The sequence below is a fragment of the Vidua chalybeata genome, chromosome 6 (assembly GCF_026979565.1).
Source record: "Vidua chalybeata isolate OUT-0048 chromosome 6, bVidCha1 merged haplotype, whole genome shotgun sequence".
NCBI lineage: Eukaryota > Metazoa > Chordata > Aves > Passeriformes > Viduidae > Vidua > Vidua chalybeata.
The window spans coordinates 46,589,130-47,165,845 of record NC_071535.1 but is presented as its reverse complement, the minus strand read 5'-3'; the positions used below and the strand labels follow the sequence as shown (position 1 = coordinate 47,165,845).

Genomic DNA, 576,716 nt, shown 5'->3' with positions numbered 1-576,716 from the left:
CGGCATTATGGACGAGGAGATAAAGATTATGCTGGCTTAGTTTTTTTTAATCTCAGTCTAATCAGAAAATAATTATTTTTAAAGGCTTCACAAGTGTTGCTCTAACCAAAGGTTTTTTCCCCCCAGTAAATAAATAAACAAGCATCCCAAGAAGCTAAGGCACTTCTTGCCTTAGCAAGGGCAGCTGCTGGCCCTGACATGCCACTGGCAGAGGTCCTGTCCCTTGCTTTCGTGACCACCATGTGGGTCCAAACTCGGGGCTGCTAGGGTAGGGCAGGGATGCCAATGTGCACAGATTTGATAGGAAACCGTCTCCAAAGAAGCAAAGCCTGGCAGGGTCTTGGCACCAGCTGTCTGGCCCCTAGCCTTTTAGCTCAGTGCAGATGCTGAAATTAGATGTTTCAAGGTAGCAACATCAATAACATCATCCACTCATCATTCACTAACAATGCTAAGCAGCCGTCAGCTGAGCAAACATCAATAACAGGATGCTCCAAACATGCTCAGTAAGCAGGTGCAGATATTCATCCCACTTTTGTGCAGGTCAGATACCACCAGGCTCAGTGTGGTGATCCAAGCCCCCTCCTCCACCCCTGGCCACCACACACAGCTAGCTGCTTCCCTGGCAACTGCTGCTGGGGACACAGACCCAGTGCTGGAGGTGACAGTGGTCCTGGGCACCTTCCACCACCCTGACCCGTTGCATTTGCTAACGCTTGGATGAGGCCAGCAGGAGCTTGGTCACCGCCTTCGGCGAGAGGAAATTTGCTGAGTCAAGGATGGTGGGGACAGGCCCACGTGAGCTACTGCAGCATGTGGGATGCTAAGGCAGGGGGAAAGCACCACATGCCTTCTTCCAGCACTGTCAGCACAGTGGGGGGTGACAGGGCAAAACGTGCCCAAAATAAGAAAAAAGGAAGGAAACTCGGGGCTTGTGAAGTTGCATCATATAGGGCCAAGTACAGCTGTTTCAGGCCATAGTCCAACCTTATAGCATCAAAACTCCTGTTATTGCCCTGCTCCAATGATGTGCCATCGAAAACATCCTCAAGGACTGCTGCAGCTTCATGCCCTGCTGCAATGACAAACTTGCTTTTTCTGTCTTAGAGGCAGCTGTAACAAGTTTGTTTATGCTTAGGATGCTCCTCAGGTTTTGGATTTCTGAGGCATCTTAAGCTCCCTCCTTCAAGGGATTGCTGATGTCCCAGGGTCTTGTGCCACTGCTGCAACCTGAAGAGGGTTTAGCTGCTGGGGCTGGTCATGGCATGCTTCTCTGATACCCATTTCAGGTTTTGCTGGCCAGGGCAAGGCAGGAGCAGACCACACTGCCATGTCACCACCACAGATAGGCTCCCTTTGAACCCTGCTGGGTTTCATACCTTTCCACTCCAGGAAGAGAAGTGCAGAGGGGGCTCTGAGGACCTGCACTTGATTCTGACCATTGCTTTCCAACAACCCCCCATGACCCCAGCCAAAGCTGCCTGCTGTCTGGGTTCCCCTCTGAGACACCCTCCTGGTCCAGAAAAGGAAGTGGGCCCCTGCTCTTCTCAGCCACAGACAGGCCAGCTGCCTCCTCTGCAGGGCCCAGTTCTGTCAGCGATGCCAAACAAGTGGTCCTTGTTTCAGGGTGGGGCGTGTGACCCCAGGGATCAGAGGCTGCAGCTGGTTGGCCCGGAGTTGTGGGAGACCTTTGCCCAGGACTGTGCCCTTAATCCCTCCCTCACTGCACCAGTCAATTTAGAGTTGCAATGCTAAAAACAAAACAACTCAGTGCTAAGCAAGAGAAAGGGTTTTATGAAATGGTGGTACTGCAGGGAGGGGAGATTGGTGGTATTTATCTGCTAATAGAGATCTGCAGTGGCAGTGTCTGAACTGTTCAGCTTCGTTGACTCCTGGCTGCAGAGGGAGAGGATGCTGGAGGCTGCAGGACCTGGGTGCAGCTGCAGTGTCTGCCAAGGATGCTCCCACACCTCCCTAACTTACAAGCACCTTTGGTCATGAGCACTGAGCAAGGCATCTTTACATTTTTGACCATAACCCTAACCCTAAGTCATCCTGGTGGCAGTGTACCTTGAGAAACACTCAGGAGTTCTCAGCCAGAGAGGCCGAGATGCCACATCCCATGCTGCAAAAAATTATTAACAGGCTGTTGTGCATGTAGAAGGTCAGAGAGAGGGTGTGCAAAGCCACAGACTGTGTTTGCCAATGTGCTTAAAACTGGTTTCAAGATCTTAACCCCAGGCAGTCACACTTAAAATAGTGGCTGTGGTGGCAAGTAAAGATGGAGCTTAGCAAAAAGGTGACAATAAATTAGAATTCAGAGCCTTTGTGGAAATACTGACACAGCAGAAACTGCCCCAGGAGGTCCAGACTGACTCACCAAATCACCAGTGAGAGCTGGTTGCTCCCACTCCAAGAAAACACATTGCAACTTTTAAGCTGATCCTTGGGTTGCAGTGGGGTGTTGACCCTCATCTTTCTGAGCCCACACTCCTCTCAGGATCAGAAATGCCAATTGCTTCAGTGTTTTGTTATGTGGAAGAGACACGATTGTCGTTTTAGGGCAGCTTCTGCTGGAAACCCAAGGAAATAATTAAATGACATCTATTGCTGGCAAAGGAAATGAAACATATGTTTGGATGTGGCTGGAGGCACTTCTCTGCATCACGATGGAAACCCCACCAGCATGCCAATACCCCCCATCCCAAGCCAGGCTTACACAGGGGACAGAAGCAGGAATTGCTCAAGGTGGTGATAAGGTGAGTTGGGTCCCTGTGTTCCCCATCACATCCTGGTGTGGGTGGGGATGAATCAATACCATCATTGTCACTTATCACCCCATCCTGTCAGCCACGGGTCACACTGCCTTGCTGTCAGGGTCTGCCAGGATTGTTGTTGCCCATCCCTGGCAATGTCAGCCTGATGCAAAATAACTCAGGTGAGACAAACAACATGAGATCCCTGCCCTGAGGAGCAGACAGGGCCAGCAGCCAGGGAAAGGCAGGTCCCCTCCTCCCCAAAGTGGGTGCCAGACGTATCACTAGCCATGGGGAAGGATGGGCCAGGGGATGACGAAGAACATCCAGTGCCAAGCAGGGTCAGGAGCGGGCAGGTGGTGTGGGGGTGGCAAGGATTTGGGCAGGGCCATGAAGTGCGTAGGACACAGGGACAGGCGATGTCAAGCTTGGCAGCAGCCCACTGAGACAAGGTAGTGCGTAAGTAAACCCTAGTGAAGACACCGGAGCAGCTCAGAATCTTAAAGACCATAAGTATATTTCACTTATGAAATACTTTCTGGGTTTTGTTTTTAAATAGCTAGGAAAAAGATGGAAGATGGAAGATAGCTAGGAAAAAGATGTGATGAAAACACTCTATGTTTGAAGGCTGCTGCAAATGGCCCTAATGAGAATGGAGCCATGCTCAGGGCTCCTACCAGTTATGACATCCAGTTGTGTCACACGGCCACCAGTGAGCCACCCTCACCTGCCAGCAGGATCACAGTTTGCAGCGTGAGGGACACCAAAGGAAAAAATACCACCCAGCCTTGGCCATTTGCAACTGCACTTAGCATTTCCCCAAGGTCATTGCAGCCTATGATGGCAGCCAGAACATGTTTCAGCAGGCTGCTGGCCCGCTGTGCCTCCAAACCAGCCCCAGCCAGCTGGCATGGGGGATTGCCACCACCCATGATGCCAAGGACATCTTCCCCAATGCCCACAGCGTTGGGACACAATGGCCAGGGCCTGCATGAGTCACCTTGATATGCTCAGTGCAACCCCTCCTCTGCTCCCAGGTTTCCCACCACCCAGAGCTGCTACTAAACCACCTTTTAGTCTTGCTTTTGTGGGTGTTACCCTGAAAAAGGGTGTAGTTTGAGATGTGCCAGCACCACTGCAAAACGCACCCTCACCTTGTGAATTGTACATCAGTTTAGGAAACAGTGTAGGGAGTGGGCGAAGTCCTGGCACCGTGCCGGGAAAAAGTTACCACTGCTTCCCTCAGGATCTCAGGGATGGTGAATCAGGCTCTGCTAATGAGCTGCATCCAGCACCTTCACACCGGCACCAGCACCAGCGGAGGCAGGCTGTTTGAAACCAGATTTGCCCAGGCTTGTGCACCTGTAGGCTCTGCTCAGCTCAGATGGGAGAATGGTTTTCTTTTCTTTTAGCAACAAGCTTCAAAATTAGAAATGCATTTTCTTGAATTTGAAGATGCCCTCTAAAAATGCCACCCACAGCTGAGCAAAAAAATATTCTGCATCTCTGAGCTGACTCTTTCCTTGCCCTGTAGGTCATTGCAGTTCACAACATTGGTGCTGCTGTGATAAATAAATTTAGGAAAAAAGCATTGAGGAAAGGGTGAAGGCAAACATACAGCCATGTGTAAGGACAAAGAGACAACTATAGCAGCCCTGGCAGAGATCTGCCACACTGCAAATGGGAGACCTGCTAGAGCCCCCCAAAAATAAGGTACTTGAAACTGAACTTGAGCCAGTGTGCTCCGGTGGCCAAGGAAACCAGTGGCATCCTGGCTGGTGTGAAAAATAGTGTGGCCAGCAGGGCTAGGGCAGTGATTGTCCCTCTGTACTGGTGCTGGTGAGGCTGCACCTCAAGTCCTGTGTCCAGTGCTGGGCCCCTCATTACAAGAAAGTAATTGAGGTGCTGAAGTATGTCTGAAGAAGGGCAGTGGAGCTGGTGAAGGGTCTGGAGCACAAATCCTATGAGGAGAGGCTGAGGGAGCTGGGGGTGTTTAGCCTGGAAAAAAGGAGGCTCAGAAGAGACCTCATCACTCTCTACAACTGCTTGAAAGGGGTCTGTAGCGAGGTGGGAGCTTGTTTTCCCAGGTAACAGATGACAGGATGAGACAAAATGGCTTCAAGTTGTGCCAGGGGAGCTTTAGACTGGATACTGGAAAAATTTATTCCCTGAAATGGTAATCAGACATTGGAACAGACTGTCCAGGAAAATGGTGGAATCACCATTGCCAAAGGCATTTAAAAGCCATGCAATTGTAGCACTTAGGGACACGGTTTAGTGATGGACTTGGCAGTACTGGGTTAATGGTTGGACTCTATGACCTTGTAGGTCTTTTCCAACCTAAAGGATTCTATGTTTATAAACTAAGCTGCATCAGGTCCCTGCCTGTGGGGCAAAGGGCAGATGGGACAGCCAGGTGTCACTTGCAGAGGAGACCCCAATCTCCCAGAGCTGGGGTGCTCTTCCCAACTGGAGCTATTGGAGCTGAGTCATTTGACCCCACCTTGGGAATCTTCTCAAGCAGGCACCGAGGTTGTGAAAGCATGGCCGGGCCCCAGGGGCGTGTCACCCCACACCCACAGCTGTGGCTGCAGGGGAAGATGGGCTGGTTCACCCTTGGGGCCACAGGGGATGCAGGGGACTATGGAGACAGAGCAGCAACAAAAGGGGTTCATTCACTGTGACAAAAAGAGGAGTGAGGAGGGATAGATCCCTCCATTGTGTCTCACGGGTTCTCTAGATACTTCAGCCATGGCACTCCTTGTTTGCTCCACAAACAAGGAAAAGTGTGTAAAAAACTCTAAGCCCAGGCTCATGCTACTCTATCTTTTTAAGATAATATGGTGCAACTCTCACAGTCCAGCCTATAAATATCCAGACGTGCTCCCAGCTCCTGGTTAAACATACCCACTGTACTTCTCAAGGCTTTAACATCAGGGCAAACATTCCACAGAGGTGCTGAGGGAGCCTGAATGCAGAAATCCTGTCTCCTTGCTGGAGCCACTGGCTTCCCAGCTTGCAGGCACTGCGGTGTCAGCTCCAAAATTACTGGTGCCAAGGGACAGATTAAAAACTCGGGGGTAAGACCCCCAGTCCCTTCCCATCCTGCAAGCACCCAGGAGAGGATCACTATTGTAACATTCCCTGACACAGCCCCATTCTCCCTTTTTCCCAGTAAACCATTGGAAACATGGGGCATGTAAGTCACTTAGAACAGCTCAAAAAGCAGCGACTCTCTTGCACTGGTATGAGAGCAGTCCCAGATGAGGACACAAGCTTTGCTACCATGAAGCTCAAGGTAAGGCTCATTCATAACAGCAAAGCTTGACTCTAATCCCTTGGAATCAAAAAACCAGACACAGCCTGGGTCCAGAGTTCTTTACTTTGCTGAAGCACTTTGCTGTGCACTGTGTGATGGTACGTGACTAGTATGGCATGATGTATTCACCGGCCCATCCCTGCACACTGGAGCCCACTCCATAGCCACAGGATTCTAGAAGAGACTGGCTAGACTGGAAACACTCGAGGAGGAGCTACCATAGGTGCCCCAGCCTGGGGGCCAAGGTGCAGGTTGTCTGGCCAGCTACAGTTTCCCAGACACTTCAAAGAGAAGGGAGGAGGACTGGCACTTCACTTGCTCTGCCACAGGCTCCAGGAAAGGGGCATAGGGGACATAGGGGATGCCTGGGCCTGGCGTCAGAACTGTCCTTTTTGTCTGCAAAGCACATTTGTAAAGGGGTTTAGAGCCCTTCGGGAGGGTGGATTTGCTTGGATGGGGCCACGGTCGGGCTGGTTTATGTCTGACCCACTCCTGCCCACGAGCATCCAGTGGGATGAGAGGAGGAGACCTGTGAACTGGAGCCCGCAGCAGCAGCAGCAGCAGTGATGCCTCTGGGGTCAGGCTACTGGTGCTGGGGATCCGCTATGCCTTGGCCCCTTGCCCGAATGAGCCACAGGATTTTGCTGAGTCACGCAGTGCCACGGGGGCCAGGAGGGCAACGGGTTTTGCTGACTCATGGTCAGTGGCACTCAGCTTGACCACAGACCTGCAAGGGCAGGAAGGAAGCAGGTGCTGGCCGAAATAACGGGACCCACCAGGTCCAACCAATGCCTCCAGCGATCGCTCCAGAAAACCTCATCCCAATGGCAGCTGTGTCCCACAAGCAGGCGGCAGGTTTCCTGAAGCCCATGAGCTTGACCAAGATGTGGCAATTTGGAGAGCTCGTGGGACAAGATACAGCCCAGGGCAGAAATGCCCTCTAAAAATATTCAGGATGGGTCATGGCTTGGGGGGTAGCATGCATGGACCCAGGGCAGCAGGGTCCTGTGGGAGGCCATGGGAGGATGGAAGAGGCTTAGGGACAGAGTGTGGGAAGGAGTTGGTGCAAGTGAGGTGCCAGTGGCATGACCCAGCAATTTTACAGAAGTTGCATGAACACAAATGTGACAGGAGAGGGACAGGAACATCACCACAAAGCTAGGGGTCCCCCACTCCAGCAGTGCCCAGCTCATCCCACAGGCTGCTACTTTCCCATTCCCATGACTAGGCACAAGCAGGAGCAGGAAACAAGTCCTCCCAGCCCTCAGGACTTGGAAGGGAAAATGTCTGTAAATCTGATTTAATTTTTATTGTTTTTCTAGCAGGTCTCATGGCTCTGTAGGAGCTCTGTTGGGGCAAACTGGGCAGAGATTAGCTGTGGCCTCCTGAGTTGGTGGGATGACACCTCTGAACCCTGTTAGGACACTCCGGTGGTGGTGAAGAGCCCACCCCGGTACTCCTCGATGCTCAATCTGCATTTTGAGGAAGAGGCAGACCTCAGGGGCTGCTGGTGTCCGGTGTCCCCCCGGGCTCTGTCCTGCACCAGCATCGTTCTCAGTGGCTGCAGGTGGTACAGTACCCCCACAGTGCACTTTGAGGGGTGGCAGCTACGGCTTGACATCCCCCACTGCACCTCCCAAAAAAGCTGTGGCCTAGGCCATCTTCTCCAGAAGCACCCATCTCAGAGGGATTGGAGGGATGAATCCCCCAAACTGGAGGCGTTCTGGGGCCAGGGAGAAACACGGGGCTGGGGGGCTGCCACGGCCCCCCCTGGGCGGGGGTGCACAATAAAACCCCGGTGGAGACAGCGGGTGACAAGGTGGCCGAGGTCCGTGAGCAGCCGAGCCCTGCACGGAACTCGGGGTCTGCTGCCTGGGGCTGTGCATGTGTCCCGTGTCCCCCCGGCTCCACTCCCCCGGGAGAAAAAACGCCAGATAACCTGGAAAGAAAAAAACAAAAAAAAAAAAACAAAACAAAAAAAAAAAAAAAAAAAAAAAAAACCAAAAAAAAAACAAAAAAAAAAAAACCAGCCCAGCAGAAGGAAGTTAAAGGCAGGGCAGAAGGAGCACGCGCGGCCGGGCAGGCATCTCGTGATTGATTTCATGGTGTTTATTCCCCTTTCCCGGGGGCTGAGTCACGGCCCGAGGCGCCGGGGGTCAGCCCGCTAGGGCCGTGAGGCGGCGCCCCCGGCCCCGCTCCCGCCCCGTCCCGCCCTCACGTGACGCCGCCGGTTGCAATTTTAGACCGTCAGCTGACTCCAGAAATCCGTGGAGAGGGGCTGCTCTGCCTACAAAAACAGGGACGGAAAGCGGGAGCGGTGTCTCGGCCTCTCAGCGTCGGGACCTCCAGCCTCTGACCCATCGTCACCGCCGCCAGAAGCGCCATTGCCGCTATGGGCCCCCGCGGCCTCCTCCTGCTGCTCGCCCTGGCCGGGTCCTGCGCCGCCCTCATCAGGTGAGGGGGTTCCTCAGGGGCTGCTGAGACGCCAGGGTTGGGAGGGACATGGGAAAAGCACCCCCGGTGCTGCTGCAGCGGTGGCCTCCGAGCTCCTCTCACAGCCCTCCATAGCGGGTGGCTCCCCCTCCATCAAAGCAAGGAGGGGAAGGTTCGTAATATCCCCCCCATCCTGCGCATGGAGGGGCCTCGCCCCAGCTTCCCCTACACCTGGTGACCTCTGGCAGCCCGCCGGCCTTTCCCCCTATCCTCTGGTTTTGGGAAAAACACTGAACGCAGCGCGGCGAGGGGGATCTAGCGTAGGGTGCTGGCAGGAGCCCAAACCTCACCCACCTCGTACTGGCGCGTTCCCTGTTTGCAGTGGAGCCCTGCTACCCCCCCTTCCCTAGGTATCCTTGCCCTGCACACCCTCTTTAACAGGTGTGTGTTTGCCGTCTTCACACAGGATCCCCCTGACCAAGTTCCCTTCCATGCGGCGGATCCTGAGAGAGGCGGGCAGTGAGATCCCAGATATGAATTCCATCACCGAGGCCATCAAGTACAAGCTGGGCTTTGCCGAGGAGGGTAAGCCCACTCCGGAGCTTTTGAAGAACTACATGGATGTGAGTAACAAGCCCCCTGCAGACGATTCCCTGCACTGCAGCGGACCCCAGCATAATGTCACTTGTAGGGGTATGCAGCCCAGGGGTGGTGAGACATGCCACCCTCCCACCAGCCAGGAAGGCAAAGGAGGAAGAGATGTTGATCCTGTAGGACAAACTCATGCACCTCTATGGCTTAGTGAGTGTGTACCAAAAGGTGCTTACCATCATTACTAAACTAAAAATACTAATACTAGTAATTATAACAACAACAAACAACCCACTGCCACCCAAGCAGGAGCTTTTCAGTTTGTGACCTATTTCCTTTCCCCTTTGTCACTAATTAACAATCATAAATAGGGGCCTGCTCACTTACAATCCTTCCCAGCATCTTCTGGCCATTTAGACTCTACTTCTGGCAAGACAGAGGCATAAAAATCATGCTCTACTCCTTGAGGATGCTAGCTTACTATGGTACTGGGGATGTAGGACCCTTCCTCTCACTATCCTTCATCTTTTGCACTGCCCTGGGAAAAGCCACTCTTTATCTCCTCTTTCTTGTCAGCAGTTTAGGGAGCAAAGAGACCTGGGTGGTGGCAGAAAGAGAAGCCAGATAAAGGGCATGAAGTTTGCCCTTGCTCTGCTGCCAGACACATGTGGGGTTTACTATTTCAGGGTTCCTTACCAGGCAGCGTAGGATATGAGCATTAGCTGGCAGAATAAAACTGGGCCCAGATATTTAGGCATTAATTCAGCACATGTTCCCCCTGCTGCCCTTCCCCAGCAGCTCTTGTCACCCAGCCAGCGTCGTCCTGTCCTGGGAAGGGCCACACCGGTGTTTCAGTTGGCAGTGTTGAAAGCCAGGGTGAGTGGTTGTGTCACAGTGCTGTCTCTTGCAGCCACAGCTCAGACCGCCACTCAGCGCAGCACTGTTTTCCCTTATCACAGAGGCATCAATCCAACCTGTGGTGGCAGATAAGGGACCACTGAGTCCTTCCCAGCCTGGCTGAAAAATACTTTTGCTGCCAAATGAATTCTTGGGACAAACCCCACTAGCCTGCCTCATATGTTTCCTGCCCTGGGACCCTTCATGGGTCTTTGTGTGTGACAAACAGAGCCCCTGTACTGGGGGTTAATTTTCAAGCCCCAGCAATAATTACAGAACCACTGGAAGCAATGCTGCCTCCCCATTATGCCTAATTGGAATGTTGCAATGGATTGTTAATTACTTAGTGAGCAAGCTTTGCAAACTAAGCTCACAGGAGGTGAACAGCTTTGATAATCCTGTTTTCTTCCTTTCCCCCCTCTTAATTAAGTACACGTAGGGTTTGGAAAGGCTACTGGTTGACTTCCCTTGCTAGCAGCCTTCTCTCCAGAACCCTGAACCAGCTGCTCACCAGGCAGGACACAGCTCCCTGCCTGTTTGGGAGGACTGGGGAAAAATGAGTCTGTGTAGCACCTTCTCCATTCATCCTCTCCTCTGTGGAGAGAGGGTTACTTTGCCAACAACTCAGCCATTCAGGTTTCTTCCAGTCCCAGCAGAAATATAGTCTCAGAGCAAAGGTGTATCCATCAGATTCCTGTGCTACAGGGACTTCTCCCAGTCTTTCACCCTGGAGGCCTAAATCCATCTCTGGTGGTGCTGCTCATGCTCTTTGATCCCACCACTCCTCCAGTCTTCCACCTCTCGAGGCTGAGCATTTGTTTATTCCCCCACATTCCTGGAGCTCACCAGCAAGCACCAAAACCTACAGCAGCTGTACCTCCATCTGCAGCGGCAGTGCTGCTGCTTGCTGCAAACCAGAGTTTCTCTGCAAACACACGAGCAAAGCAGCTTCCCAGCCAGTTTCAGCTTTTCAATAACGCAGGTGTTTTGCTTGGCTTCCTTCTATTGTTTTTTGTCATCCTTGTAGTGAACAGCATGCTAGCCTGCAGACCTTCCCCCTTCTGTTCTTCTCTGTCTCCCTGCCCCAAATGTCCTCCCCCGCACACACCCATCCCACTTGTCCTCGATTTATCCTTTTCACACCTGCTGTAACAAGTTGTGAATGCTGAAGGGGAACCTCCCTTCCAGAGGACAAAAGGATGGGAACCCATCAGTGCCAAAACCAAGAGGAGGGCAATGTTAGATAAGAAGCTGATCCTCTATTCATACCTAAGAGATTTTTTGTTCTTTAATCCCTGCTTTTAGCCAGCTGCCTCTGCTCATGGCTCCCTTTTTCTGCTTTGCAGGCCCAGTATTTCGGTGTGATCGGTATCGGAACACCCCCCCAGAATTTCACTGTGATCTTTGACACTGGCTCCTCCAACCTCTGGGTGCCATCCGTGCACTGTTCCATGTTGGACATCGCCTGCAGTAAGTGTCACGGTGCCAGAAGCTGCCAAACAGCTTCTCCTTCCCTGCAAAATGCAGAGCCTTGCATTGCAAGAGGAGAAACTGAGGCAGCAGTGTGAAAGGACTTGCCAGAGGCTGATGGGCTTTTTAGGGTGAGAGCTGGAAATACAATCCCAGCTTCCTGCATCCATCCTTCATTAGTCCTTTCCTGGGTTTTTTTCTTTTCCAAGTAAGCCCTATACATGGCCAAATTTTCTCCCAACAGCTTCAGCCCTACAGCAGGGGAGCAGCAACACTGGCTGTGATGTTTCTCCCCAAATTATAGACCAATGCTGCTGTTACCCCATTGCACAAGGCTGACTTTTTTTAAGTCAGCCTCTTGCCAGATCTGATACAAACTGTCCTAGTTTCTGGTTTATTGCTACACAGAGCATGTGTGTGCATGTTTATGGAGTTATAATTAACAAGAGCCAGGTAGGCACAACGGAATGAGAATGTCTAGGGACTACAAGTTGTTTTTTTTTTATTCTGTGGCATTCCTATGCAATAACCTTCCACAGCTGAAGATGTCAAACCTGGCTATGGCAAAATGCCAGTTAAAAGCTGCTGGTTGTGCTGCTTAAGCAAAGTGGAGAAACCTGTGGAGTCAACAAATGCAACCATGAAAGGCATTCCACAGTGCTCACTGGGAGTAGAGTGGAAATTTGGACTTCTTGTACATGGATCTTCTCTTTGCATATCTGAAACGAGATTTAGGACACTGACACGGTGGTGAGGTTCAGACCTGGTATGCCTAGGGGGTTTTTGATTTGTATCAGGGAGATGGTTTCTCAAGGCAGTGCCTCGTGAGGGCTCGTCTGGGACCAAAGGGCTCGTTTTATAAATATACAAGGAGCTTAAACTCCTGCCAGACTGGAATCCAAACTGGGACCCAGACAGCCTAGCTGGGAAACTCTTTCTGTAGCTCTGTCACTTTGTGTAGGGCTCAGCTGCTTCATCTCAGCTGCTGTCTGCACCACTCAGCAACCAGCTATGGAGCTGCACTGGCCAGCTCGTGACTTGGGAGGAGTCTGGGGAGGAGGAATCTGCCTGCCCATAAAACCAGGGATATCCTACAACTCCCAACCCAGCCAAGGGGAAAAGCAGCTTAGACTAGGGGAAAGCCCTTCTCCTCTGCAAATAAAGGATAAAGGAATATTTTGAAAAACAATGTATGAAAAATTTCCAGCTACTCCTAGTAAAAGAAACAGGTAAGTCCATGAGGTGAAGGCGTTCCTGCCCAGAGCAGACTATATTTAAAGCCACCCTGGTTCTCCATGGCGTGCAGAGGGATACATTTTGCTCTGCTGACTAACACACCACACCAACCACATAACCTCTAGGCTTTTAATACCCAGTAACCAAATCGGATTTAACAGCCTGAATTGGATCTGCCCACCTAATTCCCCAGACACTAGAAATGCTTTGGTGAGCAATCTGGGCATGGCAAACCCTGGGTTCGGGCCCACCTTCACATCATTGAGTGTCCATTTGTCTGGATAAACTGGATGATGTGGTTAGGTATTGGGAACCGTAGGTATAAAGGAGCACTAATGCTGTGTGTCCCTTTGTGTCCCCTTTCCCAACTGCAGTGGTGCACCACAAGTACGACTCTGCTAAATCCAGCACCTATGTGAAGAACGGCACCAAGTTTGCCATCCGCTATGGGACAGGGAGCCTTTCTGGGTTCCTCAGCCAAGATGTAGTCACGGTGAGTTACGACTGCCCCTGCCCTGTGCTGTCCCAGACTGCTTTCAATAGAGTGCTTGGAGCTGTTAGATTTCAATGGATCTCCTTTCTTGAGTGTCCTACTTGTATAGAACATCCTTCAGTGCTGTGTTTCCAAGTCCTTTGAAATGACATGGTAATGATGACTGTTAAGGTAGCAATAACCATGGCAGGCTGAGAAGGGAGAAGGTATTAATCTGCAGGTCAGCAGGCTGGGAGTGGGGACTGCTCACAGGGTGCCCTTACAAACATGGTCTCTGGCCATCCCTCCAGCCCTTTTCCTGGTGACCCCAAAAACCTACCAGCCCAAGCACATGCCAACACCACTGCACAGACTGCTGGTGGTGCCCAGCTTGTTCTTGGCCAATATCCACACATTAGTGGCTGCCCAAACACAGACTGGAAAAGGTCTCTTTACTGCCCCATCCTGGTCTCACATCAAGAACTGGTGCTCATTCTTACAAAGGCTGGGAGGAGGTTCCCCAGCAGTATTCAGTGTGCAGCTTGAGTTAGCTGGGTGGTGGTTGTTTCACAGTTTGCTTTTCAGCAAGCAAAGCCTGAGCTTTCTGTCCTGTGAAGGACAAGTGCCTTTCATGACTTCCTCCCAGGTACAGATGCTCAGAAGAGTTTGCCAGCTGCCAAACATCAGGGGTGCATGTGCTCTCAGATTACTTGCTCTCCTGGCAGGGATAAGAGCATATGTTTGCTTTGCGGGGGGGGAGAAACAAAGCAAAAGTTTTGAATAAGCACATAAATCTGGGGATTTGGAGGTTTCTGTTTAGGTTCAGATGAAAAGTATTGGCTTGCCAATTTCATCAGAATAAAAAAGTACCCAGGAGAAGTTTAAAGTGTGTGACTCTTGCAGGATGTGCTCTTTAGCCCATCCTTACAGCATGAAGATTTCAGGCTAGCCTGGAAGCATCAGCTGTTGCCTCTATGCTGCATCCAGAGATGCAGTAAGGCAAACAGCAAACTTCATTGTCCTTAGAAAGTGTGGGCTTAATGCAAGGGCTGAAATGAGTCAGAAAGAAGATTGCCATTTTTTCCCTTTTTTTGGTTTGTAATTGTCACCCTAGTGCCTGTTCGCTGATTAGCTTTCCACTTTTCAGCAGCTCAGAGGAAGGATTTTGTGCCTCAGTTTGTTTGCAAAGTGGGGATGGCTCTTGTCAGACAGCACAGCTTGTAGCATTTGAATTCTGTCTGCACAGAAGCAAGAGAAACCTCTTGAATGGAGCTGAGCAATGTCCCACTTGTAGTAGGCAGGAGCAGAGGTGACTCTGAGGGTCAGGGACCTTCAGCTTGGACACAAGGATGCATCCTCTGATGCACAACATGTTGTAGGCAAGCTCCCAGTCAGGTATAGTCTTGAAAGAAAGACATTGAAATAACCTTCAGGGTGACCCTCTTGGCTCCAGCCATTCTGGTGGGTGGAAGCAGCCACAGCAACCTCGGGTAGCACTGACATCTGACGAAAAGATGCTTGTTGGCAGGTAGTCTAGAGTCCCTCAGCCCTAATGTCTTTTTTTGAGAGGGTGATGCGCTCATGTCAAACATCCTCTCTTGTTCTGTGGAGAAGCAATGCCCTTTAGTGCTGCACTCTGCAGTGCTGCTTGCTCTCCAAAGAGCAGCAGGTTCAGCCAGCCCTCTGCTGCTCAGACATCTCATCTCTTTATCACAGCCCAACCTCGGTATGTCCTTCAAGGACAGCAGAGGAAAGATAGCTGACCATGGGGCACAGTGTTTCTCCCATGACTGCAGTGCAGATACAGTGCACAGGAGATTACTTTCCTTGCCTCTCCCTTGTGCCTCTATATCCCAAGCCCTTCTGCCAAGCTGTGCCTTAGAGGCCCTCACCTCTTGGTCTGCCTTTACCATCCAGTGCTTAACTGCTGGCTGAGGCCACTAACCAGGAGGCCAGGTGAGCTGTTGAATGCTGACGCCCATCTGCAAAGTGCTGGAGGGTGGCCACCGCATGGCCATCGACTGGTCATGATTTTTGGTTGCTCAGTGTCGGGGCAAGAGCCAGCCAAGAGACAGAGACAAAGGATCTGTGACCTGGCAGGAGCACTCTGCTAAAGATGGTCTTGGGTTTCAGCCCTGCTGAGGACCAAGTGCAGGCAGGATCTGTTGAGAATCCATGACTGGGCAGAAATCTGCCTCACCCTTGGGATGTGCAAGCAGAGCAATATTCAAACAAACCTGACACTCAGTGTTATCAGTCCATTGCATTTTACTTTTTTTCAAGTAGAAGCTTCATTGAACTTTCCGAGCCGCTGAGGATCAGTGGTGCCAAGGGGTGATTTTTGTAAACCTGGAGTGTACAACTGGGGCAGGCACAGGCAAGCGGATGCGTTGCCACACACGCTGCCCCCCACATCCTGCCCTGTGGCTTTTAGCTTTCGCAAGGCTCAATCACCCTTTCCTAGTGCAGTCCTCCAATACCATTAAAGGCAGCACTACTGTCCGGGCCTTGCACTGTCTAACCCTAGGGGGATATTAGTAATTTACAGGGATCGTTATCTGCCATCAGGTAGGAGAGGCCAGCTTGTCAGTCCAGCCTGGCTCACTACAGGGCTGCTAGCTGCAGGCTGAGAGGCTGAAATTGTCCTAGTGTGGATACTAAAATTGCCTGTGGTGAGCCAGAAGCTCACAAGCCTCCTGAACTGCTAGAGCCAGAAGCCAGCAGATGCATCCTGCTCCCCATCAGCAGAGCTATCCTCCTTTCTCTGATCATCTTTCTGGGGATCTGCCCTTGAAAGGCGTTTCAGCTTTCCAGTGGGGAATGTCAGTCCTTCTCATGGCTGGCAAGGGAGGTGACCTTTGAATTCTCAGTACTCTGCTTGCTATTTTCGTGCTTCAGGCTCAACCTCACTTTCTTGGCTGGGTCTTCTCTGTTTTCATGGGAGGTCTCTGCAGGCTGGTGGCTCTTCCAAGAGATTCAGCAATATCCCGGCTTTTCCTTACGTAGGGGACATCACAGAGATTGTGGGCAGAGGTGGGAGGGATTTGTGCTCCCAACTGAGGATGGGTGAAGCACCCAAGGAGGTAGGATACACAGATGACTTAGAAGATGTCCAGAGTGGGAAAAAGGATAAAAGGAACAGCACAAGAGCTTTTCAGACTGGGAGGAAATTATGAAGTAGGTGACAGAGGAGGAGATGCAGGAGGGAAAAATGGATATGAGTCCTCTGTGCAAAGAGGAGGGGCTGCAGAACAGCAAGGCCAGTGCTGGGACGCTGCAAAAGGCTAAAGAGATTCTCCTGCCCTTAGAAGTGTGCTGAGCTTTGCAGGGACTCAGGAGGTTCCACTGAGCCAGAGTTGCCAGTCCCTGATAAGAGTGGCACCAGGGTATCTGGTTTCTGCAGCTGCCTACAAATGCAGTGGTGGAAGCAGGCAGGAGTGTGGCAGCACACTGAGGGACATGCTATAGCCTGTGTTCAGTGAGGTTCTGTTACCACACAGGTCCCCTGAGTCCGTTTTCTTTACAGTCTGCTTTTCCCTTCCCTCCCTATCTCCCCACAGCTTGGTGACTTGAAAATCGTGGATCAGATCTTTGGGGAAGCCACGAAGCAGCCAGGCATAACATTCATCGCTGCCAAGTTTGATGGCATCCTGGGCCTGGCATTCCCAAGGATCTCTGTGGAAGGCGCCGAGCCTTTCTTCGATAATGTCATGAAACAGAAGCTGGTTGACAAAAATATGTTCTCTTTCTACCTAAACAGGTAGTGTTTGGTTTGGTGGCACACTTCTGGTTGCAAGGGCAAGCCCAGTGGGCTTTTCTCTGTTTTCCAGTAGCACCTCTTGTCATCTGCTGTTTTACACTCTGGACGGCACTTCCCAGTTGGGGAAGTCACAGCAAGTTCTGCTTGCAGGAGCAGTCAGGCCAAAATCTCTTATGTTTGCTGCTCTGAAGTAGGGAGATGGGAAGTAGAAATGCATTTCTTTTTCTGATAAGAAGCTGGGTGGATCTGTGACCAGATTTCTTAACTGATGAATAGACAGAGGATGTTTCCAGAGGAAAGAGAAATAAAAATAAACAGGGCTGTGATCATGAGATTGATATTAGTGCAGTCCCTTTTAGAGAGGTAAACAGCCCTAGTCTGCTGCCAAAATCCATAAGCCATGTGGTCACCACCATGTCACCTCCCTAGCAAAGGTGCCCCCCATCAGTCATCACTAATGAGGGGGCCAGTGCTCTCTCACCACCCTGGGAAATCCTCCTCTGCAGCTGCCAGCACCTTCCCACCCACTCCTGCTCCCCGCAGGACACCACATAGCTTTTCTGGCACCACAGCAGCGAGTCTGAACTACTTCAGCCCAAAAAGTAGCACACCAAGACCAGGTAGGGCAGAGAGGGCTGCTGCTTGCCATTCAAGCACCAGCCCTCCCCCATTACCATATTTTCTTCCCATCTGCTCAGGTAACCTTGAGGATTCATTCCAAAGCTGCTGGTTGTCAGAGCTGAGTACAGCTAACTTAACCCTACATCAGCTGTGTCCAGCCCTGCACAGGCACTTTTTACAAGCTGATTTAGGAAGTCCCTGTGTCAGTGCTTAGTTCCTCTTTGCCATCCCCCTTCCCTGCCATGAGTTTCTTCAGGTTTCTATGAGAAAGTACCAGGTGAAAAGCTGCAGGATGCTTTGGCTGGGCCAAAATATTCCCATTTCCCCATCCCAGCCTATCTCATGGTATCTGTCCTTATACTGACATAACATAGTGTGACATAAGTTATCTGTCTCCAGTACTGTTAATGCTGTGCTTCACCTCCAAGCAACGCAGCAGGTATTTTAGGAGGCACTTGTAGCAGGTTGTTCTCACCCAGCCCTTGATGTTCACAGGTTTGGGTATTGTTTTTCAGAGATCCATCTGGTGTCCCTGGCGGTGAGATGGTCCTGGGAGGGACCGACCCCAAGTATTACAAGGGCGAGTTCAGCTGGTTTAATGTGACACGCAAGGCCTACTGGCAGATCCACATGGACTCGTAAGTTCCCCATCTACCTGACTACATGCATGGGGTCACATGTGCTGACAGCACATGCTTGAGGCTTCAGTGAGATCTTCCTTGAAAAGGAATCATCCCTGCAACATATCCTCACTAAAAAAAGCAGATTAAATCCCACCCTAGGGCTGGGTTGTTTGTCACTCGAAGGAGACAAAAGGCAGAAGCCATAAGGAAATGTTCTGCAAAATCCTTTCCTGTTGTTTGTGGCTCGACCCTTGGCCTTTAAAAGGATGCCTGCTGCATCCTTGTGAAGTGGAGAAAAAGGCCAGTGTGTCTTACTTGCAGGCAGGGCGAGCTCCATTAAACCCTAGTTTTGCTCAGCTCTCAGCAAGGCCTGAGCTGCATGGCTGTCCTGCACACGGCTCCGGAGGAGCAGGATGAGGCCTCAGGAAGCCAGCCCTTGACTGAAGGGCACAGCACAGCAATCAGCGCACATTGTTGGAGGCAGAGGGGAGGAGAGCAGGCTGAGCTGACGGCCGCCTGCCCGTCTATTCTGAGCTCTCCCACGTGATGGGAACTTAAAAGTGGCCTGTGATCAGAGTGTGTCCTTTTCCTGGGAATTGCATCCCTCCCCAGTGCGGCGTTTCAGTTCTCATTTTCCCCCAGAGCTGCAGCGTTGGCAAAGTATAGCAGACCCTTGGCTAGAAGGCTTTGTCTTTTTGCACTGCTGTGAAATGCAATGCGGGCGAGGAAGCCAAGCAGCTCCTGGCTTGCCTTTTCTCTGCACAGGAACCCTTTCCTTGCCCATGGCTGTCACACCACCCCTTTAACCCTTTTTTTTCTGCAGTAGCACAAGCCATAAAAGTCCATAATTCATTGTCCTTAGCTCTCTCCCATGTCCATTACCTGCAGCACTAGCTCTGGAGTGCAGGTAGCAAGCAGGGTACACAGGCAGCTTCCAGGCTCTCTGCAGAAATGTAGTTACACTTCAAGGCACCTGCTCAGTCACGAGCAGACCACAGGGAGCCAGGGGGTCTGTGCATTGAGTTGGTGCTGCATCAGTGTTTCTGAACATCTGTGCTTCCTGGGTGTCTGTTACAGCCCTCCTTTGCCTGCCTGCGTACTGCTTCCTGCAGCCTTCTCTGGGAGGCCTTAAGGGTTGTCTAATGTCTGGGTATCTCTCCCCAGGGTGGATGTTGCCAACGGGCCACGTGTGTGTGAGGGGGGCTGTGAGGCCATTGTGGACACGGGAACCTCACTCATCACTGGCCCCACCAAAGAAGTGAAGAAGATACAGGAGGCCATTGGTGCAAAACCACTCATAAAAGGCGAGGTGAGGCCGGGCTGGAAATGTGAGGGTCTATGGCCATCACAGCACCTATGCTTACACCGTACTTTGTACCTAGATGCTTGTTGAGACCCTAGTCTTCTGCTCCCTCTCATCTTTGTTCCCAGCCTGCGCTCCTGGAAAAGCCACTGGCACATCAGGGACCCCTTCATCTTTTCACCCTGAGCAGCATTCACTACCCTACTCATGCTCACAGTAGAAAACCCAGGTCCCATGAACTTTGGGAAGCTTTGAGTCACCTCTGCCACCCATCTCTGGAAGGTGGAAGAGAAGGGATCTGAGTTGCAGCTGAGACGAAGGATTCACATTAATATGAGTCCAGAGACACTAATAAAAGTATATTTCATGCAAATGGCAACCCTTTGCATGAAAGTTTTCAACCATCAAAGCTAATCTCACAAGACACTCTTCCCTCCTTAAAATTGTGGAAGAATATGGATTATAATTTTTTTCTACTCTGTAGAAAAAAAAATTGCCTGCTCTGAAAGCCCTCCCAAATCAGAGCCATGAGCATTTGTTGGGCTTTTCTGCAGTGTCAGAAACCCCAAGCTGCAGCAACAGTTGGCCTGGACCTGCCATCATCCCCAAGACTTGCCACTGTTAATGAAACTGGCTTTGTCTATTTACCTAGCCACAGCTGCCTCTCCTCTGGTAAAAACCCCCAACCATGCCACATCAGCTGTGGCACTCTGGGACCCAGCAGAGCCCAAAGCTGAATCCAACATCCTTTGACTCCATGCCTATCCATAAAGCCCTCTTGCCCCTCAGCTTGGAGCCCTAGGCAGGGAGCAGCCTACTTACCCCAGCTCGAGCTTCTGCCCTCTGTGCTGAGCTGGTTTTAGGGAAAACCACAGCAAAGATGTAACTGTGTTCAAGGAAGACTGTGGGAGAGTGTGGGAGGTCCAATCCAAAGCCTTTACTGTTGCAATTTCAGTACATGATCCCTTGTGAAAAAGTGCCAACACTGCCTATCGTCGCAATGAAAATAGGAGGGAAGTCCTTCAACCTCACAGGAGACCAGTATGTCCTCAAGGTACGTCCAGGCAGATTTTTCCTGCCTTATGCTTCTTCCCCAAGGCCTGGTTTTTGCTTCCAAAACACAAGAGCAGCCAAAGCAATGCTGGAGCTGGTGCTCAGGAAAAAATCTGAAAGGTTGGGGTGTCAGGGTGGTGGTACTGCCAATGGATCCAGGTAACCTCATCAATGTCTCACAGGAATAAGACCCCCTGCATAATGCTCATGAGGGATAGCAGGATGGTTAAGGAAGGGGAGGCAAGCTGTTGCATCACTTTCAACAAACATTTCAACTCTTTTCTGCTGCATCCTGGTGCCATGAGGCCAGCCTTACTATAACAGAGGCCACCAGCCTGTCATTTAAGCCATCAGAATCAACTCACAGGGACCATGTGCAGACCTTCACCAATGGCCCTAATTCAGAGCTGCATGGGCTGGGAGGTTTATGGCCATGTGCAGATTTGCTTGATGCTTTAGTGCTTAAGGGAAGGGGAGTTGGGTTTGCAGTCGCAGAAGCGGTGGGTTGGGAGTCACTTTTGCAATCTTTGGATTTCAGTCTGGGAGAGGACGAAGCAAAGGCAGCCTTGCAGGTGTTCTTGCCAAGCCTGCAAGATTGAGGAAAGGGAATGGCCTGCTTAAATTGAAGCTTTCACTCTTCTTTCTAGATGAGTGCACAAGGAGAGACTATCTGCATGAGTGGCTTTTCAGGCCTGGACATCCCACCCCCCGGGGGCCCACTCTGGATCCTGGGAGATGTCTTTATTGGACCTTACTACTCCGCCTTTGACCGTGATAACAACCGTGTTGGCTTTGCCCCAAGTGCCTAAACACCTGACCCCCACTGCTTCTGCCACGCACACACTTGAACACACACACATGTGAGCTGTAGAGAAAGGTTGCCAGTATTAGAAATCCAGTGAGTGGAAAGGAGGAAAAAAAAAAAAGGAAAAAGAAATGGAACTAGATTTAAAATTACATGGAAAATAGTCATTAGTGCCCTGCTAGCTACTTTTTCCACTGAGTAAGTGGTGCTGGGAGGTCTCTAGCTGACAACTCCAGCTGGAGTAGTCCCTTGCTTTACTGCTAGGTCTTCCGGTAGTTCTTTTTGAGAATGATGTTCAGAGGTGAACAAGGCCCTCTCACATCTCCCAGCACTGGTGTCCTTCGTGGGGGGAGGGAGGAGCAGCTGGCTGAAGCCAGCCCCTGGCATATCTGTTTGTGCAGAGAGGCTGTGCTACTGCTCTTGGGTTTGATCTTCTGTGCTGGGGGAGAGGGACAAGGGAAGGCTGTCCTGCACGTTAGTTCTTACTGCTTTTTCAGTCATGAAGTGGGGGAGTGGATGGCCTGGGAGAATCTGTCTTTATGACCCCTCCTTGGCAGGTTGAGGCAGTAACCAGTAGGTCATTTCTCAAGGAGTTTGCGCTGGTTTGGTCCTAGGAGAGCATGTCGTGGGCTGCAGTGAAGGGGAAGCATGGTAATGTGCCTCAAGCATGAGTTTCAGAGCCTAAGGGCTGTGGTGGTGTTTTGTTTAGTGATGGCATTAGTAAGAGAGCTGGGAGGCATGGTATCCACATCCCTGACATAATGGGACATGGGTTTGTAGGGGGGCTCTAGACAGTGGGACTTTTCAGTCAGTTCAAATACTCAGGGGGTCAAGGTAGGTTACAATAGAGATTACTTGAATTCAGGACAATACTTGTCCAGCCTTCTGCTGAGCAAAGTCACGTGGCACAAGTTCTCTTGAGTTTAGTGACCTTCTCCCAGGTTCCCCAAACAGCAAATCTTCCCAGCTTCAACCACAGCCAGTGAGTTGAGAATAATGTTTCCTGAAGCAACTAAGTGATCTACAAGCTGAAATCATACTGGTAAAATCTGTGTTAGTCAGCCACATAAGAGCTTTTGGAAACAGGATTCACAGCATTTTGAACTGCCCAAAACTCAAGAGACAGTTGGCAGAGCCAGCAAACCTCCTGGGCAGGAGGATAGCATGGCAGCTGCTGGACTTACATTCACTTTCCTTGCTGCCCTGTCCCAAAATCCAGCTGCCTTTAACACCCTCTGTACCTGCTTTCCACTTCACTAACACTGGTGAGGTCTGTTCGTGTCCAGCTGTGTTGCAGAGAGAGTGAGGCACAATCCTGCTTTGGATTTAGCTGTGCACACAGATCCTCCCAGAGAGCCGGGATCTGCGCATGTGATGCCACTTGCTGGACTGGCACTGGTAGGCAAACACTGGTGGAGCTGGGAGGATGATAAAATTAAGTTTTAAGCAGTACTGGAAAGCAGAAGAGAGCCTGCCAAGAATCCCAGTCCCTGTGCTGAGAGTAAAAGACTCTCTTCATTTTCCCAGTGTGCTGGATCAGGTCCTGAAGTTAAGGGAGTGGCAGCAAATAAGGAGCAAATCTTGCAGTGGCAAAAAGATAAGATCAGTGGTGGCCATGACCTCAAACCAGACTAAACAGATGGCAAAATCCTGGCTACCCAAATATATATGATAATCCTGCCAGCAGTAGCAGTGGGGCCAAGAAATTTTTTGAGAAAGGTCTTTGGGCAGTGAGAGAATAGACAGTTTTGCCCAGTGGAATAAGTTTGGCATTATAACCATGCTTCACCTTGGAGGGGTCTGGCATGGACAGTGGGGACAGGTGTAGGCACATGTGGGACACATGCATTGTCCCCTACAACCCCAGATGTGACAAATGCTGTTCCCCAAAGCTTGCTTCTGCCTCCTCATAATCTTCACCTGGAGCTCTGCGTCTGGACACCAAAGGACATCTCTTTTAGACTGGCCAGAGAACAGTAGCATGTTACAGAAAAAAAAAAAATCTTCAGTAGCTGCTCCAAAATTAGCAAATATTCAGCACCTCTCCAGGGATCTTCAGTTTCACACCAGTTAAGTGCCCCAAGCTCCTCCAAGTTCTGCTACATCGTTTCCCAGCCGCAGGATTTCTTCAGCATGGGAAGACAGAGTTGGCCTCTTGGGTACCTGCTGAATAGACCTGATGTGAGGTGGAAGCTTGACATGGACCTGGCAGTGGCTTTTCAACATCTTCAGCATGAGATTGAAGTGGGATGTGCAGCACAGCCCCCGATGGAGCCCTTGGGCCATGGCTATGCTGGGTGTGCGCTGCCTCCCACTGCCTGCGTGGTCCCAGCACAGTGACTCCAGATGGGCCGGTGTCTGTCAGTAGGCAGGAGGCAGCTCCCTGGGAAGGCATGGCCCAGAGTGATGCCCTGAGTGACACACTGTAGGATAGGCTGGAGGACCAGTTCACCACAGTCTTCCCTGAATGGGTCTCCTCCCCTTGTTCTGTTATTTGCATTTTTAAACCCATCTCTAATCATGTAACTGTTTTTTTTTAATTATTTTGCTGTCAGAATTAACTGTCTCTTCATAGAAAATTGAAAAGAAAATACAGTTTTTTCCCCTTTAACTCTGAGAGTGGTCTTTCCTTTTGCAGTTTGAGATGCAAAACTTTGTGGGTGTGCAGAGACTGTGTCTCCCTGACCTATTATCCCTGGACATCTGGTCGCCCTCTTGTGTGGACTCCTGTGTGTTTCAGAAGGGCTCCTCCCTTTCTCTCTGACAAGGAAATATGCTAGGACCCTGTTGGATTTGTCTTTTTCAATGGATTAAAACACAACTCAGCCTCTGCAAGGTGACATGACAATGCCAGCTCCCTGACCCAGCACCACTGGGGCAGCGGGCACTCCCAGCGTCCCTGCTAGTCTACAGCCTTCTCCTGAGGCCACACCTCCCCAGCTGAGTATTGCCAAGGGTATTCCATTAACAGGGAACTTAAGTTGTCCCCTGATCGTCTGGACCAGTTAGAACAAGTTCCTACTTAGGATTTGGAATGGTCCTGTAGCAGCCAAAGTGGAACTTCAGTTTCTAAGTTTGGCCTAAACTCAACTAAGGTGTGAAGTCTGGGGAAGTCCTGTAGCGCAGTGATGAACACAGTGCAGTGTCATTGTTTTCAACAATGTAGGAAAAATCCATCCCTCTTGCCTAGCTGTGTCATTTTATTCCTAGCACTGCTGTATAGGAGCTGGAGACTCTGAAGCAGAATGAAGGCCCCATGTGCCAAGTGGAAGATAAGAGCTAATCCCTACTTTGAAAAAAGCATCATCTACATAAGCAAGATGGATGCAGCCAAGTCCCATCCCATCTTCTGAATGCCGATCTAAGCACACAGCTTAGCCGATTTCCCTATTGGCATGTCCTGAGCCTTTGTTCCCCCAGGATGCCTAAATTCCCCAGTCAGCTGTTCTCCTATCTTAAAGAGATGGATTTAACACAAAAGGGCTGGCTGGATCCTAAAAACCAATCATGTAGCCCACTGTTCCTCAGTCCAAGGGGAGAACAAGTCATCTGCTGCCAAATATTTATTGACAGGAATATGAGGGCCCTGTTTCTGCTGGGGGGATTCTGCATAAGTCTTCAATCATGCCTTGTGTACTGAACATTACATCCCAGTGGGAACAACCACAGCCTTGATCTTTGCCAAAAGCAGGAGACACCAAGAGCCAGAATTGCCCACCCATGCTTTTCCAGCAGGTAGCAAAGCACACACTCTGTCCCATGAGCAGCCTGAATGCAGCCCCACACTATCTTGCCCAGAAAGTCCTCAGGTTTACTTAACACCCCCCTGTTTACTGCCCCATCTCTACAGAACTCCATGTATATGACAATTTGGTATTTCACTCTTCATTAAATGTCTCCATTGGTGAAAAAAAACCAACAAATTTTTCATTACATGTCCCCTTAAGTAGTGGGGTGCCTGGCACTTACCCCCAGGGCTGTCTTCATGGACCAGATCCTTCTCCAGTTCTGCTTACGGCTTTACCAAAAGCCGATTAACACAATGGCTTCCTTCTCCTGCCCAAGAAGAGGGAAGATGAGACCCCTCATTTATGGAGATGACTTGCTCATCTGGTTGGCTCAGGAATTTGTTCATTTGGGAAACTATTTTTACTCACCATAAATGACTAAGCACATCATTTTGGGGGCTGATGGCTTTTCCTTTTTCCGCTCTTTCTTGGATTTATTTTTAGGTTTCTTTGGGAGGGAAGAGAAGTGGAGTGCAGAATGAAAGCTCAGAACAGGAAACAGATCAAGGGAGAGTGGGAAGATTGGATTTACCTCTCCGAGTCTCAGGCTGCCTTACTGCTTATGGAACTTAGCAACCCACTGAGCAGTTTTATAGGGGTAATAGGAGAGGAGCATTCAGGAGGCTGTGGACTTTTTCCTTCCAAAAAAAAAAAAAAAGCAGGGTCAGGTTCTGCTAATGGTTTCTGAAGAGCTTGAGTAGGATTTGAGACAGAAGATTTTCTCACAGGTCTTACAACACTTGGTTATGCTACAGCCCACATGTTTCTAGCATGATTACGGGAGAATTGCTTTGGGGCAGAAAGCATATTTCTGTTCTGTTTGTCCCATGCTTAGTATAAGGGGAAGCCAGCCTTGATGCCACAGGAATGCAGGCAATTATTCATATTCATCCCACCTTTTATTTGAAAGGAAAGTATCCTAGACCATATGGTTGAGGGTGTGCATGCATGACTTTTGAAGATGCCCAGAAAATTGGAGGAAGGTTAAAATAATGTAGACTATTGAGGGGTTTTATTCCTTCCATTTTTTATGTCAGTTCCTGGGAGTCACATGAATAGGTTGTTGAACCAGTGATGCTGCATATATGCCACTGTGGTCCATGTAATAAACCTCTCACCACTCACACTTAACATTGAGGAAGATGATGAATCACTCACCCAAAGACCAAAAAGTGCTCTGCAAACTGTAAGGGTGATCTGGTATGTGGAGAAGAGGAAAAACAGCCATTCAACCTCTCTGACTTTTCAGTCCTCATCATACCAGGGAATGTGACTGTCTCTGTTGATTTCACATTCCCCTACACCACCCTGCTGCCTCCTCTTGCCTGCTCCAAACCTCCTCTGACCTTTTTCTCTGCTCACCCTCCATCCCTGCCTGACATTAAGAAGAGGAGCAGCCTTACCCACACAGCTTTCCCCAGATAAACAAACAGCAGGTTCACCAGTAGCTCCAGTCTGCATACATGGGGTTTCATTGTTCCTCCTGAGCCTGCAGGGAGGATACTCTGCACAGCTGAGTTTTTCCAAGCCCTCTAGAAAAGCTGATGACAGCTGGCCATGGTTCTGCCTCTCCTGCAAACCTCTTAATCCCACAGGAGCATCACTCTCACCCTAGCACTGCCTCTGTTTCTTAGCAGCTTCTTGGAGAGAGATCTGGATCTCATCACAGGCAGCCATAGCACTAATAAAACCTTCTTTACTTTGGCAGGACCCAACACCACTCCAGCAGAGATAAATCCTGAACCAGAGGGCAATTTGTCCTTTTTAAACCAATGCAGGCTTCAGAAGAATTAAATTGGTCTCATGGAAACTGGACCTCCTCCAGTCTCAGAGACCTGTGGATGTGCAAGAAGTTCCCCCACATCAGATCAGCCCTCAGGGATGAACACAGGGTGGGTGCTCCTACACTGGAGCCAAACCTGCCTGTGAAGAGCTGAGTGAATTACTATCCTTATTTCTTAGCTCAGCACTTTGTGGGTAGGCTTAAGGCTTTTCCAGAGGATTTCCCTTCCCTTGCAGTTTCTGCTCACATGAACTATTGTTCTACCCACCCCATTTCCAGTATTCTGGGGATTTCTCTGCTACCCTTTCCCAGCGCCACAGCTGAACTGCCTGCTGCAACAAGGCCACCTGCACCAGGCGATGTCACTGTGGGGTGACACGGCGTATCCTTGTGTCCTCACCCTCCCTGTGCATCCTCCTGAATGACCTGCAAGCTGTCCCTGCATGGCACCAGCTGCTCTCCATCATCATGTCCCTGGGGGGACTCTACCGCAGCACCCTAAAGCTGGGATTCCATGCAGCTTCCAGAGTGTTAGCAATGAGGGGTAGCAAGCACATCCCTGATCCTGTGCTAAGCCTGGGCACAGCCAAATCCTCCCGGGCTTGACCAGGACACCCCCACCCCCCTCCCCTAAAGCAGCCACATGCCGTGCATCCTGCTGCTGGAGTGCTCCCACCCCTGCCTGCGTTGGGATTTGCTCCATGCCAGCAGGATCTATTACCTCACACACAGGATTTATCCCCTTTCCATTCATCCCCTCACGACCACAGCCCGTTTTTCCCCACAGCATTGCATCACCACCACCTCCCTTTGTTAATTCCGGTTGTCTCCACACACTCCTGCCACACTTATTTTAGTTTTTCACCCAGGTCCATAGCGGTGAACCCGCAAACAAGGCTGCAGCCAGTCCCCTCCACAAATGTCTCTGTGGGTGACGCTGTGGAGAACAGGGCCGAGCATCACCTTATGCTGCTCCGGAAAGCCGTTCGGCCGGGGCCCAGGAGATGCCCTTCTCCAGCGGGGCGCTACCAGGATGCTCCAAGCAGGAGGTGACGTCCCAGTGGGGGGGACACGAGAAGGGCTGAGACACAGAGGAGCTCTCCTGCGTGAAGCATGTTCGGGGGAAGAAAGGGGGCTGCAGGTTGACCTTCCCATCCCCTAACTCCCTCCCTGCCCATCCCTAGTCCATGGGTGCCCCCCTCCCTGCCCTCCCCTCCTCCTTCAACTCCAGCGCCGAGGAAGCCGAGCCGGAGGCAGTGCTGAGCCGGATATGCAGCGACTCCCCGCATCCCTCCTTGTGAGTATCCCTCGCTCCTCCTGATGCCTTTGGAGGAGACCGATGGACGGACGGACGGGCAGCCAGAGGTGGAATAGTCTCTCCTATTTGCGAAGCTAGGGTGGAGAGGAACTTCTTCTAATATGCCCTTCCCCATCCTCTGTCTTCATCCCCTCTTCCCCTCCTCCTCTTCCTCCACCTCCTCAGCCACGATATCCTTAAAAATAAAAAAAAAAAAGGTGGAGAGAGCGGGGTATGGGAAACCTGCTGGCAGGTGGAAGGAACCGGGAAATGGAATCACCGTAAAGACTAGGACTCAGGGAAAAAAAAATCCCCCCCAAAATACCCACCCCCCTAAGGAAGGAGGGAGGGAGGGGCGGGCTGCTCTGCCGCACCGGGAGAGCCGCTCTTCCCGCAGCCGAGCCACCGGCTCCCATCCCGGCATGGGACAGAAAGGAGAAGGCCCCGACAGACAGACAGGCGGGCGGGGAGGGCTGCGGGGGGCTGCAGCGCGGTCGGCTGACAACTCCCTCGCAGACCCCCGGCGCCTCCCATGTGTTTCTTTCTGTTTTTATTTGTCTCCTTTTTTAAAAAAAAGATTATTTCCCCCGTGGTGACTGGAACGCGGGTCACTCAGGCCAGCGGGCAGCGGCGGGGGAGGCCGTGGCAGAGGGGGAGGGATGCTGCCCGCCCTTGCCCGCGCCTCTGTCCCCGCCGCGGGGCCGGGGCCGGCGGCGGCTCCGCGCCGAGGCGGCGGCGTCGTGGTTCCCGGGTGTAGCGGTGTTCCCTCCTCCCTCTCCTGCCTGCCCTACTCTCCTCCCTCTCTCCTCTGCCCACTCCCTCACTCCTCTCCCTGCTCTCTCCTCGGTCTCCCGGTCCCTCTCTGTCTCTTCTGCCTTCCCCCCACGTCTCCCCTTCTCTGCTCCTTCCCCTCTTTCTCTTTTCACTCTGCTCCCGGCCTTTCCATCCCCTCACCCCCATTTTTGACGGGGAGGCTTTTTGCTTTGCCAGGGCAGAGCGAGGTGACGCCGCAGCAGCCACCACGGAGAGGACACAGGACCCCACCTTGGGCCCACCATGCCCCTTTGAGGGGGTGGCCTGGACCCCGAGACCCCCGCAAGGCCCCCCACAGGGCTGCTTCGCCTGCATTGCCAAGCCCCCAGCGCTCCGGCAAGCTTCGCCCGTCCTGTCTCCTTCTTCTGCCATTTATCTCATGGAAAGCAAGAGCTGCAAAGGGGACAGCCTGCGGCCAGCGGTCCCATGCAAGCACTCGGTGGAGAAGAAGACAATGACCAATCCCACCACTGTCATCGAAATCTACCCTGACACCACCGAGGTGAACGACTACTATCTCTGGTCCATCTTCAACTTTGTATACCTCAACTTCTGCTGCCTCGGCTTCATCGCCTTGGCCTATTCATTGAAAGTGAGTACTGAGCGCAGGGCTCGGGGTAGGGGGTGACCAGGCAGGGGGGAAGCGTTTGGGGGTTGTGCCTGATGTGAAACACATCTTTGCCACCCAAATGAGAGGCTGCAGACAATGGGGATGGGGATGGGAAGAGCTGAGGAACCTGGGATGTTACTTCAGGTGGGGAAGAGGTGCTTTCATTTGCTCCAAGTATCCTCAGAGGCTCCTCTGTACCGCGGCGGCAGGGTGACAGGCAGGCAACACAGGGCTGCTTTGGGTCATGCTGCACCTGCAGGCACGCCGGCACTAGGTCCCTTATTTGGGATCCTGGCTGTTAGAGATAGTCAGGATAGGACCCAGCAGCATTGGATGGTCAGGCAGGAACAGTAAGAAGCAGCTAGCCAGGATCAGCCATCAGCTGGCGAGTTGCAGGGGATAAGAAGCTTACAAAGTGCAGGGCAATCCTGCCTGTTTCTTTCTTGCCCTCTCCATAATTAAAACACCAGAGCTCGTGGCCAGCTTCCCCCAGCCCAAGCCCTATAAATCCCAAAACAAGGCCTGGAGACCTGCCAGCATCATGGGAATGGTAAGAAGGTGGAAGAGAGTGCAGGGGGCTTCCCACAGTGGGCTGGGGGGATAGAGAGCTGTGTTGTTGGAGAGGGTGATAGCATGGAGCACAGCCCATGATGGGAATGGGACCAGGTTATTATTCCTGATAGATGCAGGGAGAGCAGCCCGGCAGGGATGGTGCCTGGCAAACAGGCAGCACCTTGGCAGCTGCTAGGAGAGAGGGCCCTGGGCTGCCCTCCCCTTCCCTGCCTGCCAGATGCAAAACTAACTGAATGGATGTGCAGAGAGCCTGGGGCGGTTGGGTGGCCCAGAGAGGAGCTGGCTGATTTGTTTTGGCAGGCAGCATTTAGAGGAAGGCCAGGGTGCAGACGGGCTTCGTCACAGAAGCAGATCAATTAACCCCATACAGCTCCTGTCAGCTGGACTGTGAGCACCCAGCACTGCAAGGAGGCTGCCCCGAACACTATCAAGGTCTCCATCAAAAAGGCTCAGGGACAAGTCTGAGGCCCTGTGTCTTGGGCTCACTGAGCACTGGCCTGGTCATGCCTGCCTCAGTTTCTCATTCTCCAAGATGGGAGGTGAGCTCTCATCCATTGCCTGTGCAGAAGGCTCTGCTGCTGCCTGGGTGAGGCACTTAATAACTTAAATAATCCTGTGGCGAAGCATCACCCCAAGCAAAGGGCAAATCCAGTCAGCAGCAGGCTAATATGACTGGGGGGAGCAAGTCCCTTAACACCCCTCACAGCTTGATCCAGCAAGGGAAGAAAAACCTGGCTTCCTCCTTGTTTTTTTAAGCTTTTCCTTGTCTGTATTTGCCTTTAACAATTTACATCTTTCCCATGGAAGAGGCTACCATGGGTATCTGGGGACATGTGGTTCCTTGCTGCTGCAGCAGTGAGGGCAGGACAGCCTGAGAACAGGGCTGACCCATCCCTGGTGACAAGATAGAGTAGTGTCTGCCACCCACAGAGTTTTTAGAGGCTGGACTCTTCACTATCCTTGACATGGGATGGAAGGAAGGCCAAAACCCAGAAGTAACCCTTGCACCAGGACAGAGGTGTGGGCTTGGCATCTATCTGCAAAAACTTAGAGGACACAAACTCAAGCACGAAAAAAAGAGGCAGTTGTGAGGGAAGGCAAATGAGCAAATTTGCTCCAAATCAGAGAAAGGAGAATAGAAGATGGCTGTCAAAAACCAGCCTTGGCTTTCAGGCTGAGAAGGCAGTAGCTGATGGGATGTAACCGTGGTACCCAAACAGAGGTAAGCTGAGTGGGTAGAAATAACTCTGCTCTGGTTTTGGAGCTCCCCAGTGGCTGTGACTCTGTGGCAGGGGGAAAATAGAAACAAAATATCCCTCAGAGGCAAAGGAGAGAGCTAGCAAGTGGCTGAAGGGATGCCGGGTGCTCTCATGAGCTGCTGTTGGGGTGGGTGGTGAGAGGCAATGCAGATGCTGGGGCAGTATACGGTCTATCCTGAGGAAGACTGGGATGTTCAGAACAGCAGCTCTGTTCTTACCCACAGCTACTGCAGGGATCTTCACAACACCCTAGCCAGGCTGAGTGTTATGGTTATTTTTCCAGAAACATGTTTTCTTCTCTTTTACTGTCAATAATGTTTTTCCCAGAAGTTCTGAGAAAACAGGAGCAAGAAATGCCCTGGGGACAGATATCCCTTTAAACAGACTTCTCTTGTTCCTCTGCAATTAAATGTAAGGACATTTGAGCAGTAAGAACTTAAGTCTGACCTTTCTAGGATGTCTGTGCTTTGAAAGGACCGACTAAGGGGCAGTAGGAAGAAGAATGAAGCTGCACCTTCCTCTCCCTGAGCCTCTTCTGGGACCCCTGACAGCAGAGCCCTCAGCCAGTGGAACACAGTTTCCTCAAGGGCCATCAGTGCACTGATACCATTAAGTGTTTCCTGGGTTACAGCTTTTACACTTCCTTTAAACAACTAAAACATCTAGCAACTTCAGGAATTATCATTTTCATTATCAGAAATAGAATTTTCAATTCCCTGTCATACAGGTCACCTGCTTCTGACAGAGTCATACTGTTAATAAGGCAGTATCTCCTTCATGACCCAAGTCCATGAGATGTTTCAGTATACATCTTAGCACACCCGAGCATTTCCTCTGGTTTCAGCAACATAATGCCCACACTGGAAGACAGATATATCCTTGGTACACTTGAATATTACTGTGAAGCTGTCCCCTTCCTCATGCCCTATTTTATTGGTTTCAGCCTCATCATGTCTGCCTGGCCTTTTGCATGCTAGCTGCAGACTTCTAGATTTCTTTCTGCAGGGAAATGCTATTTTGTGGTGATAACCATTTACTAAAAAATGTCCAAAACCCCCACCCCAGCACCAAAGAATTTGTGAAGAAAGAAATACATGAAGTCAGGTGAGGGCAGAAACTGTGATATACGAGGCAGATTCTGTGTGTGACAGACGTCACAGCCGAGCACTCTGAACAGGAGTGTGGCAGCACACTTCAGCTTTATTTACCCCCATAGCAGGCCAGATCCTCAGCAAACACAGCTTGCTGGGCTACAACGGGGTCATACAACTCATGGATCCCTCCAGGGGTCATTTCTAGCATGTCAGGCTTCTCAAGGTCAGCCTCCTCGAGTTCAAGCAAGGCGCTTGCATCTAATCATGTGTGCTGGATGCTGGGGGAGGAGAGATCAACAGCACGACCAGGGAAGTTAAAAAAACCCTAAGAAAGTAGCCCTAACTCCAACCCAGCACAGATAAAAGTATCACTCCAACAGCAGCACTTTGGATTCAGTTGGTTTTGATCAGAAGCAAGTGTTGTGGTCTGATATTCAGCAGCTCCCTCCCTTCCTCTCTCCCAGCTCCAAGTGGTAATGAATGATGCATCAGTGCCTGGTGGCAGGAGATCTCACTTCAGTTGTTCAGAGCTTCGTCTCTAGAGACTGTCAGGGTGAGCCAAGTCCTCTGTACCCATTGTGCCATGAGGCAGTAGATCAGAGGAGCTGGGATCTGAGATGCGCCGCAGTATGGATGCCTCGCTGTGGCTCTATAGAGACGAAGATGCCAAGGAGCCTTGCTGGCTTTTTAAGCCTCACCAGCAGCCCACATCATTACTTGCAGAGTTTTCTTGCCCCTTGAGGTCATGGAAATATGCCAAGCTCTCTTGCCCACTCTCTGCCTAGCCCTTAGCACACAGCTGTGAGCACAACTGTTTGCCCTCCTCTCTTGCCACTTGTTGATCTTCCTTGTTTCGAGTGGAAGCAGACCAGCACGAATCCACAGCTATTTATTAACCCAGAGAAGCTGCCACACCCAGCCTCTCAGGCAGGCTCTCATCCTGCTTTTCGGAAAGAGCAATGGTTTATGGACGTGGGTGAAATGCAGGGGTGACAGTCCCGTGATGCCAGTGCCGGTGTGGTGGAGTCACGTGGGCTGGAGAGCTCTTGAGCAATTCACAGAACAAATAAATCCAAGGATTGCCTCCAGAGCTCCTTCTGTGCAGGGAGCTCTGCATAGAAATGGGTTTACTGACAACCAGCTGTGGACTTCCAGGCTGCCTTAAAAATAGCCTCATTAGACTCGTTATCAAGAAATCATTTGTCTCCTTCTGCAAGCTGAGGCAGCACTTTTTTATTAGAGCAGCAAGTTTGCTGCTCCCAAAAACAAGAGGCACTGAGCCTCAGAGCAGAGCAAGGGGAGGTGACTGCTAGGGGAGGGACTGGGGTGGTAGGAGCCAAGGGGAGCACTTGGAGAGAAAGCAGAACGTAAAACCCCAAGGAAACAAAGGGCAGAGGACAGTGATGAGAGGGAGGAGGGAAAGAACCCTTTGGCACTGACACGCTGGAGGTGTGGGAAGACAGAGTTAGTGAGATGGAGATATTGGAAGACAAGGTGAGCAGCAGGGAGGTGACAGGCAAGTAGGGATGGATGGATGGATGGATGGATGGATGGATGGATGGATGGATGGATGGATGGATGGATGGATGGATGGGTAGGACACACCACCTTTTGTTGGTGAGACAGGAGAGGAGAAAGGTTTGCATGTTAGAGCACAAAAGCTGGCTGTGTTTCATGTAAGGATAGGCATGGAAGAAAAAATAAATTGTGTAAGTTGCCAGCATGGATCAGAGGTGAACTCTGCCTTGTCCAGGGACAATCTCCAAAGATGCCACCACACAGTACTTGGAGGTGCCCAGGGAAACCCCAGTCAGAAGATGTAATTATCCTCACACTCCAGTCACCTCAGTGCAAAGCAGGGCCAAAAATCCCCATCTAGTTTTAGGCAAGGTAAGAAGGGTCAAAGGAATGATGAGAAGAGCCTGTGGCTAAGTAAACACCATACCTGGGTCTAGGGTGGGGATTCAACCTTGTGACCTTGAGGACCTGTCCCTCACTGTGCTTCATCTCTTTGGCTATGGAAAGAATCAGCTTCCAGGGCTCCCAGAAGCTCATGCACCAGCTACCAGCACATTATGATGATGATGGCCACAGGAGCATGAAAATAGGAAAAGCTGAAGTGGTCTATAGGAAAGACACCAGCATCTCCTTAAGGACAAAGCAGGGAAGGAGCTGAAATACTTATCTGTTCTCCAGGAGAGCTCCTCCAGAGCCTGGCTCAGTTGCCACAGCAGGACGTTAAAGGGAGACATCTGGAAGCATCTGGGGGTGCAAAGACATGCAGGAGGAGGCAAGGCTGCTCTGGAGAGATGTGGGAGGCTGGAGCTGTGAGTGGTGTGTAAGGCAAAACTCCTTTTCATTGTACTTTTATGCCACAGGGGCCCTTGCACTTGTCTGGCGCTTAGAGGCTCCATTTCAGTGTAAATGATTATGGGCAATCAGGGATGATTTTCTTGAGAGTGACCACTGAAGCCACAGGGGTTAGCAGGAGTGTGTGGGTGGGACCAGCTGGAGGTGTGGGGAGAGGAGGCAGTTGGGTGCCCTTTGGTAGGAGTCAAAGGTGGCCATCATTTGGACCCAAACAACAGGAAAGGGAAGAAATAGAAGCGATTTAAAAAAAAAAAAAAAAAAAAAAAAAAAAAAAAAAAAAAAAAAAACTGTGGGAAAATGGTGTCAATGGGGAGAGGGCACCCCTTGACACAGCAGCAGCAGCATGACAGGAACCAAAGGGAGATCCATGGGAAAGTCAAGGAGAGGTGCTGCTCCTTGTCATGGGAAGTGTCATGGGAAAGGGCTAAAGCACCAGCCACGAGTGTGAGCTGGTGCCAGGTGGGAGATGCTGCTGGGAGAGGCTGGGAGCACTGGAGAAGGCTGAGCATGGAAATTAGGGTTATAGGGTGCCCCAGGGAGAGGAGGAACTGGAGGTGAGGAGTAGGATTCAGCTCCTGGGGCCAAGAGGAACTGGCCTCACAAAGGTAAAGCAGCTTGGCTGCAGGAGGGTTGCAGAGCTCAGTGTGCCGGTCTGCTGGAGAAACCTCTGTCTGCCTGGCAAACACTGACAGCAAACGCCAGCTTGCCTGTGGCAGAAAACACCGGGTTACAGTGCAGGAAGGGGCAAAAGGCATTTGCTCCATGTCAGTTTTGCCTGAGGCAGCCCCACCACTGGGAAGAGGAAAGTGTGTGAGAGCTTCAAAGAGTCTGCTGGGAGCAGCAAGCAGGATTTCTGGCCTGAATCCAGCACCTCTGGGGCTTCTCACCAGTGCGTGAGGAGGTGCCAGTTGTCTGGTGCTGCTGAGCCTAGGGGTTTTGGGGAGGATGTTAAACTTACTGAATAATTTCAAATGTGAGTCATCCCAGACATTCAGCTGACACAGAAAGGCATGTGGGCTCCCAAGCTGCCGGCTTGATGCCTTCCCAGAGATCATCTCCTCTGCTGAGAGCTCCAGCCAAGTGTGCCCCAAAGACACATGCAGTTTGTGACTGTCCCCTCTTCCTGATCCCAGAAGGATGCTGAAGTGAGCACTCCACAGCAGGGCAATGGGTAGGTGGCCCCAGCTCCAGCTCCAAGCTCCAACAAGCAGGGCACATCAGAGGCCGAGGACATGGCACAGTTTGATTTAATACAAGTATGAAAAATAGGCTCATTCTTGCCTATGTGCCTGCTAGCAGCAGATCCTGTGGGTCTCATGCCAACAGCAGCTTCCCTACCCACAGTTCAGAAGATCAGGGGTTGCTTGTGCAAAGAGGTCCTCATTGCTGTGATGGAGAGGAGGAATGTTGCTTGAGGGTCTGAAATGCAGTTTTAGAGGACCCATGAATTAGCACAACTCAGTGAGAACAAGGGGTGCAGCAACCCTTCCCCATGTCCAGCGGAAGGCTTTCAGGACAGCCCTGTGGGTAAGCACTGCAGGAGGAAGAGAAAAAAGTCTCTAAGATGTGGTCTGAATCTATTGCAGTGTCTTTTTGGAAAGCTCCTAATCGATAAAAGCCTTTTAATATTCCTCGGTTTGACTCTGGTGCTGGCTTTTGCAGCTTGCCACCCACATCTGGTGTCCAGCCAGCACTGCCTGGCAGGGCTCTCACTGCTGGCAGCAGGGCAGGCAAGGGGCTCACAGCCCCACTCCCCACAACCCCCACCCAAGAGTGGGCAGTGGGGCAGGCCCTGCCACACCCTGGGCACCCCACTTGGATATGGGAGATGGGTGAGGGGTCAAGTGTCCAGGTCCATTTGTTCATCCTTGTGGCTCAAGCTGCCTGAGTCTTCTGAGTGCTGGCTGAAGGGGCAGCCTGGGGACAGGGACATCTCCCTGCTAAGAAGCAGTGGAGTCTGACCCCTCCTCTGCTGGGATCCAACTGCAGAGCTGCTGCTGGTGGACAGTGCCATCAGCTGCCTGGCTGTGCCATTGCTGCCTGCCTGGCTGTGTTGTCACTGCCTGGCTGTGCCATCCTCTGCCTCGTAGTGCCATCTCTGCCTGCTCATAGCATCGTTGCCTGGCTGTGCCATCTGCTGCCTTGTGATGCCATCATTTCCTTACAGTGCCATGTGCTGCCTGGCTATGCCTTCTGCCACCTGGCAGTGCCATCCACTGCCTGGTAATGCCACACGCTGCCTGCAGTGCCATCCACTGCCTGGTAATGCCACATGCTGCCTGGTAATGCCATTGCTGCCTGGCAGTGCCATCTGCTGCCTTGCAGTGCCATCTGCTGCCTGGTAATGCTGTCGCCAGTACATCGGTAATGCCCACTAGTGGCATTGCTGCTGGCAGTGCCGTGCACTGCCTGGCAGCCTGGAAGAGGTGGGGACAGACCAGTGACATGGACATGCACAATCATCACCCACTGCAGAGCTGTCCCAAGGAAAGTCCATAAAGTCCCAACCCATGGGATAATGAAGGGAGCAGACTGCTGTTAGAATAGAAAACTGCCTGTGGCAGAGATGCTACACAATCTGCATAAGACCTGCAAAAGGAAGGGAACTCATTAACCCTGGGCTACTTAATATGCTGGAGGCTCATGCACAGCCCTGGAGCTGCAGTAGGATGCTCTGCCAGGTTTTACCCGCTCGGCCCCTCAGTGCAGATGGAGGCACAGGGATGCACACCAGAACTGCAGCCAGCCTTCTCCCTTGTGGCCTGGGTGAGCCCAACCTGGCGCTGCAGGGCCAGGGTGCTGTGACACAGTGGGAAGTGTGCTTTAGTGCCTATGTGCCTGGGGTGTACAATGGCATCTCATTTCCCTTGTGTACCTTCAGGCTCCAAATGACACTGTCCCACTCCGGGGACCGTGGGGCTCTGGTTTGCCTGGTTGGTAACAGCAATGGGGCACTCTTTTAAGTCTTCTCTGCTTCCAAGAATTTCCAGCCCACAGGTATTACAGTGCTTGGCTTCACAAGCTCAACCCATAGCAGAGACTGGGTGCAAACCTCACCTCAGGATGTTTTATGGCACCCCAAATGCTCAAATACAAAGAGGCCCAGCCCAGCCCTCACAGTGCACCTGTACAGGTAACCACATACAGGTGCACTGGGGTTTGTGGCTGTTGCTTGAAACAAGTCATGTCTTTCATACATATTGCAACTACTTTATTTAATTATCTTTTTGTCTCAGGTGCGGGATAAGAAACTGCTCAATGACTTAAATGGAGCAGTTGAAGATGCCAAGACAGCTCGGCTTTTTAACATCACCAGCTCAGCCCTTGCCACCTTCTGTATCATCCTTATCTTCATCTTCCTGCGATACCCTCTCACTGACTACTGAGTGAGGCCAACAGCAGCTGCTCCCGCCAAAATGCCTCTACGCCAGAAGTGTCTGCAGTTTCTTGTAGCAAGGACACACAAAACAAGCCAACCACTACACCTTGATTGCCAAAAAAAAAAAAAAAAGTCAATTAAATACATAAATAAATGTTAAATTATTTTATCAGCCCAGCTGAGCATACCTTCCTTGCCCTGAAATGGTATGTGAACAGCTGAAGGAAAGGGTCTCATTCTTACACATGTTCAGGAAGAAAAAAAGACCAAGAAATATTTGTTTTATGGCCAACAAGCTGTGTGAAAAAGAGCGTGCAAAGCCCAGAGCTACGCACACTTAGTGGCAAACAGCTGAGCTCTAGGAAGCAGTGGGGTCCTGTGGAGCTGGAGACACATACAGTGATGGATGGGGATCATGGCAGGGCTGGCTTACAACATATCAGGTGTGTTCAGACCGCCCTCCAGCTTGTGGGGGTTTCTTTTCCTTTTTTTTTCTCTTGAATTTCATCTGCTAGTTCAAACAACTCCCAACCCCTGGAGAGCTGAAGGTGTTAGGAAGTTTATGCTGGGAAGCCCCAAAGCCTCCAGAAAAACCCCAAAGTGTTAAAGGGCAGGTTTCTCCTTGGGATCTCCCAGCAGTGCTGAGAAGGAAGGCACCTTCTGGAGAACTCGCCTAAGCCACCTAATTGGAGTGCTACTGTATTTCTGTAAACAGTCAATAAAAAGATACCTCTGATATGTGATGCTGCTGGGTTAATTCCTTCCTTAGCAGGGCAGGTCTCCTGGTCTCCATGGGCTGGCAAGAGAAAATGCTAATGTCACCAGCAGCTGCTCAGGAAAGATTTAAAGCAGGAGTGAGGGATGCTGCTGCAGGTCGGGGCCACACGCAGCCGTGAAGGAGAGCGCAGACCCAGATTTAAGAGCAGAGACCTTGGTGACTCATTGATGGAAGATCTATGGCAAGCAGGCAAAGGCAGTCAAGCAGGCAGGCTCCCTCCCCTTCTAGGACCAACATTGAAGAGGGAAATAAATCGCCACAGTCTGAACCTGCTGCTACTGCAGTACTTCCCAGGGTCATTATGAAGAGCCAGATTTTGGAGATGATGTGCATTTACCACTGAAACAGGCAGGAGCTCAGAGCCCTGCCCAATAGCTGTCTGCAGCTGCCTGTCATGCTGCAAATCAACACACCCTGACTTGAAAACACACATAAATGAATGACAAGACCAGGACTAAAATACAGTCTATGAGCTCCTCTGACCCTTCATCTCATCTCATCTCATCTCATCTCATCTCATCTCATCTCATCTCATCTCATCTCATCATCTCATCTCATCTCATCTCATCTCATCTCATCTCATATGCCATAGCTGCCTCATCTTTTTCCAGCTGTAAGATGACCTCATGCCAAGGGGCAGCAATCATTGCAGACCAGCCATGGAGCTGGGAGAAGGCATCAGGATCCACCTTTGCACCCACCCTGAAAGCAGAGGTGAAGCAAGAGATGGGGAATACAGACAGGCTGTCATGGGACACTTCATCATCTGCTGAGTGCATGGTTTAATCAGCAGGCTGTCTCTGGGCTGTGTTTAGTGAGGGATGTGCCATAGTGAGATGTGGGGACAGATCATGAAGATGCTTCCCTGAAAGCATCATGAGATGTCACCTCCTTCCTGCCCAGGTCTCCACACCTTCATCCTCTCCCAGGCTTCATTTATCGGGGGAGCTATGGGCAGAAAGACCTGCAGTCCTCCCTTCCCCCCATTCACTGGAGAGCATTTTCACACCAGACCAGATCAGGGCTCTGTTTTGCAAATAAGTTTCAGTTGGCAGAGCAGTGTATGCAGCCCTGAAAGTATCTCAGCCATGAACAGCTCTATGTTTACTCATTCAGAGGTCAATACTCTTCCCAGCTTCTCTTGGTTACTTCTTGTTCCCTTCCCTGAAGCAAGACCTGAGGGGTCATGACTGTCAGTGTTTCCATCCTAACATATATAGGGGCTATAGCCAGTCTTTGTCCCAGGCTGAGGAAGGAGGTGGCCTGTCACAATGGCAATGCCCCCAAAGAGGGTACAGCCAAAATGACTCGCATTGCAGCCACCCTGAACTGACAAATTATAGCTCAATGGGACAGTGCTACCTTAGGCAAGACCCAGGCCAGTCATCCCAGGATCCTCCGAGGTTAGGAAAGGCACAGAGATGAAGTTGTATCCCCTTTTCCCTCCACCTGTACCTGCACCAAGCTCACACTGGCTGTGTCTGAGGCCATGGTATCCTTCCCCATCACGCCTCTCAAGCTTTTCAGCTCAAACAAAGTGCAGTTGGGTGGGCTCGGGGGATAACTCAAACAGGGTCACCCTGTGTGTAGTGCCAGGGGTTCCAAGCTGCAGGTTTAGATCCCTGTGGGACCAATGGCATCTCTTGCAATAATGAGTGCATTCCTTTCTATGAGCTGGACTCATGTCAGCCAAATTGCAAGTGCTTTTGCACTCAGAGACCACCCCCAACTCTAGGGAATCTTGTAGGGACAATGCCACTGTCCCTATCTCCTGTGCTACAGAGAAGAGAACCACCCTGTTTGGCATTGTCCTGGCTTGTAAGATAAGCATATATTCTATTTGCCATCTGTTGGAGGTGGGGCAGGTATCTTCTGTTAAATTGGGCAGTTTTCTTATCTCTTCCAAGAACGATGTCTCCCCCCTGGGAGATATCTTCTGTTAATGTGCCATTGAATGGCTCACTGCATGACTGAGAAAGTTACATCATCCCACTGTAAGATCCTCCACCCAGAGGGAGGAGCCAAGCATCCCTACCTGCATAAAATCATCATTTTTTGAGACATCAGATCAGCCTCTTCACTGGATTCCCAGAGGAAGACCAGGCCCATCTACTCTATCACCAGACCTTCAGAGAAAACTACACCCTTCTATGGGATTACCACTTCAGCCACATTTCATCTGCCACTCCAGGAGGAGCAGCCACCATTTAACTGGACTATCATCAACACCCTGACTCCTCAGGGTGTCAGGTTTCTGACTCTATCAGTAGTTTTGTTTGTACTAATTACTTTTTTATTATTATTATTTAGTTTTTTTCCTAGTAAAGAACTGTTATTCCCATTCCCATATCTTTGCCTGAGAGCCTTTTCATTTTGGAATTGTGGTAATTCGGAGGGAGGGGGTTTACCTTTTCCATTTCACGGGAGGCCCTTGCCTTCCTTCACAGACTCCTGTCTTTTCAAACCAAGACAGGCATGCAGGCATGAAGCTGTTCAGATAAAGGCAGAGCTGACACAAAACTGGAAGTGACCCAAAGCTAGCCTTTTCTACATTTAACAAATGTGACAAATGAGTTATCATCATCCCTTCCCCTGAAGGACCATCTTATCTGCAGGAAAAGGGATGCTGGTTTAATGAACCAGGGGGAATATTGAACTGACTCAGCAGCACTTTTTGCATCTATAACCCATCGAGGATGGAGAGAGAGAGTTATTATTAGTAGCCATCATATTTATTGTTTGTTACCCACGTTGTAGGAGGTGAAATAGCTGCAGCAGGTTGGAGGTCCACCCAGACCCACCATGGACAAGAACAGGGTAGGAAGAAGGATGACAGAGTAGCATCATGCTCAGCTCCACCACAGCACTCACCTCAGCTCCACCTGCAGCTCTGAGCTGTGGGGCAGCAAAACTCCTGCGGTCTCCCTTTCTCTCTCTTAGTGTCTCCCCTGTTATGAATAAATTTAAGGTCTAATCATTTGTTTGTATGTTTAACCTTTTGTCTGTTTATTCCACAGTTTGAAAGTTCGCTTGAGTGTATTCACTGATTCCACCCCTGTTTGTATTTTCCCTACCTGATGCATTTGTCCTTATCCCTGGCTCATACTCCAGTTGTATTCCCCTAAGTTTTAGTATATTTCCCTAGTGTTAGAACCCCTTTACCTAGTAAGTTAAACCCTCTTTGTCCCCTTCATGGCGTCGGGTAACTCAGCCACTGCTCCCTGAGGTGACTTCCTGATTCCCAGGAGACCTAGCGCGTGCTGCATATTGATTGCCGGACCCCAGCAGAAGACTAAAACTGGACTCAAACCACAAACCAAAGTAAGAACTGCTCAACAATCCACATCTACAAGACAGCAAAGTCTCAAAGAATCAGAGAAAGCCTTCAACAGTCCTGGAGCCGGTCGCCGTGACTTGAGAAAGGTCCGAACGGAGTCACCACCTTAAACCAACAAGCCATAATCAAGTCTCTGGACGTATCCTCCGAGGGTGAAGGCTCTGACCCTGCTGTAATCGACAGGATCGTCTACCCTTCCTCTGGGACGTTGACTCACCTGGGAGTAGCAGCGGCGTCGTGAACCCCGTACCCCCGCCCCCTTAGGCTATCTTTTAATAAAGGCCTTATCAGGAAAGGAGCACAAGGTCTCCTGGCCCTTTTATTATTTACAACAACTGGGCGCTTGTCCGGGATCGGCCATGCCCACGAGGACCCAGGAGGACTGGCCATCCGCCTCGGACCCCCGGGGGACAGCTGGCCACATCCGGACAGCGAAGACAGCCTACAGGGAGAGTCGGCGGCTGAAGAGTGCCGGATTGGTAAGACCTCCGGCGGCGGGATACGGGAGGCGAGTGAGTGTGTGTGCGAGTGAGACAGGGGCTGGCAGCTCAGACCCCCGAGGTGAGTGAGGACCCCTAGTACCGCGGTTCCGGACTCCCGCAAGGGGGCCGTCCGGGAACGGGGGGAAGCTAGAGAGGCCCGATTCGGGCCCAGTGAAGCAAGTGAGACGCCTCCCTCAGGGGTTAGGTGATTACCTCCCCTGACTCAGTTGTGAGGTGGAGGGAGGGACGACCTGGGCCCTGCTAAGACCTAGCCTCACGGGAGGTACGGGGAGGGAGTAGGAGCCAGGGAGGGCCCCCAAGATCTCCGCTGGGACCCGACCTCTAGGTCAGGACCCAGGAGTGCTGGAAGGGGATAGTGCTACCCCGCTGGGACCAGGCTCTGGGTTTCTGGGAAAGGGGGAGTTAAGGACTGGGGGAGGGATTAGCCTGCTAGGACCTCACTCCAAAACTTCCCGGCCCTAGGGGTTGGCCGTTGGAACCCAACCTGAAGGAGAAGGTGTGGGGAGGGACCCCTAGGTTTTATTTTAGTTGCTGTGGTTCCCCTATCCTCTTGTGTGCGTGTTTGGTTTAGTTTGTCCAACCCTCTGGACAGGTAGAAGGGTTTTTAAATCGTGGTGTGTTGACCTGCAGACTTCAGGTTAGTGTTTAGGCACTTAGGTTCCTGGGGAAGTGTGTGCGTGAAGTGTGTTCCTTTGGGCAGGTGGAGGACAGCGTGTCAGTGTGTTGACCTGCAGGCCTCAGGCTAACCCGGGCGCTCGGGACCCTGGGGAAGTGCGAGTCGAGTGCAGTAATGACTGAGGGGGGCTGCAGTTTTGTTTTGTTTTAGTGGATTAGGTAGAAGTTTGGTTGAGTGAATCAGTTGTTGAGAGAGAGATAAGTTCTAGCCTAATTTGTGTGGTCCGTCAGTTGATTTGTGTTTGGGTAAGGCACCTTAAGAGTTTTTCTTGTAATACCCTCAGGATGGGTCAATGTACTAGCAAAAGAAGCTCCCGTGGTGGAAAGGCCAAGAGAGTTAAGAGCATTCCCCCGAACAGCCCCCCCAGGAGAATGTTAGATGACTGGGCAATGAATAAGGCAACCCGGGATTTAGATAAGATTAAGATGATCCATCTTTGTATGGAAGTCTGGCCAAAGCTAGATATCGAATGGCCGTGGTTCGGGTCAGAGGACGCATGGATGTGTGCTCAATTAATGCAGAATTTATGTAGTCAACCCGAACCGGATGAAGAACAACTAGTATATGCTGCTTGTTGGGGACAGGAAAAGACTGGAAGGAAGTCTGTTAAGATCTGCAAGTTAAAAGAATGCAAGGAGGAGCCAGACAGGGAACAGAAAGAAAAGAGCAAACCATGGGATCCCCTAGATCACCTGCCTCCCCCTCTTCACCCTATAGGTTCCCCAGAACCCTTACCACCACCACCTAATCTTATTCCATTACCCCCTCCACCGAACTTTACTCTTATACCTCTTCCCCCTCCTCCAACCCTCCTTCATCTTCTTCTCCTGACCCTATCCCCATGTCGCAAGCCTCTCTGTCCCAAACTACCAATTCCTTATCTGCTTCATCGCCCATAGCAATTTCCCCCACCCCTCAGACTCCCCTTCCACAACCTCTTGTCCCAGTACTTCCCCCTCCTTCTTAGGTGTCTTCTCCCTTGTCTCCCCCACTTACTACCCAGTCATCGTCCGTAATTCCTTTAACCCCTACTCAGTCATCCCTACCGACCCCTGTCCCTAATGCCCCCAGTAACCCGCCTCAAGCCTCCCAGCCCCAGATTCCCATCCCTGCCCCATCTCAACTCCCTGACCCCCTCTTTACCCCTACATCCTCCCCATATACTCTGAGTTCTTTAGTTTATTCTGAACACCCGTTAGCAAAAATTGCTACCCCTATGTTCATGTCTCCGTCACCAAAGGTGGTCCCTAAGCCCCCTCGTCAGTGGGGAGAATCCCAGTCCTCAGTAGATAATTCCATTGGAGCTGAAGATTTGCAACCTCCCCAACCCTGAAATGAGACCCCAGGGGAGAGATTAGATGAGGGTCCATATTGTAACACAAGATCCCGAACTATGCAGGCAGATCGGTTATTCCCCTTAAGAGAGGTACCTATGGGGGGAGGTTTTGGTGGGGTAGGACATGTAAATGCACCTCTTACTTTCTCAGTGGTAAGAGGCTTTAAGAAAGAAATGGGTAATCTAGTAGAGGACCCAGTAGGGGTATCGCAACAACTTGACCAGTTTCTTGGCCCTAATACTTATACTTGGGGGGAGCTCTTACCTCCATTTTGAAGATATTATTTAGTCCCGAGGAAGTAAAGTTGGTTCGAGCCGCTGCCATAAGAATTTGGGACAGGGAGAATCAAACTGGGGTTCCTGCAGACCGTAAATTACCTGTAGAAGATCCAGGTTGGAACCCCAACCAGGCACAAGATAGGAGGAATATGGAGGAGTATCGGACTCTGATAATCAGAGGAATAAGAGAGGCAGTCCCCAAAGGAGCCAACTCTAAGCTGGCGTTTGATTGTTGTCAGGAGAGGGATGAGACCCCCGCTGCTTGGTTGGGCCGGTTGAAAAAGAACTTTCAGCAATACTCAAACATAGATCCTGAGAGCCAACAGGGCCAAGTTTTGCTAAAGGTTCAGTTTGTATCCAAGGCATGGCCAGACATTAGGAGAAAGTTAGAGAGGCTGGAAGACTGGCAGGAAAAAGGAATCAATGATTTGTTAAGAGAGGCTTTAAGAGTGTACTTGCGTAGAGAAGAGAAAGCCAAGAGCAAAGCATGAATGATGATTGCAGTGGCAAGAGAAAGTGTAGGGGTAGGGAAAGAAATAGCTGAAGGGAAGGAGAACTCCAATCCACCTAGTGAGAAAACACCCCTTAATAAAGCTCATGTAGCAGCTTGGCGAGTGAGGCCCTGGCGGCCTGAGGATTTAAAATGCTATTATTGTGGAGAGGTAGGACATTTTAAGAGGGATTGTCAGAAAGCCTCTCGAGATGAAGCCATCATGAGAGAGCAGGAGGCCCTTGAAAGAATATTAAGAGGGCAGGACTAGAGGTGTCAGGGGCTCTATGTGTTAGGGGACCTCATATACCATTCTATTGAGCCCTTGATAACTTTAGAAGTAGGTCCCTATTTTCAAGAGTTTGAATTTTTAGTTGATACTGGTGCAGATCGTTCTAGTATTAATCAGGTTCCATTGGGAGTAACAATGGGAGGTGAGACTTGTGAAGTCGTGGGGGCAGAGGGTAGACCCTTTCAGCGCCAGTTTTGAAAAAAATACTAAAAAAGGAAATTCCTGGGCGAGTCAGGTGTACTTGGTCTACCTCCCTGATTTAGATACTAATTTGTTAGGTAGAGACCTCCAGGTCCAGTTAGGGATAGGAATAATTCCTCAAGGGGGAAGGATGGTGGTTAAAATGCTGAGGTTGACTGAAATAGATTTAGGGGAAATAAGTCAAGAGGTTTGGGCTGGAAAGGGAAAATATGGGCAGTTAGATATTCCCCCTTTAAAGGTACAGATGACAGAGGGACCTCCTATACAGGTCAAACAATATCCATTGTCGTTAGAGAACAGAAGGGGTTTAGAGCCCATTGTCCAATCTCTGCTAAACGAAGGTATTCTAGAGCAGTGTATGTCACTGCATAATACCCCGATTTTGGCAATCCAGAAGGCTGAAGGGAAATATTGCTTAGTACAAGATCTCCGAGAGGTCAACAAAAGAACAATAGCAAGACACCCTACTGTACCAGATCCCTATACCCTTCTAAGCAAAATCCCTCATCACCACGCATGGTTCACAACCATAGATTTGAAAGATGCATTCTGGGCCTGTCCATTAGCTCCGGAATGTCGGGACTGGTTCGCCTTTCAGTGGGAAAACCTTGAGGGGAATAGAAGGATGCAGCTAAGGTGGACCCGGTTGCCACAGGGCTTTTGTGAGTCTCCTAACCTGTTTGGGCAAGCTCTAGAAAAAGTGCTGGAGACCTTCACACCCGAAGAAGGAGTACAGATACTTCAGTATGTAGATGATCTTTTAATTTCGGGGAAGGACCAAGAACTAGTTCGGAGAACCAGCACCAAATTACTAAATTATTTAGGGATAATTGGACTAAAAGTATCAAAAGACAAATTACAGTTTGTGGAACCTCAGGTAATATACCTGGGACACATGATTGGACATGGGTACAAAAAATTGAATCCTGAGAGGATGTCAGGGATTGTATCAATTCCGGCCCCAAAAACAAAAAGAGACATCAGGAAATTATTAGGTTTATTCGGCTATTGTAAATTATGGTTGGAGAATTACACCCAGAACGTCAAATTTCTATATGAAAAGCTGGTTCTTCCAGACCCAACAGAATGGACAAGAGAAGATGATGAGAGGTTAGAGAGACTCAAGGGAACACTTATCTCGGCACCAGTCCTGGGGTTGCCAGATTTAAAGAAGGAATTCCATCTATTCGTTAATGCAGAAGAAGGGGCAGCACACGGAGTTTTAACTCAAGAATGGGCCAGTCACAGGAAGCCTATCGCTTATTTATCAAAACTCCTAGATCCCATGGCCAGAGGATGGCCAACATGCCTCCAGGCCATAGCAGCAACAGTTCTTATAGTTGAGGAGGCTCAAAAATTGACATTTCAAGGAAAAATCAGGGTACATACCCCGCATGATATTAAGGGCATTCTTAGTCAGGGGGCACACAAGTGGCTCTCCGATGCCCGAGTACTAAAGTATGAAATTATGCTGATGAACTCAGATCACCTAGAATTAGTCACCACCAGATCAGTAAATCCAGCCCAATTTTTATCTGGAGGACCAGCCCCTAGTTTAGAACATTGTTGTGTAGAAACTATTAGTTTGCAGACAAAGGTCAGAGCAGACTTAGGTGACACACCCCTAAGACAGGGAGAAATATATTTTTGTGATGGGTCATCAAGAGTAGTGAATGGGAAGCGAATGTCAGGATATGCAGTGATAAAAGTATCTGATGAGAAAGATCTAGAAGTCAAGGAGAAGGGAAAACTACCAGCACATTGGTCTGCCCAATTATGTGAAGTGTATGCTCTAAAGCGGGGATTAGAACTTCTAGACCAGAAGTGTGGAACAATTTACACTGATTCTCGGTATGCCTTTGGTATTGTCCACACCTTTGGTAAAATCTGGGAGGAAAGGGGCTACCTGAATTCTAAGGGCAAAGACTTAGCCCATAGGGAAATGATTAAGTCCATCTTGGAGGCATTACTGAAACCTGAAGAAATTGCAGTAGTACATGTGAGGGGGCACCAAAAAGGTAATACCCTAGAAGTAAGGGGGAACCGGGCAGCCAATTTAGTTGCGAAAGAAGTAGCCCAAGACCCAAAAGAACCTGTCAGAGGCCTAAAGTTAACGGATGCTACTAGCATAAATGGGGGAGAGGATACCTTAAGGGAACACATGGTATTCTCAGAACGAGAACAAAAAGTTATACAAGAACTAAAACTGCAACCAGGACCCCAAGGGGAGTGGATTCTCCCAGATGGGAGAAAGTTTATATGCAAAGCTCTAGCACGGAGAGTTCTAGCCGAGATACACCAGCTTACTCACTGGGGGACACAAGGACTGTGTGATCAATTTTTGAGGGATTACGTCTGTGTGGGAATATACGACATAGCAAGGGCGATAACACAAGGTTGTATAACATGTCAGAAGGTAAACCAAAAGGTGATGAGGAAACCTATACCGGGAGGAAGAAAATTGGCCGAGCGACCATTCCAAAATGTGCAAATTGACTTCACAGAAATGCCCCCAGTAAGGGAATATAAACATCTCCTGGTGATCGTAGATCACCTAACGCATTGGCCGGAAGCTTTCCCCACCCGAAATGAGACCTCGGGGACAGTAGTAAAAATTTTATTAGAAAATGTTATCCCCCGGTATGGACTAATCAATAATATTGATTCTGATCAGGGCCCCCATTTCACAGCTTGTATTCTGCATGACACCACTGAAGCCCTGGGAATAAAATGGAGGTTACATACTCCATGGCATCCCCAAAGCTCTGGCAGGGTAGAGAGGATGAACAAGACCATCAAGACAGCACTCACAAAATTGATTCTAGAAACCGGTTTGGACTGGGTGAAATGTCTCCCCCTTGCATTACTTCAGATCAGAACTCAACCCAGAACAGACCTGGGGGTGTCTCCTTATGAGATGTTGTTTGGTCTTCCATTTCTAATCTCCCCTTACAGTACTGCGCAACATGTAGAGGGAGAAGAAGCATCCCGAAAATATCTAGAAACCACCATAAAAACACTAGGGGAACTCAGGAAAAAGGGATATCTCCCCCAGACTCCTCCGTTAGAAATAAGCACCCATAACATCAGTCCCGGAGATTGGGTTCTAATTAGATCTTGAAGTACTGCTTTTCTTACCCCACGATTTGAAGGACCATTTCAAGTCCTACTTACTACACACACAGCTGTCAGGACCAGGGAAAAAGGGTGGACGCACATTTCAAGAGTAAAAGGACCTGTGGAACCCCCAAGGGAAGAGACTGAGCCAACAGACAGTACCCCAGCCTGGACTGCTATACCCACTGGAGCCTTAAAGGTGAAATTAAAGAAAATTCCCAAGAACTGATACAGTTGTTAAACTGCACCAGTAACAGTTTTGTTGTCTGCATAGCTTCTGTACGCTGTAACCATTACAAGTGGACAAGTTTTAAGTCTTCTGAATGTATTGAAACAGTTACCTCAAACCCCCTTAAAGGATAGCTCCACTTCCTTAAAAGACCTATCTTTCCTTGGACAACTGCCCTTCAGGAATAACAAATTCCAAAACAGGGAAGAAGGGAGGGAGATAGGAAGGATAAGGTTTAAAGACCTTAAAACTCAGTTCCCCTGTGCAGTGAAGACACGAAAGATAATCCCAGGAGGCAAGACCGGGGGAGGTCAAGGGAGAATGACGCCTACCGGACTCCTGAGGAAAATGAGTCGACCCTTTATAAAAGTGATGATAATCATGGTTATGGGTCTCTCTAGTACAGGAGGAATAGACTCCTGTATCAAGTGTTACCACCCCTTGTATGACGGGGAGAACTTGGAGTCTTTAGTAAGAGTATATACCAATTTGAGTCCTTCCTGTTACAATCAGTCCCAATTGGAAACTTGTAAAGAGGGAGGGAAGGTCTATTGTATCACGAAAAATACGGCCTCTTTTAGGCAAAGACTCCTAGGGGACTGTCCCATGAAAGATAACTGGTTATGCTTTGAGAAAAAAGATATAAATGAAGGGGAAGTGGATATAATTAAGGAAAAGAAAGTGAATATGGAAACTAGTAACAAAGAATGGGAAGATCTAGGTGGGAAGAACCTATTCATTGATTTGGTAGAAAAGATCAGCAAAGAGTTAAACATCACCAGATGCTGGGTTTGTGGGAGCACACAAATGTCAGATGTGTGGCCTTGGGAAGGCATAAGCCTCAAACCAAGAGAAATTTTGGAAATCAAACAAATAGAGGAGGGACAAGTGACACCAGAGTATAGGAGAAAGGAGAGGTGGGAATTAAAGAACAGTGTGATTGGAGAGGAATGCATTTTATGAACAGGAAACAAGTTCCACACCTCAGTGGGGAAGATGGCTTGTAAACGATATTTAATAACGAAAGGAACACCATTCATCATGCGTTGGGTTCCCCAGGAACCCAACCAGTATTGGAGTATGAGTAAAAAAGAAAGCGGGTGTGTATACAATGAGGGTTACAACTTGTTTGAGTGTGCAGATAAAGGAATTAACCCCTTTTGGGGAACGAGGTCCATATCAAAGTTTTGGGAATTCCCACATGAAACTGGGGAAGGGTTCTCGAAGGCTCCGGGAGACCTTTTTTGGATTTGTGGGAAAGCCGCTTACACGCATCTAACAGGGGATTGGGCAGGCAGTTGCACAATAGGAATCACAAAGCCATCCTTTTTCCTACTTCCCAAAGAAGCAGGTCCAGGGTTAGGAGTTCCTTTATATGATAATATGAAAACACCTTCAAAAAGGGAAAAAAGGAGCCTGGTAGAATTGGGAGGAACTCAGAAATGGAAAGGAAAAACGTGGACTCCTGAGGAGATCATTAAGACTTATAGACCTGCCACCTGGGCACAAGATAGCTCGTAGGAATACCGGACCCCTATATACATGTTAAACCGTATAATTAGACTCCAAACAGTAATAGAAACCATCTCAAATAGAACTGCCTTAGCCCTAGACCACGTTAGTGAACAACTTTCCCAAACCAGCACTGTTGTATATCAGATAAGACTAGCTGTTGACTACCTGCTAGCGGATGAAGGAGGAATATGTGGGAAGTTTAACACCACAGAGTGTTGCCTTGAGATAGACGATAGAAGTGAAGTAATCCGTAACATATCTAAAGAAATTAGGAAAATTGCTTATGTTGGAACCCAAGAGTGGACTCCGCTTGTTACCACAGACTGGTGGGATAATTTTTGGTCATGGAAGAGTAATTGGTGGAAAAAGGTAGCATTTATTGCAGTAGCGGGGTTAGCTGGACTGCTATTCCTTCCCTGCCTTATACCATGCTTAATTAAGATAATTATATCTGCAATTCGATCAGGCAGTATGATTCCCACTTCTCTAGAAATCTCCTCAGAGAGAGGGAAAAGGAAAACTAAAATAATGAGGTTAGAGGGCACAGAAAGAATGACAGCCAAGGAAGTGTATGACAAATACCAAAGACTGAGGAAGTTCTACTATCAGGAGCCAAAAACTGCTAATTGACGCGGGCTCACGCCCGGTCAAAGTAAGAGAGGGGGGGATTGTTATGAATAAATTTAAGGTCTAATCATTTGTTTGTATGTTTAACCTTTTGTCTGTTTATTCCACAGTTTGAAAGTTCACTTGAGTGTATTCACTGATTCCACCCCTGTTTGTATTTTCCCTGCCTGATGCATTTGCCCTTATCCCCGGTTCATGCTCCAGTTGTATTCCCCTAAGTTTTAGTATATTTCCTAGTGTTAGAACCCCTTTACCTAGTAAGTTAAACCCTCTTTGTCCCCTTCATGGTGTTGGGTAACTCAGCCACTGCTCCCTGAGGTGACTTCCTGATTCCCAGGAGGCCTAGCGCGTGCTGCATATTGATTGCCGGACCCCAGCAGAAGACTAAAACTGGACTCAAACCACAAACCAAAGTAAGAACTGCTCAACAATCCACATCTACAAGACAGCAAAGTCTCAAAGAATCAGAGAAAGCCTTCAACATTCCTGGAGTCGGTTGCCGTGACTTGAGAAAGGTCCGAATGGAGTCACCACCTTAAACCAACAAGCCATAATCAAGTCTCTGGACGTATCCTCCGAGGGTGGAAACTCTGACCCTGCCGTAATCGACAGGATTGCCTACCCCTCCTCTGGGACGTTGACTCACCTGAGAGTAGTGGTGGTGTCGCGTACCCCCGCCCCCTTAGGCTATATTTTAATAAAGGCCTTATCAGGAAAGGAGCACAAGGTCTCCTGGCCCTTTTATTATTTACAACATCCCCTGTAGTGGAGTCCCTCCAAACCCCCAGCAGAAGGAAAGCACCTCCAAAATGGGGGAAGTAAGGGGGACCCGTAGATTTCCAATACTTTTGGGGATAAAAAGAAAATTATTCATGCATGGGTCTTCCAAGTGAAGCAACATCAAGGTATTCAGCATTCATTTCTCATCTCGTCAGTGTCAGGGAACCCTAAATTGAGGCAGCAAAACTACATCCCCATATACTGTCAGGCAAGTACATCCCAGCTTGCACCAACTGTGCTGTTAAGCAAAAGAAAGAACTTTCTTGATTTTGAGGGAACAATGGAAAGAAAAGCAGCAGCCAAATCCGACGGGTCCTCTAATTGCCTTTTTTTTTTTTTTTTTAATTTTGCAAGAAAATTCTGGAAGTTCAGGTTTTGCCAAGGCTGACACCCGCTGCGGCAGAAGGCAGGCTTTCAGGACTTGCTTCTCTGCCTTTTCACTTCTGCCACTCACAACGTCGCGCCGCGCTCTCTAAATCACACTTTTTTTGGCTGCGAAGCCGCAGCCTCTGTTGCACTCCGTGGCGGGAAGGAAATCTGTGAGGAGGGGGTGGAAGAGAGGAACAGCCGAACGCAGCTTGAGAAGCATCTTTTGAGATGGGGAAGAACTGACGGTCACGTTGCCGTTTGAAGATTTAATTGTATTCCTTCGGGAAACTGAGCCTGACAGCTTGATGAGGATTGCTTTTTGGTTTTTGTTTAGCTCGGGGGGGGGGTGGAGCGATTGTTCCCTGTTAGGCGACATTGTGCCTAAAACACCTGTGAAGATTTTGTGTCCCTGGTAGCTGAAAAGCGTTCGGGATGAGCCAGGGGAAAGGCCACCGAGGCTGGTAAGGGTCACCCTCGTCCGGAGAGGAGATGCTTCCGGATGGGGCGATGAAATGGCTGCGGGGGGGACCCTGAGGGTAGCGCCAGCACCCAGGAGGAGGTCTCGGAGGCAGGGAGTGGGGTGTCCGAGCCCAGCTGGAGCTGCCAGGCTGCGGGAGGCAGGCAGAGGGCCCTCTCTCACCGCTGCACGCAGCCGGCAGCGCACCGCCCATCGCCGCCTCCTCGGGGCGAGCCGGGAGCTGCGGGCGCCTTGCCCCTAGCAAGGAGCACAGGTCCATCCATCCACGCTTCTCCGGGACCCCCGCCACAAGCCCCAGCACCGGGCAAGCGCTGGCTTGTGCAGGAAGCAGTTGTGAAGTGAGGGTGGCTCCTCTGCAGGGATGTGCCCCTCCGTGCCAGCCGGGACGTGTGTGACAAGAGAGGGCCCGGGCACCGGTGCACATTTTACCCTCCACGCTGGCAGGGAAAGGTGCCTGGGAGCCAGGCAGTGCGTGAGCAAACCTTGCCGTGCTTACACAAGTCTCAGTGCTCAGCCGAGCCTCTGCCCCCACTGCCACGCAGGGCTTGGGAATCCCTCCCTTGCACAAGTGCCACCAAGCCAGTTTACATACAGCAGCGCATCGAGTCCCAGCTGGAGCGAACTGGTTTGGGTTTGGCTGGTAAACACGACTCCACAATTCTCCTTTATCTATGGGCTGACAGTAACAAACACGAGATGAAGCTCATTCAGGTAAGGACCTCATAGCCCAGTGTCGACATACGCCGGTTCCCCTGCCTGGGATGAGCTGCCAGGCGTGCAGGCAGAGCATAGTGAGTCAGGCCTAGAGCAGCCATCAGCCTGGATACCCAAGTTAACTGTCAGACAGAGATGCAAATGGCAACCTCTATTCTGCTATGGCGTGTAATCCTCCAGCAAAAGCCAACTATGCTGTAGCATCACAGCCCTGCTTCCCAGGCACTCAACAGGCCAGGAAGCAGAGTCACACTGCTAGCAAGTAGCAACTCTCACCTCCCTTCCCAGCCATGTGCTGATGTCCTGGGTGATCTTACCAAAGCCCTTTCATCCCTGTTTTCCCTTCCAACACTGTCTCATAGGTTGATGGCTTCTCAAAGGTAGAACTGCAGCCCTGTTTAGAGCCACCAAGTTCTGGGACCTTGGGACACTATGGGTGTCCTGTGATGGGTACAATTGCAGCAGTGCCCAGCAGCTGGCAAACACGAGGGGAGAGCTGGATGCTGATGGAGCTGCCTCCTCTCTCCTCTCCATCCCCTCATCCATGTGCAGGCTGGACAATGAAGAGCGCCTGGCTCTGCAGGCAGACCACGGCAGTGCACAGCCCTGTCGGGGGGAGGAGGGGGAGGCACAGATGGCAGCAGATGCTCTCATCAGTGAAAATGATTGAAGCAAAACAAAAAAAAAAAACCCTAGCAATTGGTGAGCAGCCTAACAAAAACCAGCACAAGGGTACAGAGAAAGGGTCTGGACCTGACAGACCCTTGCATGGAACCTAGCTCCATGCTGCCTTCTGGCCCAGGGTAATGTTTTTCCCGTCTCTAACTCACAAAGAAGAAAGACTATGCCTTGTTCCAAAGCACTGGGCAGTGATAATTTTTTAAGACTTGGATATATTAAAATGAAACCATTTGGTTTCTCTCCCATTCCTCTGTCCCTATCCTCTCTCTTGTCCTTTCCCCTCTGCCTTCAAAGAAGTGAATATGACCCCAGACAACTTCTAAGCACATCTAATCCCCTCACCTACCCTCACTACCCATGGCAAGTCTTAATGTGGGCCAACATGGCACTCCATTTCAGCACTGGGGGCAAAGGAGCAGGAATGCTTCCTGCACCTGAGAGTGTTACTGTAAAGCCTCTGTGCAGCTTGGCTGCTGCTGCCAGCCTCGGTTGTGATAGCCTCATGCCAGTGCAAAGGTCTTGCTCCTCCACCCCTCCCATCCCCTGACTTTGACCCATCACGCCAGCACACAGCAGCCATGCCCCACATTTGGCACATCTCCATGCTCCTGCCCAGCTTTCCTCCAGTATGTCTGGGCCAGAGGGAATCAGAGGGACTTTATTCAATGTATGATGATTTACTTTTCCTTTTCCCCTTTGGCAGGAACGCCTCGCAGCACAGTCAGAGCTACAGAATGAATGCTTCTGCAGCATGTGCTGAGCTGAATGGCACAGCACGCAGCCCTCCAGCCTACTCCTTCTGTGATTAATTGCACAGGAGCTGCTCCTGCAACATGCACACACAGCCCTACACAGTGCGAAGGCTGAGCCACGCTGCACACAGGCAGATACTCCTATTGGGAAAATGGAGACAGATCCAGAGCAGCCCCTGTGTGAGAAACACACCTGCCTGGTGATGCTGTGTCTTTTGCCTGCTCTAGCATGGCAGCTCTCTTCACTGAGTGACATCATTTTGGGCTTTGCAGGAAGAAGGTGGTGTGCACAGGGATCTGTGCATCCATCCCAGCCGTGAGGTAGGAGAGCTGGGGAGGACATGGGCAGGCACCAAAGAAGGGAGTTATGCCCTTCTTAATGTTGATGTGTAGTTCACCACAGTCAATACATTTCTTTATGGAACAGAACAAGGCAATACAAAGCCTGACAAGCCCCTTCCTCCAGCACCACACTGTGCCCCATTCCAGGACATCACAGCAAGGGTGACAGGCAAGCACGTGGTGGAACCAACCAAGCCTGGAAGAAGCAGAGCCATGCCAGCCCCAGGGTTGACTCTGGCCTCAGCTATCAGCACAGTTTGGAGGTGCCAATACCCCTTGCAATGGGAACGCAGTGTCTTGTGTCACAGCCAGCCCTGCTGAGCAACGATGATGGGATGCTGGCTCAGCTAGTGGTGCAAGCAACTGCCTCTAAATAACTAGGATAGGCTAAAAAATATTATTTGGCCATTTAAGGAAACTGCAAGTTGACGAAAGTCTCTCCTTTTTGATGGATAGGAAAGTTGGTTTGGCAGCAGTTCCTTTTTCCTAGTTTTAGTTTCCTTTATGATCAGGTTCCAATTTTAATCCCTGCAGGATGCATGCAGAAGGCTCTGCTGCACTCTTCTGCACTTGGCCTGCCATGGCAATTAGGGGGTCTGGAAAACGTTTTAGCAAGAGCTATTACGTGTACAAGCATAACTTGCATTTGAAACACATAGCTGGGATGCAATCCATCTTTGGATGTGCCTGAAATCTGGAAAAGAGAAAAAACCCAAATGGGGTGAATTATTTTTTAAGTGCTTTACCTGAAACAGAGTGTTTTCCTTTGGCCATAAGCAACTTGCTGTGTAATTTTTGCTCAGCTCCTGATGGCTGTGAGGGAGAGGGGGGTGTGATGGCCCTGGGGCTGAGACAATAGATTCACATCTGGTAGATGGAGCTTAGAGACGAGGCTGCTTTGTTCTGCCTGCCTGACCATTACAGCATTGCCCTGGCTCTCGCAGCTTAATTTCCCCTGGGGAAAATAGGGGTAATAGGGATGACCCGTGCCATCCAGAGCTGACCAGGTGTGCTCGCGGCACTGCCCTGGCTCAGGCTGGCTGCCCATTTCCATGTAGCCATGGGTCCGCACCCAAACGCCAGAATATCAGGTTGAGCAGGATTGGGATCTAAATAGGGTTAGCTCCCAGCTTTGGGAGGCAGGTGAAGTTTTGTAAGCTTCAGTTAACGCCTGCTCCTGGCCCCTGTGATCCCGGGAGCAGTTAGCAGCAGTGAATCACTTGTTTTGGTTTCTCCCAACCAGGCGCTTGGCTGCAGCGCCTCGCGCAGAAGCAGTGGGCGTGGGAGAGAAGCAGGGCTCGTGGGCTGGAGCCACTCCCATGGCCGTGAGAACCCGTGTCCCACTGGTCTCCAGCCCCGCTGGAGCTGCTCCTCCTGTTTGCTGCCAGTGGGCATTTTGTGTGGGTTAAATGTCCTGTGTCCTCATCACCCAGGGATGCAGCAGGGGCATCCATGGATTAGCTGAGGAGAGGTTGCCAGGGATGAAGGCTCAAGAGGGAGCTCAGCTTGGTCCCTTGCTGAAATGTACAGTTCAAGGGTGTCCCTCAGGACACTCCATCCTCTGCCTCACCCTCATCACCTCCCCATCCCTTGCCTGCTGCAAACTCGACATATTTCTCGCATCTGCTTCCCACTCTCCTCCCCTGTGCCATGCCACTGGACAGACAGGGAACAATCTTTCTGACAGCTCATCTGGGATGCTCATCTGTGATGTGCCAGGTCCAGTATTGGAAACATTGATTTTAACTGAGTTTGGAAAAAAATTGTTTAAATCCTCTTCCTTCAGCAGGTTTTGTGAGCTCATGGCTCTCTGCCTAGATAACAGCTTTTATGAGGAAGCTTTGAGATTTTCAGACTCATTCCTTTCCCCCTCTTTTTTCCTATTTTGCTCCTGAAAAGGGGTGTTGGGTAGGGGAGGAAACAGTCCAAAGCTGAGGCAAGAGAAGGTTTTCCCCAGGTTTTCTCAGGTTTTCCCAGCTGGGTGCTTTGCATGGCTAAGCTGGCATGCTTTGCAAGAAGGGAGCTGGGCAGGAAAACCAGCAGGAAAGGCTTTGTTCCAGCCATGCCGGTCATGCTGCTGCTCCAGCTCCCACCAGAACCAAGAGTTTCCAGGCCACTAAAGATGCGAGTGCCCATGCTACCCCAGCATCTTGCCACTGATTATGATAACTGGGCCAAAACCCATGAGTTTAGGTAGAATATCCCTCATTTAGTAGAAGTTTCCCTGCTGACAGCTTTGGGTGAGCTGATTTTCTGCACTTAGGAGAAGGGCATGAACTCAGCATTGCTTATGCAATGGGGAGAGTGAGACTTTTTAGCATCCCTGGGTTTTATACCTCTGGTGCTTTATGAGAAATGACATTTCTGGGAAAGATTTTGTCACCAGTTACTGTGGGAGCTTGATGTTCTTGAGGAGGCTGCTGGCCGTGTGTTGGAGACATGAGAGTTAATTTTAAAACATCCGGCATCCGTATCGGCAGGGAGGAAGGTTCCCTTAATTTCCTAAGCACCAGCAAAACCTAAGCTTCTAAACCCTAATCCCTCTCTAAGCTGGAGCTGCCAGGCCAGGGCCAAGGGCAGAGAAACCCCTGCCGTGTAACCAGGCCAGTTGCCCAGTTCTTTGGCGAACCCGCAGCAGGATGGGGAGCCCTAAGCTCCAGCATGAGGATGGAGCCCACTCCATCCATCCAGAAGCCGACCCGTGGGCCCGGCTCTTCCTGTTTTTTGAGCCAGCTTTTTGGTCACAGTTCGCCATGCCACCCTCCAAGACCGCGCTGCCTCTATGCCTGTCCTTCTGCAGCTTGGGCACCTCAGAGAGAACGAGTCCTGTGGGGCGACCCGCAGGTCCCTACTGCTCCCGGCTCAGCAGGCAGGGAGGGGGCTGACAGGCGGCAGAGGTGGCCCAGCTGCGGGAGAGCTCTCGGCTCAGACTTGCAACGCCATCCATGACCCAAAAATACACGGCAGCGCGTTTTCTACCAGGAGCAGCGCGGCTCCGGGGCTGTCGCAGACTGGAGGGTCACCCGGAAAGTGCCTCGCTGCTCGGGCCGCTCTCCCCGCGGGCACCCCAGCGCCCGCTCCCTCCGCGCTGACGTCAGCCTGTCCTGCGCCGCCCGCGCTGATTGGCTGCGGGTGACGTCAACGCTTTTTTTTTTTTTTTTTTCTTTTTTTCCCCTGCCATCCCCCCGCTCGCTCCCGAGGCATGACCTCATCGCCGGCGCATTCCCGGCGGCGCGCAGAGCGGCGCGGAGCAGCGCGGAGCGGGCACACCCCCTCCCCCCCCGCCCGCCGCGGCATGCGGGCCCTGCGGCGCCGGCAGCGGCCGCGCCAGCGGACAGCCCGCGGAGCGGGGCGGCCGCCCGCGCCCGCCGCGCCGGGTCAGTGGGCGTTCCGCCGTGTCCGCGCCGTGTTCGTGCGGGACGGGGCCTTGAGCGACGGGGGAGGCAGGGAGGGAGGCGCGGGGGGCGGTGCGGAGCGCCCGCGCGTGGGGAGCGGAGCCGGCATCGCGCCCTGAGGCGGCGGACAGCGCGACAGCATGTGCCGGTATATGTGCGTGTCTGTGTGTGCACCTAGGTACAGCGCTTCGCGGCTGTGAGGGGCTGGGACGGCTCCGGTGCGAGGGAGAATGATGTGTGCCAAGGGCTGGGGCTGTGAAGGGAGCAGCCCCACGGCGGGGATTGGGGAAAGGAGCGGCGGTTGGCGGGGGGGGGGGGGGGGGGGGGGGAGGGGAGGGGGTGGTGGGCTGGCGCTCCGCGGCCGCGCATGTCGGGGATGCTGCTCTTGTTTTCGGGGCGGGGGGGTGGTGGAAATCCCACCCTGCCTTCGCGGCGTGCGCTTGCTGGGCGGCCGTGGTGCAGGTGAGGAGGGGGCTTGGGAAGCTCCGGGGAATACCCACTGTCCTGCCGGCCCGGGGGTCGCGGGTGGAGGGGTTATCTGGCGGGGCTGGGGGCTGGTGTTTGAGGAAGCGGTGTTAACAGCGCTGTGGTTTTTCTGATGATGAAAGAGGTTGGACTGTCGCCCTGTGTCCTTGGCGTTTAAACGAAGCCGGCATGTGTTCAGCAGCGGGGGTTTTCATGCAAGACTTCATTGCAGCGGCTCCAAAGCCGCTGCTCGCGATTAATGAGTTAAGCTGCTCGTTTAAAAAAATCCTCTCCACCTCCCCTAATGTGCCTGGACCGATTGATCACCCCCCACACACCCTCAGTCATTATACAGTGATAAATGTTGCTTTCTGTGCTGAGTATTGTTTGTTTTTAAAGATTCCTGTTTATTTCCCTTATTGATAAATAAGTTCTTTCTCCTTCCTGCTCCCCCCTCCCTTTTCTCCTCCCCCAGAATTAAATTCCTGAGCAACAGCAAAAGCTGATGTCAGTGCTTCAGTTTGCATTGGGGGAGCTCTGTGCACAGGTCAGTAATTTGCGGCTTCGTTAGAAGGAAGAATGCGGTGCAATGCTGCTCTGATAGGGATATTTGGATTTTTCTAGGCATGGATGCGTTTATCCCTCATATTGCGGTAGTTATTGACAGCTCCCTGGTGGGAGCTGGGTGCTGCATGAGTATATGTAGGAGAGACCACCCCTGTCCCAAGCAGCTGGCGATGACAAATGCATTGGGAATAGTTGCCAGAGGTTCCATCTCCCTGTGATTTGGGGTAATAAGGCAGACCCCTCTCCCGCAGGAAAGGGTGAGGATATCCAAGCAGGTAGTGCTGAGGATTGCACCTGGCAGCGCAGGGGCCATGATAACCTTGAGAGCAGCTTGCCCGTGGAGCGGTGTTTGACATTGGCTTGTATTGTCTCATCCCCCTGCGCTGAGGCAAAGGCTCGGGGCATGTCTGCCTGTGCGCCCAAATGCAGCTGTGGAGAGCTTTGTTTTCGGAAGGACTCAATGCACGGGAATTGGTGCTTTTGGGTTTGGCCTTGCCTCTCTGTGCCTCTGCTCGCGCTGTCAGAGTGCACCTGTGCCGTGAGGACTCACTCTGCAGAAGAGGTTTGTTGGGGTTTGGGTCTGCATGGCTTTGATTTTGCTTGCAACAGCTCCCAAAATGAAATAAGCTGTGGCACCAAGAAAATCCTCCTGGCCATAGCGTATTTTGGATTTTAAAACACCCTCAAGGACTTTGCAGGTGTCTTGTACCAAATTTTGCATGGCAGAGCCTGGATGTGCAGGATTGTCTAAATGGCTGGGACAAGAGTAGACAGGCGAGAGTGTGAGCAGCACAGGGATGCCCAGATGCCTCTTTGCAATGGCAGTAGGCAGAAATTCCTGCCCTTGGTTTATTGGCAACACAATTGAGAGGCTCAAACCTGAGGCTGGAAGGTTTCCAAGCAGAGATGTCAGCAGCTCACACCAAAAGTCTTCTAACCCAGCAGATTGTCCTCCCGTAGCTTTCAGTTGTCCTTGCTTAGATATAAGGTAAGGAAAACCAGGATCTAGCATTGTTCTTTAAAATCTAGCCTCAGCTGAGCTTGGGAGACCTAAGCAAAGTAGCCAGAGTCCTTAGGAGCATTCACTGGGGACTCTGCATGGGGATTATTCTTGCAAATATTGCACTGTGTTTGTCTGCAGTGTGTTTTTGCTGGGTGCCAGGTACCTCACTGAGAAAGCCACTGAGACTTTGGAGAGCTTATATTCACCTAATATTAAATGCAATGACACTTTTACTATGAAAACACCCCTGAGGGCTGGGTAGGACTAAGCAGTAGTGTCTGTCCCATGCTGCCAAATTGGATCTTAAGAGGTGAGAGAAAACTCTCTTCTCTCCTGTGCAACCCTGTCCTCCCCTAGGAAATCTCCACAGGCTGGAAACCCGTTTTGCCTCTGGATTTCTGAAGTGACTTCTCTTGGCATGAGTATGAGTGAGTCCCCATCCATCCCTGCTCCTTACCTCTGCACCAGCTGCTGTAATTTGCATGGGGGATGAGGGCTTTTCCTCTTTGGATTTGCTTCCTTGCCTTTAAACAAGTCTTTTCTTAGAGATCAGAGGTTAATTTCTCTGGTGCACAGCTCAGCTCCCAAAGCTCTGGGAACAGTCAGGTGAAGAGCAGGTTCACACTATCAAGAATGGGAGGAGGGAAAAGGAGGTGCTCTGGCATTTGGCAGCCCTGATTTATGGTGCAGGCTCATAGGACACTGCCATCACACTGAAACCATGCCAGCAAACTGAATCTGGTAGAGAAGGAGGTGATGAAGAGAAGGAGCTTGTGGATGCTGACCCCTCTCTCCCAGAAGGGCAGCCAGGGAGAGTCTGTTTTACCCTCTGCCATGTGTTTAATGACAGTGTTAAGGGGGAGCTGGTTGCAGAAATTCCCGGGTGCTCTGGGTCTCCCTGCACTCTTTTCTTTGCTGCTATGCAGAGAAACTCCTGCAGCCAGAGCAGCAGTGCAGTCATACTGTGGGGAAAGCTTTGACACTCCTCTGCATCCCCATGCCCTCTGGGTTTTAAAACCTGTTTTTCAAGCTTTACATTTCTTCTCTGAAAATACACCTGTCCTGTCTGATGCCAGTGGGAAGGAGCACTTGACGTAATTATGGCAGGCTTGGGGAAGGGAGGTGAGTGGCCTGGGAGCATTCATCAGATAAGAAGCTAAACAAGCTCTGTGCTCAAGATTTTCTCAAGCTTGCTCAGGAAATCTGGGTGTACTTTTGTGTGCAGGATTATAACACAGCCAGGGGAGTGGGAGGGAGGGTAGAAACTGACCGTGCCAAGATGCCGTGCACTACTGGTGTCAGGGGCTGCTATCAAAGCCAGGCAGAGCTTGTGGTGATCAGTGGTAGTGCAGGTTCCTGCAGGGATGGTGAGTGGTGCAGTGCACCCCAATGATGGCTTTGCCTGCTCATCTGATGGAGGGGGGGACCATGTCATGTGTTTCATCCCCATGGGACTGTTGTTTTGCCAGAAGCGGGCCAGCAGCTGAGACCATGGTGGAACATACCAAGCTCTGGTCATGGTCGGTGCCTTGGTGACCCTGTCTCCTCTTTAGCATGAGTTCATGGAGAGGAAAACATCTCTTTCTCTTCCAAGAGATGTTCCTAGACTTTCTGCTCCAAACTTTGGGTCCATGCTGTCAAGAGACTCCTTTGGTTCTCAACCATCTCCACTTAAAGAAAGGAGATTAAGAGTAAACGTGGGCTACCCTGGAGGACTGTGCACAACACAGAGCCCTGCTCAGCCTATGCCATGACTGCCATGACTCCTGTAGGATGGCTGGCTCCACTTCTCTGCTATTTGGCTCTTCCTCTGAGGTTTTCTAGACGCAGCTGGACACAATAATCTACGCTGGTGTGCAGGAGGCTTCTTTCCTTGCTTTGCCCAGGGCTTCTGTGGGGTTGGTTTTGCTGCTTTGGATCTTCAGTTTCCCAAAGCAATAGGTATTGTGTGCATGGTGTCGTGGAAGGATCAGCATTTCAGAAGATAGGTGAAGTGCTAGCCAAGGCTGGGTTCAGAGGAGAACTTGGAGGTGCTCACTGGAAGCTGATCCAGTACATAGAGTCTCCGGTTAGAAACAGGGAGCAATAACAGGACAGAAATGCAAGGACTGTGTGCATTAAGACTAAACTTACTTAAGAGACTCCCAGGACCCTGTCTGGGGCTGGAAATTCTTCTTTGATTTCCTCTTCTTTTCGCACTCCTCTTATGCCTTTTTCCATGTTGTTTTCTTTGTGTGGAAAGTGCTTGTGGTTCCCTAATGTGTGCCTATATGTCTTGTCTGCCTTTACTGTATTTTCTTTAAATAAAGCCTTTTCTTGGGTCAGAGACCGTGTGTTCTTCAGGAATTTGTCCAGAGTCCTTCAAGGTCCTCTAGCAATTTGCAAAAGAGGCGCTCTGTGTAGGGTTTCTGCATGCTGAGTTATGGAGAGCATTATTTCTGAGTCCACTGATGGCTGGGAACAAGGCATTTGGCAACCAGAAAGGCAAGACAACCTGTTCTGATGTGGATGCTCGTTCTCCTTTAAGGGAGAGAGGGATAGGACAGCTGAACCACTTGAGGTCCCTTTAAACCTAAATTATTGCATGACTAGTCCATAAGTACTCACCGTCCTGCTTCTCCCAGGCTTTTGTAGGATACCTGTTATTAGGCAGTGCTGGTGAGGGGACATGAATGAGATGGACCACTGCTTTGATCCTGCATGGAGGTTCCAGTGACAGCATGACCCTGGCATCCTGTCCCCCACCACGTCCTCCAGCCCTGCTAATGATGCAGTGCGTCTTTCCAGTCCGTCTCTGTCAACCCACATTATTCATCTGGCACGGAGGTGCATAGTGTACCTGCATGCCAGCTTTTCAGCTCGCCTCTTTTCAGCTTTTTAATAGGGGATTTAGTTCTCTGAGGAGCTCATGCTGTCTAACACATGGTAATTCAGCTGATGCAGCAGAAGCTTGGGGAGAAATTTCAGTCTATTAGGGCATTGCAGGTTTTTTGCATCGAGTAAGTCAAGCCCTTTCCACATATTAAACCTGTGCCTGCATGAATAATGCATCTCCCACTGAAATCCAGACCCTCCAGACAAAGAGGGTCCCTCCGTCTCTGGGGCATGCTGCTGAAAAGAAGCAACCAAGAAGTGTCTACAACATCTGATTGGTATTGCATTGCCTCAAACAACTCTCATTTCCCAGCTTGCGATGGCAGCCTGGTCCTCCTCGAGCCATGGCTTGAGTGGAGTTACTCATGTCATCTTCATCTGCTTTGACTGGCAGCCCTGCGTGGGGAGAGGACGGGCACAGCCAGAGCCTCGCTTGGCACTTGAAGCTGTTGAGTGGAGGGCTGGTGCAGAGAGGGTGCCAGCACTGCTGACTGGAGCTAACCCATGAAAAGCCATGTTAACCACTTTGCTGCTGTTGGGGACCTCGCAGAGATGTCCCCAGCAGCTGTACTGGCTCAGCAGGGCTGACACGCAGAAGCCAAGCAAGCCTGGACCTGTCCTGTACACCTTACTTGCTGCTCACATCAGGTTCAGGTCTTCTGGTGGAAAGTCAGAAGGATGCAGCAGGGCAGGAAGGTGACCCAGAGGGATGAGCCTTCAGCCAAAACTGAGCCAGGGTCCTCTGAATTGCTCTGTGGGGTGGTGAAGAGACAAAATGCCTCCCACACATCAAGGGAAGTTGACTGCTGCAAAAAAACCTGAATGCAAATCTCTGACTGGGCAGAATCTCCCCAGACACATCCTTTTGTAAAGCATTCTCATTGTACCATTAAAAATAGATCATCACATTCTCCGCTTGCTTGCTGAATGCTGGTGCCTGTTAATTCTGTGTCATCCTCACAATCCCTTCTTTGAGCTTGGCTGCCTCTTTGTCTGGCACCTGAGCAAGGTTCATTCAGCAGTACCTGATGCAAAGATAAGAGTGAGCTCTGTTGGAGTCCTGCAGGACAGGTGGAAAGGTGAGGGTGACCGAACTGGTCTTAGCTGGGGGTCAGCCAGCCCAAAAGAAGCAAGGCTTGGTGTGATCACCCCAGCTGTCACTTGCAGGGTCAGAAGCAGGGCTGAGTGAGACCTGCTGGCATGGAGATGAGCTGAAGGATGTTTAAGCTCTGGGTGGATGTCATGATATATCTCTGAGGTTTTTTTTGAAACTGGGGTTAAAGTACACGTATATGTCATGCTTAACACCTGCCTGGAGGTGGTGAGGGGAATATTGCTGCCTGTTTCCTCCAGCAAATGAGTCCATGTAGTTTGCCACCCACAGCAGCAGTGATAATATGGATTCAGAGAGATGACCCATGTTGCAAAGTGCTGCAGTACTCAGCTCTCAGTCAGGAGGCCAGGCTGCAGGATTTCATATATGAAGAACTGTTGCATCTGACCAACAAGCCATGGCTCGACACACATGGTCATGAGGATGGAGGAAGGTCTGCAAATCACTTTGTTTCACCCCTGTGTCACCTCAGATTAAGAACAAAACCTGCAGGTAATGAATCACGGCCCCCAAGGGAAAAGGAGAAGGCAGGAACATCAGCTTGGGCTTTGCCTGTTTTGTGTGGTTTTTTCCTAGAGGAAGGTAATCCTCCAAAACTCAGAGCTGGTGTCTCCTTGTTAGGGCTGTGGTAGGAAGTAGAACCTGAGCTGACACATGCTAATTTGTCCCCAACCCATGAGCAATTTGGCTATTGTGTGCATATAGAAAATTCAGCAAGCCATGAACCAGGTCAGAAAACTCTTGTGAAATGTGTTTGCTGGCCTGGGGAATGTCTCATCCCATGGAAAACCAAAATAGCTCCTTGCATTTTCATTGGATTCTGGATCTTCTAGGGAGAGTCATAGTTTTGTTGGAATAGAGAGGCATGACTGTGGCCATTGGCTTTTTCTGGCTGCAAACCTGTGCTGGGATCTGCACCTCAGTTTGCACTTGGACTCACCAGAAACTGCAGACAACCCAACAGAAAGGAACATCATTATTCTACAGGGAGGCAGGGGTCCTATTTGTCATTTGAATATGGGTGTCTAATGACATTACACTGGTATTGGCCACTGTCATTAGTCACTGCACAGTGCAGTGACTGCCCCTCTGTGTGCTGGGTGCTTCCTTTGGCCTCACCTGTGACTGTCCCCAGCACTCTGCTGAGATGGACAAGTTCCTGTCAGTGGAGATTGTGCTTAAGAAGTGAAATGCTGTATTTATCTGCAGCTTTGAAGAACCACAGCTTAATCCTGTGCTTTCTTTCACTTGGTGTGTAGGTGTTGTGGGAAAATAGGACCCAGGTCCTGGAGACCCTTTCGCCAGGAGACTGCAAATGCACCCAGCAGGTATTTATGGTGTTTATTGTCTTGGGACGAGAGAGGCAGACCAGCCCTGCAGGAGTATCTGACTGCATACCTTTCTGGGCTGCCTCTGTCTGCTCTTGTTGTAAAAAGGCAAAGAAGCACCTTATCCCTAGGATAAACCTCTGGGCTCAGGGCCCATGCAGCAAATGATGGGATACCAGGCAGTGGGCAACAAGGGCCCTTGAAGATCAGCAGGACTAGGTTTCTCTTCTCCATCATGACATGTCCTCTGTGATGTGTGCCAGGCTGCTCAAAGCAGAAGGTGCTTTTAGGTCTGGGATGAGAACGTGGCCAGCTCTCAGCTTGGCAGGGTGAGAATGGAAATGGGATAGCTTTGGTATTAGAAAGCAGTGCTTGGGAGCAATATCCTCAGCATGAGCAAAGGTGGTGATTAAATGGCTGGCTGGTCATGGATAACCTTTGGTCTTGGCTTTTTTAGGCTTTAAAGTGAAAGCTTATGTTTATACTAAAGGGGAAAACCATATAAATCATGTTAAAAGCACAAGTCTAAGAGGAGGAGATACTGCCCTTGTCATCTAGACTCCAGCCAAATTCCTTTCCCTGCTGTCCCCGTTGGCTTTTCCAGACCAGATCTCCAGACTGACTACCATTTCTGTAGTCAGAAATTTTTCTGGGAGTGGCCAGTCTATAAATCCTTAACCACACTTTTTTGGTAGAAACAGGCTGGGAGGCAATTGCATTTGCTGTCATAACCCATCCAAAGCTGCTGGCACAACATCAGGTGGCAAGAGAGGATCAAGGACCCTTTGCTTAGTGTAACTGCAGCCAGGAGAGCCGATCTGCCTTGTGGGCTTAGGGTGCATGGGGAAGACTCCCTGGCAGCTGGATACAGCCTGTCCCCTTTCCTTTCCTCCCTGAGTTGTCCCATGCCACCAGCCATGTACCCAAGGCTGAGCACCCCCACACCAGCACTGCCATGTGGCTCCACGCCATGTCCCTCGTCCGGTGTGAATGCACCATCTGGCACTTTGCTGAAGGACATCCTGGCCCTTCAGCCATGTCCTCTAGTGGAAAACACCTTCCAGGCCATGGGGTGCAGGTGGAGAAGACAATGGGAGATGCGGGGAGGCGAGTGGGTGCTGCTTGGTTGCATGCAGCTCCTTGCAGAGCTCTCTGGCATGCTGCTTCCAGCCTACAGGAATTGAAAGGAGACTGCGGTGTAGAAAGGAGGAGAAAAGATCAAAGAAATCGTGAGATCAGCAAGCTTGAAACCATGGCAAAAGTGCAGTGGCTGCCTCTGGGTGATGTGCTGTGGGAAAAAGGGAATGCTGCCCTTTCTCTCCTTCCTGAAGTGCTCCCTGCATGGAGAGGCATGCGCAGGAGCTCTTGTCCTGGGAGGAATGTGCCTGGCTGTGCAGAGATCCAAGATGGGGTTGTAAGATCAGTGTGGATGAGGCTGTGGGGGAGTCCTCTGTCTGCCATGTGGGTGGCGGGGGTTAGGAAAGAGCAGTGGATCTCAACTTGGCTTAACTCACAACCAGGAAAGCCATTGCCATCTCCCCTACATCTTCATACTGCTGGGGCTTGGGAGATGTTATTCCTCCCCATCCTTGAGATTCATTAGGGAAAGGTGGACAAGCAGATTTTGTGTCTGAGTTAGTGGATGTGGTTAGTGGTGTTTCCCAGCCTCCTTTTAAGGAGCAGAGGAAAAAAAAAATCACTCAATTTTTTCATCATCAAGCAGAGAAATCTTTTGTGCTGCCTCTTAAAGGGACCTTGAGTAACTGCTGAGAAATCATCATCAGTTATTTACATCACCTCTAAAACGGCTGCTGCAGGCACCTGACAGCTTTGTCCCACTCTTACTCTGGGGAATCATTATGCTCCAAATTCCTCGCCCTTGGAGAAAGCCTGCATGGCTCGCTGGGAGAGAGGAGCCACTGCGCAATTTGTGATGCTGTGAGTGGCAGAACAGGATCAGGAAGAAGGGCTGAGGTTCCCAGTGGATGGGGTAGAGCAGGGGACACATCCTGGAGTTTCCTAACCTCATCCCACTGGCGAGGCTGGGTTCATCGACCCGTGCAGAACCCGAGCATCTTTCTGGAAATGAGCTGAAGGCGCTGCAGTAGCATCGCCTCGGGCCGGAGAGCTGCCGTTGCCTGGCAGCTGCGGGTTTCCGGGGAAACCAGAGGTGCTAACTTGTTAATGAGCCCCGTGTCCCTGATTGCTGCTGCAAAATAATAATAATAATAATTAGTAATGGTCCTGTGATTTAGGAATCCCTCAAACAGCATGAGCCAGCTGAGGGGAGCTTGCTAAGTGCTGAAGCACTTGAAAGAAATGAGGGGATGAGGATGGAAAAAGGGTGTGGGGCTTGGAAAAACTGCTGCAGTTTGTATCTTGGGAAGTGTCTGGAGAGCTGGGGTCCGGTGGGGTCCTGCCAGCATCCCAGCAGTGAGCCTGAGGCTGGTTGCAGGGCTGACCTGGATGGATAATGGAGCCCTGGCCAGGCAGATCTCAGTGCAGGGCTCAACAAGGCACAGATATTTCCCCCAACCCCCAGGGCTGCAGAGGTAAAAGCCAAATCATTTAGTCCCTGGTGCCACTGAGTCCCTGGTGGAGATGGCAGTTCTTCGGGAGTGGCTGCTTTCAGATTACTGGGGACAAATAAACAAATGTTTGCCTGTGGTGCTCTTATCCCTTGGTAAACTCAAGGTGGAGACACCATCAGAAGAGTGTGTTCCTGGGAAGAGCATCACAGGGAGTGTGCTGTAGCTCTGGTCTCACAAGCGTGATGGAAATGTGTTGGCTGCCCCAAGGCTGGCTTGCCTGGGGCAGTGGGGGGAGCATCTCCTCAGGGCTGCCTGTGGAGGATAGAGCTCTCCAGGAGACCACACGAGCTTGGTGCAAGGAGTGGACATGCTGGTTAGTGAGGTTTGGGGTTGCTGTAGAGACCTGCTGCCCTTCCAGCTGATGTCTCCAGTAAAAGAGAAACCAGATCTGTGCCCTTCCCATATCACATCTCTCAGCTGGGGGCCTTGTGCAAGATGAGCAGTTGAGAGAAGTGACCTCCATCTGGGTGATCTGCATTGGGCCAGCACAGGGATGAGTACCCATGGTCTCTCATGCCACATGGACAGACTCAGACTGGGGTGTATCCTGGGTTTTCTTGCTCTCTTGCCTGGCCTGCCCAGAAGAAGGTCACAGCCAGGCTGAACACTTGCATGCTGTGTGCATCTCTGCCATACTTGTGACTCGTGTGGCCAGCTCCCCTCTCCTACACACCCATTTGTGGTGACACCAGGGACAGAGTCCCACTGAGTTGGCCCAGCCCTCTGCTAATCCCTGCCCATCTTTCTGTCCCTCGGCTGAAGTGTGGCCTCTCCTGCTGGCTGTCCCTATTCAGCTAAGCCATGTGACCATCTCCTCATTACAGGCACTCCAGGGAGAGGTGGGATTAAAGGATTATGATAATGTTCTTCAGGAACACTCAAGAAGATTAAGATGGCTTTAATAAACTGATAAGAGAGGAACACAGCTGTTTCTGAAATCCTAATTTAGGTTCCAGGTTAACCTTTTCCCCTGGTCTCCTCTCACTGGGGTGAGAAGATCTCTTACTTTAGCAGAGCTCCATGGCTAAGCCTCTTTCCTCAGTTTTCCTTCTGACCCATCTGAGCAGAAGCAGAAAGACATCCTCCCTCCTTCTCTGGTCTTCCCAGGTAAGAGGACATTACAGCTGGTTCTTCTCAGAGACCATCTCATACACAGCCTGCAAGGTGCTGTGAAGGTGCTATCAGAGAAGTTGCTTGTTTGCCTTTGACCTGGCTGAACCTACACAGGGAAGTCCTCATGTCTTGGTTCTAACGCCAAGGTTACAGGTGCCCGTGACCACACTAAGCTGGCCAACTCCATCCCCTCTAAAGGAAAGAGGGGCAGAACAGACTAACCTTGCCCTGCCTTCCCCCACATCTTTTGGGTGGAGCTGGGAGTGGGACCTATTTGATGTGTCACATGTGTCTGCAGAGGTTTATCTGGTTGTTCTGCAGGAGAGGGGTTATTAGCTGACTTGGGAAACCTCCTTGGTCTTCTCCAATCTCTTCCACCCAAGCTTCCCATCATCTGCCAAACTTTGTGTAGGCCTCTTGTGCCTTGGTTTCTCTTTGTGGATATTCTCAGCTCAGTCAGAGAGAAAGAGAAAGGTTTTCTAACCAGGCAAGAGCCTGGGAAACAGTTGGGAAAGAATGTAAATAATTCTCTAATCTATCTTGTTATTCACATTGTTTATAGATATGCTCTGCCACTGTGCGTCATTCACTGCACACCAATGGTGTGACATGTTTTTACTCTAAGACCAATGAAATTAGTCTTCTCGATGTTCTCTATATATAGAGCGGTATATTTGAAATAAATCAGAGCTCATTTTCTTTGCCTTCTGATCTGGAGTTCTCTGTTCCCGTCCTGCTCGACAGCGACATCTCTTAAGAGTATATTCATCAGGATCTGTTATCTTTCCTAGACCACTCTGTGTTTGACACCCCAAAAGTTTACCCCTTGCCCACTATCTGGAGATCGAATACCATGTTACATCCGGAGGAGCTCTGCAATGTTGGATCACTCCTTCCTCCCCCTTCACTCATCCCTCAGCCACTGTATTATTCTAAGGTTTTTTTTGTCTGTCAACTCTTTCTACTCCCTTTTTCTTTCTTCGATGTAATTGGAAGGGCCAAAAAACATTCACAGCCTGGTGTCCTGATGGGTAAGGGAGGCAGAAAGTGATTTGGGGAATGGGGTGTGAAAGGAAGACTAAAGGGAAAAGCTGGCTAATCTGCATCCTTTCTGAGTGCCCCGGCTCTATAGCCAAGGGACAGCAGGGGGGCTTCTGGCAAGCCGGTAATGAGGTGTGTCATATCCCAGCAGGAGCCAGCCTTGCTCCCCCTCAGACCCCCTAATTAGAACTGTTTCAATTTTTAAGCCCCCCTGGGGAGAGCTGGGGGGAGCGGGGTTCCTTCAGCGGGGGACCACCCGATGTCTGCCGAGGGGGCTGCTCTAATTGGCGAGGAGCTGCGGAGCGCTCCGTGGGGCCGGGCACAGCGATGCCAGAGTGCCATGGGGCTGCCAAAATGCTTTGTGCCAGGAGGGGCTGTCACTGTCTCAGCTTCTAGGGGATTTTTTTCCCTCCTGTAATTTGTATTAACACGTTGGCAGAGGCAGCAGGGGTGTGATACAAGGGCAGAAAAGTACTGCACATCCTAATGTGGCCTCCTATTGGGAGCTTGGATCCTAAGGCTGAAGCCTGGGATACCTACTCCTGCTTTGGGAGGCAGCTCTGGTAGCCCAGGGAAGTTTGGGCTGTTAGTGCTGGAGTCACAAGCCAGAGCAAATGCTGGAGCCCCCATCCTTACAGTCTGTGTCTTTCCATTCTTTTTCTACAAGCTGGCAGTGTCCTCCGGGTTTGGTGGCTGGTAACTGAGGTCCCTGTCATGTCACCCAGTAGCGTGTCTGACTCAAGCATCTTTTTTGTATCTTGAGCTACCATTGCAGTAGGTGCCTGGAGGTGTAAGAGCTTATGGGAACTGCTGGCTTGCTCAGATCTGAGTGACTCGTAAGCCTCCTCTGGTCTGTGGACCAAATCCTGATCCTTCAGAGGTCAATGAAAATCTTTAGGCTGGCCTTTTCAGGCATGTTATTCATAGTCCTCCTAATTCAGATGCATTAAAGCTTCCATGAAGCAGCTTGTGGATTCTCTCTAAAACACCGTCTGGCAAGAGCAAGAGGAGCTGGGTAGTAGCCCAGGCTTGTTTTCTGAATGACTGCAGTGGCATTAAAACCTAATGCCATTAAAACATCCTTGCAGTGACGTGTTCCATTAAAACTTAAGAGGACACCCTGAGCCGAATGCTCTCTAGACTGCCTGCTGTTCTTGCAGACCTCATGGGCTGGACATGGAGGAATCTTTTTCTTCACCTCAGAGAGCACCAGGCTCAACTCCCCTCAGCTCCTAAGATGGAAACACAGGATATTTGTATACTTAGTATGTGAAACCCCTTTCTAATTCTGTGCAAGTTAGCTGCTGAAAAGCAGAGAGCTCTCTAGGGCCATCTCAGTCCAAGTACAGCTTCCCAGCACCTCTGCCCTGGTGCCTGGCCTGTTTCTTGAAGACAGAAGTAAAGGCCAACTTGATTTCGTGTCTTCTCTTGACTTGCCAGGAGGCAAGCTGGCAAAGATACCCATGAGCAGGCTCTAATAAACCGGCAGGTGAAATCCAGTGTGGAGTGGTTTGAGTGAGCAAACGTGATTTGGTGGTATGTGTGATGGGCCCCAAAGCAGCTTTTACCATGCAGCAGCAGAACCTTAGAGCTGAGCTAAGCTGCTTCTGTGAAACCATTAGCTCTGGGCTTGGCAGAGGTCAGAAAAAGCAAATTGAGTATGAGGAGCTGTTGGACTGGAAACAGTGAAAGGAGGTGACATCTTGCCCTGTGCAGGTCCCTGGTGTGCCTGGCTCTCAAACATGGCACATCAGGGCTGGCCAGTGTGGCAAAAGGTGTCTGTCTGTGTAACTGGCGTCTCTGTAGATGCTTTGACCTGAAAAGCTCCTTAAATTAGGTCTAAATATGGTAAGAACTGTGGAGAAGATGAGGGATCAGGCACATGTGGTGTCTTCTGGTGCAAATAGTAAGGGTCACCCAGAGGAGCCATCAGTTAGCAGATTTGGAGCAAACCAGGGGAAGGACTTCTTCTTGTAATTGGCAAGCCATTCTGCTCCCTGCCACTGGCCACTGTGCCTGTTAAATTAAAAGCTGACATGCCTTCAAAAAGCAATTAGACAAATTTATGGAAGAAAGTTCTTCTGAGGGCTATTAAATACAAAGAGAAAACCTCTGGCTTGGGCAGCTCTGGAGACACACACGCCAGCAGGCTAGAAGAGCAAACCTCGAAAGTGTGGCTTGTTGCACCCTTAGTCTCTACTGAAGACATCCAGATATCATCCTGCCTAGCTAATGGGTTGTCATCTCCTTTCTTCTCTTTCCAGGTTCAGCACAATGAGTTGGCATTCTGGGCATTAGCAGCGTGAGGAGAATAGGACAGGTGCTGCCCTGCTCACCCCTCACCTCTCACTCATTCCCCTTGGGGAGACGGGTGCTGGCATCCCTGCCCTGCCCTTCCACCCCTTGCTCCCCACTTGCCATAGAGGGGACTGGCCCGTTATGGCTGGGGACAGGCTCCCACGCAAGGTGATGGATCCCAAGAAGCTGGCCAGCCTCCTGAGGAACGGAGCGGAGGGCACCCTGGTCATTGACAGCCGCTCCTTTGTGGAATACAACTCCTGGCACGTCCTCAGCTCCGTCAACATCTGCTGCTCCAAGCTTGTCAAGAGAAGGCTCCAGCAGGACAAGGTCTCCATCACAGAGCTCATCCAGCCTGCCTCCAAGATGAAGGTAAGGGATCTGACCCTCACCTTTCCTGATGGTGCTCACACCCTCTTTTCTTGTGGGATGCAGACTGGCCTAAGGGATCCTTCCCCTCCATCCCTTGACCCCGGTATCTGCCAGCATCTCTTTGACACCCTTTGGAGAACTAAAGTGTGAGCTCATTTGGCCTCAGGGCTGTCCTCGGAAACCTGTTCATTGCCCCCACCCCACTGACGTGGCTCCCTGCTTCAGGAGCATTCCCCAAGCAAGTCTAACAGGTATATCAGCTTTAGGACTTGTCTTATGACAGCAAACAACCCCCCAGAGCCTTCCTGGAGCTGTAAACTTAATCCCCTGCTAAAAACTCTTCCCCTCCCCTCTGTCATCTCTAACTCCATTCAGGGACATGTAATCCTCCTCCCCTGTGACGCCAGAAGCTCTTATCCGGTGTCATGGCACATTATCTCTCCCAGGCTTCTCTCTATCGCTCCTGGTTAAATAATAGAGGTGGCTCTGAGCCACGGGGCTGGGCTGGAGCGCCGGCCGGAGCAGTGCCGGGTGTCCCTGCAGAGCCGTAGGCCGGGTCGTGCCCTCCGTGGAGGCACTGCCCGAGGGCTGCGCCGGTGGGTGCCGAGGTGCTGCCGGAGGGCTGCGCCGGTGGGTGCCGCAGTGGCCACGGGACGAGCCCGAGGATGGTTCACCATCCGAAGGGTGGCTTGCCACCTGCCAGTTTGCTCCCACCGTTCCCCTACTCCCGCCTTGTAATTTTATGGCAAAGCGAGGGTAATTCAGGCGATTAATCAAATGCTGGGCCCAGCTGGAGCCATCTGCGTCGTGTGTCCCCCCCGCCCCGCCACCCCGAGAAGCCACCGCTGTCCGCATTGGCTGGCGGTGACATCACCCCGCGGGATCAAGGGGACTGGCGGTGCGGGGGGGGCAGCCTCGCGCCAATCTGCTTCGGTGGTGCTCCGGGCTGGGCGATTTGGAGGGGATTGCAGAGACTGATTCCTGAACGGCTTTAGCTGCTCTTAAGTCCCCTGGAGAATAAAGCAGAATAATCAGTTTTTCGCAAGCTCCGAGGAGAGCAGAGCGGCTGCCCTCCTCCCGGCGAGGGTCACCTCTGCAGCGGCCGCTGTCACGTGGAGCGGCAGCAGAAGCAGAATCAGCGATGCGCAAGGGGGAGGAAGAAGAGGAGGATGATAGGGAAGGGGGAAGCGTGGAAGAATTAACATCAGCTGATGCCATCCGCCTGCAAACCTGCAGCTCGCCAGCTGCAGTGGAGCAGTGGGCTCCCAAAGGGGCCGGCTGGTCCTTCCTGGCATTCCCTGCTCTGAATTCCCATAGAAGGAGCGTAGAAGGATCGTTTTCTCCTGGCTCCTGGATCATTGCATAACGGTCCACGTACTGGCTGGGGATGTGATTGTAACCAGGGATGCTAGGGGAAGAGGAGAGAGGCGTTGCCATCGTCTTTAATATTTGCTTTTCTTTTGGTTACGGCTGAAATCCCTCCTGGCACATCCATGGGCAGGAGGCTGCATGTCCCCACTTCTGCTCCTGCTCTGCACAGCCCCTGCCGTGCCCACCGCTTGCTGGCTCTCCCAACACATTTAGTTCAGGAATTAATTAAGCTTCAGGACAACCTTGAGAGGTTAAGCCACTTGTCCTTGGAAGCTAGAGTCAGGGGACTGGGAGGGGATCATTGCCGTATTCTCATCTGGCATAAAGCAGGGGTGGTGGCTGTGGCTTGAGCTGTCCAAACCTTTCTGTGCATGCACTTGTGTGTTTGCATTTTGGGGTGATGAACTCTCTTCTCACCCTTTTTCCTTCTCCCCACCTCCCATTTCAGTCAGACTGTATTTGGGACCCTGAGAAATCAATATGAGCTGCTGCCTCAGCAGAGGCACAGAGGTGCACAGATCCTCAGAAGGGGATGCTGAAAGCTGATTTAGACCTCTGACACCCTGTGTCATTTCCCTGCCTCCTCTGCCTCCGCTGGTCAACATCCCCCAGCCATACTCTGCCCCTGGCTCCCCGGTGCTGGGGGGCAGAGGGCACGGCTGGCGTGGGGAGCAGATGGCAGGAAGGGTGACATCAGTAGCGCGATTGTCCGGCCCCATTATTCCTCCTGGTGAGCCTCCCGCCCTTCTCCTGTTTCCTGCTCCCGGCCGGCCGGGGCTGCCGAGAAAAGGCGGATGGCAGCGACGCGGGGCTGCCCGGGCAGCCAAAGGGCAGCCCCGAGTCCTTGCCTCGTCCCACTCCTCCTCGCCTCCAGCAAAGAGAGCTGAACCTGCTCATCCTATCCCAGCGATTCTAAGCGTGGTGTTCGCCTCCTCGGGAAGGAGACGGGCTGATTCAGGGCAAAGCATTTGGGCAAACCCCACCTGGCCGCCAACACCGCTCCTCCTGCCTGCGTGCTGGCGGGGGCGGGGTGGGAGAATTTGTCTAATTTGCTTTTCCCAGTGCTCACTCTCTCCTTTTCCATATTGTAGTTAAGGAAGGGTACTGTTAGCAATGCTTCTGTGGGCTGCAGTTTGGAGTTATACTGTGGGATAACAGCAACTCCTGGCTTTTTTTGGAACAAGGAGAGGAAAGGACCATTTGGGAGGAAAGAAGAAATGGAGACATTTAAAATCCCTTTCTTTTTTTCAATTAATTAAGCCTATGATCCTATGATTGTGGCAGCTGCCATAGCCACTGTTCCCCAAGCCCTGGTGTGGACTATCTTCCCATGGTGCCCAGTCTGGTAAAAGCTGCAGCAGCAATTCCTCTTGCAGTCGTTTCCCTCCACACAGAAATGGTACCAATATAACTGCTTCTGCTTGGTTTTGAACCCTTCTCCCAGTGCTGGCAATAGTAAACTCTCACAATAATAAATTGTGAGTTATCTGAATCTGAATTATTCCAGATAACAACTGGAATAATTCAGCTCCTCAGTGCAGTTTGGAGAGCAGAGGTTATGGGAAATTCCTGCTTGGGTTTTTCACTAGCATTTCTTTAGGGAAATGTTGAAAATTTTGCTTCTTCAAGATCCCCCTGGAAAGTCCACCTCTCAACCACCTCTCACTTCCTGAAATGGAGCAATCTCCAGAGCAACTACAGCCATGCTTTGAGGCAAGACAAGGGTCTCTTCAGGTGATGGGAATATTTATTTCTTTGCATTAGGAGCTTGGCTCTGCAATCAGCTGTTTTGCTTGAGGGAAAGCTGGGGCTTATTTTTGAGCCATGTGCCTGGCTGCTCTTTATGTTGATGGAAGCCCTGTTATTTCAGTGGGGTGATTCACAGTGTTTTGAAACAATACGTGACTGAGATGTCAGTAGTAATTGGGATGATAATAATAATAGCTCACTCTCATCTTAGCCTGGATCACCTGTAGAGCATCATTATGATTGCTTGGCAGCTGGGGAGAGACAGAGCTGGGACCTGAGCTGTGTTAACCACGCAGTGCTGGGGACTGATGTCCATGTGGGAGTTACCTCCAGCCAGAGCTGGGGACAGTGGTGGGAGGCACAGGGCTTGGCACAAAGGCAATGAATCAATGGTCTCAGCTGGGGTCTGGTTGGAGCTGTTGACTAGGTGATCCTGGCTCCTGGCTGGTCATACCCCATACCCCTCCAGCCAGGATTTGGCAGGGAGGAGGTTTGTTCTTGAGGAGCTGCTCTGGGGCACATCCAGCACTGGAGTGGGCCAGCAGCTTTTCAAAGGCATGCATAGGTTTGCAAGCCCCACCCAACATCTCTCTGGAGCCAAAAGATTTGTTTCATCTTGGCCCTCCTGTCCCTTGATTAGATGGATGTGGGGACCCTGTTTGGAGAGTGATGCCTAGGGTTACTTCAGCAGTCTTGGAGTGACAGCAACCCCCACTGAAGTGTTGCTTCTCAGAAGGATACCTCTGTTGTCAGCTATGTCCCGGTCCTATGCCAGCACCTGGCAGAAGCAGGAATCTAGTATGGAATGTCTCTTCAGCTTTACCCTCCTCCTCTGCCCAGTTAGCTTTTAGCCTCCCTATGTTTAAAGCCAGAGAAGGGGTGTTTCAGGAGGGCATGAGATTAATGGGAGACCCATGCGCTTGGTTAAATGTCTGTGTCTTATTTCCCTTTGTGGTGAGGAGACAGAATGCCAGTGCATCCTTGTATGCTCCATGAGGGCTCTTCAGGACCTTCCTGCAGGTATCCTCACCCCAGCAAACCAGGTATTTATTTTCTGCAGCCAGGCCATGTGAGGCCAGCACTTGTTTGGCATTTACATTGAGTGAAACGGTGTAACTTTAATAAGATGTAAACCTTGTTGAACATCTCTGCCATAGCTCAGCAACCCTGCAGTAATGGCCCAGACAAAGCCTTCCCATGCGGAGGGAACACTAAATCCTATTGTGGGATAATGCTGCTCAGCCAGAGCTGGTATCTTTCCTGCAGCCTTCTCAGCTTGGACTGTGCAGCTGGGATGAGCCCTTGCCCCACTGCAGAGTGGTTCCTGCCTCACTGTACTTTTGAGAAAAGATGTTTTTGCTGGCATGGGGCTTCAGGGTGAGAACTGGGTCTTCAGGATGTGCTAGGGAGCCTTGAAGGGCTAGGCAGCTGCAGAGGACTGGTAGGTTCCCGGTTCTGAACCAGCTTGTCAGCCATCATGTTTCCCTTCAGCTGTGCTTGGATGACCTCCCACAAAAGTCCTGCGTCAGGATTGGCTGAGGAAAAGATGCTGGAGTAGATCCTCATCTGGCTTATTTCAGGTGGCTTCATTAATTTTTCAATGTCTTATTTTAGAATTCCCATGTCCTTTTCTCTTCCCTCTTATCCTGCCCTTTCATGCCTCCTGTCATCCTGCTGAGCTGTGGGGCCAGTTTTGCCTTCTAGTCCCTGGTGCCAGGCTGGGGACAGGTGGGTCCTTTGAGCCCCCCTTCCTCGTGCACAGCTGTGCGTGGTGCCCCGACGGGGATTTCTGTTGGTGCGGGTCTGTCCTTCCGCTGCTGTGCAGAGATGTGATGAGCTCAGCTAAATCAGTGCAAAATCAGAGCTCAGCTAAATCAGTGCAAGCAAAATTTTCAACATTTCCCTAAAGAAATGCTAGTGAAAAACCCAAGCAGGAATTTCCCATAACCTCTGCTCTCCAAACTGCAATGAGGAGCTGAATTATTCCCTGCAGTTTTATTTGGATGGTGCTCACGTTGCTGAGCAGGGAAGCACCTGCAGCAGGGTATGAAAGCAGCATTAATAATGACAGCAACCCTGAGCGAATCTGCTCTGTGGTGAGATAGGGCTTGGCAGTGAGACAGCAAAACGAGGCGGGTGTCCATGAGTGGTACCTTGCTCAAGTGGTCTCCTAAAGACATTTTGGAGAGGGCTTGGCACGGGGTGGCAAATGGGCAGCTCCACCACTAGCTGCTGAGAAGAGAGCAGCTTGCACACATTCCTTCCTTCCCTGCTTGCTGCTGCCTCCCCTTCTTCCCATGATGTGATGGATGTGCCTTACCCCTCCGGCTGGAAGGGCAGGTGCTCTCAGGGCAGGTGGGTGCCATACACCCAGCTGTTCAGCAGATGAGCTGAGCTATGCCTCTGTGAGGATTTTTTATCTCCTTTTGGTGCATGGACCTTCAGGTAGGTGTGGGAGTGTCTGCCTGTGCCTTGAGTGCTTTCATTGCAATCCAGTCATCACCAGGCATGGGAGGACTCCTGCCTGCAGGTTATCCCACCATCTCACCTGCCCCAGTTTATCCTTGCAGTGATGGGCAGCTAGGAGCAGTGTGTGGTATGTAAAATCACATGAGAGCAGCCCAGGAGCTCCTTCTGCTCTTCCCAGTTTATCCCTGCAGTGTGCAGGCCCCAGCACACATTACAAAAGGAAGAAAGAGCATCACCCATAACATCCACTAAGCAAAAGAAGAGATTTTCCCTTTCCTTCAGCCTTTAGGGATGATCTGCAGGTTTGGGGTGAGGTGTAGTGCCTATAGAGGTGTTACTGTGCTAGGCATGGTGTCCCCAGGCTGAGCCCTGAAGAGCTGTTGATCCAGCCCCCACTGACTCCATCCACAGCACAAGGGCTGTGCTGGGAGCACCCCTGCCTGCAGAACCACTCCCAAATCCTTGTGTTCTTGTCCCTGTGACACCAGCCAGGCTGAGGAGGAATATCTAAGGGCGAAAGTTGGCTGGGGAGGAAGTCATGGAAGAAGTCGTGGTGATTTCTGGGATGCAGTTAAGTAACAGCAAGCTGAGGGTGGGCGATGGGGAGGAGTCACCTTCTTTTGGGTAGGATGCTCAAAAGCACTTGTAGTTGGTGAGAGTGCGCCAGTGGGCACCTCTACTGACACATTCACTTGCAGTCATGGAGCACAGTCCCAGCCTGGCTGGACACTCCATTTGGTGGTCAAAACCAGCTTGTGGAAATGGTGTGGAGCTGGAATTTCCTGCTTATGTGACAACTAAATTCAGCTTTGCTCCCCATGGTGCTGTGGAATCCTCAGTGCTCAGCCCATTTCTCTGATGCCTGTTTTTTGCTGCTCCCCTGCAGGTGGAGGCGGAGGACCACCAAGATGTGGTGGTCTATGACCAGAGCACGCGGGATGTCACCGGCTTGGCTGCTGACAGCTTCCTCTCCATCCTCCTGGGCAAGTTGGACAGCTGTTTCCACAGCGTCTCCATCCTCACAGGTAGGAGCCCTGGGTTACCGCTGCATCTCTAAGGGGCACTCATGCCCTTAGCCTGGAGTAACGGAGCTGTAGCCATCCGTGTCCATGTGCACCCACTTCCCTGGCCACCAGTGGCTGTGATGGAGGAAGGCAGCCCTGCATGCAGGCTGAGCAGGCTCAGCCCATGCTGGCATCACTGGGTCTTCCCCATGCCTTTGTTCTTGTGCTGTCCATCTACCCACTGCTGTGCCCAGCAGCCAGGGTGAATGAAAGAGGAGGGTACAGAGGAGGTGTGGTGGCATAGATCCAGCATCCAAAAGCTGCCCTTTGTTCTCCCATCCCTGTGTTGGATCATCCCTGGTCAATGTGCCAAGGACCAAACCCAGACCTGGTTCAGGCACTTTGCTCCCTCCTGCTGCTGTTAAAGGGAGGGCAGGAGAAGAAATCCATGGATGTACTGGAAAGGAGAAGGATGGCAGGGGCAGAGAGTCATCACTGAGTGAGTCAGGGTCTGCTGGAGATGATGCTCTCTGGGCACAAATGTGCAGGCAGGAGGAGGCACATGCTGCCCTAATTACAGCTCTTCTATAGTGAGGCAGGTGACTGATGAATGAAAAGCTCCGACCCAGCAGAGAGGAGAAGAGAGAGGCAGGGAACTGCCTGAGGGAGAGCTGAAGATTCCTTTGATTCCCCTTGGCTGGGACAGCCAGGGATTTGCCTACCTTTGAGCTTTCTGCCCATGGATGGGTGGGCAGGCACTGCCCCGTGCAGCCCTGCAGTTCCACTGAGCTCAGCCACGCTCCTAAACAGTGCCAAAAGCACAGAGATGGGAATCACCTCTGTCCCTTAAGCCTGTGCTCATCCTGTGGCAATTGGATACTGCTTTGGGGCTGAGGCAGAGGGTACCAACCTCTGTGCCCTGGGACACCACAGGGATGGAGTGAACTGCCACACCCACAGAGTGACAGACCCTGGGGAAGGGTAATTGTGGGGGGGAAGGTAGCACGGGTAGGTGGCATTCAGGGAGCCCTGCCCATGCAAGGCAGGGGAAAGTGCTGTTGAATTAGAACACCTGCATTGTGATGGGGAGAACAGACCAGAGAAACAGTGGGATTAAACCCCCCAGCCCTGGGTTCTACCAACAAAACCAAGCAGGGACTACATGAAATCATGTTAAAGCTAATTATCGAGGCCTTGGTTGCAGGAGCTCTGCTGAGGCCCATGCTGGAGGATACCTCCCTGAGCTGGCTGTGGCAGTCCCTGGCCTGTCTCAGTTGCTGTGCCTGCGGTTCCAAGGTCGCTGTGGCATAAACAAGGGCACAGCATGGCATATGATGCAGAAGAAGGAAACGGTAGATTCAGTTGCATCTGGGAAGGAACTTGCTTAGTCATGGGGATGGGTCAGGAAATAGCCTTGGTGGTGTGACCCTGGCACCCTCTAACCCTCTAACTCCACTTTCCCAGGGCTGGGTGAGGAGCAGCGCTGTGCGCTGGCTGCAAACCCCTGCCCTCCCCCACCGATTTAGGAAGAGGGTATCTCTCCTCCTGGAGCCAGACAGGGCTGCGTGAGGTGGCCCTGAAAACCTCAGAGCCTTTTCCTGCCTTAAGGCAAGTGGAGGCCTGGGGGAGCCTCGTAGTGCCAGTGCCCCCCAGCTGCATGCACAGCATGCACCAGCAGTGTGCCACCCCCTCAGCCATCAGCACACCACCACCAAACCCCTGCCAGCAAATCTGCTGTCCCCCACTTGGGCACACGCCTCCTCCATCATCAGGACAGCCATCTCCATCCTCCTGGGCTGCAGGAGCACCAAGCAGGAGTGTGGCTAGGCACCAAGCAAAGCTCAAGCCTCCCAAATTAAAAGCGCAGCAGGGCTTCAGCCTTATGTGGAACAAGGGCCACCAGCAGGGGGAAAAAATTGGAGCTGAAATGTAGAACACTGGGTCATGGCGGCAGTGTTTCACATGGAAATCATGACTGGAATGGCTGTGCAGAGCATCCAGGGGAGGCTGGGCACGCTTGCTGACAGGCACAGTTTCCTCCTGCCTGCGGTGTGGGCAGCAATGGGCTGGTGTAGAGACAGCTCTGGAGTGCTTGGGGGGTCTGGGGCAGGATGTGTGAGTGGGCCTGATTCTGAACCCTTGCCCTTGTGGGGTTTAACCCCTCAGTCTGTCCACTCCAGCCTCAAGCACCTTTTCCAGCCCCAATCCATTTCAGTTGGTGTCTCAGAAGAAGTGCCTGATTTATCCTTGGAGGTGCCTTGTGACCCCAGTGGGTTAGTAATCCCAAAATGGGGAAAATTTCAGCCTGTCCCTTAGTGGATGCCATTACCTCAGGGAAGCTGTCCTGAGGGTTCCCAGTTCAGTGTGACAGCCCTGCACAGCCCCTCTGTGCTGCCCACCTCTCTCAGCCCCAGCAGATGCTGTGGTCTGTGCCTTTATGTCCCCATCTCATGCAAATACCAGGCTTGACTGTTCCTGCTCACCTCCAGGCCACCAAACTTCTGACCTTTGAAGCAGCTGATGGAGGCTGATGAGTGAGGACAGGGGAGCTGGGGGTGGCAGGACTGGTGCCAGGGACTCCTCAAGGGTTAACAGCCCAGAAGCAGTGATTCCAGTGGCTGGCAGGGAAGAATCTGAGTCAATTATTCCCAGTCTTGGAAATCATCAGCTTCTCTTCTTTTTTCTTTTCTTTCTTTTTTTTTTTTTTTATTGTGTAAGTATAAATAGTGCTGCTTGCTGCCCTCCATCCGCGGGAGCAAAAAGACTGTTGATTTATATGGTTTTCCTGACATCACATGAAGTGGTGGAAAACTGAATGGAGCCAGCATTTTTCCTGCATTACGTAATGCCCCCTCCCTCCCAGCCCAGCTCTGCTATTCCTGCAGGAGCCTGACTGTTCTTTAACCTTTGTTTACTTCAGCACAAACCCTTGCTTTTTTGCTTTTTTTCTGCTTTTTTTTCCTTTTATTTTCCTTTTTTTTAAATTTTGCTATATTTTTCCTCCCTTATTCTTCCCTTTTGCAATCACCTGCTTGGTTTTTATTAAGGGATATTATCTGCTTATGAAGCAGCAGCAGCAGCAGTCTGGCTCCATTGCTCCCTGACAGTCCCGTGTGTCAGCTCAGGTATGAGAGCCTGTCCAGAGCCGTGTGTGGTGCTGAGCTGGTGGGTGCTGAGCTTCACCAGCTCCTCTCCATTTGTCCAGCTGCAGCAGGCAGCGTGGAGATTTTCTTCTATTCCTGTTCAGTGGCTAAAAGGGACAGCTGAGGACTTGGGATGCTGGTCCAGATGATGCTCAGTCACCCATCCTGTCCCTATTTCTGGTCCTTAGGCTGAGCACCAGGCTCCTCTCTCCCACGCTCGAAGCCATGTGCCAGCTGGAGATAAAACCAGGATGGCAATGTGGCCAGCAGTGGCAGCCCCACAGCCTGGGCTGCGGGGCTTGGGACCCCCCTTGCACAGCAGAGGCTCTTTTTGCTGCAGTTCGTGTACTGGGGGAGCTTCACCGCTGCGATATCGTGCTCAGACCTGAAACAGGCCCCTTAATTGCGTTCTGAACTCCAGTCATGAGCTTTTCATCTGGCTCAGGAGCGCGTGTGAGATCATCTTCAGCGCCCCCCTCCCCCCACTTTTGTACCAATTCTTCAAGGAATGTTTAAATTTTCCAGTCCTGTTCTTTCTAAATTTGGAGCGTGTGTTTACTCCCAGGATTCGGAAGGAATGTAACAATATCATCAGTGACAAATCCCTCCCAGCCCTTCACTCGCCAGCCTCCTCAGTGAGCAGGCTGGCCACAACCCAGGTCCTCTCCAGCCCGGTGGTGCCATGGCCATCCAGCACGGCTGCAGAGACTTGGAATTGCATGGCTGCAGTGATTTGGGTGGAGGCTGAGATTTTGGGGATTTTGGGGGAATCTACCAAAGACAAGGTGCTGCAGGCAAAAAAAAGTAGCAAAAAAGGAAAGGGGATTTCCATTGCAGGAGCTGACTTGGGCTGCCCAGGCATGAGTGGGTTTAGCACTGAAGCACTGTCCGGAATTATTTTAGACACAAGGACCAGAGATAGATGATTTTAATAAAAAAAAAAAAAAAAAAAAAAAAAAAAAAGAAAGAAAAAAAAACAGACTGAAAGAAGGAAAGAAAAAAACACTTTTTTTTTTTTCTGTATAGGGACAGTCCTAAAAAAGAGGTTAAACATCAGGGCGACTGAACATGGCTTTGCTCATCCTTGGCTGAAAATTCAGTAATGCTTTCTCGTGTCATGTTGGTGAGAAGCCACATGCCAGCCACATATTCCCTTGCTGCCTGCTCCTCTTGAAACATATTGGGCTGGAGCTGTTCTGGAAGAAAAGAGAAGATGAATGAAAAAAGCCAAGCTAGCCAGGTGTGAAAGTAGGGCAGAGGCAGGGCAGAGCAGAGGGGCTTGCCTTCAGTCCGAGTCTCAGAGGCTGGAGTGGCAGCATGTGCATCCAAAGGTTGTCATGGCATATGCTGAAGACAAAAGCTTAGCAGGATCCAGAACCAGGATTGAGGTGTCTTTATAAACTCAGTGTAAGAAAAAAATATTAACTAAAACCTAAGAAAGAAAATACCCCAAATACCCACATTTTGGTCACAGAATCACAGAAGGTCAAGCATTAGGACTATTTCAGGTACCCTCAGGGACTTACTGGCATGAATCCATCAGATGCACCTACAAGATTTTCCTTTAAGTCTGATTACTGTCTCTGAACCTCCTGCAAGCACCTCTCTCCACCTGTGGCTGTCTCCATCCCATAGCATACTGTGATGAACCCAAAGAAGCAGATGCTTAGCTGGCAGGAGTGTGAGTATGAATAAGGAAGGTATGGGAGTGGGATGAGACAGGAAAAAGAGCTCCCATAGGACTCTCAATTTCTTGCTTTTCCCAGACTTGGTAGTTTTGAAGAACCAGCTTTTTAAATAATGTGAATGGGGATTCTGGTTGTTCTTCATCTAAAATTGCCCACATGATGGTCAGGAATGGAAGAAGGGTAAGAAGGGCTGTGCAGGGGCTTACATCCAGCTTTTCTTCTGGCTGTAGGTGGTGAGGTACATGGAGATTACCTGTGACGATGTTTTTCTTATGACTGTCCAGAGGACTGGAGGTAGTATGCTGATAACAGCCTAGAGGGAAAGGCATTTTTTAAAAAAGCAAATGGGAATACCAGGGTTTGTGATTTTTACAATCCTGGAGGTTTAGGTAACTCTCTGAACTTCCATTCCTCTCATGCAAAACATCCCTGGAGGAGTTGCTTCCTTTCCTACAGCAAAGCCATCTGGGACCACTTTAGCCAGGGTAGGACTGTGTTTTCTTGCCCTCTAGCCCCTCTTCAGTGGGTGCTGGCATCCAGCTTCAGACTCTCAGCCAGGGGAGTGCTCCCAGTCTCCTCAGTCCAAGGCAGGGAGGCGGAGTAAGGTGCCCCCTTCTCACCCTGAACCACAACCAGGAGATGCCTGGGAGGCTTTCGGCCCCGCGGGACCAGTGACTACATCCCTGGGAGGGGTTAAGCCAGGTCACGTGTGTGCAAGGCTGATTGTATTCCAGACCTATGCTCTAAACCTCTCTGTTTAGCAACGCTGTCGTCAGACAACTTGTTTTCCCGATTCTATAATTACCCTGAGGAGCTTCCCCTCCCCCTCTGGCTGTGTTTTTTAACCATTGGACCCAGAAAAGGCAAGCAAAAGGGTCAAAGGCAGAGTGGGACAGAGGAGGAGTAGGGAAGAGCAGCCCTCTGATTGCTGTGCCTTAGAAAACTGCTGTGTAATTTCATTTCTCATTTCTGGAAGGTCAAGGGGAGGAAGGCAACTTCCCCAGCAGGAGATCCTGATGGGCAGGGGCCACTGCCCAGTTACAGTTTCCTTCCTTTTGAGAAATCTACCTCCCCTCATCCACCTCCCCCTTTTCCCTGGGCCTGTGCTGCATACTTGCAAAAGGTCGTCACTGGCAATTATTACCAGGTCCCAGTGCTGGGTGGAGAGAGGAACTGTTGGCCCTGCCCAGCTGGGCTTGTGCCAGGCTGTAGGCACTGTCCTGACAGGGTATGTAGGTGCTGGACAGGGACTCATCCTGCTCCCTGCTCTTGCAGGAGGATTACATGAGTCTCTCCAACCCATTGCAGCAGATGTTTTTCCAGTGAGTGCTGTGGCAATGTGAAGTGAGGCTGACAAGGGTGGGCATCTCTCCATGGGTGATGCACCTCTGTCTGATAAATAGGGGCTGGAGGCAGGATGGGTGATGTCTTGGGCAGGAGGAGCACCTGGGAAAAAGGGACAAGGAGCAGCAGCTGGTACATGGAATGTATTTCTGCACTATGGGTGTTGCCTTTTATCTCTCTGCTTGCCAGCTGCCCCCTGCCCCAAGTGCCAACCCCTATAGTGGTTTTGGCAAAATGGTGCAGAAAATGGGGAGAGAGCAGAGAGGAGGATGCTGCCTGGGGAATGGTGGCTGCAGGTGGCATCTCCACGTGGCTAGACTTCACACTGGTGGAGGAAGGTGGCTGCTGGCTATCTGTGCTTGCTTGTCTTTTGTTGAGGATCAGAGGGGTGCACAACACTAGTGCGCCTCCTGCGCTGAGGTTTACTTGGTGGTGTAATGGCCAGCTTCCCACCTGGTGATCCCAGGAGCTCTGAACTGAAATCTCAGTCCAAACACATTGTGAAGGACACTGGCATTACCAAAATAACTTGTGCCCAGGGCTGTTGGAAACCTGAGGGAGATGGACAACTAGACAGGCAGTGAGAAAAGGCAAATTTTGTTTGTGCATCTCTGGGTCAGGGGGAGGTTGATTATTGCACCCCCTAATTCACTACATGCTTCCTGCAGCATCCCCCTTGCCCACTGCCCCTGCATGACCCAGTGACCCCGGTAGAGTGACTAGGTCCCCTCCAGTAAACCCGCAGCCACAGCCACCGGAGCAGGTCACAGCTGGATCGCCCACCAACACGGGTAGAGCACTGCTGGCACAGTGGCAGTGGGACACAGAGGGATCTCCATCCCTGGCAGGCATTGGCACTGCCAGCAACATCATGCGCCCTTCCCTTGTAGTGACAGTGGTGGCAAATGTGGGGGACCACAGATCCCCTTGGGGATGTGCTGTGGTAGTCACTTCCCAAGCATGGCTTGTGGGAGAAGGCTGCTTCTCTCTTCCAGCCTAGTTGGAGCACGCTTTGAATTTTATCCAACCTCTGACCCACATCTGATAATAATCAAACCATATTTGTTACAACAACAAGGCTCGTTAGGAGGCTGGCTCCGCTTGGGATGGGGGGGAGGAGACAGCACTTAGTTAATGCCAATGACCTCATCTCATGTGATGTCATTCAAAGGAAAAACACTGAAGTCACTCACATATGGCTCAGCCTGGGGTTTTTCAGCCCATAAAGCTTCAGATTTTCAAAGGCACAATACATGCCCCCCTCTTCTCTCCCCTGCTTACTATAATCCTGAATGATTTTCTGGAGGCCTGGGCTCAGAGAAATAAACTCGTAAGGAGCTGTGTGGAGATGTATTAAGGAGTTCTGCAGGTGGGAAGTGGGGGATGAGTAATTTTCTCCCCCAGCACAAATGCAAAGAAGAAAATACATCACTCCCCACTTGCTTCAGAAGCCTCTAGAGATAGATAGACCCCCACTGAGACCAGGAAAGGCCATTCCTACATGTCCCCTCTTGCTGGAGTTTTGCATGTGAGAAGGCTTTGGCAGAGGATGCATCTCCAGACCATGGTCCTGCTTTGCTGGGACCAGGCAGATAACTCCATCTGACATGGCCACGCATAGGTGTGAGCAGCCCAGAAGCCCCTTTTCCTGACAGCTGTTGGGACCCATTCATTGTCAGCTGTTTGGGACCACTCAGGATGAGCATTCTCCTGGGTGATGCTCTCAGTGGAGACATTAAGGGGCAAGATGAGCTCGTCATTAGGGACCTGCTGTCTCGTCCCCAGCTCTGCCCTGCACCAAAGAGCCCCGGAGAAGTTATTTAATCTTTTGTGGCTCAGTTTCCCTCATGGCATTGCCCTTCCTGGTGCTGGGGTTCAGAGTTAAACATCACCCAGGGGATACACGTTGGTCCTGCCAGGAGCTGCTGTGGGGAGCGGGTGCAGCCGTGAGTGCCTTCACGGTACGAGGAGCAGCAGGGAGCCGGGATGGAGTATGGTGCTGCTCCCTTCGTTGTGGGGGTTTGATCGCACACCGCCCTGGCAGGTGCTAAAATGAGGTGTGGGCATGAGCTTCCTCCCACCGCGTTCCCGTCCCCATATTAACTGCGCGGGGCCAAAGCCGGCGTGGTGCAGCGATTCGCGGCCGCTCGCTGCGGGGGGCTTTGGGCAGGCGAGAAAATCGCGGTTGCGCCTTTAAGTGGGGAGCGAAGCATATGTCAGCCCGGCGTTGTGCTGCGTGTCTGTGTGCTGAGTAAGGAATGCGGCCGCATGCCTGACCCGTTAGCTATGAGCGCGGTACGGGCGCGCAGCGAGCGCGGCGGCGGATGGGGCGGCTGCTCCCGGGCTGAGCTCACTCGGGCTGGAGCGGGCGGCGAAAAGGGGGGCGGCCGGGGAAAGGGGGCTACGCCGAGACCCCCTACCCCGCTCGGCTTTTTTTAAATGCTTTTTATTTTTTCAGCTTGAAGGCTGGAGCCAGGGGGAGGCTGGCATTGCTCTGCTGCAGGGGCGCTTTTTTGGTTTTTTTTTAGTATTTTGTTTGCCCGCCAGCTGTTGTTTGGCGACGGTGAGAGGTGCCCCCGCGAGCGGCAGCCCAGCTGCCTGGATGCCCGTGGATGTAATGATTGCTCCCTCCGAGGACCAGTTCTGGACAGACATGCGCGAGGGGCAGATGAAGCTGAAAATAAGGGTGCGGAGGATGAAGGAGAGCAGGGACAAGAGAGGTTTGTCAGGCGGCCCGGCGCCTTTCCTTCCGATGGGGACGGAGCGGGAAGAGGGGGCTGCGCCGCCGGAGCCCTGCTTTGCCCGGGGGCCGGAGATCGCCTTTGCCGAGTGTCCGGCGGGGAGCGGAGCGCGGTGCTGGCGATACAAAGAGCGCAGGCAGCTGGCGAGCGGGGAGATGGAAGCGAGCGGGGAGCGTGCGGAGGGGAGCGGAGCGGAGCGATGGCTGGTCCCCAGCTAGGGGCGATGTGCCTAGCGCTGGCGGAGGCGGCCGGGCTGGGACGGGAGCTGCACGGAGGGGGCAGCTCCTTCAGGCAGGTGAGCGGCTGCCTGCAGCGGGCTGAGGCATCTGCAGCGGCCCCGGCGCTAGGCAGCCCTCCCACCCGGTGCAGGGTCCGGTGAGATTGTCTGGTCGCGGGGGCCGCTCCGGCCTCTCCTGAACCCTTCGCCGTCCAGGCAAGCTTGGCGAGGGCGCGGACGGAGCGGAGAAGGGAAGAAGGAAAGCTGCGGGAGCCGGGAGAATCTGCCGCCAGCATCTCTGCGCCCTCGGGCGCCGGGTTGCGGGGGCGGGGGGGGCACCGGGCATAGGAGAGTGTACGGGGCAAGGACGGGCGAGGACGGCGGGGAGAACAAGGGGCCCTCGGCTCAGAGCGCTGCGCTGCTGCCCGCGCCCAGGCAGCTGCCCGCCGGAGCCATTTCGCTTCACCAGAGCTGCCCTGCCTGCCTATCTTGGGTGGTTTCTTTCAGAAAGGGGTTTTGCGGTGTTTCCACCCCACCAGTGACAGGGCGAAGGGCACGCGGAGGAAGGATATATTAACTGGAGCAGCTTAAAAATATGCCGAGCCTGAGATGACCTAGATTACCGAAGGGTTGAATCAAGCAACTTCCCCTCCATCACCACTTAAAATGGGAGGCTGCTAAAAGTGCTTGACAGGTTTTTGTGGCATGAAGCACATAACCCAGTGATGGTGTCATTAATAATAAGTCACTCCTGGAAATGACACATTTTTCTTTACTTAGAACGAGTAACGCTGGTCCAAAGCAGGCGCAGTCACCAGAGGAAAATCAAGCTCAACAGCTCGAGGAGTGTGTCCGTGGTTGTGTAGGCAGAGGGCTTCCTTTCTGCTGCTTTTGCTTTTTTTAAAGATGTTTTCTGTTTCTTTGGGAGAATGGGAGCAGTCTCTGGGACCAGCCTGCAAGGCATGGGGGACTGGCACAGGTTGGGAGGCAGCAGGGCACTGTAGAAGCAGATGGACAGAGGCTGTTCAGGGTGACCGTTGGGGAAACAGGGAATGCGCATGAATCCATAATAGGGCTGATTCATCGGCTTTCTCATCCCCACTGCTTGGGGAAAAAAAAAAAAAAAAAAGAACGAACCAACAGTGGGGTGATGAAATTTTGTACCAAATAAGAGGATGGGGACACCCGGGCAAGAGAGTGGAAAAATAGACTGGTTGAAAACTGGACATCTCTCTCCAATGCACTGAGATGGAGCGACATGAAAGAGCATCAGCCAGGAGAGTAAGCTGGGCAGGCTGTGGAGCATCAGGATTTCAGCAGGCTTGTGGGAAGGATGCTCAAGCAAATGGGCTGTGTCCACATCAGGCATTGCTGGGAGGGATGGGCTGAATCAAAGGGGACTACAGTACCCGGGGAAACAGTGAGGATGGAGGCAGGGGGGAAATTCAGACACGTCCCAGGCAGCGGGAAATGCTGACAAAGCCCCAGAGCTCCCTAGAGCACAGTGAGTAAGGGTGGCAGTAAGCAGTGTTTCATCATGCCACCCGGCTTAGCTGCCGGCACCAACAGGCTCCCACCCAGCACGAGAGTCAGGGAGATGGCATTTTGCAAAGAGGGATTTTCCCAGCGGCTCTGGGGGTTGATGTGCAGCTTGCCAGGCTCCTCCATTTTCTGTCCTTCAATTCAACCTGTGGCAGAGATGCTCAGCCGAGCACTAAGGCTCATTGTCATAAGAAGGCTGAGCATAATGCAGGTGAGGGCTGGGGTTTTGCAGGTCCCTGCAGCTCTTGTCATCTCCTGCTGTACCTCAGTTCAGCAAGGTGCTTTAACATCTGGGGATGGATGGGTCAGAGTGCTGGGAATAGCATGGCCCCCAAGGGGCTGGGCTGATGAAGAGGGGGCATCCGGGCACCACCCTGGCCACCAAGACAACACAGCAGTGAGGGAGCCACGCTGGCATGGCGGCTGCTCCAGCAGCAAGCCGAGGCGCGTGTTCGCTTGCATGCCTCGCTGCTCCTTGCCACGTGCTGCCCTGGCAGCAGCTCCCAGCCACCACAGGCATTTTAATGAGAGCCGGGCAGAGCCTGGCCTCTCTACCACTCACACCTTGCTCTGATGGCTGCACTCTGCACATTCATCTCCAGCCCCATGGACTCACCACCTCCTTCAGAGGCCTCTGAAGAAACCCAACAGCTCTGGCTTTAATGCTGTGCTCTGCTGACTGCAAGAAGCTGTGAAAGGGCTGCCCAGGGCACCTGCCTCATCCCAAAACTGCTCTTCAAGAGAGCCACATGTCTCTTGAATACCCCCAGCCTCATGAGTCTCATAGAAGTTCCCCTAGGGATACTCTGAGCAGCATGTCCTGTTCAGCAGCCACCCCTGTGCATTGCAGGCTCAAAGGTCCCCACCAAGAAACAGGGAAGAGGTGACATGTCACTCTGCTGTGCCATCAGTTTATGGCAGCAAGGAGGAGGGGATCCAGAGCTGGAAATCCTCCCTGGGCCAGCAGCTGCCACACCCCATCCTCACCTCCAGCTCTCACATGGGAAGCTAGGAGGAGACCTGCAGGGGTATTAAAGATGTGTTTTACAGCCCACCCTCATCGCTGCAATAATGAGAGTTAGAGAGCAGCAGACAGAGCTGTTCAGAGACCGGCTCCCCAGGCAGCTGCCAGAAGTTTTGCGGCAGCCCGCAGCCTCACCAATGAGTCTTGCGCCTGTGCTTCGCTGGAGACCATCTGCCCCGCTAAAGCTCCTGGCAGCTGAGGGGGCTGTTCTGAAGCCTCAGCTCCACGTTACAGCTCCAGCCTGAAAAGATGGCCCCAGTGCAGGGAGGGACACAGGGAACAACAGGGAGCTGGAATATCCATGCTTCACATGTCCCACACCTTCCTTTTATCCTCAGCAGTGTCTGTTATCATTTCATGCAGCTTAATGGATTGTAAATCCCTAAAGCTAAGGCTTACCACCAGAAGGAGAATAATGCCACACCACATCCCTGTCCCTAGCCAGGACTTTGTCACCTTCTATGTCACCTTCTCTGCACCACCACTGCTGCCCAGCCATGGCAGAGAAGGGCACAGTGCAACTCACAGGTGACATATTTTGCCTGTGATGTTGTCAGTGACCCAGCTATGACTAGGATGTCCCCAAAAACCACCTGAAGGTGACAGCCAGGGCAGTGGAAGGTTCCCCAGCTATGTCAGGATCCCAGCTCAGGAGTGCAACATCTCGTCCTTACATCTTGTAGTCTCCTTCCATGTCTGTGTTTCTGTTCATTTTGGTTGCAGCTGTCGCAGGGCTGTAGGCAGGCAGGGTGCAAGGCCTGGCAGACGGCCTCCTCCTTGTGCAGTTTGCTGCTGGAGGGGAGGAGCCACACGGCTCCCAACAGTAGCAGCAGTGCAGATACCACAGGAGCCTGCTCAAAGATGCTGCTGGCATCTTCCCCCTGGTCTGATGGACAGGCTCGGGGAAATTCCCAGGCTGTTTGCTTTCCCTCTGCAGCATTTATTCTCACAATAAATCCAGTTTCACTGGGTGGTTATCATAGCTGGAAAATGCACAGAGGGGAGGGCCTGGCAAAGACAGGGATAGGGGAGAAGTTCTGGTGTTTTCCCGTCACCTCTGTTTGACGGAAGGCTCACGCAGAGCAGGGCTGGGGGCTGGCCCAGAGGGGTTTCTGCAGGACACAGCAAGAGGTGGAAGAGTGGTCAGCACCCTCTGAGTGAAACCTCAGGTGAGGGCTCCATTGTTGCACTCTTCTGGCACTAAGTTGCTGCAACACTCTGTGCCTCGGTGTGATTTTCACTTGCAGAAGGGTGACTTTCACTTCCTAGGCCTCCTAGAACCTGCCTGATGCTGGTTCTTGGCTCCTCTTTCTTCCATTTTCAGCAGTAGCAGTGAAAGCATCCCCACTTCTGTTCTGGTTCCCTTCCCTTCCAGTTCCCACTTCTCTTCCTGGGCACTATCTCTGCCTCAGGTAATTGCAGTAGGCAGGCAGACAGCATTTTTTCCAGAGAATGGTTTTGAGAGCCCTCCATGCTGGAACCATGAGCAGCTCACTGGGCCGTGCCACACAGGGACCAGCTCCTCCCCAGCAAGCCTTCACCAGGGTAGGGGAGCATCCAAAAGAAACCAGAGATCCCCAAACACCCATTCCATGTCAGATACAAATCCTTCCTGAGCTTAATTCCACACATACCAAGAGAAATGGTGCTCCTGGCATGAGCATTGTGAATAAAAGAGGAAAGGCTAGAACTGGTGCTACCCTGGCTCCTCACCTCATTGTGCTCTGCTGCTCTCTCCCAGCAAAACCTGGGATCCATGGCCTGGGGCATAGAGGGGAGGAAAGCCCAAGTATCAGTTGGAGCGCAGCCAGGGACATTCACTGCCTTTGGGATTGTTTGAAGAGCTGCTTCACTTTCTAAAAATGAAAGGCACGCTGGAGCAGCCGCTGTGGGGTGGGGTGAGCATCGCTTCCATGTTGGGATGGTGTCAAGTATGTGGCCCCATCTCTAGGGTTTCCTCCAAGCCCAGACTGCCTTCAGCAGGTGCAAGTATGGGGGAGATGAGGACAGGAGGGCTGGGAGTATGCCTGGACTCCTGGACACAGGGTTGAGGCTTTGCTTAGGACAAGTGAGGTGAGCTATGGGGATCATGTCAAGTGCCAGCATCCTCCAGTTTTGGCAGCCTCTGCCCAGGTAGGCTCTGCAGATGAGGGTGCTGCTGCCACTCTACAAACATCCCCGCCTGCTTGACAGACCCCTTAGCTCCTGCCTGGAGTTCCCCAGTCAGTGTTGGCAGAGGATCTGCTGCCAGCTGAGCATGGTGGGAGTAGGCAGTGGGGAGAGAGCAGCATGCCCTGACCTGCTTGAACTATGAGATCACCTTAAAGAGCTATACAAAGCCATCCACTGCCCTGGGCAGCTCCTGATGGATGTGAATGAGTGCAAGAGGCTGGGCACCTATGGACCAGAGCAGGCACTGATCCCTGGGGCTGCATTTGTGTGTGCCCTGCTCCCCAAAAATGTGCAGTGTTCCTTCAGAAAAATTCCCATGTTTCACACAAGGCCGGGGTTAGATCTGTGACCCACTCAAACTCAAGTGCTACAGGTTGCTCTAGGGGCAGCTGAAGGAAACACTTCCCAGGGGTTTCTGCCCCAGCCTCCCCCAGGCACCAGCACGGGGCAAAGCAGGGAGGTCGCATGTGTCTATGCAGAGCTCTGGCTAGTGATGGACAGTCTTGGCAATGGGGCCAACAGTAACCAGAGCTATGCTGCACCTGTGCTGGGCCTCCTGCTTTTGCTCTGATTTAATGTCCCAGTTGAGAGGCGATGTCATTTCGGAGGGAGCAAGAGAAAAGGAAGTGCTGGAAAAGATAAGATGCTTTAACTCTGCCTCTCCTGTCTTGACTGGGTTTTAAAGCTGGGAGGTGTGTTAGCTGCCAGACAAGAAAACAGAGGGGAGGAAAGAGGTTTGTTGAAGGACACCTTTTCCTTAGGCCAGTGGAAGCTGACACCAGGAGGTGCTGAGATGGAGTGAGATGGAGGACCTTGGATGTTCCCAAGTGGTGTGAGCATTATTTTGTGCACTGCTTTGGCTTCTCCATCACCTTCATCTCACAAACATGTCAGATGGGTTGTCTGCAGCACCAGTCATGCCTCTCTAGAGTGTGGGTGCCACACCATCAGCCAGAAAGGTGCTCCAGGAGGATCAGCAGAAATGTTGCCAAAATGCTGGAGAAGGTAAATTGAGAATATGCCAAGGCTGCCCTGCTTCCGAAGGGGAGAGGGACTGGCTCATTAAAAGGTCTTGTTTAGCTGTGGAGATGAGCCAGGGATTCTCAGGGTGCTCAGTCCAGAGACTTGGGCTTTCAAAAGGATCTCGTGGGAGCATACTGGTCCCTTTGACAGTCAAAGGCAGTCAAGCCCCCAAGTCCTCTCTGCCCTTTGGGTGATGTCAAGCTGCATCTGCTCATTCGCATGACTGGGAAGACCTCAAGGGAGACTTGAGGCACATATGACTCAAGCTCCTCTCCACTGCATGAAGCTGCCACCCAGATGTCCTCAGCTGGAGGGGAGTGGAACTAGGCCATTGCTAACCAGACCTGGCTCTACCCTGGAGTATAGGATCAGCAAGTGAGAGCAAAGGATCAGTGGTCTTATGCAACTGTGAAGGACATGCAACAGCACCAGGGGTTTTCCAGCTCTCCTTGCTGCCTGCTGTGCAAGCAGAGCAAGGCTTGCAGCCCTGCTCAAGCTTTCAGGACTGGCTCTCAGGCTTTTGACCATGCCAGACACTGTGACAATACCTCTGGCTGTCACATGCCAGCTACTGCAACCCTCAGCTGGGGGTTTTCTTTAAACACTGGGCTTCAAGATGCTCAAGCTGAGTGTGACTGCCCAGCAGCTTGGTGCAATAAACTGGACACTGCTTGCTGTCACATTAAGCAAGGTCAGAGCATGAAAATCAGCAGTGGCTTGCAAGTACTATTATGCCACCATGGTGTGGCAGAAATCATGGGCTTGGCAGGGCTGGGCAGAAGGCCTGTCTCTCAGAAATCACAATGTGTAAGTGTAGCCAATGCAGCAAGGTTTGGGCTGACCACCCAGACCCCAGGAGCCTTGCATCTCAATGGGTTTGCTTGTCGTCATCCTGCCCTGATGGATTTTGGTATCAAAAGGTGACCCTCTTCACAGAATAGCAGGGAGCCAAGAAAAGGACTGTCTCTTCCTGTTATTTGTCTGAATGAAGTTGAGAAGAGCCAGTTTCATTGGCGAGGGTGTGGGATGCCTCACATGTGCATTAATATCCAGCTGCGAGAGGGAAAAGTCAGAGCTGGTTCTCCATTCCTTTCTCTGTGTGTGTGTCACGGCCATCACAATCTGTGTGCACTGGTTAGTTGTGGCTGGTGGCTTGTTGCTCCTGGAGGCTCTGTTCTCAGGGCTGCAGGGTTATCACCACTTTGTCCCCAGCCCAGGCCTTGGGGTGCCAGGTACTGATGATCTCGGGCTTGCTGCTCCAAGCTCAATGTCCCCATTTTCTCCACAGGAGGCTTTGCCACCTTCTCATCCTGCTTCCCAGGGCTCTGCGAGGGGAAGCCAGCTGCCATCCTGCCGATGAGCATCTCCCAGCCATGCTTGCCTGTGGCCAACGTTGGCCCCACGCGCATCCTGCCACATCTGTACCTGGGCTCCCAGAAGGATGTCCTGAACAAGGTACAGCCCTGTTGAGGGGACACGTCTGCCCTGTCCCAATGGGGACCCCAGTCATGCAGAGAGGTGAAGGTATTAAGGATTCCTCTCCTTCCTAGTGGGAAGACCACACAGTGCCCTTTAAAAGGTGCCAGAAAGGCTGTGCTGTGATGTCACACTGGGGAAGAAATTATGTTTAAAGGAAAAGTAATGATGAGAAGAAAGAAAGAGGAATTGCAGTTAAAGTGCTGCCAAACATCTGCCTACTGCAGCCATGAGGGAGACAGCCAGGTGTCCTCATCCATGGCGGGCAAGGAGGGAGAGGGACCATGACACCAGACTGGAACTGGAGACAGAAAGGAGGGAGAGAGAAATTATGTACAGGGAGTAGAAGGAAATGAAAGAAAAAAATGACAAGAATGTAAGCCTGGGAGCTGGACTGGCTCCATCAAGCCTGCTGGAAGGGCAGGAACAGGCCCTTCCAGCAGGCTTGATGGAGCCAGTCTGGGTCTGGAACCCTGAAGACCCAGGGCTGAAATCCTGGGGCCAAAATCCTGAGGAGCCAATGCCAGGCAGGGAAAGTGGTTTTCTTCCCTCCCCACTTTCTTGGAGGGTTTTGTTCAAGTTTTGGAACTGTGTTTTCTGCCGTCCTTGCAATGTGGCCACATGCTGGAGAAGAGAAGCATTGCCCATGCAAGGCCTCACTCTGTTGCCTATAGATAGAGAATCTTCTGGCCGCATTGGTTAATGTAGGGTGCTACCACTGACTCACTCCACCCTGTTGGTGAGATGTCTCCTTTCTTCCTCAGCTGATTCTTCCACAGCTTTCAGACAGAGTTTTTGCTAATTTTCTTTCTTGTATTGTCCTATTCTCTCATACTGGGGTTGTTGGGTTTTCCCCTCTGGAACCCCTTTCCAAGTGTATTTGTCCTTGTTCACTTTACTTGGACCAAAGTAAAGTTCTGCTGAGGTTCAAACCTGTGTCATCTAAATTGACACAACCTTTTCAGCAGGTCTCTGCTGTATTATCATCAATTAGGCCAAGGCACTAGGAGACCCACAGGAGAAAATGCTGGGATGGGAAGAGGCAGGGAGCGTTCATGGCAAGACAGACCTTCAGTACATGGTGTGGGCTGAACTCAGCTGATCATTTGATGGCTTTTTTCCCACCAGGACCTGATGACACAGAATGGGATAAGCTATGTCCTAAATGCCAGCAACTCCTGTCCCAAGCCAGACTTCATCTGTGATAGTCACTTCATGCGCATTCCTGTCAATGACAACTACTGTGAGAAGCTGCTTCCCTGGCTGGACAAGTCCATTGAATTCATCGGTGAGCTTTTCTTTTGGTTGCAGACCCTCCAATTCTCAACCTTCACAATGTGAACTCTTCTGTCCTCCTGGTCTTGCTCGCAGCAACTGTTGTCCCATCACACAAAGGGGCTGGGGTTTGGGGAGGGAGGCTAGAACCATTTTGCTCACCATCATTGTTCTCTCTGTTTCCTCTGCCATTCTCCAGACAAAGCTAAGGTGTCCAGCTGCCAGGTGATTGTGCACTGTTTGGCTGGGATCTCCCGGTCAGCCACCATTGCCATCGCCTACATCATGAAGACCATGGGTATGTCATCTGATGATGCTTACAGGTGAGTTTTCCCCTGAGGGTACTGGGGGGGTTATACCAGTATGCTTCACTTGAGGGAAGGAAAGCAGGCTAAGCCCAGAAGGAGAGGGTCAGGGCTCCTTGAAGCTCTGTCTTGCCTGTCTAGGTCCCAGTAAAACCAAACCAAACCTCCTGTCATAAAATGCCTGCAACAAGGAATGGTTAGGAGTGGTAAAAGGGAGTGGGGAGGCAGTCCTAGCTCTAATCCTGGGGCATCTCAAGGCCCCATGGTTCCCCAAGATCCTTTTCTTTAGAGGGTCTGGTCAGAAGGTTCTTGATGATGCCTCTTCTCTCTAAAGTGGCTGAGAGAGTAGGGGTGGCCCACTGAAGGACCAAGCAACAATGGGGCTGTCTGTGCCTCTTGGCAGGTTTGTTAAGGACCGTCGCCCATCCATCTCGCCCAACTTCAACTTTCTGGGCCAGCTCCTGGAGTACGAGAGGAGCCTGAAGCTCCTGAAGGCCCTGAAGTCAAAGGGCGACTGGGGCGAGGGGGATGCCCTGCAGGACGCAGCAGAGGTGGCTGAGAGCAGCCGGCATTCCCTAACACCTACCTCAGAGAAGGCCGAGGATGTGCCAAGGAGCACGGGCTCGGCATCCCCCACCAGTGACCCCGAGCGGCAGGGCGGGACCCCAAAGGTCCTGTCACCCACCACCCTGCAGCAGGGGCTCAATGGCCTGCACCTCTCCTCCGAGCGCATCCAGGATACCAACCGCCTGAAACGCTCCTTCTCCCTGGACATCAAGTCTGCCTATTCCCCCGGTCTGCGGCAGGACCCCCCTGGGCCCCCTGGACCTGGGGAAGCCCCCAAACTCTGCAAGCTGGACAGCCCCTCGGGCTCGGGCAGCCTCAGCCCCTTCTCCCCAGGGGCGGACAGCCCTGACCGGCCCACAGGGCCCGAGCTCCTGCTGGAGGCCAAGGTGAGGCAGCGTCGGAAGCACCGGCACGCAGCGGGCTCGCCAGCCCATGGGGTCAGCCTCAACGTTGGCGGGACCTGCGCCACGCGCAAGAGCCCCGTCGCCGAGGATGGGCTGCCACCACGGCTCAGCCAGCCACCCACTGCACCCGGCGCCACCACCACTGCCTGGAGCGGGGTGCACCTGGAGTCCCCCAGCACTGCCTCAGGCGAGGCTGGCTGGTACTTTGGCAAGGACTCCGTCAGCACTGGCGGCAGCGGCGGGGGCCTGTTTCCCAGCGCTGGCCCATACCCACCGCCATTTGGCTGCGGTGCAGTGGCGGCTGGATGTGAGATCAGACTGAGGGACAAGGCACGGGCCGAGCCACGAGACGGGCGGCACAGCTGGCACGAGGAGGCCAGTGCCGAGAAGCAATTCAAGCGAAGGAGCTGCCAGATGGAATTTGAGGAAACCATGTCCGAGGGCAGGGCTCGGGAAGAGCTGGGCAAAATCAGCAAACAGTCCAGCTTTTCGGGCAGCATGGAGATCATCGAGGTGTCCTGACGCTCACCTGGGGTGCTTGGAGACCTGGGACAGGGCTGGGGTGGGGGGATATTTAAGCTGAGGGGAGCGGGAAAGGGAGGCGATGGGGTCGGGGGGTGTATTTATACTTGTGCGTGCATTTTCGGGAGCGCAAGCGCTGAAACCGAAACGAAGGTGGATGAGTCTTTCCAGAGTCGGGAAACATAGTGGCGGATGCTTAGTGTCCCTCCTGCACTCACCCTGGACCTTTCCCGCCCATCCCCAGGGCGCCCCGGCCCTCAGACACATGCACTCAAAATTTGGGCCTAAAACTCAAGTGGGAAGAGTTGGGGAAGTGGCAGGGATTGCAATTTTGGCTGTGGTGATGGGGCACAGCACCTGGAGGGGGGACCACAGCTGCCCCTTCCCTGCACCCTGGTGCACTAAGCATGCTCTGCTGTGTTTCTCTGGCTAAGTATACTAAAAATGCTGCACTGGAGCAGCCCTATACATATATAAATATATATTATATATAATATAAAGAAAAAAAAACCCCGAAAACACACACACAAAAGAAAAGGTAAATGGTTTTACTGCAATTTTTATTGAGACGTAAATAATATTTCAGTTTTTTTGTTTTGTTTTTAATTTATTGAAGCTGTTCATTCTGACAATGATTTTCAGACAATGTGGGGCAGTACTTTCAGCTCTATTTTTACTGTGTATGGTATTTAAATCTGAAATACGAGTTTCTAAGCAATATCTGAGGCCTGTGGCTCCTTCTATAGTTGATGTCCACAACATAGATTTCCCCCCTTATCTCTGGGCATACCAACAAGGGGACAGGAGACTCTTCTGGGCACTTTTTCTAGAAATGAACAAGTAAACAAGCAAACCATAAAACTTTCTTATGACACAAACTGAGCCAGAAAACTCTTCTGGAAGCTGCTGCCTCTTCTTCCCACCATGGTCTCTGTTTGTTTCTCCTCATCTCCATCCCAGCCATTACCACCATCCCAGCCATCATCCCATCCCAGGCATTTTCCCCATCCTGGCTGTCACCCAATCCCAGTCATACCCCCTCTCCTCCCCTCCTTTCCTTTTGGCTGCCCATCCTTGCTTGGATGTGGAAAGGTGGGAGCCATCTGAAGTGGATGGAAGGCTGCAGGATGTCACCTCCAGCTGCATGGGGAAAGTGTTGGAAGCTGCCACAGCAGAAGGAGGGATGGGAGGCTGGTGGTAGTTGGGATTTCTTGCTGGGAGGTGTCTTGCCTGCCTGCCTCAGCCCTTCAGCTCCCCCTCACCTCAGCTACCTTGCTTGGGAAGTATGGGCACCATTTTCCCTTTGGGGGCAGTGGTTCTTCTGGCTTCCCACATCCTTTGTTTCACATCTGAGAAACTCAGGGGGAGCGTGTTTGCAGGTGCCAGGACTCTCCCAGTCCTCTTGCCCTCCAGGCCAGCTCCCCTCCATCTGGCGGATGATAAGCTGTCCAGACATGAAGCTCTGCAAGCACATGGAGGAGCATAAGTGACTTATTTTTGGAGATGGTTGGCTGCTTCCTCCCGTCTGGTGGGAAGCCAAGCTCTTGTCCCCAACCCCGATGTCAGGATTGCTGAGAAGCTGCTTTCTGAAGCTGGAGGCACTTAGCTGCCTCCACTGCAAAGCACATCTCTCCTTGCATCTCTCTTTGCTTTTTCCCTTGTCTCGCGCTAGTTTGCAAAGCTGATACCTCAGGGGTCTGTGTTCGTGCATGTCTGTGTTCTGTGTCATTGTTGGAGTGTTGTTTTTTTTTCTTTTCTGGGTCCACATTGTTTCTCTCCCTTTCCCTTTTTCCTCCTCTTGTCATTCATTTCTATCTTTAAATCAAACTACCCGTGACAAAACCAAATGATCTCAGGTTTAAAACTGAACATAAAGCAGAGGCGTGAGGAGCTGCAATCACACAAGGAGGGGCTGCTCGCTTCAGCTCGTTGCTTCCTCAACCACCTCTGTGTTTGCAGTTGAGGCAAGTCTCCCTGGAGACTCCTTGCTCTTCTGGCTTCAGTTTTTCTGGTTTTCCATGGAGCTATTTGGTGAGCTGGGGACCCCCACATGCTCCTGGGTGGTTCCCCATGGTGTGGAAGGGAGGGATGGGGGTGGATGGAGACCCAGGGACCACCTGCTCTTCTCCCCACATCACTTTTGATGAGAGTAAGAGATCTCATAGTCTGTCCTGAAAAGCCTACCACCACCCATCATTGCCTCCAGCAACCATATCAAACCTGCTCAGTGTTGCCAACCTGAACATTGTTATCATCATGAAGCAGTGATGACACTATTTTCTAAGCTCCCTTTCTAGACTCCAGAAGGCATTTAGGTTCACCCCATGAGCCAGGCAGCTATTTCAGGAGCTCCACTTGCAGCAGGCCGTCCTAAGTAGGCATCAATGTCACATCCTGGGAGGGAGAAGAAAAAGGCTTCATCCTTCCTCTGGTGCCTCCTCACTGGGCATAGTGTTAGTGTCACCTGCCTCCTGTCCTAGGAGTGCTTCTGGTCCTCCTTCCCCTTCTGCTGCTCTCAGTGGCAGCATATCTTCCCAAGCATGCCAGTAGTGATTGTCTGCTGATCTCTGCCCTGTAGCACTCATTCCCTGCCCATCCCATAGTCCTCCAGGGTTGGTGCCAGCATGGACTTACTGAGTTCAGGTCAGGCAAGTTGCTGGCAGGACCTGGTGTAGCTTTGAGCAATGGAAAGAGGCTTAAATGACTTCCCAAGGGATGTAATAGAAAGGACGACAGGTGGCCAAAATCAGGTGGGGAGATGAGACAAAGCACTAGCAAGATCCCTTCTAATTCCTCCTGTCAAGTTACACAGTGTGTTGCAAGCACAAAAAAGTAGATGGAGCAAGTCAGGAAGGAGAGGGCACGTGTTGCAAATGAGGTCCCTAATGTCTGCAAAAAGGCAGTGGTTTGCTTTTTGTCATCTACACTCTGCCATCACCTGGATGCTTCTGAGACATGTTTGAGGTTTTACACACTGTGGACTCCTGTCTCCTCTGAAACCAGAACAAAGATAAGTATATTTTAAGATTAGTAGATCATAGACATTCATGACCTACCTCTGCAGCCTTATTTTGATGTACTTTGCATTCATCCCTCTCCTTTACATTGGGCATGTACATCAGAAACCCACATACATACAATATTTTGTCTATATCCAGAAAGTAAGCCTTGATGGAGCAGCCCTGCCCAAGTGTCTCCTGCCATCCTGACCCAAAGCCATCAGGGTCACCAAGTGGCTTGCAATTAATTTCTTTTTTTTAATCAAACTCTGTCTAATGTACCACTTTGTCCATGAGTCACACAGCTGTGAATTGTCATGAGGACAGATGTGCCAAGTGGTAATCCTCCACATCATCTGTCAGCCAAGTCTTTTTTGTGGGCTCTTAAAGCCAGCTGACCCATCCCAGAGCCTCACTGGAACCAAAAATCACCTTTGCATGCCGATCTGATGAGGGTGCATTCATTTGTAAGGACCTACAGAGGCAGAAGTGTGAGTAGAGGAGAGGAAAGGTCTCTTCTTTCAAGGGAGGAACCAACAATGCTGCTGAGTGTCCGACGGCAGTGGCAATGCCTGCGCTTTCCACCACATGAAGGACTGAGCAAATCACAGCTCTCCTTCAGAGTAGGAAAGGACATTTTGCTCCTTTCTCTCCAGCCTCTGCCTGTCTGCAGGGCTGAGCCTCCCAGCCACCTCTGTCCCAGCTGAGCAAAGCTGGCAAGAGGGCAGTGATCAGGTTGGCAACACTGAGCCAGAGGCTTGGGTCAGAGCAGGCTCGTCCCTGGCCTCAGCATCAGCATCTCCAGCCCCTGCTGCTTTCCCAGCCCTTCTCTTTGTCTGCTTGTTTCTTTGGATGTTCATCCCTGTTACATCTGCCCCTTAGGAGACAATGCCCCTCAGAAACCCCTCCTGCTGTCCCCTTTCCCCTCCCATTCTTAATACTAATGTTAATAAGCTATCAGTGTTGTCATTGCAATCTATGAATGATAGATTTGAGTATTTATGATTATTATTATGATTATTATGGTTATGATTCTGTACTTTTTTGCTTCTTACTCTTTGTATGTTGCTCTTTGTTTCTCTGTTGTGAATAAAAGCAAGGCCCCATCTCACCTTCTCTCTGCTCCCCGCAGCCCGTCTGTGGCTGACTCGGCACAGCTCCCGGCTGCCCCAAGTCTCAGGAGGCAAACCCTTGTCACAGGAGCTGGAAGGAGGTGCTTCCTAAGGATATAAAGGCACACAAACCCGGGGCAGATCCATTCTCTTAACTCTTCCCTTCACTTCCTGCAGCTCCTCTCCCCCATACAGGTTTTTGCTCATCTTTGCAAGAGGCAGGAACCCATTGGCACCAACAACAAAGTATGAAATGGCTTTAAGGAGCATTGGCCAGGCATTGAGTTCATAGAATCATCTCCCCCCAGGTCATGGTCCTCTCACCTTCTTCAGCTGGCTGCAGCTGCAAGCTGCATCTTCACCCACAGGGGCTTCTTGCTCTGGCATCGCAGTTGCTTTGCAAAGCTGTCCTGTTCAGCTGAGCCCAGGACATTGGCTGCTGCTTTAGCCATATGCCCTGGGCTGCCTGGGCTTGAGTGTCCTCCTCATGCTGGTGGTTCCCCTGCCCAGGAGCAGCACAGCCTGAGGAATACACATGGACAGTGCTAGAGCAAGCCCAGTGGCAGAGCCACAGGGAGACATGTGAGTGGCCTCTGGTACCTGGAGGGATTTTTACGGGCTGGGAATAGCTCCCAGCATGGGACTTGGTATGGTCTTTGTCAAACACTGATAAACTGTGGTGTCATGAGCAAAGAGAGACTGGTGCTGGTTTTTTTTTGCACCCATTGCCTCTGCTCCTTGTACAACCTGGAGCTTTCCAGATGACTGTAAGGTGTAGGAGGAGACATTAGGGGAAGGGAAGAGGACCCCCATCTGCGCCGTGGTACAAAACACTCCCTGTACTGCGCCAGCCCCATGAAGAAGCATTTTAATTTGCGGGGTTTAACACTGCCCTTCTCCAATTGGCTTAGCCATGTTTCTTGTCTTCTCTGTCATGACTTTGCTTTGTCATGGGTTGGGATCCTTCTCATCATGCTGTGCTGAACACATTTCCAAGGTTGCTCTGAGACCACACTGGAGAGGAGAGAGCTCAGGTCTCACCCCTCTCTTGGGGGACCCTGGTAGATCTCTGTTGGGGTCCCGGTCCAGCATCACCCTTCCTACCTCACCTGCCTTTGGAGCAGCCATGGACAGGGAGGGAGCAGGCAGTTTCTGACCATGCTGGGACTGACCCTCTTCTCCCTTCCTCATCCCTGTAGGATTAGACCCTTCCTCAGCAAGCACAACAACAGAGAGGGGGTCTGTACCCACCCTGGTGTACCTGGGGACTCCCAAGCATGGAAGAGAGGGTCTGGCCACCAGCCCCACCACACTCCCTTCCTCGCTGTCCATTTGGCCAGCGCCAGCGTCAGACCTGGGGAGACACCGTGCCCCTGCCTCGTCTTTATTTATTTATTACCAGAGGCTGTAAACAGCAGTGCTTTTCTACCCTCTACTTTCTTTTCCTTTCTTTTGTATTTTGGAACAATGTGTTGTAATAAATACCCGAGTAGGTGTTTTAACAGCTGGTGTCAGCCTTGTTTTTTGAGGGTCAGACCTTCTCAGGATGGGGCTCTTTGGGAGTTTGGGGAGGGCAATGGACCTTTGGTTGCAGTGATTGGGCCTAGAGCTGGTGGAGAGCTGGACAGAGAGGCAGACCTGGACACAGACAGACCTGGATGCACAGCCAGACCTGTGTCTACGTATAGGGCCCAGCAGCTGCAGCTGGACTAATTCAAAGCAGAAATAAGGCTCATGGCTGAGAGAGTAGTGGCATAAAAATTAATTGGGGCATTCATGGGCACTCAGACTGCAAACTGCCACTCTAGGGGCTCTGAAGCTGTAGTCAGGTGCCTAAGCATCCCCTTTCTAATGGAAAGGACTATCCCAGTCCTGCTTCAGATGGGGGCACACATGTAGGTAATGATACAGATCGCCAAGCTAAAGAGCACAAAGACATGGAGTGTTTGCATTGAGATATACTGTTGTTGGTTATTATTATTATTATTATTATTATTATTATTATTATTATTATTTTGCTTCCCATCTGTGTTCTGCTCCCACCTTGCTCCTGACATAACAGCAACACGCTTGCTGTGCACTACAGCAAAACCCTATAAACATTCCCTGCTCACCCACGGCCAACTGAGGCATGCTGTGCTCAGGGGGCAGCTGGCAGGAGCCAAGCAGCAGCCCCATTTTGACTGGACTGTGCTCAAGTGGAAGCTGATGGAGGCATTTCCCTGCTGCCCCTGCAGCAGGTTTTCTTTGGAGGGAGGAGAAGGTGTGAGCAGGCTCCCTGCAGTTCTGGCTTCAGAAAGCCTCAGCATTTATTGACGTGTATGTAGAAGGGACATCCATCCATCCTCACAGCTGCTTTCTACAGGCTGGGCTAAACCCCTGTGTCTTTTATAAATGCATTCCCCTTATCCAGCTGCAATTGCTGGGTGTTTTGTAAAGCTTCACAAAATTACTGCCATCACCTGCTGTTGGGGTAGAATCTCAGTGTGAAGCTTTAGCCTCCTGTGCATCTGACACCACTAGCAGCTCCAGAGAGGCTGTTTGTCCTCCTCTTTCAACCACTTGTTGCCATGTGTGACATGGGAAGACACAACTATTTAATAGAGAAACATGAACACTGCTCCCATCTCCCTCTCAATTTATCTGCCCCTGGCTTAGTTTTTCCAAACTCACTACCCGGGGGAAGAGTAGTGCTGCAGTAGAGTCCCCAGAGTTGATGTCTTGTGTCACTACCTGCACAATCACAATTAAATCCTCTCATGTTTCAGAGACATTCCCTCTGGGCCAGGGGACTGGCAGCAGCACCCAGGTGGGAGGAAACCCAGGTGAAGCTGCTCTTAGCTGGGGCTGGGGCTCTAAGTATGTGTAGGCTCTGTTCCCTGGCAGAGGCACCTATGGGTGTGCAGCCAGCACAGCTTCCTCCCCCTGCCCTGGTGCTGAGGCTGCTTCTCCTCTTGTTCCTCGTGGTTTGCATGGCAGAAACCATTACTGCAATGAGAAACCCAGGAACGTCCTTTTTCCAGCTCTCTGGGTTTAATTGACTCAGAGAGGCTGCCAAGCCTATAAATAAATGTTCCTTGAGCTAAATATAGCAGCCACTGAAATAGGCTGCTGGCTATTTATTTAGCTTGTGGCCTCTTTGAAAGCTTGCCAGTCCATACTGCCTTTACCTTCATGCCATCCCACTGAGGGCTGTGGCCACCCACCATGGGGGCATGGCTGAGTCAGCACAGGGAGAAGGGGTCACAAAAAGCCAGCCCCAGCTCTGCAGGGCTGGAGACCAAGGGTGACATGGTCTGGCAGCTGGAGGAGCTTTGGCACCCTGTACCCCTACCCAGAGAGCTGGGGGTTCCCAGGAGGGACATTTGCTAAAGCAGTCGGGCAGGGGCTGAACCAGTCACAAGCCAGTTTCATCTCCTGTGAGGACTTGGTGTCTTTTTCCAGAACCAGAGCCTGGAAAAGAGAATCTATCTATCATTTCCCCCAGGCTTTCCAGGATTAGGTGGTGTGCATTGCTTTTCCACACTTAGCAGGAGCATAAATACTCTTGGTGCACAGAGCTGCTGTGTGTTAAGACACTTAGGACAGCCAGGGGCATTAATTGACCCCCACCCTTGCACCCCTACTGGAGCACCTTAGGACACTGAAACTGGTAAGCTGTGCTGTGGTTCTGACCTGGTCTCTGGCCTCAGCTGCTGGGTGCTCTTCAGGCAGTGCTGCAACCATGTCCCCTCCCAGGTTATCCCACTTCATTGTGTGTCTGGGAACAGCCTGGGAGATGTCATTTGCCACACTGGTGAGATAAGCCCTTATTAGGGCCCCACACTCAGAGAGGCTCCATGGGATGCATGTTCCTTCAGAGTACTGTTGGTTGTGCATCAATGCAAGAAGGGATGGGCTTCATCTCTCAAAGACTGATGGAAAACAAGGTGAGTACTGCTCTGTGCTGTAGACACTCTTCTGCACACTGAGCCTAACAGGAATAGGATGTTGCTTTCCTTGGGCTGTGAGGAATTCACTGCAGCTGTGTGCCAGCCAAGGGAAAAACCCCGTCACTCCCTGGAAAGCCACATTCACTCCTGGAGCAATCCAAGAACATTCATAATGTTTAGCACTTACAGAGGGTTTTGCTAAACATGAGCTAATCCTTACAACACCCATGGGAAGGAGAAAAGTAATTATTGTTATTTGACTTAATTTTTCCTTTTCCATGTACCCCTGCAGATGGGGATCAACTCTATCTAGTCGTGAGAGCTCTGGAAATCAGAGAAGAATCCCACTCATCCCAGCTTGTACAAATAGGAAACCTGGAGCCAGGATGGGGCAGGTTATTTGCCAAAGGCCACACAGGAAGGCAGAGTTGGAGCCTCTGTGGAGGGAAGGGGCGGGGGGGAATGGGAATCCTTGCTCCCAGCCCTTCTCCTACACTCCAGACTATAATTCCAAAATTGACGGGGTAATTCTGGTCCCCTTCAGGTCCTCACCTGCAGGATACCCACAGGATGCAGATGCTTTGTATTGCTGCTTACCTTCCTGTCCACAATGTCACTTCACAAGGTGGTTAGAGAGATACCCTGCTCTCCGTGGCAGTAGGTGCTGCCAAGGCTCATGAGCATATTGGTTTGGAGCACTACTGCAGCAAGTCACAAAATTCCCACATGTGACCCCCCCACTTTCTGGAATAACAGCCCCAGACCTGCTGCCATGTGTGGCAGATCCCACCAACCCTCAGCTACTGGGTGAGTGGCTTCCACAGCTGTGGCCAGAGCACCCCAGGGTGGGAAAGGAGCTGATGGGATGGTCATTGGGCTTGTCCCAGCCATGAGGCATTGGAACAAGGCTGGCTTAGAGGGCTGAGATGCTGCTGGGGTCCCTCCAGGGGCACAGAGGGTTTGCATTAGGATGCCCCAGGTGAAAATGTAGACCAAAATGAGGGTCAACTGCTTCCCTGGGTCTTTTGCAGAGAGGAAGGGCAGTTTTAGGGGGTTCCATAAAGCCATCAATTCTCCCTGGCCACACCCCTCAGCTGAAACCCAGGCACTCAGTGTCTGAGTGGAAATATTGTCTGTCGGCAGTACCCAGATGATGTCATTTAGTTTTCCAGGCTTCTGGGCTGAGCCAGCAGCTCAAGCCAGTATGACTGGAGATTCTTTATTTAGAAGGAGCCCAAGTGTAACTGAGTCCAGGTCTTTGCAGCACCCTTCTGCCACCTCCCTTCCCTGCTGATGCAATCCCATCGGCAGCAGGGACATCATGCCTGAGAAGAGGTGGTTCTTGGAACCTCAAACTGGGACGTTTGCCAGGCAGGTGGGAAAGGGAGATGCTGTTAGGGGCAGGTGAGGGTGATGCTTAATATGTGTTATCAGATGTTCCCCAGGCAGAGGAATCTCCAGCTGCCTCTGGGCAATGCACACAGCAGAGGAGCACTTGTCCCTCCAGGTGTCCTTTTATCTCCCTTCAACTCCCTGAGAAATTTCTCCTGAGCTCCCCAGCACAGCAGTGGTCACCCTCCTCATCTTCTCACTTGTCATCTCCAGTCTGGGTTACTACAGCTGAGCCTCAGGCTGGATTTTGGGGGCTTTCTAGTTGGAAATCAAATGTTTTCCCCCTCTGACACCCCTTAACCTGTCTCCTCTCCACCAGCAGCATCTCCTGACAAGCGAGTGCTAAGAATAGCCCTGCCTCTGGCTCCAGGCTGGTGCTGTTTGCTCAGTGACTCAGAGCTGGCCAGGCATGCACTTACTCAAAGTGCCCCATTACTCATCTGTCTGCATCGCCCCAAGGATGGGGTTTGTGTCTCTCGTTCGCCTCTCCTTTAAAGATACTTAATTTATGTCTATTCAATAAAGCCACCTTGCACAAGGAGAGGTAGTTTTCCTGCTGTAGATTTACCTCTAAATATGTGTGCCCTGACCCAAAATGCTGCAACCCCTATAGATCACACTGGCAGCCCAGCATTGCTCCTTCTCACTGCCTTGCCAGGAAGGAGGTGTGCCGGCAGGAACAGGGCAAATGATAATGCCTCCCAAAATTGCATTTCGAGGCACAAGGGTAACAATGAAAACAAAAATTCTCTCCTGCAGAAACCATCTGTGTTGAGTACCAGTGTGGATCTGACTGTGCCCAAATCCAGCTGGCCTCTCAGATGCCCACAGCATGATCCAGCTGCTCCCGTTTTGCCCACAGCCCACACTAATTGCAATCCTCCTCCCTCTCCACAGAGTGTGTCACTGCCCAGTGGGAAAAGCACCTCGGCAAGTTAAAAAAGCCTTCAATTTAAAAAAAAAAAGTGGCTTCGTTTCCAAACAACAAAAAGACAGCATCTTCCTCATCTGGTTTGCTCCCCTGAGGCATCCTCTGAGTCACAGCCAGTCCTGCTGAGAGCAGAGCTGCATCCTGACCAGCGCACATCTGTGTTTGCAAGGCACTGCCTTGATGGCACTGCCAGGGGAGGACGCAGGAATGATTGCTTGGGATAAGGAAAGCGTGGCATTGGCAGAGGAATTGGTGGAAGTTTGTAGGAATAGCATTTTGTTCTCTTTCTGCTGCTTCAGCCCCATAGTTTCCTTTTTTTCCCTGTTCTTCAGGTTTTTCTTCCAGTTTTTCCAATCCTGCTGCTTCATGGCATCACTCTTCAAACCTGCTGTCATCAGGGAGCCCAGCACTCTGCTCCAAGATGCTTCATAAAGCCTCAACAGCATGCAGAGGGCTTCCTGAGAGCAGGCACAACCGCCATGTAAGGCACACCTGAGTATTCCAAGCCAGGTGTGGTTTGTGTCTTGGAGACATGCATGTTGGGTGTAAATAGATCCACCTTGCATGGAAGTGGGCAGCTGGTCTGGATTTGGGCTGTGGCTGTGACACTTCTCACCACTGTGCCCTGGATCTCCACATAACACATGCTGAGGTTCTGATCCTGCACTGCTAACCCCAAGGGAACCTTTCCATCCATCCAGGATGAGTGGGCTCCCAGTGCCTCTCCCCAAAGCCCAGCACAGGAGAGCTGGGGGCTTGTTCCTCAGAGGAGATGGTGTCTCCAGCTCAGTCAAGGCTGGCAGCAGCGAGGGATGCAGAACAGAAGGAAGCAGGAGCCTGAACACCCACCATGGGCTGGAAATGGGGTCCTGCATGTCCTGGCAAACACATATTTGTTTGCTCCCTCCATCCCAGTGACCTCCCCTCGATAACGACCCCTGAGGCCATCTGGGGGCATGGTGTTGTAGGAGAGCAGAACCAACCTGCCCAGTTCGGTCCTTTCTTACAAGACCCCACTGGCACCCCACAGCATCCATCACACTGCCGAGGGCTGCCGAAAGAAAGGCTGCTTCCAACCCCGGGAGCTGAGGCCACAGCGAAGCCAGGCCGTGTCAGAGGAAGCAACGGGAGCAAGCTCAAAGCAAGCTTTGTGGGACACCTTTCCCTGGCACCGGAGCCGTGCTCAGGAGGGGAGGGGAGTCTCGAGCTGTACCATCGCAGGCGCCGTGCACTGGCCCTGCAGCGAGGCGAGCGAGCAGCCTCTACTGGCCTCTACTGGGAGCCTTCACACCACCGCAGGTCTGTCTGTGCAACGCCAGGAAAAGATGTTTACCCTCGTTTCATATCCTTCAGGAGAGCTCGAGGTGACACTCGGTGCCGGACAAACCCCTTTCTGCAAGGGTGCTGAAGCACTGCTGCAGGTGTTGGTACAAATATGAGGAGGAGAGGAAAGAGGGACGAAGGCAAACAGCTGCTCATACATCCTGTTGGACCAATGCAGGACAGAAGTCTGGAGAGTGAAGATGTCTGCAAGACCACAGGCTACGATGGGCCAGGAGCCCCCAGCCTGGCTGTGACTTGAGGGAGGGCCGGTGCCACTCTGCACTTCAGCTTTGAAATCTCTTGCACCCTACAGGTGCAAACTAAGAGCATTAAGAGCAAGGCTGTGGAGGTTCAGTGCCTCTGCAGGCAACCTGTCCTTCATCAGCATGGCTGGGAAGAACGTGTCAACCGTAATGTTTGCAGTATCCAGCTCTCATCTCATCTCCAGGCTACATATGGTACTGGAGAAGGGAAGGGCTCCATGTTCTCCTAAGAGCCACATGTGCTCCATTCACTTGAACCATGTGGTTCAAGTTTTTTACACCTCTGAACACACTAAGGACCAGATTTGGGTTGCAGCACTGATAAACTCAAGACACCAGCTGTTGGGCTGTGGACAGAAGGCTGTAAAAGATGCTACAGTCCACTTCTAGGAGACCCTGCTCTGCATCCCAAAACCTCTTTCTTTACTGACATCCCAGCCTGTCTTCTTCATTAGAGAGGATAGTGACAAGTGACCACTGCCTTACAGATTCCATGTGCCATCTGTGACACAGGTGTGCAGACCCCTCCAACTTCAGGAGGTGAGAAATGCCCAACAGCAATCCTCTCTGGCTCAGCACATCATTCTGGGATGGGCAGGAATGCTGCTGGCTTCAGCCTGTCTTCAAGGCTTGGCTTTGGCTTTGCCCTGGCATCCCCTGAGCACAGAGCTGTGATGAAGCGTCTGTATTTGGGAACCCCCACACAGCCACTGTCCAGCAGACTTGGTGGTGGCCAAGCAAGGGCCAGACTGCCTTGTCTCCAGCCAGGCAGCATTAACCTTCCCCCACCAGAGACATTCCTCAGACCTTACTTGTACTTGCAAAAGTACATCATGAAGTCAAAGCGCTGCCAGGGCTGCCTCTCCCTGCTCTGCTTTCCCCGTTAATTGCTGACCAGACCATCCATTAGGGAGCAACAGCCAGGATGTGCAGAAGATGCTCTCCACAGGCACCTGGCATGCTTGCCTCTCACTTGCTACAAACCTCTGGGACAGACTGGCACAGATGACCAGGATATTTTTTGTTGTGCAGCCCCTGAGAAAACACCCAGGCGCTCAAGGTTTTGTAGTGATTACCCCTGCTGCAGACAGCTGTGGGCTCAGCCCTGGGCACCATGGGCAGGGCACAGAGGGTATGGAGAAGTTGGAGATGGAAGAAGTGCAATTTCCATCAGGGTGAAGGTATTGGTTGGCTAAGGGGTGCCTGTGAGGGCTGTAGCTGATGCCGTAATGTCACTGAGACAGCACAGCAGGATGGCATTCAGATGACTGAACTTTCTGCCCTCGCCTCTTCCCCCTTGGCCCCATAATTAGTCCTCTGGGTCACTCAGGGCTCCCAAAGTGCTTTCATCCTTAAGGAGTTTGTTTAGCTGTGGAAACCTAAGGAAAGAAAAAAAAAAAGGAAAATTCAGTACTTCTCTGAAAATCCTATCATCCACATTACCCTAGTTGTCCATGCTTGCAGCACTGGGTGCAAGGCTAGTACAGGGGAGGTAAACCCTGCCAGGCAAAGCAGGAGTAGGCAGTAAACAGGAATGATGAAGCTTAGGTGCCTTCTGCACCAGGCCCTAGGCATGGACTCCTGATGGTAATTGGTTTCACCCCGGTTCCACAAGTGCGCACCTTGTACTCCTTCAAAGCCAGGCAATCTGGTGCCTGGCAGAGCAGCAGTGGGAGTATGGAGATCTCTTAGGAAGAGGAATAACTTCCCTGTGCAGAGCAATCATCCTTCCTTGGTGTATTTTTATATCAGGGTGGATTAAAGGGAATACAACCAGCAAGATAACTCAGATCACAGCAGGGTGTAATGTAGTTCAGATAACCTCTGTGGTTTTGCCAGTTCTACTCTTCATTAGATAGCACCCAGTCAAAGACAAAGCCTTGATACCCCCTCCTCACCAAAAAACATGGTCCATGTACAGAGAAGTAATGAAAAAGGATCCTTCTGCTTCCTCCTGCACCAGTGCTGACAGAGGCACAGAGACAGCACCAAGGCTTTCTCCAAAGCAGACAGGCGGCCCTTGGCTCTCTCCTCCACCAAAGCTATTAGCAATGAGCTCAGCCCGCTATTATTGCTGATCCAGGGAGCCTGGAGGGTCTCAGAAGTGCAGCTATTGATCCATGCCTCTTACATGTCCCCCTCAGGCCTTTGGTTTCAGGAAACCGCTTTGCCTGTCCTCTCCTTGTTTCTTCTCTGGAACCTCCAGGAATACTTTTCTGAGAGACCTTGAAGCTGAGAGTTAAGGGAAAAGTAACAGGAACTGCAGTGAGAGGGCCAGGGATTTAGCCTGGCCAGAACTGCCTGTTTGCTTTAGTTGGCTGTGTGCTTTATTAATCATCTCCATCTTCCTCAGTGAAGGAAGGGGAGGACATTTTCCCCTAGGTTAGGGTTGCAGGTCAAGGGAGGGAAAGCTTGGTGACTTTCATGGGAACACAGCCTATGTGGTGTGTGCTCATCCATGGCATGGACTTCCTGAAGGGGCTGTGTCCATGGAAGTGCCCCCTCCACCCTCTCCATATTTCAGGGCTGTCAGCACCAGCTGGTTAACAGGTGACTGCATCTCTGTACAGACTCACACTGATGACACAAGCAGATAGGTTTATTAGTCTGCTGGGGAATGCTTACTTATGGTAATGATCAGCTCAGTGGCATCCTGCTACTCCTGAAAGACAATCCTACACCCTTTGGGCTGCTTCTCCCATCCCTTCAGGCTCACCTTGCCCAAGCAACAAGGTGGTAGGGTGAGGAACCATGCTGGGCAGCTAGGGCATCAAAAAAAACCCTGGTGGAGCTACAGCCAGAAACCACATATCTGCTCTGGGCTGATTTCCTAGGTATGACACAAACAACTTGCCACCCAACCCCTTATAAAATGTGTTGCCTCACTCTCCCCACATCTCCAGGAAGACTTTCAGGTGCCTGGGTGCACTCCATAAATGACTAATGAGCCATTGAAAGCATTAGCACTGGTGCTGGCTGCCAGAAGCAGATTGGGATTGAGCCTTCCCTTACATCCATCAGCTCCACCCAGGAAGCAGACTTCCCTTTGACAACAGCCAGTTTAAGCAACAGGCAGACAGCAACTGCCCTGTGCCCTGACCAGGCAGGCCCAGGCAGACAGTGTGTGGGAAGGAGTGACCATTTGCAGACGGAGGAAAACTCACATCTTGCTACAGCCCCCACTGCAGACCTTGGAGGGATTTGGTAGTGGCCATGATTTTCTCTGCAGATGGATTAGGACTAGCAGAGAGAAGTAATTACTTTTTGGGTAAGTCTGTGGACAACAGAGCCTTGGAGCCTGTGGATGCTGTGAGGAAACCTTCACACTCAGCCAGATCCCCAGTGTGCCCAACACAAAGGTTTTCATCTCTTCCTTTAAAAGCTACTCATGTGGCCCCAGTTTACATATGAGACACACAGGCCTGTGTCTCAGGCCTGGTCATTGAAAAGACCAATGGATGTACTTCCATACACCCACAAAGATAAACTCCAGGGAGTTGTTTCAGCTGGTTCCATGTACACAAATCATGCTGAGGAAGCAAATGGTGGTATCTGTTTTAATTGATGACTCATTCATGGCACCATTGTACCCCAATAAATCTAAGGAAGTTGCCCTGGGCAAAGCTTTCTTACCTGTCATCCTATCCTCCTGGATTTCATGTAGTAGCAGATTGCTGTGAGCAGGGGGCAAAATTTAGCTGACTCCTTGCACTTACTGCCCTTGCAGTCATCAGAGTCAAAGAGGACAGGTCACCTTCCCCTGCTAACGCTGCAAAGTAGACATGGAATAAACCCGACCTTCCTTTACAGCCTTTGCTGGAGAAATCAACACTTTCTATACATAGAAAAATCAATGGAGGGCATTTACCAAACAAATCCCCATTGGTCTGAACCACCTGCATCAACAGCGCCTTGCATGGCCATCTATGCACAGCAAATCCTCTCCAGCAGCTCCAGCTCAGCTTTCCCTTGTCTGGGCTGCTGTGGCAGGGTTTTTTCTTTGTTTCTACTAGCACACCATTCTGGCACAGTGCACTCTGCTCTGTGCTGATTTTGGGGAGCCTCAGCAGCATCCTACATTTTTGTGATTGTGCCCTGCAAGCTCACTGTCACCCATTTTTCACATACCTACTCCAGAGGTGCTGCTGCTTCCCTTGTGTCAGCACTGAAGGAGCCAAATGAGGAAGAGGGTAGCGCTCCCCCCATGCAGGCCAAACACTCCTACCTCTCAACACTCCTGGATCTCTCCCAAAGCCTCCCTGAAAGACCACTAACCCACCTGCACCTAGCTAGAAACCTTGTTACTGATTGGGATTAACTTTGAATGGAGTAGTCATGAATATGAATGAGTATTTCCTCTCAACCACCAGATGGTGCCATTGAGTCTTCTTAGGATGTGGAGCCCCAAGGACAGCAGGCTGCCACCAGGGATCACACTGGCTTCTTGCTTCACCTCAAAGGCAGGGAATAGCACTTTATTCCTCAATTACAATTACTGATACAGAAATATTCTGGTGTTATCAAATAAATTAACAAGGATGTGTGACACCGGTTTTTCTGGTTGTTTATTTGTTTGTTTTGCACAAGTTTTTGCCTACCTTCTTGGAGCTGGACTCCAGTGATACCGGTGTAGGAACAAGCATAGTAGTATAGGAGCACTTCAATTTCTGCTCCAAGAAAAAGATACATGTTCACTTCTGGAAAGATTTAGAGAGGACGAACAGCTTTCAGGCAGCAAGGATAGAAATTAAAGAGGGATCAGCATTAGCAAAAGCTCCTTTCATGTCCACAATAGTGATATATGGAACACAGGACTTGCCCTCCTTGGAAAGTTAGAAGTTAGGCAGGAGGCTGCCCGATGCCTGGGGAACACTGTCTCATTTCTACCTCTCCCTGCTCCTCCCTGCCTCTTCTCTCTACCTTTTTTTTTTTTTTTTTTTTTTTTTTTTTTTCAGCCCAGAGTGCACTGTAAAAAGAAGAGGCATCAAGGCACGTTTCCTACAATATGCTCATCACATCTGACATCTCCCCTCAGTATGTGGGGGCAGGACTTCCAGGGCTTTGGTACTTATAATTCTCTGTGGATTTTGCAATGACCAGAGCCTGGCACGGAGAGCCCTGCTGTCCAGCTGAGACCACTACCTAGCATTGCAAATACGCATGAATAAGAACTGATTAGTGTTTTTCCTGGGTTGTTTTTCATATTTAATTGTGCAAGATGAAAGAGGAGAAAAATGCTAGTAACGTGAGGAAGGAGGGAAAGGAGAAATCATTACAAGTGCATTTAGTCAGAATGGCTGCTGAGCTGGGTTGGGTGGTTTCCAAGCATAGTGGGAGCCAGCTTCAGTTTCACAGCATAATATTTCCCGCACCCTTAAAATAACTTCTCCCTGCCCCCAGGGTGACAGAGGAGCTGAAGAGCAATGTGTGCCCCCTCCCTATGCAGCCCCACGCCGCTGGGTGCTCAGTTATCACCCTGGGGCTGTTTTGAGAGCGGTTGCATCACTGGTGTTGTGCTAAGGCACCGAGACCCAGCCAAGAGGGCTGGAGCAGAACGGAGGGGATGCTTTGCAGACCCAGAGCCGTGGTCTCCCAGGGAAGGCAACAGGTGGGGGATTGCTAGCTGTTTGAGCCTTCTTCGGTGCTCGGTGAAGAGCAGCTTCCCCGAACAGCTCAGCAGAGATGGGACCTCTTTATTGTCGGGGCTAATTGCTCATGTGAGATGTATTTACAGAAGCGACTGTTTGTGCAGAGCGCAGCAGACAAACAGACTCCTGTTCTGCCAGGCACCCTTTGTAATCGGTGGGGGCTGGGAGCATTTTAATGCAGTCATCATTTGGAGGCCTCATTTGTACTGCAGGCACCAACCCCGCGGCGGGCTGGCCGCTGCCTGCGGGACTCTGAGCCCTGGCAGCGGGGGCAGAGAGCAGCTGGCTGCACACAGGCACTACCCACCCTACTGCAGCAGGCTGAGGGCTCGCAGCTCGCTCCGGACCGGGCACGCAGGATCCACAAAGCAAACCCCTGGGTGTGATCCTGGCACGAGTCTGCCCAAACTCTCGTGGCTTGCAAATCCAGCTGCTCCCATTTGGGCATTTGGCTGTGGGGGGCACACTGCCCTGCACGAGATGAGCCCTGTGTGTGCGCAGGTGAGCTGCCCATCTCCTTGGTCTGCAGGAGACGTGAGGCAGGCTTTGAGGTGATTCAAAGGTTATTTAGTGAACCGCTTTACATGCAGTTATACCAGAGGACAAGACGTGCTAGACAGTTGTTCCTTGCCTTTGTAAATAATGTCAATGAGTGGTTAAAAGCAGCCAGGACTCTAAAAAAACAGCCTTGCAGGCTTTTTGCAGCCTGCTGGGTTTTTTCGAGGAGGCCTAGAGGGAGTTTTGCCATCTGTGAGAGAGATGCAGCATTAGGAAAATAATGCAAACAATTTCTGGCACTGTTTCAAACTTCCTGCAAAACCAGTGGGGATGGACAAGCCCTGGCTTCCAGTTACATGCAACATCTTTTGCTTATGGCTAGCCTACATCCCAACCCCACAGAGAACATCCCTCTCTAAACTTAAAAATATATGTCCCACTTCTCACCCTGTGCCCTTTCCTCCAGTAGATTAAGACATGTTCAGGGAAGAGCTTATCAGTAAGGAGGAGCAGCACCACAGAGCTGGCACGTGTCTTCTTCTTCCCCTTTCCAAGGGGCCGTTCAAATTGGCTGGGATTGGTCAGGCATGCTGGGAGCGTCAGTTTGGTTACAGCCTGTCCACAATGATGCAGAATTGCCAGCACTGGGACAAAAGGAAACCCACGCTCATCCCCTTACAGAGCTCTCTGACACATGCAGATCAACGCAGGCATGCTGACCCCATGAGTGGCATTTCCCAAGCTTCCCAGCTGAAATGAAAACTCCCTCTTCTTTAAAATGAATTTGATTCATTTTAGCGTAATTCTTGTATTCCACACTTGAAGGAACAGAGAAATCCACCTAATTTTTAGCACTCCTGAGCACTGGAGGTTTCTGAACATTTACACATCATCTCTCACAAGACTTGATGCAGAGGGAAGTGGGATTTTTTTTTCATTTTCCAGATATGGAAGCTGAGGCAAAAGGCAGATGCTGCACAGTAATGCCTAATTAGTGGGGGGAAAATGAAAAGCCAGTCACCACCAGTCTCATGTTTTGACAACCACTCATAAGTTGTCTGAAAGAGGAAATACCTAATAATTCTGTTCTTCTGTGACTTGGAGAGAGAAACTGAACCCTGGTCAACATCCCTAGAAATGCAGACCCCCAAGGACAGATTTTGCAGTCCTCTTCCCTAAAGTTTCACCCCTCTCTCAGACATCAGAATAAAAGCCATATTTCCCAGACAGTTTAGGACCCAAAATGCCATTTATTGTTTCCAATCTGGTCCTCAGCAGGATTGATTGTCTTGTTGCAAGACTATATGTAAAAGGCCCTACTATTACTGGCAGCAATCAATATTTATAACCACTCACAGTATTTATTTATAAAAAAAATCAAATGTTCCAACCAAGAAGAGATGCTTTTACTAATATCTAGCATGATTAATAATCATATTCAGAGTTGCAGGCAGGCCCACGCTGTCAGACTCATGCACTTTTCTTTTTCTAATGGCTCTGTAGGAATTTGAAGTGCAATATGTTTCACGCTCAGGGACAAAGAGGTTTTGTCTCAGGGAAGGAGCATGTGGATGTTTTTGACTAAAAGAGCCAGCGCCGCATTCAGAGCTTCACAAACAGAACCATTTTGAACCCAAGCCCATCAACCTGCCATGTCTCCTGGAGATACACTGCATAGGGTGTATCTCCTCTGTTGCTGAAGACCCAGATTGGAGCTGCAGATTTGCAGCTTTTGCTGAAAAATGTCACACCCCCTCTATGTCAGGGCAGCCATCACCTGCTCTGCTTCTCTGCCACCCACTGGAAATGCCTCAGCTTGACAAATGGGTTCCCATCTCTGCCTTTTGAGGCCTCTCAGCTGTCCAGGGTAAGATGAGCTCCATGGGAATGACACTGCTTCAGACCAAGGAAGGAAAACTCATAGAGCCCTAAACAATGCTCCATTCCTATATAGCAAGGAGAGAAGAGGGAACATGTGAGGCTGTTGTTGAGGTATCAGATCTGAGGCTGCTCAGCCCCACATCAATAAGGGAAGGTGAAGGAGGGACAGGTGTTTCTGATGCAATAAGCCAATAAAAGAGCAAAGTTCACTCCTGATTCATAGTGCTGGCTGTGCAAGGTGGTGTTTGCCCACCTGCACGCTGCATGTTTCTCACTGCAGGAGGTAAGGACAATTAAATCAGAGGCAGCAAAGGGACACTTGCAAAGAGACTCCTGCCTTGATTACTTCCTCATAGCCACTCACCCTCTTCGGTACCACTTTATTATCAGACAGGCAGAACAAGCGACTAAAAGGGAACATGAATATCAGGTAGATAACACAGCTGTTGTCTGGACGGCTATCAAACGTCCTGTTTTGCACAGATCTACTAATGAGAACTGTGGGACAAAATGAAGGAAGTAAATGTTCACATTTGCTATTTCAAGGCAGCTCTCAGCCAGTGATGAGTCACTTTTGGGACTGCTGTGTCTTTCTTCAGGGGTTATGGGACATAACAGAGCCTTCTGACACAGGGACAGCCCTCAAGTCCACACTATCTTGTACTTTGGCTTTTATACTGAGCCCTGCAGAGCTTTACATGACTGCCAAATCCCCATGTGAGATGTTTGTCCACCCCAACTCCTGCACTCTGGGCTGCATGGGATTCCCCTCCAGCCTCCCATCAGTTTCTGAAAAACACTGGTGCTGCTGAGGAACATCTGGTAAAAAAGGCACACTATGCCTGGAGGCCAGGAGGAGCAGGAAATGCACCTTTTTGGATTCCTGTTACTCCAGCCAGGCATGGGCATATGGGTAGCAGAACAAGGAGGAGAGCAGCAAGTGAATGCAGCAAGTGAATTTCTTGCTATGTGCCACAGGCCAAAAGCCCTACAGTCCAGGTCCCACAAGCCCACAGGGGCACATGTTCTGCCCAGACTGACTGTCAATAATCTCACATTTTAAATCCTGTTAGACACAAGTAAGCTGTGGAACAGTAATCCAGGGAAGAGTCAATGCAAAACCCTGCAATGTCAAGCATTATAAACCTCCCAGATCCTCTGCGCTTCCTACCACATCTGTATGCTGGGGACCAGCCTTGTTAAGCACCTTATATTCATGTCCTACAGGGCCTGCAAGCCCTGAACAGGGAGCGTCCTTTCTTTGTCCATATGCATAGAGCTTAGCACAAAGGAGCCCCGCAGCCTTCCAGGCTTGCTGTTGCCAAATAAATAATCCCTGCAATGCATTTTATAGAGGGCTTGGAAGGAGAGTTGCAGGACAACCACTGGGCACTGCTCTGGGGTTGGCACATCCTCTGCTCTTCAGAGCTGCTCACGGAGGGGCCTGACTGAACTGGGATGAATGTGAAAGGCTCGGTCTGCCAGAGGGACTTCTGTGGTTTCCAGTGTCTGAAGGAAGAAAAAAAAATGTCAATGGAAGTGTAATGTCAAAGGGAAAAAAAATAAAAGAATCACCTTAGGTGAGATATAGATAAAGGCCTTGTGCCCTTGGAAGGTAGGATACAAAAGATAAATGAAATAGATGTTCCTTGTCTGATTTTTTTTGCACCTGTAGTTCTCCTAGTGCCAGTTGCTGTATATTTTCCTTGATACAATTAGGAGGAAAACAGCTGATCTGACATGACAAATTCATTGTATCAGAAGTCATTTTAAAACATGTGTCATATGACTAAACACCCTACTCCTGGTACAATGCATCCCACAGTAAATTTGGATGGAGCTCATCCTCAAATGCCCTGCTAAAAATACCCATAACAAAGAGCAACAAGAAAATATAATTGAAATGAGGGATATCTGTTCTCAAATGTTTGCAGATAATGACTGGATCGAGTGTCTGCATAAAGGATAATTATTTTCTGCAGAAGGTTTGATCTGGTATTTTAAACACTGTAAAAAATCCTTGCCTCCTTGCCCTAACCACTCAGCAAAGTATGGAGGGTTTTGCTGTAAGACCTTTTTCCCATCCTCTGCTACATTTCCTAAATACAAGGATAAGTAAAACTAAAAACAATTAGAAGATAAAATGCATTAAAGAGAAATACTTCATTGGAACACAGATAACATACATTTTCAAGTTCTGGCCTTCCATTTCTTATGGCACACTGCCATATACCCAGATAATTCTCAGGCTGAAGTTTTGTTATAGGAGAATGGCAAAATAAAGCAGTTATGTGTTGTGCAAAGCAGATTTCAAAGGGAAGGTCCGTTCCCAAAACTACAGCACAATATGCTTTTTAATACAGAATAACTCTACCACCTTTCCTTAAGACAGAGGGATACAAAACAGCTATGACTGAGAAACATTCTTATTAAGTCACCCCTGACATCCCCTCGCAACGCAGGATTAGCCCCAGGATAACGCAGCTTTGTTGGAGCTGTCTTTGGAGTGCATGTGGTGGCTGGGACTGACTCATCCACCCTGAACAAGCGGGGTGGGATGAGGGGCCCTGAGGACCCTCACTCTCAGAGCGACATAGGGCTGGGAGGGCCCTTGGAGCCCCTGGCACAGCACGGGGAGGAAGCAAGGTAGGGAAGGAGGGTGATGGCTCAAACAACCTCTCAAAATAGGTCCTTCCCTTGGAAAACTGGCGAGTGCAGGGAAGCCAGTGAAATAACCATCATTCTCCCCTAAGGCAGGTTTGAACTACTACACGTGTCCAAAGCATGGGATGGGCTCCAGCAGCTCTGCCTCTGTGAACATCCCCACCTTAGCAGGTGCTGATCAGGGAAATCGGCCAAGAGGACATCACTCTCAAGGAGCCTCTGGAAATACTGTGTGCCAACGAACTGCATGCAAAGGATTTCCATTTAAAAGTGAGGGTTGTGTAAATCTCAAAGAGTGCAGTGTTGAGCTGTCTGGGGATAGGCATCATCCCTTCACCAGCTGTTTGGTCATTTTTGCTGGATAGTCTTCGGTCAGTCCCTGGCGACCCTGTGAGAATTCCAGGTTCTCATCACCGTCTCTAATTAACACATTAACTTGCCTTGCCAGCGCTGCCTCAGAGGCTCCGATACCGCGTGCCTTAGCGAGAACAGAGCACTGAGGTGCGGGCAGCGAAGCTCCCGCAGAGGGGGCTGGGTGATGCCGGGGGACCCCGGCCCGGGGAGCCCACAGGAGTGCCGCGCCCGGACTACACCTCCCGGCGTGCCCCGCGCGGCGGGGCGGTGGGCGGCGCGGGACCGCTTCCGGGTTGGCCAGCGCGGTGTGTTTACTTCCGGCCGCGCCAGTGCGCGAGTGTCAGCCCGGGGGGGGGGGCACCTGGCGGCCGCCCCGCCCGCGGCCGGGGAGGGACCGACCGACCGACCGGCGCAGGGACCAACGGACACAGCGGCCGAGGGAGGAGCCCCGAGCGCGCAGCGGCCCCGGCTCCCATGAGCGGGCGGTGAGCGGCGAGTCGGCGGCCGCGGGAGCTTCCCGGCGCGGCGGGATCCAGCCATGGACTGGCTCATGGGGTGAGTGGGGCCCCCTGTGTGTCCCTCCCTCGGAGCTCTCCCGCCTGGCCGAGGCGGCCCCGCCGCCGGGCAGCCCGAGCCCCGCGTGCGGCGCTGACTAATCAGTTCCTGCCGGCGGGAGCGGGAGGGCGGCTGCAGCTCAGCCCCGGGCGTCCCTGCGTGCAGCCGCCCGCGCCCGCGGGGACGACGGGGTGCACGGGAGCCCTTGTCTTGTCCCGAGCGGTGGCTCTCTGAAAAAGTAACTTTTCCTTCCCTTTTTGCGCTATAGGCAGGCCAGGTGTGGCAGCTCTCTGTGCTTCCCACTCGTACAGTGTGCGGCTAATCCCCCTGCGACAGAACATCGCTCTAAACCGAAAGGCGTGCCAAGGTTTAAATGGCTTTCGGTAGGGAGGAAGAAGAGACTTCGGCAGAGATTAACGCCAAATCACAGCCACTCCAGGGGGCTTGGATAGCCTGGGATTAATAGTGCTAATTACACGGAGACAGAAGGTAGAGAGCTGTTTGCTGCGGGTTTTAGGTCTGGAAACTTCAGAGTAGGAGAGGGAGATGTAGTTGATGGGAGTGACCTGATATGCTACCAGTATTCCAAAATAGATATTCTCGGTTACTTCTTGCATGAATTGCGGTGGCGACCTGCACTCAGGTGAACTGTGAATAATTATGCTTCAAAATCGCATGAGCACTTGGTTTATGCTCCAGCAAAATTAGCGCTGCAGTGATAACCTGCTGCCCGTAGTTTGTTCTTCACGGCAGTTTCTGAATATGTTCTTTGCCGTCTCGGTTGCCTCCTTTGCTAACAGTGCTGTGTCTAGAACAGAAGGTAAACTATTTTGTCGCAACTGATGGATGTGGTGTGTTTAGAAGTGTCATTGGCGTGTGTGTTGCCTTTTGTCTGCAGCTGATCTGTTTGGTGCTGAGAGTGCACTTGTTACTTGCCTTCACACAGGTCGCATCCAACTCTGGAAGCAGCTGTCAATACAAAGTTTTACTCTGAGTCTGACCGCTCAGGTGAAGGGAATGCTGAATCTCTGTGGGGTAGACACGGATGGCTGGCTTTTCCTCCAGCAGGCTGAGCAGTGGAAGGGCAGTATTTGTGGCATGTGAGGGGGCCTGGGTGCCATGTACTGCAAGCCTCGTGTCTTGTAAGTTACAGGGCTGCACTCTGTTGTTACATGATATAAATGAAAATAGAAATTATGAGCTTGTTTTGATGTGTTTTGTAACAACCGCAAAGCACAGGTGGTTTGTAAAAGTAAAAGCTGGAGTGTCAAAAGAGTGTTACCGTAATTACAAAAAAAGGTCAAACCCAGGACTTAATGCAAGTTACTTGTATGACTCAAAACACTACATACCCCACTGCAACAGCTGCATTTATTCTGTGCAAATTACATTGTAAAGCAGAAAAGAATCAAGGTTTATTGTAGCCACACTCTCAGGATATTAGGATGATGGTTTTCTTATGAAAAATATTTTGGGCTTCTTGAAGTCACTACAAAAAATTGGCATTTGTTCTGTACTTTTTTATCCAGGGTGGATGGATCTGTCCATGTATGAAAAAGACTTGCCTGTTTTCCCCATTGTAATGGGAATGGATCCTGAGTCATTTGTGTGTTAGTCGCTTGTTCTCAGCTATTTCCTGATATGTTTCACTCCTGACCAAACCCAGTATTGTCCCACTGATGCTCTTAAAGTTTTCTCCCTTAAAACGCTGTTCTATTTGTGCACATTTGGGGGGGGGATGGTTGTATGTGATTATGGCAGGAAGGGGGAGCATTGATATTTTGAAGTGGGAAAGGCTAGAAATCATGGGGGACCCATTCTTATTCCTGGCCAAGTTATGCCTGCTGTTAGCAACTGTGTTTGTAAATGGAAACATCCGTCCCGCTGCTTGACAAAGAAACTGCGGACGTTTGTCTGCCCAGGCAGAAGTTTGGGTAATGCCACTTGCTCAGCCTATTTCAGTGGGAGCTTTAGGTGTTTGGGTCTCTGACGTGAGGAGGACAGGGCTGAAGAAAAACCTGCAGAATAATAGGAAAACAGATCTCTCCCAGTAACACATTAGTTGGTGTTGATGCCTCTGGCAAGCAAAATGTACTGGTCTGCTTCTTGGTGGTGTCTCTTTTTCCTAAATGTCCTCATTAATAAAACCATTGTGATCTTTCTTATTCCTTACTGCTTTGGGAAGGAGGTGGTTTGCAGTTTCAGCTTTCCATGCGCTATCCTTACCCCTGTGGAAGGGCTTGTATGTTTCCTTTTTGGCTATGCTTTCTTAACTTTTTGGTGTGAGAAACACCCTCTGCGTTTTGACTTTGTATTGCTGCGAAATGATCCTTGGAGTGCAAGTGTGTTAAATTAGGCAGCAGAAACAGTTGCTCCTGTTCTAGATCTCGATCCTTCGAGCTGGTGTCGCATTTATCTGACAAATGTTTATAGTGAGATCTGCTTTATTCCTTCTTGGTCCTCCCCTTCTCTTGTGGTCCCTTGGAAAAGGAGGAAGGCTAAGTGCTAATCATACCACCAAGAGCAGCAGCCCCAGTGTCTCTGATGGCCTCAGAGTACTTAATATACCAAAAAAAAAAAAAAAAAAAAGGAAGCTGAGGCTTACAAACAATAGCGAATTTATTACGGATTAACAAACACCTACAGACTTAGGTGGTCACACAGCAAAACTTCTCTGGGTGCTGCCTGCTGTTCAGTCAAGTGCTTCAAAATCCAGTCAAGTCCTAAGGAAGACAGCTCAAAAGAATGAGCTGCTGGCATGGTACTATGCTGAGTTTAGCACCTAAATAAAGCCAGAGTGTTTTCTGTGGTTGATTAGTATATTTGAACCTTCCAGTGAATGCAGCATTAAAACTGATGTTGGTGAAACTCTATAGTTTCTTCTGTGCATTCTTTCCATTAAAAACAGACAACCATTTTGAGCTTATTTGTTTTACAGAGGATATATTTTAAGTCCAATTTTGACTAGAGATCAGTGTTGCTTAATTGCTTTGCTCAACAACGTTTACCAGAGGTCCATATTACCTGCTTTGGAAGAGATTCCAAACTTTTGTGTTACAAATAGCATTGATACGCTCTTGAAGTTCAAATTAGCAACAAAGGCAGGCATTGTTCCCTCACTTATGAAACTTGCTTTTTTATCTTGTTTTAAAATGTCATAATTGGCTAGGAGTAAAACATATTAGTGGTGCTAATAAACCTGATATGGTTTAATCTTCAGCAGTGCTATCTGATGCTGTAATGCATTCTTTCATAGGAGTATTGGGTACTGTAGTGGTTTTGGTGAACTGTTATGTGTAGCAGCACATTTCTCTCTCAGGATTTTTCACAGAGGTGCACAGAGAGAAAGAAAGAGAAAACAATTTCTATTTCTACTCCTTGTTTTTGTCATGTGGAATGTGCTTGGAGAATTGTTTACCTGAGGTGATTGCTTGATTAGATTCTGGTGAAGATTGTTTGGGCCTGATGGCCAATCAGATCCACCTGTGTCTGGACTCTAACGAACAGGGTCACAAGTTGTGAGTGGTTAGATATGATAGTTAAAGAAAGTATGTAATTTTAGTATCTTCCTTTATATAGTATATTAATGTATTATAGCATAGTTATAATAAAAAAAATTATTCAACCTTCTGAACTTGTCAGACATCACCATTTCTTCCCATTAAGTTCACCTACATTTTACAACAGTTATGTAAGAAGGGAAGAGAGAAACAAAGTATTTTACAAACAATTACCTGTTAGACACAATCATAATTTGAGCTTCATCTGTACTATAAACTTTGTAGTTTAGTAGGTTAATAGACTATACTGATTGAAGCTGAGAGAGATGCTTATACTGATTTGATAAAGATTCGCAGCTCCTTCTCCCAGCATTTATTAGAGTATAAATGTAATAAAGAGAGAGGCTGTCTGCGAGAGGGATTTCTTCTCCATTTAAATTTTAGATCTTGTTATCCATACCATCCCCTGCTCAGTTATTTGTTCTTTCAATGTTGACCTAGTGACTTGAACAGAAGGGCCTAAAAATGGTTGAAGGCTATCCTTTTCTCATATTCCACATCTTCAACTTTGAGGACAGTTAGAGAAAAGCAATGGCCTGGAAAGGTAAGGCAAATACAGATGGCAGAAGAAGGAAACTTCTGGTCAGGACATTTGTGCCTGAAGACAGCACAGACTGTTTCTGTCTACTCAGGTGATCTGTGGCCTGCAAGACAGAGCAAGTTGCTACAGCTGTAAACTGAATAATGTCTGATAGAAACTAATAGCCCTCACACTTGCAGATTTTACTTTGTAATGTCAGTTAATCCATTATAAACACCACATATATGTGCTGCCTTGCATAGTTTCATATGATCAGGATAGGTCATTGGAAAATATGTTGTAGTGAAATAACACAGTAATTATGCAAATTCAGTCTTTTTGACTATATGATATACTGGTGATTTTTTAAAAACAGTGTAAGAGAACTTCTCAAAGTCAGCACACTGCTAGATTTGTTTCACAGAGGAGACTTGTATGTCATGCATTTATTTTATTCAGCTATAACTGTCAGAGATTTAAATTTAAGCTGGCAGTTTTTTCACTTGTTCCAGATACAGGATTTTGCCATGTTACCCCTGTGGTAATTTTAAAGGCTAGAAGAAAAGTAACACATACTGGTGTTCAGTTGTCTTCCATTCTGCATTTGTGGAGGGGTCTTTAAGAAATGCTTTAAGATATTGTCCAGTTCAAGATGAGCTATGGTGAAATAGGAATATTATTGTCATGCAGAGAAGTTCTAACCTTGAGCCACAACAGCCGAGGACTGCATGTGAAAAAAGCACTCCAGTGTTTTAGTTCTGAATCAGTAAAACCCAGTATGCTGTTTATCACCTGTTAGATTAAACCTTTGTTGCTTTTGAATGGGGTGCACTATCGTAGGATATCTTGAGTTGGAAGGGAGCCATAAGGATCATCAAATCCATTAATACTAAGGAGTGCATCTTGATGTGGGAGCAGTGAGAAAGCATCCAGCAAGTTTAGCTGTCAGTTTGGCTGGTGCATCATACAGTTGAACCTGGCTTTAACTAGTGGACCTTTATTATAAAAAGTAGGTAATGATTTTTATTCGGGGTACTGTTCAAAACTTCCCAATTATAGAAAATATTTCTATTAAAAGGAAGAAAGGAATAACACTGGACATTCTTCAGCTGCTGTAGCTGTAGGGAATGCTTTCACCTTTCTTCCCTTTAGTCATCTCTGCTGCCTTTATAAGGCAGTCTTCCCTCTAGAAACTGCTGCAGCCTCTCACCTTTCACAGCTTGCAATGGTGTGTATCTTTGTTCTGTTTTTTAACTGACTTTACAACAGGTGTTTCCCTTGCATTCCATTCCCTGCAGATTCTTGGCTTCACATGCCATTTTCCCTACTTTAAGGGAGCTGAAAATAACTCAGAACAGGTAAACCAGACATGTACTGTCCCATTGGGCAGGAAATGCTCACATGCTCCTTATTTGCTTCTATTTATAGGTGTAACATTACCTGTGGGGTCCCAGGTTGCTCTCCCCAGATAAATCTAGGTCTCTCTGTGAGCCACTGGAACTCCATTCACTGCTTACTTATATTCTTCAGTATTACTTCAAAACCTTAACAGACTGAGCAGTGCCTTTGCTAAACCAGAGCTTAACTGTGAAACAACTACATAATGCTGTCTGCAGGTAAAATTAGATCTCCGTTAAATATTAACTTGTCATATTCATTAGTATAGTAGTAGAAATGTGCTGTTACTTTGAAATGTGCTGTTACTTTGAGATGTGAATTTCAAGGGCTATTAGATTTGTAGAAAAGGAGTTATGACTGTAAGAGAGCAATTTAAATTTTCCGGGTGTATTATTCCCTTATGTCTCCCTGGTTCTGAAAGTGCTCGGTTATATTACTCAGATGGTCACTGCCAAGGTTCTTCTTTTGTAGTGCAGAACAGGTTGCAAATAACTGCAGAGTCTTGCACCCTGAAGAGTCCTAGTATAGTTAATTATTGATTTCTTGGAGAAAATGCCAAATAAATCCTGCATTTTAAAACCTTTGTTACTTTAGGAAACCACAGAATTCATTAGTAAGTTACCTTGGTGAATACAATGCACATGAATACTTGTTTTATCTTTTTAGAGTGTTCTTTTTCCAATATGCTCAGGGACAAGAAGAGTAGGTAATTTTCAAGGACCCTAAAGTAAAAGGAACTATTACTTTACTTAGAAAAACAGTTGAATATTCTTAAAGTGTAGCAATACTCCTTCCTTGCATATCTCTGCATGTTATCCTCTTCTCCTTTGCAGTAGTATCAGGATTCAGGAAGACTGGTAGGTTAAGATGCTCATCTGAATGAAAACAATTTTTTTTTTTCCTGCCTTGTTTCCTCTCCTCAGGTTAGTATTCAGCTAAATGAGTTCCTGCAGCCTGTTTGTGTGGCTACATGAATAATGTTGATAGCATGATGGTGTTTATGAGAACAGAAAGCTTAGGTAACACTTACTTTGATGGTAGCAAGGACTTAAATCAACTGAATGGAGTAATGTAGTAATGTGATTATTAGTGGTCATTACTCTGAAAATAATTAGTGATGTATCTTCTGGTGATGTATCCTTCTGCTTGAACATTGGGAAGAACTGCAGAATGTCTGAAAAGAGGAGATACCATGACTAAGCTGGTGTCCTGGCACAGTCAATGGCATCAGAGCACTGACACAGTGTTATATTTAGTTTATGGGTAAACTATAAATATACTCATCATGAACTGGATATTGATGAATAACTCAGACTTTACAATTGGCTGTAAGTCATGTTTCATATACCTGAGAGAAGTGCTGGCTGTGTCGTGGTGTGAATGTGAAGGCAGGTGGGATTCTGGGTGCCTGGCTGAATCCAGCCAGTCTGATTCAAAAGTGTGTTCAGGAAGCTTGGTTCATGCATGGTGGCCTGCATGACTTTGCCATATTTCACTGGCAGTTTCCATCTGTTACATCTGCTTGATGTGGGCCCAGGGAAAGCATACTTGAAAGAGTAAAATTAATAAGAGACTGCAATTTTTAGGTAACTGTTTATACAAGTTTGAACTCAGTATTGTCAGATCTGTGTATTCTGCCATCACTGATAACCTATCAAACAGCTTTAATGTATGTTTATGCTAGTGGAATACTACTAAAGTGATCTTGTCCATTGTTTTTTACCCATGTTTAGCCTTTTATGGTTGGTGATAAGGTTGTGAAACTTGCTTGGTTCTTTTTTTCAAAGTCCTTCTTAGCAATTTTTTCACTCATCTTACTTGGCAATTACAAAAAAAAAAAAAAAAGCTGTGTCATTAAGTGTACATGAAATGGATCCGATTATTTAAATTTACTTTTGCAATAGTTTTGTTTAGAGTAGTACTGGAAAGTGTTACATCAACTGAGACTACTTGAGGAAGAATTGTTGCTTCATGGCCTTGTTCTGACACTTAAAACTGTTGTAGTCTAGGAGCTTCCCTGTTCCTGAGACTCTGTGCAGTAATTTTAAATAATTTAATTTTATAGCTAGAATGATGAATGTAACTAAAGAGCAGTGTGATAGTTTTAGCATTTGGAGGGGGAAATATGGCCGTTTTCTCAAAAGTAGTTTCCTTTTATTCTGTCAGCCAAGAGAAACTGGTCCAGGTGCAAGTTTTTCACACAATCAGCAAACCTCTGTCCCCGATTGTGGAACAAGAGCATTGAATGCACATGTACACAAAAAATAACCCCCAAACCAGAATTTAGACAGAATTTTATGAAGAATGGCACAAATTAAACTGGAATCAAGACAGAGATAACTGTGTTAGATCAAATTCCTTCTTATTCTGAACACTGAAAGAGTAAAACCATTAAGCAAGAACGTAAGCCTGCAGAAAACTGTATCTTTAAATGATCCAGGTCTGGTAACTTGAGCTCTTCAGAATATATCTGCATGCTTTTTAATTTCTTTTCCCCTTCCTTTCTGCACTGCTTAGGTTATAAAGGTGGTCCCTGAATATTTTTATCATCAGTGTTCAGTGACTGGATCACTGTTGTCCCTCTTGTACACTGAAATGTCTAAGTTCTTGGGACTTCTACCTGAGAATTCTCCTGGTCTTTACACATAATGAACAGAAGTTGTCTGAAACAGGTTGCATAGAGGTGATCTTGACTCTTTTTTTCTAACAGCTTCAGTTCATAAACTTCAGTCTAGAATTTCCTCATTTAGAAAACTTTTCTTTTACATGGGTCTTCATAAACCAGCATGGAGTTGCTCAGGAGAGGCGTTGTTCCTTCTTGACAAGTTATGCAAAACTGGATGGAGATGTTTTTTATGAGGAGGTGTCTACTTTGTCGATGTGCTCAGGTTACAGGATTAACTCTGTGGTTTCAGGTTTGTGTCAGGTAAATGATAAATAGCTGTGGTGGTTTTTTTTTTTTTTTTTTTTTTTTTTTTTTTTTTTTTTTTTTGTTTTTTTTTTTTTTTTTTTCAGTTAGTCTTCTGTCTGATGATATCCAGGTGTTGCTGGAACTCCAATCTGTGAAACCTTCATGATTAGAATATCTACTATAGTGTTAGTGTGTGGCTGTTTTCCATCAGATATAAAAGGAACCAAGTTTGTAGGGAGGGCTAATAACTTTTATTAGACCAACAAATGTACTTGGGAAAGAAATAAAAAGCTTCTGGGCATGCTTGTATCTCTTGTTTGTGTTAATAAACTGTTTTGAACAAAACCATATTAATAGTACAGCTCCATAGTCAGCTGGAGAAATCTCACCTGCTGGTTTAGCTGGGGACTGGTTCCTTTTTAAGGAGCTGACCAGTGTACATTCAAAAAGCCATATTTGGGCACTGGCCTTGCTATTTAAGGTTATCTGCATGTCTTCTAGGAAGGGAAAGAGGTTAGAAATGGAAGTACTTGCTGGTTCTGGTTGAAGGTGTACAAATTGTCAGATGGCTCTATTTTTTTCCTATGTTGTCTTACTTTGTTCTATGATACAACCTTTCTTGGTTCCCTTGTAATTTCTCATTGGGGTGCCTGAGCTAACCTGCAGTTCTGATGTTCTTATGGTCTTGTCTGTGTCTCCTTTTTGTTGTAGCCAGATAGTTCCTTTTTTTTTTTTTTTTTTAATTAGCTGAGTTTTGAGGTTTGGGAGAAATCTGACTCCTAAGAGGTGAACAAAAGAAATGGTGAAAGGAGTACTTCAGCCTAATGACTGTAGCTGATTTTTTTGTTCAAGTCTAGCCTTAATCTTGCAAGACAGTGGGTATGTTGGACATCCTTCTGCTGCTTGACTTGCTGGGCATTAAAGAGTATTGTTTCTTTTGCACAGTATTCCTGGATGGGCATCTAACAGCAGTTGTTCTTACTTTGTCTCTTTCTCACTTGAGTATAGTGATGCCATTGGTGATGAGCAATTTTTGAACACTAACCTGAAATTTCAGGGTTTTTTTGGATGTATTTATGAATGCTTCTTATTAGGCATATAATAGTCTTTTACCATGTGGTCTGGTGTAGCACAGGTTTTAGCTTTGAGTTATGGGTGCTATTCAAAATGCTGAATTGGGTGATTTGCATTCTTACAACCCCAAAGTGTCTGTACTGAGGTTTTCTCCCTTGCCCCACCCTAATGAATATGAAGGTACTGGCCTGAGTCACTTGAGCTTGTTGAGGCTTGAGCAAGTGGAGTAAAGTGCTATGAAAACTCATCTAAGAAAGGGGAGATTGTGGGTTCTTGCTTGTAATGTACAAGAATTTAGGTATTTAACTGCACGTTTGTAGGTAATGTGGTGGGTTTGCCTTTCAAAGGGGACCTTTCTGTTTTCACACTGTACTGTAATAAGCTGGTAGCTTTTGATTTTTGGGGTTTTTTTAGTGTTTATAAGTATTTTTCTAGGCTTGTTTCAGACAGGATGTGCGCAGTCATCCACTAAAATGTAGGCATATGTTGCTATATGTGCTATATGTGGTATAACTTTTTAAGTGGGCAGGTTATTATTTATATGTTCAGACTTGTATTTTCTCATTACTGATAATAGAATCAACGTTTCTGTTTAAATGTAGTTCCTCTTGGTTTTAGGTAGAGTGAAGACTTACCAGCTCTCACTGTTTGCCTCATTGGGAATACTGGCAAGGAAGCATCTTGTTAATGAAGAAGTATTTTCTGCAGTTCATGTAACACATACAATATAATCCACTATCTTGCAGGACAAAATCACTTACTGGGGCTTTTTTGTTTGTTTGTTTTTTTAGTTGTAATCCATTCTATAATTAAAGAAGAAATAATCTTACCCAGTAGATTTATGAATTCCCATGTTTAAACATTTTATTCTGAAACATGGAGGGGCGTTATTATAAAATAAAAAAGTTGGCAAGAATTTCATGAGAAGGAAGTAACTTTATAGTAAAGAGACAAATTTAAATACATTGGTTCTACTTGTTTAGGTGTGTCATCTATTCACAGTGTTTCTGAGCCAAGCTGAAAATGTAAAATAAAAGGGTGTTAAATATTTCAGTAAGCATAACGATTTAAGCTGACATGGAGGTTGCTTAATTTCTGAAGGACAACTTCCATGAAGGTCTTGATGTGTTTTAAAAGATGCAGTTCAAATTCATTCCTTTGAATTCTTAAGTGCCAAAGCACTTCCAGTGACAAACGGTAGGAAAAAAAAATTGATGATCTGGAAAACAAACCTGAGAGTGCATGAGAGATATCACAGGCTGATAGTCCTCAGTGCTAAAAAAAGCCTTGCTGTCTGACTAAGCAGATTTTGAGCAAAGAGGAAGCAAATATAGGAATAAGGATGGTGTGTATACATGTAATAAAACTTCATTAGCAGACATCATCATTTCCTGTCTGGGTTTAATAAAGGAATGATAATTATTTTCCATTATTACTAAGAGCTTGATTTTTTTTTTTTTTTTACTATTACACACAATAGTATCTTATGTACAACCACGGTTGGTAATTGAACTGTAGCTGTCAAAACAAATGCCTGAAGAACTTGGATCTGGGGAATTCCAGTCCATGCCTGACCTAAAAGATCGATTTATTGTTCATCCAGATAAATGTCTGTGGCCTGGTTTGTCACATGTTCCCATTTAGCAAGTAGAGGCCTGCAGCAGGCTACCAGGTATCACAGGACACCGTGTTTCTGTCTGTGAGGACTTCTCACTTGCCTGTGGCTGCAAAAATTATGGCATGCCCTTCAATCCCTGGCCAACAATTTTTGTCTTATGGCTTGTATATAATATTTTCTTCTGCTTGTGGATCTAGCACAGTTTCTATACCAAGGTGTGCGTGAGGTTTTGTTTGGGTCTGTGACTTTGCAGATGAAGGGTCTAATCCCAGTTATGCCAAAAATCAGTGTATGCACTTTGATGCTATCACACGTTAGACCAGAAGATGGTGCTGACCAGTCTCAAGGGCGAAGGCAGGGAAGCACTGGTGGTGGTGATGTGAGGTTTGCACCAGGTCAGTGCACCCTTTGTGGACTGCACAGAATCTGAGTGGGAAAGAACCTCTTGCTCTCTGAAGGGCCCAGTTTGATAGTGTGATGGGAAATGAAGGGTGATTAGGCTGAAACGTGCAACTTTGTGCAAAATCTTGTCCTCTGCTGTTACATTTGAAACTAGAGTTCAGTAACTGTTCCATGTTCTCTGCTCTTACTGTGTCCATCAATTACTGTCGAAGTCAATCTGGACATAGTCAAGCTATGGAACAGTGGAGAAGGTCAAAGGTCATCTCCCCCCCCCCATTCATCTGCAATTCACTAATATTTTTCTTGAGCTTTTTTAAAATGGCACAAAGTTCTAGTAGCTCTACAGAGAGAGAAAGTTGATTAAAGCTGTTTGGTACTGCTGACCAAACAATGGAGTAGATTGGTCAGTATTCATAAAAAATAACAGGGATAATACTTCTAGCTTTGGTATGTTTTTGGATGAAAAATAATGCATTGTTACCAAAGGGTGTTGCAAATCTGAAGTTTCTCAAAGAGCCTAAGTAAAATCAACTGTCCCTTTATCCTTTTGCTGGTATATGCCAAGGTATATGAAATTGTTACATGTGAAAAAAAATAAGGCAGGACTCAACAGCTGTGAGAATAACTAATGCAAATTGGATCCATGTTCTCAGTGAAAATAATAATGTTCCTGCTTACAGGAACTCTCCCCATGAATTGTTTCCCTAAGATCCCTGGAGAATAATGGTGTGGGTGGAGTGCACAGGACATGAAGTAAAAATCCTGTGTGATAAACCTGTCTAACAAGGAGTCTAATCTCCAAGAGAGACAATGGTTATCATATAGCCATGGGCTACTCATTAACTCGAGGTTCCTAAAACAAATATTATTCAAGAGTGACAGCTACTAACATGAAACTGTTACTTTTTAATCTCATTTTGGATTTGCTTTTTTTTGCGCCAGTTTTTTGGAGTTTAGTAGTAAAATGACAATGTGAGTTTCACAGCAGGTGCTCAGACCTTCAAAGAAAGAATGACTTCTCCAATATACTCTTGTTACAAAATCAAACCAAGAAGAGCTTCAGGTTAGCTGGGTTTCTGTAAATACTTTTTCTGCTTCATTATATGGAAAAGCAACAGCAAGTTCAAAAATGAGGGGGAGAGTAAGGCAAAAAGGAGTTTAAAGACAATTGACTTGCCAGCATACTTTGAAAATAAAGAACAATTTTGGTGTATTGCATGACACTAGAAGGTTCGAATAATAATAAATAGGAAGAATTTTTATATACAGCCCATAGTTGAGCAGAGGTTTTAAATTCTTTGATTCACTAAGGGAAATAATACAGTTCTATAAAGATTAATGACATTAGCAAGAGTGCTAGCAGGGATAATGCTGCTTTTCGGTCTATGCATCAAAGATGAGCCATCAGTTGGGAAGAAATTTCACTTGGGATATGGTGTTGGGCAATTAGCAGCATTTCCAGAGATTTATGGAGTCTTCTGAATCGCTATGGTGTTGGCTATTATCAGAATGGAGTACTGGTCTTGGTAGGCTGCTGTTTTGCATTATGGTAGTTCTGAGATGCAGAGGTAAATATTCAGAACATATTTGCTTAACAGCACAGTAAAGCCTAATCTTTTGTTTGCAAATACCTCCCCTTTTAATGTACAGGAAGTTGAAACGCTTCACAAAAATCTGATTACTACAGAGGGATGCGAATGTATCTCCCTTCTAAAATAGCTCTCGTAACACTCATTTTCAATATCTGTTTCTTCTTACAAAAGCACTAAATGTACTGGTGTTTTAAGTTTGGAAAAAAAGCTGATGTTTGCGTTTGGAAAACTTAAAGCACTCATGGTATGCCTTTCCTCATGATTTTTAAGTCATAGACTAGTTGCACATTTTCACCTCCACTATGTCTGACAGAAAGATTAAGAAATTTATATCTTTTTCATTGTTTTAAGTTAATACCTTTTTGACTACAGTCAGTTTTTTCAGATTTATTATTCATGAAGTCAGCTGTCTTGTTAGCATATTTCATTCTTGCATTTGTTTAGGGGTCCTGAATTATAGTATGTGGTTCTGAAGGATGACATAAGTCACTCTTCTTCTGGTATTTGCTGTTCATTGTTGAAATGTCACCTTTGGGACTGTGACTATCATTCAACAAATGTTAATCTTTCCAGTAACTTTTAATGATCATGATGATGCAATAATAATGAGAGAAGAAGATGGAACTGGTTATTAGGGGAGAAGATATGAAATTCTATGGACTTTAAAGTATTCCAGGATATTAATACTGAATCATGGTGGCACTCTTGCTTTTATTTCTAGTTTTCTAGAGGTGAAAATATGTCACTTTTTCTCTTTCTTCCCCAGAATCAGGTAAGAATTAAGGTAGAATCTGTTTTAACATCATCAAGAATAGAATGCAGATTTGGTAATGAGACCACTTGGTTGGTATGTGAGTTGTATTATTGATCTCCTGTTTCTCTAATCTGTACTTGCTTGTTTTTCTTATGATAGGTCTTTTTCAAAGACAAGTATCTACTTGTGTTTTCAGAGAAGCCAGATGGTATATTGGCCTTGGTGGTCTTGAATCTGCAGTTCTTCCTGAAAAGTTTAAATACTTGAAACTTGCTTATTCCTCTTGGTTATTCTGAGCTTAAGCTTTTTAAATTTGTCTAAACTTCTGTCACAATCTGAAGAATTGTTTTCAGTATGGTAATTTTTTGTGAATAAAACAAAATAATGCATTACAATATTAAAGTTTAAGCCAGTTTGCTAATTATAATCCTTCAGTAGGAATTACTTTAGCATCTGGAAATAGGAAATATCATAGGTTGAAGGTGCTTTCCCTAAATGTAATTGCCATTTAAAATTATGTAAATGCCAAATTGAAATTTCTTCAGACAGAATGCTTAGGGTGAGGATCTGTGATTAAAAAAAAAAGATTGTTTTTTTTTTTTCCTCATTCACTGAATGCTTTCCCTGTTGATGGGGCTTTGTTGGTGTTGTGTGTGCACAAGAGATCTGAGTATGTGTTCTAAATATGCTTTGTATTTCTCAGTTCTATGATTATTTCTATGGCACTAGCTTCATAAGCCTACCTTTATTTATGTAGTATAAATAGAGGAGAAAAGTCTTGATCAGGAGACATAAACACTAAGTATGTGGAAGAAGATGATAAAATTCTGCTGGGTATTGCAAGGACTACTATATAACCAAGCCAGTTCAAGCAACTGATCAGTTAAATACTACCTGTAATTTCTTGGTATCATGCTGAGAATAAATCAGGCTTGTGTAGTGACTGGAAATGACCATTTTATATTCCTTGGAACTTTTTGCACTTTAGGCTTATGAAAACATATTGCTCTTCCTTGGCTTCCTTCTTTAGTAGGTTTTAAATCCAAATGTTAGGAAAATATTGTATACAGATTATTGTGCATGTCGATTTCTCAAGGATCTGCATTGGTTTAGCTAACTCTGTTCCAAAGATAATGGAAAGTATGTATTGCAGTGTCCAACATTTGGGTCTTGTAACTTTGCACTTCCTGGCGAGATTCAATTTCATTTAAAATATAGTAGAACTTGACTCATTCAGGTATTATGTTCTCCAGAATATGCTGGAGCAGATTAAGTCCTGTATCATCTAAAGAGTGACTTTGTCCTATGCCAGTGGAGCAGACAAGGCTGTAGCAGCTCTTACAAGCCCTTAATATGAAAAGGTGTGCAGATTTTTAAGTGCTGTCTCTTTTGTCCTGTTTTCTTTAGAAGGTATAGCTTTTACCAAAACAAACCTGTGAATAAGTTGCTGATAAATTCTTTGGATAATTGTGAAAATAGTTCACATCTGGGAATGTAAGGAAACGAAAAAAAAAATTGGACATGCAGTGCCTGCTTCTTCAGATGCACTGTGACAGCAACATCTGTAACCTTCCTGACAGACCTCAGTGGGTTACACCTTGTCCAAAGAAAAGCTGTGTGGATTTTTAGCATGGCTGTACTGAAGCAGGAGGTTCCCTTTCTCTAGGGAAGAACTGTTGCTTTCTATTGTTCCAGTGTCTCCATCCAGTAAGTTTACTGAGGACAGCATTTCTCTTACCTTGCAATAATAATAATAAAGAGAGCTGACATAAGCATGAACTAGGAATGTTTCTGAAGACTGATTATCTTAAAAAACCCCCCAAGTAATGATGTTGCTATTTTATATTGATCCATGTTGGACTACAGTTGTGACTGTTCTTAGTGTTTTGGGTGCTTTTGTAAATAAATTTGGGTCAAAAAAATTGCATTGATTGTCTGTATGTCCTAGTAGCCCCTGCTTGCTTTAATTTTCACTACTGTGACTATGAGGAGATATTTTTACCCAGTATTGGACAAGTGAATACAAATTTCTTCCGCTTGTGTCATTGCCATAGTGGTTTTTTTTTGGTTTATTTTTTTGGCATCACTTGATATTATAAGAACAAAAGAAAGCTGGGGACCCTAGTGAGAATGTTAGAAAGGGATTAATGGAGCCTTGTAGCTATGGAGTTAAGCTGGGCTTCTGTTTACACTGCCAGTGACATCTTGATTTATGCATACTGGGGATGTTTTTAAACACAGAAGCACTAGGAAATAAGACAGTTTGCATCTAGCTTGTGTTTTCTGCGGGGCTTCTTGGCTTTGCCTTCCAGTTACACAAGAGCATTCAGAGTCATAATCCTGTTGTTCCATCCTCTTGTTGCTGTTTGTTTGCCAGTTATGTAAAGCTCTCGGCTTGAATTTGTTCTCCCCTTGCCCAAATGTTCCTTGAGGATGTAAGTTGGGAATGTGCATTAAAAAAAAAAAATCTCTTGTGCACATCCTGTTTTCAAATACTGTTATTTCCTTCAGTGTGAATGACAATATGGCTTCAAGGATATCTTCTATGTGTGACCAAGGTAGGGACTGCTAAGAAGAGAAGTGTACAACGCATGGTGTAAGAGATGAGCAAGGTGGTTTTAACTGATGGGTGGACTTGTCGTTTTTTGAGTAGCATTTTGTATATTACAGATATCTAAGTAGTCTAAATTCCAGTTCAGGATTTGAGTTTGTTGGGGATTTTGTTTGTTTTTCTCAGTGTTCATAGTAAGAAAAAGGTAGTCAGTCTGGTAGCAGTTTGAATACTCACGCTGTCATTGTGGAGCAGTATACCCGCAGATGAACTCACACAAACACTGAAAGCAGCAGTCTGGAACAGGAGTATTAACTTTTCTCATTACTTTTTTCAAAGGTGCAGATTGCTGAGGTAAGCAAGCCTGCAAGGTTGAGATAGATTAGCTGTAAAGTAAGCGTTAACTACTGTGAAAATAAGCCTTCTTCCATTGCCAAGCACTTCTGAGTGGCCTGTTGCTGGTCACTTGCTCAAAGGTGACATAATTTGCAATTCTAATAGTGTGACACTTTTCCTGCCATGCTGAAATATTTCCCAGGATTTCAACATATATGAATATATTACTAGTGAGCATAATTTTGCTTATGAATTTAATCTAAAAGGAGAATGATTGACAGAATTTTATTTTTATTACAAAGGCAGGAGGTTTTAGAATGTGTCAAAGGAGTTTTACTAGAAAGATGATGGATTTTAATCTCTAGGCTTGTCTCAGTGGTCTTTGGTATTAAACTGCTAATACGAGGTACTGATTAGGATCTTCCCATACAATGAAATCATATTGCTTCATCTTTTGTAGGCTTCTGTGAAACAACCTTTTAAGCTAATGTAGTTGCAGTGCTGATAAAAAGTGAAATATGCCTTCATCTTTGTAAAAAAGTACATGAGTGTATAGAAGCTTCCTTGGTCCTTTAAGTGCTCTAAAACAATAAGACTAATTTTTGCTATAGAGAATTTAACCATAATACTGCAGTATTGGTTTTATCAGTGAGTCCTTGCATGGTGTTTGTCACCCATTTCTAATACCATACCTAGACATTGTACTGTATCACACAGAAACTGTGCTACTTCTTGGTTTTTTGAGCTATTACAAAATATAGATGATATTTTTTTATTTTAGCAGTGTTTGAGGCTGAACATAATGAAAAGGCAAATTTATAGCATGTAGGTTTAAAATTTTTTTTCCTATTAGAATTCTTCTCCAATTCTCCTAATTTGAGAATATTTTGCATCATTATACAGAAGAAGTGGTTCTAATGTTTGTTTTGTCATATAATGAATCAATTTTGGTTTGGGAAGTTCCTCTCCCTAATTCCTATCTTTAAAGTCTTTGTTATGATTCTAATTAGTAGGTATTAGCATATGTATCAAAATGCAGAATGTGCAAGTAGTATTTGGAAAATTAAATGCTAGGTTTAGCTCATCATTTTGTATCATTGAGATTTATTTTGAACAAAACATTAGCACACTGAAGTATGAAAAGTATAAAATTATAACATAAAATCAGCATAAATAAAAATCTGTCTTGTGTACATGGGCTTTTCCCTCTCTTAGTATCCATGCAGCTGGGCAGAAAAAGCACCATCTAACAAATGTGTTGGTACTCTTCATGACTGAGACTGGAGGAGGTAAATGTGGAATTCGCAACATGAAGTTGAAAATATAAAAACATTAAATTGCTTTTATAATATTGAGAATTGGGAAATGGGGTGGATCACTGGGAGGAGAAGGAGAATTTTCCTCGTCAGACAAAAGAAGCATATATTTGTTTTGTCAGTTGCAATAATGGGCCATCCAGCATAAATGCTGGTACCACCATGCCTGCCATAGTCACAGCCATGGGCTGGAAGAGCCTCAGCCCAGGAGCTCTGGTGACACCAGGAGTTGTGTCTAATCATTTCTACTGTGATTCTTCCCCTGTTTTTAAACCTTCTCTTCTGGAAAAGGTGAGAAGAGAAGTGAAAAGAGCTGTTGAACTTCCTAAATTTTTCAGATTTGGCATAAATATCTCATTTGGTTTCTTCTGCTCACTACACATTACATAATTTTCCAATACATATGCTTTAGTTTGACTCCAGAAGAGAGAAAACAACTGAAACAACCGAAGCTCAAGTGACAAGTGAAGAATCTGAAAAGGCAACCTTGAAGATTTTCTGTGGAACTGAACTTTAGGTATAGTTTTACAAGGAGGAGCAGGTCTTTATAAAAAGCACCACAGTATCCTATAACAAAATTTTGCTGTCACACAAAGACACTGCAATTTATGCCATAGTTCCCTGAGCACTTTGAGACTGCTGAGAGAAATGCCCTCCTCTCCCTGTTGGAGCTGTTTATTCCTCTCTTTGCCAGCTCCAGTGCTTGAGTGCTTGGGAATTGGATCCTGCTACCAGTGATGCAGCTTAAAACTAATGGAAAGAAAACAGCATTTTATTTTAGTTGGGATCAATTCCTGATCCAATTCACTGTACAGCTGCACAAGTACCTCTGCATGGGAGAGGCACACAGGGAAGATTGGAGTGATAGAGGTGGGGGAGTGTGATCAATTGTAATGGTGGTAGTGACAGTTTCCTGGCTTGATGTATTAGTGGAACTGTGTCATTGGGTGCTATGGAAACTTGTTAAGTGCTAAACAAGATGAAACCTTTTTTCTGTAAAACAGGCTAAAATAATCCATTTTCAGTTAAGTAATATATCCTCTGAGAAATAATTGTTCCAATGCCTGTGAAGTTGTTCTTCACATTTGCTACAACTGTGGAGCCAGAAATGTCACTGACAGGACATGCTTCTGTTTGGTGGGAGAAAAGTAACTTAAAATCTGGTATCAAAGTGTGATCAGTCAGGATGGCAAAGCTGGTAAGCAGAAGATTAGAGGGGCCAGGGCAATTGTAGAAACAAGCTGCATGTCAGCTTGCTGGTTATGCTGTTTAATTGCTGTAGATCCCATGAGAGTTTGTGGTGATGGTTTGTATATATGTGTGTGATATTATGGGGTGGTGGGGCATGCTAATGTGGTTCATATGCTTCAACAGATACTCTAGCACTTTCCATAGATGTAGTTTCTGACTGAGACTTAGCCTTTCGAACTTGATTATCATTATTTGAAGAATAGTTTGTACATCAGCATATTTTCTGCTAAAATTAGACTGGCTCTCTTTTATCCATAAGTTGCTTTGCCACGGTAAAGTGAATGCAAATTGGAATAATTCTGTATAATGTCTTTTGTGTTCTGTCACTCTTTAACAGCAAAAAAAACTCAACTCTAAGTTATGCCTGTCTTTTGTCTTTTTTTTTTTTTTTTCTGAAAATACACTTGGTACTCTGGGATGCTATGTATCCTGGGGACAGAGATGGGTTCCCTTTGTGGATAGTCACATGTCATCTCTTGGTAAAGGACTGACTTAGATAACACATTGCCCATTACTGGGGACAGCTGTTAGGTCTGAGATCCTGTTTATTGAATATGTGATTATAGAAGAATAATGATAAATGTGCTCCCTCTCTCAGTGCCACAGATGGCAAACTCATGCTGGCCAGGGCACCAGAGGGAGGTTAGGAAGTAGGATGCACATCACATACTGTCTATTGCCACATGCTCAGCCAGATGTTTTGGTATGCAAAAATCTAATATGAAACTTAAAAAAATATATCCACTTATTATGAAATGACATCAAGTTCTGTACTAAAATCAATTATAACAATGTTCTTAATTTGCTTTCTTTGCAAATTATACTGTTTTGTGTGACTCACTGAAGATGACTAATTCTGTTCACCCTGAATTTACCTAGCTGCTGTTCAGAGTATATTCCTTGTGACTCAGTTCATGCTTAAAATTTCCGATTTTGTGCACATTTTCCCAATAATATTTTTGCTTCCAGAGTGCAAGGGGCAGTGTCTTAATACACTTGTTACAGGACCAAGGACGCTGTGCTCAGGCACAGTGCTTTAGAGGTCTCCAGTGTATTGTGAAATGCAGCCATGTATGTTTATCAGGAGCAGCTGGTTTTGTTCTGTGGATGGATCCATTTGGGGGGAGGGGGAGAGTGCTGGTGGCTTTCAGAGATTAGCTGGTGACCATTTTGCTTGGGAGGTGTATCAAGTTTTAACAGAGCTACTGTAAGAGAGAGAGGAGCTGGAAAGGGACAGTGCACAAGCTCTACTGATCTTTTTGTGTGAGAAGAAGCCTTCAGGATTTGGTTATCTGCCTGTGGGTCTAACTGCAGCCTTGATTAGAGGAATGTGTAACGTTTGCTACTGAACTAAAGATCTTGCTGAGCTGTACAGGCGACATTTGGACACACAATGCCTAGATGAGGCATAAGAGCAGCTGTGTCCTTGTGCAAGCGAGAGGGAGGCTGTCTGGTTTATTGGATCTTGTCAGATCATGGCAGTGCATGCTTCTTAAATCCCTCGGGGTAGGGAGGGAGTGTTGAAGTAGGGATGGCTTATTTTAGGTAAACAGATTTAGACAGCAGTCTGTTTTCTTGTTCCGTTCCTGCTAAGAAATGTGGGGACATCTCACAAAAGGCTAACATTCAATCTTTGAAATGCTCATGTCTGGCATGTTTTGTGGGCAGGAGCTGCATGGCAGGTATGAGCTGGGCACAGGGCCTGCAGCAGCCTGGTTAGTTTTGGTGCCTTTTGTTTAACTTCAGGAAGTGGTGGACGTGTGTTTACTTTTAATGCTATTCCTATACTCCTGCTTATCTCATCCTTTTTCCTAAGCGCGTATCGATTAAACTTGACAGTAAGGATTTGCTAATCTTACTGCTTCCTTTTGTACTAAAGTGTAACTGTGAATTCTTTTCACAGTAAAAGAACAATGGAAGACTTCTGGATTTAATTCTTGGCTGCTGGAACTTCATGTATTTGGAGAAATGGGTTTTGTGGGATGTTCAGCACTCTCGTAGTATATAATAGTTATTGCTGTGCTCAGGTCTTCTACCTATTTTTAATATATGAAGCAAATGCTTTGCTCTTCAACTATGCAGAAGGGACTTGCAAATAATGCCTTTCAAACAAGTGCTGTATTTTGTTTGATTATCTTTATCCTGGAAAGGACAAGCTTGCTCCTGCATGTCAGAGTGCAGTTCTGCACTGTGCCTTGCTGTGCTTGGAGAACTAGTTACTACGTGGGAATAGATTCCTCTTTCTTGGAGAGGAAGCTTCCCTGTCTTTTGCAGCTTAGACCTGGCTGATATATAGTACTGACTGATCTGAGAAGTGGGAGAATGATTGATAGATAAATTTTAGGACTGAAAATTAGACATAAGAGACAAGTCAGTAAATAAAATCTTTTCAAAGGCAAACATGTAACGTTTGAACTGCAGAGTAGACACAGAACAACTGAGTTGTACATGAGAAAGAACTTATTCTGTGCATATACTCTGTGTAGCTGTGGCAGTCAACTTGCTGTCCAGAGTGATAAAACTAGAGGTCGTAATCATCTAAGTTTTTAAGTAGCACTTTTCACTTCCTCAGAATAGAGTCATACATAAAAAGCTGATTTAGGCTGTGGTGCCACTGAGAAAAATGACACAATTTTCCTGAATCTGTTATGCCACTAGTGGAATATTGCTGCTTGATTAGTCTGTCATCTTTAGGAGACTCTGAGATCCTCCACCAGCAATTTGTGTCTGTACTCAATGAATGGGGCACAAGAATTTTGTGAGATGAGGGAGAAAGTTAATGGGGGCCAAAAAGATACAGGCATGCCAAAGTGATCATCATTTTGGGAAATAGTAGTTATATCACCTATAGCTGAGTAGTCCCAGACCTAAACATAAAATTTTGAAGGTTTGGAAAGGGGTTGTAGAAGACCAGTAAATGAAGAGGCTGATAGAACTTGCATGCTTCTTTAATTTAACAATAAACTTTATTGAAAAATTTGAAAGAAATATTTTGAATGAGTGGTATGTGTGGATTTGAGCACTTGAGAGAGATATGCTAAATCCAGCTCCCACCTGTTTCCTGAAATCAAGTCCTTAAAAAGTTCTGTAGTTTAATTGTAAACTTTAAAGTTGGTTTTTTTTTTCCCTCCTCACTGTAGTGCTTTACTCAATGTAATTGGGAACGCTTTACAATAGTAATGAACTTGGCAAGAGAAGAGCCCTTTGCCTGCTGCCAGAGTAAAGCAAATAAACAAATAAGGAAAACAAAAGAAGATCCCTCCCTGTCCCCTTGGCGGGTTGCAGGAGCGGCTGGCACCGATGGCGGAAGGGTGGAATGTCCTGCCTTGCATTCCACGCAGATGGCCTGGACCCTGGCCACCCCAGCAGAGCAGAAAATACATGGCTCTCAGCCATGCCACTTGTGATTTAATTGGAATGGAAGTTAACTTTAAAAAGCAGTGCATCATCAATTAGAACTGTTTATTTGTACTTCCAAAAACTACACAACTGTTTCACTAAGGAGAAGTTGAATTCTTCCATCAGACAAACATTAGCGGGATCTTAATTTTAAGGATAATATCTTTTTCGGGTGTCCTGCCACTGAGAAAAGCTCAGTATCCCATCTGAACAGAGCACAGGCATCACCTGAAGAGAGTAATTTTCTGTATCTTCTGGTTGTCAGCAAAATATTGGCTTTCTGCTTTCAAGGATGGTGGCATAATGCTGCTGGTATTGCAAATACCAATGCTATTGCTCAGGAGCATTTGGGACTGCTGGTTTATATATGTGTGTATATATATATGTAGAGCTGTGGTGGTCTTGCCTTCTAATAAAATTAAAGTGAATAAGCCTTGTAGCACTCTTGCAAAAACTGGTATTCCCAAATTCTGAACTAGGATCTCAGTATTTTATGTATTAAGACTGACTGGAGATGAAATGTGCTGGTTCTTGCAAGACCAGGCACTCATCTGATCTTGTCTTGCAGTTTGCTGCCTGTAGCACTGATTACAATAACAGCTTCTTAGCATAAATCAGATCTGCAGGTAGCAGGAGAGAGGAGTGGTGCTCTGTTCCTGTAGCTTACATACTGTTTGGTTAGTCACCATCAAGGAAGCAAACCCCTGTAACCTTAACTAAAGGATGCAGTAATGATGCTTTGTAGTTATTTATCGGGCAAAATCTGACAGGGAAGTAGAACACCCTGTCCTTAATTGAAGGATGTGGTAATGATGCTTTGTAGCTTTCTAGTAGGGAAAATCTCTGATTAGTGTCACATGTTGTTTTCAAATCTTGAGATAGAACAGTTCATGCTTGTGGGATGAAACAATTTTAAGAAAAACATGGAAAACTACTTCATCTAATTCTACAATGCAGTCTTTACACCGTGGAATGCAGGCTGGTAATTCAGTGCTTCCTGATGGCTGATAAGAAATTTTTCCTCAGAAGTGATGGAAATATAAAAGCTGGAGTATGATTTTCACCAGGTGTTTAATAACTGAGAGGACAGTGCTGTTTAGTCCAAGTAGTCAATTTCCAGCAAAATATTTCAGGACTGCTATGCAAATTCATATATTAGAATAACAAAGCACAAATCAGATTCTCACTTGAGGCCAATGGGTGCTTAAAGCCAGTGCTATCTCAAGAGCCGTCCAAAGCTTTGTGAAGCTGGGAAGTCCCCAGTGTGCCGGCACCTACCATCTGCATGGTCCCGGAGCAGGAGTGCAGAGGGAGAGGTGAAACTCTAATACTGGTGGCCTTGCAGGTTTGTGCTGTGGCCTGCTGTATGGATGCAGGGGGATTGTGCAGCTGTGAAAGAATACAGCTGCAAACTGGAGGTATTTCCTTGTGATGAAAACAGCCAGCAGCTGTTGGATGAGTGTCTTTAGTTGCCCTACCAGAGTTTGAGCCAAGTTTCAGATTCACAACAACTTCTTCAAAAACTTTTCATTGCACCAGAGCATTTTTCTGTGCAGGTGAGCGCATGGTAGTTACTTCTATATTATTTTCACACTGAAAATTAAAAAGCTCCAAAATTACAGTACATTGTAAGATTTGGTGCATTGGTTTTCCAATGTTTGTAATGCAAACCTGTGGCTCTTAAATTCCTACTGATAATGTTTTACAAACCGTCACAAAACTGTAGGACAGTTTTTTCACTTCCCCATAAACATTGTTTAATGGTGCAGGTTTCATGCTAATGGCTGTGATTATGCTAGGCCTCCCATTTACTCTGAAATGTTTTTCCCTCAGCTTAACATTGCTTTCAGATACAAAGAAGAGGACAAATTACTTGCAGTACCAGATAAGTGTGTATGTGGCTGTCTGAAAAACTCTTCATTTTTTAAATCAGTGTATATTTTATGATGTCTCTTGTTCTAGAATGTCCAAAGGCAACTACCAAAACCAAATCAATACTGGATGGTAATTCTAAGAGAAATTTACTGCCTGGAGCTGCTTATTTTAATATCACCTTCTTGCTAACTAAAATTGGAGGGAAAGGATTACATTAGCCAGTTAAAAAGGACAACAATCCCTGTTTTAACAAGCCATGTAGCTTTTCCCACTGTTCTCAGCATCCCTTGGCCTGCTTGGTCAAGCTCAAGAGAGAAACCTGCAAGTACAATATGTATTGTGTTGAGAACTGTTGTTTCTTCATTAACCAGTGTCCTTCAGCAGGGTTTATACTGGTAGTGATGTGATTTGTTAGCTAGCGAATTTTAGGCTCTCTTTAGCTTGGAGTTCTTGTTGATGATGAATCAATGTATTTCTTGCTCTAGTTGCTTGGAACATCTGTGCACCTATTCCACCAAAGTCTGGATTTGGTTGTGATGAACATGTGCTGTAGGCCTATCACAGAGACAAGACTGTGAAAAGTTATCTGCTCTCCACCCTCTAAGTCCTTGAAGAACCATTTCTGGTGAGGATGATAAAATACCTCTAAGCTTGCTCTTCGCAGTTAAGTCTTCCTATATTTCCAGAGGGGGCAAGGGAGAGAATTCTGTTGTGTCCATATTGTTATAAATATTTGCTAGGAGGATTTACTAAGAAATGCTGGTGAACATGGAATTAAATTATTTGCTTAATGAGTGGAGCTGCTTTTGATGTGACTAACTGTATTTCAGACTTTCTTGCTGTCTCTACAGAGAGCTTGTTTAGGATTCCAACAGAGCTGGATTTTTATTTTGAATTTGGCCATTAGCATGCCAGATGACTTCAGACACATCTCTCCCAGCTCCCTTTTGTCTTTCACTTCCCATTTCTAAAATGGTAACTTTCAGGCAGGTTATTGAGAATTGCTGATATTTTAAAGACTCACATACAGTGATATCCTTGAGATACTTAAGTCTGCATCTTGTTAAGCTGTTGATAGGACTAAAGCATTGGTAAATATGATAAATATGGAGATAGGCTAAGGTACAAATGGATTTCTTTTGTTAAGTTCTTTCCTTGGGATGACTTTTTTTATCCACACAGACCCTGGTACCAGAAAATGCAGCACACCTTGAATATAGGGAATGGCTTGTCACCAGTAACTCCAGGTTATGGTTGAATTTCAGCATGACTTTTCTCCCTAGTGTAAGACTGGGGTACATAGATTGCAGTTTGTTTTCCATTGGGCAGTAGTTATCTCTTTGAACTCTGCTCTCACGTGCTGATTTTGGAGAAACTTCGTAGGTGTAGGTTCTGCAGTGATTACTAGCACAGCACCTCAGGGATGGCTGATAACCTACATGCACTGCTGCAGGCCTGAAGAAAGAGCATGAGTCAGAAAAAAAGAATTAAACTTTTCAGCTGCTAAAAGAGTCTTGCAAATCACATAGAAAATGTTTAAAAATTGATATTTTGTGTACATTTCATACTCTTTAGTCTAACAGGGAAATTTTTGCTTGGGTAATAGCCTAACCTGCAGAATAAGTATTGTGCATAGTAGTGAAGAATTTAAGCATTCTTGGTTCCAGCTAAAAGGGGAAATTAACAAACCATTTAAAAAAAGTAAGCAAACCATTTGAAGAAAGAAACTTGAAGTTTCTGTACCATTCAGATATTTTTATGTGGATTTCTGAAAAATTATACTTCGTAAATGGATTATTTTCCCTGAAATAGGAAAAAAAGTCATATTTTTACTAAGCCACAGTGTCAAAAATGATTATATTTTGACTGACTGGATAATAAGAAATAACACTTGTGGTAGCCCATGGAATAAGTGATAGTGGTAGTGAGGACGATGTTTTGAAACACAATGATTTCAATTCAGATTGGCTTGTTTAAACATTTTGAAAAAGTAAGCAGGAGTTGGCAATAGAGCTACTGTTGTATTTTGCTTCTAAGTTATCTGTGAAACACTACCAGGAATTTAAGATACATCTGGCATTACAATAAGTTAAATAAGTTCTGGCAGCATTTACAATAGAGAGCTCTAAACAGTTTGAGTACTTTACTTTTTAGGGTAGGTAGATCTCCTCCTTATACCACATTTGCAAGGAAGTCTCTGAAAACAGCAGTGATGCAGCAGATGTGTCAGAGAGGCATGCTTGACCATCCTGGATGGGTTTATTTTGCCTAGAATATCAGGCCTGAGTCAGAGGGAAGGAAATGTGACACTCTCGGGTACTGTGACTTCAGCTTAGATTTCCATCTATGTTGTTACTCAGGCTTTGAGTTTCTTATTGTTTCTTTACTGTGGTAACATGAGAACTATGAACACATTTTTCACTAATAATTTTTCTGCAGTGGTCTGGGACATGCTTGTCTGTGAAGAGGTCTAAAACAACTAACTTCATATTTAAAACTAGTTTGTCACTACTGTTTAGCCATTACAAGAAAACACAGTGCCCTGATTTTCATTTCAAAAAAACCCTTCCAATTTCACTTTGGCTTTTAAATCTGTAATGCATTTGCCTGTTAGGTAATACATGTTTTAAATGTATTATTCATGACTCAGCGTTTTCAAGGGTGATTTCTCTCTGCTGTGGACTACAGCATCTTTACGAACAGTTTTTGCAGTCCCTGAGAAGCAAATAATTTGAATTATTTCCTTATTTAAAGAAGTGATTTCCAACTAAGGAGTTTCTTTAAGAGGAAGGCCACCACTAATATTAAGGATCTGAAATACACATTCATCTTTTCCTGACCAATAGATGAATTGCCCTTCAGTTTTTTAATTTAAAGCCATGTTTCTGCTGTCAAGAAAGACTGTCACCTGATGTACGAGGTGTTTCTCATTAGGCTGTGAGATTTCTATGAGAGAACCAAGACCTTTAAGAAGGGGAAGCTCTGCCCTCGCTGCTGCCCTGGGTTTAAGCAACTGCCCTAAAGTGACAGCTATGCAGAATCTGTAGCTTCTTAAGCTTAGCAAGTTATAAATGGCATTCCTCATAACGACCTTGGGAGGTGAATATTGTGTGTCCCAGGCACACTTAGAGAAGATGGAGAGTGTTGTGCTTTGGGTCTCTAAGTAACACATTTCCAAAGGAACACTGTGCAGCCTCAGACAAATAGAGAAGATACATGCTCATAGGAAGGATACTGCTGCTTCTATTGCAAGTATAATTCTGGAAGTGTAATGATAATGAGAGGAAGTGGAGGACTTCCTGCATTAGTTTCTGTGGCTGTGTGAAGGGGCTGTCTGAATTGCAGTTGTGTTGCACAACTGATAAAAGTTATGTTAGGCTGAGCTAAGTCTCCTGAGATGTGAACTAATACACCACCTCTTCGTGCTGCATGCACAGTGGTTAAATTCTTATTAACCTGGAAGTCAGAACAGCAGCAGTAATCACTGAGTATGCTGTTTGTCTCTGTATTTTGCTTCAAGTCAACTTCTTTCCCACAAACTCTGTTGGTGCTAGAGTATGTTCTTAAAATATAATTCACCCCTTTGGGAAGAATTTCCACAGTAAATTAATTACTTAGCATGTAAGTAAAGAATCTGTGTAAGCTGGGAGGAAAAACAGTGTAATGGCAGACCTTTAATATTGTGATACCCCTCTTACAGGTCTCTAAGCAAGAAAGGGAGACTTTCTAAATGGGAAGATGATGAATTTTATTTGGAAAAAGCTCAGGATATATGTGGTGTACTGGAGGGAAGATAGTTTCTTAAATTCCTTTCTGAAACATCCAAACTACTTTTACCTAATTTCTAGATTTGACTCCTGCACTATGGATTTATAAACAAATTGATGAAATGTTACTGAATGTATTTTATTTATTGTCTTTTTGGTGATGACTATTAAAATATTAATCATGCTTATCTGTTCAATATATTGATTTGTAATATTTTTATAGTGGCTTTAGTGAGTGTTTTTTCTATTTATTCCATGTACAGTGTTAGTTTATTTTTCAACTTGTAAGTTTGCTTGTATGGTTTCTTTTTTTAAGGCCTGGGACCTTGATGAACTTTACTGTAGGGTTGAAGGGTGATTTTTGAGGCAAATATGTGAGACATTTACTTAAGGTATAAGGAGAAGGGAGGCCTATTTCTCTTCTGCCTCTGTGGGGGCGTGGTTTTGTTCCCTCTATGTAGCAGGAGAAGCACTTCGGAAAGCGCATATTTTGGAAGGTGGTTTTTTTGTGTCTGTGGATGAGAAGTATTATGGTGCTGGTCAGCTGGTCAGTGAAAGAGCTTTTCAGAAAGAGTAACACATGCCAGATTTAATTAGCTCAACCTTAGTGGCTGATAGTGGTTTTGGGTGGTTTTTTTTGAATGGTCATAATGACCACTCAAGTTAAATAACTTACAGAATGAAATATACTGTAGTCATGGGTGGTGGAAGGAACCATAGGTGAAAATAGCTTGGTGCATCTGAGAATTTTTTATCAGAGAAAATAATACTTGGGGAAAACCAGCTTGATTTTCCTGTCAGTGTGCTGTACTGCAGGTGTTTATATCCTGTATTAAACCAGGCAAACTAGAAAAGTCCTGTTTTCCAGCAACCCAAAGGGTGTGTATTTGCCTTTGATAACTGTGGTATGTTTAAAGTCACACATTTGAAGATAATTGAGGAGTCCTCTACTTTCAATGCAGAATAAGATGGATTAAGTAATTTCTGTTAAGGATATAATGCTGACATTGCCAGTCAGCAATATACAGACACAAAAGATTTTATGATGAGATACTGATCTTGTGGTGTAAGTTACTGTAGAAAAAACAGAGAACTCTGTAAAGAGGACACTGAAGACAAGGGTGGCAGTCACACTATAAAAGCTGGTCCATTATGTAACATTAGGATGAAAGAAGCAGAGAGGTCAATTTCCAGAGTCCAGCTGCTTCCCTACATGCAGTGCTGTAAATAATGCAGGAAATAAATAAATACAAATGTACATTCAGAAGAATACCTAATTTTTCCAAGTGCATAAAAAGGTTGAATATTAATTTTTTAATATAATTGCAGGCGACATGTTTATCATTTTTTGTGTGTGTGTTGACGTCTTTCTGAACAGTCTTACTCAAGAGACCCAAAACATGGATTTCCTGTTCTTTAAGAGGAAACGGAGTGTGTTGTCAGATCTTCTTCAGCTGCCTTCAGTTATTTTACCTATGTAGATGTGAAAGAACAAACCATGGACTAGCCTGCCTGTTCAACTGCCTGTGTTCTGAATCTCCTCTAGCATTGGGTAAGGACAACATTCCAGAATATGCTGGTCTTCTCAGACTTCCTAAAAAACGTCTTGAAGGTCAGATAGAGGGAGCATGCTAATTAAGGAGAAAAATCTTTTCTTTCTATATTCATATATCAATAAATTCAGAAATACTTTCCATTACTTTTATTATAATTTCTGTGTATTGCATGGATATTAGTTTCCATTGAAATGAGTTTTTTGTCCAGATATTTTTATTTAGGAAGTTTGCTCTGATTGGTTATTGTAAATTGTAGCGGTCAAGTTGTAATCACCTCCTTTGCTGGAATTTCCTCCTTTATTATAATTGAGAGTTGTGTATACCATAAGCATAATAGCACTTTGCATGAAATCTCAGTCAGGATCATGGCAACAGAATGGATGTCTTTGGTTATTAAATACATGAAAATAATGCAACACACAGACTTGTCTATGATTCTCATGTAATCTGTTATTGCAGTCCATGCTTCTAGCTTTCCTTTTAAATGTGCAGAAGAGGCCTACATGGCTTAAAGGTCACAGTATGTGTATTGCTGTCAAGAGTGCATTATTATGGCAAATTGATGCATTTTGTTCTGTGTCCTCAGTCTCTGTGGGTTATAATTTCTGTGAAATGTGGAGATGAATAAACATGCCTCATTTTATTATGGTAAGATGGAACAGGCATGAATTTCTCATGGTTCTGAGTTTTCTGCCCAGTTCTTACTTTGCCTGGAACACTCTTCCTGTAATTATACCTTTTGCATGTAGTTCTCAGTATAGCTGGGCAGCCTGAATCCAGCCTTACCTGTATGAAGTTTTGCTGTTTTAATTATTAATGATGGAGAAGGTGTGTTTCCATGGGCAGACAGGTCTCTCCTGTGGTTTATTGAAGGGTTCTTTGGCATTTAATGAATTTTTAGTCTGTAGGCTGATAAATCTAATTGAAGTTGTGGATTAAAAAAAAAAAAGTCAGTTCCTGCAGGCCCTTTGATGCTATGGATGCTCTTTGTATGCTTGCAGACTAAGTGGTTCAGCAGGAACAGTAACTCCCCACCAAACAACTGAGCCTATGGCAGCTGAGTAACGGAGTGATAATGTATGGTGAGGCTGCCAAGAAGGAAGATAGAGAGTGCTGTAGTGACAAAGCATGTGGCAGCACTTGGGGCTTTCCAAGAGATAATCTAGCTGTAATGCTCTTGGTTTCTAAGGAAGAAATTGCTAGAAACACAATACAGTTTTATCTCAACAAGACTGACTTGGACTAGGCTAGATGTATTATTGCTTCTGTTGTTACAGGAACAATTTGATTGCATCTCTTTTTTTAAGGTGTATATATCATCTTTCTTCAAAAAACCCAAACCTGTGACCAATTTACAAAAGGCCCTTTTCTCAGTTTCACTGTGTTCCTTCAGTCATCTGGTAATGAGGTTACATAAGTTAAACTGGGTCTGTCTCCTCTTGAATGCAGTGATTAGTGCTCTGAGTAAACTAATCCAAACCAATGCATCCAGTATGTGCACAGAAATGTAGCTGAAGCAAGGTAGGGGGGCAAAAGGAGATTATTGGGTAAAAAAAAATGATAGCTCAACATGAGTTTCCTTTTTGATAGGCTCATAGGGGGTTCAGAGTGAGGAGAGTAGCTTTGAAATGTCTATGTATCAAGTGTCATTTTTAGGCATTTTTAGCTCTAATTTCATGAAGACTAATAATTAAAGCTAAATTTAAACCAAGAGCTTTCACGTGCCAGTGATGACAGGTACTATTGATACGTTTGTTGTGGAATATAATTTTTTAAAAGTCTTTGTCATTGTTAATACACAAGTGGGCTTTTGGCCTCCCATCCATACATAGTAATTTTATTATCAGTGATTTTGGTCCTGTTCCATGAACTATACAAAATTTAAATACACTTCTGCATTTTGGAAGAAAAACTGTATAAGTGAGGGGTTTTTTTCTTTTTTTTTTTTAATCAAGACTTGATAGTTTCATCCAAAAGACTACAGTGGGCAAAGGTGAAGTACGTTATTTCTGGTTATGTGCTGGGTATATTTAATCTCTTCTGTTGGTTTTAAAATCTGTCAATAAACTTCATGTTTTGTTCTGCTGTATATGGGCTCTTTTTTGGTAACAGTCATCAACAGTGAAAATTATAAGAACTTCGTGGAGGCTGCAAACATTTTTCTTGCCATAGAAGGCTGAGGGGTTTTTTTAAGTGAAGGGGCCAGCCAGGATGTTAAGTGAACAACTAAGGATGTCCTCCACAGAAGCCCTGTGTAAAGTGAAAGGTCATTCGGAGTTGGAGTTTGTATAGCTTAGAGAACAGGAAGAATAAAATATGGAGTGAAATTTAAAACAAGCACCTCTTTTAACATACCAATTCAAAGGGTACCGTGCAGCAGCACGTCAGACCCTCTCCTCCTTGGCTGCTGAGTAATGCCTCGTTATTTTTCTCCGATGTGATCACTGCTGAGAAATGAAACCGAGCCCAGCCTGTGGATTGCGGTGAGTGACAGGACGGTCCCCGCCTTTCCGGAGCTGGGGATCTGCGGGCAGCGGGCTCCCTCTGCAGCTCCAGGAGCAGCTCCATGCTCTCTGCTGCGCTTCAGGGATGCTTTAATTTTCTCTGTGTTTAGGGGCCCTGCAGTCAAGCAGTTCAAACTCCGTGCTCCTTAGTGTTCCAAGCAAAGGTATAGTTCAGCCAGATGTTATTTTGTTGCTAAAAGCACTGCACTTTCAGTTTTGGTACAGTATTTCAGTCCTTAAGGTATTCAGATTTTCAGATTGTTCTGAATATCTAAATCTCAAAGTGGAGCAACTGACCAAAAATAGAAACATTGCAAAGTTCATATCAGAGAAAGTAATGTGATTACTGTTAGTAGCTAGTTACTGGTTATGGTAATTTTACAAATTCCAAGTATTAAATGGATATGGATATATGTTCTTTAAGTATCTTGGGTTTACTATACAAAAGAACATCTCACGACACTATTGAATGACTGCTGTACTGCAGATGACAAAGGTAAAATTTACATTTTTTATAGGGCTGTTTTTGACTTTCACTTTCTGCTATTTTTAATGTTTTTGTCTGTTTGCTCTTACATTGCTAAAAACATGAGCTGTGTCTGCATTGCTTTAGTGCAGCAGCTCTGATTTCTGAGCCTGTGTGTGCTGCTATCACATTATGTAAACTTAAAAACCTCTTGGACATCTTTGTAGCCCTCATGGGGAAGAAGCAGCAAGAAAAAACCAACAATAAAACAGAACCCTGTATATTGTGAAGGCTTGCAGGAAGAAGTAAAAACAAGGTACATATATGACACTGGAAAAATCGACTAAGTTGCTACAGCATTCACGTGGAGGCTCTTTCAGTAGAGGGCAGTACCAGCTCCAGTGTGCTTTAATGTCTCAGGACTGCAAATTCACAAGCAGCAGGATGTGGATGCACCAAGCTGGTCTCAGCACAAGCTTTCAGCTGAATGAGTTTGTAATAGGTGGCTGGAGAGGGACTGTGAATAGATTTGGGAACACCTGTGTAAAATTAGTCAATGCAGTATTGCAAGGTAAGTTCTGTCACTTATCCATTCCTGCTGGCAGGGCTGGTGTATTCTTTGGTTGTCAGCTCCTTATCTAGGTGAACCTATCTGTGATTCCCTGTTCTCCTACCTGCAAAGAGAGTAAGTCCAATGCACAGGAACCAGCAAACATGGTGATAGCAAGATGTGTTCTGGACAGTTTCTGGCGCTATCAATTGGTTCAGTGCAGGATGACTATTGCATTGCCACAAAATAAAACCAGCTTTTCAAAGAATCATTGAAGTTGGAAAAGAATCCAAGATATTGAGGCCAACCTTAGACCGAACACCACCATACCAACTGAACCACAGCACTAAGTGCCATGTCCAGTCATTTCTTGAACAGCCCTGGGGACCTGGTGATTCCACCACTTCCACCATTTGCCTGGGCAGCCCATTTCAATGCTCAACCATTGGAAAGAATTTCACTGAAATTCTTTCAGTGAAGAATTTCTTCCTGATGTGCAATGAGAACTTCTCCTGGCACAGCTTGAGGCTGTTTGCACTTGTCCTATCACTTGTTTCCTAGGAAAAGAGACCAATGCCCTACCTTGCTACATTCTCCTTTCAGGTCCTTGTAGAGAGCAATAAGATCACCCCTAAGCCTGCTTTTCTGCAGCCTAAACCACCCCAGCTCCCTTTGCTGCTCTTGTGAAGACTTGTGCTTCAGAGCCTTCCCCAGCTCTGTTGCCTTCTCTGGACATGCTCCAGCACCTCAGTGTCTTTCTTGCAGTGAGGGGCCCCAGAACTGGACACAGGACTCAAGTTGCAGCCATTTATTGTTGTTTTATTGGTAGTCCCCCACTGCTCATGCAGACACCATTTAAGAGGTTATCTTACTGTGTGATTGATGAAAAATGCCAATGTCAAGCACGTCACATTAACTGTAAGCTTGGTTTGAAGTCCTTTTCCCCCTGAAACCTACTGGAACATTCTAGGCATCTTCCACAAGGTGGAGTTTTAAGGCTCCGTGGCTGGGAATTTTTCTCTCTTGTCTAATAAGCAGAATGATGAATAGAGTTTATGAAATCTTACAAAATAGGTATAAACCAACTGTTTCAACACTTTTCAAGAAAGAGAGTTAAATTTTAGAAAAAGCAACAGATGCAACAGATATTTTGTACTGTAGTATGTCTGAGTCACTGGAATTAATGTTGTGAAAGAGAAAAGGAAGGATTGGAAAAAATAGTTCTCATTACTTATTTATTGTTTTGGTATTACTGTTTCTTTGCTTCCAAACTGACTTGAAAGGTAGGCAGAACTAGATAGAGAAAAGCATTATCAAAATAGTTGCTAACTTTTCATTTATTAGGAGGAGGCTTTTTATAATTTTAAACAGTCCTACCCTAAAAGAAGAGGAGGAAACTATATATAAGTTATTCTAATAGATTAAAGAAAGGCAGAAAACCTATTTCTTTCTTTTGTATAGCTGTCTTTTCATGAATGAGCTATGTATGCCTGTTCTCTAGAAGAGCGCCTTTTTCTTTTTTTCACTCTGCCTGCCAGAAGTTGCATCTTGCTGAATTCTGGAAGAGTGCTACTGGTATTTTAGGCTGTGTTTCAGTAATCAGTTACCTTGGGTTTCCCATGTTTCTTTGAGTATCTGAACTGTGTTTTACTCTATTGCCATCTTGTTGGAAATCACCTGCTGCTGATTTTGTTGGAATTCAATTCATCATCTGCTCGCTGCGCTGCTGCTAGTTAAGGCAGTTTTATACATTAACTAGCACTGACATGTGTGGACATGAGCTGGTACTGTGTATACAGAAGCTGGGAAGGAGTTTAGCTGAAGAAGGGAAAGGAGGACTGGATGGAGGGTGTAGCAGCAGAGAGGGAGAAAATCAAAATCCCGAGTATCATTCCCGTCAGGCTTTTGAAGTATCAAGCTAGCCTTTCCTGATGATAACTGATGATGTTAGTAATCTATTTTTGCCTCATCTCTTTGCATGAAACAAAACTTGAGGATAGGAGAAGTTTACTGAACTCTCATTACAAGTGCTGTCTCCCTCTTACCTTTCTTCAGTAAACTCCTGTGTTGCCCTCAATGTGTTTAGACCAAGAGTCTTATATAGTATTTTCTGCAGAATCTATCTTATCACTCTGTGCTTGGCTTGAGTTGCAGCTGAAGTTGTGAAACATTTTTTTCAATTTAAATCATGTTGTTTATTTCAAGCTTTGCAGGTTGTGTCTGCAAAGAAATTGAGAGAAATTGAGAAAATGAGAAATTTGCTTTGGTTTTTTAATCTGTGTTTCAGGAGTCTCCCGAGATTAGGAAGTAGGACTGGTAAGAACTTCGTACACAAACAGCATATCAGGAATCCACTTTCTGTCTCTCTAACGTTACTACAGTCCCATCTGATGGTCCTCTCCAGTTTTAGGAACAGAAAATAGCATATGGCAAATGCACTAAAAGGCAAGTGTGCTTTATGCCAAATGAGTTAAGAGCCTCTCTGGACAGACTGAGTGCACTGGATTTCTAGACTTCATGTAGACTGGTGGCAGAGCCAGTCTATAATGCTTCTGCATCTTGCTGGTTCTGTGGCAGAGCCAAATTTTTAACTTAAATTTTCTTCAGATGCTATCACATCTTTACACACTGAAAACTGTCTAAAATTTTTTTTTCTCTGGGTTCCACTTTTTTTTCCCCCCTAGGTATCTCTTTCATTTATTATATTCAAGTATTGGTTTGACACCTGCTGAGTGGATATAGCTGCTGGTAGTGAAGATGTGGGGACTGTTTTGGCAGTTTGAAGAGCCCTTCTCTGTAATATAATCTTGGATTTCTGAGCCACAACCTTAGCCATTTGATTTGCAAAAAAATGAAGTAATATGAGAAGGGTGGTGGAGTGAGCTTGAAATCATGGAGCTTTTTTTCCCCCCTAGATGTTACTTGACATGTTGTATGGGCAGGAATTCTTGCTGTTCTCTCCTGCTTCTTCTTTGTCTGGTTTCCAAGGATTTTAAATACTCCACCCATTCTCTTTATCAGCAATAGCAGAAAATACCTTTCTTTTCTGAAAACCATAGCAGTATCAATCACTTAAAATACTGTAGATGCAAGCTTTTTGCATAATCCATAGTTTTGTAACAGTGAGTGATCCCATAGCAGTCAGTTCTAAATGCCAGTGGCTGTCTGTGGAGTTGGATAAAGGATTACTCATGTCCCATTCAAAGAAATGGTGATTTTGACAGGGAGTGCCAGGGCAAATTGAGTTAATAAAGCCAAGGATATTGACAATATATTTACTAGGGTTAAATACTTAAATTTTTTATAAATTACACAGGCCAATGCTCTATTGATAAAACCACCCCAAGCTGACAGTTCAGAGGCATTCCTGTGTTGGTAACAGGATACAGTTGTCTCAGAGCAAAGATTTTCTTAGCACTTATTAGCCAAAATATCATAGTTGCTTTATTAAAAAAAACTTTGGTATGAAGCTATTGAAATGGCAACCTAAGGCAGAGAATACATCTGGAAAGGGTCTAAGTGTAGCCTAACCCTTGGAGAATGGCATAGGCGGTTGGTGACTATTTAGCTGGATTCCCTAATGGTCCGTTTTCAGTGTAAGTCCTATTTTCAGTATAGAATATGAAAGAAATGCTGTGTAGCCATTTATTTAGCTTATAATCAGTGTGATAAATCCCTCTGCATCTTACAAAGAGAGAAGGGTGATAGTGGAAAATATTATTACTGGGAAGATAGATGCTATAGTAAAATTGCCTGTGGCTTCAGCATGTCCTTTTTTCAAGTTTACTAGTCCATAGGGTTTGTGTCTCATCTTCTGTATGATTATCTTGCATTCTTTTCACGACACAGGTAGACCTAGATGGTCATAAAATGGAGAGATCAGCAATATGAACTTTAGCCTTTTGTTCCTGCTCTTCTTGCAGTCTGTTGGAGTTTTTCCTGCTGAGTTCCATGATGCTGATATGCAAGGAGAATGAATGGTCATTGCACACTAAATGCTAGATTGATCTTACCTTTAAAAACAGAATTGAAAACAGGGATGTGGAAGTAATGCTTAATTTCCAGGGCAGCAACTTCTTATTTCCTAATATCTTGCCAAAAATAGTCAGTTCAGAAATTATTTGTCAATTTACTTGCCCCTACGGCTGTTAGCTTAGCTGTAGCTGCTGGACCAGGCATGTGAACTTCTCATCCTACTTTAAAAGCCACAACATGTAGAATTTAACAGCTAAAGCAGTTGTCATCTCCATTAATCACAATGTGTTCATTTGTATTTTTTAATTTGCTCTGTGGGTGTATCCTGGTGGATGACTGTCAGTCCAGGTATCCAGGTAGTCACTGGCTTCTCTACTTTCCCTCCAGTCACTTAGCTCCCTTGGCCTTCTCTGGGTATTTAAATTCTGTATGTTTATCCTAGGTTTTCTTTAAAGCATTACTAGTTGTATGAGTTTTAGAAGGATTTTTTTATCATTCCACACTCTCCTATAAAGTTTCTAAACACATGCTGGCTAGAGAGTCAACTAGGCAAGGGCTGGTATGAAAGCTCACGCCAACAGTGACATCAGATGACATGGCTTCAGATCAGAGGCCAAATGTGACACTGCACTTGCTGGATTTTGTTCCACTCTGTGAACCACCCTCACAAGTCCAGCTTTTGTTCCACTGTCTGCATCATGAACTTAAATAAAGAGAATCCATCTTCCCAGCAAGGGGATGGGAGCTGCTTGGATGGCTCCACGATCATTGGATCATGATGGGAGAGGTTTACTGTGTCCTCTAAAGTTGATGGACTTAATTTTCTATGATTTTAGTACCTGGTCCATTCCACCTGTGTTTTATGTCACTTATATTAAGTAAGGTCTGTGGGTGGTTGGTAACTGATTTCAGTTTTAAATATCATAATTTCTAGGTCAGATTTTAAATTGATGTAATTAGGCGGTAGCCAACCATTGATTGTGGATGTATATATTGAATCAAATAATTTCTGATAAAGCTGCACCTTTTTTAATCTGTTGATGAACTTAAGAAGGGAAGAGATAAAGCAGGAACTTAAAACCAGTTCATCAGCTATACCTATTACTCATGTGACTGTAAATCACACAGTGGATATTTCATAACAGCAGATTAATCTCAGTGAGACAATTCTAAATGTTTGTGGGAGGATGTGTGGATATTATCATGCAGTTAGTATATTATCCTAACAAGCAAATAGATCACATCCCTTAAATGAAAGGAGTTATCTGAAAAGGATTTGAACTATTTTGAGATTACTTATAAATTTTTTATGCATGTCTCTGAAAAAGATTGTTTTCTAATAATGTACAAATGCTAAGAAGAATAAAAACATAGTATATGTGATAAAATTCTAGCCAGGGTAACTCGTGCAGCTTATTTATAGGATTTTATTTTCAAAGCGTCCTATAAAGGAGTGGTAAATTTTCTTCAAGATAGTTTTTGTATGGGTTTTTTATTTTCTGGTCAAAATGAGACTAAAGAAACATCTCATAGGCAGTATTATGACATGCAAATGATGAAAGCAATAGAAGGATATAGTCAACTAGCTTCCAAAATCAGTGGTAAATAACTAGTCTTAGACTGAAAAATGCTATTGCCAGTGTGATAGTGGCACTGCACTGCCTCTAGACTGTGTTGCTTTTCCCCCACAAGTAAGATACATTTTTGTGTTGACCTTCAAAAGACAAAGACATGTTTTGCCTCCACTTCACTGTTATGTTCTTTTCCTTTTAGGTGCTGGATTTTTAAAGTCCTGTCTGAAACTGGGAAATTTTTTGTGCTATGGCAGTTCTGTAACTTCTCCTTTGCTACCCTTGCTGGGTTTTACTGAAGTTTGTTCTTTCTCTTGCAGTTCATTTCCTAAAGTAATCTTTCTAGCCAAGATCTACATTATAGCCTTTCTGACAGCTCCAGTCTTTAAATGAGGAACTGACTTTGCTTGATGCATTTCATTTTAGAATAGTTTATGCCTAAACGTATTCTACTATGAAGCATCCAGTTTTATTTCAGATTTAAACCCTCTTGGCTCTTGGAAATAGTGTTTCATTATATATATATAATAAATCAAGTAATGTCATAACCTTTGATATGAATAGAGACAAAGCAGTCATGACTAGATCTTACTAAAAATTATGAAGCTGTTGCTCAGTGAAGCTTCAGTTGGAAAGAAAAAAAAGGATTAAAAATTTTTAAAAAAAGTTTTTTTGGTATAATTTTTTGGTTTCTCAAGGGATGTTAGTCATTCTCTGAAGCTTGTACATGAATATATAATGTTGGTGAGAGAGACACTCTGTTGGTCTTTGTGACCAGAATAATGTGGTTCTGTTGTCTCAGAGATAAGGACTAGTGATCTGGGAGAGTCAGAGTTGGAAAATAGTTCATTGTAGGGTGATGATCCATAATGAAATTGAGTAATAAACTTGTGTTTCTATCACGTTTCAGGAAATCTCCTGCAGATGATAGAGATAACAGGATTTGGACCTATCATCTACCTTTTTCTTCTGCATCTGCTTGTCAAAGTAGCATCTGCTTTGTAGTAAAAACTAAAGCTCTGGTTGTCTGTTCAGTCCCCTTTCTTTTGCCCTTTTATTGGCTTTCTGCAGCTTTGTAGGGAATACATTGTGTAAAGTATGCCCCTGGAAAGCAGACACCGTTAAAAGGTTGAAGACAAATTTGTTTGAAGACAAAGAGGGCATTGAGGAAAACTGTGGAGAGGGATTGAAGGGCTTTTGCAGTGCAACAGAGCCTTGTCTGTGCAAGACTCAGGCTGCCTCGGAGTTCCAGCAGGCTGCCAAGAAGCAGGCCAAGAAGAGACTCTCCAAGACCCCGTTCCCTTCATCTGTAGTCTGACATCTGGACAGAGGATGGCTAGAGGGTTCCTGGAACATATAGAAAGGAATCTTGAGGGCTGAAAATAAATGCCACTGGAGACAGGAAGTGTCTGAGACTAGGAGGGTTGGAGGAGGGGAGATGCTCTGGGGGTCACGGTGCTGGTAAGGGTGAGGGGCAGATAAGGAGAGCTGCTGTGCTGCATTAGAAGGTTCACAGCCTTTCCTTCAAGCCCTGAACATCCCTCCATTCACTGCTTTATATACTTGAGGCCATCTTACTTGTTCGTTGCAAGTTCAAATCCGAGTTTTGTTCAAATTTGAGTGATTTGAATCTCTTTCCCTTGTACAAAGGTTCACTTCATTAAATTTGTAGCCCGTGGCATATTAGAGACTCTGAAATCAGATAGGTTTATAGAAAGATAAAGTGGTGCCAACCACTCTGAAATTTGATCTTGATGTTGTCTTGAAGCTCTGTGTTGCTTCAGCGTGGTTTTTGGTGGGGTCTCTTGCAGTCAGGTTAGATGATGTTATGAGTGAACGATGTTCCTCTGAATTATTTTTCTCATGTAGGAAAGTCACTGGGCTATGATATTTTATTCCTTTAGTGTGCTTTAATAAGTGCTATAATACAGGAGAGTAATTTTACTCCTTTCTGAGTTATGAGGGTGGCACAGCCCTTGTATTCTTCTCAGAATGGAAATGTCAGCTAATCATATCACGCATATTTTCTTTCTATAAGAGCCGCTTAAACCTCCAGAGAAATCTTAGAGTGAGAATTCTTTGCATCACCTGCTTTGCAGTTTTTAAGGGTAACCAGCCAGATAACTGTGAATGTTTTTTGCTTTGTGTGCTGACCTCTGAGTATTAAGTGGAAATGATGTAAGTTTTCATTTCTCAAGATGTTTCAAAGAATGTGGTCGTGGAAGCAGCTCCTTCCTATTACTGAGCTTTTCAATGCACACAATAAATTACTATCCTTCCTATTACTGAGCTTTTCAATGCACACAATAAACATCTCTTCATGAGATTTCAGGGCCATTATCCTCTAGAGGATGCTCTTAGGAGGCCCAGGCACTTATGCTAGAGAAAGTTACACTCTGCTTAACTGAGCAATTTTCCTTCACGTAATACTTCTGAAAAATGAAACTGAAAAATGAGCATATGCTCAAATATTTACTGTATATCCCATGTGAAGGTGGTGGTACATTTCTTGTTACTGACTTCAGCAGTGAAGTGTGCATGAAGTGTCAGCACTCACTGGCCCACTAGAACTGAGCTGTAACTGAAAGTCTTTTCTGGGTAAGAGAGGAAGTTTCCAGAGCAACTGTTTAATCAACTACATGTGCTGGCATCCTTCTTTGTGAGATAACCGCAGGTAGTTTATGATTTGAAAATTAATGGGGCAATTACAGCATAAGACCTAAGAGTAGAAGATGTAGGTTTGGAATGAGGATCATGTCAATGCAGTAACAGTAATTTTCAGGTTCCTCACAGTACTTGTTCAGCAAATAAAAGCCTGTTAGACAAATCTTATTTCATTCTAGAAATTCTAATTTAAATGTTGATTAATACCTCTGCATTTGAAAACCAGATGAATATTATAAACTTATTGTAATGGAAAAAGTAGATCCTTCCACAGCAATATCTTTACTGCTAGAAGGTTTATCCTATTTTTGTTTCCCTCTAAATTACTCGATATATTATCCCTTAGAGTGTACCAGTAAGGACTGTAATTATTCCAGAGGCTCCACACACAGCCACCATTGGAGTCTGTAATTAGGAGGAGTGCAAGCTTTCTGTGCTTAGGGTTACATTGTTCTTCAGCTGCAGGATGCATTTCCAACTCCATAGCACGGAGTAGAGCTGCTTAGTGTTGCAAAGTGAAATACCAATTTATAAGTTTAAACACATCTTGTTCTGGAAAAAAAAAAAAAAAGAATAGTGGATAGCATGATCTCTGTGCCGGCTCATTACTTTTCATATGATTGTTTGGAGAAGAAAAAAAATCTGAATTCTTACATGTCTTACTACTGAATAGGGGTAAACTGGATTCTTTGCTGAGTTTAAGAGCTGTGTGGCATGTTCTTTTCATTTGCAAACTTTTTCCCAAATGTCATTAGTCCTTCCTTAGAGCAGCAGCTTGCCAGAAAATGAATTTCAGTAGATTGTCTGTGTTTACACGAGTCATTACTGATTCTTTGCTGAAAGAAAGTATTTTCTGTTATGCATATCTTGTCTTGTTGTAAATCCTGTTATTTTTTAGCTTGTTGGACGCTTCCGCAGCAGTTTTAGAAATGTTATAACCTTTCTTGGGTTGTGGTTTATGTGTAATTGTAGCATAGTGCAATACAACAGCCTGGGTAGGGCAGGTCTTTCTTTGGGTATAAGAACACATTAAGTGATTTAGTCTAATTTTGAGTCAGGCAAAAAAAAAATCAACAAAAAAAATCCTGTCTTCTCAAGAAGCTGGTTCAGTTCATGGCAGTCTTCTTAAACCTTTGTTTCACAAGGAAAAATAAAGAAAAGACCTTTTAAATTGACACTGTCTATAGAGAAGGACAAAAGGCAGCATAAGGATTGACACATAATTGTTTCTAATATGCTTAGTCAAAACTTACTGCAGTCACTTTTCCTCTTCAAGCACTTGCTGTTCTGCTTTTGTGGGGTTTGTCAAATTTGTCATAGGAGTTTTTGGGGAGCACAATTATGGAATTAAAAAAAAATCCTGCAGGTAAAAGGTGGAATTTTATATAAAAATATTCATGCAAGCACACAATCCACATGCTTTCTGTATAGCAAGTTATTACATTCTTCCTGACCTGTAGTATGAATTGTCTCTATGTTGTCATGGAGTCTCTGCAATAGCAGAGTTGCTGGTCCCACAGAAGGGAACTAACTGGGGTTTCTGTGATTGCACCAAAATATATGAACTGGGAGTGGAAAGGAACAAAAAGATGGCCTTGACATCAAGCCTGATTCTAATGTGTGTAAGTGGAAAAAACTTGTAGTATCTGGACTTGAAATTATTTTGGTCAGTAAGTTAATAAAAATGGTGACCTGTTAGCAAATAATCAAGTGTTGCAGTGCTGTTTCCTAAGCACTAAGGTCATGAGTCCAAAATATCAACTGCTCTTTAGTAGATGGGGGAACTGGAAGGGGCAGAAAGAATAAAAGGGTGAGACAATGGGTGGATTTAGTGTGTTTTGCAGGTACCTCCATAATAATTGATTTGGCACTTTTATCTTCAGGGGTAGAGATAAGGCATCTCTCCTGATCATTGTAATTATTTAATGTATATACTTTTACAGAACTGCAGTGTATGAGGAAAACAAAATGCTGTTAATAAAAAAACCCAAAATTAAATACAATGCTGGCAACCTGTAACAAAGCTTTATAAGAACTGTTATGTCTCTTATAGGACCAAAACTGGTAATGCTTCAAGAAAACTGAAGAGCCTCAGGTTTTTTACCACTTATCAAGAATAAAGCTTTTCTTCACTTAAACTTCAAATGTATGCATTTTTAAAGGTTAACAGCAGAAGTATTATAATATCCCTTTCTAACTTTCACTGCTCCAAGCTGAGCTTTATCTTATTTTTTATCAATGTCTAGAGGGTTTTTTGTTTCTAAAACAAGCAGATAATCCATTATTGTTCTAGCATGTGGAGAGGGTGGCGATGTATATCAATGGACTATAACTTTTCATTGAATTAGCTGTCAGAAGGAAAAAATAGGAATGTTTTTGTGAATTATGATCTATCCCACATTTTTAAATAAGAAAGGGGAGCTGTGTGCAAGTTGACATGTAATGATGATGTATGGAGTTAAAGGACAATGACGATTTTTCTTAATATGTGGAGTATCTGGAGAAAAGAGATGAGGGTTGGAGTGAAAGGCAGGTCAAAGCTGGAGAAGCCATGCAATGTTAAGTTTGTTTTGTACCATTTCTTTTTAGGCCCTTTCAACTGTCACATGGGCATGTGAAAACTGAAGGATCTTGTGCTGGTGTTCAATGTGAAAGAAAGTTCAATATAAAGGTTAAATACAATCATGGAGTGAGTATGGCTGCAAATTATAGATAAGGAAAAAGCTGGATAGGTAGGGGAAGAAATGCCAGCTGTGCTGGAGGCAGAAAGAATTCCAGTTATTAGAGGTTTCTTTCTCTCCTCACCTGGAGCTGAACCCAGCAGTCTTTGCTTGGCTTGCTTGTCTGGGCTAGCAGAGCAAATGCCATTGTGAAGATGCCTGTGTGTCCTGCACTGAAACTGTGCCTGTGCAATCAGGGTGTGCAGCAGGCCTGCAGCCTTGAACTGCTGGGTTTTGAAACTTGGCTTGGTTTACACAGCATGCCCAAAATCACGTTATTGTACATCTTTCTGGGTATGGACTGTGCAGTACATATCTAAAATCCAGGGGACAAAATTCCTGGTTTATTTCCCAAGTCATATCCCTTAAAACGTTGCTCTGACTATATACTTTCTAAAAGTTTTGCTTCTTGATCTAGAAGCAAGTTTGGGACAACCTGTACTGTGTCTTGGTGGGGTTTTTTGGTTTTTTTTTTGGTTTTTTTTTTTTTGGTTTTTTTTTTGTTAATTTGTTTTATTTTGGGGGGAGGTGTTTTAAATTTTGCTTCTAGACATGATTGTTATAGCTGATGATTATTCTTTGTTTTTACTTTTATTAAATTATGTGACTGTGGACATACAGCCAGGCATTTTTTGCTAATTGGTCCTTTGTTTTTTGTTTTGTCAAAGGAACAAACGAGATTTACTCAGAGTAAGCGGATGTTAACATTTCCTGGTAGATAGGCTTGCTCTGTCTCTTTAAGCATCTGACAGAAGATGGTGTCAGCAGGAGGAGGGCATAGTGTGAAAATGGCCCATTATGAGCAGCTCAAGCTACTGGAGTTTAAACTCTTACTCATCAACTCACTGTACTATTTGACCCTGAGCAATTTAATCCTATTTTGTCCCATTCGCTATCTAAAGCAGGAGAATGCTCCACATTGCAGAGATGTAAATGGCCTGGCTAATGATGTGCTAATTGACCTTTGAAAATTACGTGCTAATTAGCGTAGTTGTTGCTTGCGTCCTGTTCACAGCACTGCAGGCAAGACTGCTTTGATTACTGTAGCTTCGTGACTTTAAGCAAAATTACATGAACTTGCATTAAAAATCCAAGCAAAATAAGAAGTAAATAACAGCAACAATAAGACATTAGATAAATCGTAGATATTACAGAATAGCATGTAAGGAGAATCACCCTTCTCAATCTGCTCTACAGGCTCTCTTTTGCCCATCTGATGGGAATAAAAACATCAAGTGGGTTTAATGATTGACTTCGACATTAATTCTCCTGGATCATGAATGCAAACTAGCCACTATGTGACTGTGACCCCAAACAGCAAGCTTTAAACACTCAAAATTTATCTAAAATCCCCGGTGTAATAAGAATTCTATTTTATGTGTAGAGAAGGAATGGCTCAAGCAGGTTCCCAACCTCCTCTTGAAAATAAGGTCCCAGCCTCTGTGACTGTCATGTCTGTGTTTCACCCACTGCAGGTAATGAAGCTGTGTTCTGATGAAAACAGATGGGTAGATACAACTAGAAATGTTAAAACAGATCTCTCTACTCTAAGAATTGCTTTTAAATCTTGGAAGAAGTAAAAATGGAATCTGTAAAGAAGGGAAGCGTAACAAGAGTGCAGTCTTAATTAGTAGGTGGAAGAGATTTTTTGTGGGGAGTGGGCTATGAGATGTGTATCCTTAGTCGTGCTTGAAGGAAAAAAATGAATTTGATCATTATATTAGCATGTGGGCATAAACTTCCAGGAACCTTTCATACGAAAGGATGTTAAAAACTGAAAAAACATGGTGGCTTTCAGGCAACTCTAGCCTGTCATATGAACTTTTTTTTTCTTAATTAATTTGGCATCTAGTTTTTAAAATTTCAACTGAGTCATTCTTTGGTTTTCAGCCAAAACTGGTTCTCATCCAACTTGGGTCTTCAAGATTACTTGCTCCTCTTAAGTTATCCTTCATGTAGGTAAAATGGCACAGTAAAAGGGTAAGAATTCCACTGGCATCTTGGAAATTCTGCTTTTAATGTTAAATTACTCCATCTTTTGCCAAGAGGAAGATGTTTCATTCCCAAGATAGGACTGTTTGCTTTGTTCTCCCTGATCATCTGTTGCTACTGAAGAAGTATATTGCCAGGTCTCTGAAGGTGTTTAAGGTCAGCTCTTTAGGCTGAATGCTTTTATGATATAACACTGCATACGGGGAAGGGATGCATTATGTAAGTGAGGAGTTAGGGATTGCCTTGCATTGTAGGTTTTCCCATTGTAAACTCGAGGGACTACATGTCACTGGAAGTCTGTAAAAGCAGAAGTGTGCCTAAGCAGCAGTTGTGCAAAGTTTGGACGAAATTTAGTGGAGGGTGTACAATTTTTAATTGTATTTTTTTTTTTCACTTGAGAATTGTAGTATATTAAATAAGAATCTTTGAGGCTTTGTCTACCATATTGCCTTGAGAGCTGAGTTCCACATTCAGGAAGAATGTTTCAAGAAGGTCTGTGTGTGCCCACAGATGAGAGGATGAAGGGCAGTTACTGGGAGCTCAAATGCAGCTTCTCTCATGTAAGAGGTATTTTGGAAGGTAGGAGGCCTAGGCACTGAGGTTTGAATAGAGAGCTGAAGATTTCTGAATTACGTTCTTCTTTCATTTGATGTTTGGCTTTGCATTAGTCACTTCATGCCACTAAATCCTAGACTCGGTATTTTGACTTCCCAAGTGTTTCCCAAAGTGTTGTTATTGCTGCTTTACACTTTGGGAACAGAGATACCAAAGTGGAAGATGCCAACTGACAGATGTAGCAAATTTTTCATTCCTGGCCTTAAATTGTTTAAGTATCAAGGAGTATCTTATAGCCAGCAGCTCTCTGATCTTGACAGTGCAGTAGAGTTTTACTTCCCATTCACTGCTGTGCCTGAGCAAATACAATGAAAAGGCAGCGTGTGGATGGTGCCCTGTGTTGTCTTATCCTCCGTAATGGGGAAGACAGAAACAGCACTGACTTTCTGATTCTGTTTCCAAGTAGTTTCCTTTTATCTGCTTCACTTTATAGCCATTTCCTCCTGGGTTTTTTTTCTGTAATGACTCTAACAATCACCAACACAGGTTGCAGGGATTGAGGGCTTTTTTCCAGAGTGCTGTTAAAATTTCCAAAAGTGCTATGTAAATGTTAGTTAATGTTCTGATGCTCTCAGATATGAGGTCCAGACTCTGACTGGGGTGAAGTATTCTTGCCTTTCTTTGAAGGATGCATGACTGGGCTTATGCCTGGGATTTGTCTACAAAGATTTTTGTTGAACATTTAGGATCTAGCAAAAATGTGAATAACAGCAGCCAAAGTCAAATTTGGTAAGGGCTTTGCTGTAGATGTTGGTGAACCCAATGGGAAGAATGATGATGTCTAACTCTATTTCAGAAGGCTGAATGATTTCTTTATTATAATTATGTTATAATACATTAATATACTATATAAAAGAGGATAGTAAATACTAGATGTTACTTTCTCTAACTATCATATCTCACTAACTCACAACTCGTGACCCTGTTCGCTAGAGTCTAGACACAGGTGGATCTGATTGGCCATCAGGCCCAAACAATCCACCATGGTCCAACCAAGCGCCCACTCTGGGTAAGCAATTCTCCAAACACATTCCACAAGAGAAAAACAAGGAGCAGAAATAGAAATTGTTTTCTCTTTCATTTCTCTCTGTGTACCTCAATAAAAAATCCTGAGAGAGAGAGAAATGTGCTTGCCTCAGGGCTTTGTTAGGATCACCTCAAAAAGCCAGTGTTCAAATGATTTACGTGTCTGCCTTTGCCTGACACACAAAGGGTTTTTCACTTAGCACTTCGGAGAAGCTGTTTCATTAAGTCTGTTAATTTCAAGTACAGAAGAATCTGCAAAAATAATATTGTATTTATTTCTTTTGAAACAGTCAATTTACTTCTCTCTGAAGGTAAAGCATAAAGGATGTCTGATAGGTGACTCTACAATTGCAGGATGATATTATTTATGATCAGAATTTATTCCTGATACACTTAAGTTTCCACTTTTGTCCTCTTTTCATATCAGTCAGCAACTGATAGATTAGCTTAAAGCTTCTGATTGTAGTTATTTTCCTGTAATGTATGTGTTGGTTTTACACTTTCTTGTTGCTAATCATTGGTGTCCCACCTGCCGTTCCCACACATCATTCCTTAGGTCAAAGCCAGCCATATTCCATGGGTGCAGAAGTGTTCCTTTGTGAGATTTGTGCTGCATACTGAAGTGCAGAGAGCTCATCACTGTGTGCCTTACCAAGTAAGCATTTTTGCTTACTTTTGCACAGACCCTTCTGAATTAGGAGCTGCAAAAGAACAATTTACTGGCTGCCAGATTTGTCCTCATTTACAGTTGTAAATGTTAAATTCCTTGAATAATTAATTTAATTTATAATACTTGGGAGTAAGCATCTGTATCAGAAGTCTGAATTTGGGACTGAAGTAAATTTCCTTTACTCTGGTGTGAGAGGGGCATGCCAGAGTCCCTTCAGTGTGTCCCTGCAGTAGCAAGGGTGGTAATGGAAGAGATGAATGAATCTCTCAGGATACTAGGGAGGATGTGCAAGACCAAGCTCATAATCAAGTTTAAAAGGAGATTCAGAGTGAAGGCCTAGTACTTTAAATTTGTTTCAAATTTAAAATATTATAGTTACTGAGCACATATTGTATACCTGTTGTACTTGCCTATATATGGCATGTGATCTGTTTTATAAAACTTACATGTGTGTTGTCCAGTCCTGATACCTCTTGTTTTTATTGATTTGTTCTGTATTTGACCAAAATGACAGCCTTTTTTTAGTATTTAAAGAATTCTCCTTCCTTTACTTTCTCAAGGGTTCTCTATTAAAAAAGTTTTACTTGTTGGATATGAGGTTTTTATACTGGAATCTGGGTACTGTTTCATTATTAACAAAACCAATCTAGCTTTCAATTTTTTTAGTTGAAATATTGCTTGTAGCTTTTAGCACCTTAGTGTAAGACCACTTGGCTAAATTAAAAAAAAAAAAAGGAAAGGATAAAAGGAAAGAAGCCAGTTATGCCATAGAAAACTTGACTCTTTTTCTTTCTGCTTGTTTTGTAGGCTTCAGGGATTTCTGTGTGCCTGGTTGTGTTTAATTTTAGCTAAAGTTTCTTTCTCAGAAGTATCTCTCCTGTTCTCCCTCTGTGGTACTTCCACACTTCTCCTGGATTATATCATTAGCTAAATTTTGCAGCAGAGACTTTTATACTGACTGGGACTTATTGGGTGGAGCATGTTGGTAATTCATACAGTTCTTTCCTGTTCTTGAGCTGAAGGGGCAGTGCCTGTTCTAAATTACCTGCTTGCTGCTCTTGCCAAGAACATCAGTCTTCACTTACTATTTTTATGTTACTTTATGAGTCGTCCTTTGAGATGGACAGAGTTTTGGGGGCTGATCTGAATGGGGGTCTTCATGCTCTACAGTCCATTGCCAGAATTCTATAAATACCTGTTGTCCCTGTGCCCATCTTCGTGAATCAGGGCAGCCTTCACCTCCCACTAAAGCATTTCTTTTGCCATAGTAGTTTTGTTAACCCTGTGTAAGGGCCTCTCTCTAACACCAAAGTAATTACTGAATTCTGCCCACCTGCTTCTGGTTTTAAAACCTAAAAAACATTTAAAGTAAATTGAAGAGAATGCACTTGAGTACCATGAAGTCCAGTACCAAACTTCACATTACATTAACTGTTTTGGCTGGCCCTTCCAAAGAGCGATGTCTGTGTTCATTTGCTCCAAACCCATCTCCTAGAAACTGCCCCAAGTGGGGGATCAAAGCAGGCAGTGTGCCAGAGGTTTGTGTTTCACACAGTTTGGCACACACTGAAAGCTTGGTCTTTCCTGTATTAAGCCATGGGCAGATGTCCACTAAGAATGATTGGGCAAAATTTATATAAAGGCCATGTAAAATGGTGTGTGTGTTTTCCTTTCTTTTTTCCCCCTTGTCCTCTATCCTCTTGAGACTTTTTGTGTGGGTGTGTATTTTTTTCTAAATTTATAAACTCTGGCTTTTTCCCTGGTCCAGTAGAAGCCACTCACCCACCCTTTTCCATTTCCAGGCAGATTGCTATTCTGTTATTACAGTTCTGTAACTTTCTCCAACACTGTCCTTCTTTGCTTATTATAAACAGTTTGCAATAACCCTTTCAGTGCTATTGTCATTTTTGCTTTAAATCAGGACTGCCTGTTGTATTCATTATAAAAACCAAACCAAACCAAAAATCTTCTCCTAAAAAGCAGATTAAAGACTTCTCCCCTGTTATGGCTTTCTCTTTGGTTATAGGAAATTTATTACGGCTTTAATTTGTATATTGACCATTGTAGTGTCCCCACACAGGGCTTTCTTCTTTCTTTTCAATACTAACCGAAAATGTCCAGAGTACTAGGATTTCTTTACGAGTTTGGCAAAGACATCTCTTCATTTCTGAAGCTGAGGCAGCACTATCTTCTTATGCCAAATGAATCAGAAGAATTTGGAGGTAACATTTACATCTAGCTATGTCTTAGAGTCAAATTTCCAGTTCTCCTCTTTTACTTTTCTATTCCCTATGAAGCAACAATTGATAGTGATATGTAAGATTTCTGTTCCTCTAATATCAGTGTTTTAATTGAGTCTGAATTATATAAGTATTTAGGTAGAAGTAAAGTGAATCTGGCTGACCCAGATTCACCCAGTTTGGTGCAGTGCTGCAAGTATATAATCGGCCCAGAAAAGCAGCCTTAAATTTGTTTCTTGTAACAGTTCAGTACTTCATTTTTTATCTTGGGAATTAACTTAGACAGTCCTTAAATACAAGTTATTATGCAAGACAGTAGAAAACAAGGTTAAGCATTAAGTTAGTGGGTATTTTCCAGGAGAAAGAGAGTAAATTGTTTCTTCAGTAGTCAAATAGATTTTTCAAAAGAGGACAAACAATGCGCCTGTAAAGTAATAATAAATATACTGTAGAAGAAGAAATATACTGTAGAACTTTTTAACACTTGTGAAAACCTTGGCTCTGGCAAATAGGGTACATATGGGCACTCTGTCTCCTCTCTTTCCTGACCAGATGCAGAGAACTGAGGTTGCTCTTTTTAGATGTAGAAAGATGTTTCATTCATATGCAAAGCTCCCCCTGGATGAATAATTATGCTCTGAGTGTACTGTAAGTCTGTCCAGGTAGTGGAGGACTGGCTTTTCTCTTCTGTACTCAGCCTTTTACTTAACATGTACATTTCCTTACTAAATGGGAATTTATTTAATAGAAATTGAAATAGATCTTTCAATGATGTTTTCAAAGCTCAAAGTAGCTGGGACATGGTTGAAAATGGTAAATCATCCGTGCTAATTTATGTTATCTAAAGTACTGTTCTTTGAGCTAATGTCCAGAATAACTAGGCCAAATAGTGCTGTTGAAATTCCCCTTGGAAGCGGAGCAGTAATTGGATGAATGTTTAGCCTGTGAACAAAAAAATCCATGCTAAAGTTTATGGATTCTGCTTGGGAAAGGGAATAAAAGAGAAGTGGGCTGTACAAATAATTTATTTGTCAGAAGGGATCTTAAAGAGACATAAAGATGTTTTCCCTTCTCCCATGCGCCTTCACCACAGTGAGGATGATTCAGCTTGTGTATGGTCTCTGGAATGTGTACGTGTAGGGAGAGAGGTGAAAAAGGTTTCTTTAGGTGCAGCTAAGTGAAAATACTGTAGGAGATAATGTCTATAGCACATTGCCTCACTGTAGAGTTACCTATTCAGCGAGTTTATCATCTTTATGTTGACTGAAAATAAGAGGCTTTTAAATCTCTGTTAACAAAACACATTTCTCCAGAAGATTTCTCTGAAGCAGGAATTGTTTCTGAAGTGGTTGTGTTGGCAAGGAGGTTAGCTGTGTTCCTGTGGTAAGTTCTTTTGTCCATGATAGCATTTTGGGATCCCAGCATCGATGTGGCTGACTCTGGCATTGATTGGACAGTTTATATTTAGTTGCTGGTTTCCTATAATAGTTTTCAGATGGAGATGTTAAAGAACACATACTCTTTTGCTATTGTAATCCTGGAAGAGCATGGGGGAGTGAAGAAGAAAAAAAGGAATTGATGTCTTTGTGCAGAAGTAGAATTATGAAAAAAAGAGCATCTGCTTTCAGCAGCAGAATTCTGAAATTATTTTTTAAAAAATTAGGTAGTCACTGAAAGCAAAATGCTCAGAAAATTAATGGGTAAATCACTTAAATTCTGTATCCAGAAAGGCACTTAAAAGAAGCTGTGGGGCAGTCACTTTTTTTTAAATTATTATTATTATTACCAAAAAAATTATTCTCCAGTTTAGAATAGTCAATTGCTGTTAAGTAATAGCTATCAGACATCACCTCATGACAGCTCCCATGTTCCATATTGCTGGTGCACCTGCAATGCAAATTAATAGATACCCAAAGAAAACCCAGGGTTATATATGATTCAGTTACACTGTCAGATGTATCTTTTATTTTCAGTAAAACTGCAAACATACCAGAGCCTGGATTTTACTCTGAGCCTGGATTTCAGGTGACTTCTCTAAACATATTCCAAGAAGAGTACTGAGTACAAGTTTTCATTTGAAATGGGTTTGCAGAGCATTTAGAAATTATCTTTACATAGCATTTTTTATTTATTAGCTTTAACTTTATTTTTTTTATTCTCTAAATTATTAGCCAAATAAATCATCCTAATTTACTTTGATAAGCTTCCAGGAATGCGTGTGTGCTTTACTCAGCACTGGTAGGTAGGTAGCTGCCTGCAGGGACCTGACTTTGAGCTGTTCTGTGGCCATAGGGAGTCTTGAGGTACAGTGGGGCCTGACCATAGCAACTGGAATAATTATCCCCTGGTGCCAGCCATCCATAGGTAGGATCTTTGTAAAGCTGAGAAGAACATGAGGTGTCATTCTCTCCCACAATGTATATGATAAAAACAGAGGTCCTGGCCACTCTGTCTTATTTTGAGGAGGAAACTCTAAAGCATGCTCTAGTCTGGTTTGACTTGAGCTAGTTTGTGTCATGGTTACACAGCATGATTTTAATTTTTTTCTACCAGCTAGAACTGGGAGCAAATCATAGAAAGGTAGGGATGACAGACACCTGCAGAAGTCACCTAGTCAGTCCCCAGCTTTGGAGCACAGTCATCTCAAAGGCCTGCAATAGTGCAGACTCTGTAATCTATTCCTGTACTTAAAACCCAAATACACATACCAAGCAAAATAATCCTAGCTTGCTGTGTTTCTTGCTTAATTCAAATGCCTTTGTGATGGACAGAGCAGGAAGAACATTTTGTTTTCTTTCTCTTTACATTCTTGGAAGGTGTTGTCTTGTTTTTCTCCCTCAGTTTTCGCATCTGTAGGACAGATAAGCTTCTTCTAGATGCTCTCTGGACTCCAGCTAATTCTACATCTGCCTTCAACTAGGGTGCCATGGGTTGAGCACAGTGCTCCAGATTAGGCCAGATAGATGCTGAGAATTTCTGTCCTGCAGATGCAGCATGCTTGTGCAAGTCAGTCTCATTGTCTTTTATGAGTAGGACCACATTGATTTCTTCAGCGTATAATTTAGTGTAACTCTTTTTCTCTCAACATTTGTGATCTATAGTCCCTATAGAGGTATTCTTGATTACACCTAACTGTATAATGTGAGGCACCTATGAAGAATTAAAGTAATTCTTTTTTTAAAGCTGGTTTTCTATAACTATTAAACTACTTAAAATAAAAATGCAGCTTGACAAGCATACTGTCTTTAGACATTTGAGCCATTCAAATAAGAAAAATTTTTTACTCAGGCCAGAGTTCTATGGGATTGATTGCTTCTGCTTTTTAGGAAATGAATATTTAATCTTTGTCTAGTGTTTTCCCATTATCCTAAAGCAGTTTTCCCATTATCCTAAAGCAGTTTCACCTGGGCCACAAGTGATAGTCATTTCAACATCCATTGATAAAAATATTTTTCATGTGATTTATAACTTAAGTCGCTATTGATCTGCTCTCAGACAGTAAATGATCAACAGCTACCTGGGGTGATTTTTGCATTGTGTGGTAGACTCAGCAGATATTAAGCTGTGCAGCTGTTTGGTTCACAGCTATTACAGTGAACAGAAAGGGGAGGAAAACAGCCTCATCAGAGACGCTGCAATGCTATGATTTATGCAGGGCAGCATGCTCCGCACTGGACTGCTAGAGGATATTTTTCCCTGCAGCATTCAAGCATGACTTTAGATCTGCCTGTTTTTAACCTACTACAAGGAAAACAAGCCTTTTAACTACTAATAGTATGTGCCTTTCCACATGTGTAATTTCTAACTTGATACTGGGGGGAGGAAAAAAAACCCAAAACAAAAAGGGCTGGGTATTTGTTATCTAGGGCTTCTTGTTTAGTTGCCTTGTACTCTGAGGGAGTGCTTGAGTAACAGTTGCAGCAGGGCTGGTGAGCAGGAGGGAATAGATAGATCTGAAGCTGCTTTCAGGCTATTCAGAAGAAGAGCAGCTCACTGATCAACTACAGCTTTCTACAGAATTTATTCTTGCACGTGCAGGGAGAGCTCTAGGTACTTTATAAAAAACTCCTCTGAGTTTTTGCTGCCTTTCTGTAGTGGGCTCCAAGGTTTTGTGAGAGGTGCTTTGGAGAGATTTTACACCTCCAGACTCCTGTTTGGCTGCAGGCCGTTTCCTCTGGGCTTCCTGCTCAGTGGCTCTGGTGGTGGTTTCGCATTGTTCCCAACTGATGACTCAGAGAAACAGGAAAGAGATTCTCTGGTGAACAAAAAGCGCAACCACCAAACAGGTGCCTGTATTCTGGTGTTGCAGAGGACAAACCACCTAATTCTGGACTTTTTCCTAAGATTCTTATCTGCAAGTATGAGACTCAGGAGGAATGGATCATACACGCTGAACAGGTAAGAAAGAGCCTGCATCCTCTTTTGAAACTTCATCATTAAAACCACGTGAAAACAGAAGCCTTTATTTTCCTCTCTAGTGACCGGGTGCGTGAAACAATGGCCATGTCTTTTGTCTCAAAAAGAACAGAGGATCACAGCATAGGAAATGTGCAGCTTATTCAGCTTTGTTTTCTTCTGCATCTTGTTAGGTTTCCTTTTATAGTGCGTGCATTTAGTGGGGGCAGGTTACAGTTGTCCATATGTTAAAATGAGGTGGATTTGCTCAGTAAAGCCATGAAACATCAGGAACTCTGTGATTCCTGAAGAAGTGCCTGTGGTAACTATTCTAAGTATTTTCCAGCTTTTGGTAGAAAAAAGAGCTAAACTCATTAAATGTGATGCTCCCTGACACAGAATACAAATTACTTTAAATTTCACCAGTATGAAAAATTAGTTTAAGTTTTTACTACTTGAAACTACTACTCTGAGTTACTTTACTAGCTTTGTGGTTTTAAAAATACTGATTTTATTTCTCTCTGATTGCTGTTACGTCTTCTCAGTAACAGAGAATATACCATAACTGCAAAGATGATAATGAACTAAATATTCCTTGTTCAAGGAATTCTATAAAAATTGAAAAGAGAGAATTTTCAGGTGATTGGGTTTTTAAATAATTGTGTTTGATTTTTACTAAAGCAGATCCTTGTGTGTCTTCATATGATGTAAGTTTTATTTCTGAGCACAGCTTAGCTAGTTGAAGAGGACTTGTATTTCCCCTGTGCAGTGGTAACTGTTTGCTTGCAGCTGGCAGGTGACTTGACAAATGAAGAAAGTTGTTAGTCTTGGAGTGTCACTTTACTTAGCTGCCTTTAACCCTCTGTAATGAGTAAGTGCTGCATGGTGCAGCTGCCTTAGTGCTGCACTCCTGAAAAGCCCAGATGTGTTTTGGATGTGCCTCAGAGTACAGGTGTGCAGACTAACCCCACGGTGCCTTAAACTCATGGTCCATGCTGCAGCTGAGTGGCAATCTTTGCACAGGAGAGGCAGATCCCAGCCCAGAGGGAATGGGAATACTTAGGCTATGTGTTCGACTGGACTGCACTGGTTTTTGCGTGCACTGTTTTGCCCAATGCAGCTTAGAAGGATCTTTTGCTTTGCCAAAATATGTTTACATTTGATTTTTAAAAAATCCAAAATTTGATTTGGATTAGGTTTTCTTAATGGCAAAGTAGATGGGTGTTAACATCTTCTGATGCATCCTTAGCATTTTTTATGACTGTAATAAAAATGCCATTATACGACTGCATACAAGATCAAACATAATTAACAAAGTTACTATCTTACAGTGTTTGATTTTAAGCTGATGTATTTGTCCTTCAGTGGGATTGGGTTTGTAGTAGAGAGAGGCTAAGAATATATTCTAATTAACTTGGCTTTTTTGCAGATGTTTGTGACCCTTGAGAGATTATCTTAGAGAGTCAATTAAGAAATTATGCTGAAAATCAAAAGGGTAATGGATATTGCTTATGGTAAAGGAATTTTTGTAGACTTTAGTTACAAGAGGTACAATCTTTCAGTGATTTGAGTTTTATTAAAAATGAATGCATGGTATAGAACTTCAGGGAAATATATTGTGCAAGATCACCCTGTGCATCTGTTCTGCCTTGTTCTAACTTGTGAGATGATGCATAATCTTTTTAAGGAATTTCATTTGTTGTGGCCCAGTGTGTACCTGGCATTACATTTTACAGTAAGCATTTAACTGGTAGTGTTGTATTACAGTGAGTAAAACCAGGGGCACCCAAATGCTTGCATGAAAAAGAAGCTTCAGCTGTGAGTTTGTGGGAGACTTCAATATTATCTGATTCTAACATGCTGATCTCCTTTACTTTATTAAACAACAGATGCTGAGGAGTTGATTTATCTAATTAAAGACATTCCTTTTATGTTTATCTCTTGCCTAGATGGTTTAATAATGCAAGGTAATGGAAAAAGAGCTTCAAGTATGTTTTCCTGTTTAGCCTAAACTTTTGCCATGTCAGCAGAAAAGCTTGTTTTGATCTTCAAGGGTTTTTGTTTGGGACAGCATTTTCCACTTGTCAGGTGGAGAGGCACTCTGTTGTGCAGGTCACTTGAGGAGAGGGGAGCTCCTTGGGGTGGAGTGTTGTAGGGCAGATAGTTACTGTGGGAGTGCCTTTTACAGTGCTGTGCATGAAAACTTTATTATTAAAACAAACAAAAAAAGGAATAAAAAACACACACAAAAAACAACAACAACAAAAACCTAAACAAAAACCCCAAACAAACAAAACCACCAAAACCATCCCCAAAACAAAACAAGAAAAAGGGGGTTGTAAACAAGGACATGTAGCAGAAGTCATCATGATGATAAGTTTTTTTCATTTGGTATGATTTGGTCAGGCTCTGATTGCAGTTGTAAACTCATAAAGGTGGGGAGAGATTGGAAGGGGAGATACTTGAAGATATTTGAAGATACTTGAAGATATTTTTCAACCTAATACCAGCAAAAAGCCTCCCCTGCCTTGCTTTTCTGCTGTTCCATTGCACCTCATTTGACACTAGTGTAAGAACTGTACAAAGATAAACATGAAACACAACTAAAACCCAGAGTTTCACTTAGAAACAGTGATATATAGCTATTCTTTGAGCAGGTTTCACTGGACATGGGCATGTTTGCTCTTGCTTGTTGAAGTGGGTAATTTTTAGGCTTGTGGAGACAGAGGGATCTGGTGCTGAGATTCATCAGTTAGAAGCCCCACTTTATCTTGCTGAGACTGAGGTAGAAATCTTACCTGCCAGCATCTCTTTGACCATGTTGTTAAGTCAGTGTTGCTGTTGTGCACTATCCTGCCGTATGCTGATTGTATTTGTTTGCATTTCAAAGTTTCTTTGTATAAACGATCTTTTTTGAAGGTCATCTTAGCATGGGAGATATTCATTTATTTGCTTGGTGCTGTGTTGTGACACAGTGACACTGAAAAGTGCACTGGCACTGTAATCATTGCAGCATCAATTTTTTTTCTCTTTGCAGTTGCTATTTTTTCTTTTGTCTTCTCTTGTCCCTTTACCATCTGGAATTAGTGATACTCTGTATAAGTTTTTTGCAGGCTGTTAGGGTGTCAAATAACAAATATTGTTTACTACACATCTATTTCCCCTTTTTCTCCTAATGGCTTGAGTTTAAGGAAGGGTATAAATCCAAGCGTGCATTTCACAAGATACGATCTCAAAACAGCTTGAACTTTGGTCAAACTTCCTGTGTCTTTTAGATCATAATGTACAGGCCTATGCATTCCTATAACCTTCACAGTGGTGGAGACAGAGCTGTGTCCTCCTGGTGTCCCTGCACAAAGGCCATGCCCTCTACAGGAAGGCTTTGCTGCAGTGCTAAGTAGATTGTCCAGTTGTACAAGTGAACACCTCTGTTGGACAGCTGGCAGTTTGCTGACTTCCCTCCCAATAACATAGGGAATACTGACCAACAGCCTACAAGGTAAAAATTGCACCCACACTGGCCTTTCTGATGTCCCTGGCCAGAAAGCCACGTGATGATTCTCTTCTGCTTGTCATGGTAATTTTGACAAGGCCAAGTGAACCACATTTGGTCTGAAAGTTCAGGTTCAGAAGCTTGTCAACTGATGGCTAATAAAACTGAGCCATAATCTCTGCAACTCCTGCACAGTGGCCATCCCAAACCTATGGTGATGGAACTGAACAGAATGTGCAAGATATTATTTGCTGAAACAAATGTGTAGCACAATTTAAAACGTTTAGATGTTAATTAAATAATTTTTATCTTCTCATCATTGCCCTACCTGACTCTCCACTGCTGAATAACTGCTGTGTGGCATGTTTTCCTGGGACATTAAGTGCCAAAAGAACATATAGCTAGATCATGCATTCAGAAATCTGGTGGGGGTGAAAGCTTTGAAAATGCAGTATTTGCAGTTTAGCACCTCCGTGCCTGTGCTGCTGAGGAGCGCTTGCTCGATTTTTCTCAAAAAAAATGTGTTTGACTTGTGATGTTGTTTCAACAGTGTTACACCTGAGAGTTCAAATAGTTGGACACCTCCCCTCTGCTCAGCAATGCCCTGAGCCCTTGTGAAGAATGTTCTTTGAGTTCTACTCTGCATGAAAGGGAATTTTGTTTTGTGTGTGTGTGGGTTTTTTTGGGTGGTTTTTTTTTTAGGTTCTTTTTCCACATTCATCTCAGGTCTGTGAGTACATGAAGGTGATTATATATTATCACAGTCAGAACTAACCACTGCCTTGAAACAAATTGCAGTTGGATGGGGACAAAATACTTTGGAATATCTTAATGATTAATGGATGCTCGCTGACTGATAAAAAATATTGTTGGCCCTAAGATGTTTCCTCTTTTCCAAGCCACTGCTTTAAACTAATGACTTTTGATTTTGAGCCAAGTCCTGAAATTAAAAAATAATTTGTTTTTCTTGTGTGCTTCCGTCTTGTACTGATGTAAAGCAAGCCAGGGAGAGAAAGTAATATCTTATGTTTGTTTTGCCCAAAAAAAGTAGAAATGGGAAAGAACATAGTAAGGCTACTTCAGAAGGCCTTTTTATTAAGTCTCACTGCAACTGCAGGAAAAAATATCTTTGAAGGATGTGACAAACAGCTCATGAAAGCCTGTTGAAATAGCTCATCTGGCAGACTGAGGTAGTGTGAGCGCCCAAATATCTTATCTGAGGAGAAGCAGCTGTTTGAACTTCTTTACAGTCCTCCCAAATTACCACATTTTCTGTCATAAAAAAAGGGGAAATCTAAGGGTAGCAGTACAGACTGTTATCCTTGGAAAGCACAGCACAAATATATCAGATTAGGGCCAGAAATGTAGATTATCCACTCCAGGTTTTTTTTAAATTGTGAATCCATTTTTGGAGAGTAGTCTTTAGAATGTTTTATGGTGTCAGAAAATGCAAGCCAAGGTGCAAAATGCCAGCACTCCTGGCTGAGCTCTACCTGGTATCTTAGTACTTTCTGGGTCAGCTATAGCCCTCTCCTCATTTGTAACTTAGTTATGGGTTTACTGGTACGCTTTCTGAAGCTGACAGTGATCTTCATTCATGGACTCAGTTACAAAGCGAGATGGCTTCTTATATATCATAGAAATGCCCTTATTTTGCTGCTTTTTGGAGAAGGAGGGTTGCTGCAGTGTATGCAGGGATGGTGTTTGGATGTAGACATCTAAGGCAGCTCTGACTCCTGGGTGTGTACAGAGGGAGAACAGCCCCTGAGGACAAGGAAAATGTGGCAAATACTCTCATGCTATAAACAGCAGAAGTTTCCTTTATAAAATACTTTGCTCAAGTCTCCCACTCCACTCCCCTGCATCCCATGTCTGCCATTCCATAACTGCACAGTGACACAGCTGAATGATGGGGACAGGATTCCAGTTTCACACCATTTCCCACACATAGAAAGAGTTTCTGACTGTTTCTGACCCCTGCTGCCCCGCTGTGCTGGGAAGGTTCATTCCTGCAGATTCTGGCTCCTGTGCTCTTCCCTGTGCTCTGCCTGAGGGAGGCCCCATTTGTTTTCCTGTTGGCTCTACTGCAGGAACAGTATGGAGAGGTTATGGAGCCATCAAAAGCTGGAGAAAGAGGGTGATGATGAACACAAGGGTCTTGAAAGCAAACAGCAGGACTGACAGTAGTCTCCCTGTCACCCTGCAGTGACAATAGCTTACTATTTGCAGCAATATCACAACATTTTCGCATTATTTATGCATCCTGGGCACTCCTGCTACTGTCCACCTTAGTTTGAAATACAGTGAAAAATACCAGACCACTTCTAGAATTGTAATTCTGCATCTTTGAGTAAATCTTCACCTTCAGGAATGGTGTTTGTTTTATAGAGGGTTGGGAGGTTGGTGGTTTGGGGTTTTTTTTTTTTTGTTTGTTTGTTTGGTTTTTTTGGGTTGTTTTTTTTTTTTTTGCCTTTTTTTGTGTGGGTTTTTTTTTTGTTAGTTTGGTTTTTTGTGTGGGTTTTTTTTGTTTGTTTTTTTTTTGTTGTTTTTTTTTTTTTTTTTGTGTTTGGTTTTTTTTTGGGTTTTTTTTTTTTTTTTTTTGTGGGTTTTTTTTTTTTTTTTTCCTTTAAACTATTCAAACTATTCAGGCTGAGAAAATTGTAGACGGTAGTTTGTAGAAAGCTGGGGGTTGTTCAGCCTGGAGAAGAGAAGGTTGTGTGGAAAACTCAGAGCAGCTTTCCAGTATGTGAAGAGAGCCTACAGGGAAGCAGGAGAGGGATTCTTTATCAGGAACTGTAGTGACAGAATAAGGAGTAAGTGTTCAAACTGAAAGAGGGGAAATTCTCTGCTGTGAGGGTGGTGAGGCACTGGAACAGATTATGGGGATGTTGTGGATGCCCCATCCCTGGAAGTATTCAAGGTCAGGTTGGATGGGGCTCTCAGGAACCTGGCCTAGTGGAAGGTTCCCTGCCCATTGCAGTGGGGTTGCAACTGGCTGACCTTTAAGATCCCTTCCAACCCAAACCATTCTGTGATTCTATTGCCCTTTATATTCAGCCTAGCTGTGCATGTAGGATTTGTCCTACAACACAAGATTTATGATCTCACATGTGTTTTCTTTGGAATTTTTTTTTGCATGCGTGAGCATTCAAAAGTAGTTTAAGCATTTTTATATTTGCTAACAATGTATGTGTAAAGGCTTAAGCTGCAAGCCTTGTATGGGGAAAGTATTATAAATTTAATGCTTCTAAATAAAAGATTTCATTAGAACTTCCACTGTGAGTCATTGTTGTTACATTAATAGTGTTATTCCCAAATATGGATTTGGAACTGAGCCTTCTTCATGGTGAATGCTGCAGATGACTTACAGAAATTAGTATTTTCATTAAATACCAAATTTTTGGGGGGTGTAACCTCTTTGTCAGCCATTTATACGGCTCACTGGGGCATCTAGTGTAAAATAATTTTATAATGTAGTTCTGAAACTGCAGTATGCTATTCCAGTTGGTACTTTAGTATCATATTAGAAAAGGTTTTGTTTTGATTTTATAATATGAAAAAGTGATTAAGACTCAGGCTGTGGCACAGAAGTATGCTCATTTTGATACATACTCTTAAAACTGGCCTGATCAGTTTGTCTCCCAACTTTTGGAAATATTTAAATCAAAGGACAACTTATAAGAATATATGTTCCTTCTCATAGCTTATCTACATACAGCTAACAGCAACTCTTCATGGATTTTTTATTAGTCTCTACTAGAAGCAAAGATTTAATTCAGAACTCCAGAATGTATTGTTGCAGGTCTCGTGTTTGTGTATTCTTCCCTCCCTCTATTTTTTCTTTCTTTTTTTTACATCCCCCCATACTGTATGTACTTAAAGAGAACGTCTTATCTCTTGATAAAAAACAATGTTGTGATACAAATTCAAGAGAACTGTCATCCTTGCTCTTATACATAATCTCAGGTGGTAGGAAGTGCTCATCTTAGGATTTGAGTATTTACAAAGATGTTCCATTAACAATCTGGGGCCAGAACACAGAACAACTAAACACTTCAGATGGCTAACATTTAAAATATTTTTTGCACCTTCTCTGCCACCTCCCTCTCTCCCTACAAGTAAACTGCTTTCTGGAGTACGTACTGTGGTTAGGGCTTATAATGAAAGTGGTATATCTGCAGGGTAAGAAGTGCCCACTAAAACTAGCCATATAATTTATCTGTTTTACACCAGAACTATTCACAGCCAAATTTATAGCTCATTAGTTAACTGTCAGCTTTTATACCATTTACTGTGAATTGCAGATACAGAAGCTTGATATGCACTGGAGAGCTTATTTCTGCTTCTTCCCCCTAAGATGGTCTGAGGACTAGAGGTTTTTTAATGGGTTGTTGCTGTGAAAGGATAATGAATAACTGTATTAAATGTAACTATTTAAAAAGCATTTTTCAGTGAATTCAGGCTTTCCATTAAAAGAGAATGGGAGCATGCTTTCTTCCCATGCCCACTGTCAAACCATACCTATAAAAATGATGATGTAAATTGAAGTTTCTTTCCTTGTAGCTGTCTTGAGGGGACTCTTGAATACGGTCCCCTTTTAAGCTAAGGAAGACAAAGCAAAACCAAAACCTGGTAATGATTTTTTTAAAGTCTCCAATTCCCAGGGCTGTGTCCTAGCAACAATGCAGCATACACCATCACTTTGCTTAGTGCTGCCAGCTTATCTAAAAGAAAATGGGAGTTTTTACACTTCATCTATGTGGGAAAGAACAACAGTGATGCCACAGGGTGCTAAGGATTAGGAACTTCATGCATTGGCAAGAGGCTCCTGCTGAATGAGGGAGAGCTGCAGCACCACTGCTGCTGACTCTGTGCCTGTTATTGGTTTGGGTGCTTTAGTTCACAGCAATCATGCAGCTACATTACTCAAAGGTGTTGAGCACATTATTTTTCAGACAAGTGTTTGCCTTTGCAGTTGGTTTTAATTATGGATGTATTCAAGATACAGTAACAAGGCATTTTCTCTGGGGCATTTAATACTTTTTTCATTATAATTTGATTTCATGGACACTGTGAGAAGATTTTTGTAATGAGTGATGGCTCACAGAACACTGAAGAGGTATTACACTGACTACATATTTAAATATTTTTATGGGGTTAAGTGCTGTGTTTTGTAATATGCTCAAGACACTGCACTTAGGGTTACTAAATTTTTTTTTTTTCTAAGCTCTAAAAGGCTGTTGAGTCTGACTTTGACAAGCACAAGCTTAGGTACCTGTGTAGGAACTGAAAGAAATCAGGTTTTTTTGCAGGTTCATTTAATTTTTTTACTAAAAAAAAAAAATTCTCAATGGTTGGAATATGACTTCTGAAGAAAAGAGAGGTGGATTCCCATCCAGATTAGCACTGTAATACTGAGCAGTCTGGATGTTAGGTGCTTCCTGCAAAGGTGAGTAACACCTCAAACGTAGTATGTGATGCAATGAGGCTATTTTAGGACTTTTTTTCCTTGGGTAGCTCATAACAAATAGTGTCAAATCAACATCTTGGTGGGTTTTTATTTTTCTGTTACTTATTTTTAATATGTGTTCCTGATGCACATTTGATCAACAAGATCTGTCCTTTCAAACACACAGATTTATTAACAAGTGAGTGACCTTCCTAGAAAACCCACACACATTTCTGTCTTAATGATTTTTTTTCCCTCCCTGAGCTAAAGACAATATTACTACTGATGTATGGTTTCTGAAGTGGAGGTGTAGAACTTTCCTGTGCTCTGGAGAGCTGTATTCTCCACTTGAAACAGCATACTTTGTAAAACATGGATAAAAATGTCTAGCCACTTTATAGGGCTCATAAGAACAAATTAACTTGTACAGTTATTGAAAAAAAAAACATTTATTTATATTTGTTGCATTTATTTGCATATATATTTGTTGCATTGTAAAGGTAAATAGAGTCTGTGCAAGGGTCTCACTCAGGTAAAAAACTCAGGTAAAAATAACTGATTTTTACATTTATGGGTAAGTCTGCATGAAATATAAATATATTTGAAAACAGCAGCACCAGGGTGAGTAAACATTAGTAAGCCCAGCCATCCTGTCGCTTACCTTACAATAATTACTAATCTGCATTTGAAAAACAAATCTTAATGTTGCCAAACTCCACCTTTTTCCTGCCCAGTCTGTATGTGAGAGAGTCTTTATAAGAATGTGTTTCCTGTTTCCCAGACAAGGGAGGGGGGAAATGTTTTCTCCCTGTTCTGAAAAACAAAAGCCAGGCAGTGACTGGTGACCACGGCAGCTGGCAGCCTCCCGAGAGCCCCTTGGCTGGTCCCTGGGGAAACAGCCCCTTCTTCCACTGCCCATCCCATCAGGATCTACTTGCACATTTGTATCAGGCAGAAACCAGCTAAGAGGTGACAGAAAGAGCTGGATGTGTGGTTTTATTAGGCCACTTCAACCCAGGCTTTGAAATGTAGAAAAATTTTCATTATTTTCCCCCTTTTCTTCCAGGCTCTTTTTCCAAATCCCTTGTTTTCAGTTTTATGGATTAATTTTTGTCACAGGCTATTTAGCTTGAGGGTAAGTTTTACAAGGAACAGTGGCAGAGCAGGAACATGTACCTAAGCCATATACAAAGTAGCTGCAGCCTTCTCCAACTGCAATGCTAATAAATTTGTAAGGACAGTAAAAATGTACAGGATAGCAACAGAATGATTTTTCTTTCGGAGAAGACTTGGAGGGATATCAGTTATGTTTCTCCAAAACCAAGTCAATTAGTTTAGATTTTAACAGCTATGCCATTTCTGTCCCATATTCTGTGAACAAGAGTAGCTTCAGCCTTTTCCCACCTTAAATTTTGAACATTATTCCTATTTCAGCATTCCAGTTTAAGATAGTACAAATTGAGGCTGCTGTGCTTTAGTCAAATCTACTGCTACGGTGTTTACAAAAATAAATTTTACTTTCATGGAGCCAATTTCATCCAAGTTAAGAGTTCACATCTCTTCTTGATGCTCTTCTTTGAAGTAAAAAAACCCATAATTTTGCTCTCTGGTGGAGAATTGTGCAGTCAGTAATGCAGTATGTGATCAACAGATGGAGTCACAATGGTCAGATAAGGGGCAAATAATAGTGTGTCACTGTGTATTAGAGAAGTCCTATGAATGAGCTCTCCTAAAAATGGTTCAAGAAAAGTAAGGGTTTGGGTTTTTCAGAATGTGGTCTTGGAATCATCAGTTCCCATTTAAAACCAGTGAGAGACTCTAAATCAGAAATACAATTTAATGGGAAAAGGGGAAAAAAAGGACAAAAATACATGCAATGATACAAAAGGAAGACCACTGACAAAGTCAGAATACAACCTGACACCCCTTTTGCCAGCGTGCTGGTAGCAGTCCAAATTGGAGTGGCTGCAGTCCTCTTGGAGTGGCAGATGTGGTTGCTGTGTCTTCTCAGAAACCTATGGAAAGGCTGCCTTTCTGTCTAGAAATCCCTGGATTTATCCAGGTGGGAATGCCTAGCTTCTCCCCCTGGGCAGAGCATCTCACAATGGGCTGATGTTATTCTGAGTCACGAGGTGTGTCCTTAATCACCTGTTAAACAGAACTGGCTCCTGGAGAGTGTTATATCTGAGTCATGTGGCATGACATTGATGGGCCTATTAGCAGAAGATAAGGAAAACAATCCAGATGCAACTGCTACTCGGATGGTAATAGGAAACATCTTGGTGCTCAGACTTGGAGAGTTTTCAACTTTGCTACCATGGCACTCTGAATAGGAAATAAAAAGTATGAATTTCCACTTCTGTATGCACAGAATAGTTTATCAGTAGTAAATATCATAGTAAATCTGATAAATATAAATAATAAATCTGTTCTATAGCATGAATAAGTATAATGAAGAGGCAGTTTGTGTTACAAACTATGTTATAATACAGGTTAAATATTTTTATTGTCATGTTCTTATAAACTAATTATAATTTGTCTGCTCCCCTCCAAGTGCATACTGGGATATGGCAATACAATTTCAAAACAGACAGCTAGCTCTCTGAGGATTAAAAAATACTTACAAAGTGTTTCAGACCGTGCTTCATCTCATATGTAGGAATGTAATTCCCTAGTTGTCCCAAATACATTCTTCAGATTTTTATACCTTTCAAGTTTCAGACTTAATGCTCAGGCTTGATTTTCTTTGTTTTTACTGCTTAGAGTGATCCTTCAAAGGGTGATCAGAAAACTGCAAGACTGTGAGGAGATTATTGGTTTTTTGGTAATCATCAACCATGGTGAGCCACAACCGCCGTGTTTTCTCATTGTTCTCTTGACACATGAGTGTGCCTGAACAGCTCTGCTTGGATTGCACCTCTCCATTCTCAAGTCCCAGCCTTCTATTTCTCCAAGTGTTTTCCTGTGTTCTGGAGCACTTCTGACTTCCTCCAACAGCAGTACTTAACACTATGTCCTGGCACCTTGGGCCAGTGGTAGATATGTGTGGTTTTGCTCTGTGTATGGTCTTATCACTCTCTTTTATGGGAACTGATGTGGTTGCCCACACTGGGCACTACATCTTTGCAAAATTCTTTGCAAGGATTTCACTCAATTTCACTCCTAGGTCTTAAGGCATGAGAATGTGAATCGGGTTTTATTTCTCTGTATCCATTCTGCCAATTTTTGAACAGCATTGCAGCTCTTGGATTATTTAATATTTGTATGTGTACAGAGCAGTTGTTTGTTGCCTTCATGGAAATGCAAGGCTGTTTGTGAAGTGTTACACAAGTAGAACAAATGCCGAGCTGCTGAGCTGTTTCTCACTGCCAGTCTGTTTCTCTTAAGCAACAATCTGCTAACAGAAGTTGTTGTACAAAAGCACATGTCTACAGTACAGGAGGAAAACCTGGCTTCCTTTGTTGCATGGGGAGAGAGCACGGGCTTTTTCAAGTTTTGCTGGAAACGGATGGTCTGGAATTAGAAATGAGGCAGTAAATGAAGCCCTGGAGAGGGTAAACTGCAGCTTTCACTTTTAGTAGAGGTGTAACATGTTGAAGTTTGGAAATGTCTGCGAGCTCTGACTTGCATAAACCTTGGGTTTCTCATCCATCAAGTACCTCAATGATCCGGAGTGTGTTTATGGGGAGGGGGAGGGTGAGGGTGGGTCATGTTTTTCAGCAAGTTCAGATGTGGTTGGTTATCTTTCCTGAGTTCTATATCTTAAAGTAGCATTTTTTAAAGTGAGACAAGGGACAATATTGAAGGAATCAGGGGGCACGACTTACTTGGGTCTCTCACTGCTGCTTTCTGAGTATGTTCCTCGTATGGGATGGGAGAAGGCATTTTCCCTTTCTGACTGTAAGAAAGGAAGAATAAGGAAGGAAGTAAAGTGGAGCTGAGTGGCTTTCCACGCTAATGGTCACATTAGCAGATGATAAGACACAACTCATTCCAGTTTTAGGCTGTATCATGTTCTCAACACGGTCCCTTGGGTCAGATAATTTGGCTCGAATCAAGAACTGCTCTTTGCTCAAGGGTGTTCAAGGATTACAGAGGAAGCAGCACAGTGATAATTTTATATGGAAGGAGGATATAATATTTTTGCTGTGTGCTCTCCATTTATTTCTTACAACCTAATTTTGAATGATTGTGCTGTGATTTCCATCTCTATGGTTGTGGGTGACAAAGGGGAAAAAAAAGAGATTACAAGAAGAACAATATTTTCTTTTCTGCTTGAGGTTTTTAATCAAAGGTAGCATAACCCATATGGAATGAAATTATTCTAATTGTTACTAAGCTGATTAAATATTTATAAAACAGGAGTTACATTTATAACTCTTCTCTCTGGATAATGTAAATAAATTGATGATATAATAGCTTTTTCTTTCCTTGATGAAATAATGAGAAGTAGCATACTTTCTGTTGACTTGAGATGCGAATAATCTCTGAACTTCTAAATATTAGAAACATAAAACATTTAAAACTTTCAAGAGGTTATTTAATTTTTTGGGGAATGGAGAGCCAGATGAAATTTTGTGTGCTTGTTCATCCCTATTAAGATTTTAGGAGAGCTCCAGATCTTTTGAGCAGTTATGCTTTCACTGTTTTGAGTAGGCACTTCAATACCTTCTAAATTAGAAAGGTGGAAAAGACCTGCAGTATTTAAAGACTGGGAAAAAAGCTTTCTAATAATGAGGCATAAGGAGATTTTTAAAAAATTACTCAGAAGATCAAGAGGTAAAGATAATATCTAACTGATGAAGTTTAAAGAAAGGGAGAAGAAAGCTGTAACAGAGAAAGGATGGCAATCATAATTGGAAATATGGATGTTAAAAGAAGGAGGTTTTAAATATTCAAAGGACATGTGGCTTAACAGTGGTTGTGATCAGCCATTGAAACAAATTACTGCAAAAATAACTGATTTTTTTCTTCCTTGTCAAATATAAAAGTTGAAACCAGATGCCTTTCTGGGAGGTATGTTTTAGGCTAATGAAGCTTTGAAGTTTTAGGCTAATGAAGCTTTGGGAGGCAGACAAGAACTGAAGGCTGGTTCTGACCCCAGAACCATTCTGGTCACTGTGGTGTGCTGGCATGAAGTGTACCCGAGCATCCCCGGGTGTGGGAGCTCAGTGTGGCCTGGACCTGATTGCCCAAAGGCCCCTGGAAAGAACCTCTGGACATGGGGCAGCCACCCTGCCTTGGCTGCCGTCTTCTGTGGGCTCCTGAGCAGCAGGTAGGCAGCTGAATCATCCCCTGCACGTGCAGTACCTTTGATTTGTGCAATCCCAGTAAATCAGGCTTTTCAGGGAAGCACTGGGTGGGTTCTGTGGTGTAGGAGCCTGGCATGCCACTGGAGGAAACGTGTGAATCACTGGGTGGAAAAGTTGGGCGTTACCCGTTTAAGTCTTGTCACCGCTCCAAATGTCTTCTGGCATTGTTGGTTGGGGTATGAAGAAGGTTTTTGAGAGTACACCTGCACTGGAACAAAGTCAAGTGTACTTATTGGCAAAATGTGTTTTTTTTACCAGTGTAGCTTGTCTTACTTGGACAGCTCAGAGGCATGGGTGAGAGGTGATTTTAAAATGTGTGCAGTGCACAGGTTTCCTCAGAAGTGCTGTGTCTGCAGTAGCAGCTCTTTGCTATTTTGCTGTATTGATGTAGGCAAAATACTCTCTTCAATCAAAAAAATGTGTATTTTCATTGTGAAATAATTAGAATATGTAAGCTGTAAAAACCATAGTGGGGACACAACTTTTGATTTTATCTACAAGGTTAAAACAGTTCAACTCAACCACATGAAGGGGCATGCAATGCTGACTATACCTGACAGATCTTGTCTCTGTATGAATTTTAAGCTAAGTCCTGCACATTTTGTCTTTTCTTGAAAACTGCTGTCCCCCAGCAAACCATTATTGGTGAAGACAAAGCAGTAGCCATGTGAGGTGAAAGATCAGAGGAGTTGTACATTACCTGCTTGTTGCTACCAGCTGAATCCATGCTACATCATTCCCTTTCCAACTGGCTGTTTAAAAGATAAAATTTTGTCTGAGGAGGCTTGTTTTCCAAAGGACTCTCTGAGTCCTTGCACAGTGAAGCATAGTTATTCATCCCTTTTCTTTGGGGTGGGAAGTAAACATCTTCTTTAACACTAGACCGTTCCTGCCCTAGACCTTCCCTCTTCCATCAGGCACACCAAAAGGATCTGATGGGCTGTGGAGAGGCCTGGGGTTACAGGGCACTGGGTGTCTGTCCGTGCCTGGGTTGGCAACAGGATGTGACTTCTCAGTGGTATGACTTCTGTCTGTTCTATGTTTTGATATGCACCCACATTGTGATGGATATGAATACTGACTTCAGCTAGGTATGTTTTTATCATTTTCATTATGAATTTGTTCATAGGAAAAGACAAGAAACAAAATCCCTCATACATGAATCACCATACAAGCACTATAGCTCTGGTTAAGTTCCAAATACACATTAACAACTTGCATATGCAAGCAAAGCCTAATTTGTGGAATAAAATATTTTACTACATTCAGAAACAGCAGTAGCAATGTTTTGAATGTTGTGTCATTAAAAGCAACAAGTATATTGTATTACGATAAAGTAGTTATTTTCACAAATTTCATTGACCATTTGTTCTTTCTATAAAAATGGAACGTGTGTTGGGAAGAAAATAAGGGATTTATTTTACCTTGTAGAGTAGTTAGAATACCATGCCCTTTTTGTTTTAACACTAAGCCTGTAGGGGAACATTTGGGAGCAGAATATATTCTGTATTTTAGTACCCTTCAGGCCAAGAAATGAAAAACTGAATTCTGACATATAATCAATCAGATGCTTGAATATGGACTCAGTATACCAGTGTTAGCTTTTGAACTCCTTAATTCTTAGCTGTTGTGTCTCTTCTTTTAACGTGACTTGCTCAGGTGTGGTTACCCTAAACTGGCTGACTCTTTGTCAGAGATATGTCTAGAATTAAAATTCTATAAGGCTGCATCTGTTCAGAGGAATTTTGCATGGTTCATACTTCTGGTCAACATTGGAGGAGCTTGTGAAATTCTGATGATATTTTCAATAACTGGCTATGTTTTAGTTTTGCTGCTTCTGGTTAGTGTGTGCGATCCTGTTAATACATTCTATTTATGCTTTTGTCAGCTGTGCACACATTCATTTTAACAAAACATCAGGAGAATCCTTGACACTCTTCTTCTGTTCAATACACATCTATAAGTTAATTCTTTTACTGAAATTTTAAGAATTTTTTTTAATCAGCATGCCAGTACAGAAAGTTTAGGCAACTGTGGTAAAGACAAGGGAAGAATAACAATGAAGAAAACTGAAGGAGAAAATTTAATACCTGCTTCATAACATTAATAAAAATAAAGCTACTGTAATGAAAAATAGCTGCTCCTTTACTAAAGACAATGAAAAGATTGATGGTGCTGCCCAAGACCGGGTGTGTATGTGTTTATGTATTATGGGGAAAATTTTCTAACAAACTAAGAATAGTGGTTACATGTTTGCCCTCTTGGTAGTATTCTAGTCATGATGCAATTCTCAGCAAAATGCACTATAATTATACAGCGAAGTTGCTATTTGCATAGTAGAACAGTGTGTATTTTCCCCAGTTTCAAACAATTTTTAGAACAGAACATTGAAAGGGAAAGGTTCACTTACTGTGTGTTGGAGCACATTTCCTTGATGCACGTAATGTTCCTTCAAAGTGTAGAAGTAGCTCAAGATGCAGGGTGAATACATCTCCTAGTGTTTGCTTTCCCCTCCCCAGTGAGAAGCCTAGAAAAATGTGAAAATACTTTTAAGTACTGTGTTATCACTGAATTTAGGTATAATTTATATACATATATATATCCCTTACCTGCCTGTACATCCTTGCAGTAACACTGCAGCTTCCGTGCCTCTTCCCAGTCATGAAGCAATTTTCATCAAGTATTTGCAAAAGATGTCTTTGCTATGTTCACAGTAATGGAATTTCTCAGTAGCTAAGTAGGAATTACAGTAGTTTGACATAATTACCCATTGATCCTGTAGTCTCAGTACATACTGATATTGACAAAGTCCTGAAAGCAAGTAGTTTAGGAAAAGTATGCAAAGCAAGAAATGCAAAATGTAGATTATAGTAATTTCTTTGATTATGGCTATGGAAGGGGGGAAGAGACTTGGCAAAGTTCATACAGAATAGTATTGGTAGACACAGTAGTATCCTTTCCTCAGTTTCTTCCAGTACCTTAAGTGTGACTTTTCTTTTGTCTGAGAGCAGGCAAGGCTAATTTTCTTACTGCATTACTTAAACATGACAAATGGCAATCTTGTCTAACCAGAACAGCAAAGCTTTTCTGTCAGCCAGTGCTTTTGTTTCCTAGTAAATAAACATCCATTCAAGTGTTGTAATGGACTATGGGGGAAAAGGTGTAAATGTAACCATTGAACAAATTCTAGTCAAAATGGAAATTTAAAGCAGGACAGCATCAGAAAAGCTATACACCAGTGTTGCTCAATGACAGACTTGTGTTTAATGGTGTTAATTTAAACCCACATCTCTCCATGATTGGCTTAAAGTCAGGGCTATTCCACTGTATATTCTAACTTGTTCCTTAATCAGATGATAGTTGGGTTAATTTCCTTACTTTATGGTGTTTCAGCAGTGCCTGTCACAGTAATACTTGTTATGTAGACTGATAATCTAGCTGAAGTTTGGAAGACAATTCTGTTATAAGTAGACCCTTTCATGACCTCTGTAGGCTTCCAGGAGGTTTTTTTTTTTATAATAGCTCTCAAATATTCTGAGCCTAAAATGGAATCTTGTGATGGTTTGAGATAATTCAAGTACTTATCTTTTGTATTATCTATGTATAAAGAAGTGATGTTTTCCATAAATTTCCTCGAAAAAATATGTATGGTAGCCTTAACCTTATATTGTATTATTCTGCCACTCTTTGTTCAAATCTGTCCAGAATTTGTAGGAGAGGGCTAGTCTCAAGACCATATATGATCATACTGGGTTTTGTAAAATGCTGGAAGTTCTATACCATCAAAGTATTCAAATCAAATGGGTAAGTGAATAGCTCTGAAGCCATTTTCTTCAGAAAATCAGAGCATGAAAACTGGCTGTATTTGTGTAAGAAGTTTTAGGAAAACACTAAACAGGCTACCCATGCTGTGCAGTTTTGTGTGGCCATAGCTATGTAAGTATTTATGTCCCACATGCAGCCGAGCTCTCTTGCAGGCAAGCCAAGACTCTGTTCTGAGGGTGCTATGGGTTCCAAGTGTCAGGAATTGTCCTATAAAATTTCAGAGTTTTTTTTTCCCCAGTAAATTTGCACATCTCTCATTTAACATGCTGAATAAGAATTGTTAATGTTTTCAAGTGGCTTGAAATACCTAGCAGTATGTGAGGTTTGAGGATTCCTCAGAGGCAAGATCTTCACGGTTTTACTTCCACAACTGTTTTGAAACAGCAGCAGTGTGGCTTGAGCTGTGCCAAAGCCCTGGTGTGTGTGTGGATCCCAGTGTCCATGTCCAGCACACGCTGACCAAACAGGTTTTACTGGGAAGTGGCCCCTCCTCCGGGCTGCGCTGCCCCAGCGCAAACACTACTTGTACTCACGCCTTTGCTGAGCACCGGCTGGAAACTTCTTCACCAGGATAATAAATTTGAACTATTTCAGGCTGTAGGTTAGGAACTTTATGACATTGTTTATATGGCTAAATCTGTGCTGCGTCTGAGCAGTATTAAGAAATCAAATTAGCTTGGATGAAGCATCTCTGTGTTGAGTTGAGTGTGGAATACAAATTTGCACCAGTCTGGGCATGAAGCAAGTTAATTTTGTGATGTCTGGATTTTGTGGTCCTGCTCTTCAGAAGTAGTAGCTAAGGAGTTATTCTGTAAATGCCAGGAATTACAACAAATAGTTTCTCATTACATAATGTAAGCTCTGGGTGTTATATTTTGTAATGCATGCCTGGGGAAAAAAAATCTCATAGAATAAATTTCATGCTTATTTCATGAATTGTTTTTTTCCTTGTGCTGTCATCTAAATGTGGCATTGCCAGATAAAATCATTTACTGTACTGAAATGAAGCCATTCTTAGCACCAAAAAGGAGGGAATCTTTTATTTCCTTTGTGTTTCTCCATCTGTCTGGGAAAACTCTGCAAGTTCACTCCCAGCATCTCCCCTTTTTCCTTCTGTGCCTTTCCCACCCAAGCATAGATAGAGTCCTGACCAATAACACTGCTGCCACAGATACCCTCCTTTCCTGTGCTGATTACACCTTTGACTCCTTAGCCCAGAGTTTTGTGCCAATTTGCAATTAGGATTTAATTTTCCATGCCATATTTACCCAAGTCTGTAGAAACAGTAGTTGTGTTGTAAAACTTACAGGGAGAGTTCTGTATATATGTAACAAGTAGTTCTCAATATGTTAAGCAATCCCTGGGGAGAACTTCTTAGCCAAGTTTTAGAAGTGTTACCTCTTTATATGAAGCTTGAGGTCCAGTGTATTTGGGGGAGGAAAAGAAAGAACAGGAGTCTTTCATTTTAGCTTTTCTGTATCAAATGCATATTGCATTAATGCTTTCCTGGAGAGCAGCCTAGCTAAACTTTAAAATTAGGGCAAGAAAAAAAAAGGAATGGTAAATTGTGAGATGAAATTGTCACTTGCATTATCTCTGGGAAGGAACTAACAGCAGCTGCAATGGTAGAAATTCAACATCTCAATCCTTACAGTGTCCTGTGAGCACCCGCGCAGCCCATCAGCAGGTACTCTGCTTAATAAGGTTTCTTCCTTTGACTTGCTTGGTGAGATGCAGGAGTTGAAAGACATTTTTGGGCACTCAAAATTATAAATGCATTAGCTTCACTGTCACACCTTCAGTCATTTGTGTTTTCTTCTCACCCTTTTCCCCACCGGAAGAACAAAAGGGATTTCACCCTTGCTGACACAGATTTTTTGTGTCACTCCAGCCTCAGTGTCACCTGGAGCTATTGCTAGGCTTTTGCTAAGCAGACTTTGTCTCTATAGAAGACAGTTTATGAGGGTAATGGATTTGAGCTCTTTATTTGCAAATATTTTCCAGTTTATTGTTCCTGTATATAGCAGTGCCAAGTATATTGTTTTGCAAATTGGGACGAGGGAAACCCTCTCCCTCCTGAGGCTGTGCCATGGTGGTTTTTTACTCCACTGGAATGAGATCTGTAGGAAAGGAACTGTTTGGGGGCTGTTTCATCCTCACTGAAACAGGGTACTGTAGGATGGTGTACAACAACTTAGTACATAAAGCAAAGAACCTTTGGAGTTGAAAGCAGGGGAAGCTTTAAGCAGAATGAAGTAACATTAGAACTTGCCTAGGATTCAGAATAACTTCTAATAAGATAAATTATTTTTATATATAGTGGTATGTTTTCAGGGTTTCTACAAACTGATGTCTGAATCTGATGTTTTGCTCCAACCCCATGGCAATTCTTTGACTCAGAATCTACTTGCCACAAACTTGCCTGAAAAGCTGCACAGGAAACAAGTGTCCTTTCAGTGTGTGTTTTCAGAGGGCTTCTGTCATTTTAGGTGGGCTGACTCAGGAGGACTGTCTGAAATGCAGGTGATAAAAATGAACTCTGCTCTATTTCAGATTACTTCTTCATGTAGAGCCTGAGTGTGATCATCTCATCATTTATTGTGCTCAGGTATTAGTTCAGTGCTAGTCGGGTTGAGTATCTCTTGTTGAGCTGCTTTTATGGCTGCTTCCTTCAACACATTCATGTTCTTCATCTCTTATCCATACACACTTGCTGAACGTGGCTTAACTTGACATTTGGGATTTTGGAACAATAGATGCACCTACACACTTGTCAGAAATACCTTTGAGATCATGATTTCTCTGTTCAGTACATACAGCAGCACTCTTTTACTTTGCTCTTTATTTTTGTTAACGAAGTAAAGTGGTATTTGATGAACCCTTGGTTCTTCTCATTTTGTGCATCCCTCCAAAAAGCCTTAGGTTTTTTTTTTTGTGGGTTTTTTTTTTTTTTTTGGTTTTTTTTTTGGTTTTTTTTTTTTTTTTATTTCCCAATGGAGCTGTACTGACAGTTTGAGCTGATTTGCTTTTCTTGCTGCAAATGATTGCTTGTTTCTCATGTTATGGATGAGGTGAGGATGTTGTGTACCATTTTTTTTTCTCTCTGACTTGTCATTATTTTCAGAGTTTTCAGTAAAGCAACAAATGTAGGCACCTTGTCAATTACAAATGTGCTGATTTTAAGCTCAGTCTTTTATGCACAAACTTTCTGCACTGTGTGTGGCCAGGAAGACCTATTGCTCCTGCTATGATCTCAAGAGTGGAGCAGAACACATACCTTTAAAATCTATTTCCCCCTTCACTCTGACCACTCCAAACTGCTTTCTGAGACTGAGAAAACTTGTCTTCTGTCCAAAATCCATGCCTGTAGTGCTGATACTGAGCAGAGCTGCTCGTGCCATCTGCTGCTGTGTGAGGATGACAAAATGGAGAGCAAATGTAATCTCATATAAATACAGTTTAGAGGCAAGCTGAAGGATAAAATGTTCTCATTGCTGATTTTCAGTCGTTCCAGACACCTGGGAGTACCCTGTGAGGTAACTGGAAAGGGTACTTGGCTAGGTGGTATCAGGGCCACTAAAGTCAAACAAAAGGGCTAATGAGCTTGCAAAATTGAAAAATGTTATATATCAGGCAGGGACACACAATAAACTTAAGCTTAATTTAAAACAGGACTTTGCAGTCTGATGTTACAAGGCTTTATTTCTATGCATATAAATGCTGAATTATACCTTTCTTTATTTTTTTTCTCCCATGACGTTGTTTGTTTGTCTGGTTAAATACAACTCTCTTTCTTTGCCAGCTTCCAAGTACCAGAATACATCCCTGTGGTGGCTGCTTTACATGTACTTTTTATGGAATGGTAAAGGGGGCAAATAAGTATATAATGGTTAACTGCTGCTTATATCAACATTATAAATAAAAAAACATTATTCATAAAATTTATAAATATTATTCCTTGGCTTGGTAGTTGGGATCAGTGTAGAAAGCTTTCCATCAGTGTGCTGCTAGCACATGTAGTCATGTGTAAGTGAGGAGAAATGGGGCTCCTCTCTTCCTAATGGCCTGCTGTGCTCTTCCTCTGTGCCTCTGGTGATGTCACTGTTTTGCTGATGGGTCTGTAGAGCCAATACAAGTGGTGAAGCTGTTTGTAGGTCCATTCACAGGTATTCCTCTTAAGGTTTACTGATGACTTCAATACACAACGCTGCCTGTCTGGTGAGTAGGGCACTTGCTAGAAGCAGTTCACTGATGCTGAAGCACACTTGGGCTAAGGTGCAACAGTTATTGCTTGCAGAGGATGTTGAGGAAGTGAGTGAAAAAGAGGCTTCTGATGAATGTAAATAGGCAGGAGTTCAGATGGCTGTAGACACACTCTTAAGGAAGTGTAGATATGCATCCTTCTGAATATGCACAGGTGGAGATCAGAACAGCAGCTGTGTTCAAATAAACACTCCTTGTAGATGGAGTACTCTTCTTTCTGGATGAAGCAGCTCTCAAACCCATTTGTGTCTGCACGTGTGTTCTACATCTTATCAAAATTGTAAGAATCTGTACTGCACATGTGGTTTAAATTATTTATGTTGATGCCATATAAATAAAGTGTGCATGCCTAAGTTGTGCTTCCTATAATAATGTGATTTTTATTATTTTGAAGCATTTAAAATTGACTTAGAGATGCTGGGTTTTCCCACAACTTGCATAAAATCTGTATTACAGGTAAAATGTAGCTGATCAAAACAGAGAATACTGCTTGAACAGAGGAAAACTGATAGGTGCCACGGAGACATGCAGTTGAGGAAAGGGAAAGAAAAATGCTGGATTGATGTGGAAGCTAGAAGAAGAGAGAAATAAGCCATTTATTTGCACCAAATTAAAAAGTGATCAAATTTGAAAGTTGTGTTTCAGTCAATATTTTGGTTTTACCAGAAGAGGATCAGTTCCTAACCTGCGTGAGATCACTGAACCTCCATCTCTGAAGAGCGACTGTTTTGCACTTGGAGTCATGGAGAGGCTAACTTTCCTAATACAACTGTAACACCACAGAGCTGCATTTATTTTGGTTTTACCCCTGGATTTTTTCTTTAATTTACTTTGGATAGACAGACTTTTAATAAAACTTAAGCTGCTTTATATCACAGGATTGTTGCTTTTAAGGTGGTTCTTTAAAAAACTAAACTCTTTCTGTGCAGATTTCACTATTGGATAAAGCAAGGGCAGCTGCCCTTTTGGCAGGTGCCCCTCCTCCATTTGCCAGGACTCTTGCTTTGTAACGTTACTGTCACAAGTTGCTCTTACTTCCGGAAAAGGTTGACAGAGCATCAGATTTTTCACAGATTGGATTATCTCCTGTATGAAGTGCTAGGATTCAGTGTGGAAAACTGAGCTGTGTTCAGCTGCAGGCTTCCTGTGTGCTATCAGTGAAGTCATTAAAACTCCATCTTAAGTGGATTGCTTCTACAGTGGGACTCAAAATACCTCCTGCTTCACAAGGGTGAGGAGGCCTAACTTGGACGTGGAACTAAAAGTGCATAGCTGACAAACACCCTGCCTGGGTAGATGCTTTGGGACTGAGCAGCAGCACATTTTTCCTTCAGGTTGCATCATGGGGCTGTGGTTTCTGGGGTTTTTGCAAACAGCAGTTGCATTCCAGCCTGCTTTGACCAGGTGATGCCAGGTTGGTGGCAGCAGCAAAGTCACTGTTTGTGCTAAGCTGAATTCAACAAGCCTTGTTTGCCTTCTGTTTACAGAAGATGCCTGTTCAGTAGGCAAACTGGAACACTTGGCTATACCCTGGATGGGGAATTGCCCTTTCTGATTGCAGATTGTCCCTTCCAGTCTTGCAGGTGTACATGAAATGGCAAACCCACTGTTTCCTCTGAGATGTCGTGGGGCAGGCTTCAGTGTGTCAGAATAAGTAATGTTCTCAAGACTTTCTGTTGTAGGTCACATTATGCCACACCTGTCAGATTTTTTGTTGTGATCTGGCTCTAAATGTTACATCTGCAACCTGTGGGCACAGCTGCCTGTCCAAAAGGGATGTGGACTGGTGTTTACATGGCACGGCTAAGGAGTTGGACATACAGTGCCTTTCTAAGGTCTGTTAGGAAAACGCATGGCCAAGGGTTTATCGAGGCAAAAGTGAACGTGAGTCACAATGGACCTTGTGTTTGGGGACGTTGCTTAATCACTCATCGTCGGAGGACCATTACCCAGTGCTTTGCCCTTAACTCTGGTCACAATGGCAAGTCATCTCTTGCTGTTTATAGCCTTCTTCTTCACCCTTCCTCTGTTTAAGTGTCCCTAATAAAGGTCTCGATGTCATTGCTGGGCTGCAATGCGCTAGGTACGACTGTCTGTAGCTCTGGTAGCGCATGTCCTTGCGTGTCACACAGAGCACTGAGAGCAGCGCAAAACCTTGCTCACAAAAGACATCGTTATTCCCGTTTCTCACCGAGAGTCCAGCCTGGCCCCATTACGGACGGGGCCCGTAGTGCTGACAGTAAAGCAGAACCTTTGCCCTGTGTCCTGCTCCGTCAGGCACCATCCTACTTTGCCTTGCTTATTGTCCGGCTGCCAAAAAAAGGGGCGGAGTGTTGTATTGTGGGTACTGGTGCTGGGCAGCCGCGCTCTCCCGTGCCGGCACTGCCCGGGGTTGGGTAACGCGGCCGCGCCGCGCTCCCCGTGCGGCCGCAGCGCCGAAGGGCGCGAGGGCGGGGGCGGGGCCGAGGCCGAGGCCGGGGCGGGGCGGGCGGAGGAGCCGCGGCACCGCCCGCCCCCAGCGCCATTGGCGGGGCCGGCCCGGCAGGGGCGGGCGGCCGGGACAGCGGCGGGGAACTCGGGCCGAGCGAGCTGCGGTCACTGCTCCGCACCGCCGTACCATGGTGGGGGATCACTGCAGCCTCCCTGGTGAACGGCCCGTGCTCGCCCAGAGTCCCAAGCCCGGATTAAGCTGCAAGATGGTCCTGCAGGCGGTGGGCAAAGTGCTGCGGTAAGGGCGGGTCCGGCGGTGGCCGTGGCGCCGGGCGGTCAGGGCGGCTGCCCACGGGGCATACCGGGAGAGGAGGGAGCTGAAGCTGGAGTGAAAACTCCGGCCGGGGCGACAGGCGCTCCTTCCTGAGCCCCGCTCCTCTCTGGAAGAAGGAGGGAGGCTGATTTTGGCTCCCTCTGGGTCCTGTGTAGCGATCGGGCGGATGGAAATTGGAATAACAGTAAGCGCTTGGAGAGGAACATTTGTTCACCCTTAATACGGCAGTCGGGTTTTCTTTGCGCTTTCATGAGAACTGAGTTTCCAGGACGTAATCAGACAGTGAAGGTCCGGGCTTGCCTGAATAAGGAGTCTGACCAAGATGCTACATGCTTTGGCACGTTTTCTACAGAAATGTTGTAAGATGAGGGGGAGAAATTGCTCATGCAGCTCAGAAGGGCTTGTGTGAACGTGGATGACTACTGAGACCAAAACCAGACTCTTTGGCAAAGGATATGCAGTAATTTGATTTGGAGGAGTTCTGACCCGTTCTGGTTGGTAGGGTAAAACGTCACCATAAATATTAGGATTAGGAGCTTCATTCTTCAACAACTGCAGCTTTTTTATTTTGGTTGTATTCAGATATTTTTCTGGAATCTGGAGAGTTGCTCCAAAAGGGAGCCTTGTTCCTCCAGCATAACTTTATTTGGCAAGCTTTCGTTCGTCCCCGTTTCCTACTGTCTGTTGCCAATTGTTAAATGTTTGTCAACAGAAACATTATCCCTCTCTTCCTCTGTTGACTCATGTCTCTCCCCAAGCGAGTTTAAGGGAGCCATTTATTAAAGCAGAATGTTCTGGTCACAAAGCGGCTGAGCTCTGCCTGGGACTTCAGCTAGAGGAGTTCGCTGAGCTTGGAGCAGCCTTGGTGTGAACAGCTGCTTATATTTGCTCTTTAAAAAGTCCCGTAGTGCAGTTTTTTTTATTTTTTTCCCTGTTAAAAATATTTTCCCGTAGAAAACATTAATTTAAAGAATTGAGTTTTCTCTTTCAGCTTTTAAACAAGTTTAACGTCCCTTCTTTTCATTTTTGGGGGCAGTGTGTCTATAATTCAATATGGTGTTATACAGCTGGTATATAATAAAATCCATTGGCCAGTGACTTGCTATTCATGATGTGAACCTTTTGAAGTTTTTGGTAGCTCTTCTATTGGCAGCACTCCCAGATGTAAATAGATGGGTGCCTCTGTAGGGAAGAATTGCCAAACCTTTTGTTAAGTATCTATGGCTGTTTATTTTATACTACAGGTAAATTCCTGTGACTTAGAAGTGAAACATATATTTTTAATTTGTTCAGTGCACACTTTTTAAAAAATGCAACATTAACCTCAGTCTTTCTCCTCCTACTGGAGTCCGTGCCGAAATTGTGCATAATTTTGCTTTCCTTCTGAGATTAATTTTTGATGTGTACTATAAAACTTGTGAAAGCAGGAAAATATTGTCACATGAAATGTTTTGGAGTCATGAATTAATATTTTGTTGAGCTGTTACTAGATGGGAGTGATTACTGTTTTGTAGTTAAATGTTCTTTTAATGTGTCTTTTTGTTCTGGGTTATCTCCTTTGGCTAGTAGTTAGAGAGAAATATGAAATCACAAAAACTTTCTTTAGATGCCATACTGGTTCTCTTATTTCTCCTCTTCTGCTTCAGATGCCTTATCTGACCTTATGTGTTTTACGTCATCTTGCTTTGTTCTGTAAAATATAAACTCGTCCTATTCTGTAAAGAGCTCAGGCAGTGTGAAAGCAGAGGCACTGGTGAGGAGCCAGGTAAATACTACATCCAGTCAAAGTTTCCTTATTGCAGAAATGGGATATTAGTGCTTCAGAAAGTGTGAGCCCAGTCAGTGATGGTGGAAGAAGGAACCACATGGGACCTCATTTAGGCCAAAAATGGTGGCTTGTTGGTGACAGCTGGGATGGGATTTCTCTGAACAGAGGCACTCACAGCTGAACTTTGTCCACGTTATTGTTGGTAGAAAAGAACAGGGACCTTAAATGTCCTGTGTCTGAATGCAGAGGTGCAATGCCTGCAATGACAGAGTGACCACCTCACATGGTAATACTTAAGTTGTAGTCATAAGAAGTTAAATGAGATCTATCCCAAATTACTGTAATATCTTGCCATCTCTTTCAGAGGAAACATATCAAATAGCACTTCTAAGCTTGGTCACCTGGAACTGCTGTTGTCTATACAATGCTAAACTCTGTATGGAGTAATTTTTCTTTTGTTGATCAGGCCATCACCAGTGGCTTGGTGATGAGATCAAAGGATATCTTGCTTGTGCACAGCCCGGTGTTATGAGCAGCCCCTGCTGCATTTTAAGCCCTTTTCTCAGGCCTGAGAACTGTCATGGTCACAGTTTCCTGCCAAGGAATTGCAGAAATTGACAATGGACAAAGGATAGAATGCCTGTGTTCACTCTAAACTGCCTCCACTCCCATCTCTCTCCTGCTTGTGAATTATAAAGCTCAGGTGTTCTTGTGCAATAGTTAATCAGTTTGATTTCCTACGTAGCAGATTTGTTGCTATTTATGTCCAGTGTGAGTAGTTCCAACTAACGCACTCGAGGCTTTTAACGCACAAGTTGTTCTCATTAGTAGGTCCAGCTCCTCCTGCCTGCTGCATGCTCTGTGTGCCACACGTTAGGAGTAACAGCTGCCAGAGGAGGAATCAATACAGCGAGGAAAGGAGGAGAGAGGTGTGAGGAAGCAGAAAGACGTCATGAGAAGAGCAGTCCTGAGAACCTGAGAAGAGTTTAACAGAGGGTGGGGGAAAGACAGCTGAACCAGAAAGGGGGAAAAATGTAACAAAAGCAACAGATGTGTTCTTAGTCTTTCTAATTAATGTTTTATGAAAGCCACAGTTAGGTTTATTGCTCTTTTAAATTATTAGTGATTCAACTATGAAGAACTCTGGAGATGCTTGTATCTTTCATCATATTGGTTAGTAAATTGTGTTTAACACTTCAGGGATGGGACCAAGGCTGCGCACTTGTAATCATTAAAAAAAAATTGAGACACCAGTAGGAGAGTGTCATCTCCTCTTTAAATTAGTCGCAGCACAGCTGAGAAGTCCCTTAACATGGTGTTTAATTAGGGATGTTTAATTTCGTTTCACGTCATATGTTTTTGAAATATGTTAATGTCATTTTTTCCCCTTTTCTGTAATGAATTGTGCTATTATTTAGCCCATAATTAGAGAGGAAGAAAAACCTAAAATATATGCAGTTTTTCGGGTTTTTGTTATTTTGATTTCTGTGAGTTGATGGTTCTTGAGAGATGTGGAAGGGGAAAGGGCAAAGAGTATCATGCCAAAACTTGGAATATGATTCCATTTTTTAGCATTATTTCATTAATTGTCCGAATTTCTTGTGGCATCATGGGTTCCTGTCAGCTTCCTTGCAGAGGTCTCTGCTTTTTACTGGCCTCAAGCAGCACAAGTGGAAGGAAGACTCGGGTTCCTGGGATCTCTCCCTTGTTTGGTCGCAGCGGGTAACAGAGCCAGCCATAAGCATTTTTCAGAGCCACACGCTGCTGAGTTCAGGACAAAATGTTCACTGTCTGCACCAGTGCCTCAGTCCTGATGCAGATGCTCGAGTGTGTTTGCAGTGCTGTGATGCTTTGGGTACTGTGCTGGCAATTTTCAGAGGCTGTTCCCCATGCAGCTTCCTAGTCTGTGTGTTTCCTTTTAAGTTTCCAGTAGAACTGAGTCCCTCTGGGATAGCTGACTGTTAATCAGGGATACTGTGGTAGGATAGAGGAATGATGCAGACTACAGAGTTGTGATGTCACTGTGTAACGTCCTTGGATAAATTACAGTATGGTTTATATCTACACACCATCCTGGATGATTGTGGAAATAGATAAGTTAAACCTCCCCTTTCTCATAAGAGCCTCCCTTTTTACAGCATTGTACAGGCATTGATTTGGATACCAACTAAAAATAAAACAACCAACCCCACTCTTTTTTGGGTAAGTGCTTTTCAAGAGTGTAGTTACTTGTCTTCAGTGATAGAGTGATAATGATTGTTTCATTTGGATAAATTAGCAAGTTTGAGTTGGCATTCTGGATGCTGCTATGTATTTTTATAGCCAACATTCAGAAGTTTTTGCAAAATTAAATTCCTTCTCTACTTCTCAATTCATAGCAAGATGAGGAAGAAACCAGTTTGATTTTGACATTTTATTTTGGCTTTTAGGTGATCATGCAAGGTTGTCTTGTGTTCATGAACTGGGACATAGATGGGTAGGAGCAGAGAAGCTTCTCCTCTGCTGCCCGGACTCCCATGACTGAAGACAGCTGTTGTCTGTGACACTTGTGTGTATCAGCAGGACTAAAGCAAATACTTAAACAATCAATCCTGTTTTATTCTAATTTAGGCAGAAGCATTTTTCAATAATTTAGTCCAGTTCACAGTATTAGAAAGTAATTAGAAGAGCCTTGTTTAGCACTAGCTGATCTGATTAATGCAAAAGCCTGAGACAGACAGACGAGAAGGGAGGGAGGACAGTATGGAGGGAAAGGGGCTTATAGGCAAAACGCTCTTCAGAGCCACGTTGGCTATTTTTATCCTGTTCTTTTTCTTTCTCCCTCCCACAACTTTCCATTGTACCAAAATAGTTCAAAATGTTTGGTTCAGGGCAGCTGACATCACTAGTTGTCATGCTGTGTCCTGCTGAATATATTTCTGTAACAGGAGCTGATGCCTCATACAATGATGGCCTTCTGGGACTCTCCAGCTGCTCAGAAAGGACTGGTGACACTGTGGGGCAGTAACATCTTGTGCTTTGGCAAGGGGTGACCAGGCAGGAGGGACTCTGTTGGCTCTTCTGTGGGAATGAGAGCATGGATGTGCTTGTGGAGATGGCTCTTGGACACAAGTGTCCTGTCCTCAGGGCAGAGCTGGTGACAGGAGGCAGGCCTGGGTGGCATTGCCAGCCTGGTGGGCTCATTTGGCTGGGATGTGCCTGCTGGAGAGGTGGCTCTCCCTGCATGTGCTGGGTATTCCCAGCATACACAGATAGCAAAGTCTCTTCTGGCTGTAGACACAAAACTTGTTGTGCTCTGCCTGATGTTCAGTCCCCCAGGAAGCTGTCAGATACCTCTGGCAAAGCCATGCCATGACTGGGGCTCTTGCTGGAGCTCAGGACTTGGAGGTGTGCTCTGCAAAGATGCTATGTCTCCCAGGTAGGTCCAGCACACCAGGCACTTCTCTGTTTCTTAGGATAATCCTCTGTGAATCCTTTGTGAACATCACTGAACTATGTACAGCGTATTATCTTAATGAAGAACTTGGTGCCTTTCTTCAGAGAATGGAGAACTCCATTCTTTACAGCATGGAGTTGTATTTGGGTTACGTGTTCCACATCCTGTGAAGTGATAGCCAGAGGGAGAGCACTGCTAAAATTCTGTGTTGAAACAACCCTCTAAGGTGTCTCCAGAGCTCATACAGAAAGGGCTCCTGGCCAAGGTTTAATAGCATTTTCCACTTGTTTAGAGGTAAAAGTACGCTTGCTTCTTTTTTTACTGAAGATGCCTCCTGGACACTTTACAAAGAATAGATCTGACTGTATCCTCAGTCAGAGGAAATTATTCACCCTTCTTTTATCTTTTCTTGGTATGCATATAGGATTTATTCCAGATTTTAGCTGCTTGTTTCAGTCTGGAAGATTATTTCATTTATGTATGAGTGTGCAACATTCATCCTTCTGGGTGTTGACTATAGTTCCTGGTTTGTTTATTTTTTTTCCTATGTTGCAATAGCCATGTTTCTGGTGCTGCTCTTTATGGGAAAATTATCTACTTCACACAATTTCTGTCTGCTGTTCTCTGGGATCTCAAACATCTGTGCACTCCAAGACCTTTACCAGGTAGGTTTTTAGGAGAAAAAAAGTTCTCTGTAGAAGAGCTTTTCTCTTGCTATTTTTAATTTTTTTTAAGAGGTGTGATGTTAGGAATGTGATCTCCTATCAGTTGTCCTGTGTCTTAAGATGGCTGAGGCAAAATCTATCTGTTCCTCTATTGTACATCTCTCTGTAATTTTGTACACCAAAATTGAGTTTGTTAAAGTGTTATTTTGTTGAGGAGAATTTTAAAATCCTTTTCTTAATCCCTGGCGCTGTGGGGTCCAACAGAATCTTAACTAAAACTTCAGCAAATTGCTGTCAGAGAAGAGATGTTGCATTTCTTTTAAGAGTTGCCAGCACCTAGTCTCTTGAAAGGGGATTGGATGTATGGATTAACCCTTTCTTCCAGCTTTCTGAAGAACAAACCTGCTTCTCTGAATGAATGAAGCCCATTAGCACTGAAACCAGACTGCCTGAACTTGTCAGAAAATTCTGCTCTGTTAATTTTTCAAGTTCTTTTCTGTCTGGTATGGAAATAAGTTTAGAAGTGCTTTTGCTCAGATAGCAGGAACGCGCGGTAGCAGATGCTCCCCAGGTGAAAGGAACATTGAGGATATCTGTGTGATTCCTTTTATTTTTAAAAAAAAGAAAAAACAGCAGTGAGTGCAGCTGTCCTCAGAAGGGCGGGTAGTAACACAATATTAAAATTCTTAGTTTACTATCTGGAAAAAGTAGTCTTGGAACACCACACAAAGTACATGGAGTTACTGAAAAAAGGCTTCTGTCTCTTCATTGTTGGTTTATGTAACTTCACACAGAGGAGGGATGATGTGAGGTGCACTTTGCTGGCTCCACTCACACCCAGACAGCCCAATCTGCTCTTCTGTCCACACATCCCAAGCTCAGAACACCAAAGCCTTACAGGGAAGGTGCTGCCTGTCAGCAGGATGCTTTTCCCAGCATGGAAAAGGAAAATTCTGATAAAGAGACTTTGCTAATTCCTTCTTTTACAGAGTCCCCAGTTTCAGTGTGACTGATAAATTTCTTTAGAATTATGCAGGGAAAAGATAAAGCTTAGGTCTTGAGACCACATTCTGTGTGGGACAGAGGGGAAGCTGAATTATCTCTCAACTGAAATAGTTATTTTTCTGTTGCTTTGCAGCATAGAAAGATTTTTTCGTGTCTGGGTATATCATTCAAAACAGTACAATTTTAAATCCACACATAACCATCCCTTGCTTTGAGGGGTGACTCTTGCAAAAGCTGGGGCAGAAGTGTGGCTTCACATTGATTTTTGAGGAATGTCTCAGGTGTTAGTCTCAGCTTCTATGACCTGATCAGTTGCAAATCCCTCCTGAGCAGTTAAAGATCCTTTTTGTCATTTGCTGGTGCAGCCAAGGGAATGAAACAACTTCAGTACACAACTGTGCATCTAATTTTAGTATTTGTTTTTGAAAATTACTAGTTTTCCTTAACCAATTTCTTGGTTGTGCTCTCAGTATTTAATTAAAAGACTGAATTTGTATTTTAACAGGCTCTTGGAAGTAACACTGCAAGTTTGGTGTATCTATGGGTTTTTTCCTGGTTGCTAGTGGATCAGTATGTCTATAAAGGTGTTTCTACTTGCTTTTCAGTTTCCTGTGCTGTATTTGGAAAAGTAATAAATTAGGGTTGGGAATCACTGTTGTCCCACTAGCTAATTAACAGTGATACAACTGTACCAGTAATTAAACTATTACCCACCCTACTATTTTTTCAACTACTCATTCAGATGTTCTTTACTTTGGCCTATGAATCCATAGTTTGTATTTAAAATAGATTTTTTCCTACCTCTGTTGTACAGAAAAGCTTCAATGTGATGTTTTCTAAGAAATTCTGAAATAGCTGTGTACTATTGTTGACAAAACTGAAGAGTGTTGCATCATTCTGTCAAAAAATCTTTAAAAATTAACTGCATGGTTACACTAGTGAAAGTTTGTACATATAATTTGTTAATGAAAGTTAGTTAAGATAATGCTTTGATTCCTTTTCCCACTGACTTTCTGACCCTTTGAGGAGACACAATTTATGCCTTCTATGGACCTCAATTTTTAAGTTTAACAAGATAATTCACACTAAAGCTGAAAGGATCTGCTTCTCCTCACAGGATCTGGTCTAAGGCATGCCGGGAGAGATGGGACTTACCTGAACTGACTTGTTTTTAAATTAAAGACAAAATATTTCCCCCATAAAGGGGGGGCGGGGGGGAGGTTTTGATCTCTGCCATTGAGAAGTGACGCTGACCTGTAATATTTTCTAGTGAATAAATATCCTTCCTAATTAAAATGCTGTGGTTAACTTAAAGTGTAAGAGATGAATTTGTGGAGCTTGATACAGAGGATGAAAATTTTAGGTGGGGCTGCTTTGGCACATTGGTATTTCTTTGCCCAACCTGCTCAATAACTAATGACTGGTAGATGATTGAATTCCCCCCAGCTGTGTGTCTCAGTGCAGCAAGATGCACGTGTGTGTGCTAGTACACATGCTTTAAAAGTGAGGTGACACGTGCAGGCATGCAAAATTGCTTATGAATAGTGAAAACAAGTTAGGCTTTTTTTTTTCCTCATGATGTGTATCTGAGTTTGTACTGTGTACTGAAGCTCCTGCAAAGAAAGCTGAGATGTTTGAAGTAGCTGTGTTGATACCTTTGTTTCCATGTGCACTCTCAGTTGTGGTGTGCCCTAGCACATTTCTGTCTCATTAAAACACATTTTTTTTAGATGGAAAGAAGATAAAGTTTATGTGAAGGTTTCAGCTGTTTAAGTCCTGCCTACTGTATGATAGAGGTGTCGTTTTCCAAGGTGAAACTGTAGCAGGAAGGCAGGTGCTGAGCTCATTTTCAGTCTCTTCCCTACAGAAATAACTAACGTGCCTTCTGATGCAAGACACCTTTTTTGCCTAAATAGTTGTAATTTCACAATGCAAGTACATGAGACACTATATGCACCTGTCTTCCAAAACACAGTATGTGGGGAAGCTTGACCTCCATATCTAACATGGTTTTGCAGTTGCAGGTTTTCTTTAGGCTACAGTGGTGCATAAAACTAGTCTGTATTATCAGTTAATTTTTGGTTGTTGTCATACAAAGAGAGCTTGCAAGGCAAGATGGCAGTGAGGAAACTAAATAATTTTTTACAAAGACAAACTTGTCTGCACCCTGGTACTCTGAACAGAACGAGCTGTCTGCATTTGTGTATCTTGGGCTATATAGCAAGAAGTCTGATTGCTGAAGCCAGGTTGCCATGGTGAAATAATTCCCAGCAATTAAAGCACAGTTCCATCCTGAAAAGCAACTCTGTGCAAGCTATGTTGTGAAATCCCGTGCTTACAAGGCCATGAGGTTTCCAAATCAAATTTGCTTGGTTTAGAAATAAAAAGGTAGCTTTGCAGTCCTCCAGCTCTACAAAATTCATCGGGGTTGAGACATTACAGTGCCTTTAGTGATTTATGTGCTCTGGTGGTGAACTCCCTCCCTGCATAGGTGCACCATAGGGTACTGGATGTGCTCATCTAGAGATAACAGGGCTGTATCAAAGTAGCCAGGAGGAGCAGTTGCTGCCAAAACCTGAATTTAATAGTGACGTAAAAGTCAAAATAATTCTGTGTTCCAATAGGAGATTAGAGGATAATACATCAGTGATTAAATTAATAGACATATCAGAAAAGACACAGGGAATGCTTATTAAGATTTTTTTGTGGTTTTACTACAGTACATTAAATTTATTCTTTCGATTTGAAGAGTTTAAAAACCTTAAAAGAGAGCTAAAACTTTTTTTTGTCAATTACATTGTTTTTCCTTGTTATCGGCAGGTAGTATTTCTGGCCTTCAGAGTTTCAAATTGTCTGCTGAAAAATACTCCTCTGAATATAAAAACAAACCTGACATATCTATATTTATCTTCCCCAGAGTGAAAAAGGTGCTAAAAGCCCCTCCAAAACTTGCTTTCAAATCTTGGTGCAGATCACTTGTTCTCAAGGGTCTGTGGGTTACCTTTCCGCTGCAGCACATGTAACAACCAGGCTCACTGGCTCTGCCATGGTTTGCTTTCAGTTAAGAGCCAATTTTCTTCTTTCTCTATGTGTTTTAATTAGAGAAATGTACGGTATGCTGTAGATCTCTGCCTTGGACTGCAATGTTTTTTTGTTTTAGAGAAAGAACTATTTATCTCTGCTGCTTTCCAAAGGTCCTTGGAGAGCTAGCTGAGATGTAAATATTGACATGTGCAGATACCTGTGCTGAAATGAATCCTGGTCCTACTGTGTGGCAGCAGTATGGGAGTATATTTAGCAGTGGAGGATGATGAGGACACATTTGTGTTGCTTGAATACTTATGACATTTTTCCTCTAAGGGAGGCAAGGATACAGGAGCATCCTTATCTTGGTATTGTGTATGGGCCTGATGGGTTGGAGTGTTTGCCTGGGGACTGAAATGAGCTTTTTGTTAACGAGACAGAGTCCAGATCAGAGCTCCAGCCTGCGTTTTCAGCTGATGAATGGCTGGGCAGAGGTGTCCTAAAGAGTCAGCATGGGGTGGCCTCTCCTGTCCCCACACCAGGGTCTGCTCTGAGTGCCATTCCAGGGGAGGAGGAATTGCAGGCACGGGTGAATATACTATGAGACTCCTTCTCAAGCAGGGATTTGGGGGTTGTCCTCTTTCTGCTCAGTTTTGGCTTCCTTTCAGACAGTTTGCTAACTGGAGACTTAAAAAACAACAAAAAACAAAAGCCACCACTCCATGTCATTCCCATGCTCAGGACTTGGGCACCTCTGACTTAGTGCTCTGCTGTGTGGTTTGTTCTAAGCATTGACTAAACACTTAGTCTATGACCTACTGAATCTCTGTTACCACAGACTTTATTTGGCTCCATGAAGAGATGTTGAAAATAGGAAAGATTAGTCCTTTTTATTTTCTATTCCAGAAGTTACCAGAAGTCTGGATTGTAGTAAGTTGCTTAAGAAAAGAATCTTGCTGAGCCTCCTTATTGGGATATGTGAGGGCTTTTTGCCACCAAGGTAAAAGAGAACATTTCAAAATTAAGAACAACTGTGTATTGCTTGGGTAATTTTGTTTCTTCTAGTGAATTGTTTCATTTGAATTACATCACTGGCTCCTAGAAAAAAGTAATCTGTTTGTTTCCCATTGGACATGGCTTCCCTGGCGTCCCAGTTGTGTTATCTGGAGGGGAACCTGGAGAGGGCAAGGACTATGTAGCGAGGAAGCTGGAAACCTCTGTTCAGTCTTGGGGAGGAGTTCTGGCAGGTAGGCCCGGGGAAGAAAGGGAACTCCAGTGCAGCATGTTCTACCACAAGAATGCACTCTGCACATTTTTCTAGCATTAGCTGAGCTGTGGCATGCCTGGCCTTGCCTCTGCAGCCATTCTTCACAGAGCTGCATTGGAGACAAGGTGGGGGACCCTTGGGCTACAGCAGACCTGGGAGTCTCAGCAGGGGAGTTAATGTGCCTCTGACACACCGCTGTGGGCAAACACTCAGCTTGTGCTGGGAGGTGATGTACCAGGGAGGTAAGAAGAATCATAGCTGTTTGGGATAGAAAAGACCCTTGAGGTCATTGAGTCTGCCATTAAACCATATCCAGACATCATAAATAGTTCCAGGGATGGTGACTCCACCAGTTCCCTGGGCAGCCTGCTCCAGTGCCTGATAACTATTTGGTGAAGAAATTTTTCCTAACACACAGTCTATTCCTTGAGGCCATTTCCTTTTATCCTGTCCACTGTTACCTGGGAAAAGAGACCTTTTCTTGCTGCAACTTCCTTTCAGGTAGTTGTAGAGAGTGGTAAGGTAGCCTGAGGCTCCTTTTCTCTGGGCCACACAAGTCCAGCTCAGTCAGCTGTTCCCTGTAAGACTTGTGTTCCAGCCCCTTCACCAGCAGGTGGGTGGGGAGTCCTACAAGAGAGCACAGAAAGGCCTGATGTACCAGACATGGCATGGTGCAGGTGCCCCATGTTCTCCTTGCTTTTCCAGCAGCACCAGCTGGAGCTCCATCTGGCCCTACAGAATGTTTTGGGCTTTCTGTTGAGAAGCAGCATTATGAAATAATGTTATGGCACTTGTCATCCTTAACATGCCTGCCATGCCTTGGCACCGACTGTTTACAGCAGAGCATCTGGAGGCCAAGCAAAGATTCCCTTTTAAGGCAAAGAGCCACTATGAGAATCCCAAAGAAAAAGTTTGCCTGGCATGTAGGGTACATTCTTCTTTCCTCCTCCTCTTAAATAAACTATTAGTAACTTTTAAAAACAGAACAAAAATGAACAATTAGGGCCAGCAATGCTGCCAAAGATGCTTTATGCTGCGCAGCCCCCTTAGACCTGGGCAGCAACCAAGCCCTGGAGCTGACCTGGGGCAGAAGAGGGGAAGAATGAAGCTGAGGTCAGAGGGGTCTGTCAGAGACCTGTGGGAAGAGGAGATCGGAATGGAGACTGCCTTAAAAAGCTTGGTCTCCTTCCCTTCTGCAGCCCTGGAGAAAAGCACTGTCCACAGCAATCTGTGAGCAATTGCACTGAATGCTGCACTGGGATTTGGACTTGCTTTCCAATACCTTGCACAGCTTCCTTTCCCATGCTGATGTTCTTTTCTTTCCCAATCCTGAACATGATGTGTACATCCAGGATTTGTGTTCTGAGTGTGCTGTCATGTGGCATTTCCAGCTGAAGATTAAGCAGTGATCTGGGTTAAAACAGGACATGAGATTGCAGAAAAACCTCTAGAGGTGCTAATACTGTGCTGTTTTAAAGAAAGAGGGGAAATACAAATATCGTCTCTAGCGTTGTTCTCAAAGGAAGGGCAGCTCGACTGATGTTTGAAGGAAGCTGTTATTCCCCTTTTTGTGCATGCTGTACAAGTAAACAAAGACACTGAATTACCAAGAAGGGATTTAAGCTCCGTAGCCCTTCTAAGTTTCCAGTTCTTGCTCTTAACTGAGGAAAAATGGCAGTAGGTTGCTGGGTAGGAAACGGGACAGCCTTCAAGAGTTTATTCCTGACCCGTAAGAACTGGCGTAACCTGCTTCTTCATTGTTCTTGTCACTTGGACTCATAAATTTCAGCTCATAAAACTGCTTCCTTCCTGCTATGAATGGGTTCAGGACTCCTGTGCTTACGCAGAACGTTTGTAACCAGAAATTAACTGATAATTTCTTTCCAGTATAGGGCCACATAAAAAGCCTATAAAGGTAAAAAGTGTGTCTGTGAGCAGCTGACCTGGTTTACCTTACAAAGCTGTAGCCTTCTGTGCATGGCTGAAATCAACAGTGTTTTTCCTTTCTGCAAAGGGATTACATTAGAGGAAGAAACCTCAAATATTGGATTTTTTTTGCCTTAATGTATTTTACTCCCTCTTCTGTTCCACTCACATCCCCTTTGACTCCCTAGCCAGAGAAGGGAAGAGGAGAGAAGCTAAAATGCGAACATCTAGTACACCTTTAATTTTGAATTCTAAACCCTTATTCACTGTAAGAGTGAAAACAATGCTCATAAAGTTTAGCCTGAAGGACACTGCTACAATGTTGTCTTACTACCATAATTTTGTCTTTTAAGAAGCTAACCCCTAAGTAGGTTTTGGTAGGATTTTATAACACTTCATATAGCAGTGTGTGTTTTGAAACACAACACTTCAAAAAGGAAAAAAAAAATTACAGGATAAAAAAATCAAAGGCCCAGATAGTTTGAGATATCAGCTAGTTCAGTGTGTAGAGGTGTACTTGGAGTATGGTGTTGCTGTTACAGACAGTAATCTCTGTAAAAGTTCTAGTTGGGAGTGCACCATTTAAACCCCAAACCTTTCCAGATTGTGAACTATACAAATTGTAAAGTGCAAGCCAGGTTACTTGAAAACAGCCCCCAAACCCTTGGGTGTTGTTTTTAATATAATTTTGTAATACTTCTGTGGGCATCTTTGGTTTTGATGTTCCTTAATACCGTTTTTTTTCTTTTTGTGTCATTTTTTGCGTGCATTGCTGTGGGCTGCGGGGCTGTACTCTCACCCGCACTAAAGGAATATATATCACAGCTGGATTTGCAACAGTTGAGACTGGCTGTCTTCTGAATTTGTGGGGATTGCTAAGATTATAGCAGTTAACCTTGCGTAAGGAAGAGTCAGTTGCTAAAAAAAGCCCACAAAATCCTACCACATTAGTATGTGGTAGGATTAAATATGTGTCTTTCTCCTGTAAGGTTCATGATCCATGGTGATTTTCATCCTCACAGACTTGAGATGGCTTGTGAATTTTGAAGTTTGCAAACAGAGACAAATTTGCCATGTGAGGCCTGTCAGACCTTTTCTGTAAATTTTCCAATGGAAATTGGAGTGTTTGAGATTTGGTTGGAATCTGAAACTGGTGCATGATCCAGAGGGAGTGATAGGAGTTTTGCCTACAGCTCTGGTCATCACCACTATAGGCTTTTAAAATAAGTTCTTTAACTTTCTAAAGTTACTCTTATTTCCATTTTAATATGCCAGACCAAAATGAGAGAACCCACTGATAACGTGTACTTCCAAAAGAAAAAATAGACAGCCATTCATCCCAAGGACAGTTTGTTTGGTGTGGAGGATGGAGAAGGGGGATCAAAGTATCATCAGTTGTCCTTGAAGAGATTTCCTTTTCAGATGCAATGTAAGAAGCTGCACAGCTTGCTAGGGACAGCAAGAAATTATTTTAGCTGTGCTGGCTTCCTCTGAAAAAAAAAAAGGAATCTTGAACTGGTAGAGATCATCTAAAATAGCATGGTCAGTTTAGGGAAGTTTGCCATTTAATAAATCATTGGTCTTCCCTCTATGTGATCAACCTTGGAATAAATCATGTGCATGATCAGAGCCATGGACCCCTGGTACAGTTCTGAAGTGATGAGAAGCACATCAGATTATGAAGTACATCCACTTTGGGATGTGGAGACATTGAGTCTCTGGTCCTTCTTCAGCTAAATCAGATTGCTTCTTGTGTGCTTCTTTCCAAACAAACCTAGTTGGTTTACGCTGAAGCACATCTTTAGCATTTGTACCATGAATCAGCTTTGAACCTTACAGCCAGAGTCTGCTATGAAATGGGAATAACACTTCCTCAAAATGGTATTAAAACTAAACCTTGATGGTGCTTTGAAGATGTTCTGAAGTGCAGTGTTTTTTTAACCAAGAAACTACTGAGCATCTGATCAAGAAAGAGATGACAGAGAAAGACTAGAGGAGGATCTTTATTAACTGACATGGGGTAAGAAAGTAAGCTGGGAAATTGGCAACTTTATTCAATCTTAACAAGGCTGTTAGACTAGGGAAAAAATCATCAGTGGGCTGTCAGTTGGTGGAGTGTCTTCTACCTCTCTTTCTCCAGTGAAATCCAGGCAAGCCTGCAGCTGATGTGTTTTCTAGCTGGACACAAGGCTGAATATGGCAGCCCTACCAGAAGCATTAGTGTTGTACAGTCTTGGCTTGGTGCCAGTTTACTGAACCTTCTTCTAAGACTTCAGGCAAGCCATCTCTCTTCTGCCATTTCCCATCACTTTTTCCTCTCTGGAATTTATTTTTGGGTGTGTCTTGGCCTGTGGCATCACGTTCAATTGAGTGCCTAAAACCAGAGGCAGACCTAGCCTGGATATTGTCTGAGGAATTAGTTTGTACTGTGGTTTGCCTGTCAGTAAAAACTGTGGAGTGCTGTCTCTTTGGGTTCCCTAAAGATGTTTCTTTCGTTAATTAGTATTTAAGTACTGATAGACAGGACTTGTCTAAGCTGTGGACAGACCATCAAACTGATGCATAACAGCTACATCTGCAGTTGCTTGGGTGATACAGTTGATGTGGTATGGACATGTTAAGACAAATTTAGCAGAATTCTCTTAATTTTTGAAGAAAGACTCATGTAAACTTGAATCAGGACTTGAGGTGCCTATAGCTGTGTTTTGAAAATTCTGCTTGTGGTCTTAGATGACACTTAGTTATGTTTTCCAATAAACAGTCATTTACAGGTGGTGAATTTCGGTGTTTCCTGATTAGAACAGTAAAACTACTGTCCTTGACATTTTTTGTATTTGTGTATTTTAAACATAAAATGAAAAATTAAAGGTGGCATCTTGGATGAGAAGAGCACACAAAAATGAGGTAATGGATGTTTCACTTCATGCCCCTGGAGTTGAGTCCAGCTGGTGTTAACAGGTTTTTGAAAGAGCAGTGAACTTGGGTGTAGACATGAGCAGAGGGAAGGAAGCTTATTCCTAAACTTTGCACTATTTGGTAATCCTGGTGATTGTGAATGAATGAACTTTGGTTTATGTGGAATATGGAAGTATTCTTGGTTGATTCTTAATCATATGTAATTGTGTTTCTAAAACAGGGTTTTTTTTCATACTGCTGTATGCTCCAGCTTTGTAAGTTTAAAAGTAACATGCTTTACGCTATGGGCAGGTATTGATAGTTCCCAAACTAAAGCCACAGTTTTACAGCCTAGACTGAGCATGACTAAATTAATTTGAGTAGGTCAATAGCACCTAAGTTCTGCCTAATTGGAGAGGGTTACATGGCCCAGTTCAAAATGACATTTTTAAGGCTGGATATTTTTTTTGTTAGTTTGTACTTACAGTACTGGGGCCATGTAGTGTCCCAGCTGCGCTGCATGCAGGTCATGGAAATGTGCTGCTGTAAACAATTTCTCTGGTCTTCCTGTGGTTTCAGAAGCTGCAAAAGGTTAACAAGATGTTTGTGCTGCACATGACAATTTGACATTCAGCTTTCAGTGGTGTGAATAAATCCTTTGTTAGCAGTGATTCTGGGTATTTTGCAGGTTCTGTGGTGATACCCAAGACGTTTTTCTTTAAACTGAGCCAAAGCTTTGGAAAGGGGCAGAGCATGAGATTCTTCAGGAAGCTTTTGTTTGAAGTGCTTCAGTTCCAGCACAAGGCAGTTGTGGAAAGACACACTCTATTTAAAAGACTCCAAGAGGCTGTGTGTATTGATCTAACAGAGAACTGACATTTGTGTGAAAATGAGAGGCTTTGGATTCTGCAAAAGGACAATGTAGTGTTGTTTGCAGTAGCAAACTTGTGAAATATATTTAGCGTTGAATTTTTGTTTATTCTCTTGAAATGAGGAAGGGATGCAGTGAGGATGAGGTACACTCCACCCATTCCCATGTGATGGAAGGTTTGCCTCAGTCTCGTATGTCTTGCTTCCTTCTGTGGTTTCCCTCCACAGCCTGACAGACTGTCTTTCACCTCTTTGTCTCTCTCTTCTCTCCTCCTCCTTATAGAAGACTGCTCTTAGCTGATGTGGCACAGCCCTACCTGGGGCTCTTGGTTTAATTATCATGAACTACAGCAAAGACAGAAACTCTATCCAAACTACTTCTCACTGATAACTTTTTTCCCCGAGTGTGGTTAATGCGGTTTATTAAACCAGTCTCAGAAGCTGAAGGTATTTTCTGCATGACTGTTGCTAGAACTACAATTTAACTAAAAAAAAAAATAAATTTATCCTTCAATGCTAGAATCCTGGCCTCCTCCCTCCCCAGCCAAACTAAATCCAGAAACCACTAAATGTAGCAAATGCAACGGTTTGAAGACAGAAATAGTCTGACAACCAGGAGCTGTTACCTAACCAAGTAACACCTCTGAATTAAGTGTCTTGCACTGAGGAACAACTGTTTCTCATGTCCTAAAACATCCCCTTGTGGAGCAGCTATGAGAATTAGTCCTTTAGCTTGTTTTCATTCTGTATTTGTATTCTTTACAACTATGTTCTATGTTGTATTATTTAAAAAGATGTCACAGGCATTCCCTCTTAAACCATGAAACCCACCTTTCTCAGTAACATTGGAAAGAAAGTGTGACCATTTGTTCCCTGCCAGACACCTACAGTGCTTTCTGCACATCTCTGTAAATACATAATGAGGCTGTAAGGGTATATTGTGCTGCTGTCACCAAGTTTTCCTTGATTTTCCTTCATGGTGGCCTTTCTGACATCCCTCTAGTCTTAATTTACTGTTTAGAGACGTGTGACAAGACTCAACACAAGCTTAAGACAGTGAACGCTGACAGTGCTGGTGACCAAAGTTAAAGTGCTGCTTTCCTGTGGAAGGCACATCTCAGTCTCTCCCTGCTCCAGTAGGGATTGTGTGGATGATGAATCTTTCTGAAGATGGGTTTAATAAACAGATCAGTAAAGAGCCCATGAAGAGAGAAAACTGAGTGATCATATTTCCTTTAAGAAGAGCACTGAGACTTCAGACACCATTCCAGGAAAATGTTATCACATCCTCACAGGAAAAATTAAGCCTGCATGTATCTCAGACAGGAACACAGTTGGAAGATTATTTAAGTGTGTTAAGAGCCTAAATGTGAGGTCTATTTCCTTTGGATGAGATCTCAATGAGTTTTGACAGCAATCTTAATGCAGTCATCTGCAAAGGTGGGCTTGTCTTGGCTTTACAGATCCTTAAAAATCACTTTAACAAAGACAGCCTGACATTAAAAAAGAGCTGGCATCTCTTCCTTGTTTTTACATTATAATGGACAGCAAGTATTGTCCTATGATTGTGCCTTACCATTAAATAGATCTTCCATCTCTGCTTAGGTGGATTTTTTAACTGTAGGAACACATGGATGTTTGACCACATGGCCTAAAAGACCAAAGTGCTTGACCCACTGTCCTTCCTCTGAAGTCCTACTGAATCCCTGGTCCAGGGTTGAGTTTAGAGTCTATTTAAAAAACAAGTGAGAGGAACACTCCAGTGATTACAGCAAACACCTTACAGATAGGAGGTAAAAAGTCACAATATGCCATGGAGATAAACGTCCTTTATGGAATGCGGTTTCTGTGCTTTTATAAATCCAAATGGAAGATTATTTCATAAATGCATTAGATTTCCAAGAGTTTTCAGAAAAACATGAACTCAGGTCTTTCTGTCCCAGGTATCTCTAGAACTGAGAAAACAGGTATTTTTGTGGTTATCACTGCTTTTGGCTGGAGTTACAGATGTTCACTTAAGAAGGCTTCTGATAGGGCTGGAGAACAAGGAATGCTGTAGGCTTTGAACAAGCAGCACCAGCTTTTCCAGCTGTCTTTTGAAGCAACCGGATTTGCTGTTCTCAGACTCCTGTTCTGTAGGTGACCAGGAAGTGTGTGATGCAGCAGGTTGTTGGTCCTCACATGGGCTCCTTCAGGCACAGAGCTTGTCACCACTGTTCACAGGCTGAGGAGAGACCAGTGCTTTCCCAGGAGTTTGCAATCTCATCTGGCCAAAGGGCAGGGGAGATGGAGCAGCAAAATGAAGCTGCTGGGGAAGTGAATGCAGGAGGAGCAGGCTAAAGGCAAATACAGGAGTTTGGATGAACCAGCTGCTTTCAGATTTCTGTAGCTGTTCAACAGTAGAACTAACCCCACTTCTCTCTTTTTTAATCTTTTGCAGGAAGTCCAAGGGAAAGCCAAATGGTAAGAAGCCAGCACCAGAAGAGAAGAAACTTTACCTAGAGCCAGAATACACAAAATCCAGAATTACTGACTTCGAATTTAAGGAACTAGTGATGTTACCACGGGAAATAGACCTCAACGAGTGGCTTGCCAGCAACAGTGAGTATTACATTCATACAATTCTGAGCTTGCTGTCCATCCTCAAGAGGCCATTCATTCACTCTTTTTGCTGTTTTCAGTGCTTAGAGAAACACTCAGTGACTATTTATGCTTACTGTGTAATGCATGTCATTATACCTTGAGTGGTAATTAAGCTGTCTCACGCACAGCCCAGCTGTGCTCAGCAGCATGAAAGCCTTGATGCATTTCCTCCTTCCAGTTCCCTCCCTGTGGCACTGAGGGCACTGCAGTTTTGGATGCTCTTTGTAGAAGCATCAAGATCCCCCGTTGACTGCTTGCTAAACTGGCTGGTTCTGCATGTTTCTGACTCCGGCTACTGATCTTCCAGAAGCATTGTAAAAATGCAGTTTCTAAAGCCTTGTATGTAAAGCAACTTATGCCTAAAGCCAGAAGTTGTGAAGTATTTTGGTCAGATTTTTTCCTCCCCACTCCTTCCAAATTTTGGTGGAATTACTGTGGATTTCAAGAGTAGACAGGCTGAAATTCAGAGATGTGACCAGCTACTGTGACTGAATGCTGTACCTGTGCACTTCAGCCTGGATTTGCTGTACTTTCCTAGGCTACTCCTGCCTGTCCTCACCCACATCTATGGCCCACTCTTGTTTATGTTTTCAACAGTGTATGGTAGTTGCAAGAAATTACTTTAAACTGCACACTAGGAAAGTTTATAGAGCCTCAATAAGAAACAGTGAGGTGACCCGTGAGAAGTATTAGGAAGTTAAATTATCTCAGGAGATTTTTAAAAAGTAGAAGTGTGCTAGGTTTCATGCTGGTTGTTTTTACAAAGAGACATGTTTTGAAAACTAATAGAGCTGTTTTCTAGGCACTGTAGATTTTAAGTCTGACTTCAAAAGAATGTAGCAAATCGTTTGCCTTCAGCTTATAGGAGAGTATTCTACTGTACAGGTGAGGCTGATGATGGAGACACTTTCTAGTCTTGCTGCTTTGTGAGTAATAAGAGCTAATGCATCATGGTGCTTTCATGTTAAATCAAAACACATTCTGTGTACCTCTTTGTTTTACAGTTCATCATTAGGCTCATTTAGCTAAATCATGTTTAAATTTGTATGCAAGCTCAAGACTGAGGTTGTTTCACTTGCTGTATTTAAATAATTGTCTGGAGGATAACCAGTGTTTGAAAGTATTTTACTACTGAATTTCCTTCATTTGTTTATTTTTCAGCAACAACTTTCTTTCATCACATCAACTTACAGTATAGTACAATCTCAGAATTCTGTACAGGAGAATCATGTCAGACCATGGCAGTGTGCAATACGTAAGTCAGTATTTTCATTTATTACATGTGCAAGGTTTCCATGTCTTCAGAGTCTCCTGGGGGAGGATATTGGTATTGGATGGCACTGGGCAAATGTTTACAGCAGGTCTCTACTTGTTGAAAATGTGTCAGCTGTGTATCCTCTTCTCTCCCTTCAGGAGGGAAGTGTGGAAATCTGTGGAGGACTAGAAGGATGAGAATCTCTTGAGTGCTCTAAGTTGGTTTTATAAGGTCAGATCAGAGAGGCAAATGACCATGTGTGTGCTTGGGGGAGAGGGAAAGGAGGGTGTGAAGGGAACTTGTCTGACCATCCAGGAGCCACTATGGCAGTCAGTCGTGAGCTGGGGCCAAGGTCCCTTCACAGCTACTCACTCAGACCAGCTTTTCTCATTGGCTTGACCCAGGTTTTCCATAGCAGAGTCCTGGATATCCAGATCCTTAAAATTTATTTGGTACAGTAACTAAATAACCTCATAACAGCTCTATCCAGGACCTCCACGGAGGGGCCCCAAACAAAGGAAACTCTGGCTTTTATAGTCTCACAATCAAAAAAGCCTGAGTGAGTCTTGGGGTTGTCAGCTCCTGCTGTGTGTCTGAGTGTCACCTTGCTGGGCCACTGGTCCCCATGTCCTCTGTTGTGCCCCTGCCACACAGAGCTCAGCCTTGAGCCTGCAGTGCAGCTGCTCATGGAAGTACCTGCACAGAGTGTGCTCCTCATCAAGGGAAGGGGCAGGACTGTCCGTACTGGTTACAGTGCTGGGGTTCCAGGGAAGGCAGGGCAGGAGAGGTGAGTTGTGAAAACATCAGAGGGTGCTTCTGAGAGCCAGAATGCTGACACAGCTCCAGGCTGCTGGTGGATAACCTCTAGCGTGACGTAGGCCACAGGCTCTCTGGGCACAGAGGACACAAGTGGCAGCTTTGCAAGAGTAAGGAAAACTTTTTGGTTTAGTGATTTTCCACCTCTAGAGCTCAGTAGACTTTAACATTGACTAGCAGTTAGTTCTGGAAGAAAGCTTTGTAGTGTTACTGGACAGTGTGAATATAAGAAAAAGTTACGATAAACTTCTCCTGATAAGCACAGTCCAACATGATGGAATATGAGATTCAGTTTTGGGTTTTTTCCCTTCAGCATATGTTGATAGTCCTTTTCTTCCCTCCTCTTGCATTTCCTGGGATTAATTTACTTGAGGTGGATTTAAAAAGAGACGACTGGGCAGTAATGTCATAGTACATCAAACAACATCTCAGGGAATGTATGCAACAGAACCTCTATATTGTATCTCTGACAGTCATTACATAATTCTTAGAAGGAAAGCCTTGCTTAATGCACTGGTCTACCTTGTACACTTGAAATATCAGGGACTTTCTTTGAGAGCACTTAAAAGCATGCAGAGTGTATGGAGGGTATTTTTGCATGTAGAAGGTGGAATGATAACTGTCAGAGAGTTAAAGGCCATGCTAGAGACTTTGAAACCAAGCTGGAAGAGAGAGTAATGAATCTCTGCTGGACCCAGATTTTATCAAAAGGAGACAGCATGTCTCTAAATAAGAAATGGTGAGCAGTAAGATGAGTATTTTGTTGATTCTTGTTCCCAGGCATACTCATGTTTAAATTCCTGATGTTGCACTGGCAGTCCCAAGCACAGAGTTTAACTGTTTATCCACTTGGCTGGTGGGAAATAGTGGCTAAAAGGAGGTGGTGATTTGGAACCTGCATTAGTGTTGCTCTAGTGAGCCTTTAACATGAGTTCTCTGTAAGCGCCTTGTGTTGCAGAATAAAGAGAGGAAGTGCCTGTAGGCAACTGCAGCTGTAGCCTGTATTTTTAGTGGTAGGGACTGATAGCAGAATGTTCCTATCCTTTGTTTTGGAAAACTGAAAAATTGCACTATTTGGGAATAACAGGAAGCATATCTACACTTGGGTGAAGCATTTGAAATGGCTTGTGTGTAGCTAAATCATAACAACCTCAGTACCTTCCTGTTCTTGGGGGCAGGTGGCTGATTCACTTTTGCAAACTGGAGGTTGCTTGCTTCTAGCAAGTGTGTGGATCTGTGAAAAAGTCACCAAGGTGAGATCAGCTGCTTACACACCTCAGCACAGTTCAGCTTTGTGGGCCCTTTTCATGATTGTCTTCTTCAAATCCTGATCTTTTTGTTCTGCTTTTCCTAGCTCTGGTAAGCTGAGGATGTGCTTGTTTGTTGGAGAAGCACCAGTTGCTGTGGCTTATTGTGCCTTGGACATGTCTCCAGTGTATAAAGAGAGACACCTGAACACTGGTGTCAGTTGCTGATTAACTTGATGGATGCTGTAGGCTTAACCTTCTGTGGCCATGATCTGTTTGTTGCTGTCTTTTGGAATGCAATAGCATCTGGCTGTATAAGATTGCCATAGAATTACAGTACCTTGGAATTCAGGTGCAGTTTGCCATTGTTTCCCATGCTGATTTCTTGGGTAGTTCCATGTGAAAGTCTGCATTCTGTTCCACTTTTATATTTTCCCTGCTGAGTTCTTTATGATATATTTTGGATCACACCATTCTGGTCATGCTTAAGAAAGGCTTTTTTTATTTATGCTTGAGATATTCAAGTAACTACTGAGAACTGGTTGCTTGTCAAGTTACTTGACATTCAAATTGCACTGCAAGTACCCAGTCCTAAAAGTATTTGCTGGCACAATAAGCACTTGTTGAAGTTAAATATTTGAGGTAAGGTTTTAACATCTGAGAGAAGCTGCAGCCAACTGACAAACTGCAGACAGATGCAGCCTTCAAGCCCTCCGTCAGATACATGAAATAGTACAGCCATCTGCACATAGCAAGGAGGAGAATTTCTGCTTACGGTCACTAGGAGACATCCGACCAAAACTTAGTCTCAGTGTAGAACAGATGGAAGCATTTGCTGGCAAGGTGGGATAATGCCAAGAGAAATACCACAGTCGCCAGTTATCCTCAAACTTTAATTAGGGTGAATGAATATAACTTTGGGAATTACTTAATTTTGCTCATTAGTCTGTTTATCACTTGTTGTAAAGCAGGTACTATATTTTAACACAGTATTTACTATTAAAAATTAGTATGCTTTTATAGCTTATTATTACACAAAGCAGCTTTAAAGTACCCTGAGCTATAAACTGACATTTCTAGCTGACATTTGGGTAAAACTCCTCAAAGTGCTGCAGTGAGTGTGATAAATAAGAGCCTGTGTAAGTACTGTACATAAAAGGCTAAGTGTACAAAACTGAGGCAGAAATGAAGGATGGATTCAAACTTTCAGGAAGCCCACCTTTCAAAATGTTTTGGTCCAGTGAAATCCCTTAATTGGTAACTGTTATCACTCTTCTTTTTCTAATCTTAGTCTCCTTTCTCATGTTTATCTTGCCCTTAGTGTCTCTGCATAGGGAGGGGATTTCCTCCTAGAGTGCTTAATTCAAACTTACAAGTTTTACATTTTATTACAATTAAGTTCCCCCAGCTATATGATTTTACATTATGCCTTCTTTTCTTCTCTGCCATCCAAACACTGCCTTAGCCCCTGTGAAACCATCAAAGCTGTTCCAGCTGATCTCAAGCACTGTACTCCTGCCTCTTGCTTTCTATCCTGCTTTCTTCATGTTGCCTGTTTTTTGGTATTTCTACCAGGACTGTCTCTCCTTCCTTTCCAGGCAAAATAATTTCCACGGTGTATGCTTTTCCCTCCTTCCAAAAGCCTTTCTTGTATATTGGTGTAACTTCTGTTCTGTCTTGGATTCTGTGTCATCAACACCAGCCCAGAATGTTGTAGAGGAAAAGGGATAAAGTACATACACATATTAAGATGCAGTATTGTGTTTTCACATGTGTTATGCTTCATTATTTGCATTGCAGGCTCTTCTCTGGTAAACCCATAATAATTTCTCCCTGGGATTTAGAACAGAGCTGCAGATTCCTCTCCATACTGGGGAGATTTAAATATGAAATTTTTGAAAAGTGCCCTTAAGTCTCATCCTCTTGTCCTTTCTGCTTCCTGTCCATTTCCTAATATGGGACTGTGCTGTCACAGTGCCAGTGGTGGAATGCAGTTAGGCTTCTGTGCCCAAGTGAGCCCTTCCATGGCCCCAGACTGCTCCTATCCTGTTCATGGACATAACTCCAGCGTGGGTGGAAGCCATGTACCCAGGTGCAAGATGTTCATGGCATGTCAGGGGCTCACTCCTCTCTTCCCCTGAGAGCTGTGAAATCTGTTCAACAGCACCTGAAACATGAGGAAAACACATTACTCTAACAAACAGGACAGTCCTTGTAGTTATCCCCTTACTGTTAATGATTCTTCTGTTTAATTCAAATTTTGCATAATTAATTTCCTAATTTTCAAGGAAAGACAGAAAGGCTAGGCAGTGGGATGCTAGATCAGATTTATTCACTTACATGAGAATATAAGTGAACTTGTACAGTTGCCAAATTGTTTCTTCTGACTAAAATCCTATTATCAACACTCAGTTTTGCACCTAAGGGCAACTCTAAACTGCTTTCTGTCTTGAAGTTGAGGATTCCTCAGCATGAGAGAACTGCTGGGGTAGAACAGTGCAGCCTGCCTGTGCTCCTAGTGACAAGCATTGTCTTAAGACCCAAATAAAGGCTGAATTGCATGGGTCTCTCTCTGTCTCAGGAGTAGACAAACACGGTTGTGTTGGTACACTACATTGTGTAATTCCTTAGAGGTGGATTGTACAAAGGAAATGAGCAGTGGTGAAGAGCATAGTCTGTGCCTAAGCACCCAAGTGCTGGGTTTGATGCCTGACATAGCTCTAAAAAGAACTTTTCACTCCTGCTGTTTTCACCCACTCACTTTTTTACGCAATTTTGCAGTCAATCCTTGTCTCTCTAGAAAAGGACAGAGTAGCCAAATATTACATAGTGAAAAGAAGCTGAAAGAAAAATTCTAAAACCTTAATGTTTGCAGAACTACTTTGTAGGAAAAGCAACTGCCTTTCCTCTCCCAGCTTGAGCTCCTCTGCTTATTTCTGCAGCTTGCTCTTGTTTTCATATGGCTTGGGGAATGAATCAGAATTGGGGAAGACCAGTACAATGGATTTCTTATCAGCACTATAATGATATAGGACTGTGCCTTGAGCTTAGACTTTTTGAAGAAAGTTCATAAACTGGAACTCAAGGCTTGTCTAATATGACATAGGAATAAAAACTTTAAAAGTGTTTTCCTGAATTCTTCATCTGTAAAACATTTCTCACTGTGTTCCTAATCCAGTGGGTAGTTGTTCTTGGTAGCAGTTAGAGATGCTTTAATTAGCCATGACTTTTTTAAAAAAGAAACGAACATTTAGTTGTTTTGTAGCCTTCAGATTGTCTGTCAGCTGAGGGATGGCTGCAGTTAATCAAAATTATTATGGCTAACTGATTGAATTATGGCTGCTTTTGAAGGGCTAGTATCTTCTGTTAAGATCCAACAGGAATATTCGCTGTGGCAGAATCACATGTAAATTCAGGTGTTTGGGCGAGTCTGTAACTATAACATAAGGAATAGAGTTCAAACACACACTGGTATGGATGTGCAGAAGGGACCTGAAAACTTCCCCCGGGTTGCATTTGGAAGGGGATTTGGAACACCTGAAAACTCTGCCAGTGCTGGAGAGCCCCAGGCTAGAAAAGGTGGTGTTCTGGAGCCACCATCTGACTGTTTCACAGTATTGCACTGCAGAACTAATTTATGCTCTTTGATGTTGAACATCAGAAGTTTATCAGTTCATCACTGTGCAATGTTGTTGCCCCTTAAATATAGTTCAGTAATGCTTTCCTGTACAGTTCTACAGACTGCATGTAAACCTGTCATGGATAGGGAATTATCACTCTCTCAGCAGAACTCCTCCCCTTGCAGTCTTATCAGCAAGGCTTTCTGTGCTTGGTGCTGCCACCTGCACTCTGGCCTAGACTGATAGGGAGAGACAAAATCGACCAACACAAGTTCAAGTTCTTTGGTGCAGAAAGAAGTGAATCTCTTTGTCGCAGCTGTTCTTTTATATTCCTTGGACACAGCCTCTTGGAGGAGTAGCTGAGGAGCAGAGTGTGATGTGGTGACACTGTCCCTTCTCTCCACAGACAGTACTACTGGTATGATGAGCGAGGAAAGAAGATCAAGTGCACTGCTCCTCAGTACGTTGACTTCGTCATGAGTTCAGTGCAGAAACTAGTGACAGATGAGGACGTCTTTCCAACAAAATATGGTATGGCCACTTCCTGGGGCTCTTTGGGGGTGCCATCAATCAAGTTGGCATTCATGTATATGAATACCAGACAGCTTTCTCACTTTTGTTTGATGGGTTTTAGTTTGATTTTTTTTAATATATAGTTTTCTTTCTTTGCATGTTTCTTTTGTAGTTTTGGTTGTTTGGGTTTTTGTTTTTTTTTTTTTTTTTTAAGGAAGATTGTAACTTGGTTGATTCTTGCAGTAAAAGAAGACTTACACTCTTGGTGTGTGAACTAGGGTGAAAGTCTGGCAAACCTGACCCCTTGGCCTATCTCTCATCATCAGTACCCCTTTTTCTTCAGGCATTTTGATATGATCTAGCCTGGATTTATAGAGAATAAAATTCTGAAAACAGTCAGCATTTGTGTGTTCAATACAGTCTGCTGATAGCAAACCTCAGCCTTCGTGTGGCTTTACTATTTCCATTAGAACCTCAATGCATTAAAAAATGTGGGTAATAAATTGGATTGCAGCAATGTGGCTTGCTTTCTTTGCCCAAGGCTCTGCATTGTCTTTCAGAGTGTTTGCAGTCTCCCATACAAAGATTAAATAAGAATGTGATTTTTAGAGCTGAAAAGTAATAGCAAAGTAATTTTAACTCAAATTTGTATCCTAACAAGATTGCTACGTGCAATTCCTTTGGTTAAGGGGAAGAAAATAGAAACTTGAAGCTATTGTGGGTGGGCTTAATCAGAACCAATAGCAGCTGGCTTCATGAGCCACTTCAACAGGTAATTGAGAAACTAGGACATTACAATATAGGACATTACAGTATAGAAAACATTAGGATAGCAGCCTTTGCTTAGAAGCAGTATGATCTGGAAGGAGGTAGTTTCTTTCCCCTTTGACAGAATTTCAGCGTGTTCAAGGGAACACATTATACAAAGTTATGTACAAACTGCCACACACCACTAAGGCCCATGTACCTTGGCTTCCATTTTAGGATCTCTGAACTGGTGTTGCAGGGGAAAACCCACTCCCAGACAAACTAGATAAGGACACAGAATGACCTCTCATTTTTACAGCCAGTAACAAAAAAGGCAGTGGCTTTAGAGAAGAACTACACTTGCTGCCTGATTTTTGAACCCTTAAGGTTTAAAATTGAACTTCAAATGAAAATGGATAATACCTCCTTAGCCTTGTCCCCCAAATTCCCATCAAAAGAGGGTGATATGACACAGGACACTCAGGTTGTTTGCTATGTAAGTTGGGCTGGTTGCTCTTACCCAGATGCTGCTGTGGGGCTGACAGCAGCTGGTGCTATCATGGTGTTTCTCCATCTTCCTTTCAGGCAAGGAATTCCCAAACTCATTTGAGTCCCTAGTGAAGAAGATCTGCAAGTACCTGTTCCATGTGCTGGCCCATATCTACTCCTCACACTTTAAGGAGACTTTGGCACTGGAGCTGCACGGACATTTAAACACACTCTACACACACTTTATCCTATTCATCAGGGAGTTCAACCTCGTGGACCCTAAAGAGACCACCATAATGGATGACCTCACAGAGGTCCTCTGCAGCAGCAGTGGGAGCAGCAGTAACGGGAGCGGCAACGGGAGCAGCAACAGCGCAGGAGCACAGAACCACGTGAAAGAGAGATGAGCCCTCCTCCTGGACCCAAACTAACATTATAAACAGTATAATCTATTGTGTGTGTGTGTATGTATATGTTCAGATATACATACCAGCATATACAGTGATGAAAACTGACCGCAGAGATGCTGCCACGCAGGACGCACAGTTGTACGGGGCTGTACGGAGCTTTGGGTTCATGTGCCAGCCGCCGAGAAGTTGCACCAATTTTATTTTCTGTCCACTCCTCCTTTTACCTATTCAGATGGATGATGAGTGCTGTTTTTAGAGAAAAACCAAGCTTGAGAGTGGGGCCACTCTTCGTTTTTTTTTTTTTTTTTTTTTCCCCTCCTTTTGTTTGGTTGCTTGGTTTTCTATTTTTCTTTTCTTTGGTCTTGAGTGCAAATCCTTTGGTGTTTCTAGGATGGTGGTCCTGCCATTTAAAAAGTATCTATTATATTATAAGAAGTAACTTTTACTTTGAAGTGGCTTAAAATGCAGATTTGTTTGGGGGTTTCTTTTGGGGGGATGGGGGTGTTTTTTTGGTTTGGTTTTACATAGACTACCCCTTACCCTGCCAAAAGCTCCCCCACTGAGCGCATCTTGCCCTTTGTTAGCTTGGAATGGGAAGAAATTCCTGGCTTGGCTAGAGTAGCAACTAGGGGCTTGCTACATGTTGAAAGTGGGCAAGATTCTCCAGTTGTCCCATCTACTCGGTCACAAGGTGTGAACGTGCAAGAGGCTCCACAAACCTTTCTGCTTATTGCTCCTACATCATATATACTGTTTCCTCTGCTTCCCTGCCTCTTCTTTTCCCAGGCACACCTGCACAAGTAACAGGAGTAGGATCACTGCAGTCCAAAACCATGTGCAAGAGTCACCAACATTTGCTTTCCCTTGAACAGAGGCCCAGGGAAGAGGGGAGAAGAGTATACTGAGTCAGTCACCGCCTGTGCTAGAAAGATGGCTGTTGGCATAAAATTATATTGTTGGCTTATTTTAGTTCATCTGTTCTATAATAATAAAAACAAATCTATCAGCCACAAGCTTTGTTTTCATGTGTGCAGCATCAGAAGTCTCCAGACCCCACCCCTAGAGCTTCCCTTCCACCACTGAATGCTGCTGACCCTGCTGGCAGCCAGCTTTTTAAATAATGGGCTGTTTTCCACCCTGTGATCTTATATTTATGATGAATTCCTTGCTTTTCCCAGTAGCCTGAGGAACAAACCCCCCAGGAAACACAAAGATAAGCACTGCTTGGAGAGGGGCAGGTTTCCTGTTTGTGCACTCATCCATTCTGGAAATGCAGTGGGTTTCTGGATAACCTGAAGCAAATACAGTACCACAGCATCTCTGGATACAGTATTATATCAGTACTGTATCTGGACAGTGATATTCCTTTGTATCCTTCAGGTTTCCACTGAATTCTTGCAGTCATTGTTTCCAGTTGGGGAAATGCGGGATTTTGTTTGCATTTACTCTTCTGTCAAAGCTGTGACAATTGTTTGCTACTGGTTTTGGTCATTACCTGAGGCCTATGAATGATTAATAACTGACCTGGCATAGATCTGAGAAGATTTTCCAGAATGAAGTCTGTATGTGTAGTAAAAGGCAGTAGAGAAAAGGAAGGTAGAACAAGTGCAAAGAAAAAAGCAAAGGAAAAGCACAACCAAGGGGTGAAATTAGAAAAAAAAAAACCAACAAAACCATAAACCAAAAAACAAAGCATGAGCAAGAAAGGACAAAAAGAAAAAAGAAAAAGCACAAGCAAGAAGAAAGCTTGTGAAGCAGAGTCCAATAGCAGCAATAGATAATGACAAATGTGCAAGTGAGAAAAAGACTAAATCGTAAAAGTGACATAAAGAAGAGCAAAAAGGCATGAGCACAGGAGAAGGGAAGAGGAGGAGTAAGGGCTGGGTGGAGAGATTGAACAACAACCTCAAAACTTGTGATGCCAGGCTTGTCCTGTATTGTTTGTTTCTGGATTGTGGCTACCTCTCACTGACCTGGCTCAGGTGAGTTGCTGTTAATATAGTGGTCAAGAGCACTCCTTCCCCACCATGTCCTCCTGCTGCAGCCTCCATGACAGTTCCCTGCACTAAAGTCTGGAGAGAAAAGCAGAGGTCAGCAGAAGGAACAGTGCCATTGGTAAGGCACCTCTGCTGCTTGCCCTGAGAGCACAGTAAACAAGAAACTGAGAGCAAGAAACAACCACTCAAACCCAAGTAACTTCTGGTAATTCACGATCTTCCTGTAAAAATGCACTTGCAGTTGTGTTCGCTAAAAGACCATTTACTGAAGCATTTTAGCTGAAGCATTTGAGAAGTGTTTGACTTGAACAAGAGGCAGTTAAACCCTGGAAAGACTGACCTGGCTCCAGCTCTTGAGTTTCCAATCACAGCACAGTGATGCCTGTGTCAAACAAAAGGGGGGCTCCCCATTGGAGAACTGGCAGAACCTCGTAGCAAGTCTGGGAATGCACGTGTTGGCTCCAAGCAGCAAACAATTCAGCTGCCAGGAAAGCAGTGCAGTCCCACGGTACCTCTGGAAGAGCCTGCTGTTGTTCATGGCAGCTGTCCCGGCTTCGCTCTTCAGGCTTTTGCTATTTCTGAAAGCACGGGCACTTCATCTGCTGGGGTAATCGCTTTATATTTTACAAGCAGTTAACAAGAACACAAATAATGAATCCTATTTTAGTGTGGCCTATTTTGTTGGGTTAGCAGTGGGAATAAGGAAAACACTGAATTGGCGCCAACACCAATGTTCTTCTTGTCCGGACTGAATGTTACTGTAAAGCTCAGCCTGAAGGCATCCGAGGGTTACTGAATTACACTGTAGAAACTTCAGATACAGAGGTGCCACTAAGCCTTCAGAGCTTCTCAGTGACTTCCTCCCATGCTTGGAACATGTCATCAGTGCCCACACTGTCAGCACTGAGTCTGAATTCATCTGGGACTAACAGGCTTAGGCCTTCTAACACTGATGAAATTATCATATTGTTGCTTTATATATGCTTTGTAAATTTTAAATATGCTTTGTAAAGTGCTGTCAGAACAACAGAGACAACTTAGTTACCCTACATTCAATGCCACCCTATCCCCAAAGATCATGACCATACCATGGTTTGAGTGTTGCTAAATAAATAAAATACCACAGAAAAACAGCCAAACACTACTAGAAAAACACCTTTTTGAACCATCTAGGCACACACGCTCTCACTCTGCCATACATGCCTTTGGCAGGCCTTGCCTTGTCAAACTCGGCTTTACACCTGCCACTGCAAAATCCCTGACCAACTTCCAGGCCTAAAACCACAGCAAAGCAAAAGCTGTTACAGGGCCGAAGTCTTTCACTTAAACCCAGCAATTGTCCTGTGTGTGTTTTGGGGCATCCTGTTTGTGACATTTGGTGTTCTGCAAACACAAGTGATGTGCTGGAGAGCTGAGGTTGAATAAGTTTATAGCATATATAAATTTATAGGGTGAATTTTTCAGGGTATCAAGTTGAAACTTTCCCCTATTTTGTCATTATCCCTGAGTCTTCGAGGCTGCAGCATCTGTAGGCAATCTAAGCCTCAGCGCCTATAAATGAAAACAGAAGGCAAATAATTTCTTTATCCACACCATCTGGAGTGAACACTAGCAGGTAAGCAAGGTAGGCAAGGACCAAAGTCAGCAGCTTGTGTCTGGCCATTCAGGGAAGGGATACAGGAACAGTGCCACCGTATCTCTTGCACAAACAGTCATGTGCAACTTTAACCGCAAGGGAATGAAGCTGTGTAGAGATCAGAGGGGCAGCTTCACCCCAGCACTAAGAAAGGTCCTGAAGTGGCAAGCTGGAAATTGAGTCGGGCATCTTCTACTTCAACACAGCAAAATCAGAACTATGCCCTTCTTCCTTGCTTGGGAATTGCAGAAAGTTACAAGTCTCAGATCCCACAGAGCACACTCATTTTATATGTGAGTAACAACCTCTTCACCAAGAGCATTAAAAACTTTACCAGAAAAGAACACTTTGTTGCCGAGATGATCAGAGGAAGGACAGAGGTGGTGCTCAGGTACTACCAGTTCTGGCCAAATGTGCATGCGAGGATGCTCCTGGAAGTGATCAGGGGCTAAAGGTGGATGCTGCCAGGTAACAATGAGCTCCTGCATGTCAGCAGGACACTGCAGGACTGCCACAGAAACAAGCCATCCCATAAAAGAACAAGCCAGCTTTATGAAGCCTGCTAAGCATGCTGATCTCATCAAAGCCACGCTTCACCCAGCAAGCCTTTGCTCACATCCATCATGGAACTTGTCCCAGCCAATCCTTAGCTCACCATTTCAGCTGTTAACAGAAAGAACTCAAATCCAGAAATACTCTTCCATTATCTAAACTGCAGACAGAGGACTAGGTGGTTGTTTTGTTCTATTCAAACCTACTAAACACATGAAGGCAATGTTTGTGCCTGTAGCACAAATGGCAACATCAGGCAGCTTAAATGTAGTTCTATTGCCCTGTGGCTGTCAATAGCCACAGCACAGGGTTCCGTGTGGCTGAGTTATCTATGCTGCTGTGCCAGTACCAGTGCCTGAATATGAACCCAGTACCTGAAGGATTTCAAGAGAGATCTGGTATCTTAACGTGATAAGCTGCGTGCAGTACAGCAAAATCTTTCCAAATGAAATGATATGAGAAAAACACCAAACAGCTGGCAGAAAACCCTCAGTGTCCTAATGGGGTCTCTGTTCTTTTCATGGACAGGACTGTTCTGGTTGTAACAGCTGACGTGAACAATAAGACTTTTCAAAGCTAGGTTAGCATGTGATTCGGAGAAAACAGAAATTGTTTTGGCCAAGCACTCAATGAGAGAACACTCAGAGAGCTTTGTCTAGCCAAAAAAAAACCAAAAAAAACAAAAAAAACAAAAACAAAAACACAAAAAAAAAAAAAAAAAAAAAAAAAAAACAACACTAGCTAAACTTGGTTTTATCTTGTCATCTGCTAATTATTTTCATTATTTCTAAAGAGAAGACATTCAAATGCTCTGGCACTTTCCCACACACCACCAGTGCAGGTAGTTCACATTCTCTCACAAAGTAGTACAGGGTCCTTCACATAAACCACCTCCTTCTCCTTTTAATGCTCTGGGATAATTCAAAAGGAAGAATACAAAGAGCCTGGGCTAGACAGGCTTTGTGCTCAGTGGAGAGCAACCCTCTGCAATATCAGCTCAGATACAGAGAGGGCAAATGGTACCTCACAGAGGATTTCAGCTTCTGTGAAACCACTGCTTCAACCTGACATTGGTAAGGCTTAGAAGACACCTGCCCTGAAGCAAGTACTGCCCTCAAGGACTTTGAAAGGAAACCTAAACAGGGAAAACAAACTGGTCCTGGGCACCAGCCACTAATTTAGCTCCCACTCTGATCCAATGGAGTACTCCAAGGTTCCCTACAAAAGGCTTCAATGCCAGTGCAGGAGATGGAAGTGAATCCCCAGTCTAGGAAAGAGAAGAAAGGCTGCACAGCTCTTCAGCACCATGGACTCATCCAAGCCTGCAAGGACACACAGTGGTTACAGAGTCCTGTTCTGATCCTTTGCATGTGAACTGAATTTCTTTAGGAAAGGCCTTTACTTAACAGCCCTAATTCCAAGTAGATGAAATTTCCTAAATTACATGTTCCCCCCCTCTTAATTGCACTTCACAAAGTATCAAACACAAAAACCTGATTTCCATAGGATTAATTCCCAAAACAATTTCAAGGCATATTCTTGCTGTTCCTTAGCATAAAACTTAGGTAGAAGAACTACCTCTCTCATGTCAAATCTGGTAGACAATGAAATAGCTCTTAATACAGAATTAAACCCATTAAACAATTTACTTTTTTTCATAAGGACAACCCTGTGCTTGGCTCTATTTAAAAAGATAATCCAGAACAGGAAAGTGACATTGGATAATCCAATATATTTACCTGAAATCTATGTAAAACCTGTAACAGAAAGAATTATGTCCTTTTCAGACAGGTTTACTGACACTCAGTAATTTAGGAGGGTTAATTTGAATCCTTGTGTCTATAAAACCTGTCTTAGCAGGAGTAAATACAAGAAGTGGAAGACAAATTGTGGCTGAAGACCAGCTGCACCCACTACAGCAGGAGTGTGAAAACTTCAGCTACTTTAAGAACATTTTTGAGAGAGCACAAATAATAATAGACATGTTTGAATAATCTTACTGGTTTAAAACTGATTTAAACTGGCTTAAGCAAAATCTACAGAGCAGGTGCTGTGTTGTGATGTCATCAGAGCATCACAGACCCAGCATGTGAGGATGGGTAGTTCTGAGCAAATATTAAAACAAGATATGCATCAAGACCTCAATAACATCATTGGTGATTCATTATTATACCAGTGATATGGTCTGCAGAAGAGCAAAAAAGGTTTTTTTTCCCCTTGAATTGGCACCTATTGACCCAAAAAGGTTTGTGCGTGGACTCCCTCATTTCACTCCCAGAGGATGACATTAGGAAGTGGATAGCAGGAAGGTTAGTCAGGCACTGCAAGCCAGCATTTGTCAGCATCCTGCTGCCAAACAGAAATTTCAATTTGAAGCCAAGACACTTGGGAAGAATCTCTACGCAATCAGTAGGGCAAATGAAAGCAGACACACAGTTCCCAGCTGGACAAGTAAAGCTCCTTCCACAGGAGATTTTCAACTACAAAGCCACTACTGGAGTTCAAGGCTTAAGGCAGATCAGTTCAAACTCACACAAAGTCAGCACTGAAGAACCAGAAGACTGCAAGGTGTCACCTGAATCCCAAAGCCTGGTCCCAAGCAATTCTGTGCAGCACAGAGATCCAGGACACATTTGTATCCTGCCCTCCCACCTTTCTTCTGCCTGCTTCAAACTAGTACATTGAATTTAGCAACAAGATAACAATCCTGTAATGCAAGTTAATCTTGTGGTGTAACTACTGCTGAAATGTGAAAGCACAACAAATATTCCAATCCATCAAGGAATTTTGATTGGATTAGAAGCCTTCTGTGTTCCATCATAATCTCCCTGATGAAGGCCAAAAGCAAAACTACATCTGGAGAAGAGAGATTAAAGCCCCCATTAGAACTGTTTAATTATCTGTTATTACTGGATTAACATTCATTTCTGATCCAGGTGCTTCTCAGATAAAGAGCTCAGGTGCTTCATAACAGCACTACTTTATATTTCAGTGAAAATCTTCTGGCCCAAGAACTGAAAACATAGGTTCTTTTTAAAGCCAGGGATCAAAAAATTAAGCTTAAGGAAGACTCCATCTGCCTGTCCCTTTTTTTTGCCTACCCCAAATTTTTGAGCTGCTGCCTGATTTCAACCAGCCTGGAAGACAGGAAGGAGTTTTGATTCAATTAGAAAGTTTTCACAAGTTTTGTAGGAACAAGCAACTATTGGAATGGGAGAAAGAGCCTGTAAATGAGCCCCTAAATTCCCAAGTAAGGAAAAAATTGCAGCCTGTGCTTCCATGTTACTTGATGTCAAAGAACCCTTATAAGAACAGACACTCATAAAAGTCCCCATAGACAAAGGGACAGAGAGCTCAGAATCACCCACAAATCTCAAATGGTGTGATTCTGGTTTCCAAAAGGTGGGCACTTGTTTTGCTGCTTGCGAAGCTGGGACAGCCTGCATGACACAGAGTTCCTCTGCAGTCTGTCAGCTGGCAGATACCACACTGCATCTTGGGGCTATCCCACAAGAAAGACAATAAATGCCAAAACAACTTTCCTTTCATTAACAAAGAAATGTAGCCTTTGTAACTGAAAAGAGCTGAATTGATGTGCTGAGAAATGAAAAATCCTGTCTTTGGGGGCAGGCCCCTGAGGAGGTTTGCTGGTTAATGGAATGTGCTGTTGCCAGGTAAAGATCTGGATGCAAATTTCAGCCCAAGCCACTGAGTTCCTTTGAGAGAATCACTGAATTGCTCTTCATCTCACTTCCTGAAGCTGTATGACATGGACAACAGATACCTCTTTTCCTTCTCCTTATCTGTCACACCTACATGGGGAAAGCTTATCCCTTGCTGCAGATAATGAAATGAACAGGGCTAATGCCTTCATTAATATTCAGCTCTTTATTAAAAAGATCAGCTGGGCAGGGGGCCCAACTCAGAGCTCGCCCCCACTGTTGTAGCTTTCCCAGGTAGCCAAAAGGGAAGGAGGCGTGCAGAGTCTGTCACTCAAGTCCAGAGCAGCAGCTGTGCCTTCTCCTTTCCTTGTGGCACACTGGTAGCCAAAGGGTGAGGAGACGTGCATAGTCTGTTGCTGAAGTCCAGAACAACAGCTGTCCCCTCTCCTTTCCTTGTGGCAACACCAGGAAATTCCCTCTCTTTGTTTTTGCTTCCCATAGCCTACTCTAGTCTAGCCTTTTGTAGGCGATGGTGACGGGCAAAAGTCGATCAGGGGACGTGTGTCCCTCTTCCTCAGCTAGGGCATTTGTCTAGCCCCCTCTACCATGTTTAGTTCTTTATTTATGGGTATCTTTATCCCTTAAAAAAAATGCTCCCATGGTCCCAAGGGTTTTTTATTTGCATTTTAGTCCCAGAATGGCAGCGTGTGTCTGGGAGGCAGGTTATCTCCAGGTAGTTTAGAGAAAACAAACAGAGCAATTAGCTAATTCACATTTCAATATCAGTACTCAGCTAGAGTTAGTAGTTGTTTCAGTGTTGCCATGGGAACTAGGAAGGCCCTGCCCGTGTCCCCGGGCACTTTGTTCATTACAGGTAACAGAACAGACTCTTGGTTTTTGCGTGCTATTGAAACATGCCTTGGTAATATGCCACGGTATTTATCTGTCCAGGCTGCTGTGGCAGTTGGCTCTACTTCACCTTTCCCTTTAAGCAGGACAGGGCTGTGTCTGGTCCTTCCCCTCCTGCAGACTCGGAGGTTCAGCTGTGACCCTGTCACACCAAGTGAATGCTGTCATGTCTCTGCAAAGCTACATGGAAGCTACACAGGCTGGAGAGAGGCATATCCACCCCTCTCTCTCCTCCTCTCCTGCCTCTGCACAGCACCACTGACAGCTGGCACATGATACAGCTTGTAAAAGTCTTGGGAAGCAAACAGAAAAAGCCAGTGTCTTTGCTGCCCTGTCCTCTCTGAGGAAGGGCCTGTGTTCTAGACATTGTTCTCCATGCCAGATAATCAGCAGAGCATTGTACAAAGTCCAGCACCAAAGCTCTCTAGCACAACTGCCTTGTCACCTCACACAGCATGTAGTGGGTGACACCATATTCTGTCTCTCTACAGGATTTTTGCATACTACAAAATGTTTCTCCACCTCTCTCTTGTGGAAGACAGAGCAGCAGCAGCAGAACAGGCAGACTGGGAAGTTTATGTTTGTGCAAAATCCATGCAAAACACACAGTTTGTACTTCCAAGTGACACCACAGCACTTGATTCTACCCATTGCCACTCACACTCAGGGGCTGTGGTAAAGCTTTCATGTTGGACTGACCAGTCCTGCTCTGTGTGTTCTGGCTGACTCTGTCCCTCCCCCCAGAGATGGAGCAGGAAAATGCAAACAGGAACTGCATGCTAACTCAGCCTGGGGACAATGAACCAGAGACCAAGCTCAGCTACAGACATGGCTCAACAAGTGGTGAGCCCTTCCCATTACAGGGCAATACACCTTAAGGTGACAAAAGATCTTTGTTCCCCTTTCCCAAATGAGATCCTTTGGCAGCAGTTCTCCTCATTCTGCCTAACATTCTGTCAGGCTCTCCTCTTTCAACCCTTTTGCTAAAGTAAATTTGCAGTGCAACTCCACTGAAACAGAACATCAGGGATGTATCTGTGTTCACACCTCTGTATGAACCCACAGGCCACACACTTCCAAATATATCTGGCAGAACAGCTTCTAGAACTATTCTTGTTTTTTAAAAGTAAACGGCTGCAGCTGGCCCTTGTTTAGGTCACTAACCAAAAACAAGCCCCACAGGCTAGCAACAGGATAAAGGCTAAAGCTAGTGCGTCAAACTTAACTAAAACTGCACATAGCCAGGATCAGAGTTTAGTTCTAAAGCCTTTTTTTTAAGCCCTTCTGTAAACACAAAGCTCTACCTACTCCATACCCATTTCTGTTCTTATTGTGCAACTTGGTGCTAAAACTGAAGGCTCTTGGGCAGAGATAACAACTTCCTACACTGCACTTAGGCACAGATCAGGAGCCCTATGGGAACTGGAGCTCATGAGCATTCCCATAAAGTGAAGGGAGGTCTCAGCCAGGATTACAGCTGTTAGCTAGTCCTACAAAATGATGCCTCAGGTTTTAGCTTTTATATTTTTCAGATTCTGTACTGCTTTAGTGTGTACTTCTGAGCTGCATATTAGGGGATGGTGAGCATTCTTCACAGAGTAGGTATACAACACAATTCCTTCTCTAGTGGGGACCAAGGACAAATGATCCAAATCTCAGGCCCAAGAGCATAAACAACGGTGAACAAGAGAGAGAAAAACAAGAAGAATGGGACTGCATAACCTAAAGCTGTAATTGGACAATTAACTCCAATATGCAAATGAACTATAACTTATAAAAGTGTGAGACCCCATGGCTGGTGGTCCATTTTGTGACCATTTTGGGTTCATCTTGGGTGTAGCCCTGGCTGGGCTCCTGGACTGTCCAAGGTGTATCCATTGAGGCCTTCTAATAAATACCTACTTTATTCTTTAGCTCCATCTAGTCTCTGTTCTAGGTCAGCCTTCACAAGGCTGCAAAATGGCTTTTCACATATCACCAAAGTTAATATCCCTAATGTAGCTCCAACACATTCCCTGATACATCCTTGCACCTAATTTTGAGCAGCACAATTCAATAAACCAGACCAGGACTATTGAAGCCATTTGCTTCAGACAGGAGAGAAAGCACTACCCCAACTGTGCATCTCATAAATAACAAGACTTGACCAAGGCAATTGTCACAAACAACATACCCCTGGAATCTAATTCCAGATAACTCCAGCTGAGTCAGGACTGCCTTGTTTCAGCTTAATTTCATCCACTCTGAAATCTGATTTTCCTTTGAGAACAAGGATGTCCCACAGAGGAACTATCCAGAACAGACACTGCAATTTGAAGCCACTGCCTCAATGTGAATACTTTTCAAGAGCCTATGAGGCCTTACAGCAAACACAGCTGCTTTTTCTGACAGTTCTTCTAGAACCTAGAAGTGCTTCCTATACCAAGACTTGCTACTTCACTAGACCAACCTGTTTTCCTTCTCTTCTAGACAACACCAGGAGAAATGTGTCCCATTCCCAGGGCTGGGCCAGTTCTACCTTCCAGATCCAGGAATATCCACACTTGGCAGAAAGTGTTCAACAAAGATCAGGTCAACGAGAAGCTGTGGAGCAGAGAAATAAATTTCTCTCCTCTCCCAGGCAGCTGTTTCTGGAACACGCTGCCCAGAGATGCTGTGGAGTGCCCACCTTGGAGGCACAGCAATGAGCAGCAATGAGCAGCCTGCTCTCAGCACGCCCCTTCCAGCCTCGCTTCCAGTGTTGCTTTGTGATCCACGGGTGGACCTCTCTGCCCGGACAGAGGTCGCTGGCTACACCAGAAGCACCCACCCTGGATGCAACCAAACTCTTCCTTCTGCTAATGCCGTTGATGAAAACTTGTGTCTCCGTTGACCTTGAAGCTGTGTTATCTCCTTTGGCTGCCAAAAAGCGATAATAGCTCCTGACAATGGCAAGAGTCAGCGCTGAGCCGGTGGAACAGGAAATCCCATTTCTCAAGCACTTCAAAGCCTGCCTGGCACAGTTTCTCTCAGCAGCAGTCAGTGAGATTACAGCACTAAAAATAACCCCCACAATAAATTGTGCATTTAGAAGAAGAAAGGACTTGCCCACAATGTGGGCTTCCCTTCCACTTGTGGCCTCGAGTTTCCCCAGACAGCTGAACTACCACGGTTTTGTTCTCCAAATTAAGCAGGAGCTGCAGCTGTTGAAGTGGTTGGTTTTAAATAAAATAAGAAGATTAAAGGGTACAACAAAGAACTAAGATACTTTCCAGTTTTTAGACAAGTGTCTATCTTCCCTCCCTGTTGTTTTCTATAATGAGAAACTCAGCTAAATCTCTTCCTCCCCAAAACACTCTGCCCTTCTCAGAGGAGCTCACACACAATCGGTTGTATACAGCTGAAATGAAGCAAAGGTAGGGGGACCAGCCCTGCAGACTTCCCTATAGAACACAATCCCTATGGGCATTCTGCTGCGCTATTTCGGAAAACGTCCGAGCCTGATGGGTTAAATGCACTGTATGAATCACCAGGAAAGAAGGCATACCTTGTAACAGAAGACACAGAATTAGCACTACCTGGAGGCCTCACACAGTTTCATTGTCCTCACAAACGCCGTTTTTGCCTATGCCCAGTGAGAGCCATTAAAGCTCAGTCATTTGCATTCGATCACTTCCATTAACGCCAGCCTGACTACCGAGGAAATTGTCACGCATTGTTGCAAAGCTTGGACAACTTGCATTAGTGCTCTCTAACACAACCAACCTCTTTCTCAGCCCCCAGACTGAGATTTACCCTCCTGACTATGGGCTCAGCTGCTCATTTGATGCATATACCATCTATTGCTTTATATAGCACGTGTCAGATACTGGCTCAATTAAAAACTGTTCACCTTAAGCACAAACACATTTTTCATGTAGACATTCATCTAAACTAACATCCACTTGCAAAATAGACAAATGGAAAATGCCAACTGGAGTATTACACACTTGCCTTGTCATCAATTTACTCCTGGAAGGTTCTACGCTGCATTGCTTCACCCAGAGGAAATCGGACAGATGAACTTTTAAACACAGGAAGTTTTTTAGCTAGAGTCCAAAGAGCTAAGCTCTCCAAGAGAACCAAAGAGCTACAGAGCTCAGAACCTTGGCTAATGAAGTGCAGGTGGCACAGCCCACAGCATCTCATCAACCATCACCTGCAATGGGGTTTGGATGAGGACAGTAGCCCCCACCTGGCAGCAGAGACAATCCAGCTACCTCAGTCAGAGAGGCAGACCAAAATCCCCAGCTACATTTACTACTTGATTTCAGATTTAAGCTATACAATAAAAAGGGTGTTTTGTGGACAACAGTTTAAATAGAAACTCAATTTGGTCAGAAGCACAGCCCCTCTTATACACTTCAAATGGCAATATGACACCATGTAGTAAGTGACTGTGTTAGAACATGGCCAAACAAAAAGGCAGAATAAATGTGGGCAGGCCCTAAGTGTGAGGTCCTCCACTTTGCAAAATTGTTATTTTCTTCTTAAAGCTTTTGAAGACCATAATTAGCAGTACTGGGGATGCTAATTATGCATAGTACTGGAGACATGAACAGATCATAGAAGTTAAATCTGATTTCTTAAATCCGATTTCCCCTTACACTGCAGCCCAACACATTCTTTCACTTTCAGAGATGCAAATGTTGTACACCTACTTCAAACTGGGTTTCCAGTGCTACAGAGACCAAATTCCTGCAGCACTTGTGATTCTCCTCAACTTTTCATCTTCATCAGCTTCTCCCCTCCAGCTTTAGCAGCCCAGTGAATCTCCCAGAGACCCTATAAACACTCTGGCTTTTTCCTAGATGAGACTGTATTTTGTATGGTTGCTGCTTGGGCACTGCCTGGCAGGGCAGAGGCTCCCCAGCCATCCTCACCTGAGGCTGAGGCAGCACCACAGAACCTTCCAGAGGGTGTCCTCCTGCCTTCCCTCCATAGCAGGTGGTGCTTGCCCCTCACAGCCTCATGGTGGGAAACCCTGGCTGGCCTGGCCAGGGCAGCTCTGGAGAGGGCACATGAGAGGGGACATGAGGGGGACATGTCCGGAGCTGGCCGGGCTGTGGTGCCAGGCCAGGGTGTGGTCAGGGCCAGTGCTGCAGCTCTGCTGTGAGCCCAGGCCTGCCGCGCTCCCCCAGCCCTGTGGGAAGCACCTGCTTTTCCTGGGGATGTGCCAGCCAGGGCAGGGGAACTGATGGGTGCAGCGACAAACCCAGAGAAAAGGCAAGGAGAGCGAGGTGTGACAAGCCAGCAGCCACATGGGTTGTCCAACCAACCAGCAACAAACGCCAGATCCATACATGCCAGGAATGTACCTGAGCAGATTGTTCAAATGTATGTGACTGTTTCAGGCAGGGAGGTGCAGAAATCCTTCCTACAGCTAAATCTGGAAGCAATGTGAGAAGCTCAGGTTAGAGAGGAGAACAATCACAAGCAGCCATAGTTTTTGGTACAGTGGTTTCCATCCAGACCAGACCTTGCTCTGAAATTTGGATGAAGCTTTTGGAACACGCTACAGCAGTGAGCCAGGCCCACAGGGTTGAGCTGTCCTTGTTCCTCAGGCCCTGGCGTTAGTTCCACAGCCAGGAGGACGCTGCCTTCCTTCAGCTGCCATCTTCAGCTCCTGCAGTGCAGGAGGCCACACCACGGAACTTAGTGGCTCTGACACCGGCCAGGAGTTTGTTTTCACGGACATAAACAGGACACTCAACAGCTGGTATCTTTACTGAATGAATTTATTGGTTTTTGAACTAAAGTTGCTCACAGTTATTTAACAAGGGATACATCAGATTTTTTTGTCCATTTCAAACCATTAAATAATGTCAGTTTGTGTCTGTATATGTGTGTGTGCGCGAGTGTGTGTCTTCAAAGTACAAAATAGGAAGGATAACAAGAGGTATTGCTTTCATTTATTCTTATATCTTGTGTAAGTAATCCCCTTCCTGCTTGTACCACATGGGTTTTGCTGATATAGGTATTTTTAAATTATTATTATTATTATCTTGTATTGAAATCCCAGCCTTTTGTAGAGGTACAATGTAACAGAAGCATCAAAATCTATACACAAGGGAAGAGAAAAGAGGGAAAAGAAGGATGGGGGTGATGGGAGGGGAGCTCAGAGGAGAAGTAGAGAGAGAGCAGAGGCAGGAAAGACAACGAAAGCAAAAGAGACTAATTTACAGCAATGTCATGCAATTAAAACTGCCCCCCTCTCCTGCACCCTTGCCTTCCCCCCTCCCCAGCCATCACCCCCTGGTGTCTGACATGCACACAGCAATACAAGAGAGAAAAGTTTAAGAATAGGGAAAAATAAATAAATAAATAAATAAATAAAGCAAAAAAAAAAAAAATCTCTCCCATTTGGGGGAATGGGGAAACAGGGCAGAAGTCAAAGGTCTTTGCCCCAGTCGTGTCTTTAAAAATTCTTTTTAATCTTCAAACCTATGTACAAGTAAAACTGGTCGAAGAAGGGGAAAAATTATTAAAAAAAACCAACAACGACAACAACAACAAAAAATAACTCATCCAACATTATAATTAAAAAAATATCTTGCGATACAACATACACCCATAGGAACCCAACGAGCAGCAATCAAGGGTCATAAAAGAGCTGAACACTAATGCTAAGCCTACATTCTTAAAATCTCAGTCAAGAAATACTTCTCACTGTGTTTTGTCTTCCACGTGTAAAACCACATTTTTTTGTTTGTTTAACCTTTGAGCTTGGGCCAGAATAAGTTACACTTGGTCACATAACTCTTGAGGAGGAGGAAAAAAGGTGGCAATTCTTCTTTCTCAAAGTCACAAAATGAACACTTACAAGGTTTCTGTGTCTTTTTCCCCCTCCTCCACAAAATAATAAGAATCAATGTTGCCTCCACACAGTTATTAAACAGAAGATATATCTAACAGCTTATTTTTTAAATATATATATATGTATATATAAATAACCAAGACCTAATAACTGAAACACAAAAAAAAGTCCCCATCCACCCAATCCCACCCTCCTCCCTTTCAAAAAAAAAAAAAAAAAAAAACAAATCCAAAACAAAAACTTTATAAAAATATCTTGCAGTAAATTTTAAAGTTTACAGTAGCTTCATGATTAAGTCTCCCATTGCCCTGACTTCACCTTGTCTCGCTCTGATGAACCAAGTGCCAGTGATTTTGCACACACACACACATACGCACAGAGGAAATAAAACCCAATATAAGTCTCTTTTCTTCCTCCTCTTCATCTTCTTTTTTTTTTTTTTTTCTTTTTTCATTTTTTTTTAAGAAAAAAACCACCCAAGCCAACAAATGAGACTGGTAACTTAAAGAAATAATAATACTGATATCAATGCGGCACTAGCAACACAACAATTGCCTCTAAATGCAGGGTGTGGTGGAGGATCCAGCTGGTTGAAGAAGGTCCCAGCGCGGTGGCACAGTGGCAGGGAGTTGACAGGTGGGGAGGAAGGTGTCGAAGGAGGAGCAGCAGTAGCAGCAGCAGCAACTGTGCCTGGTGATGGGAGAGACAGTCCTTGGCAGGGTCTTGTCCCTCTTCTTTGCTACCAGAAGTTGCCTTTTCCCTAAATTTTAATGTGTTGTTTGTATGTGTTTATTCACTGAACCCCCTCTCCCTCCTATGTTTACTCCCTTCCCCTTCCAGCAGGTTAAAAAGCAAAATGATACAGTATAAAAAAACCAGTTTGTGTGTGTGTACATATATATGTATGTATGTATATTTATACATATACACACATATATACATGTATATATAAAAAAAGGGGGCAAAAGAAAAGGAAAAGGTGGTGGGGAGGAAAAAAAAATGTAAGAAAATCCCGTGATGAAGCTCCCCAATATTGTCTTGGTTCAACGCTTAGTTTTGAGTTGCTCCTGGCTGGTTTCTGATGAGAACGTGCTCTGGATTCATGGAACACTGTGCTCCCGCTACACCCAAATCCTTGCCCACACCCTCCCTCTCCAGGCTGCGTTCACCTGCGCGGACAGAAGTTGCCAAGGGTAAATAATTCACTCCAACAATTTGCAACCTTCTTTGAGCCCAGACTCTGCAATCCCATAATTGAGCAGATCTCTCTTGTGGAGCACCAAAAAAGAAAAAGAGAGGGGAGAAAAAAAACCAGGCGTGCACTGGGGAGGTGACTGGGGAGAAGTGGGGGAGAAGCCCACTTCCTGAAGGGAGAGGGGAGGCTGGGAACCTCAAACAGGACTGGTCCTTGGACAGTCTACATCGGTTGCCTTCCATCAACAAGTGTCCGCAGAGCACAGAAGGTGAAGCCGTGGCTGACATGTTAACTTTTCGGGATAATTCCTGGTAGCAGAGCGGAAACAAGTGGTGTCGTCAGAAACACAGAGAGAGCATGAACAGAACAAGAAACAAAACAAAAGAAAACAAAACAAAACAAAAAACAAACAAACAAAAAAAAAATCAGGAAGGAGAAAAAAAGCAAAACATTCAAAAAAAGGGAGGAAAAAAAAAAAACCAATTGAAAAAAACCACAACCCAAGATCTGGTGAACTGGGTTTGTCATCTGTGCTACCTTTTCTTTTCATTCTTTCATTCATTTGTTTTTGTGTTTGTTTCTGAGATATATATTATATATCATATATAAATATATATATGTATATATATACAGTCATTCCTTCATACAAAATTTGTCTATAGACAGTTTTGTACTGTTGTGGCAAGGTATATACATCCTTCTAGTTTAGAGGCTAGCTTGCTAAGGAATATTCTTTCATTCTTTCTTGCTTTTTTTCTTTTTGTTTTGTTCTGTTTTCTTTTTTTTTTTTCTCTAAGTTATTTAATTTTTTATGTGTTTATTTAAGGTTGGTCTTGTAGGCCGACTGATGAGACCATCTTTGCCTTGTCTTTGCCAGCAGGGTACTTATTGTCTCCTCTAGACCCATAGTCATTAGAACCGGAATCGCTCCGCTTGCTGTTTGCGCTATGCTTGGTTGGCGTGCCGGGGGGATGGCTCACCTGCCCGTTCTTCTCGTCTGAAAAAAGTTGTTTAATTACGTCAAAGAAGTTACTCAATGGGCTGCCTGGGTACACAAATCAGAGGAGACAAAAAAAGAAAGAAAGAAGGAAAAAAAAAAAACAAGAGGGAAAGAGAGAGAAAAAGAGAAGAGAAAGAGAGAGAACAAACAAACAAATGAACAATGGGGTTTTTAACGAGAAGAACATGATGAGGAGATCCAGAGCCACGTGCGTGGGGGTGTGTGGGGGATGAAGACAATGAGCAGGAAGAGTGTTTAGGATGGGACACCTACAGAAATAAAAAACCTGGGAGCATAAAGCACCTAGGGGGAAGCTCCTAGTTTTTTCCTGAGTGAGGAAGCATTGCTATCTCACCTGGCAGGACACAGTACTATGTGATTGAAATAGGTCAGTCCATTACTAGGATTCACTTGGCCACTCCACATAGAAATGGCAGTGACTGTAATGCTGGACACAGGCAAATCCCATCCTGCTCCTGCTGTTACAAACACAGGGTATTTCCATGTGGCTGCCCATTGATGCTTTACTTTGCAGCCTTGCTAAGCTCTCTGTCTACACCAGGCATCAGGTTTTCCATGCTTGCATTTTATTTCATTTTGAGTTTCTCCTTGCCACCCTGTCATGACTAAGCCTGAAGCACTTGAGTGGTTCTAGGGAAGCATCATTTGGAAAATGAGCTATGGTGGAGATGAGTGTTGCCATCTGCATGCGTGGTCTGTGGTTTACACTCACAGGCTTCTAAGCACCTTCAGATCCTCCCTAAACAGGTACCTGGAAATGAAGATGCTGAATGTGGAAGCAGGCTGTTATACATCTGCCTGTTTCCGGCAGGGTCAAGACCTACTACCTCACTGTCCTGAATTTATGCTCTCTCCGTAACACAGCCCCCATGGCACCATCATGCATTCCAGTGCAGTTAGGAGCCAGAGGGAGGTAGAGCTGTGTGCTACTGGAACAGGCATCTCCTTCAGCCAGCCCCTAGATCAGGCTGCAGTGTTAACAAGGACTGGACATGTGAATACAGCCTTTTGTGCCACGTGGGCCTCCAGGAAGCACGGTTATATGCTCTCAATCTACTTCTGTGTTAGAGGGTGTGCAGAAGGTCATACCTGAGGAAAGGCTCTGGGGTGCTACTGAGGGAAAGGGACCAGCTACTTCTGGAAAGGTAGCCTTTGTTTGGGAATTTCTAGTCTCCTTTCATTTTCTTGGATTGGGGGATTAATCTTTATCAAGCATAGGAGGGGTCACACTAAACTCCTTGAACATGGATATTGAAGGTGTTTTTTATCTGATGTACACCATGGAGGTGATGCCTGATCATTATAGCCCCATGATGGTTTTCTCAATATTGGGACTGTTGGCTCTACTGTCCTGTCAAATTCAAATAACTTCTATCTCCAGCTCCTGGAAGGAAATGGTTTTATCTGCCTTCCAGTGTGGTAGAATGCTGTGAAGAGTGGAACCTTTCTGTCAGGAGCAAAGGGCTTCCTCATAGCAGAGACTGGTGGACACTGGGGGCTTGGTCAAAATGCACTTCTCTTTAATTTCAAACATAAGCAACCCAGTAACTACAGCAGGCAAGTACCTTCTGTGCACAGCAATTTGAGTGAAGAGCTTGTTGAGTACTTTCTTGTTCTCTAATGGAAAATGCGAGACAGACATCATCGTCTTACACAGAGAAAGAGGAAATGCACAGTATTTGTGCTTTGCAAAACTGAATGTGTTACTGGTTTTTGCTTGCCCTATGCAAACCAGGTAGTGGCTGCTTTCCCCTGCTTGTTAATGGGCATTGAGAAAAATCAAATGACTGGTAAATACAGTGAAGAATCCTATTAATCTAATTCATTCCTTGACTTCCTGTGCCTGCTGTTTTGTGGTTAATGTTCTGCTTGCCCTGCTTCTGTCACTCAGTTACACTAAAGCTAAAAGCAACAGCCTGTTGTGAGTTTCTGGAAGGGCATCATTCACCCAACTGACTGAAGCCTAAGTGATGGGCACAAACAACCAACCAGGCAAAGCACATATCTCAATTTCCAACTAAGAAGAGAAAGGCTTTCACTGAACTCAGTCACTTTGGGCTCAGGCCTCCCTGAGCTCCACCTGTATGCATGTCCCTTCCACATGCACACAAATGCTTGGGAAAGGATATATCTGTTCCACATCTATGACTTCTACATCAGAGATTTCCCTAAGCTTCCCTAAAACTGTTTTCGGTTTGTGGGCACACACATTGTGCAGACTCAATTTTATCTACTCAGACTCACTTCTACTTCTTTTAGTGGATACCATTTTTCAATGAAAAGAGAAAAAAGAAAGGAAACACTCAGCCTTGAATGCAGGAATGTGGGCGGATCTGGTTCTCAGGTGGCTTTGGACCCCTCATCTTCATAAGCAAATGGAGTCAGCAGAAAGAATGAAAAAGAGCACTGAAAAAATGCTGGAGAGGAAAAGACTGCTCGGTTGGGAGAAAAGAGTAGGGGAATATCTCTAGTTATTCAGCTGAGCAGTTTATTTAACAAGCTTAGAGGTAAAGTTGAGGGCAGAGTAAGCAGGGCTCTGCAGGAATTGGGAAAGTTTTTTGTTTTCATATAGACAGGAACAGTGACAAAAGTACAACTTGCAAGAATGGAGCAATAAAACACTTTAGAAATTATACATCTTGTATTTGCTGAGTCCTGATACAGGACTTTTAGTCATCCTACTAAAATACGCAGCCCATGTTTCATCCACCCTTTCTTCTCCCCATGCCCTATGGGCTTTCAAATGCCTGGAGATTTATTGCAACAAAAGTATTTAACAGTCTACTTTTCTTTGCCTGTATCACTACTAGATTCCTTGCCATCATAATTTTTTAGTTAAAGTTTTAATGGGAGTAAGAAAATCCTTAAGGATGTTTAGAGAGCTACTGAAAACTAAAATAGGCCATTTCACTAACCCTTTCCTTCCTTTGCCTTTCGTACTTGTAATTAAATAGTAGGTAATAATGCCCTCCTGTCCTGGCAGTCAAGGAAAATCTGATGCTGGGCTGGTGTTCACACTGCTCTTTGGATAGACAAAGAGTCCTCACACTTTTACTCTGGAGATACCCAAGAATGGGTCAGCTATGCTGGGAGCATGAAAATGGTGCAGGGTGTTGTTCCTGTTAGTTCTCAGTTCCCTTTGAGGTTATAATCCAGTAAACTTGAAAATGCAGGTGATGATGGATTAGAATTGGTTTTTCAGCAATCTTCCATGCCTAATGTTCAGTGCAAGATGTGTCATAGGCTCTTACACCTGTAAGTCCATCGGGGGAGCTCAAAAAGGCTGCCTTTCTTATTTCACAAAGTGAGATGACATCCCATTTCCTCTGAACAGGGATGAAGGTTTGGCTCAGTGATTCTTCAGAATATCGCTGGTGTTTCATGCACAGACTAAGGTCTTCTTTCCCCTTGAGAGCAAATGTTCATCAGCACAGAGCAAATAAAGTGTAAAGGGTAGAAAGGGTGAGAAACTGAGAGGAGGATCTTGGGCAGGAGGGGCAGGAGGGGAGGCTCAGAGCATTAGGTTTATGTCTGTTAGGAGGAGATGGGTATGTGCAGTTTTGAGTTAGACCAAGGAGGTGTTTGCTGCAAGACAGGAAAGGGAATGGGTTTGAAAACAAGCACTGAAGCTTATGAAAGGGTTTTTATTTATTGAAGGGGTGCTGAGAGAAATATATTTATGGAGAAAGAACTGGTTTGGGGCACCTGTGTGCAGCACTGTCACAGCCAAATATGAAAGAAGTCAAAACTGTGAATGGACTTGAATACAAGCATTAAAAGGAAGAAACAGGGCTAGAGGTAGACACAAAAACATAGAAGGAAGCTGGGCAGGCAGTTTGCACCAACCCTCACAGTCCTCAGTATTTCATTTGCTGTTCTTAGGAAGCCTGTCTGACACTGACCTAACCCCAGTGGTGTCACCACTTTGAGAAGCCAAGTGAAAATGGAGCACCCAGGTAAGAGAGGAAGGAGAAAATAAGGGGAATCACTCCAGGCACCACAAGTGACACCAGGAAAGGATGCACCTTGCAAAGACCCTGCTCTGACCTTGTAAACACCCTCACAGAACATAACAGGAGGTGGTGAACAAGCAGCTTCAGGACAAGCCTGGAGGCTTCAGTTGCTGATTAAAGTCTGCTGTTTTGTAACATTTTTAAGGCAGTCAGATAAGGACTCGGCCCTCTTTTCACTGCAGCAAATAGCAACATTCCCATTGACTTCAAAGAAGCAAAGCCTGAGGCACTTCCTTCTCCTGTGAAACCATCTCTCTGAAGCCTATGTACTGTTTATGCACTAATCCTTGTGGTGCTGAACACAAAAGTCGCACAAAACAAATATGCCATCTCTGGGATTATCCTCTCTCTTTTCTTTCTGTATAGGCTGAGATATTTGGGGTTTCTGCATGTATATATTGGGCTTTGGGAGAAAGTGACTGGGAAAACATAGGTCTCCAGTGGGAAGAGACACCTTTTCTCTATCTGACTTCTCTTACTTCTTTTCCTGTTACTTTCACATCCTTCCTGATTGTCTTTTGCCTGCCTCTGCTACTGAAGTTTTCTCCCTATACTCATTCCTTACTCCTTAGCCTTGGTCTTTTTTATCCCTGGGTTGCTCTGTTTTGATAGCAGCTGTGGTTTCAGTGAACCATGTAATGAAAATCCCATTTCTTTCATGTAAAGCATTAAAACACTCCTTAATGGGTGATAATCCATTTCCTTTCAAACCCATTCTGCTACTTTTATAGAGTTCTAGTCCTCTTCGTTAAGGCATTTTTTTGGTCTGTTTGCTTGGTTTCTGCTGGCAGAGTACCGTCTGCCTTCATAAACAAATGATTTAAAATACAGAACTCACTCCAAGAGTATATGCAGTGAAAGGGATGACAGAATAATAAAGTGGCCCATTCCTCTTTGTTTAGTTGTAGACCATGTAGGAGTCACCCTCCAGACTGAAAAGTCCCTAGCCCGTACAAATCCAAACCAGGCAGATACCTCACTCAGCTCACTAACTACTGATGGAAAGTCCAGGAAACAACTCCAGTTTCTTGGCAGGAAACCTGAAATGCAGCTGGAAAAGATGTTTCCAGAGTCCTTAGACTCTGCTAGTAAAAATGCCAATTGAAAATGGTGTCTGCAGGAACAAACTGCAGAACTACTGCAGAACTGAGGAACTACTCAAGTTATCACACAGCACTGGCACAGGTATCCATGCCATCAGCAGGTGGGAACTTCCAATTGCTACTCTTCTGGGCAGACCTGAACAACCAACCTGACATTTAAATGCTCTATAACCCATTCTTGTTCTTACTCCCCTAAAACATCCCATTCTCCACTGCAGGAGGGTGGCCCAATATTTGTGTCTAGCATCCAGAAGGCCATTCTCTGTCTTGCACATTTTTTCTCTCACTCTCATAAACACACAGAGAAGCTGAGATCCAGTTCAGCCTCTCCTCACAGTATTACTGAGACAGGTAGCTCTGAAATAATGAATTAGGGAATGGTGAACACAGGCAGCAAAGTCCCAAAGGGATGAGGACCATTTCCTTGCTGCTGCCTCCTGCAGAGCTAAGGCACAAGTAAGGAATCAGAAACCAAACGTGTCTGTTACTGATGAAAAGCTCTGGCCAATCCAGCACCACCACGTAACACTCAAAAAAGGAGACATGATGATGGAGAGGAGGGAATCATACATTCATTTGGACAGCTGGTGGCACTGAAAGAGCAGGCAAGGATAGTGGTGGGATGAAGAAATGCCAGATCCTGTTATGGAGTCATGCTTTTCTGGCAAATTGGCTGGTAAAGGTCTAAGCCCATTAATTTTTTGTATCCGCCTGTCCTTTTACACAGATCTGCCTGCACAAGTGTGTGCTGAGAGGGGAAACTGATAACTCACACCCATAAAGCCCCAGCAAATGACAGTATTGTTGCTACCCATTCTCCTAGAGATTTCTGTAGCTTTATTCCTATGTTTTCTGCCTATTAAAATGTCAGAAATGTATTGGCACTTAATAATACAATTTTGATCTTTCCTTCCAGATGGATGTTCACATATTATGTTATGAGTTTCAAATTCTTCAGCCTGTTCCTAAAGGAGACAGATGACCTATGCATGCTGGTGAAATGTTGCTTCCTCATTTCCACTGAATAAGTCACTTCAAAAGATGATTTAATCTTCTGGGAAGGCTATCTCAAACTTAGCTTAGTACAGCAAGCATTTCCACGTAGCTTCCTGGAACACTGGCTATCATAAATATCATATCACCGTGATCTCAATTAAGAGTGAAATATCTGTGTTTTCTGTATTAGATATTGTTACAGAGAAAGAGATCTTGTACTGCATAGTAAAAATCTAACCATACGCATCAAAATAGGATCTGACATGAATCAAATAGTTCAATACATCTGGATAAACTTTTAGTGCCAAGCTGCCTTTTTTGTGGCTACTTTCTTCTACAGTGCAAAAACATGAGGTATGAATTGGAACATAAATGTCTCCCCAACACAACACTAGACTGAAGAAATACAACTACAGTATGTAGGGAGTCAGCCATTCCTTTGGACAGCAAAGGATACTGGCAGAATGGGCAGGGATAACTGGTAAACCTGGCTTGAACTCTTTAGAACCATTTGACTTATCTTGTTGTGATCCATTGTGATATTGTTGTGAGACATTTTGAATGAATACGTGATCTCTCAGGTGGGTCTTGTTCCTTTTGTCTCTCAGCTGGGTCACAATTTGAACTGGAGAGTCAGCCATGCTCAGAAAAACCAGGAGCCAGCAGATTCTTCCCAAATGTTAATAAAACCCCTTGTTCTGACCACCTCACGGTGTGGCAGTGCTAACAAGAGCCTTTCAGCCTTTCAGCTGGGAGGGCAGCGTGTGCTTTTTTCCTGCAGGTTTTGATACCAATATTTCTGCCAACGATTGCAACTTTTTGGCTGCAAATCACCAACCTCCTCTTCCATCAAACAGCTACTTTCAGAAGTGGGATTACTCTAATTAATGCCAATATGGGTCAGGATCACTTCCAAGAACACCAAGTCCAGGTATTTGCTGCTGTTACTAAACACAAGAACACACTCTAAATGAGCACTCACAAAGCTACAGGTTGCAATTGCAACTCAAATGTGATGCAACCAGTTTGAAACTACAAAATGTTTCCTAACTTCTCAAACAGATTGGAATGCTACTGGCATGGACTTGTGTCTGTGATTGACAAACTGTGACTCCTGGGAGCTACGAAGAGAAGCCTTTACTGCAGTGTGGTTCTCTGTGTGCAGAGGACACCTAGCCATGGCCAGCACGATCAGACAGCTCTGAATAGGAAAAATGTCCAGTCCTAAAGACTGGAAGCAAAAGATCTGAGAGAGATGCATTGGTGAGATATGTAAGGCAAGTGGATTTGTTGTGCTTTTGGTTTGGTCAGATCATTTTGGTGATAGTCCCTGGTACCCACGAGGAACCAAAAATCTTCTTGTTTAACTCTGGTGCTTGGAAACCAGGTTTTCAATTGTATGCAGCAATACAAGATAAATGTTTAAAAGTAAACACAAGGCCTTCTTTCCAACCTGCACAGGGTTATGGTCCAAGCTTTTGCAGGAGTGTATGGCTGTGCAGTGCCTAACATGACAGCATGATCTGACTGGAGCTGCACTAGTTATCCATACTAACCTTCTCCTCCTCTTATCATCACCCTCTTTCCATGGAAGTGCCACTGATGTGACCAAAGACTTTACTGAGAATCATTAGAGAGGGAGAATAACAAGCAAAGATTGCCTTACTTAGAAGTAAAATTCTTCCTCAGGTAGTGGCAGTGTGAAGACTGGGAAGTTTAGTCTTCCTGGGTTAATCTCAGAAGGAAAAGTGGAGGATAAGGCAGGCTTTTCAGAGCTTCCTGCCAGCAGCCAGCACCTTGGCAAAACATACTTACCAATGACTCCAAAAAACTGGAATGGCTGGGAAGGGGAGCTATCAAAAGCTATATACCAGCCCTACCATGAAACCAATCACCCAAAGAAATTCTGAAACATGAAAGACTTGAAGTCACTAAAGTTTGTGAAGAGACTCTTTCCTGACCAAGGACTACTGAAATGGCACCATGGGCTTCTGTGTGCATCAGTGGCTCCAGATCCAATGTGCTCAGTATATGAATGATACTTCCTTTCTAATTCCCAGCTTTGTGGTTGAAGCTGGAAGGCCTTTCAGTTTATGTATTATCTTGATTTTTATTTTTAATGTAAAGGCTCTGCAGAACCCATTAGAACCTTAATTATACAACCTATTCTTCAGTGAGATAGACATAAATACCAGATGAGATGGTAATAAACAGTTCTCTCAATCCTGCTTCAAAAGAAACAGAATCCAGCTTGTCCTTTTACAGCTGTGCTGATTTTATAAGGCTTAATGACAGCACATAAAGTGGTAAAGCTTATTTGTCACTAAACTGATTTGGCTGAGAATACACACAGAAATAGATCAGCTAAAGTATCACTCCTGTAAATGTTTTTCAGGTTACAGCTGCATTTTATATGTAAATATTTTAAATTTTACAAGGTAAATTTGATCTTATGAACAGGCTTCAAGGAAACCAATTTAGTCTTTCTGACAACAGCAATGCCCATTCCCCTGCTGAGATGTGTGTAAACATAAATAAAATATTTAATCCCAGCATGCATTTCAATTTATTATGAGCCACATTCTTTTCTTCTATTGTGAAATACTACAAGTTGGCAGCAGTTTTCTACTTTGCACAGATAGGGTTGATACATCAGCAGTTGTGTCATTTGGATATTGGCAGCTCCTGTGACAGACCTCGGCTGTTCAACATTGTTTCTCAATGCCAGTGACTGCATGCAAAATCACTTCTCAGACTGATGACCACTGCCAGCAGAAGATAACATTTAAAGGACTAAACAAATTTGCCTTGCTGTTAATTACAGCATTCATTGTTTTATAGTGGGTGAAAACATGTTCCTCATTCCCACCAGAGCTTTCACATGGCTGAGCCAGGAGTAAAGAACCTGATTAGCTCTTCCTGCTACAGTGTTAACTCTTTTTGCAAGAATGACAAAAACAGCTCCTCACTCATACACGAGGGTGGAATTCAGCATGGGGCAGTCACCACTGCTTACATTGTTTGTGAGTTCACCAACAGGAATGTGATTTAAAGGAAGCAGCTCCATTAAACTCCTGTAGGCCATCCTGTCTCTTTTCTCTCTCTCTCTGTCTGTGCTGTAGCTGCCACAAAACAGTCTCCCTGCCGGCCTTCACCTTGTCATCTTTGTCCCTTGTTGGATTGCTGCTGACATGGTGACAGCTGGAGGGCCTGCATGAACTGTGAGTGAGCAGTGATGCTCTCTATCTAGAGAATGCAGGGCACTGGCTGGTTATCTCTATAGCTCAATTAACTTGCAAGCAATCAGCAGAATCAGCATTTCAGTATTTTTGTATGATGTGAATGCCAGATTCCAGGCAAGAAACAAAGTCTTGAGGAAGAAGAGGGATTTGCTGTCTGATGCCTTCAAGAAGCTAAAGGTCTGAAATGAGTCCTCATAAGATCAGAAAAGTCACCTAAGAAATCAAATTATCTCCTATCAGAGCAAAGGAAAAACTCCCACCAGCAAAGCTGCAACTTAAGGGAAAGAGATTGCCTGAAACACAGGAAACAGGCCAAATTCTTCCTCAGTCACACATTCATAAACCTAGTATTATCTCCACCATGACAACTTCCCTTTATGGTTACAGACTCCAGAACAACTCCAGAAAACTTTCTTCAGTTAATGAAGGGATAGTGTGGCAGCTGCAGGTCCAGCTGAAGAGCAGCAGCAACTCAGTGAACACTTCCCTAACATCCTGTCTTCTTTAACAGAGATATCTGAACTCAACCTAGATACCAGGATGGAAATCTAAAGAGAACAGAGCAGAATCTTTCTGTAAAAGACATGGATAATAAGACAAAAAGATCTCTCTTAGTATTTGGGCATTTCCACTGTTGTATTTGGAGCAGTGAGTAGAGGCACAAGTAATGGAAGAAAGAGTCCATGTGTGTGGGGAGGGGAGGGAAGGCTAGGGACAAGTTAACCAAAATTCATGTAAGCACAAGCAAACTGAGCTGAAAGTTTTGCAGGAAACTTTTTTCTTATTCCTAGCAAAATTCCAAATCTTTAGTAGGTTCACTACTCTTTCATTTAAAGACACAACATCCTTCCCCAAGTCCACAGTGGAACTATGACAGTTTACAGTAGCCAAGTGTCTGACATAATATGCAGTATGTCTAATGGAGAATTTAAAAGTGTCATGCCCCAAGGACATCTGGGGAAGAAGGAGGTGGATGCAAAATGGAGTTAAATAAACAGCATTCCTGTCTCAACAAATAGCAGGAAACCAAGGGAGACAGCAGCCAGCAGGGCAGTACTCAGCTTCACTGCAGAAAAGGGACTGAAGAATCATGAATCAACGGCAGCAAGTAAAGAAATGAGGAAACAAAAATCAGGAAAGAAAAAGAAAATCATTGGCCTGGGTTACAGTGAGAGAGGGCATCTCAAGTGTAACACCACACATTTGTGCAATGAAGGGGAAAGCTGTGGTGAAGCCTGTGCATCTGTACATGGATGGGGAGGAACAGAAAAAGGGATATGTGCTTGTGTCCTCCAGGTGAGTGAAAGACATAGAGGGTTGTTACGGGGTGGGGAGTCTTGAAAAGAGCGTGGGGGAGCAGGGATGGGGAAGGGGAGGAGGTGCAACAGGACAGGACGGCGCATTATTATGTTGCTCAGCAGGGGCTGGGGAAGGTGAAAAGGCAGAAGGGAAGGAAGTTCTTACCACATTTGGAAAGTCTGCCAGTCATCAACTCCATACAGTTAGTGGTGTCTGGATCATAGAACGGAAAGAGGAGGGAGGGAGGGAAAAACATAAAAAAAGGTTTCCATACCTCTGTGCATAAAGTAGTAACTTAGCACATTATTACCTGAAGCAGGAAACATATACGCAACTTGCTGTTTACACAACCCAGGCCAAATTCTGCCACCAGCTCTATACCAGTGCAAACCTGGCCCTGTGACTGAGAATGGAGCTGCGGGAAATACTCTGCCACCACATTAGCAAACTATAAGCCTTGAATACAGTGTTTACCTGGCTAGCTTTGCAAATTAGCTTGTAACTGCCAGGAAATGTTCAGCCAGCTCATATATCTACATCAAAAACCTGGAGAGAGGGAAGAACTCTAGCCCTTGTGCATGGACATGGAGTGAGGCTACTTGTACCACTCAAAATCATCTTTTAAACCCCAAAGGATAATGTCAAAGTTTCAATCTAACTCTCTAATTCAAGTGCTTACTGCTCTTGCTTTCAAGGTCAGTATTCAGAGGCAATAGAAGCACTTCTGGAAAGGGTGGCAGAATCTGGCCCTAAGACATTACTGTCAACTTTGTGTATAGCTCCCATTGCCACAGACTCTGGGTGCTTCTTACTCAGGAGCAACAAGCAGAAGGAGCTCCACATGTCAGCTTCAAAACAGAAAGGCCCAGCCCAGCTGGACGCTTCCATGTGGAACCTGCTGGCAAGCCAGATCTGCTGCTGTCAGCCAGGATTCCCTTGTATTTGGGGTCTAAATCAATGTGTTCCTGGGCAATGTGGAGTACTCACTGCTGAGCAGGTGGATACCAGTTAAAGCACTCAGATCAGTCTCAGATCTCCCTTTGCCTGGGCTGTTGATGGAACACTTGGGTATTCAAGAAATAGGCTTCTTGGAAAAATGCACATATATGCTGAAAATCCCTAATTGCCAGGAAGCTCTAACTATTCCCTATCTGCTATAAAGTCTGCAGGACAGAGGGGAAGATAATTTCTCAGCATTCCACCCCTTAAATATTGAGAAAAGTAATTTCATAAGAGGAGGAAGATGCTAGGGTGAGCTGAACGTGTGCTAGAAGAGCATGGATATGCATCTCTTCTGATGCAGCCAGGCTTGTGCTGCATAGATCATCTGTGAAAGCATGGAGTAGAGAGGGCAGCTGCTTGGTCCAGTGACACTGGTCAAAGCATCTAAGCAGTGGTCACATGCTCTCCCATCCCCAAGGCTAAAGGTGGGCAGGCAGAGGTCAGTGGGAGATGATACCCATGGAAGTTCTCTCAGAAAGGCACAAGATTGAGCGAAAGGAGAAGAAGGACAGAGGTGAAGGAGAAGAGAACATTCAAGATCTAGAACAACAGAGGTGTCAGAGAGGCCAGGAGTTTACCTGCCTTTGAAATTCTTTGCCTGGTCTGGCAGGCAAAGAATTTAATATACAATAATTTCAATACATTTCTTCCTGAAGATGCAATAGCAGGTTTGAGAAGTGCCTACAGTTGCTGATCGAGTCAATAACTAGAAGTCACACTCATAGGTCTGTATAATTTTTTTTTCTTTACTAACTTGGAGAACTTTGTTGTCTCACGCCTTTTAGGGGTTCCTGTCCAGCCCCCTCAGAGTCACCTACCCTTTGCTGTAATGCAGAGTGATGCAGATCTACAGTGGCAGACCCCAGAGCATTCACACAACCATTAGCAGAACCTAGCTTTGAAAGAACACATAAGAGCAAAGAAAATCTCAAATATGACCAGAAGACTGTTTCTGACTCCCACCTCCAACACCTGGAATTTTCCCCTCAAGTCTATCCAGACTGACTGGCCACATAGTAACCAGAAATCTAGAAACAAAAAAGTAGTATTTGGATAATGTCAGAGCAGGTAAACATTGTGTCTGGTTACCAAGATCCTCCTGAAACTGGTATTTCTGTTTCATTCTTCATTTTAACAAATTAAAAAGTAATCATGTCTCCTTAAGTTAATACTGCCTTTTTTCCTCAGTCATTTGCACAGATCTCTTTAATACTTAAAGCCATTTGTGTCACAGGTCTACACACATTAGTTGTGTGATTAAAATACAAGCTGACAGACCGACACACAAAAAAAGATTGTAACAGAGGCTTTTTGACAGCTGAATATCTTGGGCTCTGGACCCCATTTGGTTTCCAAAAAAGAAAATTTGCATGTTATAGAATTAGTTTTGATGGATAAGAAAAATTTTCTGAAATATGAGACCATAGAAAAAAGTCAAACTAACACTAATAAAAACTCTAATTTGTCTTTCTCAAAGCTTTTATGCACAACGATGCTTTGAATTCTCCATATTGTCAGGGCTAGTCCCAGGAGCTTCACAGGAATTTATTTTTATTTGTAGTGTCTTTCCAACACCTGATCAGATTGTTTTTCCCCTAATTCCTAAGGCAGAGCCTGCATCACTTGAAAGACACAGTGTTGATATGTCTTCAGCTTATTTTAGAATATTTACTTTAATACTTCTTTCATTTCCATCATATTGTAACATCTGCTTTAGTAAATACTCTATGTGATAAAGTATTTCATAATTTTAAAGCAGATTTTTTTTTCTAATTGGAAGTCTTAAGATTCTTGCCAGTCAACTTCTCCTCATGGATAGTAATCCATAATCCAGTGACTGTGGGATCCAGCTGTTATGAGAAATGAATAAAGCCAGGGTCCAAAGGCTTTTAACTGTCTGAGAAGCACTGATGGGTCATGTGACTGCATTTTTAATGTGTCCTGTTTATTTTTTAAATTGAAACATAGGGCAGTGTCAGCTCTCAATTCCTCTGATGATAAGGCAATTTCTTATTTTATAGGAATTGCTGGAAGTCACTCACACTTTGGATTTGACCAAAGCTCTTTCATAAATGACACCCAGTTCAGTTCACTAACAGATGGCAAATGCTTTGGTTGAAACAAGGCCTCCCTTCAAAAGGGCAAACAAGCTCTGAATCCATTAAAAACTACTAGTGCTCTGTTGATTTTCCTTTCACAATTTTCTTTATTCTTTAATTTCCATCCTACATAGATGTCACAAGGAAGCTGCCTGGTTTGTGATGCTTCTGATATCTCTGAGACCTGTCCCAGCCCAGGAAATCTCACCCAAACAGTTGCTCCTCCGAGATCTCCAAATCCAGGGCTGGTCCCCAGAAAGCACTGAGCAGCTCCTGCCAGATGCTCACAGTCCCCAGGAAACACTTCCACTAAGGGACATGATGTCAAGGGGGCCACCAGCGCCTCTGGTCCAAGGCAGTTATCATGCAGATTGAAATTCCCCACTATTTTTGTGCTTATTTGAAATTCCATGTTTTCCTATCAAAACTCTGGAGAGCTTGGGCTTTTTTCTACATGCTTTATTTCTGGACTACCAGTAACTATTTCACTTAATTTTAATGCAGGCTGTTCAGTAATAATACTAAAGCTGTTTAGCAAAAACACAGTGTTCTGCCAATCCAACCAGGCATTACAGGGCACTTTTTGTAGGTGGAATTATGACAGCAAGATGAAGTAATTACCCTAGACACTACAGGAATGTAAGACATAAAGGGTCACAGAAGATTGCAGGAAACTTGGGACCTGAATGAAACCCAGAAAAAGCTAACATGCAATCCAATTCCAAACTGTCATTTGCAGAGTCCTTTTTTCTTGAGTCTGCAGCTGGAAGTTTACCCAGCAAAGCACTTCATTTGCTCCTTACTCCTTTTTCCATCTTGATAAAATCCTTCACACATTTGGAAACTGTAGGTTTCTTAGTTTTGGGTTTTTTTGGTGGCAATTTGCCAACCTGCAGCTCTTGTGAGCCATAAAATACCTGGAACTCACAGATCAGTGCTCTAGCAAGAATTTGCACTGCCCTGTTTTGAAGCTAGATATGGTCTCTAAACACTTGCTTATACTGGTGAAAGGCACTCCCAGCAGTAACAGTAAGATGCTCCGAACTTGGAGATGTCAGTAGTTAAAATCCAATATGAAGCCAATAAATACAATAAGGAAACAGAAAACCTTTTACAAAGAAGTTTTAAAGGTTATTTCAGTATTGCTGATTGCCCAGTACATGGGAAAATGGGGAAAAAATAGAATACGCAGTGTCCCACACTTAAAACGAAAGCACAGAGAAGCAAGAAAATATTAGGGAAATAAAAATTGCTACCCTATGAGCGATCACAGACAGCTTTTGCATGCCCCTATTCACCAGCTGCTACTATTACTCTTTCATGCAAAGGCATCAGAGAAAAACAGATCATGGTTTAATGGAAAGAGTGCTGGGCTGAAACAAAGGAACAAATCTGAGATATCATCCTCCATGGAGAGAGATCTTTTTATTCCAGCAAAGGGCAGTCTGCTCAGAGGTTGCCTAAGTGGAGATTCTGAGTATAAGGGCCCTGGATGGACCCATTCATGGACAAGAGACAAGGCTGGCTGCTCTCACAGACAGTGAGACTCCCTCCTAATCCCAAAGGGGTCTTTTCATGGTCTGAGTGTAATGGTTTTTGTGATACCAGTAACAAGCACGCATGGACAACTATTCTAGTTCAGATCAAAGGCCAAAACCATCTGAGAGTCAGACGATCCTTGTGGGTCCCTTTCAGCTCAGAATATTCTGTGATCTGGTGCTCTGTCTCCCTCAGCAGCTCCACAGACACCCAGGAGTGCAAGAGCAGGCCAAGCATACAGAACACTTCCCCTACCACTCCCTCACTCACCACTGTCAGGTCAGAGGTTTCCTGAACCCGCTGTAGTTTCTCTGTTTAGCAATCCCATAAAGATTTCTCTGCAGGGAGTTATCCAACCTCCCTGTGAGTAAGAAGTACTCAGGGGAAGATGAGCATCTGTAAGCCCCTCACATTCAGCACCTGTTTCAGCAAGGAGTTCCACCAGTTCTAGATTACATGAAGACATGTTTTTCCAATGGCTTTCTTGGTACTTAGATTCCACTATCTTATGCTGGTCTCCAGTTTCTTTCATCAGGAAGTAAAAATGAACAATCAATCCCTATTTACTGGTTCTATGCAAGTCATGAGTCACAGACCTGGTATTGTCTCAGCAGTTATGGCACAGAGCTCCTGAAACATTAGGATACAAAACTGGTATGTTGCACTAAATTTGTCCATTGAGACAGTGGATTTTAGAAGCATTACATTAACTTATGGAATGGATTAAATTTATTTACACTTTCTTTCAGGTAAGGGAGGGAATCTATTTTCCTGCTTCAGAGTATGCCAGAAGAAATATGCACAGCCAGTCTTAGAAAGAAAAAATGGAAGTGAATGAGGGGGATATATGAAGGAAGGGATATTATAAGGTGCTCAAGTGTGACACAGAAACACATCTGCCTAAATCAGGTACATAACAGGCTCACACACACACACAGATGCATGGGCAACATGACATCTACAAACACTGTTGTCAGCTGGAGGAATGAAAAAGAGGAAAATGCATTCTGAAACCCAGGCAGGCCAGCTCAGGGGGCTGGGATGCTGCACAGCAGATCAGAGGGGCAGCAGACAGAATGACTCTCACTGCCATATGTTTGTTAGGCCTTGATGTTCTGCTTTATACCGAAATCATTAAATCTTCCCCTTCTGCAGGTCTCCCTTTACATGCATGCACCTTTCACAGATTGTTTTCATCATCCCACCTGTAAGAGCATCAGGACTGTAAGGCAGGAGAGACAAGACACAGGATGTGTCTGTGCATGAGGAGCTAGGAAAAGCTCCAGTGCTGAACCAGTGTTGCTGGTCAGGGGACAGTACCATGCTCAGAGCCATGGAGGAAGAGAGTCTAAGTGAAGGTGAGCTCCACCTGTTGCAGCAGTAGACTGCCTACAGAGTGTCCTAAAACCATGAACCTGAACAGGGCCCAACCACCACAATCTCTATGTGGTGTTCAGAGCTGGCATTATGGGAGGAGAAGAGAAACAGAGAAGACTTTGCTTTGTTTCTAGTGAGAAATGCTGATTAATTCCATGACAATTTCTAGGAAGATTTTGCACATGTTTCCAACCAGACACCCAGCTAAGCAAGGTGCTGAGTGTGAACTCTTCCATCCTTTATCCTTTTACTTCCCCTTACCCTCACTGGCTGGGTAAGTGAACTACTCGGCCACCCTACTTTGATGCAAAGGTAGTCTCTTTTTTAGTAACAATCCCTTTATTTCCTTTCATTTCCTTTTCTCTCTTTCTTGTATGCTGCTCCAACCTAAAATTTTCAGGTTGACTTCTCTCATTTTCAAGAAACTTGCATATTCCTGAGCAGGTCAGGTGGTGTGATACAGAACAGTTTGGCACCCTGTCTTGTGAGCTGTCTTGCCTAAGTTAAGTCCCCAGCCAAGAGAATTCTCATTTTTAAAATTCAAGAGATCATTAATTTTGGTTATCCTCCATGTGGAGTTATCTGTTCCACTCTGGCATTAGAGGTCAGGCTGGGTTTTCCCTGCTAGAACAATATGCTCTCATGTAGCTTCAGGCAGTAGAAATAGTATGATTTTTCCATTCTAGAACCAGAGCAAAACTGTAAGTGAGACACATTTCTCATAGCAGAGTATGCCCATAACATTTTCCTGAGTCTTGGTCAGATGAATGATTTTAATTCCTGCTACAATATGGCTTTCTTAGGGAGATATCCTGCTTCACATGCAAGTGTGCAAGAGGGTTCAAGTTTTTCTAAAGAGCCTCAGTAGCTAGCACATATTAGGGTCAAGAAGTTAAGAGAGATCATCAAGTTATTTACTTTATAAACCATTTTTTCCTCACAGGAAAATAAGGGTACGCTTCATTCCTGAAGAAATAAGGAATACTTGAATATTGTTCATGCATCAGGAATAATATGAAATACATTTAAAGGAGGCGTTCCCATCTCAATCCCCTCACTCCCACTTAGCCTGAGCATTTCCCAGGAGGAAGGGCTGGCAGAAAATTCTAGCTACTTCCTTGAATTTTATTTAATTTCAAAAGTCCAGACAGCAAAAACCTGAATAAACCATACTTATAGTGTCCTTGTTTTCCCTGATTCTGAACAGAATAACCCATGTGCTGGGCACCATTGTATTCCAGCATGCAGAAGGATCAGGCAGTGCTGGAGGTCAAAAGCAAAGAGGACACTGAACTGAGCATATTTCTCTGTCAGGTACTAGGCATACACACTTCTATATGCAGTTAATTTATCTTTGGATGCTAAAACCACAGTTAGACCAGAAGGATGTAACCCATATGTGCCACAAGCCGATGACATCTGGGACTTAATTGGAAGATGCAATGCCAACTTAACTCCCCCACTTTTGTCTTGGCTTGTTCACACAAGGGTCAAGAACAGAATTTGGCTCTGAAGCATAATATTTATTTACTTCCCTTTCATCTCCTCCTTCTGTGTCACTATCTTCTGCTGCAGCCTCTGCTCTCCACCTTGCTCCTATTTATCTCCAGTATCTGCACATTCTTTCTGCTTTTCCCTACTTTTCCTTCCTTGATGCATTCCCAATAGATTATTTGCCTTAAGTTTCCAATTTTCACCTTCTTTGTTGTCTCCTTTTAGAGGATAGAAGAGTTACCACAGAGATTTTGTGCGTGTGTGTACAGCCACTACAGTGTTCAGAGTGAACACCTGCTACATAAAGATGGGATGAGGCCAGTTTCAGTTTTATCAATTCAGGCTGCCTGCACATCCAGATTGATGTCATTGCACAGGGTCACACATGTAAGCCTTTTTCTACTACCACGAGGAATTGAATTTTACTTTTCAAATAGATAAGATATAGCTTCTGCAGAACCTTAGTATATAATTTGTGCTACCACAGTATTGAGAATTGGATCACACTGCTGGAAACTATTATCCACCTTCTGAGCACATGTTAATGGCTAAGTTAAAAGTAGCTCTCAAGTTTGTTCAGGGACCCACTGAAGTTGGAGGTTTCTAAAATATGCCTGAAGGGTTTGAAAATCAAGTATCCTCTAGAGCATGTCCCTACTCTGGGAGATTCTGGAACTGGAGAAAATCTGGAAGATCTGTTGATGATGCAGCATTTTTGATGGAGAAGTGGGCAAATGGCTCTTTGGGCGGGCAGAGGGCAGAAACTGTTCAACTGGGGAATGCACTGGGAGCACTGGCGGGGGAATGAGAAACAGAGGAGTAGGGTGGGAGCAGGGAGTTACTGCTCTGTCTGAATGGAGCTTGTTTTTTGCTGTAATCAGAGGGATGGCCTCCCTCAGCCTCCTGCTATGAAATGCATTTCACCTTCCTGTCCCTGCTGAAGGTGCTGGGCAGTAGAAGCCACTTACCTGATAACTGCTGCACTGAAGGCTGGTCATGTGTGCTTAACAACTGTGCCTGAATAGTTTCTACTACCCTCTTAAAGCGACGGCTTGGACCTGCAAGGAGAGAAGAGGCACAAAAGGCTGTGAGAGCAATGGGAGCCAAGCCCACACACAAGGCTGCAGGGGAAGAATCACAAGCATCTTCCCTTCAGTCTCATCCCCAGAAGTGTCCTGACTGTGTCTCTGTCCTTCAGCCAAAGGGACTATGGTGTGCTGGGCTCAACAGGAAGAGGAATGGCTTTGGGGCTCCTTTTGTAAAGACAGAAAAGGTGAGTGGGTCTGTTTCCTTGTTGCAACCCCTGTGGGGGGCATGTGGCCACCCAGAAGAAAAGGGTGAGGGGCATGTTTCGCTCAGAAGGAAGACACTATTGGCCTCACAGTGCCCAGCTGAGACTCTGGGACTTTTGTATGAAACAGGGAGCCAGTACCATGAGTTACACCAAAACTGAACAGCCATTTTAGCACTAATCATGGCAGTGCCAACTTCACCTCTTTGGGAATCTCCTTCCCTCCTTGCATTTCCATCACTACCAACACCAGTTTTGTTCCTGATGTCCTCTTTGACCCTGACTGAATTTTCCTGAGGTTAAGCCAGGTATTTTTTTTCCCTCTGGCAGAGCAATTTGGAGGCCTCTATTATCAGCAAGGACCAAGCCAGCTCACACCCATTTTAGAGCTTTGCCATGGTTACCTGATAAGAGTGTGAAAGTGACAGAATAGATCCCGTTCTCCTTTTGCGCCTCTCCCCCTTCTGTGTATGTTATGTCCACCTGGAACTTCACTGGCTTCTGGAAGACAGCAGGACCTCCTGTGGACTTATATTCTGCACGGAAACTTGTCTGTGAGATGACACTGTGACTGAGACTTGGGATCTGAAATAGGTTGGTAGAAGCAGATAGTAGAACCAGTGTTAAAGGGAAAAAATCTGCAAAATTCTGTTTATAACAACACACATTTCCAGAATGAGTAACATTTGATAGATTTGCTTCTGGTCTTGATTTTTTAATGTACAGTGTTCTTGTGAAATCAGTAAGAGCATAGGTTGCTGGGCACCACAGAAGAATGCACTGCTGCTTACAGGACTGATCTAAATTTAAGGGTTGAATATTGGTGGAATACCCGATGCACTTATGAACATGTTACTGAACTTCATACAGTCAGTCTTTCTTTTCCTACTCATCCACCAGTTTTGAGAAATGCCTTTTGCTGAGCAAAAAGTGATATTAAGCAAGTGGGCAGAAAAGTCAGTGGGATATAAAACTGAACATAAAAAACACCTAAGTAGCCTGGTCTGATCTTGCAGATGATCCTGTTTTGAGCAGGAGACCTCCTGAAAACCTTTCCAACTTCAGTTGCTTGGTGATTCTGTGATGTCAGATAGACATCAGGACACCTGAATTGCTTAGAACATCCACAGGGAAAGCATGCCTGCAAATAACTCACCCAAACTTCTATCAATATGTGAAAGAACTCTGAGAAGCTTTGTGACATCATCCAACATCTCTATATACAGAACCACAGTGGAATTTCATAACTTCCTTATTTTCAAGCAGTTACCTTTCACACTTTCCTCCAAAATTTAACAACATATTCATATTCTATTTATTGCTTCATAAAGGACCAGATTAAAAAAAAAAAACCCTAACAAATTACTTGGAAATCTGGTCTCTAACCTCTAGGAGGGAAAATGAAGATGAGATCTTTGAGAAGCTGACTTTAAGGGTTTAATTACCAGGCTATGACAATGCATTTAAGTTTGGATGTTGCTGTAATAGACAATTCACTGGTTTTGCACACAAGTCCCTACATCACACCTAAACCACACGTTTATATAGGATATATATACAGGATCACCAGTACAGACAGCAGAACAAACTGCACAACAATACAAATCCAAAAGCACAGCTATGTGCATGGAATTGATACAGTAACACGGCTGCTTATAACCAACCTGGGATGGACACCAGTGTCTGATGCCCACTACTGTAATGCACTTACTACTTATGTGCTTGTACAGTAACAAAGGCTACAGCTGACTTTTTTGAAGAAGTTCATTGCAGAATCATAAAGACTAAAATAGAGTTCAGCATTTTGTGAAAAAAAAAATCAATATAACAAACTATATAAGAAATCAAGTTTCTTTCTTTTAATTCTATTGGAAAAAGTCTAATTACGTTGTTGACTACCTTGAATTGAAAAATCTCTTAAATTACCTTTGCTGTGCTGACTTTTTCATCACTGGTACCTCTACATAATGAGAACAAGAACTTTCTATAGGAAAAAAAGACAATTTCCCTCTGCTTTCTTCACATCTGCAACAACTGAAACTCTGGACACCAGAAGAAATTACCCTTCTTTCTGCCATGCAGGACTGAAGTGGGGATTTAAGGTAACAAATGCAGATATAAGACAGGCCTTCTGTCTGGCTGAAGTGGTGGAGGGCATACCCATCAAAATGAGACCCAATCTGCTGCCCAGTCAGTGACTGTAAGGCTGATTTGACAAAGCAGCAAATCACTGTCTTGATACTGTACCAGCAGTGTGCTCCACTGCTGTGGAATTCCAAAGTCTGGCAATCTGAAAGCCTTGCCAAGAAGGCTGAACTCTTTTCTCACCTTAGAGAGCATTATCTACAGTTAGTAATTCACACACAGTCCAGTGCAGGCCATGTAAATTAAATCCACAGAGGATGCTTTTGAAGGAGCAGAGCCCCTGTCCAGTAACATTTGGCACATGGAGTGACCAGTGAGGGATGCCTCCAAGAGGCAGCTGGGGTGACTCACCGAGAGGAAAGCGTGGACTATATCAGCCTTAATGGAGCTTAATGGTTTGTCCTTAATGACCACAAAAATCTGTTCTTCTTTCTCCAAGTTGATGAAGTTACCGAACCAGGATTTTTTGGCAAGCCTGATGTGATGAAAAGAAAGAGATGTTTAGAATATGGAACACTATTTCGTATTTCATACAAGCCCCTAGCTAGAAAAAATACCAAAAAACACACAAAAAAGTTTTGATAACACTTCAGATGTGATGATTTTACTACTAATAAGTGGGAAATGGTATCAGAGAACATCCAGAATGACATTTCACTTGGTGAAAACCGATGAAATGACAGACCACACAGCCTAGGTCTGACAGCATGTACCACCAATAATGAAAAATCAGGAGTGTCATGGTTTGACACTCGCGCAATGCCAGCGTCCCCATGAAAATGCACCTTTCCTAAATAAATGCTGTGAGATGTTATCAGGAACAGAGCAGAGCAGGCCCAAAGCTTAATAATAAAGGAAAAAAAACTTTATTAAACTACTACTAATACAGAAAACACATAAACTAAATCCAGGATGAAGACCTTTTAAAACACCCCTCCTCCTCCCAATTTCCAAAAACACCTAGCCATGAAACATCACCCGGGATTCCTGATCAAATTACCACCCTTCAGGTAATCCATACTCAAACTATCAAGGGAGAGAGAAGTCTCTCTTGCACCACAGACCCCCCAGGAAACACAGCTGCCCCCCTGTGTTTCCCTGTCACACATGGCAACCGCCCGGAAAAAAAATCTGCCAGTGTGACACTCTCCATTCCATGTCACAGTGCTCTCACCACCGTGCATGGACAGACTGCTCATAGGGCTCCTTTAAGGATGCTTTGCCACAGACCCAAAGATACAACAGTTCAGTTTCTCATCCTGGGACTACAGTCCCCCCCATTTTCCCCTGGGGCCGAGGGGTCCAAACAGGACTCATCTTCTTCCCGAAGACAGAGGGTATCACCATTCCCTCTTCAGCTTTCTTCGTTTCTCGCCATTCTTGTGCTGTTCGAAGCTGAAACAGGTCCCCCTTGTGTCACCACTTCATCCCCCTAAAATGCAGTCTCCATTGCAGGAGATTTTGGTTCAGTCCATGGCTAATAAGAAAAAGTCCAGCTAAAAGCTACTTCATCATCTCCTCCCACCTAAATATTTCTTCTTCTAACATCTCAGGTCACGGACTATCTCTCTTCCACTACAAATCAAGGAGGAGTAATACTTTTAAAAAGCCCTCATTTCCTGGAAAGGGTTAAAAGTTCAGACTCCCTGGACGGCTGATATCTCGGTCCGGTGTTCCGCCTCCCACGCTGGGCATTCCCCCCCCTTCTCCTTCTCCTCTGCCGGCAGATTTCCAGGTGCCGCCAGGCTCTCTGTCTCTTTCCCTCTTGGGGCGGGGGGGCAAAGGCATCTCCACTTCTCTCCACCCTTCCGTCCACAGGAGCTGGCTGGGTTCCAGACCCTCAGCCCCCTCGGCCTACCTGGACAAGGCCGCGTGGCTTCCCCTCCCCCACCCAGCCTAAGGCTGGGCAGGGGGGGAGTCTGCACTCTCTGATGACCGGAACCAAAAGAGAGAGTTCTCCTGGGAGTTCTTGCTTTTAACCCCCTGTGTTCTCAGAGGCGTGTCCATACTTTCAGTGGTCACTCCAGGTGCCAATATCCAAACCTGACCACTGATTGGTTTGACCCAACTTCCTGGAAAAAATTCACTTCCATGTCAAACCACGACAAGGAGCAATGGTAACTCTTCTGACTGAGCCAACATACCAGGGAATACTGCATATATAACATACATATAAATCAGGGGACACATTTCTGGTTTGTCTCCAGGGATGTCTCGATTTCTTGTGACAACATGCAGATCCTGGCAATATAAAGCTTTAAGTTCCTTCCCACCCAATTTCAACTCCTTTGGTTCCTTCCTGCCCAATTTCAACTCCTTTGGAAAGATGCTTTTCTGAAGGTGTCCTGTACAATCACAAGACCCTGCTTCTTGAAGCAAGCTGTAGATTTCACTGGAGCTCCAATCTACCAGTGAGTGAAACGCACAATTACGCAAGGCCAGGACTAAGACTGTCCTGTTCATTAGTCCCATTCAGGATGTCTGTATAGTGTGTGAACTCTGGCCAGTCTACAAAGGAATGAATTTTCAGTATTAAGAAAGGCGATAACAACATCATGCAAGACACAGTTCAGGCTTTCTATTGACAGCAGTCCAGCTCCTCAGTTTGTTCCAGCATCAGATGGTGGCTCATCATAAAATGAAATTGCTCTGTTTTTTCACGGTGATCCTATCAGCAAACATTTGATTTTACTTATTGTTTAACCATTTTAATGCACTTCATTGACATTGGCTTTTAAGTTAAACAGGATAAAGGAAGAATGCAGGGACATGAATGTTAATGAGAGACACTATCCAGACCTGAAAGTAGCATCTCTGACAGGTGTGGTTTTGTGAGGAGCAAAGAAGCTGTCAGCTGTGAGATGCAGCCAAAGACTTGCTAGACCAAACTAAACGCAGGGAAAACCACACTTGAATCAGACATATTCTAGTAGGAAAGAATTCAGCATGAAAATGTCAGAAATTTAAAGACCTGGCACCAAGAGACTGCCTTTCCCCCCCCCCCTTTATAGCATACTTTATAGCACCAAATCCAGTTTGCAGTATGGCAAGCAACAGGGTGGACCATCCATCACTCAGTGGAAGAAGACAATCTCTCCAGACAAGGACAGCTATCTGCAAAAGGGATTACTACACACCAGTTTTCCAGCAGAGCAATAAACAGCTGGAGCAAGCTGCTAGCAGCCTCACTTTCTGTGGCAAAGTGAGGCAGAGGAAGGACAGAGGCTAAGAGAGAACGGAGCAAACTAAGAAACTAATTTTTAACTTCAGGATAAAGAACAAAGCTTGACCTCAGCAGTGTCCAGCAATTTGCACTCATCCCCCATCCCAGAGTGCTCCATGAATTGTGCAGCTGTGGGCCCACTGCCCATTTAATGCACACAGCAGAAAGACCACAACTGGAAGAGAGCTCAGCTGGGCAAATAATGATTTGATTCATTTACTGCAGGCAACCAAAAATAAGAGTGGAGAAAGATTCACTTGCAATTTGGTTAAAACAGTGCCCCCCACTCAATTAAAGTGGGCTGGAAAACTGTCACTCCCTAAAATATTCATAGGCAGCTGTAAATAAGCCAGTGAGCCAGAGATTAGCACAGGGAGCAGTAAAGAGAAAGGGCCTCTCATTTAAATGGTCGTTAAGGAGCCAGGGTTAGAGTGAGAAAGAAAATTACATACTAATTAGCTCATGTGTCTCACACACCACAACAACTCTGCAAGCCCCTAGAGAGCTGGGGCAATAGCTTCCCACATGTAAGGGGTCTGTGCTCATTAGTAAATTAGCACCTGGTTATCCATCTAAAACGGTTGCTTGTCTTAGGCTTGGATGTATCATCATCTGAACTGGGGCTGGCTGGATCGACTCCAGGGGCCAAGGGGAAGCATGGGCCTGGAAAAGTGTGCTTATTTAATTGCAGGTCTGCCATCTTAAAATATGGTTTTTCATTTTTGTATTTTCATTAATGGTTTTGCTGGCCCTTCATTTCTAGGTCTCTTAACAAGCACAGGTAACAAGGGCCCCAGAACACTGGGAGTTTTTTTCCTGCTCAACATGGTCTGGAGTCTCCAAAATCCATCTGGGGTCTTTTCCTTGGTGAGGTTATCACCAGTAATAGCGAGTCTGGAAGATTCACTGCTAGCCTGGGCTATGCTCCAGCTTGTAAATAATTTGAATTCACTAAAATAATTTTGCTGGTGTCACATAAGACAGAATAGATGCCAGTGGCCTCTCTTGTTTCTGTAATGAGCAGAATCAAGACACAGCACACATGCACTGGCTTTTCTCCCCGAAACTGGCAGAACTAGCTGTACTCATAGAGCTAGGGAACAGGTCCACTGAGAAAAGGGGACAGTTCTGGAGTAAAATTACACAATGAAGCCTCTTCTCATCTTAGAGGGCATTAAGTGCTACTAACTTGGGTTAAAATGCATATCAATCCTCAGCACCCTGAATGACATGCTCTAGCATCTCTCAAGATGAAGCTGTAAGCAGAATAAAACCCACTTAAAATTAAGAGTATTCTCTTACCAAGGCAAACTTCTTAAAGGGGGAGTGAGATAGGAGATATGTGGGGGAGGCTGGGTATGTAGATTACACAAGGGAATTCAATCAGGTGTCCAGTTGATGAAAAAACAAAGAAAATAGCATGAAAATGGAGGCTAGTGCTTTATTACTTCACACCAAAATTTCTCACTCCTATAATGTTCCTTTTCCTACTTTTGGAGTGCCTGACCACGTAGCCTTCTGTGCTCCCTCTCTGTCTCTGAGCACATGGATCAGTAACCTCCAGAGGTTTACCTGCCTGGCATAAGTAGCAGCATTTCTACTCAAGCAAATGGAGCTTTGCAGGTTTAAAGCAACTGGAGCTATGTCTCTTCAAATGTCATCCCTAACACATTTTCTAGGGCTTTTTCACATGAGAAAGAACAGCATTACCCACACATGTCAAAGTGTATTACCTAATCATCAGGTCTGTTAAATGAATGGCAGGCACTGCTGCACCAGACAGAGCTGGGACATGTATTTATCACTCAACCCATGAGGTCAATACAGCTCTTGATAAGGATATCTTATTTCTTACAGAAAATAAGAAAATATGGGAAAAAATAAGATATGTGGAAGTGGGCACTGAGCAACAGACATCTATCACTAAAATATAATCTAGTTCATTATTTTTTATGACTTTTATTATATTTACTGCAGGGTGCAGCCCAATTTAACTCATTAATTTGGCAATTATACAGAAAAAGAAAAGAGGGCCTTAGGCTTTGACTTGCATCCAAACTGCCTCAAATGACAAGCACTACTTCTCTCCACCAGCTTTTGAAGAGTGAGTGGGAAGCAGGGAAGGCAATAAATTAACAGCAAAACTTCCACCAACATACATGCAATGAAGAGAAGAAATTTAATTTTAAAGGTTTTCTGGTTTAATGGCTTTAAAAACATGTGAGATGAGAGTATTGTATATTTCTGTGATAATGATGTGCCAATTTTATGAAATTCTCTCATGCCTCTCTATTAGTAAATGCTCAAAAGTGTTGAAAACACAGTATATTCCCTTTTTCTTCCTGGATACCTTTACTAATCCCTACTTATCCCTCTCCTGAAGTATTTATCCCTCTTATCCCTCTTTATCCCTCATTATGCAGTTACACACATAGAATGTCCATCTCACATCAGACAAAAGGTCTGGGGCAAGTTTTGAAGACAATACCATTGTCACCATTTACAAAACTTTAAGCTCAAAATTCCCATCCACGACTCATGAATATTTCATACAAGTCTCTTAACAAGAGGCCAAATTGCCTTGGTTGGCAGGCTAAGTCTATGGGCACTGGGTGCACAAACACAAGCTGTGAAAATAAAAAGGAATAATTTGGCATCTGTTGCATATTAGGAAGTGTTTGGAGCAGCACTCTGGCAGGGACTTCCAAACCTGCCATGCAGTGATGCACATTTGTGCAGTGAAATGGTTGAAATGTACATTGACTTTAAGGAATGAGCCTGGTGAATATGAAACAGCTTCTCCATGTCTCAGTACTGCTGCCTAGAATTAACACTGCATTTACTCTCGCAGCCAAAGATCCCTCTGAATTATCTTAGCAGAGCCTCCTGCATGATATCCTGAGGATGCAAACTCTCCTGTACTAAAAGGAAGACTTTTTGGTGCACAGTTAGTGCCAGTGTAAGCCACTGATTAGCCTCTCCAGTCCTAAAGAGTGATCTACTTGACAACCAAATGAATGAAGAGAGAAGAAACATTTACAAACCCAGCAAATTCAGCAAGCTGTGAGAAAATGACGTGGTTACTGGGAGACTGGTTTCATCATCTGTTGACGCCCCTGTCATTACTGAGGTATAGATTTTATGCAGGCTCCTCATCAAAAGAATCATTTCACATCTCTATCCCACCCACAGGACAACAGATTACAAACAGATACTGATCCAGAACAGAAATATGTCAGCTTATGACATTCAGGCCAGGAAACGACACTGGTATTTGGTGGAAAAAAAGGCAAAGTACTTACTCTGGGGATGATTCTGGGGTTAAATTAGACATCTCTTCTGGTGTAGGTACTGCTCATGCACAGACAGCCAGAGAGAGGGAGGGAGAAAAGAAATATGATTCAGTACACCTTCCATTTTCAGCTTGCACACCAATGAAACCATTCTGCACTTGCTCACATTTGCCCATTGCCTCTGCAGGCTAATTCTGACATTTAAATGCTGGTCATGTCTCTAGATCTTGGCATCTAAACAAGTGCTGCATTTCAAGGCTCACTCTACCCTTAGGTCATTAGGTAATCTTGCACTGGCTTCAGTGGTTTCTGGTCCAGACCCAAACACACTGTGCCAACGCAACTCTGTTGCCATTGCCTCAAAGCCCAGCTGGGTACAGCTCAGTCACTGCTGCAATTCTCTGCAGTTCTCTGACCACCTCAGCTCAAAATCTGACTATACAATGGCTGTAATCCTCCTTTCCCATGGGATCACATCCTGGTACCCTGGAAAACCACAGGGTGTTGGGATAGCTGCTGCTGATGTCCAAGGATAAGGTATGTAACTTTGGGTGCCCTTTGCTGGCATGCAAAAAAGCCACCTGGAGCTGGAGAAAGAAAATTTTGCACATCTCAACACTCTAGAGACTTAGAAAACTGAAGTAGGCCAGCAGATATGAAACCACTGATTGTATTAAGGAGATTTTTGCACCAATTACCAAAGGAGGCAAAAAAAAGCATTAATCAAGATCAAAAAAGCTGTGCTTCAGAAGGACAATTTCAGCCTATTGCCTCTGGCTGTCTTTTTTTTTTCAGCATAAAGTTCAGCCTGTGGCTGTGGAGAGGCAGTGGAGCACAGCCACAGGGGAAATGGCTGAGCCTAGGTTCACTTGAAAAGCAAGTGAAGAAACTGAAGACAGATTTTTCTTGTGGTCTAAGAGCCACAACAGGGATAGTAAGAGCTGCATGGCTGGAGTGTGCAATGGGCTCAGGAGATGCTGTTGGAACAGGGGCAGTGGAACGACAGAGCCTGCTCACATGTGGGTCAGGGCTTGGCTGATGCTATTACGCTCATTTTTCCACACCAGTATTCAGTCCTTGGTACAGAGTATTTGCAGAGCCACAGACAGGTATGAAATTCCTGCTGAATATCTGCCCAAATCAGAACCACCCTGTAAGTTTGAATGAGTACTCACCTTGTAATTTCCGACGATGGAAGCGAGGAGACCCCAGGAAACTATTCTTGATGGAGTTGAGCCGTGTCCTCCAAGGCATTCCTCCAATGCTGGGGCTGGATGGTGGTGTTGGGTTGGGTGTGCCTGCTGGGCTCTCCTTTGGCGTATGAACAGGTGTCCCCTTGGGGGTAGGGAGGGGACTTCCCCTTGGAGAGGGGTGAGGGGTGACCTGTATGATGGGGATAGATTTGGTGCTTGGGTCAGTACTAGAAGGGAGTAATCTAACAGGAGACATAGGGTTGGTTTGCACTTTAGGAACAGCCAGCTGTGGGTTAAAGCCGGCAGCAGGTGAGCGGCCCTGAATGTTCTGCACAGGGTTGTTCTGGGAAGAGGGGGCGCTGGTATTGCTGGCAGGGAGTGGGTTGGATTTAGTAGACTGGAGTGGTTTTTCAGCCAATTTGCTCTTGGATGGCAAAGTCTGCGTCTTTGGATTGGGCTGAAGCGCTGGCTTTGGTTGGAGTACATGTCCAGGCCTGGAGGCGTTCCTACAAGCATCAGGGTCCAAGGAGACTTGGGGTCGGGGAGAGAAAGGGAGGTCGGAGGTCTGAGGGGGGATGAAGAACTTTCTGATAGGCTACGAGACAGACGCAGAGTGTCCATGCACATCAAAAACAGTGAAATACGCAAAGAGCGGGCGAGCAGAGAAAGTAAAGTCAGAATAAAATCCATCCAAGTCACAAGGATGCACCATGTCACAAGGAGACACAGGAGATGGAGGTGAAGGGGTAGTGGGGGGGAGAGATTTTGCAAAGAAATGAAAACAAACAAACAAACAAAAAAAACAAAAAAAAGACATGCAGTTAGCTGGGAACACAGCATATTCAACAACAGCAGCAGCGGCAGCAGCAAGAACAACAGTGTCATAACAGGCTTCATCATATTAACCAACCATGTGTCAGCAAAGGAAAATGACAGAAAGAAAAGTACAACAAAGGAACAAAGAAAAAAAAAAGAAAAAAAGAAAACAAAAACAAAAAAGGAAAGTAACCAATAAAAAAAAGAAGAGAGAAATGCCATCTCTCTGGGATTGTTCTGATTGCCCTGCAGTGAGAGAAGCACGATGCTGTAGGGAGGTGAGGAAAGGGAAGAAGAACCACTGAAGTCACAGACAAACTGAGATGTGCCAAGAAAGGGACCACCTCTTTCAGCTCCACGTGCCCATATGCAAACCCAGTAGAGAGATGTGAACAGGTGTGTGATACATACAGAGTGGCGAGGGATAGACAGTTACTGCACACACCAGTCAGAACCTCTTTCCTTCCTCTTTACCCCTGGCTAGGTAATGCACCAGTTGCAGCCACCCATTACAGAAAGAGGGGGAAAAGGGAGAGTGATGCCACTTCGGCACTCACTCTCCTCCCCTGATCTGGAAGGTTAAATTGCTCAGCCTTCACTTGGAAGCTTCAGAGCACACAACACCATGAGAAATATATGAACTCAGATGGGTGTTTGATTTTTAAACTGCTACAGCAAAAACTTCAGTAAGGTCTGGTAAATTTATTTATCTGGGAAGAGATGATACTTTCCATCAGACTTTATGCTTCTCCTCCAACATCCCTCATTGCATTGAAGGATAGCTTGATAATTGGAATTTCTGTCATAAAGTCTCAGCAATATTTGCCATTAAGTCCCAAGTCTAAGAAGAGGGTGGGGGGGGAGCCATTGTTTTGTAAGACACAGTTTAAAAAGAAAAAAGACAAACAAAGTTCATAATCCATTGCTGAGGTATCAAAATGGGATTATGATTTTTTTTCCCAAACAGTAACATTTACATGTATTAAGAGGTATTTTGGGAAAACATTCATACTTTGACAGCAAACAGTAATAGACAGACTTGGAAGGGTAGAAGCCTTTTAAAGGGTATTAGCAAGCTAAAAATCACATTTAAAACAACAAAAAAAAGTCCTTACAAATCATTGCTATTACCACCTTAGATTACGAGTACTGGAATAATTGTAAAAATAGAAATCACTACTCAAGATATTCAGCTTTGGTCTATCCTTTGATTGCTATGAAGTATTACCTATGAAAAATTACACCATCACCATTATTATCATCCATACTTGACACCTAAAAGCTATAATCAAGAACTAACCAGACATACCATGTACATGTAACCTTCCCTCAAATCTCAGTCCCAGGTGAACACACTCACTAGGGAGTTTCCTTCCTGGGTGTGATGGATTAGCACAATGTTGTCATATTTTAAAAACTGTAGAAATGTATTTAAGACTTATGTCTTTAAGTTGTTTGTATCAAAGTTTTGTAATTACTTCAAAAAACTTCAGGTTAGGCCACCAAAACTAAAGGAAAATCAGTACATCAAAATATTTGTATTAGTATTAGGATTGTAAAGTTAAACTTAAGTCTGCCATATTGCTAAATTCTCATTGTCAATGAGCAAGGAAGGGGAACAGATGAGGAAAGTGTTTAATTTGTGGAAGTCACTATTGGCATCTGACTATTAACTATTTGCAAATGACACTGATGGATAAAACTCAAAGACTGTTAATTGCAAGTATTTCCTTGCAAATTTCCTATCTTACATGTATGATGGCTTGAGAAGCAGATTTGAAAGAAATAAAGTATGATTCAATTCCCTCTTAAGCCATTAAGAATCTGAAGAGGCACCCTTAATTACCACATATTTAATAATGAAATGAAGAACAAGATTAGGTCTCTATTTCAGCTGGTGCAATGTGGAACACCACTGGCAAGATATTATGACATTTGACAACTTTTATTTGCTGCTGAATTAAATTCCTCATAGAACTGAACCTAAGCAGTGCAAAAAGTGAAAGATGTTTTTTAAAGTATGAAATTTGTTTTTTAAAGTACATTCTCTTTCAATAATCTAAGGTGCTATTAGAGGCATAGGTAAGGATGTTAAAAAAATGATGATTTTTATTCCAACATTTCCTTTTAAGCCTCAAATGTGACCAGCATTAATATTGATATGATCTGCTGAAAATGCCACCTGATTGCTAAATCCCTTTGAAGACTATTTAATCAACTGCCTATTAAGTAATAATGGTAAGATACAGCAACTGTGGGATCTTGTCAAACTTATTCTTTGATGTTGTCCTACTGAGATGTCAGAAATTGATCCCAAGAGATCAATAAATGAAATCAAGATTTAGGTTTGCTTCACTGGATGCTTATTTTGTGCACAAAACTGTTTCCATGCTCTTTTCCAGTACATTTTGTAGCAGCATAAGAGTTCTCAGACCTCTGCTCCATTTCACTGGCAACCAGGAGTCCCAGTGCAGAAAGAAGGAAATGGATTTTCACTGGTCCCTAGGACTTCAAAGACATAGAGGAGACCACAAGAACACTTATGCTGGTTTCAAAACAGGATAACAATTGGCAGGAGCCCAAAACAGGTTTCAGAAAGTAATTCAATCAAGCAAAGTGCTGGAAGCTTTACTAGACTATAAACTTAGAGCTGACAGTGTCTTTATTCACAAGAATTACACAGAATCTTAAGGTGAAACTGCAATTTCAAATACTTGGAATACTGATGTTATCTTCATATAACTGACAGTAGATCCATGGATGTATCCATACCCTAAGACATGGACTATATAATTTTCTAATGGGGGATAGCATCTTCTCATGATGTCATGAGAAGTATGTAGAAATCCTCCAGAGACTCTGGGCCTTACATTTAGGTAACATGCACTGTCACAGCCCAAGACTAGACTCTTGTTAGGTACTGCAGTCTTAAAGTGACTTAGTTGACCTTTTTAAGCACTAGGAATACTCACTTTTATCCCTAAAGAAGTTAACAAGAAGAGGGAGGCCTCCGTCATTGCATTTAGAAACTGTTAAAACTTCACAACAAATGTACTATCAAGCATGTGCTGTACTGGCTGAGTATCAGTATTAGTTTAGTATCAGTATTTAGTTGACTGCATGCTTAAAAATGGCATGTGAAAATATTGTAACCTTGTTTATAGGGATTTGAATGTTCCTTATTCATCCTGGTCAGTCAGCTACTTACTTTCCTTTTAAATTTCCTAGCCCTCAAATTCGTGTAATTTATTTTCTCTGATTTCCTAATATGAGCTATTCTGAGGCAAACAGAAGATAACCAGCATGCTTTGGTGCTTTACTGTGACCTAATTGAAGGCAGCTGTGAAATGGCTCCTGATCATTTGGTCTGAAACCAGGCTATATGCAGACCTCAGCTAGATATGGAATGTTTAGTCATAGCAATGTTATTCTGTGTGCTTAGGAGACTGAAAAAGGGCAGGGGCACAGCAAGATCCCTGCTAACAGTGCAGGGAACATGTAAGAGAAATTCTCCACCTGTATTTATAAGTAACAGTTCCCTCACCACCCATGAAAATTTACAAGCTGCCAAGGAAAAGCAAAACATCCCAGCTAAGAGCCACAGCTCTGGAGCAACAGATGTCAAACAGCATCAAGCATGTGTGAGTGGATTGGACCAACAGATCTTGAAGCAGCACCACTTACCCTTGGACTGCTGAGAGGACTGGTGGAGAGCCCAGACGATGCTCCGCTGATTGACCGAGACCTGAATGGACACAACAAGGAAACATCCTTCAGAAAACTCGGACCAGTAACAACCCTGAACATCAGCCACCACAGGCACAGGCATGAAGTGAAGAGGAAGAGGGAGGCTGTCATTGGAAAAGGACACAACTCTTTCCTTTTCTTTCCTTTCACTATTGTCATGTTTTTCAGTTGTTCCCCCCACAAATCAAAGAAATGCTGTTGCTCAGGGAGAATACTACAACCCCTTTCAATTAAGGCAGTTGCTAGTTTCTTTTTGGTCATCAAGCACATGGAAGCTACTAGGTCTGCTCTGTGCAAGTTGAACAGCTCAATTCAAAAGGATGGTGAAGACATTCATACTCGTGCAAAGAATTCTGTTTTGCACAGTGCTGGCAGTTACAAAATGTGACTTACTCTGTCACAAGCAACATGGAAAAGCACCATGTGTACAAAGCACAAAGGTAGGGAGTTCTTCCAAATAATAATTAAAACCCCAAGTCCTCTTGACTCAAGCACACAATCATTTCTTATGTGATGACTTCCCACTGAAATCAACGATTGCATTGGCTTAGCCCTTTCCAGCTTCTCACTGATGGATTTCAAACCTTTGCTCTCCATTGAGAATACTTGCTTCTGCATTAAGCAAGCCAGGCCTTCTCTGTGGATACAGAGTTCTACTTGTGTTGATAACTTTACCAATATCAAAATTACAGCTCAGGTGCCCTCAGAAAGAGGCCAGTCAAGGGAGAGTGAGTGAATTGTCCTATCTGCTGACAAGGTCACCTATACTGTTAATGGTCTTATGCTCTCCAGCAAAGGCCACCTATGGAAAATCTCAGCTGCTGACAATAAAATGTGCAAATGTGCTATGCTAAGCGTGGTGGAAGAGCAGACAGGCCAGACTGCACAAACATTTCAGCAGAGGAAGTTCCTAGGAGGAGGGCTACCCTGCAGAAAAAAATCCCACACCTTATGTGTGACTGTACATGAGAGAGCCCCAGAGGCAGCTGCTTCCTATCCTTTTTAAATAGAAAGAAAGTTGTCTTAAAGACTGAAACATCTTACAGGAGAGAATTTGGCTGAGAACCTATTTATTCAACAACCACCATGCAGCAATATGTCAATATAGCAAAACTACCACTGTTTCCTTCCTATAATAACCTACCTATAACAAGAGCCATGAAAGCAATACTTGCCTCCAGGTAACAAACATGAAAAGGTGAAATTCCTGTAGAAAACTGAGTGTATGAGTGTATGTGTTGTAATGTGTCTGTCTGTGTTTACACACATATATATTAAAAATTGATATAGGTCAGATACTTGATGTCAGCTTATACATAAGAATATAAAACAAATTAACACCATAAACAGTATCAGTTTAGTCTCTTCAGCTGTTTTAAAACAAAACAGAAAAATGGACTCTAAAATGGTCTCCCAGACATGTATTATGAAATAAGTTTGAGTAGTAGAATTCTTTAAAAATAAGTGAACTGCAAAAGAGGAAGTATTTCCAAGGAAAGAATAAGCTATAATTGAACACAATGGCAGGTTCTGTTTTCTCTACTTGTATCCTCTGCCCTGATGGTTTTCTTTGTAGCCCACTGCAGTTTGTCCATCACACTATGTAGGTGAAAACTAGAAGCTCACTAGAAGCACATTTTTTTGGCCAGATTAAATCTCAACTGGCACCATGAAAATCTGGGGCGCTCATTCTATGCAGAAAAATCCCACTTAGGTTTTTTTCTTGTACCCTGATGTAATCTGCCTATCATAGTGCAGCAGTAAAAAACTAGAGGCTCACTCTTGGCATTCTTTTGCACTAGATTAAGCCTAAATTTGTACCATCAAGATCTGGGGCACTCATAAAGGTTTATGCAAAGTAATTTCAAGGGGAGAACTGTCTGCTCCACTTTCAAAAGACTACTGTATGTGCCTTTCCTGTAAGTGAAGTAGCTGACTGCACCACAGCTGTGTCGTGCAGATGGGAAGTCCATTTAGTTAAAATGTTCCATGCATGAATCATCAGGAAAAGCTTCTTCCAAACCATAAATTACAAGAGAAGTCTATAGATTATTTTGGAAAAATGTGGAATGTATTCAGGTGCCCAGAGATGCAGTTAAACACCAACTTAAAGGAGATGTTAACCACCAACTCTTAATTGTGGTGGGAACATTCTCTTTGACACTCACCTGAATTCCAGGACACTTGCTTAAAAGTTCCACTCTGCTATTTCCTTTTTGCAATCAGGTGTTTCCAACAGTCCTGAATTTTCACTTCCCAACCCCATTGCCTCTTATTTTTTTTACAAAAATGATCACACACATGTAGGGCAGAATATGGCAGTCCCCACCTCCCACATCCCAGTTCTTTATTGGAAGCAATATTTGAAAAATAGTTGTTGTGTACTGTGCTTTTATCCAGAATAGGAGCCTGATGCAGGGGACATAAGAGAGAGTTAGTATGAAATCCTCCTGGAAATGCATTCAGTATCCACATGATTGCTATTGAACAAGATTTATTTCTGCTGCTGAATTACATGCAAAATATGTAAGAAGTAAAGTAGGCCCTATAGCAAGCTTCAGTTTGTCCACACTGGAAATTGCATATAGGAGCAGCGGAAAAAATTTAAAGAAGCCTGTGTTCAATTTAAGTGTCGGGGTGAAAAGAGAGCTATACATTTTCATAAGTCTTCCTCCTTTACCAGAAAGTGGTAGTATAGCATATGACACCAAGACTGAGGAGATTTTCCTTGCATCTTCCTCAATTTAACAAATCTCCCATAATTTACCTTTACAAGTGGAGTATGACTCAAGCTAGCTATAAAAACTCAGTACCGTGCCCTACTATGTGGTTCTGTACTCCAGTACAAAAAGTGCTAACAAGCAAAAATGACAGATTTGTCCCTCTCATCAAGATCATTTCAGCTAAGCAATGCTGTAATTCAGTTTGTAAAAAAAAAAAAAAAAAAAAAAAAAAATCACATGTATCTCAGAGTCAGGCGGACAGAACTGGGACAGGGCCAAAAGAAAGGAATGAAAACATTTCATTATTCTGAAATGCTGTAATGAAAGAACAGGAATTTAAATTTTTAGCCCTCTCACCAGAAAATGAAAGTTTGAGAGGCCCTACAGGCAGCATTAATATGGCAGATTCTTACGTCTTATGTGTGGAAAGAGGTATGACATCATCTCCATGGGTATGAAATAAATTTATTTAGTGAGAAGTATTAATTAGTGAGTAACCTCCTAAGAGTCTTTACAGGCATTAAATGTTACTGCAAGTATTAAATCTGTAATTATTCCAATAACTTAATACTAAATGCAACAATCCAGGAAAGTGTGAACACTGTGTGTGACTCATTTTGCTCTGTGTTTTGCATTCCTGTATGCTTGTGCATTAACTCAATGGAAGTCATCAAAAGGTTGTTGAAAATATAAGCTGGAAAGATAGTGCAGTTGCTCAGATAAAGAGCATTCCCTCAAACACAACTGCCAGATTTAGAGAACCAAGAAGAGGCTCCTTAGTGACACAGTTGTTTTGACAAGCCTGGAGGGAGGAATTCAAAAACCCCAAAACATAAGGAGGCAGACCCAAGGTTTAGGAGGGGGAAGATGCAGAGGGCACTCTAAACATAAGGTGGACACTGAGATCATTCTGGGTTCCGACAGCGTGCAATGATTTCAGTGTCCACCTTATGTGATTGTAGCTGTGATGATTTTATATCTTATTCAATCTATTTGATAATTCAAAGTATCAAAGTTGAAAGGTCCTTAATTTTAAAGTAATTTTGTACTCATTTTAGCCAGCTGCTGTCAAGAGGAAGCCATGCAAGGCCTAGTTCATGTCAGAGCAGTGTTCTGAAACTGAGGGGCTTGAATCCAGTTTCCAGATGGTTTCAGAGAATGCAGAATTTCCTGAGAGGTGCAGGGCTGAAGCCTGACACTGCTGAGGTGCAGACAGAGAGAAACAGGAGACAGGAGAGTGCAGCTGGCCTGGTAACTGCACTGCACATGTAGCACACGTACAGAGCATCTCTCCATCGCCCTTCTCTCAGATCTGTTCCCAAATGCTTTAAACAGTGCCCCTGCTAGGACACACCAGTAGAACAAAAAGGCTTCACAGCATTAATTTAGGTCAGATTTGGCATTTGTTTCTTCTTTGAATAACCATCTTCTAGAACTTTTTCTTACAATCCAAGGCAAGTTTGTTACCCTGTTGCAGTCCCAGCAGAACTTGCTTTCATAGCACGCTTTTACCAGGATGCCGAATACAGCCTCTTAGCTGGTCAAGCTGGAGCCATGCTTCCTAAAAGGGGAGCCTGCAGCATGCATGCAGCGTGCAGTGATGCATCAGACTTGTGTCCCTGGGTGAAATGCCTTAGAAATTTTGAATTGGTTTGATTCCATGTGTGGTTTTGAAAGTCATTCCAGAAAATACCCAGCCAACCTCTTCATGCTTCAAGCATGAATTGGGTGGAATTTGATACTCCTCTTTCCTTGCTCACTCAAAGCCAAAAAAATCTAAACTGGAACTTCAGGGTATGAGACCCCTGACAGTGACCTGAACTAACATGCAAGAGGTGAGCAGTCAGGCTGTGTTAAATTTCATCATTCTTACTTTTGGGTGTCTGAAAGACAAAGCACAAACTGTGCTTCCTCACCCCCTGATTCAGGGAATATGTATAGAATACCTTGGATGTTCCACTGTTTTACATTCCCAACCATGCAAATAACACTGGGACAACTCTTACTGGGAATACTCATGCTTGAGTCAGAAGGTCTGCTCATGGTAACAACCACTTGTAAGATGAAGCCTTACAGAGAGTGCAAAGGAAGAAGTGCAGGTGTTGGTAACACACCTCTTCTTCTTTTCAGCCCATACAGATGGAGATGTTGAATAGCACCACCCTCCTTAATTGGCCAATTATACTAAAGTTCCATTTATAAATGGCTTAGAAAGAATTAACAGATATTGAAGCATGCTGCAAACATGAGAAATAAATGTTACTGGTGCTAATTAACTTTCTTAATATGTACCCTCTCAAGAAGTTTTTACTGTAGTCTGTAATGATCTATTACAATGGCTTTATTAAATAATTTATTAATATAATATTATCCTTCTCTTAAGTATTTATAAATGGAACTTCAATTTGAAGCATGGTTGCATTCTTAGCTGTACCTATACTGCCTTTATTGAAAATACAGAGCTTTGAAGATATATCTGTCTCTAGGGCCATCTGTTCACTTCTTAAGAAAATATATTCTAAAAAGAGAGGGAATACCCAGCATTTTTTTAATAACACAGATGGGATTCAGTTTCATTAAGAAAAAAAAAAAAGAAAAAGAAGAAAACTGGATAAATTAGGATCAGGATCCAAATTAACTGGAAAATAGCAAACAGATACAAAAGTGCTAAACAGAGAATGGGTTTCTTTCTCAGAATGTCTGGTATCTGCACAGTGTCTGAGGATAGCTTTCTGTGCCCAGACATTGAAATAGAGGGACAAATAAGAGAACAAAAAAGAACCGAAAAGTAAATTATATGGAGTGTGACTCCAACATAAAAGCACACAAACACACACAAAAGCACCAAAAATGCTTCTTCCCACGTCTCTCTCTCTCTCTCTCTCTCTCCCTGCTGTAAAGCCTCAGTCACTGAAGCGTATCAACCTGTATTGTATTTGGAAATTGCAAATGAAAAGTTCCTCTACAAAGTTACAACAGGTCCCGCAACAGGAATAATCCAAAACTAGAGCTTACCCCAATGGATCAGCACTCGCCATCCTTGGAAAGGGAAAATAAAGAGAGAGGGAGAGAGAGAAAAAAAGAGAGAGGGGTGTGGAGGCAGGTAGAGAGAAGAGTAGGAGAAGCAGAGTGAAATACTATTCGGAGAACTGAACGGTCATAATCATTGCCACCGGTGCCTAAGTCTTTCCAGAGATCAGGAACAATAGGAGGACAGTTTCATTGACCAGAAAACAACTTTTGTCCCACTCACATATTGCAGACACATCCAACTTTGGTACTGGGGAATATGGAGAGGCACATACTAAGGCTGCAAAAAAAAAAAAAAAAAATCCCAGCCAAATCCCAATTAAAGCAGTCAGCAGAGCAATGGGGTTCATACTTCATGCTGCATTTCTTCTCTGCCTCTTACATAAGGCACAGTTATATCACACTGTTATCCAGGAAACTGTTCTTTTTGTCCCCAGTTTGTTCAGCGCAGTCCCTCTGTCCCCCAAGCCAGCCTGGTAAGAAGCACTTTTTTTTTGGTACGAATGAACTGTGAAATATATTGGTTATTAAAGCATGCATTTCTGAGCCAGCTTGGGAGCCCAGGGTACAAGACTGTAGCTCAAGCTGTGAATCTGCTTTGATACTGCCTTATTAGTCATGATGGTCTTATAGTCAGGAATTCAGATCAGCTAGAACGTACCAGCTCAGCAACCCAGCACTTATCTCTGTGGATGCCATCTTGTGCTCCAGGATCTCATTTTTCATTTAAAATAAATTCAGTCTCTGGGTCTTGTAGGTTGCAAAGGAAATCTTTCAAATGTGAATGGAGAATAAATCAATGCTGTGCTGAAAAGAGTCTGAAAAAGCAGTTCTAAAAGCAGACTGAATCTCTGGCACGTTAACTTTGAAGGCTAATGACAATGGAAAACATCAGTATCCTTAATTTTTATCTACTAACCAAAGCATTCAAAATGGAAATGGAATTGTCAGGTTATTAAGTTTTCAGGGGTGCAGGTAAGAAAACTCAGGAAAATGTCACCACCTTTTCACATTAACAAAGATTAGATTAGAAATAAAAAACCAGTTTGGTGTTATTAAGCCAAATTATTTTCAAGTTGGAGGCAATGCTTTTTTTGCTCTCTGTCACTTTCCCCCCTCGCATTCTCTCATTTTCAATAAGAGGCTCCCAAGCTGCCAGAGCTACCTCTGGCTGGGTGAGGAAAATCCATTCGCTACAAGACAGAAATGCCAAATTTAATATATGCCCAGTAGATTTCAGAGTTTACTGTTCAGTGCAACTAGCCATGCCTCCAGTTACATCAACATTGCAAGTGCTGGGCTGAGCCACCAAGGCAGTTTTGAGAACAGTTAAAATGAAAACTTAGTCAGAAGAGGACAAAAAAGCTGTTGTGCTATGCATTGATAGAGAAGTGGAAAGAAGCATTACAGTAAGCTCTTTTTCATGTGTTTGAGTGACACTCCATTTATATTTCAGTCTGTGGAGTGCAAATTTGGGTAAGATCTAATTCATATATATATATATATATATATACAAATATATATACAAATATATGTATATATTTAGGAACAAATGCTGTCCTCAATCACACCTGTACCAATCTATCTACAGTGATATAACTGAAAAGAGCAAATTGACACCCATTGCATATACTGGAACCTGTGTCTATATTTATACAGAAAATACACCCATATTCACACATGCAGAATAATCAAATGTAAATAGAATGGGTGCAAGAAGGTTCAATAATGTTTCTTTCAAGTCATTTTCCCAACAGGGAAGGCGCTGAAGAGGTTAACAAAGAGAATGGAAAGCAAACTGACAATAGGGTAAAGAAAAGGGGAAATGAGGTTTAAAAAAAATGAACAATCCCAGGACACAATAGACCCAGAAGCGCAGACATGTGCATTCCCTATAATACTGAAGCAAGTGAACTACGGAGCTGCAGCAACCCAGATACAGAAGAAGAGAAGCACTGAAAGAGGGGGTGAAAGAAAGTCAGAAAGAAAAAGAAAGGGACAGTGGCCTCAGCTACTAAGACAACCATGTGCATCTAGAGGGAAGGGACCCTTAAAGATGCAGTATTCCTTTAAAAAAGGTATTATAAAATTGGACAATTAAACACTGAACAAAAATTTAATGGCCACCCTGATTATGTGACCCCATTTTGCTGGGGTCCTCTTTGCTGCCTACCCTTTCTTTTCATGTGGTTGTGCACAGATCTAGAATCCAGGTTCTCTCACATTCCCACCACTGAGGGCCTTCATTTGAACTCTTAGAAGTGGGAGGGAGGTAAGATCACAGTGAATGTGGTCCTCAAAAATTCAGCCTGGTCCTTGAATAAGCAGGACTGTGGGTGATCCTCATGCAGTGCTCTAACCTTCTCCTCCTGTTGTCTGAAAAATACCACCTTTGAGAGGGAACACAAAATGCCTATGTGGATTTAAGAAATTCCCACAGAAGATACAGAAGTGTAATTTCTTCTGCTCCTAACACAGTTGTAGCAGCTGCCAGAGAAGGACAGAGGAAAAAGGAATGGTGCTCAGAACATCTGCTGAAAGACTCCTCTCCTGTCACAGATAAAATTTCTGCATTCTTTTACTGGACCTGATTCCTGATTACTATGAAAAAACTCATCTCTGGAGTAACCTTAGACTAACTTTTAATGCAAAAAGTGACACATGTTCAAGAACAAAACTTATATATAGGGAGTATCAGAGAAAGGAACAGGAATTTCCATGTCTGTGCTAACAATCCAGGAAGGCCCAGCCACTAAAGGCTGTATAACCACTACCTCTTCATGGCTGTGGAACTACAAGGTTGCTAACAACTTAGGTCCAATCCAATGCTTGTTGGTATTTTGGCATTTTAGAGAGGGTGCTTTACAGACCACATGAGGCACAAACTCTCCTGCAGATGCACGATGTTCCTCACTGTAGCAGGTTCAGGACTTGAAATACTGACCACAAAAGACTGTCTCAGACTGCAAAAGGCCAAAACAGTGCCTCACATATCCTGCAAATCTCCCGAGGCTTAAAGCCCACCTTTATCTCTATACAGAAATATTTCTATGAAAAGGGGAAATGGAAGTAAGAATGGTTTGTGAAGTCCACTGGTTCCTTTAAGGAAGCCATTGCTTCTCCCTTTTTGAATTATATGCCACACTTGTAACCTTTGGGTAAGCTAAGTGTTTGTCCAAAATGTATAAGGATTATATTTTGATGAAGAGTTATCCTTTGGGATACCAGTTTTCAACACAGAGAAAATTCTCTTCGTCCAAGATCCAAATTTTAGAAACAACATGTACACTAAAAAACTTTATTTTTTTTTGTGTTCATGGACCCACATAAGTCCACTTAAAGTCTGTAAATGTGGTGGCCTACCTGTCTTCCATTGTGCCTCTGTTGACAGTTGGGAGTTACCCTTTCTGTTGTTCTTCAGCATCTGTCACTTGAACTGCTAGATTAGCATCGTCCTCCAAAACCCCTGTTTTCAAACACGTTTTCCTCTTGTGTCCTCTGGGTAGTCTTAAAGAGTTTGTCTCTTACCAGAGGTCCTTAATATTTTGTCTGTCAGACTAAATTTCCAAAGTTTCCTACCACTGTTGTCAATCACTCAGTTGTGCTGCTGTTTCTAATGCTCAGAGTGGAACATTCTGGGCTTTCCTAGTGTTTTATATTCCAAGCCTTCCCAAAGAAGTCTTAAGCAAATACATCTTCTACCCTGGGCAGAACTTCTACTCATGGCAGAACTGAACCAGAAATAGCAGTAGGATGAAATTTTAGTGGGGAAATCATTGGTACAGTCCAAGGCTGCATTAGGGATAGCCTCAAATGAATGGTACTGTACAAAAACATACATAGTATGGAGATGTAAATATCCCACCCTCTTCTCTCTAAAGAGGAAAGAGAGAACAGCTCTGTTCCCACACAGAGAGGTAAGTACTGCATCTTTAAGGTCTCAGCAGTGAGGTAGAGGAGAGGAACATATTGTCAGTGTTTATACCTTTCTTCTTTGTTGAATTTGGGATTGGCTTCAGAGATATCCAGGCTTTTACTGAACATTGTTTTACTATGGCAGGAACAAAGCGAGAAAACACAGTTACTAGTGTGGACATTTTTACAAAAGAGAGTCACCTGTAGCAATGCTGGACACCCAGTCCCCCAACCCGTCCTCCCCTTTTTAAGTAATGCTCTGAAAAACCTTTCTTTTGTTTACAGTCATGGCTTATGCCTACACAGTGCTCAAGTTCATTATCTTCCCCTGACTTCTGAGGTCTAAGATGACTTCCCCCATGCATACTTGCAAACCCTGCTCTCCTTTATTCCATTTAAAACCCAGGTACCATCTACTTTGTCACAGTGTCCAGGGAAAACAGAACACACCTGAAGCATTAATTGCGAAGCATTCATTACTCACGACTCTTCCAGAAGACCTCAACACTAAGCATGCTCTCAGAAAAGGTTAAAATCAAACCATAGAGCCTCTTAGAGGAACAGTAATCCATTTTGTATTCTAATTTGTAGGGTCCATTACTACTTAACTCCCAACTCTCTTCCCCATACTCAGTGTATAGAGAAATGCCCTTTCTCATCTTGGGTCTGAATCCCTGCAGCTTAGAAGTGAAATTCCCTATGCTTTGCTAAAAGGGCAGCTCTCTGTAATATATTTCACTGGTAATATGCTTCACTGTTTCACAGAACACTGCTTCCTAATGTCAGCTGATCTCTCATGCAAGCTCTCCACTTCAAAAACTAGAAGAAAATGAATAGTTAATGCAGCCCATTTTAGAATGGTTTTTGGACTCTCACAGGAAAGCTGCTGAAAATTTCTGCCATATCCCTGCTGGATTCTAGCTCCCATGGAATTCTTCCTAGTCTGTGTGATTTTAGCACAAGGGACAAATTAGCTGATGTTAAACTAAGCTCAGAACCTACTTCTTTGCTTTTGACATTTCAATGAAATATCAGACAGTCTGAGAGGTAGGGATACCAGAATAGCAGAAGTAATTAAGATATAACTATTGAACCCGGTTTAGTTGACAACTAGCAGGGAAACCCAAGAATTAACAAAACTTAGTCACCAGTTTTAGAGGGGCTAGAGTTTGTGCATACCAACTTTGCCATTCACAAAGATCCATTGGAGAACACCTGGAGAGGTCAGCACAAGCATTTCAAGGAGCCTGTAAGCTCCACAAGCAGCTTTTTTATGTGTTTTCCTTGTTCATTATTCAAAACCAAGTCACTGAAGGATTATGTTTTTCACTTAATACTTTCTCAGCCTGTAGGGCTGGAGGCTGCCAAGTTTTAAATTTCAGTGGAAAGATATGCCCTAAACAAGCCAAGACCAGACACTTGTAGGGCTCTCACATGGTTACCAAAAGCACAGATCATGATACAGATATGTAAACCCAAGGTTGTAACATAAATCCTCGTTATGCAAGCAAACATCTGTTTACTACTGGGAAAGAGGACAGTAGGAATAAATCACAAGACACTTGGTTGTGTTTTGCCCACTGGTTAGAAGTGTATCTTTGCCAGCTCAAGCAAGAAGCAATGGCACTGCGTCTCCAGATGTTTACACAAGTCATCTGTGTCTTAACAAGAGACCTGATTCCATGGTCAATCTTCCTACTTTTATTGTAGGATAAAAGCACTGAATAGTCATCTCTTGACATAAAAAAAAAAGTAATTCTTATAAAAGCATCCCCCTTGGGCATCTAAACCCTAGTGCTGTAAATTCTACTGTCAGTGGGTCATTCATGGAATATCATATGCAACTAGCCATTAAAAAATCCCCATTCTTGGTGGAAGGCACTTGTCACTTTGTTACTGAGTGTTCTGACAGATGGTGCCCCATCAGCAATGCATCGTCCCCAGACACCCCCCATGCAGTGGGGTTTGTTAATGAAGCTAGTTCGTGTTATAAACGACTGTGCTGCCAGCAACACAAAATGTGCCCTTGTCATCTCTGGATGTGGATGGGATGAATTATGGAAGCTCACACGTGGAGTAAAATAACATCTTCCCTTTTAACCCCTTCGAAAACAAGCACTACCATGCCCATCATCATCAATCATGGTGTTATTACATCCCTTTCTCCACCCTTAATCACACTTTTATGTCCGTTCCTGACTTGTGGTATGCATTGCCCCATATCTCTTTTGTGCCTGCAGGTTTTGCTTCCTCCTTAAGCCAAAGCCCTTCTTTACTGATATGCAGCCTGGATATATCTCTGCTCTGAACTTATCCCTGACCTTTTGACTTCAACTGCTTCCTGTGTGCAGAATCGAGTGAGACATTTAAAAGCAAAAGAAATTCTTCGGATAGCAAGACACAGTTTTGCCTCTTCAGGCTTCTGAACCCAAATTCAAAGTTCAGAGCTGGAAGAAAAGGTTTCAGCTCTCAGAAAATGCTGTGGTCAATTTAATGCCTCCTGATTGCTCTGTTCAGTTGGACACTCCCTGTGAAGGAGCCTTGGGGTGGAGAGAAGTGATTTGCCTCTGCCTGGCTCTGGGAGCCTCATGTCCCACGCATCTCCCAGCAGCAGAGTAAACACTGCAGGTGGAACAAGGAGTCAGTGCTGTGCTCATCCTTACTCCTTTGAGGCCTGTTAGGAACACTGAGCACATCCTGTCCTGAACACTTCCTTCATCCACACCTCGCACCAAATCACATATTTGAGTAAGGTTTCCAACCTACAGTATGTCAAGAAGTCTTCATAGCAGTCTCAAGGTCACATATCCAGTCTGAAATAAGTCCTAGCAGATTCTGGAAACCACCACTCTCTCTTCACTGCAGATAGAACTGTAACAATTGCCAGAAAAGTTTCCAGCAATTCTAGGGGCCTCTGGAATATCAGTGAAATTATTTCATGTTCTTCTCCCAGTCCTCAGTCAGCAAAGGGAGCTTCTGGGCACAGCAGGCTTTTTTTTTTATTATTATTTTTTTATTTTTAACAGATCTTAAGAGCTGAACAAATAAAAAATGATGCCAAAACTGAAACAGAAGTTACAGTAGCATCATTATCATCATTACTCATATATGGGAAGTGTTCTTTTCTATTGATTGATTAATGCAAGTGTGAAACCAAGTGCATGTGCTTCCCTTGGGCTGGTCATAGGGACTGAGGAAGCAACTTCCATGGTTCACATAAGTGAATTTCCACAGTTCATTTACTCTTCCAGAACCTGCCTTGAGGAGACACCATTTTCCTCTGCTGTTTCTCCACAAGACCGACACTTTCTTTGACAGAAAAGAGGCAAATTATACATATTCTATTGCTTTACAAGCATGTGGTGATTTATGTGCCATTTCAGACGCATGCTGGCTCTGACAGCACATTTTGGAGGCATCTACAAGATGCCTGGACAGAGCTTTTCAGATTCAAGTTGTTTTGATGACATGGAGCATGGTGTTCATTTAACTTCAGGCACCCAAAAACTAGGAACCTAATCCCAGATAGTCACCTAGATTCCTGTTGTAGGTCCTGGAGAAGAACAAGCAGAAGGTAATTTATCCTGTTTGACAGGACACATGTGTCTGAGACCTCCCAAAGCCCTTATGTGTCCCCATTGCCCAGTCAGCCTGTATTGCAAGCTCATGTCTGCATGCTCATGTCCTCAACAATTAAAAAGAGGTGAGATGAGTCTTGCCCAGAGGACGTGGTGGCTTCCTGAGGAATAGCTGCAAGCAAACAGAACCATTAAGCCCCTGGCAGGACTTCTGGCCCTGTGTGCACAAGCACTGCTGGCTGCCAGATCATGTTGCAGATGTGACTGGAAGGTGTAATGAGTGCTGGTGCGAACAGAAAAGCCCCACAGCTCCTTTGTATGTGTAACACAAAAGGGGGGAGCAGACCCAGGCAGGCAGGGATCCTGGGTGAAGCATAGACCCTACCTCTGTCCATGCTGTGCCATTTCAATAGCTCTGCGAGCAGGAACTGGGGATCCGCCATCTGTCACACTGAGAACCTCCATGGACTTCCTCTCCGGCCGCCGCTTCCCATGCCTGTTCAGCATTGGGGAGTCCACACGCTTCCTGGGGGGATCTGACCAGAAAGAAAACGCTGTCAGCTCAATTCAGTTGGGACTTACCTCACACAGGTTGGTTAAATCCTCTCTCAACAATTTCACTCTCACACCCCGCCTACAAAAACAGATCTCTTCATGATAGAGGTGGACATTTGGAGCCTCTCCCTTGTTCCAAATTTGCAAGCATTAAGACGTAGCTTGCAATACACCTGCAGAGAGAAGGAGCCTTGCCACTGCCCTGAAGGCATTATGAGCACTGCAAAATAGAGGTACAACTATACCACAGCTTGCAGAAATTAGCTTGCAAAGCTGATAACAGTAATAACAGGATGATACAAGGTGACAGCATGGGCTATAGCACAAGCTGTTAGGCAGAGCATTAGCCATCTAGGGATCCTGTGTATGTTCTCAGGTTGCTAGAGCTTGCCTTCCACATCCCTGCCAGCCAGATTAAATGTGACACAGAGACAGGAGTACACTCTAAATTCAGAATAGCATTCTGCTCTGAAAGAATATCCTTTTTTTGCATCTTTAAATTAGATTGCAGGTTTTTCCTGCTGAATTATATTTTTCCTCCTTCAGAAGCATTACAAATTAAACATGCTTGTCTACCTGAGACAAATCTTTCAATGAGAGCCACAACATAAAGCTTTTACTACCATAGTAAATTAAATGCTAGACACGTTTTATTGTGTAACAATTCTATGAGGTATCAAAGTGCTACTTTAGCTTTGCAGAGTGAAAAGTGATGTATAAGAGATATTTAAATATATATAAAAGATATATAAATATATATAAGAGATATTTAAAGGCAATTCATTCCTAAAGATGCTGACAAACATTTACTGAGGTTCTGAGGAGCACTTAAATTGTTCTGAAAAGAGTCTTTAGATACCAAAATGCATTGCAGAAGGTGACTTGCCAAATCATCCACACCTTCATGGTGAAGCACGGAACCAAATACAGACCTGCTGAGATGTCTTATAGCTAACACCATACATGGCATCAAAACATTATAAAGGAGAAAGGCAGAAAAAAATACAGATGGATTTTCTTTCCTTTGGTTGGGCTGTTTCAGTTCCCTGCCTCTATTTATAGACATGTTTTTAATTTTAGTGAAGAGTGGCCACTTGTAAAAGAAGGCATCCTTCACCCCTGCTGTTAGAAAGAAGCTCACAGTGCCCAGTTCTTAAGGCTTCTTCTTCTGCCAGGATTCCTATGCAAAACCAGAAATACCACACTTGACAGTTCTACCTCTACTGCCTGCTCTTTATTATTCCGCCCTCCTGACACCCAACATGCACTCGTTTCTTCTCTCTTTCTGACATCATGTTTTTTTAGAACAAGATCTCTTTGAGGCAGAGCTTATCCTTGAAACAATGAACATAAGCTAAGATGGTTCAATGCAAATGGATTAGTGATAACAACTGACCCCATTACAGTATAACCCAAGTATTCTTTGTGTTAGCAGTAATAATATTCCTCTTAAAAATTACTTAGATAAAAAGTGCATCTGTATTTCAAACTCTATCCAGCAATAAAAAGATAGTAGAAAATGGTATACGCAATGACCTCCTGATAAGAAAAAAAGGAGTGCATAAAGCTGACAGAAAAACAAAGGGAGGTAAACCAAACAAAACGTTCATACTGTGTGACTTCAGCTGCATACATGTTAAGTGGTCAAAAGTAAGCCGGGACAAGGTTTAGATTTTTCAAACTCCTCTTTCTTCAAGCAAGTTCAAAATATGAGAAAAAAATTCATGCTACAGAACTACTGGTGTTTCAGGAGTGTATCCACAGCATAGTAACACACATAACAAGATGTTCAGAGTGTATATATAATACAAAATGGATACAAGTTTTGTAGCAGGATATCAGACATAAAAAAGGAAAGTAAAATAGTGAAGTTTAAAAGAAAGGAAGAAGGAAGATGAAGAAAGCATCAAATGTCAAAAGAATGGTGATGAATAAGCTCAAACAAGAGAAGTTAAACAATAAAGAGAAAGACAAGAAAAATATTTCACAAACAGATATTTTAAAAGTCAATTTGATCCATGAATGTTCAAAACAGAAATGGAAACTCAGCCATGTGACATTTACAAAAGTGGCATGCCATTTTCCTAAAAGCTAGACTTTAAAACACAGCAAAGAAGAAATTTGAAGAGGAACTAGCTAAAAACTTGAATGACAGTCTTTTGTACAGCTATCAGAAAGAGAAAACCTGAGAGGCCATGAGGGAATCAACAGAAAATTGAGGAGGAGCAGGATATTGTTAATAAGCTAAATAATTCTTTTGTATCAGCCCATGCTGCTTAAGATACTGATTTCTAATCTATATTTTAAGTTATCAAAGACATACAATAAGCAAAAAGAGCAGGTGGTGAAACACACCTATTAATTCAGGAACAGCAATTCATAAAAGTTGGATGGAAAATACATCCAAAGCTTGTATTAATGTGGTTGAGCTTCTAATAAAGGTATTTGATGCCTATTTAAAATTGGCTACAATCCTACACTTTACATGGCCAAGAGTATCAAGTATTGTACATACTTTTTAGAAAGGTCTGATTAAGAAATGACAGGGCACTATCACTGTCAAGTCTAAAGATACTAAAGAATTAGTTATATACACACCCTTCCTGCCAAAATCACTAAAGTGATGTCATACAAAAGCTGTAGAAGATTTTGCATAAGCCCAGGAATTAAAAATAGGAAAATCTCCAGTATTTGCCCTTCTCTTCTTTGACTCTCTGGACATGGTGAAAAAATAGCCCAGTGACAGTAGTAAGGATGCATTTTCCTTTTATTTCATATCAGAAAAACAAAGCCATTCCTAAGGATTTTTACATACGAAGATAGAATTACATAGGGTAGTGATCCAATTATAAATCTGCCTTCTCACAGAAGGTGGGAAATAAAGGTTCACCTTCTGTTTGGATGAGGCATCTCTTCTATGTCTGTTCTGGCCCAACCTTTTGTTCTCTGGTTTATTAAGAAACTTTACCCCACAAAATCCTTTTTCTCATGGAGACATTAGTTGATATTCATTCTTTTTACTGAGAAGTTTCTCATTCCCATGTTTTCAAGTAAAGAAAATGGAGCTGCATGTGAAAAATGTTGGAAGTAGCCCTTCCTTGGCCCTTGGAAGAAACTTCATACAGCTGAATCAGACAAAGGGACACCAGAAGAAAGGGCAAGCTGTAGCTGGCCATATTTTTACCTGCACCCATCCTTTCTGAGACTTAATATGCCAACAAAGAGGAAAAAATAAAATACTCTCAAGAAGCTTTTTTTTTTTTTTTTTTTGGCAAGAGCTCAGACAATGCACAAGTCTCATGAACATGGTTTCTTCAAGCTGCTATTATTAAACTGATACTTCTCTGCTTTTATTTGTTTGTGCAAGACCATTGCTAATGGCTAATGATGAGATATTCATCAGACACAGGACTGCTCCTAATTAAACCTTGCCTCGTGTTCTCAGAGATACCGCTGGGAACAGAGGACGTGGAAACCCGCTGTGGAAGAAGAAATACAACATACACTCACTCAAAGAATAATGCTCAAATGTGTGGGTGAGGCACAGAGATACAGTCAGTGTTTCCCCATTAGGAAACATTTTCACTCCTTGTGCAAAAAATACAAGAGTAGACCATAATATTTCAGTTCAAACCATGAAAATACTTTGGCATGTGGAAGAGATACACAATGCATTTAGGTCATCGCTACATATTCACTTACATGCTGGGTTTGAAGATTCTAGAGTCACCTTGTTTCTTTTCTTACGACAAAAGCATTTCTAAAACAAGATAATGCTGTCCCTACATGGCAGGATAATCTGTTTGAGTCAAAACCTGATTAGCAGAGTGCTAGATGACAAACTGCACCGAGCAAGGGGCTTTTGACCACAGGACCTGCAGCTGGCACATCTTCATCAGGATCCCTGCTAACATGTTCTCTGTAGCTCCATCCAGGTAGGAGTTTAAAAATTGCTGTGTTAACTAAGAATTTTCATCTCTTCCCCCGTAGAAGAGATTTTCCTGCAAAATTATAGGGCCTGGAGCCTGGAACTTGGATAGGTTAATAATTCAAAGAAGCATTAACAAATGCAGTGCAGTATAGCACCGCCCTGAAAGCCTGTGAGATTCCAGGCTTTCCAGTGAAAATAAAGGGCACTTTGCTTCTAGTCTTCAAAGTGCGGAAATACAATACCTGAAATTCTCCACACATCTATGCAAAATTCTGTTTCAGATCATTGCTAGAAGTGACTAATCCTTTATTAAACTTGTCTGCACGTCAAGAGTCACTTATATAGTTAGCTCCTTGGGGAGCAGTTTTCCTGTTGTCTGGATTAGTGGTGATCAGAAGCACCCTAAAAAACCAGTGAATAAATAGAAATAAAGTGGTATCACAAGAGCTTTGTAAGATATATGATCTTATTGTTAAAATCTTTCTAAGTCTAAAAACATGGGAGTTTGATTTATGTACTATAAAACAGCTAAGTTATATGATTCATTCTTTCAGCAGTGCATGTATTCAGTTACAGAGAAGAGAATGTGTACATATATAACTGCAGAGGGATGCAGCTACATAGCTTCTTAGTAACTGAAGTCCATGAGCAGACTTTCTGCAACACTGCAAGGAGACTTGTAATTAGAAAATTCTGCCACTAAATTATACTGCTAAACCTCATCTGCCTGCATAGAGACAGCCTGTGGGTTCACAGCACATTTTTTAAGATCCCATTCAAGACCTACTTGGATTGTTTCTGCACTGTGAGACAGACATATCTTGAAAGATGAAGCCTTCTAGTTTAAGCCTTCTGCCTGCCCCAGGCTGAGGATTCTCACCAGTGCTGCATATACCATTTCACTGGTAAGGAAACATCAATGCTAGGGTTTGGGTTTAAATTAAAATAAAATCAGAATTTATTAAAAAAAAAAGTGAAGAGGAACTAGTTCAGACAGGTTCATGGTGACTGAGGTCATATCTCCAGTACCTATTTCATTTCTAGGGGGAAGATCCTCATCTTCATGACTAGGATACCTCTCCTTCCGGTCAAGCAGAAGAAAATAAATCATTTTTTCTTGATTTTCTCTGAAAAAAAGAAGAAGAAGAAAAAACCACACATTTACATTTGAAAAGGAAAAAAGGTCCACATGTACATAAAACTTTCTCATCAAATAAAATGTCACAGTTATTCTAAATGAGTTGGAAGTGGTCATGTACATGACAGCTAGATACACAATCCACAAAGCTTTTGAGATCCTTGCTGTCTCCAATAAGCAGCTAGTGAGGAAAGAAAATAAGATTCCCATGTCCCACACACAGAACAGAGGCATAGACAGTCAATGTTATGTGCCCCAGGAAGTCCAAACCAAGAGTGGCAGCCAGACAGGTCTCCTGAGCCTCTAAGTGCTCTTTCTGTCCCTCTTAACACCTCAGGAGATACACCAACTCTAAGGCATAGGTTTGAAATAAATAAAAATTTGGCAACAAATGTATATCCGACACAAACATCAGCAATGTTACCTCCCCATGTAGACTGCGCAGCTCATGTTTTAATGAAGTGACCTGGCCTGGCAGCTAGGGAAGAAATAGCACAGTGGCTCCATTGCTGGTCAGGCTATGAGCTTCTGACCCATGGAGTAAGAAAGGCTCAGTGCTTGATCCTAACACCTCACCAGCAAATGAGCAGCCAGAGGGTGAGAAGTTCTTACCAGTAACTCAGAGAAAGAGAGGTCAGTTAAAGTGCTCTGTACCTCTCCCCAGGTTCATAAGCATCCCAGCCCCTGGACACCCAACTGATATGAAGACTGAGCAAGTGCTTACTCTTCCGACAACAAGTCCTGTAAGAGTTTATTTCGGTCACGGAAGCAGCCTAATGAGTGCATGCTGTCTAACACGTCTGGATCAATATCCTCCAAGGAAGGCAGAGAACGAATCTGCACCTTTCGAGGGATTGGTTGCTCTGGTTCTGGCTCATTCTTACCCCCTCTGCAGAGGAAAGAAGAAGAGAGAGAGAAAGGGGGAGGGAAAGGAGAGAAAAGTCACAATGAGTCACAAATGAGTCACAAATGAACCCATACTCTGAAACGCAGCCTGCAGCAACAGATGGAAACAACTTGCTAAATTCCCACTGAGAGACCAGAGCTTCCAACCAGACAGATATTATTCTCATAAGAAACTGTAATGAACACTAAGACTGACCAGCAGGTTGTGGATTTGGGTCTTTAGTGAGAAATGTCTGTGTTCAGTCAGCAAGGCAATAGGAACTTCATTTACCAGTGCCCTTCTAATAGAAGCAGCTGTTTGGCATCCTAATGCCAAACATTTATAAAACACCACATGTTTTTAGAGATGTTGTCTCATCAGCTGGCCAGACCTCAGACTATGAGGCTGAAAAGTGCAAGCTGAACGATTCCCTTTCAAAGAAGAAGCTCTGAACAAACCATCACTCTTTTTCACCAATTCTGATTACAACCAGCACTGCAGCAGTTTCTTTCGTTAACACTTCCAATGTGATTAAGAGAACTCAGTGCTCAGGCTCCCATTTGACACACTTTAAAGGGTTTTGGGGGAAAACCAGGCTGCTTAATTACACACCCAAACATGACAATCTCTGCTTCTCTTAAGACATGCCAATTTGAAAATTTTGACCCAACTGCGATGCCCGAGGTCAGTGGCAGACCTCAGAACAAACCATTAGCAATAGAACATACTACTCTTTCAAATGTAGTTAATACAGGCTTTCTGCACAATTATCTCATCCCATTCACTAGGCTCAGGAAATATTGATTATTCATTGCAATTAAAGGTCCTGACTACAAGAAACAGGTCAAGGTGTCAGGGTATTTCTAACTGATTAGCGATATGTATTGCAGACATCCTGAATATCCTTTGATTTTATTTCGGTAGGCAGTGAGCAATTCATGTAAACCCTATCCACTCAAAGAGGTGGGTTTGGTGGTGGTGTTGGTGTTTTGGTTGGAGAAATTGTCTACTCTGAACCTCTGCTATTTCTCAATGGTGGCTTTCTGCGATGTTGAAGTTTCCTTGCTCTGTGAGTGGGGTCCTCCCTTTCCTTTATGTGGTGCAAATGTGTGACTGTTGGGTCCAGGTTCCCAGCATGGGCAACAGGAATCAGGAATATTTCAACTGCATTTGCTGTTTATAGGGCTGTGTTTGGACTAGAGACCCCTCCTTTTCATGCTGGAAGAAATAAGGCGGCTACAACTTGTGAATTTGCTTGCACAGTATAAAATGTTTCTGACTCCATGTAAGCTATCCAAGTATCTACACAGAAAAAGGAATTCCAATCCAAATGTGCTTAGTTTTTCTTGTGTAAGTTAGAAATCAACTCTAGTAGGCTCATATACATGAGCCCAAGGTCTCAGGTAGCGTACTAAAAAGAGAGACAATACACCTTAAAAAGAGCCAATGCAGATTATCTCCTCCAAGGTAAGAAGGTAATACTAAGTCAATGTATCCAGAATAGGACAGTCACATGCTGAGACAATCACGGGAGATTGCTGAGTGCTACTTGCAATTTATTTTTAAGCAAGTTGAAATGCAGTTGTGAGGCATCTACTCTGTTTGTGGGACATCACTTGCAAAAAGACTCCCCACAAATGTTCATTTTATCTTCTTTTGGAGCAGTGAAAATGTGCTCAGCCCTACCTGGATGTCATGGAGTCAGACTCTGGTGTTCATTACATGGGTCATGACAACATGGGTCAGATCCCACTTCTCTTAAAAGGAGCACTAATACACACCCTGTTCAGTTTTACTCAATTTAGGGCACTGTAAGTAAACACAGAGGACATAGAATCTGCTCCTTGGGATTTGTTCTTGTGTGTCAAACCACTAAACACAGCTTCTGATGCCCCTTTTGAGTCTCGCAGAAGCACCTGTATCTTCTGCAATGCCACCATGGTCCTGAATCTAAGGGCTAAACTCAAAAATCCTTGTTCAACTAAAGAAACATCTTACTCCTTCTAAGAGGTCACTAGTGCTACCTCTTAGGATCAAGATCTAGCTCTCAGAAGGTAATAAGCATAGATTAGTTCATAACCTTGTACTATTAAATCCAGTGATGACCTTGTCATTAAGATAAATTCTTGCAGGATAGACCTTTGAACAGCAGCTGAGTGTTTTTGCTTTTTAATGATCTACAGTTCACTTCTGAAAAGTATTGACTTAATTTATCATTCGTGTTACAAGCAGATGATCTTAAGGTAATTAAAAGAGATTAAAAAGAATTATTGTCTTTGAAAATTTCCAGGAAACCTGGGTTTCCTACTAGCTGCCCTTGTCTGAATAGAATCTACAATTTTCTTTAGCATCAATCAGAACAGGAATCATTTGTAGAGAACAGCTTGCCATCCTCCCTGCACTCCAGGGTGGCATGTCCGTATGCCCTGTACCTGGTCAGCCTCAGACACAGTCAGGAATTTTCACACCTCCTCATCAGGTACAAGTAAAATCTGCAAAGAGGTGTCTTGTCATTTGGCAGTGCAATTCAGAGCTTCAGGAAACGAAAATCACCAGGTCTGGGCTGTGATTGGCACGACTGCAATGCCTGTTCCATTCTCAGTCTAGCAGACTGACAAATTTGTTGCATTGCAGCCCACACAGACATCAAACAATGTCACACAGTGACTACTGCAAATCACATATATTTTTTTAAAGGTCCACATGAATGTAATTGCTGCTTTAAAACCCTCCCTCTTTTGTGAGGATTGGTGGATACAATGGCTGTGATTCCTGATCAGGGTGGACTTTTTCAGTCTCTCCATGAAATTCTCTCATGAATCTTGCTGAGATGCCTATTTGCATCAGTATAAAGCAAAGCAGAACCAGTACATTTGTTCTTTTTCTTATTTTAGTAAGTTGGTACCTTCACAATTAAGGCAATAACTCAGTGTTACAGGAGTGCATATTTACCATAATAGGTAATTTTATTTGCCCTCTTACTTTATTAAAAATGTGAAAATAACTGCTGTTTATTTTCTGGTTTATGATAACCTGCATTTGAGGTAAAAATAAATTATTTCAATTAAAAAGGCTTGAGAAACCTCATTGAATTAATTTGGATGGGAGAGCAAGAACTGGAGGTTGCTGACGGAAGGTTTCACTTAGGTTTCTTTCTTCCTTTTTTAGGTTTGTGAATCATGATTTCAACTTTCAAGACCTCTTTCTCTGCCTGCCTTAAATCTACAATTAAATCTTTTCTTCAGTTTTACAGTAGCTTCAATATTTGTTTGAAGAATTAAGTGAAACCGCTTTGATGTTCAGAGAACAACTTTCAGGTCAGTAATCTATATATGACAAAGGATGAAGATTTTAATAGAATAGTAGATAAAATAAAAAAAAAAAAATTAAGAGGTGAGCAAAAGAGCCATAGGATAAAACACTACAACCCCTTCTTCTCTGTCAGCGTAAGTATTTCCAGGCAAAATAAATGCAAAGAGGTTGTGAAACATTACCAGATGAAAGCAGTTCAGTTTTGGAGGCAGCAAGGTTATTCACTGACTAAAATTAGCCACAGGATGTTAACCTCCTGAGGTCAATCCATGGCCAGTACAGAGAAAATGAGAGACTCATTAAAAAAGCTATTTTGGGCAGAAACTTCTTTTTAGGCAATCTGAAGAGACATCTGGACGAGCCTTTCTGCACTGACTACCCCGGGAGTCTAGAGGAGACTTGCTTTTGCAAAACTCAGTTTCTACTTCTGAAAACAGCCTCAGATACAGTTTACTGTGTCAATCATCACAGAGTCTGACCTTCACTGAGAAGTACATGAAAGCATTCAAATGTTTATGTTTCTAAAGGAAAAAATCTTCTAATTCTAAATATAGACTAAAGTTATGAAATGACTTCTGCACAACTGCATATGTAAGCCTGGGACAACAGTCCTTCAACAAGTGAAAAGTTCCAGGCAAAAATCTTGAGGAGGGTAAAAACATGACTTTTCATTTTATTTCCTATTCCAGTTCTGATAAAAGCCCAGAGAGTGTCAGCTGATTTCACTCAATGAAGAAACAGAGGGGAATTATCTGTCCAATCTGATGTAAACAGCATTTACTTCTGCAATTGCTAGCAAGACCTTATAACAGGGATTTCAGAGATTACAATTAGAGATTTCCCCACTTCATTTGTTCTACATTTAGCCATGAGAGTTAAAAAAACCCCAAAAAACTATGTGTAGGAAACCTCCAGTATTTTTTTGGTTTAAAAAAGTGCCATGTCTGGTAACTGAAGAGAGCATGGAAAAATCATGGGCAGAGTGCTGCCATTATTTCAAATAAACTAAGTTTTCTCTTACTTCCAATTCTTTTCTTAGCTATTCAACAAAATGTTGAACCCCCTCAGGTCCTACTGAAGTCATATAAATCCAGAGGTGAACATGGCCCATAAGACAGAATTAGAAAAAAGAAAACAAATACAGAGAAAGTGGTTTTTTTTTTATCATGGTGACAGGCTTATATATCAGTTCATATCATCCTCAAGTACTTCTCAAGAGTAATGACAGGATTATGAAGGTAGGACTTTCCTTATCACCCACGTGGGAAATGCTGACTCTGAGAAATTTATCCAAGCATAATGTCCTTGTTTATTATGTGAAGTATTCTCCTTAATTTGATTAAGATATCATGTTATAAAAAGTTTATTTACTTAGGCTTCTTGAAATACTACTAAGGCTACACAAAGAGCAAAGTCACTTTTAAAAGCCATCAATCTTCTTTACACCCAAACCACCAGACAAGTATGTACTTTTCTCACAGTTCTCCTGTTTCACTGTCAGGACTGCTGTTTTTAATCAAGTCACAGAAGTACTCTCACATCAATAGGTTACAAGGCCAGAAACAGCCTCTTATCTTGCTATGAAAAAGGAGTGGGGATCATGAGACAGAGAAGCTCTTGCTCACAGGTGCTTATCAATATCATCATTTTTGTTTCTATTTCAGAGAAAAGCCAAGATGCCAAGAAGGAACAAATGAAAGCTTTCTTGTCAAGAAGGTATTACAAGGGATTGCCTGTAGCACTTGGATAGCAAACTAAATATGGTTGCTAGCTGGATATTTTTTTGCTGATCACCTGCAGGTATCTCTTTAACACAGCAAGTGTTGGACTGAATGTCTTATTTCAAACAGTTGTTAGTCATTGTACCAAAAAAGCTCCTGGGTCGGTACATATAAATGCAATTATATGAATAGCAAAGGGTAGAAAAATTAAAAATTAGATGTCTTTCTGTTCTCTGCCTCGTCTTCTCATGTATATGAAACCTGCTTTCAAAATCCAGTCTCACTCTTCTAGTGGTCTCTTCACAGACCACTAAAATACCAGAATCAACAATGAATGTATGCAAAAAAAATTTTTTTTAAAGTTACTTACATATACCATATGTGTTTCTGAATATGTTCTAGCTGTAAGGGAAAAGAAAACAAGGAATTAGTGCTGTAAAATAGAAAAGGTAACTCTACAAGGCATCCTTATTCAAGGCTTATTCAAGTAAATCCAAAATTCCAGAGATGGACATATGCATACAACAGGAACTTTATGCTGCATAAAGAGCCACTCATCCTACTGGAATAAATACCCATCCCACTGGAAATGACACTTGAATTCCAGACATAAGGCATCAGTCAAGATCCAATCCCAGGGAATTGTTAAGTGCAAGGCTTCACAGGTAACTGTTTTGGAAATTCAAACTTTTCCCTTCCCAAGTCCTTCCCTCTGTAATCTAACTGCTCCTTTTTGTATGTGCATAATAGTTGATCCTTTATACTTAAATTGCATTTATAGTTTTGTTTTGGAGGAAAAGAGAGAGGAAAAAAGAAGAAAATAGGTTCAAATAGATAATAAACAAAATAATTTGTGCATCTGTGGTGTGACTTTCCTGGATACAGGATGCATTCTAGATTGGCTTCACATTTATCATCAAAATCTAAGGACCAAGCAGAATAATGTTTTACGCAATTTACTAATTCTGCACGTGAACACCAGACCACGAATTTATTTTTGTTCCCTCTTTCCTGTTCCACACATGAGAATTTCACTATGCATTGAAGGACTGATTAAAGCGGAAAGTAGCCATGCCCACCTATGGAAGGCAGATTCCACAAACATTATGATGATATCTTTTCCCAAAAGCACAGGAAAATGAGGCAACATGATTTTTCCAAGAGAAAAGCTCATCAGCAGAGAGAACAGAAGGCTCATATGACATACTTTCAGCAGAACCTTCCAAATGTGTTTTGTTTTAATCATCATAGCAGAAAAGAACTTTTCTTAGATGTCCAGGGATTATTTGTTATGTGAGCAATGTTTTTTATATTCATTATATGTGCAGCACCTTTGTAGGTGCAGAACAAAATGCATAGTCACTGCACATGGGCTCACATTTATGCAACATTCAGGGGAAAGACAGGAGAGAGCTGGAAGAAAACTCATATGAGAGGAAATCACAGACCCATTACAATGGTCAGGAAGAACGGCGACAGCTGTCCTGCTCTTATTACATTCCACTTCCACAATAATTAGAATCAGAGAGAAAAAGAAACAAAAAGAAAAGAAAAAATAAGGAACAGGCAAACAACAAAATCTCACAGATATAAAGTGTTTGCCACAGAGAGCAAAGAATCAGAGACCTTTGTGCTGTGGAGCAACAACTCTGTGTCTGGGAAATCAGTAAGACATGAGTTTGGCTATATATGAGATCATTTTTTTAGGAGAGTCACAGCTTTTCCTGAAAACAAAGAAACAATGGAATGCAGCTTAGGAAAGCGTGACAGGAGGCTGGAGGAAACAGTGTGGGAAACAAACAGTCTCCTTTAAACCCCAGACTGCATCAACACTGCAACCAGAGGTGCACTCACATATCTGTCTTCTAAGCAGCACCAATGCCCCCAGTACACACATCCACCAGCCCAGGCACACTGGCACAGCTTCCAGCCATGGCATCTGCCTGCCACAGTAACTCCCCTTCATCACAATCCCCCTGTATTAGGTAGTCCTGTAACCCCTGCACTCTTAAGAGCAAGGAGGAGTATTCCTGACACACTGCCATCTCCTGTCAGGATAAAGATATGATTTGGGAGCTCCCTCAACAGCCTGGAGACACAGCCCTCTTCCTTCTGGTTCTGTGCAAGCCGAGGTACAACCACAGGACATAAGGAGAGCCTATTTTGTACAGCTTCCATGGGGGGCAAGATTTTAGAATTGTTCCTCAACAGATGTATACTTCTGTGAGGATCTGCTAAGGGGTGGACTGTGCCTCCTGTGCTGGTAAAACCACATCTACTCATTATTTCCCATACACCACATGGAGGGTTGGAGAGATTTATGATTTCAGACAAGATGCAGATGATACAGCTATGCAATGTCCAAGTCTCTTTCATGCTTGCTTCTCCTGCTGCATTTTCTGTCTCCATGGGACACTGCGCTCTTGTGTGCTTGTGACATGCAGAAATGCCATAGCAATTCACTTTCTGAGTTAGAAAGGGGAAAGAAAAGAGGGTCATCAGTTCATGTCTTATTCACAGAGCCTCTGGGCTCCTTCAGAGATGTCAAATGACTCCTGCCCATCCCTGCTGATCAACCTCCTTCAAACTAATGAACACACAGCATTTTTCTGAAAGAGATGCCCCATTGCACCTTGATACACATTTGAAGGTATATGACAGCTCTCATGGCTGCTGTTTACCCACACACCCGCCATTCAATCCACATCAAAACCATTGCTGTGAAATATGCTGGGATATCCCAGATATGAAAAGTATTCTACAAACTCATTTCCTATGCTGATTCAAACTAATTGCATTGAAATGTTATTAGAAGTGTGCTTGCTGCTGCCAACATCTTCACTACTGTTTTAAAGGTAATTAATTAATGCTTTGTTGCTTTTTGTCTGCATTAAAGTGACAGGAGAGTTATGGGAGGGCGATTGGTTTTGACAAGAAGAAGTCTGTAAGCTTTCTACTGTGCAGTGCAGGGGAGGGAGATACACAGTGGGAGCTAATCTCACTCCTGCCTTCATTTAAACACAATGTTTAAATGCATTTAAGTGACAAAGGCATTTAACAACCCTTCCCAGAGGGTTTTTCTTGAGTTTACCAAGTTTAATACTATTTTATGGAAGTTGTAAAAATGCTGCTTCCTAATGTCTCCTAGTCACTGCAGGCAACTGTCTCATGACATCATCTCTGAAATAACAAAACATGCTCAGATCCACTGCACATGCATAGTCAGAGAGATTTCTGCAGGCTAAGATGCTGTAATGGAAGGAGAGGGAGAATTCCTTTATCATCGTTTTATGTAAAAATACTTCCAAATACTAAACTTGTACACTGAAGAAGCACCGAGGAGCTTCTTCAGTGTACATCTCTCTCTCTCACAAATGAGAGACCCACTGTGATACAGAGTTGCACAAGCTCATCAGAAAAAGAGGTCTCCTCCCACAAAGAGCTTACGTCTGAATTCTAAGGCAGGGAACAACAGATGGAAACAGACAGGCAGATGGAAAACAAGACAGAGCTGTCTACATCTTCGGCACTGCTCTCAGCAGAGCAGTTGCCAAGCTAAAAAGTTCTGCCCTGAAGAAAGACTTTCTCAAAGTCTGTGGATATAGATGAGGGTTCTGGGCTTGAACTCATGTCAAATTTCAAACTTCCCTGTCCGGAAAGGGACCAGCCTCAAACCCATCTGTGCACCCACACCTCAAATGAATCTTCATCCAGAAGATCTCCTAGTCTGAGCTTTAAACCTACTGTGTAATGTCAAGACACAGGCTGTTCTTGGCCACAGGATTCAGGATGGCAGTGCAAACAGCACTGGTAAAACCATTACCCATTTCAGCAGTAGCAGCTGTACTAAAGCAGACTCCAGGGACCTTGACAAGGGCAAGTATCACTGTCCTATGTGCAGGGGGCATGAACAGGCCCTTGGCAGCCTAAATACATCAACTGGACAATTACCTCCTTTCTACAGGTTGTAAGGTGAGAAAATTTAAATTATGGAATAGGCACCTTACCATAAGATCTTCTATAGAAATGAGTCAGGGTGAGTTTTCCCTTCTTCATTTCTTAACAATCTTTAGATTCTGCACAGCATCATTAGCATCAGATCCAAGAAAAAACAAAATCATAAAGCAGAGAGGAGATTCTGAAATATGTGTAATTCCACGAATTTTTAGGTAATATTCAGGCATAGGTATTTCCACCTATGTGGACACCCAACATGGAAGACAAGTAATTCTACTCTAGTATAAGATGTCAATACTAGAACAGTAACAGCTTTATTGGAATAGCTTATTTTGCAATATCTGCTCTGATCCACCTTGCTCTAGAAACAAAGTCTCAGTAGTGCTAATCCATCTTTAAAAGAAAAGTGTCTCTGCCCTTTGTCTTTCTGGAGAAGAAAGCATTGGCTGAGAATGCAACTGGTTTTTACTACAGGAGCTGTAATTCTCTGCTGTAGCAACTCTGAATCATTTGAAGAGAACATAACTAAAAGAAACCTCATCCTGCAGTACTTTAGGCACTCAGAACACACCTCCCATAAACCTTCCCAAACTTTATTACTACTTCATATTTCCCTCCTGACACTATTCCTACTAGAAGGCTGTCCCAGAACCCCACAGATATGACTAAAATTCTTCTTGCTTCTAGCCCATTTTCCTGTAAGGCCATTTGACATACATTTGTTTCTATGCCAGTATCTTCCTTAAGCTTAAATAATCCTTCTCTACCTAGTAATTACTTTTAATGAATATGCAGATAACCAGTACAATCTTTCTTAGACATTATCTATGTACATTAACTGAAGCTCTTTTAGGCCATACTATTCAGACAGAGTCTTTCAAATGCTGATCATCTTAGTACTCATTCTTTGTTTGATTTCACCTTTCATAAATATGGGTGGTCAGAAATACCATCACCAGGAACTAGGATCAACTTTACGTGAAAAGTTTATGTTTAATGAAAGAGAAACACAAATTCTTTTATCATACAGCATGTTCAGTAAAACAGACCCAGTAAATGAGAGTTGTCAAGGATGTCCCACTAACTGTATTTGAGGCTATGTAACACATGGTGAGTGTGAACAATAGTCCACTAAGAAATAATAAAGTCTTGTTCCCACAAATGAATCATATGCAAAGAAAGGTAATGCCTGCTTCTTAAGGCTGGAAAGGGCCAGCGACAATAATTCTGAGTACCCTCCCCTCCATTAATCTTCTCAAGCTCCAACACTGAAGCGAATGATGACAGTTAAATGTGAATGCTGGTTCTGTTTTTGTTGATCATTTTAACAGATGGACTGGGGAAGGTGTGGGTGTGCTGTGAAATGGCAATTACTGCAGGGAGGGAAATGCAGTTGGATGAAAAGGAAAAGAGATACAAATAAAAAAAAAAGAGGAACAAAGCAGAGAGGGGAAGTGAAAAATGAAAGAAAAAAATTCTAGTGACCTTACATTTTACTGTATTTTTCTGCTGAATTCACTAGTGAGTTATTGAGCAAATGATCAGTAATGGTAACAGCTACATCTGTACTTATTGTACCCAAGATGCAATTTTGCTCACATCTTTGTATAAATATCAAATTGATTCAAGTGAGATATTTTCTAGGAATAGAGGCTTCCAAATAAACCCATATTTATACCCTTTTTCATAGGACACAGCTAAAATAGAATTTAGCTCTCTCCTCAGAATGAACTGTATATTCCCAGCTCCTGTGCAGTAAACAAAGAGCTCCGTTCTGCCTGGCAGTCAAAGCAAGCAGCTCACTAACAGCACAGGAGTGTGACAGCAGCAGGGACAGCAAACCCAGAGACCCTCAAATAATGAAAAAAAGACTGCAGCTAATAACAAAGAGCCAACCTTTTCTCCTCCCAGCTCTCAGCTCTTTAATATGTATTATTTCAAATACTTATTCATTATTCAATGCTTAGTGCTTGCCAATAACTACCTCATCTGGGTTTTTTTCCCTCCATAAGGAAGTAAGAGATTAAGGGGGATGTGTGTCACTCTGAGACCCTGAATTAGCTCAACTGCTTTCTCTCCTATGCATGTACATTCCCAGCTGTATTGCACAACTCAAAGTATTTAGAGTCTGTCTCTGCCCTCTGGAAAAATTCAGAACAATCTGAAGAAGGATCTAGCACTTGATGACTTGCTCCCTAACATACTTAGACCATCAGCACTTTTTTTGAGAAAAAAACCTCAACAAAACAAGAGAGAAGCTGGTATGTTTACATCATGGAAAGGAAGCTAAGCTTGAGAGGGACTTTGTGACTTTCTTGGCCATGAAGAACAGCTGTCTCATCTCTCAGGATATTGCTCTAACCTCTGCAGTGCTCTTTCTGTGAATATACTTGTGAAAATGTTATTCCTTTCTTTAAAAATCTGTTTAAAAAAGGTCGTTTAAGGTATGTAATATTTTTTTTCAATCAGTGCTATTTATGTACTGCAAAATGTGATGGCTACTGGGCTTGCAAAAGTAGGAATACTAGAAATAACCTGAAGAACTTTTCCCCTATGCCACCAAATAGAGCGTGACCTGGATTGGCAATGAATGAAAGAAAAACCCAGACGTCAGATAATATTGTAAGGAGTTGTGAAGGGAGTTTCAGTTAACTTCTTAGCAGAGAGGTGTCTGCATCCCAAAAGCACCATCACAGCTGGCATAGACTGTTGTTACCAATCTCAGCAGAGAGGCTAACCAGTGATCTGAGAGTTTATTTATAAATGTTTTAGCAGACTGAAGAACCAGGAGGAGTTTCAAATTTACATTTCTTTATACATACTCCCACTCAGAATCTGTGAGCTTAGTAAATCTGTATAAAATCATCACCAAGGGCTGACAATAGGATTTACAGGGGCAATGTACCCATAAAGGCACACGCCTCCACTGACAAGCAGGCAATCTTACTTTCCAAAATTATTTTAATTGCCAATGTTTTTTAATTCCCTAAAACATTAACACAACGTTAGTGAAGGATACAATCACTACACAGTCCTCACTCTTGCAGGGTCTCTCTTGTAGTGAAGGGATGTATCCTAGATGCAGACTCAATGCTGAATGCCAGGAGCTCAACACTGTGGGACCTGCAGTGCTCAGGACCACAGGGCACAGGATGAAAGAGCAGACTGGTAGACACTTGCTCTGAAGGCTACTAGAGGATAATGCAGAGCAAATGCAGGGTAGAATACAATGCAGCTTATGTGGTGTGAAGTGAGAAGCCAACACTTCTGTCAGAAATGTAAGAAAATCACAATCTGTTGAATGGCAAAGCTTCAAATACCAGTCCTAACACCTGTGACCTTCAAACAGTTACATCACGCCCCCAGCAAACTGCTGTATCAGACAGAAGAATCAGACAACTCAGGCGGACTCCAAAATACCTGAATGGGCTAGCAGTTTTGTGATGAGCTATGAGGAATTTCTTCTAAATGCCCAGTGTTACATATGAAACGGAATCATGAGGCTACAGAAAAAACACAAAAGCAACCTGTCCTCATGACTTCTCAGAAGAAATGGTAACTAATTTCTTCCCAAAGATTCCACCAACTCTACTCCTTCTTTGCTCAGGAGGAAACACATAGGAATGTCACTAAGTCACCAAGTTACCTTAGCTGCTCAACCATTCCTGCAACAAGGCGAGAAATGAAGCCTTGCTCACGAATCCTCCTTACCGTGAGACGTTTCGAGGCATCCACTTCAATCATCCCCCGCAAAAGGTTCTGACAGTCGGGGGGGATAAAATGGGGCATGTGGAACACTCCACGCTTCACCTTCTCCAGCAGTTGCCGCAAGTTGTCGTCATCAAACGGCAGGGCACCCTGCAGGGATGGGACAGAGCAGTCAATGTGAGAGAACTGGAGATGGCCAAAGGAGAAAAGCCAGGATAAATACGGTGAGAGAATGGAAAAGATGAAGTCAGCTCATAATGAGTTATTCTAATGAGTGAAAAAAACTTTTTATCCATTGAAAAGAAACAATTTCTTAGTGCTGCTGTATTTCTTCTAACATAGGAAACAAAACTGAGGACATTGGTTTTTTTAATTAGACCTTTAATTAGAAAACAACTACCACTATAAAGTAAAATACAAAATATGAAATTGCGTTTCCAGGCAAATTCACCAAAGATGCATGGATTCACTTAAATTCAGTTCAAGCTTTTGATCTGCTGGTATTCCTCCTGGGCATACTTTCACAGCAGCAATGTTTATCATCTCCTTATTTTTAATCTTCCTGAGACACATTTATTGCAGACATTGAAAAGGAGGTGAACAGCTTTTGAGAGACTTTCAGTAAAGAACATGCTCTTTCTGATGGAGCATTAAAATGACACAGCTGAAAGAAACCCCAACCAACATTAGCCTTTGGAAGCAGCAGACATTCTATCTGTTTAATATACTCCATCCTATTCCCATGCTGTGGTCAGGTCATCAGTTCCTATTGCTTCCCTACTGTAGCTCACTTACATGAATGGCTTGAAGTTTTTTTAGCTGAAACTACATTTTGAATAGATCATCAGCTTGCTACAAAAAGCAGTAAAAGACCTATCCTTGCTGCAAGGACAAAAAGGAAAAAGAGAAGTTGAAATCTTTAGGATAACTCTACTGACTGAAGCTGATACCCTTTTATAGCAACTCTGCACCTTCTTAGATATTCTCACTTCCTTCTTTCACTGCCTAATTCTAGTAGGTGCTGAGCTTCCTTGATTTCCAGGATGGTTTGTGGGAAGCTGCAAGCTGTCAGCTGCTGTGATAATGAAGTTTTAAGTTGTCAGCTCTGGCACTGCTCTTACTACAGTGAGTAGTGCATCTGTATAAGCAATCCTGTGTCTATGGTTTACGGAGAAGAACAGCTCCATTTACAGCAGCCTCAGGAAGCCACCTGATGGCAGCCACGACTGAGCACTGCTTACTGGTGTTTATTCATTCCAGTGGTCTTGAAGGCAGAGCCTCTCCCCGCCTTCTGTAACCAACCTCCGGAGTTACCTGCATTTTTCCTATCTATTCCAGACTTAAAGGAAAATCAATTTTGACAGTTCAGTACTTTGGCTAATGCAATTTAAGCCTTGATGAAGTCAGAAAGGATGCTGTGTGGCATTTCCTGAAGGTAACAACAACATCTCTTTTATTACTACCATCTGCTATCATATCTTGACAGTTTTTGCAGGGTTCGTCCTGACATAATTTAACTGGAGACCTCTGCACTCTCCATCAATAATAGACTTATTTCAATAATTTTTCAGGCTCATGTGTGTATGTAGGAACAGACAAAGATGCAGCAACAGACACCCAAGCTTCACAGAGAATCCCCCTGAAAATGAAAAGCCTGCTTGACAAATCCTAACCATCTTGACACATTCTCTCTTCTGTTCTTACAAATTCAAGAAGTTATATTAAGAGCTCATTATACACTTCTATTTTATCAGCTATGAAAGTAACTGCTCAGTAAGAGATGACCATGTGCTAACTAGTGTGACCGTTAAAATTCTTCCAACGCAACATCAAGATAAAAAAATTAAAATTTAAAAAATGCCAGTGAATTGTAATGACTAAAAATAAAAAAGGAGTAAGACTGGTTAAGGTGAATTAAAGCATCATACTGAGATTACTTCAAGGTATTCTGACTTGAGCCATTAAGAAAGAATCAGCATATCTTTTGATACAAAAAAAACCTCAAAACCAAAAAAATTAAAAATATTTAAACAAAATAATATCCAGAATTTATCTCATTTTACACTGTACAAGTGCTTTTTTCAAATAAAACACTTAAGTAAAGCAATTAGGTTTACTGATAACTGTACAAAAAAATCAAAATTTTATTTCAGGCTTGTTATTTTTATAATTATAGATGATTAGATGAACTATTACAGATATGAGCCACTTAACATGCACATAAAATGCATACTCATATAGAGTATTTTACCTGTATGTGGTATATGCTTGTATTAGTATATATAAAATATATAACTATATTTTCCTACATTATACTGTGGAAATTGATAACAAATGCCAAGCCTATCTGCCTTCAGCTGGACACCCATTTGTTGGATGTTTAGGAGTGTTATAATAGAACTTCATTTCAGAATAAATTCCACAGAGAATTGAAGCTCTGATCAAAAGAAGGATAAGTTAGAAGATAGCACATTTTGAACACTTAAAGTATTACTGGGCCAGATGGAAACTAATTTAAACTTTGTACTACTGGCTCAGTTTTATATTCCCATGTGTACCAAATTAAAATGTAGCTCACTGCTTGCATGAAACAAAGATGAGGTTCTCAAGTCTTTCCTAGAAAAAATACTGCAGTTAATGTATGCATATACCTGCTGAAGCACATATATACATACAACAGAAAAAAGTGAACACATCCCAAACCCAGCCATATCTTGATCCCGTAAAGGACAACTTGTTTGCCACTCTCTGTATCCTGGAGTTGCAACCCTACACATCCTTACCCATCAAAAATTGTGGTGCAACATCGCAACACAACAAAGAGCATTTATGGAGACAAGTTTTTGCTGCCTGTCTATGCTCTCCTGTGCAGGGCAACAGTGTTTCAAAGAAGCAGTGAAATATTCCTCATGCTTTTCCTTTGGGGCTGATGTAGAAATAAGAGGAAAGGATGCCACTGAGAGATACAAAAATAGAGGACTAAAAAAAACCATCCATAAATGATGTCAATAGAATTGCCATTAAATACAGCAGCACTTTCAGATTTTTCTTTTCTTTTTAAAGGCTAGTGCAAGGAAGATGACTCACCACTAGCAACGCAAACAAAATGACTCCGCAGCTCCAGACATCTGCTTTCCTTCCATCATATTTTTCTCCCTGTGCAGCAATGACACAGAGGTTCAAAAGACCGATTGCTAGTAAACGAATTAATTATCCTTGAGGAATGAGAGAGGGGAGAATGGGAAACCCCACATTTCAATTCAGCTACCTGCTTCCTAAGTTGGCCTTCCCAACTAGGAGGAAGCCACTACACAGCTGGCTAACTAAATGTTTGTGAATATCAGCTTGCAGTCTTATCTGGGCTATGTGAGGAAAGGCTCAGAAGTGTGAGCAGGGCAGGAATGGTTGACAACTCACAAATTATCAGATCTGGCATTTAAACAGACTAACAGGTGCATTAAGGACATCAAGAAGGTGTGTTTCCCTGCCCTGGTTCTTCAGGGAGCTTGTCCCCAGCCGTGTTATTTGCAAACTCATAGTGCTGTCTGGACAGTCTCTCCTATGTGCTTCCTGCTTGACTTTACAGTAGAGAAATGCTTTGGAAGAGGGCAACCTTGGGCACTGAAATCTTGGATACTTATTTTCAGAGGACAAAGGGAAAGAAGGGGGGAAGAATATTGTTTAGTGGAAACCAACATCACTGACAGTCAACACCAGCTTTTCTACTGAGATGACAGCTACATCAGAGACAGGAAAGCTGAGGGGACTACGTCCCTTGGGTCAAAAGATCAAATTAAGCCAGGCTCCTGTACTTCTGTCCGATCACATGGTGCAAAGGTAATGTGAGAATAACATACAATTATTTCCCAATTTGGCTTGATTCAGGGCTGAGCCAAACAAACAAAACTCTATTTAGGTTCCTTGTATCCTTTTCTTTCCCTCTGCCTTGGGCAGATTCCTTGTACAGAGGATCTATCTGTGTACTTGCAATGAGGGACACTTCAAACAAGGTATTTTTGTACACTAATATTAACCAACTTACCCGGATGACTTCAGGACAAGCATAATGTGGTGATCTGAAAGACAAAATACAGTCAAATGAGTATGTAACAGCCTGGTATTTATGGTTATGTGCATTTCCATTTTGTTTAGCAGAATGATGATAGACTTATCATATGATTCTTATTATACAGAATACAAGTGTGCAAACCAGCACATTTTTCCTTACCTCAACAAGAACATATTTCTAACAAGACCAGAAAACGGTCAAGAACTAGCATAATTTAAAACTCTACGGCCTTGCTATGAATTTCTTCAAAGCAAGGAATGAAGGGGAAGACGAGGCATATTCTATGAGTATAAAATTCTAGTTCTCTAATCCCACCCTTTAACTTGGCTTTGTATCTAATTAAAAGGAAGGCCTACACTGCAAAGCCTTTTACAGGAAAAAAGACAGATGCATCCCTAAACCATGTCTGGTATCTCTTCTGCTAAGATGACTCTCATTTACATCAGTGGTCACAAAAGCTGCCAATACCTGATTGCAACATTCCTTTAAAAAAAAAAACAAAACAAAAAAAAACACAAAAAACCCCCACAAAAACAACCAACCAACCAAAAAAACAAAAACAAAACAAAACAAACAAACAAAGAAAACAAAAAAACCCAAAAAACACAAACAAACAAACAACCACAAACAACAACAAAAAAAAAACAAAAAAACAAAAAAAACAAAAAAACCAAACAAACAAAAACAAACAAACAAAAAAAACAAACAAAAAAAAACCCCAAACCACCAAAAAATAAAAACCCAAAAAAGGATGGACAGTAGCACCATTACCTGGGAAGTTAATGTATTCTTTTCACATCCTTCTACCCATATATCTCTTGTTTGATTCCTGGCTGAGAAGAGTTAATTACTTCAACTTGCCAGGTAATAATTTTAATTTCTAAAGATTATAGCCATGGCTATTTATTTTATAGCCTTTATTAAAGTAGTTTGACAAGTAAAAGGGATGCAAAGTGTCTGAAACCCATGTGCAAATCATGCTATTGTTTATACTGACACCTCCCAGCAGTCCCTAAGCCTGTCTTCATTTGTGCATGTGTTTCTTGTGACAAATGCAATCATGGCTGGGCAATACCTGTCTCACAAAGTAATGAGCAAACCAGAAGCACAGGGAGGTTAGCTTTGTGCTAGGATGCTATATTAATGCCTAGTGAGACAGCCCATTAATTGAATTTCCATACAAACTACATTTATCTTGTGGCAAGATATCATCCCATGGGTACAGAATGCCCTGATTTGGTATCATAGCTTTTGGCAGAGCATGACAACAAACTCAGGGTAGACTTGGGAGTGCAGCTACCTTGACAGCAAAGCTTCTGTGAGGAGAGAGAAATGCAGTTGATCCCTCACAAGTTTCAGGAAAAGTAGAATTCAGTAGCTTAATCCAATATCTAATACAACACTAACCCTGGACCCATTTAAGTCATGGGCTATTCACAGGTATTCTAACCAGTCTGTCTGCTCAGTAGTGCCTTAGTTTAGACTACATTTTAAAAACTTTGGTTCAAGAGTCAAAACAGATAATGAAAGCCAGAGCCTCCCTCGGAGAGTTGGCTAGAGCTGCTCATTGGAAGACCAGAAAGAACAGTCTTGTGTCTAGTGGGTAGGACAGACTACCCAGGCTCTCTGTGTAGCTCTGTCACTGACAGCCATGGATACATGGACAAGGTTACTTAACATTTTTAAAAGCTGCAGCTGGCTGGATTGAAAATGTGACCAGAACCTCACTATGAGTCTACTCTTCTGACTAAAGCAAGAGCAATGGAACTGCAGTTATCACACCACAAGAGAGAAAGTGAAGCCAGAGTGAGAAATAAAATAGCTTAATGTTATGTACATGTTCCCAAACTTCCAAAATATATTGTTTCCTGTTAATTTGCCTCTTTATAGCAAACCAAGACCTGCACTATGATTCGTGGATGATTACCTAAATTAATTTCTAAACCCCTATGTCTCAACTACACTTACTCTTTCCAAAACCTCAAAGTCTAAACCACAAAAAGTCAACACTGGACTAACACATGATTTTGCAAGCTTTTAGAAGACAAAAATATTCTTGAGAGAATGCTTGACTAGTGATGTCATCTTTTTCTCATATCTAACAGTGCTGTAGAGGGTACAGGCCATCCCTAAGGCACACACAAAGCACAAGTAAGGAGCAGCATCACAAATGGGACTGCAGCCCAGGCCTGACAAGTACAACTCTCACTACTGCTGGACTGCTTACACAGAACACTGAAGGAGGGCAGTGTGGGAACTGTAGGGAACACAGTAATGCAGCTGGAAATTGGGCACAAAAACACACCATCCAATCATCAAATGAGGCAAGAATTGTTGAAAAAAACCTGTACAAGCTCATACTTAATGGCCATATACTAATGTGCATAGGTTGAGTAGCAATGGTAGCAAAAAGAGACTTACATAGATCAAGGATATTTGCTCAGTTTAGTCACCTCAGAACAGAAAGGTCAGTTCTAACATGTTCTGTACATCACATTAGATCTGGAAAATATATGGGGAGGTAAAAGGAGTGCAGACACATTCTAGGTAACTGTCAAGCTCTCGTCACTTAGCACGTTTGAATTTCTCACTGTGGTATGTATTTTAGGTTCTGCAAGGTACAGCTGCCTCTCTGTGTGAGTCATGAACACACACAGTACATTAAATGGCTACTACAGGTGGTGCCTGTGGCTGACCTAGAAACTTTAGTCAGACTTCCCAAATCCTGCACGGCATCCTGTACGGTTCAGCAGTATCCTTCAATACAATCCTTTTTGGATGGCAATGGCACTGGAGTGGACTGTAAGAGTTAGTATCTCAATTTGCAGAGTGTTCCTGAATTTTTATTTGTATATTATGACTCCAACAAGGATTTCAGAACTCTTAATTGTGGGTGCTGAGTAGGGCAACCACCTTGAAAGCTTCCTGTGCTAACAACTTTGAAAAGAAGAATGTAAGTGTTGTGAAGAACTCAAGATAGGAACATAGGCATTTATGTGTCCCACTAGCAAATGTCCTTGAAGTGTTTTCCTTCCTGAGGTCAGCTGAACTGCAGTGGAATGCGCCATAGATCTTAAACAGCACCACTGAAATTCTATAAAAGTCTAAGAGTCTGGGTGGAGAAAATTTTATAATAAATCCTTTGAACAAATTGGATTGATTCAATCATTTAACAGCTGCATTGCAACTGCCCAGAGAGCACGGGTTTCTGGCATTGCCATTCTCAATTCTTGCCAGCACACACTAGCTAGATATCTGCAGCATTATCTTGGCTAACAGCTGTAAAAGGGATCCTCCAGTCAGCCAGAATCCATAAAAACCTCGTTTCCATGCTACCAATCACACAGCAACTTCAACTGCTGTAAAGACAAAACTCAAATTTAATCAAAAATCTATTTATCTTTCTATAGAGTCATGAATATTTCTTTGGCTCCTATCACTAATTATTCAATATAGATGTGTCAAGAGCAACATTCCCTGTCTTTTCCCCTAGGCCACCTCCTCATCATTCTGCTACATCTCTGTGCAGCAAAAGCCCCAGTCTGCCCTTGATAACAAATAAATATATCGCTCAGCAAGATCAAGAAAGAGTTGCTGCCTGTGGGTACCACTGCAAAAAAGCAGCGATGTTGGCAGTGTTTATTTCCAGGGTGATGGGGATTTTTCAAGGCTAGTCTGCCTGGGGCAGGAAGGGCTCTTTGACTGGTCATTCACAGCTGTGACTCTAGGACACAATAATCTTAAGGATCTTAGGGGACCTCAGAGCATTTACGTGGGATTTAAGCCAGAGGAAATAAGACAAGAGAGCAATGGTGAAATCCAGGACAGCTCTGGACAGTTAAGTCAGGCATGCAGAAAGAAATGTATATATCCTTGACGTATCTTTTCTGAATTTCATCTGAGAAACTAGAAAAGTAGCTCTTGGTCTGTGCACATCAAGATATTGTGCAGCTGCACTAGATCTGAGACAACCAGGGCCATATCTTCAGTGCAGATGTGATGTGCCTGTGAATTACAGTTTTTTTTAATGTGGGTTAGAGAGACCTGCACTGCACACACACAAATCCATTGGGCACATACGGTTTATCTGGGAACACACAGTAACTGCTTTGCCAGAGAAGTGGTTGGTTGATCAAGAAGGACAGGAAAAGCTGTGTGATTGTGCTCCACAGTGAGACAAACCATGTGTTACACTGCCTGATGGGTTCCCAAGTCCCAGTAAAGATAAATGTCCATGCCTCAGTCCTTTGATCCCATGCCTTCCTTGGGGAAGAAGAAAAGCTGCTTTGAGGGCCATCCTTTAGGCCTCACAGACAGACACAGAGTTTCTGCAGAGAGGGAGGAACAAGAAGTCTCCTTTCCTTTGTTTTTATTATAATTTTATTTTATTATTATATTTATTCTTCAAGGCATGAAATTACCATGATATAGGATGTTGTACAGCTGCAGAGAAATCCTCACACATCTGGCTGTTTTTGCTGTTGCTTGATTCTAGAGTCCTTCTTTCCCCTCTCTTCATCACTGTCTCCAAGCTGGCTTTCAGAGGCAGGAGTTACCCACTAGAGCAAAAGGCTGCTTCTGCTTTCCCCCCATGCTGGGTAGCAAAGGGCTGAGATGAAGGGGAAGATCAGAGGAGTAGCAAAATAGATAAAGGGAATTCAGGAGAAGGACACTGGCATTCCGAGTAGAGAAAGTGATAGCCACAGATCACAGAGAAAAGAAAGGCAGGGAGACACTAATGAAAGGTTCCAGCAGCAGTAGGTAGTTAAGGCTGCAGTGAAGGCAGGAGCTGCAGGTAAGGCTGTAATTAAGGTAGTAGGTGTAGTTAAGGCTGAGTGCTATATTGCCATTAAAGCTTCAACTCAGTCATTTACCTTTGGATGAGAAAACTCAGCATCTAGCCCTCAGCCATCTTACAGCTGTTTATTCCTTGGGTGCAATTACATTTTTGGATAATCTGCAAATCAATTCATTAATTATCAGTTCAAATTTTTAAATCATGGAACCTTTAAGAGGTTTTAATTCTAAAAATTAACCAGACCCTTGTATTAAAAGGGCATAAAGATCACCAAATTAGGTACCCAAAAGTTAAGAATTGGCAAAAAAAAAAAAGGTTGAAAATGTTACACTGTGCTCTGCAGGTAAGTCAGGTGGATGCATTACTGTGCCCAATGCCCTTTTTCTACTTGTGACTGAAGCTGGGAAGTAGCAATTTGAGGAAACTTTAGTGTCAATAAGGATAAGCTTGCAAGCATGCAGCTGATTGACACATGGGAGAATCAAACTCTGTCCCTGCCAGAGAATCCTTCTGTGAAAGAAAATGAACAGGTGCCTTAAACTGAGATGTTCAAAGGTAACTATGAGTTGCATGTTCCCCAGTTTTCAGAATCACAGTTCTACAAATCCAAGTTTGACTTCCAGCATTTATAAGCATGTGGAGCAGCAATTGCAGTTGGTAGGCACTGTGCTCTCCCAGTAAAAGACTGTTAGCAAGCACCAAGTATCCTGAACTATTGGGCCCCAAGAGCATCCAACTGTACACTAAAAACTGGTTGACAATTTGGAGTTTTATTTTGCAGAATCCTGCATCCTCATAAAAATGGAGATAACCAGATCAATGTGGCAAACATAATATGGAAACAGTATAATTAATACTTTGAAACCTAAGACACAGTGATGAAATCCTACCTTGCATTCATAGCAAGGCTTGAATGCAGTGAGCAGAAGTTATAAATGGATCCATAAAATAAATGATGAGGAAAACCCAAACATTAAATAGCTCTTTGCTCACAAAAAAACACACCATCCAATCATCAAATGAGGCAAGATTTGTTGAAAAAAAAAAAAACTTGTACAAGCTCATACTTAATGGGCATATCCTAATGTGCACAGGTTGAGTAAATGCTACACTGCGAAGCTCAAGAAAAGCACATCTTAAATTCTCAGGGATTGATTTTGCATAATCCAAGCTCTTTAAACATACCTTGTGATGTATTATAGGTGATGCTGGTACCAATGGTCATTAATAAGGTTGTCTGATATTTCCCTTTATAATCCTCATTTTAAGTTCCTTGTAACTTACTATCAATTTAAGAACAATTTTCCTTGTTTTTTGTCTGTCTCAGACTGGTTTCATGTATTTATATGCATGCATGCTGTGTATGGGCAGAAGCATTTCCACTAAGTCTAATTTTAATAAATGCTCTTTCAGATAAAAAAAAAGAGAAAAAAATCTAGTATCCTCCACTGCAAAGGGTAAACCTGAGTATTTATTTGCATTCTCTAGAAATTATACTGTAGAAATATTGCATTTCACTAGAAAACTGCAATTTGCACTTACTAGCAGAAACTCTCTATGAACATTAGGATCAAAATCCTACCTGCAGTGGCAACACTTCACAGAGTAATCTTTTTTATCTGAAACTCTGAGCTGCTGTGGGTGGGGTTACCACATGGTGCCAAACTTAAAAACAAACTGACTGCAAAACTAATGAAGTAGATCTAGACTGACAGCAACTGACTCGCACAACTAGAACTGGAACCTAGTAAAAAAGAGAAAACAATCTGGGATTTGGGGTCAAATATGGAGCAGAAATGAATGGGACAAGTCAGGTAAACTGTGGTACAAATCAGGAAGGAGATAGCAATGGAATGCTGGAAATGGAAGCTCTTGATGAGATGGGGTAAAAAGTACTAATTCTGGCATTTCCAAATTGAAGAGCTTAAATTTGCAACCCTAACAATGACTGCATATGTTTTAGATATATGTACATGTTTATTATATGGGGAAAGAATATGTGCAGCATCATGTCACGCAATTAAAAGCAGAAAGGGTGCTTGGACACTGAGGTGTATCTGCCCTCTGAATTACCTTCTCACCACAGGTCTGCGGATACACCAATGACTTGCTAAGATGGAGAACTGAAGCAGAGAAGGGCAATGCATCTCATCCTAGACCACAGTGAATGCCTTCAGCAGAGAGAGAAATCAAGCTCAGATAACCAGGGTATCAGACCTGAGGTTTAACCAAAAGGCACTCACACTTCTTGCCTAGTGACAACCCAGAATGGATTGGACAACCTCTCCTATTCTGAAACACTGCAAGGCAGTAAGCCAGGAAGAATCACTAAGAAAGAGATGGGGAGTGTCTCTGCATGCCACTGCCTGGATGGGTAAAGAGGAAGAAGAGCTGAAGAGATCTAAAATAATAGAAGCAGAAGCCTATCACATCTTTCTCTTCCTTCCTTGTCTGCTGTTAGCTGCTCCGTGCTTCTGAAGGAATGAAGATACTCACTGTGTTATTCTGGCATTTCAAGGGCCATCTCTCCGTAAGACTGCCTTGCTGTGCAATTTCTGCCATAAGCAGAATTAGTCCTGCAGAGCCTACACACAGCTTCTTCCCCTTAAGGGTCTAAAAACACTAAAAAAACCTACAGCATATTCCTCTGCACTGTGCAGAGGAATATGCAGGATTCACACAATACATATTTCCATAATGGGGATTCATTACAATCAAGGCCGAACATGTCACTGACAATTGTCAATGACAAATTATGTCAGTGAAACAGCAAGTCCATCCTTGCATCCTCCTACACAAACACATCTGGACAGAACTTTCATTGTGTCCTACAGGTAGTCTGTCAGTGCTATAGAAAACCATGGATACAAGGAGTATCTCCCAGAAAACAGTGACTCTGAGATATGTAATTACATCATAGCTCAGGTTACATGAGGCTACTCTTCGTGATGCCAGTCAAGACTGCGGTGACCTGAAGATACCCAAACTTTGGACTAAACTTAGCAGTTCATTTGTCATAGCAAAGAATTTTTGACTGCAGTCTTCCCGCTTCGCTGAACTGACAAAGTTAGCTGTATCACACAGCTCAACCCCATCTGAGCCTCCCACTGTGACTGACAGAAATACCTGGAGACTCCCTGCATGACTGTCAATGGAAATATTAAGAGTTTCATCTCATTATCAGTGTTCACAGTATGGATAAAGCCATTCTTGAAATTAACATATGGGTACATGGAGGAGCATCTCATTAAAGCTCAATATCTCAGCCATGATTCACTCTGCTTTGTTCCTTTTCATGCTGGCTGTAAGTACCAACTACATGGGTAGGTAAAACTGCTGCCTTGAAAAGCTTGGAGGTTGGTTACTGTGTGTGCTGCAAGGGAAAGGGAGTCATAACTGGATTACCTTTCCCTGTGAACAGTGTGGCATATTATATATTTCTTCCTTCCTTCACCCCCCAAACCAAAGAGATCATAGGGCACCAGTATCAGCCATGCTGGGCTGCATGCCAGGAGAATTAATGAAGTGGTGTAATAGTTCACATGGATGTCTAGTGATTGGCAACACACTTAAAATGCATCTGCAAGGCAGGAGGTCATAGCGTTGCTGCTGTGTTCTGTTTATTACAGGCACATCTCTTCCATTCCATTGATTTCTTTATTAGTGCATTTTAAGGCCACGATGTGGGGGCTGGATGTGCTTCAAGCATGCAGGTTTGAATTCCAGCACAGCTTATGGGAAGGAAGTCTCCCTTTGAGACTCCAGATACGGATAACAGAGCTCAGTGCTAACAAGAACAGGAACCCTACAGAGAGGTTCGCGAGGAGTATGAAAAATCCTGCAAGGCAACTGAGGTTGGGTTGGTTTTTATACTTCCTCTTTTTTTTTCTCACAGAAGGAAGGGGAACAATTTTCTCTAGAGAGTGTAGAGGCTTTGCGGCAACTGCAGGGAGGACTGCATTTCCTGATCTAGAGGGGAAGTTTGAAAGAAGCTGCAAGCAGCAGATGTGCAGAATCACAGAATGGTTTGGACTGGAAGCGATCTTTAAAACTCAACTAATCCAATGCCCCTGCAATGAGCAGGGATATATTCAAGTAGATCAAGTTTCTCAGAGCCCCATCCAACCAGACCTTGAATGTTTCCAGGGATGGGGAATCTACCATCTGTCTGGGAAACCTGTTCAGTGTTTTACCACCCTCAATGTAAAAAACTTCTTTCTTGTATCTAATCCACATTGACCCCTTTTTTTTTAGCTTAAAACAATTATCCCTTGTCCTATCACAACAGGTCCTGCTATAAAGTCTGTCCTCATCTTTTTTATAGTCCCCCTTTCAGTACTGAAAATTTGCAATAAGGTCTCATGGAGCCTTTTCTCTCCAGACTGAATAACCCCAACCCTATTAGTCTGTCCTCACGGGGAAGATGTTACAGCCTTCCAACCACCTTCATGTCCTCCTCTGGGCCCAGTCTAACAGGTTCATATCCTTCTTATGCTATGGATCCCCCAAAGCTGGATGCAGTACAGATCTCACCAGAGCAGAGCAGAAGGGCAGCATCCCCTCCCTCTCCCTGCTGTCCACATTGCTTTGGATGCAGCCCAGGACATGTTTGGCTTTCTGGGCTGAAAGTGCACATTGCTGGGTCACATCTAGCCTTTCATCCACCAGTACCCCCAAGCCCTTCTCAGCAGCACTGCTCTGAATCCTTTAATCCCTCAGCCTGCACTGATGATACTGAGTGTCTCCCTACCCAAGTGCAGGGTCTTATAGATGACCTTGGCATCACAGCTCCTTGCTTTTCATCTGTTCTGCTAAGATCTCAGATCTTGACTTGACACAGATAGGAGAGAACCGGTGGGTCTCAGTTTACTCACCAACCAGCATACTATCATATCATGAACGTCAAATACTTTTGATATTCATTATTTATGGCTTGGAAAGCAAAGGCTAGGACTGAGAGGCGGTGGCTGGGCTTTAGAGAGAACCACAATGCCTCCATGTCTACCCTGAACTGCCTTGGTCCAGAGAAGACACCAAAAAAAAAACCATGAACTGTAATGAGTTGAGGATGGGCCTGGGCTGAAGTAATCAGAATCACACTACCAATGGCCAAGAAAAGTCAGTCTGCATGGGAGGAAGTGGAAATCTGCTGGTACTATCTGTTTTCTGTGCTTGCTGTTAAAACAAATTAACACAGCTAAAAGCTGGTGAAGTGGTGCCAGGCTGCAGCAGCTCAATGCAGCAGCTGCCCTTGCTACAGCTCAGTGCCACAGCTGCACAGTCACCTTGGCACTGGGAATCAGAGAGCATGGTCCAGTGGTGCCTGAAGGCAACTGAATTTGCATGGAAATGTCTTTAGACTGCCCCTGCAATATTCCTCCAGGCAGGCTTTTTTGTACCCACATTCATGCCTTGACAGTCATTGCAAAGGACCCTGCTTCCTCCCTGTCACTCTGCATGGGAGCTGACAGAGGCAGTGTTGAGCATGAATACGAACAGCTGCATGCAAGCAGACAGCCTACACAGGACATGCAAATTCCATTTAAGAACATTTTTCTCCCCCTTAATATTTTTTCAAAGCCTCTTCTTAAAACAGTCAACCACTGCTTTCAGTTCCCAAAAATCATATGGCCAGTAAAGGCAAACACACCAGCATATGCAGATGAATCCAAACCTGAAAGCATTGTTTTTTATATCTGTATGTGACACCTGCAGTGGCCTGCTTTTCACTATAAAGCACTAAATCCCCCTTCTTTCAGCTTTCTTCTACACGACGTGCATCATATAAATTTATTGTCTTGCTGGGAAACACCTGCACTGGTGCAGACTGCGGGTCTTTACTGAAACCCTTTCTATAGACAACTTCTATGTCTGGAATCTGTCCCTTATTTTTGTAATATGCTTTGAGATACTCACCCACAGCTGGTTTCTAACAAGCTGTCTCCAACCTGCAGCGATGCCATCCCAAAGTCTGCTATCCGGATGTTGTTCTTTTCATCCAGCAGTAGGTTTTCTGGTTTTAAGTCCCTGTGGCTGTAAAGAAAGGGCCAAAATGTAAATTAAATTATCCATAACAGCTTTCCCACTCCATGACTTGTTTTGTATTCAGAATAGCATCCAACCTGTTTTACTTTAATTAATTTAATTTGTTTTCCTGTCCCAGGCAGGAGAATACACATATCCAAGATCCAATCCTTGCAGTATTCTAGACCATATCCCAGATGCCCTCTCCTGATGAATGCAAGGCCTGCAGTGTCCTGACAGGAAAGGGACATCTTCAACTTCCAGTGAAACCAACACAACATGAGGGAGAAACTGAGGGAAATAGAAGGAGGAGAATTTCAGCCTGGATTTAGGGCTGGTATACTCTATCATATGACAGCTCCTTAAGGTAGGAAGCAACACCACCAATATATTCTGTCAACAACAAGAAACAAAATGAGTGATATAAAGAGTAAAAACCTTCATGATATAATGCTACTGCAAAAAAGCTCCTATTAGGAGTTGTTTACACAGGCATAAGACTTTGAAATAATTTTGGGTAATTAGCTCTGACGCAGAAATCCCTTCAACTCAGCAGTGTTTTAACTGAGGGTGTCAGCAGTGGGAAGGAGAGAGAGGATTCCCTCCTTTCCATCAAAGTTTGATTCTCTTATTATCTATCAACATGGCAAGAGCCAGGCAGCCACGACCTTCATGATGGCAGCTCCTGCTCCACATCACATAATGACAAATTTATTAATTTCCACTGCTCACAGCCAAAATCACTGTGCACCCATGTCTGCATCTAAGTACTCAGGAGATTCTGTACTACTATAACATTCACTTGATTTTACATACAAAAATCTTGCAGAGAATTTGTCATGAATGTGCCTTTTTTTCCCCTTTTTATTTGCAGCTCTTGGAAAGTCACAGAGATAAGAGAAGCACTCTTTTCTTGGTTTTGCTTATGAGTAGGCAAAATTACTCTGATAATACAAGGTCTAAATAGCAGCACTCAAACAGGAGGGACTGCCAGCTTCTCTGGATAGGCAGAACATAAATTTGTGGGAAATGGACATCTAACAACAACTGAGTGTCAGGCAAACCCACTTGCAAAAACTTAAAACTAAACGCAGTTCCTCTGACCATAAACTGAACTCAGCAACCACGTGTCAGAATAGTCAAGTGACACCAATCATGGAAGGCAGGCTTATCTTTGTGCCATTTCCTCTTCACTTTTTAAAACATTCCTCTAACACTCCTCAGGCATGTAAGTGTAATTCTACCCCCACAAAAATGTGAAGGTGGACGGTCTCTTTCCTCTCAGAGCAACATGAGCAGCATGACAAGGTCTTGGAAATGAGATCCTCTGATCTGAAGAGAAGAGGAATGATCGGTTAGAGACAACTTGTAAATAATGCAGGTAAATTCTATGTAAAACTAGAGCACACGGTAATAGGATACCTGGGGACTGTAACAATTATTTCCAAAGGAAACTCTCAACAAAATAGCACACGTTCAAAGCAGTTACTGGTCATTCACCCCACTGAGACCTATTATTTGTTCTCTCCTGCTTTTTAAAATTTAGTCTCCAGTCTTGCATAAATATGATGAACCCTGCACAATGGCCTTGTTAACAATGAGAAAACAAACCTGTGAATAATAATTGTGATTCAGATTTGTGGCACATTTTCATCTGAAAATGCAAAAGGTGCTTTATCCAATCTGTATTTCTCATACAAATTCACGGTTTGAGATAACAGACACAGAAGACTTATTAGGTCTATAATAACCATCAAGATAGTAATAATTAGTTGACAAAAAATGCAGGAGATGAGTGACAGGGAAAGGTTCCAAAGGCAGTGAATGACCAGTTAATGGCCAGGAAAAGAACCCTGAATGTCATCATCAAGGACAGCAGTCCCAGACAAAGGCAAGATCATCAACACCTGCCAAAGTTTAACATACTCCAGCTCCAGCAGTGAAATGAAGTGAAGAGCCCATGGTTCTAAGGCAAGTGAGGAAAGCCGGATGCTAATGAGACAGTAGTGTGTGATTTCATCCTTCCTCCAGCAGACATTCCGGACAGTTCTCATCTTAAAACTGCTTTCATTAACGTGAAGAACTTATCCAGCTGGGGAGGTGTGCTGCAGTTCCCCTGTCTGAGTGCTTGGGGACAGGTAACAGCCCCTGTAGAATGAGTGCTGCTTGTTTGATGCTATGAAACAAGAAACCTCCCCACAGATCAAGCTGAGTGCGTGTCCTGCTGTGCAGAGTTTTCAGCAGCTATAGTCGTCTTTCAGTCTTGGCAACTGCTCCTGGCTGACTGTTGAACACATACATAGTATAGAAGTTGAGGGGGCTGCTGCCTGTGCCTGTTCCACTGCTTGTGCACTGCATGATATGGTACGATTCATATATACAGTCTATAAAATACTACTGACACATGACTTTTGTGCCTAAAAATTGAATCCTTTGCTTATCCTCAAATTGTGTGGCTCATTTAGAGAGCAGGAACAACCAAAGTAGAGCACGACCTAAGCACAGGATGTCCACAAGCCTAGATGTACACTCACAACAAAATATCTTATTTCAGGAACATGGTGCAGCTAAAGGAAATGAAAAAAAGTTCCCTTTTCATGGCTGAAAACTTCCAGCCTTGGCAGATCTGTGTGCCAGGTGGAGCACAACGTGTGTGAAATCTTGAATGAGCCCCACTTCCTGACCACTAAGAGGCAGTGAAAGGGAAGGGACAACACCTTTGAAAATCGGCACAATATTCAATTGTGGAGTCTCCTATTTCCTGTGTCATCCTGTCTTCCCATCAGCTGGGATCCACAACACAGCTTTAGGCCTGGGTTTTTTAGGGAGAATCAAGTGGGGAAATGAGGTTCCTGTAAGTTGCCATGTATATTATGGGTTTTTTTGAGAGTCACTGCAAGAAAGAGAGGAAAAATCCATCCACATTCCAAACATGGAGTAAGCTTCACCTCATTGTGCTGCACAATGTTTTTCCATGAATGATCAGTCTGATGGAGGTCTTTAGGCAGACGTGCTGACCCAGCTCCCAGTAAGCACTTTGAAAGCCTTAAGTTGGGAATCTGGGCATTTGTGGGACAGGGATAGTATGTGTGAAAGTGTGGGAAATGGAAAAGGTATTGTCCGACATGAAAGTAAAACTGGAGTAGCAACAGACCTTAACAGGTTTCTTTTCTTTTCCTCCAGATACTCATGAAAATAAAACCAAGAAAACTTATCACCTCTTCACTATAGAAATTATCACTTCACTGAGCAGAGAGGAGAATTGTTACATTTATGGCTGCCTGGCTCCCAAAATACAAGAATGGTTTTGATACAGCCATTTTGCTCTGACCCTTCTCCATCTCTTTTTCAAGACAGTCTCTAGTGCCCAGTATGGATGGTTAGCCTAGGAATTTCACAGCAGCCTGAGCACAAATTTTGTATTTTGCCAGCACTGCTTTCAGAGATCAGGGTGCCAGTGAGATCAGGCAGTACTTGCACATTCACCCCCAAGTGAATTATATGCCCCAGTGAAAATTTTCCTTTAGCTGGAGCATTCCTTTGATAGCCATCTTTGGGCCACTTTGAATTTGCTGAGGCAGGATCCTGGGAATAGGAGTCAGGCCAGGAGTTTGCATCAGAGCAGCAGAACCAGCATCGCTGCCACTGAGAAAGAGACTTCCTCTCTGCATTTGCATTTCCCATCTTTGTATTGCCAGCTTTTCAAATGCCAGGGGGAAGGGAGAGAAACACATGGGATAGGGAAGGCTTGTTATAATTTACCTAAGAGCCCAGAAGACCGGACTGTCTAATGCACTCACATTTGAAAAGAATTCTCTTGTGCCAAAATGAAACAAAACAAAACAAAAATCCCACTGTATGTGGTAATTACTTGGCATTAATGGAACAGTGCAGAGTAAATGCATTTAATCTGGTTCCATTCCAGTTGATCTCTCTGGCTCTCCATGTCTTACATGACTGCATCAACTCCTCTCTCTGCAGGTAAACAGAAGACTCATTACCCTTTCCTTGTTCTAAAGGCTCTAAAGCTGTTGGGCCTTTATCACATGGCTAGAAAACCAGAAGAGAAGAAAGCAGCTTCTTTTCTGACAAACACAGCAAAGCCTCCAATTGAGCACTGCATAAGCTGAGAAGGAATGAGAAGGAGAAATGCAGGACTGCAGAAGTCAGTGTAACCCCTGATCCATAGCGGCCACGGAATCCCAGAGCTCCACAAGCAAGACAACAGCACAAGAAGTCAGCCTCTGGAGCCAGCATCCAGTGCGCTTTTGAAGGGAGAGCATGTGAGTGAAAGGGAGCCACAGAGCAAGCCATGGCAGGGGAAGCACATGCTGTCAGACTCACTGCAACATCCCACTTTCACAAGTTACAACAAAGGCTTTACAATTTCCTTGCAGCGTAAGATGGATGCAGAGACAACTCTGAAAAAATTGTTCCATGGAAATGGGCACCATTCTTGGAGATGGTGCATGGAAAATGAAAGGCACAGATATGCATTAACATGTTCGAGCTTCCCACTTCCACACTGGCCATGCTTGCTTTCTAGTCACAGCTAGAGATGCTGTTCAGATAGTTCCTTTAATTTGCTCCAGTGCTTTTCCAGTCCATCCTCCTGCTCTGAGAATATCCCTGTACCTGTACTACAGCAATTGCAGAAGAAACATGCTCTGCCTGTCACCCAGGGCTGCCAGAAGAATTCTGGCGTAGGGACAGACTCTAGATCTTGGATTCAAAGGGGCTGTTGCCTGACATGAGATGACAAACTAAGCCATTATTTTAAAGTGATGTTTGAGCTGAAACGTTCATATCAGTTTCTATGACAATTCATTGTCGGTCACAGATTTCTAACCCAAGAAACCTCTTAATTGGAGTAGTTGCAGGTCATTTGTACTAATCAAATTGTTGGCTACTTTGCAAATACTTTTCTTACTGACCTCAAACTCCCAGAAGGGCCAGGCCACAGAACAACTGTTCTGCAGTATGCCTCTTAAAGTGCCTGATGTGATGCAAATAACTTATCAGTAACAATTAATAGCATGAGAAACATTATTTTAAACTTCATGAGCAAAAAAAAAAAGCCTTTTATTTTATTTTCTCTTGCTTCTGCAAATAAGATCCAAACATGTAATTTGTATCTACCTACAGAAGATTCTTGGTTTATAGCCATGGTTGCTATGCTCAAATTTATTAAGTTTTCACAGAATTCTGCAGAACAAGTAAATATAATTATAGCTAGGAAAAAGACAACATCTATAAACATATCAGGAGGCCCGGGGAAAGGTTTGTATGCATAAAACATTGCTTGCTTTTAAACAATTATTTCCATTGATCCACTAAAATATATTGTTTCTCCCTGCCAACCTCTCCTCAAAGCATATATTCATGTATTTCAAAGCCAGAACAGCCTGTCAGGTCTGATCACCACTGCTGCACTTCCCAGAAAATGTTACCTGGTTATGCTTACAGTAAGACTATGCCGTTTTTGAGTTTCCAGTGGCTTACATAAAGAAGAAAACTTACAAAAATACATGTCCCCTGATTTTAGCTGAGCTGGTAACTTTGCCTTTGGCATTGCAGCTGCTGCATTTGATGGCTTTTCTCCCGTTCCCTGTACAAGGGATATCTGAAAATTCCTCGCCGTTTTACAGTGAGTCTTGAGCACAGAACTGAAACTCCAGGACTCAGGTAATGAATGGTGAGCTTTCAACAGGGTGAAAATGCACCTTTCTTACTTCTGATAGTCTGAAAGAAAACTTGAACACTCAAGTACCAGAAAAAAACCCCAAAGAAACAAACAACAAACCAGCAACCAATCTTATAAAATTCCCCCATTTCTGGACCAGTTTCACATCTGGAGGCCTTGAGTCATGATTTCAAAGTGCCCATCTGCTGCAGTCTTCAGCATTTGACAGACCCTCAGAACACCCCAGTACGCTCCTTATAGATGAAGCAGGGCAGAGCAGGAGTTATGAGAAGGGTGGCACTACATGACAGAACATGGCAGCTGGCATTCTTCAGCTCTCTCTGTTGCTCAGAGACACCCCAGATTTCTCCCTAAAAGCCTGCTTCCCTTACTGACAGTGGTCGGCAGCTCCTGCCTGCAGAAATATACCAGAAATATACCAGAGATTTTGGCACTAGCACTGTGAAATCTTGAAGCATTGTTTTATGGGGAACCTCTCCCTCCCCGCACGGAGGGAAGAGCACAAGGCAAAGCCCAACAACACTGTTATTCCTTGCCTCAGCCCTCCAAGTCACGCATGCCTGTGCCCACGCAGGCACACACAGACACTCTCCAGCAAGAGCCTTCCCTGGCTGCACTCAAACAAGCACAGCCCTGGGCGAGGAAAGGAGAAAGGGCCCTCCTAACTGTCATTTATCAATATTCATAAAGAACCTGCCTTAACCCCTCTTGTACATGCTCAGGAAAAAAAAAACCAAACCAAACCAAACAAACAAACAAAAAAACAAAACAACAACAAAAAAAAAAAAAACTCAAAAAAAAACCACACCAAAAAAGAAACCAAAAAAACCCCACAAAAACACAAAATGAAACGCAACCAAAACAAGAATAAAATGAAATAATCATCTCCCTGCTCATTACCGCAGGGGATTTCCTCTCAATGTCACCACTGCCCTGCGCAGTAATTGGCATTATCTGTTATCTCTGAAGCCGTAATAAGGTTTGCCACGGGGCATTTTCTGTAATCATATTTTCATTTGTCAGCTCGCGAGCCTCAGACGGCGGAGCGGAGCCGGGCCAGGGCGCGGGCGCGCGGCGGGGCAGGGGCCGCGCGGCGCCAATGGCGGCTCGCGCCGGTGATGTCACGCCCAGCCAATGAGGCGGCTGCCAGCCCGCCCCGCCCGGCGCTGCAGCATTCCCCACAGCCACAGGGAACCGGCTCTTCCCGAGGAAACCGAGCGCTTGGCACCCGGCCCCAGAGCCGCTCACCCGAGGATTCCCGCAGAGAACACAGCCGGGCACTCAAAGCAGCTGAGAGCTGCCCCGCATTGCGGGGGCAGCGCATTCAAAAGGGGCTATTGGCTCGGGCACCCAGCAGAGGTACCCTAAAGGCCCAGAAAGTAGGAGAGCAGACACACTCAGTACGAGGTGAATGGCAGCTTAGGCAAAATCCATCGGTTATGTCCAAAGAAAACTTCCTAAGCTGGGATGGCCTCACACGGATGTCCGGGGAAGCTCAGGCCCTGCGCCATTCCCTGCGCGGGTGCTCGGCGCGCCCGCTCCGAGTACTGCAGCACGGTGCGGAGCCCTGGGAGCGCAGGGAAGGGCTGGGAGGAGAAGCAGGAATGCTGCATCACTGAGCCAAGTGCTTGCCAGCTCAGCGAAGGCAGCGAGGTAACACAGATCCCACGCGATATCCCTGCCATCACGAGTGGTGCCACTCGTGCCCGTGGGTCCCTGGTGTGGCACGGTGCTACGTCCTCAGAGGACACGACAGTGCCTTACCCATAAGCGTTCCCTGATGGCCGAACTGCACCACAAAACCCTCTAAGTGACTGCACCACAGAGTGAAGTACACCAAATATTCCTCCACTGCTTCCAGTAAATAAAGTAAGAACAGGAAGCACATAACATTTTTTAAATAAAACACAGACACAAGCTCCACACCTATTCTGCTTCCTTTTCTCAGCTGCTTGTTTGAAAATACCTCTCAGACAGAGGCAATTGCTCCACACGGTAGCAGCAGAAGCTTTTTACTGATGGGAGGGGGATCAGGGAATCCTTTCTGAATCTTTGGTCCAGGTGTATCAATGCATTTTGAGCAGTGAATGCTGAATGTGGTTACATGTTGCTGTTAAAGTAAGCCACAGGTATTTCCCAGTGTTTTGGGATGTACTGGAAGAAGATGGGACTATTATATGAGTCTGGGGACACCAGACAATCAATCTGTTCTGTCAGTAGGCTGGAGGCACCCACATTTATTCATTAACCAAAGCAGTAAGCCTTCATTTTTCAATGTGGTCATAACTGGATAACCTGGCTGATGAGATGATTTGTCATTTCACTGCCCCACGACAGGACAAGGTCAGGTTTCATTGCTTAGGAAAGCACATTAAGTTTTACACTCACATATATATTTATGCATGCTCTGATTTTCTGATAACTGTCCAGAACACAGCACAGAATATAACACAGACCACATGAATCTCAGAGTGACCTGGAGGCAGAGCTTAGGATTTACTGCTAACTTACCCAGCACTAGATGCTCATCAGTTGGGAGTTAGCAAGGAGATGGGATTTACTGTCAAATGAGACTACTGCCCACAATCCAGTCAGTACATTTAACAGAGGAAAATGGATTCCTCAAGATAGACATGCATCTCCCTAGAAAATATCACATAGTGTTAAACCTGCAGAGGTGCTTGTCTGTCTGTCTGACAGCCTCACCATGATCCTCACTTAGTTTAATAGTGTCTCCCAGATCCAGAGGCATCCGTAACAAATCCAAAGGACTAGCATGTATGTACATATATGCATGCTTTAGTAGAAACTTCTATCCCAATGGAGATTCTGATTTCTCTGGAATATTCATTTGAAAGCGTAAATCATTTCTCTTCAGCTGTACTTAAACATTTTCGAGTGTTTTTGGATTGGATCTCTTAAGTATTAAGCCAAGTAGGGAACAGAAACATGTATGTATGCAATCCACCAGTGGTTACACTGCCCAGTGTACGTAAAAAATAACAGGTCTACAACCTGCCAAGGATCATGCTGGTTCTAAGGAGGTCATGATCACTCAGTGTAGTTGAATAGCAAGGAGGAAAAACTATGGAATTCTGAATAAATCTGGTCAGAAGTCGCTGCCAACAGAGAAAACTTAGGTCTTCTAGTTAGGGCCTGCAACCTGCTCTTGGCTTCTCTGGGAATTTTTCTGACTATAGTAACCCTTCCTGTGGCAGGTGGGCATTGTCCTCAGGACCTCCTCACCCAGATCCACCACCTTTGAACTGCCTCTTCTGCTAAGAGCATGCGGTTATACTCTTTTTATAGAGTATACTCTTCTTAATATATCTTCAAGAAAGACTCTTCTTTCCCTTTCCATTTATTAGAAATATGTTCTCTTACAGATCACTGTTTCTTGATGAAATGACTCAGAGATGTAGGGGGAGGGGGCTAGAAGAGCATGTTAAATATTTAAACATCCATTTTTGCTGTGGCCATCTGATTTCTGAGTTTTCTGCACAGAACTGGGGATACAGAAAATTCCTTTATGGCTACTGAGAAGTAACCACACAGTGATTATGCAAATCCAGCTACTGCAGTATCTCTGAGTGGCCCTTGGCCTCCTGGAGTGGGGGATCTGTGGTTGGCTGTGGCTTTGGAGAAGCAGCCATGCAGACATAATGTAAATGTTCTCTCCCAGCCAATCCAAATGCAAAGAGCTGCATTTGTGAGAAATAAGCAGGCAGTTATGGGTCAGTAGCCGTACAGAAACTCTTGTGCTCAGACTGAGTGCAACAACTTGATTTCAGTATAATTTAAATTATCTCAACTTGCTGAATATGAAAGAGAAACGGGTCCAATATAAAACGGTACCTGAAAGCACAGGTTAAACCACACTCTATGGTTAAATAATACGATGGAGTCAGTAAGAAAGTTCTTCTTTCTACTGGAAAGGAAATTAAAGGCAACAGTGACTCAAATGCCAAGAGGAGCCTCAGTAAAGGTTGCCAAAAGCCAGCAGGTTTCTGAAAACTGAAGGGAACCATAAAATGACTTCACTGTGTTTGCAGTTGTCCCAGGTTTCTTCAGGGATTCATTTTGATACAGTGTCTGTAGTTCTTAGTTATTAGTAAGCACAACAAAAATAATGGAAATGAAATTCTTTTCCTCGGTAGTTTTGGTTTTCCTGTTTAAACCCTTCCCTGTGAATTAATTCTTCTCCACTGAAAAATGACAGACAATCTTTTCCATGAGAAGTCTGTCTGTGACTGGTACACTGTCTCACACATGGACAAGAATTAAAAAATACACCAGCACTTTGCTTTTAGAGCTTTACAACATCAGTTACTTAAAATTAAAAGTACCAAGGTAAGACCCCTTTATTGTAGCAGGGAACTTCCTTTGGAAATGGTTGTACTCACCATATTGAATGACTGTGGCAGAAGTCTAAAGCAGAGATGATTTGTCGGAAGAACTTCCTGGCTTCTTTTGGTGTCAATCTTCCCTTTTTTACGAGATAGTCGAAGAGCTCCCCACCTGACACATGTTCTAGCACCAAATACCTAGAAAAACACAAAGCCGGGATTTTTTAAGTATGTGATCACACCAACCCCCTCACTCTCACACAGTTATATACAAACACTTGTGTTTATATGTAGTCAAGGGGAACACTTCCAGAAATAACAGTGGAAGAGAATTGGAATTTTAAAATCAGGAGTAATTAATATGTTTAACAGTGGTTCTGCAAACTTCACACCTGCCATTGTTGGATTCAGTATCCAATGGCATAGCAAGACCTAATCAGGAAGCTAAAAATTACTCCAAAGACCAGGACAGGAAGCAGAGAATAATCAGGTATAAACTTCCACAGCAGGTCTCAAAGCTACAGTGGAGTAAGACTCTGTACCAAGAAGCCTCAGGTCCTTTAACCAAGCTGACAATTCTTTTATAAAACAGCTGTGGCAAAGCTGCAGTCAGACAGTACCAGACAGATATCAACAAACCAGAAAGAACTGAGGTGAACAATGTACATTATTAAAAAAGAAAAAAAAAAAAAAAAGAATCACATGTATGTGCAGCCTATATAAAAGCTTAGCTTTTGGTGCTGAACAACAGTGATTGGCTGGAGCAGCTGCCTGGCCTTGCAACTCACAGGTGAAAAATGTGGCACTGATTGAATACATGTGGCTCAAAGGGGGCCAAGGAGCAGGAGAGGAAACTCCTGACCTCATGCAGCACTCCTGGCAGTCATAGAGTGAAGAGTGAAACCTTCTGGAAGGAAAGGACTTGCCATGGATGGACCAACTTGCTGGTTTTTAAGTAGGGCTAATGAAAGGCAGCCAAGCAAAGGAAAGCTGTATAAATCTCTGGAAATGTTGCCTAATAGTGGGAGTGACGGTTTTCCCAGGGAAGTGGCAGGAACATCATCAATGGAATCCTTTAAAAACAAGTTTGAGTGTACTTCTCAGTCTCTGCCTCCCAACAGTGCAGCAGACCATACTGAACTGTATGCGCATGATCCCTCAACCCTTTTACTACCAGAATTAATCCAACTCCTCAAATTTGAGTGGACAATGAAGAATAATTAATCCAGGATACTGTCTTTTCTGTACCTCAAGCAGCATAATCTCCAAGGAAATTTTTGAATTTGAAATGAAAAGTGGGGAAGATTAATATAAATTCGGGGTCTTAATTAGTCCTGTTTTCAATGTTTCCAAAAAGCTAGGACAATAGAAGGACTAAAAGCAGTTGTAAGGAAAGTAAAGCTTGCTCAATGATAACGGCATTAGCCTTGAATTTGCAAAAGTGGGACCTGAGCTCCTGGTCCTGTGTAACTTCCATGTGTCAGCTCCCAGCTACTGGAAGGAGAAAGCACTTCCCAGCTTTACAGAAAGACAGACATTGGTATTGTCTTGCCAGCTAAATAAGTACTAAAAGGACACAAAAAATGGACAAAACCATAAAATTATAAACTTGAGGGAATTAAAATTGTACTTTTGCATTTTTTGATCAAAATCAAAACAGTTACAAGAAACATAGTAATATTGACTTTTTAAAATTAAAATCAGTTAAAAAAGAGAAAAATCTTAACTTGAAAATCCCATTTGGAATATGTGGGTTATCCTCTTTCCAAAGAGATGGGTAGTTGCCCAACTGTCTGCTGGGTACACCCTGGTAATTTGGAGATCACTGTTTATAGACATGACAATGTCTATAAATGATATGACTTGAGCAAGTCATTCAAAAACAGAAGAAAGCTGATATGCAGCAGCCATGGGCACTGGGGTGTTCACACTGTCAAGTCCCAATCCTTAGTTCCTAAGCATTGGCTAACAGTCTGGTAAGGTTTGCTGTAGAATTCATTCTCCCTCTCATATTAGAGACAGATCTGGCTAACTATCCAATATGGCAGACCCAATTCTGGCATGGAATCAATCCTAAAATTCTTCTTGACAGCTTGCTGCCTCACTGTGCCCAGAAGAAGCTGGATACAGCAGTGCATCTTGCCCCCAAAATTCAAATTGCTAGCTGCTTTCTTTTTCTGGGAGGTATCTTACAAAAATGATTGCAGTTACAGATACAGAACACCCTCCACACTGGCTTCAAGCAAACAGTTTTTAAAAAATACAGACCCAGCATTTCTGTCACCCACAGCAGGAACTGTGAAGCAATTTATTTTCATCAACTTCATCTTATTAAAAACACTCAACAAAAATGCACTGACACGTTGTATGAAAAATAAAACAAATTGAAAGACAGGGAACATTTACAAGGTTATTCATTTTTTGCTTGCCACCTAGAAGCACTGGATATAATAATGAAAATGAACAGGGGAGAGCATTTGAAAAAGATTTGTGCCTATGACAAGTCAAGGGACATGGAGAAGCACAAGAGACGATGTATTCTGATCTGACAAAGCCCCCAATGTGACATGAGTGAGAAGGATGACAAACACATTCCTCCGTGGTTAAGTGCAAGAAAGAAATGCTGCAGGGATCATTCCACAAACACTACATGGCTAAGCTGCAGCTAGGATTTGTGAGCTCAGGTTGTTATCTGCCAGCTCTTTTCCCTCTAGTACCTTGTGGGGTTTTTTTAGGACAGCCCCCAGCTAGGAGATTTTCTGTTAAACAAGGGCATAATTCAGCACCTGCCCCTATCTCTGTACAAGCCCCCATTCTGCTGGCACATGACATGGCACAGTAGTAGTACACTTGTTCTTTCCAAACAGGCCAGCAAGAGGGGTTTAAACATTTCCAAGTGTTGCACTGGTTCTAAGCACCACTGGGCAGCTACACAAACCCCACTAAGTGCTGCATATCTCCATCTACCCATCTGTGTGTGAGAGAGTGTGCCTATAACTCCACAGAAGAAGAGAATAAACACTCTGAAAAGCCAAACAGAAAAAGCAAAGGAAAGAAAGAACATCATTCCCTGCGTTGGAAAATAAGGCATACAGACACTACATCTTTCCTGAATCCATGGCACAGAAAAGAATCCAAATCTTCTGTGTTCACATCAGCATCTAAAATCCTTTACTTTGGCAAAGTGCTACAGGATTGGAAGTATGCTAATGCCAGCTCTTGGAGGATCTGGAAGAAGGTAAATAACACGTAGCCTGTAGGGGAGAAAAACACTAAGAAGCATTTTCATGAGTCTCGCTTCCCTTTTATCTTTCCCAGATATGACAGGGTTTCACTTCATTATAGTACTACTTTTCCAATTTATTCTAAGCAAGCAAGCAAGTTCTGAAAATCCCAGAACAGTAACCAGAACTTCCCTCCTACTACATTTAGAGATGAAAAGGAACTTACTGGGTGAATGAAGTTTTGGGGGTTTTTAATCCTGTCTATGTAAGATTGACAACATCAGTCTATCTTCTCATGGTAAAAACGTAAGAAAACCTGTTCTGCAATAGCCATTGCAAGGAGGTTCAGGGAAAGGAGAGACCCAGTCTCTGGCAGGCAGTGTGCATACTACATGCTGTTATGATACAGACAGGAGTTATGTTAGAACAAAAGACTCTGTAAGAGCACCTAGTTCTCACATGTTGGATGCTCTGGACACACCCCAACTCTTCCAATCCTTACATTTCACATGAGAGAAGCATGTTTTGAGAAGCATTAACCTCCTGTTCTTTACTGATAGAGAACTGTGAAGCCAAGTGACTTGTCCAGGGTTACAGTATCAAGCAGTATCAGAGCTGGGATTAGCACCTGTGGTCCCTTGTGCCTTCTACTCCATGCTGTCCCCACCACCAATTTCCCCTTTGCTTGCTAGGAGACTGAAAAAGCCAGAAAACAGCAGGGTTCTGCAACTCAATATGAAGGCAAGTGTATGTTAAAAATAAAGTCTCAATTACTTTTTCCTCACTGGATACATTCTCTAGGTGATTGCAAATATTCTCACAGACTGCAGCTCACTTTCGTACAAACCAAGGTCCACATATTGCATTATTTTCTCATGTCCCTGCTACAAGTCAAGACATGAAACTAAAAAGCTCTAGTTGAGTTTCAGTGCTTGAAGGAGACAAGATTTTGCTCTCTAAAAGCAAAGATAAATACAAGAATAATTGCGTTGATTGGAGAGGAGCAGAGAGATTGCATCCAGCAGCATTCTATCTATTCCCTTTGCCATTTTTCCATTGCATCCCATCACCACCACCTTCTCAATAAAGACTTCTGAGTTCCTAACCTCAAATGACCCATTACATATCATCAGAGATGCAAGCTTAGAATAATCCTAGGCTTTTTTCTTTCTTTCTTTTTGGTTCATTTTATTTATTCTTTCAGGAACCAAAATAGTACATAATCAGTTTTCATCAGCTCCTATTTGAAGGCTGGTTTTTGCTGTGGTGCTAGACAGCAGCTTGGACTTCCCATTCCCAACAGTTGCTTTGTGTGTGGGATTGTAAACTGGTATTGTCCCATTATTGTCCAGTGCCAGCACAGCAAGGGCTTCTCCATAATTAGATTACTGTTGCACTAAACTCCTATCACTTAAAACAGCAAAAAAAGCGCACACTTTTCATTATTATTTCTCCTTTCCATCTGGTGGAATATGCCACAATTTCTTAAGAGGTGCCTTTGCCCATGCCCTAGGGAGCTTTGAGGAATAACTCAGAGAGCCCTCACTGAGGCAAGGCAGCTACATGCTAGCTCCAAATCAGGATTGTTACTAAAGAAACAGACTGGCTCTGAGCAATGCCAGGAAAAATGCTGTTAAAGAAAGACTAAGTGGCACAGAGAACACTAGGACCATGCACTAGCAGATACTTTTGGCAAAATAACAACAAAAAAAATCCAAATGCAAACAAACACATCAGTAAAGAACAAAAAGCTGTCTTTTAGCCAGTAGCAAAAATGGTGTGAAATGCTAAAATTCTTGCCAGATGGGATTGCCTGCAGCAGCCTGTTAGTGGGTATCTAGCTCTTGCTTTCTCAGGACAATTTACAAGATACTAACAACTGCACCAATTATGTATTTATTATTATAAAAGTGTTAAATGGAGTGATCTCTAGATGAAAGCTCATGCTGAAACACAAAGTATTTCAGGTATTATAAATGCAAAAAATTAGGATTACCAAGAAACATTCTCTAATGCTCTAGGATGAAAATCAATTCACACCTTTTGTTTTAGTCAGGCAATAGAAGGTTTGTCCATCAGTGCTTGCAATTAGCTGTCAGTTAGGGAAGCAGTTAATAATTTATTTCTATTAAGTGATATGACATTTACACATATAAAGCACAACTTTGCTTAACCTAAACAACCAGATTTTCAAGTTGCTTTTCTGTGTAAGCCTAAATGTACCACTGGGTACAATCACACGTCACTGAGCAATGTCCTAGAGCTCTTACTATGCTAGAATTTGACTAGATGTCCATGTGGCACTTGTTAGTTTTTAAGATGCATGGCTTCAGCCATGCACTTGAGCAAGATGCAAAACCCAGCTGCAGTTATATAGAAAGAGATATACTCAGAGACATAAAACATCAGGTGGGAATCTCCATCATAAAGATAGATAAGTCTTTAGTTTTCTTCTGTCCTGATGTTTACCGTGCCAACAGCCGTAAAACTCTCTTTAAGTTTTGCCACAGAATGAAGCACAGATTGAAATGGCTGCACCACAAATGGTAGGGTTGGCACTGCCACAACCTTGAACCATGGGCCATCTCACAGTAATTCTGGCAGATGATTCACAAGAAACTGGCTACTCCTTTTGACCAATTAATTTGAGAGCTAGAAAGCTCACTACATTTCAAAGGGATCTGTCTTAGAGAACAACAGACTGACAAAGAAAAACCTCTAGAAGAAAAAAGAACTGGTGATTCTTCTTCCAGGCTACCACCTTACTTGCAAAATGTCCTTCCATACATATATATCGTTGAACATATATGTGGCAGGGAAGAGGTTAAAAGTTGCCCAGGCTGACATGGTCTGTAGTTCTTTGACAGCTTTTTCTCTGCACTGTTTTCTATTGATTAAATAATCTCTATCAGATATGAAGCCCCTTGTTATTGGCACAGTCTATAAATTATTCAGAAGTTATATAAATTCTTATGGTGGGCATGAATTTTTAAACCCTTATTTGGCACTGGGCCAGGAGCTCTGTATTTTTTTCTTCCCCCCTTGCCTGTGAGAAAATGTGCATGTGTTAGATTTTTGTTTTCTAAAAGACAATTTTAACTCGAGTTTTCATGTTTGAATGGATATTGTATTGATTGCTGGTTACATTTGGGCATTAACAGGTTGGGGCTTTTGGGGAAAAGAATTAGTAAGAGATTATGCTGTTGTGCTCTGTACCTTTGATTTATTTGTGATGAAAGGTGTTTTTAGCAGTGCCCTCATGGTGTGTAGTCATGGATGCCAAGGCACTGCAGCAGCCATCCTATATGGGCACATGATATGGAATGGATTTAGCCAGAGGGATCCTCAACACAGGATGGGCAGAGCTGAGGCAGCACCCATCAGGTCACTGCTGCAATTCTGTTACTGACTCTGTACTTGGGGGCTTTCTTCTTCAGAGCTAAGTGGCCTTTGCTGTAACAACCAGGGCCCAGACACACACACAACACTGCCTACCAAAGTCTAAAAGAGAAGTCAGGCACGAGAATGTACTGTGGCTCTGAAGCAACACCTCACAGAATTGCTCATGCCAGAGAATTGCTCCCCTATGGGCCTGCTTTTCCCCAAGCCCAGCATCATGGCCTGGATGGTATCCAAGCACATGTCAGGGAGTGAGCAGAGGATACAGTCAGGCTTTTGGGCACAGCTTATTAAGATTTTGTTGCACAAGGTGTAGCATGAATTCCCACCAGGAGCTCTGCAGCCCCTGCTTTGTGCCAGGCTGGTGTCCCTCTAGCGAGCGGTGAAACCTGTGCCTCTTCCCTGGCTCCTGGCAGCTCCTGGTCTCCAGGCCCACCCTGAATCCAAACCTCATGTGCACTGGCTCCAGTCCTACCACTGACTGGCCTTCTTCTGGCTGGCTACACATGCTTGTCATTCCAGACAGTCCTAAAACAAGTCAACAGCAGAAGAAAAGGGGGTCAGAGTAGCTGGTTACAAATATTTTCCTTAGCTCTAATCAAGGCTCAGGTAGAATGCTATTCTGCCTTTCAATCCTGTTTTATTTTCTTTCCCCGTATCACAGCACCTGACATCCCACAGCCTCACTACCAAGGTGCATATGTACCACAAAATTAATTTTCACTGCTGAGCCTTTGGAGCAACTCTGACTTTCTGAATTCTCCCTCTGCCTTTAGACGGGTTTCCCTGCAGATGGATTGAATGCCAAAGTCTTGACCTACCACTAATAAGAACACTCAGAACCTTTTTTTTTGCCTCTTTTCTGCATCCTCTGGCATCTCACAGTTCGTTTTCAACAAAATAAACAGAATTACAGGAAAACCCAGCAGGAGAGGACAGGCAGCACAAAGGCCTCTGCAGACATCACCAGAACGGTAAGTCCTTGACTCCTGCTGCCACCTGGTTTTGTATGAGCCAGAAACGTGAGTTGTGCAGAGCTAGGAGGACATTTTAATTTTCTTATCTGCCTCATTGTGATGCACCTTCATCTCTGAAATCAGGAGGTGATGTGTTGTGTACATTGAAATGAGATTTGGGCACTTGCCCAGTGATAGCATTGTACTGATGAAAGATGAAAAAGACACTTATATTTGAAAAAGGTGCTGAGGAATGCATGGCACACTTCAGAGAATAATTCTCTGGTGTCCACTCCTCTCAAAACAGATCCTGTTCAAAACAGATTTGATCAGCTTAAAACAGATTTGATCAAAACAGATTTGATCAGCTTAAAATGCTGATCAAATTGGATGACATAGACATGTAAAATAAATGCTGCCACAAAATTTGAAATCTTATATCTTCTTTATGTTGAAGATTTGAAAATCATTCAACATAAATCCACACATATCTGTATGCATCTTGACATAGAAATTTACAGATATCTATACACAGACATCAATGGAAAGGGAATCAAGAAATACCAGTATTACAATCTGAAAGAAAAGGGTGTGAGTGGTCATATGCAATTTTTTTTTTTATTTTATTTCCCCTCCCCACCAAGCCCCTGACAGCTGAAATTAAATAGTTAATCAAATGAGATCAAAACAAATAATGCCACCCCTGTTGAGAGTTCTGCAACAGAACTATATCAGTTGGCTTAATCCCCTCTGGAGAGGGAAGTTCCATCTCCTGTGGACTGTCTAATGGCCCTTAGCTTGCCATGCTAACAGCTCCTCCAACAGGGGACAAGTGCTTTTCTGTGATCCAAAGAAAAGCTGAATGTACAGCATAAAACACAGTACATAAAACTCTGTGTAGGGTCAGCTCAGGAAAGACCTTTTATATACAGGGCACAGAGAAAAGAGGATCATCCCCCAGGTTCACACAGCTCATCTGCAATGCAGAAATCACCAAAGGAGTGTGTCCCTCCAGTGTGTATTACAGAACACACCAAAATTTTGTTATTATCTGTTACTGCCTTACTCCTTCTCTTAGTACATGTCCCACCGTGGAAGTGTTCAACATCAGCTTGGGTGAGGCTCTGAGCAACCCAGTCTAATCAAAGGTTCCCTGCCCATGGCAAGGGAGGGGTGGAACTGGATGATGTTTAAGGTCCCTTCCAACCCAATGCATTCCGTGATGATTCTATGATTTGTCTTTCTCTAAAATTCCTGACTGTTTTCACTTCCTTAGTCAAACTGACTGGTGCACACACAAGTTTTGGTAGCCCACTGATCATTCCCCATACCAGGCCACTTTGATTCATTTTGATCTTTAAGAAAGGGAGGATGAACCCCCCATCCTGGCTGTTTTGTCTACTGACATTATCTGATGGGAGAGATGGAGGCATTGATTGTCTGTAGCTATTTCTAAATTATCTGTTACTGTGGACTCCCAATCTTGCTTGAAGGCCATCAGTGTGATTATACAAGTATGAAATAATTCAACTGACAGTAATATTGCTCGTTTAGCCAACACAATATATATCTGAGGCTGTATGTCACTTACAGAGAACCACAGTGCCCTCTGTTTCCCCCCCCCTCACCTCATGTGTAGTCCAGAGTCTTACTAAATAAGACAACTCAAAATGATGGATAAAGAGATTAAATAATAGATTTCATAGCTATCTCCACCTATCTATCCATAGCTATCTTGGCAAAAAGAACCTACCAAAATAAACAGAAAAAGACTGCTTGGCTAACACGCATATGCTAACAGATTCTTCTTATTTTTTAAAAATCATTCTTGCTGTTAAATAAACTGTGGGAAAAGGATTTGATTCATGGTTGCATTAGGAATCTACTCAACCAAAGCCCCTTGTCACAAATTAAATCATAAACTAAAAGTCAAACATGATTTGTGAAATTAACAGTTATCAAGGAAATGCTCCCCAGTGCTGCATTGTGATTAGTCTCTGGCTTCTGAAATATCACCCATAATTCATGAGCTTCTCTGAAACCATGCCACTACTGCTAGAGCTGGGGTGGCATGCATGATGGAAAGGTGCTGCCACAACCAAAGAGCAATCCCTTTCCTGATGCTGGTGAGAACCAGAGGTCACTGTGTCTTATTATTTGGGAAGGTACATGCAAACACAGTTCTCAGCCACTACACACTTGCAACACCTCACCCCTCCACAGGCACTCTCTTCCACCTCTCAGATTTATCAAAGGCCACAGTTGTTTCTAATTTTGAACACGGAGGCTTGGCAGAAGCTCTGCATTGTGCCCTTTCTTTAAAATAGCGACTAATAAAAAAAAAAAAACTTAATTAACAGTCATTTGTTCTTTCAGTGTCAGTATCTTTCAGCAGAGGGATTTGGTGCCTTTGCAGGGGGATGCAGACAGCTTAATCTTACAGGCAGAGGAGCTACAGCACAAAGCAGACTTAGTGATTGTTAAAGGCTAAATGGTCATTGGCAAAGCATGCTTTGGAGCCCAGCATTTTTTAGAAGCCAGGATATCCAGACATAGCTTAAAGATATGGGATGCTTTACTTTTCAAGGTGATTTTCATAATGAAGATGCTTTCCTGCCAATAAATGCAGTATTTTTTTTTTTTTAATAATAGTGTAACACCATTCCCACTGCTCTGAGCACCAGATACTTTCCACAAGGAGGAAAATAGCCCCCAAGTCTTCTGGAGTAAAGAAGGAAAGCTCAGCTTCTGGCCTCACAGGCATTCAGAACAAGAAGAAAGCTTCAGCACCTCTACAGCCCATCCCCTCATGGCCTTTCTTCTGCGTGTATTCATACACTGTCACCACTGCCACCATCAGCTGTTTGCTCTGTTTGTGCAAGAGTGTGTACTTGTGTGAGTGCACCTAGGGTTACACAACACAGAAACCAACATCACAAAGAAGAACATTCCCTCTCTTTTAATCAAAAAAGGGGTCTCATCTCCCCCCCCCCTTCACCTGAATACAGAGAAAATGTCCTCTGCCTCTCTTTTCAGGATTAAAGGAGAACATACTCCCTGTAAAGCCTGATTTCCCTTTGCTGCCTGTCTGCAGACAGAGCAGATTTGGGTCTCTGTCCTCATCTGCAGCAAACAGGGCTTCATGAAGCCATGACCATTTATGCCACTGAGGACAGAGCATTCAGCTCTGAAAACATCTGAGCCAGCCTCCACCCAGCGCCTGCACAAGCTCTTTCTGGCAACTGCATTCCACCACGGATGGCAGGCTCTGCCCCAAAGGAGGAGGGGAAGCCAAAGGAAATTACTGCCTGCTCTACTAAGCTAACCCTTAGGCAGAGAGGCCTCACTTCTCAGAACAGGAATTCATTTCTCCAGCAACAAGACTGGATGAATAGTCCATGAGGGACTGTTACCTCTATTCCACTTTCTTTGGATAAACAGTCATTCCCCTCTTGTGTTGAGACACTAAAGAGAGGTCACCAGTGGATGGTGACTTTTAAAAACTGTTTAATCTTTTTTTAACCACTCTCTGCTACCTGTAATAACCTGTTAAAAAGCTGGAAATAGCAGAGTTCCCTACAGGGTCACCCTTTTCTATTTGGAGAACATTGATTTTTGTCCTGTTGTGTCATGATTAATGTGGCCTGTTTGTCTGACAACAGATACAACGTATTTAGTGCCCTAAATCAAGCTAAAGTGATTGTCCGTGGTCAACGTCTCTATCTGGCACTGGAAATAATATGGAGAAAAAAAAAATCTTAAAAAAAAGCTTTGCTACATAACTGTCACTGCAGAACCATCATGGGATTACAGTGGCCTTTAAAACCAAAATCTGTTGCTGATGGAGAAAATTTAAAACACTTTTCATAAGAGTTGAGCGTTTCAATGAAAACTGTTAGACAAAGGAGGTTATCCAAATTATCTACTCTAAGTCTGTTACAGCTTTGATTCAAAATGGTTCCAGATCTTACAGGTACAAGCTTTTATTCTCTCTTGCTATTTCAGAGAAAACATTGGTTTGTACTCTTTCTTCTATTTTAAGTAGGAAAAGAAACAGCATATAATTCTTATAAGTAAAGGCTCACTCCAGGAAAGATATTGAGGTGCTGGAGAATGTCCAGGGAAGGACAATGAAGGGTCTAGGACACAAGTCCTGTGAGGAGTGGCTGATGGAGTCCATATGTTTGGTCTGGAGAAAAGCAAGCTCGGGGGGAGCTTGCTTTTTACCACTCTCCACAACTTGCTGAATGGAGGCTGTAGCCAGGTGGGGGTCAGTCTCTTGTCCCAATTAAAAAGTGACAGGATGAGAGGAAATGCCCTTCAATCACACTAGGGAAGGTTTGGATTGGATATTAGGAACAATTTCTTCACTGAAAGGGTGGTCAGGCATTGAAACAGGCTGTCCAGGAAGTAGTAGAATCATCATTCCTGGAAGTGTTAAAAAAACACGTGGATGTGGCACTTGGGAGCATGATTTAGTGGTGGATATGGCAGCAGTAGGTTAATGGTTGGACAATGATAAATTTTCCTTAATGAATCCATGAAAGTACAGGAAAGAACATGAGAAAAGCCAGGGAAATAATGAGTGTTCATTCCTTATCCAAATACCAAATATCACACAGACACCAGCAGAGGGTGAAAGCACAACTGTTCCATTCTTTCAGAAATGTTACCAAGTTCCAAAACCCTGATCTCCCTCCCTCCTTCCATTTCCCTTTCTCTGGCAAAAGCCATTAATACCTACAAATATTTCTTATTTTCGTAAACATCATGCAGCTTTAAAACATGGGGATGTTCTATCAACTTCAGGATGGCTATTTCCCGCTCCACCTGGAAGAAACAAAAAGAAACAGAGAAGATTAGAAGCTTGGTTTAGAATACATTAGGTATTGTCACGCATTTTCTTCCCATTTATCAATTTTCCACTCCTCCTCATATGCAGAGGATACGGAAAATTGTAACAATGTATCACTCACATAATTTAAGAAAAATTCAATTTATTCAGACTCAGCACTCCCTGCCCTGCAGAACTGAAAACCAGCAAAATTTCAAGGTTGAAAGTAAAGTCCCAAATCTACCACAGAAAATTAGCTGTGGGAGTTACATGAACATTCAAGGCTGCTCCTGCCTCACAATCCAAAGCCAATGACGTATTCTCAAAGTACAGAAACACTAAGATGTCATGGAGGGCTCTCCTGACCTCCCACAGCCACAGGTGTGGCTGCTCTACAAACTGCATACTCAATGTTAGAAAATCCCCATCCTGAAGAACTTGCCATGCATGTAGGGGAGAAGATATACAGCAGTGTGATTTTATAGCTCCAGAACTGAGGTGCAGAAAGGGAAAGAAATATAAAAAGTGACATAAGAAGTACAAGGCAGAACAAGAAATTAAACCAGATTACTGGAGACGCAGTGTTCAGAGCCTTAAGTGCAAGACTGTGCTTTCCCTCAATTCCCAGTCCGCCCAAGTGTGGCTACTTCCAAGAGCATGTTTTCAGTGCTGAGTTAACAAGTTGTGACTAAGTCCCAGTAATTAGTGCAAGCCCTGTTCTCATGCAAAATTCGTATCATGACCACTAAGGGTATTCATTAGAGATGGAGTCAGTGCAATTCCTCAGCTGTTAGCAAAATCACTTAGCTGCTTGAAACCACACTGTAACTGATCTGATTTGACCTAGGCTAAGTTGAAGGGAGTTAATGTAGCACTGCAGAGACTCTGGGTATGTGAAATAAACTCTGCAACAAGATGCAGTGAAAGCATTGCACAGTTGGGCATGCCAAATTTCAAGGAATCCACAAAAGCAGGAAAAAGACCTAAAGAAGCAAACAAGGACAACTGGGTAGAATTTTTTCCAGTCCTTTAAATAACTGATTGTCCCAGAGCTGCTATACTGACAAACAAACCATGAACAAACTACAAAAGCATCCCTTAATGTCTCCCCTGCAGGGAGCAGATGAGTAATTAGGAACTTGCCCCAGTACACCTTTAGTTCTTGATGTCCTTTAACTTCCTGAGAGAACATCCTCGACTAAGCCTGAACATAGACAACTTTACCTGAATGCCAGTAAGATACTCTGCAGGAAATTAGAAAGTGGTAGTTTGCAGCACCATGCAGAGGAGGATTTCCCACCATGTTGGTTATCACCCCAGATCTCTCTTCCTCTACAGCACCACATAAAAACAGCAAAAGCAACTTTTGCACTGCATCATCCTTAGCCTTCCTCACATACCAGGATGGAAGAAAGTATATTTGTGCCAATCTCAGTCTTTCAAAGACACTTATTCCTCTCTGCAGAGTCAAAAGTCATCTGAGAGATTCCACTTCCACACTTGGGATCTCTGAAAATAGCTCCTTCAGAGAAGTGGGGAATGCAGTTAAACATGTATGTATGCAGTTCAGCACTGCCAGAACTGCTAGGATACAGTGCTTGATGGTGACAGGTCTGTGGGTGTTAACTTACTCATGACCAGCACTCTGATGAAAGCTACTTATACAAACAGGAAACAAAAGCTGGGTAGGTTTCAACTGTTCAGCTATTTCACCATAGACCCAGGGGGTAGCTAGTTTATTCAATTTTTTGCCTCCTCTTCAAAAAGACCTGTTACTCTTCTCTCTTACAAGATATGCACTAATATTTGCAGAGGGCTTGTTCAACCCTATAATTGATAAAAGTTGGATTTGCTTCAAAAAGGAGGAAAAACAAAACAGAAGAAGCACCCACTCTCACAACACTCTCCCAGTAGTACCATCAGCATTACCATCAGCATTCACCATCAGCAACATGTACGTCAGCTGCTCAGAAACTGCAACTCCAACAAAGTTACTTTTGGATGGGGTAGTACAGGTATTTCATGGGGAATGTGACCAGTGCACTAGCTATGACAAGGATAACCCCAGTATTCCTATGAAAAATAAAACTCCCTGCAGACGGGCTGTGTAACTGCATTGGCGTTTCACTTCAGAGAAACCTCTCGGTTGGTTCAGTGCCAATGTAAGTTCAGATCAAGTAAGTGATGGATGGCAGCATACAGTCAGAGTCCAGCTTGGTTACTGTCCTAAAGCATGAGAAGAGGCAGTGACTTATCGCTACCACTTGGAAGAGGGAATTCAGCTACAGCATTGTGTGGGCTAGGTTTGGTAACAGACAATCAGAATAGAAAAGCAGTATCTACTTATGACATACAGATTTACTCTAGGAACCAAGTGAAAATAATTAACCCAAGTTGTTTTTCTTTCACCATAAGTGTGTGAGTGTAAAAGGTTCTATGCATATTTTTAAATTCCTGGGAACTAAATCCTAAAAGGAAATACAGTTTGGGGTCTCAATTTCAAGCCAGGTATGTAGAGAGCATCTGTTTTGATGTGCCTGGCAGTATTTGACTGCAGTGTGCTCAGCACAGTGGTGTGCTGTCTATGCCAGTCAGCTTTCCAGTCTGCTACCTCTTCTATCTGTAAACCAAGGACAAAACTGATCTACTTATCTCAAGTAAGACGTTCAAGTAATGCCCTTGGGCATTTATGAAGGAAAAACGTCATTACTGTACTTCTCGTAGTCAAGGACTTTGCCCTATGTAGAGGCACAAGATACTAATGGTTGTATTATTTTAGGATCTAGAGATTCCCAGTTCTCTAAACAGCAGTGTGATAAAGCTCATCCTCAAAGAATCTTACAGCAGTGTCCTGCCTCTTTGTCCTTTTAAAGCAAAACAAGAGTTCAGAGAAATATGCAACAGACCACCTTCTCAGAATTATTGCTGCAGTCAGTACTGATGGGTGACTCCCCTGGATCCTGGTAATTTTTTATATGCCTACAAAGAATCCATTAATTGATACGGGTTGGACACAGACTGTAGATCTCAATAGCAATATCACTGATGCACAGCTCAGGAGGACGTAGGAGCCATCATGTTGCTAGGAAAGGAGAGGTATCTGAACTCATTAGCAAAATAAGAGAGGCCTGAAATAGCATGCCGCTTTGCCCTCTTTCCCCAGAGCTTTGCCAGCCCCTGGCATGCCTTCTTTTTGCACAGCCCTGTGTTTGCAAGCCATGGAATGCTGTCCAGCTCCGAGCTGGCAAGGACAGGGGAGAGGAGAAACCCTGCAGGGGTGTTTACTTTAATGCACATGCAATTATCAGAAAGCAGGGCAAGCTCAGAATAGCCTGTCTAGGGAGGCTCAGAGCCTATGATAAACAGGAAACATGGACAAACATTTGCCTAATGGTTAAAAGAGAAAGGAATAAAGCAAACCTTTTCTGTTACATGAATGCTGGGTCACATCACAGGATCCCAACCAAAGCCAGGGTTGCCTCATGCCGTGGTGGGCTACTGACTGTGCCTTGAAACTGGGAGAAACAGCTGTGAAAGGCTGTGCAGGGCAAAAGGAGACACACTGGTAACATGTAGCTGTGCAGGTGCCATGAAGGTGCCAATTAGAGGTTCTAAAAATCTGTGCAGGAGGTTGATTTGACAGGATGCTACAGTGATTCATCTAATGACAAAGTGCAACATGGGAGCAATGTGACCCATAGAGGAATCATACAATACTTTGCATCCCTCTCCTCCATCTCTACTTCACTGTCATTCTCCCCCAGACGAAATCACATGTCTCTGGTTTAAGCCCATCTTGTAGCAAATTGGCACTGGCAGCAAATGCTCTGCTGTCTTGCCTTTTGAGTCAGGCACACACAGTGTTAATTCACTAAGAAGGCAAGGAAGGCAGGTCAAGGGAGCCTGATAGTTTGTCTCAGTGAAGAAGGAAATTTTCCTTTTCTCTTGCATTCATTAGCTCAGTAGCTATTGGGTCACTCACGACCCATCTGCTCCTTGAAAAATGAGGCTCACAGCTGTCTCATGTTACCAGGCTGTATTTTATCTATCAAACCTGTGCAAGCACTACGCAACAGCTATTGGTAGCAGTTTTTCAAAGCATGCCTACATGCAAAAAGCTGGGGGACAGCAGATGACATATCTCCTTGGAAGCTTTGAAGCTCACCAGCAGCACACCAGAAAGCCCTCTCTTTCTCCATTAACATCCATAGCTCCCATATGGCTTGAGAAGGAATTCCAGAGCTGCAGAAATGGGGAAGGGCAGCAAAGCCCTGCAGGATGCAAACATGTTATGCTGTTTTCCCTGCTCACAGAGCAAAATGGTGCAGGGAGGGAAGGCGTGGTAGGTTTTCTTGTGAAAATCAAGCTCTCTCTAATGTTGACCCTACTTTGAGGTAACTAATGAAATAGTTTTCAGAACTCATGGCTGTCCCTCAGTTACGAGAAACTCATCCAGGACATGATCTTTTCTGAATTCAGAATTCTCTACACTCAGAATGAACTTCAAAGGATGCAGAGATTTGGCTGCTTGTCCAACTTCTCAGGCTAGAACTCAGGTTGGAAGCCTTGTACCAGAGCACCTACTTTCTCTAATGTCTGGCCTGCTGTGCAGTAATTTGCATTTCCATGATGAGGGCACAGAAAGCAGAGTAAATCACTCTGGTATTTCACTGAGTTCACCAAAGGCATCTTATAGGAAAAAATTAATATTAGGTTCTCTGAAAAGTCTGTGTTCCTGCCATAGCAGAATTTCACAGCAAAATACCTGGGGTTTTATTAATTTGGTACTTATGCTTTTATGTTATGTGGGACTGAAAGTTAAAAATGGTGGAAAATGCCTAGCTTTGGTGAAGACTGTCTAGGTCACCTGTTCACTCTTGCCCATAATTACAGAAATAGGCTACTTCTGAAATTGGGAGAGAACAGCATGAAAGCATAAATGGCTTTATACAGCAAGTAACTGCAGGCCCATTATGCCCTATAGAGTCACCACTGCTGTGATGGGACATCATTCCTCCAAACAGATAAGCCATTACCAGATCTAAGCAATACCAAAACATCTAATGCATTATATCAGTTGCATCCACAATTTCTATGGGAGCTTAAATAGAGTTGAAGTGGAAAAATATCAGGGTTTAAGTGATTAAACATTAAAGTATCTTCTTCTACAGCTCTGAATTCGGCTGATTTTTTTTTGGTAAAATGACCTTTCATTACCTTTATCCAAAACTTATTCAGTAGTTTATTATTAATGCAAATGGAGGACCATGAAAGTTGTGCATCTGTGGGGAGTATTTCTTGCTGCTGTTGTAGCCATTAACCTCACATTTCTGAATATACTGAGCCAGATTCAAAATGTATTGAAGTCAACAAAAGACATCAATCGACTTAAGTGGGATTTGAATCAGACCTTCTAATGATCATTAAGTGGTATCTGGAAGAAATCTTCTATTACACAATTTTGACTAATTAAATGTTTTAACATGAATTCAGGTTTTCTGTTAAGTACTAGTAATTACAAGAAGATGTTACAAAAAGTGGATAAATGAGGGGGAAAACTAGACTTAGATCTCCATAGAATCAGACAGCTAGACAATGCTCTACAAAATACTTACAACAAACAGACAAAATTACTGGAAAGCTAAGCAATTCCTCATTTTACTGAAGGCTCTATTATGGGCTTATTCCACCACAATTTTTGTTTGCATATGTGTTTCTCAAAGCTATTTTCCCATAAATGAAAATGAAAATAGGTATGTGTGAGAAGCAAGTGGTATGCATATTTGATTTTAAAATTTGCATATGCAGACTTCTATACCATGAAGCTTTAGGAGGGAAATTTACTTTCCACAAACTAGTATTATACCAAAATGTCAGTTTCTGCTTGTCCCTTCAAACCGCAACTCTTAAAGCACCACTAAATTTCAAAATTTAGCATAAAGTCTGAGAGTATGAAGTTGCCTGGATGGATACTGTGTTAATTTTCTTGGAATTCCTTTCTGCTGTTGCCAATGCACATCCACAATAGGATTCATGGCCTGGCCTGACACACAGATTCCAAGGTCTTGAAGGGACAGATCCTACAGGTTATCCAGCCATGGAAAATCCTACCCAGGAACATCATGGTTTAACTCTGTAGTTAACACCTGCTGTGTTCCTCAGGGCTATGCCATCAGCTCCCAAGTAAACATGGCACTTTGACTTATCTGCAGCGTATGCTGCTTTAAGAAGCATCAGGGCTTCATGCAAGAGACACTGATGGGAGCTGACAAGGAGTGGATTTATTCATTCAGCACTTGAGATTATCTGCTGCTCAGTGGTACACAGCTAATGAGTGAGTGACTGACACACAAGTCTCTGCCAGCAGTCAGCAGAATAGGTCCCTTTCACTGGAAGGCAAATAGCCTCCCTGTGCCTCCTGCCACCTTCAGTGAGTGCCACATCCTGGCTGCTATCGCCGAGGAGCGCAGGACACAGGTCATAAATCTGCAGCCACTCTACAAGAGAAATAACCTAATCTTTGACTTGCCTTTCTTTTTCCCTCCTTATCCTGTTTTTTTATGTTAATGTACACTGTGCTTTCTATAACTCGTGTGCACCCAGCCTGGCATTTATGAGAAACCTGCCAGCCCCACGCAGCAGCCACAGCCAAGTCTGTGTGAACACTGGCAACCGCTGCTCCAAAGCAGCACACAGTCCCTGTCCTGTGTGCAGCCCTCCTTGCCATGCCACATCTACAGTGCTCACCCCAAATGCAGAGCTGTAACTCTACTCCCCTCAGCAAAGCACAGAATCAAAGAATAACCTGAGTTGGAAGGGGCCCCCAAGGGTCCTTAAGTCCAACTCCAGGCCCTACACAGGACACCCCAAGAGTCGCACCATGTCCCTGAGAGTACTGCCCAAATGCTTCTTGAACTCTGTCAGGCTTGGTGCTGTGACCACTTCCCTGGGCAGCCTGTATACAAATATAAGCTGAGCTCATTTCAAGGGGTGTATATGGCCCCGTGTAGGAAAGCAGTGCAATTCACAAGTAATTTTTCCCCAGCAGAAGTTACTTCTTCTGAAGAGAGAAGGTGCAGCCCTGAACACTTAATGCCTTGTGGGCTGCTATGCTAAGCTACAGAAAAACAGTCACTCCCCACAGAGAAAAAAGCTGTAAAATTAAGGGGTATGGAGAGTTCAGCTTCAAATAATACAGGTGCAGAACTTCTTGTTGAAGACATCACAGATTTAATATGGGCAATACCAAACATAACTCTGGAATGCTGGAGCCAAAGAGTGTGTGGAGAATGTAGAAGATGCTGAATCCCATTAATGAAATATGGGCAAGCACAAAGGCGTCAGTATAGCACAGCACAGCAAAATGTTCTGCCAAAAATATAGTGTGGAGCTTCTGAGAGCATTGGTTTGAGGATATGATAAGGCAGAGGGGTTCCCAAGAGCACCTAGGAATGGGACTGAGACAGTGAAGTGATGCTGACTGTACCATGGACTGGATCCTTGAGGGAGTCCACCATCAACAGGAAGAGAAATTTAAAAGCACGGTTTTGGAAAAGCTTCAAAGGATGACTTTTCTACCATTTCCTATACGTCTCAATTAACCTCTTTTTCTCCATTAGTCACACTGGTCTTGTTTAGCTTTTTGGCATTGTCTTACACAAATGTCCTTTACATTTTCTGTAATACTTTTCCAGAAGCAATCAATGGGATTGCTGCTATTCCCTTCTCTACATCTTTCCTTAATGGCCATCTCTGGTTCCCTAAGAAGAAATAATGCTCCAGGAGAGGGCAGAACAGCTGGAGCTCTGCAGAGATTGGAGGCAGAATGCCAGACTCCGTCCCTGCCTTGCCCTTCTCCACAGCAAGCTAAACAACATAATTGATTTCAAAGAGTGGAAAACAGATAATAAGATTTTTGTTATTATTTTGTTATTCTGCTATATTCTCCTGTCATTCACTTTTGGTTGCCCCTTAACTCTTTAGACAGATATTTCTATTTATTTGTCTATTAGGATCTCATTTCAGCTGAATTAATAAACTTAGTGAGATACTAACAGCTGATGTCTGGAAGGGATCCTCCAGCCCAGTAGTCCCTCACAGCTGGCAGTCACAGAAGCAGAGTCTGAACCAACCCACAGCTCACCCCTTTGTTTCCAAAATATGGTGTTGAAACACAACTGCATCTCCCAGAGGGACACTATCCCAGACAAACAGCAGCATGGACCTCATCCAGGAACTGTGAAACGGCCAAGGGCAACACATATTCACAGAGTTCATGTTCGCACTTTGCTTTGCAATCAACAGCTGACTTCCTGCCAAAGTGTGGAGCCAGTGGCTGGCTACTCAGGGAGGCCAAGCAACCCTCTAGCCCAATTCTGCTGCCCCAGCAGAAGAATGCCAATGGTTTCTACCACCCTGCAGCATAAATAGCAGCTCCCACCTCACATGCACCAGCTCTGCATTGGTACTTCTAGGTTCATTCCATCTTAGGGACACCCAAGAACTGACTGATCCCAAGAAATACTTCTTCTTATCTGTGATAAAAAAATCAGTCTGCTTTGTCCAGAATTCTGCCCCCAGTGTGACTCTCTGGTGACATGACCATATCTGGTGTATCTCTGTAATGGCACGAACCAGTGCTTCAGTTCTAGCCATCCCTGCTCATGGGATGATCTGGATGTGGGATTTTAACTTTTTCTTGGAGACCCACCTCAACCACGAGCATATTTTTTCATATCTTGCAAAGCTGGGCTGAACAGCATGGGAAATCAGCAGTAAACTCTTAATATCTTTATCTCTTGGCTACCTGTTTGGATGTAGCCAATAGCACATGAGCTCAAAGCCTGTTCTCTCAGCTCTGGTGACTCACACAACAAAATTAGTGGCCTCAGTCTCCGCTCCAGGTCAGGAGTAAACTACTGGGGGACAGTTAAATGGCTTGTCATAATTCTTTCCCCTCCCTCACCTACTGCACCTCAGTTTAGTGAAAAGGCACAAGCTTTCACAATGATGCTAACCCTGACACAACAGCTTTGTCTGTGGTGCCTGTCACCTCTTCCATCACATCAGGGATACAGCAAAGACAGCAGCACTGTCTGGGAGCTTTCCATTGGGCTTTAATCTTGAAAAGAATGACTAATAAGACAGGAATTGAAGTACAAAGCAAGAGACAGAAAGAGAGAAGAGAAAAGGAAATAAAATGGCCTATTTTGCCTCAGTCTTGAGGCTGCCTGTGCTCACTCCCTGCCTCTCCTCAGGTTCAGCCTGCAACAGAAGACATTATAGCAAGACTTGTACTCCCCTCAGTGAAGACAACATCTTCCTGTTTTGTACAAGCAACAGAAGCTGCAGAAAATTAGTCCATTTCTGCCATCAGCAACCAGGATCTCTCACAGCTGGGAGTTAAGAGATCAAAGACAGCAACAAAGGAACATTTTGTTTCTCAGTTAATTTATCTCTGCTCTTCTCATATCCTTCTCATCACACACCAGTCCCTTATTGCTGGAGGTGCTGATGACATCTTGCAGACTATCAACATCAGGATCAAGAAGCCTCTTGGTAAGCAACGTTTACAAACAACATTGTAAAGATAGTTTCTTGAGCATCTCAAAACAAGTGATGGGGATAAGCTGTCTTTCCTTTTCCTCATTGTCTGAACCTACTTAGGAAATGAGGACTTAAGACACCTCTGGCCATATCCAGCATATGCTCTGGTGCTGAATACAATAATTTGTCACATCTTCATTATGTTTTCCAATACATTATTCAGTCAGGTCAGACTTTCAGAAGTACTTGGCATTGACCTATCTCCTTATCTCAAAGTTTGTGGGACTCTTACTACTAATTGAGAACAGAGCCAACCAGTAATGATTGGCAAATTCCATCTTTAAGTTCTAGGTCTCTAGAGATGGGTCTCGTAATATGAGGCCTGCCTTTCTATTAATGAGTGTGTGCCTCAGACATTACTTCTCAGATCCTGCAGTATTTCAGAGCCATTCTAAGTTGTAATGGTGAATTCTTCAGCTTCAGCACATTAAGCCATAGCCAAACATATTCCCTACCCTAAAACAGGTCTGCTTTTCCACATAGTGACAATCACTTCTGCAATATGGTTTTGAATAACCCATGTCACTCCAAAACAAGCTATATTGGTGTGACAAGTGTTGTACTGCAGTGCAGATGCACCCACCAGCACAGCATTGTTGCATAGAGATCAGGGAGAGCAATGAAATTAAGGCATTTCAAATTTGAGAAGGTGGCGTTTTTATTATTTCTGAAGAAGTTGTGGTTGTGCATCTTCAAAATAGTCAACCTAGGTGCCATTATTTGAATCTCTTCCCATTCCTTTGTATCTGTCCTATGTATCACATCTAACACAGAATTCACAGCTATTTGGCTTTTGAGGAAGAGCAAAGATAGGATGCAACACTTCGGTAAGTCAGGTGACAACACATTGCTAAAGGAAGTGCTAATGACTCAAAAATTACTTCGGTAAAGCAATAGAAAAGTTCCAACGTTTAGCAAATTAACTTTATTCTCTGAGGACAGTGGACTTGGATGGACATGCTTATTCCAGTCATTCCTGAAAGCGGCAGAGAATGCATTCTAGAAAAAAAGATGAGAATTTGAAAACTGGGGCTCACTTAAATCATACCACCTTAGGCCTGTACACCTTGGGATGCCTTGGCACATATACAGGCATCCTGCTTTCACAATCTAATTCAAACTCCCTTGCACTTGCCAAATACTTTAAAATATATGTATGTGCAGATCGTGAAGTGCTCACAAACATTTTGCTGAGAAGATGGCAGGCTAAATTTGAAACCAGCAATATTTGAAATGGACAGCTCAGCCAGATGTAACCCCCTCCCACCCCAACCTTTCAGTGTTTTCTTCAAGAGATCACATTCATTAGTCAGCAAAGGATGCTGTTCATGTCATCCTCTCTCTGCAGAAAGGAAAACCAATTACCTCTCTTTATTGGGGACATAAATAGCTCCCTTCTTTCCAATGGAGAAAGCCTTTTCCCCAAGCTTATACTGCCTCCCACACAAACACAGGACAGACAAAAAAGCAACCAAAATCTTGCTGAGGCGGATGCCATGCTGAGGAAGCCCAGCAGTAACCTCAGATATGAGGAAACAGTGCCTGTGCTGTGAGGTTCACGTGTTGAATCCTGGCTTATGCAAATGTATTTGTGAGGAAATTAGCACAGAAGTGCTCTCCTTGCACCATACAGAACCCAAAGTACCAGCAGTTGGTAAGGAATTGTGGTGATTTTAGGAGGCCATCCCTCTTCCCTGCAGAGATCTGCATAACCGTTAAACAGAGTTTTTCCCTTCCTTGGTAACAGTCTTACTCCATGCCAAGTGAGGATAACTTGAGGGTTATCCACAGTTTTGTCCTGTCCTGTATTATTCTGCTACCCACATGTTCCTGTATTTAGAGTAGGGCAATGTTACACATCTAAACCAGGAGCCTCTTCTTTATTTTAGAGTGCATTCCTTATAGTACCACAGAAGCCACATAGAAACAACCACATTCTGTGAAATCCTAGAGACTGAGAACCCTTTTTTTTTACTATTCCTCCTCTGGTTTTGCATTTTTATTCTTGCTAATTTTTCCAAATCATTTCCACATTGTTAACTACTTTTTTTCCTAAGGCAAGAGTGATTTTCCTGGCTATTTTCCACACATTTTCCATGTTCCCTTCAGGATGGCTGGGGACTTGGAACTTGTAGAAAATGTTTTACTTCCATTTCAAGAAAGTGTTTGAAGTGAATGCTTAGTCTATGCCATGACTGTATAGCAATAAAAGCAATAAAAGACAGAGAAGTGATGAAAGAAAGTGAGAAAAAAAATCACCTTGCAAGTTCTAGCAAATCTATTGGAGAGTAACATATTTAGTTGGAAATGGTGGCCAATGTGAGTGTTTTTGGTGGCCAACCAGGAAATGGGGATAGTCTTTACTTCTGACCCATTAAACATGCATTTTGCAAAGCTACTTTTTTGATGAGATTCCTTTGGACATGTCTTCATTTACTGTCATTCCTCTTCCTTCTATGAGAACAGTGACCTGTTTGAGAAATCTGAGATGTCTCCACAGGGTATAATTCAGCACTCTCCAGGCTTGCCAAGATCCCTGGAACTCTCATGTGTCTCTCTAATCCCTTATCTTGCTCATGACCTGCAAAAGATCAGTCATATAAAGCCCACAGGAGAGGAGGCTGCTACCTACCTACTGAAGGCCTGAGTTTGTCAGTTCTACCATCAAACAAATGAGCAAAGCTTCATTTACAGAAAATATACAGAAAGCTCTGATACACTCTTATTAAGGAAATATGAAGCAGTTCTTTATATCTGAAATAAGCAAAAGATGAAAAAATATTTTTTTCCCTTTTTTAAGCCCTTCCTTAAAAGTATTCTGAATATTTTCAAATAAGGCAATGTTCACTGGAGAGAGAAAGAAAATGTGTAGTACATAGCTGTGTCCTCTCTTTGATCTTAACTGTAATGGCCCTTCCTCATTCTTCAGGACTCCAAAGGGAAGCCAGCACTTCCAATCAGCTCTTTAATGGGATCACTCTGATGGTGGTCTCCTTTGGACCTGAGGATCTACCTGAAACACCCAGTTTTCAGCAAGTTTCCTTTCTATGAGAAGGGTCTGATGTTTCAAGAGAACCCAGGACCTCAGAGGTGACACAGGACTGCAAGAATCTGCAGAGGGTTTACATGAATGAATGAATTTGAATTTTGAATGTAGGCCAGAAGCAGCCCGCCCAGCCTAATGTTTTCTCCCTTGTACTGTTTATTCAACCAAAAGGATTTTCAGATGACCTGAGGGGATTGCCTTCATGGGTGAGTGTGCATTTTACCAGAAGTCCTATTTGGCAGAATGGCTTTTATTGTAAGCAATTTGGTTCTCTTGCTCCTGCCATGTGCTGCTTTTCTTGGCCTTCTGACAGTCTCCAAATCCTGTGTGAACTTCTCTTTCCCCAGCACATGCACAAACTACATAGTTGAACAATCACTTTACACCTCAAGCACTGCCAAGCAGTTCCTTGTGCAGCTTAGGAGGGCATGTACTGCTGCTCTGTTACAGAAAACCAGGGTGCCCTTCCTTTTGGTTGAAATGCCACCTGCATTTTACAGGAGTGATCCTGAACCAGCAAAATAAATCCAGCAAGCGGTTAAAATAGGAATTGCATTTTATTTTTAACTGAGGTTGGAGAATTTCCTGCTTTCCTTTTTCCTTTCCCCTTATGACACCTCTTTAAATAGAGCTGCTTTCCCCAGCTCCAAACCCACCTAATGCCAAGTGGTCAAGCTATGTTTCTTGAGTCCTTTGTTCACCTAAACAGTATGGGGGTGTGAGATAAGTCCTTGTCGAAGCCACCAGCAATTAAAACATCAGCACCACGAGGAGCAGCTGCCTTCCATGCAGTCAGCTCTGTGAGCCAACCCCAGTCCTCTCTCTGCTGTACCAGAGCAGCCCACCTCTCCCTGGGGGATCCCCACAGCCAGCTCTGCAATGGGCCCTGAGCTCTGCTCCTCACATCCAGCCTGCCTGCTCATTAATCATCTGGGATGTGTGTAAGAGGCCATCCAAAGTCCCCCCCTCATTCTCCTTTTGCCTTCTCATTGCCATGAGGAGAAACCCCTTCCCCCACTGCAGTTCCGGCTTGGAGAGAGCGGCAGTGCAGGTGCAACTGCTGTACTGTCACGTTAGCTGTTCTGAACAAGGCCTGCCAAGAACTTGGCAAGGAGTTGGCAAGGACTTGGCAAAGACCTGGCATGGACCCATCAAGGAATGGCCTACTGCATATTTCCCCACTCTCCTCCTTTAGGCCGAATGAACTTTTGGGGTGACCCTAGTGGTCTCTCACTGAAGACCTCTCATCTGCCTCATTACCATCATGACAGATGGAGATTGAGAACCCTCCTTCCAAGAACTGAGACCCCTACCAGTTTCCCCACAGGGAGTGGGGAAACCACTAATGACATGATCTGTTCTTCTTCAGTAATTCCAATGGACTTATTCTTCATTGTGTTTGTCCTGCTTTGGTGGGACTCACCTGTTCCCCCACAGCAATCACAATAGACTCTCATTGTCCTGCATGTTCCCCCCTTTTTCCTCTGTGGACTATAACTGGACCCCTGAGTTGACCAGAACTTTGAAGACTTCCCCGACACGACAAGACGAATCCCCATCGTCCGGACCACTGAGGATCTCGCCTGTGTTGGTAGCTATTCCCATCCCCCTCTTCTCTCTCTCTCCTTTTATCTCCTTTCTGATCCTCACTATCGCATTTACTGTTTTGGCCATTAATAACGGTGCATTTGTTGTGATTAACTGATAGTCCCCTGCTGTTTGCTTTTTTGCACTTTTGGGATTGGTGAAAAGAACCATCATGACACCCCGCAACAAGTGGATCATGACAGACGTGATTGCCTCTGCCACAGCTGCAGACACCTAAAGACTGAGGATGTTGTCTCCTCCTTGCCACACAGGTCTGTTCTCCCTTCCCCAAATGCTTTCAAAGAGAAACACAGTGGCTGTGGCTGGCTCTCGGTTATACTGATGTTCCAGCAGAGTCAGAGCATGGAAACGTATGCCTGCAAGAAACCTCCCACACAAAAGGCCACTATAATTCCTGCAGAGTTGGACTAAAGACTCTGTGCCAGTTTCCTACCCAGGTATGTAGGGACACGTGTAAGTACCAGCTGTTGGATGAAGCATAACTGCTATTCCCCTTCAGTCCCTGGAGTGTAAAATCATGGTAATCGAAACAAAAGTCAGAGCATTTGTGAGGCTCCTCTATCTTTCCCTTAGAGACAGGTGACTTTACTGCCTTTAATGCAGCAGAGAGACTTGAGAAAGCTGGCTGTGCCCTTCAAGCAACTGACAAATGTAACTGCTTGGCAAAATGCACTATGCAATACTGAAAGGAAAGTCCTCTTACAGTAATAGCTTTTCCAAACCAGAGAACAGCCACCAGCCAGAACAGGGCTGCCAAGCATTTCCAAAACGTAAGGCTCAATCCCATTTTTCAACTTACCAACAGAAAAATGAGGGACCTGCACAAGATCTGATGTGCTGGTGCAAGGTAGATGCAGCAATATCAGAGCTTCTATTCCCTCTGCAGCACTGGCTGAGCACAAACAACAAACAACGACCCCTTAATTGTCACAGATGACGTCTTACAATGTGGTTATTTTGTCCTGCAGGACAGATAGCAGGAATCCAGAAAAAAATTAAGAAAAAGAACTGCTTTCCACAGACCCTCAGGGCAGCTTTGATGCCCTCGGGGTACTTCTACCTTCACACAGGACTTGGCCAGTACAACAGTTCCACTTAAACCCAGTGAGAGAGGATTTAATATTTCTTTGATGGTGACTTCCACCTTTCTTTCCCTTCAGTTACACCCCTCCCTGCCCCCTCCCAGCCCTCAACAGCTCTGGGAGTGGCCAGGTGCCAGGTAGTCTATTCAGGGGTGATCGCCATCCTTTTTGCATTTTGTTCCTTTAACCTTTCCAAGCAAATTATCTTTGGGACCCTGGAACAAGCCGTCACTTCAGAGCACTGTCACTATCACATGGACAGCAGCCCCAGGACCTGCAGGACACATGTGAGCAGCAGGCTGTGTTAGGAAGCTCCAGCACTGAACACCTCACTGGCATATCTTCCTCACCAGGGACTGCTGCCAGTCACTGTAAAGCCACCTCCTGGTGCTAAGGTTACCCTCATCAGGCCCCTGATACCTGGGAGCACCCTTTTCATTCCCAAGAAAAATATTCTTCAAACTGGAGCACAGGGATTGCCTTACATTAGAATTAAGGAGCTTTGAGCCTCTTCTTAAAGGAGCTTTTTTCGTGTTTTTTTTTTTTTTTTTTTTTTTTTTTTCCCAAAATGCAACCATTATAATTTTTTTTAAAAATCACCATTGAGAAACGCTAAAAAGCTTTCTGTAATACTTCTTACAGTTAGTATTTGCTTCCTGCTGGGAATTCACATGCTGTCAGTGCAAGCTTCAACAGATGCTGACAACTCCCCCATCAGGAATGCCCCTGAGGAAGGATGTTTCCCCTGTGGCCACTCTCCTGCAGGAGGCAGCAGTAAGTAATGCCCACAGTTTCTAAAGGTCCAGTAATGTTGGGTTCTCTGCACTGAAGTACCCTGAGGACAGATTTTCAGCTGTTGAACTACCCACAGTTAAGATATTAAGAAGAATCCCCTTTCCAGTGAGGGACAATATAAAAATTAGATTTCCAAGTTTTTCAGGCATTATAGTGGATTGGTCTAGTGAAAATCTGGTCTATGAATGGAAGCTGAGCCCCTCTGAAAAGTCTATGCCTATGCCTAAATTTTGGAAGTGATAAAAGGCTGCTGCAGGATTCCACTAAAGGTAGGAACAGTCAGTCTCATTACAGCAAATATTTTCTACACATTCCTCAAGAAAAGAACTCCAAATACAGGACACATCTATACTGTTTGTCATAAATACACATCTAAACCAGAGAGAACACTAAAATGGAAGAAAAAGTGCAATACTTTCTATTGCATAAACATACATAGTTCCAAGCTTGAATTTGAATGACGTGTACACCCAAACCCACCTTTGGCATGCCTCCAAACAAAATCATAACCACCTAAGCCCTGGAGGTTTCATGGGGTGGGGTTAAAGTTGGAATGATTATTTGAAGTGATATCCAAAGGAAGCCATAAAGCTGTCTAAGGGTCTCCTAACTTAGTCTGGATTCACTGGGTCTGCTAAGACTCTGGCAAATGCCATCATCAATACTGGCTTGCTGTGGCAGGATATAAAAGGGAGGCTGTGAGATTGAGGTGCTGATTTGTGATTCAGACTCTAGCTTCACTTTCTGATTTTCTTAATAGCTTCTTCTGCCCTGCATGGGCTGCTTAATCTATCTGTGTCGTAGTTCAGTATCCAGAGAAGGCAGACACTCAGATATTGGATTTTACCCACATTTTCCTACCTTTTTACATGCATTGCCTGTTTAGATATAAATGCTTCAGGTCAGAGGTGGTCCCTTGTTCTGCCTTTAAACACAGCTATGGTGTCTGGTATGCCAGGACACGTGCTAAGACACACCCTCTGACAAACAAAGAAATGACATTTCAAATATCACCACTAACTCAACTTAGAGCCTGCAGAGAACAAAAGCAGTGGGGGGTAAAGTCTACAATATGTCATATGGAGCAAAATACAAGTTCAAAGCATGCTGCCACAGCTGAGCACTTGATTGTGGTTAGTGCTGGGGCTCTTTTCTACTGCCCTGGCTCCATGCATGGCATCAGGAGTCAGCAAGTAATTCAGGTGTCCTCACGTAAGTCAGGAGGAAGCAGAGCCATTGCACACCCTCTGGGCACAGGAAAATACAGTGCCTCGTAAGCAGGGAGGGAAGGCAGACAGCATTACAGGTGGACTAGAAATAACAGAGCAAGCTTCATGCTTAAAAGCACGGAATCTTTGTCATGACAACAGAGAGAGCAGTTAAACTATACAACATGCGCAGGGAATGTAAAGACAGGAAGTATGCTGGCAGCACTGCAGCAGTGAATGATGGTTTATTTTTAACAGTTTCTAAAACAGGAGCTAGTGATTTTGTTTGTCACTTTTTATTTCATCCAATTCTCTAGATGAATACTAGATCCTTTTGCAAGATTTTTTTTTTTATTATGGTTTCTCCTTGAAGCAGAGACTGAAAATGCTGTGATAAGTAGACTAAAAGGTTCACTTAGTTTCAGCTGCAGTTTCCCTAAGTGCTCCTGTGTCCCCCGCTGAACTGCTGTTTTGTAATGCAGTGGAGGTAGAGCACACTTTGGAGATATTCCACAGCTCTCCTCTTGCCTCCACCACACCACAAAAGAACTATTTTTCCTCTCTTCTCCCTTCCTTTCCTGTAAGGGGACAAGAGTGACCAAGAGAGAAAGGTGTACCATCACCTTCCTCAGCCTTTTTCCCACCCACTAAAACCTTGCAAATCTAAAGCATTAACTAAGCAGTTTCATGCTTTGCTCCTGCCTCACGTCCTTCAAGGTGTGTGAACACAGCTTGCTCTGCAGACTAACAAGCCACACAGCAACGCTCCACACTGGGAACTAACACTGGGGGACCAGAGGATCCAGAGCTGCAGCTCAGTGGTCTGAGGAACAAGCTCTGCCACTGTGTCCCCCTTAATAATGGGCAGTGAGCATAGAGGGCAAGTGTGACTAGGCAGGAGAAACCAGGCTGTCCAGGGAATCGTGCAAGTGCTGGGCTTGGCAGTCTGTCATAGAAGTGAGTCAGATTCTGAATTGCTGTGCTGCTATCTTAGTTACAGGAGATGCTAATTCAGCTGGTCAGGTAGAGTATGCTTTTAGGAGGCTAATATGAGCAAGCATATTGAGGCTCTGGGACTTTTCCAGGCTTCATAGATGTTCTGCCTAGCCTAAAAGGAAGACGTACTTGTGAAACACAAATGCACAGCAGGATCTGGAATACCAGCCTCCTTTGGAGTTTTCTAGGATGGTGTCTAATGAAAGACTTTGAACAGTTTGGCAGATTAATGGAGCAGTTTATTCTTCTGTGGTGTTTTCAGAGGGCACTGGATCAGAACCTATGAGGCTCTTGGACTCACAGTGCCACACCTGCAAACTCTTAGCTGGTTTTTCTATTTAGAGGGGAGGTGAATGGGTAGTGAAGAAGGATGAGACTCAGTGCCTGCCCTTTCCTGAAGAGGCTGTCAGTGCATAGCAGCAGTGAGGCAGCCCTCTGGGTGCTGCTGCATGAGGCAGAACAGACACAGCTCTTCTCCTTGGTAGCTCTATGGACCTGCAGTGCTGACAGTGACAACAGCTTGTTGTTGTCAGCTAACACTGAACTACCATGGCAGTCTGTCGAGAGAACACCCAAGGTGCCATTTTTAGGGTTTGTTTATTCCGATTGGAACTGTACTCCAGTCCCCTGGGACTTTTCATAGAGTTTTCTGGAGGGAGTGAAGGAGCAGAGGTGAGATTCTTAGCCGACACATCAGAGCCAAGCTGTTCTCTGAAACACCCTTTGTTGTCATCTCTTTGCAAGCCTGCAGCCTCCGCTCCTTCCTCCCTTTCCCAAAAATAAAGCTCCATGATGTAAAAACATTCCTTTGGGGCTGGAGGTGGAAAAACTAGGACACCACAGTTCGGAAAACGCTCAGCACTGCATGAAATATTCACTATCAACCAAAACAGGTTTACCCGGAGGAGGGTATGATGAAGAGGGAACAGGGAATCAATTTCACTGTCCTATAGTTTATTATTCTGGCTGCTTCTTCTACTCTCCAAATAAGCTGAGCTTTTTGGAAGCTTCTGTCTGACCCAGTTCCCATTCCCTCACTTTTCAGTCTGTGTATGCCTCCTGTTTTGTGTGCAAATAAACACTCATCCTAAAGGCATCTTTGCCCAATCCTAAATGCTCCCGCTCTCCTGAACAGGGCTAATAATGTAACAGTTTATCAGAGAGAGAGCCAGAGAGTGCATGTTCAACTGGGGCATCCATCAGCTGAGCACCGCCAGATGGGAACTGAGGAGTGCCCCAGTCCCTGTGAAGGGCCTTCCCTTTCCCTTCACAGAGCCACCTTCTCTGCTCTTCAAACACTGCACATCATCATTGGGTGTGAATCAAAATACTTCTCTCTATAACTGATTGCCAAGTTGTTTGTTCTGGGGTTTCCCAATGCAAATGACAGGAAGAAACCTGGAATATATGGAAAGCAGGAGAAAGGGCTTTGGCACCCTGCCACTCTCATGTGTTTGCATTCTGCCTCCTGCAGGTACAGGTCTCAGTGCAGCCCCAGCCTGAAGCAGCATTAACTGTGTGAGTCTGTGTCTAGGCACACAGTTCAGCCTCATGACCAGTGATACAGCATTCCAAGCAATAATGAGGTGTTCAGACAGTGCAATGGGAACAGGGAGATCACTAGAGGTGATGGGAAGGATGACATCAGCTGAATCTGTGTTTCCCTGTAGGTATCCTGGGTTGGGAAATCAAGGCAAAACCAAAATGCCCAGGCAGAGCTGCGATGGAGCAAGATGGTACAATTCCCAAACTCTCATAATGACAACACATATGGGAAATCACATCTTTAGTTTTTCCAATGTGCTCTCACAGAGAATGGGGCCTACACACCAAGTCCAGCTCCCATACACTGACAGCTTAAAAAAAAAAGCTACAAATGGAAGCTAATCTGTAATTAATTCATTTTCCATTCAACTAAACGCCAAACACATTTTATAAAACAAAAGAGTTCTTTAAATGCTCCAAGGGGTGTTTTCCTAATGGTGAAGAGCATGTGCACCCAATATTTGGTCCGCTCCAGGTAAGGGCCTGTATTGTTCTACCAAGCCAGGGAAAAACAGAGAAATTAATCTTCCTTGATGCATGGCTCTTTTTCCACCCTCACAGCTGGAGCTACTTGGTTTACTGGGATATCCCAGGCCATCCCTCTGAGACTTCTAAACAGGCACAACAGGACTCAAGTTATGGCCAAAAAAAGCCATGTGCAGCCTGGATGTGTGAAGTTGGCCCCATATTTGCAAATGTTATACAAAAAGTAGGATTTATTCACTCAGATGAGTTTGGTCTTATAATTAAATTCTTTGTGCTGGTAAAAAAAGAATTTTTTTTTTACATTTATCAATTATAATTTCATTGTTCATATTCTGTTAAGACCCCACTTAACATCATGCCTTTGTTCTGATACCTGTAAGTACAAACCAGACAGTTCCAGCCTTACTGAGACTGGGAAGGCAGTTAGGAACGGAGCTTAGAATAGGGGTCTGGCTAGTCCAGAGGTTTCCCAACAGATGCTGGTAGCTATTGCTTATGGAAACACACTAACAAACAGAGCGACTAAGGAGTGAGTCTTCCCTTGTGCATCTGCCTCTCTCACCTTCTGGCAGTCAGTGAGGATCACTTGACCTAGAATGCCTATCCAAACAGCTCTCTAACTCTTGAACCTACACACGCTTTAGGCTTCCCATTATTCTGTAGTTTCACTATGTGCTATTTGTTCATTTTACCCCCCACTGAAACAATCACATAATTACTTCCCAGTCATTCTGGCAGATCTCTCACTTCTTAAAACCAATGTTCTCATGATAGGCCTATGTTCAACGATAGCCATGACAAGGACTCAGACTTCAGAGTATTTGAGAAAAGAAATGAAGGCTACCTTCCAGTACCATTTTCAATCTATTTTTCCTCCCAGGAATTAGCTCTGTTCAAGAATTCCACTCACTAAAAGCAGCAGTGTTTTCTGTTCAGTGAAACTACACAGTAAATTACTGTATATGTTTGTCTTTCTTTTTTGCTCTGTAAAGACAAAGAAGTCTTTTCCTATTCATTAATAAGAAATTGCTAAATGATAATGTGCTAGCTCTCTTCACTAATGCTTTTCTAGAGAAGTAACCATTGGAAAAAAGGAGAAGAATCTGTAATCACTGGCAGATTGCAAAAATACTAAAAAGATGGATAGGTAACAGGTAAATGTCATGTCATGATGGAGGAAGTGGCCTGGTAGAGAAAAGTTGCAGATGAGCTCATATTTATACCAGTGAATTAAGCTGATAAATAGTTATTACTTCACATGCTCAGCAATAAGGAATTATTTTTACTACTGGCTGCTTGTGTTTGCTTTTAGGAACAAACCTGTCCTTTATGATACAAAAATTTGCTCTTTAATTGAGATAAATGAGAACAATTCTTAATGGGGTGCTCCATTTGACAAAGGTCAGTTCCATGCTGAGCCCCCAGAGGGCTGCAGCAGGAGGTGCCCTTGGTGCCAGCATCAAGGGTGACCACTGGCTGAACAGCAGCAGTGTATTTGAGGAACTGCACATCTCTGCTGTACAGACAGATCTTTTCTGACTAGACTCCTCACCAGGGGATGGTGTATTTGTTCTTCATACAATGGAGGAATATGAAGAAGTCACATGGCCACTGTTCCATTCAAAATTGAAGTCTCTGCTAAACAAGCAAACCTTTACTACCTTCATGAACCACTATGCAGGTTGGTTCTGCTGCCTTCTGCAAGAAAAACCAACAGTGCTCCCAGGGGTTTACAAATTGCTTAAAGAGACACTGTTCTAATTCCTACATACTCTGCAGAGCTTATTAAAATCCTCCAGGAGACAGCCACAAGCATAGAGTTGGTTCCAGGAGCACAGAGCTGCCTCCTGTGATAAGCAGGGAATTGAGTGCATGGCAACACAATTTGACTCAGCCAAAACAGCTATCGGGGGGACTGATCATCACCATCTTCCCTTCTGACATGCTGTCGCTGCGCTGGCAGCAGCAAACTTCATAGGGAATAAGCACACCTGGGACACAGCAGAATTTGGCAGGCACCTGGAACTCAGCAGATGTCAGGTGTTTTATATAGCATGCATTTTCCCTGGAAAGTCAGTCCATTTGGATAAACATTCACTGATGCAAATGGAGACACCAACCCTGCTTTCTTCCACCTGCTAGCTGCATTATTTGGGAAAGCTTGGCCACCATTTATTTATTTATGAGGAATGCTCTTTGAGAGAGGATGTACCCCTTTTGTCCCCAAGCAGGAGTCATCCCTGCATCTCCCTCAGTGACAGCTGGTGGTTTGCCTTCATCCACTAACAGCAGACACCGAGGCCAAGCTGACCTGACGAGCTCAGATTCAGGGCTGTATGACATTTCATCAGTCAAAATACCCCAAAAGCTTTTGAGCCCTTGTGTGCAGCTTCAAACCACAAGAGTCTGGGGTTTCTGGGTCAGAATCAAGAGGGAAGTTGAGCAAGAGCAAAATCAGTTTCAATCCTAGGGAAGGTTTTACTGGATAGATGAAGTTTTATTTGACATTCACTGGCCACACCATGCCTATGTCTCCTAGTCATTGGGCCATGTACTGTCTTGTGATAAGGTAATTATCCATGTACGGAAGAATGCATTAAATGTGAATAATGGCAACCTATTGCTGACTGATTTCTTTCACATGAAAAAGGGGAATGATGTCTGGCATCACCTAATAATACTTTAAGCAATACCTAAAAAAGATCTGATGTGCCAGCCTTGGGGTTTTGCTTGCTCTTCACCTTTGGGTTAGACACTCATGGCCCCCTACAAACTGGAAATGGTAATGCTTAATTTGCAGGACTGTGATATAGTTTCATTCACAAATTCTTCATGGGTTTCTGGTGGAGATTCATTCACGTTTTCTTGCAAAGACTGTGAAATTCTTTAGTGAAAACCAGCAGTCACACAGGGTGGTACAGGGGAAAGGTATTACTCCAGGGGTAAGACCGGGTGCCTTTCTGCACCTCTGTGATCTAGCTTTCATGTGATGCCAGGTACATCACTTCACTTGATCTGTCCTTTCACTGACTATTGAGATGATTAAGTCTTGGAGTAAGGACTTCCTATTTTTATCTGTACACTACCCCATTCTTGCTTCAGCCAAGTCTATGCAAAATAACAAACAATAATTTCCAAGACTGTTTCTACCCTATGTAATTCTGTTAATGTGTTTGAGGCAGAAAAGATACTAGATTAGTAAAATGTCAGTCAGAAATACAGAAAGCCTACCCCTCTGCAGCTGCCCAAGGAGAGCTCTGGAGATAAATAGCTCAGCTATTTCTAACTGGCACATATTGTTCTATGGGATTATTAATGCCTGCTGCAAACTTGGCTTCCAGTGGGTGCCTTCTCTGGGATCAGTGGGTGTTCACAAAGCTTTTCCTTTGCAGAAGGTGTTAACAGCACTGCTTACAAGCAATATCCCCAGTGTCTTTATTATCATGGGGATTTCTGCAGATGGCACACAGTGGTGACTGTTAGTAATTTATAACCATTCCTTGCTCTTCTTCCTTCTTTTCCCTCTGTGCAATCTCTTCCTACCATTGGCCAGCTCTTGCTTTATCCGTAGCAGACAACCTGCAATAAGCCTTGGCAAAGGAGTGTGAGTCCAAGTAGGACGGGCAGAACACCTCAGACAGGTGCACAGCTCAGGGGCAAGTGTCAGCACAGCCTGAAGTCAAATGCATCAGCCCTGGGTTAGATGAACTGGCAGCCAGCCATCAAGACAAAGTGCCTGTCTCCAAATTCAGCAATGTCATGAGGAGGGAAGGACAGTGGGGGTGGCACAAGCTAGTGAACACATGCAGGTGAACCAAACTGGGCAGGCAAAAAAAAGATAACAAGGAAGACACATACTAAACATATTTCACTACTGCAGGCTCTGTCCTGCTGACCTTGGCCAATGATTAATGTTACTTTAGAGCACATTCACATTTGCTCTTAATATTAATCCCTCTGGATTGTAACTGGGAAAAATGCCACTCAGGCTGCATTGGGGAACCTGGGAGGTGAGGAATGAATTTTTACTGACATTTAAATAATTCTGTTTATGCCTTAATTTCATGCTGTGCAACTTTCTCTCTCGGGACCAGGTATCACACCTCCCTACTGTACAAACAAATGGCGCATTTGAGTCGGTCATGAGGCTCGAAGAAAGTGGAGGAAAATGTGGGTGGAGAGAGGAACTGTTCAAACATGACAGATCTTTTCTTACTTGTTATTCTTCCTGACAGGTTAAGATACATCTACCAAGCTATTTTCAAGATGCAAAGAGCCCTAATCTTAGTTTAGTAGAAAAATTTGCATGGTGCGAGTTGTTTGGAGATTTGGGACTTCAATGAGAGGAGTGGGAAGGACCGTGGTAGGCTGGTAAAGGACAGTGTCGAGCTACAGACTGAACTTAGAGAGAGGTTCCTGACCCAGAGCCTGATTCAAGGCCATAGGAGAAGCTCTTTGAAGCCAATTTGTGAATGTCCAGACTACAGTGTCCGTAGCTTTTGCTAAATCACAAGCTAACCAAATCTGCCAGAATATTTCAAAGGAAATAGCAGCCACTGGGTCTGAAACTTCCTTTTCATTTGCTTTTCTTCCTGATATTTGCTTTTACTACATCTACAATTGTAGTATTTAATCCCTTCCCCTTCTTTCCTTTCTTCCTGTTTTTACTTCACAGTTACAGGTAAATCACAAAGAATTTTCTACTGAATTCTGCCCATTATATTTCTCATTCACCTCCTAGTCTCCCAGTGTTTCAGCCAAATCTGGGATGCCCCAGATAGGGAATACCAGATCTTTAAAGAATACACTGGAAAAAAGCATTTTGAGTTCAGCAGTTATTCAGCAAACTCTAGTCACAGGTGGTCACTCCCTCCCACACAAGCATGCATGTTCCTGGCCTGAGTCAAAATCTGAGTGTGCTTCTCCTGAGGGAGCAGGGCCATCATTTTCTATCATCACTCTTTACGTGCACCTGGGCACTAGCTAGTTACACCAGTTGGCACTTCCAGTCATCCAAATACTTCACAAAATTCATAAGCCTAAAGCAGTAAACACCCACCTTCCTCCCATTTGTATCTTTCCCCAGGAGAACTCAGCTCAGAGACAGCATTAAGGTTTCTGCTTTTTACCAATTTTCCAGCTGGGTTAACTGAGGCATGCTGAGGTCAAGTGACTGGCCCAAGGCCACGCAGTCAGCTGCTCAGCCATCGCTGCACCCAGGTGCTGCCAGGCCTGCGGACATTTCCTTCAGCCGCCGGACCACGAGCTGTCCTGTGGCACACAACACCTACAGGCCAGAGGAATCTCTGTCTTTGGCTTCCAGCTAGAAGAGGTGCTGGAAGGGAAGGAAGAGAGCAAGAGGCAGTGTTGGTGGGGATGAAGATGATGCAGGTGTGGGAATTCTCATTTAGGAAACAAATAGCTGCCCTTGGTGACAGACAGAGCCTGGAACTGATCAGCTTTAGTAAGAATGACACTTAAGCGTGCGTCAGAGCCTTGGACAGGCAGATGCATGGAGCTTGCTAAAGATGTGCCTTCCACAGCCCCCCAAAACCAGAATGCCTCAAAGGGAAAACAGGTTTAGACTGTGTTGCAGACTCTACAACGGGTTACCTCAGTTCACATGAAAAATAGCTCCCACAGAAAAGAGAGGGAGGTGGAAACTGCATCATGCTGCAGTTACGGGTGATATTAGCAACAGAGATATTGAAAGAGAAAACTTCACAGATTGTACTCAGAAACTTGTGCCTTTTGGGAGAAGTTCAACTAAATACAGTCTCCCATTTATTTAAAATACATGGAACAAAATTTGTCAACTAAATAGAAGGAAGGGTGGCACACAAACTAAAGCCAAACTTACTCTGCTCAAAGAAGCACTCCCTCCCACCTTATTCCCCAGCCCTACAACACATTAACTGCCCGTTCTCTCCTTAGGATAAATAAACTTGTGGCCCAAAACCAGGAGTAGATTTACTAGGAGTTGTAAATGCAACTGCAGTCCTAACACTTACCCTCACCTGATCAGCACCTCCTAGTGTGCCTTCTGTGCTCCCAGGCACATGATGTAGCTGCAATCACAGGGTTGCATTTATTATGAACTGGGAACGTGACAAGATCAGGCTCTCAAACTTACTATAAAAGGCCACTCATTTGCAATTGGTAGAGTTTACACTTCTGTACCTTTGAATTTGCCTGTGATTTCTTGTTGAGGCTGGATTTAGTTTTATAAAGCAGTTTTTTCTTCTCTAGAATTTACAGGATAAAGCACATTCTCCTCACATCTACGTGTCTAGCTCCCTCTTTACACAAAAAAAAGCAAATTTTAGAAAAAAGAAGCATTCTCAAATTGCTCTGCACAGGAAGTGTACTAAAAGCTTTCCCTGTTCAGCAGAAAATTGAAACAGTATTACATTCTAGGACAAAAAAAAAAAAAAAAAAAAAAACCAAAAAAAAAAAAACATCTTGGTCCAGAATGAAATTGTGAAGATCTAAGACACTGTAAGAAGCTTCTGTTGACCAACTATTCCAGACAATTTCCTTATCTACACAAGTCCTATAGGCAACCTCTCAAAATTATAAACAAGATACAAGAGAAATACTGTTCTTGATTGCCATTGTGAACAACAGTGATTAAAATAAAGACCTCAGAGACAAGACTCTGGACAGGTTTCTTTTTTGACCTTCAGAAAGGACAAAGAAACCCCCACAAAACTTCCCCAAACCAGCCACTATTGAGGCCCATAACAAAGTTAGGCTACTAACAACTCCCTCTCACCTCTCACCTCCCCATGTCTGTAAGATGTCCTTGCATCCACATACCCTCTTTATTCCTTCTTTAGTCCTTCAGCAGAACCAATACAAGTGAACCCTGTGCCTGCACCTCAGCCTCTCCCATTCACTGTCCATATCAATTTAAAGTGCTAATTTAAAAGCTAATGTACCTCATGGATCTTCTCTTCTGCCAGCTCTGAGATGGGAACAGTAATGAGCAGTAAGAGGATGTTAACATCCTAAACCAGTGCAGGAGACCAGAGCCCCCAGTCCCACTTGGTGGGACAATGAAGAGCAGGCTTTGATTCCTGTTTAGTAATCTGGATTATTGGTAAAAAATCTGGAGAACGTTTCTTTTCTCCCACACTCAGCCTCTCTGTCTTGGGCAGAATATCCCTAAAAACCAAAAACTGATTTAGCACATTATGGATCCATGAGAAAAAGAGAAGAGCTGAGAAACAGTATGCCAAAGCCAAATGCCACCCAAAAGCAAGAGATCTTCATTCCTTCCAAGCTGCACAGTCCATGAGCTGTGAGGGAGAGTTTCCAGCCCTTCCTTCTAATTGCCAGTCCTTCACACTACAAGGCTATTTCTGCACGTTTGGTTATTATTTCACTCAGTGTTGGCTGCTAGCAATTTAAAATAAGAGAAACAATTAAAAAGAAGCAAGACAGTGCCTGTGCAAAACCTACTGATCACTTTCTTCACTAAGTCTTTGTCCCTTCCTATCTGGTCTTTCTTAGGACCACCAGGCAAGATATTTTCTCATTGTCTGAGGGATTGCATTATTTTTGTGCACATCCACTATTTTTGTGAAAAGAGGGACAAACACTGTTCCTTATTTACCTCTTCTCTCTCTCCTGCTTAAAAAACCTAGTCAGCTAAGGAGGGGGTAACCCATATAACCAAGATAACAAGGGACACAAACTAGAAACAGTGAATATAAACCAGCAAGTAATATGAATGGTTTTGCTAAAAACATGTTTCTGAAAAACTGCTGAGTCCCAATGCATCACTGTAGTGCTGACAAATAGATTCATGGAAACTTCAGTAAGTCCACAAACTAGCATCCTGATGGTGAACCTGGAAGCAGAAACCAGACCTAAAATCCTTTGAAATTAATATAACAATCACATTTGCTAAGGAATATGCTCCAGGGAACTTTGCATTTAGGTCAGCAAGAAAGACAAAAGAGACTAAAAAGGCATTTCCCATTTCACAGTTCTTCTACCACCAGCACAACTTAAAGACATGGGTCTATCTACACTAAATACTGCAGAGGGTTTATTATAACAAAAGCAGTATACTGTTTGTACCTCACTGATTGCCAAGCAAGGAGGAAATTGGGTTGTACAGAGCTCTCTAGAGCAGACTGCAGATGTCTGAAATTAAGATGGAAACCATAAATGAAAGTCTTAGCAAGGGAAAACAGAAATGCCTTTCCTGGAAGCTGAGTGCTGGCAGGAAGGGACTTTGGTAGTGCATTCAGACTGTGCACAATAACTTGGAGCACCTAACTGGCTGCAGTGATTTACAGGTCAGCACAGCAGTGGGTGCAGATTACAGTTGTGCTGATAGAGGCAGAATAACTCCTGGAAATGAGACGCCAGCCAGCACAGAGCAAAAGGTAGATGGAGGCCCCTAAAGTGCTTCAGATTTGAAATTACATCCTCCTCTGCTGCATGAATAATTGTTTGGCTTCCATTAGGAAGCCTCTCAATTTCTATCACATTTTGTTGATGTAAAACAATGTCCCTTCTTCTATAACATTGACAGTTCCTCTCTCCCCTAATGGTCTTGGTTTACATCCTTGGTGTCAAGAAGCAGCTGGTTATAAAGTTGAGAAAAAACAATAATAAAATGGAGTAAAAGACAAGGCTACAATAGAAACAAAACTATTTGAAAATTAGCTCCTCCCCCTGCCAAGCATCTAGCTGAAGAGCTCAAAGCAGCGATTTTTAGATTAACAGGTTTTAGTTCCTAAGGCTCCTTGAAATTAAGACAGGTAAAATTTGTGTGGACAGTATGCAAGCTGTGAGGCAAAGGCTGTGAAGAAATCAACTCAGAAGCTTGGAGCACGCTCATTCAACTGACAGGTAATTTTAATGCCACCTATTTAAAACCAATTTGCTATGCAATATGTTGGTGTCTCGCAAGATTAGCTGCCCTTGAAGATTTGAGGACAAATGACCCATTTAAGGAGGCAACACTGCGATTCAGTGTTAGAGCAGAGCATTTTTACAAATTATTGCTGTTTTTGAGCCCCCAATCTGAGACCTCGTTGAAGAAGGTATTTTTTAGGCTGTGTAACTGAAACATAACACTCAGCAACTTCTGTAGAGGGGTCAGCTTCTGAGGCTGAACTCAGAGGAGAAAGGTACACTACCACCTGAGATGGCAGCAAGATAGAAAAGAGGGAGTGCAGGGATCTGTAGAAGGCGTTCCTGCCTTTAAAATTTATTTCTTTTTGCTCTCAACACTGTTGCACAGAGCTGGTCACCACCATATGGGCCTCTGCCACATAACATATACTCACATATAGTGAGTGCATCTTTGCACTCACTATAAAGTTCACTTGCTTTGAAAGGTATCCATACACTGCTGGATTTTCTTCCCAAGCTTTGCCTTCTGCTTCCATGCCACAGCTCCTGGCTATCATGGCTAATCCAAAGACAGAGTAAATTTACTACAAAGGGACTAATTTTCGTTTGTACATACTCATATAAAAAGCCGAGTACTACAAAACTTGTTCTGGTATCAGTTGGGCCTGAACTTAGTGGCTAATTAATTTATTCCTGCCCATGTCAATGGGATTAAAACTTTGCACAGGAACAGATTTTAAATATACCAAAAGCAGTTATTGAAATATATTTTCATAGCTCAACATGATAGCAAAACACAGGTGCTAGAGAAGAATCATTTGCTGGTAAGAAGTCAAACTTTATTTAAACTTCTGAAACAGAGACTACAAATGCTGCTTTTATAGGAACAGTTTTTTAACAGAGGCCAAGTAAAAAAAATAAATGACAACTAACCATCAAAATTATGTGTTCATGCAGCATAGCCAGAATGAAACAGAAAGAAATGAAAAAAATTTCAATACTATAAATTAAAAGATGCCACAGAAGGTATGCAAATTGCATGCCACAAGGTCTTGTTTTTTGTTTACAAAGAATGTGTTTTCAGTTTGATGGAGAGGCATCGTTACGGAGGGAATTTGAGGCATTTTAAATAGCAGAAGCACTCATTAAGTATTCATTTTTAACAGGAAGACTGAAAAAAATTAAAATTAATGAGGAAGATGAAATGTTTGGGGGAACTTTGAAGATGACAACTAAAAAAAGACACACTTGATATTAATCGCAAGCAGTTCACACACATGCATTACTCCTAACTCCACTGCCACAGTGTCCAGCACCAGTTCACAGCTGCTTCATGTTCGGATACTTGGCAAAGCAGACAAAGCACAGTGTTGCCCTCAGACACTGTGAAAACAAAGATGGGGAGTAAATCACCAGGCAAAGGACATGACAGAGCCTGTTTTAAGCCCAGGTGATTAAACACATCTGCAATAGCAACCATGGGAGACCCTCAGGAAAAGCTAGAACTACATCAAAAGCTCCAACTGACTACAGTTATTTAATACAGAATCTCCCAGAAGATTACTTCATGCTAAACACTTTCTCACTAGAGTTATGTTTTACAGTGTGATGCTTTTCTGTATTGACCATTCCCACTGTCCCCTGTGAGTTCTTCTCCTGACCCAGCAGAACCCTGTGCAGAAGAGGTGCCCAGCATGCCAGACACACGCATAACCCTGCCGAGGAACACCTTTCTGAAATTATGTCCGAGTCTGTTCCGAAATCCACCGAGGTCAGTGGCAAGACTTCCTCAGAATTTTAGTGAGCTGTGGCAGGCCTACATAAAGCCTAAGCTCATTCAGAGGAGAACTAAGAAATTTCCATGCTGGGCAGAGATGTCTCAGCTAGCTCCAAACAAGCTGTCTAATGAGCCCAAGCTGAGTGCTGCCCTGATATGACTCTCATGTTTCTGTCCCCACATGGGCACATGTAGAGCTAACTCAGGTGTCTCTGCATGACCCTGTATTGCATCACGCAGACATATCCTAGCTGCTTTGTTGCTTTATAGCAGCAGTAACAGAACGGGCAGTTCACAACTATAGGATTACTTCTTATTAATATTTGCCCCTTTAACGTTTGGCATCTTCAACAACCCTAAATGAAAATTGGTTGAAAATACTGCATGAGAATTCTCCTTTAGGACTCACTTGACCCAAATACACAGTTCTCTTGCTGTGAATTCCCCAGTATGGTGCAGGGAGATAAACTGCTCTGTTTCCTCTTTCTCTCTTGCCTTTTTTTTTTCTTTCTTTCTTTCATAATGCTGCATTGCAGGACCACATTTTCTGATTATCATGCAGTGTCTTATTTTGATTATCGTTTTCTCAAATTAAATGATTCTGGTAGTCTGAGAAAAATCAGGAAAGATCTGTCTCCTGCTCCAAGGGGGTAGGTAATACCTTTCCATAATAGGTTAGCTTAAAAGCATCCATACAGCCAAAAAAGTGGCTGCACTTCAGGGGACTGCCAACATGACTATATTCAGACAGCGGCATGACAACACGGAACTAAAAAAAGCCGCAGCCACAGTAGTCCCCACCGTCAATGCAGTGACAGCATGTAAACACTATTTTCACTGGTTCAGCTTGCCTGACGCAGGGTGAGAGGAACGAGCAAAACCCTCTTCCCAACAGCAGTGCTGAGCTGGTATTGCGTAAGCATTTTCACAGTGCGGCTGGCACAGCTTTAAATGAACCTTCTCTTGCTCCCTCTGTTGAGCATTCGTAGACAATTCTGGGTAGCCAAATTACACAAACAAGGTTTAAACATTCCTATCATCCTTGCAGAGTAAGCACAGCCATGACAGGAGTAATACCTGCTTTGGTTTCTAAACAACTAACCTTCAAGTGTAAAAGCTTTACCTCTAGGTACCTCTACCAAGTAAGTTTCTGAATCAAGCAAATGGAAAATCCTTTTTTTTTACTTGCAAGCTTTGATTGCAATATTTGATCTACAAAGCAAGGAGAAAAAACCCTGACAACAAACAAACAGGAAAACCTAAAATACCATTGGTTTTTACAGACACATTTAGAAGCAGAATCATACTGCAAAATTGGTTCTCCCAGCTCCTCAGGAAACCTGCACAAGCATCTAACAACCGCAAGAACATTCAAGGTCACAGGCAAGCTTTTTTTTTGGAGAGAAGCTGCCTTCTGACTATAGTGATAAGCTCTGCAAAGGGGAGCCTTGTATTGCAGATGAGATGACTGGGAGATCCCTAAATCAAACATCAAACTATAAACATTGTACATAAATAAGAGCTTTATTGAGCCCTGTCTCTAAAATTCATACGCAACAGGAGAGTTGAAATGGGAAAGCTGATCATTGCTCTGCTTTGATGAATCGCTACACATCAGCACCAAGCCTACTCTTCTGATTTGGCAAACTATGTTCAGTCCAGCTTTCAAGACCCCAAAACAACCAAGTGATAGGAAAGCATGGTTACAACCCCACATCAATTCAGAAAAGGAGGAGAAGGCAGCACTGGTTATAGTTTGCTTCCACCAAGCTACTCTTGCTGGCTCCATACTGCAAGAGCTTTACCAGAATAATACAAGAACATGTGGAGAAGAGTTCTCAATACGGTGGATACTGCCCATGTATCCACACAATTCTGGGAGAAACTCCTAAAGTCCCTTCTCAGAACCAGAACCGGTAAAAAGGCAGAAGGTATCTGAGAAGTAACTGCTTTGAGATCTCCCAAAGTTAAGAGCTGATATCTCCCAGCACATCTCTCCTTCTCCAGCTCAAGCTCAGAACTCTGAAATAGAGAGCACTGTCCTACAGTAGCATAAAGTGTGGCTGTAGAGAGCAGGAAGCTCCCTAGATTATAAAACAGTAACCTGTTTCTGGCATCTGCTTTGTCTTGTTTTCCTATGAAAAGACACATCGGGCCAGACTGCGAGTTATGCAACCTGCAGTTACTCAGCTGTCAACAGGCTTTGACAGAAAACATCCCCAGCAGAGACTTCCCAAGGTGCTTTACACTTGAAACAGAGTCCTGGGATACAACAGAATGGAAGAAGGGACTGCTCACAGGTTAGTAAATGAGGAGGGAAACCCACAAATTAAAGAAAATTCACTACAGGAAAATGAATGGTTATGAAACCTTGCAAGAGGGTATTTTTCCACAACAGTGGAAGGCTTAGCTGAGATGGGATTGCCACATGAAGCCCAAATAGGAAAAAATGCTTCTGGTATTCCAGTTAGTCACTCACTGTATTTCTGACACTGTTGTGACATGAAGAACTACTTGGAAAATCTGATCTGTTATTTGCACCAAAAAAAAGAGTAAGGCTAGCAGAAATGGATGAAACAGTCTGTCAGTTAAATGTATAATTTGTTCAACTTGTAGTGGAAGGTGAATGAAAAGGAAAATAATGGAAATGAGCTGCGGATATGTTATCAAACTAGAACTAGAGCACAGGTGAGACAGGGAGCAGAATTTTCCCTGTTACTTATGGATATATGAATACTGTAACAAAGAAAGGCAAAAAGCAGTCTCAGCCTACTTCAAAGCTGAAACCTGCATGGTCTCCCCCCACCAGCAGCTCCCGGTTTTCTAAAGTAACCGTTTATAATGTTGCAGCCTAGGACTCCTAACATGAAAACAGAAAACTGCCCCCATTTTCCACTCATGCTAATGCACTAAGTGCTGGGAATCCATTAAGACTGCAGCCTCACATGTTGAGGAGCTGACGGGTCGGTACCTGTGCAGTGTCCTTTCAGATTTTGTACTTAACAAACCCGAAACTGAAAGCATTTTATGCGCATATTTACACATACCTCGGAGCAGATGGCTAGCACACATCCCAAAGCAAGTGCCAGACTTACCAGGGCATGTGCAACAGCAAAGAGGAATGAAAGGCAAATTACTACACAAATGGGGAAAAACATGCCACCTTAGGTTTTGAAGCTGTGAATGGCTGAAGGACAACAGCCCCTCTGACACAATATTGTGACTTTTGCTGCCTCCAAAGCTGGCTTTTCATGAAGCAGTCACACATCTTCCATGGGAACTGAAGCCTGATATGTACCATCAGATATAATACACTGCACGTGTTCTATGCTGCAGTATATTTTAGGAATCCATTTACAGTCCATGCTATGTGCATATGGCTTTTTCAAAGGTGCAGTTTCTAAACTATGCATACACATTTACAAGCAACTGATTACACCTTATTCCAGTTCTACTCCAGTTTTCTCATCTATGTATTTTTGTGACTGTACTGCACCCGCAGATGCATTGGGTGAATTCAAGTCTATGGGAATAGATTAATTTACAAAGCCATGCAGTCCATGCCCTTTGGTGCTTTGGGTGAAACGTCAAGATCCCACAGGAACCTCTGTGCTCCCTCTCACATCACTGTGGCATGCACAGAGAGGGAGGTGCCCAGGAGCAAAGAACATTTAGCATAATGACTCAGATGGGTGGTCAGCAATTTAAACCAGCCACTTGATGTTACTGTAATGAGGATTCAGTTTAACAATCATTCTGCATGCATGGAAATCTGTACCATTCCCAGGAAATCACTTAAAAATAAAATGAACTAAAATCAAATCATCTGTTTGAGAAGAAGGAGGTTATGGCTTGGAAAATGCATCAAATGGGTGGAGTGAAAATGCCCGTGGGTGAGTAAAAATTATTTATCACAGTGAGAGGATCAGGGAGCCTCTGAGCTTTATCTCAGGGATGACACAGCATAAAAAGGACTCCTGCAGAAATTAGCTGCAGTTCTGCTGAATCCAACAGGAGTAGAAACCTCTTACGGTAACTCTGAGATTAGACTAGCACATTTTATATGCATTTTGAGCCACAGAAAATTTCATTAATTTTGACTGAAAATTAATGAAAGTTATTTCCATGATGAGTAGCAGAATTACGTCATATGGTACTTGTTCACCAGGTGATAAATACCTGTCATCTATTGTCTACTAAATCCATTAAAAAATTCCCACCAATACATTCTGATGCATCCAGGAGCAATCCTCAACTACTACATCATTAGCTTCCTGAATCTCATAATGAAAACTAATTCATTGAAAAATATTCTCAGGAACATGCCTGGCCTATAAAATCCTGAAACACATTCTTAATTTCTATAAGGATTAAGTATAGGCTGTAAGCTTAGGTTATCTAAACATAAATATATGTATTAAATCTATCAAGACAACCTTTTTGTCATGCCCTGAATTCTTTACCTCTGCTTGGCTGTCCCAAATCTCCCATTACATTGTGTGCTGCAGGTCTAGGCATTAGTACTCCTGACCATAAAAATAATGCCTGAAGTGTTGGTATACCCTCACTGAGACATTGTAACTTTGAAAAACCATATCTGCATATGTAAATAAAAGACCTGGTGATTCTGACTGGCTATTTGAAGCACTTTATTTAAATCAGGCTGTGTTAAATTCTTCCCTACTGAAGGTCAGAGAGCAGGTATCAGATTATTAGACAATGATAGCAGGATTGTGGCATTTTACTTCAGGTTAATGATGCACACAACCCCTAGCTTTCTTTAAGTTTAAAAAAGCTTTTGTAAAAAAGACAAAAGTTTCTACAGCATATATATGAGTAGTATCTCACAGTTAAAGGTCTGAGGATACAGAACAACCAGAGGGGGTTATAGCTGTAAAGAAGGATGGCTGTGGGGTAATCTAAGGAGTGGTACATAGAGAACTCAGAATCAAAAGAGGAGAAGAAAATTGTATTTGCAGCAGTAGCAGACAATTATAGCAATAAGGAAGAAATCAGGAATTGTACAAATGGTATTGCTGTTCAAAAAATGTGTAAAAATAAGGGGAGAGAAACCAAGCATTTCTAATGATCTGCACCTGGAAAACAAGTGGAAGATAAATAGAAACTGTAATGAAAGGGACAGCTGGAGGGATGATAGATGATGGAGGCCAAGTCTCTGTGAGAACCAGCAATTTGAGAGAGTGAGAAATGAAAGAGTCAGAAATAGCTAAGACCTCTTTAGAAGTGCAGTGAAGGTATGTCAATATGTTAATTATTTCATCTATCGTCTGCTAGTTGTTCCTCAAACTATAGCCACAGAATTTGTCTATATCTAGAATTTGATTTGTATCTAACACTTAAATCACAGAAATTCAGTTGTCATGTCCTTTATTCCAGTCCAGTGCACTTGTGATCTTACTTCCAGTGTTATCTCTCACAGATCTCATCTCTCAAGTCTCCAGACAGGCTCTAAGACAGTATTCCTCCATTGCCTGCTAATGTGGTTTCTCTCTTGCTGGTATTCAAACCAAAAATGAAATGTGATCATTCCCATGAGTTCCTTTAGGCTGCTTAAGCCTCAGTGTCCCCTCAGTAAAGCAGCCTTTGAACCAGTCCTAAACCCTCTTCTTGCTATGTTTATTTTCAGCTGTCAAGGCACCCATTCTTTGTATTCTGGCTTGTTGATTCTCAGTTTTACACATCAATTTTGATTTTGCTGACCCTTTTCATACTAAATTTTTGTGGCACAACTCCTAACTTCACTGATCAGTTGTTTCTACCATAAGGCTGCAACATACAGTACTGTCTCCACAACTCCAAAGTATTTCTTCTTTTAGCTCCTATATATTTTTTAAAAATTGCTCAAAGTCTTTATTTGATGACTGATACAAGTTTATTTATTACTGGAAGCAACAGCCACAATAGCTGGTCAATCTCTCTCCTCACATCTGCACTGGGGTTCAGGTTAGATATAAGGGATTAATTAAACCACTAAGAGTGTAATGCAGCACTGAAACAGGCTGTCCAGGGAAGCTGATGAATCTCAGCCCCTTAAGGTTTTCAAAACCAAGATAGACAAAGCTATAGCTGACCCATGGCAACAGCAATCCTTGTTTGGGTGGGATGATGGACTACACAAACCCTCAGAGGGTACCTTCCAACCCTTGTTTCTATGATTCTGCACGTTTGTCCAATATTTCACTCCTGCACACTCTAACTATCTGTCTGTCTTAGATTTCTTCATCCTTAACATCTCCTCTCTTCCTGAGGCAGTATGTCATCAGCTCCAGACTTGACATTTGAGAGTCTGAACCCTGGCTCAATCTGTATTGAGCTGCGTCTGCAGCCAAACAAACACAGAGAAACACTAAATCATTGGTGTCTGCCAAAAAACCAGGTCAGTTAGCAGGATGGCAAAATGAAAAACACACCCTCTTGGTGCACCAGCAGCAAGTGGCTGTTGCCCAGCACCAAGCAGGTACCATGTCCTCGGGCACTGCTAACTGGTGCTTTTTCCTAAAAGTGTCTCACCACTATCAGCCTTGCACAGCCATGCACGACGGCAAGGATACCATTTCTCTTCAAAAATGAAGGATTTGATGTTAAGAGATCTCTGAGGGTTTTCTTTTACTATTATAGGCAGTATTTAGATCTCTTTGTACCAGCTACTGGATTTCCATTTCAGTCCCTCTGAAATACATCTTTCGATTCTGATAGTCTACTGGATAGTCTACTACCCAGGTACCTTGTCTGCTGTACTGTGGATATTCTGGTACTAGAGAGAAATCAAATTTCCAGTTGGACTGCACTGCTGCCCAGAAGGGGGCTGGTACTCTGAGGTATCTCCACAAGACTACTTCCTAGTCCAAGTTCCTCTGTGGCTGCTAAACTCACAGCTTACACTCCTAGAGGAAAAGGAAGTGAAAACACAACCCCAAATGACTGTGAGAACAGCTGTGTGCCACGCTGCCCTCTGTCCAATGACCTTACCCATTTGTTCTTAAGTAAGTGTTTTTATTTTCTGGATTTGATAAATCGGGGATTGACTTAAGAGGTAGAAATGAGGATAAAATGAACCCATAATACATAGAGCATAATATGTACTCACTCTGTGTGTCTTTCCTTTGGAAGTGCTGCAGTGGACGGTGAGGGACAACAGGAGGTTAGCAAAGGACAGAAGGGATTTAGTAAAGAAATTCAGAGGCAGCTGAGGGAGCAGGAGTGAAGAGAGGAAATTCATCAAAGAAAAGAGATAAAAACATTAGACTGAGGGGATTTATTTCAGCGTATTAGGAAAGAAATATAAGAAGAAAAATCGCTAAAAAAGAACTTTAGGATAAAGTATTTTACAGATCGAGGAAATTTTCCTCTATTTTCAGCAAGTTCTTTCTGCTGGACCATCTGCACACACACAGATCTAGACCAGATTTTTGACCACAGAGCAATAGTAAATTCCATTCTATTACAAGGATCCATGGTGACAGATTTCTGACAGGGTTACCAGACTTCCAGAACACTGTAAAATGTAATCTATCAGGAATTCTTATAAGACAACTATATTTTTGTATAATGACTGTTGGAAATCTGCTTCACATACAATGAAGAAAACTAGCAACACAATCCCCATCTCCTGATACATTTGTTATAATGTTTTTTGCATATTCTGGTGACTCCTCTTCATTTTAGATCTTCTAGTCTTGATTACAGTTGATATACAGAACTGTACAGAAGGGTACAAAAGCTATTAGGAATTGGAGGAATAAGCTAAAATTCACAGCCCAACTGCTTATGAAAAGACTTGAGATGAAGAATGGATTATAAATAATGTTATTATTTATTTCCTGTAGCTATGCCTGCATTTGAAACTTACAGATGATAAAGAATGTTTGTCTCCTGGACCATCAGGAAACCCAAAAGTAGGAAAAAAACTACAGAGCTGCACTCTATTGTGTTACACCTTGCACCAGTGACATTTCCTTACAAGTTTCCTATTCAATGTACAGAAGAGGAGGTACTTGGAGAGCTGCAATATAAGAATGTTTGTGTCTGTGGTATATATGCCAGGAACAGGAACAAGTGATCCTGTTTTGTAGGCCAGATCCTTTTTCCTGAGTGTTGACAGCTATTCACCCCTGCCTTAGCAAAATGTTCTAAAACCAGATTTTGAATGTGTACATTTTAGCATAATCTGGAGCACCAGTCCCAAATTTCCTGAAAGGGTAATGATTTTGGTTGCCTGATTGAGTTTTCACCAAGAGTTCTGGAAAAAGCCAGCCTGCACCCCAGAATTTCTTGCCACTTTTAAAAGTCACTGTTTCCACTGGGGACAATGCATGATGTTATAAAAGAGATGTTATTGAGCAATTGCTGCATGCTGAGAGACTGCAAGAGATGCACAAGTTCAAGATTAAACTCAGTCTCACCTTCCCTATGGTTTGTAAAGAATTAAGGTAACATCTCCATTATCCCTCACACAACACAAAGCCTTTTCTGCTGCCTCTCCATGCAGCTGAGCACATGTTCCATTACACCAAAGGATTCAAGAATACCAGGTGTTCTGACAAAGCAGCAATTTCTGCTCCCATGTTGGAGAAAAATCAATCGTGGTATGACTGCAATTTTTGTCACTGTGTGGTAGCTGGGCTTGGGCTCTCTCAGTATTGGCACACCTGGAAAATTCTCTTGGAGTTGGATGTGAAACACCATTTTGAACTAAAACACCCAGGAGTCTCCTCTGTGTGGTGTGTGCATCCACAGCAGGGGAAGGCAAACAATGGTTTATTGCTACAGGAGGGCTCTTCATGAACAGACCAGTGTGTTAAATCCATGCTAGCTGTGGATACAGCATCTCAGGATGCCAGAAGGCAAGGCAGCAAGTTCAAAAATAGCACCTGGTAAAAGAGAAAATGCTCAAATACCTACAAACTCACCACTACAGAGATCAACATACTAACAGCAGCAGAGCAAACCCACAGCACAGTGTACCGAGCTCCATCTGACAGCTCTGGAACTAACAGTTAATTGCACTGGGATTGGGCCTTCCCAGATTTTTCCTAAATTTGTGCCAATTACTTAATAGCACAGACTGCAGGGAATAGACTGAGGCCTGATTTATACTTAACAAATGATCCACAAAATGTTCATGTTGGACAGAAGCATGCAAAACAAACAGGAAGAGCCTGTATCCCCTAAATGACAGTGCAATGCAGTTCTTGGCTCTCAGTTGTACCAGTTAAACATGCATTAAGTGACTTTTTTTTTTTTGAGCTGGGAAACTAATACACTAAGCAGTGCTAAGAAATGCTTCTTACAGAAAGGTAGTGCTGGTGTACAAGGCACCATCCAGTTGTTTCAGCAAAAATTTAAGATAATCTTTGAACAAAGTCATTAATGGTTTGCCTGCTACATACAGGAATGGACTACATCCCTTAATAGGCATGGATCAGTCTACTGATATTTATGGTATTTATTCTACATGATGATGCAGGGTTAAATACCTGAACCAACTGTGGTCTCAGTCAATCTACTCAAGGATATATGTCCCATTACTGCTAGAGCTGTTCTGATGCCACTGGTTCTCTTTCCAAGATGAAAGAAAAAAAGAATTAAAAGCCTTCCAGACAAGATTCTGGAATGTGAAATACAAACTAATGTAAAATGGAGTTAGAAGTCTTTTCACCTGGGGTTCCCCTTCCCTCTCAGGGTAACTCTACTGCTTGTCCTTCCCCCCAAAAAATGAGCCTCGAGCCTAACAACAGCTGAGGATCCTGGTGCCTTCTACCACTCCCACATGTGGTGTAGGGACACATCTTTCTAGCTGGGAATGGTGGGTCTGCCCCAAAGCTGTAGACTCTTGGAGCCTGTCTCAAGGCTTCCAACATCTTGGCATGATAACATCGGACTCAGAGGCAGTAGGAGTCCTGACAGGCAGGACTTTCAGGGTCTCTGCTGGGGAAAAAGCAAAGAGGACTCCTCAACAGCCTGCTACAAATACAGAGACAGTTCAAAAGAAACCTAGATGTTGATATATCAGGAGCTCATTGAGATGAAGTTATTTCAGAGAAAACACTTCAGCCAACCAACATATTTTGATAAAACTAAGCTTTGGCAATGGAAGAGGAGAATTCCCAGAAGCTTTAGAAGGGAAAACAACACAAACTTAAACTATGGTCAGCCTCACCCCAAGTGCAAGGACAGCGCAATTACAGTGGAAACAGTCAAAGCTGAACAGAAAGGGATTTTACAGGCTAATTACTGACAGAAGCTTCACAGGTGGACGAGGACTGCAATGCTGTGCACATTTAGATGTCTCATCTCCAGGAGCAGTTACTTCCCATCTAGGCATTATGGTTATGATCAAGTGAAATGAATGTAAAAAGCACTCCTTGAGTTCAGCTAGCTCTGGTCTGGGCTCATAAGGGACATTTACTGCTGTATGACCAAGCCAGCACATGAGGGTGGTAGACTCTCTGTGTCTACGTGTTTGCACACACAAGGCAGTGGGTAGAACATGTTAGGTACAGTAGAGGTTTGAGCCAGACTGCTGTAATACAAATCAAAAGCACGGTGGAAGAAAAAAGCCCATTATTTTAATAGCTTGCCCAAATGCCTCAATTGATCATACTAACTTTAAAAAGTAAAAGGCACTATGCACACTTGACAGGTTTGTTCCTCTGACAGGTACATCATGTGCTTGTGATTCCTGTTTGATTTCCTTCTTTAAGAATACATCTAACTGTGTTCCTTGTATGTGTGGTGGAAAGTGGAGGCGGAGAGTCATTCTCTGAAGGAAAACACAATTACCCAACTTTAAATGCTCAAACAGATGACAAGTGAACAAGCTTTCAATACTCCCCCCACCAGCTCCAGTTTAAAACAAAACACTGTGCGTTATACGTTCAGTAACAGATCCCTAATCCCAAACTCCCTCTAGCAGGAGGGAGCCAGGGGTACAAAAAAAAAAAAAAGTCCCTTTTATTTTGCCCATATTTTTCATATTGCAAGGTGCTTTTTTATTTCATTGAACTCAGAAGAGAGATTTGCAGACAGGATGCTGTGCTGTGCTAACTGGGTTGCTACTAGAAGATGAACAAGGGTCACAGATGCAGGGGCTAAGCCTGTGTTTGTGCGCTCCTGGTCTTTGATGGCTGCCAATCATTCCTGCAGTTTGTTCACTGCCTATGCATGTCACACACTTCTAATCTGCTCTCTTCCAGGGCTAAAAGCTGGCAAGCATGTGGTAATGCTCCAGGTTAAAGATAATCCACAATGAGGATGAGAGTGTGTAAGCATGAATATCCTCATTTATACATTGAAAACTACATGTTCAACAGGAAGTGAAAATACGAGCATGTACATGCTTTGGCGAGATTTAATTTCCTTTATCCTTTCATCTTTTTTTTTTTTTTTTTGGTCACAAGTACAAGGTCCTCTGGGTTATTTTCTTCTCACAGCAACATGCCAGCCAATTAGAAGAATAATAGATGAGTGTCAGCAAGTTGGCACAGTGCTCCTTAATCAGGAAGTCCTGGAAAGTTTGATGAACTCTTTAAAACCTTTTTCTTCATACTTCTTTTTAATAAATGGAAATAATTTCCCGCCCATTTGCTATTTTTAATATAACCACCTCCAAAATCTTGCATGCCAATATCCTAGAGTGTTTAAAATGTATTTCACTGAGGATATGCCATGGCCTTGTCTCTTCATTCATTTGTACACAATGCTAGAGGTACTCAGTGGGATTCAGCAACAGCTTAATGCCATTTCCACTGCAATCAATAGCAAAACTCCTAAATACTGCAGCTGAGAAACAATTAGGCCACTATTGAATGCATCAGAAAAAATATTGATTTGGTGGAATTGAGGTTTGGTGTTGGTGAGTTTGGCTTTGTTAATGTCAGGGAAACTGCCCTTGTAGTGATCAAAGCTGAACTTGAATCAACTTCAGTCCACTTCTGCCTCAGATTTAACTTCTCCCTGATGCTGTTCTAATATTCTGATAATGATTTCTGTAGACCAGCCTGCAGTCAGCAGTTGAGGACAGCTAGGTCACCCAATATCACAGTCTGTTCTGTTAAAAGTCTGAAAATAACGTATTCCAAGTAGAAGCTGCTATTCTCAAGTATTGCCTTCCCTAAATTCACTTGGGGGAGACTAAATTTCTGCTTCTACAGAAAACTTGCACAAGTGCATCTCTTTATGCCCCAGACAGAGATATGGCTCTTCTCACAGATTTCAAGTGTGTGATTGAAATTCCCAGCTCCATGGATTTTCAGGCCAGAGAGGCTGTTGCATTGATCTAATCAGAGCTAATGCATAGCATGGATCAGGAAACCAACTAATTCCTGCTTCAAGTCTAGCATCTGAAGTTGAACTAGGATCTTGGTTTTTAGAAAAAAAATACACTGCAGTGCAAGATGAAGTTTAATTGTCTTTTAGGAGAAAAACTCACTAGAGCTTTGAGTGGCTTGTTCCAATTAGTAACTTCATCCAGTGGTCAAACAGGCCTAGTATTTCTATATGTAATCTATCTACAGCTTACAACTATTAGTTTCCAATCAGTTTTTTATATCCAAGACAGTAATATCCTCTGTTATCACATGCCTATCCCTCTTTATCAGTATTTACAGACTACGATCAAGCTATGTCTTAGCCTTCTCTTTAGTAAACTAAGTCCCCTGAGTTGTATAAAACACGACCTCTGATTTTCTTACTCTCAGATACTTTCTAAATTGTGCCCAATTTCTAAACGTTTTTCCTTGAAGAACAGCCATCTTAACCAGACATGCTGCATTTTAGCAGCTTTTGCAACAAACAATGACAGCTATTATATGACTTTCTGTAGCAAAAGAGGGAAAATAGAAAAAAGGAAGAAGTCACAGAATGGAAGGGAATGAAGAATGAATGGCTTAAAAAGAGACAAAAGAACAACTGAAAGAAAATGGAGAGGGAAGGAAAGACTCTAAAGCAGGATGAGGTAGCAGAGAGATAAACACTTACTGAAGTAGAAGCTCAGGAAGAAGGAAGAGATGATGAAGAGACCATGCAAAGCAGTAGTTATTTACAAGTATGCTTCTGTAAGTTATCCTGTCAGTTCCAAGAGGAAGTGACACTTGATTCTCCTACCTATCCTTCCACTCAATTTTTTCAGGCAATCAGGGATCTCCAATAGTGATTGCTGCGAGACCTTCTGTGGTTAAGAACACAGAGAATTGAGTGCAGAATTTTTTGGAAGCAGAGCTCATTAAACTGCAAGACACCAAACCAACTGACAGCCTCCCCAAAACAAACCACCTGTGATACAAGTGAGCTCCACAGCAGTAGGACTGCTTTTTTTCCCATCCCCTACCCTGGAAATACCTGCCCTGCTTCAAGGCCAGCAGTGGAGGTGACTGGAAGAAACAAAAGGCACACCGACACAAAGCTCACCATATGGAGCTCTGGGCTCCAGTCATCAGGCCTGGGACATCTGTGGCTTTCTGAGGATGCCTGCAAGCTCAAGTAATTAGACCAAGGCTAGCTGTCCCCTTTTCATTCTGCACCTTTTATGCTCCCATTGCTTCTACTACCACTGTCAGTCCCATGATTTGTCTGACGGACCACCAACGAGTAGATTTTTTGTTATTGTTTATTCTTTGGAAGGCAGGAGTAGAAGAGAACTGGTGAGACAGTAAAGAGGAGAAAGGACTTTTCTATCCCATGAGACACCTCAGTGTTTCCAAATGAGCTTTTGCCATATCAGAGCTTTTGCTTTAACCTTTATATTCTGAAGTCATAAACTCCAAATGCTTGTATTGATACTGAAAATGCAACCATCAGTAGTGAACCTGGCTGCTCAGGAAACCTTACTGCTTTATAGACAACTCTGGTATTCTGGGCCTAATTTCCCTGTCAGTGGTCCAGATGTAATTCAAGGAAATTAATGAACCATATTTCAATCTCAAGACGCTCCCTGTAGCACACTGCTTTCTGAAATCTTTCCTGCCAGTTTGTGCTAGAGCAAGCCAGAAGTACTATGGGACACAGGTCTCCACATCAGCAGGGTTTCTGCTGAAGAAACCCAGTGAAGCTTTTAACAGTTGAGGGAAGGCAGGAGCGAGAACAGAACCTACCCTTTTCCCTCAACTGTGAAACTACATATGCAGCTTTGCCCCAAAGACAAAGAGAGGCCCAAGCTGGAACTGGAAAAAGAACACTGCTCCCCAGCCTCCATTTAGCAACCAGGGCATGACAAAGCAAAAGGCCTTGTGTGCACTGAGCAGCCCCATCCCTTGACAGGGCAGTGAGTGCTTGGATGATACATTTACTGCAGCCTGTGCTGCATTGTGCCTGCCCATGTATCATCTCCATAGCAGCAATTCTGCTAATTGAGACCAGCTGCTACAATTCCAAATTCTTCTCTCCAGACATATCGATACTACAACGTTATGATTAGAAAGCACTTTACCAAATGCCTCTCAATTCTGCACAGCTCAGATGAAGAGCAGCTGCAGAGAGAAGGGACCGTTCCCTGAATATACAGAATAAAACACTGGAGAAATGAAGGCTACAAGAAGTAAGTCAAAACAGAATAATGATGACAAAGAAAGCAGCCTGCTGTATATGCTTCTGCCTGTCACTTTAGATGTTGAAAGCACCATGAGCAGACTTTTTCCTTATGCTCTAGGATAAATGGCCATAGCACTGCACTGTTATAGCTTCATGTGGCAGGTGTGTATATTTGTCAGATCCAGCTTTTCTGTCCAAGGAGGGATTAAAGCAAAATCCATCAATCTGGGCTTGGCTTGGAAGAGTAGCTGTGGTCTTGAATCATTTGGCTCCGGGGGCTGCTCTACACAGCCCACTGGCAAAGAAAGTCACTGGAACTGATAAGCTGGGAAGACTTGCAAAGTAGGAATGCCACCACCACAATGACTTGGCCACACTTTTGGCTATCTCCCTGTGGCTGTTGGCTCCACACAGCAAGCTGGATACTTTGCAGTGGTCACCCTGCAATTGCCAAAAGCTGCAAGCACTTTTCCCCTCCAGCCAGACTGGATTAAACTGGCTATCAGTATTCTAAATTCACTTAGAAGTCTCAGGGCCTGTGTGTGACCATCAGGCACAGGGCATTCCTGAGAAGACATCTGGTTAGTGAATTTATTAAAGAACTGGGCAAACCACTTCAATTCCATCTGTTATTCCAACCTCCTGAACACAGAGAACAGAATCCATGAAAGAGAAAATCTCACAAAGAAGGGTCTGAAAATGAGAACCACAATGCAACATGTAATTTCCTCCTGAGAAAGATGTTGTACAATCTTAGGTGGCACGCTCCAGCATGTGGCTGTGTAAACAAGGGCCTAATACACTGTTTCACTACTCAGATTTCATACTACAACCGAGGTAATGCAACACAGCTAAAGCAGAGAGATCGCTTTGCCATGCTAAGTGATCTGCCTCCTACTCTGAAAATGAGTGAGGAAAATAAAGTGTTTTATATAAATACCAGACAGTTTCTCTTCACCAAGCAAAATGCTCAAGTTTTTAAAAAATATTCCTATTAGTTTGCTCCAGAATATATTTGGTACTTAGTGTCCCATTCAGATTTTACCATTTATACAGTTCTCTTACCTATTTTACTTTCTAACTTTTAGTCTATATTAGAAGTCTGCTTGAATCCACAGTACTGCAGGAGAGGGAATACATCAATGAAATTCCAGAAAGGTAAAGAAAGGTAAAGTCTGACCATGTTACAATTGAGTATAAACTTTCAGAATCCTTGCCTGAAAAAAATATAAACTTCTATTTTTTTTGTGTAACACTCACTGACTGCATATTAGCTTACACGCCATTTTCTTTCTGCTCTGAGTAAGGTTGCTATACTTGTGCTGGGAAACAGCTGACACAGAAGTCCATATGGGAAACAGGAGTGTAAAGATGAGCCTATATAGAGAAGCTCTGTGCTGATATAGGGAAGTCACCTCCGTAAAGTGCTCAACACCGCACAAACATGTTAGCGTATTTGCAGGTGACAGCATGACGGAATTCTTTTGACTGCAGTGCAGTTGTGTTCCTTCCCATCAAGCTGAATTTAGCCTCTCTAGTCACCAAATCACATGAATAAACTGCTATGCATACATTTATTTTATTTTTAGGTTTCCAAGATCAATCAATGACATTCATGTGAGGAGAATCACAAGGCTAGGTAAAAAACAAACTAAGCTCTTCTGAACACTAACAGCCATTGGGACCATCGGGACACTGATGGTTTCCAATGGCATAGCTCTGTGGATTGTGAACTGAGTTACAGCAGCTTTAAGCAATCACGGACCTTGGCACATCAGTCATCATAGAGAACCCATGCAGCAGAGCAAGCAGTAGGACTATTCAAGTAACAGATCCACCAGGTCCTGTTAAATCTCCATACTGACATTTGTACACCTCAGCCTGCCATGTACCACGATGACACTGTTGTAGTGCTGAAAGTCAGGTGCCCAACATACACTGGCCCCAGCAGAGAAGCACCAACTCTGCAGCTGACTGTTTATTTTGTGCACAAAGCACAGGCATTATTCTCCCATTTCATTTCAGCTGCCCTCGCCTCCCCCATAACTAAATTATTGTTATTATGCTCCGCATAATCCTAGTACTGACAGGGATGTTTGTTATACATAATTAAAGATATTAATTTTGCATGGAATAGAAGACATGGAGCCAGGAACTTAATATTTTTTTTCAATCTTCCATCAGAAAATTACCTTCATTAGCACCGACTCACTGAGCTTCTCTCTGTTGACAATTTTTATCGCGACCTTCTGACACGTGACACAGTGAACCCCCAACTTCACAAGCCCTGCAGGAGAAACAAAGCAAAATAGAAAGGAAGAATTGGTTAGAGGTTGAGGTTAGTTGTCAAGGGTTTTCCTTTTGGAATACCATCCAGCTGTTGGCAGCTTATATGCAAGTACCCATTAGTACCTCCTCCAGCCAGAAAAGTTCTTGTGAGTAAAGGAGACCCTTCAGCCCACATTGTGGCCATTTGGCAGTGAAGCCACCAACATTGTTGATGCTCCTGCAGTTTCTGCCACTAAAACTGTGGTTTTGTTGAAGCTCTGTAGCCCAGCTCTCACCACTCAAAGTGTGTTCTACCAGTAAGAAGTTCTGGCAATTGTACCACACTGACTAAGATCTTTTGCTGACACCTGACATCAACAAAAGCTTGGAAATCAGCAAAACTAGATGGTCAAACGTTTGCTTCTACATTTCTCTAGCTCCTTCCAAAGTTTCCATGATCACAATTAAAAGACACTTAATTACGGCTTCCCTTACTATTTTAATTTACCTTGCTGGATAAAGTTAATACTGTGATGTATGCCATTGTGGTATAGAGGAACATCAGCATATGCTGCTACAATTCTAAGTTCTTGTTTGTTATTACTTGTTATATTCTTGTCCTCAAAAATGATAGAATGCTGTTAACTGATTATATTGGCCAAAGGATGTTGAGATCCCTGAGAGGATTAGGATGTCTGAACTATCATCAAAATATGGAACATTAAGTCTTAAAAGAGAGAGCTAAGTAACATACATGAGCCATTATCTTCTGCAAAATTTTCATCTAAGTCTGGTGACTTACATGAAGGTACATTGAGATACCTCCCACAAGTGAGTTCAAGATGGTCCCTTGAGCTCTCAACTCTACTGCCATTAAGAAAATGTGTAGCTGGAAAAGTTGTTCTTCATAGGTTATTCAAGGGAGATCTTGATTGCTTCAGGTTTTACTCTTCTCTAACGTTTGCATACAACATACCACCTGATGGGCTGGATACCATCCCACACACTACACACATACTCCACACACTACATGCCAAATTGCCATTTAGGTTAATTCAGTTATAACTGAACTAAAAAAGAAATGGCACCTCTCCAGTGTCACTAAGACCTGCTGTGTTTTGCAGGGCATTTATGAACAATGACCTCAAACAGTAGAAAAAAGACTAACTTAGTTCCCAGCTCCTAGGCTAGGTTGGAGTTAAGAAGCCAAATCCATCCCCTAATGCAAAGCACAAAGCCAAACACATTGCTTTATCTGGAATTTGAGCACAACCGATTTTCAGTCCAGTGAAACCCTGAACATAGGACTTCACACACCTTACTGAGGGACAAATAGATTCTTGCCTTACAACAAACTGGGCCCAATTAGGTGAACTAGAGTTTCACCAGGGACTTCGGCAATCTTCTGCAGGTACCTGTCCATCCTTTTGCTATGCAGCAAATCATAAATTTGGAATTATTCATCACTGGTTATTAAGTGGAGAAATAGAGTCCCAACTTGCTTCCAGTCACATCTCTTTTACGGCATGCTCAAGTGTTCTGGATATTTCTAGGCACATAATTTCTCAGTCTCATATGGTTAAGTGCTGACATCCTCACTTTCAGCCACGACATAAACAAGTCACAAAAATTAAGAATGCAGCACACTGACAAATCCATTTGAAACTGTGTATAGCAATAGCGTGCCCTCTGCCTGAGGCAACTGAGAAGCAGAGCTGGTGCCAGATGCTGTGATGTCCAACCACACTCACTCTTCTCTCTGCATTTTTTCTACTCAATTCGTAATATCAACCAAAGCACCTCTGGCTCTGTGTTCACTGTTCAGAGCACCTGCAGCCTTACTTATACTTTTTCCCTTTGGCTTTGTTGTGTGTTTGGATAGAGGCTACTTAGCACCACCCTGTTGAAAGCATGCACTGTTTCAATCTGTGCTGATTGCTTCCTTTCTGCTTCTAGGACAAACCTTACATCACTCTTGCAGCACAATGACAGCACTTTTTACATTGCTCTTAGTTACACTTTCAAATCTCAGCAGAACTTCTAAATCAGTCCTTTGTATCTAGACTCCCAGGATCTGTGGCACCGTGTTGTACTGTAACATGGCACGGACCAGTTATTTTCAGAGGTCAATAAGGGTGAGAAACAACTGCTCTCTAACTGGTTCTTCACTCGTGATATACCAGACTTCTTATATGTCACACACTTCAGGGTTTGATTTCAAATCTTGTTGCTCCCAAATCAAGACATCTGTCTGACTGAATGTGGCTGATTTGTAAACTATTTTTCTTTTGTCCTCCCTGAAACACCCTGTCATTGAGCCCTCAAAGGGTTTAACCATGAACTTCTGGGACACTGTCATGCTGCACAGGGTATCTTCACAGTGTCCTCTGTCCTTGTAGCTATTAACCTACCACAGAAACTCAAAAATTAAGATTAAACTATTATGTTTACTCCAATAAAAAGTTAACCAACTGTGAGAAGACACCAAAAACTTTGTAAAAATAAAACTGGTACTGAATCACACTGATTTTATATTGAATTAATTTCATTGACCTCAAGAAGTCATTCTTGATTTATGCTATGGTATCAAAGGACAGAATGAGAAAACATATGTGAGATTTAATGCATCTTTCCTCTTCTCCTGATTTGCATTTTAAAAAACAAGAAAAGAAATGCACTGTCATTGCTATCTGTTTTGTGGAGATAGAAATTTTAGACAACCCTCTGAACAGCCCAAGAGAGCATTTTTCACTGTACTAAATTCACTGAATGTAATTTTAGGATAAAAAATAAAACATGTTGCTATGCCTTGCTTCCTCCCTTCTCTCCTGGCTATTTCCTTTCGATATTTGCATGCCAGCTTAAGCAGGAAAAAAAAAACAAAAAAAAAAAAAACCAACAAAAAACAAAACAAAACAAAACCAAAAAAACAAAACAAAACAAAAAAAAAAAGAAAAAAAAAACCAACCAAAAAAAAAAAAAAAAAAACCAACCAAAAAAAAACCCAAACCTAAAAACCCAAACCCTCTTGGTAAGTCCATCTATAGGATAACACTCTCCTCTCCTGCGACTATGAAGAAAGCCTAATTGAGCTGAGGCAGGAAGGGTTTGTCCTCAGGACTTTTATTTCTGTCCTGTAATTTCAGTCAACTGTGGAACTACACAATTGAGATGAGATGATTTAATGTGGATTTGAGATCCTGTGGGCTTCTGATTCTTAAGGAGCCCTTTGACTGACACAGAGAACACAAACCATTCAAGATGTATTATTTATCTACAAATAACAAACTCAGAGAAAAGCAACTATGTGAATAAATTGCTAGGCTGTAACAGAAATAATGGAAGTGGCAGAAATGCCTGCTTGGAAACAAGTGCCCAAGGTGTGTTTATAGAGTTGTGGAAGCGATGGAGCATCTTCCATTTTTTCCTCTTCTGTATATGCAGCTGTTAATGCGCGCTTCAGAACTATATAAATCTTCTTCCAATACAGATGTGTCAATAAGTTAGGTACTTATTTGTAAAGCTTATCTACACAGTCAGGCCAGCACAGGTACGTGTGTCTTCTGCAAAGGAAAACAAACACGGCTGCTGCAAGGATATTTTGCGCTAGCTTGGCTTACTGCAAGTCTGCCAGGCAACAAATAGAGCTTGAACTTGTCTGCTTCATGAGTAATTAACCCCTCAAATGCAGGTAAGTAACCTTTATAACTGCTAAAGTTAACTCTGGTCTGTCCTGACAGAAAATCTAAGATACTGTGAGAATCAACTGCTTGAAGTTTCCCTCAAGCACTCACACAGCTGTCACACGCTCACTGCTTCAGGCACACCTCAGATCTCCATCTATAGGTCATTCCTGGGGACTCTGGACACTGACATCCTGGGACTTTAAAATCAATTGTTGCATCCAATGAACTGCAAACATTGGGCTGCTTTTGATTTTAGCCACTGAACTGCATCAGAACCAGCCCTGTAATTGCAGGTTGGGGAGTAAGAAGAAAACATGAACACACTGGAAAGGAAGGGGATGTGTAAGTTAACACTGTCTTTTCATCGTAATTAAAAGCCACAATCTGGAAACCAACAAGCATGAGAAACTCCAGATGACATGAAGATGCCACTGAAGGAAGAAGAGCAACGGGAAGTTGTGCAGGTCTGACACAGCCCAATGCAGCAGTGATCTGCTAATAATCATGTCTGTGCATTTTTTAGCTGGCAAACTCCCACTCTGTGGATGCTTACAGATATACAGATAGTCTTTGGAAAGGACAGGAGCTTATGTGATGAGCAAGGGACAGATTTAGATCAGCTGGGAAGGTGGACAGCCCATCCTGAAGCAGTGCAGAGAGAAGATTCTTCTTTTACCCAAGAAGAATGTTCTGTGGGGATGGAGGAACAAAAGCTTCCCTCCAGCTGAGACAATATATTCACTGTGAATCCGTGACCACAGCAAGTGGCCAATATTGTAACTGGCAATCACCTTCAGGCCTTTTCAGCTAAGGACAGGATTTCAGAATAGACTCATTTACTTTTGCCTTGCATTTTGTGTAGCAATTTTCTTTAGCAGACACTGAATAAAGCATTAAAAGTTTGGAGCTAGTGCTATTTGATATGCACTTTACAGTTGTGTAAATAGTAGCATCTTCCTAATGATACTGTTATTGCAACCCTTCGTTAGAGAAAGAAACATTCTAGGAACAAGAAAGAATATTTTCAGTACTATCCAAACCTGAAGTCTGCCAAAGACACCAATCTGAAACAAATTATCATTTTGAGCCAGAAAGAGAGAGTAATAAATAATGAAACACCACTGTTTAAATACAGCACTTACGGTATATTCATTGTCAGTGATGCTCTCAGTCTTTCAGAAATGATAAAAACATGTAATTTGTTATCCTGATTTTTAACCATGAGGCCAATAACTACTCAAAGAAATAAAGGCATATTTACTATATTTAACATATATGATTTTTCCCATTGGTAAATTGAAGTCTTTTGCTTTCTTTTAAAATAAAACCAACCTAAAATAAATTTCTGTAGTAGGAAAACTAGACACTGATTTCAAAAGACCTGCACACACATGTTGCTTGCTCTTCACTTCAGAGCACATTGTCAAAAACCTTAAAAAATCCGAGTGGAAAGCCCTGGTCTGGACATAAATGTCTGTTTTGGCTCGATGAGCAATTGAAGGAATGTCTAGAGAGAAATATCACTCCTCTTTTAACTCGAGTTAGCTAATTGCCAATTAATTCAAGTCAATGAACACTCCGCAAATGTTGATCTAGGCACTGCAAACACAAACATTTGTGGTTTACTTCAGGCCTCCAGTACTGGCAACAAACTGTCTGGATTAGAAAAGGAACAAAAGTTCTAGGCTGACAAACTCCAGTACTCTGTTTTTCAAGAAGCTTGATGTTTATATAGTATTGCTGCACATGAACTTTGTACATATGGTCTTTATACACAAATAATTTAATTTATCCCCACAAATTGGAGGTTGCTGTTCTAAATCTTAAAAGAATTTATGGACGCTCATTCCTGAAAACTACATGCACTAACATTTGCAAGACCTGCAAAACCTCAAGGATGCCACTCCAGAAAATAAAACCTTACAACAAGCAGAAGTATTAATACATCTCAAGTTGGGTGGAGGACAATCTTAAAATGTAATATTCCTCCTCTTTATTCTCCACAGTTATCTTCACAAACAGTGCTGTTTCCATTAGGGTTAAATCTGTTCAGTTACAGTGTCTAACTCTGCTGACTGCAGTGAAGTTGCTTTAGATCTGCAGCAGTGGAAAATGGATTAAAATTTGGCCCAAAGCACCATGATTTCCATCCATAAAATAAGGATAATAACACTTACTTACTTACCTTGCAAGGGCTGTTAGAAGGATTAACTGATTAATCCTTACAAAGAATGTTGGAAAGGGATACAAATCCTATCCAAGTTTTACAAATTACAACCAGAAAAACTGCATTCTAAAGACAATTTGGAAAGAAACCTCTAGATAATTTCTTATTATTAGCTTCCATTTCACATCCCAGTTCTTTTAGAGCACAGATTTCTGGTCTCCAATGATGCACATCTTATACTACTCTTAGCTGCACTGGAAAGAACTTAGTTATTGAGCATCCTACTTACAGAAACCAATAATTGCCCTTAATTACTCAGTCTTCTCATTGAAGAAATGTTTATTTTTCTATAGCAATAATTATCTCTAGTTATTGCATTTAAAATAAACAGAGACTTTTATCAAGTGACACGTAAATTACATGGTATCAATTTATAATTGCATAATGGGAAAAAGGAGGTATAGGAGAAATCTAGAAATCTAAAAGGATGAGGATGGAGCTACCCAGGCTGGAATGAAATATTTTGACTGTTGACTCTTCTACAGAGATAGTCTAGTGCTAAAAGGCTGTTCTGAGAGCCTATGCAGTAATTGTTTTTAAGCTACATAAACTGTAATTATGGTAGGACTAAAGCCAGAGTTCAAATGCTCAGCAGGAGTATGGAAGGAGAGCTTCATCAGTGCTAAGATCCACATGCCTCAGCTCAGAGCACAGGAGAGCTCCACACTAAATTGCCACAGCCCAGATCTACTGTCCTGAGCTATGAGCACTGTCAAACGACTGCTGGCTCGGCCAGCCAGAGGGACACACTTCTAAACTCAGAGATTGGTGAGAACAATGCATCAGCTCAGATGTGACTGGATCCATATGCCTGATATTAGGGAACAAGAGACACAAACATGTACAGATATATATATACACACACAGCAGCTCAGCAGGAGCAGGTTTTACACTGGATGACTCAGAGATTATGGTAGGATCATCCTCCAAGCTCAGCAGGATCAAAACACACAGAACCAACATCACCTCTATTGATTTCTATCTTGATCTCTTTCTTGCAATATTTCATAAATCAATATTTCTCAGAAAACCTTTACGGCCCCTGAATACAGCAAAGAATGCAAGTGTTGATGTTTGATGTGCTCTCTTTCCCATCTCACCAGACACACCCGCACATCTAAAGAGGCCCCCTCAGGGAACCAGGACACGAATCTTCATTGGCACATTGATGCTACTGTTGCAAAATACCACTATTTCATCAGCCAAACTCTAACAAACTCTTGAAGTCCTCTGGGATCTATCAGCAGTTTGTCATGTCTATGGGCTGAGTTCCTATTTCAGATCAAGTCTTTGTTCCTGTATAAGAACACTTGGGAGACTAAGCTTTGCTACAAGTGCAGACTTCAGCTTCCAATGTGGACATCTGAAAGTGTCAGGGCAGCACCCATACCCTTGCACACAAGGAAAGAGAAGAGTAGTTTCACTGTTTTCAAATTTGAAAGACAAATTAAAACACAACAGATCTTTCCACTGATGCACCAGGAAAAAAAGCCCAACTCTTTCTACATCTCTGGATGGGTATTGGGAAAACTCTGCTTTCACTCACAACTGCTGTACATCTCCTTGTAAAGCTCCTCTAGACAATTGATGAGAGCCATGTTCCCCTTCAGACTTCATTAATCCTTTGTCAGGAGATGACCAAAGACAGCCATTTTCAGGTACAGCAGGAAACCAGCAGAAGTCTGTTTATCCTGCCTATGGTATCTTTTGGAAAACATGTTGCTGTAATTAGGTAACACCTGGGCAATGAGCCACAACATCCCCACTTGGTCCAGTGATCTACTGAGAAGCACTGATGCACTAATAAGGAGGGAACAGTGAGCAGCAGAGAAAGAGAGCATGAAGAAGGAGAAACAGCAGATAAGCTGCTCTTCGCATGTACTTTTAGCTGATGCTAATCCCATTTTCTATGCTAATTTCTTACATCTCCCCTTCTTTACCACACCTTTCCATGCTCCATCAAGAAGTCCTCACACCCTTTTGACCCTCCCATCAGCCAAGAGTGTTTCAGCTAGGTTATATGTATATTAAAATCCTAACTAAAAAGCAGGGTTTACCATGGAAAACCTTTATAGAGCAGACAGAGGTCATGCTCTCCACAAGATTAGGCTCACCACAGAACACTTCATCTACCCAAGCTCAGTGCTGATTCAGCTTACTCTGCCCCCTGACATCTCTTAATCACCCCCTGACAGATTCCTAACAGGATTTTCACTGAGTGTTGATATGCTGCCCTTCAGTAAGGGCTCAAGAAGTGATTGGATTAACCACACTTGCACCCATGCCTTGGACAAGGGGCCAAACAGCAAGCCACAAGCTCAGGCAGCTCCCAGAAATTCCAGAGGGGCTTGGCCCATACACAGGCAGAGGAGGAATGCATTGGATAGCTACTGCATACGTTGTTCTACAGATACTGGGATTTTTCCAAGGACAAATTGCTCTGTATCTGGTAGAACTAAGAGAGGCTGACCCCTTGCAGATCCACATGCTGAATTTCATTTCATTATCCACCACTCTGGATCCTCCTCCAGTCCCAACTCACCACATCTATGGACATCCTACCTCCACTCTCCTCCAGTGTCATAACACCTGCAGTTCCTTCCCACACCTCTATCCCCACTGACTCTGGTTCCTTATGCCTCCTGCAGTGGTGCCCTCCATAGTTTTACCCATTTATCCTGCAGTTCACCTGCCAGCTACACAGTTTCCTTCTGTGTACCTTATTATCTCCTTTCTCCTGTGTAAAAGACAACAGATGCCGTGGCCAGTCCAGATCTGCAAGCACATGGTCAGTGTAAAAAGTGTAGGAAATAGCACATTTTCTTAACTATACTGGGTATGAGAAACTCCAAGCCTCTGGTTTAGGACAATGGGAAGAAAAACCATCTGGAAACTGAATTCTGATTTACAAACAGGAAAGTCACCGCAAAAGAGTAACAGAATAAAAGGTAAGAAAAATGAGACTATTATAATTTTAATGAATAGAAACAGGCCTATTTAAAAAACCCAAACTGAACAAAGTTTAAAAAGTATTTCCTTTAATTTGAGAATAATGGCTAAGGTCACAGCATGGAGCTGAAAGGATTTATTGACTCCTACACCAAGAAGAACAGGAGCTGTCTGCTCATGTAGTACAAAGTACACTACAGCTGGTTCAGTATGTTCCCTACAAAGAGAAGAAAGCAGGGCATCATATTCAAAACATAAAAAGGCCCAAGCACCTCATTAATTTTAGGTATAAGAAACAATGCAATACCTGCAGAGCACGGTCAGCTGTGCCTCCACAATAAAAAGCAAGAAAATAAAATGAATTTAATTTCCTCACAAAAGGAAGGTGGTTAGATAAACTGGAACATTACAACCCACCTTCTGATACCCAGTTTCATCACATGGAATTCATACCACAGTGTCTGAAGCTAAGTATGTGCTGAAATACGACATCAATTCCAAACTCAGGCAGGAACCAGAGATTATAAAAGGATGAGACCTGTGCTGTCAAAACATCTCTTTGTGTCATAATTCTGCTCCAGGATTTCAATGCAAGAACCCCAGCCTGGGCTTCTGGAAGATCTCACAGCGAATTTTTCTCTTCTGGAGCGATTCCATGGGTCTGATCTGAAGCCTTCTGAAGTCAATGCAAAGGCTCATCTGTTTTAGGAAATTGCAGATAGTTTCTTCAGCAGCAGCGTAGAGCTGTAAAAACCTGGCTTATTCTAATAGGTGTTGCTGCAGACAATGACACTGAAGTGCTAAAGATCTGGCTGTAGAAGACCTTTTTCCAGGACTGCTCTCAAGGGTTACCAAACTGTACAACTCCCTGTATGTGTTAACTATCACTCAGGTAGAACAAATCTGCAGGCAGAGTTTTTCTTTAATCTTCAGCATCTACAGTAAAAATACTGTACCACTTCCCTACACAGGAAAGGGTTCTGCCTTTAATCGGACTGGTATTTTCTTAGTATCAGAATAAAAGGCTTAAATTAGGCTTCCCACAAACATTACCTCAAGGCCAGAGCCATAATAAAGAAAAGAGTAGATGAATTTTCTAGAAGTCAACATAGAGTCTCATGCTCTGTGGTTTTTTTCTCCGATTGCTTTCTATTCTATTAATGATTTTATTTCTTGGCCCCACAGATTTATCAAGAAGCATCAGAAGATTTAGGAAGTTCAATCAAAAGGTTCACCTTAAGAAGGAGGACAAGTTTTAAGCCTGGACAAGTATGTAGAAATAAGCAAACAACCAATATGCAGCTTGTCCCTACAGGCAACAAACCTGAGCAAAAGTTAAAAAACCATCCGTCAAAAACAACACTCCCACGTGAGGACCCAGTTTTCCCCACTTGTATGTTACTGTGACCCCACTGGCTTCCTTGGAATTATTCCCAGTTCCCTGTGACCGAGAACAGCCACAGCAGCCCTTGCAGCCTCTCCAAGGAGGTGACACAACACAGCACAGGCTACAAACAGTGGCCACAGAGGAGCTCAGTGTTGACTCAGAGTCACTCACGCTCAGAAGAGAAGGCAGCTCAGAAATAATTGAGACTGCTGTGCCTGTTCAGTGTCCCAACATACACAGGGGATAAACGTGCCAATACAATACAGTACTACCCAGCAATAATGGCATTAGACAAATCACGTATCACTTCCTGAAAAGCCTCTGGCCTTAAGGGATACTGCCAGTACAGAGCACAGAATATATCTTTTGTCCTTATGAACATTACATGCACTTTAGTTATTTGGTTTTGTATTATGAGCTCCTAAGCAACTAGAAACTGCTATGATATTCTTTACTCGTACTGCAGGGTCAGGCCACCTGCACATTCAGGCCAGGGCCAAGTTGCACAGAGTTGGGTATGAAGGGTTTCTCCCTGAACACAAAAATCAGCAGCTGAAATAGCCTATAGACCTGACAGGACAGGTATCCGCAGCAACACTATCTGATTGTGACCCTCTATGTTTAAAACCAAGTTAGAGTTAGAGGTTGCAGTCCAAATTTTATTAGGGTGATAATCACAAAAACCCTCTCAGCCAGAATGGAAAAAGACTTATAGAAGAGAATCAGGAACTCTAACAACAGCCAAATACAGAAAAGCCTCAGAGTTGAACAGCCTAATTCTGGTACCTAAGCACACAAACCAGTGAGCCTGGTTTGGTCAGATGGGCAAACAAAACCAGTTTGGGAAACACTGTGAGCTGCAGTGACCTGTGAAATGTCACAAAATGGTGGACCAGCTCTACCATATGAACAGGATCTGCTTCCTGAGTTCCAGCCAGGTCAGTGAGACTTCCTGCACAAGCAGACTGACTACACACATCAGAAACAGGAGTGCATGAAGGCATGTGGTACTATGAACTCTACCAACAGCAGAGGGTCCAGCAGGTACAGCCCCACAGCTTTCAGCTGCAGAAAGATTTGGTCTAAGTTTCCTGAGGAACCATTTTTACTTGCACATACAAGACTTTAACCATTCCCTTCTATTTCACAGGGATGCATGCCCCTGCAAGCTCCAGGAGATAGAGAAACACAGAAAGAAAAGCTTAGTTAGAGAGAGAAGCTAACTTCCCTTCTGAGAAAGTGCAGAGGTGCTCCCCTCAGGTCACATTAAAGGGAATTAAGGAAAATCTGTAGTTTTTGTGTGATTATAAGTTGTTAAGTACAGAGGAGAATCTTTCATCCCAGAGCATCAACTGTAAATCCCACTAATAACTACATGAAGAAGCCTAAATAAAGGTTATTTTAAAAACCTTTGTCTCTCTTTGCAGTGTACTCTTCTGAAAATCTTCCTCTTCAGCTGCATGTGAGTGTTGCTGTGAACAGCACATAAATGGGCAGAGAAGGTGCCTTCTGAAACCACACAGGCAACCAGGTGAGTGAATATGAGAGCAGGAACATCCAGACTGCACTTGGTGGCAGTGCACTGAAAACAGCATAAAGAAAATCAGGGCAGCAGATGTCCAGGTATTTAGCAACAGAGTTAAAGAAACAAATGAGGCATTCTCTAAGCATGCTGCTCTGATTTGTGCTAGCAGTCCATAACTCACTGTTGAGGAGGGAAAAAAAAAAATCTAGAATTTGCAGTTAGTTACAGTATCACAGAATTATGCTGTGAGGGGCCTCTAGAAATGATCAACTCAAGGCCCCTGCTCAAGCAGGGACAGCTAGAGCATGTTGTCCAAGACCATGTCCAGTTGAATTTAGGGTGTCTCCACAGATGAAGACTCCATAACCTCCATGGATTCCTGTTCTGTTGCTTGATCACCTTCACAGTAAAAAAAAAGTGTTTAATGTGTTTAGATAAATTCTGTTTTAATTTGTGCCCATTATCCCTTGTCCTATCCATGGCCACTACTGAGAGGAGTCAGCTCCTTCTTTATTTCCTCACAACAGGTATTTATATACACTGATGAGATGCCCTCAAGCTTTTTCAACAAACCAAATTGTCCCAGCTCTAATCTTCCAGGAAAAGCCTCAGTTTCTCCATGTTTGTGGCTCTATCCTGGATTCAGTAAGTCCCTGTTTCTTGTACTTGTGGAGGCCCAGAACTGGATGCAGTTCTCCAGCTGTGAGCTCGAGCAGAGGAAAGGGGTCACTTCCCTCAATTCAGTTGATCCTGCAGCCCAGGATACTGTTTCCTACCCTTGGTACACCAGTGCCTGGCTGGCTTATGGTCAGCTCATTGTCGGCCAGGACCTTGAGGTCCTTCTGTGCAGATCTGTCTTCCAGCTGGCTGGTCCCCTGTGTGTATTGATCCCTTGGTCATTCCTTCCCAAGTACAAGGCTCTGCATTCCTATGACAATCCTGCCTGCTCTGTTCTCCAGCCTAAGCACCTCTGGATGGCAGCACAAGCACCTGTGCTTGTGCATTCCTACTGGCTTTGGTCTCAAAAATACAGTGTATTGAATTTGGTTCATTCAGTGGCTTTCTTCCAGGGAGTCTCTGTAGGTATTAGTGAGCAAAGAATACTTTCAGAGTGTTTTAAGGATATTTAATGGAACAACAATGCTTTGCAGCAGTTTTAAAGAATATTATCTAAATAACTTCAAATAATTCTTCATGTTTTCTGCATGTTTTATGCTAAAAGAGAAACTGTCCCCTAATATTTTCTAGTTAGTACAAGATAACCCAAAGAAAACAAAACCAGAAGCTGTACAACAAAAAGAGTGAGAAAAACACAAGGAAAGATGTGAATAAGCTGGTTGTTTTTCTTAAGCCATACCACAGTTCATTCTCAGGAATCCTATAAGCAGAAACATCATTGGATAAGTTAAGTTATAACTTAAGGGCAACTTCACACACTTTTTCTCTGACTACAGGCAAAGCTGTGGATGGGCCACTGCACAGTAAATTCTTGCTTTCATTGTCTGGATGTGTGAAACAAGAGTTCTTCTCACCCCAACCTTCCTACTGGGTCCTTCAGCTTACTGCCCTCTAAAGAAGCCCATCCATACAAACTGCTCTCTAATTCTTCCCACACAGCAGGGAAGAGCCACTGTGGAAGAAGAGCAACAATCCATATAACCAAAACTGAGATTTTCTCCTCCAGAGACCAGGCTTTAAGGTCTGGTTCCTCTCATTCTTATTCCAAGTGAGGATCCCAGCACAACAGCATCTGTTTTCCAGAGCCCAGAAATTGTCAGGTGAGCAGTGATATGTCCTGGGAAGCAGAAAGAGCTCTGCATAGTGTCTACCTAGGGGCACCTCATATGCTGTCCTACCTGGTCAAAACAAACTCTTTTAAAATCTTTTAAACTTTATGTTTATTTTTTAAATAGAATCAGCACATCTGGATAATAAGTAAAGATTTTCCATTTTTAAATAAATTTAATTTCACTTCAATTTTCAGACCAAATAGAGGTTGATGCAAATGGCCTATAAAGAATATATGTCCATCTACAGTGACTAGAAAATGCCAGTCATCAATCTATAACATAGCAAAAAAATCTCAAGAAAGAATGCAAGTAAATGCATATAAACTACATTATGACTTCAATGAATGGGCAGTGGAAAAGAATGTCTTCCTAACCACAGAAGAGAAATGTCAAATTTATTTTGCAAATCATCAAAACTGGATGGCCACCTACTTGAAAATGAACCTTCCATTAGGAAAATATCTGAAATGTAGAAATGACAAAATAAGGATGGAATCAATAAATGAAATCAAGATTTTGCCCTTGCTGATTCAAACCATAATAAAAATTCAGTATTTAAACTGCCTTGATTTAAATATAAATTACATAAATTCATCAAGTCTGTTTGTCAGATAATATTTCTCCTCACAGCTGTGAGATAAGCCCCATGTCGGAGCTTAATAAGAGCCCTGCCTCCTTAGCACAGCCCTCACCACTTCTGCACTTAACTTGATATCTAGAGCCTGCTCTGTGGTTGAGATTCACTTTTCCTAATCTGCTGTTGAGTGTGGGAACATAAGGAATTACATCAGTACTTGAGATGGGCTCCAGCTTTATGACAAAGCCAGAGAACTGTACTAAGTGCTGGAGCTACTGAAGCAAACAAGGTAGAATCCATGCTAACCAAGAAGCAAAAAGATAGTCATGTTTGCATATACAGAGGAATTTGCCCTCTCTCTCCTGCCCACATATAAAATACAAAGCATGAGGTAATATCCTGGCTGCTTTTGGAAAAGCCCAGCTTTATGACACAAATAAGTATAGGATGTAGCAGAAAATAGTTTTCTCCAGTATTTTTTCGCAGGCCTCATTAACATATTTCAGGACTACAAAGATTATTTTTAAAGAGAAAATACATAACATAACATAGAAATAGGTGAACAAGAGCCCCACAGAATTGTTACTGCTGTTTATATTGGAAGACTCAACTCAAGACTAAGACTCTACTGTAATAAACATAATGCATACACCATGTAATAGCTGCTCGGCCCTGCCTCAGGGTAGATGGTTATGATCCAAACACGTAAGGCAGTCACAGAGCACATCTAATTATGTGCTATTTCTCTGTTTGAAGATAGACTTTAGGCATTAAGGAACTGGGAAACTTGCTGAAGGTCATACAGAAACCCTGTGGCAGGGTTGGAAACCAAGCACATGCCACAGTCACATCTAAAGTTGGTGGGAGAAGGCTGCAAAAAAGCTACAAACCCACCATGAATGCATTTTCAAATGCAAACTATATGCTAGAACATAAAAAATTGGCTAGTAGACTGGCATTTTATTAAATTCCAGACAAACCTACCTCCAGCTACAAGAGTATAAAAGGATTATAATTCCATTTGTGCCACTAGGTCTGTTCCTGACTTACAGCAAAAAATCTGAAAGCAAAAATGGGGTGCTTTCTATGTTATATGGGAATATATAAATTTGGTGAGAAAGCTTTCAAATTTATGATCCATTTAATGAAAACAGCAATAATAAAATAGTAACACTGTATTTTAGATAGGAGAAAGGATGCTGATTCCTGGAAGAAATGAAAGAACAGGAAAAAAAAAAAAAAAAAAAAAAAAAAAAAAAAAAAAAAAACAAAAAAAAAAAAAAAAAAAACCAAAAACATGAAAAACATGAAGGGGAATCTTTCCACTGTGCAAGCATTTTACTCGCTCTGCCATAGGAAAAGGATGGACCTGTAGCAAAACGATAGGCAGCACCGACAGACCAAGCTGTTCACAAGGAGCACATTGGTGCCCGTATCATGATGTTCCCAGCAGCAGCAGCATGGCTGCCACAGCTCAGTTTGTGTCCCTTGGCATGGAGCAGGCTCCCCACTGCTGGGCACGCTCATTGTGCTGAGCGCTGGGACAAGGAGTGCTGACAGGGCTGGAAGTGCCACTCTGCAGAGCAGCAGCAGCGCCGACTGGCACATGCAGGGAGGTACAGTACAATAATCTCCATCTGCAGGATCCAGCTTTGAATCCCTTCCTCTGCAGCTCAATAGGTGCATCTGCTGCCCCTCTTCTAATCCTCAACATTGTTTAAAATGCAGATCAGTGGAGGTAATACATTTTCTTTCCCATTACAGACCATACCCTAAAAGAGCTTTAATCACACAGACAATATTCTATCTCTTGCAGGGTCTGCTGCTTTATTCTTTCCTCTTGCCTTTGTTTGGAAGCCAGACCTTAGTCAGGCACCAGCAGCAGCAGAATATAATTTTGCAGTGCAAGGTTTGAAGCTAGCTGAAGCAACTATAACCTTTCCCAAAATTGTGACAATGTAATTAGAAGACTGTAACTACAAAATATAAACAGCAGGGAACTTGGGTCATAAGAACCTCCTGAGAAAATGCATCCTAAACCCCTGGATATGTTGCATGATTTTAAATGTAAAAAGCAGCATCAGCAGACTTCCTTACTTGTCTTTGTCTCCCTAGCACTAATGCACCATGACATTTTTTGAGATGTCAGAAAGTACAGGAGCTACAGAGGAAAGCTATGATTGGTTACATAACTATAGGCTGAGAAAAATTATTTATTTCACAGAAAGGGCATATTCATGAACACACATATGTGTAAATGCTAACCTGAAATAACTAGTTCTTCCCAGGCAATTCTACTGCCAAATGAATGATCCTGTAAGCTGAAAGGCTGCTCTTGCTATGACAAGAAGGAGATTATGCAAGTCATCATTGTAAAAATAAGACCATAAGAACCACAGTAGCTGAGCATTGGTCCAGCTCTGAACCTTCTAAGAAGTGACATCCCAGAGTCCTCCTTTCTATGGCTAGTGCCATCAGTGCATTTCACAGGGGATGACCATCCTGGAATTCTCCTCATTTATGTTTATCAAATTGATTTTCTTCTCTAGCAACCTTAGATCCCACAAATAATTGTATGGCATAATACAGGGAAAGACAAGATTTAGTGTATCTATAAACCACAGGAAGAAAGAAGCAAACCAATTATTTTAACAATCAGGGTATGTCTGTCTTTCACAAATGTACAACATATGGAGAGGAGGGCAAAGGAATTCTTCTTGTGTTCTTACCTTCTAAGAAATATGTTCATGGCATGGTGATAAAACATAGCACAGCACTTCCCCTACCACAGAGAGCGGGATAGATACTGAAAGATTAAAAAACACAGAAGGGATGTGACTAAGAGGGATGTACTCCTTGCCATTAATACTTGTTGAGCCACCAGATTCCCAGGAGACCAGCGGAGGACAATTCACTGCTTGCAAGAGTTCAAGACGCTATCTGGACTTTGGTAAGCCCCAGACTTTCCCTTTCTGAATGAGCAGCTGCTCTGCAGGGACCCTCTGCTGTATCAGAGCCAACTGGGCATCACAAAGGGTCTTGAATGGTATCATCCTGTAGGCAGACACAGCCCACAACCATCATCTCATTCCTCACCATAAATACATATGCTCTGTTTCTTAAGCCCAGGCAGGTGCTGTGTTAACCACTGACTTCCTAGACAGCAGGAAACCCAACATCTTCTGCCTGACTTACACATCTGTATATTAATTGTTGGAAGCAGCAGTCCTATCCTTCAGAGCCTCATTCATTTGAGCTCATGGGATTCCCCCACAGTAGGTGTGTGTCTGCTGGATTTGCTGATCAAGGACAGCCCAGCACGTGGTCCTCTTCTGCCAGTTGGCATCACAGCAATTAAACAGGGGAAAAGATGATGGGATGGGTCATTCCATTGGCACACAAATGCATTTATTATTTGACTCATTATGGAGAGACAACGAGATTTTCAATTAGCTGTCCAACGGTATGATTGAACACAAGATACTTTAATTATGTATTTCATGGGCATGCTTCAAAGGTGCCATTTCACTCTCAAAATAATTAGCTGCATGCAGAGGCAATTTAGAGAGTTCCAGAGAGCCCGTGGTTACTTTCCTTTCAGAAACAGAAGAGTTATATAAGTTTCCTGAAGCGCAAAGGCCTCCTGGTTGCAAGGTAACTGCACCTAATGTATCTGTCCAGAGTCACAGGTGCCTGTGCGTGCATCTACAGCTGTGCTCCTAAGGCAACATGGACAGTGGTCAATGGCTGCCAGATGTATACTTCATCCTTGAGGAGCAGCCCCTGCGAGCATTAGGTCCTGCAAGGGAGTCTCTGATGAAGCATCCTGGGACGCACACCCTCACCTCCACATGGACTTCCCAAACCAAATCCAAAAAAGCAGAAGTGAAGCAGAATAAAGGAAAAGACAGGGAAAGGCTACAGAAAACCAACAAAGCTGAGTCACATTCACTTCTCCTCTCACCAAATAGCAACGCTGACCTACGGCAGCAGTGTTTCATTTGGTATTTGTATAAGCAGTAGTAAATTACTACCTCCTGATGAAAAAGGCAAGGAAGATGCTATGAAACAAGTTTTCTCCAATTAACAAAGCCTCCCAGGACTACTTACACACTGTCCCCTCCTAATGAGGGCATCCAAAGTCACAATCCAGTTCTCCTTTATAATTAACATCAGTAATTACTGGTGTACAACACTATGCCTTAACTAATGCCACTACTCACAACATTAAACATTTATATCTGCACTTTTGTGCATATTAGATGCAAAGAATGTGAGTTTCATAGCTAAAAATTTTTTTCTCTCATATAGGAATACCAGACTTCCATTTAAACCACTGGTTTAAGTGTCTAAGTACTCCGAAGAAAGTCTAGAGAGAAGGTTAAATTTTGGCACGCTTCACAAACATATGTAAATGGAACTGGTTTTCTTGCTACAAACAGCAATGACTTGAAGGATCCCACCTGCCAATGATCTCTACCAAGGTGACCAGGTGACATACACTGCAACATATGTAGAATCTCTCCTTAAACATCTATCCTGGAGCTTCTGAAAATAGTGCCAAAAAGAATTAGAAACATTAACTGAAAGGGTTAAAATGGCAAATGTAAATGTTGCTAGGGGATACTTATTCCCACCACAAAAATGCCATATGACAGCTCTCCCAAGAAACAGTCAACCTGAACACTAACTCCCCAGTAATGCAATTATCTGTGTCAGTGTCAAGACAGGGCTCTGCCACTTCACATCCATTGTCATAGATATTTATCTCCTGTATCACAGCAGTCCTGCTGGCCTTAGAAAAGAGGTCCCATGGCGGAAATGAGGCCTGACATGAAAACAAAGAACAGATTTTGAATGCATAGAGGCATCTTTTGTAATTAAGGAGCTTGGGTGTTTTCCTGTAGGTGTTTATAAGAGGTTAATTTGTTTGTCTGTGAAACTACTAAGCTTCAGGGAATTATTTTAAAATGGTTAGTTCTTCAAATCTAAAGAGATTTTCCCACCACTGAGTTCTCTGTAAATTATCATTTAGAGACTGAAAGGAGGTAGCATGTACCTTCAGATCATGCAAAATGGTGATGGGTACAGGCAGAAAACTAAAATTTCTCCATGCTGTCTCACAGCCTGATTAGCTGGGTGATCCTCAGCACCAGTGAAAATGTCAGTGAATATTACTGATATCAAGTGCCTGTTTACATGAAGGATGGGTAGTTCAGTATGTAAGACAGTTAATAAAGCAGAGAAAAAATAACTTAGCAACTTTAATCTCTGGACAGGGTCATGTGTTGTCGTTCTACATACAATTTAAACTCACAGAAAATGTCCTGTGGGAACACTCAGTCTTTTAGAATTTGGGCTTCAATCTTCCTACGTCTTCGTTTTTTGCACTGGTAATATACATCTGCCACACAGAAATACTAAGGATTAATGTACTGGGGTTGGTGAAATGTCAGAAGTACTTCTGAGGTGTTTCTATAAAAGGTCCTTTTCTTTCCCCTTAGAACAGCGCAGGAGAGATAATTTGCTGACCTTGCTATTTCGAAGTCTCGTACAGCGGTAGATGAGGAGAGCCCATCAATTCCCAGTGACGGCTCCACACTCATAACACATCCACCCCAAGTTCATAATTCAATCTTTACATAACACATCCCTCAGAGTGTATTATGCCCTTTAATACTAGAATGGGCCAGCAAATGGAGTAAGCATATGTGTCCCTTTCTGCAAAAATGTATACCTTCACTTAAGCAAGTTACTCTCCTTTCAAAGTCAGGTAACAGGCAGACTGCACACAGCTAGGTCTGGTCTAACCCTATATGTGCCATTTTTAATTGCTTAAATTGATGGATTATTTACTTCAGTGATTTATTTTCAGAGTTGCCTCTTGAAAATAAATGTGTACTTCACAAAACAGCAGTTAGGCCGTGGTGGCCAGCATCTCTGAGCATATGCCACTGAGACACAAATATTCCTTTGTCCTTCAGACCCAACTCTGAGATGCCCAGTTACATAAACCACAACCATGTAGTGCAAGTTATTATGACAGCAAATGTTCTTGTCATTTGTCCTTTACCACGTATTCCTATTGTCCGTACCAGAAGTCCTTCTCCATCATACCAGGAAATCGGCAATTTCCTTTCCAAACAGCACGGCAGAATTTATAGCTATGTACTGAAGGATGTATCAGCCTTTGCAACCTATGCATTTATGTTGGAGATGCCAACAGCAGTAAAACAAGTGAGTTCAAGTTAATAAATAAAATAGATGCAAGTGAAAAACTAGATAATCTGATCCCAATTTAAAAAAGCATGTGAACAAGGAGAGGACTAATCGAGATCAGTGGAACTATTTATGGGTTATATCAGTATAACAAGGGAGGACTACAATCACCCTTTGCAAGCAATTGAGAACACAGTCTATCATTGCACTGCCTGACAAGTTGATAACTCATCTTCTGAGTGGAAGGAAAATATGCCAAAGATTTCAACCAGCTGAGAAAGCCAAGGGCCTAAAGAGTGCATACATTTCATTCACTTACAGAATGGGAAATCCACTTTTAGACCTCTAATAGAGATTAATTTTAAGCTTATTTTGAATTTTAAAAAATCCTAATGAAATACATTTCAGTCTACAGAGCAGAAAAGCATCACCAATTAATGACTAGGATCCTTTTACTGGAGACAGTCAAGCTCTAAGCCTTCTCTGAAGGATATGGAGTGCATACACACACATGAAAGATTATGCAAATCAAAAACCCATCACATTATGCAAACAAAAATTACTACACAGAAATTCATGTTAGTCTTTATGACAGTCACACACCACAGGAAACCCAATTTTCACCAAATCTAGAAAAAAAAATCATCATTTTTGAGCTGTTGAAGGAGATCCCACAGCTACACACACATCCCATCTCAACCAACTTGCAAACACAGCTCTAAAGGCTGTTTACCACAGCATGATTTTCACCAGAGCTGCAACCAAACATGAGACAGTAAGGACCATGATATGCTATCCATTACACCAATGTAAAGCAAGAATAACTCCAAGTTTGCAGAAGAGCAGCACTGAATCTATTCAAAGACTGTCTACAGTGCCACAGGTTTTCCTATTTCCTCTCAATGATTTTCATATCAGAACTATAACACTAAGAATGGTGTGCTTGTGACCTCCGTGTATCATTATCAGTGATCCTCCTTTCAGGAAAAGGTTTGGCGAAGATTCTCTGGCTTTTGAGCCTTCAAGTCACCTGTCCCTCCAACCCTAGGTCTCTTTAAAGTAGACTGGTTTCTTGTGGGCTGAGACAGTGCAAAAATCTGAACTGTCCGTGCCACCTGTCCCAAATCTGAGGTACCATGAAGTTTTAATGACATGGTCCTAATGAAAGCAGCTGCAGCTGTTCATAAAGTGGTTTCTTAATGGGCCCCAAGGCATATGACTAAGCTCATAGTTTTGTACCAGTTTTATGCAGGGTTTCCCTTCATTAAACCAGTCCTTTAGTGTGAGCTGTCATATTCAAAGTCCTTTATGTATTAGGAGCCTTCTCCACCGACTTCAACAGCATCTGGCTTCATGGAAGGAATCAGGTCCCTGCTGTGAAGTGTTTCAGCCCAGTAGCTGTGTCTCAAATCTGTCAAAATTGGACAGGACTCCTGAGAATTTTATTGGGGTTGGGCATAAACAACACTTTGAGTGCAAGCTAGATGAACCTAAGGCCCATAATGTAAGATACCACTGAGTAAAGCACCAGGCATTCTGAATTGCTACAGAAAGTAGAGGAGGTTCTCTGTCTCAGATTCAGAATTCAGTCCAGATCCATGTGTATTTGCTGAAAAAAATAAACAAAATAAACATTGAGTCCCACTCAGTGAACAGCATTTGTAAGGAAGCATTATAAGAGAGCATCTTTAAAACAAAACCAAACCAAAACAATAACCTTGAGTGGAACTTTCCATTTCTGAGAAAATTTGCTGGTGGAGCTTACCTTCAAAACCAATGTTATGCTTCTAGCATTTCACTATTCTAGATACCATCTAATTCTCCATTAATTCTCCAATTTCAGCTGAGTTTAACAAAATGTTTACACTAAAAAAACAAAACCTGTCAACAACAGCAACAAAACCCTGAAAGAAAAAAATCCCTACATTTCTGGCAATGTCCTCCTACTTGTCAAGCACCAGGAAAGACTGCCAGATATTAAAGAGTGCTCAATTTGATCTGCACATAGAAGCATCACTAAATCTGTGTCCAGTCCATGGAAATCACACTGGCAGGAAATCTTCCCTTCAAGGCAAACCCAGCTAAAAGGCTTCAGTAGCACTCAGCATCTTTTGGCCAGTCTACCAAGCTCAGTGCTTGCTGTATAAAAGTGCCTAAATAATAAAGCCAGTGAATAGGCAGCGGAAACAGCTATGCAAACAGTTTCCATTGTGAAAAGAATGAAAAATGATCCAGTAGTCACAAACTTCCTTTTCCCTTGTTCTTAACTGGGGGCTGCGCATCTATATTTCCTCTGAAGAGACTGGATTTTCTTATCTCCCATCCCTAAACATCTTCCTTCCAGCCTCTACAAATGCACACCTCTAACAGTTCCAGGCTTCCCCACTATGCTCTGTCACAACTGCCTTTGCCTAAGTTATACTCTGGATGCTTTCAAAGCTGTTTAAAGGTCCCCTTAAAAGTGATGTAAATTTAATTCTAAATCATACCAATGAACTGAAGTGGTGCTACACACCCTGATGAAAAGAGGAAATCAGAATGCATTGCCTCAAACTCAGATTTCTACAAGTCAAGGTAGAAAAATAAGATCTGTCTCTATCAAGTGGGCAGGGTATCTACTGCTTGATATGTAACAGTGCAAATCCACCCTGAAACCCAGCTAATAAGCAGAGTGAGAACCAGAAACACTTCAGTTTTCCAGACAGATGAATGGCCAACTGAGCCACTTTTCAGGATTTTACTTTCTAAACTAAAAAAAGCAGTTCCAAGGGCTGGAGGAAAAAAAAAAAAAAAAAAAAAAAAAAAAAAAAAGAACTCAGCAGTAGATTCAAAGAGATATCTTAAAATCTCTTATGAATAAAAGTAATTAAGTAATTTTTGTCTAAAAAGAGGATGTTCTTTTTCTATTGCCTCCCAGCCTCCTTCCAAATATGCTGACAAAGAAAGATGAATGGGAACTGCAGTATCAGAAAGTGCCTACAAGGACTTGAGTTTCGCAGGTGGAGATGCAAAATTGAGGAACTAGGGGGTCAAATCATATACTTGAGTCAAACATTAGATTAAAAATTCTCTTTCTGGACTTGGTGCCTGGAAACCCTTGTATGAAGCAGAGGTGATGGATAATGGCAGATCAGCATTCTCAGTCTATTCCCTGTTCTGACCTGATGTTAAAAAAAATGGCTGGGGGATTCCTATCCACCGATGAATAAATGTGAGCTTAACTCAGCAATACATTTAACCAAATTCCAATCTATGGCACTTGGAGATAAGCAGTCCTGTAAACTAATAGCTTTGCTTTTCTAAAATCAGAACAAAGAAGGAGCTCTCTAGCTAATGACGGACAACACATTTCAGTTGAAATTATCTTTCACAATCCAGTCGGCAGATTTGGTAACAATAAGATACTTTCAAATTCCCATCTTTCTGCCAAACAGTTTAGAACATTATTCAAAACAATAAATTGAAAAAAAAAGTAATTTCTGAAATCTATTTTTACATTTATTTTTGCCCAGAACATGCTTATCAGTGCCATTGAAATTTCACAAGCATGATTTAAAGTGTCTAATTTTACTATTTTTCCATTATTTTGGCTCTCTCCTCTGCTTGACAAGCCTAAAGAATAGTAGATATAAAGGGAAAAAAAATAATCTATGTTGCTACTACAGTGTCTGATAAAATAAAACCAATTCAGATAGAAAGCTTTTTCTTTTTTTACCCTACAACATGCAATAGGATTAACATTCTGCCTAGAAAGATGTACTTTTCTTCTAGGTTACAGGGCCAGCTGACTGTAATTTGACTCAAAAACAAGTCCTCCAACTCTTGACCACCTCACAGTATAGTACTGGAAAACATCTAGGTCACATAATCCTGTCTCATCCAATTTGGATGCAGTTTTTCCAAGGATATAAATTCATTAGAAAGATAGATTGTAAACAAATACATACACACACAAGAAAAAAAAAATATGCAGACAGATCCTGCCTGCTCACCCTGCAGATATATATGACTACTTGACCCAAAAACTAAAGGTATCACCTTTTAGTCACTGGGTCAGAGTCATTCACCTATATAAATAACTAGAGAAATTTAGCCTCCTTACCACATCATAGAATGTCACAGCATTTCAGAGGCGATGGTGGTTCTCTCGAATTTTTTGTTTATTTAGTTATTCCTAAAAAGCCAAGCTGCCAGTCTTACAGTGAATTAATTTTTCACCTCACTGAGAGCCCCAGTGGATTCCTGGCAACATCTCTTAATGGATGATGGCAAGCAAACAATACTGAAGACATCAGTATCAGATTATTATGGATTATTTCTGAGAGATTTAATCAGTCCATAATTAATAAAAATTGTACTGAATACACAAACCACAGATATTGGTTAGCTGTGTTTATGTTAAGAGTTACACCCCTATCAGTTGATCCCCTATAAAAGAAAACCTTACTTTCCCCAATCAGCTGAGCACAAGTTTCAGATTCAGAAGGTCTAAAGGAAAAGTCTGGGCCTTTGGACCTCTCACAGAAATTTACAACTTTGTGAAGTAGGAAACAATGTCATGTTAGGCATTTTAAAGTACTACCAATTTTTTGTTTTATTTTGTTTTAGTCATATGTGCCTCTCCCAAGACATGAACTTAAAAATCACCATGCTCTAAGATGCTGCCAACCAAAAAAGAATACAGATTTCGCTTTCCTCTTGCAACTTGCAGTCAAAATCACTTTGCATACCTGGGCAATTGCAATGGTATTTTTGTATTACTGATATGTCCATTAAATTCCCTTTGTGCCAGTCTCCCAGGGAGCTTCAATCTAACTACTACACTGTGCATAGCTCTGCCATCTAGATTACTAGTAGAATTTATTGGTTTGTTATTTTCTGTCATCATTACAACCAGAGACACAAAGAAATTAACTGGGCAGACACAGCACTCTTGCTCATGCTGCTGTCTAGCACAATTAATTACCTGTGCCAGGTTTGGAAAAGCTGATCATCTCAGTATTCCCTGTCCCACAGCAAGCATATCACTCAGTAAATAATTCTGAACAAACACAGGATGCACGTTAAGTCAATATTCTGCAGTTCTACACACATTTCATTAATGATAACAAAAAAGAAAAAGGAACAAGTGAAATCAAAGCTCCTAAGTTTGCCCATAGTAATTTAAAGCTCAAGAAATCATTTAATTGAAGATAAACAGATGTGTTTCCTTAGTACATGCAGCACTTTCAATATTTCCCATAGAAAATTCCTGAAACCTCTGAATACTGACTTTTATTCAATCCAACTTTTTTATCCAAAACACACTCCACTTCTCTGCCATATGCTCAAGGAGCAGAGGGAATCCTACATTGTCAACCTTAGGCGCCACTCATCCGTTGTTGCAATAAGCCTGAAGTATCACAGGATGCATTCCCATCTGCTTTTGAATTTTGCTTCAGCTAGCAAGACTAATAAATTCCCCAATTTGCCCCCTCGATTCCCTTAGGAGCAATACACATGGCCAGCATTTTCTGTCCAAAAAGGTGATATGGAGCAGCAAGGGCACAAGGATGGACAGAACAGACCTGAGCCACCAATGGAAGCCATCTCTCCTGCAGCATTCCCAGTCCTTCAGGAACACTGTCCCTAAGGATGGGTGTCTCTGGGGACAGAGGGCAGTGCAGTGAGGACAAGTGGGGCCCTGAAGGCTCAGCACCTTTGTGCCACTAAGACCCCTTTGGGGAAAGGACAGCATTAGTTAAAATACTATAGGAACAAGCCAATGAATCAGCCTTGATCAGGAGTGTAACTACTGTTTTCCCAATTCCCCCTGCTCTGACAGGAACCAGAAACTGACATCAAGTACAGTGACTGTTTCCCTGTAAGCTCCTGGGCGGCTCACAGACCATAATGCCCATGTCTGCATGGACAGGGCCAAAGACCTCTAGGCACTTAAAACAATGACAATCTGCTAGGTGCAAAATTAAACACATAGTTTCAAACTGTTTCTCATCACTGTTCCTTGCTTTCTTACACATGAACAAATTGCATACATATAAAATAAGCAACCTGTATATAATTGTGCTATTTGTCTTCTCTTGGACATCACAGGATATATTCAGGCTTCCTGGATTTAACCCCAAAAAGGTTTCATAAATATATGATAAAGTCATGAACACAGATCAGTCCAGAACATCCTAAGGAACTCTGAAAAACACAATTTTTGTATGCTTTCCTAAATTTAATTTAAAATAAAATAAATGCACATTTTGCTTTTTCTTTACAGTAATGAATACACTGGAGGCTTAATGACCTCCATTATCACTGTGAGAATTTATGTTTATGGTAGCAGTGCTGTTCTTTTTTCCTCTTCAAAAAGATACTCACAAACCAGAGGAGGAACTCTTTGAAGAATGCAGTGGGACTTCTGCCCACTCCTTACGCACAACTCTTCCAACCCAACCTGAGCACAGCACAATTTTCCCACTGCAGCCCCTGGCAAATGAATCTTCAGCAGTCAGATGTGGTGGACACAGAGCCCTGCACCTTAGATCCACTGAAGGGAGTGAGCAGAGACCAGGAACTCTCCAGGGTACCTGAGAGTTCTGAGCACCACAGCAGCCTGGCAGCAGCACGGGCAGCTGAAAGCAGAGCTCAGCCCCTCATGTGATTTGACTGTGACATTTCACAGACCTCTTCCTGACACAAACTAAGGTGGCAGCAAGAACAGTGGACACGAATAATTCTGAAAAAGTTTTCATTTTAACTTTCACTGTAAATAAATTATTTCAGACTTATAAGTTCATATAGGTCACTAAAACTGTGCCAAATAAATTATGCCAGATCACACACCTGGACCTGGGGATAAAAAGGGCTGTGGAGTCCCTTTGCTAAGTGTCTCTAATGCAAATTTTAAAGTTCATGAGTGACAGGCACTTGAAAATCTGTGATCCTGGACCCAGCAAAGGCAGAAAGCATTCAGATCCTGATCCAGCAAAACATTTAGACATGTTTATGCAGGAACATGCGCAAGTCCATGGCCACAAAACAATTCAAGTGAGCAATTGGCTTTAACCCCTCAATCCTTCTGAAGTCAGTAGAATGCAACAGTGTAACATTAGCTGGGACAATCAGGGGTAGAGTGCATGAGTGCAAGATACAATTTCTGATTTGATTTAATGAACTATCTTGCATTTCTTGAGCTGAATAGACAAAGGAGTGGCATTTGTATGTGCACTCTACATAGAGGGATGGCTTCGGTTTAAAGGAAAGCAATTTCGTATAGATCATCAGGGCTCACTTTTTAAAACTGAGAGAGATTCTCACAGGAAGAGGAGGTGCAGATAAATCTAAGAAAGGCAAAGGGACTAGTTTTGCTAGGGGGTAAGGAGAAGAGAGAAAAGTAACAGCAGCTTAGTCTACGTTATATCTGGTACGAAATGTTTTCTACAGCATGCTAAAAGAACCTCCTACTGTGAAGGCAAAACACTTACAATGTCACAACAGCTCTTCTTTCTACTGTGCCTCCTAACACACAAAAAGGTGAGCACTGCTTTTGTGAAAGCAGCTTTCTAAAAAGCATTGCTGGATCAACCCCAGCTGGATTGCACTGGACCTAAGGGCAGACCTTCCCATACTCGCGCCAGTATCCTAACTTAAATTTTCCCACATTAGTTGTAAGGACACTTCAGAAAATGGGAGCTCTCTGTCCAGTTCCTGCAATTCCTGAATGACACAACAATGTCTCAAATGGATATATGAAATCTTAGGTTCCTATATCCTGATCAGCAATTATGATTTGTAATCCCAAATTATTTTTTGCTTGTCCTTAGGCTATTTGGCAATGAAATACGAGACAGAAAGATAGAAGCCCAGTTCCCAGGAGCCAGGTTGGTGCTTCAGGGCTGAGGGTAGCAGAAACTAGTTTTGACAGGTTAGCCATGTAAATATGATGTGCCAGTCATTGAGCAAGTATCTCTGTGCTGCTCCCCTCTGCCAGTGTCACAGAGACTGACACATTGTGACAACTGTCATACCCAGAGTGAGGCTAAACTCATTTCAATCATGCTTTAAACCAAAAAGAATTAACACCAAAATCCTAACAGTTTAGCAAAATAAATACTGTTTAGAGAAGCAAGACATTTACAAGCAAATCCAGATAGGCACCGAAATGTGAATCCCAAAGCTATCTGCTCATTCACGCGAGGACCCGTGGAGTCATCATCAGTCCAGCATAGCTTTCATCTACCTTTCTCTGGGAGAATCCTACCCTGGCTGAAGAAAAGTGCAGGTAAAGTGCTGCAGAACCTCAGCGTAGGCAGGACTAGGGACATTAAATACACACACAGCACCTAACATAGCACAGCCCTCATTTCCCTTCATGAACACTGAGACATTGCCGTACTATAAAAAACTATTCTAGTAGTCAGCTAGAAACAGTAATAGGAATCCTGAAATAAGTACATCAGTTGTCATGCTATAAATAGCCATGTACAGTTTAAATAAAATCCTGATTAATGAACATTTTCCAGAGGACCTCACATTTCAGTGCTATTCCAGCTAATGCTGAAATCATATAGCTGTTAGATGGAGAATGAAACAGGTCATTTGGGTGACACTTCCTCATAGGGCAGATCATCATTGTGAACAAAAAACCAAAACAGAAACAAGGCTTACAGTGATTAAAAATTGTGTACAGAGAGTAGAGACCATGTCTCAGACTCTCCAATTTCTACAAAAGGTCTCTTTCTTTGGGTGGAGTGGGAAAAGGTTCATACCCTGAGCTCTCTGAACTTCTCCAGGCCCTGGCCAGAGTGTTTGGACATGGAAATAACAGTTGTACTTCTCACAGAACTCTTACACACCATGTTTCCAGCAGTGGAAGCACATGCTACTTTTGGAAGGCCAGCACGGAGACTCAAATGGATGCTTTGAAATCTTTGCCCTTTAGAGGTGAGGCTGAAATCCACTGTCACCATTTCACTCAGTTGTAGAGGCCAGATAACCTGTGACAGCCAGAAATAAAGCAGGGCTCCCTCCCTATGTCTATTAGTGACGGATACTTAACTCCATTTCATTCAAAATGGGGGAAAAGCCTGATGCTATGGCTTTCCACTTGAAATGGCACCATCCTGCTTACAAAATATCAACACCCTCAGCAGTCAGACAGACATACAAGAAAGCCAGAGTCAGACAAGAAAGTTTCCAAAGGAAATATTATTTCTTATTATTACATTTATCTTATTTACCTTCTTGAACTAACTGTAATGAAGTTTGAATTAGTGGGGTTTTTCCATCCTGAACTTATTATAAACACCCAAAGTATCGTGCAAACAGGTTTAAAATATAATCTTTAGCAAACATGACAAGGAAAGGTTTTCATACTATCCGAGGTTTCCATCTACAGTTGTCCTAGTGGGACATGATAGAGCCAACAGCAGTAGGTACAGTGAAAGCCTGCCTTGACAAATATCTGTTAGTACAGATGAACTGTCCAATATCCTGTTTATACAGAAAAAAGCTGTCCACAAAATATCACTGGCAGCAGCAGTCTTACTATTTATATTACAGAGATGAGAGGACAAACCACAAATGCATAAAATATTAGGGCAGACAAGAAAATATTTTATACTTGGTAGTAAATTCTTCCTAGCTCAACAGCTTAGCTTCTGAACAGGTGTGAGAAGTAGGAAAAAGTAGGAATAGAAGTAGGAAAAAAAGGAATGGAGATGTATGATAGGCATTACTCAAGGAAAGAAAGGAGAATGAGGAAGGCCAACAATTTCCAGTTATATTAACTCCCTTCTGCTTCAAAGATCTTTAATTTAAACTGTTGAGGTGTATTAGAAGGCTCCAGCTTGGTTTCCCATTACATTCTCCCTGTGTTATTGCACCTAATAACACAGAAGGGCTTTAGAAATGTTTCTGCCTTCATTATTTACTCCTACTGGATGCCTAGTTGTTTAATAACTCTATCATTTTACAGTTATTTGTATTCAAAATAATCTGTAAATCAAATTCAAATATAACAGATCAAAGTGGGGGCAAAGAAATATGATTATTTGGTATGGCCTGGAGTAATAACTCAGCTTAACATAATAGAATTGCCAAAAGATTTGTAGGTTAAGTAGCAGGAACCATTTCCTAACAGCAAAATCTATCAGACTGAAAAAACAACTTCCCTGCAGAAAAGGTGGCGTCTTTCTCACTTCCTTTTGAAACAGGACAGATGACGGCAGTGGAGCACATAACACAGGGAATCACCTGAGAAAAGAAAATGACCTAGAACAGCTTCCATTCCTGTCCCTTCAGAGCAATTCACAACCTGAAGCTAAAACTATTGTGGAAACACTTTCTACACCACCTCAGTCAAATGAAAAGCCGAACAGTCACAGCCCAAGCATCAGCAAACCAGCACTTATGGAACCCTAGTAGAAACTGTATCTTTACTTTGCTCTTCCTGTGTTGTAGCAGTCAACCTGGGAAAACTGCCTAGGCTGTGAATGGATGTAAGGATCTGAGCCAAATTTACTGAAATTGCAGATGTTTACTTACATATTCATCTTAAGCTTGTTTCTAACTTCTGCACCAAATAGAGACAAACTTCCTGTTGAGGTCTCCTGAACTGGCACTCTTCTGTATAAGCAGCTTATAGCATGAAAACTTACTGTGCATATACATGCAATATTTGTATATATCATAAATGATTACTCAAGTTACTCTTATTATCAAATGATTTAGCAATTATTTGCTGTAGATGCCATTTTTCTTTTCCAATTCATTGAAGGAGAGAGGCTACTAAAAAACATTTTTTCAAACTCCAAGAATTTCATTAATCAAGTAAAACTCCATCTAAAATGAAGAATACATTGCAGTAGCCTATCAGAGCAACATAGTATTTTACTTTGCATGCAAAACTACTTAAATTCTTCAAAAGATTTTAACTAATTCCAGAATAGCCACATGAATTTTCACCTTCATTTCACAGGTGAGAAGACTCAGGCTCACAAAGATTCGATTATTTGCCCAAGCCCATACTCTAAAGCTAGCAACAAAGATTAGTGTGTAGTTAGGAGCACATCTAATTTATTTCTATCTATGTTTTTATTATACTTAAGAGCATGCTATTTCAGTTCCTTACAGTAGTCACAATCAATAAATCCTCGTGTTTTTTCCCATCAGAAGGGATTTGTGACTTTCACCATTACAGAAGCGAGAAATGAAGACAGAGAAATACGCTGACTTGGCCAAAGCAACTCGCCCCGGGAAGTCAATGCTCAAGGCAAGAACAGAATCTGGACCCCTGGAGTCCCAGCTCTTACCTTCATAGTCCTCCTTTCCTATGAGATTTCCTTCTTTCTTTTTCTCTCACTTTCTTTTTCTATCTTAAATGAGTCAATCTAGAAGTCAATGAGATTTTCTTGAAGATTCTCTAACAATACTTTTCACCAAAAAGATGTCAATATGTACAAGAATGAAGCCAACTTAGCTGATAAAACTGTGCAAAATCAATCTTGATTCAAGAATTAACACCACCAGAAAAGGGGGAGAGATGATGCTGAAAAACAGTTCCACAGGACATCAGAAGAAGCAGCTAACTCATGCTGAAATTTTTCCTCTTATCTCTGTAACATACCAGATTATTTTCTGTTGTTAACAGCCACGCCTTTTAGTTACTGAATTGCTCTGAAGCAACAGGACAGGTAAGTGGTAATTCAAGATGTGTTTCCAAGCAGTTTATTTAAGCCTGTCATTCCACATGGCCACTTTCTACAGTCCAAGAGGAAACAAAACCTGGGCTACCAAGTTTTGCATGACTCGTGCATCACAAAGCATTACCTGCACAACAAATCCCTTAATCTAGTCGATTCACATTCCTACAGTTTCTCTTTATTTGTCTTTAGGGTAAGCAGAAAAAACTGACAACACAGACTTGGGGAGATCCCTGCTCACTACTGCAGAGTGCCTCAGACACCACTTCCCACCCCCGGGAACTAAAGTATGGAGCACGAAAATTACTACACAGTATTGAAACTCTTTTTTTTTTCCCTAAGCCTTTTACTTCAGCAAATAGCTCACAGAACATCAAACTGTTTGATGTTTTAATGTTGCAATATATATCCTATGGCATAAGCTGGGTCTAGGGAAGCAGCCACAGCTTCACTCAGCACAGTTATGAACCTTAAGTAACTTCACACTGTAATGATGGCACAGGAATAGCATTAAGATTTGTCCAGAGGTGCGTTTCCCTAACTGCTGATGAAGGGAGAAAGGCAGGCCTGCAGCCAGCTTCTGGAAATGCCCGCAGGGACAGCCATACATCACATTCTCAGAAGCATTTGTAGTCAGGTTACACCATACACAGCTGGCACTGCAGGACTGAACCACCCTCTCTCTCACCCTGCTCTTTAAACACATCCCTCCTGATCCTCTGAATCACCTTCCCAGCTTGAGGTAAGGCAATAAAGTGCTGCTTTGCTGCCTTTTTAAATTTGTACCATCACAGGCATTTCACAAAGCTCTAGGTGACAATGAGGCCGCAGTGAAGTGGCCCCTGAAATCTCAAGGCATACTTCCAAGTCATAGCTTGCTCTGTGATCTGGTCCCTCCCAATTCTCACAGTTAATTGTACAATAGGTCACTCAACAGTCAGCATCCACAACAGTTCATCTATCCAAATTCCCACTCCTGATTTAAACAACTGCAAGTTGTGCAGCCACAGTCTAGCACCAGTTATCAGCTGGTACAACACTCCTAAATGAGTATTTAACATCACCAACAGGCAAAATTCACTGCCAAGTTTTGCATGAGCAAAGACAGATGAAGCAACAGCACCTACAACAGAAATGGACTTCAGAAAACTTATTTATAAATCAGTATTTAAAACACACGTGAGTTGGTTTTTTTCATGATGGTACAATGGCAAATTTGAGTAGGGATGGGAATTTGGAGATGTCTCAGTCAAAAAGTAAAAGACTTGGTAGACTGTACTAGCAATTCCAATCTTAGCATAAAAATACTAATTGCACCTTACTTTCAGAACCTGCACATGGTAAACTTTCAGCCATGGGCATTTCAGTTTCTCTGATAAAGGAAAAAAAACCAAACAACAAAGCCTAATGTCAACATTTTGTACTGGTTTAACATCCTCCTTTGAACTAGAAGCTTTAGCTATCCGCTTTCTTTTCTTTTTTTCCCCCGATCTATTGTCATTTGGCCAAAAATGAACCAATTTCTTTTAAACACTGGCATAGACAGAATAATTATATATATTCAAAATTACTTCTTTGATTGGTAGCTAAGCTGCTCTGATGCTACAAGTCTCTGTTGGAGGTTAGTACCTGCTCTAAATGTGTACTACAGACGAGGGCAAGATACCAAACTCTTTTCCTGCTATGACACCTGATGGGCTGAGACTCACTTGCGACATTAGGGTTTTGTATGTAATGCAATATTTTTATTGCACATTTCCAAGCCACAAAACAATTTAGCCATAAAACTGTCATGATATGAAACCTGTATTTTTAAAATTGCTTTCTGCTACAGCCATCACATTACCAAAATGGAAAAACTATCAAGATTAAACTGTGCTTTACCGTTTACTTGCTGCTAGTTGATTATTTATCATTTTCCCCTCAATTTAGACAAAGAAAGCATGCAGACACAGTCATGTTTATATCACACTAAATTTTAACATTTTGCATTCCCAGTTTTACAGAGATAGACTAAAATCTTCCAAATCTTTCTAATTGTGAATAATCACCACCCATTTCTACATGCATGAAAAAATATAATACATCCAAGGCTACTCTGCAGATTTATTTAAATATTTACTATGAAAGGCAAATCCAATCTTGCATTTAATTGCACAATAGAAGGTCTGATGGAATAGGGCTTTGAAGATCTCTGTTTACTTTCTGTGACAATACAATCAAGTAGGTGATGATTTTGCAGTGTTTCAGTCTCCCATTTACACAGGAGAGTCATGTTTCTTTTCTTACCTTCCCTCTCATTTTCCATAAAATGGTCCTGACTGGGTGCCTCCAGAATCTGTGTATTGTAAATGTCTGAACAGGTATAAACACCTTTTCTGACATAAGCCTGAGAGTGCTCCAAAAACTCTTGCAGAACAATTCTTCATACAATGTATTCTGTAGCTTTATTTCCCTAAAATCTATAGAGGAAACAAACTCTCAAAAAATCCTAAGCAAACAGTTGTCAATTTAAACACCATTTGCTTTTCTCTCGTATTACCAGACTCTCTAGTTGTCCTATTGTGGTCCCAATGTCAAACTAATACTGCAAATATCAGGATTTTAATTAAAACAATATTTTTCTAAGCTTTTTTTATTTTGCCTTAATTTTCTGTACCTTGCAAGCTTGAAAGCTGATGTCTAAAATTGAGGGAGAATAAAGCTGTACTTGTGACATCGGAGAGATTGGTGATTTTTTAAAAATCATTGTCACTGAAGAATAAAACAGCGATCCTATGGTATATTAGCATTTATAACCTAAAATTAGCACTTTTACTTCCACTGAAAACAGTTTTCTAGCATCTGAAAAATAAATAGAAATAGGAAACACTATCTCACCTTTTGTTGAGAAGAATAATAAAATTCTAGGACAAAGTGTTTGTGCTGGACTGGTTGAAGCCACAGAAACTATACATTCTGAATTACAATGCCAAATCAAGCATAATAATCAAATCTATAATAATTAGATTTGTTCAATCCATAAAAAATAAAAATGCTAAGGTGTGGTTTGGACAGAGCAAAATCCTGAAAGGTAACCAAGAAAATAAAATCACATGAAGGATTAGTCTCCTTTGTAAAGAATCTATTCCAGCGAGAAATTGAACCATGATTCATGAATCCAAAAGCAGTAAAGGGACCTACTGAACTAAGAAAAATGGCCTTTTTTTCCTGGCAAGAGATCTCTCTGAGACCTGCAAACAAGAGATCAGATACAAAAGCTACATATACAAACAGACTCCTTTTTAAACCTTACAGATTTCTTACTCAAGTACTGTTTACAAACTCTGCTTTTTTTTTTTTTTTTTTTTTTTTTTGTAACTAACAGAAGCCAGAGATGCTCAAACCACAATCTCATTCTGTCACACTCCTTTGCTCTTACCTTTCACTTGGAGCAGCCCACACTGACATCTATCAGACAACAAATGAGTGGTAGAGCCTAACCTCTAAAGAGTATCCACAGTGCTTTTAAGTAGTAAGACAAAGCAGATCTGTAAGTATGTAATCAGGCTGCACAAAGTTCTTTGATCTGAAATTCTGTTAGGTCAAACTATTCTACCCTTCTCCATCAGTTCCTTGCCTCTTTTGATTTACTCAGTGACAAACTTACTGTAAAAGGAAAAATTTTGCCAGGTTTTAGTGGGTACTGAGACCTCATTCAGCAAAACACTTTGATACAGACACAGACCTATAGCCTGTACTTGGTTGTCCTTTTTACTGAAGATCTCAAATGTTACAGAAAATAGCCAATAGAGAACCAGAGCAAATCTTTTGCATATATCCCCCCAGTCTGAGAAATTGCTCCATCCCAAAGGGGAAGGTGGCAAGCACACATGGGGACAGGGCTTACCTATGCACTTTTACTCCTCTTCTCTTATGGCTCAGAAATGCTGGACCAGAGGCAGTGCGGTGGAATTCCTTACCCATTGATCTATGTGTTTAAGGCTGTGCAGCACCAGGTAAGATCTGATTCTGAACAATTTTTACACATATTTACAGAAAGGAAAGATGCCCATCTTCTTTCAGAATTATAATCACATTCCTGTTAGAATCACAATTCTGACATTTTCTGTTTTAGTCAAACCCCTTCACAGAAAAGAAAAACACCATTGCTGTTTTAAAGAAAAAGCAGTTTGCTACCCATTCAGACTTCTTGGCAAAAAGCAAATATGGATATTTTAGCATGAAAGGTATCATTCTGAGAAAGTTTTAAACAAAAGAGAATACAAATTTGCCAATGAAAATGCCATCTTAACCTTAAATACATTGGTACAGCATGACTGTAATGGAATGATAATGTGACTGCTGACTGAGGAAAGAAAGATTGAGTTGGGTAGAACTGACAGATATAACCAGTCATTTCTTTGCTATTCAGTGATTCGAAAAAAACACCAAAAACATTATTTCCCCACATGAGAGAATTTTATCCCCATATAATAAATTTCAAAAGGTAAATGTCAATACAACAAGTATCTAAAGCGACCTTCAGATTACATTTAAAGAGAATGAGATCAAGTGCTCATATGGCGTATTTGTGAGAGCAGGAACCATGGAGATTTACTATTTACTTACAGACTGGATGCAGCACATTAACAACACTCAGTATTTTGGATCCAGAACTGCTGGCATGCCAATATTAATATGGTAAAACCCAGCAGGATATAGACACTATCATTAGCACTATTAGACATGCTACATGCACTAAGAAAGAATTGTTCCTTTCTCCAAAGTAAAGCCATCTTTGCTCACTATAGCGCTGTGTGACACAATTCCAAGTTTGGTTTTTTTAAGTTTTCCTTCCTCATATGAAGATTTCAATTACTAGTGCTTTGGGTCTGTATCTTACTGCAATTTTTTTTTCTTTTATTCATTTGGAATTTTTTTCTAAGTCTTTTGGGGATTTATGTTAGGTTTGTTTGTTTCTATGAAATGAAGAATAACAGTTGATGCTGGAAAGTAGCAAAGAGAACTTAATGGAAATAAGAAACAGCTTAATAAGGAAGTAGTGCTTGCTGCTAATACAGGTTTCTGTTGTCAAAAATGTCACCTCCAGACAGCTTTAAAGAGATTTTCCTCACTTGAAAAAGGACCCAAAATATACTTTTTGACAATATTTGTACAGTTCTGTAAGTGAAAGAAGAGAGTGTGCAGTGTCAGAAACCTCCTGCAATTCTGCTTTAACAGTTAAACACTCTCACTCCAATCTGCCCTCCTGCAGCCAGGAATCCTGACTTGCATTGCAGCTGAACCCTCAGGAACTCCCATCACCACAGGCTTTTTGCTGTATAAACACCCTTGATTATTTAAAAAAAAAATCCAATTGAAACAATAGTGTGCTTGCAGACCACGTGGAGCAGAGAAAAGTCAAATGGACTGTGGTGGGTCAACCTGCTTTGAGATGTTGGGAGGAGAAGGGAATTGCAGAGGAACCCAGGGACTGTGGCACACAGGCAAAGTGCAGGCTCACATCAACAGCAGCAGAGACCAGCACAGTCCTATTGAACTGAAAATTCTTTTTGCTTCTGACTCAGAGCAACTTGAAATTGCTTTGTACTAAACTGAAGAAGGGCTTAACAGAAGGTTTTTAATTATTTCACAGTCACATAAGACTATTTCAAGCGTATTTGCTGTCCTGCCACCAGTTCAGAGGCCTCAGAGAGCTGGGGTAAGGGGAGGTTACCAGTGGCATTTACTGGATGCTGTTTCCATGTGAGTGCCCACTGACACAGCTGTACCCAGTGGTCAATGCTAGTTTTATTTTCAGCTCTTGGTGAGAAGAGTCATGGTGCCTTTCCTGCTTTTTCCTGGATCTGAATAACCTTTTTCTGTGTACTCCTCTACTAATTGTTTTCCAAAGACTTTTCCCAGTGGGTTTCCCTGACTAAAACAGGATGCTTTAAAAATGTGGATAGAGTCCCTTCACTACAGGTAACATTTTAGTGCCCCTCTAGCCTTTACATCAGAGGAAAAGGACCTGAAACAAACATACAACTTTTAGATTGCATCACTAGTGAAAAGAAGAAACCAAGACACTTCAGCTCAAGCAAAGCAGCAGAAAAAAATTGTCCAAGAAGATATTTTAGAATATTTAATTAAGGACATCATGATCTCTCTATTTTTAGGATACTTAAGGTAAAAGTTTCTTGAAATGATTTAGCATATTTTCAAATTTTAATTGATTTAATAGGTTAGTATTATAAATGAGCAATAAAGAAATAAGAGCGAATAGTAAAGATGATGTTCAAAATCATGTAAGGAAAGAGTTTCTAAGATTTGAGATTAGTTTTCCAATAACACTGTTGTGGTCAAAAAAACAAATAGGCAAACAACTGTCTAGCTCAAGCTTGAGAAGTTTTTGGAAAAACATTAGCTGGCATTGCTGTCTGAAGAAAAGTCCTTCCAATGTCTTGTTTTAAGCTATGACACTGTAATGACTACAGAGTCCTGTAAAAAGAATAAAGTTGAAAACATAATTCTGTCCTTGCTCTGCAAGGGCTCTACTGCAAAAATTCTAGAGGAATTTTTGGACAACCAGAATCCAGGTTTAATTCTGTCCAGATGCTGACGTGCATCCAAGACAGGAATCTTCCAGATTTCTGCTGAAAGCCATCAAGACAGACATCTTTGTATATTATCCATCTACCTGTTCAACTGCTTAGAGCTTAAGACAGGTTGGGTCTGCATTCTTTAGTGTGAAGGACAAGACATACATTAATTACAGCCAATGAGAAGAAGATGCCTGCCAGAAAAATTCTAGCACATCCATAATTAATATCAGAATAAAGATTTGAAGAGAGATAGACAAAAAAAAAAAAAAAAACCCAACCAAAAGAGCTAAGAGATTGCTGATCCTCTCAGCTCCATGCACAGACAGAAGACAGTGGTCAGCACCATGTGAGAGCACAGTGCTGGCTCAGGGATGAATCACCAGTTACCCCCAGGCTTCAAACCAGTGTGAAGAGAAACTTCATATGAAGGCCGCTGGTTATAAACTCCTTTGCAAATGCAATTGTTTGATGCCAAAATAATTAACAAAATCCAAGTCACTGGGCCATTAGGAAAAAAATGCATAAAGCTGGGGTTCGGTACTACTTTACGACTATTTTCTTTAACTTGCTTAAAACATACATCTGTCTTCCATGGGTAACAAGGGCCAAGACGGCAAGCATTGTTGTTTTTACATGTATTTTGCTTGACTATGGAAAAATCATTTTGTCCTTGTGTTTTCCACTGGAAAAGAAAGAGAACTGAAAGCCACAGAGAAAGAAAATTCCCAGTCCATCAATCCTCTTAGCTAGTTATTGTAAAGTCCAGCTTCCAAAACTGGGAATTAAAAGGTCAAAACTGGAACCTTAATTTTGGACATCACAACTTCACAATAACTGACTGAGGTTAAAGAGTCAAACTCAAGTCCTCATTAACAAGAGATAAGAGCAAGAGGGAGTGTGAAAAATCCACCTGAGCTTGTATTAAGATATGATGCTCTGAGGACTATTAAAACTACTGTTAATCATTCTTCTGCAGACAGACAGGATGTAACAGGAAAGGAGGCCCTTCCGTGGTGGAAGAAATAAGGTTAAAAGCTGAAATGTTTTAAGCAACATGAGACAGAAAGAAGGAGGATACATTATCTTAGGCTTTGATCCTTTGCAGCTTCCCTCCATCCCTCATTTATCCATTCGGGCAACCTGAAAAACACATTACTCTGCAATATGCTCTGCTGAAAGTACTTGTAAAAGAATAAGAAGAACAGGACTCATCCCTTTGATGGAATGAGCTACATCATCTGAGGCAAACAGAATGTCCCTTTTTCTCCCTATGTACTATTTCAATACGTATACTTCACAGATTAATTAAACGTGGAGAAGGAGAGCCCAAGATGACACTAAATGTATCAACAGGTGACCCTTGAATAACAAGGCATCCAAACAACCTGTTTGAAATACCCACATCCACTTCATGCAGTCAATTTTATCTCCTGGACCCAAATAACTCATCAAGAATAGGATTATGGAGTTTGGTTGGTTGGATTGTTTAGATTTTGTTTTCAGTTGTGTAAGACAAAAGTTAGCCAAGTGATTTCTAGTAACTGAAAAGACTGTCTTGACCAGCAGGTTTTATGTTTTTCAGCAGAGTATTACCACTATACCCTTAAAACAGAAGAAAAATTCAAACAGAAAATTAATAGTAGAAAATAATATTTTATCCTGCTGCTTGCCAAATCGAAGGAAATGTAATTAATCAAGTGGCAATCACTAGTATGAGTGAACTTGCTTTCTTACATGAAGATACAAAGGTATCACAAAATCTTAATTCTGAACATTACCAGCTGTTAGCTTTACACCCCAATGCAAGGCATGTTGGTATTGAGGGACCTTCTCTGCAACAAGGACCTCAGCTCAGCTTATGAAGTAATAAAAACTGTTGTTTGCAATCAGCAAATTGTTCTTGTAAGTCACAGAAATTATTTATTCATTCAAAGGCTTTCTTTTCTTTATTTTCACTGACTTACCAGCATCACTTTATAAACCTGCAATTGTCTACTGCATTGAACTCAAGGAAGTCAGTTGTTGGAAAGGTACAGACCATTACTTCTTTGTTTTCCATTAAAAGAAAATGAAATCAAACTGTGCTCATTCAAGTGTGTGGAATGGGAAAGTATAAAATTAAGGTAGAAAAGACTCCTCCTGCTCTTTATAGTCAGTGAGGTTCCTGATGCAGCTCTTTTATACTTTTTTTTTTTTTTTTTTTTTTAATTTTCTTTGCTAGAAGCCCTGAGGCTTGTAACACTAGTGCAACACAACCCCTGTCTCTAACTGCAACACCACGTGGACAGAAAGCCATCTTGTTTTCCCTTATAGTTTAATAAAAGTAAACTTGCTAAGATACATGAATAGGCACAAAATCTAGACACATAGTCCAGTAGTGGCTGCAGGAGCTGACATCTTGAATAATGCTAAATGCTACAAAGGCAGTGTTTCACAGATTTAATTATGATACTAAACTCCAGGGGCAACAGAGATGTGACTAAAAGTAGTCATGGCCATAGTTCATTGCATCAGCTGGGCTATGTCCAGCTGATACAGATGATCACAGTCTTGACCTCAGTAGAAGGTTTTCATAGATCATGAAATCCTGCTGCCCTCTTCTTGCATATAGAGAAATTCTAGGGGAAACAATGATATTAGCAACTCTTAAACAGAACTTACTCTCTGATGTTTCCATTCCCAATTTACCTTATTAGTCTGGTATATCCTATTACCATGTTCTTTGACAATATAAGGTACTAAGATGCTAAGTCACCCCACAGTTGTTGTTTGACCTGAAACAAATCTGGCATAGGAACAGGTGCTACAGCAGAGCCAAAGTCATAATCATTTAGCCATTCTCCAGTCCCAGATTACCATACTGGGAATGCAGCCCTAATCTCTCAAAAATGTTCATCCATTTTTGCACAGCTTAAAACTGCAAAAGGTTACAGAACATGCACAAAGATACTCTGTATATACAGTTTGTTGAAAACCACATAATGGAGAAGGCTACATGGAGAATGTGGCAGTAAAGATCTGATCCTACAATGTCCAGAGACACCAATGAGAGAGTTTCCACACAGTCAGTGCAATGATAAATCCTGAAAGTCATTGGTGTCTGCTCAAAGTGACAAATCCATCTGGTTGCCAGGAAAAGACACAATGCTTCAGTGAAGCAGCACAGACAAGGAGTCATCACTTAATGAAACAGAAAAAGCTTTAGACACTACACAGGAGAAGGTTTTCATGGGAAGCTTGAGGCCATCCATACATATTCAAAAGGATCTGGATAATTTATTTGACCTGTGCCCCAGAATGCTGGAAGTTGCTTCTGGTCCATCATTTATGATACATAATCTCAACACATCCCTCTAATCTGCACAGTGAAATAAAAGCATAATGCACCCTACTCAAAGATTCTCTTTTTTCTAACAGTGTGAGAGAAAAAAAACAGCAAGACAATTAAAAACTGCTAATGAAAATTAGAAAGCTGTATAGGGCACAGATCACAGTGCAACTTCAAATGTAGCATTAAAAGTGAGGAGAGAGATCTGAAGGAAATCTAAATAAAAATAAATAAAACCAAGCATGCATAGAAACATAGAATCATTAAGGTTGGAAGACAACTTTAAGATCATCAAGTCCAACCATCAACCCAGCACTACCACTGTAACTCCTAAACCACTGAACCATCACCCAGTGCAAGATCAAGATGCCTCTTCAACACCTCCAGGGATGGTGACCACCACTTACCTTCCTGGGCAACCTATTCCAATGCCTGACCATCCTAACTGTGAATTTTTTTCTAATATCTAATCTGAACCTCCCTTGTCTCAGCTTAAGGCCATTTCCTCTGGTCCTCTCACTGCAGGCACAGTAGAAGAGACCAGTCCCCACCCCAATACACCCCCTTTTCCAGGTAGTTGTAGAGTGATGGGGTTCCCCCTGAGCCTCATCTTCTCCAAACTAAACAAACCCACCTCCATCAAACACTTCCTCGTAAGATGTATTCTCTGAACATTTCACAAGCCTTGCTGTCCTTCACTGGATATGCTCCAACACCTCAATGTCCTTTTTAAAGTGAGGGCCCCAAAACTCAAGCCACTTTTTGTAGATGAGGAAAGGATGCTGCTATACTATATCTTGTCTCATTACTGTTGGAATACTTACTTGAGGGTTAAAATTTTGCAGTGGTCTTCCGACATGTGCTATTCAGGATATACAGCACGTTGGGAAACAAAGAAAATGCAGAGCTCCTGATGGGTGATGAGATTTTTAAAAAGCCATGGAGGGAAGACACAGCAAAGAGAGATGACTCCGCTCTGACATCACCCAGCTCTGCTGCTGGTGCATTTAAGGAGTTACAGAGTTAAGGACTGTACTGTGTTAGCATCACAGAACATACCAGCAGGAGTAGCAGGGAAGGCTTCAGCCCCAGAGAAAAGGTAAGTGCTGCCCAGCTCTGACAGGGCAGCAGCTGCCTTCACCCAGCCCACACGCTGCCAGCACACAGAGCACGGGGAACTGGAGCTTGGCAGGGCCACTTGGCAGGTACCAGCGCTGTGCACAGACACACAGCTGGTGACTGACAAGCAGCCACTGATCTCAAACACTCCATGTTAAGTCATTCATCTTCTCTTGGTCTCTTCTGCTAAACAGCCCCAGCTTCCAAACAAAGCCTTAGCCCAGGTTTGCCAGTCTGCTCTGCACCCAAAGCAAGGGACGCAGCATGTACAAGACAGAGCAGCAGTTTGGAAGTGCCGATATATTTGGAAAATAAAATTCAGGTTACAGCACTTGATACTGAGAGCACCTCTTTGAGAGGTTTGTATACCAATGCCTTCAAAATTGCTGCTGTCTCCCTCACTTTTGCTTGCTCACCCTCCTGCCAGCTTAGGAGCAAGGGGTGCTCTTAACAGTGGTCTCAAAACCTAAGACTATTGAAAGCTAGGACCAAACATGGAGAAGAGGAGGAGATACATTCAGACCCACTTGTATCTCTCAGCCACACACAGGAGACAGACAGCACAAGTAAGGGTGTCTTACAGTAATCTCTTAACTTCAGTGTTTGTCAAGAAACATAAGGAAATGCTGACTAGACTAAGCATGCAAATTCCCTAAACATGACAGGAGAAAAATGCCCTCCCTATACACAGTTCACAGGAGGGAGATAAAGATTTGCAAAATTGGAACTGGCACCTATTTATTCTTTCTTATCCATTGAATTCTCAACACTTGCACAATGCCTCTTGTGATGAAAGGTATGAAAACAAAACCACAAAAAACTGATATATTTGGCAGCAATCCTTCAAAGTACTTTATTCCTACTTAACAGAAACATGAGCCTCTGGTTTCTCTGGGAAGAGAAACCAGAACTGACACCTTTGTGTCTTCTCTCCAATCATCCTCTAGCATGAGCAGCAACATGCAGCCCATAACAAATGTTATGAAACAAGATTAAACACAAGAAATGTAAAGGAACAACAGCAACAATCCAGTTTTCCTCACAAAAGGATATACTCTCCCCTTCTATTTTCCATGACAAGCAAGTAAACATTTCAACACTTAAAACTCTCTTTCTATGCCAAGCAGCTGAGGGAAGTAACCATGAGCAGTGTATACACATAACCCAATACAATGCTAAAATAAACTTCCATCACAAACTGAAACCAAACAACTAAAATAAACTAATTTTTTAAAACGGTATTTTGTGTAAATCCAGTGCACATGAAATTGGATGCAGGAAGATAAACAAGAACAAAAAAGCCTCCTGAATCATGAAAAATAAAGTAACATACTTCAGAAGTGTTGCATGATCACTGATGGCCTTTTCTGATGTTGTTGAGCAAAGAGCTATTTTACATTTCAGAGAAAAGAACCTGCGCTCATTAATAAAACTTTAGGAAACTAATTCCTCCATTACTTCCTTTTGTTAGGATTTCTGTAGTTATTAATTGTTTACTGCTGACTGTTTCTCCAATGAAGCTAATACGCCTTACTGAACGCAGGAAAAATCTGCGTATGTCAGGGCTTGCAGAAGTTTTCAGGCAGTGTGACAATTGGTAACATTAAAATGTTTACAAACAGCCTGAAGGAAATTAAGAAAGGTCTATACAAGTCCTTCAAAATCAACAAAGGTATTTTTCTGGTTCTTTTTTCTGAATTTTGTCTAATCATAAAATAAAACACTGAATGCTTTCTATAAAAAACAATACTGAATTTATTCAGAATAGAGAATTTACACTTTGTATTATCAGAAGACAGTGAAAATTATTCAGCAATCAGTAGAATATCTGACACAATTCTCATAACTGACAAAAGGTCCTACACATACTAACAAATTGTTGCTTGTGCACAAGAGTATTTGCGAGCACTTCCCTGCTCCCTATCTGACTCAAATTTTTTGTTTGTTTTTAGTCTATAATTTCAACTAAGTTCCATCCCACAGAGTATGTGTAGCAGAGGAGATCGAGCCCACAGCCCCTGGCACCGTACAGGAAAGCTCCCTACTGGCTCAAGTGCTTCATCTCAACAGGATGAAAAGCCGAAGGAATATGAGTATAAATGGACCATTGCAATTTATAGGCTGTATTAATAATTAAATGCTGAGAATGCTATTAGCACCTTCACTGCATCCCCACCCACAGGTCCTTCAATCATCCAATATCACAGAACTTGTATTTTGAGGTATTTATTCTCAGTGCTTTAAAGCATAAAATGTCCTGCAGTGCTACAGTACTTATTTCTTCAGCTCATTTTGTGTTGCTGTTAAGGTTTTGGGTTTAGTGTTTTTTCTTAAAGAATAATCTTCCTATCCAGCCAGACATGCAGGTTGGAGGAGAGCTCACAGTTCTTTGTGAAAGGAAGTAAGAGACATGAGCAAACAATGCCTCTGCAGAAAGGGGAATCAAGCTAAGAGAGATTTGCAGTTCTGACCCTCCAGAGTAAAACTGGCAATGGCCCATTTGACAAGAAAAATCCATGGCTCCAGAGTGTTGGAAAGTGGTTCAGACTAACATATTTCATTTCCTTCAAGGCTACCTATGACTACTTCCCAAACAAGAAAATCACCAACTTAATTAGGCTTCCCCAGCAATCTCAAAAAATGGAGCTATCCATTCTCCACCTACCCTTTGCAGCAGACACTTAAAGCACTTTCTGCAAGTCTGACAATGAAAGTGTTTGGCTTTGCAAGGCTCACAACACAGCAAGGAGCCATCTGCAGCCAGGGAAGACACAGGCCAGAGTCTGATTAGCAATTCTGTGCAGGTTTTCCATCTCCTATCACTACTCTCCCCTCCCCCTGCACAACCCCGAGGGAGATCAGTTCCATATTCAAAGCAGCCTGGGGTCTTCAAGCAGAGAAATGTGCATGATTTGTACACGGCATTAAAAAGGAGGAAGAACTCCAAAATTATAGCAGCTGCATGCAGCCCTTGAGACAGCCCAGCACTGATAAGGGATTCAGGGGGTCGCATAATTCATTTCACCTGCAGCAGCAGCAACAGGGGAAGTTAAATATGTCACTCCATCACAGTGAGGCAATGGGTTGGGGGAAGCCTTCATCATTCATCCTGTCAGCTCTACACCTCCCTTCACCTCGCATCAGCAGGGGGAGATGGGCAAGATTTTCTATAAGCATATGACCAACTCAGTGGGGGACACAATGACCTTATGAGTCTCCCCTTCCAATTTGTGAATTAATTGTCAGCACCTGCCCTGCTCTACCAGCTCTCATCCCTGCACTCCATCTTTCTTCCACTACCAAGGGCCTGATCCTGCAAGACTAACTCCAGTATGTGAGCTCAGTGCCCTCCTGGGACCACACGTGCAAATGACATTGCAGAAAGGTCACTGTCGCAGAACAAGATGTCTTGTCCAAATACAAACAAACATATTTAAATGGCACAGGAAACTTGTTCCAGGACACGTGTATCTCTCTTCTTTGGCCTTTCTTGGTGACAAAGGTACTTCCTCATTACTTTTTCTGTTGAAACAACATAATTTTGTTGTTTCTTAGCAATCTGAAAGCCTTTTCACATGAAAAAAATTTCTTAGCACATCTTCTCCAGAGTCATATTTTCACCTAGACCTAACACCACTCTTCCCTTTACTGCATTATTTTCTAGAGTCCAGATGTGACCACTTTAGGAGAGAATGCCTTTCTTCATGTACTGCACAAGTCCATGCACATTGGCACTCATGTATAATAAAAAACTTGCCTGTAACAGGGTCTTTGGGACCCCACCTCAGGATTTTCTCTTGAGAATTCAGCTTTTACGGTATTTTTGTGATGCTTCAGTTGTGCATGATTATCGTGCAATAAAAGCAGAAATTATTAAAAAACCAAAAAAGGCAAGTTTACTGAGAAGATACAATGTCTTAAACCCTGCCATGACAAGGGAATCTTTTGATACATAATACAGATCAACTTAATTAAAAAAAAAAAGGGGGTTAAATTTTACAACATTTTCTTAAATGGCAGAATGATGGAAGGACTGATAAGAATACACAAGCATTTAGATATTGCAATTCCTGGTATAGATAAGAACATAGAAAAGCAGCAAATTTCTTGAAAGCAGTTAAAAATGAAGAGGGATGGTTTTGTTTTGAATGTATAATTCAAGCATAGCAAAAACAGAGAGGGTCAACTGAAGTAAGTGCAAAATTAAATCCTGTTAACATTCAAAGGTTAAAAACCAATAAGCATGCAAGTCTTAAACAATTTTTTTCCTTTTTGTCCTGTCCTGGGCATAAAGGGCCTTATATACAAAACAAAGTATTAAGAGATGTGCTCAAACAATTTCTGTACCTACATCTTCCATCATGTAAAATGAAGAGCTTGTTCTCTTTCATTCTTGAAACTACACTTTTTAGGAAAGAACTGGTCCATTAGCCTTTTGCATAAAATTCAGCAGATGGTATTTTTTGATGTCTTGACTAAGATAAAATACAGTCACAATTGGTGCTTTTATATTTCCAAAATATATATATAAATGTTTCAAGAACTTGTTTTTTCATGCCTTAAGGCTAAATTTTTGAATGGTTCCTACTGTATTTTCTCCTCTTGCTTGAATTGCTAAAATCTGTAGCTAATCTTCTGCTCTGCCACTTGTACTACCCCAAACACTAAAGACTGAAGGATAAAGAGATGCTTTATAACCAAATGTATACTGGGAAAAAGATTTTTTGCTTCTGCCAGTTACCTGCAGTTCATGCACACATATTCATAAACAAAACATCAGCAGGTGAGTAATTCAAAGCATCCTTTACTTCTCCACATGCAATGAGACTACAGAGCAGTAGCACCCCAAGCCCCAAGACCAGTGGAGTTACATTTAAAACAGACACAGAGAGAGGGAATAATGAAGTGCCTACCTATTTCATTCTCCAGAAACTATTTCAGCTGAACTGGTGCTTATTTATGACATCAGCATTGCTCATACAGTATCTATGAGTCACAGCTGGGAGTTGATTGCTGAATTCCAGTGGGATTTCCACACAGTCAGTATGGAAAATGAGCTCACATCTGTTTCATGGCATATACACCTTGAGAGGGTCCACAGCAGCAAGCAGCAACTTTAGCTGTATTATAAAGAATATTTCACAACATGGGACTATTCTAACTCTTTCAGGAAAGCTTAAATTCCATTCCAGAAGCAGATGTGGCAGCTGAGGACTCTGCTATGTCCAGCCCAGCAGAGTCATTGATCTCTGGATCCCAGCAGACAGCATTCCAGCATCACCTGTACCCACACACTTTAAGCAACACTCTTGCCTATATATTCTACATTGCCAAGGGCTCAGCACCATCACAGACCAGACTTCAAAAAGGTTGTAGGTTAATTCATATGAGTGAATTCATAGGAGTATTAAAAAAACCCAATTTTTAAGCTTCTTTTATGACTCTAAATTGCAACAGGAAAATCACAGTCCAGGAAACCTTTTTGAATCGTGAGATCTGGTAAATACTGGAAAGGTCACAGAATCTCCACATTTGGGATGTCTTTCAGAACATGCCAGAGGTGGTGTGGATAAAGGATGCAAACTCTTTTGAGGTTCCTCTCAAGAAGCCTCTATCAGCTGTCCTGTGCAAGGTCTACGATGGAAAGCAGTAAAATGGTATTGGGTTGGAAGTTTCGAGCAGTGACCAAATACCTGACCTCAATCTGCACTTTCAGGACCTCTTTCACATGCACTGAAGTTTAAGACATTTAGAATTTAACTATTGTCATTCTGATTCAAATGGAACAGTAAAATTGTAACCAACCGAATGCAAAGTAGCTGATGAGCAATGACCACAGCACACAGAGCAGGGAATCAAGCCTTCGGTTTCCATCGCCTATGAGAAGTGCTGAGCCATGCAATTTCTTGGAGCAGAGCATGCACTGCTAGTGCTGTCTTACAGCCTCAACTCTACTGCAAGGACTTTTATTCTCCACCAAGCACCCCAAATGACACTGTTTTCATAGCCCCACAAGTATCCTCTTGACAAACTGGAAAAATTCCAAAGAAAAATCCCACTATATGTAACAACTACGACTACAGTTTATTCAGGATTCCAAAAGATTACATTCATATCTACATTCCTGAGGATTCTTGAAAATCCAAGGGTAAAACTGTGCAGTAGTAGTAGGACCTGTCATTTATATCATTGAGTTCAAGCTTCCTAATTGGGAAGAGGCCTTCCCAATGCAAACTGCAGCCAAAAAGGACAAACCACTGACTTTAAAACTTCAGAACTGAATCACAAAAGAAATTAAAGACTTGGATAGAGACTGGGAGGAAAGATGAAAATAAGGATGAGGTTATCTGAATCAGCTAATCACAATCAACTGGATGCTTTATCTTCCACAAGAAGCATGAATAAATAAACACCATTAGCAATCCCTAGTCTGCTGCTAAACCTGGCCATCATTAGCAAGCTGATTGCTTCCAGACACTGAACAGGAGTCACTCCTAAGGAGGTCTTAGAGGAGGGGAGATGATGCCAGGTGCATAAAGGACATAGTGCCACAGGCAGGGAAGACAGAGATAAATACAGTGATGGCTGGAGAGAAGGGGGAGAGGGAGTGAGAACACAAAAGAAGACAAGCTAATGGGCTTTGATGGTGATAACCAGCAGCTTGAATTTGGTATAGTAAAACAGTAACTGGAAGAATCAAAGAGACTGTGACGTGATTAGAGTTACAAGCAATGAAAAATATTTTAGCACAAATGGACCAAATTTGAGGTGACTGAGGTGTTTAGAGAGACTAATTAGGAAAAGAATTCTGTGATTATGAAGAGGTGAGGAAAAAAACAGACCTGTAATTTTGCCAGTGTAAGCAGATACTCAGAATCAAGTCTGGGGCTGAAAGAAGTAATTCCTCAGAGTTTAGCTATCTGGATTGCCTAATTATGTTCTTCAATGACAAACACTGGGCATTTTAAAGAAGTTCTCTATGTAAGGATTTCCTCACTATCTTAAAAAGCCTTAAGAAAAGCAAAAATTTAAAGCTAAAATTGCTGGGAAGCAGATTATGAGAGAGTTATCTACTTCAGGGACATTGTATTTGCCTGTTTTCTTCACACAAAAATCTGCAAAATTCCATCAACAAACATATACATGAGAAATTGTTTCAAATAGTTGTACATAGAGGTGATGTGAGAAACCAAATGCCTTTTACTCAAGCCTGTGATCTTTCAACTACCGTAAATCCCTTCTTGTTTTAATCTGACAGAACACAAACAACAGCTAAAACCAGCAGACAAACATTAGTTTCTCTCCTGGTATATTAATTTACCAAGAAAACAGTTCTATTAGTACCTGACCCAGTAAGTGTGCAAAAATCACAAAAACTGTAATGCTGAATTTTGCAAGAATAGGGCAGGTGCCATGGACACTTTAGACAGATCTAAGAGGGATAATCTCTCAAGAGAGATTATTACAAGAGGGTATCCAGAGTGGTCTGTCCATTTCTGATTGCCTCTCCTGTTCTCATGGCACCTTTATTCCTTCTTTATTTTAAAACACACTATATGTACCTTATCAAATGTTGTAAAATTTCTGCAGGAAAAAAAACCCCAGCATTTCTAAAGGCATGGAACAGCTTTTGAGTCATTTGGTTATAACCACTGGAAGAACTTCCCTTATGCTAAGATTTTTGGAATGCAAACCACTGCCTCCTGACTTTGTAACTCCTTAATCTGTTAACTTGGCTAAATGATTCTCACTCGGGAGAGTTTGAATCTCTAAATTAAAATCTCCTTCAACACAGACACCACTCCTTCTCCCCCTCCAACTCCTGAAAGCAAAGCAGCAAAACACTCAGAAACAGAAAAAAACTGCAAGAGGGTGATCAGTGTGAATTTTGATATTTTCTCTCTCAGAAGCACTGTGCATGATGCATTTGATGAAGTGAGGCAAACCTGCTGCTAACAGCTCAGTGATTTTAAGTGTCTTGTCTGGTATGTGTCTGGAACTGGATAGCATCTCTTATTTGTTTTTAAAACCCTCTTTTTCTTCTTTCTGAAACTTATCTCTGAACGTCATGCTCACAATCATCTATGTATCCAACCATGACCATGGATCTTCAGTGCTGAGGGCTTGTTCAGTCTCTTTTAACACTGCTGATGGGATGCCATTTAAACAAAATAGCAAAAAAACCATCAACACATATGGAGAGGATTCCAGCAATGAAGCAGCCAGCTCACCTGTACAACCACAGGGATTTAGAGCCTGTGAACATATTCTTGCACTTCTCAAGAAGAAAAGCAAATGCCAATTACTGGACAATGATCAGCCAACAATGCTTCATTCCCATCATGAGAACTTTTCATTATCACTGTTTTCATCTAGCTAGGTACAGAACTTCCACAGGAAGACAAAGTCCACACCCTCTTTTACAGTAAAGAAAATTAGAGACTCAGCATGAAATTATCAGTTTCAGGCTGCAGAGCCACAACAGGAGATTTGTCACAGTCCTGAGTTTTAAGCAGTATCTGATGGAGAAAAGCAGTTAGTTCCTCATGCTGTGGGAAGCTGCAGCCTGCTCAAAGCAACTGGGGGGGGATGATGACTGGACTCAGACAGCCCAGTCCACATTGCTATCAGACAGGAGAAGACAGCTACAGCACAGCAATGTGGTCAGTGTGACTTCACTGCTCCCAACAGTCAAAGTAGATGATTAAAGTGAGTTTGGTTAAGCCTGCCTGCATTTTGAAAAGACGGCAGCAGCAGAAGGAAGGATGCTAGAGGACAGGGCTGAATAAATTTGATTGTAATACACATTACTGTTTAACAGCATCAGAATAGATGTGGCAACACAGCAAAGTCAATAAACCTGGAAAAATGCACCAGCTCTTAATGTGAAGAAAAAAAAAGTTGCTCATTTTGTTAGAGGAGACTAGTCTTTGATTTTCATACTTAAAAAAGAGAGATAAGAACAGAACTTTGCAATGTGATTATTTACATGTAGGAGAGCATACTGCCATGAACCACACATATAAAGGGGTAGAAAGTTTGCAATAAGAAGGACAGAAAGGAGAGTAAATGGTAAAATGTCTGCTTTGTATCTTCCTATCCTGTACAGCAATCCTAGACTTTCATCTGGTGTTAGTTCCTACTCTAAAGATTAACAACTAAATTCTGTTAACTTGGCTAAACATTGTACTGCTTGTACTGCTGTAACCTTCACAGACACAGACTGTCAGAATATGGATGAGAACCAGAGTTCCCTCCTTCTCTGGTCAAAGAGTGAGATGAAGCTGGGTCTCATCCTCTGCACACAGGGTTATATAGATGTACATTGCACTGTTCAAGAATGTGGCCCTAAATCCACTGCCCTCATAGTTCTTGAAAGGGCCACAGACATTGTTCTTGATCTCCTTTTGGTGACTTACACCCTGTGTCTACAGTCTACAACTCAAGGACTCAAAAGCATCAGGAGAAATCCCTTTTCAGAAAGGGCTGTTGGAGCAGGGCAGTCCATCACATGACCATCTAAATCTGTGAAATCAAACACTAAAAGAAAATACCATACGTTATTGTAAAAGTAAAAAGTGTCCCTCAGCTTCCAAATAGAAGGAAATGAGCATTTTACTGAACTGTCAGTCCCCCTTGTAGTACCAGCAGTAATTATCATTTTTTTCCTCCACCATATTATCCTTATCAGAACTTGTAGATTCTCATGGCAATGCAGACAATCATGAAAAGACTGAACCTGACAGGAAGTCCTCTAAACCAGCAACAGACTGTTGGCATTTCATCCTGAGCTGCTACAGCAGCCCCAAAAATGTACTGCAGGACATAGCCTTCCATGAGCATGACTTTGCCTAGATAAATTAACGTATTTCAACTTTAGTTTCCCTGAAATCAATGCCTGATTTGCACTACAATTCCCAAATTCAAAATACCAAAAGCCATTTTCAGGGAGAATAGAAGCAATGACATCTGAAGAGGTTATTCAGTACCGCTTTGCTATGCAGCAAACTCTAGTCACACAAAGATTTTAATTCTTTTCTCATGCCTTTGCCAGAAAAGTACAGCGCAAGTGAGTGCTTGTGATCAAACAGATGGATACCTGACTCAAAACTGAGAGATGTCACATAAGAACCATCAATGTCAAAATGTACAAAACTCAGGCTCAACGTTCTGACAGAGCAGTTAAAAATACTTATCTATTACTGTCCCTCAAGCACTCAAGAGTGAATCTATTCTACTTGAAGTTCTCTGAAAAGCTCTTCCTTTTTATACATGTCAGCAATTTCACTTACAGCAGAGGTCTTCTAAATCTGAGTTTAATATAATTTCCCAGTGTTCTAAAAGTATTTGAACTACAAGTATTGGGGATGTCTTGCCTGTGTTTCACATCATTAGAAGCAATGGCTTCCAAAATTAGGTGAAATCTTAAGAAATATCCCAACTACCTGATTCCAAAACCTTTATATGTTTTTGGTAATCTATAGAACTTCTTTACAGCACTGACACAGGAGCAGATTACAGTGTCAGTGCTGGACACCTGAATTTACTTTGGAAGTAGTCCTTCCAGGACTACAGGAGCCAGAGATTAAAACTGCTTGAGGGTCTTCCTTGTTATTAGTAATGGAAAAGGGTGGCAGATGTCACAAAGTAACTGCAAAAATAATTCCTTTTTTAGAGGCTGCAGGGATCTACTGATGTTCCTAACTGATAAAGCTCTCCTCACTAAAACATAGAGCCATGGAAGATGGTTTCTGCCTTCTCTACACAAATCAGGACAGACAAAAAGTAGTTCGAAGGATTTTAACTGCTCTCTGAAGTGTTATTCTGAATTGCATTTCAGCTCCATTCATGTCTACTTCAAAACTCCTGCTTATTTTTCTTCTGTCTCCTCCTTTATTTTCCCAAAGACCCAGGAAACATAAAATTAAGAGTAATAAAATATCAATACCTATTAAACCAAAGGAAAAAAAAAAAGATATTTTTGTCTGGGATTTTGATGAACTGAAGCCTTCTAGGACCTTCACTTTGATGTTTTCAGAAACATCAAAAGATCAGGCTTGTTATAAACATCATTAGCGCGGCCTGAAGATGTTTAATACTCCAACACATACAGAAAACACAGCATACAATCCCCCAAAGGCCTTTGCCTTGTTTTTATTCCTTCTTTTTAAATTTTGTTTTCAAATCTGATTTGCATTTCTCATTCCAAACCATTTGCCTCTCTTTCACCCTGCCCCATCCTCTCGTTAATTTACCAGAAGAGCTTTCTAGTGCTGACCTATTCCACCCTCCTGAAGGGAATTGTATAAGCTCCTTTCTACCCTACCATAACTCACAGCATAGAATAGATTCATAGAATGGTTTGGCTTGGAAGGAACCTCAAAGATCATTTAGTTCCAACCACCCCTGCCTTTCACTAAACCAGATTCTCCTACCAGGTATCTCTGCAGCCACTACACACATTGTGAAAGAGTCTGAAATGTTCTTTCACAGTGAAGCCTCTTGCTTTGGCTCTTTCAGGGCTTCATATTTCTCCCTGGATAAGCACCTGAGTACTGGTTTCTTTTTCTGAAGTTGCCACTTTATTTGAGCAGGCAGCATCTTATGCACAAAAGCTTGGAGAGAGGTCCAGTGATGCCACCAAAACTGCAAGTAATTTAATTGAAAGCACTGGCATTAGACTGAGCTTAGAGTTTGATGATTTGTTACTTTAGTCCACCCTATTAATTATAAGAAACAAGCAATCTTTGAGGACTGGTCAAGCAGAGAGATTTATTCCAACACTATCAGACCTCTTTCATTGCAAGCAACATCATTATAAAAATGTTACTGCATGAAAGGACCCAGTAAGGCTAACTCTGCTCTGCTGTCCTTCATTAGACATAATCTTCTGAAAGAACTGAAACCTTCTGGACTCCTTTACCACAAGTAACCTATTTAATCTGATTCTCTTCTGTAGGGCCATCAAGATCTATTTGGCTATAACAGGCACATTTGTATAAGGCTATAATTGCTTAGAGGAGAAAACAGAAGAGGTCATCACACACCAAGTTATCCCACAAGCCCCAGCAGGTGTGCTGAGTGTACCAGCACTGCAAACACACCATGCACTGCCTATATCAATACAACTTGGTGATAACAAAAGCAGAACCCCTGAAATATCTGAAAACTAAATGTTTTCCATCTTTTGTAATAGAAACCTTGATTTAAAATTTGCCATGGAAAACAATTCAGTTTCATCTAGCCTTAAAGACTGGAAGATGAGGTCAAAACATAGGTGATTTAGCTTGGAAGAGACTTTTAAAGGTCATCTACTCCAATTCCCCCTTGGGGATACAGATGTAAATACAGATATAGATATTATAGAAATATAAGTATTTCTTTCCCACAGAAGCACTCTATACCTCAGTGTGAGTACTCGTTATTGCTACAGAGCAGTTATTGCTCTGTAGCAGATGGGATAACCAGGAGGTATTCTGCAGGTCCAGGAGGCAGTACTAATTTGAAAGAGGTGCATACTGAGGAACTTGTACAGTATTTACCTATAGATCTATATGCCTTACCTTGCAAGGACCTACAGTAAATATTTTTAACTTGGAATTAACCCTCAGACAACAAAATTGAACCACGATCCTTTAAAACATACAAAAAGAAAGATGTGTGGGACAGAATTTTTATTAAGTGATTAGAGGAAATTACTACAGCAGAAACCACCTCTGCCACATGTCTTTAACAGCAGAGCAGCCATGACTGCTAGCCTGTAGAATCACTGTATTGTTCCAGGTGTAGCTCTCTGATATAAATAGATCACTTTATAATGTGTCCACACTCCATCCTTTAAGGACTGTGTTCCTCCTGCTGTTTTATACACTCAGTTTAACAGCACATTGTCCAACCTTTCTGAAGCACTAGAAGACTGCCATTCCTCACACGCTGCACAGATACTTTTGGCTGACATAGCAAGCAGCAGCACTGCTCTGCTACTAAAGAGGACGGGCCAAATGCAGAGAATTTTTAGGCTGAGGTACACTGGCTGTTGAGTTCTGTGAAGTCATGTCCCTGTATCCTGAAATCTGGGACAGAGCCTTGGTACACAACAGCTTCATAAGCAATGCTGAGAGATACTTATCCAGCCCAATTCTAGTCTGAAACTAGCAAAAGGGGCTGGACAATTGACCTGGCTGGCTGTGATCGGGGTCAAGAATATAAATATCCAAGCTACAGTAAAATGTACTTTATAACAGCAATGTGGTAATGTCACTAGGCACAGGACACTAGACTTGAGACCTAAGCTTCTTCCATGCTTATGTCCATGGCCTGCTGCATCATGTTTGCAATTCACTTCACCTCCCCAGCCTAAACCAGTTCTCCTGTATGCAGAATGGAATTAACACTATTTACTTTACATATTGAATGCTTTGAGATCTACCTCTTACAGCTGCTACATAAAAGCACTACTATTAAAGTCATTGTTCTGACTATATTTAGGAACTCTGTGTGAAGTGCTGAAGCACATTTCTAATGTCAGCAGGATATTAGAAGACCCCTTGTCTCACTGGAACAGCTTTAATGAGCTCAGTACGTGTTTCTGCTGCCACAGTGCTTCATAGCTTGTCCATATATCAAACAGTCTTGGAATATTTACTTTTTCCTCTGAATCCTCTTGGTTTTAAAGATACAAAGGCTATTCATGTGATTGGCACATGCCAGCATGAAAATCTGGCCAGCCTAACAACTTACTACAAGACATGTGAAGATAAGGTGGCAGAGAGACAATAGGAGGCAAATTAAATTCCATCTATCTGAGAACTGGAAATTAAAAGAATTAAGGTTTTGTTGCATAACCTCTTTTCAGATCAAAGATTACAGGGAGACACAGAAGGCGCAGGTTTCTATTTCATTCTTCACTACTGGTTGTCATAGCTTGATGAAAAGATTAAGCAGTAAGAACAGCTAAGAATGCTACTATAATATTCTGAATTTTGGACTATGCTAAAGCAATTGTTTAGAATGGCAATAACTAGTGGGGCCTGGTATAAAAAGAGAATACTTCTGTGACAATGTTCTATTTCCATTACTGAGAGAAAATACTCTTTCCTGTTTCTGTGCTCCTCTCTACCACCTAACCAGAGATGTATGAATCCATCCCCAAGCAGGATAAATGACTGGTGCTGTGTCAACAGCCTCTAACCATGAGGGAGAAATAGGTACCAGCAGGGAGAGAGGGGCACAATTAGCAGCTTCCTTCTGAGTGCATCCACAGTGGAAATGTTTACTTACAAGACTCAGAAATGAAACAACAAACCTTTTATTAGCATTCAAAGCCATGTGAAATCCCAAGAAGTCTTCACAAATCCTGGAAGTACTAACTAATCAGCCACCTGCATTTGCAGTAGGAACATGCTACACATGATGTGAGAGGGAGAAACAAATGGGATCCTTTCTGTAGGAGCTTGCAGAGGGAAGAAAAGGAATACAGGGCACGTGCTCCTGGTGAGATGATTGCAAGACCAATTCAAAGGCAGCATGCCCACAGGTTCCCTTCCTCTAAAACAGATATCGAGGGGATTCTTGAACCTAAACAAAATCCATCCTTCCAAGCTGTTCAAACAGCACTAGCAGAGAGAAAGCACAAAAATGGTGCCAAAATAAACACAAAAATGAAATGGAATTTACCTTGAGGAAAGTTTACTGAAAAACACAGACCAGAGATAAGTGGTAGAGGCAAAACCACCAACTTCAGAAAAATTACACCAGTTTAGACCACCTGTGACACACACCTGAGTGTGGAGAGACTACATAATTAGAGTGGAGAAGACTAAAAGCATATTTTCTAGAGTGAGGGAAAACACAAAGTGACAGAAGGCAATTTTTTGAATAATACTTTTTCCACCAAGATCTCTCTAGTTGAGTCACTCTTATCTTCCTCTTACCTTTAAAGGAATTAAGCTTTCTAGTCTTGCATTTGTAAAATGGAGAATGTATTATCTTTATAAAACTCTTCAAAAACTACAGATAAAAGTGTTAATGTAAGTGTGAAGAATTATTGTTGTTATTATTATTGAGGATGCTCTAAACTCCCCTGTTGAGCTGCTACCAAAACTGATCCTGTTCTTGACTCCATTTAAGACTCTTTCCTTGGGCTTTCAACTCTACCTATTTTTGCAGAAAATATGTGACACAGTATCTGCAACCTAAGGAGAATCACAATTATTCTACAATTTCTAAGGAAATGGTTAAGGAACTGTTAATCATAGCAACAACCTTTTGAAGATATGGCAGAGTTCACTCCAAGCTATGGACCTGCATCACCCATAGAATCCTGTTACTGTGTCACAGGGCAACACTGTCAGAATTAGTGGATTTACACAAGCATTAAAAGGATTAACATACTAGTTTATCAACCACTACACATACAATTCCCCAGACAATAATGCATTCCCATCACTGGGATGAAGCATGGCAGCTCTTTTACTGTGCCACAACACAGACATTCAAAAACTGGCAACAAAGGCTCCTACATGCAGGACACTTTGAGAGAGAGTCTGACAAGGCATAACAGGCTCTCTTTGGACACTGAAGTTAGTGATTCAACAGTAAAGTCAACTACCTTTTGATACCCATGAATAGACAGAGCCTCAGCTCAACCCGTCATTTAAAGTTCTGTGCCTCCTGTATTGGATTGTCACACTGAATCTGTGTGAAGTGCTGCCTTCTGAATCAGTGGCCTCAGTCCCAAAGCAGTTTTCTTCGATGATGGATATTCTAAGCCAGGGCTGCCCTCAACCAACCTTACTTAATATACAAATTGAAAAACCTGAGGCTGTCTGCTCTCTTAAAAATGACCACAAAATTTTAACAATTATGACACCACCAGAATCCAAAGCCATCCTGCCACAGATGTCATTCAAGGACTACTGCCAACAAAGGGAGGACTCCTATACTGTTCAAAGAGCTTCACTATGGCTAATAGTGAAAAGAGGGTCCCTTTTCTTATACATAACCAACACTATCATGGTGCACAGGATAGACTGTAAGCTTGGTTTCACCTCTACCATAAACGTTGACCTCTCCTGCCTTTCCACACTAGGCAGAGAGCTCTCTTCCACTCATTCCTGTGTCCTTGCACCTTTGCTCCTTAAGCCCCATCGGAAGGCATTCACTTCTTCACAAGTTCAAATCTCTGGCAGCAGCAGCTATCGGAAGAATTCACTACCTTTCTGCCTTCCTGTCCAGCTCTTTGGAATGACAGGGATGGAGGTGGTAGGATGGTTAAGCAGAGAAAAGGTTAAAAGTAAAGACAGAAAGAAGTAAGTGAAATAGAGGCAACAGTGGTATGTTGTGAAAGCCAAGGAGAAAAATGCTAAATTGATGTGTGAGGGAGAAAGAAATAGTGAGACAATGAGACATCAATGAATAAGGCAGAGAGAGCATGGCAAGAACTGAGCTGGTAAGCAAAGGAAGAACAGAGCAAACATTACTATTCCAGATTTCCTCACCTTTCACATCCAACTACTGAAAATGAATCCAAGGCTGCTTCCCAGGGGTTCATTACTAACCCTACCTGTGTAAGCAATCTACGTGCACTAATCACATTTCTATAATTTAAATTATTTCTTTTAGAACAAACCCAAGAATAGTACTTATAGGGTTATATTGACCATTGCTTCTTAATCCAGTAATTTGCATAAATATTCTATAAAAAGAATATAAAAAAATTCAGCTTCACATACACCACAGCAAACTGTTTCCTAATCCAGAAAGGTATGGTACAAATCCATCAGTTTTGTCAGCTGAAAACTGGCAGAACTGCGAAGTCTTAGTGCTTAGGATGGTAGAAGAAACTGACACATTGTTTCAGGGTTGTGACAGAAAACCCAATACCAGCACAGGGAGATTACAGTAGCTTCTCTGGGTTGGGATTCCAGGTCACAGGAGATGCTCACATGGTATTATTGCTCAAATGCCCAAGAGACAGCAGAGAGAAAACAGAAGTGGGTATTTTGACTCTGAATGCTTTGTTACTGATTTTCAAGTAGCAACAACTACTGATGATAAACTAAATCCTAGGGTTAGCACTGGGATTTTGGAAAGTAAGAACCACAAAGCTGAAGTGATCCTTTCCCTTTACATGATGTAAAATCATACATGGAGAGCTAATATCAGCAGGTTTTAATAACAAATTCAGGTCAGCTATCGCAATTTGGATTTATGCTCAAAAATTTACAATTACTGTTTGAAACTGAGTACTGTAAAGTGCAAATTCTTACTGAACTCAGATTCTCAGAAGAAAGATGAAGAGTGGTGTCAAAAGGTATTTTTTACATTTGATCATTAATTTTGGATAATTAGCTGTTATCTAGCTGATACTCACACCTGCTATTACAGTTCAGTACAACAGGGTACAGCAGCTGGAATTATTCTTTCAATTTGGAAGGTATATCACATTTTGAATACTGGAGCACTACTTAGTACCTAGATTATACTGATTGTTAAAACTAGGAATAGGCTATGATACCAAGATGGAAAGGGATGAAAATTTCCCCAAAACTCATATATATTGTTGTTAAGTTTCCCCAATAAGGTGAGGACTAGTTTAAATTAATTCACACTTTCAAATCCCCATTTTTAGACATCAAAATTTTTTTTCAATAAACTCAAGAGTAGGGTTAGAGTTGTGGACCAGGACCATAGCGGTCAGAGTATGTAAACTTGCTTTACATTGCAAACATCAGAAAACAGACATCTAGGAGCATACTGACTTTTAATAGGATAATAAATTCCTGGCTGCTGTAAGGATGGTCTACCTTACAAAAGTAATTCTACATCAAAGTGAAAGATTGTTAATGATGTAAGGCTACTGATTACATATCTGAAATCAATGAAAAGATATTAACTCACATAACTGAATTTGGTTTTCTGTTTTCAAGTCAGTGGATCTTTGTTTGTCAATATTTTGTCCATTACATGAAGTGATTTCAAAATATTTTTATCACGATATTGTACAAAGTGTTCTTTACTTTTTCTGTGCTCAAGAGATGCTTCAAATAGGGCAAATAGCAAAGATTCCATTCAGATATTGCAATAAAACCATAGAAAGGTGACAAGCAAGAGCGAAACAGGTGCCAGAAAAGACCTATTCAAAGACTAGGTTATGTGTCTTCAACCACTGCTTCTTTAAGTGTTGAGAAATTCAGTTCTACATAAAACTATAGGAGTGCTCTAAGCTATTTTGACTGGCTTTGGACCTGAATGAATGATAGAGGAGGTAACAGCACAGATTTCTTCTTATTCATTTGTACACCAAACTTCTTACAAATGTTTGGGGGGGGGGGGGGGAGGGGGAATCCTGAAAAACAAGCAAACCTGAACTGTATTAACTGATGAAGAGAAGAAAAAAAAGAATGAAAAATGCTCTGTGAGTGAACGAGGTTATATGTTGCAGTCAAGATGGCCACAATACACAGAGTGTACACCATACAATATCAGAAAGCTTTAAGCATTTGCCCAGAGGAACTCCATTCCACATTAGAAGGCTTCAGGCATCTGCCCATACAGAGTAACACCACGGCACTTAGAAGGCTGCAAGCATCTGCTCCTCTTGTTCTTTAGCCCAACCTTTCCTACCCCTCATGCTTATGCATTGCACCTGTGTGCCCTCTGCTCCCTTTGCTGGTTGGTCAGTGCACCCGGGCACTCCATGGCTCAGCTTTCAATGCTGCTCACCTGCTTTTCACTGCTATACCCACTGGGGATGAGGCTTGGCTGCAGCCCCATTCCCAATTACCACAAACTGCAAACCTACAGTTACACCCTTTGAAACACCAATTACAGTCTTCAAAAGCTACAGCAATGGTGTTCCGCTAAATCCTAACCCTTCTGTTGAAGAGGAAGAAAGCTGAGGGAGAGGATTGTCTAAATTATTAATCCGAACCTTTGCTAGTCTGCTTCACTGGAAAAATGAGATGAATTATAGTGAGGGCAATGTTATTTTAAATTACTCTCAGCAAGCTATGGAGCACTTATGCATTTCCTATGGGCTGATGTTTCTGCGTGTTCATGCATTCCCCTCATACTCCTCCTACATATAAGCATCAATCTAAGTCAAAAATCTTTCATATGTCCAAAAGGAGAAGTTAATTACAGAAAGAACAGATTCACCCAGGAAAAAAAAAAATCTTTTTACTTGAATAGCTTTGTTACAAAAAGACTGGTGCTTATAAGCCCTCAGGACAAACCCCTCTATGAGAGGAGCCAATGAACTGCTTATGAAGGATGGCTTAGTAAATGAGACATGGGGTTTAGGATTCAGGACACCTGAGTTCAAACCCTCTTCAGTTAATAATTCACTGCGTGACTTTGAACAATCTGCGTAATTTATTACACCTTTGAGATTCTTCTTTGTGTAATGCAGATAACTGCTTCCCATCTCATATGGTGGCCAGGGTATGATCTAGTGATTCAGACTCAATCAGATGCCATCAACACCACCAACTATTGTCATTTTTGTTATGTTTAAGAGCACAGAAATTGCTGAAGGACTTTTCCAGAAACACTGCCCTGGGTATGCAATGTCTGTCACAGCTTCCACCAACGTACTTTGCATTTCTCACAGTTTCTTCTGCAAACATCTCTCCAAATCCTAGGAAGAGTCTTGTGGGAAAGGCAAGATGCAGGCTGAAATTCTTCAGACATGTTATGGTGAAGATGAAATGCAGATCAAGTCCAAATCTATTTCCATCCTGAAATATTTGAAAGGTCACATATATAAGAAAAACAGATCAAACATTAAATACTGGCAGCCACTGCTATATGTGGCATGCTATGTGTCAGACTACAAACTAAGACTAAACGAGAGAGTGAATTTCCTCCTCTAGTTACTCTTTGAGTGTACTCTGAGCAAAGAAAATAATTTCTATTAACCACAGACTGGGTCTCAAGGGATCTGTAATCCTCCTGTGATTCTGCCAGTACGTTTCTAGGTGACTTCAGGAAGACACTAATCTTTTGCACTTGTACTTTCCTCAGATCATCTCCCAAATTTACCACCCAAAAGCAAAAAATATTTAAAGTACCTTGTCTCACAGACAGGAATAAACAAAGCACAACTATTTGAACCCCACAATAAATCCTGATATTCAGCTTTTTCTACATCTGTAATACAAGGTGACTGTGACACAGATGAGTGCTCCCCTTCAGCTTGGTTCCACTCAAGCTGACTTCACTTCCAAGAAAATCAGTTTTGCTAGCCCTGTCTCTTAAAAAAACAGTGAACAGTTGTGGAAAAAGTTATGTGACTTGAGGAAAGAAAGATCTGTATGTACCACACCTGAATGCTGTTCAACTATGCAAAATACAAATCAAAGTGCAATGTGGTTCCAGTAACACACTAAACCTTTCATTTGCTTTAAATCACTTCACGCAACATTATTCAGTTGAATCATCTTTCCCACTCCGTCATTAATTACTACTTCCACAGAAAACACTGTTTCTTGGATGAAAAAATTCTTAAACAGATAACAGTCACATTAAATCTAGCAATTCAAAAAGGAGCATTTTACCAAACAAGCCATGAAATTCGTTTTACTTTTCTGCCACTGGGATGTCAGAAAGTCTATGTCACCTTTAATAAACTTCTCCAAATGAGCATGCTTGTAACTGAACAACATGACATTTCTAACAGCAAGAAGGCAGAAAATCAGAAACAATTACATTAAAAAATTAAGGGGGAAGAAGAAAAGCAGGCTGGAAGTATCTTGCTGCAAGTAAAAGCTCATTAAGTTAGAGTTTTGCACCCTTAGGGAAAACGAGGACTCCTGGATCTAAGAGTGGCCATGTTTAAAGGTTATGGAAACTTTCCTATCTGTCCATCCACTCTGGCAGTCACACTCCCACCACTCCAGACTTTCACTGCTGGGACCAAGGCTCCTTCAGAGTGGGTGGCTCCAGTGACCCCATGGATGTCCCTCTTGGCTCCCTGCACACCCCACACTCACAGTCAGACAGGGTTTCCTCACCAGCTCAGCCTTGGGTTTCCCACCACAGTGTCTCAGACATCTGGATTCTTAAAATAATTTAATCATGGTGCAGAAACACAGAAACAGCTCCAGCTGGTGCCTCCAGGGAGGGACCCCCAACAAAGGAATCCCTGGGTTTTACACCCTCACAGTCTGTGCACCCAGACAGTCTGGGGTCTTACTGCTGACTCACCAGCTCCTGCTGTGTCCCAGCGTCCAGTCCCCTGGCCCGTGCCACAGGGCCCTGTGCCCTTTGCGGTGCAAAGGGTCAGCACCAGGTCATGGTTCCTTTCCTGGGGCTCCCACCATATCCCCCAGCCAGGGCACAACCTGCAGCTCTCACTGCAGCTGCACACCCAGCTACCTGCTCTCAGTGCACTCCTCAATAGTAGTTTCCTGTTGCACTCTTAATAAGACCATCCTGATAACACAGAACAGGACTTAAGAGTGAACCAACCAGTGCCTCACCACCTGAAGGGCCAGAAAAATGAGCATAAAGCAGTGAAAGTGATAAAGGCACTTGTTCAAGATACTTCAGCAACATTCTCAGTCAACAGATTTACTTACAAGTTTGCATGAAAAAATTAATTCATAATTAAAAAAACCCAAAACTGGAACAAAAAGAAACTGACACTTTCACGGAAAGGGAAATTCCAAGTTGAGCTCTTCTTATCTTTTTGGTCACAGATATTCTCTGTTCCTTCATATTCTCTCTTATATCATCAAAAATATAAACGCAAACCTGAAGAAGGAAAGAAAACCTGACAGGTCTGCCGCAGAGCATAATTAAAAATAGCAAAAGTAAAACAAAACCAAAATTATACAAAAACTTTGGGAATTAATGGAATTAAACTAAAGTAGGTATTTTCAGCTGATTGATTTTTTTCATTGCCATTTCCTGTTTTTCAATCAGCTCTAATCCTTGGCTAGAAAATTCAATGGAGCTATGTCAATTTATATTTGCTAAGGATTTGGCACATCATATTAAGTATTTCCCAGTGTGATCATCTCTCTAAGTTAAGTAATTTAAACATTTCATGCAAGTAGGGATAGAATCTATATTTCAGCTTCTTGACTGATCCCAGCACAGCCAAAAAGGCTGCAATTTTCTCAAATGAGATTAATTGGAACATCTATTTGTACACAGAAAGCTTTTATGCCATACCCATGGTGCCTAACTACTCGTGTACACTACACATACCCTCTCAAAATACAGTGGGAAGAACTAACTTATTTCATAACTTTGTCTGCTTTTATAAAGTCATGGAAACATCTGTGTAAGAAGTCTTCTACCTCTTGTCTGGTACACTGCAGATTATCAAATCCAAGAGCCCTGATTTAATCTACACAACACAATAATATACAACACTTCCCTCCATCTACTTCATTTTTACCTGCCTGGTATTAAAGAGTAAATTCCATTGTGGGAAGGGAATTGCAAACATCTTGAGAGGTGATATGGCTGGTACACCTGTATTACCACCAGTCAGCTGCACTGCAGTGGAACAAAGTGATGAACTGTAGCATTCAGAGTTGAATTTTGCTAGAAAAAAGGAAGGGTGAGGGGGAAGCAAATGCATATTTTCTGTTTTGATTCTATTTTTTCTTGCTTTGACTCTGTTGTGATTGTCATTAGAACAATATGAAGGAAGTTTTATATTTGATATGAGGCCACTGAATATACTCATGCATTCTCACCTAGAACAAAAATTTTGTGCTTTTCAAACTCGTTGAACAAATTACAAAACAAAAATACATTGAAGTTTGATTTTTTATTCCTCTGGTATGTGAAACAGACTGTGCCAAGTCTTGCCTTGATGAAAGAAGAAAGCCCTCACTTTAGGCCTGAAAAAAAGGTGGAGAAATACTTAAAAGGAATATTAGCAGAACACTATTTTACATTCAATCCTAAGCCACAGGAATCAACAGAATTTTCTTCTTTGACCAGTGCACTCACAGATCCAGCTCTTTCTGAGGTGTCCTTGATGAACATTACATATCAAATATTTGTTACTAGAATCCAATATTGTTCTATCTGCTTACCTATCAGAAACATAAGCTTTAAAAAAAAAAGTCCCCAAATATTTAAGCACTCCAAACCAAGGAAATTATAATAAAGAGATGGAGAAAGCTCATACTGAAGTTGACTGAAAGGGCGCAGAACAAAACAGTAAGGGAAGTAAAGGAAAAAAAACAGGCGTGGGAAGAAAAATTAAAGAGTCTGTAATTTTTCTCAGGATAGAAAAAAATCTGTGGCTGACAGCAAATTAACAAATACTTCTACTTCAGTTCATGATGGTGGCAATTTGTTTTCCCAGTATGTCCCCTTGTCTTTAATAACTTGGTGTCTGAAAAGGTTTTCCTTTTCTACCCAATGTGTCAAGCTCTGGCAAACAGTTTGACCACAGGAAACTTGTAAAATAACATCAGGACATTCAAAGCACAACGTAAGGTGGAGAAAACACCTTTTAAAAACTCAGTCAAGGATTACAAATTACAGGAAAAATAAGGATAGAAGAATGCATTCCTCACCCCAATATGCGGAAAAAAGACCAGCAGGTGATTCAAAACAGTATTTCCTATAGACCCCTGATCTTTTGCTATTCAGGTAAGGGATTAAAGGCCACAAAGTACCATTCTAACTATCTTGTTCCACTAAACAGGCCTGCAAACTGTTGTCAAGACTAGAGGTTACATAATTTAAAAGATATCCAGTTTTCATTTACAAGAAGGACACTCCCATAAATTTGTATCACTGATAATATAACTGTAAAAAGAAATAAAAACTGTGTGTTATTCCTAGTTCATGATTGTCTGACTGACTCTGTTCTCATTTCTTTGGCAATTTCCCCAGTAAGATGGAGCAAAAATAACAAACATGCCTGTCCTAGCCACAGCAACAGGTTTATTATAAAAACGTGGCAAAATGAAAACTTTCACACAAATGCCTCTAAATATAGGTGATTAATACTAAATGCTAGGCATTCACCTAGCCACAGAGACAGAAACAACAGCCGTTCTTCCCAAGCTTGTGACAGTAAAATCTCTGTACTGTGCTTTGAAAAAGCTGCTTTGAATATTCAACTTCAAGGGAGGAAGTAGGGAAAACCAAGACCCAACCCAGGTGTTGAAGACACTGCCCACTCTTTGGTCTGCTCCAGTCTCACTGTTTATAGAGATCCCCAGTTCCAGCAGGAATCTTCACTGTGCAGGTGTGACAGATGGATTAAGCCCCTCATTACCCACCCAATTTACCGAATCTCATTTGCCATACTACTCCTATAGATAGATTGGTTGAGTTTTAAATCTGCAAAAGGCTCTTTCTATATGCCTTTCTGATCAAGCTTATTTACACATGGAAATAAGTGTTCTGAGCACATAAAAATAAGACACTGAGCTAGGGCCCCTCAGAAAATCTGCCCATGGCAGGCAATTACACCTCTCACACATAACCTATGTAATTGTTCAACCACTCACTGGTAAAGTAAGTGTAGACACTAAGAGCTAACCCTAGGGCAGAAAAGCAGGATAGAATTTGCCCTTCTGCACTCCACATAACCCTGGTAGTTTTATAACCTTCCAGCTTTATATAAGGCTGCCAGATCTTTCATAGAAGCTGGCAATAAAGCCAATGAAAAGAACAGGCACATCAGAAGATAGCTGTGAGAGGACACTGGCATCACTGCATATTCTTCTACACTGAAAAGCAAATTAGGAGACACAGAGAAAAGAAAAAGGGACCACGTGAACCACAACTGGGAGGGAAAAAAAAGAAACAGCGGTAGTCAGAGAGATGCCAGAGACTACCAATCAATGTACTGCATCAGAAAAGCACTGTATTTTGTGGTCAGAAAAAGAGATTGAAGAAGAAAAGGCTGGATTCATACATTTATTCCCATCTTTGTCACTGATACACTTTTGTCTCCAGTTTTGATCCCACTGCCTTGTGTCCCAGCATACTCACCAATAATGAATATAAGGTCTGAATTTCAGAAGTGCTTAGCACTGTAACTCTAAATTCAGTGCTACAGGTATTCAAATGCTTTGGGGGAAAACAAACAAACAAATTAAGAAAACACAAGTCTTTAGTTCTTACCTAACCTCTATGAGATGTTGTGGGGATTAATTAACTAATGCCTGTAAAATGTTTAGGATTTATCTACAGATAAAATCCTGTAGATATCAGAAAAATAATTTAAATCAAATGTCACGTAACCATTGATTGGTCTTGGGGAAAGACCATGCTCACAAGCTACAAAGAAACAGTAAGTTGGCTAAAAGAACAGAGGAAAAGTGGACAATCAAAGAAAGACTTAGCTTGCTTAAAAATCTTAAGACATTCTCCCCAGCTTCTGAAGTCAAAGTTCAGTGAAAATTAGAGTAATAAGGCTTGTGTAGGAAACAGGCCTTATTTGCCATCATGGCACAGGCACAAGACAAAAGCAGGGCCAGAAGAGACGACAGCAGCACCAGCTGCCCACCACTCTCACCCCCGCCCCTTCCCCACACACCCGTATGCACACATAGATTGCCATCTTTCACCCGATTAATCCTCCCCCAGGACAGATTAATGCTTATCTGCTCAGTATCCATCTGCTTTGCAATTTCAGGAGATTGTAACCAATCCCAAGGCCTTATTGGTGTCTCTCCCCCCATGGGCAGATAGGAAAAGATGGAAATCATCGTATTCTATTAGCGATGGCAGTGACAACAGGCTAACACAGCTGCCTCTTTCCCTTGTTCCCTCATTCAGGCTCCACGGCACAGAAAGATTGCAGCATGGCAACACAGGCAAAGCCACCTTCTCCCTCTGCTTGATATTCACCTGAATTAATGAGTCTAGAGGGGACAGCAACAGCTACATGCTCCTTCCTAAATATGTTTAATACAGGAGTGCTGCTGTCTCTAACCCAGCTAAAAGATCAGAATGGATTAGGCAGACAGGAAGCTGAAAGGAAAGCCTTGAACTATTAAGATTTAGGCATTTCAGACATCTGCAGATGTACAGCACAGAAACAAGACCTGCTACAGCAGTAGCAGTATGTTATCCTCTGGTCATCCACTATGGTAGGGGAAACAACACACATCCATTGTCTGGACATCCCTACCTGGAGGTTGCTTTCTCCAGCTTTCCAGGGCTGCATCCACCCTTTAATCAAAACAACTACAGGCAAAGTGGGAAAATAAAATGACATCAAGGTGCACAGTTTATTTGCAAAGGAAACATGTCTTCAGCTGTACACCTAAATGAAACTATGGCTTTTATGTTCACACAAATGAAAGAAATTGATTTCTGCCCTTCCACGTTCCTCATCCTTCTGTGTTCAGTCACTAGAAAGAGTATAGTAATGATTTTATTTGCAGAAATCTAAAGGAGGTGAGTGAAGGGAAATAAATCTTTTTAAAGGAACATAATCCCATTAAAAATCTAAATGCTGTTTAAAAATATCTTACTCAGTATTTCTTGAAATAATACTCCAGTCTCCTATAACCAAAACACACAAGACAAATGTGAGGGTGAAAGAAAATTAATTTAAGTTTCCCTTCACTGTTAGAGGGTTCTATAACTTCTACTGGTAGTATGTGTTCTTCCCATGTTTCTCTTTATTCATGGCAGCCACACAAGTGGCTTAAAACAGACTTACACTAAAGTGTTCAGTTAGGCACAACAAAACCCACTCTAGAATGAATAAGGTGATTTAAGAATCAAAGTAAAATCCCACAACCTGATTAGATTTTGAATACTGAATACTTGCACCAAATTGCTTACAATCCACAGACAAAGTAGTAATTCTTAACATGGAAACACAACAAGAAAATTCATATTAGATTCTGTCTGGCTGCCCACTGCTACTCCTCAACAGAAATATCTATAATCCCAGAGCACAGCCACAGCAATACTTAAAACCTACATCAACATTTTCTTAGTCAGTGAACAAAGAGCTCAAATCCAGTAGGATGTGTAAGCCTGAGGAACCTGGCACTTCTTCTTGGAAACAAGACAAGTTTTCTAATTTGAAGGAGAAGTGGTGAAGCAAACCACTACAGAGATAAAACATATACAAGAACTACCTGAGCAAATCCCAAAGCACTTTTCAAAAGGTGAGTATTGAAATGTAGCATCTTTTATGGTGAAATGTGATAGCATTTTACTAAAGTGAGGCAATAGCACAAAACTGCTTAAGACAGAGAGAAAAATGTGATTTCCCAATCTGGAATTCTGCCCAGAAAACTGGGTCTAAAATATCTTCTTTCATTAAATGACCTGATGGGCTCTTTAAAACCTCCAAGTGGGAGTTTTGTACATTTCTGCGTATACAAAGACTCAGTGGTAAATGTGCTATTTGAAAAAAAAAAAAACAAAAGGAAACAGAAGGAACACAATGGACACTGTACATAAAGTAAACAGGCGCTATCTGAAGAAGTAGAAGAAAACATAAGAATACATTAGGTTGTTTCTAAAAATGTCCTTAATACACATACAGAAAAGTTCTATTCCCAAAAGGTCACCTGCATGCCGCATCCAAACAGCAAAGCCTACAAAATACAGGAGACATAATGTTTTCAATAATGTAAAAAGTCACCATATAGCAGGTCAATGATCCACTAACTCTCCTGTGTCAGTTCTTTTTTCCAGTCCCTTGTGATCTGAGGTAATAGTTGGCTGAATCAGTATAAGAGACTATGCTACTGATCTTATACTGTGTCTTCTAATAAATATGGACTCCTCTCTGCAACTCTAGGGTAAATAGAGTGCCTTACTGTCCTTAGTGCAATTATGCTCATAATAAACCTGAAATAGTATTTAATCACTCTTTCACAGATGAGGAATGAGGTATTTTAGCCAGCTGAATCTCACTGTTTCTCATGGGTTTCTTTCAAGCGCTAAATGTCTTTCAAGCGCTCAGATTTTGTGAATAAGAGGAAAAATGGGGGGGGGGGGAAATCACAAAATTAATCTGCTGGACATCAAGGAGTGCACATCCCACCCACTGGCACAGGTCTCACCTGCTTTCTACAATTCAGTGCAGCCTGAGAATTAAGTACATACTGTATATCCTCTCCAGCCATAGATCCTAGGAGCTAAAGTATGATCACTAAGGAAATGAAAAGTAAGTTCAAAGACCTCTCTGGAATCTTGTGTTATAGGTATCTTTTTTAGAAGAACAAGTCATGAAAGAAGGAATCCCATGAAATCTAGCCTCAGGGTGGCTTTACCTCACATGGCATGTACAAAGGAAGGAAGAGGGAGGTATAAATTATTCCTTTGGACATTATGTGTCTAGAAGAACTTAACCCTAATGGCAATTCTGAGAGAGAATCTAGATGTGTCGTATGAATAAAGGAGATGTGCACAGGAGTTCTCTGGATTTGCAAAAAACTTTGGTCTTGCTTTCCTGTGAGAGCTGACCAGCTTCTGTTCCAAGATGAAAAGGTGCAGCTCCTTCAAACGTAAGCCTAAAAAACAGAGCACAGCTCCAATGGGAGCTATGAGACTTTGAATTCCTGCCTAACATCTTCCTTCTGTCACAGAGAGGGAAAACACAGTCTCACAGTGGGGCACTGCTGCTCTCAGAAGTACAGGTATACATTATGAATGACTGATTTAAGGAGTCACAGCAGAGGACATCCTCTACAACATAATCACTTGGTAACCTTCCTCAGTACCTATTAACATTTCCCCTGATCCCCACTTCAAAGCTTGCAAAACAATCATAAATATTGAGTAAACAATGTAATAAGTTTTTTAAAACAGCCTGGAAAAGGCTTTGATTTGATAGCATCCATGAGAAATTATCAAGCTTTAACTCTTGTCAAGTATTTTAAATGATTCTTGAAAGAATGACTGAGTTGAAAGAAGAAAGCTACTCATTTAGAGGTCAGCATTCCAGGCTGCAATGCTCAGTGCTAGCCAGCATATGCCATTGACTGAAGGAATTATCCTAGCCTTTCCCTGCTCCAAAATATAGTTTGTGATGTAGCTTTGGAAATGCTTAGTTCAGGCACTTACAGGTTATGATCAAATTATGTCATGTTATGATCAGTTTATGTCAGGTTGACATGTAAATATTCTGACTGCTTTTGCTTACTTGTTTGCTGGTAAACAAGTCTACGGATTTTTTTTTTAACCCTACAGTCAAGCTTTAGTTATGAAGAATTTTCTGTACGTCAGCTGTTATAGGCACCCTTGACATCATCTGCCCAAGTCCGGTTTGTGGGGGTTTTTAATTAGTTTGACACATTCAGGAAAATGTGATGGGTTTTTATCCTCCTTTTCATGAAATAGTTCCACGTTCCTGTCAAGGGTTTCACTAAGAGTCACATTACATGATCTAGCACAGTCCTCTCTAACACTGCCTTGCCTTTCCATTTGCTTCCCATGGGACTACCTGCCAGATACAGATTCAGATACTCCAATCTGGTATGAGGAAGTGGACAGTGTTTTGGATTATGCTGTGTCTAGAAAATAATACTGTGGTAAAAGTTATTTCACAACCCTCAGTGAGCTCTTCCCACTTTCTTCTCACACTGTATGTTCTCCTTGCCCTGCTAATTGACTCCAGTGTGGCAATTCTCATGCAGCACAATACACCTGGCACAAAGTAGTTTCTGATTATGAATTTTTGTATTTGCATGGTTCATCTGGAGCAAGAACTTCCAATCTCCTCAGGCACTGCAGGATCACCAGAGAACCTTGCAAAGGCAGTGATCAGCACTGTAAGAAAGCAGCAGTTTATCATCAATACTTGGCTTTCCTTTTTTTCCTCCAGCGGTATCTTCAGCCACCTAGATTGATTTAATTACATCTCATTCAAGCCATGCAATAACTGCTGTTTCACAAATACCTGATGTCTGCAACAGTCAATCCATGGCCTCACATTAAACCTTCACTTACATTCTACATCCTTTATCTCCTTTCCTCACTCCTTTTTTTTCTTGTACAGCACAGTTTGTTAACAGTACAGCTTGCTATCTCACACTTGGTTCTTGCCCCTTCTCTGTTCTCTTAACAAGCATCTCAAAACATAAGCAGAGTAACAAAGACTTCTAACTCCAGTAACTGCAAACACTGAGTTTGCTTCTGTATGTCTGCTGCTGCCTCAACTTGTCTTTAGTCTGTCATCTCCTCACATTAAATCTCCCATCTCTTTACACAGCTAATAATACATATCACATAATCACATATAAGTAACAGGACTGTCCTCTTACTCTCATTTTCAATTCACAAACATGCAAGATGTACAGTCTGGTGCACTGCAGCATTTCTCAAGTCATTCTGGTCACAAGAGTGTCCTGATTACAGACTCTACAAACTGGGCACATGTCAATATTCTACAGCCATCAGATTAAGACTTTCTTGCTTTTCAAGAAGCAAGAGAGATTTTTCAGATTACAAACTTTATATAATTATATTGTAAGTCAATGTATTTTAGGTCTTTTCCCCTATTACATGTTATACTGAGCATAATTTAGTGGTTTTGCCTACTGGGACCCCTAGGCTTGCTGATTTCACACTGGTATTTGGCACTGAAATTGCACTATAGGCATTGGTCCACATTTCTTACTCTCTCCGAGAACAGTTTGTGCTTCTCCATCTGCTTGTCCGACTGGATGGACATCTAGGAATAGTAATGGTTCTGACTCCTTTGCCCACACGCTACATATTCTAAAGCTTCAGTGGGGAGAAGCGATGCCATTTTTCACCATTTGTTTCACCAAGAGTTATGTCAAGGTTAGGGTCAAAAATGGCAAGGCAGCAGCTGGCTACTCCCTTTAGGAGTTTGGCTGTAGTGCTTTCTCCCTCTTCTCAGAAAGTGCTGAGTGTAGATTTTTGCTTCAACAGGGGAGGACCTGATAATCCCCTGGTGGGTGATACCATCTGTCTGTTCAGGAACACATCCTGACATCAGAGACACACAGAATGGGCTGGTACACAATGAGCTCTGAGGCCCACAGCGCCCTCACCACTGGGCACCCACCCCACAAGGAGCGGTCATGCCTGTAGCCCCTTATCTTTGGGTAGTAAAACCATTTAAAGGATTGCAGTCTGTTCCCATTCACTGAAGTCAACGTGGTGGTAGTAACCTGCACCAGCTAAAGTATGGGAAAGCTGATTTCTAGACTGATGCAGAATTAGGCCTCAAACAGCACATCCTTGAGGGGCCTTTCTGGAGAACTGCCATTCTAATATAGTTCATGGAATGAGGGCCTGGAAGAGAAGCCTGGAAAAGAGGTGAGGGCAAGGAGGGGTAAAAGAGGTTAACATGCTGCAATAACAGCTACTAAATCTTACTTTCCCAATGGATGTTTTCAAGTCTATGTTTAATTGATATTCTTATGTGCCTCTGGCTACAGCACTTACTGCTTTATTCCATTAGGACTCACAGCTTACAGCATTACATTATTTGGAAAGATGAAACAGGTAGAATTCAGAAATAATGGAATAAATCTTTCCGCCTCATAAAATCATCCTCCTGCCTTTCCTCCTGTCTACACCTGAAAACACAGTTCTTGTTTTTCTGTTGCAGCCAGTACATCACATATCACCCTTAGGACATTTGCAGTAACTTTTGCAGAGGAGAAATAAACTTCCATTTGTCATGGAGCACAGAGATAAAATGTTCACCCATGGGGAAGAGGAATCAATATAGAGATTACAACAAAAATATTCACAAAAGTGTCCAGTCACTAGAACATCTGAAGTAAAAAGCGCAGGCAAGTTTGCACCAGTAAAGGCTTTTACATTGCTGGCAAAGAGCTCTTTAATAGTGGCCATCCTGGACAGAGCCAAATGAGACTCGAATCTGCACCAATGGAGTCTCTGACTCAGTGGGGAAGTGCACCTTTCTTGAAGTGCTGGAGCCATTAAGCCAAAATGCTATTTTGGTTACTCTGCACCACAATGAGAAGGTTTCTGAGGGAGAGCAGGTCAGCAGGACCCTAGTAACCTTCCATTTTTCCAGGGGGAAGAGAGAACACAGCCCAACTGTAGCTGCATCCAGCAGCCTTCCCAACTTCATAACAACTAGGGAGCCCAAATCAAGGTTTTGTTTTTTTTTTTTTTTGTTTTAGTGAACTTTGGTGACATTACAAGTGAACAAATGAACAAAGTAGCAAAAGCTTCTAAGTTTTTTTAATTCCTAATTCTGTTGTGGTGCGTTTGGGGGGACCCTCCAGGTTCTCCCCAGGGGACCCCCTCAGCTGGGAGTTTACAGGTAGCAGCAGGCAGGCAAGGAGACTCCACACAGCTCTGAGGGTGCTAATTAGATGAGGATTTATTGGGGGTCCTACCCCTGGGAGGCAGCATGGTTTCTGAAGGAGGGGTGGAGGAAGGGGGAATGAGGGGGGGAAAAGGGAGGGAGAGAGAGGGGCTGAGAGAGCACCGGCCAGGAGAGCCGGCTAAGAGAGAGAGCCCTGTCACACTGGCACACTTAACAGGCAGATTCAAAGTGGGTGCGGAATAAGATTGGGCCAGTGAGACAGAGCATACCATTTAACTAAAATATACACCACATAATTCAAGGCAGATATGAGTGGCTTTTCCAGCTTTTCTAAGATGGGCAACCTTAACTGTGCATTCTTTGTTTCCCTATTTGTTTTTGTTCTTAATGTTCTAAAAGCTATTACTGATACACACTTACAACTGAAAATTTACAAAGAATGTGCCTAAAGAAAAAAGAAGCAGCCTTTGGGATTTGACTGCATAGCCTTGAGATGTACCTGTCAGTGAGACCTGTCCTAATCAGACATCCACTGCCTCCCTGAAGGAAGTCCCAACATCACAGCGAGTTAATTTTTATTACTGGAAAACATAAATATCACATTTCTGCAGAAGTGGTAGGCTCACATTTCAATGATTAGTACATACCCGCTTAGGCTTCAGAGTAAAGGAAAGGATAGCATTTTCCTTATACCTACTGAATTACCAGAGGATGGATGTTCTTCTCAATACTACAGAAGGGGACTGAAATATGGTTTCCATCAATCAGTAGATGGAGTCAACAGGATTACAGTGTCAGGAAAAAGGACCTTACTTCTTGTTAGAAGCAGGAAGTTAAAATGCACACGCTAATACTACATGTATCCATAAGAATTAACAACAATACTGCTTTATTCAAACTAAAAATAAGTTCTGCCTACTGTCCATGACTACTGCAAGTTCTACATCCTCAACCATTTTTCTCCTTAGGGGGTTTTTAGGGGAGGTTTGAGTATTGGAGAAAGTTCTCACACTGCCATAATGCTGACTCATGGAGATTTTAGTGAAATAATTACAGCATTGCCACAACAAAGCTGCAATCCTAGCAGTCCCAAGATGTCTTTAGGATGTGAAAAACCCAGCATGTACATAAAATCCTTTTATCAGCTAGTAACAAATACTACCACTACTTTCTTATTTAAATGTTCAGACATCAGCTATAAAGCAATAAAAACATCAGTCTGAAATTACTCCTCTCTTGCCCTTCTCCCCATTGAAATTGCCGTATATAAAGCAGAGATGTTAAAAGTACTTGTCATTATACAGCTCTATATAAAGCTGAGGATCAAACTCTGAAAGTTACTTTGCTCTCTCAAACCTCATTTAAACATACAGGAGCTGCAAGCAAGCGGGCTTCTGCAACTCATGGGACAGGAATATGAAAAAGCAGAAGTTTTATAGACTGCTCCAAAAAGGAGCTGTTTGTTTGTTTACTTACTTATTTACTTTTTGGACAAATACTGTTGTTCTATGCTTCTGTTTTTTGTAAATAATAAAGAGGAATTTACTATAATATTCCTCCTTGAAGCAATGTTTTCTAATGACACACACAACGTATGGGTGGGAAAGACAAGCAGAGAGAAGAGATAAAATAACTCTTCACACTGCTAAGGTCATGACAACCTTGAGTGCTCCTCTAAGGAAAAATCTGGCATCCTTTCTTCAAGAGTTTATACCTCTCACAAGGGTCTATTTGCAGTTAACTCTGTGAAAGCCTTCTGGCACTATAGAGCAATGCTCAGCAGCACAGGATTTGCACAAGAGAAGGCAACAGAGTGAAAAAGGGGTAACACGACATACAAACAATCTATTTTCAAAATGTATTCAGCAGCAATAAAGCTCACTGATAGGAGCTTCAGCTCAAAGCCTGGGAAGCCCTAGCCCCTGCTGCTATGATCTGTGCTGGGTTGTCTGATTGTACGAAACTAAGGCAGGGCTTGACGCAGCAGACCCACAGGAAGTTAAGTGCTACTGTGTAAAATTGCTTTGCAATGCACAAAGCCGACTCTGCTTCCTGCACCTTGAGCATCAGAAGGGATTTAATTTCCCTGCAAGGGCCCACGAGAAATGAACAATACAATGTGCACAGTGGGCATAATCCTTGACGCTTGTTGACGCCACACAGAAATCCATTCTGTCTTCTTCTAATCTTGCGCACAGCTGAAGCTTGCATGATAAAGCTGAAGGGACAGGAGCTATTTATAGCCTTTAATTTCATCCTGCATCAGTGGATTTTCAGGCAAAGGAAACAGAGCTTTTAGGTTGTTTCCCTTTTTAACCTGTTCAGTGCTCACAGCTTGGAGAAGTCAAAATGGTTTTATTTCAGAGTCATTTAATGGTTTCAAGGAAATAAACATCAAAAAAATAGGTCAAAAATGCTAATGGTTCAAAGGCATGATTTCCTCACAGGTCAGCAGTGATGCAAGTTTTCCCACTGCTGCCCCTACAGCTCTGCAGATGTAGTGTAACAAGGGGATATGCAAAGCAATGTAGCTCCCCACAGCTTCAAGGGCTATGCAGACAAACCGCAAACAGAAGGACGCACCTATCACTTCTACTGTGCTCGGCCCTCAATTCCCATTTTCTGGTTTGTTTTCCATTTCCCCCTTTCAGCTGTGTAGTTTCCTGCTCCACTGGCACCCTTTTCACTGTGGTCACACCATTAGAGCAGATGAGTTTCCTGCAGGTACAAAAAACAGACCAAGAGCTGCCTTCAAGAGATAAGAGACCTCCAGAGAGACTGGAGCCTCTTGAGCCCCTTAATCCACCAGGCACGCAACACTCGCCGCTCACAAGCAGACCCGATGGAACTACTCGCAGCAGCTAAGACCTTGCACCAAGTTCACACTTCTTATCTGCATTTTTACAAGCTCATTGCCTATTCAGTGTTTTTTCTCATTACTTTTGTTTCCTGGGCTTTGACATTCTAAATCTAGGATGGGATCTATTTTGCTTTGTCAGGCATGAGTGAATCAGACACAAGGAATCTTTTTTTTCCTTCCCATGTGCAGGGGAATAAATTTTGTGAACATGATTCTACTAAAAGCTGTTGGTGAACATGTATTTGTCTTTGCTTTGTCTACAAGGCCCCATTCTGGCAAAACTGAATAGCTTAATGTGTATTTGTAAAGCACATGCAAAAGGAAACATTTAAAAACAAGAACAAAATATAATAAACATTCATGAAAACACCTGTAGAAGAAGAAACTAAAGAAACTAAAACAAGAAGAAACTAAAACAAATGCCAGCAAAAAAAAAAGAAGAAATCTAGGTATTAAAATCACATGGTCAAACTGATTAACAAGTTGCTGATTTAGCCATGTAAGTTAATACTTGTATAATTAAGTAGCATATCTATCCCAATGATCACTCTCCACAGCCATGGCTGGCTGGCTACACCCATGCAACTGATCTGGAAGCAGTGCTGGCCCAGGGGTGATGGATAACTATCTGAGACTAAGGAGCAGGCTTTGACCCACCTCAAAACACAATGGCATTCAAAAAGTCTAGCTGAATGATTTACATTCCAGATGAAAATCCCAAACTTGCACTCTGCCAATCCATAGGAACAAAAAATAAAAATCAGTAACAAAAACCAAACCATGAGGTAAACCCAAGCAACACCAACCCTTTTAACAGAAGACCAGCAGCACATCACACTGAGTGATGAGCAGAAAGCCAGAAACATCAGAGGTGGGACACGGGTGTGCAGTAAAAAAATTGTACTTCTGCATTATAGCTACAGTGCTTTTTCCAGACCAGACCAGTGCCTTTTCTAAAATTAAAAAGACATCCAGACCTGGAGATCAGTTTTTGGGACGTCACTATACAGAAAAAAAAAATTTAATTTCAATTTTGTTGTGTTTTCCTTTTTATTTTTTTTCCAGCCCAGACAATGGGAGTTAATTCTAATGTCTGAAAAATACCAATACATCCTTTCATTTCTACCTCCTTCTCCCTTTATACCTCCCCTCTCCTTGATTTTAATTTTTAAAGAGCTTCCATGGGGGATATCCTTCAATTTTAAAACTAAACGTACTACACCAAATGACTGATGGTATAAACCTTTACAGCTTTAACAAAGGCTACAAACTTTACTAATTGGTAATTGACTTATGTTATCTCTTTTTTTTTCCTCTCCTTTGGTAAGTTTTGAGTCAAATCTCTTTACTGAGGATTACAAATTCACCCTTATTTCCTGCTCAGATGTTAGTATTCACACTGGGTCAGGATTTTTCAAATCAGTTTAAGAAAATTAAGCACCCTATAGCCATTGCCCTTCAAAAAGATCAGATATCTTACTCCCTCAGGACCTAAAAAATCCTACATGTAGTCAAATCCTTCTCTCAATTACACTGGTGAAGAAGCAGCGTAATCCAGAGGGGTTTTGCAGACATGGCAGAGAGGCCATGAGCTTAGATTTAACTTCTGGAGAGTGGCATGTACAATACATCTTTACTGACCTGCAACATTTGAGGAAGTATTGATCAGATTAAACTACTGGACTGGAAATAAGACAGAATTTTGAAGGGATATACATGTGCACATATATAAAAATAATATTTATAGTTACAATACTATTCTATATCAATGGACAGCATTTCCCCCAAAAAATAGCAGTGCACCTCAATGCAGCTGTTCTGATGTCAACTTGGAATACAAAGTTTACATGAAAGAAATCTTGTAGCTTGGTCCTCCAGCCCACCCAAACGTGGACTGCTGCAATTCCTACATGTTCCTCACAACCTGGCCCTCAAATAGAGCATTTGTATCTACATGTAATACACAAAACAAGGAATCCCTTGAACCTACGGAAGCAAAGTCCAGAAGAACAAGTCCGTCTGGGGAGGAGGGGAAAGTAAAATCAGTGGACATATATAGATAAATCCCATGACTAAAGTTGCAAAAATAAATGAAAAAAACATTTTGAGCCTTTTGTCTGAGATTTTTGCAACTCTTCCGTGAAAGAGTCAATGTGACTTAGATAAAGGCTTAGGCTTTAATAAATAATTTCTCCTCCCCTCATCTACCTGCTCCATTAATCTGGCCTTCCCTCTCCTGCCAGATCTGCTAAGAGGACATAATCCCCCAGTTGTGACATCAGTGTCTGCTGCTGTGGGGAATGGCTGGCAATACCACTAATACAGGATTATGGTCAGCATGTGGCTGTGTGTGCCAAGGCAAGCACACAGATGTGGGGAATGATCCTGAGCTGCATCCAACTGCTTGCCTCTGTTCAAGCTCACCACTGGAATAACACACCCCATAGGGCTGCGGAGCAGGTCTGCAGGAAGACACTGCCTCTCTGCAGGAATAGCCATCCCTTTGGCATTGATTCCACACAGGCAGCTGAAATCATGCATGGTTTGTACATTCAATCTCTTCACGGAATCAAATTTGGGAAGGGCTGTCCTTGTAGTATGGCCTCATGAGGGTCTGTTCCAAGTCTCTGCTGGGCCTCACTTCATCATTATCCCTATTTTCCTATCCAGTATCTGCATACCTGAACACACACAGATTCCACAGAAGCCATTCCTTCCTTATTTATTCAACAGACTATGTCCATATCTTTACTGGCACATTTACAGAAAAAGACAAGTTCAGAGTAGTTTTCTGACTGAGAACAAGACCAACTGAGTTCACTATCCAAAACTGAACAGTTTAGCCTGGCAGATCTAGCCTGAAAATTTTACATAAAACCAGGGTAAACCTCATCAACATCCAGAGTTTCTTCATGACCCAAATATCTGTGAAAATCTGCTGGCATAACTCTTCCAAATGTATTACATCTCTGACATAAGCACAGCATCCACATCTGAAACAGAAGTCATCTGAATTCAAACCTTCCTGTCAAGTAAAAAACAACACAAATATAGGAATCAAGTTTCACTTTGTATGTAAGATTGCACACATAATGACAAACAGGAAAAGCACATTCCAGTTTTAGAAGTATAACTAGTAAATCATATACTGTTTCAATAGTACATGTATACATAGTATATATGTATTGGAAACTATTTTTTAAGTGATTTTAGTCATAAATAAAGCATAACAAGAATCACCCCAAAGGAATTTCCTGCTTTTGTCCACAGCCCTTTAAGGAATATTCTCCTTGCCACGTATTCATTTATAGAGTTGGTTATGAATGAGTAATGACAGTAACACAAGACACTTTTGGGACATCATGAACCAAATCTTCATTACGTGTAGAAACACAAGGAGGCAAAATGAAGAGCTAATTCCCGCACAGTCTGCAGTTCAGAATGGCTTCTAAATCTGTGCTCCAAGATGCTGTCTTCTTGTCTGTTACTGTAAACCCTTCCAACATAATGAATAATTAAAAGCAGCTAGATTACATGGTATATCACATTAATGACCAGAAAACAGGCATTTATATCATCTGCCCACTTCTCACTTTTATCACCTATAGCACTGCTGACCCCAATCACCTCATGAGTGTTATTCTCATTGAACCTACTCTCTACAGCCTGGAGCCAAGAGGACTAATGACACATAGCTGAAAACAGAAGTCATCAGCAATGCCAGCAGTGCTCTCCAGTTGAGAACTGCAGCAATACCACTTGTAACTGCAACTACCTCAATACCACACATACTTTGAAAAGGCTGTTTCTCAGATTTTTCACAATAGCATGCTCCTTGGCACGGGGCAAGTGTGGCAAAACTTAGTCCCAGAGATAACAGGTCTCACCAGTTTGTGGAAATGTGGCAAGAACAGAAACTTGATTAGCAACCCTGCATGCCACCAACATTCAATGCAATCTGTCTTCTTCTCTGAAGAACAGCATCAGTCATCACCGATTTGCCAGGAAAGAGAGGAGGGAAAAAACCAAAGTGGAGATACTTTCAGTGGTAGGGCATATCTGAACTTAGATTTGCTGTGGAGTGGTATGCATAAAATCCACAGTAAAGAAATCAAACCAAAGTAAGGTAAGTCCTCAATTAGTTTGTGTGGTATCCAAGTACAATGCCAGTGTAAGAGAGGACTATATCAAGAGAAGAATTAGCAAGGCAATTATCTCAAAAACTATTTGTGAGAAGTAGCATTTCTCTAAAAATTATTTAATCTTGTTTCTATTGCATGGCAACCTTTCCTCCAAGACCCCTTCCCCATTTTCTCGGCTATGTAACAAGAAAAAAGCAAAAAATATCACAGATCATAATTTCAACTATTTACAGAACAATCAATCACACAAAACCCACATGTGTGTCCAGCACATCTGCCACAATCCTGCAGGCAAACAAAAAAAATGGATCCAAGACACGCAACAAGATTTTCAGCATGTGAGTTGCTATGATGTATTTGCAACGCAGCATCATGGCTACAAGCTGCCCTACAGGGGCACAGGCAGAAGGCTAGATATTATTCTCCAGACCTTGGATTGCCAAGCGGTAATTGGGCTGTAAATCACCACCTTAAAAAATTAAAATGGAAGTGTAAATGCGTGGGTTTATTTCTCTGTCAAAACGTGCATGGTATATCTATATTGCTGCCCATTGTACAAATACTTTCTTCTTCAAGAAGCTCTACATGTAATGTTCTGGCTTAACAGCTGGCCAGCCTCCAGTAGCCCAGAGAAGCAGTACCTACTTGCAGACATTAGTCAGAAATATAAGCCACACTTCAGAAGGAAGAGACTAGAGATGGATTCAGATTCTCTAAATGTTGAATGAAATACTTCAGATCACTTCAGCTCTCAAACTGTCATGATCCTATCAGATATATATGAAATACAGCAGGGGAAATGTTACTTTCTCTCTACTTCTCAAAACAGTTAAATCTCTTCTTAACCCCTAAACTCTCCACTGTTTATACAACAGTCTGGGCTATAACTAACTCAAGACTCCCACCACCACCAAACTGCACTGCACTTTGCTACATCATCTCTGCCCACTCCAAAGATCACTGAAGTCAGTAAAATGCTATCTGTTGAGAGCACTGGCTGTGGATCAGGATCTCTAGATTCCAGGAAGTTTACCCAAGCTCTCATCTGGTACTTTCTTTTTTTTGTTTTTTCTCTAGATTAAATCAGACCATTGAATCCGAGACATTTTAGATAATATTGATGTTAAACTGGGAGTGGGGGAAGCAGAGGTGGGAGCACTGAATAATTAAGCTTAAGTACCCTATTAAAGGATGAATTATTTAATCTCTACCTTGTTATAAAACAGAGAATAAAATGAAAAAGGATTGATTTCAATAGGTATTGCTGGTAATATTTAACAATTGAAAGTCTGAAACTGAAGAAATAATTTTTTTCAAAGTGGGTTATGGACCAAAAGTTGATGAAAAATTCTAATGTACGGAACAACAGTCAACCTAAAAAAGAACTTCATCACAAACTGAGCAAACTTTTGAAGTGGAGAGGGAAAACACTACTTCTGCTCAGCTAGAAAGACAACAACATTATTTAACACATGAAAAATGAGACACAAATTCAGAGTTTCTATAATATAACTGGTGATGTCTCAAAGATACATTAGATTTCCTTTTATCCTCACTTCCTCGCCAAGAGGTTTAAATGTCACCTTCTCTTCCCTCTCTGTCTCCACAAGGTCAGGGAGCTTTACACCCTTCTTCCTGGGATGACTGTGAATCTTGCCTGTTCAGCACACTGCCACAGAGACTATTGATCTCTGCAGTTGTACCACAGTCAATGACAGCCCCCTAGGAAACTTAGTTGGAGAAGTCTGCCCAACTAGAGGAATCTAGGCAGGAAAAATATCTGAAAGTGTGATTACGGAAAGGGTTTCAAGAATCATCCCCTAGGAGAATTTTAAGAAAGAATGAGGAAAATCAAACATGCACATTATTTTGGTAGTGACCAAGTTCAGAGGAAAGAGATTAAAACACAATTCAGTCACCATCCAACTTGTCTCCCAGGTTAGCCCAACAAGGATCAGAATGCCTGTATTTCAGTATGTCTATTGCAACAAACACTAAGCATGAGGCCCTCAAAAACTGCCTGAATGTCTTCAAAGAACAGAAAATGCTAATGCTTTAAGGCCAAATGATAAGCTTCTAATAGTCAGTACTGAAATCAGTTTCTTAATCACTCCTTAATAGCAAATTGGTTTCTGGAAGTCTAATAACTTAAAATCACCAAGATTTTAAATACTAGTCCTGAATGAAACATGTTAGAAGATATCCTTTGCTATTAAATCTATAAATAGACTCAAAATTTAGCCTAGTTTCTAATTCTCACTGATATCCCCAACAAGACAAATGTTTTTGCAGATAGAACAGTTTTCTTAATAAGCAATTCAGACACCAAAATCTCCAGTCAGTTCATTACTGCTTCATTAGCACATTCAGCTTACGAGTTAGGAACAATTGCTTACTTGAATTACTTACCTAACTTAGTCCTTCTTTTTTTTCAGAAAACTTAACAGTTAAAGATTAATCTAAATTAAATGTTTTTATCCTCTTGCATTATAAACTTGTAGGAAAAATGAAGAGATCCTGAGATGTAAGAAGCAGTGACATTTAGAATCACCAGCACCATCTATCACTGAAATCAATGTAAGCATGAATCTGGGGGAATTATTCCATGAACCAGTGAGCAGATGGATAATCTTCTCAATAACACATTCAGGGTCTCCCTAACAATACAGCACCCTGATTTTCAGTTTAGGAAACAAAGGGAACAGGCAAAAGGTAAAAGCTACAGGTAAGCATAAATTTAAGTTAGGAGTAAAAGGGAAGTTTGGATTTTTCCCATTGTCACAACAAAAAGACACTCAAACCTGGCTTACCCCTTGTGTTCTTGCATGGATGACACCGCGCTATTGCCAAGTGTAGCATGCTGCACTTGGAATTGGGCCTACCCAACTGCATTAAAATTCTGATTCAGAACATTAAAGATTAGATTTATAGCCCATCCTACACTGACTACAGAAACACTGTCAAGCTAAAACCAGAGGCTCTGACATCACCCCATGAGTAAGAAGAGCACAATAGCAATAGTAGTTCTGTGTCAGCCACAAATGTGATATTTTTCAGGGGCGGGGAAGGGAATGAGCGGATGCATCAGCGCTCGCCTGAGAAGACAGGCAGGCACACAAAGAAACAAATCTATCCTTCTGCCAGCAGTCACTGCTCTGTCTTCCTCGAGAAGCTACACCCACTTATGTTGATTTGCTCTGCAAATACTTTTAGAACGAGATCAACCTGTGCAAATCCACAGAATCATAAAATCCAGTGGAGTAGTACCAGTGTGCAGCAGAGGAGAATCTAAATCTTGCTGTACCTTGGACTGAAGGGTTTTATGAGGGAGGGAATTCCTTTTCTTTCAGCTTATTTAAATAGCCTGCAGTTACTATGGTTACTCTTAAGGCATTTAAAATCTAACTGCATGATGCAATTGGTGAAATGACAAGGCACAAAAATTGATGTTCCTGTGAAACAGGCTGTTCACCCAGGACAGAAAACCAAAGACTGTAAATAGCTGATGGTGAGGATCACATATTCAGCCTATTGGCTCCACCTCAAACACTTTTTAGTTCTATCAAATTAGCATTTCCACTGTAGCTCTCTTGGTGACATGAGGCACAAGTGCTTTTGTTTCAACAAAGCCCAGTCTGTGAAGTTCACTCCACTGAGGCTTTAAGACAATAGAGAAATGCCATTCAAAGAGCAAGAAACAACGAGCTATTATCTCTCTCATTTATCTGGCCTATCCATCAGACAGAGAGCAAGAAAATCTTGTTGCTTTAACAAATTATGTCATAAAATGCAAAAGAGGCTGCAAACACTCTCCTTTCTTATCCTGCTATGGCTGCATTTGCTGAGTGTTAAGGAGACTTTCTCTGAGTGTTTGGGCTTGTCCATTTTCACTCACAGGCTTTATGAAAACACTGCACCCAGCATTGTAACAAAAGCCTCGTTAAGCTATAATGAGTTAATGAACAGAATATGGGAACACAGAAGTAGCCACTGATCTCTCTCGAGCATAGTTACTTATACAAATACCACTGTAGACATTTTTAGTCTAATAAAACCTGTTATTTTAATAATGTTGAAAGTGTTGGTGTAACTTCTTTTTATCCACACTCATTTTAATTCATTAATCTGCCCCAGGCTGACTATGCAATAACTTATCATTTCTTCTTCATCCTTAGCCTGGTACCCTGTGTGACAACAAAATAAGGAAAAAAGGTGGAGGAAGAAGGAATTGTTTGTTAAATTAAATCTAAATGATGGATTCAGACAGATGTTTTCCATTATTAAAAATAATTGAAGCGTTACTTTTCCAAAATACAAGAGTGAAATAGCAATTTCAAAAAATACAATTTAATGCAAGACAGAAAGACAGTCCTGCTTTTTTTTATTCAACAACTACAACCTAAGTTGAGGATACCCAGTTTTGCCCTGTAGCAGATGACACCTCCAGTAGGGCACAGAATTGCCACTTCAGGCTCTCATCCTACATCACTGATGCCCCTGAGAGCTCAGCCACTGATTTCACAGGTCTAAGGATGAAACCTTTAGGTCTCAGCACAGTTGCCATACACCACAGGAGTAATACCAACTGAAGGCTTTTGGCACCAAGGGACACAAAAGTTCATGGTTAAAAGCTGTTCCCTTGGCCTTCTGAAGCGTCCACTTTTGATACTGCCTCTCAAAAGCTGTGTCATGGTAGTAATTTGTAATCAGTAAGATGTCCAGCATCCCCTCAAACAAAAACCAAAAGTCTAGAACCAAATCAAAGAGCTTTGAGTGAAATCTCAAGAGAGACAGGACTCAATGTTCATTAAGTTACATTTCAATGAAAATATCATCTCTAGGACTCACAAGTTGTGCTCCAAATGACAGGGGATCCCTTTTGACTCATCCTCTCCAGTACATGTCCTTAGCTTACCAAACACCTTTTTAATCTGATGCCTTCAGCTTTAACAGCAGTTTCTTGCTAAACCCACTTTAGTTACTCCCTCTAAAATTATGTACTTATGTCAGCATTGGTTTAGGGCTTTGTTTCTAAAAACTCCTAGACCGCATTGGTTTAGGGCTTTGTTTCTAAAAACTCCTAGACCACAGTGCTTCCAGGACTCGAGGCACCTGTTCCTTTTCACAGCACTACATCAATGGCAGAAGCAAGGCCAGAATCCACAGATAAAGTTCCACCAGTCTCTGCAGTGCCAAGAAATTCTTGTACTATTCAGTTTCATCAGATATCAACTGCTGCATAAAATGGAAAGTAAAAGGTACTCCAGCCAAGTCTCTGGACTGCAAATTTGGGAAGTAACAACACACTGAACTAAGCAGCAAGGCAACAACCATGTCCTTAAACATACCTCCCACTCCTAATGGTTAGCAAGGCCCCAAACCCTTTGCATGTCTCATATAGGGATCTTTACCTCTGCAAATGCAGGTCATGTAAAGGCAGGAAGGAGGGCTGAGAGAAGGGGCCCTGAAGGCTTCTCCAAGCTTTTGGACAGCATGCAGTATTGTTAAGCAGCAGCAGGAGAATGAGAACCCTGGATGTACAGCATCTGTTTGTGTTTCAGCAGGCAGAAGATTGCTGGCTAGGCTAGAGAACAAGCAGCAGGAGCACTTGCTTTGCCAGTACAGCCTTACCTTACAGAAAAGCAGATGAGGAGGAACTCTCTTCATTCCCTGTGCCCTCAAAGTTACTGCGGCTGAAGATTGCACTCAGCACTGAGTGATTCTACCCTGGAGGACAGCTGACCAACTGATAGTTCAAAAGATAACGAAACATTCAGGGAAATCATCACAGAATGAAATCCTGTTTCTAATAATGAAATAAATGGTAGATTAACCAGTGTGACTTCAACTGTTAAGTCACACTAACAGCCTTTTCATTATTCCCAGCATTTGTATTTCCTCTGGATTAGAAGAGTTGAAATCATTCTTTGATGCTGAAATAGCAGTTGTATATCTCAGAGGATATGGCAAACCACCATCATAAACACAAGAAGTATGTTTGATCACACAAGTTTTAGCTACATCATACTCTCTGACACATTCTAGTCTGTAAGTCTTGCCATACAGTCCCACAGGCTCTTCATCAAAACTCTTATATTACAGCATTGAGGAAAAAATAGGAATTAGGGCAGGGAAGCAGACAGAATAATTCCCATTAAAAATATACTCTGGAAGGCCATTACAGTATCCATCAAGCAGCAAAATTAATAGAGTGTTGATTTAGGGGGTATATTTCCGAAACATTAGAGTCAACATTTCCAGCTTTTCTAAGAACTATTTGGTAATTTAAGAGCTTAAGGTGCTACTTTTCCATCCCAGACCAGCAGTATTGATGCTACACTTTCCCTGCTATGTTTCCTTCACAGCAGTTTTCTGGCTAGGGTTCCAGCATGCAATGGAAAGGCCACAGCAGTCACTGAAAATAAAATTGAACCTAATCATACAAGGTGCTGGAAATTAAATGATTAATCAGCCATCAAAACAGGATGCTTCAGAGGAGTTTGTACCAGTGAACCTGAATGCTAATGTTGCCAACCTGCTCTTTTACATCTGTTTATGTTTCTCAACCTGCAGGAAGAGTGGATAATCCATTGTATCAGGTGATATGATGGTTTCTGATGAAATGTTGAAAAAACCCAAAAATTGAACACCACTGAAGTCACCAGAATGGGAAAATATGGCTTTGTGTTCCATTTGCTTCTTTCCTTTTAGTTGCTTTTAAAATTAAAGGGTATTTCCCCCACAGGCTGGACACTTTCATCTCACATTCCACAATCTCTACTCATGTGCTGCTTAGGTGTTCCTCACTTTATTGTTTGCTCTGGAAGTTAAACTCATATACTGACTGCAAGCTTAAGTTCCAGATTAGTAACATCATTTCACTGACATCACTGAAAAATAAAGGACATAAAGGTGTCTACCAAGTCTCTCATTTTCAAGGAGTTATGTCAGCAGGGAACATTTCAGTATTATTCTCAAAACAAAAGAGCAAAGGTCACAGACCCACTAAAGGCAGGACATGGACATACTAGGCAACTGCCAAATCCACCCCATCAAAGAATTCAAGATTTTGACAACAATTCTATTCCTCATTTATGTCATTTTGCCTAAAAGCCTCTTCCCAAAAACAACCCCATTGTGAGTGTTTGCTTCTATTTCAATATCTCGAATAATTAACGAGTGTCTCATGAAGCTGGGACGTAATATGAAGACAGAGTCCTTTGAGCATGTTTCTGTGTTAAAACATCTAACACTCCTAGATGTCATTAGAAACCTCAGAGCATCTGCATTTGGAACACTCTACAGCAGCAGTTCTGGAAAGACATCGAAAGCAAAGGTTCTTTTCATCCCTTTCTCAGAAAGCCTTACAGTTAACTAAAATTCCTTGGAATAATGCAAGCAATAGACAGGGAAAATGGCCTCAAATTGTGCCAGAGGACGTCTGGCTTGGACACTAGGAAAAATGTCAAGCCCAAGCCCTGGAGCAGGCTGACCACCATCCCTGGAGACATTTAAAAGATCTCTAGGTGTGCCACTTAGGGACATGGATTAATGGTGGACTTGGCAGTACCAGGTTAATGCTTGGACTCGATGATCTTAAGAGGTTTTCCAACCTAAATGAATGATTCTTATATATCACAGGTATATAGGTTAAATCAGATATCTATTTGCATAATATATACAAAACAGATATCCATTAAGTTATCTATAATTACGTGAGCTCCCCAATATTACACCACAGATGCAGGAGAAATTACTATGCACACAGCACCAAAGACTTTATGGAAATACATTAATTACAAATGAGAATCAGAATATCACTTAGCATTTTATCTTTTCTTCTGATCCAGAAAAAAAGGAATGAGACCCTATCCCTCCACACACATGTGTATAGGTGCATGCAGACATTTTTCCTTGCCTGTTGATAAAGGAGAGATATGTCTCAAGAAGGGCCCTTCAGTATCCTGACAGTTTGGACAGGCACTGTCATTACAGCTTATCAAAAAGAGGATATAGCATGATACCAGTATGTAAAAATCCCTTCCTCATTTCTGCCCTTTCCTTGACATTTCTTATCGTTTGCTGCCAACACTCCTTTACAGTGTAGGATTATCACTGACAGACATCATTTCAGAGTAAAATTTACAACAAATTAAAGACCTGGCTTTCTTATGTCATCATTAATTCAGAGAGCCATGAGTTTCATAAAAGCACAAAATTCACTAAAGGTCACATCCACTGTTCAAATAAGCCAAAACTGTATTTCCAATGAATTAAAATCTGATGAATATAGATGAAACCCTAAAACTATAATAGGAAACATATTTCATTAAGAGATCACTTAAGAAGACCATAACCCACTTCAAGGACTAATTTGAAAGGTCTTTATTTTAAAAGTAACTTTATGGTATGACCAGCTTTCCTAGTAAATTGTATGATCCCTTTGAGAGACTTTACCTTGCATCTTACCTGAGGATGAAGCTGCAATGACAGCAGCTACACAGAAATCAAAAGCTGAATATAGTTATGTTTACAGAAATTAGAAATGTGTTAACAAGAGAAATGGTATTTTTCACAGGTTCAAAGCAGAGCTCTTCTGGTTTTGGTTTTAGGTGTGATTTGATCAGAATCAATCTTTTTAATTCCCTCCTAATTCTTCCCCCCAGTCCTTTCTTTTATTGTCTGTCTGTAAATGAAAATCTCAAGATGATCCATGTTTGAGGGCCCATGCCCACCTTTTGTGAAAATGAATAAACAAGCATTAACAAAACCCACAATCTGCTTAATTTGGGGCCAATTACTGTCTTCTATATCATCCCAGCAAATCCAGCTATTTGTGAATTGGAATAAGAACCACTGTCTGCATCATCCCACAGGCTGTTCTGACAACACAACTTCTACCTCATCTTCAGCAAGGTAAGCTACCAAGATTTTAGTCCAAACCTGAAAATGAAGAAAAAATTTAAAAGTCTACTTTCTAATCCATAATACTAAAGCCAGTCTGCAATACAGATGCTCTAGTGATGAACATTTCCCTGGTGAAATAGTTGCAGGACCTCATTATTAACACACTGCACTGAGATGCAGAAATATGAATTTCAACTCACAGCTGTGTCACAGAATTCCTCAACAAGTCTAAGATGATATTTAATTCCTTTGTGATTAACATATTCAATGAAGTTTATTATTTTCTTTAAAATATCCATTATGCACTTACTGAATCTAGCAAAATAGGGTTTGAATCACATTTCAATCCCAACAGTCCCACTGTAGTATTGAGTTCTGACACCAATTCCTCACCAAGGGAAGCCAGCTAGCAAAGGAAGCTGTGGTTGAAAAATGCATCTGCAAGTGTCTTTCTACAAAACCAATTAAAAACTGGCTGCCCTATCAGTAAGAAGGGATATACTCAGCCCTGCTGAACAATTCCCTGATAAAATCCTATTGACAAGGTAAAATTCCCAGTGGCAGCTCCATAAGCCTGGTGCAATTCACCAAGTGCAGCTAGAATGGCAGCTCTGTAAGACCCGAAGGCTCCAGGTCTGTCATGGGATACACAAGGCACCAAGTGACACAGCCACAAACCAACAGCAGTAAGAGAAGCACATAGTTTCAACCAACCATCCAAAAAGCATTGTTTCTTCCCTGGCACATCACAATACCTGAGAAGACACCAGTTCTCCAAAACTGCCATAAAGGCAAAACAAAGAGAATCCTCATACTTTGATTATGCATGAGCTTAGTTTCAATGACAAGAGTTGTATTAATGAAATGCCCTTGATATATTAGTGCAAGGACATCGCACTAATTTCCATAGGGACAACTCTTTTTCCAGGGATGTTAAACACTAGGCTGATGGCAAAACAAGCAGGACCATAAAAAAAGGAAATGATGAAGTCAGTTTTCCTATGGGTTTGTGTGACAGTTGGTTCCCAGTGAGGGGCAAAGTTGAATTTATAATTTTCTTTAGGCTACAATTGTCACAACAGAGCTTTTTTCACTTGTAGCTCTGGTGTCTACCTGTGATGCTCTTTTCTCAGCAGAGCGTTTATGAACCCCCTCTCATGCACTGTGTAGGCTGTTACCTTTCTGGTCAAATTTAGATTAAACTGGCCAACAGATCCATAGCTGGAATGGAAAATGATGGAAGACAAACAAGCTTAGTAAAATTGTTCACGATCACATAAGACTTAATCCCTCATGAATCTAGTAAGACATCATGAAGTAGCACTTAAAGCCCAGTAATCTTAAAGCTTCTAACAAAGTTTCCAAAGTTCTCAAAGCTGGTTCAAGAAATAAATAGAAATATTCCAAGTACAAGTGGAAAATGAACAACAGTGAGACATGATAGGAAAGACTTCTATATACAAGTACAGAATTAGTGCTTTGCACTATTTCTGCCTCAGCACGTTAACATTTTTCTCTCTGACCTCCACTTTCCTTTAGTTACTCACCATGAAATAAGTCTTTTAATTGCTATGTAACTAAAGCTCTTTCTGGTAGATTGACTGAGAAGGCCAAGCTGGTGTCTGGGGACTACAGGCCCTTTGGTGACAGTTTTAATTCTGGTCAGAGCAGAAAAGTCAATAAATCATTCTCGCAGAAGTTGTTACTGACCCTGAGCAAGCCCTGGGAGGAGAGACGCAATCTCTATTCACTAGGAAATAAAATCTTGCTCTTTTTTTTTTAATTTTCAGAGATGAAACAAAGAAGTAAAAGAAAAGAAAAAGAAAAAAAAAAAAAAAAAAAGGAGATACGTTCAAGAAAGGCAGAAAGTGGAAGTCCGGCTTTGACCAACTGGAGGGGAACATTCTACAAAGTTGCTTGATGGACCTAGTTCTGACTCATCTGAAGCACAGATGCATTGCCAGTAGTTCAGGACACTGACCCAAACCCCAAGAGAACAATAACATACAACCAGTCTTCTTACATTGTCCTCATGTGTTCTGTTTTTCTCTTGACAATGTATGGGCTTCCATTGGTCAAATGAAATTTTTCTTTTTCCAGATTTAGGCAGATTTTTTTTTTTAATAGACCTAAAATATTTTTAGGTAATTGGTGCAAATGTTTCAATCAATATGAGGGAAGGCATTCACTCAGAATCTTCAAATAAATACTAACTGATCACATGATTTTCCCCTCCTCTCCACTTCTCTTTGTGGTCTTTGGTGACAGCAGCTGTTATACCTCCAGCCTGTTTATATCCACATTCACCCTGTGAAACTTTACCACTCCCTCTAAGATTTATTTTTAACTGACAGAACATGTGAATTTCTAACCTTATTTTCTATTTTTAAGAATATTTTAAAGAGATATGTTCCAGCAAAACAGGGCATTTATTTGGAAACGCCCAGACATCAGAAGAGCAGGAAATGAAGGATCAATGACCCTGGGTATACAAGTTTCCAATGCCAAGCAAATTATTGTCAAGGTGCTATCACCTTAGTACCACAAGGACTCCTTCAGAAATACCAGTAAATAGGTAAACATTTTGTCACACATGTAAAAAAAAATGTGTTCTCTCATAATTTCATGCTCAAACTGCATTTATTTTATGTGGTTGATGTCTGACCTTCTCTTTGACCAATACAGATTCTAGCACTGGCTTTGCTGGAAACAGGAATAAGTGAACAAAGATCCAAAACAGCTTTTGTATGGGCTGAAAGGAAAAACTGAAGTGATGAGGGGGTCTCAGCAAAAAATAGAGCTAGTTATAAAAGATAAATGCAGAAGGTATCAGCAGTTACTGCTGTAATCCTACATTGTTTCATTTGAGAGAAAGATTAATTCTCTGCTGCACTTGGCACATCTAAAAAAATACAACGTCCTGTCTAAGTCACATCAGAGGTAAAGAAAACAAACCTAGCACATGCTTTATTATCGCTTCACTTCATCATCGACTAGAACACAAGAAAATCAATAAGAATCCTATAAGAACATATCCACCATAATAAAATATGTGGCTTACATATATCAAATCCTAACAAGGTTGCTTGCATGCTCAGTAGAGAAAATCACTTCATAAAATAATCCCAGGAGAGAACTAAAAAACAAAAAAGGTGTCTAAGGGGGGGGGGTGAAACAAAATGGAATGATATATCCAGAGGACAAGTAGATAGCTGTAAGAACTCATCATCAATATAGTGAACCTGACAGGCCAATGTTTCTATCCATTATTCTAAAACCTTAGATAACTTTTTACCTCCAAAGAGCCATATGCATTTAATTTGTTCATTGTCCTGTACAACAGGAATCTCCACCTACCAAATCTACTAATTTACTAACCATTTTAATCAAAAGGACTTCTCTGTCATTTGAAAATATATTTTTTACAGTGTTTCCCCCCCATGTTAAAGTCTAGTATTCTAGCCCAGGATCTGTCTCAAGAGGTTATCTTCAATCTACTCCAGAATAAGCTTCTACTGACCTCCAGCATGCAAGCCAAGATATTAAAAAAAAAAAAAAACAACAGCATCAATTTTTAAGTAGCAGTACCCCTATTCCTGTAATTATAAGATTATTGACTAGGAAAGAGTAGAAAATATTTATCTTTTGTTTGCAATTTAAAAATTAATTTTCCTGTCTTCTCCAGTTTGTTTGACATGTTTAGCAACTTATTTTAGCAAACTACACCCTTCTCTTTGGCAGTGTGTCCTTTCCTAGTAATCAAAAAATCATTTACTGAAAAATACTACCAGTATAACTGAGACAAAACTTTTCAGCAAGAAATAAAGAAGAAAGAGTAGGCCTGAGAATTGCATCAGTATTGTGGCTTATGTATCCTTCTAAAAGACCTGGCTTAAAGGAGAAGAAAATTTGAAGAGTAAAGAACAAATAAATAAATAATTTAAGTTGTACCATTAAACGGTCCTTTACTCTCCTTTACTCTCTGTTGTTTTCCTAATCAGTTAAAACACAAATTCAAAGTGAGAGTGCCCCTTGAATGTTCACCTATTCCAGTTTCCTTGATCTTGGATACTGCCTTGTACTCCAGACTGCTTTTACAACATCCTTTATTGAGCTTTCTTTACACTGTAGTCACATAAGGCCAGAGAGACTCCTCAAATCAATTCTCAGTGCACCTAAATCAATTTCTGAAGCTCACCATGTCAAGGGAGCAACCTTTTCTGAGACTAGAGCAGTCATATGAGTTTCTAATACAGTGCATTAAATTTCTTCTGTAATTCAGTGTCAGGCTTTAAACCCAGTGCAGACAGTAGATATAACATATACTTGTAAAAACAGAGAGTGGGGTATAAACTTGCATTACAGGTATTATAGCACACATTTGACACAATACAGTTGAAGTTCCCTTCAACTGTGAAAACAACAATGGAATAGTTCCAATTTCTCAGCAAGATCCTGACATTTGGGCACAACTCCTCACAAAGCACAAGCTTGTGAATTAGTTTTACATCACAGAAACGTGACTTGAAACTTTGATAAGGATATTTAAAGATAAAGAGCAAAAACCAATGATTCTTTGGATTCAGGGCAAGATTCCAGAGGATTCACTAGTACACCCAGGAAGATGACCTGGTTTCTGTCACTTAAAGAGGGGAAATGATATACAGTGTACTGACAAAAGAAGTTTAGAGAAACTCACAGAGTGGCATCTCTGTGAAGAGCTCCCAGGATCTGAGCCACACATACTCACAACTCATTCAGGAACTCTGTTCTCCAAGAAGCGAACCAGCAGGTGCTATTAGTCCCATTCTCACAATTCTCATCTGCCTAATAAGAAGAGTACATTATGATGATTTAGTTTGCCCTCAAAACACTTACTGACTGTCTGCTCTGCCGATGCTTGCTCCTGAATATACCATTATTCATTCTCTACTTTTCTCAACAGAACCGTATTTACTATAATACTCTCAAAGGATAGGAAAATGGATCCTTTGCCTCTTTCCTCCAGCAGCTAATTGTAAGATACAGCAGTACTTCCCTGCTTACTAACAACACAAAAGTGTCATTCCTATATGCAATTAAGAAAGAAGGTACTCCAAACTCATGAAGAGAAACTTTAATTACACAGTGGCTTTGAAAGATCTCTCTATACAAATTTAGTATTCCTAAATGTGCCTCTTATTAATAACTTTCTGTGAACAAAACAGCACATTTTTTATTACTTCAATGTTATTTACAAAATAAACTGAAAGTAAATATAGCAAATTACTCCTGGTTTTTGCTCAAATTTTGAATACTGTTTGTAAGTTACATGCCTCAAAACACTATTTAATGAAAACCACTTAGGAACAGAAGACAACTTTAGAAAGTAAGAAAAAAACAAGGTGTTGCATTTGCCTATTGCTATTTTCCATAGATCAGTTTCATTTAAGTAAAGTAGTTCTTCCTTTTCAGTAGCTTCAATTTCGTTCCCCATTAATAAACAAACAAAAATCTTTCAGCTTTTTATGTTAGCTGAATGTGTTTAATTACATACCTGGATTTTTATGTATTTGTACATTTAAACGTACAAATATGTACACATATATTTATGCTCTTATCTACACAAAAGAGAGAGAAATGGGGAAAGAGGCACATGGATAAAGACTTCCTATTTCCTTCTTACATGCTTTCAGCACCAGGACCAAATGCAATGAAAACTCATCGTCTAAAAGACAGCTGGGATGTATATCAGTGTAAAGTTGATGCCTGAATAACAGAGTAGATGCATAAAAGATCTGCAACCAGAAGGAATCCATTATATCCCAAATTCCCAACCCAAATTGCTTCTTGTTGGAGGTGATACAAAAATCCCCAGTAACCTCTGAGAGATTCTTATCCTTCATTTTATTTTAAAGGTGTCCACGGCAGGTCAGTCTGACTAAAGGATTCTGCTTTGGAATAAAAACCAAAGGAGCCTCATTCGATGGCTCAGCTGGAGTCATGTTGTGGTGGTTTTTGAGCCCATCACAACACAGCACCAAAACAGCAAGAGAGAACCCCCATACTTGGATGACCTTTGCAGCCAAAAATCTGGCGCTGTATGCAGTGTGTCTTAAAACACATCTTTGAATCCATTTTCAACTAATGATCCATTTTAATGGTAAGAAAGACTACACTGTTCCAATTCAAACACAGCAAAGCTTAAAAGCCCCGTTCCAGCCAAATATGAGGGTACATTGTTTCACTTTCATGGCCGAGGACAACCATAACTACTTCCTAACCTTCATGTTTCCATAAGAACATGTATCACTACCAGTCTGCTTCCCACTTTAAAAATTTTTCGCAGTCTGTAAGCAGCCAGAGAGGAGACATTTTATAATTTATCTGCTCTAAGTTTTTGCAATGATGTTTTATTTTCATACCTTCTTTTACACGAAACTAATTATTACCTTCTAGGAAGTTTCACACTTCACTTGGCTCTCAGAAGATTAAGTCCCCTGAAGTGGGTTTATTTGCACAGGAAAACCCTCAGTTCTCTCCACACTGGAGAGTTGTCACATTGGCTTGTCCAGTGCCTCCCTAAAACCCCAGGGTTGTTTTCTAAGTTCGGGTGAGGAGGTAATCAATTACTGTGGAGCAAAAGTAGACTTTCTTCCTCACACATCAGCTTACACTGACACCAGTCACTGGCTGTGGCTTTCTCCTTTCTCTGTGTTTGTAAAGTGCACACCCAACAGGGTGAGATAACTGCAGTGGAAGTGGGGATAATGAAGGATAACAGAATGGAGCTGAGAGTTTGACAGCCCATGCAGGCAGGGAAAGAAATTAAGAGAACTTTCCTGTCCAGAAGTGACACAGGTACAGGGAAGAACAAGAACATCCATTTCCTCCCCCTTTCTCTCAACCAAGCAATTCATCGGCAAAATGGGCAGTCACATTATCATCTTTTTATTACTGTTAGCAACCTAAGTATTTGAACAAATTTTATGGCAAACTCTAGTTAACAGGAAAGATTTCACTCCCAGGAACAGTTTTAGCTCCCTTGCCACCACCCTGCTCCTTCTATTTTTGCACCAAAAAGGAGGAGGGATGATGCATAAAGGAATATGTCCAGTGGTACACGCAGTGGTGTTCTCTTGTCCTTCTAGTGATCTGCATCACGATACCACAAATGCAAATTTGTGCAAAGGGACACAAACAGCAGGAAAACAGTGGCTAAGAAGGTGAATTGAGAAAAGAGTTGTATTTCTCACTCCAAGCACGCAGCACTAATTCCATTCCATAGATGCTGGCTGGCTTAACCTCAAAACTCCTAACCTCCTTCCAAATTCTGCCACATCCACTTCCCAGAATCTCTCTGTTTCAATGCTTACAAATACACTCACTAATTTTAATGCATGCAGCCACTCAAACATTTCTGCAGGCACTAAGATGTCAGGCAATGTCAACGTACACAGTATTACAGTTACACTGATGTAGAAAAACAGGACAGACACTGCTGCACAATATTACAGATCCCTCTAATTTTTATATTTTATTTTAGAGTTCCCAGAGCACCGGTGAGAATATTCATTACATATAAAATCTTGAAGAACTCATGCTTAGGCACCATACACACCAAGGATCCCAGAATCAGGCACAGGAGGATACACAAAGGTAGCAACTTCCTTTTTTCACAACTAATTACAGTCTCAGGTGTTTCAAAAGAAGCAACCACACATGGAAAGTGATCTTTTTGTATGCAAAGAAAGAATACAGAGAGGTAAAAATATGCAATCCCAATCAGCTGTCGCTGCAGATCTCCAGAATTATTTCTGAGTATTTCAGCCAGAAAATATAGCATTTAAACGCATAACAATTTCACTGAAGGCAAGCCCTGCAGTGCATTTCTTGCTGCGGTCTTATAAGAACACAGAAATCCAGTAACCTGAATGGGCCTCTGGACCTAACAGGGTGCTCCCACAATCAAAGAGGACCAAGTAATTCAGACTAATTTTAGGAGAAGTTGCATACATTGAAGTAGGAGGTGTGGGAGAGATGACTGAAAATACACACCACAAAACATAGCTTTCCTTTACACAAGGGCATTTTACCTGCAGTGGCATTAATGATTTACAAAAAGATTTTATAATTCCCATGTTTCCAGAAGCTTATGTTCCAGGTTATATAAGCTAATAATACTCCTTGGAAACATTAAATTTACTACACCTATTTTAAGAAGTAAAGAAACCTTAGAAATAAAGACTACAGAACAGAACCTTGCAATGATTCAAAATATAATACCCCTTCAATGCTACTTGGCACAGCAGAAGGCACTTATATCCCAGTAGAAATAAAAAATAGCTAGCACTTCACCACATATCTAAAAGCTCTTTAAAAATTCAATGCTGCATATGCAATAAGCATTTGATTGTCACCCGGGACAGAAATGTTGTTGCATATGAAGCAGTACCTGACAACTATTTAATAACATTTGACATGATACAACAATGTATTTTGCTTTGTTTGTTTTAAGGACAGATTTGACAAATATTTGGTCATAACTACAAAAACAAAACTAAGGGTTTTGAGTAAAAAAATCCATTGAAGCCTTTTGTCCACTGACACCCATAAAAAGGGTTGTCAACGTCAAATAATACATCAAAAACTGCCAAATAAGAAAAAGATTAGAAGAAGGAACAGAGAAAGGAAAAGCAGATAGGTATTGAGGAGATATTGGAAACTCCAATACTCACCTAAGGAGACGTGAATCTACAGGAGCCAGCCAAAGACACTGGTCACCAATGTTACTAACAGGAGTAGTAACAACTGTATTTATGCTTGGAGTTCCTAAAAGCTAACTAAAAAATGGTTACAGTATCTGCTTATAGTGCTCAGCATCCTGCAAGTACTGAAACATAGCTGGGATCCCTCTGAAGTCAACAGAAGACAGTAGGCATGACAGGGAAAAGGCTGAAGATGTGTATAATGAGCATGGCAATCATCTGGACACTTTGAGGAACACGGGGCAGGGGGTGTGTGGCATGTTCACTTCAAAGAGGACAACTAACCACAAATATGAGGGCAAGGAGGAGCCTGGATGAAGGTGACATGAGGAGGATCAAGGAGGAGAAACTGAGCCAAGCTTTGAGCACATCAGCAACAAGGGCAGGGCAGGGCAGCAGCGCAGGCTGCTCTCGGCGAGGCCCCAGCCTGTGCTGTGCCGCCTCTGCAGCTGCTGTACCAGCTGGTGTCCCTGCCTGGCCGCTCCCCGAGCTGTTCCCTCAGGCCAGAGCCAGGCTGTGATGGGGGGGAGCACAGCCATGGTCCTGCTGCTACCTATAGAGCCACATCCTGGGGCTGCGAGTCCCTCAACGAGACTGGTGACACAGCTGGGCCTGTGTTTGAGTCTGCCTTGAGTCTTCCATTTGATTCCACTCACTCCATTCCTAAAAGAGATATTGGTACAACTGGAAGGTTTCTAATTATGGAAAATACTATCTGCCTGGAAGGACTGTTCTGTGGATGTTTAAAATTAAACAAAACCAAAAAGACAGCTTGCCTAATAGTGAATGAAAAAAGAAAGAAGAACAAATGAAGACTGAAGAATAAATAAATTAGAAATACAAGAAAACACATGCACCAATTGCTGAAAGGAATTATTTACTGTGGAAATTGCAAGTAGGAAAGACAAAGGAAAGGAAAGGAGAGATGAAGGGAAGAGGAGGTGAGAGGAAGAGGGAGAGGGAGAGGAGACTGAGAGGAGAGGAGAGGGAAAGGCGAGGGCGAGGGAAAGGCGAGGCAGAGGCGAGGCAGAGGCGAGGAAAAGGAAAAAATGTGGCAATGTAGACAACTATAACATCTAGGAAAGAAACAGAAACTGCAAAACAGTCTCCAGAAGAAAAGAACGAAGTTCCAATATTCAAAATTCTTCAAAGCAAGTGTAGGCACATAAAATGTTTAAATGATGAGAAGAAATGTCTCCATTCTGTACAAAATGTAAGAACCCTCCAAGGACAGAGGGCTGTCTGGATAACCCAAGGCAGCTTGTCTAACACCTATTTGATGATTACAATTTCATTGAAAATAAGCTCATTGCAGACCACACAAATGCAACTTAACACTAGTATTTGCTAAGACCTTAGGTTAATCCCTCTTAAAATAATGCTGTTGAATAACATCAGAACTTAAAATATCTACATACAGTAAACCAGAGCACTCAGAAATTCAAATATACTTACACTGCATATTTCAACGTTTAGAACGCAACTCTTGAAGAGGGAAAATGTATTCTTACCACTATTATACTAATTCAAAGTTCCTAATTTGATGCTTCTCCCCATCAGAAACACACTGGAAATTCATAAAGTTCCTTTAAAAAGGAATTTTAAAAAAGAATTCATGGTATATACCAAATAACTTAGTCAAACATCATTATTAGCTTGATTAAATATCTGGAAGATTAAAAAAGAAAGAAAAATAAATCAATCTCTGTAGTATAAAGGGTCATGCTAAGAAATTTGTTTTCTAACATAATGAGATCATACCATTAAGGCTCCACTGCTTGCAACTTACAAGTAATTTTCTTGCTTTATGGGATATTGTCCTTCATTCATACACACACTCTATTATGCATTATAGATAATGTATATAGGGGGCTAAATGAAAGAAATTGCAATAAGCATTTCCACAAGATAATGGAATGGATATATGATACAAGGGAGACTCAGCATGGATTAATAAATCCACTTATCACGTCCTGCACAGTACTCCAGCTATTTATGTAAAGTTTAGGCATTGTTATCTGGAGAAGGGGGAAGAAGGGGGGACTCGCAGAGGAACACGGTTATTCATCTGCTTTAGTAAGCCTGTGTGATAAACCCTTCCTCACATTCCCCACATTCATAACTTTCAAAGACTTGTCTTCTCTGAGACTCTGGGCTCTCTTTTCAAGTTTTATGAAGAGTAACAATGACATCATTGATGCCATTACTACACAATATTGCAAAGGTGCAGGACTAAGTGGGAACAGAAGTGGGAAATTTTAAAGGGTATATTTAAATAGAGGCAAAGTTACTTTACCACTAAAAAATCCATAATCCTGTGAGTTCTCTTTATTGTCAGCTATCCATAACTCCAAATTCAAGTTCTCTTGCTGAGGAATAAATAAAGAAACCTCCTCTCTGAAACAATACATATTATTCAACTTTTCTTATCATGGGAGAGGTTTAATCCAAACCATTTTGGATCTCCATTCCCCCCACTGAATTTAATATCTGGAAAAGGCTTCTGGAATTTAACCTAATCTCAAAGGCTTAACTAAGACAAGAATCACTAAAATTTAAAGACAGAACCTGCCTTTGTGCATGAGTTATTACTCAAGGGATGCTTTCCTGGCAAATTAGGATTCTGGACTGGGTCTCTTCCACCAGATAGGCATTTCCACTCTAATTCCCAGTATTTCAGTCTGTAAATTTCAAAGAGCTCTTCAGTACTGAAAGAATTTATGGGGATGAAGGGAATCTACAAGTGAAGAACTAAACCTTAAATGTCTTATCTGTTTCACTTGACCAGAACAACTTCACCGGTAGGCAGCACAGTACACAGATGTTCCCACTTTTCACTTCCCTTTTCTCAGTAACATCAGGTCACAGAACTCCATAGAAAAATTTCAAAGCAATGGAAAAACTTACAAAAAACAGTATTTCTTAAACACTGACTGCCAGCATCTCAACTTTTAAGACCTTCACAGGCGCTCTGACACATATTCCAAAGAGCATGTGACCCTATTATGTCATCCAGTGTCCAAAACATGGGATTATCTTCTTCTTAGAACTTGTGTTCACTGAGGAGTTTTGCTACTGATATCAACAGCCCTCCTTTACAAGCCTCTTGAATCAGCAGTCGCTCTCCATGGTTCTTTTTATAAAAGTTGTAAAGGACAGGCAAATTTAAGGAATTATTTACGTCAACAATATCTCCCCTCTTCACCATGCTCAGGTTTTCAATTGCAATGAGTTAACATAGTACACCTCAATAATTAAAAAAAACTAATTAAAAATATAGGCATTGTCAACAATAGACACACATCCATCAGTAACTTCTGAACCTTCCAAACCCCCTGCCACTTTAAAATAATCTGTTAGGAGAAGAATTCAAAATGACAACAAAATTTATAGCACATAGGGAAGCAATGATCCAGAACTAATAGCTCCTTCATTAAAAAAAAAAAAAGAAACCGAAAAACAACACCAAAAAAACCCAAGAAAAACAAACAAAAAAACCCCACAAAACCAAAATCAAACAAAAACCCCAACAAAATAAAATCAGTCTTCCATTGGTTCTTCCATTGTTGGTGTGAGGAGTGGTGGCATTGGGGTCCCTTAGGTAGCTAGACTGAATTCACATACAGAGTCACAGTGAATAACACTCAAAACCAACAATTCCAGCTTTAAATTACATCTATCTCCATTATAAATACTAACACAAACACAGGGAAAGAAGGAAGCATAGATAAAAAAACAGATACTTCTATAAGCCAAGATTTTTAAGGTATATACAGAACAAATAAAAACCATTAAAAAATGCCACAATAATAACATACACTGCTGCATAATCCTTTTGAAATAAGAAAATGTTGTATTTCACAAAAACAAGTCTTTTAAAAGCACAGAAACTGCCTTAAAGCTGCTTGTTCCATGATTTTGAGTGTCCCTATATGATAGTGTCTTACTTTCAGGGTCAGAAATCCTAAACAGAAGTAGTTAAACAAAAGAGACATCGAGCAATTGATAAGACCTTTTTCATTTTCTTGCATCAATGCAAGGCTCCCTTCTGGGAAAGCTACATCCCTACTGATGGCAAGAAACCAACAGTCAGAAGTAGGTTAGGTAAACCCCAAGGGATTATAATTTGTCATTGTCTAAAAAAGTTAATAAATTAAATTTTAAATAGAGATGCAATTACAATGCCAAGCAATGGTAACCAAAACATTCAAAATCAGGTGCAGATACTTACTTTTCTTAACTGTAACCTTTATCCCTGGAATCTGGGTCCTAACTTACCTATTGCCCATGGACACAATGTTCAAAAGCATTTCAACCCTCTACACAGTGCCTCCTTTCAAAATCTTCACCTTACAGAAGACTCTGGTTTTTAAGTGGTTTTGTCACCAATCAAAAAAACATTTGTGTATATGCATAAAGCAACGTGGAGCTTTATTTTACACAGTAGGAGTACTTGGAGATAATGGCCTGTAAATATCAAGCCTAGAGGAAGGTCACAGTCTTGCATACACATGGCTCCACCAATTTACAAACTGAAGACAATTCTGCTTTTTACCCCTCCCACCAAAATGCTGTACAAACTACTTGTAATTCCTCTCAGAGCAAGGTGATCAAAATATAGGACTGGTAGAAAGAAGAATGATCAATTAGCAAGACCAGAGAGATGCCCTTCAGGCTTCCCTAAACGATTCTGTATTTCCAAGCTGAGAGGAAACATCATTCTGACCCTGCACTGAGTTGGGTGGTGGGAGGTGAAGCAAGAGTTGCAACATAGAGCACAACTGCCAACAGCAGAACCTGAAAGCCAAAATGCAACTCAGTTTGTGCCAGAAGAATGTACAAGCAGCCTCAGATCTTCCTGTTGTGACAGAAAAAAAGCACTTAATAAACAAAAAACATCACAGGCAAAAAGATGCAGATTGGGCATCTCCCCTGCCAACACTTAATATAACCAATAGCAAGTATTGTTTTAATAACATATCACTTCAGCATTTCAGAAGCAAGAAAGACTGCAGAAAATAGACTGCATAGAGTAACCCAATGGACACATGGATCTTTTTACCTCTTATCTAAGGATGACAGATTTGGGGGAGAAATAAATTGTCTACCCTGACTTGAATGCAATTCACTGAACAAGTCTGCATAGTTTCTGAGCCCTAAGAACCAGCCTGAACATCCTGTTAATATATAAACTTATAAACAGAAGGCTTCCCAAAAGTGCCAATGAGAAAGCCACTCAGCCTGAAGATGGCTATGACAAGCTTTTCTATTTTCTGTAATAGTTCCAACACAAATGAACATGTTGGCCTCCTCAGAAAAAAATCCACAAATTCAACAGATATACAACCATCCATAGCTTAGATGGATCCAAGCCATCCATTGACTGTATCTGTAGGAGCAAAGCAGAGATGACCTGCACACGAAGACTTATCCCTACACCTCTATCCTTTCCTCCACTACAAGGTCAAGTGAAACAACTCCATTCACAGCATTATCCCAGTAGAATCATAGAATGGCCCAGGTTGGAAGGGATCTTAAAGGCCATCCAGTTCCAACCCCCTGTCATAGGCAGGGACACTTTCCACTGGACCAGGCTGCTCAGAGCCCCATCCAACCTGGCCTTGAACACTGCCAGGGATGGGGCATCCACAGCTTCTCTGGGCAACCTGCTCCAGTGCCTCACCACCCTGACAGTAAAGAATTTCTTCCTAATATCTAATCTAAACTGCCCCTTTGAGTTCAAAGCCATTCCCCCTTGTCCTGGGACTATACACACTTGTAAACAGTCTCTCTCCAATTGCTATCATTATTGATTATCAATTATTATTACCAATAATAGGAAAGCAAAGAGAAGAAAGACACGATCAATGGTACAGGGAAAAAAATAGCTCCAAACAGACTGAGTATTTCTGATGCTCTGCCAGAACCATAAACAGGTCAACTTTGGTCACAACAAAAAGGAATTTTGTCCTACAGATTTGCACCCATCAGGAAACTGCTCCCTTGTCAAACAGTCTTCACGCAGTGCTGCAGAACAGCACTACAAAGGACGATCTCATTCCTGAAGCAAGATCACTCCAAAAAGAGCAAATCCAGGATAAAAATTTTTGCTTCTGCACTAGTTGGCCTGTAATTAATCACATTACAATATCTGTACTAACTTTTTAAGTTCTGTTCACTTTAATTCTGCCTTTTTTGCAAATATTTCAAATATTTCCTCTCTCAAATTTTGTTTTCATCTTAAATACAGTAAATAGCAAACCAAAACACTATAAAAATAGCATTAATAAAATAAAAAACTTTGCTGAAAGCCCTCTATACTTTATAATAAAAAGTATTTACCAGGCCTTTCAAAAACGGAATAATGCAGGGTGTTAAGCCATCTGTGAAAGGTGTGAAAATTTTAAATTGATTCACTAACATAGCAAGACAACAAGACAACATCAGATTTCCAAGCCTTTGTGTCTTTACATATTCTGAAATTTCATACATAATTTCTTTGTTTTCCCATCACCAGGCACTGAAAGATTAGCTATGATGTGTTTTTATTCAAGGCATGTCCCCTTACTTATTCCTTACTATCTTCCTTACTTAGGAAATGAAAATTAAAATTGGAAAAAAATGTACTGCTACTATGCATGGCCAAATTAAAAATAAAAGTTGTCAGTGTTTATTGAGGGAAGAGGTACTGGGGCACAGGGGGAGGGGTGTTGAATCACAAAACCCCCAAACTACTCCAAGATGTCACTTACAAAAAACCAGGAATGCAAAAAAAAAAAAAAACCATTCGAAGAATCCCAAAAAACCCTTTAGAAGAATCCCAGAAAATTGCACCAACTGCAGTGTGTGGCTCCTCACATTATCCAGTAAGATCCTCAGTTCAACGTATCTTGTGGAAAGTAAGGTATAGAACCTCATATCATCCTTAATTATGCAATATTTACTTCCTACAGCTTCCACACCAGCCACCATCAACCCACAAACCCATTCAAAATAATTTTTAATTGAGCCAACCATCTCATCTTAATTGCATTTCCTGAGCAATTATTAGGTTGTAGTTGTCCTTGTGTGTTTTTCAGGAGGTCACTTGCAGGTTATGCCTTTGGCCTCTCTCCTTTTGGAAGGGCTGGTGTGTTCTTACTCCACTCTATTGGTGTTGTGCAGCCAAGCTCTGGTAGCAAGGGGACAACAGGAGTGGCTTCCGTGAGAAACTGCCAGAAGCTTCCCCCATGTCCCCCATGTCCCCAGTACCAGCCGGCTCCAGGGCGGATCCAGTGCTGGCCAAGGCTGATCCAATCCACGACGGCGGCAGCTGCTCTCTGGTAACTCTGCCCTACGTTGGAGCAGTTCATGAAGAACTGCAGTCCACAGGAAGCGCTCAAGCTCTGGAGGACTGGTGGCTATGGGAGGGACCTCATGCTGGAACAGGGGGAAAGCGTGAGGAGTGCTCCCACCGAGAAGGAAGGAGTGACAAAAATAACCTGTGATGAACTGATCACAGCCCCTGTTCCCTGTCTGGCTGAGCTACTGGGGAGGAGGAGGAGAATTCAAAAGTCAAGCCCAGGGAAAAGGGAGGGGTGGGGGAAAAGTGTTCTTAAGATCTGTTTTTATTTTCCAGTTACCCTATTCTGATTTGCTTGGCAATAAATAAGTTTTCCCCAAGTCAAGTCTATTTTGCCCATGACAGTAATGGGTGAGTGATCTTTCCCTGTCCTTATCTCGACACATAAGCCTTCCATTACATTTTCTCTCCACTGACCAGCTGAGGAAAGGCAGAGAAAGTAGCTTTGGTGGGCACCTGGCTTCCAGTCAGAATCAACCCATCACATAACACCTTTGAAAATTGGGAAATATTCAAATCTGATATGCTACCTTAATTCATTTTAGAGAAAAACAGCATGTTCCAACAGCTGACCTGCCTTCCAGTAACACTGCAGTACTACTCCTTTCTGAGAGAGGAAAGAAGCCACATCTGAAATAAATGTATGCTTCATGTAGATACTGAGATATCTAACAGACAGATTAGATAATGTACCTTTGATAGATTACAGTTATGGTGGTGACATATACCACAACAGGATGAAGAATTTTTAGGAGAATTAAAATATTCCTAAAATTACATACAGCAAGAGTTATCTGAAATAATACAGCAGATTATTCTTCCCTAAATACCATAAATACTTCCCTGCTATTTGGATAAACAGCTCTAGGGATACTTTTCAAAACAATGATTTTAATAGTCTGTATTTGTTTTGAATATTTAGAATTTAAAAATAAGGATATTTTAAAGAGAGGGAAATACAACTTCTGTGGTTATTCTCAAGTATTGTTTAAAGAACTCAGTATTTACTGGGAGCAATTTAATAAATACCAGTAAATCCCATTTCTCCTGGTAAGACATCAAAATCCCTATGGCATACATTACAGATGTCTCCGAGTCTCAATGGCTTTCCACAGCCACCTGTAACTGCTGTAGGCAAGCTTTTACACCTAGGGCTGCCACTTCTATATCCTTCTCTAGAAAAATCAAGTTTTTCTTCATTTTCATTAAATTAAAAAAAAAACTCTATATAAATAGGACATCAAAATAATCCTCCTGCAATCTCCTAAACATGACACTGCAGATTATATTACACTTTCCAATCCCACCCTTCTGGGAATTATTTCAGTAAAGAAGGTATATTACAGAGAATATCTACCTCCTGCACATTCAGTTTTGATGGCAAGGCTCACTGAAGAAAAATAAAAACCTGGATAAAAGAGAAAACCACAGCCAAATTCTCCAGAGCAGTACTTGGTCACAGAAAAGTCACCTTCACTTGTGTGAAATGCAATTATCAGAAACTCACATGAAACCAGTTGTACTGGATAAATGCATCAGTTTTCAATTTAGTCACTGAAGTCTGTGTGACTGAGAGAGAAATCTTTCTTAGCATATGAACATGAAGACACAGCCAGGACTCCAAATATTCACATTTTGCTGAAGAAATGCACAGATCAGAAAAGGACACAGATTCAAGCAGTGGAGGCTTTATTCCTACAGTTACCCTGTCTGATGTGGGTCAGACTGAGCTAGACTTACATTTGCAGGTAAACTGGTGCAGCAGGAATAGATCACCAGATTGAATTAGTTAATGTCAAGCCCCTGATATCCACACCATACAGATGATTAAGTCATTTTATTTCAGTGCAGGTTGGTCAGTACCCAAAACCAACTGATCCACAAATACAGAAATGGTTTGCAGCTCTCTATAGGATCAGAGGCTGGTTCAGACCCTCTAAGTCCCTCTTAAGAGTTGCAAAATGGTCCTCAGTAATACCTCATTTACGCCTGAGTATCTTGAGATAACTGAATGAGAAGTACTAATCAGTCCTGTGGTTGCACTGGCATGGTTACATTTCACATTGTTCTGTCTTTTAGTCACAGTTAAGTGGTGGGTAGGAAGAAATGTGAACATTTGCAGTAAGATAATGACTTTTTAAACATGTACACCCTCAGGAAAAATCAACATGTATGTGTTCAGACCATTTATATACAAGATTTACATCAAAAGGTTGGTTAGCTTTATACTTCAGAGAAAGCTTCAGTATGAAAAAGCTTTTGCATCTGCTGCATATACATAGATCCAAACAAATCACTCCCCAAAAAAATCTCCATGCCAGGTAAATTTTAAAGTTCCAGAAGCTGATCTTATAATTGTGGGTTTTCAGCAAACTGAAGAAGTTGATGCCCAATTTGACAAAGCAGTCATGGGCAAATTCAAGAAGTTTCACAGGTTTATTCTGTAAATGAGGAGCAAAGGGACAGAGGTTTGGTGGGCTACTCATACACATAGTGCTGATTTTTCTCTGCAGTTGTTTTAAGATGCAGTTGAAGGGAGTACAAAGTAAAATAACTTTATGGTTTCAGAAAGCATGTTGCACTTAGGTGACTTCTTTGGGGGCAATATAATGGCCATACTAAAAAGAACCAGTATGACAATAGTCAGCCTACCAATCAGAACAAGGAGCTAGAAACAAATACCCACTGTACTGTTCTCAATCCTCCTGTATTTGACTTTGTCCTGTCACCCACCATTTCTGCATTTGAACACATTCCATCTCTTCTGTACATGCTAGCAACATAAATCTCCTGGAGACTTCAAGGATGCGACATATGAAAGCGGTGTATGAGTATTTCACTACAGACGACAGAGTGCTAAGTGGTACTGTGAACATTGTGACAGTAGTTTTATCAAAGTAGAGAGCTTTTGCAAAACTTCCTAAGAATTGTAACATCAGATTTGTATAAACTCCTCTATGAATCTGTACATAGCCACATTCACAGCTGAAAAAATTTCTTTAGCATTTTATCCTGCCTTTTGGCAACTGCAATTTGCCAGAGAATAGAAACAGGCTGCTCTGTAAATCTGTTATATCTGTCCTGTTAATTACTAGGGCAGGGTAAAGATCTTGTAAACACAGTGAAGCACTGGAACACATCTCTGTAGTCTGTGTGGTGGGGGAAGAGACAACATTGCTTTTTGTCAGCAAGAATTTAAATAAAATTTACTCTCCTCAAACACAGCAGAAACTCCTGAGACTGAAAGACAAGAAGCTTCTACCAGATGAGGACATTTCTTGGGTGAAAAGCAAGCTTCAGCTTGAAGGCAATTTCCCACCCCACCATCACAAATGTCACAGAAGCTGACTGCTTTGCCTGATTCTAATGCAAACTTCCATCCTCATGGTCACAAACATCCCTTGGCCATACTGCGTTATGTTGTCAGCATTCCATACTAAGGGAAGTGGTAACTGGTTTAGTAGGGCTTTTTAATTTTGTTCAGCTTTTTTTCTTCTGCTTTGGTTTGTTGTTTGTTTTGTTGGTTTTGTTTTCTTGTTTAAGATGAACAAGCCAAATCACAGGGAGCATTTGCAGTGAAGATGCCAGAAAATAATTTCATATTCCATATATTTCCTGCCAAAGTATATTTGCATTCTATGCCTTCCACAGTTGACTTGAAACTGCAAAGATCTGTTTTCTTTGGCCCTTCAAAGTTTGATTGCTACTTCCCATATAAAAGCTCAACAGGAAGCCAAGCTCCTTGCTGCAGCTCTTGTAGACACTGCAAACCTGCCCACCAAAACCCATCATCAGTGTGACACTCCTATGAGCCCCCAGTTACAGTAGTAAAATTTGATATCTAGAAGATCTTAATGGATAATTCCTTTTTCCTAATTAAGGTAGGGAACTACAGTGGGGGTTTTTAAATATTTTTTTCTGCAGCCAGCCAAGAAAAGAAATTGCAACCACTGATCCTCAAAGGATAAGTCACAAATACATGGGGAGAATTTTTGCAAACTCACCACACTGATCTCCAAAAAGGCAAGCTATCCCTGTAGTTCTTTCGTAGTGTCCAGAGGTTAACTACATGTTTGAACACAGTAAGTGTCACAGCCAAGAACAACTGCTGACCTTCCTTCATCAAAAATCATGAATTACATTTGGTTACTGTCCAACAGGCATAACTCCCAAACTTCAATAAGCAGAATGAAGCTTGTATACACCATTTCTTGCTGTGCTACAAATAGTGGGCATTACTAAATAATCCCAACAGTTGTTTTAAGGACCACATTCTTCATAGATTCAACATGATGCAACCAGATAAACTATTCAGTTATTACCTTAGAAAACCCTGCCTGAATGTTTGCTGAGATGGATCAGATGTTATGCTGGATGGCATCAAACCAGCAGTGTCTTCCTGCTGTTCGTGCAGCTACACGGGCAGCACAACTAAATAAACCTGTTCTCCCACAAGTATTCAGTTCACACTGGATTCTTTGGATTCTGAAAGGGGAAAGCTCACATCAGACTTTTCTGTAGTTCAGTCAAGTTCAGTACTGATTCTCTGGTACCCAGACAAAGCTGAGCTTCCACTACAGTATTTTCCTTAGATGTGGAAAATGGAACATTAACCTCATTGCTTTCCTCTGACCAAGATTCTGTTTTCTACAAGCTTTTAGAAATTAAGTATTTTTGACACTACTACCTTTCTGTCCTTTGTGCAAGTAGACAACATGTTTATAACTTAGAGGCAAGCAAAAATCTGTATTTTTTATACTGAATCACAGGAAAGTATTTCACAGATGTTGCAGACATTCTGGACCAAGTATTGATCCTGGACCAAGTGCTACAACTACACTAGGTGACAAACAGATTGCAAATCACAGGAACAAGATGACAGGAAGGGAAATTTAGTACTCCACAAATTTTTACTAGGAAAAAGCAGCTGAAGTGCAACTTATACTAGGTAGCAATACAGGTGTCAATATCATTACAAGTTTTTGCTTACACACCACTAGAAGACAACAACTAAATTTTTATTAGAGGCAGAATCACCTTGTTTCAGCAGCCCAAGAGATTAATTTGATCCCACACTGCAACACAGCTCATGCTAAGGTGACAGTAACAATATGCAGCTATTCCACTCAACAGCAAGTAACACCCATGCCCTTACAGTGAGGTGCGAATCTTCAGCACTGACATGCCAAAATGTTACATTGACAGGTAAGAGTCTCTCAAATGCCAGTGCATAGAGTAAACAACATAAATTGAATACTGTGCTATCAACAGAGAAGTACTAAATGGGCTGTGTAATTAAGCAGAGCTCAAGTGCCCTACCACTGAAAGTATTCCTGGACTGCTCCTTTCCAATACCGACTTGCTCCATTTGTTAATGACAATTCAAAGAAATCTTCCTGCTCTGTAAAAACATGAAGCTGGCTAACAGCCCTGATTTTTTAAATATCTAAGAAAGCAGTGGCTCTGTAAAACACAGCCTGGCCCCTTTGACATCCAATGGACAGGCAGCTCCTAAGGGCCAACTCAAGTTCTCCACACCCTGCCAAATATTCAAGTATCATCCTATTGGCTTCTGTTTCTCCAGGTACCTATAGACCTAAGAAATAGATGGGGGTTGGGTTTGGTGTTCTTGGTTTTTTTACTGATCTCCATACACTCTGGTAGCAGCTAAAATAAAAACTCTACGGTTGTGCTGCTCTGGGAACTCTGGACTAACATCTACACTAACTGCCACAAAATTAATTGCAGAATTCTGCCCTCTATTTCTCTGGCTCTCCATAACCTTACATCTTCAGTAATAGAGGAAAGAAGCTTTTTACACATAGAGAAATCTTCTGAAGGACCCAAAATTTAAAAAAAAAACCACCTGCTTTCTTCCAGCAGACAGAAGCAGCAGGGCAATGCTCAATCAAAAGTGTGATTTGTATTCATGCACAAAGTATTCATGCACAAAGCAGGAAATCCTTATCTGAACTCGGGAACAATATAGAAAGAAATTAATCTCACATAGACTTGTCTTCATGTAAGATATATGTGATCCACGTACCATTAAAGTGGTACATGAAACTGTGAGTCTGTAGCAGTAAACTTAATCCAGTAAACTACTGTATTTAGGTCACATGCAGAACATTAAAGTTCTAATAACCTGCCTTTTGCTCAAAATAGCCCTGCCAGACACTTACTTATTACATCTCACTCCTTTGCTTTTTAATCAAAGTGGCCATCACTAAGAACTGTTTTAAGTTCCAATTATGGCTGACATTCCTCTACAGAAAATTGATCACTGTAAAACAGGGTTACTCCTCTCAGTACATGGATGAACCCAAGAATGCAGTTGTCAATGCTCAGAACTCCTTGTACTGTGCTAAAGAGCTGAAAATAAAAACATCTTCATTGCCATTAACAGCTGCCAGTTTATTCACAGGATGAAAAGTCTCAGATTATAACAGCATGGATACAGTGACATTCAAATGCATTTGGCAGCGAACTCAAAGAGCAATAGAAGCAAAGAGGAAAAACAATGGCAAGATTCAAAGTGTATTCTGTCATTTTTATAAGTACTGGGCACCTCTGCTCTGATGATTGCAGAGCATTTTCCAATTCCCACTTTAGCAATCCAACATATGGGTAAAATATAAGATATACTTTCTCATACATATAGAATATTGATACTGAGACACATCAGGCACGATTTTCAAGGTCTATTATTTTCATTTATTTAATTCTATGCACAAGTACTCCAAAGACAATCAAATTAAATGTTAATGGGATATGATACGAACTTATGTGCCTGAAGTTTTTAGAATATTAAAATAACTTAAGAGCAGAGTGAAGAATAAAACCCTGAGTTTAACTTTCTGAATCTTTATTCCAATTGTTATCTTCACTGCTTCCTTAACTTGGAGGCTGAAGTACCAACTAGATTGTGAACATTGGAATGGCTAAACAGACAACAAACATAGGTGGTAAAATGCAGCTTTGTGTTATGGTTCCTCCCCACCAGCTCAAGCAGAGCAGATCACAATGAAAAACTATCCATATCAAACAAGTAATAGATCATCCAAAAGAGAAAAATCAGAATGGACACAGTTCCACTCTTATCAAAGCCAGCAACAAAAGATGCCACTTAATTCCAGATGAACAGAAAATTACCAAAAAATGACACAATTTATGTTCACCATATTGGTTTAGATATTTTTGGCTAACCTTTCTTGGCTTAAAACCAGTTATTTTTCTTCCAGTTCCAAAACTGTATATTTTAATACCCCTTAGACATAGATCCTTTGTTTTAAAAAAAGCAAAAACCCATCAGACTTGCAAAATGACCTGGCAATGCCAGATCTCAGAAGTGACAGGTTCATGTTGACAATTAGAGTATTTTGATAAATAGGCTTCTGTTTCAATTTTCACAGCTAAATATGGATTTGAGAGCCCAAGATGCTACACAAAGTGGAAGAGCAAGCTACTATTATTACATATACATGGAAATCTCCTGCCTTCTGCCCAATATTTGTGTTACTTTATATTATGTGAACATGGTATATCGCAATCCTAATGGCATTTATTATATAGGTACTATTTATTATATACTGCTGAACCTCACACCTCATTTTTACCTATTATGTAATAACTACAGCATTTAAATTAGAAATGAAACAGTAGTTTTTGACATGGCTTTCATACTTACAATTTTTAAAAAATTCCCAATGCCATTGCAGTAATTTCAGAAGAAAACTTGAAGCTATTTTTTTTCCCTTTATTTGGAGGTAACTTTTAAGGTCATGTATTGAAAATCTGCATCTAATCAAAATGGAGTTTTACCCAAGTTTTTATGAGCCCTGACAATGGGATAGAAGTTCTGTAGAAAGACAGGATCATAAATTATCTGATCTGAGAGGCTGACCACAAAACTTACTTGCATTTCTGATTCAGCCATTGTAATCACCATAAAAATCAAAAAGTCAGTCTTCAATACATCACAGTTATAGGTGCTCTACTACTATTAAACAGTATAAGCAGCTTCTGCAAAGCCAGAGAAGCAACAGTAATTAGCAAAATGCTTTTTTTTGTTCACTAATTAAAATAACAGTTCTAAAAGATGGTGTCCCATATGGAACTGCAAAAGGTTTTCCAAGCAGTGAATAGAAAAATGGCATTACCACACTCAGCATCTTTCCAGAAAGAGTTTAAACATTTTTGGTAGTTTTCTTTGTTTTGATTGTTCTTTAGTTTTTATTTTGTTTGCTTGGTGGGGTTTTTGGTGAGGGTTTTTTTTTTTTAATTATTTGTTAGGGTTTTTTAGGGGGCATGTTTTCTGTTTGTTTTTGTGGAGGGTTTTGGGTTACTTAGCTTTTCAAATTCTTTGAAGGCTTTCATTACATATGTACGAGTACCAACATTTTAAATTTGTAGCTGCACTTTCTGCGTAGCAAAGACCCCCCCTAAAGTCTTTGTATTGTTGTGACCAAAACCAGGCAGAATGCAATCTCAGCTAACCCACTCCTCCAGGCAATAGGCTACATCTATAAATCGGTTTTCTGCCTTCACCCCCCACAGATCAATATCACAAGCAGCTATCTAGGGAGCAGCAGGGAAGCCAAGCCGGTGACCGTGTTCAAACACTCCAATAGGTTATTGAGCTGTAGTGTTAGGTGCTGCAGTCCAACAAATCTGTTATGTTCCCCACTACGTACACCAGACTGCTTCAGAGTGGTTCACCAAGAAAACAATAGAAGAGGCTGCTTTTGTATCACCTTGCTTCAAAAAGAACCACTCAGTGAAGGTGAGCAAATCACAAAGGCAAAAGCCAAAACACAACAGAGAGAAGGGAAAAAAGAAACTAAAGTTACTGGCATATGGGAAAGAGCATCAAACCCGTCTCAAATAATTGCTATGGCTCTTATCAGGTTTTTAGACAGTTAGACATTGTCTAAAAAACTCTTAGGAGCAAAATAATGAAAATTCTCTCTTCTTTTTTATATAATGCAAGTATCAATTGTTATAGTTACTGACGTGTCACAAGAACAATAATAAGAAAAACAGAAGAAGAAAATGGGATAAACATTGCAACTTATGCTGCTGAGCCAGAGAGGGCAGTAGGGAAAGGTTTGATAGCTCTGTTATCAATAACTGATAGAAACGTACTTCAGTTTCATTGCTAAGACAAACCTACACCCTCATATAGTTAAGTGGGAAATTTTTTACAGAATTCAGCAGTGTCCAGATAAGGCTCAGGGTGATATAATCAAGGATGTATTCCCTAACTATACAGCATGCTGAGCTCTTCTGCAAATCACTGGCTAGACTGAACCTGCAGTGAATTTGGTGCACACAGCAGACAACCAGAACCCAGTAAAGAAAACCAGAACCCATACCTGATACATGAAGCTGATGAAAAAGTTTAGCAGAATGAAAGGAAAATACACCTCTGGCAAATATGCTGCTAAATGACCCTTCCTTCCCACCAAAAAAAACGTAAGCTGAGCTAAGGGAACAGCAAAACCTTCCAGTCCTTAACTGTTTCAAGCACCTGTGCAGGAGCCTGGGGAACCTGACTGGCCTTACAGCAGTTCCAGGTTTGCGCTCCTGTTTCCTCTGATTTGGCTTAGTCCAATGCACAGGCGGTGCTGCTTAATGCTCCGCGAGAGGCTTTCAGTTCTTGCTTAACAAAGCTTTCCTCCCACATGTCATATGTATTCAGGCTACAGTCTGTTTATCTAATATCTCCCTCTTTCTCTCTCCCCCTCCCCCTCCTTTCCACCCCCTTGTCCCCAGAAGAGAATAACCATAATGTGCCTATCGCTTGCAGAAACAGACAGCTCAGCTCCCCCTTGCCATCTGGTCATACTCTGGTCTCTCAGCTGCTGTCAACATATGAATCCCGTTGTTTTGACTAGTGGGGTCCCAAGGAACAAGCAACAGTGCAGATTGCAGGGATTCAGGATGCCCTTTTCTCTCTTACTTAAACCAAAAAGCAACCCACATAATTAGAAAGTGAAAGGGTGTTTGTGAAATGCAATAGGAAGGCACAATCCCTCTACCTTTGCTCATGTGGTGGGGACCCTGCCAGCCACCCCAAGCTATTTTGCACCTCAGCAAATTAATATATTTACATAGTGACTTAACTTCCAAGACACATTTTCTGCTTTCATCATCATCACAAGAACATCCTATCCTGCTTCAACCTTTTACCTCTTTAAAAACAAAATATAAAAATCAAGCTCCCATAAAAGCCAAAGGCAAATACCTAAACCCTTAATCCAGGAGAATTTATTTTACAAAGATACAGTATTTTAAAAGATAACTCAGAGTTTGTACTAATTGGTACAACAGGTAGGGAAGAGATTAGAAAATGCCCCAGAAAAATAAGAATTGTGGTGACAGCTTATAAATTTCTTAAAAAGGCAAATGGTTAATATTATTTCTAGGCTAGAATAGCATTAGAAGTCTGTGAAGTATGCCAAGGATAAAATTAAAATGCTGGTTCTTTGTGCTTATAAAAAAAGCAAAGTTGTTTCATCACCCTGTGTGCTTGAAACATAGTGGAAGCAGCTGACTCTGAACCAGTCAGCAGCACTATGGAATAAAGCTGCACCAAAGTCTCAGCAAAATGACCAGCTTGCACACCCTCTCCTGCCCAAATGGAGCAAGTGAAACTCTCAACAGGCATCTGAATCTCACTCCATGATAATTCTTCAGAGGGTTCAGAACCCAGCAACTGAGTGCTGCAACAAGGAAGCACAAAATATATCTTTATGCTTGGACTGGGAAGAAGGCATAACTTAGAAGCATGCATTTAAAAACTCACATCAGTAAGTTTGAAAAACTGCTTTGTTTTGCTATAACTCACTTTGAACAGTGATATGAAAGCTTTCTAAAGTCTGTTTACGAATCAGATACTTCTCAAAATTCAGGGTTTATGTAAACAAAGTTGCTATTCTCCCACGATACTACTAAAATTATTCACCTTGTGATGTTTTATTCAATCAGGAGTGCATCTTGTGCTCCAACAGTTCCACACATCCAGGTTCATTAGTGTGGAAACAGCTATATAGTGAAACCCTTATCTGTGAGTACATGAAAAAATATTATATCACAAAACATACGCAAATAGAGAAATAAAACAAAACAATTTGAAATTATATTCACATAAACCAATCAATTTCCCCCCATGTAGCACACAGAGAGAAAAACATCATGAAAGCTTTGCATGAAGCAGAACAGCAGCAGCTGGATGGCATAACAGGTCTCTCTCCAAAGAGGCAGTACCATTTGGGACCTTTGTCTCTCATGACTACCCAACCAAAGGTATCATCACAAGTAGCTCTTTGTCAGCTTTCAGGGTTCAAAATGTGGTCAACCTTCAACTTTTAGCAAGTTACACCACAGACTTGCATTTTGCATCTATATTGTGGCAGATATCTGCCTAGCTGAGTCCAATCACAAGAGCAGCACAGGCCTCAGCACTGGCTGGGTGGTTTTTGATCTAAGTATTTACAGTTCTGGGCAAGTTCATTCAGCCTGGGCCTCTCAGGACATTGCTTCATTCTGTAGATTGTTGACCTAGTCAGCTGAAAGTCAGTGTAAGGATGCCTACAGACAGCTCCTATGGTACCTCAGGTATACTGTACATTGCAGCAAAAGCCCTAAAATTTGCAGGATGGAAAGGCAATGGAGACTCCAGGTAGAGAAACAAGTTTAAAAATGGTTTTGGTTTGTTGGGGGTTTTTGTTTGTTTGTTTTTATTTTTTGTTTGTTTTTTTTTTCAGATTGCTTCAATATATTAGAAGGACAGCAGACAAAGCAATTACTGCTATTGTCCATCTGGTACCTGTTTTAGAACACAGGTAAATTCACTGAACAACTGTCACAACCACTGTGAGTTAAAACATGAAAATTTAAAAACCCTATCAACCATTATCATTTCATTTGCTAAGTTCAACAAACAACATGTAGAGCAAAAATATATATCTTCTGAACTCTAAATATTGCCCAGGGCTGCCTGAGGTCTGGTGTAATTTAGAGCAACCCACAGTTCTGGCGAGTTCCTACCACAGACCAGCCTGGCACTGAAAGAAGCCCTGCCATCAAACATGCTGCCCATGCAGGGGCCAGCCCTTCAGCCACAGGGCATGCCCTGCTCCATATTCGGTAAGATTCTCTAGCACACATACATTTGATTTCCTACAATAAACACCTACAATGCCCTTCACTAGTATAGCAGAATGACCTTTAATTCACATAAAATATATGTTTATGTATATTTGCTTGCATCCTTTTATATACAACACATTATATCTCACTAATATTTCTCAGGGGGTTTTTCTTAATCTATGCTGGTTTATGATTAGCTGTAAATCCCCCAGGATTTTCTGATCTAAATTAAATATGCCACAAGTCTGAGAGGAACACTACATCTCCTTACAGATAAACCAGCATGTAACCCCACTTCTTATTTGCCCAGTGCAGCAGTTTCTCCCAACCTTCCATAAAATCAGAAAATATATTTCTTATCAGTACAAAGTCAAGGCTCTGACAAAGGCTCTTCCCATTTCAAATGTCACCACCATTCCAGTCACCTTTTTCTCTCTCCCTCCCCCTGCCTTTTGTCATTTGCTAAGGAAACATTCTGTGATAACCATCAAAAACCATTGCAACCCAAAATTATACACATGGGTAGCACTGCCCTCTGCCTTTCGGGATTCCCCACTTTATCAGCAGTACCAAAGGGCAACACAGAATAAAAAACCTTCAGTCATCCTGGCTACTGGACTCATTTGTGGGTGGCAGCAGTAATGCAGCTGGCTTTCCTCACTGACTTTACTCATACTACTCATGATATTTAGGTTCCCAATTCTTCATTAAGTTTGCTGAGGAGTCTTATTTTTTCCTTAAATAAAAAGCCAATGTTACTCACAGACTGCTTTGGTATAAATAAATATTTCTTGTTATAAACCCCATTTTGAAGAGGAGAAAATAGTAGAGTTGGGAAACTACATGCTCGTCAGTCTTGCATCTGGGCCCAAAAAGATCAAGGAGCAGTTCTTCCAAGATACTATGCTAAGGCACATGGAGAATAAGGAGGTCATTGGAGAAAGCCAACATGGTTGAACTAAAGAGAAATCATGCCTGACAAATTTGGTGGCTTTCTATGACAGGGTTACATTGTGGTGGATATGGGAAGAGTAACTGATATTATCTACCTGGATTTGTGCAAAGTATTTCATACTGTCCCACACAGCATCGTCATCCCTAAACTGGGAAGACATGGACCATTCAGTAAATAAAGAATTGGCTCGATGTTCACCAGGAGACCAGTGATGATTGGTGTCCCTTGGGGGTCTGTGTTGACCCCAGTGCTCTTTAGCACCTTCATCTGTCACACAGATGGTGGGATCAAGGGCAGCCTCAGCACATCTGGTGATGATACCAAGCTGTGTGGTGCAGGCAAACGTGCTGAAGGGTGGCAGTGCCATCCAGAGGCACCATGATAAGCTGGAGACAGGTCCACAAGAACCTCCTGAAGCTCAACAAGGCCAACTACAATATCCTGGACAAGGGCTGGGGCGATCCCAGGCACAAACACAGGATGGGCAGGGAACAGATTAAGAGCAGCACTAGAGACAAAGCCTGGGCCGTGCTGGCAGACAAGAAACTCAATATGACCCATCAACATGTCCCTGCTGCCCTGAAAGCCAAAGGTGCTCTGGGCTGCACCACGAGGTGTGGCCAGCAGGGTGAGGGAAGTGATTCTACTCCAGTCTGGTGAGACCCCACCTGCAGTACTGCATCCATTGGTGGCCCCAGAATATGGGGAGCATGGGTGGATCAGCTGGAGCCTTACAGCACCTGAAAGGGGCCTATAAGAAAGCTGGGGAGCAATTTTTGACAAGGACATATGGTGACAGGACAAGGGAGAATGGCTAGAAGCTGAAACAGGGCAGGTTTAGATTAAATATGTAATTCTGTACTGTGAGGTGATGAGGCACTGGAACAGCTTTCCTAGAGAAGTTGTGGATTCCCCATCCCTGAAAGTGTTCAAGGCCAGGTTGGATAGGGCTTTGAGCAACCTAGTCTAGTGAAAGGTATCACTGCCCATGGCAGGGGGTTGGAACTAGATGATCTTTAAGGTCTCTTCCAACTCAAACCATTCTATGGTGCTGTAATTTTACTGCAGAGGGTAGAAAACACATTTCTTTCCAATGGAACTTTGATAATGAAAACTTATTATCAAAGCAACAAATGTAATTCAGAACGACTGGAAGGCTTTTCTCAAAACATGCCAAGAATCCAAACGTGTAAACCAAGCTACTTGTCAGTCCTAAAAATATGAAACACAAAAAAACAAGCTCATCATGCTTCAGAAAATGTGGTGCATTTGGCAAAGCACTAATGGAAACTGTTTTTCCAGCTGGCTGCATGACACCTGGCTCAGACAAGGTAAGTGGGAAGAGGGAGAGGATTAGTTTCCAAAAGTGTGTTAAAGCATTCAAGATGACAACTCATCACATGCTGTTGAGCACTCAAAAGACCTTTTTCTCACCCAGCTGTAGCTTACTGCAAGTGAACATAATTTGCATGTTTCACACAGTAATTACAATACCTAACTTCACTGCAATACAACTCCCAGTCTTTCTAATCCCCTTTCTTTCGTCCCTTATTCTCTACAGCAACTATTAAAAAATGACAGTAATGAAAAATTAGGTATCACAGCGATTAATATCTGCATACTGGAAGACAGTGGGGCAGTTTGGGACACTGAAAGTTAGATACTGTTGAGAGATATTTTCAAGTAAGAACAAGTTTTGCAAGAGCAATATACTACATTACTACCTGCATATCCAAAGTCACAAAGTAGATTTGCTAGAAAGTATTGCTCCACAGTGGGGACATCTGTATCCATTTTTAGCAAACAAAATTACATTAAATGTAGAGATCAAATCATAAAGCTGTTGGCAGTAACCATGACTTTGTTTGTGATAAACCTATTACCCTCACTGCTACACAACTCAACACAAAGCTCAGCCGACCACTGTGGAGGTCTATCTGCCCAAGACACATTATTCAGACACCACTGCTTTAAAGCAAATTGCAGGGTGAGGACGTTTCTGCCATACAACTCAGATCCAGGCTTGAGAACAGCCCAATACACTGCAGCAACGGGCAGCTCGGAGACCTTTAGGAGACTGCCAGAAAGAAGTCAGTAGAGCTTTAAGAACTATTCTGCAGAGTCATTCTGAGCTAACAGCTAATGGTATGATCCATTCTCCTGTGATAGCTCTTGTATAACTAACTAATGAGAATCAGCTGCAAAGGATGGAGATTTTATGTCTCAATAATTTTGAAAATTTTAAGATGTTTTTAATACCAAGCAAATCAATAATCTGAGTATTATGCCCTGCTTCCCTTTTGTTTTCTTCTCTGATGTTCTCAGCTGTGTCATAATTTAGACACAGTTCTTTATCCTTTGGTCTTTATCACTTGGTCTGAATACTTAAATGCACCATAGTTTACCAGTGCTGTTAAAAGCAATTTTGTTCAATTTTTATTTCAGAAATTCAGAAGTTTGTGGAGGTTTTGTAAAGAAATTTAGTAGTTAAAGCTTGCACCTCTTTTGAACAGCAAGGGCTACAATAAGGCTACAAACAGTATTAACCACAGTTCTCATAAGTCAGACAGATATACAGATGCATAACCACACGTATCCTATGTACCAAAAAAAATATAACGCAGTGATGAAAGGCTTTTGAAGCATGGAAAGACAACATTCAAAGCCACTTCAAGTTTACCAGTGTTTTAATACCTTCAGCTTGGAAAATGCTGGACAGTTCCTTCTGTTTGACGGAAACAATCACTTGCCTCTGTGAAACAGGTTTCTTGCAGCAAAAAACTACACAGATGGGTAAACTCCTCAGGATCAAGAACATTACTGGACAACTGGTAGTGGGAACATGCAGTGCAACCTATCACCATGTTAAGAATCATAAATTTTATGTATAGTGTCACCCATATACACATACAATTGTACAGTGCACCTTTAGATCAGTTTTAAACAAACATGAGTATAAAATTGGTATTAATGCTCTCCATGTATTCAACAGGGAGCAACAAAGAGAAGGATACATCACCTGTGACAAATGGTGAAAAACTTTTGTGTTCTTGTGGGCACTCAGAATAGCTGCTGCCATTCAAAAACAATTACTACTGAATAATGCCTTGCAATAAAAGCCTTATGATGATATCTGTACATTGACAAAGGCAAAAAAAAGGATTTAGCATACACATGGAACTTAACACATTTCTCAGAGTAATGGCACCTCTGTTTCAAAATATGTGAGTTGAGACAGTGAAGAAAGTTAGTTTAAACTTCCCAGTTGTGTTATAGAAATACTTAGCAGAAGTGCACATCAATTTGCAAGGGTGTTAGTTTTTTAATAAATACATGTTTTTCAAGAACAAAAACCACATTTCTTTCTAAATTACTCTTTTTTTTTCTTCTGGCAGTACTTAATAACTTAATATCCATGAAGTTTAATATTCAGAATGTGGGTTTCTCTGGGTAGCAATTGCTCAGCCAGCATAAAGCTCCCTAAAAGAATGGTTCCCAAGGTATTTATATAATATGAAAACAGTAACAATAATCATCAGATGTTTATCTCAACTTAATGAAATGATTCTAGATCTCTGCTGCTTGAATAGTTGAGAAAATAAGAAATGTTCAAGAATGATGAATGAAGAAGTAATGACTTAAACTATCAGCCTGTGGCAGAGACCATTCTTTACAACAAAAACAGGTATCCATGTTACAGTATGATTTGCTATGATCTTTCTATAGGTTGCCTAAAGGCAATAAGAATTTTATTATGATCACCTTACAGAGCTGTACTCTATCCATGTTAAAAGCAGATGTCCAATTGTTTCACTTCTGATATTTCCAAAATACCAAATAACTCCCACTTCAGAAAGGCTCGTATATATTCAGTGAACAGAATGGGCCCCAGGGCTGTAATACACTTAGCTCTTATAATTTCAACATGACTTGCTCCTGTCTACAGAGGTGCAAAGATAAAGTTCTCCAGAATGGTAAAAATATAAGTTCACACCTACCACAGGAAGCAGGACTTACTGCCCTCGCATAATTTTCCTTCCCCTCTTTTTTTTTGTTTTCAATTGCTCTATTGCTCCTGATCCATGACGTATGGTGAAAAGCAGCATCTCTCCCATGGCTATCCAAAACTGGATGGGAGCATGACTTGATTTTTAGGAAACTTCAGACTTCCTTCATCACTTAAACTGAAGCAAAAAAGAAACAACCACAACAGTCAAGCCATGATAACAAATAAAAGCTACCACTGAGGGAAGTGATGAGAGTCTTAATTCAAGAACTAGATGAAATTACAAGTTTAGCAATTGCCTCAAAGCAGTACAGAATGTGCAGCCAACATGAGGAGCAAGCCTGTGTTTTGTCCTACAGTATTTCTAAAGAAAGAAGGCATGACAATGATCCCTCACAGAGACTTAAGTGTCAGATTGGAAGGGGCATTCTGATGGCTTCGTCAGACTCACAATTCCATAAAGTAAGAAGGAAAACTACAGGAATCTGAGTAGTATTTATGCAATAAAATTAGAATTTACTAGAAAGTGTAAATAACGTTCCTACTGTATTATAAAACATCAAGAAAAGGATATTTTGATGCAACTGAAGACACCAAAGTTATTTATCAGCTATAAGACTTTAAAAACTAGGGTAATGAAACTGGAGAGCAGAACCATCTTTCTCAGAAAGTTCTTTCTGTATTAACTCTCCTCTGTGAAAGGAGCATCCACTCCAGCACTAAGTGAATCCTGTACTGATAGGAGTCAATCCTAACTTCAACAGAGATACCCTGCATTTACACCAGGTAAATCTATGGCTCATGGTTTCCCTACTAGTTAGACCTTTTTGTGAAACTAAATCCTCACATTCCTTCTGAATTCAGGAGGAGGGAAGAGAACAATTTCCCAACACATGATTCAGTACAGAAGAGAACAGAAGGGAAGGTTCTAGGAAAGAACTATTTCCCATTTTGCATCATCATACACAAATGGTTTTCAAGAGAAAACAATTCCTGAATTAAATTAGTGATTCAGCCAACTTTCCATACTAGACAAGGAGTCAGCACAGATTTCTTGGAAAAACAGATAATCATAATTGAAACTACAGAAGTGTCTGTTTTGAAGGTCAATTTCTCTGTTGTGGATTATCTCTACTCAAAGAGGAAATCAAGCCACGGGGAAGAGTTAGCTACAGCACCTTTTCTGGGATAATGTAGCCCAGAGAAGGAATTGTCCTCACATATGTCATTGAGTATCTCAGAGGCCTTGTATTAGTGAATGACTGTCATGGTAGAGCTTGGCTTCAAGCACACGTTTTTATTCTACAGCATGTAATACCAGGCCAATGCAAATAGCAAGGCCTGCTCAGGAGCCACTTCCAGTGGTGAGACACCACCTCTGGAACTGGAGGCTTCTCACTACCACAGGGAATTTTCCTGTTGATCAACAAGAACTGAAAACAGATTCCTTCACACCAAATCCAGCAGAGAAGTATGCTTTAGACACCTCACTTATCCTTACTAAGGAAGAAAAGGAAGTGGCCAAACTCTGAGGGTCTTCCTGATTTATGGCTTCAGCAAGTCCCAGGGGCAGAACCTGTAGGTCCAACATGATATGCAGGAAAGATTTCATTAATAATGGGTACACTTCAGATAAGATGAAAAGAAAAATATACTAATAAAATCAATTTTGTTTGTTCCCTTCCTATTTCTTTTCCTGAGCTCACTTGTTGTATGTAACACTTCCAATGGTCTCGTGTTTCCATGGAAATTTCAGCCAATGTGGTGACTACAAGAGAGTGACCTCACGCCTCTGATAAGGAATTCACATTGGTGGGAACTCATTTCAAAGCTGAAGCATGATCAGGACAAAGCTTCACACTGCAACACTGGGAAATAACTCCAATAAGTTGTATTGGAATCTCATTAGCAAATGAATAATTTGATATACCAGGCCAGTTAGATCTTATTTTCACAACCTTAAAATCCCAAGTTAAAAAACAGCATTCCTGAGCAGTAGCACATAATCCAGATGTTGCTCTTCTCTACTGCTGAATCTAAATCGTGATTCTCAGTTCTGACAACACAACCATTCTCCCTGAGCAACTGATTGCAATATTGACACAAATGAGCATGACCTGTTTTAAGTAAGTTGGAGAAGTTGCTTCTAGAAACCAAAATCCAACTTCCACATGGCTTTCCATCTAGTACCATGAATAAAAGTTAATATAAGAAGGTAATTATAAGTAAGAGAAATTTATTTAATTAGAATTGCTTAAGACACAAGTGATTTATTGTATCCAGAAGTTTTTTGCAAGGTTTTGAACAGGCTTACAATCAGCTTTCTTGCAGTTCTGTCAGTATAGCCTGTGGACCGTTCTAAGCAGTCTATAGCTGTGGACTGTTCTAAAGAGCTATTTCTTTTCAGCAACTTTTTTTCCGTATTCTCTAGAAAGATGCATCAATTTTCATTTTCTTCCTGAAGGTAACAAGGGGATAAAGAGGCTGCAGGAGGCTCAGACACAGAACTTTGGTTTTGTGCTGTTTCACCACAATATTTAACTCATTATGACATGCAGGATAGACAAAGACCTTCTGATATGCAAGGTCATTCCTGAACCACAAATATTATTATCAGGAGTCTCAAAGTCCCTAAAATGTCACGTCAGAAGGTATCTGTCGCTAGTTAAGAGGAGCTGTGGGTTGTCATTTAAAGATCCTGTTTCTTCCCTCCTTGCTACAAAAATTTCATTGATTAAAAAAATAAAGGCTAATAAATAAATCAAAACATCATACACAATACCCAGGGTGGGCAGCAGGTACACAGCCTAAGTCATGCCTTACATAGACCCTGAAGCTAGCACTTCTGGGAGTTGGGGATCAAAACAAATGGGAGAGAAAGAGGGATGCTGCTCATTAAATAATTATGGGGTTTTGTCTAAATTGCTAAGTAAAAGAGTCACTGCATGTTTAGCAGATGATACTATGTAAAACTAAATCCACTAAGATATCAGCATGTTTCATTCTTTTTCCCCCTGCTCTACTTCGTAAGCAGGATTTCCATGATCAGACAAGCATCCACTGAACAGCTGGACAGTTTGCCAATTTCACAGCAATCAGTGCTCACTGAACAAAACAAGTTATCTTCTCAAACCAGAAGCACCAAAACAATAATGATAGTAATAAGCTTGAAGGGATGAAAAAATTTCTTCCATCTATTCAGATTTTTATACCCTTTATACTGCAGTTTTACTTTGTTTGGGTTCTTCAGGGAAGCAGAAAGAAGAATCATCTTCAGAGTGTTTCCTCCCTCATTTAAGAGATATGGAGGAGAAACGCTTTATTTGGTCTGTCAGTTTCTTGATATTTTCAGTGAACAACAGAAAACCAAATCAGACATCAGCAGACCCTGTCATACATTATGAAACACTATACTTAAATGAAAAAAATCCTTAGCTTCTATAGTACACTGAGTCTTCAACTTTCAAAGTAGTTTGTGTAAGGTCCATTATCAACATTACAGGTGACAAAACAGAAGTCTCAAGAAATTACTGTCAAAACCAGAGATAATTAAAGAAATCAAACCTGCTCATGTCCAGCCACTTTCTCACCTATTAGAAACTCTTCCATGAAACAGCAAAGAAGAAACAGATCTTCCTTTTAATAAAAGGAAAAAGACAGATGGGCATAAATGAGTCTCATCAAAGTTAATGCCTTAGATTGGGGGAACCTTTATGGACCTGCTTTGACAAAAACCTATTTTACAAAAGCAGAGGAAGCAACAGAAGGAAATGCTAGAAATCTCTCAACATCTGGATGTACCAACTGTGACCTTTCGACCTTAGGATATTTCAAGTACCCAGCAGATTGCTACTGCTGAAGTTTTCCCTATGGACACACTAAAATAGATCACCAGTACTACAGATCATGATACATCAAGTTTGTGGTACACATTCTAGGCCTGGCATCAACACTTAATTTGGTTCTGAAGGGGTTAACTAGGAAATTGGATCCTTTATATTGCCCTAGGAAATCCACAGTACAGCCCTGATTAATGTGACAGGATGCATCAGTTCATAAAGGGTGAAATATACCCTTGCACAGTAGGATAGCACTAGACCAACACTTAAGTCTCATTTAAGCACTTAAAATAGTGAAATATCAAAACCTGTTGGAAAAAGAGCATAACTGTAGATGAAACGCAGTGTCAATAAATGCATAATAGAAAGACTAATGTGAAGTAGCAATATACAGTTCTGACTCCCAAGTTAGCTGGAATCATTCAAGAAAAGAGTTATCATTACTTCAGACAGCATAATAAAAATACCAACTCAACGTGCAGAGGTAATCAAAACTGACAACAAAATGTTGAACAATCAAATCTAAAGCTGTACTTGAGAATGAGGTAATGCCAAAATATAAATGAATGATACATCCCCAGGTGGAATACTGACCTCAAAAATGCACAGAAGAAATAGGTAACATTAAGAGACCAGCAGCAAAAACACAGAGTGCATGAGGATCATACCAGGATAGAATGAAAATATCCAGATTGCCAATTTTGATGATCAGACTAAAAACAGACATCCTAGACAATGTTAGACAAGCACAGGATGATGAAAGATAGAGATGATACATTAAGAATGCCCCCTTAATACCAGGACGTGCATTATCTCTAGTAAAAAAAGGGGATAAAGTTTTAAACAAAGAAAGAATGAAAAGGAGTAAAGGATTTTGATGCTTCTTTTCATTCACTTGGGGCAACATAAAATCACACCCATCCGAAGTACAGTTATTGGGAATAGACTCATATCCCTATGTTAGAATCAAAATCAACTGGTAATCTTTGACACATTCAGATAGAAGGCAATTACTAATCAAGATAGCAGGGGCAAAAAAAAAAAAAAAAAAAAAAAAGCAGATCTGGTGATTCTGAAATCAGCGGCTGCAGCATTTCTAAACTGACCACTGAACAAATCTACTACACCAGAGAACACTAGTCTGACACAAAAAAACTTGTTTTATCATAACATCCCTGTTGTGCTCATAACCAAGACCCTTTTAAATTAGTAAGTCCAGGTATCACCCTGACCCACCGCAGCAGTCTGGAGCTTTCTTGCCTGGTTAGAAACTGCAGCAAAGATATACACGAGTAGGCTGAGGGTGTGAAATGGCATGAGATTTTGGACAATGTCCAAGATAGATCTAAAAGAACAGGCCTTTTTACAGTTTTGCACCTCACTCAGAAAAGTAGTAAGTATGTGGTTATGTACAGTTCTGGAACAAAAAACCACTTTTCCTACATTCACTCCCCTAAAATTCAAAGATGGTTAAGCATCAGACTTAAAATCTTCCCTCTAGCCCAAAATACCTCTAACTGTGTATGTTTCACCACATGACTCTTTATCAACAGGTATTAATACAAAATTAACAGTTTCGATAACTCTGATAGGCCATCTAATGAAAATGAAGTACACAAATTATGAAGTCTGATGTGGAGCAAGCTATGTACTGGGAAGGTACCAAGTAAACCTCAAATAAAGAACCATTCTTATTTTCTCAAGGATTTAATTCCATCAAGAAATTGACCTACTAACTTCCCCTTACTTACCACCTCCTGCTGCCAAGAGTCAGACAAAATAAACTCATCACACAGATTTTATCAAGATCTCTTGAGACAAAAAAAAGTAATTTCTGGACTAGAGGCTAAGTGTAAGAATTTTAGGCCCAAAGGTCAGTTGTCTAAGAGAATTGTAGGCATTTGTGGATACCTCAGAACAGAGGCAATATCCAAGCTGTGGCTATTGTATCAATGTAGAAATACAGTTGCTATAAATTCAGAGATCACTTAAAGTGATCTCTGGTTTAAAAAACAACTAGTCAAGGTTACAGAAAGGCCTTTTTAAAGACTGAAACAAATATGCACCTCCTTGCAGAAAGGGTGCAGTATCTAAAACTTCAGACACCAAAACCTTCCATAATGCATGTGATTTTATACTTTTCTCAAGTAACAATGTTTGAAACAAGAAAATCCAACATCTAGACCCTTTCCCAAATTTAAAAATTATAGTCTCTGTCCTTACATAGAAGGTCAAGTCCATAACTAGAGTCATTCCAGCAGAATGGAATCCAAGGCTCTTAACCAAATAGCATCAGTTGAGGGTCTAGCCCATAGTCATCAAATCTGATCTTTCAGTTACACTTACAAAATAAATCAACTCCAACCAAGAATATGGGATGCAAACAGGCTGTTCCTGGAGTAAGCCATGGTTAAACTGTGTTTCCTGTGAAGTAGTGGAAATCTAAAGTAAGACTCAATAGCCTCAGAGCTATCAAGCCATTTTAACAATAGCATAAGCATAAGCAAAGCACCAATTTGCCTGTGGAGACACAGACTCTGGGCTTCTTCATCTTCTCACATATCCCACTTTTCCAGCCTCTTATTACACTTAATACCCTTCAGTGTTTCATAACATGAGTGAGCTTACAGTCAATCACACTTTGTGGTGCTGAGCTTGCAAAGCAGCATGGATCAAGAACTTTCCATTCCCTTTGAAATCCAAGTCTGGATTGCTCCAGCTTGTTTTTCAATAGAGCAGTATTTTCAAATGCTACAGTTCGATTTTACAATGCTGCTGGCAAGGCTAGGAATCAAGCTAAATCCACATACATCCAGCAGGGAAAGTTGCCACAGGGGAAGAGTGAAAAATCAAAGGGCGAGCAGTAAGATGATCCTATACCACTGACTTGCTGAATGCCAAAGAATAAAGGCTTAATACACAGAGAAATGAGAAAGCCAAAAAAGTTACTTCCAATACTGTCCATAGTTGCTACTATGACAGAGATGGAAACACAAAACTGGAGGGAAAAAAAATCTGCTGCATATGTATTGCTTCTTTGTCACCCACTTACATTTCAATTACTAAATGTTTCTCTTCAGCGGTACATATAATTATAAATAAGCTTCACAGCTGACAGGAAAAAGCATCACAGGGTGGTTTTTTTTCCTGGTATAGTTTATAATCAAAGTATATTTGACTAATATTTCAATCTATACCTTTTACTGCTTATGGCCTAGTCTTTGCTGAAGTTGTTTCAGGAGAGCAACAACAAAATATCCTCACTTGAAACAGCTTTCCAGTAGCACCCATTTGCTGACTTCTGTATGGTGACTCCTGTAAGGACACATCCAAGACAACAAGGTCCATGGTAGGATATTGTACTGCTCTGCTGTGCCAAATTGCTGTAAGTCCAAAGAAATGTCAATGAAGCAACAGAGTTGCAACAAGAAGCAAAAAAAGTGTAGCAAGAATATAAATTTGACCCATCATTATGTGAAAGTTTTTGTGTAAAACACAGTCTCTGAACAAAATACAGAGATTTTGTATTTTGAGATTTGATTAGCCTGTTACAACCAGAACCACCCCAAAACTACAGGACACTGTTGGTTTAAGTTAATATTTAAATACTATTTTTGTCAAGGCATATGAATTGCCTTGCTTTACACAACTTCCAAAATGTGGGGAAACAGAACATCTATGCAAGATAACAGCACAAAAATATTGAAGGTCAAGAATTGCATTGCCAAGGTCACAGTACCAGGTGTACACAGTCACAAAACCAGAACCAGTAGGAAGGCAAATGAGTTTTAAACCATTTCCTTTCAAATCTCAGTATTTTTGCAAGTTAAGAGACAATACGAAACCAAAGAAATTGCACATTAGAGCCAGGCTACCAACACTATAATCACACCTGCTTTTGTGTTAAGGTTAAGGAGTAAGTCTTGGTGATTTAATTTCTCCTAGGATGCATGTACACCTGTGTTAGGTCTTACCAAGTTCATCACCCTACATGCAGCAATGGCTATAAACCACTTGAATTCATTTTTAGACTGGAAGCAAACATATTTTGAGATTTTCATTAGAAAAAAAGTATTTAGAATAATCAATGGGGGTGGTGATGCCTTAAGTTTTAGCTTTTTCTAGGTAGCCTCTTCAGGCATCAGTGGAGAAGGACAACATTGCTTTTTAAATTGAAATATTACTCTCTTTCACCTCATCCACAGCCTAGTAATTCAATTTTTGATTTGTTTTTATTTTAAACCTTTGAACTACCATAAACTTGTGGCAAAACAGGGAAAATTCAGGGTTTTTTTAAAGTTCATTACATTTCCTTACTGGAGCTTTTGCATTGTTATTTGGTGAATTTAGTTAAAAAACTTGTATCTCTCTCCACTGGATGGCAGAAAGCTATTTACTTCAGTCCTCTCACTGCAAAATTGACAAGCATGCTGAAGAAAAAAAATGAAAGGCTCAAGGCTTTTTTTTTTTTTTCCCTTTTCTTTTTTTTTTAAACATGCCTGATTAGGCAATAACCAATTTTTATTCTGCCTCCAAAAATTATCAATAACCTACTGCAGCATGTGTTACAGTGCTGTGTTTTAAATCCAAAACAGGACTATAAATAAGCAAATATAAAATCATGTTCTGGAGATTGCGGGTTAGGCAAGAATGTTGCCTTTCTCCCTTGTTAACTGCAAGCATTAGTCATAAATTGTCACTGCCCCTCTAATATATAAGCTATGTGCACTGAGAGTTCTTTGCAAGGGTCAGACTCTATCCCCAAACTGTGCACTAGGCTGGACCTTTGCTTCCCGACTGAGGCAAACCCAGCAAAAAGAGCCAAGACTTACACACCCAAAAGCATCATAGGTGAAACAACACTTTTGCATCATGTATCTTAGCTGGCACAAACATCTCTTGATAATTTCAGCAATTATATCACAAGTGACCTGAAGTATTATCAAGTAAGGCCTCAAATTTGTATTATTTGCTGTCCACTGTATGAAGTTCAACCAAATACTGCCAAGGGCTCATAAGCCACAACCACAACAAAGAAGTTATTCTGTATATTAATGCTTTTTATTTACCGATCCCATTCTTCTTTAAAATGGACCAAAAAAACCCCCAAATCAACACAGAAACCTAAGCAGTAACTTTAGTTTCACTTTACAGACCCACAGTATGTTTCAAAGATCACAGTAAAAAAATCAGTACATTTTAAAACAATTAATCTTAACTGGAATTATTTGCCCTAAACCCTTCAGAATTCAATTGTTAAAAAAACTGCATGTCTTCCTACAGAGTATTTAAGCAGTAGCACAGTCACAAATACTGCATGATTTTGACATTTACTGTAGTCCTGGAAAGGAAACAAGCCAAATGCATTCCTGGCACAGCTTTAATAATTTCAAAATCCATTTGCACAAAACTGGCTTATTATCTCAAAAACAGTAAGGAGCAATATTTTATTTGATCTGTTTTCTGAATTCCCATTTTTACCTCCCAGAACATAACTTAGTACCTCAAAATAGGACTTAAGTGGGACTCAAGTTATAGCTAAATCTCATACTAGCAAAAGGGTAAATTTCACTCCTAGGGCACTGATGAGAAGATTCTCCTTCCCCATTAGCCAAAATACTTTTTCCAGACAGTAGCTTACAATATGACCATCTTTAACACCCATGTAACAGACTCCTAAGGTCATCCCTTAAAGAAATTCTTTGATATTTCAATTTTCAAGTTCATCAGCAGCCTCCTCAGAAATGCCTGCATTCCTGACAATCTAGTCTTCAGCATAACCTGGGAGCTGAGCCACCCACTTCACACCGACCTATACCCTTTCCAGGCAGGAGTCCTGGGAGCTGAAACTTACAGATATAGTATTTTGTAAATATCAGCTTGCTAAATAAGACTGTTGGTATTATCCACGGGGTTAATCTTGTAACCTTTCTTTGTCTTTTACATCCCACTTGCAAATTTGGGTAGGGGTGGTGATGAGGTGAGGACTAGAAAGGTAAAGAGAGGAGATATGGGACTATGTGGCAGCTTAATTTGAGGCACTTTTAGAGGCTTCTCTATCAGTCTATCTGAATCTCCAAAAATGACTTAAAAGGGAAAAAAAAAAAAAAAAAAGAAAGAAAGAAAGAAAAAAAAAGAAAAAAGCACACACCACCAGAGGGCTGCTGCCTGCAGGAAAATGAAACTGCTGCATTTTAACACTGCAGTAGAATTCCACCAGCTCCACAGAGGCATAAATAAAAGTGACCAAGTTATAAATCTTTTGTAACTAGAACACACAGCATCATACATAGTTTTACTCAGTGACATTTTGTTTGAGAGATCAGGGACAAATGCCCCTAAGGAAAGAAGCAACAAAAGTCAGCATAGCCACATATTGTCAAAATGGGAATATCAAAGCAATTTCTCCATTTTATTAGAATGGAGTTAGAACAACTTTTTAAAGGCAGCCCCAGAAATTTCAGCATTTATGTATCAGTATTTCAACAATCAAAAGGACCAGCTATGGAAGACAAATAGAGCATAAACAGATATCATCACCTGGCAGACCAGGCTGTATGGGCCAGTCTGTCCTCAGGAGGTTAAAAAAAAAAATTAAAAATCACTAGACCTAAATTGTAGGGTTATCCCAGGCCTTTTCATGATGCTTTTTATTTCTGATACAGTTATCTATGCTAGCTGGCTAACCCTCTCAGTCCTAAAAAGGAAGTCAAGGATTATCTTAGTTTTACACGAGGGCATCATAAAAAAATACAATTTTTTACTAGTCAAAGGTTCTACCCCAAGTCAGCGACTAAGCCTCTTAAGGCCAGTGAAGAATACATAGTTACTGTTTCTGAATAATCTGCCTTACAACTGCACAATGACACAAACAGACCCTGTATTGTACACATCTCTACTACTCTTGAAGACAAGAAATGTCCCAGCTAAGACTCTGTAGCATTTTAGAGATCACAAGAGTACAACTAGTGACCCTCCTTTGAGAAGTTCAGTACCTTTAATCCAAGGAGCCTTGAGAGCACAGAATAATTTTGCACCAGAGAATTAGAACTCTACAGGATCAAGCAGAAGGTTGGCATTTTGTGTACATACACAAACACAAAAAAAAACCCCAAACCAACCCTGAAATGAAGTCTCCCATACATAAAGTGTACAATGCATTATGTATAAAAACACTCAGCTTATCCACATCTGACACATTATATTGATCTATAGCTGATGCAGAGTTTATCAAGAGACCAAGAAAAGGCACAACAGCTACAAGTAAATAATAAGGTAAACCATGGGGAAAACAGGACTTCTACTCAGGGCAACATTCTTAGGTGCTCTGCTTCATTGCTCCAACCTTCAGTGCCCTCTGTTCATTGCTCTTTGTGCCAGAAGAGAACAGCACATCCCACCAGGGCTAGAATTCCACCTGTGACTGCAAGTTACACATAGCCTTTGATCTGGATACTTGGTCTTGCCATGTGTTCAATTCCCACCATTACAATAAGAAGAAAAAGACCTAGAGCATATGAGTTTCTCCCCTCTGATGAACTCTTCAGAAATTTGCAGTAGAGCAGACACTAGAAGAGTAAATATGATGTTAATTTTTCTATTCTAATCAAGGTTGCTATGAATTCTTGTGAAGCAGTCTACAGCCCACCTGGTTCCACAGAGCCACAGGCACAAAAGCACTGAGGATAAATGAGAATTGGTGGAGCTAGAGAGGCTTTGCAGCCATAACTCATCTAATTCAGCGGTGATAAGAGAAATGGTGATGACAGCATTAAGGACTCAGACCCAGAAACATTGCCTATTTTTGCAGCATTTTGTCTGAGCAGGACAAGGCACCTGGTAATAAAGATGGAAACTGTCCCAATCATGCTACTAGTTTGGTTGTTCCTTTTCCTACCAAAGATGAAGTAATGATAAATGTAAGGGCATTCTCAAACTTAATGCAGACTGGCTGGATAATTTCAGTACAGGTATGTATGGAATACTAGAGAATTACTACTAGAAGTATTAAAACATTTGCTTGCCTTAATTTGTATGTTAGCTGAGCAGACAGACTTCTGCTTTAAGGATGAAATATAGTAATTTGTAAAATGCTGGGCCTGTATTTTCTGTTTGAATTGAATTTGCTTACAGTATCATTCCACTTAGTGCTCTAATTTGCTTGAATATTCACTGCAGAGATGTATTCCTAGGCTGCTCTTAACTAGAACACTGCCAGAGGTCTGCCTTTGCTGTGATCAATGAGAAGCTTGCTCATGAGTCAAACTCCCCTCTCAGATAAACGTGAGGAAGGCCTTGAAGTCACTGAGACTGCACAGATGTAAGTGAGTGGGAAATTTGCCTAAGTAATGTCTTCATTGCAATCAGGAAACAACCAGAAGTAAAAGAGATGTAATTTCATAAATATGAGCAATGAAATAAACCACAGACCCACAAGAAAAGCAGCATGGGACAAAACCCAGAAACTCTAGGACTGATTGTTCTCTATTGACAATGATTACTGATTTTAATCAAGCTTTACTGATTTACAGGAGTGGGAAGTTTGGGGGGGAAAAGGTTAGATTTAATTAGCTTCAAAGGCTAATGACAAACTTGAAGGCTGGTGCTCACAAAGTGTAAGGACTCTTAAAAGCTGTGCCACTCATAGCTGTGTCTTTACAAAAAAACAAATGCTTGCGTTTAATGAGGCGATAGTGCCTGCGCCATTGCCAAGTTCCAGTATAATACTTGGCTTTGTCTTTGGTGACGATTCTGTACAGACAGGCGTTGCAAACACACAAACGGCTCTCAGTCTTCCTCTCAGCTTTCTGCAGGAAAGGACTACTTCAAATACTGCCACTGTACCAAAATGGATACATGGAGGAAATGCAGAGAGAGCTCCATTCTTCCCACACTCCCTGAGCACTGAGCTCAGCTTGCAAACAGAAATGACCAAGGTTCAAGTCTCCATCTCCCTTGCTTTGCACTGCTCCAGCAGCAGTGAGTAGGCAGCAATCCAGCCTGCCAAGCTGTATGGGGATTCCCCCAGCATCAGGGAATCATAATGTGCTTTTAGCACCACCTTCTCCTTCTAACTTTGGTATAAGAATCTTAGAAAAGGTGAGGGCAATATCTGAAGAGCAGCTGTATTGCAGCAATCTCTATCTGTCATAGCAGCATCTCATGGCCCTCAAAACCAAGTGAAGATTACAGAAGCTGTGCAGTTTAGGACAGGTTTCTGTTAACCTGATTTTTTAAAGGAAATAAAATTTAAATGTTCAGGCTGCCCACCTGCAATTCCCCCGCAACATCAGAACCCATTATCAAGTTTCAACCAAGTCTGAAAGAGCAAGGGAAGTCTCTGAGATTCCACAAATTCAGTGGAGAGTGCTGAATGTCTGTGGAAAAAAAACCTAAGAGATTCAAACCATCACTCCCACTACAGAAAGCTCACTTGTGATTTATCCTCAATGTATTTCAAGAGAAAGAAAAAAGATGGGCAAGCAGCAAAGACAGCTCCAAATGAGTCACAAACATTGTCCTCACCTAGTCCAAGAGACAAAGGACAGAGAAAAAGCAGGAGCAGCAGGGAAATACAGGGTACAAAACTGGAGAATACGGAGTTCCTTAGTTTTACAGTTCACTGAGCAAGTTAAGGTTTAGCTGCACAGGAGAACACAGAACACAGAAGAGTTGAGGCTGGAAGCAATCTCTGGAGATCACCTGGATCAACACCCTGTGACAAAGCAAAGCCAACCAGAGTGGCTGCTCAAGGCTTTGTCTAGTCTGGATTTGAATAGTGCAAGGAAGGAGACTTCCCAGCATCTCTAGGCAACCAGAGCCAGGTGCAGCCCACTCGCACAATGGAGAAGCTTCTTCCTATATTTAAATGGAACTTCCTATTCACACACAAAGGCCTGACTAGGATTAATGCCTTAGCATGAAAGGGATTACATGCAGATAATGTAACACAAATTATCCTTCCCCTCAGTTCACAAGCTGGGCAAGACACATAAAATGTGGAAGAAAAAAAAAATACACCTAAGAGAAAATAATTGTCCAAGGACATACAGTGCATCAGTATTAATTTCCCTACGACAAAGCATCTTGTGTAAGTAGGAGACAACCATAAAAGTACCTTGTTTTTCAGTCTACCATGACCATACAGTTAAGAAAAAAAAAAATCTGACAATATATATGCTTATTTAGGTATGGGCTATGTCCTTGAGTATTTCTATGGCTCTTCAAGCACTAAACATGAACCTATTTAAATAAGGCCTAAACAATTAAGGGTCTCAGCTTCAGAACTGTAACATCCCCAGAAATTTTTTGAAGATACCTTCCTAGCATCTTAATTAATTTTCTCTAAGGGACTAAAGCTGTGGAAAGAACCAAACATCTGTCTAGTAGCCTCTAGATTAGGATGACAATTCTCAGATCAGTTTCCATTTTGAAGAGGCAAGGTAACACCAAACTTTAAAACACAGATAAACAAACAAAGCCCCAAAAGCAACCAAAAGAAAAACTAACCAACCAAAAAAACCCACAAAAATGCAAACCAAAAAACCATATGATGAGGACTTCAAAAAGATAACCATGGACCAAACCTGTACCACAGGTTTTCTCAACATGAAAGCCAAGCTATCCATCACTCAGAATCTGAAAATATGATGAGAGCTTTGTAATAGAATACTGCAAGAGATTAAGAGATTCCAGTATGGTAAAAATCTCAAATAGTCAAATTCATTCCTTAATCTTAGGGACAGGTCACACTTATTAAAAGGCATTCACACGATCACTAAATGAAACTCACCCAGGGCAAATGGCTGGCATGATAAGTAACCCAATCCTCTGCTAGCAAACAATCAGCAAAAGACATCAGAAAATTTATAGCATTGCACACAGTACATTTAACACCACAAAGATTTGGGATATGAAGTCTTATTTTCTCTCTTAAACTTGTGCTTTAATGCAAATGCAACAAAACATTAGTCTTATCAAAGTCTTATACTAGATGAGCCCAGACTTCATCAGAGCAGGACATTTATTTTATTTTTTAACAGAATTTTTAAAAATGAAATTGCACATCTCCAGATCACATTTAGCTGCAAATATGTTCTTGAAGGTTCCTTTTCTTCATAAATTATATTCCTGTAAGGCAGACAAGCCAACACTATGAACCTGGGCTTTGGTGTGCCTCATCCTGGACCAAAGCAAAACCCCCAATCACTTTTCCAATAGGAGTATCTGTGTAGAAACCTAGCAGTGTCTGCACTGCTAGCCTCATATGAGATAATTAAGAAAAAGAATGAAAGATAAAGAGCCAAGCAATTTCATCGTCGTTCTCTGCTGGGTCAGTATGAAGACCTGGCACATTCTCATTTGCAGCTGCTGTCTCACTTTGACAGACTGACACTTAATAGTTCTAAGAGTAGGCTGTAGACAAACAGTAAAATAACATATTTTTTGTCCAGTTCAGTTTGCTTCTTCCAGAAACCAACTCCTCCATTACTTCTTTTGCAGTCAACAGTGCTTTTAATAGGTAAAATACAAGGAGAGTCAGTTTATGGCATTTAAAGCTGAACACACAGAGCAATGACACTGCAAAAACAGAGTGTGTTAATACAAAGGTAATGTAGACACGATTAAAAAATGCCACACTGATTTATTTTCTCCCACATTAAGCATATAGTGCAAAAGACGGCAAATCAAAATTGCAAAAGCCTCAGGATATAAAGACAGCATGTTTTTTTTTTGTGAGTAGAAGCAGAGAGCCAGAAGAGCACTTACTAAATGGATGCCTGAAAACAGTTTTCCTTTTTAGAAAAATTAAAGGTAAATACTTCACTGGAAATATTATCATGCCTATAATTCCCACATAGTGCTGGAACATTAAAATGAGAAAGAAAAACAGATAGTACTTGCACCCCACCCTCAGCCACCTAACCATGATTTCTCTCCTTAACATCCCCCTACACCCTGCATTAACCCATTTGCTGTCAGTTGATTCACAGATTTCAGTGCAAAGTTTTCACCAGCAATAATTTCCTTTTGTCAGTGGCTGGCAAGTTATCTACTTTCTTCCAAACTCCTTAATTATAAAATCACTGATTATCAATGGGTAGATTATTAGATAAAAAACTGAAAAGCAGCCTGTTATCTGTGGTGAGCTACACAAAGAACAGTCCCTTCCAGTCTAAGCTTACTTCATCCCAAATTAAAAATGTTTATGTGAAAAAACCCCAAAAATTTAAAAACTATTCCCCAAAGTAGTTACAACAAAAGTCTAAAAGCCAAAAACTGCTTAGCACAGCCATGGGGTGCAGAACAGCAAGCTTGGCCATTAGAACTCCATGAAAGAGTTATTTAGGGCAGCTTTAGAGCTACTTTATATGAGCTGGCCTGATATGTCTCTATGGTCTTCAGGAAATAATAAGATCATTTCCTCAAAATAAAACCAAGAGCACTAACAATTCAAGGGAAGTGTCCTACTCTACCACCTCCCTCACTGAGCAGGCATCAGCAACCTGCACCAGCCTGAAGGCTACTCTGCCCTCTAGGAAGGCAACAGTACCACTGGCAAGAGAACATACCTGGATTTGCTTAAACACCATCATTACCTTCTTTGCCCATATTGCTGTCTGTCCTTAGTCTCATGACACACTTGCATTAAATAGCCTTTAAAAAGTTTATCCCAAGGTCATTGCAAAAGAAAGAGTGCATTCCTGTTTATACAGTCCACAGGACAACTGCACCCTCACAGGCATCTCTGCCACAACTGACACATCCAAGAACAAAATGCTTGCAGCTACATCAATAGGCAGTAATGCACTTCCATGAAAGGAACCAAAACAAATTCTGCTGCTCCACCAAAACTCCACTCAAACTCAACTTTCAAAAGCTATGAAGCAATGGAAAAAAAAATCTTCTGGGTAATTTTTTAGTGCGGTTTTTTAACATATTTTTATTAGTAATGTTTCTAGTCTGTAAATATAATTAATTCATAAAAATTTTATATTCCTATTCAAAATTAAATGTAGAATAATTAAAATGAAATTGGGTGAACAATATTAATATGCTATAAAAGTAGTTATTTTAAATCAAGTTTAATTTGGTCACACTTCTGTACCTTTTAAAAAGACTTTCTGGAAAACTTATATCTACCAAGCATGGATGCTCATAGGAATCATGTCCAAACTGTCCAGGAAAACTGAATTTTTGGTTTGAACTTGCACACATCTGTGTTGGAAGTGCTTGCACTTCCAAGCAGAATACAATTCTCTTATGCAATACACACAACAGACTACATTCAAGAGTACAATTCAAAACTTTGAATACTGCATAAGTGCAAACAATCCATAAGTGAGGTAAAGACAGTTGGGGCAAGGAGGTATAAATAGCTGTTTGCCAGAAAATCTGAAACAAATAAGGATTTAAAGGAAATCACTCTGCATTTACAGACACTGCAGATGAAGATGGTTCAAGTTCATTAAGAACACTATTTACAACAAATTATTCATGTTATTCTACAGATCATTATGGCTGTTTTGTAGAAAAACATAATGTTTATGCATGAACTGGAAATGGAACAATCTCCTCATATTCCGTAAGCAGAATGAACAGCATTATTGACTAGGATTGATAAACATCTTGGGCTTGTTTAAAAAAAATAAAAAACAGAAAATTTCTTTGGGATATTTCTTAATAGGACAATCCACAACAAACAAAAAAATATCACGCTCATCTATTTATCCCAGTCTTGATGATGCTTCTACTGAATGCAGCTCATTTTCAAATATGGACTAACTTCACAAGGGCAAATTACAGTATCTTAGCATTTGAAGAGGACAACTACTTGAGTATTCATTTATGTCTCTGCCTTTACTGTACCTTCACAGAAATCTATATCCAGGCTTCCACCCCATCTTGTTGTGACTGTTCTCCTAGGTGCATAGCACAGTCCTCATGCAATGTCTTTTACTTTAGAAGGTATTACTTTCAAACTTCTCATTTCCTTTCAATTTCTTCTGAAAGCTGGAATTCTTCCTCCACCTGCATTTGTTCTATATTAACCACCTGCTAATTTTTAGATGTGTATCACATTTATTATTGCCATCACAATTACTGTTTAACTCTCTAAAGCACACAATATTAAAGACTTCCCAAAATGTAATGTATGGAGTAAACTTATGGTATACTGAAAAACATTGCAATGCTGCAGAGTCCAAAGCACACACTGGCTGCTCCACTCAGTTTACAAAAGGAATTGTAAGAACCTACCTAAAACACTACACTTGGTTCTTCCCTAAGAATCACAGATTTTCTAGAGATCAAAAGAATTCCTCTCAAGAGGTAAATTTTAACAAGAAGATTTTTTCCTTTCTTCAACTTCTCTCCTCACCCTAATGCAGTCCTTCTCACTGTGGCAGAACAAAATGACATTCGAACAATGACAAAAAGTAGGAAAGTGCTTGAACAGTGCAAGAACCCTATTTGTGAAATCAGTGCTTCCACAGTTCCTGCTGGCATCTGAAATCTAAGTATATAGTCAGACTCCTATTCATTTGACAGTATCAAATTTTAACAACTCTTGGGTAAGAAAGCTTACTGTGCTTTACAAAGAAAAACAATAATTCAGAGCCTGCTGCTGTTTCCACAAGTTCATAATAATTGTGCTACTAATATTGAGGTAGAAGACTAATGGCATGCCCCTACAAAGTTTACAGAAGGATGGAAGTTAAAAATCATTTTCACTGCATTTAGCAAACAGGAATTTCTAATTCAAACAATAAACAAAACAACTAAAAAGAGTGAGAGTCATAAAAGGGATAGCTGAACTTTCCAGTTCAGACAAGTAGCAGGGTAATACTAGTTTACTTCAGTCAGTAAAACAGGTAAGCACTTTTCAAAAGTGAAACGTATATAAAGTTAAGAAAGACAATATCTCTCAAAACTCCTAACCATTACTTGATAATCCATTACATGTGAGTCACTATGACATAATCTTTCTTGGGAAAATTTCATTCTTAAGACCCCTACTACCTACAGTATTGCTTGCAGTATTTATTTCTGTGATTACAAATTCAACATTTAAGTCTTCACAGGCTGTCATTAGGAAGAGTATGGGTTCATACTGCTTTGAAAGAAATTGGCATAAGGAAAGCAAAGTTTATGTATGAAAACATTATTAGGATATATACTAGTTTGTTGTTTGCTTGTGTGTTTAAAAAGGCCATGAGGAAAACTGCAATGATTTACATCTCTTAAAATGATATATTCATCTAGACAACTAAATGGAAGAAAGCTGTACTCCTTAGATTATCACTAGATCCAACACGCTGTGTTAGAAAAAAAAATATAGCAGTATGAATGAAGAGGATATACTTTGTTTAGCCTACTTACCTAAGGAAACCAGGCTTCTGAGACCACATTGACTACCAAAAATTCCCTGAATACAGCTGAAGTTTTCAACCAAATTTGACAGAGACAAAAAAAATTAACAAATTTCAGTTTCTGCCGGTGTCATGGAAACAGATGGGTAAGACTGTAAAGAAATGTCCTGTTTAAGCTCTCACTGAATAAAAGGCTATTAAATTCTCTAAGACCCAAATTTAATTATTTCTGTTCTTACATAACCCTGCATAACACTGCTGAACACCTCGCTTATGGCTCATATATAATGAACATGTTATACACCAAAATAGCTGTAAGCTATATGGGATGCAATGCAGAAAAGGGAACCTCTACACTTTTTGTGAAGATCAAAGTGCCGTGAGTTTCGAGCATGACTCTTCATACCAAGCTTAAAACAGAATAAAAGGAACATAACAAAATGAATAAGCAATACTAAACTTCCCATAAAGTTTATCTCAGTGCGAATAGAGTAACTCCCACTTCGAATCAATGCCTTACTGCTTGTAGACAAGTCAGCATTTTAGAAATTTCAACTAGGCATTGAATTGGTGCTACAGAAAACAATGATGCCAAAGCCTATACAGTGACTGTCAAATGAAAATACAAGAAAACCCTCCAAAATGCTAAAGACCTTCACAAGAAATACTTCAATTCCTCATCTTTGCACTTGTTAATAAATATTCACTACAGTCACTTTGAACTACTGTTAAGAGTTTCAAGGGTGAAACAAGTGCTAATGATGCCAAAAGAAACACAAGAACAGAGATAACTGTGGAATTTAAAAGAAAAAAAAAATAGAGCAAGGCATACACAGGAAGCTGGTGTCATGTAAAATTAGTAGCAAATGAAGAAAATCTATACCTAAAGCTATAACACTGATTCATGACTGGGTGTGACTGGGCCTTGTCAAGGCACACTGTTTACTGTAACAGGACACACATCCTTTACTTACTACTGTTAATTACATGAAAACCTCCTATAATTAACTGTGAAAGAATGTACCAATGGAACTGAGATAAACCAGTCTTTCCCCACACATCCATATATATAAACAGAAGAGATTTTTTTTACACTGGCAGTTCTATAAAATAATTTTTTTGAGTACATCAAGATTCTGATGCCTCTCATATGCTTGCAAGATCATTTACATAGAGATTCCATATGCTATTCTGGCAGATGATGTCAAGAAGAGGTGCTCTAAAACCATTATAACCCCATTATAAAAGCAAACCATCTTGCTACAGTACTCAAATGATATGTTAAATTCGTATGTTGCATTATTAAAAATAATTTTTGTCCCTCTATCATTCCCACTAGCAGCAAAGACCTAAGCCCAACCATTTTTCAGCCCCCTCCCAACTTCTCTGCCTGAGAGGCCCTAATCCTCTCTTTGTGGCATTGGTTACCCTCGGCAAGAGTGACACACCAGGCCAGAAGGCTGCTCAGGACAAATTTTGCATATCTGATCAATCAACACTTTCAGTTGTTACCCACTAATTTGAACAGAAAGCTTTTCCCTGTCAGTTCTGCCCACCCACAGCCAGATGTCACCAGGTCCCACTAATATCCCAGATACCACAACCAGACTGCAGGGACCAGTAGGTTGCTGGCTGCTGGTAAATGCTTTTTTTCAGCTTTTAAGATGGCAATCAGCATGAACTCCACAGAGAGAAAGCCAAAGAGAGTTTTATCTACCATTAAGCTCTCCCTCCATGGCATCCTCTCTAAGTCTGCTCTGAACTACGAATGAACCCTCACTCCTCCCCAAACCCCCTTCTTCTAATGTCAGTAAAAGCAGGTATGAGTGATTAATATGTTTGTATAACACCCATGTATCTGGGAGCAAAGCTTGACCTGCCTATATAAAATAACTTTAAAGAGTCAATAATTTTTTATTCCAAATAAAAGTGATGGATATGAAGATCACTGCAAAATGGACAGGACTTCGCAACAAAACTTCCACTTCTTTCTATTCATCATTTCATTTTGCCAGATTTTTCTTCTCACTCTTCCTCATACCCTTGGAAAAAAAAATTCCAAAACATTACCTCCTAATCTTCCAAGCTTCAAAGTCAAGCTCTAAACAAATTATTACAATCACAACTTCCTTCATCTGTAAGCCACTGCAATTCAAATACCAATATACACAATATACTATGGTGAATCAAGCTCTCTTACTGCACTGCTTGTCCTCTCCCTAAAATGCTGCAGGTTGCCTGCTTACCCACCAAAACAAGCAGGATGAGGATGAGCTACATGCCGCACACTGCTTATGCCATTCTGCATGCTCCCAAATGTGATTAGCACAGAAAATGCGAGAAGACCAGAAGGCATCTTTCCATATTTAGTCATGTATGTTTAATACTGAGTTAGATTTCACCTCACTGCATTATTCCATTAATCAAGGGCGGGTATAAAAAGAGAGACACAGACTGACATCAGCTACTTTCAAGATCTCTCTTCCTCCTTCCCCCACCTCCAGCTTCTATGACACCATATATTGTGCGTTTCATGTGCATTCATGTGTGCAAACAATAGAGATTTATCTATAAAGATCAGTTATATGGTAAAACTGCAAAAGGAAACTTTCACCCTTGTCCAGCTGGTTGAATAACTGCAGAGGCCAACAGCAGCAAGCCTCTAAATACATCCTGTTCTTCTCTCTCCACCCCCACATCTCTAATCACTTAGGAGGAAGATAGGAAGATTAGCAGAGAGGAAAAAAAACATAACCAAAGCTGCAGATAACCCTTTAGGACCACAATGCCAAGCTATAAGAACATGGATCAAAAGGTTAATGCAGCTGTATTTTCAGGAATCTCAGGCACAATTGCATTTAAAGGGGAGGGAGGGGTACTGAGAAGGTGAGAGAGAGAGAGAAAAAAGGAAATGGTGATGAAGACAAAAATGAATTTGTCATCTACAGATGGCTCTTTGATCACCTGGAGTATTCAGAAAAGGATTATCAGCAGAAATAGGGCAGTTTTATTAACATTATACCATAATTTTTCTTGTAGGATATTTTCATTACCATCATCAGAACAGATTTTAGTAAGAACACAGCTGCAGAAGACCCACTGAGCTATGCAAAGGATAAAGGTGGTAACCAAAACAGTGACAGAGAACTACCAATAGCAGCTGATATACTGAAGAGATTAAAAAAAAAAAAAAAAAAATATAAATAAAAGTCACTTCCACTAGAAGACAATGTCATCTTCATACATGTCTCTGAACGGTTGCTATGGGGTTGGGAAGAGGAGGGGAAGGATGGGGGGAGGTTATAATCAATCATCTCAGAAGAGCATTGCTTCTTACAGAGAAAGATCTGGATTTTGACTGTCCCTAAGAAAATAGCGGACTGCAGAGCTGCTGCCACGCAGAGCAGTGAGGAAGCAGGCAGAGCAGAGGCAGCAGCTGGGGATGGAAACGCCTATTAAATCCTTTAGACAACAGATGGGCAAAGCTCGGCTGGGTTATAAAAAAAAATACACCACAATGCATCATGTTTTATTGTCCCAGCATAATGAACAACACTTAATACCCACATGCCCAAAGAAGCCTCCCTATGGCTGATTTTACCCCTTCCCTAAATTATAATCTCAAGTCTCAATCCACTTTTAGGGGGATCCCAACCCAATGAATTTGCCATTGCTTTATTGCACCTGTTACTAAAAATAAAATATTTTAAGAAGGAAGGCGTTTGGGCTTCTTTTTAAGGGTTTTTCTTCCAGTTAATACTCCCCTGCCCTTGAAGTGAATATGCTACCCAAGCAAGGAATAGTAAGTCCAGATCTTGAACGCATTTAGGGGATCTAATTATGTCATGTAGGGCAGAAGCACCTGCTCTCTGCTAATTCCCTCCACACTCCTTCCTCTTTTTAATATTTCTTACCATTGTTCCATTCAGGAAAATCTGCTGGGGGCAAGTTTCATAAACAAGCCTTAAGAAAAATAATTAAATAACCTCCCTTCCCCCCTCCCAACCCCTCCTACAAAAACACAGCATAACCAGAATGAATTCTGCTACCGATCCTCTATTTTTCTTTTATTTCAGACCCTACCCACAAAAGCCATCAGCCCATCCATCCATATTTGCTAAATGCCCACAGCAGTCAGTGCCAGAGACATACTGTACATATTTCCACCAACCCCCCCCCCCAGCTGCACCTTAAGGACTACACCCTTTTCAATCATGATGTCATGAAATACTGCTGGTGACTCCCCCACTACCACCACCACCACCTCCTCGGTACTACAGGCTGTGAACCTTTAATTTCAATATACTTTGATTAAAAAGAAAAATGCTCCTAAGTAGGGCAGTGAAGAAACGGATGTGAAAATTCACTACCAGCAGATCATCTATTTTTTTCCTCTGCATGCACTCTGGCTGTCACCAGAACAACACCCATTAGAAGGAGTAATGAACATAAAACATCCTGGGCTTTTCTTTCTTTTTTTTTTTTTTAGGAGAAAAGAAAAAAAGGAAGAAAAGAAGGAATTAAAATGAAAACTAAAAATAAATAAAAGCCAAAATACCCTATGAGTATTATCTTCACTGAAACAGTAAATGGGAAAACCTGAACCCTCGAACACGCCATCCCCAACACCTCACTGGCTGCTACAGCACCTTCCCTCTAGCACCGGTGCTGCTGCAAAAGAACCAACCTGTCTGTCCTTTTCCTAGGGTTTTCTCCAAACGATAGGGTCCAACATATTGTGCATGTTGAGCTCCGCTGCCTTCTTTCCCTGTCGATGTCATTTCTACCTGGATCTGTAATTCTGCAACGTGTATGTGCTGATGAGCTGGAATTTCTCTCTCTGCAGCTCTTTAAATTCCCACTTTGCAGCTGTGCAAGCAAAGCACTCTTTTTCTTTGCTTTAGTCCCCTTGGTTGCAGATTTTCGTCTTCCTCCTCTTTCTTTCCTCTCGCTTGTTTTCTCGCTGGGTCTGCTTGGGACGCTGAAAGACGAAGATGTTTTAGTGTTCAAAGAGGGGGATCTACGATCCAAGCCCGAGGAGCATGATGCTGGTGATCCGAGCTCCGCACGCCTTGCTCTCTCTAGGAGCTGTTCCAGGGAGAGCCAGAGCGGGAGCAGCGGAAGAGTCGGGGCCGCAGCTGTGAATGACATTAAAAGCAGCCAATCCCCTCGCCTTCCACCTTCTTCTCCCCTCCTCCTTCCATTACCTTTTCTTTTCCATCGGCAGCAGTTGCTGCCTCTGCCTGCTACAGAGCGTCATGACGAATGGCAGCAGAAGACACCTAAGTGCATCAGCCTATTGATAAGGCACAATTAAATATAATTTAATGTGTATGTTAATTTAGACCCAAAAATATACTTTTTTTCTTCTTTTTTTTTTAACCTCTCAATTCTACTCCACTATGCAGCTGCAGTCCCAGATTAGTAAAGAAAAGACAAGATTGTGCTAGGAAATAGGAAAGGGGGGAAAAATCTACTTCTGAAAATGAGCTTGGGAAATTATTTGATTCTGTTTGATTCTGGTGGACCTGTATCTCCTGGGGGTTTTACCCTTTAAAGAAAACCTTGGGGAAAAAGTGGGGTTGTGGCGGAGAAGAGAAAAATAACAGGCACAATCCTGTAACCACTAAACTCAGTAACAGACCTGCTTTTGAATTTGATGGGAACAAAAAAACTTCTAAGGGTCCTTAGATGAACAGATCAAAAACTGAATGGCCACTCTCTTAATTAAAATTGCAACGGAAAATCCAGGGATTAGATGTTAATAGGAACAGATTGCCTGATCCACAGGCACCGTACTAGCAGTGTAAAAAAACTTTCACTGTTTTTGTTCAAGTATGGCTGTGTTTTTAACCTTAAGAGATTAGGGAGCTGGACAAAAGAAGGGATTCTGCAGATAGTTCAAGTTCAACAGAAGCCTATGTACTTTCTGAATTCAGGACCATACAACAGTTTCAGCCAGTCTGCAGGGATCAAGCTGAAGCTATTCCCACACACAGGTTCCATTTTTACCTTCTCTTCCCTACTTCAGACAAAAAAATGCTCAAGATATTGCTATTCAAATTCCAACTGAGACACAGAGAGAGTAAGAATTCTCGAGTCAGGGAAGGTAGCCTTAACAAGCCTGTAAAGAGAGGGCAAAACTTTTACAAGCCTTATCATTATCTGTTGCTCATTGAAAGAAGATTACTTCAGGTTTCTTTATTTGGATTTTTTTGAAGAGGAAAATTTACCTTTTCTTAATATCTATATCCAGAAACAACAGACGCTCTTGTAAATTGGAATAAAACTAGAAATTGGCTGTTTACCTGTACTACAGACAACATGACTATTGAATGGGTTGCAGAGGAGTTAGTAAGATGGGAGGAGGAGGGAGGAAATCAGGCTTAAACAGTTCCAAGATTTCTTCAGGAAACAAAACCCTAACACTTGCTTTGGAAAAAAATCAACCCTGCTTTGCCCTTTATTGTTCATCTTTACTCACTTCCAGACTCTGTCAATGCAGCAGCCTGTAAGCAAACTCCAAAACACCATCCCCATTCCTCAGTTTCTCCCTCCACACCCACCCTGTGTGACCACCCACCGAGACTCCTTCCCTGCCAAGCACTGCTTCTGTGTCTTTCCAATGGCAGCCTCTGCCCTCTCCAACCTTCCAGGTGTTTACTTTGCCCTTACTACTCAACTCAACTTCAAATTGCCATTTCTCTAGGCTCCCCAGACCTCTCCTGTTCTCCCACCACCTCTGCTCCCCTTTCATGCTCGCCGCCTCACACATTCTCCACTCAGAGCACTTGTGCATCACCTCATGCACCTGAGCCCACAGCCCCTCACCAGGGAGGAAGAGAGGGAAGAAAGCTGGGGAAAACACCACCATCAACCAGGGTGGCACGTCCCCATGCTGTGTCCACTCCCCTCTGCCCTGCAGCCCCTGGCAGAGCCACCGGAGCAGAGGAAGGGGCCAGAGAGGAGGCACTGCTGGCAGCCACAGTGACAGGGCAGCTTTTCGCACCCAAAGCAGTGAGTGGTATGTCGGGGCAGGGGGGCAGCTGTGTGGAGCATCCCTGTGGGGAGGCGCAGGGTACATGGGCTACATGGCTACTGGGAGGCTGACAGGCCTACGAGACCTGTCCCAGGGCCGAGGGGTGAGGCACCACCTGCCCTTGGTACGAAGCAAATCTGCCCCAGGCATGGCGCAGGACTCAGACCTTGCACTACCAACAGAGCTAAGGACTCAAAAACCCAGCCAGGCACCAGGGTGGCCTAGAGGCATGAGGATGGATTCAGCAGGGCAGTCTGGTCCATCTTGCAACACAGCTGAAAAAATGTCTCTGAAACTTGAGACACACACCACATCCCTCAGATCATCTCCTTTCCCTATGGCTTATGAGCCATGATGGGACTGTTCCAGGTGAGGCACCGTGGTGGAAGAAGCACTGTCCCTGATGGGCTCTTGCCTACAGAAATCAAATGCTGGGGTCAATCTAAATGTGTCATGGTTTGTCTGCCCCCCTACACTGTCAAAAAGTCCCAACTTTTGACACTTGTGAGAATGCTGAATTATGGCAATGTGTACATAGCTTGCAGGAAAAAGGAAAATATTGTTTATTTGTATAAATTAGGTATCCACCATATTAATAATGCAGGGATGAGTATCAGCATAGATCAAAATCTTTTTTAATTCCAAGATTTGTATTTTAAAAGGTATTTAATACAAGATGTTGATGTCTGTATGTAGATGAACCATATATGGGTCATGTTATTAATAGAAAGATGAGAAATCAGACAATATTGTCCATCCAAGCCCAGACTTGTGTATTTCACATTTGTTTCTATTGGGCATTGAGGAAAGTGGGTTAAGAGACATGGATGTTACAAATGCCCACCTTCTGCCACAAAATATGTGTCAGTGGCATGGCTGGAATAAGGTCAGAAACTTAGTGAAGTTCATATGATCCTGACTGGAAGATAAAACAACAAAAACAAACATGCATGCACAACCTCCCCCCCCCTCTTCTCCCCCCCCCCCCCCCCAAAAAAAAAAACCTCCCATATCTTTTTGGTCTTGTTTTGTTAGTTGATTCCATTGGAATATCCTTCTGTGTTAGCCTATTGCAACAATTTCAACCTTTTGTCCTAAACTCTTTTTGAAAAAATGCTTGGACATTTCTTGATTACTGAATAATCAAATGTTTTGGGTTTTTTTAAATTTTATGTATTTGTTCATATGGAGCAAAATCCCATTTATCTGTACCCCTTTGATCTGAAACTCAGTCCTTTGAATCTAGGTTATGTCCCCCTGGTGTGAATTACTTATACAATAACTCCCTCAATTATTTGAAGCCTTGTTTATCCAAATGTTTTGATGTTCTAAAAGTATTTTGAATAAACAGGACTCTGGTGTCATTGGATATATCAGATATCTTTAGGGATGCATATGGGATGATTTCCCCTGACCTTATTCTGTATAATCCTGTGCTTAAATGAACAAGAAGTGTAAACTTAAGTGTATAGTTGGCATATTGGCATAATTCTCAGTTCTTGTACTCTTTTCTCCATTATTTTTCTTTTGTTATTCTCATTTAAGGACTAAATTTCTCTTAGGAAGGATGCAACACTAATCCCAGCAAAATTTTTGCTGGAGTATGGAGTGAACAAAAAAGAAATTATTTAGAATTTTGCTGTTTTATCATACTTCTGAAAAAAAAACCAGAGCAAAGGATTGCCTTTTTTTTTTTTTCATTTTTTACCCACTCCCATTGACACTAGCTTGTGCCTAAGGAAAGTCTTTATGATCATTTGTTTTCTTAGATGCTTGTCATTGCCTTTCCTCTTATTCCCATGAAAATCTTAAGAGTCAAGATGGATCATGAGATGATGAAAAAAAGCTACAGGAATAAACAAGTGCATGAAGAAGTTTTGTTTTAATGTTTTTCACTTGTTCAGTTGAATATATGTGTGAAGTTAGTACTAAGAAAAAAAGAAGTGTAATGCTTCCAAGAAAAGTCACCAATAAAGTTGTGTAATTAGCATGGAATAATAAATCAATAGTCTTCTTGTGATAAGAAGAATTCCGATAAGCTAGGACTTTGTCTCCAATTAGCATAACCTAGTAGCTAATGGTTAGGATAAGAACAAAATAAAGTTAAAGAGGACAAAAATATTCAGCATTTGCAATGTTAGGATCCTTTATCACATCCTGAATTGTGTGTTCCATCCACATATACATGGGCATATGACAGCCCTTTGATAAGTGGTGTAGGGATTGAGATATTTTGAGAATTAACCTCATTGTATAGATATTCCATAAGAAACTCATCCAGGTGTTTGAGGGGCATTTAGTCATCAAAACTGTTGACAAACTGATAATACTTTTATTGAGGATATTTATATCAATCTGCAACATCACCAAACAGATGTTAACAGTCTAAAATTGAAAATTTTTCTCCTTTGCATTAGGTATTTGCTATCTTTGTAAGAAGCCAAGGAAGACTGCAAGAAAAGAAAGGACTGGATTTCAGTAAGTGGTGGTATTTTGAATTCTTAGAACACGCTCAGAGTTCAGACACTTTTCTTACTATAGCAAGTGTTGAGGAACTTAATTAGTTAACATCAGTTGCTGGAAGGCAGTGCTTCCACACAGACTTCCACTGTGGCAGCTCCTAAAAACTGGTTTATATTGCTCAGCAAAGCTATACCATGACAGTAGTTAGGCAGACTCTGGAGATTTTGCTGTTGTTGCCATTATTACTATTGTTAATAATAATTTAGCTAGTATTATTAGGATTCTTGGCATTCTACATATTCCAGTACATAATTTTTAATACTCACCCAGAAAAAATGAACTGTTAGCTTATTATCTACATATCATCATTGTTTCAAGCTGAATTAAGGTAAAGGCTTGTAAAATATTTAATAAAAAAATAGATAACTGCTTTCACAGTATCATTTCCTCTGGACCGTAGACTCTCTTTATTCCTTTGGAAATATTACTGTCATTTTCTCAAGCCTGCTGCTGTCATTACCTGTGCCTCACAGAATTTTTAAACTATTAAGAAACAAAAAGCTATTTCCAGCTTAATATAGGAATGTGAAAACCTCTGTTATGAAGTTTTACTTTTTCTTACACTGAGCTTTGTGTTTCCTAATAATATGAATATGCAGGCACATTCACTTAGTTCACTAAGTGGAGCTGTGACTGGGTCTTGGCAGAAATCAAACTTGAAAGCAATCAGACATTTTAGCATGAGGATGGGTCTGTGGTAACTGACCTGTCTTTGAGGTACAAGAGACCAAAAGAATGCCTGTCTTAGTTGTCAGAGCAAGTCTCTACCTACCCTAATACTCTATCTCCAGTGGTGTCTGTAAGTGCAAACATAAGGAAGAAAAAGTCCAAGGCAAGTGTATGTGATTCTTGCCTGCAGTATTCCCTCAGTTTTCAGCTCAGGGACTTTCTGAGCCAGATGTAGTTTCTGTGTGTGCCTCAACAGATTTTTTTTTTTCCCCATGAGCTTGTTTTTGTCTTCCCTTAAAATCTTGACACCATGACAGATGGCCAGATATCTCTTCAGATTATATGCATGCTTCTCAGAAGATAGTGAATCCTTGAGACGAGTAACACCCATTGATCAATGCTCAAGAACCCCAAAAAGGAAAGAAAGAAAATTATGTGTGAGGCACCATTCTTGAAATCCCACAGCTCTATGGAGCAATTCCAGCTGCTCAGGAAGCCTAGAAACAGTAGAGCTGAGAGTTCAGAGCAGTTGGTGTTTAATATGTAGAAAACAGGTACGTGAAAACAGAAACATGATTTCTGCCTGTGTTTCTTCAGGTGTTAGAACAATTCCATCCATTCAGTTTTTGCCACAAAATGCGTGTGCACCCTGATCAGGGACTGATGATCTTTATGATGATATCATACAGAAGTGACTGTAAAGTACATATTAGCAGGTATCATGGCACTTTTATGTTTTATGGGCACTTTAACAACAGGCACTGCAGTTGTATGATGTCAAATACACTGAATAAAGCAAATTGTCTATACTTTACCACAGGTGGTTCAGTGAAATATTCAATCAACATCCTGGAATATCCCCATATTTCTCTGATGTGATTTCAAGTAGGTCAAAAAGTATTGATCAGGATGAACAAGGAAAAATATTAATTGTCTAGACCAAAGAGTCAGTCTGCCCAGTAGCTGGCAGCCAGGTCCCAAATCTTCCAGTTGCTGGCACCTGCTCACACAAGCCAGTGAGTCTGAGCCCCCCACTCCCCACTGTCTCCCCTTGGCAGAGATTCAGGGGTGCTCTCACACCTGGGGCTGGCCCTTAGAGACTCCCTCACCCCACTTGCTCCCAGATCACATCCCTTCTCACCATCTGGTTTGGCTTGATCTGTGCAAGGGATCACACCCACTCACACACCCACACTTTATCAGTCACTGTACCACAGACACACAGCCTGTGGTCTGTCTCCAGCTGCTGCGTTCACACCCCCGTGCACATGTGTGCACAGACACCCCTCACCCAGCAAAAAATTAGAAAATAGTTTAGTAAGAACACAGGTCAGACTGCACTTATCTGGCACAGAGCAATAACCAGACAGGTATTATGACTAGTCAAATGTGGTAACTCACCTTATTATTTGATTGTCCCTCTATTTTCTCACTCTTGTCCCTCCCCAAGTCACCTAACCTACCCCCTATCTCCACATTTGGTTCCACCCGTAAACATCCCATAATTAGTCCTGTTCAATCTGGAACTGCTTTTCCCTTATGTCCCGTAACGTGTCCCACTCCTTAGCAGTGAGCCCCTCAGTCCGAAAGCTGACTGGAGAGTGCTTGGTTTGTGTTCCTGGCAGCCCTTGTAGTGCTGTGCTCATCCAGATGTGCTGATGGCCCCTGGCCTGGGGATAGGGCAGCAGGATCTTATTCAAGCACCTCACTCCTCTTATGGTCTCTCTGATCTCTTTCATTGGATTTTGTCACATGATATTTTGTATGTTATGCTGTTGGATAACTTGACTCCTAACTACATGAGGCACTTGGTTTCTTGGTTGCAATAGCCTGCCATTCCTTCTGCAGAGAGAATTATAGATATGACCCTCAAATAGGAATAGTCATCTGGAGTTGTGTTGTGTCCCTTGGAAGATAAGGCATACCTAGCATTTGACACATAGTGGGAAATAACAAAGTTCACAGATTTGTAGTGATTTAGCCCCCACTGGGAATTTAAGAAAAGGACATCCAGCCCTAAGTTCTCACAAAATGTTGGAAGGAAAAGTTAAAGACAGGCCAGCAATGATGGTAATGACAAAATGGTAAAAGATCCATTGCTCCATAAAAATACGCTATCCCAGCTTATTTGGTAAAAGATGAGCAAAGAGAATGATGAAGTGAAAAAGTAGGACTTTGTTCTTTGCATTCACATCAGTCTCACAGAAAACAAAAGGCATTACTTGAAAACAATGAAAAAGAATGCCAAGATAAGCAGTAGGCAAATAGAACAAAGGAGCCAAGAACCTGAGGCCACTATGCGCCAGTGAACAGAACTGATCCATTCATCAAATTGCTACATATAACAGCGGCAAGTGGAAAAGATAAGCTTTTAAGGAAGATAGATCACATGAGGTTGTTGCTAACTTAAGACAGGAGTTGGAATGAAGGCTGCAAGGCAGGTGTAGGTTAGCAACAGCCAACATTCCTGACAGCAGAACCAAGGATAAAGCACTAGGAAGGGTTTTATCTGATGAAAGAAAGTGAAGAAGTGAAGAACAATTTAAGGGGTCAAAGGATATTGTTCATCAAAAGAAAAGGAGCTACAGGATTTTTCCTCTGCCAGCTGCAAAGGCAAGAAGGGAGAGGTGTCGGAGAAGCGCCGCTGGAGACAAGACTCATGATATCATGATCATCAAGTCTCAGTTTATTGCAACAAATTACAAAGTTTATATATACTTGTTAATTAGTTCATGCATATTGCAAAAGCCAAGCTCATGATTGGTTGCTGTGTGATTTGCGCATCTGCCTTGTTCGGTTGCTCTTGCTGTTCTTGTGATTGATACTTTTTGGTTCTTCTCTATCTATTTCTACATACCAAGCAGTTTTCAGCATTCTGATTCTTGCAAACTCTGATTTCTACATATCCTGATTTCTATACCCAGGGTCATGCTGACCGTTGCAGCAGTCACGTAGCCCCTCATACTTTGACTAATTTTACAGTTTCATGTCCCTTGCTGTTTAACCATTCTTCTGCCAAGCTCTCTACACTTCCCCTGTTTTCTTTTTGCACAACAAGGTGTGCATTCAGCATTTTATGCAAAAGTTGTTATAGAAAGTGCTGCAGACGCCTGTCTCCCTTCAATCTCAACAGTCAGCACCGGGGTACGGCTCGCAAGTGTCATCCCACCAATACCGCTCACCGTGGTTGCTGCAGGCTGAGTGGGCCAAGACGCAGGCCAATGACCTGGATCGATGACGCTAGTATCTGCACCCGTATCTAAAAGTCCTTTAAGCACAATGCTATGTCCTTGATGAATCAGGCGGCAAGATTTTTTGGGGCGGGTGTTAAGGTCTAGGGTAAGCAATGCAAGACCTCCTCTCGAACCAAATCCTTCCGGGGTTCTAGGGACCTGGGACATAGGTTCCAATCCCTTGGTCATTTGTGGGAGTGGGATCAACTGAGCAATTCTTTGACCTTTTGGTACCGTCACTGGGGGATATGACGTATGAGCGATGATCATAATTTTGCCGCAACAATCAGCATCGATGATTCCTGGTTCCACAAAGAGGCCTAATATAGCGGCTGAAGAGCGGCCAATAATGAGTCCTCCATGAGTCCTCCCATAGTTTGTCCGTGTATTTGTAGGGGGCCATGGATTCCCGTTGGAATCTTATATGGTTTTGAGGTCAAGAGATCAGTCTCTACTGCGGCTGCCAAGTCCAAGCCGAGGCTCCCGCAGGTGGCAGGTTGGAGTTGCTGGGAGGTTTCGCTCCTGCAGCTGCCATTTGTGTCCCGGCGCAGCCGCTGTTTGTGTTGCTCTGGGAGTTTCCCTGCTTCTTTCGGCATGCATTGGAGTTGTGGGTATTTGATTGGCATCTGCGGCACCAAACTCCTGTCGCTCCGCATTCTTTTCGAATGTGACCTAAGTTTCCACAGCGGTAGCATCTTGTTCGTGCCTCTCCAGTAGTGTTAGAACGGGGGCGCGCAGCTGCAGCTTGAAGGGGAGCAAGGGCTGCTAAAACCTGATTTTGAGAGCTTATTGCTTATTCCTGTAACCCCTGTCCTATTTCTTGTAAAGCATTAACTATTAACGCCTGAGACCCAACTGGCACTGAAGCAGCCTTCTCTAACAATGCTTGGACAGTCCAATCCCCAGGAAGGGAAGTAATCAAATTTCTGGTTGTAGAATTGCTATTCTGCAGTATACACTGTTTGAGTAGGGCATCCTGCATATAATCGGCCACCCCTGCTTTGGACAATGCTTCCATTATCTTATCCACGAAGGTGCCAAGAGGCTCCTCTCTACCCTGTTTAATCCCCATATACATTGGGACTCCACCCGGGGTTTTGACCTTGTCTATCGCTCTTCTTGCTACTATTGTGGCTTCCCTTAATTTGTCAGGTCCTAGGGCAGCCTGTTGTTCCAGACGTACATGGGCACCCTCTCCCAGAAGCTCGGCTACAGTAAGCCCTGCTAAAGGTCACCCTGAGCCCTAGGTAAATTGGCGCTTCTTACCGCTTCCTCTCTCCAGCGTGCCTCAAAAAGTAAGCGTTGATGCGGGGTAAAAATCAATTTGGCCATTCCCCTAACATCGGACGGTAATAAGGTATGAGCATTAAAAATAAAATCAAGCATTTGCCTAGCGGGCTCACTGGTAATACCATAGCTCTCCACAGTGGCACGCAGCTGTGTTACAATTTTCCAGTCAAGGCTCTAGACCTGCGCAGTGTACCCCCCTTGAGCATTTGGCGTAAATATCACTGGAAAAGCAAGGGTTTCCTGTGCTGCCGTGAAGAGCTCAGCGTCCCCCGTCTGCATACCCTCCCGTGCGACAGCAGCCCATACCTCATGTGTCTCTTTAGCCATGGCCTCCGCGAGGTCAGATTCTGCCCCAGGGACAGGCTCCTGGCCGGGAGAAGGAGGATGTTGCAGGGCGGGTGCTACAGTAACGTTTTGTATGCCTGGAGGGGGACGCGGCGGTGGGGGTAAAGGGGGAGCTGATGGTCGCACTTCAATGCCACCAGTGTCTGTGGGAGGTACAGGCATTGCAGAAGCAGAGATGGGGACGGGAAAGTTTGTGAGAACCGGAGGGTTTGGCTCACTGGAGAGAAGCGAGGGTTCATATTCCTTATTTTTCTCCTGAGCTGTTCGTACCCCTTCCACCGCCCTTTTTTTCTGCCTGACACATCAACAATTCGTTATGGACCACTCTCCAAAGTTTACTCATTTTCTTGCCCGGTTTATCATCATCTAACACTAATTCCCACAACTTATCCCCATATCTTCTCCATTCTGAAAGTTCATGAACAGTATGGGGGTTTACAAAAAAGCCATAAGAATGAGCATGATGTAAGAGCGAAGGGAGATCCTTATCTAAGTCAATCCCCCTAACCTGTCTTTTTCTAAGAAAAGTACTAAATAAATCATATGCTGCTTGCCTGTCCATGGTTGCGTCGGTACCGTTGCTGGCCCCTTCAAGCTTCGGCAGCATGTATCGGCTGAGCCCACCGCTGTGGTCACTCAGGGCGCGGAGCAAAAACTGGCAGCTCTGTCGCCGTCCTTCCAGCTGCAGGACCCGAACCCAACGGAGCACCTCTCCTGCCCTTGCCTCGTATCACGTCGGGGTCACCATTTGTCGGAGAAGCGCCGCGGGAGACAAGACTCATGATATCATGATCATCAAGTCTCAGTTTATTGCAACAAATTACAAAGTTTATATATACTTGTTAATTAGTTCATGCATATTGCAAAAGCCAAGCTCATGATTGGTTGCTGTGTGATTTGCGCATCTGCCTTGTTCGGTTGCTCTTGCTGTTCTTGTGATTGATACTTTTTGGTTCTTCTCTATCTATTTCTACATACCAAGCAGTTTTCAGCATTCTGATTCTTGCAAACTCTGATTTCTACATATCCTGATTTCTATACCCAGGGTCATGCTGACCGTTGCAGCAGTCACGTAGCCCCTCATACTTTGACTAATTTTACAGTTTCATGTCCCTTGCTGTTTAACCATTCTTCTGCCAAGCTCTCTACAGAGAGGCTGTTCTGAATATTTGCATGCTGAGGTCTCTGAACTGGTGAAAATGGTTTCTTATACCAAAATCAACAACAACAAAAAAAAAAAAAAAAAACAAAAACAAAAAAACCCCCAAAAAACCAAACAAACAAAAAAAAAACCCACCAAAAAAACCACAAAAACCAAACAAACAAAAAAAAAAAAAACCTACAACAAAAGTAACAAAAGCCATACACTGAAATAGTAACATCTCCCTGAATATCTTCAGAGCCTTTCAGGTGGGCCAAAACACATTCAGACTGGCAGGACTGGATACTGTATGCAACAGTTATTAAATATTAGAAAATGTTACTAGATACTAGAACAATATTTATACAATTGAGCTGGGCTAATGCTGTTAAGATAAAAGTGCAATTCCTATTCATCAAAAACTGAATAAAACAGCTCCATAGTCCATGAGGTATTTAATAGGGCAGTCCAGAATGCTATAGGCTGAAGCACTTTCCCTGCCTCCTCAAAGAGCACAGAATTGTAGGAGTGTGTTTCAGACTCTCTGAAACCTCTATTTTAATGACTCTTTTTTTAAAAGAAAAAGTAAAGGATATTCTGAAGTTTCCACAGAACCATTCAAGCACCAGAAGGTCACAGTTCCTAACTCCATGTGTGATGCAGCTTTTCAGAGAAAATGCCTGTCTGTTGGCAAAGCCTCTAGCAAAATAAAACAATATGCAGATGAAAGTTACGAGGATGGCCGAAAGGTGAGCATCAAATTGCTTTTTAAATCCCCCCCTGCTGGCAATGGAAAAAGTGGAAACAAATTCCAGCATTGTAATGATGAAATTATTCAGCTGGAACAGGGAGAAGGTGTTACAAACTGGTTGAATAAACAAACTTTGGAAAATAGGGTGCTGTCCTGCTATTTGGGTTTTGCTTTTGATTTACTGCACAGACTGGGGAAATAATTCTGACTGAGAGCTGCCAAACCAGCTGATACCAGAGTTTATGTGTCACAGGTATTTGCCACTTCACTGGCAGAGGCCAGTTACAAAAAAGGGCAAATTCTCACCCTCCTGAACACAGGTCTGATTAAGATTAGCTAAAAGCAGGCAGTCTAAAGTTGACGTGTCTAAGATCCCATTATTGTCCTAAGCTTCCTTTTCTTTGTTTTAGTTCACTTTAGAAAATAGTTGAACCTCATCTGCTCTTTATGATACACTTGGCAATGCTTGAGGAGGATTCTTGAAACGTCTGAGATTCTTTAAAAAATTGTATCAGAAATGTATTCTTTGCACATTAGTGTTTTTTCCACCCACCTAGAAATGAGAAAAACAAATACTCCAACAACAGAACCGAAGGATTGTGGGTTTTTTGGATGTGTGAATGAATGTTTGCACTGACCTTTTCTCCAGTTATGCTGAAAAGCTAGAACACAACTGCTCTGAGGAATGGTCTGTGAACCCCATGGGAGCAGCACACATTAGCATGAGTAACTCCTTCAATTTTCCCCTACCAAGGCAAAAGTTATTCCCTGAGAAAAGCAGTGAATCAGATCACCTGCTCTTGCTTTTCGCTGTGGTTAGTAGGTCACATACACTTAAGGATAGATTGTGGCCTCTAGGCATGGGGTTGCCTGGAATACAGTACAGCATGTTCTATAAGAGGAGAGTCACAGAAGGCTTTTCTTTTTTCCTCTGCTTCTTCCACCATAATATTTTTACATTTTTCCTCTATGTCATCCTTTTTTGAGTGTCCAGAGTTTGAGGAAATCCTAAGAAAATGGCCTCAGTAGATATCACATTGTTTCTTTGATGGCCTTACAAAATTCCCAATCCATCTTTACTCTTTGCACACCTAAATGTAAGAAAATGTCGATCTAGTGATTCATTTAGTCGATCTAGTGATCTAGTGATTTATTAAAATATCAAATAAAAGTCTATGGAATTTTCACAGTTTGTCATCATCAGGGCAATTTTCCTTTTTTCCTAGTAATAGCAAATCAGTAAAATTCAAAATGAAAAATTATATTGTGTAGAAATCCTGAAATTTTGCTTGCTAGGTCTACTGTGTTTGTTATTGCAAGGTAGAGGGCTTCTCTCATGACAGGATTTAAATGGCATGTGTTGATAAAGGAAAAAAGAATTTTGACTTCAATGTATGCCCTTGTGGGCTTGTGCACATGGATCCCATTAATGTTGATGATGATTACATGGATGCACTGATGAGCCAGTAGACCTCTGGCCAAGTTAAAAGTGTTAAAAAAGTGTTAAAAGTTAAAAGTCTGCAGGAAAAGAGTAGCAAAACAATAGTGTCTGTGAAATGTCTTTTCCCCCAGTGCTCCAAAAGACATTTTTAAATGCTTAGCAGTAGTTTTGTGCTTTTTTACTGATGTGAATTTTCAAACCTTGAGTTATTTCATTAGAAAATACCACCAGTATTTAAAATGTCAGACTCAAACTGCATTTCCCAGTGTAAATGCTGAATACCAGTGCCTGAAGGAACGTTTTATGGCATCGATTAACTACAACCATTTGTAGAACCGACAAAGAGCTGTGTAAAAGGTTTATTCTGACTTTTAGATGTGAGTACTGTGCATCATTTTTATAACATGCAAGCCAACAATGATGTACTTTGTTACTGCAGGTCAGAACAACTTCACCCCAAGAGATAAATCACAGAAACTGACATTAGCAATCCCAGAACTTGCAAGGCACAGGATAAGAGAGGCTATAGAAGAGATACTTCATTGTGTTTTCAATTGATCTCACTTGCTATTAAGAAAAACAAAATATACCTAAAATGAAGAACACACAACTCACATGGAAAAAATACTTGTGAAACAGGCCTGACTTGGAGTAGTAGAAGTAGGCAAAATACATGTAATGAATTTAGACAGGAACAGTGACATATTTCTCTGAAAAGGCCAAAGAACAGACCCTGAGCAAGTATAAGTAGAATTTAAAAAAATGTACCAAGTAAACAAACATGAGTGGTAGTGAAATCAAAACCTAGCCTTAACGCTGTTTCCATTCTGGTAGACAATTTTACAAGAGAGAACACATTTTTTAGAAAGGGAATATACTGCACATATGTTGTTCATGTCAGCATTTACATATTATTAGATTTCATGTTACAATTTCATGCAGCAAACCTGGTAAAACCTGTCTCTTACAAAGTGCTTGTCATACATAAGAATGTGACAATTGCTCTCCCAGTGATGACTCTCCCAGGTAACCAAGACAGACATGTGGTACAGAGAGGTAAAATAATTTACTCAGCATCCTTTGAGAGGTCTACAATTAAACAGGGTTAAAAACAGTAATAGATTGTGGAATCCCAATTCAGCAGCCACTATACAGCTTTTTTTTCCCCTCTATTTCCTGCCAAAAGCCATGGAATCTTTGCACACCCAAAAGTAAAGAAAACCCCAACTCTCAACCTAAATACTTTATTCTTAAATTCAGTTACTTAATATATGTCATGGGATCCATCTGATTATTGATGATGTGAAATCAAGCTATCTCAAAGGAGACAAGCAGAAAGAGTTTTGCTTGAAAAACTGAATAATGAAGAGTTGAAAACGAAAAGGGTCAAGATAGTTCCCGCTATAGCAAAAAATGGTGCTGTCGGTGACACAAGTTGAAGATGCTTGCTACTCCTGGGTGCCCTGGATAGAGCTCAAGGTGGAATAACAGCAACAGGGACATGCAGAGTAAGATAGATGAGAATAAGGTATATAAAGACAGGACAAAATTTAGGTTTATGGACAAATTATACTGAATCCTACTGTTTTAGAGGTCCTTCTGCAAAATATACATATACTTGTTTATAAGTGGCAGACTTCTGGCTAGTTTTTTCATAGTAAGTCAGTTCTGTGTCAGCCTAACTCAGATGTTTGAGTACCAAGATCACTGTAAAAAATTTCACCCTCACTTGTAATGATTTGGATAATTACAAGTCAAAACTGTTTTGCCCTCTCAGTCAGAAGTCATGCTGGTAGTTCTGCCAGCATTAGGGACACTACAATGCATTTAATCTATTCCCAGTAACCCATACAACTGTGGCAGATAATGTAGCATGTTACCTTTGTGTTCTTTATCATCCAAGGCAAAACAAATATGCACATGACTGATTTCAAACATGGGATTTCTTAGGTGGTTCTCCCAGCTGACCAATAATCCATGATCTGACCTCTTCGCAGGAGTGAATGATTGTGTGTACAGTGACAGCTGTATGGAGGACACAAGGCACTTCCATTGGCGAGGTCTGTCCCCTCCTCCTGTACTCGAGGTTCCCTTCTTGTCGCGCGCACCTTTTCCAGCCGCCCGTCCCGAAGGCACTGAGTGCAAGTGTGCATTAGCGCCCTCTCGTGGGCAACGCCGCAAAGTTAGAAGTCCCTCCACTGAGAACCCCCCTGGGGCAGGGGATCCTCATGTCAGGGTAGCAGACGGATGTCACAGCTAATACTGTCGAGATCCATCCCAGAAATGCATTTTCCTGACAGAATTGAATCCTGTAAGCATAGGAACCGATCCATTACACTCATGTGGTTCCCCTAACCGGCAGGGGTGGGTTGGGTATGATGGAGTTACACATAATAATAGATCTAGTGCTAAACCAGGCCACAGATGATGCACTTTGCTTACATCTGTGGCTCCTCAGAGAATGGAGCACCTGTGAATGGCATTTTCAAATTTCTTCTTGGTCTTCTCTGTTGGCTGCTTAGGTGTTTGCACAGCAGACCCCTATGGATGTCGCTAATGATAAATCACTGTCAATCACTTTTCAGCATTGGCTACAGTAATTTTCTACTATCAGTTCTAACTCCTGTAAGTATTAATATAATATATAGTATGTCATGAATACTGTAAGGGTCTGGAAATAGAAAAAAAGATGCTCAGAAATTCAGCTAGTGTAAATTACTATCAGCACCATGGACCTCATGGATTGCGAAATTTGAAGTGAAATCTTATTAAGCTTTCTGCACCTTTTCCCTCAAAGAAATTCTCCTCTCCAATGAACTTTTGGCTTTCTATTTAAACAAAGCTGCCAGTAAATTGACACACATTCATTTATTAATTTTTTAAAATTTTGATGACTATTACCCATAGTTCCCTGAAGTATTTAAACAACACATTTAAGCCTCCTTTAAACATGAATTGGTTAATCATGTGAAAACACAATACAAAAGACTTGAACAGAACTTTCTTGACTGGACTAATGCCAAAGCTAAAAACCAATATCTTGGTGCTGAAAGCTATAAACAGCTATGTGAGTAGCTTAGGATTGCATCTTAAGAACAATTTGTATGCATTCTTCTGCTTAATTGTACATCTGGTGGCAATAGAAAACATGGTGCATAAACAGGCACAGGCAGGGTTACACAAAATAAATTCAGGTAATCACTGTCCTTTTCTGTGTTGAAGCTTTTGTGGTTCTCTCTAAGACCCAGACGATGCCAGTACAAAAACCACTAACACAACTTTCTAGGGCAGACAAAGCTGTGGCTGCTTACAAATTGGCTTTACTACTTTGGGGAGGAATGGATAAAGACCATGGGACAGAATATCATCTATGGGCTCTCTTACTTCCCTTCAACTTCTATTATCTGCAAGTAACAAGACTTTAACTTTCTCTGTCACTGTCACCACGGAGACCATGGTTCTCTCAACTGTACAATGCAGCCTTGCACACACCTTTGGGAAACCAAGGGAGAAGTATCCCTTTCAGCCTATCCAAGACATGTTTGGCAGCACGAGACAAAGAACCAAAGTAAGAAATAATTACTGAAAAATGATTGGAGGAAAATGATTTTTATACTGAGGTATCTATTTTTAGTAGTAGAAAAAGAAGTCTCTGTAGCGTACACCTTATGAGTTCCCATTGCTGACAAAGGTATTTTTTTTTTCACAGAAATACAGAAGCACCATTTTCTGAGGAACTTGGATTGCTCTGGAACTAAAATGTTCTGTTTACAAGCCAGAAAGACATTTCATGGTGATTCCTGGAATGCAGAAGTCAAAATGCAGGATGAAGACATAGAGAAGGATCTTTCTTCTAAACAAGATGCATTGGAAGTGGAGTTGCATTAGGTGTTTTGTTTCTTTTGCTACTTTTTTTTTCAAACCAAACTCTATTTGGATAATAAAAATGAAAGTGATACTGCATTACAGAAGAAGTAATCTGCTACTCTTAGATCTGATAAAGCTTTTAGCTCAGGATAGAGAGAGGTGCAATTAGCATATGGTGAAGAGTTTGATGTTTGAGCTAGGTGGTGGTGTTGCTTTATGGGAGTTTAAGTTCAGTGAGGATGGACTACTTGAAAGGACACAAGTAGAGGTAAATTGGGGTAGCTAGCAAATCAGTTGCCTTCAGTTGCCTGATGGTAGTCAACTTTCCTTCATCCTCAGTTGCTCACACAACACTTTTTAGAAATATGAATAAGCATAGAAGTCTTACATTTTACCATGATTTAGGAACAGAGGTAGAATAGCAAAGCAAGCAGAAGTGCACAGATGCCAGACAAATAATGGGAGAGGTTGTCTTTATCAATACAGTGCTGGCTGAAAGCTGTTTTTGTAGTTTTGCATTTTTTTTAATGTAAACTCATTCTTCAAGTATATGTTGTATCAGATTTCAAAGTACATGTCACAGTAGTTTTGGTTTTGGTTTCAGTAAACGTTTCTGTGATTTGTCTTGCAGGCAGACTCTAACACCCAATAGAAATAATCAACTTGAGTAAGTTTTGCATACACAGGAATCCCATTCATTTAGTGTTCATATACAAATCAGGGAAATAATCTGTACAGCTCTATGAACCACTGCATCCACTGTTCCCATTTATAGAAATTTTAGCTTACATTGTGGATTAGAACTTTTCTGTAAAAAACATCTGTCTCACTTCACTTATAACTTGTTCTGAGTTCCGGCTCTGTCTTCCCACTGATTTCCCCCAGGCCTCTGTTTTTCCTGTGTGAAAAAAATGATACTTTCAGCTGCAGTCTGTAAACTGGTACCAAAGTGACTTCCTTATGGAGAGTCAAAACTGATGGACACGCAGGGATAATGTAATTCTCTTCAATGTAGCTCCTGTAGCAAAGCTGTCATATTCCACCATCCCTTGTGGACAGACCTGTTGCCAACAAATCGGTGGTGACTGAAGGAATAGCCTCACTTCTCTGCAGCTGTGTGCTGCTTCTGGCTGGGGCAAAGTTAATTTTCTTCAGAGTGGCTGGTATGGAGCTGTGTTTTGAATTTGTGCTGAAAACCGTGTGGATAATATAGAGAAGTTTTTGTTGTTGCTGAGCAGGGTTGCACAGAGCCAAGGCCTTTTCTGCTTCTCATACTATCACACTGGCAAGGGAGCTGGGGGTGCATGGGAAGTTTGGGAGGAGATGCAGCTAGGATAGCTCACCCCAGCTGAAAAAGGAATATTCCACACCATATGATATCATGCTCAGCATATGAAGGGGTGGAAAAGGAAGAAGGGGGGACTTTTGGAGTTGAGGTGTATGCCTTCCCAAGTATTGACTACACATGATGGGGCCCTGCTCTCCTGGAGATGGCTGAAACACCAGCTGAGCGTGGGTAGCAGTGAATTAATTCCTTGCTTTACTTTGCTTGTGTGTGCTACTTTTTCTTTCACTATTACACTGCCTTTATCTTAACCCACAAATTGTGCAGCTTTTACCCTTCCAATTCTGTCCCTGATCCCTGGGGGAGTGAGTGAATGGCTGCTTGGGGCTTGGTTGCTGGCTGGGGTTAAATCACAACAAGCTGTCAATTATATGTTATATTATTAAATGTACCATAATGATACATGTCAATATATGGTTATAACGTCATATATGTCAACGTTATATGTCAATATATAATATAATATAATATAATATATAATATAATATAATATAATATAGCGTTATATGTCAAGATATGGTTATACATGAGTTCACATTATGCATAAAACCTCTCCAAAACCCCAAAAAATGAAAAGCATTATTTGGGACCCCCAGCATGTGAACAAAAGATTTTTTCTACAGCATCTGAGATTTGGCAATGGGCTGGTGTCTCCCTGCAGCGCCACTGAGGCACTGTGGGCAGCTTAGGCACAAGGGCATGAGCTTTCCAAAGATTTACAGCTAGAGGATGCACCATGGACAGAGAGGAGACAAAGTAGAGAATATATAAATCAAACTAGAGCCCCTTGGTCTTTCTAGAAAGAATGCAATCTTCACTGTGTTTTTGTCTAAAGGCGCCTTAAGGAGCAACTGCCGAGAAGGGCAAAATTAGACAAAATTTTTCAGGATGAGAAAGTGCTCAGGATCCAGGGAATCATAGGCACAAGTTCAGTCACGCATGTAAGTGTAAGCTTAGGATTAAGTAGTCAGAGTGCTTCTTTAGAGCAATTTCCAGACAGAAACACTATTTAGATGTCACTCTTGGGACATTCATTTCAGACACAGTATGTAACTTAGGTTTTTCCTGCTTTGCTGTGCTCTGAGGAAACCTGCATTCTTCCCAAATCTTCTGGGGATATAGAAAAAGGAATATGAGGATATTGGGATGAGGAGCTGTCAGTCTCTTAGGCTGTGGTTTTGGTTTTCTTCCCTCGTGACAGAGCTTTTGTGTCCTCCTGGCAGACACTATTCAGCTTAATCATCATTTAAACTGCCTGTTCATTACTCTCCTGAGTCTTCATGCCAGCTAACAGTTTTAGAGTTGCTTTTCCCTGATCAGACTAAGACATTCAGACCCCTATTTAATTTTTCTCTGCTTGATCTCCACAAATGCTGACACATGCTAACTTGACTCAAGCTTGTCGCTAACCTAAATAATTATAACAATTGCTAACCTCTTGAATGTCTTCAAAGAGGGGATTTATGGTAGTTTTTTGCTATCTGAAAAGTTGGCTGTATCTATGTTGTCAGGAAGGTCATTCGTGTCAAAATCAAATATATCACAGATGACAGATCTCTGGTAGGACACTGGTTTTAATTAATTTAACTTAATCTACTTAATGGATTTACTTGTAACTTACCAGAAAATTCACTCACAGCTTTTATGCTGTAAGTTTGGGGATGATCCATGGAACCTTTACATACTACATAGAAGCTGTGTCCTTAATTTGTTTATTTAAAAATCAATTTTTTAAAAATTCTATTCAGCCATGGGTTTGCTGTTTATCATATTAATAACACTAGCTTCATCACTAAGGTCAAAAGGCCAGACAGCTTTAAAGCTGAGAAGTTTCTGAGTTTAAGCTGTTGTAATGCAATACAGTCTCATGCCAGGAATTTTTTTTCAGGCCAGGATTTTTCTTTCGCTTTCAGTGAAAGAGGGATGAATATTAGCCAGCAATAAAAATAATTTCAATATCATTGCTCTTTACTTAGCAGATCTTACTTATTTGCTAAATATGGATCAAATCCTTAAAAAGAGATGATTTTTAATTTCCCTGTGGATTTTCCCATGTAGTATGCCAGTACTTCACACTTTTTGCCCCCACAACAGTCTTGTTAATTTAATTATTTTTGTTCACATTTTCCAGATGGAAATTGAGACAGAGTGATTGAGTGCAAATTGTTTCTTCACTTTGTGTTGGGCATTATAAATGAAATAGTTCTCACACATGATAATTTTAGCTGCAAATTCTTAGCTCGTCTGATCAGATACTTAAGGCATAGGAAGCAATTAATAAATGCATGTAAAATATGTGGCTTCTTCTCTTGCAGCATGTTTTCTGAAGACTGCCACAGTGACAAGGAACAGATATCGTTTCCCAGAGTATCAATGATTACCTTAAGCATGAGCCCATCCTGTCCTGCTTTAAACTTCCACAGCTCCCTTTGCTACTCACCTATCAGCCTTGGCAATGAGGGGGGAATATCATGTGGAACTAAGAAACAGACACGAAATTCAAACTGGCATATACAAAGAGAATGGGAAAAATGGTTGTTAGCTGTAAAAGGCCCAGAGGGATTATTTATTAAAATTTTAAAAACAGACAGACTCCTTAAGTCCCCAGTCACTTAATATACTATCTAAAGAAAAGTCTATCTAGGTCTATCTAGGAAAGATCTAACAAAAATAAGCATAAACTTAACGTAATTTAAAAAATCCCCACAAGCAAATACTGTAACAGTGGAGGGGTGGGCACTGCTTGTTTTCTACATTCCCTGTGAATTCACCAAAAAAAAAAAATTATGAAGAAAGGAACTGTGGCAAAAGCAACGAGGCATAAAAAACATGGGACTGTGTATACTTCTCTGAATGGTCATGGTTTACATCAAAATCAAATGTTGTCTATGTTCAAGTGGGATGTGTTTTACTTTTTCATGCATTTTTGGTATGACTGTCTTTGTACTTGTATAATGAAATACAGATCTTGAGATCTTTGCAGTGCTCTATCTTCTGACAAAACTCCTTGAACTGACAGGTGAATATGTTCAACCATATAATGGGACAATTTACGTCGGACTTTAAATAATTTTTTAAATTTAATTTTTAAAAATCAGAAGTATATTATATGCCAAACATAATATGAAAGACAACATTTGGAGGTGCAAATAGTCATAACAAAGGGCTCTTTTAATGAAATTAATAGAAAATATTGAAAAATCATGAAAAGCATTCAAGACTTATATAATTTGTTGCATGGAGATATAGTTTTGTGACTTTGCTTTTTGAAAATATTATTATTCTATACAGAAGTTAACATTAAGTAGCCTGGATTTCTTGCAAGTGCTTTTGCCATGCCTGTTCCTTTTAATAGGTCTCAAGAGTGACTGAATCTAAATAGGAATTTTTCAGGTGACAGTGCTTTGCATCAGATCATTACTCAGTCTCTAGCCCCAAAAGTACTAAGTACATAGGAGTAATTAAAAGTCCCTGTGCAGAGGGGACTCATATCCTGCTCTTCACTCCTACTCTCTGAACTGCAAATACATGAAATTCATAGTAAAAATGCACAAACCTATTCCTTTTACTTTTACCAAATACATATTTCATCCCAAGTATCTCCTGCCTTTAACCCATCCCTGTGAAAAGCATTCTGACTGTGACCCTTTTGATTTGTAGTCAGAGGATTCCCACTGAAGTGTTTCCAGAAATCTCAGCCAGGACAGTTTCAAAGGAATAAAGAGGCAGTCCCTATGGTAACTATATCCCATAAATGTAGGGATTTACAGGTTGATCCTATAATTTTAAACGCCATTTAGAAACCTAGTAGCAGCTGCTACAGTTCCAGAAATATTGGTGTAATAATAATTTTGTCATGATGCCACTTTGAAAATTCGTCATAGAATTGTTCCTCAGCTTGAGTTTCTCAGGGGCATTGAGATAAAGTGCAATGAAGCCAAGTAATCTTGAAGTGATAGAAGTAGGGATTACTCTGGCAAGGATTACCTCTGGAAGAGTAGTCACTCTCCTCACCAGATACAGATGAGAATGTTGATAATAAATCTGACTGAGCAAAGCTTTAGCATCCTTCTGTTTTATCTAAGCAGCAGAATTCAGCTGAGATCTTTGCAAGGTAATGAGGCCATCATGGAGGACACTTCTGTGATGGCTGTACAACACTGGAGAATGGAGCCCAGTCTTTAGCTGTAGTAAATCAGCTCAGTTATCTCCTCACTAAATTGGCAAGTACTGTCGTTCCCAAAGCCTCCAATAGCTTCAGCAATCAAGCTTCCATCCCTAACTTTACATGTCTGCTTCAGGACAAAATGAAAATACTCCTCTTAATGCCTAGAAATCCCCTGTCCTCACCCTGTTCATTATTACAATGTCTTAAAATTCAGACAGAATTGCTTAAGTAACTGAAAAATAATCTCCAGATATTAAGAGATCTGCAGCAAAAACCAATAAGCAAGTGATCCCTACAGTAGGGGCTTTGTATCTTCTTTTGCTTATACAAGACCACAGAAGCTACGGCAGCAGAAGAATAAAATGACAAGAGCACAATGCCCTACAATTATTGCTAATTACATCTTTAAAAATGAGGATTTTCCAATGTAAAAGGGAAATTTGAAGTGGATGGGAAGGCTTGCATGAGTTTTCTCACAAAAGGCTTCTTCGTGTTAGCTGGTGATCTGCTTTTGCATCAGTTTTTGTGTGGTTCTTCTTTTTTATGCCTTAGTTACCTATTCTTATCCCATGAGGGAGAAAGATTTTTTTGTGGCAGGGCTTTTTACTAGATGTTTCTGAAAACTAGAACTGATGGGCACATATTTATAAATCTGCATAGCAGACATGAACTTTCCTTCCCTATAGACTAAGAGTGTCTTTACGTATGTAAGTTTCATCAAGTGCTTAATGCACAGCTCCAGAGGTATCTGCATTATTGCTATAGACAGACAATTAGTTTCCCCTTTCTTGGCAGTCACTAATTTCATTGTTATGCTGGGCTGAGCAGATTTGCCCAGGCCAGAGATTAGATCACATTTAAGTGGCACTGCAATTATAACTTTTCCTTCTCTTCCACTTCTCACCTCCCAGGTTTGCTTCCTATACAGTCTTCAGCTTCCAAAGTCTGCTATTTTCTTGCTTCTGTTTTAAGCAGCCCAGCTAAAAACATCCTCCTTTCCATAACCTGTTTCTTTTCTAAATGGACAGGTATTTTTTCCCCTCTGGATCTTTTCCAGTCTTCATTTTCTGCCTATCATGGCTTTCAGTCAGTCTGCCTGACAAATCCTCTCTCACTCTGCTTCCAAACCCCTGGCTTTTGATCCAGCGTTCAGCCATTTCACCTCTGGGCTTGCAGTCCTGTAACTTGGAAGATATAGCAATAAAGTAAGCACCGGTAAGACTAATCTCTGAAATGACTGGGTAATTCTCCTTCCTATTCTCCCCCAAGGCAAACACATTGACATTTTGAGTTAAGTTAAATTCTGGCTATATAAAAAGAAACTGAAGCTTACCTATAAAAGTTTCTAATGGCTAATGCTGAGAGTCTCTCAGAGGGCAAAAACTGGGGCAGAACTTGCTGCAATAAAAAGTAAATTTCTCTGGGTAATGGCAGGTAAATCACTCTTCCTCTGTAAAAGCAAATCTTACTGTGTTGAGACATTCTGAGGAAAGCTATTAATTCTGGGCCTGACCCATCTAACACTAATGTAAATCAGAAAGAAACCCCTTGAAAGCAGAAAAGTTACAAAAATGCATTAAAAGATCTTTAATTATTATTAAGTCCAGAAGCACTGGCATGAAAAATATGGACTAAGCCTCTTCCTCTCCTCAAAATTGACATTTCTAAACTTGCTAACAGGAGGAGCAATGTGATCTAGCATCAGTGCACAGAAATAGGAGTTGGGAGGCTTTGACTCTATTCTTGGCTCTGACAGTAATATATTAGGTGACAATGAGCAGATCATTTCACTTTTGTAAGCCAACACTTCCTCTCTCACCCTTGGTCTTGTACATCTGTAAATTCTTTGGTCTTAACAGGACCTTCAAAATATTGTCCTAATGTAACAAACTGACCTTTACAAAGACTAATTCTAAAAGAAAATTAAGTGGGACTTATATACACTGAAGTTACTTAAGAATCATGGCAAACACATATCAAGGTATTGTTTATTAGCACTGGGATTACCTAACTCCAGAGCATTGAGGCTGTTTTATTACTCAGACTCATTTGTTATCAACATTCACAATGTTTTCTTAAGATGGCAAGAAATCAGTCTATCTAACTTGCAATTAGGGAATAAAAAAAAGCTTGACAAACAGATTTGACCTTAATTTAAAAAATTAACACCCTGACAAAAAGCAAATGAAGTGTATTTTCAGTTTAATTAAAATACCACAATTACAATGTAAATAATTGTGTTTTATTAATCATCGGCATTCAAGCTTGAGACTGGAGCAATACTAATTAAGTTGATGGTGCTGAGTATGGTGCCTTAATAATTACATAGTAGTTAATACAGAATGCTAACTAAAACTGGGAAGTTCTGCATAGCAATTAAGTTATCTCAGGCTGCTAATTAGTTATGTTAATTTATAATTACTTCAGTTTCATGTGTAGACTGGGCTTGTTAAACTTGAAGTCACCATTGTCACTTCTGTCATATACAACAGAACTGGTGCTCTCTTTCTCTTTCCATTTAAGTTTACACAAGAATGTTTCACATCATCAAAGTGGTTTCTCAGGGAGAGAGATTCTACAGAATCTGTACTTTTTAGGTATTTTTCTGGCATATGCAGATAGCATGTTTGTAGCTCAGCAAGCTTAATCTTTACAAGGACCCTTCTAATTATTAATGTCAAGGCAGAGTCTACTTTTTAAAGTTGTTCTTAGTAGTCCTTCTTTTACAGGCAGAAAAAACAAGGTTATTTTAAGGGATATGAAGAGAATGAAAACAAGAACCTGCTTCATGGATAGACCAGAGACAGAATTAAAAAGTCATAGGTAATTCCTGCTTTCAGTCATAATATTGAGGACTGTGCTTTAAGATGTGGGCTCCTGAGTCAGGATTTGAGCTCTAAAGCAGACGTTACAAAGAGCTTGAGTGCACAAGGTCTCAAAGGTAAAAAGCAATTGAGAAAATACCTTGCAAGGGAAAGTGAACTGGCCCCACTTATCTATTTAAAATTCTTCAGAAATGCAGAATTCAAACAGAGGAAGATTAATGAGTACTTCCCCTGCATTTGCAAGGAATAGCTGTCAGAAAAAGGAAAGAAGAGGTCAAATCTTTCCAATACATCTTGAGTAGCTGGGAGTCAGTAACCTAATGTCCCCGTTTCCTTTTACTACCATTTGATGGGGTAGTTTGTCCCCTGGTTTCAAAATAGGGTTGCAGGTAGTCATAAGATCTCCTCTTTCCTTCTCTTCCTAATTCTAAAATCCACACCTCCCCCAGTTATGCATGTGGATCTATCTATCTATCTATCTATCTATCTATCTATCTATCTATCTATCTATCTCCTATAGATATACATACATACACTAAAATTCATTTGGGCAACCCACTCAACTCAATCACCTAAATGTGTTTAT

General features: G+C 42.7%; 6 protein-coding genes across 21 annotated transcripts; 4 read left to right on the top strand and 2 right to left on the bottom strand.

Annotated features, from left to right (window-relative positions):
• Positions 1–8,161: 8,161 nt before the first annotated feature.
• On the top strand, positions 8,162–23,950 carry CTSD (cathepsin D). The gene is made up of 9 exons (XM_053944990.1): positions 8,162–8,529; positions 8,975–9,131; positions 11,343–11,466; positions 13,077–13,195; positions 16,735–16,934; positions 18,071–18,193; positions 19,343–19,487; positions 20,437–20,535; positions 21,182–23,950. Exons 1-9 carry the CDS (start codon positions 8,468–8,470, stop codon positions 21,341–21,343), a joined length of 1,191 nt encoding a protein of 396 aa, XP_053800965.1. The 5' UTR covers positions 8,162–8,467; the 3' UTR covers positions 21,344–23,950.
• Positions 23,951–25,838: 1,888 nt separating this feature from the next.
• On the top strand, positions 25,839–39,041 carry IFITM10 (interferon induced transmembrane protein 10). Of its 2 annotated transcripts, XM_053946229.1 has the most exons (4): positions 25,839–28,207; positions 29,198–29,612; positions 34,753–34,894; positions 38,163–38,245. In XM_053946229.1, the coding sequence occupies exons 1-3, from the start codon at positions 28,098–28,100 to the stop codon at positions 34,885–34,887; spliced, it is 660 nt and encodes a 219-aa protein (XP_053802204.1). In that variant the 5' UTR covers positions 25,839–28,097; the 3' UTR covers positions 34,888–34,894; positions 38,163–38,245. The 2 variants fall into 2 exon arrangements, with proteins under 2 accessions (XP_053802204.1, XP_053802203.1); XM_053946228.1 differs by lacking the exon at positions 34,753–34,894 and having other exon boundaries at positions 38,163–39,041.
• Positions 39,042–64,009: 24,968 nt separating this feature from the next.
• On the top strand, positions 64,010–100,028 carry DUSP8 (dual specificity phosphatase 8). Of its 2 annotated transcripts, XM_053946555.1 has the most exons (8): positions 64,010–64,057; positions 66,479–66,547; positions 73,557–73,962; positions 80,438–80,576; positions 96,738–96,904; positions 98,054–98,213; positions 98,400–98,523; positions 98,909–100,028. In XM_053946555.1, the coding sequence occupies exons 3-8, from the start codon at positions 73,732–73,734 to the stop codon at positions 99,996–99,998; spliced, it is 1,911 nt and encodes a 636-aa protein (XP_053802530.1). In that variant the 5' UTR covers positions 64,010–64,057; positions 66,479–66,547; positions 73,557–73,731; the 3' UTR covers positions 99,999–100,028. The 2 variants fall into 2 exon arrangements, with proteins under 2 accessions (XP_053802530.1, XP_053802531.1); XM_053946556.1 differs by lacking the exons at positions 64,010–64,057; positions 66,479–66,547; positions 73,557–73,962; positions 80,438–80,576 and adding an exon at positions 89,118–89,450.
• Positions 100,029–120,327: 20,299 nt separating this feature from the next.
• Positions 120,328–123,535, bottom strand: LOC128789691 (myosin IC heavy chain-like). The gene is made up of 2 exons (XM_053945862.1): positions 123,082–123,535; positions 120,328–121,486 (listed from the first exon to the last, which is right to left on the bottom strand). The coding sequence occupies exons 1-2, from the start codon at positions 123,533–123,535 to the stop codon at positions 121,410–121,412; spliced, it is 531 nt and encodes a 176-aa protein (XP_053801837.1). The 3' UTR covers positions 120,328–121,409.
• Positions 123,411–233,533, top strand: MOB2 (MOB kinase activator 2). 3 transcript variants are annotated; one of them, XM_053945573.1, is made up of 5 exons: positions 123,411–123,550; positions 223,221–223,381; positions 224,585–224,678; positions 230,768–230,892; positions 232,207–233,533. In XM_053945573.1, exons 1-5 carry the CDS (start codon positions 123,534–123,536, stop codon positions 232,515–232,517), a joined length of 708 nt encoding a protein of 235 aa, XP_053801548.1. In that variant the 5' UTR covers positions 123,411–123,533; the 3' UTR covers positions 232,518–233,533. The 3 variants fall into 3 exon arrangements, with proteins under 3 accessions (XP_053801548.1, XP_053801547.1, XP_053801546.1); XM_053945572.1 differs by lacking the exon at positions 123,411–123,550 and adding an exon at positions 178,750–178,821; XM_053945571.1 differs by lacking the exon at positions 123,411–123,550 and adding an exon at positions 203,708–203,888.
• A 13,481-nt stretch (positions 233,534–247,014) lies between these two features.
• Positions 247,015–550,546, bottom strand: BRSK2 (BR serine/threonine kinase 2). Of its 12 annotated transcripts, none has more exons than XM_053946173.1 (23): positions 550,181–550,546; positions 401,770–401,864; positions 353,918–354,003; positions 341,652–341,792; positions 331,437–331,553; positions 320,696–320,729; positions 319,741–319,809; positions 316,657–316,803; positions 309,359–309,390; positions 303,794–303,958; positions 302,961–303,058; positions 297,831–297,981; positions 293,938–294,003; positions 289,938–289,961; positions 284,137–284,197; positions 279,619–280,231; positions 278,453–278,501; positions 272,279–272,402; positions 270,187–270,367; positions 269,460–269,549; positions 261,146–261,193; positions 250,287–250,351; positions 247,015–249,614 (listed from the first exon to the last, which is right to left on the bottom strand). In XM_053946173.1, the coding sequence occupies exons 1-23, from the start codon at positions 550,272–550,274 to the stop codon at positions 249,162–249,164; spliced, it is 3,003 nt and encodes a 1,000-aa protein (XP_053802148.1). In that variant the 5' UTR covers positions 550,275–550,546; the 3' UTR covers positions 247,015–249,161. The 12 variants fall into 12 exon arrangements, with proteins under 12 accessions (XP_053802148.1, XP_053802149.1, XP_053802151.1 ...); XM_053946174.1 differs by having other exon boundaries at positions 279,619–279,826; XM_053946176.1 differs by having other exon boundaries at positions 250,287–250,303; positions 279,619–279,826.
• Positions 550,547–576,716: the final 26,170 nt, after the last annotated feature.

Coding starts and splice junctions, on each gene's coding strand:
- CTSD (XM_053944990.1), top strand. CDS start 8,468: ATGGGCCCCCGCGGCCTCCTCCTGCTGCTCGCCCTGGCCGGGTCCTGC. Junction 9,132..11,342: donor TTTTGAAGAACTACATGGAT/GTGAGTAACAAG, acceptor TCTGCTTTGCAG/GCCCAGTATTTCGGTGTGAT. Junction 20,536..21,181: donor GAGACCAGTATGTCCTCAAG/GTACGTCCAGGC, acceptor TCTTCTTTCTAG/ATGAGTGCACAAGGAGAGAC.
- IFITM10 (XM_053946228.1), top strand. CDS start 28,098: ATGGGTGCCCCCCTCCCTGCCCTCCCCTCCTCCTTCAACTCCAGCGCC. Junction 28,208..29,197: donor GACTCCCCGCATCCCTCCTT/GTGAGTATCCCT, acceptor TTGCTTTGCCAG/GGCAGAGCGAGGTGACGCCG. Junction 29,613..38,162: donor CCTTGGCCTATTCATTGAAA/GTGAGTACTGAG, acceptor TTTTTGTCTCAG/GTGCGGGATAAGAAACTGCT.
- DUSP8 (XM_053946555.1), top strand. CDS start 73,732: ATGGCTGGGGACAGGCTCCCACGCAAGGTGATGGATCCCAAGAAGCTG. Junction 80,577..96,737: donor CAGCGTCTCCATCCTCACAG/GTAGGAGCCCTG, acceptor TTTTCTCCACAG/GAGGCTTTGCCACCTTCTCA. Junction 96,905..98,053: donor AGAAGGATGTCCTGAACAAG/GTACAGCCCTGT, acceptor TTTTCCCACCAG/GACCTGATGACACAGAATGG.
- LOC128789691 (XM_053945862.1), bottom strand. CDS start 123,535: ATGGCTGGATCCCGCCGCGCCGGGAAGCTCCCGCGGCCGCCGACTCGC. Junction 121,487..123,081: donor TCTGAGGCAGCGCTGGCAAG/GCAAGTTAATGT, acceptor TTCTTCCTTCAG/ACACTGGAAACCACAGAAGT.
- MOB2 (XM_053945571.1), top strand. CDS start 203,779: ATGGTGGGGGATCACTGCAGCCTCCCTGGTGAACGGCCCGTGCTCGCC. Junction 203,889..223,220: donor GCGGTGGGCAAAGTGCTGCG/GTAAGGGCGGGT, acceptor AATCTTTTGCAG/GAAGTCCAAGGGAAAGCCAA. Junction 230,893..232,206: donor CGTCTTTCCAACAAAATATG/GTATGGCCACTT, acceptor TCTTCCTTTCAG/GCAAGGAATTCCCAAACTCA.
- BRSK2 (XM_053946173.1), bottom strand. CDS start 550,274: ATGACATCGACAGGGAAAGAAGGCAGCGGAGCTCAACATGCACAATAT. Junction 341,793..353,917: donor TACGAAAATAAGAAATATTT/GTAGGTATTAAT, acceptor GTGTTTTTCTAG/GTATTTGGTGCTAGAACATG. Junction 278,502..279,618: donor CCATCGTCGGAAATTACAAG/GTGAGTACTCAT, acceptor GTGCATGAGCAG/TACCTACACCAGAAGAGATG.